At 44.0% G+C, this 576,716-nt stretch overlaps 5 protein-coding genes and 2 long non-coding RNA genes across 13 annotated transcripts in view; 3 read left to right on the top strand and 4 right to left on the bottom strand.

Moving 5' to 3' along the window:
* Positions 1–1,492: 1,492 nt before the first annotated feature.
* On the top strand, positions 1,493–4,622 carry RTN4RL1 (reticulon 4 receptor like 1). Its single transcript, XM_029613521.1, has one exon. It carries the CDS (start codon positions 1,493–1,495, stop codon positions 2,888–2,890), a length of 1,398 nt encoding a protein of 465 aa, XP_029469381.1. The 3' UTR covers positions 2,891–4,622.
* A 177,282-nt stretch (positions 4,623–181,904) lies between these two features.
* LOC115096560 lies at positions 181,905–182,496 on the bottom strand. The gene is made up of 3 exons (XR_003858100.1): positions 182,451–182,496; positions 182,232–182,295; positions 181,905–182,132 (listed from the first exon to the last, which is right to left on the bottom strand). It is a non-coding gene; the product is annotated as an uncharacterized LOC115096560 (long non-coding RNA).
* Positions 182,497–184,565: 2,069 nt separating this feature from the next.
* LOC115096592 lies at positions 184,566–185,160 on the top strand. Its single transcript, XR_003858110.1, has 3 exons — positions 184,566–184,611; positions 184,767–184,830; positions 184,930–185,160. It is a non-coding gene; the product is annotated as an uncharacterized LOC115096592 (long non-coding RNA).
* Positions 185,161–245,142: 59,982 nt separating this feature from the next.
* On the bottom strand, positions 245,143–469,867 carry RPA1 (replication protein A1). Of its 3 annotated transcripts, none has more exons than XM_029611180.1 (17): positions 469,699–469,867; positions 469,282–469,329; positions 457,371–457,449; positions 427,669–427,777; positions 404,911–404,999; positions 383,324–383,398; positions 380,418–380,550; positions 373,153–373,255; positions 331,037–331,105; positions 330,635–330,827; positions 317,437–317,576; positions 316,902–317,050; positions 283,915–284,047; positions 267,489–267,665; positions 260,735–260,842; positions 258,883–258,969; positions 245,143–246,232 (listed from the first exon to the last, which is right to left on the bottom strand). In XM_029611180.1, exons 1-17 carry the CDS (start codon positions 469,732–469,734, stop codon positions 246,122–246,124), a joined length of 1,839 nt encoding a protein of 612 aa, XP_029467040.1. In that variant the 5' UTR covers positions 469,735–469,867; the 3' UTR covers positions 245,143–246,121. The 3 variants fall into 3 exon arrangements, with proteins under 3 accessions (XP_029467040.1, XP_029467039.1, XP_029467041.1); XM_029611179.1 differs by having other exon boundaries at positions 245,144–246,232; positions 383,324–383,404; positions 469,699–469,865; XM_029611181.1 differs by lacking the exons at positions 427,669–427,777; positions 457,371–457,449; positions 469,282–469,329; positions 469,699–469,867 and adding an exon at positions 411,224–411,243 and having other exon boundaries at positions 245,144–246,232; positions 383,324–383,404.
* Positions 469,868–469,913: 46 nt separating this feature from the next.
* On the top strand, positions 469,914–510,152 carry SMYD4 (SET and MYND domain containing 4). 5 transcript variants are annotated; one of them, XM_029611176.1, is made up of 11 exons: positions 469,914–469,999; positions 470,816–470,959; positions 479,474–479,618; positions 482,319–482,408; positions 492,410–493,562; positions 500,632–500,814; positions 502,705–502,862; positions 503,065–503,197; positions 508,374–508,490; positions 509,544–509,667; positions 509,780–510,152. In XM_029611176.1, exons 2-11 carry the CDS (start codon positions 470,826–470,828, stop codon positions 509,928–509,930), a joined length of 2,388 nt encoding a protein of 795 aa, XP_029467036.1. In that variant the 5' UTR covers positions 469,914–469,999; positions 470,816–470,825; the 3' UTR covers positions 509,931–510,152. The 5 variants fall into 5 exon arrangements, with proteins under 5 accessions (XP_029467036.1, XP_029467037.1, XP_029467034.1 ...); XM_029611177.1 differs by having other exon boundaries at positions 503,038–503,197; positions 509,544–509,622; XM_029611174.1 differs by having other exon boundaries at positions 503,038–503,197.
* Positions 510,153–522,566: 12,414 nt separating this feature from the next.
* SERPINF1 (serpin family F member 1) lies at positions 522,567–543,916 on the bottom strand. Its single transcript, XM_029612421.1, has 8 exons — positions 543,789–543,916; positions 530,378–530,463; positions 528,609–528,786; positions 528,358–528,513; positions 526,891–527,094; positions 526,135–526,277; positions 523,544–523,754; positions 522,567–523,111 (listed from the first exon to the last, which is right to left on the bottom strand). The coding sequence occupies exons 1-8, from the start codon at positions 543,871–543,873 to the stop codon at positions 522,858–522,860; spliced, it is 1,317 nt and encodes a 438-aa protein (XP_029468281.1). The 5' UTR covers positions 543,874–543,916; the 3' UTR covers positions 522,567–522,857.
* Positions 543,917–563,427: 19,511 nt separating this feature from the next.
* Positions 563,428–576,716, bottom strand: part of SERPINF2 (serpin family F member 2) — a 31,174-nt gene continuing 17,885 nt past the window's right edge. Inside the window, exons 6-9 of the mRNA XM_029612403.1 lie at positions 575,196–575,399; positions 574,189–574,331; positions 569,560–569,764; positions 563,428–569,195 (exon numbers count right to left, since the gene is read on the bottom strand). Coding sequence (XP_029468263.1) covers positions 568,870–569,195; positions 569,560–569,764; positions 574,189–574,331; positions 575,196–575,399 — 878 coding nt within the window. The 3' untranslated portion in view covers positions 563,428–568,869. The remainder of the gene's footprint in view (positions 569,196–569,559; positions 569,765–574,188; positions 574,332–575,195; positions 575,400–576,716) is intronic.

Here is a 576,716-nt window from a genome sequence, read left to right as displayed (position 1 = left end):
GCTGCACCTTTTAGTATAATCCTCCTTTGGTTTTAACAGATCGAGAGCCAGATTTAAGTTTTGAACAAAATGCTAGGAAACGCCTGCCCTCAGCATGCCGGCCGTCAGTGGGCCCTCCCACTCAGTGGGAAAGAAAGGTGGCCACCGGCTGCATGTCTACACAGGATGGAAATTCGTGGCATCTTTTACCCAAGAATGTCATTTCCGGCAACTTCTGGAAGGGGAAAAAAAAAAATACACTGAAAAAAAAAAAACCTGGGCAAACAAATCTTCTGCAAAAAGTGCTGCAGGACTTTTCTCAATTCTTTAACTGATCAAATTTCAAGAAAAAGGCCCTCGGGTTGAGGGTTTCTGCTCAGCCTTTTCTGTGGGTGTTTTCCTTTGCTGAAAAGGTGCAGAAAGTTAAATTCCTTATGCTAAAAGGACCTGCCATTTCCAAGCTGGGCAAGAAAGCCGAATTGCAGGGATTCTGTATTCATCTTCCTTTTCTCCCCTCACATCCCGTCCCTGGGCCTCTTCAGAAGCACTCACTGGTCAGTAAGGGCCGCCATCTTCCCTCTCCACACCCATGCCCAGGCCCAACCCATGCCAATGGATGGGGGGGGCTGAATCCACAGGGCTCGCACCACGGGCTCTGCAGACTTTTGTAATATTTTGCCGTACTTTTGTCTGAAGGCTACATCTGGTTCTTAATGAGGGTCATTTTCAGGCAGCCTGCCTAGGCTAAAGGCTGCAATTACTTTTTACCCACAGACTTTATCCAGAATTTTCAACCAGATTTATGCACATAAATCAGCTTCGAAAATGTTGTGAGTATGCAGAATCAGTGCCAACATGCGCACAAAGTGACACCCGATCCTGAGCAGGCATGCATTCATACATTAAAAAATAAAAAGAGGGAGGTCGTTTTCAAAAAGTTTTACGTGCATAAATGGGCTTTTGAAAATTCACTCCTAAGCGTATAAATCATGACTCCACCCACCAGAACACCTCTTTGTAGAGTTCGTAAAAGTTTTTTAAATTGAGTTTGTGGTTATTATCTATAGATGTTTTTATTATTTTATGTTGTAATACTTATATTGAATTTAATGATGTTTTGTTTTTAATCATTTAACATTTTTAATTGATTTTATTTATATTTATGCTGTGAACCATTATGATTGTTATCAGAATATTGGTATACAAAATAAAATTAAATAAATAAATATACATGCCCAAAATCACTTTGCATACTTTTACATGCACAATGCCCCAGTTAATTATTAAAGGACCATTTACATGCATAATACCAGATTTTATGCAATAAATGTCTTGGGAAATTACCCCCAGTGTGTGCAGATTTGGGATATTGCAAGAACATTCACACTTCCTCCTATATTTGCACATATAGGCCTGACTTAGTGTCCTTTGTTATCACATAACTGAGAACACAACTTATGCATTTCCATTCTACAGTATTTGAAATATTATACAATAAGAAAATCTGACCTTAATGCTTCTCTCTTCTTTTATTCAAACAGGGGGCTATGTGAAGCTGTTCCTGGTGCTGCTTGGACTGGAGATTCATTTCGCAGCGTCTTGCCCTGTGAACTGCGTGTGCTACCCTTCCCCCATGACAGTCAGCTGCCAGGCTCATAACTTTGCTGCCATTCCTGAGGGCATCCCGGAGAACAGCGAGAGGATCTTTCTCCAGAACAACCAGATCACAATACTCCTTCGAGGTCACTTCACTCCCTCGCTGGTCACTTTATGGATTTACTCCAACAACATCACCTTTATAGACCCGGCCACCTTTGAGGGGTTTGAGCATCTAGAGGAGCTCGACTTGGGTGACAATCGCTACCTAAGAGCCTTGGCTGCGGAAAGTTTTCAAGGCTTGTCCAGACTCCATGCTTTGTATTTATATAAGTGCGGGCTCAGTTCCTTGCCCAGTGGAATATTTAATGGCCTTCATAACTTACAATATCTTTACCTGCAAGACAACCACATAGAGTTTCTCCAGGATGACATCTTTGTTGACTTGGTCAACCTTAGCCACCTATTCCTCCATGGGAATAAGCTATGGAGCCTGCATCAGAACACATTCAGGGGACTAATCAACCTGGACAGGTTACTGATCCACCAAAACCAGCTCCAGTGGGTTCACAGGCGGGCCTTCCATGATCTCAAAAGGCTGACTACCCTCTATCTTTTCAACAACAGTCTCTCTGAACTTCATGGCGAATGCCTGGCTCACCTTTCAGCACTGGGGTTTCTCAGGCTGAATGGGAACCCTTGGGATTGTGACTGCAAAGCCAGGTCACTCTGGGACTGGCTCCGCAGGTTTCGAGGCTCCAGCTCCAGCATAATCTGCGAGTCCCCCGATGGAATGCAGGGGAAGGACCTGAAGGCCCTCAAGGCAGAGGACTTCAGGGACTGCTCAGGATCCGAGTCCCTCCATCAGATTAAAACGCACACTTTCAGCACAGCGGACAGGATGGCCCACAAGGATCACCACTCCCACCACTCCTCTAAAGAGAAGGCAAAGGGGAAGGATTTGGAACACGACTTACCCAACATTGAGCCAGCCGCCCCCCCAGCCTCCCGCCCAGGCTATAGGAAGCCTGGGAAAAACTGCACAAGTCAGAAGAGCCGCAACCATATCTCCAAACCGGCATCCCTGGGGCCCAGGAAGGGCATGCATGACCTGCAGGATTATGTGCCAGATTATCAGCACAAATTCAGCTTTGACGTAATGCCCACAGCCACTCCAAAGCGGAAGGCCAAATGTACTCGCAGGACCCCCATGAAATCCCCCAGCGGGGTCCAGCAGGCAGCTGGCAATGGCAGCGCAAGTCTAAAGATGTCTTTGTTAGCCTTTCTCCTGGTATTAGCAGCCATCATACGCTGAGCCAGGCTAACCAGGGGGACAACTCTGCACTGCCATCACTATACAAAAAGGACCATTTCTGTTCTTCTTCTTTTGTTGTAAATGGAGAATTTGAGGTAGAATGAAAGAAAAGAAAGTGGTTATGGGCTTTCCATGGTCTCCATACAGATTGACGGATTATACATACCAACTATACAGAAAAGCAGATAGCAGGGGGGCATTAAAAAGCACCGGCACATGCTTTTTTAGCAGCTCTTACTAAGCATCTATAAGAGACAACTTTTTTTTACATTAAAAAGATAACAGTAACGTGATCGAATACTACACTATAAATCACTGGAAAAATGGGGACAATAACCGAGCTTTATGGGAAACCCTGTTCTGTGAATGATTTGAGAAACCCTGTGATTACTGAGGGGAGCACAGGTGTAAAAAAAAACAAACAAAAAAAACCATGATCACCAAATAAGCCTACATCTTTTATCTGAACTTGAACGAATATAAGTCAGAATGCAGATGGTTATCCCAGCTCTCCAGGCCAAAGTCGGTCACCAGACAATCGAAAATTCCTGAATAACTCAGGCCTATCTATATCTATAGATATAGATATGTACACAGCCACCAACCCCTAATATAGCAGGGCTTGACTGCAGGACTAGGAGTAGCCAGCCACCAAAGGAAAGGTCAATATTACATGGGTGGAAACTTTACAGAAGAAAGAAGATGCCTAAAGAGGGTGCATTGGTTTTGTAACTTGTATTCACTTCTATACGTTAACAATGGCACAAGGTTGCTCCACTGTACCACAGTTATCAAAGTGTATGTCTTAAAAATGTTTATAAATACAAAACTATATCTGCAGAAACAAAAGATTGTACTGTTGAATTTATAGAGAGGCGAATGCTATTTGTTTTTGTCTAGAAAACGGCAATGGTGACCACACAGCTTCCCGCAGCATAGGGCAGGACCAATGAGCGAGGCAGTACAAAGGACCAGTAACAAGGGTGACCCTCTGGCTGCATGGCCTCTAGGGACAGGCTGAGCACATTCAGGTTTTACTCTTTCGTTCGCAGAGATTTGTAGCTCCATTTTCTTAAGAAATCGGATTTACAAGTCCCTGCATGCCATGGGTAAAGCACCAGGACTGGATCAGCCTCTCTCTCTCCTCTAAGCCATCATAGAAAAGTAGAAGGTGGGAGACAAACTCATTAGAAACATCAGATCTACCAGGATTAATTTCAAAGCATACCTCTAAGTGTGCACAGCCTATGAGAAGAGAGAAGTCCCAGCAGACAAGAGACTCGGCATTCTTGTCTTATTGGCGTGCAAAATAGTGCGGCAACAACTCTCTAACTGGTCTAAGGTTCTGACTTTAGTGCAGTGGTCTGGGGTGGCCTATGGGCTTATTATCCACTAGACTTGTCCCTGACACCAGAAGCCTCAACTAGCAATTTTATGCTCACCTAGCTCGGCAGACACCAATGTGACAGAGCTTGGAGGCTGTAGAGACAGAATCCTCAGTGCTTACGATCAGGTAGAATAACTGTAGAGTGGCTAGAGGATTTATTTTCATAATTAGAAAGAATTTGGGAGGGTATCAAAGCAGGGGGCAAAACTGACTGAATACTTTGCTCAAACACAGGCAGTAAAAATGACTCAAGATTTTACAGATGGACTCCGAGTGTTATACAGACAGAAGGGAGATTCTTTTTTTGCACACACAATAAATGTTAATTTCCCTTCAGGGAAAAAATGTGAATGGATTAAAAAAACAGACAAATAAAACAATAAAAAGAATCTTGCATAAACAAAATCTGGTTGTTTTTTTTTTAATTCTCTGATAAAGGCTCTTTGGGATTTTCTGGGGGTTGGAAAGATCATGGGAGAGAAAATGCTAAAATACTGATGGGAGAATAACCCCAGTCTCCTACTAACCTTCAATAAACTCCATTTCACTTTGTTCTTGGGGGTCAATGTTACCTTATTTCTCCGTCTATGATGCTCAGCTTTGTTTTACCTCAAGGAGGAATATTTTCACTGCAGCTGAGTAGTGCAACATCAAAAGCAGAAAAGAGGTCTGAAGCCCATAGTCAGACACTGGGCTTTCCTTCACACCTGGACTAAGGGACTCGGGATTCTCACACCAAGGGCACAAGAGCAAAGGCATCTCAGGCCTCCCCTATACACCCCCCAACCTTTCTTCAATTACATGGCAGGGCAGGCAGGGGGATTTCCCCGGGTAAGCAGGAAGTCTTCTCGCCCTCAGCCTCCCAGTTTCACAAGGTGGGGGGGGGGGGGGGGGCGAGGGAGGGATGGGAAGGAAACAAAGGGATTCTGCCCACAGCTGACCTGCGGATCTTGACCTTGACCTTTGAGAATCGGCTTGCAGGTCCTTTCCCCTCCCCAAACTATTAGAAATGGCCCCTTTAATTTGTCCTTCTGAGGCCACCTGTTCCCAAGCCCCTACACTCGCCTTTCTTTGCCAGCAAGAGTGCTCCTGAAGGATTCACATCTCGCACCTCCTGATCCGTGCAAGGGTTAGCATTAGCAGTGGGACATCTTCAGTAGCGCTTAACACAATCATGGCAATTTTCTTTACCTACGTAGGGAGGGCTCAAGACTCGCCTGCATGCAGAAGGACCTGCAGGTTTTAGCCCAAATTTTCAAAGCGGATTTATGCACGTCAGTGTGCATGCACGTTTCCACCGTCCAAAATCAAACGTGTGCCCGTCCATGCCCTCGCTGTGCCAGCTCCTGCCTCTCGCCAGTGCAGACTGAGCTACTTCTGCACGCACAGCTCCCAGCCGTTTTTCTAAAAGCACACTTACGTGCAGTTTTATGCATGTGAACGCTTTGGAAGATCAGGCCCTTAATGCATAAGAGAAAATGAAAGAAGAGAGACATTTGGTAAAAGGTCATTAATATTTCCTGCTATTCCAAGGGTCTTGGGAAAGGCCGGTGTTATGGTATTAGGCACTCCTGGGAAACCCTTCAGCCTGGCACCTCCGCCCCATCAGAAAAAAATAACTTTCAGGCCCTTAGGCCCCCCTCCCTCCTGAGATTTTGATAATTAAACTGAATATCACCGCTCACGGGATAATTCTGAAAAACATTTAACTGGACATTGGACTTTTAAATATTAAACTTTGCTCTGGTGTGTGTGTGTGTGTGTGTGTGTACAGACTCGCACATGTCAGAAATCATGTCAGTATCTGATGAACATATCATCTGTGATGTTTGGGGGGTAGAATGCAAATAAAATCAAGATATATACATAGATGTATACATTAAAAGAAATCCATACACATTGGCTAAAGATAATCTCTGAAATGGCTGCCTGGGCTGAATTAGGATGCTTCCCCTTGCCATATTAAGAAAAAAGTCAAATTCTAATATCGCCTCCGTTGACAGACACTTCGTGAACCAACACAAAACACCGCAAAAAGACATTCAGCCCCTCTACCTCTATAGCAAGCTGACCATACACGACTGTTTTACTAGAACTGCATCCACTCTTTGGCACCCTTCCCCCACCACCAGAAGCTGCTTCGCCCTATACGACTGTCTGGTTTGTGTAATGGCTAAGCTGGCCCTGTTTGTGGGTTCCTAAAACGTGGTCCCCCCGCAGTACTGAGCGTGGTTCTGGAAAACGCAAACCTCTGCTGCAACACTGAATGGATTGTTGGCGGTGCCAGACAAATGTTAAGCCATCTCCAGCCCACAAGATGCAGACTTAGCACGCAAGAAAATCAGCTTCTCTGTTTTACTCTGAAACAAATTAACTTCCCATAAATTTATAGGGAAAAGAATGACCAGTGATTTTGATGGTCTCAAGCTGAACTACAAAGTAAGCTTTTATTTCAACCTGGCAGTTTCCTTGCAGGTCAATCAGAACCTGGCCTGGCGCCAGGATCCTGCACTCACATTATTTATATCTACCCCCCTCTCCCAAAATACTTAGTCTGCTCATTGCAGTGACGGTCCTCGGCTGGAGGCCATGGACCCTGAAGCTGGCTACTAAGGGGGGGGTCAATCTTTAGCAAAGTCAACAACTGCTCGCCTCCAGGGGCCGTGTGCGCTGCCTCTGCAGCACCCCCCAGTCCCAGCCCACTCAGAGCCTCAGGGATTAAACCGAGAGCCTTCCACGTGGTTCTGCACAGCAAGGACAGCCTCAGTGTATGGAAGAGTTTGTGCAAGCCTTGTAATAGTCAAAACGAAGGGTTAAAGCCACATTTTATAAATGATCGGCTTCTGCATTGCAAAGAGAGAATGTCTATTCTAGCAGGCAGAATGCCTGGCCTGATAAATTAGGGATGTACTTATATTTATCATCCTCTCTCTCAACAAGTAGTAGTCTGGTGCACACATCGCTTGTCAATCAGCAGCTCAGATCCTGACAGTAAAGCAGCTGCCATGGAGGTGATCTGCGTTCAACTCCAAAGCCCAAATTCTACTGCCAAAAGTTTACCAATTTCTTGCTTTCCTTACAGCAGGCACTCACCTCTCCCCCTCCACTCTTCTTCCAGCCCCCCCCCCCCCCCCACCACCTCCAGTCCCTGTCATCCACAGTGGGGGATACTGCTAGCAGAAAGCAATAGTAAAAGGCTCTGTGTTCAGCTGGTGCACAGAGAGGGTGGAAGTAGAGAAGAAAGGCAAGGAGAGTAAAAATAGACAAAACTAATCAAAAAAGTGAGCAAAAAAAGGAAAGGAAAAAAATGCTTTTCCTGGCTCCTGCAAAGTTTGGCTGGCACCAATGTTCTGAAACAAGCAAGCACCACACAGGAAAAGGGAAGCTGGAGCGGTGTTTCAAAGAGCACTGCACAGAAATCTCTCCACTGCGCTGCAAACGAGAACAGCTTTTTTGCTCACAGCCCACACAACTTCGGGGGAAAGCTGGTTGGAATTGTAGTTTTGTTACTATTATTTCACCTCCGCTCCTATACAACAGTCTCACCTTGCATGCAGTGCAGAAGACACCTTATGCCTAATGGTTCACGTTGTCCATGGACTGTCCATTGAAATCAGCCTTCTTCCGATGGCCTGTGGCAGCCTAAAAACCTGCTTACATCCCTGCATATTATAAGCTTCTGTCCATTCATATAGACCAGAACCTGTTAAATGGGTTTTAATGAGTTTCACCAAGAATGAAATATATTCCAGTCTTATCATGCTAGCAGGAGAGACTCCATCTTCATAAACTCTCTGGACAGCTACTCAAGGACAATAGAGTTTTTCTGCTTCACAGTTGATGACAATTAAGCCAGGAGAGTTTTCTGCCCTGCAGAGGAAGTTGAGAGTGTTTTTACCAAGTCATGGAATGCAAAACCATGGCATACCTGATGATTCCTGCTGCTCATGCTCATCTTTGTGGGCATTATAGCAGATAGGTTGGGAGGAAAAGTTTGACTTTTGTGCATGATGGTATGCCCGAGGAAGTAGACAGTATAGGAAGAAATCTAAAAAACGCTAAAGGCGTGATCAACTACTCAGCAGCTGAATTCCAATACTAAACAATAGGGATGTGAATCGTTTTTTGACAATTTAAAATATCGTCTGATATATTTTAAATTGTCAAAAATTGTTAGAGGCGCGATACAATAGGAATTCCCCCGATTTATCGTCAAAAATTGTAAATCGGGGGAGGGGGGAGGGGAAGGGGGAGGGCGGAAAAACCGGCACACTAAAACATCCCTAAAACCCACCCCGACCCTTTAAAATAAATCCCCCACCCTCCCAAACCCCCCCAAAATGTTTTAAATTACCTGGGGTCCAGTGGGGGGGTCCCGGTGTGATCTTCCACTCTCGGGCCACGGCTGCGTTAATAGAAATGGCGCCAGCGCCATTTTGGTTCCTGTCCCCCGACGTCACGAGTGCAGGAGATCGCTCCTGGACCCCCGCTGGACCCCCGGGGACTTTTGGCCAGCTTGGGGGGGCCTCCTGACCCAAGTCCAGCGGGGGTCCGGGAGCGACCTCATGCACTAGGGCCATATTGCAAAATGGCGCCGGCCGTATGGCCGTATTGCCGTATTGCAAAATGGCGCCGGCGTATGGCAGCCGTGGCCCGAGAGGGGAAGATCACACCTGGACCCCCACACTGGACCCCAGGTAATTTAAAACATTTTGGGGGGGTTCGGGAGGGTGGGGGATTTATTTTAAAGGGTCGGGTGGGTTTTAGGGTTGTTTTAGTGTGCCGGTTTTCCCGCCCTCCCCCGATTTACGATTTAAAACTATTTACAAAAAACAAAACTGCGACGATCAGATTCCCTCCCCCCCCCCAGCCAAAATCGATCGTTAAGACGATCGATCACACGATTCACATCTCTACTAAACAATGCAGTTACTCTTGGTTTTCTGAACAAAGGAATTTTCACAGTGCAGAGAAGATTTTGTTGCCAACAGGTCTCCCATGAATTTGCTAATGGTCACTGCCAATATATTGTCTACACTGAAAAGGGATAGTAACATACTAGCACAGTGAATGAAGGCAGATAAAGACCAAAATGGTCCGGACTACCCAGCAAATTTTTAAAAAAACATTTTTTTTAAGGGTAATAGTGTCGCTCCGTGCAGGCTACCCCCAAGCTTCTGTTAGGGGTAGCAGCAGATGCTACTCCATGCAGGTTACCCCCAAGCTTTCTGCTTAGTAAAGGCTGCCACTCTGTGAGGCCACCCCCAAGCCTTCTGTTTAGTAGCAACTGCAGCTCCATGCAGCCCACCCCCAAGCCTTCTGTTAAGGGAAGTAGCAGCTGCCGCTCCTTGCAGGCCACCCCAAGTTTTCTATAAAGGTAATAGCAGCTGCAGCGCCATGCAGTGCACCCCCAAGCCTTCTGTTAAGGGTAGTAGCAGCTGCCGCTCCTTGCAGGCCACCCCCACACTTTCTGTTAAGGGTAGTAGCAGCTGCCACTCCATGCAGGTCACCCCCACACCTTCTCTTAAGGGTAATAGCAGCTGCCACTCCATGCAGGTCACCCCCAAGCCTTCTGTTAAGGGTAATAGCAGCTGCCACTCCATGCAGGTCACCCCCACACCTTCTCTTAAGGGTAATAGCAGCTGCCACTCCATGCAGGTCACCCCCAAGCCTTCTGTTAAGAGTAGTAGCAGCTGCCGCGCCATACAGCCCACCCCCAAGCCTTCTGTTAAGGGAAGTAGCAACTGCTGCTCCATGTAGCCCACCTCCAAGCACTCTGTTAAGGGTAGTAGCAGCTGTCGCTCCATGCAGGCCACTCCTAAGCATTCTGTTAAGGGAAGTAGCAACTGCCGCTCCATGCAGTCTACCCCCAAGCTTTCTGTTAAGGGTAGTAGCAGCTGTCGCTCCATGCAGGCCACTCCTAAGCATTCTGTTAAGGGAAGTAGCAACTGCCGCTCCATGCAGTCTACCCCCAAGCTTTCTGTTAAGGGAAGAAGCAACTGCTGCTCCATGCAGTCCACCCCCAAGCTTTCTGTTAAGTAGCAACTGCCGCTCCATGCAGTCCACCCCCAAGCTTTCTGTTAAGTAGCAACTGCCGCTCCATGCAGCTCACCCCCAAGCTTTCTGTTAAGGGAAGTAGCAACTGCCACTCCATGCAGGCCACCCCCAAGCTTTCTGTTAAGGGAAGTAGCAACTGCCACTCCATGCAGGCCACCCCCAAGCTTTCTGTTAAGGGAAGAAGCAACTGCTGCTCCATGCAGTCCACCCCCAAGCTTTCTGTTAAGGGAAGTAGCATCGGCCGATTTTGCAAGCCACCTCCAAGCAGAAATGTAAACTTTAGGTGTAACAGTAAAGTTACCCCATTTGTTAATTTCCATTTTCTGGTCATTAGGTGTTTATCCCACACCTTCTGAATTACAGAGCCATTCTTGTCTTCATCACCTCTTCCACGATGGAATTCTATGCATCCAACACCTTTCTGTAAAGAAATATTTCCTAACATTGTTTTTTAGTCTTATCCCTTGGAGTGTCATATTATGACCTCTAGTTTTACAGCTTCCTTTCCATTGGAAAAGATTTGATGTTTGTGTATCATTAATTCCTTTCAGGTATTTGGAGGTCTGTATCATATTTCCCCTGTCTCTCCTCTCTTCCAGGATATACATATTCAGATCCTTCAGTCTCATCTTATAGAGCTTTCCATACAATCTCCACACCATTTTGGTTGCCGTTTTCTGGACCGCTTCTATTCTGCCCTTATCCTTTTTGAGATGAGATTTCCAGAATTGAATACTGTATTCCATGTGAGGCCTCACCAAACATCTGTACAGTAGCATTATCACCTCCTTTTTCCAGCTAGTTAATGCCTCTTTCAATGCAGCCCAGCGATCCTCTGGCCTTAGCCACCACCTTGTCACATAGTGATGGATGATCTGAAGGTGGTGAACCAGGAGACCAGGGTTCGAGTCCCGCTGTCACTCCTTGTGACCTTGGGCAAGTCACTTTACCCTCCATTGATTGTAAGCCCTTTGGGGATAGGGAAATATCTACAGTACCTGAATGTAAACCGATGTGATATCTCAGATCGAATGTCGGTATATAAAAATAATAAATAAGAAATAAATCACTCCGAGGTCTCTCTCCCAGTTCATGCACATAAGCCTTTCATCCCCAACACATACAACTACTTCGGATTGCCATATCCCAAATGCATGACCGCACTTCTTGGCACTGAATCCCAACTGCCAAATCTTTGACCACTTCTCCAGTTTTTCTAGATCACTTCTCACTTTTTCCATTCATTCTTTTTTTTTTTTAATAGAAAGTTTTGGCACTTTTATTATAGCTCCTTTTAATTTCACCCACTTTCGTTCCACTTCACCCATCTCTTCCCAGTTTTCCAGCTCTGCCTTGAGGTATGTTGCCATCTTACCGATGTCTGTGTTTTTGATATCCAGGACCTTGATCTTCATATGATTTCCAAAGATCAAGATCCTGGATTTCAAAAACACAGACTTCAGTAAAATGGCAAAGTACCTTGTGTTGGAGCTGGTTGGCTGGGAGATGAATGAAGTGGAACAGTGGGACAAATTATTATTTTCTTAAGGATACTTTATTAATACACTCTGTAAGTTCAATAGGTCAGCAAACAAAATATAACAATTCTATGTAAAAGGAAAAACACAATACACAAGAAAAAGGATGTATAGAACTGCTAAAATAGATTTATCATGGATTTTAAGGAGTTGAAACCTGGATTGAGTTAGGAATATTTCAGGTAAGTACTAATATATTTCAAGGCCCAAATAGACCATTCTCAACACACACACACACACACACACACACACACATTATATATATATATATATATATATATATATATATATATATATATATATATATATATATATATATATATATATAGAGTCCTTAGGCATTTTTAGACATTAACTCCACTCTTCAATATCAACCATCATTATCATTACGCATGAGAATAAATAATGAAGGCACTTTTGACCTAAAAGGTTCCCATTCTTTTGGAACAGCATAATAGAAATCCCTAACATAGAATGATATGATATCCATTGTAAGTACTCTCCATAACAAATGTAACCAGGAAGCCACTGAAGAAGCTGTAGATGCTCTCCATAATATATACTCCCCATAACAAAACCAACCAGGAAGCCATTGAGGGAGCTGTAGATGATCTCCATAGTATATCCTCCTCATAACAAATGGAACCAGAAAACCATTGAGGAAGCTGTAGATGATATCCATAGTATATACTCTCCATAACAAATGCAACCAGGAAGCCATTCAGGGTGCTGTACATGATCTCCATAGTATTACTCCCCATAACAAAACACAACCAGGGAGCTATTGAGGGAGATGTAGATGATCTCCAGTGGCAGGGTGTGTTACGCCTTGGAGCTACCGACATGGATGACTAGTTTAATCCTGCCTGTTGTCGTGGGTAATATTCCCTCAGATGGTAGGCCAAGAAGGATTACAGTAGGATCTAAAGGTAGCTAGATCCCAGAAATATGGTAGATGTAAGAGATAATTTCAGACAAGTATATCTGGATAACTGGGCATGTCCACTAAATGTGACAAAACGAACCCTTTTCTCCTCATTCCCATCAATGTTTTTCTGGAGGAACGCAACCCATTTTGGATAATCTATCAGGTGTGTAGTACCAGTGGTATAACAATGTGTAACCAGTTTCTTGGGTGGTTACACATAAGGAATTGCCCTTATTTATTCTCAGAAATATTTTAGACCAATCGTTAGGTACCTCATGGCCAATATCTTTTGCCCATAAACGCTTAATTCTCTTCAGAGGGTCCCCCAATCCTTCTATTAGCAATCAGAATATTGCCAGAAAAGGATTCTGCAGTCCGGCTTTCAAAGGCTGCTAAACTTCTTCTCCCCCAGATTCCTAAATGGGGCCTTCATAAAGAGCACTTTCAGTTGCATATAGTGAAATATGAGAGTATTTTCTGTTTTGCAAGTTATATTAAATCTCTAAGAGACAAACTTGCCCTTCTCAAATAATTGCTCCATAGCTCGAATTCCACGATCATTTAAAAAAAGAGAAGTAAGGCCTCGTAAAGTGTGCCAGTAAGTCAGGGTTACCCCACAAGGAGGACAGTGGGGAATGAATAGAGGAGAGAGACATGTAGGATTGAGCATATAAAGAGGTGTTCAGGGTTTTGGACAGTCTCTCTCAAGGAGATCCAGGGAGGTAACTGAAAACTATTGTTCCCAGTGCTTATCCAATGCTTATCCTCTGGTTTTTAAACCATGTCATAATACTCTTCAGGTGTATTGCCTTTTGATACTGCTGAAAATTGGGGCATCCCAAGCCCCCCATCGCTCTAGGATTGGTTAGTATCTGTTGTGCTATTCTTGGCCTTTTCCCTAGCCATATACATTTACGTAAAGCTTAATTTAGCACTGTAAAAACTGAATCTGGGACCCTGATTGGTAGCATGTGTAACAGAAAAAATACTCTAGGCAGGACATTCATTTTTAGCAGATATCCTACCAAGCCATGAAAGTGCATAGGGAGCTCAAACTGCTAGGCCCTGTTTTATAGCTTTCAAGAAGGGCTGGAAGTTAAGGGAGGAAAACCTGTCTACTGTGCTAGGGATCTGGACACCAAGGTATCTAATACAGCTGGGGGCCCATTTGACTGGGAATCTCTTCTTGAGTTCTTCTCTTGTTTGGGAGCCAAGTCTAATTTAAAATTTTGTTTTAGAAGTTTTAAAAGTATTAACCTTATATCCTGAGAATGCACTAAACTTTCTATTAACTTTACTATGGTCTGGAGAGAGATAAGTGGATCTCTCACAGACAGCAGAATGTCATCTGCAAAAAGAGTGAGTTTGTGTTCCAGTCCATCGCTGGTAGCAATCCCTTTAATATCCATTGACCCTCTAATCTTAGCTGCTAGTGGTTCTAAAGCTAGCGAGAAGAGCCCAGGAGACAAGGCACACCCCTGACTTGTACCCCTGCCCAGAGGAAAGTGCTCAGAGACCTCTCCGTTCCCTCTAACCTGAGCCCTGAGCTTTTTTGCTCAGTGTGACAACAATTACTATGCTGCCCTCCCTGCCCTCACATCATTCAATCTCTATGCCACGCCCATCAAAAAAAGCCCAGATCTATCCAGAAATCTATATTTTTTAAAAAATGACACCCCCCCCCCAAATGGAACCCATGGTCAAAGGAAGGGTATTAGGTACCCTAAGCAAACCTTACAGCCTTGCGCGCGCACACACACACACCCTTTACAGATGCACACACACAATTCAATTACGCATTTATAACAGGTTTTACATGAAAAAAGAACATTCAAAAGTACAGTCTTCTAAGGCAAAATATCACTTACAACATGCATATTATATTTACAGGCACTGCTGCGGTGCCGACCAGAAAATCCTGCAAAATAGACACTTGGAACTCCTAGTAACCCTCCCATATCAAAACAACCCTAACTGCCAGCACTCAAACAGTAACAACCTTATCTATGAAAAGGTAACACTGCATATATTACACCAGGTCCTAGAACACCAATACACTTCCTATTAGGAAAACAGAACAAATCAGACTGCTATAGATAAGTACAGATATATAAATAGTAGCAGCAAATCTCACCTCGGTCACACATGGAGAACACAGACACACCCTGACCAAATACAGAATAAAGAGACCAGAAAGTATACATAGAAACATGCTGAGAAGAACTGGACTGGAGCCCACAACAAGCCAGCCTCAAAAAGCAGAGCTGAGAAAATAAAGGCAAGATCAGCATTCAAAAAGTACAAAGGAACTCAAAAAGAAGCTCACAGAAATGAACATCTGGAGAAGCTGAGAGAGATGAGGAAAGAAATCAGAATGGAGAAAACTCAAATACAAGAAAGGATCACCAAAGCGGTGAAGGGAGGTGTGAAAATATTTTTCAGATATATCAGAGAAAGGAGGAAGACCAGAGAAGGCATTGTAAGATTGACAGGAGTCAAGGAGCAATGTGTGGAGACAGATGAAGAAATAGCAGAACACGCCAACTGCTTTCCTTTATCCTGTGCAGAGACCTTGTGGTGATAAGGTGCCATAGAGTAGGACTTACTTCCCCTCTTTATTGGACTCCTACCACCGAGCATGAGAGGACCCTGCTTTCTCAGTTTAGGCGAAGGCACCATGTCAATATTTGAAAGTTTCCTCTTGCTTCCTGAGGACAGTGCTTGAGGTGATTCTATGAAATCCTTCAGGGTGAGTGTGAGGCAGTGCCCCTAGTTTTCCCCTATAAACCTTTGCAGGACCAGGCTAGATGCCTGGTCCACCTTAAATCCCCAAAAGGGAGAGTGCTCTATGGGCAGGACCCTGCGGGGCAGGAGGAGCTCAGAGAGTGTGACCAGCCTCAGGGAAATAAGAGTGTAAGCCCAGCTGGAATAGAGAAGCTCCATCTCGAGAAGCAAGGAGCTCCTAACCCTATTTGAGAAGATGTATGAAGGTATGGAATGTACACTGCCTAAGCTAAGGCAGTCTGCTTTGATAGTGTTTGTTGTTATATTAATAAAAGTTTACCTTTGAGAAAAGGCTGGAATCAGAGTGTTTAACTGCTCCAGCCCAGAGGATATTGTTTGGCCAGTCCTTACATATGGTGGTCATGCATGGGATTTTTTTTTCTCTAGACCTGGTAAAGAGAAAAATCCAAATCCTCCAGAAGGAAGGAAGAAAATGTTTGTGTGTTCATAGCCTGCCAGAAGTTTGAAGGCAAGCACTGCTGTAGTGTGCACCAGAGCACAAAGAAGAGAAAAGTTTGTTTGCTGTGGTGCCTACCAGCAGCAGCTGAGGGCAAAAGGGTGTGGCTTGCAGAGCACACCGAAGCCAAGCAGCCTGCTAGGGCTGCAGAGCACAGAGAGAAGAGTGAAACTGTCTTTAAAAGAGAGAGTGGTCTTTGGGGCCTGTAAGGAAGCAGGGTGAGTTTTGGCAAAGGAATTAAGAGGCAGCTCTGACTGGAGTCTGAGCTGTGTTTCAAAGTGTAGTTAGAGCTGGTGAGGCAGCTGTTATTTTACTTTTGTTTTCCTACTGAGGGAAAGTCTAGCAGAGGAAAAAGGAAAAAACAAATGACCATGCACGGGGCTGGAGCAGGGCATGGCCCAGCAGAAACTAAAACTGCTAGAATGCAGTAGAGTCTGGAAGCAGGTCTGAAGAAAGTCTGTGAGCGTTAAGACTGGTCATTATAGATGGGCAGAGGCAGTGACTGGAAAGGCAAAGACAGGTTACAGAGAACCTCTGGCAGAGCCCATGCATTGGTTAGGAGAAAAAAAAAAGAACCTGGGAGTACACTGTGCTGCTTTAACACTATTTTAGTAGAAACTTCTGTTACCTCATGGCAGTGAGAAGCACTGGCAATCAAATTAATTAACTGCAGAACACCTGATGGGAGCCCAGCAACTGAGGGAGGTACTGACTGCAGCTCAACCCTTTAGTGGGACTCTGCTCCAGGGAGCCTTGGAAGCAACAAGCCAGTGAGTGCCAAAGCAGGCTACGAGGAGCAGGAACCCACACTGAGGAAGGCAAATGAGCAGGAGGAGTGCAAGGGGCTAGATCCTGCAAGAACTGTGTTAGAAGAAACAGAGAGCTCATGGTGGAGCTTCGTAGCTGTGCCAGGAAGCAGAAACCCAGAGTGCCCAGAAGGGGACGGCATAGAGTGGCCTGTGGGATGCAGCACCGATTGGCCTAGTGTGGACATGGCAGGGAAGCCAAATGGAGCCACTACTACCGAGACCCCGGAGGGAGGTACCGCTGTGACCCTAGAGGAAGGTGCAGCTTTACAGAGAACCCAGAGGAGAAGACCATGGAGAGCCCAGAGGGTGGCTCTGCAGTTACTACCCTTAACAGAAACATGGGGGTAATCTGCACAGAGTGGCAGTTGCTACCATAGGAAATTTGCTGGGCAGACCATTTGGTCTTTTTCTGCCGTCAATACTATAAAATTAGTTGTTTGCACAAGTGGATGAAAAACACAGAGGAGATTTTACCATTAAGATGATGTAAACCAACTTATGTGGCTAATTAATTCTGCTTGTCCATGGAGAAATATTGTTTGGCAAGGGTGGTGGGTGCACGGAATACTCTCCTGGAGGCTAACACAGTAAGCAACTTCACATAGGCATGGGATAAGCACAGAAATGAAGAGACAGCTGAAGTATAACCTAGCAGCATGCAGTGAAAGTGCCCTGCTAAAACAATTTTCAACAAGTATTAGGGCAGCCAGAATGAATGGCAATTTGGGTAATATAAAATGTTAGGAGTCCCTGCTGTTGGGTCTGTCTGGCCGGCTGCAGAAACACGTGCTCATATAGCCAGATGGGTCTGGCGGACTACACAAGCAACCAAAGAGGCCAGCTGCTCAGATGAAAGCCACAGTGCCCGTTGCATCAGGTACAAAATTAGATAGTAAGCCCTGAGGGGCTAGGGAAATACCTACAGTACCTTAATGTAATCCACTTTGATGTACATTTTGACGTGCCAAAAAGCAGAATATAAAAATATAAATAAATAAATAATACATCTTTTTTTTTTTATGTAACCCCCAGTTCCTCCATCTAGCAGGGCTTAAGAGCACAATTAAAAGTGCAGGAAACACGGTCTGACCCATACTCCCAGATTCTTCTCAGAGGGCTTCTGCGAACTGCAATAAAATAAATCAGATTTCACTAAACAATTGATTGCAGATGAAGATTCACAGAAGGTGCACTTTGATACAGATAATTGTTACTGATAAATCTGCATTCCCTTGTAATATACATCCCTGACAAGGGGACCCTCCCTGGGACCTCCCCAAAGGTAACTGCAAACTGAAAACTCCTCCGGATGCACTTAAACTCCTGGCTTGATTCTTTCCTTTTCTGTATGAACTCTCCCTACAAGGCTCTTCCCTCTGACACCTCACAAACAGGCCGATACAGTAAAACCCGCTGGAGAGCAGGCGCTCCGAGGCGAGCGCCCGCTCTCCTGATGCGCGCACAGGCCACTCTCCTGTGCGCGCAATTTAGTATGCAAATGAGGCCCCGCGGTAAAAAGGTGCTAGGGACACTAGCGCGTCCCTAGCGCCTCTTTTTTGACAGGAGCGGTGGCTGTCAGCGAGTTTGACAGCCGACGCTCAATTTTGCCGGTGTCGGTTCTCAAACCCGCTGACAGCCACGGGTTCGGAAAACGGACGCTGACATAATTGAGCATCTGTCTTCCGACCCGCGGGCCGATTTTAAATTTATTTTTTTTAATTTGTAATTTTTAAATTTTGGGGCCTCCGATTTAATATTGCTATGATATTAAGTCGGAGGGGTGTACAGAAAAGCATTTTTTTCTGCTTTTCTGTACACTTCCCAGGCGCCGGCAGAAATTAACACCAGCCTTTGGGCAGGCATTAATTTTTGAAAGTAAAATGTGCAGCTTCACTGCACATTTTGCTTTCTGGATCGCGTGGGAATAACTAATAGCATCCACAACATGCATTTGCATGTTGTGGACGCTATTAGTTTTGGGGGGGTATAAGGGGTAAAGCTAGCGCGTCGAAAACGTGCGACCAAACCCGGGCTAACAGTGCGCTCTGTATTGTATCGGCCCGAAAGAAAATCCACTTTCTCCAAAACACTGAAGAAATCAGTTTCAGACAAAGAGTGCAGGTCTTCCTTTTGATCTCTTTTCTGATTCTTCGGAATATCTCAGAAGTCCACACTTGGACCCCCACAAGAAATCACCCTGATTCCAATGGCCTGGGAACCCAAACCCTTTTGCTTACCAGCCACCCTCTCAGGACAGGAGACAGGAAGAAAGGAACTTGGGTTTTGTTAAAGCACTCAGTTCAGATAGACCCCCTCCCATAAGAAGTGTCAAACACACCACTACTCTCCTCTTCCCTGACCATATCACTACACTCCTCTTCCATGATGTGCACAGTGGCCACGTGGGGGTATATTTTATATTATATCATAGAACACTCTACACACAATCTGGTAAAGCAAAACTTAGTTTACTAAATGTTTTAAATATATGGATAATAAATCAGCAAAGTAATATCAACATTGAATACAGTATTATGTACAGAAAACTGTACATAAATCAATACAGATAAATAGGACACAGACAAATATAGAATAATAAAGAACAGAAGAACACCTCCCTTATACACCCTCCTCATATAAGCCAGTGTTCATAGGAAATCTGGAGGACTCAGACCCAGGGACTCTGAAGAACAACAACTTGCTCTGTGTTCCTCTCAGCTCATCCATCTAAAATAAGCAAATGCTATGCTTTATATATCCCTCTGCAAATGATGTTTCAAAGCATTTCAGTACCAGTCCTTTGATCTCCTATTTGGTAAAAGACATCAGTTGTTTAACTTATTATCAGCTCATTGGTATGGGTACTCGTCTTTAGCATTTGATCGTCCTAAGTGATAAGAAATACCAAATGTCTTAGTCTTTGATGTCCCCAGAGATACCAGATGTTCCTTGGGGCTATCCCAGCTCTTTATCAGCTCATTGTTGCCAGAATGTCTCAGGAATGCAGGAAACAAATGGTGATAGTGTCATGCCTTTATACAACCCCTGCACTCAAATCACATGCAATATATTGATCTATACTCATTAACCATTAGAGTCTGTTCTGATCCATAACTGTCTATTCACGGTACAAAGTCTTCTGGAGATCTAGCTAGCTACCTAAACATCTTTCCACACATGACCTCACCACTACACTCCTCCTCTCTGGTCTCACCTATCGGAGTCTGTGTAGATAGTGAAGACAATAGTAAGAGACAATTTGGTGACACCTTTACATTTAGATTGCTAAGTTTTGTGGTTAAACATGAGGAGGGAGGGGTGCTAGGGTTAACTAAATAAGGGATCTTGTATGATCATTCACCTAAGAGGGTGGAGAACAAAGGAGAAAGTCACTTTCTTACATTTTATGGCTAGCAGCCAGGGCCATCTTTAGGAGGTAGCAAGAGTGGCAATTGCCCTAGACCCCACACCGCCATGATAGACCCATCCCCAATATTATAATTTCAGTGTTTCATGGTCCTACTGCAGTTGATTCACCCTGAATCCCACACTCTCTCTTAAAGTCAGCCTCGTTGGCAGCTGAGATATATCCTTAGCAGTGTGGGCAGGAATAACTGGGCAGACTGGATGGGTTAATTGGTCTGTTCTGCTGTGATCTCCTATGTTAAAGCGCTATGGTTATCTTAGTTCACATATGTGTGCAGAAAAAGGTCAAAAAATAAAAAGTGGAGGAGTACTTTAGTGGTTAGAGCAGTGGGGCTGAGAACCAGGGAAGCCAGGGTTCAAATCCCACTACTGCTCCTTGTGACCTTGGGCAAGTCACTTAATCTCCTTTGCCTCAGGTACAAGCTTGGATCATGAGCCCTCTGGGGCTAGGGAAATACCTGCAATCCCGGAATGTAGTCTGCTTGGAAGCCTCTGAAAGGCAGAATATAAAACCAAAAATTATATAAGGTAATCCCTTTTTATTGGACTAAATACATTTCTTGACGAGCTTTCAACAGTTAATACCCTCATCCTGAGGTCAGGATAGACTGAGTAAAAAATGACATTACTTGGAAATGTATGTTTAATATATGTTTTAAATTTTATTTTGTGACACTTCAAAAGAGGATTACATTCAGGTGTTGTAAGTATTTCCCTTTCCCCAGAGGGTGTACAGAATTTTAGGGAGATTTATCAAGCCGGGACATTTTATCATGGGAGGAGCAAAATATCATGGGGGGTGGAGGTCTGAAGTGCCAATGTCCGGTCAGCGTCATTTTGGAAAATGGGGTTGACTGGGTCTGGAGCTAGGGGGTTTCCATTACCCAACCAACAATACTTGTTTGAGGTACAGGGGGGTTTGGGGGGGGGGGGGTCCAGATCCTTTTTTGATGTAATGTAATGGGGAGGGGGTCCATTGGGCACCAGGAATTGTGGCCTATTTTGGGAAGGTGGGGCTGGTGTGTATCAGCTGCTATGGGGAGGGATTTGGTTGGAAGGGGGATGTTGACTAAAGGAGAGGGGTTTGGACAGGGGGCGAGGCATTGCCACACCTTTTTTTTTAATGTTCTGACTCCGTGCCATCTCGATAGGCAGTGGGGGGGGGGGGGAATGGGCAGGGGTCTCAGGAGACCCCACCAGAGGTAAATTTTTAGCTTTGGAGGGTGTGTGGTTTCAGGTCTTGGGGCCCTTTAAATTTTATTGTGGGAGTATTGGGACGCATGCTAGTGGTAAAATAACTATATCTCCTTCATACATAGAAAAATTCAGCCCTTTAATTTTTTCAAGTCACCGTTTTATTTCATTAGCATAGAATTAGGTATGTATTAGCTACTTTGAATGAATTTGCAAAGCAGCTAATTGAAATAGGGATGTGTTTGGTCCCTAAATACCATGGACTATCATTGCGATAAGGATATATCACGTGATATCGTCATGATAAGGCTATACTGCATGATAAACAGCATTTATTGCATGATATAAGAGCATAAGAACATATGACTTGCCATACTGAGTCAGATCAAAGGTCCATCAAGCTCAGTATCCTGTTTACAACAGTGGCCATGCCAGGTCACAAGTACCTGGCAGGATCCCAAGCTGCTTATCCCAAGAATAAACAGTGGATTTCTGCAACTCCACAGATACAGAAACAAAGGTTAATAGACCTTTCCTCCAGGAACTTGTCCAAAACATTTTTTTTGTCAAAATAGTTTTAATTATTAGCAGCAAGAATATGCAGCCATACACCAAATATCATTATTATACAGCTAAAACCAACATGGCTTAATATGGCATCAACATTGTGTACACACAATACCAAAGATTGGTAAACATTTAACAAACGTATATATAGTGCAATTCTCGCTGCCCTTGTTTTCGTTTTTCACCCCTGTACCTCCCCTTCCTCACTCAAAAGCCTTCGCCACCTTCCCCCATCGCAAACACCCAACCTCACATTCATCCCATTCCCCCAAGCATACCTCCATCCAACCACCACATCAGCCTGCCCCCCCCCCTCCCAGACCGGAAGCTACACTAATAGCTTTCACCACATCCCCTGGCAATGAATTCCAGAGCTTAATTATGCATTAAGAAATCTGGATTTCTAGGACTCAAAAATCTAGATTTCTTATCACTGGCTCCCTATTACTGCACGTATTGTTTACAAATCAATGACCATAATCCACAAAATTCTGAACAATGATCATCAAGGTCTTAACACCCTAAACATAATCCCTCAAAATCCTCCAAGAAACCTATGCTCTAATAACTCAGGTTACCTAAACATTCCCCCTATCAAAGATGTGCATCTGGCAACCACAAGAGAAAGAGCCTTTTCAATTGCTTCACCTAAACTTTGGAACACCCTACCTAAATTCCTGACAAACCAACACGACCTAAAAATATTCAAAAAGGACCTATAAACACTAATGTTCCGCAAATTCTACACTGACCCTCAGACGTCTGATCATTCCAACTCTCAACTGAACTCTCAGTTATAAACCTCTTAATACATTCTCTTCACCCTGAACTGCATACCCTCCTCTTCCAACCTAATAATGCTCTCTGGACTTGATATGCTTATTTCTGATACTGTTCAAATTGTTTTTTATTGTTGCACAACTGCTAAGAAAATGTATAACGTTCACATTGTTTTTTCTGTTACACAACTGCTAAGAAAAATGTATATTTTAGTAAACCGTTGTGATGGCTCTACCGAATGACGGTATATAAAACTCAACAAATAAATAAATAAGCCAGCCATAAAAATGTATTGCCCATCACCTTCCAATCACCCAACCAAAGCCCCCTTCCCCTTTTATGATTCACACTTGCACGTTCTGGTAACGACTTCATTTCCTCATTCCATTCTGACCTGAGGGAGAGTGTGTCGGCTCTCGAAAGCTCATCAAGAAATGCTTTGTTAGTATAATAGAATGTTATCACCTGAGTTATTTCTAGTTTTAGTTAAGCTTTATTTCTGTATCTGCGAGACCCTAGACTAGACAAACCTTTAATTTTTCAAACTTGCAGGTTCTATTCATTGATCCGTTTTCACCAGTAAAAAGCAGAGAATATAAGCACATAAGAGCTGGGCAGTAAAGGCATTATGAATTATGACTGCCCTAGCCAACAGGCAGCGATCAAAGAATGTGTGGGAAAGAATCCAGGCTACTATTCTCTGCTTTAGAATTATTTTATAGATTGCACAACATAAAGGGAAGTATTGAAAAGCAATTTAAATTATTCTTTCATGTCACATGCCTTCACTCTAGAGATGTTTGGCACCTAAAAACATTAATGCAGTTAATTTAACAGTTGATCGGCTGAGAGCTGTACTTGTTGTTAGCTCGAGTTCTAGGTGGCTCAACAGGGGGATTGATTTCCCACAACACCTTCTGCAGCACATAACAAGGCTCCCTGCAGAATAACAATCTGCAGTTCACGTTAACAAGGCAGCATCTCACCTTTTATCTGGGTGCCTTCGTGTATTCCTGAATGTGCATCAGTATAAAGCAGCAGATGGAAACTCAGCAATGTTATTTCACGACATCAAAAACAAGCAAAAGCCTGGGCCTATATGTACTTGTTAAAGTGAAACCCATGCAAGGTACGAAGGAATTGTTGACCTATGGGATAATTTTCAAAAGGACTTCTGTGGGGGAAACAGTGTTTCATGCAAAGACATGGCCTTTTAACAAAACTGCCCACTCTATATGCAAATAAAATGTGTGTACGGCCAGTTTACATGTAAGCTTTTCAGACTGAGTGCAGGCATTCCTGGGGGCAGAGTTGGCCAGGGTAGGGTAGGAGTGGCAGCTTAATGGCTACAGCAGTGGCTGCAAATCAGGGAGGGAATCCAGGGTTTGAAACTCTGCTGCTGCTCTTTGTGTCCTTGGGCAAGTTACGGCCCCCTCTGTTGCCTCAGATACAAACTTACAAGTGAATTTTCAAAGTAGTTACAGACATAAATGTCAGGGGTGGTTCTATAATGAGGCAGGGTGAGGCGGCCGCTTCAGGTGGCAAAAACCGCCCCCCCCCCCCAACTCCTCTAGCGGCCGCCTCACCCTGCCGCCAAAACATCAAAGGACCCGTGGGCTGCCGGTGGAGCGCAATCAGCCTGGCAGCGAAGAAAAGAAGAGACTTGGTGGCCGCCGGCGGAACTCAACCTGCTGGCAGCCGAAGTGTAAGCAACGGTGCAGCAGGGCCATCGGCAGAGCCCAACCTGACTGGCGGCAAAGACAAGAAAAGACCCTCCGGCAGCCGAAGAACAAGCAAAGGCCTGGTGTGCTGCCAGCAGAGCCCAACCTGCCAGCGGCCGAAAAACAACAAACGACCCGCGGGCCTCCAGTGGAGCTTAACTAGCCAGTGGCAGAGAAACAATGAAGGACCCGCCCCAGCGGCGAAGTAGGAAAGGACCCGCCGGTAGCCAAAAAAAAAAGAAACTAGGCTTAGCAGCGGCAGAAGAAAATACGAGGCTACAGCTGACTGCTGAGCTCATCTGCCAACAGCCTGACGGCGTGTGCGTGAAAGGATTTGTGTGTGTGTGTGAGTGTGTGAGTGTGAGCGTGCGTAGAGAGTGAGAACCTGTGTTTGTGTGAGAGCATCTGTATACATGAGTGTGAGGGGAAAAAGTTCCCCCTTCCTGCCACCGCATACCCCTCTCTCCCACTAATCCACAGAAATCCCAGGATGACTGGAAATCAAAAGTTCCCAGGTATGGATTTTTATTTTATTCTTACTAGATTTAATTATTGGGTACTATTTCATGTGTCTGCTATTTGGAAATGTTATATTAATGTTTGGGAAAACTTTTATAATTTTTATATGAGATTTTAATTATTTGGTTGTTATGCTATTCATCAGCTGTTTTGAAATATTTATTCTTTTTATTAGTATGGTTTTACTATTATGATTGTTTCACAAACTGGCTGACGGATAGAAGACAACGTGTGATGGTAAATGGAGCCTTCTCTGAAGAGAGAACGGTGCTAAGCGGAGTGCCACAAGGATCGGTGTTGGGACTGGTTCTGTTCAATATCTTTGTGAATGACATTGCAGAAGGAACAGAAGGTAAAGTCTGTCTATTTGCGGATGATACTAAGATCTGCAACAGAGTGGACATGCAGGAAGGAGTAGAGAGAATGAGACATAATTTAAGGAAGTTTGAAGAGTGGTCGAAGACATGGCAACTGGGATTCAATGCCAAGAAGTGCAGAGTCATGCAGCTGGGGTGCGGTAATCCAAAAGAGCTGTATGCAATGGGGGGTGAAGGGCTGTTGTACACGGAGCAAGAGAGGGAGCTTGGGGTGATAGTGTCTAGCGCTCTGAAGATGGCGAAGCAATGTGCAAGGTGATAGCTAAAGCCAGAAGAATACTGGGCAGCATAGAGAGAGGAATAACCAGTGAGAAAAAGGAGATGATAATCTCCTGACCAAGGATACAGGTCTCCTGACCAAGGATACAGGTCCTTGGTCAGGCCTCACCTGGAGTACTGTGTTCAGTTCTGGAGACTGTATCTCAAAAGGGACAGAGTCAGGATGGAGGCGGGCCAGAGAAGGGCGACCAAAATGGTGGGAGGTCTCTATCCAATGACTTATGAGGAGAGGCTGAAGGACCTAAATATGTATCCACTGAAGGAGAGGAGGTGCAGGGGAGATATGATACAGACCTTCAGATACCTGAAAGGTTTCAATGATGCATAATTAATGACAAACCTTTTCCGCTGGAAAGAAATCAGTAGAACTAAGGGTCACGAAATGAAACTCCAGGGAAGACGACTCAGAATCAACGCCAGGAAATATTTCTTCATGGACAGAGTGGTGGATGCCTGGAGTGCCTTTCCGGAGGAGGTGGTGAAGACAAAAACAATGGAAGAATTTAAAGGGGCATGGGATAAACACTGTGGATCCCTTGAGGATAGAGGATGTGAATGAAGAAAATAGTGCATGGGGGTAACTTGCTGGTGAGGCGGTTACTACTCTTAACCAAGAAGACTTTATGCTGCTGATGCAACTCCAGCATTGCTCTCTGCTTCAATGGCAGGGGGAAAAGGGGAATTGGATTCAGACAGCAACCAACAAGGACACTGAATTTTACGATCTGGGAAAACAAACAAGCATAGGGTAACTTGCCGATGAGGCTCTTACTACCCTTAACCAAAAAGCCTGACACTTTTGATCCAGCTCCAACCTGGCTATCTGCTTCATCGGCAAGAGGTGACAGAGAATTGGACTCAAACTGCAACCAGCAAGGGCCCTGACTGTGATGTTCTGGGAATCTGATAAGTATGAGGGAGTCTTGTATGGCACAGCAGATGCTACCATAAGTTTGCTGGACAGACTGGATGGACCATTTGGCCCTTTTCTGCCGTCATTTCTATGTTTCTATGCTTGATTTTATTGTTTTGAGGAATGGCATTTCTGTTTTTCCATTGTTGCAGTGCATATAGTGAGGCTATAGGTGTATTGGTTTTTAGGACCTGATGTAATATCTGCAGTGTTGCCTTCTCATAGTTAAGGTTTTTACTGTTTCAGTGCTGGCGGTTAGTGCTCGTTCTTAGTATGGGAGGTGTACTACTGTAATTGTAATTCAGTTTACTTATGGCTTTCTGGAGGTAAAGCCCACACCCATCATACATTACCATAGGCCTAATACCATATGCATGCCAAGTGTTTGTTTTGCTTTTTTTGTAGCACTTTCTGGATGGCACCACAGTAGTGCATGTAAAAATAATATGCATGTGGTGATATTTTTATCTCAGAAAACTGTACTTTGAATGTATTTTCATGTAAAATTGATTATTATAAATGCAAACTTCTTTTGTTATTCCATGTGGTGAGGGCTGGGAAGGAGAAGGGGGCGCAAGGCTGGTAGAGAATTTGCCAGACACAGACCCCTATCATTCACCCATCCCCCTCTTCTCTGGGGCAAATGCTGGGGAAACACGGGAGACAGGTGGCAGGGTTCCTGGAAGTGTGGCAGGGTTGCCGGCTTCCTAGAAACACTGAATCATCACAGACACTCTGCTGCTCCTCTGGGAATCTGGCCCCTGCTTTCCTCCTTCCACAGCATTTCAAATCACCGCAAGGACCAGACCATACAGAGACCCTACCCCGCTTGCCCCTCGATGATTTAACCTGTACCGTGCTTTTGGGGTGAGGGGCGCCCTCTCATCCCTCGCCTCAGGCAGCAGATTCCCTTGAGCTGCCCCTGGTAAATGTAACATCACATCATATTGCAGCAATTTTTAAACTCCAACAAACAAATAGGAGAAAGAACTTGCACTCCAAAAAATCATCCACACAGCAAGGAGGAGATGCAAAATGAGAATACTGTCCAAAATTGAATTAATGTTAGTTCTCAAAATGTTTTTTAATTTTCAATATAAAGCGGCTGCTCCACAACTCAACATGGTGAAATTACAGTCGTCAACCAGGTCCCCCGACACGGACCCGGCGTGTTTCACTCAAAGCTGCGTCGGGAGGGACTAAACAGTATATTTCAAACACTGTGAATCAAAACAGACAATAAATACATGTCAATAATACTATGGACAGGGTGCTAAGGCAACCTTATAAGTGACGCTGAGACACACACACCTTAGTAGAAATTTCCTGTTGAATAAGTGTTCAAGTCAAGGAGAGCGGACAGTACTAACTACAGCGTCTATTTAAAGGACCAGGTTTAGGCGCGAAGCGCTACGCCAATCAGAAAGCACCACCACAGAACACCTAAACCAATAGAAAAGGACCAGGACTAAATGAAATGAAACCATTCTATCTCGTTATCGAGGCCTTTAGGAGACAGACAATCCATTTTAAAAATCCATTTTTGTTCCCTACATTATAAAATTTCTGAAAAGTTGCCCCCGTGCGCAGGGAGGGAAACAACATCGATAATCAAAAACTTAAGCTCCGCCTCTGCGTGTGAATGCTCAGACCAATGGGGGACCCAAGGGAGCTGTTTCACGGCCAGTCCGAGTATTGGACCGATGCTCAATGATCCTTGTACGAACCGGCCGAGTAGTTTTACCCACGTACAGCTTAGGGCAGGGGCAAACTATCACATAAATGACTCTTCATGAAGCACGAGTCGTAGAGAAATTGAGATTGTATGCATGATGGGAAACTGGATGTTCAAACGTAGTACTGTCCGCTCTCCCTGACTTGAACACTTATTCAACAGGAAATTTCTACTAAGGTGTGTGTGTCTCAGCGTCACTTATAAGGTTGCCTTAGCACCCTGTCCATAGTATTATTGACATGTATTTATTGTCTGTTTTGATTCACAGTGTTTGAAATATACTGTTTAGTCCCTCCCGAGGCAGCTTTGAGTGAAACACGGGTCCGTGTCGGGGGACCTGGTTGACGACTGTAATTTCACCATGTTGAGTTGTGGAGCAGCCGCTTTATATTGAAAATAAAAAACATTTTGAGAACTAACATTAATTCAATTTTGGACAGTATTCTCATTTTGCATCTCCTCCTTGCTGTGAGCAATTTTTAAAAGCCATTTATCCGTGTTAAGTGCACTTAATGTGGATAAAACCTATGGACAATTCAATGGTCAGATTATAGCAATTTTCAAAAGCCCACTTACACAGGTAAAGTGCATTTACACGTCTAAAACCTAGCTTTAAGTGTTTAAATGCTTTTGAAAATCTGGCCCTATGGGCCTCATTTACTAAGCATTTTTCCTATAGACACAGAATAGGAGAAAAGCCTTAGTAAATCAGGCCTTTGGATTGTAAGCCCTATGGGGCAGGGACCTGAATGCAACTCATCCTGCGCCAAAACAAAAACAAAAACGCACACGCATACGTTTGGTTTTGAAAAGTACCCAGGAACATTGGGTGTGGGCCTTTAGGCAGCTGGAACATCTGCAGGTAGATTGGGTAGGATAATTTTCAAATGGACTTACGCACTCCAGTCAGCTTTGAAAGTTGGTGTAACTTATACATATTGTTTAAAAACGTATGCCCATATTGTGGAATCCCTAGCTAAAGGTCATGAGCACTGAAAGAATAGATTTACTGACGTCTGTGATTTTAGAGCTACAGATGAAAGACATGTAATAAAATTCTCAGCCCCCAGTCCCCTGCCCTTTTTCTGCTAATGTCATTGGACCTGAGGAAGGAAGTGCTAGTCAAGAAATGTGTGAAGAGAGTTCATATACTGTATATTTGTTTTCCATGCATTACTGTGGACTAACCTGACAGCCGCACTACTTTAGACAGAAGTGATGTCAGAGTTATAATTGTATTGATTTGCTTTGATGGGAATTTTTTTGTATTGTTGGGAGAGAGTGTGATTTTAATTGTGATATGTTCTATAGTGATTTTTGATGGGGAAATTTTGTTTTATTTATTTAGACTTTATTTATTTTAGATTTATATTCTGCTTTTCAAGCACTTTCAAAGTGAATTACATACAGCTACTATAGTTATTTCCCTGTCCCTAGAGGGCTCACAATTTAAGTTTGTACCTGAGGCAATGATGGGTGAAGTGACTTGCTCAAGGTCACAAGGAGGGGCAGCAGGATTTGAACCCGGGCTTCCCAGGTTTGTAGCCCACTGCTCTTGGGAGGGGGGGGATGCTGTTTTTAATTATGTGAAATGCCCTATCGCCTCCCCCTAGTGAGAGCAGGGGCTGAGATGGGTCATTATTGTATTTATTTGTTTTTGATGTCCTGTATTGATGGATGATTTGAATTGCTTCGGGTCCCCTTTGAGGGGAAAAAGGCAGTAGAGAAACAGAAAAAAAATAAATGAGGACAGAATGGAGGAGGTCTAGTTGGAAGGAGACAAGACACGAATCAGGCTTACAAATACTCTTGCTTTTTTTGCCCAGCAGTTTACGCCATCTAATCTGAATTTCCTGGTGGGTTTTCTGCCCCTCTGGAGCCCGACTAACCTGAACCTTAGATCTGGACCTCAGCGCTTGCTGTCGAACGATGGTGAGGAGCACCCCAGAAATGCTCCTCAAATCCCTAAACCCCCAAGGGATGATATTATTAGCCCAAACGAACGATTCTTGCCTGGGGGCAGGGTCGTTTTGCTTGGGTTTTATCCAGTTATTTAGAATTTCCCACGAAGACGGAAGTAGCAGGTTTGAGCGCTGTCTCCTTGTATTTCCCAACCTCCTCACAAAGCACGCGGAGCCCTTTCCCATACAACCCCAGCTTCTGAAGCAGACCTGCGCCTTCCCATAGCTTCCTTCCTTCTTGCACTTATTTATTTGCTCCCTTTTTTTTTTATGCATTTCATATCATACAAATAAATTACTGTCATCACAACATTCATTCCGTGTCAGGGGTATAAATATCACTTCTTCAGGACAGAGTCTTTCCAGTTACATCATTTCACTTGCAAATTTAATACAAAGTGAAAAAGAGCCAGAGGCAGCAGAGGAACTGCATCTGCTGAGCAGGAGACCCTAAAATCATAGCCCCCTCCTCTCACCAAAAAAAAAAAAAAAGCAGCAGAGTTTTTTAATGTTTAAATTACATTTTCGTGTTGTTGAAATAGAGGAGACTCTCTGAGGGTTATCTTGCTAGTAAATGCCAGGCCATATATCGGGAACGGCTGCCTTTGTCATTGTAAGCCCAGGCCTGCTTTCTGCAGGTTTTCTTGTGCGAACCTCTCAGGTCATTGTCTCTCGCCATCACACAAGACACCAACACACTGCAGAAAATATCTTTTGAAGAATTTCTCCTGGAATTGGTTTGCTTAAGGGCTCCCTTTTCACAGCCTAGTGGTTTCAGTCTTCCCCAAGAGTACATTCAACTTCAGGGAGCAAGAAGACCTGGCATCTGATTACATACATAACTTTGAAACTGCCAAAAAAAACAAACAACCCAACAACAAAGGAAAATAATGAAATTGTTTAAAAAGCCTTAATAAAAAGAAGAGAGAACCCGCAGAGGAGGCTGGAAACTGTGTAATATACAGTGGTGCGCCTGCATCTCTCCAGCAGCTCGGAAAGGATATTAGTACGTCCTCTATCATGGACGTGAGTCCCTACTCCAGTCATAGGGGCATTTGTACATAAGTGAATACCTCCTCTCCGCTCAGCTGAATTGTGAGCTATAGATTTAGTCAGAGTATAAGTTGTACCCCAAGATTCATTCCATCAGAATGCAGTATAAACCAGCAAGTGGCAGTGCAGACCCAAATCCATAGCCAGCCAAGTCGCAGCACCCAGGGGCAGTTCTATAATGAGGCAGGGTGAGGCGGCCGCTTCAGGCGGCAAACTTTGGAAGGGACAAAAACTGTCGTCCCCCCCAACTCCTCTAGCATCCTCCTCACCCTGCCTCCAAAACAACAAAGGACCTGCGGGCCTCCGGTGGAGAGTCTTGGGGGAATTCTGCACTACTGCGAAGCGCAGAATTTGCACAGAATTCCCCCCCACTCCCCCCCCAGCGCAGCCGGGGTCTCCTCCATCTTTGCCATTTTCTGCGCAGAATCAATTCCCGCTCACGGTGAAGATGAAGGCCCCGGCAAGCTGCGAGTGGAGCTCGTCACATTCTCAGAAAAGATGAAGGCCCTGGTGAAAGTGAATAGTGTATAGAGGGGGGTGTGTTTTTGTGTTTGTCTATGAGATATTGCGAGCCTGAGGGGAATGAGAGAGCATGTATGTAGGGGGCATAAGGGGCACCATCTCATCCTTCACCTCAGGTAGTAGATTGCCTTGAGCCGCACCTGACAGCAACCCAACAGGCCCCAGAGACATAGCCAGCCAAGTCTCAGCACCCAACAGGCCCCAGACATAGCCTGTCAGTCACAGCACCCAACAGGCTTCAGAGATGCAACCAGCCAGTCACGGCAGTCAACAAAACTACAGAGATGCAACCTGCCAGTCACTGCAGTCAACAGGCTCCAGAGATGCAGCCTGCCAATCATGGCACCCAACAGGCCTCAGATGCACTCCTTTACATAGTAACAGAGCAAATGAAGGCAGAAAAAAGACCTAATTAGCCCATCTAGTCTGCCCTCTTGAGATGTTTCCACTTTGGATAATTGCCTATGCTTCAAAACTTGAAATCTTTTCTTGAGCCTGTTGATTTACAAACAGTATTTCAAGCTATGGTGCTGACCCCATTTGACTATTGAAATGTCTTATTATTAGGGTTAGCAAAGACAATATTAATGTCTTTGCAGCTAGTTCAGAATGCCTCAGCCCATCTGATTATGGAAATCTGAATTGGAAGTCATGTGTCACAAGGTCTGATGCATTTGCATTGGTTACCAATCCAGCTGTGAATTGAATTGACATTAATCTATAAGACACTGAATGGGCTGGTACCAATATGCTTTACAGTATTATTAGAGAGTTATTGGCAATCGAGGGTGTTGCGTTCTTTGCATAAAAAAATCTGTTAGCAGTGCCTTCTGCTAGGAAAGTATGTCTGGCATAATCCAGACAGGGTTGCTGGTCCTATATTGTGGAATGTGTTACTAAGAAACATTAAGAATGAGTTGGAACTGATGAGATTTCGAAAGCAGCTAAAAGCACATTTGTTTAGACAAGAGTATAAGTAATGTTCTGTTGGAATTTGCATTTACTATATAGAGGGATACTCTTCTGTGACGTTTTATCAAGAATAAAGGGGAGGGGATACTTTTGTTTGTTTTTAATTTTGAATATACTGTGATACTTTATATATGATCTTTGAATAGGAACATAAAATAGGCCATACTGGATCAGACCAACTAGAAACCACCAGCAGTATTAGATTGTGTGGGTGTGGCCCTTATTTTAGTTAGAGCAGTGTAGGTCAGTGACCATTCCTGTGCAGCCCCTCCCTTTCAGGATACTGGAATGGATTAATAAGCAGCTCTCTTCTGGGGGCTCTGGGAGCAGTGTAGTTGAGTTGTGAGGTTTGGAGGAAGTCTGGAGGGTTTTTTTCCCCCTTGTTTGGATTTTTTTGGCCGACCTGGGGGACGTGGGCCCCATCTTGCCTGTGGTCCTTAGGCCGAGTCGGGGACTCCACTCCTGTAACCCACTCCTTAGGTACAGGGTGGTTTGTCCTGGGATTTTTGGGGGGGATTTTTGCCCTGGTTGTAAGAGGACTGTGAGACCCCAGAGCGCTTGCCTGGGGAGAGGTCTTGGGGAAACTTTCTGGACCTTGCCCAGGATGCAGAGGATCGGGGGGGGTGACCCACTGCACCATCTACTACAGTTATTGAATCAGTTTGGGGCAAAGTACATTGGTGTTGAAAGATCGGGGAGGAAGGTTTTGGCTGCTCCTCTTCCTGCCCTACCAAGGAACAGCTGGAGCTGCTTGTTCCAGAGGGGATCCCTCCCACCAGGAATTTGACTGAGAGACAAGGGAACAAAGAAGAAATCACCTAATTGTGAGTAAGAAGCTTTTAAGATCATTGAGGACACCATCTGCAGTCTTCACCCTGGGGAGAGAGAGAGCGAGAGAGAGGATTGGGCTCTCTGTGCAGAGACTGTGAGTTGCCATTGTTACCAGTTCTTGGAAGAGGTTTTCCTGCCTACCTGGGAACTCCCTGGAGGGTGGAAGTTTCCTTTTGCCCTGGTAAGCAAGACCCATGAACAGATAAGACTGTAAACAAAGAGTATTTGTGAGGTGCTGAGGATTAATTTAACTTGTGCCAAATTTCATCTGAATATCCATCAATAAAGATTTAATTTGGGCACTAAAGATAAAGTCTCCAGTGTGCTTACTGGCATGCACTGCACACACAGAAAGATAATTACTCCTCTTCCCAGGGAAAAGGAAGATGTAAGATGTCACCCCTAGCACTCCAGACCCTGAAAGTACAATCTCCTCATCCCCGACCGACAAAGGATCCATCCCTGGGAAAAGACAAAATGTTAGAGCTAGCCAGGAGTGGCTCAGCCGCAAAGAGACATATTTAAATCTTTTACGGCCCCATCGGCATACAGTCAGTTCCCCGGGATGGGGTTACAAACAAACAAATAAGCATAGAGATTTCAGGAGGTCTGCTGAACGTGCTGCTCCATCAGGGCTGCTACTAGCATTACTGTGCTGCCTCCCTCATCGGCGGGGGTGGTTGGGTGGGGTGGTGGTTTTTTTTTCACAGAAATTTGTTTTTTTCCCAGTAACCAAAACAGTTAGTCTCACACTCTGTCGCAGGCCCCCTTCCTCACCAAAAAAAGCTGTGCCCCCTCCGGCAATCTAAACTTTAAAAACTGACACCCCCCCCCCCAAACCTCAATGCCAAAACTGGGCAGGAGTCAGCTACCAAGCAGTATGTAAAAATGCTGCCGGCTGGCCCTGTAGCTGGCACCATTTAGTTGTACACAAATGATGCAGTGCTATGATGCCACCTAGTAAAACCATATGGTATTAGGCTTAGTGTAACACGTGTTGGGTGTGGGATTGGCCCTCAAAGTCTTGAGTAAACTAAATGACAATGTTTATGTTTGTTAATACTTGATTAATTGCAGTTAATTATAAATGTAAAACAAAGCGATGTACAAATATAGTAAGCTTCCCATACTAAAACAGTACTAACTACCAGCACTCAAATAGGCACAACCCTATCTATGAAAAGTCATCACTATAAATATTATACCAGGCCTGAAAACACAAATGCATATGGGAAAAACAGAACAAACCAGCCTACTATAAATCCCTACATAGAAACTACAAGTTAAGAGAATACCCTTATTCAGTTACACATGAAGAACACATACTCACCCTCACCAAAACCAGAATAAAGAGACCTTAAAGTATAAACAGTAACATGTAGACTGAAACTGAACTGGAAACTGCAACAAGCCAGACTCTGTATGCAATGTAGCGACAGAGAAACAAACATCACCAGTCCTCATAAATCATTCATCAAGGAATATAAATCAAACACATAAGTAAAACCATATTAAGAAAACAAATATTTCTAAAGAGCTGATGGATAGAATAACATTAAGAGCTGATACAAAATTAAACAATTTTTCCAAACAGCAATAAAATATTTCAAAATGGCAGATACAGACACCCAATAATTAAAACTAATAAGGATGGAAAATTCATTACTCTCCATACCTGAAAACACTTCATTTCCAGTTACCCTGAGCATGCCGTGGAATAGTGGGGCAGCACCAATTTTATTTACAACCCCCCCAGGCAGGTTCACATTCACTCACACTCCCTAGACAGGTTCCCATTCACTCACACACACACACACCCCCAGGCAGACTCACATTCACAAACACACATCCCCAGGCAGGTTCCCATTCACATACACACATCCCAGACAGGATCCTATTCATACACACCTCCCCCCTAAATAGGTTCCCATTCACACACATCCATACACAAGGTAGGATCCCAATAACACACATATACACACACATCTTCATCAGGCTCCCATTCACACAAACCCCCACGTCAGGCTCCCATTCATTCATACACACTCATATACCATTGGGAGGAGATGGGAGAGACCATTGTGCTGTTCCTTCTTGTGTGCTGGTTCCTGCGTTAGACAAATCTTGCAGGGCTAGCACTTCCTCTATGCTAATCTCATGCAATGCAAGATCAGCATAGAGTATGTGCTAGCTGCACGTGTTTTGGATACTGCGTGCCAGCACAGAGAAGAAGCAGGAGAACGGATTCCCTATTAGTGGGTTCCTTTTCTTTCTTTGGCCACTGGTGGGATGCAAGCTGCCTCCTCTTCTTGGCGTCCAGTGGGATAGGGTCCATCGGTGGCCTCGTGGGCCTGCCGCCATTGCCTCCCCTTCCACTGAGTGTGCCACCCTGTGCAACTGCACAGTGTGCACCCAGTAGCACCGGGCCCGTGTTCAATAGATCCCTGGAAACAAGAGTGGTACCGCAAGATTGGAGAAGAGTGGTTGTGGTCCACCTTCACAAGAGTGGTAGCAGAGAAGAGGCTGGAAACTACAGGCCAGTTAGCCTCACCTCTGTGGTGGGAAAATTAATGGAGACGGTGCTAAAGGAAAGGATTGTGAATTATCTACAATGGTGGGTTGCAGGATATGAGGCAGCATGGTCAGAATGGCCCTGTCAGTCAAATCTGACTGATTTTTTATTTGGGTGAATACAGAATTGGATCACAGAGGAGCACTCAATGTGATTTACTTGGATTTCAGCAAAGCTTTTGATACAGTCCCGCACAGGAGGTTTCTGAATAAAATGAGAAGCTTGGGAGTAGGCACCGAGGTGGTGGCGTGGATTACAAACTGGTTGACTGAGAGTAGATAGCGTGTAAGGTAAATGGAACCTACCCTGAAGAAAGAACGGTGTTAAGTGAAGTGCAACAAGGATTGGTTTTGGGACCTGTTCTGTTCAGTATTGTCGTGAGCAGTAATGTGGAGGGGTTAGAAGAAAAATTAGTTTTTTGTGGATGATGCCAAGATCTGCAACAGAGAGGACATGCCTGAAGGAGTAGAAAGAATGAAAAGTGATTTAAGAAAGCTGAAAGAGTTGTCTTAAGATTTGGCAACTGGGATTCAATGCCAAGAAGTGCAGAGTCATGCATCTGGGATGGGGTAACCCAAAAGAGCTGTATGTGATGGGGGTGAAAGGCTGATGTGCACAGACCAAGAGAGAGACCTTGGGGTGATAGTGTCTGCTTCACCGCCTTCAGATTGTCAATGTGACAAGGTGATAGTTAAAGCCAGAAGAATGCTGGGCTGCATAGAGAGAGGAATAACCAGTAAGAAAAAGGAGGTGATAATCCTCTTGTACAGGGTCTTGGTGAGGCCTCACCCGGAGTATTGTGTTCAGTTCTAGAGACTGTATCTCAAAAAGGACAGAGATAGGATAGAGGCGGTCCAGAGGAAGGCAACCAAAATGGTGTGGAGTCAGTATTGGAAGACCTATGAGGAGAGGCTGAGAAATCTCCTGGAGGAGAGGAGGTGCAGAGGAGTTATGGGTCAGATCTTCAGAAACGTGAAAGGTATTAATGATACACAAACATTAAACTTTTTCCGTTGGAATGGAAACTGTACAACTAGGGGCACAATAAGAATCTCCAGAGGTGACAATCAAACCAACATCAGGAAATATTTCTTCATGGAGAGGGTGGTGGATGCCTGGAATGCCCTCCTGAAAGAGGTGGTAAGTAATAAGTATGAGAATAGTACATTAATTTAAGGGCATGGGATATACATAGCAGACCCCTAAAGGCTTGAGGTTTTTAATGAAGAAAAGGGGTAACCTATCTTAACTTTAGGTGTAACATTTCTGCAAGAGAGTAACCTGCATGGAGCGGCAATTACTACCCTTAACTGAAGGCAAGGGGTAACCTGCATGGCACGGCAGTTACTACCCTTAACAGAATGCACGGGAGTAACCTGCACAGTGTGGCAATTAATATTGAAATTGTCAGCCCAGTGTGCTGTGGCAGTCAAAAAAAAGCAAACAGAAGGTTAGGAATAATTAGGAAGGGAATTGCAAATAAAACAGCGGATGTCATAATGCCTCTAAATCGCTCCATGGTGAGACCACACCTTGAATACTGTGTGCAATTCTGGTTGCTGCATCTCAAAAAAAAGATATAGTTGCACTGGAGAAAGTACAGAGAAGAACAACCAAAATGATAAAGGGCAAGCAATTTTCCCATATGAGGAAAGGCTAAAGAGGTTAGGGCTGTTTAGCTTGGAACAGACTCAGCTAAGGGGGAATATGATAGAGGACTACAAAATCATGAAAGGACTTAAACAGGTAAATGTGAATTGGTTATTTACTCTTTCAGATAACAGAAAGATTAAGGGGCACTCCATGAAGTTAGCAAGTAGTACATTTAAAACAAATCGTAGAAAATTATTTTTTACTCAATGCACAATTAAGCTCTGGAAATCATTGGCAGAGGATGTGGTTAAGGTAGTTGGTGTAGCTGGGTTTAAAAATAGTTTGGATAAGTTCCTGGAGGAGAAGTCTATAAACTGCTATTAATTAATAAGGAATAGCCACTGCTTGCTACCAGCATTAGTACCTTGGATCTATTTAATGTTTGGGTACTTGCCAGCTACTGGTGACTTGGATTGGCCACTGTTGGAAACAGGATACTGGGCTTGATGGACCCTTGATCTGACCCAATATGGCATATCTTATGTTCTATCCTTAACAGAATGTATGGCAGTAACTTGAATGGTGCGGCAGTTACTAGTATGGCCCACTCGCTTGGTCTTTATCTGCAGTCACTGCTATGTTACTATGGAATACTCAACCCAACACCAGCTCCCTACACCTCATGTTGTTTTAACTGATCTTTAAATCATTTTCTTAGCACTTGCCCACTACATCAAGCCTAGCATGCCCAGAATCTGCCACACACTGGCCTTGTACGAGTTTACCTACAATTACAGATTATCTCACTTATTTAAATCAGACAGCAAGCATCTCAAGTTCATATAATGGAGCAGAATGTCTACACCCTTTAGAGGTATATAACATGAGTTTTCTTGTAGCAGCATAAAATATACAATGATTTTATATAAGGTTGACATTGTTTTAAGTTTCTGGTTTAACAGAGTATGTCACTCTTGTTACAAAGGTTATAAAAACCCCTGTGTCTAACTCAAAGTTAACGTGCACATTTCAAATGCATCGCCAATAAACTACCCAGCTTAAAATAGTAATTTAACCAGCTTCTTACACTGATCGGAAATGCAGAAAGATGTTGAGAGACAGTCTCAGGATCTCTCACCTATCCACTGCAGTTAGGTCATTCTTCTGGAGAATCAGAATCCTGTCTTAGCACAAAGGGCAGCCAACTGGACCTCTAGCAGGCAAACAACAGGTTAACACCACCATCTCAGTGTGGCAGACCTAGAGTGCCTACAGATGCCTTTGTAAGCTATGCAGGCAGGGGACAGGAGTGAAGATGGGCTTAAGCTGTAAAGGCTTAGGCAAGAATGAGATTGGCAAGTACTCCACAGTTAATGGAGCAGGGCTGAGATAAGCTGAGAGCCCAGTCTCGAAGCTTAGGCTTAAGTTTCATGAAAAGTCTTAGGTACAAAGTTCATGGGTGTGAAGTTTGCATGAATGACATTAAACAGTTGCAGTCACAAATCTGTAAGGCCAAAGCCTTTTCTTTCTTCAGGACTTCATACATATGTATAGGATCCAGAAGTTGATAATGATTCGATGTTACCACAATCCACCGGCATAGGATTGATGGGCTTATGATATGACTTCTTAGCTGGTACGTATATGCATATTCTCACAGAGACGATGGTGTGAGCTGGAATACATCTGGTGAACAATGCTGGGCTTCATAACTGGATACAAAGTTTGTCAAAGTGACAGACTCAGCAAGTTTGTGTCTGGAGCTACCAGCAAAATTGTAAGTGGAAGACCGATTGCTCGATATGAAGAACACTAGCAACTTCTTTTCCTCAGTGTAATTCTCACAGGCATTCACATTAAAACTGCAGGGACCATCATGTGACTTAACTTCCATCTTGTGTTGCTCATGACTACAAAGTTTGGTTCAGTTGCACACTCCTTTTAGGGAGTCTGGCTTATTCCTAAAGCCTTGACCAACTCCACTGGTAGGTTCATCATGCCTATCATCTTCCTCTATGAATTTTACAAGATTAACATTACATCCAATACCCAGATCGATCCCCTTTCATGTCTTATTACCAAGTTTTCTAATAATCCACAAAGTTACCAAAACTAGCAAAACTATTTTTTGAAAGCATCCCGCCTCCCTACGCTCAGTGAAGTTTAGATTTTAACCATGGTCCCTCTTTGCAAGTTACTCCAATGCCTTCTTGTAAGTCTGATACAGCCCATACCATTGCTGCTAGGCTCATAACTGCCACTCTGTACAGGTTGCCCCAATTACTTCTTTGAAACGTGATTCAGTCATATCACTGATATTAAGTGTAACCCCCACCTCCGGGAGCGAGCTACACTCCAGTGGGAGCCATAACAGAATTTGTTAGGCTTCGAGGCTGGAACCTCTGGCTAGTGATTTCCCCTAGGGCCTGGAACCTCTGGCTAGTGATTTCATGGTTATTTCCCCCCAGGGCCTGGATCCTTTTCCTATGGGGGAAAGAATTGCCTCTTCCAGGGCACTGAGGGCCAGGGGTGACTTGGATGCCCATTTATCTATACCCCTGGGGAGTGAGGTCCCTCTTGCTCAATGTGGGTGCAGTAATTAGCCCTCCCAAAAAAAAAAAAATGCTGGAGTTGCTGTGTTAGTGTCCAAATAAGTCTTTACTGATGGGCAAACTAATTTGTAGAATGGCAGCAACAGCGAAATCCTTTGCACCGCAAGGTCTCTTTTCTCTTTACAGTCTTTCCCCTCTATCTGTGCGAGAATCTCTGAGCAAGGGCCAGGGAAACATCCACCCTCCTGGGCTTGGATACGTGGAGCTCTCAGGTGGGCAGGGCTTCCTTTAGTTGGACGGAAAAAGCCCTTCCAGTTCTGGTAAAATGGGAAACACGGTCTTTTTTGCAATGAGTGCAAAATTCCTCCCTCTCTCCCCAGGAGGTGAAGACGCCAGATGGGTGTCCTCAGAGGCGTTCTAAGGGGGGGGGGGGGAGTGCGGTCCACCCCAGTTGACAGCCAGGAGGTCAGCAGCTGAGAGCAGAGCCCATCCTGCCCGCGATAGAAGAGGGAGGCCTCTGGGCCGCAAGCGGTGAGAGCACTGGGTGGTCACTTAGAGCGCCACAGGTCTGGAGCCGGCAGCTGCATAGCCTTTCCTTCTTCCCGCCCCCTGCGGCCCGAAAGAGGAAGTGGTGGGTCCGTGCGGGCGGGAAGAAGGAAAGGTCATGCAGTCGCAGCCCAAAGCAGGAGGAAGAGCAACGGTGCTGCCCCCTCCCCACCGCAGAGGCAGGAAGTAGAGCAACACCAGCCCCCGTGCTGCCTCAAGAAAAATGAAGAGACCCCCCCATCTGTTGCAGGGGCTGAAGGAGGAAGCTGCTGCTGTGCTTCTGATGGGGATTGGGGTAGGAAGTGAGAGAGAGAGAGAGTGTGTGTGTGTGTGTGTGTGTGTGTGTGTGGGAGTGAGGGTGCATGTTTGTGTGTGAGAGAGGGAGCTGTGTGAAGGGGAGTGTAAGTAATTATTTATTTATTTGTTTGTATGAGAGAGAGAAATGGAGAGAGCCTGAGTGCACAAGAGAGAGAGAGCGCGGGGAACCGGAGATCGGGGGGCACGGGGAGGAGGTTCGGAGAAGTGAATCTGAGGGGGGGGTGCCAAAGGATATCCACCCCTTGTGCCAAATACTTTAGGTAAGCCACTGGGTGTCCTCAGCGACCTTTAGTTTTCTCTTACTCACGGTTGGATGCTCTTCCATTTTCATAGGTTTCTCTCTCTTTTTTTCTTGGATCCCAGATGGGAGGGATCCCCTGGAAACAGGCAGCTCGCTCTACTCCAAGGCAGGAAGGAAGGGGCAGCAAAACATCTTCCTCCTGGATCTCAAACTCAAGTCCTTTTCCCTTTCAAAAAAGCTTAACACCGGCGTTCCTCCTTGCAGCAGATCACCACCTCCTTTGACCTCGCGGAGGGCATGGAAGGGAAGGTCTTCCTTCACCTGAACAGCCCCAGCCTCAGGGCTCCCTGTGCCCTGAGTCCAGGTGCTACACAGGGTCTCGCAATGCTCCTCCCATGAAAATTTGTGAAAACCTGAAAAACAGCCCAGAGAGAAATCCCAAGCAGCCAATGAGTGGACTGGAAGGAATATCCTCCTGATCCTGGTCAGACTCCTCAGGCAGGCTTTGCCCGACTCCTCTGGGCCCAAAAAAATGAAAGCGTCCAAGAGCTGCTTACTAGCTCCTAACTGCTAGCAAACCATAAGGGTCTGCCCACAGACTCGCTGGAGAGCGCTGCTTAAAAAACCTTTCCGGGGGGAGAGCCATTCCAGCACCCTCAAGGGGAGGGACTGCATTTGAATGGGAACCTTCTCATTAACTAACCTAACCTGCACTAGCTGACCAAGAATGCACCCAGGTTTTATTGGTAACAGAACCAGGAGTCTGTTGCATTAAAGTTATAAACTTGTTAGGTTCATAGCATGATTGTGCCAGTATTTGCACCCTACAGGCCACAAACATGCAGATTGCTAAAACACTGTGCCCAAAAGATAGATCTCCCATATATGCCTTACTAGTGTGACTGCATCATGCAAAGAGATCACAGTATGCAGCCTGCCAGTTAATGCGCCCGACAGATCCCAAATGCATATCCCACAAGTCAATGCACCCTGGAGGAGATTTCAGATATATTGTGCTGATCACTGCACTACACACTCTATAGACGGATCTGAAAGAAACACAAAAAATTAAGTATGTTCTCTCTCCATCTACAAGAGTAAGCATATATCCCCGATCCCCTGCATTCTGGCTGCAGTTAGTCCTTTTAAAGTTATGACTCAATAAATAAAGTCATGCAGCATATATAAAGAGATGTTTTCCTCTCCACTCATAGTGCACGATGGTATTAATCTTAAATTTCTTTTTAATCATAGCAGGAGTGCTAATTAGTGTGCTGGGTGATGGGAATTCCATGGTGCTAGTCAGCAGAAGAAATATATAGCAGCAGCCCAACACCAGACAAAAGGAAGGGGAAGAGGGGGGAGGAGAGAAAAGGGACAGGAGACCAGAGAGGGAGAAGAAATGGGGAAAGCAAAGGAGAGGAAGAAGGGAGGAAAGGTGTAGAAAATGAGAGAGAGAGAGGAGGAGGGCCGTGTAAAAGAGAACGAATAATGGAGATGAGGGAGAGAGGGCAGGTAACAAGAGGGTAAGTCACAGGCACTAGGGATAGTGCAATACAACCAGGACATTATGCCTTGGCAATATTTACCTTCGAATTTATGTCCAGCAGCAATGACAGGCATTAGAGAGCAAGGGAGGGCAGAAATAGAAAAGGGGAGAAGTGAAACACAGGAGAAGAAGAGGAGCACAGGGGAGAGTGGAAAATGGTGGGAAGAGAGCAAGCAAGACTGATGAGGAGGGCATCAGCTGGAGAAGCGAGGGGGAAAGGAAGCTGTTGTGTGTCTGTAGCCTGTGCGGGAGCCTCACACACCTGTCTGATGTACAGCAAAGCTGACTGCAGTGCTGCAAGAACTGGAGCCAATGACCTACTTTAGAAAAAAAAAACGTCTTTTTTTTTTTTTTTTTTTTGGGAGGGGGTGAAGAAGGGGGATTTGCTGGTATGAATGCAGAATCCAGCAGAGACAGTATATGTGCGTGTTGTTTTGCAGGTTAACTGCAATATTACTATATCCACCTCCCCATTAGTACAGCACAGCATCTGCAGCATAACCCCAAAGGTTTTAGTCAAAGTAAACACGTAGGGAGGCATTTGCGAAATCTTTTGGTTCTCATCAGGTTGTAAAGGTGTGTGCGTGTTAGGTAGCAGGAAGATCCTAAAGGCTTGACAGCTCATTAGTTTTCATGACCGCATGCTACAATACCATCCAGAAGCAAAACAGTGAGACGAATCCGAGCTCCCTGCAGTTACGGCATGGGCAGAACTTGCAGGGTGATTCTCTGGATGTTTTAGGCAGATTCTCTATAATTGCAGCTCACTCGTAAGGCAATTTGGCACAGGAAGCTGCAAGAAACAAACTGTGGTGTTATTTCGTGAGACAACTGAGCCAAAGAAGTCTCTGGTCCACTCCCCCCCCATCACCCCATCACGTTTTGCATGAGTTGCAGTCTGCAGAGAGAGAGGGGAGATAAGTAGCAGCATGCTGGGTCAGACCAAGGTCCACTGAGCCCAGCATCCTGTCTCCAATAGTGGCCAGTCTGGGTCACAGATACTCAGCAGGTCCCCAGTAGTTGATGTATTCCTTTTATCTCACTGCCAGGGATAAACGCTGGCTTTCCCAAGTCTGCCTGGCTAATAACGGGTTATGGACTTTTCCTTCAGGAACTTGTCCAATCCTCTTTTGAACCCTTCTGTGTCAGTGCCTTGACCTCGTCCTCTGGCAGCAGATTCCATACCTAGCTTGATTGTGTGCTGAGTGAAAAAATACTTCCTACGAATTGTTCTAAATCTGCCGGCTGCTCGTTTCATGACCTGTCCCCTAGTCCTAATGTTGTTTGAAAAGGTAAATAACCATTCCCTTTGTCTCCGTTCCACCTCACTCATGATTTTATAATGCTCAGTCCTATTCCCTCTCAATCATCTCTTCTCCAAGCTAAAGAGTCCTAATCTGTTTAGCCTTTCTGCATAAGGGAGCTTTTCCAGCCCCTTTATCATTTCTGTCACCTTTCTCTGTACCTTTTCTGTATCCGCTATGATCAGAGCTGCACACAATACTCAAGGTGTGGTCGCAGCTTGGATCTATACAAAGACATTATGATATTCTCAGTTTTGGTCTCTGTTCCTTTCCAAATAATTCCGGACATTCTTTTTGCCTTTTTGGCTGCTGCTGCACACTGAACCAAAGATTTCAAGGGATCCACAGGGACTCCTAGCACTGAACCCAGCATTGTGTATCTGTACTTGGGATTATTTTTCCCTCTGTGCATTACTTTGCACTTGTCCACATTAAATTTCATCTGCTATTCAGAAGCCCAGTCTCACAAGATCCTTCTGCAGTTCCTCATGCCCCCCTGCTGTTTTAACAACTCAAGTCATCATACCTTTCTCCAGAACATTTATGAATAGCACTGGTCCCAATACAGACTTGGGGTACTCCACTAACTACCTTTCTCCACTTGGAAAACTGACCATTTATTTCTACCCTTTGTTTCCTTTTATCCAGCTTCCAATCCACAATAAGACACTGCCTCTGATTCCAATTTCCTGAGGAGTCTGTCAAATGCTTTCTGAAAATCCAAATACAGTATTTATTTATTTGACAATTTTTCTATACCATCATTTGGGGTGCCATCACAGCGGTTCACAGTTCATATACATTAGAAAAAAAATACAATCTTATCAGTCAATTAATTATAAAATAATCAAATAAAATAATCAAATAAATAATATCCAACTAAAACAATCATATTAAAATAAATCATTAAAACACAAAAAGGAAATCCTAGTAAAATAACATTATAAACCTAAAATTATATAAAATGCCACTTGTTTGCTCGTTACTACTCTTACCATTTATTTAAAAGCCTGTGTATATAACCATGTTTTCAAATCCTTTTTGAATTGCTTATAATCCTGTTGCAGTCTTAAATTAGCTGGCATTGTATTCCATACTTTTGGTCCAGCTAGTGAAATGGCCCTTTCCCTGACCTGTGTAAGACGTGCTGTCTTTATTGATGGTATCGGCAGTAATCCTTTATTAGCCGATCTGAGTGCTCTCTGTGGTGTATGTAATCTTATAGTTGCATTGAGCCATGTTGTATGTTCATCATAAATCAATTTGTGTAAAATACTAAGGACTTTATACTGAATGCGGTATTCCACTATCAACTGGCTCACCTTTATCCGCATGTTTATTTACCCCCTCAAATAAATCTAGTACAGTGGGGTAAGGCAAGACTTCCCCTTTGCAAAAACCATGTTGACTCTCCCCCATTAAACCATGTCTATTTATGTGGTCAGTAATTTTAATTTTTAAAAATAGCTTTTACCATTTTGCCTGGCACAACATTAGGCTATAGTTTTCTGGATCAATCTGGAGCCTTTTTAAAAACTGATGCCACACTGGTCATGCTCCTGTCTTCTGGTACCGCGTCTGTTTTAAACGATAGTTTGTAAATCAACAGACACAAGCCGGCAATTTCATTTTTGAGTTCCTTTAGAATTCTGGGGTGAATACCATTTGATCCAGGTAATTTGTTATTCTTTAGTTGCTCAGAGTTATCACCATTAAAAAATGTTTCTGTTGAGTTACACTCCAACATCCTCCTCAATAGAAACAAAGAATTCGTTTATTTTTTTCTGTTATTTCCTTGTCCTCCCTGATGACCACTTTTACTCCTCGGTCATCCAGTGGCCTGACTCTCTCACAGGCTTTTTGCTTTGAATGCACTTGAAACAGATTTTTTACTACTTGTTTTTACCTCTATGGCAAGCTTCTTTTCACATTCTGTCTTAACTTGCTTAAATACTTTTTTACATCCAACTTGCCAATCCTTATGTTCTTCCCTACACTTTCCTCATTTGGGTCTGCTTTCTGTTTTTTGAATGATGCCCTTTTGGCTTTAATTGCCTCTTTCACCTCACTGTTAAACCACATCAGCAGTCGTTTGGTTTTCCTTTGATCTTTTTTAATGCATGGAATACATTTTGTCTGGGCCTCAAGGATGGTCATTTTAAAGTGTCCACGCCTCCTGAAAGGTTCTAACCTTGTGGATTGCTCCCTTCAGTTCATCTTCAGATGAACATCATAGCCTATGGTTCTGGAATCGCCTATTTTTCTTCAAGCCCTTGCTAAAGACAATGCTGATTTCTTCCTGGATACTGTCCTGAAATGCTATTCTGCCACTTCTGTAGGAGCTGTTTTCTTCTTTATGCAGGTTCCCAAGAGATTCCGTGTTCTTGGTTCCCAGGAAATTTACTAAACATGTACAGCTCTCTTCCCCTTTCTGGCTACTTAAATTTCTATTCCTCCTACCACGGTTCAACTATTCTAGCTTTTGCTCCCATGAACTCAGCAGCAGTCAAATGAGCTTCTCCAGAGTTCTGTCATCTTAGACACCACTCCACACTTACTGGCAGCTGATGATAAACCATTATCTTGCATGCTAAAATTCTGATATGAACCAATTGTTCTACACAAAATGGGTCACTCGGCAACAGATCCAGAATGAATTGTTCTGCATCCTTTACTGATGTTTGCCACAACCAGCATCAATGTGCTGGAACTTAGGTACTTGAGAGCAGGAAGAAATTAGTCTAATCTTACGGTTTAATTTCCTCCATGCTGGCTAATTTGTGCTCGCTGCCCGCACCCCAGGGCCCTATCCATGCATTGTTTCTCGCCCACATTCAATCAGATCCTATTGATAACACCATTTTACTTCCCTGCTTACATGCACAATCCTACCAAAAACCTAAGCCAATGAATTTCTAGTGTGCTGGTTCTGCAGAGATCTGCATTTGTATACTAATGAAGCTAGTGAGGGACACAAACTGGAAAGGCAAGTTTTGCACCTACTTTTCACATCAGGCTTTGCCGGAAAGTAAACCTCATAATTCCGTGAAAAATGCACATTGCCCCTCTTGACCCAAGTTTAAGTTTAATAAACATGCTGCCATTCACAGCAAATCAGTGGTTTACAATCTTAAAACAAATGATCTCAAAAACACTATATATATATATATATATATATATATATATATATATATATATATATATATATATATATAAAGTAAAACACACAAAACTGAATTAAAATATAAATAAGGAGAGCACGTGATGCAGTGAGCTGTGCAATCACGCTTTTGGACTGCTTCGGGTGCCACCCTTCATCTGCTTCCTTTTGGCTTGACTTAACTTTTTAATAAAGCCTAATATACAGCTCTGATCTGCCAATATCACGAGGGCACCAAAAAAAAAGAGAAAGGAAAGATAAAAATGAGCAGATCCTAAGATAACGGCTGAGGTAGTCTAGTAGGCTGGGTTTGAAATGGCAGAGATTATTAGAGAAGTTTCTGCTACAGTGACAGTAGCTTATGTACAAGCAGCTGAGGAAAAAAAAATCAATGCATCTGTAGCAGCGATGGATTCAAAATTCTCAGACTTTCCTCACCGATTCTCATAGATCGAGGCTTGCACTCATGAAATGGATGTTAAAATCCGGACACTGGAGCCACAAGTGGTGGGCCTGAAAAGAGCACAAGAGAAGTTAGATGACTTGGAGAATCGGAGCCACCATAACAACGTCAAGGTCCTGGAGCTGTTGAATACATGGCTCTTGAGAGAACTGCAGCTAGACTGGTCCCAGCACAAGATACTGTTTGGACGTACACATCGCATGGGGGCCAGAGGAGACATGCACAAGTGGCCAAGGCGCATAGTGGTGCGAATACTTGATTTTAACAATAAGTTAAACATTTCGAAAGTCTACAAAGCCCTCAGTGAGCTGAAATACCAAAGCGTGAAAGTGCTGATTTTTAATGATTATTCAGTGAGAGTCACAGCAAAATGGTGCAAAATGATGCCACTGTGCTCTTATTTGGCGAAAAAAAAAAAGGTAAAGTTTATGCTGGAATTCCCTGCCTCACCGAGACTAAGCTGAGATGGTCAACAGCACAAAAGCGAGTCAGCAGTTGCAGTGAAGGCTTTTCTGGATCCACGGGATGCATCCTGGAATGCAGTGTAATTGACCAGCATATCTCTGGCAAGCATTTTGGAGGTAAATAGTGATGGAGTTCAATGACTCACTATATGTTGTGACGCATTTAGTTTAAATTTAGCAGTTACAGCATCCATGGTTTACTATCTGTTTTGTGCAGCTGATGACATGCCAGTTTTAATTTTGCAGTTATCCAAAGATTAGCCTTTAGTTGCTCACCTCTGGAGGGAGATGCACTGCAGATGTTATCAATGTAGTGGAGTACGAAGCATGAAGTCTCTCATAACATGATGTCAATGGGCAAGAACAAGCACAGTGTTTAAACTAGAAGATAGGGGAAACCTGACAATCACTCAGAAGCTCATGGTTCAGATTGATGTATCTTTGAAGGATGCTAGGAGAACAGGGAAAATAGGGCATCCCAGCAGAGAGGCTGCAATAAATGCCAAAATGGACCGGGTGCCTTTAAGTACATTGCAGAAAGCTTCTAAATTACCCCTGTCAAAAGATGAGCAGGCTGCTAATACAATCAAGAAACATACTTTGAAGTGTCTGTATATAAATGCTAGAAGTCTAAAAAAATAAGATGGGAGACTTAGAGTGTACAGCACTGTTGCGGTCCCAGTCGCGGCAGCCACGACTAGGCCCTTACCTCTTTGGTCCTGGCCCGTCTCCGAGGGTCTACGCCCTGTTTCGCGGCATCCCCGTGGGGGGGGGGGGGACGGGACACTGCCGAGAAGCCCTGCCTGGATGCCTTCTCCCTAGGTGCGCGCAAGCCGCGCTTATGAAGGCCGTTTCCCACCACTGAAGGCTCCGCCCTATCCATGACGTTAGACACCGCGGCCTATGTAAGGCCGCCGCGGAGTCCAGGACTTTGCCTTGCAACGGGGTTCCTTGCGGTTCTCTGTTGCGCTGTGCCCCGGAGTGTGCTATTACGTTAGCAACTCCGTTCCTGCCTGAGACTTGTTTCACTCCGTGCCCAAGTCTTGCTTCTGTCTGGCTTGCTTGCAGTAACCTGTTCTGCTTCAGTTCCAGCTTGGTTCCAGTAGCCAGTCCTGCTTCAGCTCCTGTCTGGTTCCAGTAGTCAGTCCTGCTTCAGCTCCTGTCTGGTTCCAGTTGCCAGTCCTGCTTCAGCTCCTGTCTGGTTCTTGTGGCCAGTCCTGCTTCAGCTCCAGTCTGGTTCCAGTAGCCAGTCCTGCTTCAGCTCCTGTCTGGTTCCAGTAGCCAGTCCTGCTTCAGCTCCTGTCTGGTTCTTGTGGCCAGTCCTGCTTCAGCTCCTGTCTGGTTCCAGAAGCCAGTCCTGCTTCAGCTCCTGCCTGGTTCCAGTAGCCAGTCCTGCTTCAGCTCCTGCCTGGTTCCAGTAGCCAGTCCTGCTTCAGCTCCTGTCTGGTTCTAGTAGCCAGTCCTGCTTCAGCTCCTGTCTGGTTCCAGTAGCCAGTCCTGCTTCAGCTCCTGTCTGGTTCCAGTAGCCAGTCCTGCTTCAGCTCCTGTCTGGTTCTTGTGGCCAGTCCTGCTTCAGCTCCAGTCTGGTTCCAGTAGCCAGTCCTGCTTCAGCTCCTGTCTGGTTCCAGTAGCCAGTCCTGCTTCAGCTCCTGTCTGGTTCTTGTGGCCAGTCCTGCTTCAGCTCCTGTCTGGTTCCAGAAGCCAGTCCTGCTTCAGCTCCTGCCTGGCTCCAGTAGCCAGTCCTGCTTCAGCTCCTGCCTGGCTCCAGTAGCCAGTCCTGCTTCAGCTCCTGCCTGGTTCCAGTAGCCAGTCCTGCTTCAGCTCCTGCCTGGTTCCAGTAGCCAGTCCTGCTTCAGCTCCTGTCTGGTTCTAGTAGCCAGTCCTGCTTCAGCTCCTGTCTGGTTCCAGTAGTCAGTCCTGCTTCAGCTCCTGTCTGGTTCCAGTTGCCAGTCCTGCTTCAGCTCCTGTCTGGTTCTTGTGGCCAGTCCTGCTTCAGCTCCAGTCTGGTTCCAGTAGCCAGTCCTGCTTCAGCTCCTGTCTGGTTCCAGTAGCCAGTCCTGCTTCAGCTCCTGTCTGGTTCTTGTGGCCAGTCCTGCTTCAGCTCCTGTCTGGTTCCAGAAGCCAGTCCTGCTTCAGCTCCTGCCTGGCTCCAGTAGCCAGTCCTGCTTCAGCTCCTGCCTGGCTCCAGTAGCCAGTCCTGCTTCAGCTCCTGCCTGGTTCCAGTAGCCAGTCCTGCTTCAGCTCCTGCCTGGTTCCAGTAGCCAGTCCTGCTTCAGCTCCTGTCTGGTTCTAGTAGCCAGTCCTGCTTCAGCTCCTGTCTGGTTCCAGTAGCCAGTCCTGCTTCAGCTCCTGTCTGGTTCTAGTAGCCAGTCCTGCTTCAGCTCCTGTCTGGTTCTAGTAGCCAGTCCTGCTTCAGCTCCTGCCTGGCTCCAGTAGCCAGTCCTGCTTCAGCTCCTGTCTGGTTCCAGTAGCCAGTCCTGCTTCAGCTCCTGTCTGGTTCCAGTAGCCAGTCCTGCTTCAGCTCCTGTCTGGTTCCAGTAGCCAGTCCTGCTTCAGCTCCTGTCTGGTTCCAGTAGCCAGTCCTGCTTCAGCTCCTGTCTGGTTCTTGTGGCCAGTCCTGCTTCAGCTCCTGTCTGGCTCCAGTAGCCAGTTCTGCTTCAGCTCCTGCTTGCTTCGGTTCCAGCCTGCTTCGGTCCCTGCCTGTCCGCTCCAGTTCCAGCTGTCGTGACCTCCTAAGTCCCAGCGGCCGGGCTCCTATGGGCTCCTTCCGGGGGAGTACCGGCTTCCAGGGTGAATCACCTAAGTCCCAGCGACTGGACTCCTATGGGCTCCTCTCGGGGGAGTTCCGGCTTCCAGGGTGAAGCTCTCGTCCAGCTCCTGCCTGGTACCCGCCTCCCGACCTGTCACTCACTAGAGACTATAGTACACCTCTCCCCAGTCTCTCACAGGTCGGCCCAAGGGTCCAATAAACAGCTCACTCACAACACAGCACTGGATGAAGAGGTAGATATAACTGACATATTTGAGCCTTGGTGGAAGGAGGACAACCAATGTGACACTGCTATTAGGGTACAAATTATATCGAAATGATAGGATGGATCAAATTGGTGGAGGGATGTCACTATATGTTAAAGAGAGCACTGAGTGAAATAGGATAAAAGTTCTGCAGGAAACAAAATACGATGTTAAATCTTTATGGATAGAAATTCCAGGTGAAAAGGGGAATAAAATAGTATTGGGGGTGTATTATCATCCACCTCGCCAGAATGAACAAACAGACAATGAAATGCTAAAAGAAATTAGGAAAGCTAACAAAATCTGCAGCATAGTAACAATGGGTGATTTCAATTAGCCCAGTATTGACTGGGTGAATGTTCATCAGGACATGTGAGAGAGGTAAAGTTCCTAAATGAAATAAATGACTGCTTTATGGAGCAGCTGGTACAAGAACCAACAAGAGGGGAAACTATTTTAGACCAAGTCCTTGGTGGAACAGGATTTGGTGTGAGAGGTAACAGTGTTGGAGTCACTTGGCAATAGTGATCACAGCATTATCAAATTTGACTTAATAACTGCAGGGAGTGTAAAAAAGAAATCTACTATAACAGCATTTAACTTTCAAAAAGGTGACTATGATAAAATGAGGAAAATGGTTAGGAAAAAACTGAAAGGAGCAATGGCAAAGGTTAAGAGTTTAGCTCAGGCATGGATGATGTTTAAAAATACCATCCTGGAAGCCCAGACCAGATGTATTCCGCCCATAGAAAAGATGGAAAAAAGACTATGGTTGAAAGGTGAGGTGAGAGAGGCTATAATATCTAAAAGAACATGTTTCAAGAAATGGAGAAGGGATCTGAATGAAGAAAACAGGAAACAGCATAAGGACTGGCAAATCAGATACAAAGCATTGATAAGGAAGGCAAAGAGAGAATTTGAAAAGAAGCTTGCTGTGGAAGCAAAAACTCATAATAAAAATTTTTTTTCAAGTACATTCAAGGTAAAAAGCTTGCAAGGGAGTCAGTTAAACAATTAAATGATCAAGGGGTAAAATGAGCACTTAGGGATGACAAAGCTATAGCAGAGAGACTACATTAATTATTTGCTTCGGTACTCACAGATGTAACAGAAATACCCATGCCAGAAATGATATTCAAAGGTTATGATTCAGAGGAACTGAAACAAATCTCAGTGAACCTGGAAGATGTACTAGGGCAAATTGACAAACTAAAGAGTAGGAAATCACCTGGACCAGATGGTATACTTCCCAGAGTGCTGAAAAAAACTGAGACATGAAATTGCGGATCTGCTATTGGAAATTTGTAAACTATCAATATCATCATCTATGGTACCTGAAGACTGGAGGGTTGCTAATGTAATGCCAATTTTTAATAAGGGATCAAGGGCTGAGCCAAGAAATTACAGACCAGTGAGTCTGCTGTCTGTGCCCAGCAAAATGGTAGAAACTTCATAAAGAACAAAATTGCTGTGTTATGATTTAGTAGGAAATTGTGAACCCGGGCCGAGATGAGAGATATCTCCACCCACAGGGAGGAGCCCGGGAGCCTCACCATTGGTGGGCGTGGTCTCAGCAACTTAGGACAAAGCTAAGAGAGAGACTTTATTAGAGAGAAAAGATAAAGCATAACCCGAGAACCGGGGAATGCAATAAACAAAGTTCCTGAGCAATGAGATATACCCAGGGTGGTACTATAGAGAGAAGGTCCGGTAGTGGCCCGCAGCGCAGGGTATGCCAAGGCTGACTGTACTGTAGGTGACGAGGCAGATGAGTCTTGAGATACAGGAACCAAGCACTGAGCAGGGGATCTTGAGTAGCTGCAGCAATACCATGTAGTTCAGGATAGGTAGCAGCGATAAACCTGAAGAACGGTAGTGGCCCGAGGCACGGGGTACACCGTGGAGACTTCAGCAATGTTGGTATCATAGGAAACTGAAGAAGGTACTCACCCACAAGGAAGTTCCAGGAGAGAAACCCGAGGATCAGGTCAGGTGAAGTCCAAGGCAGGAAGGCCCTCCGAGGAGCGGATAGCCAAGATGTGGAAGGGTCCCCATGCAGCGGGTACCCAGAGTGTCCAAATGCCACGAGGAGATACTGGAACAGAAGATCCCAAAGTGGAGTGGATTTAACAACGAGAGAACTCCTTGCTAACTCATCTTAGCCATTGGCCGGTCAGCTTAAGTACACTAACGGGTTGACGTCATTGGGAGGGGACGCCCCTGAGGTTCCCGCCATGACGTATACAAAAGGAGGCCCTGTGAGTGCGTGCCTAGGTGATTCCGGAAGTAAGATGTGGTCGGCAGCGCCCATGCCATCTCGGGGACGCCGGGGAGGTCGGTGTTGATTGGCGGAGGCCACCATTCTTCCAATGATTGACAGTGCAGGGAAAAAAGAGGTGAGCATGAGAGGTCGCAGCCGTCTGCGACCGACAGGCGCAACATGCTGAACATTTAGATAAGCATAGTTTAGTGGGACAAAGTCAACATGGATTTAGCCAAGGGACGTCTTGCCTCACAAATTTGCTACATTTATTTGAGAGTGTAAATAAACATGTGGATAAAGGTGAGCCAATTGATATAGTGTATCTGGATTTCCAGAAAGCATTTGACAAAGTTCCTCATGAGAGACTTCTTAGGAAATTAAAAAGTCATGAGATAGGGGGCAGTGTCCTATTGTGGATTGCCGACTGGTTAAAAGATAGAAAACAGAGAGTAGGGCTGAATGGTAAATTTTCCCAATGGAAAAAGGTGAATAGTGGAGTGCCCCAGGGATCTGTTCTGGAACCATTGCTTTTTAATATATTTATAAACAAACTGGAAATGGGACCAAGTGAGGTGATCAAATTTGCAGATGATACTAAATTATTGAAAGTTGTTAAATCACAAGAGGATTGTGAAAAATTGCAAGAGGACATTGCAAAACTGGGAGACCGGGCATGCAAATGGTAAATTAAATTTAATGTGGACAAGTGCAAAGTGATGCACTTAGGGACGAGTAACCCAAATTATAGCTACACAATGCAAGGTTCCACATTAGAAGTCACCACTCAGGAAAAGGATCGAGGTGTCATTGAAATGGTCTGCTCAGTGTGCAGCATCAGCGAAGAAAGCAAATAGAATGCTAGGGATTATTAGGAAAGGAATGAAGAACAAAACAGAGAATATCAAAATGCCTCTGTTATCACTCCATGGTGAGACCTCAACCTGAGAATTGTGTGCAGCTCTGGTTACCACATCTCAAGAAAAATATAACAGAATAAGAAAAGGTACAGAGAAGTTGTCCAAGATGATAAAGAGTATAGAACAATTCCCCTATGAGGAAAGGCTAAAGAGGTAAGGACTCTTCAGCTTGGAGACGAGATGGTTGAGGGGAGTTATGATAGAGGTCTATAAAATAATGAGTGGAATGGAATGAGTAAACATCAATCAGTTGTTTACTCTTTCGAAAAGTACAAAGATGGGACACGCTATGAAGTTACAAGGTGATACATTTAAAATTAATAAGAGAAAATATTTTTTACTTAACGCATAATTAAGCTTTGGAATTTATTGCCAGAGGATGTGGTGTAAGCTATTAGTGTAGCTGCATTTAAAAAAGGTTTGGACAAGTTCCTGGAGTAAAAGTCCATTAACCATTTATTTATTTATTTATTTATTTATTTAATAGCATTTCTATACCGACTTTCACAGACAAGTCTGACCAAAACTGTTTACAACTTTCGATAAGGTGGAGTTGCAGAAATCCACTGTTTAGTCTTGGGATAAGCAACTTGGAATCTATCAACCCCTTGGGATCCTTCCAGGTACTTGTGACCTGGTTTGGCCACTGTTGGAAACAGGATATTGGGCTTGATGGACCTTTGGTCTGACCCAGTACGGCAAGTCTTATGTTCTTAATGGTTTCCTTACAGAGACATTATCGTCTCCTTTGTTTTTCATAGATGATTATTGCATCTTTCACTTCTCACTTTGGAAAGGTGTGTTTTTTTTATTTTTAGAAGACTCATGCTAAATATGCACCTCTCTTTCAGCTGGTTGAGAATGAAGAGTTTGCAGTTATTCTTCATATGGTTCTGTACTGGGAATATCTTAGTCTGGTTGCGGGTATGTATGACGAAAATGTGCTTATGGTGCGGTAGTTAAGTGATTAAGATGTAGTTGAGGTGTAAATTTGTCTAAAAAAAACTTCAAAGGATATTTTTGTAAGTGGGGAGTGGCACCTGAATGCATTTGAAGCCAAACATTCATGTGTGGGTGAGTAATGAATGTTTGTGGTGTCTGCAGGGTCCTAGCCCATGGAAAGGGCAATATAAATGTATGGGGAGGGGATGAGAGGTGTCTGGGGGTTAGGGAGGGGGATAGGCAGGAGAAGATTGAGTGTGTTTTTTTGTTTGGGGTTGTTTTTTCTGTTGGCACTGATGGGGTCTGGAAGGCTATGGAGGCTGGTACTTAAGTTGGGGAGCTACAGACCTCCTATTTCATCTTGGTTTTTATAAGTGCCACTGGTATGCCACTAATGGGTAGTAAAATAATTACCTGGAACATAGCTGGAATTGGGTTGCCAGTTCAACAGAAAAAAAATGTTAAGTGCTCCGCATAAACAGGGTGCAGTCATAGCCCTACTACAGGAGACCCATTTAGCAGAAGGTGAACATAACATTGACCATCCGTCACTTGCAAAAAACAATCCTTCTTAATTGCCAGACCAACTTTCTGGAGCTCCCTCCCATTTTCAGTGCTTCTGAGAAGAGTTTTTCCAGGGTGCAATCAGTGGAAATTGGGATATTGGCCGTATCTGACCATGCTCCAGTGGTATTAGAATATAGATTTAGGAGAAGATCTGGAACATATATATGGCATATGCCAGCCCATCTTTTAAAAGCTGAGTTCAAGCAGTTTCTGCATGGTAAGTGGCATGAGTTCGCTGAGCATAAGGAATAGCATGCAAGTACACCACAAATATACTGGGGAAACTGTGAAGGTGTTTTTGCGAGGGTAGATCATTTCCCATGTAATCAAAAAGAAAGCCCGAAATAGGGAACTTGTTAAATTAGAGCAACAGCTCAAAGGGGCGCAGAGGAAGCTGGCTAGGCACATGACCACAGCTAATAGGGAGATGCTTTCACATTACAGGCCCAAGTTAATACCCTATTACATCAAACTATGAAAACCTTACTTTATCAAAAAAGTTGTTTTTTTAATGTAACCCCTCCTTAAGGTGCAAGTCGAGTACAGAGGGGCACGTAAAGTTATTTATAAGTTCTTTGGGGCAGGCACCCTGGACAGCTTTTACTTCTCTTCCCATCCCAAAGCACAGCTAGACATCCCATCAGTCACAACAGCCAAACTCACTACCGTAAGAAACAGAGCCATATCAATAGCAGGACCTCGCCTCTGGAACTCCCCACCGGAACACCTAAGACTACAGAACAACACTAAAATATTTAGAAAACTGCTCAAAACCTGGCTCTTCAGACAAGCCTACAAAGAAGGAATTGGCTAATTGTTCACGCGGCAACAACAACCAAGAATCTCAACTCCCATTATGAACCTACTACTCAACCACACCATTCACCGCCCAGCTCTCATCCCTGCATCATACTCAGTTGGAGCCTCTAAGCCCAACTGATATCACACTATTGTAATTATAAAATCACGATATATCTCCACGCAGAGAAAACCGCTAACGCTAGATGACATAAACACCATGACAAAACCAGACTGCATTAACATACACAGCTTGTCGATTCATTTGTCTCTAGTTTTTTTTTTGCACCTCCCACAGTCGCTTTATATTCCCCATATCTACTCGTATAAACATATGTTCTCGGTAATGTTTTTTCTTTCGGAGGGAAAGACTACGTCACCTCCCACAGTTATGAACATAGTCGTTAATCTTTTTTGTAACTGATGTTATACCTGTTACGTCACACCTGTAAACTGTTATATAATCTGTTGTTATAACATTTTGTGTAACTGATGCGATACCTGTTGTGTGGCACCAGTAAACTGTTGTTATTCCTGTAAACAGGAGTGAAGGCCTTTCGCTAAACTTCGGTATATAAAAACTTACAAATAAATAAATAAATCCCAAAGTGCAGGTCCTTCGGACTAGGGGTGGAAAGGAGTCCTCTCCGGTCCCAGTACGGGGTGACTAGTGAGCTGTGATGGAGCCCCCTCATTCTGCTGTGAGCTGTGTGTCGGGTGCCAAACAGACCACACTCGGACCTCGTAAGCAGTGTCCAAAATAATGCTTTACCAATACAGTTTTGTTGAATGGCACAAAGAAATATGGTAAATCACACACCACAGTCTCTACAGTTTCTCTCAGAATTACAGATCTTTTTCCCTCTATCTGTGCATTAGTCTTTATTAGGCCAGGAATCTATCCACACTCCTGAATTAGATTGTGCAGTTGTCCCTCTGGGATAGGCCCCCTTGGATGGACAGGAATCCCTTCCTGATGGCACAAACATAAGAACATGCCATACTGGGTCAGACCAAGGGTCCATCAAGCCCAGCATCCTGTTTCCAACAGTGGCCAAGCCAGGCCATAAGAACCTGGCAAGTTCCCAAAAACTAAGTTTATTCCATGTTACCGTTGCTAGTAATAGCAGTGGCTATTTTCTAAGTCAACATAATTAATAGCAGGGAATGGACTTCTCCTCCAAGAACCTATCCAATCCTTTTTTAAACCCAGCTACACTAACTGCACTAACCACATCCTCTGGCAACAAATTCCAGAGTTTAATTGTGAATTGAGTGAAAAAGAATTTTCTCCGATTAGTTTTAAATGTGACACATGCTAACTTCATGGAGTGCCCCCTAGTCTTTCTACTATCCGAAAGAGTAAATAACCGATTCACATTTACTCGTTCTAGACCTCTCATAATTTTAAACACCTCTATCATATCCCCCCTCAGTCGTCTCTTCTCCAAGCTGAAAAGTCCTAACCTCTTTAGTCTTTCCTCAAAGGGGAGCTGTTCCATCCCCTTTATCATTTTGGTCGCCCTTCTCTGTAACTTCTCCATTGCAACTGTATCTTTTTTGAGATGCGGTGATCAGAATTGTACACAGTATTCAAGGTGCAGTCTCACTATGGAGCGATACAGAGGCATTATGACTGTTACGATTCTGCTTGCGGCTAGGCCTGCGAGCAGCCTCTCACCTTTCTGCTGCCAGTCTCCCGGCCCCATCTCGCGGCCTGAGACCGCTGCTTGCGCTCCGTGGTGGTCGGAGCCGCCACTGTATAGCCTTGCAGCCCAGAAGCCGCCCACGTCTTCCTCCTGCATGGTGGGCTGTGCCGCCGAGTTTCACGTGGCCTGGAGCTGCCGCCATTCCACCTCTGCGGCCAGGAGGCTGCTGTCGTTGTCCTGCCCTGCAGCCCGGAGGCCAACGCCAGTTTCCTTCGACACTGCATTGTGCCACCCCCAGCCTCCTTTCCGCAGCCATCAGCCACCATCAGCGCTGGGACCTGGCTTTGCAGCCTAGTGCTTCTGCTCCTCTTCGCGGCATTGATGCCACTGTCCTGCCTACTTCCTAGGTGCGCAGCCGTGCCTCTCCAGCTGATTTAAAGGGCCCGTGGTGGGAGTAGCCCCATGGCCTCTCCTGATGATGTCATCCAGGGTGTTCCTTTTCAGCCCTATAAAAAGGCTCTTTTGTCAGTTCTTTGATGCCTTTGCAAGGAGCCAGTCTGCTCCTGGACTTCTCATCATTTCAGCTTCTCCTAGGCTCTCCGTTCTTCATGAGAATTCCCTTGTCGATTTCTTCTTTGTTCCTGGTCTCTTGTTGGATCTTCAAGTGTCTTCAACTTGTTCCAGTACCATCGCCTGTCCTCAACCTCCTGTCCGTCCTGTCGCATCTGCCGTTCCAGACAGCAGGTCCAAAAGGGCTATCGAGTTGCCGAAGGGCTACCCCAGAGACCAGCATTGCATTTTTGGATCTCTCTCAATGTGCTCAGGTTTGGCAGAGGTCAGGGCTCTTGGTCTTCAGTCTGTTCGCCCGTGCCTGGACACACCTTTTTTGCTTCGGCACTTCATCGGAGCTCCGGGCTCCAAGGGCACACAACCTCCCCGGAAGTGGGACCGCTCCCTAGCGCTCCCCGTAACAATGACATTTTCAGTTTTATTCACCATTCCCTTTCTAATAATTCCCAACATTCTGTTTGCTTTTTTGACTGCCGCAGCACACTGCACCGACGATTTCAATGTGTTATCCACTATGACGCCTAGATCTCTTTCTTGGGTTGTAGCACCTAATATGGAACCCAACATTGTGTAATTATAGCATGGGTTATTTTTCCCTAATTGCATAACCTTGCACTTATCCACATTAAATTTCATCTGCCATTTGGATGCCCAATTTTCCAGTCTCACAAGGTCTTCCTGCAATTTATCACAATCTGCCTGTGATTTAACTATCTGGCACAGAGTTAATGTCTCTATCCCTCAGGGCTCTTTTGGTCGCCAGATGGGTGTCCCCCCTTGAATGTAGATCTTTTACTCACAGTTAGTAGATTAATCTTTTGGTGGGATCCCTGCTGATAGAATCCTTGTGGACTGCAGTTTTTGTCAATCCTCTTGATAGGCAGGAAGAGGGGCAGAAAACCACTTCCTCCCAGATGTTGGAAAACAAATCTTCTTCCCCAAATTAGATAACTGCAGGAATCCTCTGTGATGGGTCACCACCTTTGTTGGACAGATCTTCCCTAAACACTGGGCCTCTTCAGCCCAGGGTTCCCCAATCCCTGGGCTTCGGAAAGGCCCAGGTCTTCAGCAGGGCTCCTCTAAATAAAGGTTCAAAATCCCAAAAATCAGTCCCAGAGCAGCCACCCTGCACCTCGTGGGGAGAGTACAGCAGCAGAGCCCCTTTGGCTTATCCTGGAGGGGTCTCTGAGGGTTTTTGAGGCTCCAGGTAGGTCCAAAATCCACATAGGAATATACAACCTCTCTCTCTGACTTCCAAATACAGTAATACTGCCCCAGAGCCTATTGCAAAGCTCTGCTATAAAACCTCAAGACCAGAGGTAGCCATTACAGCTCTGCCAGTGAGAGGGCTGTCCATTATGGATACTCTCCCTTAATTATTTCCTTAACCGCACTAGACTGTGCAAGATCTATTAGTAACCCAAAAGGTGGTCTGGGTTACATTTAAATTTGGTAACAAGGTAGGTAAGAGTTTAGCCCAATTGGTTAAAGCTCATGGAGACCTAAAATTATATCGGTACTGCAAGATTACAAGAGGAAGAGAACAGCAATCTAACAAACAGATTAACCATATTCTGCAGTCATTTTACGCTAAGCTTTATTCTGGTGAAGCCCAAAATGCTATGGGTGAAGTTTTCTTTTTTCAGGATCTAAATTTACCTCAGGTGAGGAAAGAGCTTCTGGAGAGGCAAAATTGGCTTATAAGAAATGAGGAAATACTCTATGTTTTTAAGAATGTAACAAATCATAAGACCCCCGGACCTAATGGGATTGTGGCAGAGTTTTTCAAGTTTGTACAAGACCAGGTAGTGGTACCCTCAGGACTGGTATTTAATGATGTTGTGTGGGTGAAGGCATTACCTAGGTCGATGACAGGGCCCCTAATAACCGTTATCCCAAAGAAAGAAAAGTATTTAAAGTTGCTTGCCTCCTAGAGACCAATATCCCCAGTGAATGTAGATGTAAACATTTATGCTAAAGTTTTAGCTATTAGATTATGTTTGTGTTTTATGCTTTATTTATTTCTACACCGTCATTCTGTGGGACAGTCATGGCGGTTCATAAGCATTTACATTCATAAATAAAAATGTGGTACAAAATGTACACACAATCAATGAACATTAGTGGGATTGAAGCTTGATTTAGTATATGTACAACAGGTTGGCATTGTTTCTGGGCAACACTGCTATGGCTATCGAGTGAAGGATCTTGGTGGCATTTAGAATGTGGAATATAGAATAATCAGGATCCCCCACTTCTTGTTAGCTTTGATATTGAAAAAGCCTTTGTCCATCTGTCCTGGGAGTATTTATTTTCTCTTTTAGGTCAACTTATTTTTAGAGACCCTATTATTGATATGCTGAAGATGATCTGTGATTCTCCTATGGCGGCAGTTATTGGTAATGGCCTAGTTTCTGATTAGTTATGGCTTGAGTGAAGCATGAGACAGGGTTGCCCAGTGCCCATGTTCACCATTTTTATTTATCTTCAGCATGAAACCCTTAGTTAGGAAGTTAGTGAAGTATGATAGCATTGCTGGAACAAAATGTAGCGTTGTGGAAGTCAAGTTGTCATTATTTATGGACAATATTTTGGTTTGTTTATCCCATTCATTGAGTTCTTTGGATGGGCTATTGAAGATTTAGCAAGATTTTGCTGTTTTGTCTGGGCTTTGAATCAGTAAGGGGAAGTCTTTAGTGCTAGATGTGTCTGGACGCTTAAAGAGGGCTTGGACTGGCTCTTTTCCTTGAGTAGGGCAGGAGATATTATTGTTTATTGAGACTTGAAGATTCCCAGAGATTTATCCCACTTGTACTGATTAAATGTGGAGCCTTTGCAGGTAGCAACTGAAAGGCTTTTGTGTAGTTGGCAACACCGCCCTCTTTCATGGTTTGGAAAATTCAATTGATTAAGATGATTATTCTCCCTAAAAGATTATGCATGCTGCAAACTTTACCAATATAGTTAACAAAAGGAAATTTTGTTAAAAGGAATAGATTAATCTCTGATTTTATCTAGAGTGGAAAGAAACCATGTACGAGTCTCCCTCGGTTTCAGTTGCGAATTGGGGATGGGGATTGAAATTTCCCAAATCTTAGAGTTGGATTTTAAAAGTTGCTTGCGTAAAAAGGCCCTATACCCATTTTTTAAAAAACATGGCAAATTACGTACATATATGCGTGTGCACAAACAGAATGCACATACAAAAGGGACAGGTCAGGGTATTTTGGGGTGGAGCCAACCCAACGCACATAAATTCTGATTGTAAAACCAGCAAATACAGCAGTCCGAGGGCTGTTTCCTGCACATATTTACTTCTGCTCCTTATCAGGTGTAAATCAGAATAAAACTCGTTATAGCCAAAAACCCAACAGCAAGGATCTGGGTAAACTGAGAGGAGGCAGGCTGAGGGACCAGAGGGTCTGGATGACCTAGAGATAGACTGGGCAAACTGGTGGACTACTTGGTCAAACTGGTAATTTCCTTCTTTGTTGCATGTTTTAAAATGTGCTCACTTGTTTGTGTAAAAACAGACAAGTCCTAAGGAAACATACATGAATAACATTTCCTTGTGTAACTGCTTAAAATTAGGAGCACACATACACATGCCAGGTGTATTTTATATATGTGCACACTTGCGCAGACGATTTAAAATTACAGCACACGTGAGCTTATGCCCACATATACATGTATATAGGCATGTGCATGCTCGTTTTAAAGTTGCTGTCCTGAATGTATAATTAAATGTGGCATGTCTTCTATGAGTAGTTAGAGATTGGCTTAAGGGTGTTGGGTCAGGTACTGATGTTGTAATAGATGGGAGTTTGTTACGATCCATAACATTGAGATATTTTTTGCATGCTAAGTCATCGGAGGTATCTCCCGCTTATTAAAGACAGACAGTTGTATATCCCTATCGGTAAGGAGTGAAATAGGGTAAGGAGGAAATAAGGGTTGTCTCAGAGGTTGTCTATCTTTCTGCCTATTAGGAAGAGTAAATCTTTTCATCCAGGACTGAACAATATAATTTTTCGTATGTGGGAAGCTAAAGGCCTCACAGCAGTTGATCAAGTGCTGATAGATTCTAGACAATGTGTTCATATTGTCCAATTCTTGAAGGAGAAATATCTGCTAGATCAGAGGGACTTCATTGCATATTTGCAACTATGTCACTGTTTCGATTCCTTATTGCAACTGGGTAGAGAGATTTTTACAGCAGCAAATTTTAAGGGGAATGTTGTGAACTTTAACTCTAAAACTGGATTACTCTCTAAACTATATAAAATTTTGTTGAGTAAATGGAATACAGATCCTCTTTTTGCTGTGGCAAGGTGGAAGTCAGAGGATATAGGTAGTAAAACAATGCAGAGGATTTAAGAAATTCACTGGAGCACATGCGTGGGTTAGTAGAAAGTAATAATTTCCATGAGATGCAGTATAAATGTTTGCACAGATTGCATTTTTCCATATTTCATACTCAACAGGTTAAGATAATAGCTTTAGAAAACTGTCTGAAATGTTTTCTAGAAGGAACTCTTTCACTGTATTTGGACCTGCATGAGTATTAAACATTTTTGGTAAGAAATGCTTTTTACACATTTCTTGGTGGATGAGGCAATCTTTCCAGGATAAGCTGTGATCCCTTACTAGGCTTATGGCCATCTAAGCCCAAATTATTTGTTAGTTTTATTTGGGCTTGTCATTTGTTAGTTTTATTTGTGTTTCCTGTTTATTTTATTGTGTTTGTTTTGGTATAATCCACTGAGATTTGTGGATCAGTGGAATATACATTGTTGAAATAAATAAATAAATAACGTGAAAGTCATGAATAGCAAAATGAAAATCATGACAACAAAAACAGTGGTTTCTTTGTCGATGGTGCAACCTTTATTCCTTCTTCTTGTTTTAATGGAACCAGTATCCTCTTCTAAAATCCCTTCCGTCTGAAGGATAGGGTAGTTCTCTTCAATAACCAGCATCAAGCAAATGTAGAATGGAAACAAATATTTGTTCAAGAATAGATATCTGCAACCTGTTATTCAAGAAGTTCCTACCAAAAATCTGCAGTCTCACCCACTGTTCATTCACTGGTGGTGGGATAAAACAACAAACTTCCAATTACTATAGAAAGGTACATCTGGCCTTACTGCAAAACTGGTCTTAAAAATGTTCAGTTCACTATCTTTACTCTCAGAGTCTATGCCTTGTTGTTTACTGGGCACAGGCAAAACCCCAGATCACACTGAGTACTTCAAGAGAGGGGGTAACTAGCCGTCTTAGCAAAGCATTGGCAACAAATTCTCAAAATATCTTCAAAAACTCACACTTCTCAATCATCTCCACATCAGTCCACCAGGGAGCTAAAAGACTTCTTGATCAATCCTCTGAAGCAGAGAAAAGAAAGACACTCTGCACATGCTCAAGAGGCAATTTATACCCCTGAGATCCATCCCATAAAGGGGCAGCAAAAAGTAGTGGGAGCCTGGAGGCCCCGAAAAATGGAAAACCCCCAATAGCTGGAAACAGGGAATTTAATAGTAACAGAGACAAGACCAGACTACACAAATTATCTCCCTCACAAGTCTGCAAGTCTGTCATGTACATCTTCTCTTAGGCCTGAGGCCTTCAGCCAGGCTAGTATTCAGTCTACTATTGCTATGGCAGCAGATCTTGAAGCTGTGTCAAAAACGTAGTATGAAGATCTTACCAGGTGCTTTGCGCATCCTTCTGTTTCATTCCAGTGAGGCATAAACTGATCTTGCATGTCCGAAGGAAGCCGAGTTCAGTGTACAGATACTAAATCATTTCAAACTGATGTGCTAAGATCTTGCCTTGCAACATAGCTGCTTGGAATACTCACTTTCCTGTATTGCCAAGTAAATTGTAATCCAGAAGGAGTAATGGAATATGGTTTTGATCTTTTTGTCTTTTTTAAGGCAGATTCCACTTACAACATATTCAGGAGATGTACCTGTCTATGGCTGAACAAGGCTGAACTTTATATTTAAGGTCTAGTTTCCTAGCAACTAGAAGAATAGAAAGGGGAGTCTGCCACAGTTTAAACTGAAGGTGCTGAAGTGTTTTGTGGATTGGAATTGCAATAGCCTGTTTAGGAGCTTGAATATATTTTAGAATCTGCTGGAAATTATCTTTTGAGTTAATTCATACAATTTAAAAGGAATTGTATCCATCATTTTATGGAGGATGAGTAGGTATGTCATGACTTCTAGTAGAGTACTTCTTCTAGTTGGCTCTGATGAAAGATCGGAAGTTCATTCTCCTAGTTTTTCTATGGAATGAAGAGTCATAAATTGAATGATTATTTTCTTCAGAACGAAAAAGCAGAGATAAGGAGGAGCCTTATCTCTTGAGGAGATGGAGCTGAGAGATTTCTTATGATATTGTTGGTTGACCTTCTGGAAAGGAGAAATAGTAGACTGGGAGTCTAATTGCACAGACAGCATCTCCAAAATGGATTCCATTAGTGAAGGAGGTGAAGGAGTGGATGGAATACTGTTCATGTAGTTATAGACAAACTCCAACCAACGACGGTAACTTTTATGTTTAAATATCTTTATTTAAGGTAATGATATTACAAAATACCTGAATAAAGCAGAATAAAGACTGTATAAACAGTATGCAACAAAAAGAACAGTAAATCAAATATATCAAATACCGTTTTCAAACAATTAACTTTTCAGCAACAGGTAGTAATTTATAACAACTGACTCCTCTAGTTTTCAATAAGTGCTATCCCAGTTATATTGAACCCCTTAATTTCAAAATACCTAATCCTAGATGCCCTAGTCTAGATGTCTTTTTCTTGTCCATTCAGATGCTAGCAAAATACTGCAGCGTAAGAAGCCCCCTCCCTCCCACCCAAAACATAGAATCCACATGCAGTGTTCGAGGGCGCACTGCCATTCACTACCATGCTAGTGTGAACTTACAAATAAAACTATAGAGAATTCAAAATCAAACTCCTAGCTTTACCAGAAAGGCTCTAAATATATTTATCCCAGGTGTCCAAAAATCTTTTCTTATAAGTAAACTAGCGGTACCCGGCCACGCGTTGCAGTGGCAGAGTCAGGTTCTTTACCTTCCCTACCCCTTCCCCTTGCTCATTTACCTCAGTCACTCATCCTCCTCCCCCTTGGTCACTCACCCCCCTTCCCTCCCCTGTCCCCACTCCAACTCTCTCCCCTCACACTCACCTTTCCCCTCATTCTCCCTCCCCTGACACTCACCTCCCCCCTCATTCTCCCTCCCCTCACTGTCACCTCCCCCTGCCTACTGCCTACCCTTCAGATCAGAAAACCTTTGTCTTTCTATTTCTGTGGGAAACCCCCCCACCCCAACCCCCCCCCCATCCCAACCCTTTAAATCAAATAATAACCCCCCACCCTCCTGCCCCCTCCCAAGACCTGGGAAATTAAAATTGTTGGTGCTACATGTGGTCTGTCCCTGGGCATCTGTGCTCGTTATGTAGCCAAATAGGGGAGTGCCTAACCAAATTTGCACTTCCAAATTTGTTTTGTGGTCTGGGGAGGGCTATTATGGTGCGTTCCCGAGATCGTGCAAGTCTAGTGTATGTATTTGTGTGTGAACCTCTCCCTTCCCCCAAAAAACAACCCTATAAGAAAAGTTCTCTTAAACTAACCACCCCACACTCTCCTGCCCCCCCTCCCCCAGCCCCGCAAAAAACAGTAGCCCCCCCTGCCCCCCCCCCCAGAGTTGCTGAATGAATGAAACCTGCCCCCCCCCTCATGACCCCTCCCCAAGATGTTCGCAATAAATTCATTACCACCCCCCACCCTCCAGACGCCCCGAGACCTGATAAAAATGTCAGTCGGTGGAGCGGGCGTTCAGGAGCGGTCCGGGAGCGATGTATTGGCGTTGGTCCGTCGGCTGCGAGCACTGAAACGGGTTCCGATGGCCCTTTGCCCTTACTATGTCAGTGGGGTGGAGCAATGGCAGCGGAAGGTCCTCTGACATAGTAAGGGCAAAGGTCCGCTGGCTGCCAATCCTGAAAATGGCACCGAGGGGCCCTCGCCCTTACTATGTCACATGGACTACTGCCGCCATTGGTGTCCCCGAGTGGCATAGTAAGGGAAAGGCCGTCGGCACCATGTTGATTGCTGACAGCTGATGGCCGTAGTGCAGGAGATGTGTCCCGGACCGGTCCTGGCCCCCCGCTGGAGCCTTCTGGACTTCTGTCAGGTTTTGTGTGTGTTGTGAGGGCCTGGGACGTAAATAAATTTGGCATGTGTGTGGGGGGTATGAGGAGGGTGGTTTTGTGTGTGTTGGGAGGCTGTGGGAAGTAAATCAATTTGGCATGTGTGTGGGGGGTGTGAGGAGGGTGGTGGGTGTATTTTATCTGTAAAGGAAATAGTTATCTTCCGGCGAAAAAATTGCGCGAATATGTTAAAATGGAAGTGAAACGTGGACCTGGACTGGCGAAATGATTAGTGTAGCGTGTGTTAGTGTAAGGTGTAACAGATGGCGCTTACGTCCAGCAGATGTCGCTGTTTTCTGGAAAAAAAATTTAAACCTATTTTACCTGTCACAGGTGTGACATATCTGTAATGTAAGTATAGAAGAACCTTCCTGTATGCGAAATGAAGGTTGTGTCCAAATTTGAAAGCAATCAGTTCAGTGGTTGCTGAGATTAGCGATTTTGTTCAAACTATTTAACATTTTTATTTATATAGATGAAGTGTGGGCAGCCAATGATTCCATAAATATGTTATACAAAGTGTTCTGCCACTGCCAAAAAGACAGTGGACAAGCCTCTCGCCATACCAGCAAAATAGATCTCTTGCCTTGCACCAGTGCTTTCCCTACAAATAACCTATCCACTTCCTTCCCCTCATGTTTAGAGAGATCCACTCCAAATAACACCATTTCTGGACTAATGGGAAGAATATAGTCCAAAAAAGAAAAAAAAAACAACCCAACATAATCTAGGATCTCCATCCAAAATTTCTATATTACAGGGCATGTCCAGAATGCATGAGTAAATGAACCTTCTCTAATAATACTTGAAACAGTTCTCAAAGCGGGTAATATGTGCCTTAAAGGCCAAAGCTTGAGAAATACAGGCCCTAGGAAAAAATTTATATTACATTTCTAAGGTAAATGTTCAAGAATATTCTCAAGTTTTTAAAACTTAAGACACTGAGAAAACGTAAACCCATTCAATTTTCCATCTGCTCCAGAGAGTGCTCATCCAAGAATCTTGGCCTAGCTTAGCTTTTGTAATGCTTTGTGGATTCAAGAACGAGGAAGTTTTGTATGTTCTGTATGAAAGATATTGTCAAACTCTTCAACTTTATCTTGATCCAAGACAGCTGTTCGCAAAGAAAGCACATGACTATGCCGTTGTATATATGAAAAAAAAAAAATCAGAATCCCTCAAATTAAATAGGTACTTCAACATTTGGAAAGAGAGCTATGTACCTTTATCATCCAGAACAAACTAAGATATCTTCGTTCAACAAAATAAATACCATCAGTGTGGCCAGTCATAATAGACACTTCCAGCAATAAGTAAAAGCCTTTGTTTGCCTTATAATTAATCATCGGCCGGAGCTCATTTTTTATCTTTTTGTGGTTATGCAAAATAAAATACTTATCTCTGTAATTAAAATGTGAAGCAGAAAAACCCCGACACGAAGCCGTGTTTCAGAAACCTGCATCAGGGGGTAAAGTTTCCTTTGATAGCGTCACAGTACATCATTTACGTGAGGCAAATGTTAACGCAAAACGCCAAAGTTTGGCATGAAAGAATTAACCGGAAGTGAGCCAGTACATGCTGGATCTGAGAAAATACCCTGAACACTCAAAAAAAAAAAAAAAAAGGATACTCCTGGATTGGGACCCAGTTAAGAAATCTAAATGTCCCCTTAGTGGTAAGAATGGAAAATACATATTGTCCACTTTCATAAAAGCAGCAAGTTTCCTCCAAGTCCAATGTAATGATGCTATCAGTACATTACTGGCAAGGCCAGTCAAATACAACACAAATTGTAAATCCAGATTAGATGCTACAGCCCTCTCATGCTCAATATTTGTGTAAGTGGAATCATCATACAACCAGTCCTGTACCACCAGCTAGACGTACATTTCCACATCAGGAAGACTCAATCCACCTTGGGACCAATTCTTTTTCAACTTCCTCAATGCAATTCTTGGCTTCTTACCAGCCCACGCAAATTTTAGCTCCAACTTCTCTAAAGTTTTAACATCTTTCTGTTTAATACGAATTGGTAATGTTTGTAAATATATATAACCATTTAGAGGAAAAAGACCATTTTAAAAACGTTTACGCATCCCCCCAAAGATTTAGGCTAATGCTGCCAAACATTCCGTTTCTACTTGGTAATAGCCATTAAGGAAGGTACATTATATAAACATCTCAGATTCAAAGTTATTGTGACTCCCAGATAGGTAAATGACCCCATTTTAATGGAAAGTCCCCCAGCCAGTCAGTCTTGATATCTCTGGATATCCTAAGCTTCTGATTCTTCTCTCTATTAAGTTTAAAGCCTGAGAATTCCCCTAAAACCTCAATGTTCTTTAATAATGATAAAAACAAAGGAGCTGGGTTACACAGAAATACTAAGAGGTCATCAGCAAACGCAGCAAACTTGAAAACTGTTGAACCCAGAAAGATTCCACATATTTCAGGATCTCTTATTTCGACCTTAACAAGGCTCCAATGCTAACAAGAAAAGTAACGGATACAAGGGACATCCTTGCCTTGGTAACCCCTGTGAACAGCAAATACCGGGGAAATTTCTCCATTTGTCATACCTCTGTTGCTACTGGGTCGGTGTAAAAAGTTTAATCCCCTGCTTGAAAATCCATCCAACTTCATATGTTTCTAAAAAGTTCAGGGTCAAAACTAACTACCATGAAAGGGGTATTATTACTAATGCTCAGGGATATAGCAGCAAGCAATATACGCACATTCACTGGTGAATGTTCACCCCCTAACAAAGCCCACCTAGCTTGTCCCAATAAAATCCAGCAAGATCAGTGCCAGTCAGACCGCCATGATCTTAGCCAATAACCTTTGGTCAAAATTTAGACCCTGAAGTAGTTTTTATCAACTTCTCCAACAGCTTTACCCAGTTTATTACTATGCTGATACAGCTTGAATCTATATATAGTATACTCTTTTTTGATCTTTGGTGCAAGAGTGTGATCAATGCCACTTGCACAGAGAGATAGGTTTCTTTATTAGTTCCGGTATATGTAGCCTCTAGCCTATGTTTCAACTTACACACAGGCCGATTCAGTAAAAGTCGCGGGAGAGTGGGAGAGCGCCCGCAGGCCACTCTCCTGTGCGTGTGATTCAGTATTTAAATGAGGGCCCGCGGTTAAAAGAGGCGCTAGGGACACTAGCGCGTCCCTAGCACCTTTTTTTTGACAGGAGCAGTGGCTGTCAACGAGTTTGACAGCTGACGCTCAATTTTGACGGCGTCAGTTCTCAAACCTGCTGACAGCCACAGGTTCGGAAACCAGACGCCAGCAAAATTGAGCGTCCGGTTTTCAACCCGCGAGCCGCGGGATGATTAAAAAAATTTTTTTTAAAAAATTTTTTTTTACTTTGGGACTTCTGACTTAATATCGCCATGATATTAAGTCGGAGGGTGTACAGAAAAGCAGTTTTTACTGCTTTTCTGTACACTTTCCTGGTGTCAGCAGAAATTAATGCCTACCTTTCGGTAGGCGCTAATTTCTAAAAGTAAAATGTGTGGCTTGGTTTTTGATGCACTGTTACCCCTTACTGAATAAGGGGTAAAGCTAGCACGTCGAAAACGCGCGTCCAAACACGGGTTAACAGTGTGCTCCGCTGGAGTACACTGTACTGTATCGGCCTGATAGAGTAGATTCTAATGCTAGAATATCTTTATCCATATGTCTTTATCTCCGTATAAGAAAAGAAATAACTCCACTTAAAATGGCCTTGGCCATATAAGAAATTGCCATGCTGGGTCAGACCAAAGGTCCATCAAGCCCAGCATCCTGTTTCGAACAGAGGCCAAACCAGGCCACAAGAACCTGGCAATTACCTAAACACTAAGAAGATCCCATGTTACTGATGCAATTAATAGCAGTGGCTATTCCCTAAGTAAACTTGAATAATAACCGTTAATGGATTTCTCCTGCAAGAACTTATCCAAACCTCTTTTGAACCCAGCTACACTAACTGCACTAACCACATCCTCTGGCAACAAATTCCAGAACTTTATCGAGCGCTGAGTGAAAAAGAATTTTCTCCGATTAGTCTTAAATGTGCTACTTGCTAACTTCATGGAATGCCCCCTAGTCCTTCTATTATTCGAAAGTGTAAATAACCGAGTCACATCTACTCGTTCAAGACCTCTCATGATCTTAAAGACCTCTATCATATCCCCCCTCAGCCGTCTCTTCTCCAAGCTGAACAACCCTAACCTCTTCAGCCTTTCCTCATACCATGACAGAATCGTGTCATCCTCAAAATGTTCATCATTATTCACTAAATATTCTTTCCATTTCATTTGCAAATTATTCTTGAAAAAAATATCCTTAGAAAGTAGGGGAGTTTCTAATTTATTTTAGAGCATTGGTTCTCAGCAGATGTGTCAGGACACACTAGTGTGTTGTGAAATCCCAAGAGGTGTGTTGCAGAGCCAGCAGAATACTGATCTTTCCTCATCAGTCCAGGCAGGAGTTGGCCGACTTCTCCTTTATTGGGTATGACAGGAAGTTGTTCTTGCTTCCTTCTCCTCTTCCTGGCCCAGTGGGAGGTTGTTCCCTCCTTCTTCACCCAGATTAGAGTGTGATATCACCAACTCCTGTCCTTATGGGCCTGGCAGGACACCAACTTTTATCTTCCGCTGCCTGGCCTGGCAGTGAGGCTGCTGATGCTCTCTTCACCTCATGGGGCTGGATGTGAAAATAGAAGCATAAGGGAGAAAGGTGCATGCTCTGTAGATCCGCTGCTGCTGCCTCCTCATCTTTCTCTCCTCAATTCTTCTTGCCCTCATCTGCTGCTGATAAAAAGGGAGGGAGACTCTGGATTGGACTGAAGTCTTTTTTTGCTGGCTGGGAGCCAGGAGTAGGGGAAAATCTGCTGGGCAGGAAGATATGGGGAGATAGGGAGTCAGGAGTCTGCTGGATAGGAAGGGCTGGAGGAAAGGATGTTGGGGCTGCTGGTTAGGGAAGAGAAATGGAAGTGGAGAGAGAGATGGAGGTGTGGGGCTGCTGGGTTGGGGGAGAGGGGAGTGGAGGATGCGGAGCAGGAAGGGGTAGGAAAGTTGATCAGAAATATGCTGGGTAGGGAAGGGGAGAGGGAAGGGCAGAAAAGGAGCATGGGGAAGAGGATGTAGGGGTAGGGGGTGTCGGGAATGTTGGACAGGAATATGAGCATATGCAGAGATGATTGAGTAATTGGGAGATGTGAGGGGTAATGGAGGCATGGAGAGGAATGACTGGGTACAAGGGGCATACTATGTCAGTTTTGAGAATATGCATTTTTTCTCTCTTTGCTTAGTGTAGGAGGAAATATATGTTTATTTCTAGTCTCCAGTTTTGCACTGCATGCAGAAGGTGGTTTTGGAATTTCCATTCCCGATTTGTTTCCACATTTGTAATTTATGGTCTTTTATTCTATTTTCGGTGAAGGCAGGTCTATCTGTATTCTCTGTATATGTGATTGAGATGAGGTACTTTATTAGGGGTTTGTATCTGCCTTATTTGTTGTATTTTTCTCAATATTATATTGCACTAGTGGTGAACTGCTGCCTTTTCATGGGCAGGACTATTGCTGTTTCATTTCTTGGAGTTAGTGCTACTGAGGTATGAAAGGTTTGATCGACATGTACAGAATGGGCTTTGTTCATATTATTTTACAATGTACTTGGTAGTAGAGGGCGTTTGTGATGCTGTTAAGGTGACACCAGAATCAGAATATCTTTTTTGTATGGTGAGTTGTACAGGGAAATGTCTCAGTTCTGCTCTGCACCCATTCAGGCCGATATAGTACAGTGCGATATAGTACAGTGCGCGTCAAACGCGCGTTTGGACGTGCGTTTGACGCGCTAGCTTTACCCCTTATTCAGTAAGGGGTAATAGTGTGTCGAAAATGCGCGTCCAACCCCCCCCCCCGAAAACTAATAACGCCCGCAACATGCAAATGCATGTTGATGGCCCTATTAGTTATTCCCGCGCGATTCACTAAGTAAAATGTACAGCCAAGCCGCACATTTTACTTTCAGAACTTAGCGCCTACCCAAAGGTAGCTGTTAATTTTTGCCAGCACCGGGAAAGTGTACAGAAAAGCAGTAAAAACTGATTTCCTGTACACCCTCCGATTTAATATCATGGCGATATTAAGTCAGAGGTCCCAAAGTAAAAAATAATTAAAAAAAAAAAAAAATTTTAAATCATCCCGCAGCTCGCAGGTTGAAAACCGGGCGCTCTATTTTTCCGGCGTCCAGTTTCCGAATCGTGGCTGTCAGCAGGTTTGAGAACCGACTCCGGCAAAATTGATCATCGGCTGTCAAACTTGCTGACAACCACCGCTCCTGTCAAAAAAGAGGCGCTAGGGACGCGCTAGTGTCCCTAGCGCCTCTTTTTACCACGGGCCCTCATTTAAATACTGAATCACTTGCCCGCTTTCCCGTGACTTTTACTGAATCGGCCTGATTGTTAGGAAGCAGGGGACGCCTAGGGATGCAGAGCATATGCTTATATTTAGTCCCATGATGGTCATGTATTCAGTGTGTCATGCTTGTGAGCATCATCTCTCAGGTGTGTCCTGATAGAAAAAATGGTTGAGAACCACTGCTCTAGAGGTCTTCCCTCCCAAACTGCGCAATATAATCCAAATTGGGGCGTGATCAGAAACTTTAATTTCCCCAATTCCAGCCTCTACTATCTTAGAGAAATTATTTGTTGATGTTGAGAAATGATCTGGTCTTGAAAAAGTAGAATGTGCTCTAGAAAAATGTATATAATCTCTCTCCAACGGGTGAAGAGTCCGCCAAGAGTCTAATAATTGTAATTCCGAGTTCAGAAAGGATGTTCCCTTTTTGTCTCCCATTTTTTCTCCCTTTGTTGGTTGTGATTTATCCAAGTTTATCCAAGTTCAGGTCCACCGCAAAATTGACCACATCACCCCTATCCTCAAAATCTGCATTGGCTCCCCATCTACCACCGCATTACATACAAAACACTCACTATCATACATAAATCTCTTCACAACCAGAACATGCACTGGTTGAATGACTCGATTCATTTCCGCACCTCTAACAGACCTACCAGATCCTCATATAAGGCACCCTTAGCACTCCCTCTCCGAAACATTCCCACCTCAACTCCACTAAAGAGCAGGCCATTTCCATTGCAGGCCCACACGCCTGGAGTTCCATGCCACCTGAACTCAGATAAGAGCAATGCGCACAGAAATTTAAAAAAAAAACTTAAAACATGGCTATTTAAACAAGCCTACCCTTAACCTCTGCGTACCTTAGTCTTGCCAAGGCTAACACCCCACCCCCCGCCAATATAGTTGCCCCCCCTTTATTTTTCCCCCAGAGTCTGAATCCTTCTCCCCATAGATCTTGAAACTCCCCCCCTTAGATCCTGATTCCTCTCCCCCTAGACTTTGAAATGTTATAATCGTTTAATATTATAATGCTTTCGTTATTGTTTAATATTACACTGCTTTCGGGCTTATGTATTGTTATGCCAGTTTCCTTCTCATCTCCTCGTTTTGATCAAGCCCTTGTTTTGTGTAACTTTTGGTTTTCTGTTTTCCAGTTGTTACCCTGTTTCAGTGTAAACCGGCATGATGTCCCTACGAATGTCGGTAAAGAAAAAAAACCCTGAAATAAATAAATAAATAAATAAATAAATAAATAATATATTAAAATCTCCCCCCATAATTGCAAATAGGCCGATACAGTAAAGTCGCATGGAAAACGGGCACTCAGTGTTGAGCACCCACTTTCCTAACGCATGCTCAGCCACCTCTCCTGGGCATGCGATGCAATATTTAAATGGGGGGTCACGCTAAAAGGAGGCGCTAGGGACAACTGCGCTCCCTTAGCGCTTCCTTGGCAGTCCAGGAGAGGTGGCTGTCAGTGGGTTAGGAAAAGGGACACTCAATATTACAAGCCTCTGTTTTCCTATGCACAGCCACGGGTTAGGAAAATGGACGCTCATTAATTGAGCATCCCTTTTCCTAACCTGACCACTGGCACTTTTTTTGTTTTAACCTTTTTTTTGGTGTTTTTTTTTTAACCTTTTGGTTCCTCTGACTTAATATCGCCAGGATAGGATACTGCTTTTCTGAACACTTTTTTGGGTCGCTCAGAAATTAACGCCTGCTCTGGGCTGGTGTTAATTTCTGAGCATACAAATATGCGGCTCGGATGCACATTATTATTATTTTTTGTATTTAGGGCGAATAGCTAATAGCCTCATTAACATGCATTTGCATGTGATGAGTGGTAGTTTCGGGGGGGGGGGGGGTTGGTTGGACGCACGTTGAAAATGCGCGACCAACCCCATGTTAAACAGTGTGCTCAGCTGAGCGCGCTTTACCGTATCGGACTGAAAGTCGTGAATACTAGAAATCAAATGATGCACCAAATGTGAAAAAAAGGCATGATCATATCTGTTGGATGCATATACATTACAAAGGGCGACTTGTTTCCTATCTAATTCTGCCAGGACAATTACATAACGGTATTGAGGATCTCTGATTTCCTTCCCAATCTTCAGAGGAAAATTCTTCTGGACCAAGATCACCACCCAAGCAGATCTAGTGTTTGCCGAAGCATAACTGAATTCACCCACCCACTATCGCTTAAGTTTCTGTTGTTCTATATTATTTAAGGGAGGTCTCCTACAAGAAAACAATATCGGCAGACATCTTTTTCAAAGCTGTAAGGATTTTAGTTCTCTTGATGGGCGTATGAATACCACATACATTCCAAGATACTATCTTTAATGTTGCATTATTCATTAAAACCCAACCTAAATGCATGTAGCAGGCAAAAAAAACCCCACATTCTCAAAAAGTCAGTTGCCTCCCCAGCTAAGACCCCTGCCTGAACTTACATACTTCTTCCTCGATTTACAAACCTTTGCCTTTAACCTACCCATGACCCACACTAGCCCCCAAGCAATCAACACATTCATCCTCCTCCCCTTCCTCCTCCCCCTCCCTTAACTTTTTGCAAATGAAACCATGAGTAATGCCATCGACATACCTGGGAACTCTCCAGATTTGACCTGGAGTCTCAGGATTTAGAGACCCAACTCCGGGTCTCCAGGAGAGCACCCAGGATCTCTGAGCCCTAAACAACTTCCCAGTTCCATGTAGCTTTTTCTGTAGCACAGGGTAAAGAGATGGCAAGAACTAGGACGCAGGGGAGGTAGGCAGAAAGCAAGCAGGGAGAAGCCTCTCGGCCTGTAGCTACTTCCCCACCTCTCCCTTATGATTGGCTCTGGGTGGCACAAGGAGCCAATCAACAGTGAAAGAAGGGGAAACAAGAGCAGGGCTCAGGAAAGGCTTCAGTGCACTTGGCTTCCCTGGTGCTGCTTCTGTCCTCACAGTAACTAAGTTGGCCCAGTGGGTAAAGAAAAGAAAGTGACTGACTGGTCAAGGGCAGTGAGAGGAGAGAGCAAGAGAAGGAGGGGGCAAGAGTGTATGGATGTGAAATATGGGCAATGAAGAGTTGGGTGGGGGGCAAAGAGTAAGGATGAGAAGAGAGAGGTGTGATGAAAAGAAAGAAAAAAGGGAGAGAGATGAGGGGACGGGAGGGGAGAAGGACGGTAAAGGGGAAAAATAGAAACAAGAATGGCAGGAGAAGGACACTGGATTGGTTGGGGGGATCCAGGAAGATAATGGAGGAAAGGTAAGAGGAATGGAAGAGTGAGCATGGGAGAAAGAGGAGGTGAATCGGTGAAAGGAGAGAAGGAAGAATAAGAAGGGGAAAAACAGGAGGGGAGGCTAGAAAAAGGAAGAGAAAGTATTAAAATATCTGCAGCTGAATGAAAGAGAAAGAACTGAAAGAGAATAGAAAAGGAGCGAGGACACCAGAGAGAAAAGAAAACAAAAAAAAGAGAGACAGACAAGGGCAGAGAATGAGAAGAGGGAGTCTGAGCCAGAAACACCTAGATTGGAAAATATCTTATCACCTGCTAGAGAATATTATTTTAGTTTATTAATTTATTTGATTTATATTCTGCTTTTCAACCATTCAGAGCGGATTATATTCAAGAAAGGAGCTTCCAAGGGGGTGGGGTAAGAAACCATAAAGTCTTTAGTGCAAACACCATTCTTACACCCCCCTCCCCATGGCTAATCACAGGGTGAGCCTAACTCAAAGGTTCCCAGGCATGGTCATCAACCCCTCCCTCCACCATCCTCTACCCCCAAATGCACTCCAGTTAGAATTTTTAAATACTCAGCAATTTTAACCTACAATGAGAACATTAACTCAAAATTTCCCTATGTTATTTAAAAAATAAACATCCCACAACAAAATTGCCACAAATTGTACAACAGAGTTCCAAATCAGGAGTCGCAGAAATAACTGTGTTCCTAGTATGGAACATATTATAGTATTCCATACCAGGCATAATGTTTCAAACAAGAGAAGAATTAGCCAAACTAAAAAGAATCACAAATGGTCGCATCTGGAAATCTCAAGGCTCTCCTTGTGTTCCCAGGACAAAGGTTTCCTGAAGTCACTCAAAAGTTTAATATGCGCCTTCAGTTGTGCAAGTAGAATTCAGAGATGATAAATTAATCCGAAAATGTGACTCTGTGTTCCCGGATATCCTCCGCCGAAGGATTACATCAGCCAAGTGGCAAAATGGCTGCCTCCAATTTATCAGCCATTTTTTTGCCTTCTCTACAGATTGGCACCAACAAACCCCCTCAAGGTAGGTAAATCCTGAGTTTCGCTGGCTACATTAACGCAAATGGCAGACCCATCTTATGTAAGCGTGAACATACCGGCGCAAATTCTTTGCTTTGTGCGGAGAATTTCACCGAATAATCTTGAAATTATTGTGCTATCCATCAACTTTTTCCCAGCTGGCAAGGCCTGTAAAACCTCCACTTTATGTGCAAAATCTAAAATACTGGCGGTAACCAAATGCGGCCTCTCCAGCGTCTCCCACTGAACTCCCAATGTGAAATGGGCCACATGACTGTGTCAGGCAGAGTTCACTCATTAGCCAAGTTTCCAAAACGAAGCCAGATCTTTATCTTCCAAAGATTCAGGTAATCCGATGACCGGCTTGAGAGCGGCCTTACTCTCCAGCGATCACTCGCCTTCCTCGTTTAACCTTCTCTTGCCCTATATGGCCGCAAGGGACCGCTGCCGAAGCATCTTCACGGTCTGCCGACCAGACGTCACCAGTAAGCGACCACCTCCCTGCTTTAAAGCAGGCACAGACCTCAGGCGTCACTTAGTGTGCCCCTTTGTCCACCCCACATTCTCGCCATTGTCTCTAGCCTTAACTTTATACAGGCTGTCTCTAGCCTTAACATTGTCTCTAGCCTTAACTTTATAGAGGCTGTCACATGGCCCTTAACCCCAGCTGCTACACTTATCCGCCTACACCCCTTCCTCACTCTACCTTCACCACAACCTACCCCACTACACTCAAACAAAGATGCAACCCTTCACCATCCCCATCATCAAACATCACTACCGCAACTATACAAAACCCCTACCTCACCAACCAAGATCTTTTATACCCATCATGATCTCTCCCCTCACACAACCCCTTGGACTCACCCTCTTCACACTGACTCTCTTCAATGCTCAATCCCTCACAAAACCCCACCACATTCTCAAAAACTACCTATTAGACTCGAAGCCAGACATCTGTGCTATCACAGAAAGCTGGCTTAAACACACCAACATAGATTTGATCAACCAATTCTCACTACCCAGACACAAAAAAAGAGGCAGCGGCCTACTTTTAGCCGCCAAAAAAGAACTAAGATTAATCCCCCAGACTGTGAAAACTGCTTCTAAATTCAAAACCGGCCTCTTCAAATCTAACCAACTGCAAATATTTCTAGTCTACACCCCCACAGGGTTACTAGACTCCGATGCCTACCCCCTTGTAGAATTCATTGCCAAACACATTAACATTGACTCCCCAGCTATTATCATGGGGGATTTTAACCTCCATGTTGACGTGACTCCTCTATCCCCTAACTGTGAAGCCATTCTGGCTTCCTTCAAGGCCATGGGGTTTAAGCAAATCATCAACAGCCCTACCCACATAGCAGGCCACACCTTAGATCTCATATTCATAAATTCCTGCCTCACTCACACCTCTCCTCCCACCTGTACCCCAGTCCCTTAGTCAGACCCTTGGTCAGACCACTCGATGATCACCACCAAACTCACGGTAAAAGAAAAACTAATACTCCCCCACCCCAAAACCACCCTCCACTTTCGAAAACCCTGCTCCATGGATGACCTCAGTTCCCACCTCTCCAAAGAACTACCCAACCTAGATTATTCAAACGCAGACGCAGCCATCTCCTCCTGGTTCAACACCACGAACCTTGTAGCCAACAAAATTTGCCCCTTAACAGCTAAAGAAATTAATCCCACCCTCAAGAACAAAAAACCCTGGTTTTCTCCTGAACTAAAGAAATTAAAACAAGAACTAAGACATAAAGAACATAAGTGGCATAAAGACCCCTCCCCAAATTCGCTGACTGCCTACAAAACCTCCATGCAGAGCTACAGGACTACCATACTACATACAAAAAGAGACTTCCATGCCCGCAAAATACAAAACTTTCACTACGATGCGAAAGCCCTGTTCTCATATGTTTCAGAACTTACAAAATCCATCACCCCTTCCATCCCTGATAACCAAGCCCAAACTAAGTCCAACGAACTTGCAACCTTCTTCCAGAAAAAAATGTCCAATCTCTTACCCCTTCTCACTTCCACTAATACCTCCCCCATACCCCCTTACACCTCCAACCTTGACCAGAGAGCCAAGATTGATTCCTTCGAACTCACTTCATCCCTTGAAATCAAATCCATCCTCAAGAACATGAAACCCTCCTCCCTTCCCTCCAACCCCATCCTGACAAAATTACTGCTCACAATTCCAAACACCATTTCCAAACCCCTGGCCAAAATTATAAACTGCTCCCTGTCTCAAAGAATATTCCTGTTATGGGTCACGCTGCCAGGGAGGCGGAGTTAGCAATCTGTTAGTGATCACGCTGCCAGGGAGGCGGAGTTAGCAATCTGTTATTGATCACGCCGCCAGGGGGGCAGAGTTGGCAATCTGTTGTGAATCTGCTAAGGAGTTATCAATCTGTTGTGGATCACCTCCTCTAGAGAGGAGGAGTGAGTAATCTGATCAATGCTGCTCCCTCAAGGGGAAGAGCTAGAAATCTGTAATACTCCATAGGCGAGGTCAATGATCTGTTGTGGGTTGGCTCCCACAGTGTGGCAGTCTGTATGATACCACTCTAGTAGTGTAAGGAATAAACACTTAGTGGAAATTGGTGAATCCTTGAGCCGATGGCAGATGACAGTGCCCCCAGGAGGATATCCTGAGAGGGACCACCGGCTAGGCTGGAGTATGGAGACAAACACAGATAGTTCTTTATTAGACAGGAAGTAGAACCACCAGAGGAGGCAGTAGTAAGTTGATGTGCCCAGCCGGGCTTAAGTCCCTCAGATACTGGAACTGCGATCTCTGGGTTGCTGAGCTGTAGAGAGAGACTATAGGTAGTGAGTAGACAGGGTATGCTGGATACATAACCAATAGTAGATGATACACTCACAATTGTAGATATCTGTACATTACTATTATAGATTACAGATAGGAACCGGTACTCGCTCCAAGAGGGCCTATGTTCCTAAAACTCTCCAAAGACTTTCTTCTATTCCAGAAGCCATCTCATACACAGATATAGTGAGTTCTTATTCCAGACTGCATATGGGAACCAGTACTCGCCTACGGCTCCTGTTCCTGGATATACTGAAAACTCTCTGTTGCATAGAAGCCATTACAGATATCTACAATTGTGAATGTATCATCTACTACTGGTTATGTATCCAGCATACCCTGTCTACTCACTACCTATAGTCTCTCTCTACAGCTCAGCAACCCAGAGATTGCAGTTCCAGTATCTGAGGGACTTCAGCCCTGCCGGGCACATTAGCTCACTACTGCCACCACTGGTGGTTCTACTTCCTGTCTAATAAAGAACTATCTGTGTTTGTCTCCATACTCCAGCCTAGCTGGTGGTCCCTCTCGGGATGTCCTCCTGGGGGTACTGTCATCTGCCATCAGCTCAAGGATTCACCAATTTCCACTAAGTGTTTATTCCTTACACTACTAGAGCGGTATCATACAGACTGCCACACTGTGGAAGCCAACCCACAACAGATCATTGACCCAGCCTATGGAGTATTACAGATTGCTAGCTCCAAAGTTGGCGTATAATTTTAGTGATAAAATGGCTCAGCGGGGAAAAGGGTAAGATACTCACTATCCCTTCAGGCATTGCTGCAAGGGTCATTGTGTTTTACACATTGGAGGGGGAGTAATTTATGCGACCTGTTGACACAATCTGACTTTATTCCCACATGTTTGAATGACCATAGCATGGGCACACACCAACCATGTGGGAATTGCTCTGTATGTTCACACACAAGCACTATATCATATTTTGACAATCCTTTATCAGGCAAAAGATATGATTTAAGATCTTTCTCAGATTGTAACGTGAAAGGAGTAATCTACATCATTCAGTGCCCTTGCCAAAAAATATATGTTGGGAAGACGACCAGGAAGATTAGACTAGAATCGTGGAACATCACTCTAACATCAAACATACATGGGAAAACGCTCCTTTGGTTGAGCATTGGGTTCAGTGTTCTCACAATGTCTCTGATTTGCACTTTTTTGTCTTGGAAGTTGTCGTCCCCCCGAACCGAGGGGGAAACTTTTCTGAGTACCTGATCCATAAAGAACAACGCTGGATTTATTTACTCAATATTGTCTTGCCCCATGGACTCAATAAAGAACTGGAATGGACACATTTCACTTGATTTTTCTCTATGACATACTCTTTCATGATTGGTTGATTTCACTCGGCTCTGCTGATTGGTTCACATTTGTTTTGGCACCTTTTAGGTCTCTTTAAAAATACACTGTTTACAATAGTATACGCTCTCCCTGAAATATACTTTTGAGATTCATGACGGTATGTAAAACATTACTTATAAAATAGTGTCGGTTTGTCTAGCCTTTATCTGACATAGTCCTTTTATGTTTCTGTTTTAGATGTGTTAATTTAGGTCTGTCCCTCCCGACACAGCCCCGGCGAAACACGGGTCCGTGTTGGGGGACCCATTGTGTGAAATTGATGTATGATAAACAGTGGAGTTGCCATGTGTGAACAATAATAAATTTATCTATAAAATACTGGAAATTGGACTATGTGAATTCTCTGCACCTATCGTGTTGCAATATTGTCTTTGGGTGCAGTTCTTGCTCTTTGATTTGCAGGTGAAAGAAGAGACACGTGGCGCAAGCCAAGGTCAGGCATAGGCAATGAAGCTCGAGGTTGGGATCCAGGCAAGGGTCGTGGCAGACAGCGAAGCTTATGGTCAAATTCCAGACAAGGGTCATGGCAGGCGGCATAGCTCATGGTCAAGTTCTAGGCAAGGGTCGTGGCAGGCGGCATAGCTCATGGTCAAGTTCTAGGCAAGGGTTGTGGCAGGCGTTGTAGCTCGAGGGCAAGTTCTGGGCAAGGATCGTGGCAGGTGGCGTAGCTCGAGGTCAAGGAACAGTCCAAGTCAAAGCCAAGATCAGTCCGAGGAACGAAGGAAGAAGACAAGGAACACGGGAGGAAGGAACTCAGGAACATAGGAACTCAATCCACTTCTCAGGAGCAAGGAGACCTATTTGCCAAGGCACTGGTTGAAAGCAGGAATCAGCCTTATATAGTCCCGTAGGCAGTGATGTCATTGGGGAGGGCCACGGGCACATTCCCAATGCAGGCCATTTAAATAAAGAGAGGCGTGTGCGTGTGCCTAGGATGACACCGGGAGCAGGACAAGTCAGTGGCGTTCCAGCCGTGAAGCAGCAGGGGTTAGCGGCATTGGGCTGGCAGCTCAGGCCTGCGAGAAAGAGTGGTGGCGTCAGCGATGTTCCAGCCATGAAGGAGGAGGAGTCAGCGGTTCAGGGCTGGCGGTTCAGGGCTGCGAAGAAGAGCGGCGGCGGCAGCTCGCTGCCGCTATCAGGAAGCCTGGGGCTGGCCCGACTGCCATACAGGTCGATACTGTAAGACCGCGGGAGAGCGGACGAACGCCCGCTCTCCCGGCGCGCGCACCGGCCCCTCGCCGGTGCGGGCGATTCAGTATTTAAATGAGGTGACGCGGGAAAAACGGGGAAAAGGAGGCGCTAGGGACTCTAGCGCCTCCTTTTTGTCAGGAGCGATGGCTGTCAGCGGGTTTGACAACCGACGCTCAATTTTGCCGGCGTCGGTTCTCGAGCCCGCTGACAGCCATGGGCTCGGAAACCGGACGCCGGCAAAATTGAGCGTCCGGTTTTCGGCCCGACAGCCGCGGGCCGAATTCAAATTTTATTTTTTTTTTTTTTTACTTTTTTTTACTTTTGGGGACCTCCGACTTAATATCGCTATGATATTAAGTCGGAGGGTGCACATAAAAGCAGTTTTTACTGCTTTTCTGTGCACTTTCCTGGCGCCGGAAGAAATTAGCGCTGACCTTTGGGTCGGCGCTAATTTCTTAGAGTAAAATGTGCGGCTTGGCTGCACATTTTACTTACTGAATCGCGCGCGCATACCTAATAGGGCCATCAACATGCATTTGCATGTTGAGGGCGCTATTAGGTGCCGCGGGTGGGCCGCGTGTTTTCCTCCCCTTACTGAATAAGGGGTAAGGGAAAACACGCGTCCAGAGCAGGCTGACAGTGCGCTCCGACGGAGCACACTTTACTGGATCGACCTGATAGTGAGGTGTTGGGTGAGTGAGGCCAGTCGCAGCAAGTATAACACTTTCCTTGTATATCCAATGCTTACCTAATAAATCCAGTGCTTACATGGTATATATCCAGTGCTTACCTTGTATATTCAGTGCTTACATAGTATATATCCAGTGCTTACCTTTTACATCTAGTGCTTCAGATTTTTCAAGATTTAATTTAAAACCTGAATATCTACCATATGCAGGGAATACCTCTAATGCCCCAAGAAGATACTGACAGGCATTAGATAAAGGCATTAATATATCATCCTCAAATAAAAAGGTTTTCAAACTCTTATTCCCCACAGACATACTCGTAACTCCCCCATCCTCCTCCAATTTATGGCTCAACGGTTCCCAGGTCAAAATAAAAGAGGAGATATAAGGCCCCCGCCCCCCCAATCTTGTCCCCTTTGTAACTGAAAGGGCCCCGAGAGGCATCCATTGGCATAAATCTGCACAGCAGGACTGGAATATAACACATTTATAAAATCATAGCTTTTCCCTTGAAATCCATAACGAGGAATGATATTCTTTAGAAAGGACCACGATACCCTGTAAAATGCCTTTTTAGCATCAAAACCCAACACCATAGGTTCTTTAAACAAGCCCTGTGACATCTTTCCAGGACCTCTAATAGTTTATGAACATCCATGCTTGACCTCCTACCATAAACCCTGCCTGACCAGGAAGAACCAATTTGGTCAAAACATTTTAATCTATTTGCAACTATTTTAGCATAGATCTTTATAACTCAGTTTAGTAAGGAAATAGGTCTATATAATCCTGGATGCAAAGGAGCCCTTCCCAAATTGGGGATTACTATAAGAATGACATTTTTTTTAAAGTCTCTGGCATTTGCCGAGAATCAGAAAACTCCTCCTATAAATGCTTTAGGTCATCTACTATATATTCATTTAAGAAGTTTTAAAAACAGCTGTAACCCTGCCTCCGACTGGGTACATAAAATGATGGAATGGACTTCCCTGTTTTGCAGTGGTTGTCCCCTCCAAATTTATTTTTTTTGGGTTCTTGAGAATGGACGTGCAGATGTTGAAGGTGACAGCATGACAACACTATTTCACTTGCACTGTAAGGACAGGGAGGATACCCCCCCCCCCCCCCCCACTCCCTCCAGGCTGGCATAAAAAGGAGTCTGACACATTGTATCAAATTCCAAACACAACAGCTACTTCACTTTCTGGAATATCCAGCATGCCAAAACTATGTACATTACTCCTGGGGGAATTCTGCGCTACTGCGGAATGCAGAATTTGCGCAAAATTCCTCCTTCCCGCAGATTTCCTCCCTCGTCGCCCTTCCCGCAGATTTCCACTGTCGCCTTGCCGATTTCCTCCCTCGCCGGAAAACTATTCAAAACCGGAAGGACAGCGGCCATCGCGGGACAGGCAGAAAATAGCAGAGGAGACTTTGGCATGCCGCGAATGGAGCTCGTCCCGCGGCACACGCTCCATTCGCGGCAAAGATGAAGGCCCGGCACGCCGTTCGCGGTGAAAAGGGAAGGCCCCCCCTGTGCCGCGATCGGTGCGCCCGGGCCTTCATCTTCGCTGCTAACAGAGCGTGTGCCGCGGGACGAGCTCCATTCACAGCATGCCAAAGTCTCCTCTGCTATTTTCTGCTCAAGGCGAAAATGGAAGGCCCCCGTGTGCAGCGAAGAGCGCGCCGGGCCTTCATCTTTGCCGCAAATGGCACGGGTCCCGCAGCATGCCGGTGAGAGAGAATGTGTGTCGGGGAGGGGAGGGTGAGAGAGAGTAGGAGGGTGTGAGAGAGAGCATGGGGGGGGGGGGGATGCCAGTGAGAGAGAATGTGTGAGAGAGGGGGGCTGACAGAGAGCATGGTTGGTAAGAGGGGGGCGGGGAGGTGTGTGAGAGAGAGCATGGGAGGTAAGAGAGGGTGGGTGGGGGGATGCTTGAGTGTGGGTTTCAGAGAGAGGGAGCCTTTATGAGGGGAGAGGGATGCCGGTGAGAGAAAATGTGTGTGTGAGAGAGGAGATGGGGTGTGGGGGAGTGCGAGAGACAGCTTGGTTGGTAAGAGGGGGAGTGCGGGGGATGCTTGAGTGTGGGTTTCAGAGAGGGAGCCTATATGAGGGGATGTGTGTGTGCGCGAGAGAGTGAGGGAGCCTGTATGAGGGTGTGTGTATGTGGAAGGGACACTCTTACAGTGAATTTCTAGGGAAATTCTGCAACTTTAAGTAATAACTTTTTTCTTTAATAATTTAAAATGTAATTACTTAAAGACTGTCATGTAAATTGTATTATTTTGACCAATATAAAGTTTGCAGAATTTTGCAGAATTTTCAGTTTTTGTGTGCAGAATTTTAAAATTTTCCACAGAATTCCCCCAGGAGTAGAACATGGATAATTGTGCATTCCACTCAATGCACAACTAAGCTCTGGAATTCGTTGCCAGAGGATGTGGTTAAGGCAGTTGGCTTAGCTGGGTTTAAATAAAAGGTATGGACAAGTTCCTGGAGGAGAAGTCTATAAAGTACTATTAGTCAAGTTGACTTAGGGATTAGCCACCGCTATTACTGGCATTAGTACCATGGGATCTATTTAATGTTTGGGTACTTGCCAGGTACTTGTAACCTGGACTGGCCACTGTTGGAAACAGGATGCAGAGCTTGATGGACCCTCGGTCTGACCCAGTATGGCAACGTTTTATGCTCTTAAGAAGGTGTTACATCAACATAACTGACCAAGTCAGAAAATTATGGGCTTCCATAACAGTGAATATTACTACTGCTGACCAGACAGGTCAACCTTTCCACTGTCTTTTCTCTCTTTCAGTCCTAAGGGAGGGCTGGCTTACTCAAGCATACCCATATCAAAACTCTCATCCAATGGGCACCAAATACCTAATCACATTTCCCAAAGCATTATTCACTCTTCCTATGATCTTGGACCTTTTCACCACTCTCCACAGCAGCGCAGACGTCTCAGGACACTGCACTTAAAGGACATCTTGGGGCATACCTTCATATGAGCTCAACCACTAGTGCTTCTACTCTGCACCCCTCTTGGGTAGTTCCTCAGGAGGAGGAAAGCATTCCTCCACACTCATGCCTCTGTCCTCTCCATTTCACCACCTCCACTAAGCTCCTCAAAGAAAGGAGGAAACCGCTCCTCTCTCTTCTGGTTCCCTGGACCTCTGCACATCAAAGGACAACTTGGGGCATCGCTAATTTTGTGAATCCACCCCACTTCTGCACTTCTTGCTGCACGAATGCACGGTAGCTTCCTGGTCACTCCGCTGCAACCACCTCGAGCTTCTCTGTGTGAAAGCTGGCATGGGTGTGATCCCTTTGTGCTGCAACGTAGTTGATGCAGATTCCTAGGCGAACCTACGAGGCCTATGCCAGAAGCTGGCAAATGCGCCCTGTAGCTGGACAGCCTGGAGTTTCACCTATACCAGCTGTCTCCCCCCACAGGTTGAGCCTCCCCCAGCAGGTCATAGGCCAGTCCCTAGGGTGGTAGCTAGAGGGAGAGTTCAATGGTATGCTGGGGTCAGGGCAGGCAGCAGACTAACGGAGTCGGAGGCAGGTCAAGGTTGGGGCAGGCAGCAGACAAGGGTGGTCCAGGCAAGAGGACAGGTCCAGGTGGCAGGCAATCATGGTGTTTTCAGTATATGATATAGGTAGGTAGGCCAAGGGAGAATAAGGACATATGGAAGACATTGGACGAGATGGGCAATACAAGGCAAGACTGGACAAGGATGGTTGGACAAGGCTAAGGAGACAAGGATGGACAAAGAATCAGGAACACAGGAACCAGGAACTTAAAGGTAATACACACTGCTAAGGCAGAAGACCCACTGCTGAGGCAAGGTAGTACTGCAAGGCCCTTGCTTAAGTAGGCCGGTCAGCTTGATGTCATTGGAGGGCACTGCTCAGCATTTCCTGCCGAAGGCCTACATATTGTGCTAAGGGATGGGGGCACGAGCAGTGGCGTCTTGTCCGTGCTGGGTGGTGTTCAGAGCAGGAGGCTGCGTGTTGACCATGGGACACTTCCAGCCATGTCAGGGGTGAGTAAGATGGCTTGCAGGGCCCCTCCCCTGAGCCACCAAATGTACAACAGTGTTCCAGTCCAAACCCCATGAAGGAAGCAGACTCGTCTCCAATTCTTCTTGGCATGGACCTCCCAGCCTGCAGTACTCCAGACATCTGCATAGCTGGAGGTCCCTAATCTCCACCTATTGAGGCAAGGGAATAAAGGGCAAAACCCCACCAAAGATTTTGCCCTCTATATTGTCTGCCTCTCTTTCAGCAACCAAATCAGAAAAACCCAAACCTTTAAGGAAATACACATTTTCCCAAATCACATTATCAACTGTCGTAAAGGGCTCACACATCTGATTTCCAAGAATATGGAACGAACTCCCAGGTGAACTAAGGCTGGAATCTCATCCATATACATTAAAAAAAAAAAAAACCAACTTAAGACATGGCTTTTTGAACAGGCGTTTTTAAACTGAAATCACTCCCCGCCCCTTTCCTCCCGCTTCCCTCCTTTCCTCGTTTTAACTGTGAATGTCAATTTTAGTTACCTATTTAGAATTATGTTAAATTTTAACTGATTTGTATTTTTAAAATTTGATAATGTATTTTAGAAGTAGCTTTATTTTATACAATGTTTTATATTTTGGTTTGAATATTTTAATATGTAAACCGATATGAAGTTTTTTTATGAATACCGGTATAAAAAAAAGTGTATAAATAAATAAAATAAAATAAATGTGCCATTCTGTGGTATTGCAGCAAATGATACATTTAACATTTTTTACTAAGCTTGCCAACCTTGACAGTTTTCCAGGGTCTCACACATGCACGCCACAACAGTACAACAATAATACGGGGATCTTCCTGCAGAGACATGTAACCCATTTGGGCCTGGTGCCTTGAAGTTATGCAATGCCTTAAGTACCGACTGGAGCTCAAGGCTTGTAATGGGTGCATTCAACCCTTCAAGATCAACTTGTGATATCTTAGGGAGATGCACATCCTGCATAAATTGCTCTTCTGATTCAACCTTATATAATTCCTCAAAAAATTTCTGAAATATTGTGCAAATATCCAATGGTACATTTAGATGTTTCCCATATCCGTCTTTAATAGCAGAGCCAGATTGTGTCTTTACCAAATTAGCCAATGCCCTATTTGTTTCATTGCCATATAAATAAAATCTCTTTCAATGAATATAGCCATTGAGCCACGCTCTGATGTACTAAATCATCAAGCAACTGTTGTAACTGATGTATTAGTGTTTACCATTGAGGGGGGAGGGCACGGTGCTTTGAAGGATCTAAATATGAGGAGAGGTTGAAGATCCTAAATCTGTATACCCTGGGAGAGAGGAGATGCAGGGGAGACATTATACAGACCTTCAGATATTTGAAAGGTTTTAATGATGTACAAGCATCAAATGTTTTCTGTTGGAAAGAAATCAGTAGAATTAGGGGTCATGAAGTGAAACTCCAGGGAAGACAACTCAGAACCAATGTCATAAGAACATAAGAACATAAGAAAATGCCATACTGGGTCAGACCAAGGGTCCATCAAGCCCAGCATCCTGTTTCCAACAGTGGCCAATCCAGGCCATAAGAACCTGGCAAGTACCCAAAAACTAAGTCTATTCCATGTAACCATTGCTAATGGCAGTGGCTATTCTCTAAGTGAACTAATAGCAGGTAATGGACTTCTCCTCCAAGAACTTATCCAATCCTTTTTTAAACACAGCTATACTAACTGCACGAACCACATTCTCTGGCAACAAATTCCAGAGTTTAATTGTGCGTTGAGTAAAAAAGAACTTTCTCCGATTAGTTTTAAATGTGCTCCATGCTAACTTCATGGAGTGTCCCCTAGTCTTTCTACTATCCGAAAGAGTAAATAACCGATTCACATCTACCCGTTCTAGACCTCTCATGATTTTAAACACCTCTATCATATCCCCCCTCAGTCGTCTCTTCTCCAAGCTGTAAAGTCCTAACCTCTTTAGTCTTTCCTCATAGGGGAGTTGTTCCATTCCCCTTATCATTTTGGTAGCCCTTCTCTGTACCTTCTCCATTGCAATTATATCTTTTTTTGAGATGCGGCGACCAGAATTGTACACAGTATTCAAGGTGCGGTCTCACCATGGAGCGATACAGAGGCATTATGACATTTTCCGTTTTATTCATCATTCCTTTTCTAATAATTCCCAACATTCTGTTTGCTTTTTTGACTGCCGCAGCACACTGAACCGACGATTTCAATGTGTTATCCACTATGACACCTAGATCTCTTTCTTGGGTTGTAGCACCTAATATGGAACCCAACATCGTGTAATTATAGCATGGGTTATTTTTCCCTATATGCATCACCTTGCACTTATCCACATTAAATTTCATCTGCCATTTGGATGCCCAATTTTCCAGTCTCACAAGGTCTTCCTGCAATTTATCACAATCTGCTTGTGATTTAACTACTCTAAACAATTTTGTGTCATCTGCAAATTTGATTATCTCACTCGTCGTATTTCTTTCCAGATCATTTATAAATATATTGAACAGTAAGGGTCCCAATACAGATCCCTGAGGCACTCCACTGTCCACTCCCTTCCACTGAGAAAATTGCCCATTTAATCCTACTCTCTGTTTCCTGTCTTTTAGCCAGTTTGCAATCCACGAAAGGACATCGCCACCTATCCCATGACTTTTTACTTTTCCTAGAAGCCTCTCATGAGGAACTTTGTCAAACGCCTTCTGAAAATCCAAGTATACTATATCTACCGGTTCACCTTTATCCACATGTTTATTAACTCCTTCAAAAAAGTGAAGCAGATTTGTGAGGCAAGACTTGCCCTGGGTAAAGCCATGCTGACTTTGTTCCATTAAACCATGTCTTTCTATATGTTCTGTGATTTTGATGTTTAGAACACTTTCCACTATTTTTCCTGGCACTGAAGTCAGGCTAACCGGTCTGTAGTTTCCCGGATCGCCCCTGGAGCCCTTTTTAAATATTGGGGTTACATTTGCTATCCTCCAGTCTTCAGGTACAATGGATGATTTTAATGATAAGTTACAAATTTTTACTAATAGGTCTGAAATTTCATTTTTTAGTTCCTTCAGAACTCTGGGGTGTATACCATCCGGTCCAGGTGATTTACTACTCTTCAGTTTGTCAATCAGGCCTACCACATCTTCTAGGCTCACCGTGATTTGATTCAGTCCATCTGAATCATTACCCATGAAAACCTTCTCCATTACGGGTACCTCCCCAACATCCTCTTCAGTAAACACCGAAGCAAAGAAATCATTTAATCTTTCCGCGATGGCCTTATCTTCTCTAAGTGCCCCTTTAACAGGAAATATTTCTTCATGGAGAGGTGGTGGATGCCTGGAATGCCCTTCCAGAGGAGGTGGTGAAGACAAAAACAGTGAAAGATTTCAAAGGGGCATGGGATAAACACTGTGGATCCCTAAAAGTTAGAGGATGGAAATGAAGAAGAGAGTGCATGGGAGTAACTTGCTGATGCGGCGGTTACTATTCTTAACCAATAAGTCCTGATACCTTTGATGCAACTTCATCATTGCTCTCTGCTTCAACGGCAGTGGGGGAAAGGGGAATTGGATTCCAACAGCAACCAACGAGGGCCCCCACTTTTATGGTCTGGGGGAACTGTTGCGCAGACATAAGGGAAAAAATATATATAGGACTGCTTCTATGGCCAGGTCCGTAAGCACAGTACAGCAAGCAGCACTGTATGAATTTTCAAAAGGCTCATCACCCAGTAAAAATGTTGCTTGCAGTACATTTTAATGCATTATCATAAGACTTGGGGATAACTGCACGGAGCAGCAGTTGCTACCCTTAAGAGAAACACGGGAGTAACCTGCACAGCGGGGCAGATAATACAATAAGAAGCTTGCTGGGCAGACTGGATGGACCATTTTGGTTCTTTTCTGCCGTCATTTCTATGTTTCTATGTCTTTTATACTGTCTCATTTGTTTTCCCAATTTTAGAATAGCTGCATTTAGTTTTACCTTTCTGGCAAATCCATGTAACAGTTTTACCTCTCAGAACGGCTTTAGCTGCTTCCTAGTAAAGCACCTGGTTATCTTTGTGTTTACTATTCATAGCTTCATATTCCTTCCACTTATCAATAAATGCAGGAAAAGTTTCATACTGCACCAGTTCAGGCAACATGCTCCAGGTGGCCTGACATGAGACTGGATAATGGTCTGAAATCACAAGGGATTGAATATCTGTTTTGTTTTACCAAATAGCTGCTCAGAAAGCAGTATGTAATCAGTCTGCATCTGTGTATCATGAGCCCATGCTTGGTGAATATAAGCTCTTGACGTTGGATTCACAACTCTCCAGACATCCACCAGAGCCAGACTTCTGCACAAAAAGTTGATCCCCTTGTAATCATTCATAGCAGTTCCCTTACCCCTGGGATAGCTCTCTGGCTCAGGATCAGGAATGCAGTTTAGAACCCTTCCCAGCACAATATGAAAGTCCCCTAGAGGCAAAATCTGTGCCAAGTTTAGTAAAAAAAAAAATAATAATAATAATAATAAAATTTACATGGGCATATTGGTTGAGTGCAGACACAGATATTAATAAGGTATGTTAATCGAACAATTCACCCAATAAAATAATATATGTACCATCAATATCCAACATAGATTTTTCCAATTAAAGGACACAGACTTATTCATCATAAATGCAACCCCCGTAACTCTTAGTTGTACCAGGAGTACAGAATATTTGAGATACCCATTTCCACTTCAGTTTTATACACTCCTTTCTGGATAAATGGATTTCTTGCAGAAATGCAATGCTACATTTAGGTTTCGACAAAGGACTAAATTCTTTTTCCCTTTTAATAGGGGTGCCAAGTTCAGCAACATTGCAAGAAAGAAAGTTAAGTTCATTATATCATAATTCTCTGAAAAGCTTCGATTCCAAACACATCGTGAATAGCTGTAGGAAATTTGTCACGTCCCACACGGAGCCACAGATTTCTTGAGAGTCACTGTAATCTCTATTTGGAACAGTCTGTGGCTGTTGTCTTCTTCCCATTGTATCCCCAATCCTATCATAGAATAACCAATCTTACTAGCTATGACCCTCATTGTATGAAATGACTCTTTACTCTTCACTGCCAGCAACTCCATTCACCAGGAAGGCATCTTGCCACCTCAGTTACCGTATTCCCCCCATGGCAGCCTATTCCAGGTGGATGTAATATCAATTATGATTGGAAAATATATATAAAAGGCTTCAGAATTTAGATGTCTTCTCACTCCATCACAGTCACCATTTTCAGGCCATTATTTCTCAACCGCTTTAACTGTACTATGTGCATGTTCTGGTTCAAACTTGTTTTGGTTTAATAGTTCTGGAACAATGTTCGATGTCCAGTTTTTCTGTTTGTTGTACATCACTTTGAGAGATTTACCTAATCTGTAAGGCGATCAATAAGTGCTCCTATTTAAATCAATAAATCTGCCATATATCCCTCACATTCCCACTCCACCCTTAACCCTCCCACCCTAACCCCCACCAACTGCAAATAACTTTAAACTCGTGTAAAACACAGCTCTAAACATGAAGGGATCATTACTAATGGGTATGGGTGCTTCCCCAAACAATATCATATAAACTCAAGTACATTGTAAAGGCTAAGGCTGATGAGTGCAAATCCCCATTCTGAGACATGGCAGGAACGGCAGAAGGAGAGTCCCTCCAGCACTGAGTAGGTAAACCAGCTGTTCTTTAAAGTGAATGCCTGTACACTGCATCTTAGATTGCACTCAGCAGTTTAAGCAGTGTTGGGTTTTTTTTATATATTTATAAAGATGTGAAACAAAGAACAGTGCAAATCATATAAACTCAGGATACCAGCTGTACGCAATCAAAATATCATAAAAACAACAAAGGCAACCCTGCCATATGCCCCAGTGTTCCCCATCTAATTTTGAAAAGCATAACACAGAGAATAATGCTAAAGCATTACATAAACACACGATGCTCAGTCATCTACTCATATACACAGACGCGGCCTGGCGCCGCACCAAATCAAGTCCACTGAGTAGAAAATCCCAATGTCTTTAAGTGATCTTTAACTGAGAAGGGTAAAAATGAGTAGCAATGTACCAGGACATTCGTAATCTTTTGCCAAATCTATGTAAGAAGAGAAGATGCAATCTTTCTAAGTGCATGCAGTCTGTCATAAATTGAAACCATGTCTAAAATGACAAGAAGAGGGTAGCACCTTACAGACCAACCAATTTATTGAGGCATGAGCTTTCAACAGTACCCTGTTATAGAGTCCATCAAGCTAGGGCGAGAGAACATTGTAGAAATCTTATCTTTGAGAGACTTTCCTCACTCCAAATGACGTCAAATCTTCACCGAGGTGTACTGTGCTGTTCCTACGTCTCACTCTGCATGTCAGACTGGCCCCAAAACCCTAAACTACCAGTAAAACCTCACCTTGAGTAACTAGATTTTATTTTTTATTTTATTTAAAATCTTTTCTATGCCATCGCAACGGTTTACATGTAGGCACATAAATTAATGTAGGTGAGATGTGTACTATAGTACATTCTAACAGGTGCCACAAAAGGTTCAGTTACAATATATTATATAATACAATCGATTGTTCAGTGAAGTAGGTCATGACCAGGTGTACCTATAAGGTACTAATCACAGGCAAAATTCATATTCATTGTGTTTACAATTACATTTATTGTGATATAGAGTTCATAGACTATTCTAATGCACATTCTTAGAATAGTGCTGTGTGCTGGTGCTCTTCTGCCTATTCCTGTATATTTTCTATTCTCCAGTCTCTTTATAAAATGCTTGTTTAAAAAGCCATGTTTTTAAACTTTTCTTAAAAGTTTTGAGATCTTTGTAATGTGATCTCTAGGGGCATTGTGTTCCAAAGTGTGGGGCCTGCTAAAGATAAGGCCCTTTCTCTCACTTGGGTTAGTTTCACTGTCTGTACTGAAGGAATGGTTAAGAGTGCTTTATTTGCTGATCGAAGGTTTCTGTGTGGGACGTGTACTCGTAATGCTGTGTTTAGCCAGTCCGATTTTTCATCATGTATTAGTTTATGTATGGTACATAGGGCTTTGTATTTAATTCTGTGTTCAATAGATAGTCAATGTAATTCCGCCAGGGTTTCAGTTATATGGTCCCTCCTCCTTTTTCCGGTTAGTATTCTAGCTGCTGTGTTTTGAAGTATTTGAAGTGGCCTTAATGTTGTATTCGGGAGTCCTAGTAAAAGAGCATTACAGTAGTAAGTGCTGGAGAAAATTAGTGCCTGAAGTACTGTTCTGAAATCATCTAATGTTAGTAGTGGTTTTAGTTTTCTGAGGATCATGAGTTTTGCATAGCGTTCTTTTACTTTTAGCGATATATGCTGTTTTAGATTGATTTCTGGGTCCATTATTATTCCAAGGTTTCGTACTTTTTCAGCTAGTTCAATTTTCTGGTTCATGACCCTCCTTTAGTGATATAACTAGTTGAATACTGTGAAGGCCTCCCCAGAGGCTCTCTCTCTACTCTACTCTGCTCCACTCCCTCTCCCCAAGTCCAGAAATGGCCAAAATGAAATTTGCAATCTTTATCGCAAATCACGTTATGGCCGTTTCAGGCATATCACACAGCTTAATGTCAGGAAAAAAGGTGTAGTTATTTCCGGCATTAAAATCGTGCGATAGCATAATCTTGCTATTGCACTTTGTGATATTGCCCCTCGTTTTCATTAACCCCGCCCCCTACGAAAAATTTGCATTCGCGCAATGCGATACCATTAGTGTCGCATGCGTTATGCTGTTAACGCGTGTGTTATGGCATTATCATGGGCATTAAGGCCATAACGCACTTTGATAAATGACCCTGTAAGTTAGCTGGCTGACTTTGAATATCAGAGTTAGCCAGAAAACAGCTCCTCCCAGTTACACCCTGGAACGTTCAACCAACTTATTAACCGGCTAAAACATAACCAGCTAAGTGCCCAAATATTCATTTAGCCAGATAACTTCTGAGTCATGTCTCAATGCTTCTGACTATGGACCTCTTAATAATCAACAGCACTTCTTCCCCAAAAGAAAATAACTTACGACATAACAGGAATTTATAACCCAGCATATCTTTCTCTATCTGACATTGATTACACATATCAGACTAAGCAATAGCAAATTTACATGCTTTAACATTAGCAATACATGTATCTTAGCAATAAGATGTATCTTCTTTTACCTAGCGTGAGTTTTATAAACTCTGATGTATACCCTGAGTTTTTATGTTATATTATATAAACCGTTGTGATGTATTTTTGATCGACGGCATACAAAACTTTTTAAATAAATAAATAAATACATAAAATGATAAGATCTTAAAATACCTTTTTTGATATTTGGCATCACTGAAATTCTGGTACAGTGTAACGTCCATATTCAAGGAAGTTGACTAATATAATACTAAGTCCTGCAGCAAATCTGACTTTACTTGAATAAACGTAATTTATATCAACAAGAGAGTTTATTCACCTTTATTCCCAGCGAGAGAAGTTCCTCTAAAGGATCAGGATGAAATAGTTGCTTATAAGAGCATTGTAATTGCATTAGATAACATCTTGCTTGTAAATAAGCATAAAAATGTGGCAGATCATCTTGTTCCTGAAATTGTTCAAAGGAAAAGTTACATATAGCTATATATATCAGCAATCCTTTCTGGCTGCCATTCTTTAAAAATCCCACTCTGAAGACCTGGGCCAAAGCCAAATTCCCCACTAATGGAATATTGAGGGGGGCACCCCACCATTTTTGCACACAGGGTCCGATTTAATATGACCCACTCTGAAACTGGCGCTATTTTTTAGCGTGCGTGGAAAAAGCAGGTGCCTCCGCGGGATGTAATAAGGAGACGGCATGCAAATGAAATACATGCAAAAAACCCGCAGAATACCTTATACATGCGCCAACACCCGCATAAAAGCCCCGATGCAGAAAACCACAGGAAAAACAGGCTCTAAAACAGGAACCAATGGAAAAACGTTACAGGCTCATTTCTAACTTTCAAGTTGCCACCATTCGAAAATAAATTGTTTCAGCTTCTACTGCTTTGGCCCTTTTACTCCATTGCTGGCCTTAAGTGTGGTTGTATAGCCGTGCAGCCTTTTCCATGCCAGGCACTTAGTGCTGCTCGGCATGGATCAGCCCCGCTGGGAGAGAGCAGGAGCCGGGACAGATGGACCAGTGATCTCCAGGCACCCACAGACAAAGCACAGATACTGTCCAGAGCCACAGCATCGCTGGGACTGGGGCTGAAAGCTGCCAACATGATAGGAGTGATCACAATCAGCAAGCCCCGGGCACTTCCAAACAGGCGCGTTCACTTAATTCCTGCCCTGACCTAGGCGCTAAGAAACCCGTACTAACCGTTCTCCCTGCTAGTGCAAGCTCCTTGCATCGCCAGTGAATGGATAATTGCCTCCTTTTACATTCCATTTGCATGCACTCTTGCAAAACCTGCCATGGTTTTTTTTTTTTGCATGGGTTGGTGCGAATGTTTTCTGCGCTAAGCATGTTATTACATACATGCACAAGATCAGCGCGGGAAAACCTGCACAATTATGTACATAAAAACCTGTGGAAGGTTTACCGCAGCTTATTACCTTGGCCCCACAGTTGTCACGGATGTGAGCCCTTGGGTTGTGGCGTGGTTGATGCAGCCCAGCAGGTGGACTCCCTCTTACTAAGACTGGTTCTAGGGTTTCACCTATACCAGCCCCTATTCCCTATAGGTTAAGCCCTTGGGTTCCAGGGCCTGGCAGGACTTGGCAGGGCTTAGGCGACAGTCCTACATGGAGCAGTCAGCTGAAGTCGAGTAGCAGGCAGAGGTCAGGGCATAAGAACATAAGAAATTGCCATGCTGGGTCAGACCAAGGGTCCATCAAGCCCAGCATCCTGTTTCCAACAGAGGCCAAACCAGGCCACAAGAACCTGGCAATTACCCAAACACCTAGAAGATCCCATGCTACTGATGCAAATAATAGCAGTGACTATTCCCTAAGTAAACTTGATTAATAGCAGTTAATGGACTTCTCTTCCAAGAACTTATCCAAACCTTTTTTGAACCCAGCTACACTAACTGCACTAACCACATCCTCTGGCAACAAATTCCAGAGCTTTATTGTGTGTTGAGTGAAAAAGAATCTTCTCCGATTAGTCTTAAATGTGCTACTTGCTAACTTCATGGAATGCCCCCTAGTCCTTCTATTATTCGAAAGTGTAAATAACCGAGTCACATCTACTCGTTCAAGACCTCTCATGATCTTAAAGACTTCTATCATATCCCCCCTCAGCCGTCTCTTCTCCAAGCTGAACAGCCCTAACCTCTTCAGCCTTTCCTCATAGAGGAGCTGTTCCATCCCCTTTATCATTTTGGTTGCCCTTGTCTGTACCTTCTCCATTGCAACTATATCTTTTTTGAGATGCGGCGACCAGAATTGTACACAGTATTCAAGGTGTGGTCTCACCATGGAGTGATATAGAGGCATTATGACATTTTCCGTTTTATTAACCATTCCCTTCCTAATAATTCCTAACATTTTATTTGCTTTTTTGACTGCTGCAGCACGTAGCAGGTAGCGGGCAAGCGGTGTTGAGGTCCAGGCCAAGGTCAGGGCAGGCAGCGAGCAAGCGGTGTTGAGGTCCAAGCTGTGGGCAGGGGGCAGATCAGAAGAGTAGTCAATATTTGTAGCAGAGGTCAGAACCAGGAGTCAGGTAGAGACGGACAGCCAAGACAAGGCACTGGCAACACAGAAGCAAGACGGTGAGCACCACGCACTACAAAGCAGGAGAACCTGTTGCTGAGGTATCGAGGGAAGCGCGGCCAGGGTTCTAAAAACCCAGCTGTGTGATATCATCAGGAGGCGCTGCTGCAGGGCTTTCCCCACTGTGGGACCTTCATAAGCTGGTGCATGGCACACGCATCCGCCTAGGGGCAGCACCGGCGGACCGGCGGGAAGGAAGATAATGGCGGCATCCTTGCTGCGTCAGGAGTTAGCGGCGAGCTGGGTGAGTGTTGCTGGCTGCATGGCCATCCCACAGCCGGCCAAGCATTACAATAGTGTCAAGCCGCCATCACCGGTCTAAACATCATGGTTATAACTTGTCTGGGATCTCAGAATCAGTCACACGAACCATAGTAACAATAGAGACAGGAGTAGCTTTAGAAGCCACCAAATTAGGAGCACAGTAATTATAAATCTGTGCAATCTACTCCCTAAAGAAGCATAATTGGTAAACCTCAATGGAAAAACAAAAATCTGGTAAAAATTTAATCCTCCAAATATTTTGGCCTTACAATAAATTATCCTAACATCCCACTGTTTCCAAATAAACTGCATAACCATAGTTTTTAATCAAATATTATCATGGCATCTTTTGCACTCTACATAAAAGTTTAGGCATCAAAGTCATTTTAATTAATGCACCTATGCCTAAAATAGACAGAGGTAGCTCCGACCAAGCCAAAAGCTATTCATTAAACTCATCCAACAAAAAACTACTATGCACTCAAAGTTTTATCCTCGAGGTACCTGAATGCCCAAACACTTCAGCTGATTTGCCACTGAGTTCATGGAAACTCACCAGGCCATTTCACTCTAGCAGCACTACATAATGGCAAAACCTCAGATATGGTCGAATTAATCTCCAAGCCTGCAAAGTTTCCAAAAATAGAGAGCAAATACAATAAGAGAGACAAAAAGTCCTGTGAATTACCTAAAAAGAAAACCATATGATCGTCAAACATAACATAAAAGCAGACTGCCATGCTGGGTCAGACCAAAGGTCCATCAAGCCCAGGATCCGGTTTCCAACAGTGGCCAATTCAGGTCACAAGAACCTGGCAGGATCCCAAGGGGTAAAGAGATCCTATGCTGCTAATGCTCAGGGATAGGTAATGGCTTTTCCCAAGTCTATTTGCAAAATTGTTTTTAAATCAGAGAAGCCCAATTTAAGTCCTTCTATTCGAGCACACGCAGGGGGCAGATTCCGGGTAAAGATCGACCCGGGGATTTTCCGCCCGGGCCGGCCCAGGAGATACCCCGTGGTCTGCCGAGCGCGGCTCTGTCGCAGCCGCACTTGGCAGACCACGTGACCAGAGCGACCGGCCCACCGGGGGCATGCCCGATCCCCCGATAGGCCAATCTGCCCCCCTGAGCACAGGCTTTAATTTTAAAAGCCAAAGGTGGAACAGAGAGAGGATAACTTTCAAACAGTTGTGCACATCCCCATATGCATGGCAATATGGGCGTGCAAAAAATCTATCCTGGAGGAGAGGGGGTGCAGGGGAGATATGATGCAGACCGTCAGATACCTGAAAGGTTTCAATGACGCACGTTCCTCAAACCTTTCCCATTGAAAAGCAAACGGTAGAACTTAGGGGTCACAATATGAAACTACAGGGGCGACGACTCAGAACCAACATCCGGAAGAGGTGGTGAAGACTAAAACAGTAAATGAATTCAAAGGGGCCTGGGAGAAACACTCTGGATCCCCCCCTAAAGCCTGGAGGTGGAAACGAAGAAAAAGGGATACATGGGGTGGTTAACCTGCTCGGAGCGGCAGTTACTACCCCCAACAGGTAAGCGACTGGTTTATATATGGACACGGATTTTATTTTTCAGCTCCTTTATGTTTTCTTATGGACCAAAAAAAAGCTCTTTATGAACCCACGGGAAAAAGTGGTTCAACCAAATTCAAAGTTTTTTACTTGCACTTTAAAATCATAAAAAAAACATAAAAGTGGATCTCTCTTTACGCATTCCTTTCAGAGAGTACCTTTGGGTTGATTTGTGTTTTTCATGTCGTTCCATTTTGATATTTAGTTTTGACAGAGGTTGACGTCACTTGTCCTGACTTACTACTCTTCACCATTTAGCTTACATGATTTTGATGCAACTGCAACATTGCTCTTTGCTTCCACAGTTGGGGGAGAAAAAAGGGGACTGAGATTCAGATGACAGCCAGCACTGGCCCTGACTTTTATGGTCTGGGGTACTGATACGCAGACATTAGGGAGAAAGCACAGGACTGCTTCTACAGCCAAGTCCAAAAGCAATGCAGGTTCAAGCAGCATAGTCTGAATCATCAAGAAGGCTGCACACCCTGTAAAAATGATGCAAGCACTAATTTTGCATGGGTTTGACAGTCGCTTGGTTTTGATTGTTAATAATTCAACCGTTAACATAAGGCATGGAGGTAACCTGCACGGAGCAGCAGTTACAACCCTTAACAGAAACACGGGGCTAATCTACACAGAGCGGCAGTTACTACCCTTAACAGAAACATAGGGGAACTTGCACGGAGAGACAGTTACTACCCTTAACAGAAACATAGGGGTAACCTGCATGGAGAGGCAGTTACTACCCTTAACAGAAACATAGGGGAACTTGCACGGAGCGGCAGTTACTACCCTTAACAGAAACATGGGGCTAATCTGCACGGAGCGGCAGTTACTACCCTTAACAGAAAAATGGGGCTAATCTGCACAGAGCGGCAGTTACTACCCTTAACAGAAACATAGGGGAACTTGCACGGAGAAACAGTTACTACCCTTAACAGACACATAGGGGTAACCTGCATGGAGAGGCAGTTACTATCCTTAACAGAAACATGGGGGAACTTGCACGGAGAGGCAGTTACTACCCTTAACAGACACATAGGGGTAACCTGCATGGAGAGGCAGTTACTATCCTTAACAGAAACATAGGGGTAATCTGCACGGAGAGGCAGTTACTTCCCTTAACAGAAAAATAGGGGAACTTGCACGGAGAGGCAGTTACTTCCCTTAACAGAAAAATAGGGGAACTTGCATGGAGAGGCAGTTACTACCCTTAACAGAAACATAGGGGTAATCTGCACGGAGAGGCAGTTACTTCCCTTAACAGAAAAATAGGGGAACTTGCACGGAGAGGCAGTTACTACCTTTAACAGAAACATGGGGGTAACCTGCATGAAGTGACAGTTACTACCCTTAACAAAAACATAGGAGTAACCTGCACATAGAGGCAGTTACCACCCTTAACAGAAACATAGGGGTAACCTGCACAGAGCGGCAGTTACTACCCTTAACAGAAACATAGGGGTAATCTGCACAGAGCGGCAGTTACTACCCTTAATAGAAGGCATGAGGATAACCTGCACGGAGAGGCAGTTTCTACCCTTAACAGAAACATGGGGGTAACCTGCATGAAGTGACAGTTACTACCCTTAACAGAAACATAGGGGTAACCTGCACATAAAGGCAGTTACTACCCTTAACAGAAACATGGGGGAACTTGCACAGAGAGGCAGTTACTACCCTTAACAGAAACATGGGGGTAACCTGCATAGAGAAGCAATTACTACCCTTAACAGAAACATGGGGGTAACCTGCATAGTGAAGCAGTTACTACCCTTAATAGAAGGCATGGGGGTAACCTGCACGGAGAGGCAGTTACTACCCTTAATAGAAGGCATGGGGATAACCTGCATGGAGAGGCAGTTACTACCCTTAACAGAAACATGGGGGTAACCTGCATGAAGCGACAGTTACTACTAGGGATGTACAAAGCCCGAACCTTTTGGTTCAGGCTTCATTTTTGGCCCACCGCAGGAAATATCGTATTTCCCGCGGTTCTGGCCTTTGAAATTTGGGGGGGACCCGAATTTCGGGTTAGTGCAAGCTAACTCCACGTACTTCATCTCCTTACCGCTAATTCATCCCCTCTAAGTTACTTCTTTAATATGTTACCTCTCCAGTTCTCCTTTTCTGGCTCGCCTTTATAGCCTCCTCTAGTTGCTGCACCTCTGTTGCACTAGGTTGCTTTATGTTGTCCCCCCGCCCTGTTCATTGTACTTTCCATCTATTGTTCGATGTGAACCGAAACGATGTGCCTACTAATATTGGTATAGAAAAGCTGTTAAAGAAAATAAATAAAGAAAATGTTTACGATCACTTGCTCCAGACATAGAGCAGTGTAAATATATGCGAGCAAGCTGCCAGATGTACATGCATAAATTGCTTATAAAATAGCAACTTACATACGTAAATGTTGGTCTCGCCTGGGAACGCCCTTGGCCCGCCCCCCCCCCCCCCTCCCCTTTTTTTTTTTACACAAGTAAATTAACTCATGAACCCTTACTTGCAAGTCTAAATGACTACATAAGAAAAAGTTTCTCCTCCGTTCTGTTCAGTCTCCCCTTTGGATAAAAATATCCCATGAGCAAGAGATATTATATAGTAGCAAAGTGCCTAGGTCAACTGAGCCTGAACATAGCATAAAGAGAGAAAAGAAACTTGAAAAAAAATGTCATGGTCTTCAAGAGTGAAACTCTGAGAGAACTTGCACTGTGCCCATGACAATGAGGAATTATCTTGCCATTCAGATGGCCAAATCTCTTGTTTATTTGATTTATATTCCGCTTTGTGAGGCACTTTAAAGCGGATTACATTCAGGTACCAGAGGTCCTGCCCTTTCCCCTGAAGGCTCACAATCTAAGTTTGTACCTTACAAACTCTCACAGTTGCTGAAAATATGATTTAGCCTCTGATACTTATTCCAGCATGGCAGATTTTCAGCTTTGCAGGATATTACATGATGAATTTGACTCCCTGATTAATGAGATCAAAGCATACTGACACAAATTGTCTGTTTCCTACAGACATGGTTTGAAAACTCTTGGAAGATTAACATTTTTATTTCCTTTATAAGCAAGCTCTTTTTGCTGCTGAAATGCTTGCAGAATCATGATTTTGTGAGCACAGCTCGAGAACTTGGCGAGGAAAGGTGGCACATTCCACTGCCACCTTTCCTAGTAAGCCGGGCAAGTTTTACTTCCTGCAGCAGCCAGTTTTCTAGAAAAGGGGGCCAATCCATCATCTGTGATGCTTTCCAAAAAGGCCCACAAACTGTAAGTTGTTATGTCTAGAGTGATTCTGTTGTGGGCGTGGACTTTTGGATCAAGGTGGTGATGATGACACAACCCTGCAGGCCCCCACCGTCAGATGGCGGAGTCAGAGGAGGCACAGGCCCAAATGGAGCTTCATCTATACCAGCCCACATGCCCCTTAGGTTGAGCCCTCGGGTGCTGGGGCCGGCAGGCGGGGGGCCTCTGCTGGCGAACTGCAGATCCATGCAGAAGGTCGAGAAACAGGCAGTAGTCAGTGGCAGGCAGAGTTCAGGTGTAGTCGAGGAGCAAGCCAAAGTCAGAACCAGAGATGCATCCAAGGGAAGGCAGGATGGACAGGCAAGCAGGGAAGCAAGGAACAGCCAGGTGGGCAGAGAACACCGAATACCTGAAGACTGACCACACACCAGAAGACAAAGACCACTGCAACAGAAGACACAGGAGATCAGGAACTGAAGAAACGGAGAACAGGAACTGAAGATATGGAAATCAGGAACACAGGCAAGAACACTGAGCAAACTCTCTCTACAAGATGTAGTGGAACTGTTGCCAAGGCAAGGACTGCAGGATGAATGGGTATAAGTAGGCCAAAGCTCCTGACGTCATCCAGGGGCACTGCATGGGATTTCCCAAGGTGGACCCTTGAAATCGTGGCAGGACGGGCACATGAGCCCAGAGATGGCCATCTTGGAAGGTGTTGGTGTCTCATCCAACATTGCATCGGGGCCTAATTGAGTGCCCCAGTCCACTACACATCTACATGGGGGGCCTCCCCTGGCATTGGGAGTTGCTGGTCATGGCTCGAGGCTGGAGGTAAGCACAGCGATTCGCGAGGCAAACCTGCGAACTGCCAAATGCAACAGTTTCTCTAAATCATCTAGTTTAGCCTCTCCGCCTAGTGCCGTTTTCTCCAGTGCAATGATTTTTTTCTTTCAGGCCCTTGTTGCATTCTCTGCCCAGTTTCATTAACAGAGCTCTTAACTTCCTCAATATGTTTGACAAAGTCAAACTTACTTTCTAGCGCTGTTACAACCGCCTTCATTAAGCTGCCAATATGGCGTCATCCTTAGCCCAGGTAACTGTTTTCCCGCACGTCGGATATCTTTGATTCCATTGCCTTGGATTTCTCTCTATCTTTAAGTTTTAGTGGCCATTTCTTGATTGTTCTTAAACATAAACCTGTCTATGAACTACCAAAGTGTAAAATAATTGTCAGCAAGTCATAAATGAAAATTAGAGTCCAAAGCTGGAGATATTAGGGGGCAGCACCCCAAAGCTCCAAGCAAGCATGTTCTCCTCAGCTCATTGCATCACGTGTCACGTGATACCCCTACAGTAACACTTAAATACAAAATCAATTATGGTACAGTATAAATAAAAAATAAGGTAGCATTTCTCTGCTTTCGTATGAGCTTCAGCATGACTGTTTGAGAGCCTTCCAGACCACTCACAGAGGTGAAAGAATACTTCATCTATCACTGGGCTGGGCTAGGATTTGGTTATCTGTCAGCACTGGATCAAAGCTGTCCCTGTGGAATAAACTGGGACTTGGAAATGAAAGACTCTTAAGACACAAGGTCTGCCAGGATTTATAGAAAATAAAAAAGGTTACTACATTAATCCTCCTGGTGCTGGGATTTGTGAAAAGATGTTTATATGATATATGAACAATTTCTCCACTAGATGCATTTGCCCGTGCCCAGATTTCTGTTCTGCTTGATGCAATTCTTTTTTGATTACTATGACAGGCAACAAGAGAACAAAGAAATATCAACATCCATTGCAGGATTAAGGGCAGCACAATTGCAAAAGGATATGCACACATATAGGTGAATTTTCAAACGTTGTGGGCATAAAATAGCACAATCACGCATGCATACAAATCTCAAAACTGCAACTTACGCTCTTAAAGCGGGGTCTGTGAGTAACTTTGCATGTACAAGACAGGGGCCTTTCGGGACAGAGCCAACATTTTTACGAATACTTGCTATTTTAAAACCTGCCAAAGTATGTCTTTTACTTGTGTATATTTACATCTGCTCATCATCTGGTGTGAGTAATCAAACATCGGTAAAGTGAAAGAATGACAGGGACTAAGTGACATGGGGGGACCTCAGGCTGAAGAGCCAGGAGGGTCTTCATGAGCTGCAGAAGGACAGGGCGAACTGATAGACCAAATGGTAAAACTGGTTATTTCATTGCAGTGTACATGTTATAAAATCCCCTAACTTACGGGTTTAAAAGCCGAGTTGTGGGGATAAATGCATCTGAGTATCAGGGTAAAAATCTGTACACATTTCCTTGTAAAACTGGAAGCACAAATACGCAGATATATGAGTTAGGCACACTTATCTGGCTAATTTCCAACTTATTTGGCTAAGTAGCCCCTTTCCCGCTACTTAGATGGACAAATTTGAACTTATTCAGATAAGTGTCGGCACTTATCTGGCTATATTCCCATTTATCCGATAAGTAGCAACAGGCCTACGTAGCCGGATAAGTCTGAAAAGCATTACTTGGCTTATCTGGCTTTGTACCACTACTTAGCCAAATAAATCTGCATTTTTCCGGAGAAGTCCAAACTTGCGCGGCTCGTGGTTTTTTATATATGCGAGCATCCGTGCACACATATGTACTCGTATTTTATAACCTTTCCACGCTGGTTATAAAACACAGTAGCATCTTTGTGTGCGCCCACATAGCCATGTAAATGGGCACATGTGAGCAGGTTTGAAAGTTGAGTTCATGGGGAAGATAATTTTGAACAGCCCACATGGGGTTAAAGTCGTCAGGTAATTTTTTTTTTTTTTTATTTCACTCATGCACATAAATTCCTGGTTGTGCTGGTGCACATCCGGATACACAGAAAGGTTATGCGTGCTCCTGAGCAGTGTAACTTTCTGCATGTGCCTTTGTGCACCCACATTCAAATATCTAGAGTATGTACGTTAATTTAATTTATATTTAGCTCAGGCCTTTTCATTGGTAGCCCAAGACGAGTTACATTCAGGTTCTGGAGGTATTTCTCTGTTCCCAGAGCCTTATAAATCTGAGGGCCTCATAAAGGGGTCGATTTTAAAACTCGCACGCGCGCACATGGACGCGGCTATTTTACAATATGCGTGAGTCACCAAGCGCATGTTATAAAATACGATTCCCGCACGCACGATTTTAATATCAACGTGCGCACGTGCGGGTAGGTGACCAGTCATGTGCGTAGGGAGGGAATTTTTGAAAAATACGTGCGACGCGATCGGCCAGTTACCAGTTCCCTCCAATTAAGGAGCAGACTGGGAGGAAACTTTCTTATATCACTTCCAACTCTGCCTCCCTTTTCCCCTCTCCTCCCCGATCCCTAAAACCCTGTTCCCTATCTTTTTTTAAATTTCAGAACTTACTTCATCTGAATAGATAAAGTAAGTTCTGTGCGCCGGCCAACTGCCAGCGCGCACTCCCCAGAACAGCGTCTAATGGCGCTGTCCCAGCCGGCCCCTGCCCCCTTTTTATGGCCTGGCACTTCTGCACATATTATGGTGTGCCGGGCTTTTAAAATTCGGGCGTTAGTAAACATTTTTCCCATAGACACAGAATGAAATCGTCGGTTCAGTGTGCTGCGGCAGTCAAAAAAGCAAACAGAATGTTGGGAATTATTAGGAAGGGAATGGTGAATAAAACGGAAAATGTCATAATGCCTCTGTATCGCTCCATGGTGAGACCGCACCTTGAATACTGTGTACAATTCTGGTCGCTGCATTTCAAAAAAGATAATAGTTGCAACGGAGAAGGTACAGAAAAGGGCGACCAAAATGATAAAGGGGATGGAACAGCTTCCCTATGAGGAAAGGCTGAAGAGGTTAGGGCTGTTCAGCTTGGAGAAGAGACGACTGAGGGGGGATATGATAGAGGTCTTTAAGATCATGAGAGGTCTTGAACGGGTAGATGTGAATCGGTTATTTACTCTTTCGGATAGTAGAAAGACTAGGGGGAACTCCATGAAGTTAGCATGGGGCACATTTAAAACTAATCGGAGAAAGTTCTTTTTTACTCAACGCACAATTAAACTCTGGAATTTGTTGCCAGAGGATGTGGTTAGTGCAGTTAGTGTAGCTGTGTTTAAAAAAGGATTGGATAAGTTCTTGGAGGAGAAGTCCATTACCTGCTATTAAGTTCACTTAGGGGCGGATTTTAAAAGGCGCGCGAATAGCCTACTTTTGTTTGTGCTCCAGGCGCAAACAAAAGTACGCTGGATTTTAGTAGATACGCGCGGAGCCGCACGTATCTGCTAAAAACCTGGATCGGCGCGCGCAAGGCTATGGATTTTGTATAGTTCCCTCCGAGGCCGCTCCGAAATCGGAGCGGCCTCGGAGGGAACTTTCCTTTGCCCTCCCCTCACCTTCCCCTCCCTTCCCCTACCTAACCCACCCGCCCGGCCCTGTCTAAACCCCCCCCCTTACCTTTGTCGGGGGATTTACGCCTCCCGGAGGGAGGCGTAAATCCCCGCGCGCCAGCGGGCCTCCTGCGCGCCGGGCCGCGACCTGGGGGCGGGTACGGAGGGCGCGGCCACGCCCCCGGACCACCCCGGGCCGTAGCCACGCCCCTGTACCCACCTCCAAAACGCTGCCGACACGCCCCCGAAACGTCGCGACGACCGGGCCCGCCCCCGACACGCCCCCCTCGGAGAACCCCGGGACTTACGCGAGTCCCGGGGCTCTGCGCGCGCCGGGAGGCCTATGTAAAATAGGCTTCCCGGCGAGCAGGGCTCTGAAAATCCGCCCCTTAGAGAATAGCCACTGCCATTAGCAATGGTAACATAGAATAGTTTTTGGGAAATTGCCAGGTTCTTATGGCCTGGATTGGCCACTGCTGGAAACAGGATGCTGGGCTTGATGGACCCTTGGTCTGACCCAGTATGGCATTTTCTTATATTCTTAAAGAAAAGCCTTAGTAAATCAGGTCCTGAGGCAATAGAGGATGAAATGACATGCCCAAGGTCACAAGGGTTAACAACAGAATTTGACCCCTGGCACCCCTGGCTCTCAGTTCACTGCTCTAACCACTAGGCTATACATCCTCATCCTGCCCCAACTCTGCCCCCCCCCCAAGTGATATACTGTGAGTGTGGGGGAAAAATACATGCAAAATCAAGTTTTCCCTATACAACCCCCGTATGATTTTGAAAAAAACCAATTTAGGAGCATAACCAAAGGTTTATGTTTGAAAATCCTTTTGAAAATGACCTCCAAAGATGGCAATTTTCAAAACTATGCAGCTTGGTGCAACACGAGCGTGTACTTTTCCCTAAACTTTGTATCAGTTCTCAAAAGCAAAATATGTGCTAACTTTATTTATGAAAATGGCAGAAGGAAAAGGTTCTGCAGAGATTTGTACCTGCTTTAGATATGGATACTTTTTCCCTGGAAAAAAAAATTCAAAACTAAGCAGGATGTTGCTTCCCACGATTTAACCCTGCCTCTGAGTCCACAGTTAAAATTATGCAAGTTGTGGACCCTTGAGCATGCGTTTACCTGCACACAGTCTGGGCAATCTTCAGACAGACCCTTACCCAGGTAAATAGCTTTTGAAAATTGTCCTCATAGCAGACACAAAGGGAGAACAAACAAACCTTAGTAATAAACTGAGAAAAGTAAGACTAAAAGAAAACAGATTAAAACAGCTAGAATTAAATGCACTAAATTACTTGGGGCAATTTTTTAAAAATCAATTATTTCAAAGCGGTTTACTTGCAAATCAGGGAGGATAACTCAAATAACTACGTGTGAGTGCATATATGGCTGCTCGCAGGTCTACCTTAGTATTTTACATACTGCAATTATCATACATGCATAGGTTATAAATACAAATAAATCTACCTTGGAACATTCGACCCTATGTAAAATGTGCATGCATAAATAAGTTAGCCAGATAAGTATGAAATAGAGCTATTTCCCTGGCTAAGCTGTGCCGAATCGCTGCATGCATATATAATACAATAAATGTACATTTTTACTTTCTCTTTTAAAATTAAACGTGCGGAGATTTTACCTGTGAAATTTAAGTAGGCATTATCCACGTAAGTCCCTATTTATGCGTGTAAATCGGCAAATTTTCGAATGTGCGTATGAAGGAAACTAACCCGTTTTCTTATTCCTTCAGTTCGCACAGTCCATCTGCAGGTCATCCTGACCCTCCTGGTTCTTCAGCCTGAACTTCCCCCATTCACCCAGCCATCCCATACAGTCAATGCTGCACAATAAACGTGTTTAATATCACTTACGCCAGATAATGAGCAGGTATAAATATATGCGAGTCAGTTGCCAAATCTACACGGGCAACTCTTATAAAATAGCAACTTAACACGCATAAATGCTGATCCTGCCCGGGAATGCTCCTTTCTTACACACAAACCCTTATTTATGCATGTATGTGTGAGGTTTATAAAACAACATATACATAAGTGCATGTGATTTATACACTTATATTTAAACATTTTACATACTGTCGTTCCATGTATAGATCACAACGGTTTACAAAGACACATTCATTGTTATAACTCAACAAACAAACACTGATTGATTGAGGTTACATCAGTGGTATTCATAGACAGGCATTAATATTTGACAAGTTAACTTTTCTAGTAAATCTTCATAATTGATCTTGTATTTATGGCAAAGAGTATTGTGAATTAAAACAGGGTGATGGTTTTCAAGTCTTAGTGGGTTGTTTTGATATGCTTACATTCTCTCATTTGATTTATTCTTCATGATTTTCTTCATGATTTATTCTTCATGATTTTCCCTCCTAGGAAGCTTCTTCAACTTCCTCCTATCCTTCTTCCTAAACAACCACCCCTTGTGACATTACCCCTTACCCCATCCACCTAATTTCCATGCCACAGTGAGACCACGTCCGTCCTCATTATATACATCCTTCCTATTTGGTCTTGTCAAGCTCCTTTAGGCCTCTACTTCCTCACCCTCCCATCACCTCTCCACACTAAGCACTCCAACCCTGTTCCAGCACCCTGTTTGGTGCCCCCCACACTCTTTGCCTGCTAGAACTTCCCTGACGACCTCTTCCCCAACTCCCTAACATGATAACCTACCCCATTCCCACACTTAGCTACCGACCCCATCTTCGAAAACAATTCCCCCCCCCCACCTCCCTCCAACCTCAGATCCCTAGTACCAATCATGATCTCCCCACTATCTCAATTTCTCTGCCTAACTACACTATCACTCCTACTCTTCAATTCCCAGTCCCTAACTAAAAAAAAACCCCTATCCTGAATGACTTTCTACTAGACACGCAGCCAGACATCTGTGCTATAACAGAAACATGGCTCAAACAGACATAGTGCTACTGAATCAACTCCCCACCCACCTATATGATATCTTCTCCCTCCCCAGACACAAAAAAAGAGGGGGAGGTCTCCTACTGTCTGCCAAGAAAGAACTTAAACTTATCTCCCAAGTAGTTAACACTGCCCCCAATTTTGAAACTGTTTTTTTTTCAAATCCCCGCAAATACAAATCTGTCTAGTTTACAATCCCCTGGCCTCCTGAATCTCAATGCATCCCCTCTCATTGAATTCATAGCTGATAAGATAGACATGGACACTCCAGCCATCATCCTTGGGGACTTCAATTTACATGTTGATAGCATCCCATTACCCCCCTCCTGTGAAACCTTCTTATCTTCCATCTCAGCCATGGGTTTTAACCAAATTATATCCAGCCCCACCCACAAAGCTGGTCACACCCTAGATTTAATATTTACAAATTCCAACCTCTTTACTGCCGAAGCACCCACCTGCACCCCGGTCCCCTGGTCCGATCACTCGCTCATAAAAACAAAAGGTTATGAATCAGAAGGTGGACCCCTGTTCCGAGGTAGAGTCAGTGCTACCTAGAAGGGAAGCAATCCCTTTAGGTCTCTACCGTCGAAGGGCGAGGCCGCAGGCTGTAGTTGTTGCATGAAGACTTCGCCCTGGAAGCTCGAGATCCCCCCAGGAGAAGCTCGTAGGGATCCGGCCGCTGGGACTTTAGGAGACTCCCTTGAAGACTGAAGAAAGGTCTGGATGCAGGTGCCTCCTGCGGGTCATGGGTTCCAGACGGCTGGCACCTCCAGCAGGTCGTAGTAGTCTGAGGACGGAGTCACAGAGTAGTCCAAAGCTGGTCCGAGTGTTCGGTACACAAGAGGGGTCGAAGTCCAGTCCAAGATCAAAGCAGGAGAAGGGTCCGAAGCCAGTCCAGGAGAAATCAGGAGCCTGACCCAACCGAGGAACCAAGCAGCCGAGCTTGGCCGCAGAAGCCGCCATAAACACAACCAAGGGACTGCTTGCAGTCACAGAAGCCCCAAACAACACCCGGTGCATCGGGCGAGTTATTTGTGCCGCGACCGCTGACCTGACCCTGGTTTCGGCCCGCCGCGACCGGAAGCCATGACACCCGATCCCGGTCGTAGCGAGCCGCAACCGATGGCGCTCACACAAAATTAGCTATAAATAAAACATACTGCCCCAACAAAAAACAAAACAACACTATACAATATAGAAAATCTTGCTCCCAAGAAGATCTAACCATTTCCCTCACAAATGCACTTATCCTCACTTCCTCTTCCGGGAGGGCATTCTAAGTATCCACCACTCTAACAAAAAATACTTCCTCATATTGGTCCTGACACTACCTCTTTGGAGCTTCATATGATGACACTAGAACTTTCTTCTAGTTTTCTTTCCATTGAAAAAGGTTTGATTCCTGTACATTATTAATATCTTTCAGGTACTTAAAAATCTGAGTCACACCCCTCTGTCTCTCCTCTCCCCCAGGATATACATAATTAGGTCCTTCAGTCTCATCTAACTCTTTTGGTGCAAAACCAACAAAGCAATCAAATGTAAACCAATTCCATTTTATTTATGTAAAATACTTATAGGCTACATAATCAAGATCTAAGCAGTTTACAATAAAACAAGCACAAAAGACAGACCTGGCAGATCATTTATTTACTTTAATTATTTAAAGTTTTTCTAGACCGACATTCGTTGGGAACATCACATCGGTTTACAAGGAACACGAAATGCAGCGTATAGGCTTTACAAGGAAATGATTTCAAAGAAAACTCAACAATAACATAAGGCAGGTTGAATAAATAACAGGCATAGAACTATGGAAATAATACAAGTAATATAAGTTTAGATATAAAATGTAAAATATAATATAGAATAAGATATTTACAGGGCTCTGAGAAATAGAGGGGGATAAGAAGTAGAGGCGAGGTAGAAGTGTGGGGGTAGTATTGCTCAATTCACGATGTAGAATCATAGGGACCTTGTTAACTCATTAAGTTGTCAGTACGGATTGTGTAATATAATGAACCAGTTAAGTTGTAAAGGTTCCTTGACACTCTCCTTATCAGACTCTTCAAATCTTCCCCTTCACTTTTGCACTTTCACCTGTCACTAACATTTCGATGGAACCATGAGGAGAGTGAGAAATAAATATTTATTATTATTATTATTATTATTATTATTATTATTAATTCAAGAAACCATGGGTCAAGCACAGAGGATCTCCGAGGAGCAGGAAATGTGGAAAGGTCCATATGGTCTTTATCTGCCCTCTTGTTCTACACCATAAAAAAGGTCAGACCCCCCTGTTTTATCCTCTTTGCTAATTTTTTCTTCCATTTGCATAAGTGCTCTCCCTCCTACCTCCCCTGCTTCTCCTAGGTTTTCCCAGATACGGGTCGCCTGTCTTCCTCTTTCTGCAATCTCTTGTAGTTTATGAACGCTAACTTTTTCCCTTTACTTTGCAGCCACTTCCTTAAAAGAAAACTACAGTGGCCTCTTTAGCTTCTTCCTTTTGTTTACTTTCCTAACAAGGGTTCTTGCCCTTAGAATATCTTTCTTTAGTTATGTCTACAGCTCTTCTGCTTCTCCTAGCTTTCCCCACCCAGTGAATGACTCCTCCCGGTATTCTCCAGCGTATTTTCTTTGAGTGAATTCCCACTGCCAGTGCCCTCCATGCAGTGGATCCCAGCTGATGTCCTAATTCATGATATTATGTATTGCACTCTGATTGTAAGGATAACAGAAGAATTTCTACTATTGGTGCCAGTGCTGCACATTCGGGTAGAAGCATGGCCTCGTCAGGTTTTTGCATGCATTCTCTCTATTGAAGTTAGAATTCATGCTTAGATATATTTGTAGTAATATTAAATAAGGTCTACCCCTTTCTCTGAGTGGACTGTTCTTATTCTCACTTTTACTATCTTACTATTATTTATTTCTATTTGAGAACCACTGTTCCTTTTCAGTGGTTTGACTGTGGTTTCTTTGTCTCTTTTTCTGTTTGGTTTCCCTAGATGTGTCAGATACAGGGCCAGTAATATTTTCAGATTTCTCTGAAGATAGCAACCCTGCTCCCTGGCTTCCTCTTCCCTACCAGTGCATGTGCTACACCCCTTTCCCACCCCTCCTCTCCATCTCATTCACTCCTCCCGTTCCCCCTCACTTCTTTCCTTCATTCCCTTCCCCTCCCCTTCAGTTCACTCACGCCTTGCATTCATTTCTCCTTCCCCTCCCTTCTCACTCACTCCTGTCCCTCTTCACTCTCTTCTTTCAGCTCCCTCCACCCTCTATTCCCTCCCTCATGGTGTCCTTCAGTGGCACTGCCTGGCCACATCATCTGCCGCTGGTGGGGTCTGGTGCCCCCCCCCCCCCCCGGGGTCTGGGCTCCTTTTTCCCCACTGGCAGGTGCTGCCAGTGGGGAAAAAGTGCCAGCATCTTTCTTCAGCCTTTCTGCTGCCACTGCCATGCTTTAAAAAAAACAAACAAAAAAACTACTTCCTCCCTGTGCCAAGAAGAAGCCGGATGGGCTGTAGTTTGGGGCATCCCTGCTATAAATGATACATTTATAAAACATGAATAAAAGGCTGGAGGATTTTATTTAAAGTAATAAAATAACTTTGCTCTCAGGTAATGGTATTGCAAATTATTATATTCTTATGTTTAACTATGAAAATTGTTCAAAATCTTTAACTTGAAACAGAAGTACATTGGAGCATTTCACAGCTATAAGACAAAAATCTTGCCAGTCAGCATAACTCACAGAGCTTGCTAGTTAGTGTACCTTATAGAAAGCCTGCCAGTCAGTATACTTCACAGAGCAGAAAGCCTGCCAGTCAGCATACTTCACAGAGCAGAAACCCTGCCAGTCAGCATGTTTCACAGAGCAGAAAGCCTGCCAGTCAGTATACACAGAGCAGAAAGCCTGCCAGTCAGTATACTTCACAGGGCAGAAACCCTGCCAGTCTGCATTCTCAAAGTTTCAAAATAGTGTCTTTTTCATCCAGGGACTTAACTTCCTAAAGATGCTGGAAGGGAAAACATTCCTCCATTAAAAAAAAAACAAAAAAACATGCTAGCAAAAACTTGTGCAAAAAGCCTCATGGAACTGTTGCTTGTTTCTTAAATTTTGCAATTTCTGGCAAAAGTCCAAAAAGAATGTTTGCAGAAGATTTTGCTGATACAAATTTTTCTGTGGCTTTTTCTCTCCCTGAAGTTGCACTAGTTAAATCTTTAGGCAAAAGATGCCCCATTTCAAAAACTGACTAGCCGGTTTCTTCTACTTTATCTGCTCTACTTTTGCCTGAAACCTCAATCCAGCCCATAAATGATTAATTTAAGATTCAAATGGAAATGCTGCCTTCTGATTGGCTACTGTACTGAGCATTAACTAATAGGAAAAGTCTTATTGCAGCCCAACACAATGTCAAATATAACTTGTCCTTTTTGGCAACATTTCGAGTCCCAAAACATTAAAAGGTTTTTAATGGCTTTAAAGTTAAAAGATATCCATATTCTCGTTGTGCTCTACAATACTTCAAAATTACATTTGTTTGAGGGGCATGCAGGCATCCATCTGTCGACCAAACATGTCCCAGGAAGTGAGCTATCTGCTGGGTGCCAAAGTCCAAGACATTACTGAGAGATTGACAAAAATCCTCAAGCCTGACTACTATCCAATGCTGCTCATCCATGTGGACATTAATGATACTGCGAGGTACCACACAGATAGTATCAAAAGTGACTTCATGGTTCTGGGAGAGAGGGTAAAGCAGACAGGTGCACAGATGGTATTCTGCTCAATTCTCCCAGTCAAGGATAAAGGCCCAGGCAGGGAAGCTCGCATTCTGGAGATAAATGAATGGCTGGATAGATGGTATTGAGAGTGTTTTGGCTTCCTGACCATGGGATGATATTTCAAGAACTGCTGGATACAGATGGGGTCCACCTGTTTAAGAAAAGACGCGTCTTCCAACACAGACTGGCAAACCTACTGAGGAGGGTTTAAGCTAGAATCCTCAGGGATGGGTGAACAAAACCCTAAGTTAAGTAAAATATTAAATATTCATATAGAAATGGGAAAAAGGGACAATAGTTGGAAAGCTATGGTCACTCATGCTCATAGTTGGGGAAATAAAATTGCTGGGCTTATGAGGTAAGGAGAAGGCACTGGAAAGAGGGAATGGGACATCTATTTATATTGGTGAAATATACAGAGGAGATGGATAGAGATTTAAAGGAGGACGTTTACAGGATTGCTGTGAAAGGGGAGATGCTGCAGCTAGGGGATTTTAATCTTCCAGATGTTGATTGGGACATCCCAGCTGCAGCATCTTCTAGAAGCAGGGAGATCCTGGATTCTGTGCAAGGAGAACTGTTCTATCAACTGGTAATGGAACCCACAGGGGAGGGGGCAATATTGGACCTGGTGCTTTCCAATAGGGACAGTATCTCGGATGCTGTAGTGAATGATCAGCTGGGATCCAGAAAATCACTGGATGATTTTGTTCAGTATTTAAGCATAAGAGATGATGGTTCATTCAAAGACAAGGGTCCTAGACTTCAGGCAAACTATTTTGTTAAAATGGGGGAGTTCCTCAAGGAGTCATCAGCTGGGTGGGAAAATCTAGAGGAAGTAGAAGAACAGTGGGCAAAACAAAAAGGAGATATCTTAAGGGCAACTAAGCTTATGGTTAGGAAAGTAAATAAAGGTAAGAAGAAGGAGAGTAGTTGAAAAGATAAGGCAGAAAAGGTCAGTGTTCATAAACTACAAGAGATTGTAGAAAGAGGAAGACGGGAGACAATATCTGGAAAAGCTAAGAGAATCTGGGAAAGTAGTCAGGAATGCAAAAATTCAAATGGGAGAAAAAATAGCAAATATGGTACAATGGGGAGACTAGATTTTTTTTTTTTTTAGATATGTTAGTGATAGAAGAAAGTGCAAAAGTGGCAGTGTGAGACTCAGGGGTGAAGGGGAGGAATATGTAGAGGCTGATGAGGAAAACACAAAATTGCTTCATAAATATTTCTGTTTGGTGTTTATTTTAAAACATTTGTTACCCGCCCTTCAGGGCAGGGTACAATAAAACACACTTAGGGGCTGATGCAAAACAGTGCACTCAGCCAAGCACACTGTTTAACCCACAGTTGGATGCGCGTCCACAGCCCCTAATGCTATAAGGGAATTAGCATGTCCACAACGTGCTGTGAAACTAATTCCTCTCATCACATGCAAATGCATGTTGATGAGGCTGTTATTCACCCCATGCAAAAAAAAAAAAAAGTGTGCTGGATCCACCCATTTTTACGGTCAGAAATTAACGCCTGCCCAGAGCAGAAGGTTAATTTCCGAGTAGTCCAAAATGTTGTACAGAAAAAGCAGATAGTACTGCTTTTCTGTATATTCTCCGACTTAATATCGTGGCGATATTAAGTTGAAGGAACCAAAAGTTTAAAAAGTTTAAAAAAAAAAAGTGCTGGTGGTCAAGTTAGGGAAATGAACGCTCAGTTAACGAGCATCCATTTTCCTAACCCATGGCTGTGCATCGGTTAGGAAAATGGATGCTTGTAAAATTGAGTGTCTGCTTTCCTAACCCACGGACAAGCCAACCTCTCCTGGGTGCCCGCTACCAAGGATATGCTAGGGGTACGCAATCTATCCTAGCGCCTCCTTGGCAGCGTGACCCCTCATTTAAATATTGCATCGTGCATGCAAGAGAGTTGCCTGGGTGTGTGTTAGAAAAGCAGACGCTCAACACTGAGCACCTGCTTTCGACACACTTATTGCAGGTAACAAAGATTCACATCACAGTAGAGCTTAAAATTGAATTAAATACAATATAAATTAAATTACTTCACTGAATAAAGATTCAGGTGCCAGATGACACTGGGGGTATCGAAGCCAGGTGGACTACAGGTTGCTAGCCTGGTTTGGAAATGCTTTTTTGTAAAAATATGTTTTTAGTGCTTTTTTGAAGAAACTTCTTTCACGGAGGCCCCTCAGTGATGTTCACTGTGGAAGGGCCTGGAGCAGGACCACATAAAACAAACACAAATAAGATTGGAAGTGAGTTAACCTCAATAGATTTTCAGAACAGTGTATTTGGGAGGAGCTAACTAAACTTAAAGAAGATAAGGCGATTGGGGCCGGATGGGATACATCCAAAGGTATTGAGGGAACTTAGAGAAGTCCTGGAAGCTCCGCTGGTGTAAGAATAGTGGACCCTGGTGCTGTGGCATGGTTGACGCAGCCTAGTAGGCAAACCTACTAGGCCCACACTGGCAGCGGACAAACTGGACTGGGACTAGACTGGAGCTTCACCTATTCCAGCTCCATTCCCCACAGGTTGAGTCTTTGAGTTCCAGGGGCCGGCAGGACTCAGGTGAGGGTCCCACAGGGCATATAGATTGAGTGCCTGGGGCAAGACCAAGGTCTGGACAGGCTGCAGTGAGAATTACCAGGAGCTAGCTGGAGGTCGAGGCAGGCGGCACGCAGAGCATAGACAGTTCATAGATAAGGTTAGTGGCAGGCAGTAGGCAAGAGGGAAATCCGGGTCCAAGGCAGAGGTCAATATCGAATAGACTGGAGAAGGACCACTATGAATGGCAGGCATGGACAGAGCGGGCTAGGCAAGGCAGGGCAGGACAGGCTGAGCAAGACAGGCAGGAACTAAAGCAGGAACAGGAACCAAAGCAGGAGCAACACGCACTGCATCCCGGCAGGGAGACCTGTTGCTGAGGCAATCCTGTGGAGCGTGGTTGGGCCCTTTATACGCAGTCACATGACATCATAACTGTGTGCTGGCAGCCAGGTTTCCTGCTGCAGAATCTTGATAAGGCACTGTGCACATCTAGGGGAGCCCAGGTAGCAGCATTGCCAATGGCAGCATTTCTGCCTCTGTCGAGGTCCTGGGATGAGTGCTACTAGCTGACCTTTTCAATGTTTTTTTTTTTTTTAAAGAGTTGGGAGTAGTTCTAGAGGAGTGGAGAGGGGCAGATGTGGTTCCTTTCTTAAAAGTGGAAGTGAGGAGGAGGCTTGGAACTACAGACTGGTTAATCTGACCTCTGTAGTGAGCAAATTAATGGAATCGCTGTTAAAACAAGATAGTACCATTTCTAGAATTCTAATGGATTGCATGATCTGAGGCAGCATGGTTTTACTAGAAGTAAATCAAGTCAGACAAATCTGATCAATTTCTTTGATTAGGTGACCAGAGAGTTGGATCAAAGGAAAGTGTCAGATGTAGCGTACTTTGATGTCAGCAAGGCCTTTGACACGGTTCCGCACAGAAGATTTATAAATAAATTCAGCACCCTTAGTATGTAACCTAGAGTGACTGGGTTAGAAACTGGCTGAATGGGAGATGACAAAGAACAGTGGCAAATGGAGTTTAATGTGAGGAGGGGGGCATTACTAATGGTATACCTCAGGTATCCGTCCTGGGAACATTTCTTTTCAATATTTTCGTGAATGACATAGCAGAAGGATTGTCAGAAAAGGTTTGTCTTTTTGCCAATATCAAAATCTGCAACTGGAAGGAAGATGTGGAAGACATCAAGAGAGATCTAGCGAAGCTCGAGGAATGGTCTAGAGACTGGCAGCTAAGATTTAATGCTAAAAAAAGAAATGCAGAGTAATGCATTTAGGCTGCAAAAAACCAAGGGAGAGGTACAGTATTGCAAGGAGAATTCTTCGAAGCACAAATGAAGAGTGGGTTCCGGACTTCTAGGGGTGATTGTATCAGAAGATCATAAGGTGGCCAAACAGCTGGATAAAGCAACAGCAAAAGCCAGAAAGATGCATGGCTGCATAGGGAGAGGAATGATCAGCAGATAAAAAGGAGGCAATATTGCCTTGTATAGGTACCTGGTGAGACTTCACTTGGAATGCTACGTACAATTCTGGAGACCGCACCTTACAAAAGATATAAACAGAACGGTGGCTACTAAAATAATCAGTAATCTTCATTCTAAATATTGGCAAAGACTTTAAGATCTAAGCATGTACATCCTGGAGGAAAGGTGAGATAGGGAAGATAAGATAGAGATATTCAAATATCTCAAAGGTTTCCATGCACAGGAGGTGAGCCTGTTTCAACTGAAAGGAGGCTCTAGAATGGAGGGTCATGGGATGAGGATGAAAGGGGGTAGAATCAGGAATATTCTTAGGAAATATTTCTTTACAGAGGGTGGTGGATGCATGGAACAGCCTCCTAGTGGAGATGATGGAGGCAAAAATGGTATCTGAATTCAAGAAAGCATGGGATAAATACAGGGGGATTTCTGAGAGAGTGATGGAAATTGTAAGGGCTACATAAATTGGACAGATGGGCAGACTGGATGGGCCATATAATCGTTTTCTGCAGTCGTCATGTTTCTATGTTTAGAATAAACCAAACTAAAACATTTTCTGAGCATCACCTGGGACTTAAATATTCAGTCCTCAAGAAGAGCAAACCAAAGTAAGGATAACCTGCTAAATAATCTGTTGTAAACACATTTCATGAATATTCCTTGTCAATATTCTGAAAATCAGGCGGATGTGCAGCACCCTGTGGGCACAGGTATGAGCAGTATGAGAACTGTTGTTAGCACTGCTTACACTTGATAGAACTAAATACATAAAGTGATAGCAATGGTACATGATATGCAACTCTGGAGTTTGGGCTCCCTAAACCCCTGCTGAAGCTGGAAACATTCTCCCTCTATAGCTGGGTCTGCCCAGGAGCTCTGAGCCCGTTCTGTGCTGGTCTTCCTCCAGTCCAGAACACATGCTGAAGAATGCAGGAAATATTTTCTTTAGGATGTGTCTCAGAGCTTGCAGATTGTGAAGTTTTTGAGATTTTGGTAGAGGCTGTTGGAGTTATCTGTTTTTGGAAGATTTTTTTTTTTTAATAAGAGGATTATCTTTCTGACCCTTGTTTGATGCTAGAGCTTGAAAGAGATTATCCTACTCTCCAAGGGATTCTAGAGTTGGACACTGGTTCAGTTAGGAGAACTACAACTAGTGGATTTATCATGGACAGACTATTGCTTTTTTGATTATGAGTTAACGGATGCTATTTTTCACTTTTATACTGACCTGGAACTTAATTTTCAAACCTTCAGCAAATCTTTCTTTGAAAACCATTCTCAGCCTCCATGGATTTTTGCAACCTGAATCCCCAGGGACAAACCTCCCCATCTGAGAACAGCACTGATCAGTGGCCAGGAACAGGGGGGGGGTGGGGGGAGGGTGTGATTTTTATGACTGCATCCACGACTGCAGCAGGGGCCCAGGTGGTTAATCCTCTTCCCCACCGGATGATCTCCATTGGCTCTTGTGAAGCATGCGTGAGAAAAGGAGAGGTCCAGGACATAAAAAAAACTGCCTGCAGAACTTTGTGACCCCCCTCGGTTCGATGCACCTCACAAAGTCCTGGAAGACTCTAGAGCTGGCCATGCTGGTGGCAGCGCCTCCTTGAAAACAGTGGACTCCCCCAGGAGGATTGTTTTCCCCAAAGAATTCATAAATGTTGATGACTGTCAATGAGCAGCTTCTTGTCTTCCTGGGAGAATCTGATGTCCTGCATCCTTTGCCCTTGCACAGAGGGTCCAGGATGGACTAGCTTCAGCTTCATGAGGGTCCCCTCTCTGCCTGCCTTCTCGTGTCCATGTCCACATTCTGTTCTTACCAAAACCAAAACTTACGAGTAAGACAAAGAAAGAAAAAAAGGAAAGCAGAGCAGTCAGTCACTAACAAACGCCAAATCCTCCATCGCCTCCTATCAGCACTGACAAAGTCTGTCTTATGGGTTTCCAGGGAGTCTAGCTAATGGTGACATTTTTTGGACTGGCTGTGCTCAGAAGAGGAGGAGCTATTACTGCCCCTTAATAAATATTACACCTTACTTAGCCTTTCAAATGCATTCCCTGTTGTTGGACATCACAGTGCATGCTTCGATAACACAATCACTGTAGGGCATGACTAGGAAAGCAAATATTGCACCAATGAGCTTTTTCAGCTGAATAACATTTTACTTAAAGTTTGGGGTTTGTTTTTTTTTAATGAGAAATAAAATCTGTTTATGTGAAAGATTGGAAGCATTCCAACACTTCTGAAATACTCCACAGTAAACAGAATAGCAGCTTTTTTTTTTTTTAAGGTTTACAACAATATTACTAACCTGCAAGTACTGTCAAAGCTTTGCTGCAGACTCTGATATGCTACAGAGGCAAGAGTTGGCTGTGAACATGTTGGAGATTGAGAGTGTGCTAGTGGCAGAAATCCGTTATCCCTTTCTTTGAGAAAGTAACTGCCATGAAATGTCAGTCTTTGCTGCTTAAATAATTTGGTTGAAATGCTGTTATTTAAACAATACTCTGGTGTTTCCGTACAGGTAGAGATTGAAGAAAATGCAATGAAAGCCAGGTCACAGAAATCCAAGATCAGTACTTACATTTCATTTCTCCCTTATTACTTACTTTCTTTTCACTATAACCTGCATTCTGGTAGTATTCACTATTAATTTTCATGTGGAAAGATTCTGAGAAAATGTCTTTAGTTTTCTAGGTCCAGCATGTTTCTCCTCCTGCTTTAGACTTCAGCTATGGCGCTATGAATCTTCAATCCTCTAGTCCCCTCCCCTAAGAATCCCCAAACTACCTCCCAAGCCTTGATAGCTGGCAATGTTAACCCTAGTTCACCTGTTATCCTCCCTTTAGGGTACAGGCCCCAAACTCTGGGTCTTTTCAAAGTGTGGGAAGGTATCATGTATCTGGGCTGTCAATCTATATATTTCACGCAAATTTGCCAGATGAGATTGTACATTCTTTTTTCTGAGAGGTCTCAGGCTTATACCACCAAGCAGCCAATTCACACCTCGCTGCCACAATTTTGAGTTGAATCAGGTGGCAGAACCACTCATCGATGGTACACAGACTTATCAAAAGTAAAAACAGTCTGGGATTTCTAGCAATTGTGCATCCCATGATCTCAAAAATGAAATCCACAATCATATGAGCACATTCCCACCATATATGTTAGAAATGGCCTTTCGCCCCACACTGGCGCCAGCATCTGTCAGAGAGCCCCGGGAACATCTTTGACATACAAACTGGAGTAAGATACCAGTGGTAGAACAATATATAACCGTTCTCTACTACTTCTGAGGAAACCAGACTCTTTCCAGTCATTAGATAGCACAAGTCCCAGTCAGAAAGCTCAAGTTTTAAACGCATATCTTTTTTTCCCAGGCTAACACATGTTTCGGTTTCGTAGTCACTTCTCCCAACAGTGATGAATATATTTTAGAGACTACCTTCCCCACTCAGTCCTCTCTGGGGCAATAGCCTTCAAATAAGGATTTACTCCTTTGAAGTACTTATATTAGTCTCTGAGACTTAAAAGGATAACAACCAAAGATAAGCAAACCTGTCTGTCTCTGCTAGTGGATATATCTGGGAAAGCGCCTCAAACGAATACACCACCCTCCCATCCCACACCTGTTCCAGCCATCCAATCCCCACTCATCTCCAAAAGTCTATTGTAGACAGCTCCATCCCGGGGGGGAGGCTTTATTGAGTAAGAAGGATGAGGTAACCAAAATGTGTGCTGTCCCACCAACTGTTTTCTATATCTCACCCAAATTACAAGGGTGACCTGGGAAAACGGAGATGCATTTTCCAAGTTTCCACTAGTACTGTCAGTTGACCCACGAAATCCTGTTCCATCACACGCCATAGTTTTCAATTAGGCTTGCAATGCCAATCAAGTACTGCCCTTAACTCGGAAGCAGCATAATAAAGGGTAAGATTAGGAACTCCCAAGCCCCCCTAACACTTAGTATGATACAGGACTTTTCGCCACTCTTGGCAGTCTCTGCTTCCAAATAAATCTAAAAAGCTTTTACTGCCATTTTCATAGAAAGCCTATCGGTATAGATATCGAGGGGGTCTAAAAAAAAAATCAAATCTAGGCACTATATTCATCTTAACATGATGGATTCTACCCAGCCAGGACAGTTATAGCTTCTCCCACTTCTCCAGGTTGGTAAATATACCCTTCAACAGTGGGTCATAGTTACTATCAAACAATTTTCCTAAGTCCGCCACTATTTATTTATTTATTTGTTTGTTTAGTTTTATATACCGTCATTTGGTGCAGCCATCATAATAGTTTACAAAAATCAAACAGAGAATAAACAATTAAAAACATTGATGCATAAATTAATAGTGGGAAATAAGAAGGGATCAGGGAGAGGTTGGTGGAGAAAAAAGGAGCATAAGGAAAAGAAGGGAAAAGGATTATGGTAACAGTATTGGTATTTAAACATCTTCGGGATGGTCTTCTAGTGTTGTTAATTATAAGTTTATATTGCTAATATAATGGTCGTTGCCAGACGATATTTCATTATCTCTTTTGCATGAGTATGGGTGGTAGTCTTGGTTAAAATTAGATTGTTGAAATAAATAATCGTTAACATAGACTTTATGAAAAAGAAAAGTCTTTAGATCCTTCTTGAAAGTTTTGATATTAGTTTGAGTTCTTAAATAAGGTGGTAAGGAGTTCCATTTTTTAGGACAGGCAATGGAGAAAGCTCTATTTCTTGTTGTTGAAAGATGAGCAGCTTTGATGGGTGGAATAATTAGATGAGAAGTGTTATTTGATGGAAGATTCCTGTTGTTGTTCTGTAGTGTGATTTTTAAGCTTGTTTGTTTGTGGTGATCGGAATGAATTAATGTGTATAATTATTAAAATCTTATAATCAATTTGTGATTTAATAGGGAGCCAGTGTAGTGAAGATAATATAGGGGTAATGTGATCATTCTTTTTTTTTTCAGTTAAAATTCTTGCTGCAGAGTTTTGAAGAATCTGTAAAGGCTTGATGTTGATATATGGAAGGCCAATCATAAGGGAATTACAGTAGTCAATGGTTGACTAAACAAACCCTTAGGTATTTCACACTCTCTCTAGCCCATTTAAGGGGGAATCTTCCCTTCAGTTCAAGTACCACCTCTCTCCCTAGGGTCAAATTAAATATTTCCAATTTCTCTTCATTCACCTTAAATCCCAACACCTTCCCATATTCCCCCATTTCACCTAATAAAATAAGGAGGGACAGACCAGGATCTGTGATTGTAAACAATAAGTCGTATGTAAGCAAGGTCATCTTGTAGGAATTCTCCCCAATTTGAACCCCAGTAATCCCATCCTTAGCCCTAATCTGGGCAGCAAAGGGTTCCAGAGAAACTGCAAATAAGGGGAATAGCGGACACCAGTCTCTTGCCATGTTCCACCTCAAATAGGTCCGAGTACCCTCCATTAACCCGTATGTTTGCTTTCAGATGATGATGATATAAGGCTTTAACCCATGTGAGAAAACTAGACCCCAAACCCATCCAGTGGAGGACCTGAAACAAGTATGGCCAGTGTACCCTGTTAAACGCTTTCTCAGCATCTACTGCCAAAAGGACAGCAGAAGTGTTCCACTGCTGGGCCCACCAGATTATATTTAAAACCCTGTGTACATTGTCTGCACCTAATCTACCAGGAATGAAACCCAACTGATCCCCATGAATGAGTAAGGGAAGCACCAAGCCCAATCTCCAAGCTAATACCTTAGCAAGAATTTTTAGATCAATATTTATTAGGGAAATGGGCCTATACGACCCACATATTGTGGGGTCCTGACCTTCCTTGGCTAACAGTAATGCTGGCCATGTTGATCCCTGTGGTAAGTGGCCTCCTTATCTCAAGAAGTTGAACATCACCATGAGAGGTTTGACAACTACTTGCTTACAGGATTTATAAAATCTGGCCGTGTACCCATCTAGGCCCAGAGCTTTCCCCAATTTAAGTTCTGCCATCACTTCCAAGACTTCCTCTTCCTTAATCTTGGCATTCAAGTGATCCCTTGCCTCCTCAGGTAAACTGGGCAGCACCACGTCCTTAAGATAATTCTCTATATCCTCTTCAGTAATAGTAGAATCTGAGGTATAGAGCTCTGCATAAAATTGGGCAAATCTATTAGAAATTTGCATACTATCAAAGATAAAATTCCCCTGTCTATTTTTAATTTTGAGAATCTGGTTTTGTAAACATTGCTTCTTGAGGCACCTAGCTAACAGTCTACTGGCTTTATTACCAAATTCAAAAAATTTCTGTTTCATCAATTCTAAATTAACTGCTAATTCAGCAACATCCAGAGCCCTCAGCAACTGATGTACCACTTCACGAAGTGAGAAGGTGGTTCCATCATCACATCTCATATTTAATTTCCAATTTCCCAATCTGAAGCAATAACTGGACTCTGTTCCTTTCCTTCTCCTTTAAGTAGGAGGCCCTAGATATCAAGGTGCCTCTAAATTACCACTTTTAGCCCTTCCCAAACCATTGCGGAGCTCACATTCCCTGTCTCATTGAGAGTTAGATAATCCTCAATGCTTTTATAAGGCTAGCAATAAAGGACTTGTTTGAAACCAATTCCTCACTGAGCCTCCAAAAAGTCTGTTGCATTTTTCTCTGCCCACCCTCATATTTACCCACACTGGAGTGTGTTATGTTGCCAATGCCCGCTTCCACTACTTTTCACACTAAACCCTTATCTAATAGGAAATAATTGATTTTAGAATAGGACTGATGTGGCTTGGAGTAAAAGGTATAATCCCTTGCTGTGGAGTGCCTTAGGCACCATATATCAACCAATCCCCCAAGAATCTACCAACTCCTTTAACTTCCACCTCTGCGACTATAGAGCATATTGCCCTCCATCAGAATTGTCTAAATAGGGATAACACATCATATCAAAGTCACCACCCATTATAATGTGCCCTTCAGCCCAACCTGATAATGAGGAAGACAGTGAGTCCAAGTAAGTTCCCGGGCTGGTATTTGGGGCAAAGACATTAAACAACGTAAATAATTCCCCATGGATCAACACTTTCAGGATCAGAACCTACCCACCCGATCCATAATCACTGCTTTAACATCCACTAGTAGGTTATGTGCACACAGGAAACCCACTTCTAGAATGCAACAAATTACGTGTCGCGCCTTAAAATATAATTTTCTGTCAGGAAACCTATTTATTTTCATAACATCTGCCTCTTTAAATAATGAATTTCCTTTTCCTTGCCATGTTTACACCCTTCACATTCATTGACAATATGGTTATCACCCCCATCCTGTAAATGTGATATGGGGAATCCACCAGCTTATGGTCACACATACATATATACCTCTGACAATCAGCATCCAGAACTGCCCGTAAGCACCTATCCATCCCTCCCATACTCTAACAGGATCACACATCTCCTACTCACCACCCCAACCCTCCCACTCCTCCCCCCTCATCCCTTTCCCCCCCAATGATACTAGACCTCTACTCTGTAGACCTCTTTCCTTTGGAGGAATGACCCCATCCAGTCATGGAAACTATCATCCCTGCTCCTGCCCTATCTTAAACCTCTAAAGTATTACAGTGATGCGGATACCAACCCCACCACAACCATGAACTCAATAAGTCCCAATACTGTTAATGTTACAAAGGTCCAACAAGGTCCCACATTTATTTCCTCACACACTCGTCATTCCAGGTGACAAGGGACCACTTGAATGCCTCTGTAACCTCTGTCCCAAGTAGGTCTGATCCTCCTTCCATTTGGATAGAAAGTCGGGGCATGCAGACTGTGGCTCCTCCGGCACGGCAACACCCATCTCTCGCAGAAACCTCATTGCCACTGCCACAGTCTTAACCTTAGCAGATTTGCCCTGCATATCAAATTGTAATCCAATATTTAATTCCTACTTTCCACAGCGCTGCAAGACCACCACGGTATTCCCTTCGCTTCTTAATGATATTCGCAGGCAAGTCCTGAAAGACCTCAACTTTTTGGCCTTTCCACAAAAATATGTCCCACTTTTCTGGCGATCTGGCCTACTTTTTCCTTGATCACAAAATTATGGTAATATGCCACTATGTCCCTTGAAAGGTTGCCTCTTGGACCTCCCAGAGCTCTATGAGCTCTATCCAGTTTAATCTCAGGAGCAGCAACCTCTTCGGATGCCAATTTTGCACAGCATATGCTATAAACCATTTGGAAACAATCCGCAAACTCTGGAAGCTCCTGCACTCCCCTTAAATGCAGGTTGGCCCTGGGGGACCTGTTTTCAAGGTCCTCAAGTTTATCCTCCAAGTTGACTGAAGACTACAGAACAAGTCCATCTTTCTAGTAAGCAGCGAGATCCAATGCCTGCTCATCAAAACGTGATTCCAGCTCTTCCACACAGTGGCTGATGGCCACGAAATCTTTTCACCTCAGCTACCATCACTTTGAATTCGAAGCGAATCAGCACAATATCCTGCCACAGTTCAGCGAACCATCGCCAGAATTCAGCTTGGGTAGGCAGACCATCATTCTCGGGCTGCTCCTGCCACCATGCGCTTGGGCTCCTCCTTCTCCCCCTCAACGCCCATCACGCTGCGTACCTCTTTGCTGGCAAATGAGAAGTGCTTCAAATCGGGCTTTTTTTGTTCAGCACTATCCTGGGACCTTCTCCTGGCAGAAGCATGTTTGCAAGCAGACCTCGAAGGGCATTAACACTGCGATTGCAGCAGATAACAAGGGAGGAGTCCGGAGCCCCTGGATCAAGCGTCCATATTTAGAGGATGACATCACTTCCTCCCCAGAGTATCAGTAATTTATTCTGTACCCAAGGTATAGAAATTAATAGACTACCTATTAGACCAATATCTCTATTGGAACAGTTGGCAGTGTTTGTCGATTGTTTTCTAAAATCTTCAGTTTCCTTGGCATCTTCCTACATACAGAACATGTCTTATTTCGTAGCATAATCTACAAACCTTAGAAGAAGGGGTTAACCAGTGGTATCTTCTGGTCATTATGGACATCAGTTTGTTATGCACCAGCATGCCCCATGAGGACACCTTGGAGTTGACATTCATTACTGTATCAAGTAGACCATCTCCAAAAAGAATACCAGACATTTTCATTATTCAACTTGCTGAATGGGGTCTTCTGGAGCAACAATCATAATTAATCTTTATGTGGCACTCTTTGAGCAGAAGATTGCTTATTCTTCAGAGTGGTGGTCTAAGATCCTTAAATGGCATAGGTATATTCTCCAGTGTGGGACACAGTGGTATAATAGATATAATGATGACTTTTTATTGTGGCTTGGGACCAATATTGAATTGACTGAATTTCACACCAGGACCATCATTTACAATTTTTGTTATTAGGCCATCAAATCCATTATTTAGAAGTTTTAATTACATTTGAACATAGGGGAGTTCATGTTACAATATATAAGAAAGCTACAGACTAGAATAATTATTACAATTTGATAGCCATCATCCATGCCTCTAAGTGGGACAGTTCTTTCGGATACACAGAATTTGCTCTGACAGAGAGGAACTCAAAAGTCAATGACAGTTGTTGATGGCTCGTTTTTTTGGAAAGGGGCTATCTGATATCAGCTTTGAAGAAAACATAATATACTGTGTTATATTTTGCCCTGTTGGAATACAAATCCTAGCTTAACATCAGGGCCCTGTTTGCCTAGTCAGTATACTGAAGTATACAATGTCAGTAGCGACCTCCATTCGGCAACATGGGCATATGCTATTGTTACACTGGATTTTTCAGGAGAAACCCTTGATAGCATTTTCTAGATATAGAATAATATATACTTCCATGTCTTCAGCAATTCACATGCCAGAACAGAAGATACCTACACATAATCCCTATCTTAAATGGGAATTTTGTGATAGTACTATATCTGGACATATGTGGGTAGAGCCAGTTACACATTACAAAGTAGAGTGTAGAACATCTACAGATTGTATTTCAGACTATGTCACTTATACTATAATTTGCCCATATCCAATGGTATATATCGGTCACATGAAAGGAGTGATACGTAAAAGGCTCATTGAACATCACAACTGTCTACATACAGCAAAATGTAGTGCACCTATAGTGCAGCACTGCATAAACCATCTACATACGTTTGAACATCTCTAATGGACAATCTGTTATAAATCAGCGGCTCGGAGTTAACAATCTGTTATCAAGCTCCTCGTATAGAGGGAGGAGTTAGCAATCTGTTATGGATCTCCTCCTGGAGAGGGAGGAGTTTGCAATCTGTTATCAATCTCCTGCTGCTAGGAGTAGCAATCTGTAATAAGTCCGCCAGGGAGTTAGCAATCTGTTATGTATCACTTTGCCAAGGGGAAGAGCTAACAATTGTAATACTCCGTAGGCAGAGTTAATGATCGGTGGTGGGTTGGCTTCCCACAGAGTGGTAGTCTGTATAATACCGCTCTAGTAGGGTAAGGAATGAACACTTAAGGTATATTGGTGAATCCCTGGGCCAATGGCAGATGACAGCGCCCCCAGGAGGATATCCTGAGAGGGACCACTGGCTAGGCTGGAGTATGGAGACAAACACAGATAGTTCTTTATTAGACAGGAAGTAGAACCACCAGAGGTGGCAGTAGTGAGCTGATGTGCCCGGCAGGGCTGAAGTCCCTCAGATACTGGAATTGCAGTCACTGGGTTGCTGAGCTGTAGAGAGAGACTATAGGTAGTATGCTGGATACATAACCAGTAGTACATGATACACTCACAATTGTAGAGATCTGTAATGGCTTCTATGCACCTGAGAGACTTCAGTATATTCAGGAACAGGAGCCGTAGGCGAGTACTGGTTCCTATATGCAGTCTGGAATGAGAACTCACAATATCTGTGTATGAAGTGGCTTCTGAAATAGAAGAGAGTCTTTGGAGGGTTTTAGGAACATAGGAACCGGTACTCGCTCCACGAGGGCCTCATCTGCAATCTATAATAGTAATTCACAAGATATAGGTATATGATAGCTTCTGATATAGAAGAGAGTTGAGAAGGGATTTAGGAACATGGGCCCTCGTGGAGCAAGTACCGGTTCTGATCTGCAATCTACAATAATGATTCACGATCTCCGTACCTGCAATAACGTCTTAGACAGAAGGGTGTCTTTGGAGATTAGGAACATAGGCCCTCGTGGAACGAGAACAGATTCCTATGTTCCTAATCTCCAAAGACACCCTTCTGTCTAAGACGTTATCGCAGGTACGGAGATCGTGAATCATTATTGTAGATTGCAGATAGGCCCTCGTGGAGCGAGTACCGGTTCCTATCTATAATAGAACTCACAGTATTCACGTCTGCGATCGCTTCCAGGTAGTAAGGAGTCTTCTGAGCATTCAGGGACGTAGGCCCTTGAGAGCGAGTACCGTATCCCGTCTTAGCAATCTGAAATCAAGAAGAGAGAGCGGGTACCCCTAGGTAAGTTTGTGGAGGCAGAGCAGCGGAGAAAGAATTGCCCTTGCTAACTCGATTCGTAGTTGCAAGCAAAGACCTTTTAAGTTGGAAGCGGATGATGTCACTATGGGGGGACGCCCTCGAGGTTTGCTCCCTTGCCGGTACAAACTCTGGAGCGCGCTCGCATGCACCCTTACGTCATCAGGAACATGGCGGATCCGCAGTGTCAGGCCAGCCCGGGGATTCCAGGGAGAAGCGGTGAGAAGAAGCCGCGGCCTCACTAAGGTAGAGAGGGTGGAGCGAGGGCGAGAACAGGCACGAACACAACACAATCATAGAACACATAGGGAGTCTCGTCAATTATCATAAACAGCACTGGGACTGAACAAAGAATTAGACTGAAGAATTTACTATGGCATTTTGGATATTTTGTGTTTAAGTTTATTTTGTTTATATTGGTTCATATATGCATTCATGGAGCATTTGCATGTCTGAAAATAAATTTATGCTGGAGCATCCGAGGGGTTCATTTCAGTAATGATTCAGACTATTAATGTTTCAATTAAGTTTAATGTCAATATTTGTCAAGCATATTCATAACAGCTGGATTTTAATATACAAATAGAAAATTGTTAATAAGAACATATAATATCAGCCTATTTGCACTTTGATGATTTATTGGACCCACCCACCGCCTTTTATTCGTTATCTGATTTATATTCTGCCTTTCAGCCACTTCAAAGTAGATTACATTCAGCTTATTTCCCTGTCCCCAGAGGACTCATAATCTAAGGAGGTAATTTTAAAAAGTGTAAAGTGCACTTACACATGACTATCCTATGGCCAATTCAATGGCATATATTGTAGCATTTTTCAAAAGCTTATATATATATAGGTAAAGTGATGTACAAATGTAAAACCAAGTTTTATGCATGTAAATCCTTTTTTCAATGATTCCTAATGACGGTATCTTTCAAACAGGCACACATGTACATGTGCATCTGCGCATGCCCAGAGATGCAGCAATTTTATAATATATGCGCACATACACGGGTATGTTATAAAATAGCCTAAGCGTGCATATGTGTACGTCTAATTTTGCATGTGGATGTGCACAGCCACAAAGTCAGGTTTGAGCCCCACAAGGGGGGAAATTTTATAACTGGTGTGCATTCACGCCAAGACCGATTTCATCCACCTGTTCTTTAGCCTGCACTCCCCCATTACAACAGACCCCTTAAACTCCTCAGAGATGTCCTTTTTTTTTTTTTTTTTTTACTTACTTATACTTCCCTCCATAGCAAAAATAAACGTACACAGCACTGGTGCGTAACCAGGAGCATAGGTACTTCAGCATGCATCTCATACCCATGCCCTGGGATATGCACACCCCACCAAATCAAGCCCCTTTTTTCTCTAATGAGAATTGTGCACCCATCTCCCCAGACTATAAAATCTGGTGGACACGTGCTAGTGGTAGATGTGTGCCCATCTCACGATTTTGGCACATGCATTTCTTTGATAATTCAGCTTTAAGGTTGTTCTTGAGGCAACGGAGGGTAAAGTGACTTGTCCAAGGTCACAAGGAGTGGCAGTGGGATTTGAATGATGGCTTCCCTGGTTTCCAACCCACTGTTATAATGGAGGCGCAGCCTATTGGTTATTACTGATTATCTTGTAGGGGACATCACATATCAATACTGAACATTTCTGCATTGTGACGTGACTGATCATGAACAGCATTAGCGGAAAGGAAAAGAGAATCTAGAAGTTTACATACCCCTGAGGAACATCAGGCTCGAAATGCAGTCCAAGTCAGATGATGCAATGGACTGAGTTACATGCTGCAAGTTGTTATATATTTAATTGCAAAAAGAAAAACTTAAAAAATTGAGACTTTGCATTCATGTGGAGGGTCACGATGATGATTTGTGCACAATCAATAAAATTCAGTTGGTATTGGTGTCCATGTTTACGAGTAAGTACTCCACATGTATATACTTATTTATGAACTCAGCTACTCATCAGTTATGATTTGAGGGCTTTTTACAATATCTACTAGTTCACTCAATAAGGTGGTCTTTGGGTTATTAGAATTAACAATTAATAGTTAATGGACGTCACCTTCAAGAGGTAAAGGGGTAAGGAAAAAGAGGTGAGTCAGTGAGAGAGAAAGAGTGGGATGTAGAGAGGGAGCAAAAATACATGGAGGTGTGTGCATGGGAGAGTGCAGGGCCTAGAGCACCACAATACTGAGGGTGGCACAGAAGAGGCAGAACTATGACAATTGCAGCTTCTTGTTCTTCCTGTCCATGAGTCCAGTACAGGAATATGTGTTGCATGGGTCCATGCAGGTGAGAAGGAAGTGCAATCACTGTAGCCAGAAAAAGCAAGAGCAGCAGTAGTTCATGTGGCCAGAAGAAAGGAGCAAGAACATCTGCCAATGTCCCAAGAAGAAAGAGGAATCCTATCAGTTGTGTGGGCTGAAGGTGAAGACTGCCACAGCTTGTGCATTCCAGCAAGGGTGGGGGAGAAGAATGTGTGTGTGTATATGAAAGAGGACTGTAATATTTGCAGTGTCAAATTTCATGGGTAGAGTTGTTACTGTTTGAGTGCTGGCAGTTAGTACTGTTTTAGTATGGGAGGTTTACAATATTGTAATTTGTAATTCAGTTTACTCATCAGTTTCGGAGGATCAAGCTCATGCCCAACACACTTTACAATAGGCTTAATACCATATGAGTTCCATGTGGCTTGCTTTTTTACAGGTTTTCTGATTGGCATTACAATCTGCATATAAATATAATATTCCTGTTGTAAAATGATCTTTTATCTCAGAAGACTACCTTTTCATGTAAAATCTATTATAAATGCATACTTTTTTAATTGTGTATGAGGAGGGCCAGGAAGTTGCAAGGCTATAAGATTTGTTTAGGTGCTTAATCTCCTTCCACCGGTCCAGAGATTGCTTCACACACAGCCATAGATTAATCACCTATCGCCCATGTCCCCAGGGGGCAATTGTTGGGGAAGAGCAGGAGGCATGTGTTGCGACCATCGCTGCCCGACAGCTTCACTCTGCCTACCTTTCTTTTTCTGCGACTGCTCCTGCTCCCTGTGGACGTTTGGCTGCCATGGCGTCTGCCCGCTGTCCTCTCTGGCGTCCCCGCACTGGCTTGGGCGCTGCCTCCCGCCATGCTCCTCGGGTACCTTAGGGTGCGCGTGCGCCGCGCGGCCCTCATTCTTATTTCCTCTATGGCGCAAACCTCAGGGGCGTCCCCCTGTACTGATGTCACACTGCCCGGATATTTAAGCCTACTGTTGTTTGCTAGCCAATTCTACGGATGGGATTCGCTCTCTGTACCCAGCTACTCTGCCTCCAACTTCTATTGGACTCTTTTCTGCTAACAGGGTACCCGCTCCTCAGGGGCCTCTCTGCTTCTTTCAGGTCACTATCAGGAACCGATTCTCGCTCCTCGAGGGCCCATGTTCCCTGACTCACTGCCTGTGTCCATCTCCTCTTCTACTTGGAAGAATTCGCTACAGCCACCATCAGTGAGTACTACTACCATCTACTCCTCAGAGCTGTTTCCCTGGAACCAGGTACTCGCTCCTCGAGGGCCTGCCTCCGTTCCAGCGCCAGTGACATCTTCCATGGAGAACTGCTGCGTGAGTACTTGCCAACAAGTCTCTGCTCCCAGGGATCTGGTACTCTCTCCTCGAGGGCCAGCTCTCCCTATCTTGGGGCTTCTCCATACTGAGGACTCTGTGAATGTCTTATTGTACTCATTCTCTCAGTTCCTCTTCCTACAGCACTGTTACCGGAGGAGCCGCTGTTCCAGCGCCCTGAGGAATACTAGCCCAGCCAGGCTACATCTTCTACTCACTACCGCCACTTCTGGTGGCTTCACAAACTGTCTAAATAAAGATAAAATCTGTGTTTGTGTGTCCAGAGCTGAGCCTGACCTGTGGCCCCTCACGGGACATCCCCCGTGGACATGGTCAGCTGCCACAGTGTCCAAGGGTCCACCCAAACCTTACAAAACATAACAGTATGTAATAGAATTCCTGCGTGAGTGACAAGGTTACCAACGTCCTAGAAATAGCACTAGCTGTCTGTGTGCTGCTACTGTGGGAACCCTCACCCAGCATTTCAAATTGACAAAAGGGCTAGATTCCAAGAGACCCACCCCACCCTCTCACTGATTTGACCTGCATTGAGCCTTGGGGGGGGGGGGGGGGGGAGAAAGAGTGCCATCTCGTTTCTCCCCTTGGGCAGATTGCCTTGACCACCCCTGTATCTCACCCATCCTACGCCACCCCCCCGAGACCTTTGCTTCTTCCAACTGCCCTCCTTTTCTCTCCCCACTCCTCCCCCTCCAGCTTCTGCAAGACTGACTTGCACCAGAGATTCCATGTTTTTTGCTGCTTTGCCCCTAAACTTTGGAATAAGATGCCGTATCTTTACCTCTAGAGATGTTTTTTACCTTAACCTTCAGGAAAACGCTAAGACTTAGCTATAACCAAGCCTTCTCTTAACCTTCCAGAACCCACCTCAAAGATCATGAAATTGGCACCCAGACAGTAGCAAAGATTACGTTTTATCAACTGAATACTGAAACGTGTTCATCCAACAGTATGCTCTCTTCCCCCTGCCCCGCTGTCCCTTCTACATTCCCCTTTCCTGCACAAAGCGTGCCTTCCCAATAAACCCATCCTAGGGCATCTTCTATCCCCTTATGACCTAAGGAAGCTGGCAGTCGCTTCCCTAACACACCTTGTTACTCCTTTATTTAATCATGCTAACACCCCCTCTATATCCTCCCCCCCCCCTCACTATGCCCTCCTTGAAATTTCCCATCTGCTTACAATCTGGCAATGAAATATATATTTTTGTAATTATAAATTGATTGTAACCCACCCTGAGACCAGCCTTGTTTAGGCAGAATATTAAATGTTTATGAATAAATAATCATACCACTAGGAATACTCAGATTCAGCCAGAATCATAGGTTGGTGGTTTGTACAGGTTCAGTCTGAATTTGCATCTGACTAGATCACAAGGGTCAGTGTAATGAACTTCTGCCTGCTCAGGAAGCACTAGAAATTGAGGACCAGTGTTACAGCTCTGTGCTGATGCCACTCTAGGCCCAAGCAGCAGGACCCTTCCCATAGATGCTATGAGAGTCTCAAAACAGCAGCTGGTCCTGTTTGCAAGGCTCGCGCCGGTGTTGATGCACCACTATCCCGTTCTAGTGAAACAACAAATGTGTTTTGTCAATTGACATCAGTAAGATTAATTGAAGTTAATTACATGTCTGTCTCCTTCACGTACAGACTATAATTTAATTTTCAAACCTGACAAAGATTTGTTTTTCGTTTCTACTCTTTGTATGTGTCACATTCTCTGCATAAAAAAAAAAAAATCTTAAGTGAAATTCAAAGATACAAAATGTCTGGAGGTCAAGCCTTGTGGTTCAAGCCATAGTGCAAGAGGCGTAAATTCATGCCTCCTCTCCAAGGTTTGAGCACACGATGGCAGTGACCAGCTCAAGCCCAGGAAGAGAGCGAGGCGCCAAAGGGGTAACGCAAGGGCAATTCTCAGGCCTTCCCTCTGGCAAGAGAGTCCTTGCAGAGCTTCCATGCCCACTGTTCCTTCCCAAGGTGACCTTGACATCATTGCCATCACTTCCACAATTCAATAGGAGAGTTTAGAGAAGCAATTTCTTGCACTTCTGCTATACATTTGCAAAGTAAGCCAGCCAAAACTCCAGCGCACTCCCACACACCTCACTCGATTTCCGCAGCACTCTTTTCCTCCTTTTCGGCTGATAGGGGAGCATTTTCGCGTTTGCCTTCAGCTTCTGCCTCTGGAGCCTGCATCAGACTAGGAAATACGGTCAGGCTCCGGGTCTCGGCTACATCCCTCTTCCCTTTCCCTCCCTTGCAGTGCCACCTTACCCTCAGTCTAGGACGCCAATGCCCAGTGCCATCAGCTTCTTTAAGATGAGCTCCCCTCGTGGGCCTGTCACCCGTGGAAGATTTCCCTGTTGCATCCCCTTAAACTGTGCAGTGCAGACTCCCAGCACAGCAACGCTATCTGGGAGAAGTTGTACTAAAGAGGGATAAATGGAGGGTAATTTTAAAAATGACAGTGTTGTGCTGATTTTCATTGTAGAACATCTTCAAGATTTTCAGGATTCCACTTAAACAAATCTCCCTCTAACCATTTTTCTGTTTAACATTACGGTGCATCACAGATCAATATTTTTGTATCATGGGACATTCCCAAAGGCAGGAGAAAATACCACTTGTTTCACATTCTTTCCAGCGACGATTTCAAATAGCATCATTCATGCTATGATATTTTGAACAAGATGTTGCATAGAGTAGTTTGTATGGTAGATCTTTCATAGAGAAAATCTTTTTAACACAGCGTGATCATGCTGTGGAATACGCTTCTAGGGGAACGCATACCGACCATATCTACAAAAAATATTGAAATGCATGTTAGATGCATTCCAGAATTGGAAAACCTCACTGGCTAGAATAATGTGCTTAAACTTTAGCAGGTCAATAGTCAAAGCCAACTTTTGAAATGGCAACTTTTGAATATTCCCCTTACTTATCTGGGTAAAAATCAGCCAAACAAGTCATCATCCAGCTGAGACGTAACCAAATAAGAAACTGGATGCTGAGGGGGTTCTGAGGCAGGGCTGAGTTAGGCAAATAACGTATGCAGCTAACTACTCATGACATACCTGACAGCAGGACTAAAGTAAGTTATCTAGGAATGGGCTCCTGGATGAGTGGCTACATTGACAAGAACATAGCTAAGTGCCGAGCTACAGCGTTTAAAAAAAAAAAAAAAAAATAGATCATGGGCCTGCTGGCCTTCTCAAAGCCTCCTCCCGCCCTCCCACCTGAGCTCCAACTGCTTGGGCCTTGCAGGGCCAAGCCTGCAGCCTCCTCACCCCCCCCCCCCCCTCCAACCCCCTCCATCTCAACTATTAAAATAAAAGGTCAACCTCAGGCCCTGCCCCTCCCCATTCCCAGGTCCCAAATTTGTAGCAAACAATAGCTTCGAGTTCCCTTCTTCCTCTCCCCTCAAACCTAAACTTCCCCCTCTCCTGGTACTTTCAATATATTCTTCAGCCGGATCACGTTAGCAACCTAGCACAACCTGCACCCAGCACACCTGCTCTCACTAGGGAGCTATGCTGAAGCCTACGGACCCTTTTCTCCTGGCTCATAGAGCTTTTGCTCTCCTGCACATGCCTGTGAAGTCCTGCATAAGTGCTACCGTGTGAGCTCAGCTCTCCAGGGAGGGAGGTAGGTATTAAGAATAGCTAATTCATCCCTTCTATCTATGGAGAACCTCATTTACAGTAAGCAAACTTGCTTTCTCCATGGACACATAGGGCTGAATTAACTAGGACATGTGGGATTGCCAAGCTGAGGGTTGCAGTAGAGGCACTACTGAAAAGTGACCCATGACCCAGGGTTCCCCCCCCCCCCCCCCCCATGGAGAGTGGATTACTGGGTGAGGAGGCTGTACAAAACTGTTGGAATAAAGTTTCTGTCATTTCTTGAAAGACTGTCCAGACAGGAGTGGGACATGAAGGTATGAACTGATGACCAAGTTGCAGCTTTGCAAATGTCTTAAAAACATAAGAACATTACAAAGTTGCCTTACTGGGTCAGACCAAGGGACCATCAAGCCCAGCATCCTGTTCCCAACAGTGGCCAATCCAGGTTACAAGTTCTTTGCAAGTACCCAAACATTAAATAGATCCCATGCTACTAATGCCGGTAATAACATAAGAACCTAAGAAAATGCCATACTGGGTCAGACCAAGGGTCCATCAAGCCTAGCATCCTGTTTCCAACAGTGGCCAATCGAGACCATAAGAACCTGGCAAGTACCCTAAAACTAAGTCTATTCCATGTTACCATTGCTAATGGCAGTGGCTATTCTCTAAGTGAACTTAATAGCAGGCAATGGACTTCTCCAAGAACCCATCCAATCCCCTCCCAAACACAGCTACACCAACTGCACCAACCACATCCCCCGGCAACAAACTCCAGAGTTCAATTGCGAGTTGAGTAAAAAAGAACCCTCTCCGATTAGTTCCAAATGTGCCCCATGCCAACCTCATGGAGTGCCCCCCAGTCTCTCTACCATCCGAAAGAGCAAACAACCGACTCACATCTACCCGCTCTCGACCCCCCATGACTTCAAACATCTCCATCATATCCCCTCTCAGCCGTCTCCTCTCCAAGCCGAAAAGTCCCAACCTTCCCAGTCTTTCCCCATAGGGGAGCTGTTCATTCCCATCACTCCGGTAGCCCTTCTCTGTACCCTCTCCATCACAATTACATCTCCCTTGAGATGCGGCGACCAGAATTGTACACAGTATTCAAGGTGCGGTCTCACCATGGAACAATATAGAGGCATTATGACATTTTCCGTTTTATTCACCATTCCCTTTCTAATAATTCCCAACATTGTTTGCTTTTTTGACTGCTGCAGCACACTGAACCGACGATTTCAATGTGTTATCCACTATGACGCCTAGATCTCTTTCTTGGGTTGTAGCACCTAATATGGAACCCAACATTGTGTAATTATAGCATGGGTTATTTTTCCCTATATGCATCACCTTGCACTTATCAACATTAAATTTCATCTGCCATTTGGATGCCCAATTTTCCAGTCTCACAAGGTCTTCCTGCAATTTATCACAATCTGCTTGTGATTTAACTACTATGAACAATTTTGTGTCATCTGCAAATTTGATTATCTCACTCGTCGTATTTCTTTCCAGATCATTTATAAATATATTGAAAAGTAAGGGTCCCAATACAGATCCCTGAGGCACTCCACTATCCACTCCCTTCCAAGCAGTAGATATTCCCCGAAGTCAGGTTGATTAAAATCTGTTTATAGACTTCTCCCCCAGGAATGTATCCAAACCTTTGTTAAACCCATTTACACTAACTGCCCTAACCACATCCTCTGGCAACAAATTCCAGAGCTTAATTGTGCATTTAGTGAAACAATTTTCTCCAGTTTGTTTTAAATGTTCTACTTGCTAACTTCAAGGAGTGACTCCTAGTCCTTGTATTAGCCGAAAGAGTAAATAACTGTTTTACATTTACCAGTGCATGTCCTTTCATGATTTTATAGACATCTTTCATACGCCCCCTCAACAGTCTCTTCTCCAAGCTGAACAGCCCTAACCTCTTTAGCCTTTCTTCACAAGGAAGTCGTTCCATGCCCTTTTATCATTTTGGTCATCCTTCTCTATACTTTCTCCAGTACAACTATTTCTTTTTTTGAGATGCGGCAACCAGAATTGCACACAGTATTCAAGGTGCAGTCTCACCATGGCATGAGAGAGGCATTTTGATATTCTCCATTTTATTCACCATTCCCTTCCTAATAATTCCTAACATTGTTTGCTTTTTTGACCACCGCAGCACACTGAGCCGATGATTTCAATGTATTATTCTCCTTGGTGGTAACTCCTAATGTGAAACCTAAGATTGTGTAACTATAGCATGGGTTATTTTTCCCTATGTGCATCATCTTGCACTTGTCCACATTAAATTTCATCTGCCATTTGGATACCCCAATTTCCAGTCTCATAAGGTCCTACTGCAATTTCTCACTATCCACTTGTGATTTAACGAATCTGAATAATTATGTGTCATCTGAAAATTTGATCACCTCACTCATTGTGCCCCCTTTCCAGATCATATATAATTATTTTGGAAAGCACTGGTCCAAAGTACAGATCCCCCAGGCACTCCACTGTTTATCTTTCTCCAATGATTGCGCTACCATTTAGTCATGCACTTCTCAGTTACCGTGTGCAAAAAAAGAATGCAGAGTACAATTATAGGCATAAAAACAAATCATATTAGGATGTAACTTTGCTTCCTCTTCCACAACTCACTTAGTTCATGCACTTATAGCACCAATAATCTTATTTACTTAGATTTTGCTAACTTTAAACTGTTTTAGCCTCTTGGTTTGCTTGTAGCTAAAACTTAACATGCATACATGCATTCCTCTGAGGCAAAAGGCTAATGAATTAAGGTAACAGCTAAATCATGAAAGAAAGGGCACCAAGTTTTACTGCTTGCTTATTCTTCTAAGTTAATACTTCAGGGACTGGTGTACTCATTAGTTAAATACCAACACTGCTGCTGAAATAACAACTGGTTGAAGACTGGGCTCCCTGGGATGCATAAGTAGGTCTTATTCTGCTCCATAAAAGCAGACAACAGAAAAACCTGGCTCTGCTGTACATTTTACATTTCGGGCTGTTGCAGTCTCTGCCTCCCACCCTGCAAATACATACACAAATCAATGTCTGGTGCATTCCATCAGTGAAGTAGTATGGCTGGACCACAACCCGCAATTTTCCTAAATATTCAAGCACTGTTATCCTCCGGTCATTCTGCACTGACCAGATGAAGGGAACAGTCAAAAATGTATTACATCCAACAAAAAGATATCACCTGTAATGTTTGTTCACCATTATTGCTTTGATGAACCGGGCCAGATTTGCCTCTCAGACACCCCTAGGAGAAGCGGAATGGGGATGCACTCTGAAGATCTGCCACAGTGAAAAGGGCACCTGCTTCTCCATCCAGACTCAGCCTGAGTGCAACACCATAACAGACTGCCATCTTAAAGGTACAGGGGCAGCCTGGCACAGATCATATTTTACAGTGCTGTGAAAGCCCCATGCCTTTATGGGTCCAATGGGATACTGCTGCTCAGTATCCCTCCCACTGGGAGAGATGACCATCGGGACAAAAAGAGGTGAAGCTCCATGCACATAACTAATCTGTCTAATTAGAAATCTGGACCTGCATGTCAATGAAAATGAAAGCAAAGACAAGGCAATAACCAAGATGGAATGAGGCTATGTGGTATTCATCCCAGAATACCACCACTGTAAACTAGCACACAAAACATACTAAAATAGCATTTAATTCCAGCTCTTCATTATAAACGGAAAGCGTGAATAAACCAGATGCAACATTTAAGTACAGCAGCTGAATGCATAAAGTCATAAAGAGCATTTACAGGGCTCCCAATGAAAGCAAATATTAAGGATCCTTAATACAGTCTCAGTCATTCAGTCCCCCATCAATCAGCTGAAAAAATTTGAAAAAAAAATCAAATTTTTATTGATTCTTTGTTGTTTAATAAGTTTTGACTTGTATATTTGGGGTGGAAGGCATTTACCCAGCAGTTTCCTCATTATCGGGCCGATGCAGTAAAGTGCGCTCAGGCTGAGCGCACTGTTAGCCCCCGTTTGGCTGCGTGTTTGACATGCTATTTTTACCCCTTATACAGTAAGGGGTAATAGCAGGTGGAACACGCACGGCCAACCCCACCGAAACTAATAGCGCCCGCAACATGCAAATACATGTTGATGGGCCTATTAGTTATTCCCACGCCATACAGAAAGTAAAACGTGCTGCGAAGCTGCACATTTTAATTTCAGCCAGCACTGGGAAAATGTACAGAAAAGCAGAAAAAACTGCTTTTCTGTACACCCTCCGACTTAATATCATAGCAATATTAAGTCGGAGGCCACAAAAATAAAAATAAATAAATAAATTAAAAAAAAAAATGTAAAATCTGCCCGCAGCCCGCGGGTTGGAAGACGGACACTCTATTTTGCCGGCATCTGTTTTCTGAACCCGTGGCTGTCACAGTGGGTTCGAGAACCGATGCCGGTAAAATTGAGCGTCAGCTGTCAAACCCACTGACAGCCGCCGCTTCTGTCAAAAAGGAGGCGCATAGGACGCACCAGTGTCCCTAGCGCCTCCTTTTACCGCAGGCCCTCGTTTACATTTTTTTTTCCTGAATCGCGCACCCAGGTGAGTGGCCTGGGTGCTCACCGGCTCTCCCGCGGGTTTTTCTGTATCAGCTCGTATGCAAGGTTCCGCATTAGGAGTCACCACGCAGGAAATTGATCTAGGTATCATAGTTGATGATACATTATAAATCTTCTGCTCAGTGTGCTGCGCCAGTTGAGAAAGCTGTAAGGATAGTGGTCCCTTGAGCTGCGGCATGGCTGACGCAGTCTTGTAGGCGAACCTACTAAGTTCTAGTGATGTGAATCGTTTTTGAACGATTAAAATTATCGTCAGATAATTTTAAAATCGTCCAAAATCATTAGATACGCGATACAATACAAATGCCCCCGATTTATCGTCAGGGGCATTTGTATTGTATCGTTAAATAGGGCACGGGAAAACCGGCACACCAAAAAAACCCTAAAACCCACCTGAACCTTTAAAACAAATCCCCCCCCCTCCCGAATCCCCCCCAAAATGTTTTAAATTACTTGGGGTCCAGTGGGGGGGTCCTGACGCGATCTCCTCCCACTCTCTGGCCACCGCTGCGTTGAGAAATGGCGCCGGTGGCCCTTTGCCCTTATCATGTGACAGGGCAAAGGTAGCGCCGGCGCCATTTTGTTTCCTGGCTCCCGACGTCACGCGTGCGGGAGATCGCCCCCGGACCCCCGCTGGACCCCCAGGGACTTTTGGCCAGCTTGGGGGGGCCTCCTGACCCCCACAAGACTTGCCAAAAGTCCAGCGGGGGTCCGGGAGCGACCTCCTGCACGCGGGCCGTATTGCCAATCTTCAAAATGGCGCCGGCGCTGCCTTTGCCCTCACTATGTCATAAGAGCGACCCGTCGCCCGTATGTCGCCCTTATGATATAGTGAGGGCAAAGGCAGCGCCGGCGCCATTTTGAAGATTGGCAATACGGCCCGCGTGCAGGAGGTCGCTCCCGGACCCCCGCTGGACTTTTGGCAAGTCTTGTGGGGGTCAGGAGGCCCCCCCCAAGCTGGCCAAAAGTCCCTGGGGGTCCAGGGGCGATCTCCTGCACGCGTGACGTCGGGAGCCAGGAAACAAAATGGCGCCGGCGCTACCTTTGCCCTGTCACATGATAAGGGCAAAGGGCCACCGGCGCCATTTCTCAACACAGCGGTGGCCAGAGAGCGGGAGGAGATCGCATCGGGCCCCCCCCCCCCACTGGACCCCAGGTAATTTAAAACATTTGGGGGGGTTCAGGAGGGGGGGGGGGGATTTGTTTTAAAGGTTCGGGTGGGTTTTAGGGTTTTTTTGATGTGCCGGTTTTCCCGCCCTCCCCCGATTTACGATTAACGATTTTTAGAAAAAAAAAACTCGATCAGATTTCCCTCCCCCCCAGCCAAAATTGATCGTTAAGACTATCGATTACACGATTCACACCTCTACTAAGTTCATGCCGGCAGCTGGCAAACACACCCTGGATAGGGACTAGACAGGAGCTTCACCTACAGCAGTCCCCATTCCCTGTGGGTTGAGCCTTTGAGTTCCAGGGGCTGGCAGGACGTAGGTGAGGGACCCACAGCACGTATAGGGAGATAGCCTGGCCAGACCTTGGCTTTGCCTTGGACTGTGGTGAGATTGTTACCAGGAGCTAGCTGTAGTCAAGGCAAGTGGCCATTGGGGTGTAGACAGAGGTCATAGCTGAGATCAGAGGCAGGCTGCAGGTAAGAGGAAGATCCAGGTTCAAAATAGAAGTCAGTACTGAATAGACTGAAGGCTGGATTGAAGGGCAGGCTGCGCTGATCAGGACAGGCTGGGCAAGGCAGACAGGAACCAAAGCAGCATCAGGCACTAAAGTAGGAGCAACACGCACTGCATCCATGCAGGGAGACCTGCTGCTGAGGCAATCCTGTGGAGCCTGACTGGGCCTTTTATACCCAGCTGAATGTCATTGCTGAGCGCCAGTCATGTTTACCACTGTGGGGACTTCATAAGGCACCATGCCACGCACGCACCTAGGGAAGTCCAAGGAGCAGTGTTGCGGACAGTGTCATGGCCGCATTCTTGCCTCTTCAGAGGTATCCTGGGGTGAGTGCTACTGATTGCAGGATGACCCTGCAACTGGCAAACGTTACAAAAACAAATAGAATGCTAGGGATTATTAGTTAAGGAATGTAGAATAAAACAGAATATAATGCCACTGAATTGCTCCATGGTGCAAACTCATCTTGAGTAGGGTGAAGTTCTGGTCATCACATCTTTTAAAAAAATAAAAAAAAAAATGATATAGCAGAATTAGAAAAGGTACAGAGAAGGGTAACCCAAAATCCCATAATGTCTAAAACCAGATGTAGGAAAGCCCAATCTGTGCTGGATACCTTTAAAATTAAATTGCAGAACTTGGTGAATTTGCCCTTAAACATAGTTGGCCGAATAGCCATGATCAAGATGATATTGCTCCCGAAACTTTTGTATGTGTTACAAATGCTTCCCTTTACATTGAAAAAGCAAGACTTTCAAGCTTTACGTGTGTTCTGTTCGGCATTCATTTGGAAAGGGAAAAAGGCACATGTATCTTTTACAACCTTAGCAGAGAAGGGAAGTTGGGGTTTCCCAAATCTACAGTTTTATGGAATGGGATGTCTCTTGCAGGTATTAGGAGGCTGGTTATGCAATTCTAACAGTTATGCAGATACACATACGGAAAGCCTATTGGTAAAATTACTGGATTTGCATTTTGTGCTACATGTGCACACAGATCATTTAGCTTGGTCAATCTGAACAAATATATTGATATATATATGTGACAGTTCTGGAAATTTGTAAGACATTTGGGGTTGCCTTGGGAAACTTCCTTGTGGTTGCCTCTTGGTGGTAATCAAAATTTTCAACCAGGATCACAGACCCGCTGTTTCCATCAATTAAGGCTAAGGAAAATAGATACATTGAGTTTTGGGGTTTTTTGTTTGTTTGAGCACTGATAAAAAAAACAAAAACAAAACCCAAACAGGGGGTTGCAAAGTTTTGATAAATGTCAGGAATCATTTGAACTTCAGAAGTTGGAGTTTTAGTAATATCCATTTTAACAAGAAAATAATACAAACTACATGAATTTATAATTCTATATCTGTCATAATGATAAGTAATAGGGGAGTCCAATGTATATTGAGCAGTCAAAAGGAAATATATATTCTAAACCTTAATAACAGTGCCATATAGAGTGTGGTTCCTGAGTTATTTCTCAAAATACCGAAACCTGTGGTATATTTCAGAAATGTGAATCTAAGTATACACATAGTTGCATTGGGTCAAGAAAAATATATCTAGACTCTCGATATATTACAATGCATTTACACAGAAAATGCAATATAAATTTTGTACCCTGGTAATAACGTCAGGTCTCATTTGTTGGAATTTTTCTCTTTATCTTGAGTAACTTTGGTTATCTGTATTCTATGAACATTTTGTTCTGTAAAATCATGGTGAAATCTCAAAAATAAAATTAAAAAAAAAAAGAGAAGTTGAATTTTTTTTTTAGCTTATGTACAACTGCACAGTTATATAGCCTTAGTAACACCAGTTATGGCGATGGATTTTACCATCCAATATGTTTCAAAAATGACTATGTATATCAAAAGAAACAGTATAAATTATCCCATATATATATAAAAGTTTCTATTAATTTAGGAAAAACACATAATAATGACTGGTGTAATGGCAAAGTGGGAAACAGATATGGGAGTAACTCTAGATATAGTTGAAATAAGCAATTACTTTATGGAAGAGTATAAAGACATTATGTCGGCATCTCTGAGGGATCAGCATTTGAGATTGTTCTATAGAATGGTGGTGTCTCAGAGCTTACAGATTTTCCAAACTGCTTAAAATTTCCAAATTTGAACACTACATTTTATCATACTTTGTGGGGGTGCCCATTAGTTCATGAGTATTGGGGGGGAAAAAAAATGGCACAGCATATGTCGAGACTACTCCATATAACTCTCCCAGTGCGGGCTGATGTGTGTCTACTGGGAGTGGCTCTAACAGAGCAGTGTAGCAACCAAGGGCAAAGTATTTTTAAAATAAAAGTTTAGCTACAGCAAAGAAATCTATTTTGAAGAACTGATTTTCAAACCTAGCACCTACAGAAACACTATGGCACGTTGAGATGGTAGAGCTGGTAGACTTGCTCACTTTAGATTATAAATCCTGGCTGCTCAGACCTGTTACGAATCTGCCGCGGACCCCATCCCATGGACAGGTCCTCCACTTACCCCAGGCTGGCCCAACGCTGCCATGTCCTTTCCTGCGGGCTGGGCTGCTCCCAGACAGAGCTGCAGCCGTTTCTCATCTGCCTCGGCTTGGTGCCGCCACCGGGACTGTGCTTCCTTGCGGCCTGCAGGCCGTTGACATTCATTTTTGATGTGGCCCTGAAGCCGCCATTGCCGACTCTTCTCCGCGACAGGGAGGATGCCGCCGGGACTCCTTCAAGCGGCCAGAGGCCGCTGCTGCTGTTTCCATCTTCGCAGCCTGTACCACCATCGGGATGCCTCGCTCTGCTGCAGACGCCATCTTGTGGCCTGGAGGCCACTCCCAACACCTGCTTACTCCTTCCTTCCAGGCAGAGGCCACTGCTGTCCGTGGTCTTGCTCCATCTCCTGCTCTCAGGTCCTCTAGGCGCCGGCGCGCTCCTCTTCACTCTATTTAAAGGACCAGCAGCAGGAAAAGCCCACGGCCCCATCGGAAGTCCTCTTCACTCCATTTCCTGCTTCAGCCCTATTTAAGGGCTCACTTCCAGTTCCTCGAGGCCTTCGGATCAGACTTCATGGTTGTCCATGTTCTTCCTTGCCGGTCCAGGTCCTCCGTGGTCTTCATGTGTCAGAGATGGTTCTTTGTTCCATGTCTTCATGTTCCTGGGCTTGTTCCTTGTCGGAGCTCCTTCATTGCCTTGTCCTGATGTTCCAGATGTCCTAGTTTCAGATGTTCTGTCGTTCTGAAGTCTTGATGATCCTGTGTTCCAAGTGTTCCATGTTCTGAGTCTGCCAGCTCTTCGGGTCCTCCAGATGGCCACCCAGAGGGTAAATCCGTATAGATCCGGTTCCTGTTTCCGGTCATTGGAGCCTTGTTTGGTTGGATCCCCTTCTAGCACTTGTCTCATTCCCATGTGGTCCGTGACCAGCCTTCCTAGGTTGTGTAGGGCGCACAAGTGGACAGGGTGGTCCATGACCAGCCCATGTCTGGCTGTGTAGGGAGCCCTGAGGGACAGTGCCCACCTGCACCTTCCAAGTCCTCGTCTGAGTCCTTCCAAGTTCCAAGTCATTGTCTTGTTCCTGCCCTCAGCCTCTGTCTGGCCTCACACACTTGTCGTTCCCAAGCGGCGGGTCCGAAAGGGCTTTCGAGTGGCCGGAGGGCTACTCCTGAGACCAGCATTGCATTGCTGGGTCTCACTGGTGTGTGTAGGTCCAGCGGAGGGCTGATCCTACTTGGTTCCTGTACCAAGTTCCTTTTCTCAGTTTCAGTCTTGCTTGTTCCTGCTTGGCCTGTGCTTACATGCTCTCACCTCCCACGGTGTGCCTTGGGGCTCCTCTTTGAGTCGTGCCGTGGTGCAGGGGTTCATGCTTTCCCATGAGCTAGCGACCACGCCTCCGTGTCCTCTCCACCAGCCGTAGGCCGCGTCTGCATCAGGATCCAAAGCCCGTAGTTGCAACAAGTACAAGCAGAGTAGCAGCGTCTTTCCTAGATCTTTTCTTAAGAGTTTATCCAAAGATAGCCAGAGTACATAACTATCTACAGAAAAATAACTCTTATGTCTATGATTGGAAGTGGGAGATGATTTTTGTTGATACTTCTTTCATTATGGGCCGGATTTTAAAAGGGTTACGCGCATAAGGTATGCGTGCAACCCTTTTAAAAACGCCCCTGCGCATGCCGACCCAATTTTGCATAGGCGTCCGGCGCGCGCAAAGCCCCAGGACTTTCTGGGGGGCATGTCAGGGGGCTGGGGGCGTGACGCGGCCGGCGCGTCATCCAGGGGCGGCGCCTCGGGCGTGATTTCTGCCCGGGGGCATGGCCGCGTCCTCCGGACCAGCCCCTGGACCGGAACATGGCGCGCGGCAGCCGGCCTGGCATGTGCAAAGTTACGCCTGCCTCGAGCAGGCGTAACTTTCGCAACAGAGTTGGGGGGGGGGGGGGGGAGGCGGAAGGAAAGTTCCCTCCGCAGCCGCTCCGATTTCGGAGCAGCCTCAGAGGGAACGGGCAGCACGTGCAGGACTCTGCGCACGCAAGTTGCACAAATGTGCACCCCCTTGCGCGCGCCGACCCCGGATTTTATAACACATGCACATTTCTTATAAAATCCAGTGTACCTTTGTTTGCACCTGGTGCGTCAACAAAAGTATGTGCGCGCGTAGATTTATAAAATCTACCCCTATGTGATTAGTGGGAGGGGGTGGGAGTGAGAGAGATGGGGATTCCAATGGACTTTCTGGCTCGTGTCATGTTTTGTACTACAGCATGTGATTGTGATCCTGTTTGTTTTATTAAGGATGGCTTTTGCATATATGTGTTTCACTAAAAAGATGTATACAGAGAAGGGTGACCAAAATAAAGGGGGATGGAAAGATTCCCCTCTGAAGAAAGGCTGAGGTTAGAATTCTTCAGTCTGGAGAAGAGATGGCTGAGGGGGGGATATGAAAGAGGTCTATAAAATAACGAGTGAAGTGGAACGAGTAAACCTGAATCAGTTTACTCTTTCAGAGTACAAACACCAGGGGATACACAATGAAGTTACTAATATATTTTTACTCAATGCATAATTAAGCTCTGGAATTTTTGCAACAAGATGCGGTGAAAGCTATTAGTGTAGCTGCATTTAAAAAAGGTTTAGACAAGTACCTGGAGGAAAAATCCATTAACCATTATTAAGGTGGAGTTGCAGAAATCCACTGCTTATTCTTGGGATAAGCAGCATGGAATTTATCTACTATTTGGGATCCTGACAGGTACTTGTGACTGAGCTTGGCCACTGTTGGAAACAGGATACTGGGCTTGATGGACCTTTGGTCTGACCCAGTATGGCATGTTCTTATGTTATGTTCTTGTTTTAAGATCATGTAGTAACTTTCATCTTTGTATCCCTTCATCTAGAGATTACAGATGGATTTAGACTAGAACTACAGCTTTCATGTATGTGGTTCTTTTCTTTGGAATGCTCTCCCAAAAGAACCATGCTTAGAACAAGGATTTGAAGTTCAGAAAAGGTTTGACATCACATTTTTAAATTCCAGTTTTTCAGGGTCATACTTGAGTGGCCACTTTAGTGATTGAAACACAAAAATAAAGAACCATATAAGCCCACTGGACAATAAATACTAGCAAAAAAAAAAAAGTTATCAGACGGGCATATAATTAATCCATGGAAGACCCTCTATGAGACTTTTATAAAACAGAGTGAATCAGAACTGCTTATTCAGGTGGTACTCGTTAGGACCACCAAGGCATTTCAAATTTTCACTTATTTTTTAATCATTGGTCTCAATATCAGCTACAAAAAATGTTTAAGAACTTTTTTTTTTAATTTACAAATAAGATTGAAATAAAGCACAGGATTTAGCAAACAAGCTTTTATATTTTACTTATTTTAGTATTAAAAGAGTCCTCTCTTATGTGCAAGTGCCCTGCCCGACACACAGGCCGATACAGTACAGTGCGCTCCGGTGGAGCACACTGCTAACCCGCGTTTGGACGCGCATTTGACGCACTAGCTTTACCCCTTATTCAGTAAGGGGTAATAGCATGTCGAAAACGCGCGTCCAACCCCCCTGAAACTAATAGCGCCCGCAACATGCAAATGCATGTTGATAGCCCTATTAGTTATTCCTGCGTGATACAGAAAGTAAAATGTGCAGCCAAGCCGCACATTTTACTTTTAGAAAATAACGCCTGCCCAAAGGCTGGCGTTAATTTCTGCTGGCACCGGGGAAGTGCACAGAAAAGCAGTAAAAACTGCTTTTCTGTGCACCCTCCAACTTAATATCATGGCAATATTAAGTCGGAGGCCCCAAAAGTAAAAAAAAAAAGTAAAAATTAACAAAAATTTTTTTTTAAAAATCAGCCCGCGGGTCGGAAGACGGACGCTCAATTATGCCGGTGTCCGTTTTCTGAACCCGTGGCTGTCAGCGGCTTTGAGAACTGACGCCGGCAAAATTGAGAGTCGGCTGTCAAACATGCTGACGGCCGCCGCTCCTGTCAAAAAGGAGGCGCTAGGGACGCGCTAGTGTCCCTAGCGCCTCCTTTTACCGTGGGTCCTAATTTGCATAGGCCACCCTCCTGAATCGCGCGCCCAGGAGAGTGGCCTGTGCACGTGCTGGGAGAGCGGGCGCTTGCCCGCTCTCCCGCACATTTTTCTGAATCGGCCTGACAGTGTCATTTTCTTCTTCACAGGCAGTCTTAAATTCGCAACTCATGCTAAATACGATTTTTCCAGGACTCAGCACATAATATATCTGTGCTTACAAGCAAACAAAAACAAAAAGCTTGATTGAAATGAAGCACAGGATTTAGCTATTTTATTTGCAAATTTTTTTTTTAATTCTTTATTTCTCGTTTTCAATAATACAAACAAATCAAAAACATTTGCAGTAGAAATACATGAACAGAATATATATTTATAATACATCCAGAAATTCCTTATTTTCTTCAGATATCTGAAGTAAATGAAACAAACCATAAGAAAAAGAAATCATACTCCATTTCATTCAGCATTAATCATTATTAAGGGCATATGCTAGTAAAGAAAAACATGGGGAGTTTTTTATAACATAACATACCATATAATAAAACATCATATTGCTGCTATTTCCCTATTCTCCCCTAACTCGTAATTGGGGATGATGCCGGGATTTTTTTCTGTTGTAGAAATTCTTTAAGTTGTTCAGGTAGGAAAAAAATATATACATCGTTTTGTTTTCTTAGTACACATTTGCACGGAAACCTTAAAGTAAATGTGTAAGCCAAATCTATAGCCTCCTGGCGCAAGGCTAGGAAGGCTTTTCTCCTTATTTGTGTTGAGTATGCAAGATCGGGAAATATCTTGATTGGCTTTTCCATAAATTGGACAGGATACTTTTGGAAGTAATTCTTCATTATTTGGTTTATGTCATTTTGTGAAAGAAAATTAACCAAGAGAGTTCCCCAATCTATAATTTGAGCACTTGTCTCGAGAAAGTTTGTAAGGTCTCCCTGAAATGGTTGCTCTAATCTATCATTTTCATCACTCTTTTTAGGTATAAAATAGCAATTGACTATATTTATTTTGTCTCCGAGTTCAGTGCCAAGAATTTCTCTTAGGAAATTTTTTAAGGTGGTCAGGGATAATTCCCCAATCACCCTTGGAAAATTTAAAAATCTCAAATTATGTTTCTTGGCCTTGTTCTCTAAAGACTCTAATCTTTTTGAAATTACTTCTCTGTCTTTAGCAACTGCTGCATGAAACTCTAGATTTTTCTTTTGCTGTTTTTCTAAATCTTTAGTCCTGTCTGTTAAGTCTTTTATCTGTTTCTGTGTGTGTAATGTGTCTTGCTGGTAAACATTTATTAAGGTATCAACTTTCTTTTCCAACCCTTTTATATTTCCACACATACCCTCCATCATTCCCCAAAGTGCCTCGAGTGTTACCACTGCCGGACGGGTGGGTAAGCCAGGGCTACTAATCTGAGTTATAGATTCTTTATTCCCATTCAAGGGATTTGTTATTTCCAAAACCTCTCTCCTTACTCCACTTTTTGGAATAGCACCCAGAATATTAGAAGCACCTTCACTGATAGTCTCTGCTTCAGCTCCTTCAGAGCTTATTTCCACCGGTCTTTGTGCAGGAGGCCTATCGACATTGGGGCTTAAAGATGCCTCGTCTAGGAGCACACTCATCCCTCCCTGGATGGGTGGTTCATCAGAGTCTTTAGCTTTTCTTTCATTTGTAGCTGGAGAGAGTAAGAATCTGCTAATTTCTTGCTGGATTGGAGAAGGCAAGGGTAGTGTGGGAAACACCCGCACTTTACCCTTGCGCTTTGGAGGCATAATAAGTCAATTGGAAACAACAGCAGATTCCCTCTACGATATGATGGAAACAATTACTAGCAAGATGGTCAGCAGAGACTAGATTAAAGTTATAAGGAAAAACTATAACAGTACCTGGAAATCCACCATTCGATATTCCGGTCGACTCTCGACGATTCCGGGCGAAGCCGGGCAAAGCCGGTACTGCGCGCGCCCCTTGAGCGCGCGGGGCTTTAGCGGCGCGCCGCTAGGCGCCCCGTTTAAATGGGGCACTTCCGGGTTCCGCCCCTGGGACCGCCCCTCACGTCTCGGCGTCGGCAAGCACGGCTGGAGCACCTCCGCGGGTAGGCAGACTTCCACCCCGGTTCCTCCACAGCGGCAGGATGGTGGTTAGTGTCTCCTCTCTGCGCCCTCAGATTGCAGACTCGAGCGCCCCGGTTAAATGGGGCACTTCCGGGTTCCGCCCCTGGGACCCGCCCCTCACGTCTCGGCGTCGGCAAGCACGGCTGGAGCACCTCCGCGGGTAGGCAGACTTCCACCCCGGTTCCTCCACAGCGGCAGGATGGTGGTTAGTGTCCCCTCTCTGCGCCCTCAGATTGCAGACTCGAGCGCCCCGGTTAAATGGGGCACTTCCGGGTTCCGCCCCTGGGACCGCCCCTCATGTCTCGGCGTCGGCAAGCACGGCTGGAGCACCTCCGCGGGTAGGCAGACTTCCACCCCGGTTCCTCCACAGCGGCAGGATGGTGGTTAGTGTCTCCTCTCTGCGCCCTCAGATTGCAGACTCGAGCTCCCCGGTTAAATGGGGCACTTCCGGGTTCCGCCCCTGGGACCACCCCTCACGTCTCGGCGTCGGCAAGCACGGCTGGAGCACCTCCGCGGGTAGGCAGACTTCCACCCCGGTTCCTCCACAGCGGCAGGATGGTGGTTAGTGTCTCCTCTCTGCGCCCTCCTTTATTTGCAAATTTAAAAAAAAAGCTGCTTTAGCTGGTAATGAGATGAATAATTAAAAAAGTAAGAGTGAAAATTTTAAATGCCTTGGTGGTACTAACAAGTAGCACCTCAGTAAGCATTTCTGATTCACTCAGTTTTATGAAGGTTTCAAAGATAGTCTTCCTTGAATTAATTATATGCCCGCCTGGTAATTTTGTTTTGTGGTGCTTATTTTTGTATGTTTGACAAATTTAATGATTTTGTCATATTAGTTGATTTTATTTGCTCATTTTGTAGAATTTGATATAGTTTAAATTTACTTCAGATTATGCTACATATTTTACTTTGTATTGAACTATTTTTATTGTTTTATATTGATTTATGTAGTCAAGATGTTCTAGTAGCATTTAAATTAATCTGATTTTGTGTTTTAATGTGTACATCACACTGAGCTACAGGTAGGTGATTGAGTTTAACTAAATCCATAAATCAAGTCTAATAGGGTCAGTATTTTCAAAGAATGAACCCTCCCAAAAAGTCTCCATTGGGAAGCAGAGGCTGCAGAATGTTGGCATCTGCTCAACTCCCAAAGTCCCATCCCGCATGCCCCAGCAGATGATGGAGACAGACAGGGGGCACGAAATGAAGCCGCTGGAAAGGGATGGCACATGCTTCTTTCAACGCTCCCATACATCTGACATTTAGGACTACGTGGGGGTGTGGTTTTCCCCACTCTTCCTTGTTTGCTTTCTAAAATCTGAATTTACACTGGAATAACTGGGACACTGCTTCAGTTCTGCTCTGGACTGAACTGATGAGGAGGGAAGGCTTTTGGAATTGAGTGTTCGTTGGATTCTGTAGCAGCTTAGCTTTCCCATAAGCACCACAGGCCTACCTAAGGCCACACACACACACACAAATGCACTTTCCAAGCTGCTCTTACCCAGCCCTTTCCCTATCAGCTTGCAACAAACTGCACATAGAAATGAAACACAGAAACATAGAAATGTCAGCAGAAGAAGCCCAAACGGCCCATCCAGTCTGCCCAGCAAGCTTTCACACTTATTTGTTTCTCATACTTATCTGATACTCTTGGCCTTTATTAGTAACCTTATGGTTCTATTTAGCTTCCACCCCCAAGTGGAAAAAACATACTGAGGCACAGTATGAAGTAAAATAGAAACCCCATCACCCCCTTCTACACAAATCTATACTGGAAAGCATTTCTGAAGCCGTGCCACTGCATGCATATCCCACTTGTTTCTCTAGAGAAGATGTGTCAACTTTTATTTTGATGTGAAAAAGCAGTGTTAAAACAGACATATGTTATTACAGCAATTGAAGCACAGAAAACACAGAAAGAAATGTCTTTCTAAAGCAAAGAACAAGTGGTTATGACAATTACTGCTCTACAAATGATTTTAAAGTAAAAAATATAGCTATCACTTAAAGTTGTTATGGCAACTAGTATGTGGAAAGAATTGGCTTTGTCAACTTCTGATTTCTAAGCAAAATCTTAAATAACTTAATGCTGAATTTAGGCCCTGTTAATTTAAATTAGACAGGTTGTAAATATATATCTTGGCCTATAATCTGTCCAATCCAGTCATTTTCTCATTAGCAGACAAACTGCAAACAAACACTGCCTATCCATCTACTAAAATCTATTTACCATTACAAAACTCAATCCAAGATTTCTAACACAATTTATCAAGTGAAGCACAATGCATGGTGCAATATTCTGCAGGATTCTATTAAAACCATAAATACTGCTAGCTCTCAGACATACCAGGAGAGCAAAGATGCTGTATGGCAACATACCACAGCACTGCTTATGTTGAAGCAAATCTGAATATTTTGAGAAATAAAGACATGCTGTGGGATTTATACATTGACTACAAATTCCACACAGCATCTCAGAATCAGAGAAACACGGGGCACAGGAAATGACAGCCAACTTAAGAGGGAAGAATATTTCTATTAGGTTTTATTACAAGATTACATCAAAGCACTTAAAGTGTTTTAATCTGGGGAAAAAGAAAGCAGCTACTCTGGGTTCCTGCCTGAGGGCTGCCTCAGTGTACTGAAGCAGACACTTTGCATAATGAACAATTTTATTTATTTAATTTATTTAAAATTTTTATATACCGGCATTCATGTTGCAAACACATCATGCCGGTTTACATATAACAGGGGTGTACAGTAAACAATTCAATAACCTATTTGTGTAGAAGGAAGCAGTTACAAATAACAAGGTAATAGAACTGGGAGGAGAGAAGAAAAGAAAGAGAATAACATTAGGTATAGGTATTTACATTAGTAATAACATTTTTACATGTGGAAGTGGTAGAATCTGGCTGAATAGAATTAATCGGTGTCCGGGAAAGCTTTTTTAAACAGCCAGGTCTTAAGTCTCTTCCTGAAGGTTGGGAGGCTGGGCTCCTGTCTAAGGTCCGGTGGGATGGAGTTCCATAGAAGGGGGCCGGCTGTTGAAAAGGCCCGATCTCTCAAGGTAATGTGTTTGGTAGTTTTGGCTGGGGGCACTTGAAGAGATCCTCTAAGTGTGTCTCTTGTTGGTCTGGAGGAGTTATAAATTTGGAATGGGACTTGTAAGTCGAGTGGGGTGTGTTGATGGATGGTTTTGTATATTATGGAAAGAGATTTGTAGAGGATTCTAAAGTGAACAGGCAACCAGTGGAGATCTTTTAGGATTGGAGATATATGGTCCCTCCTCCTGGAGTTTGTCAGTAATCTTGCCGCAGCGTTTTGTAACATCTGGAGGGGTCTAGTATAGGAGGAAGGTAGGCCCAGAAGGATAGAGTTACACTTGACAGCATCTGCATGCCCTGACATTTTCATTCAATCGGCTCTCTCCCCACTCCATGCAGCCTGCAACAGACAGGACACCTTCTTCCTCACCATCCTGACAGTGCCCCTCGCTGGCTAAGAGCAGAAGCTCAGCCCCAAGAAACCCCTGAAGGGTGATGCTGCGCTCTGGTCTAAATATAACAGTGCTCTGCTAGCATTCCCAACTGCTTCACAGAAAGCAAAAGCAAGACAAGACATTATTTGCCAAACTGTTTAAAATACAATTGCACAGCACAGCACACTTGCTGAAGATTCCAGCGCTCCTCTCTCCATTTGCTCTATCTGGAGCACACTGAAGCCACGCTCTAACAATTGCTTCAGCAATTTTGAGCTCACTTTTTAAACTTGACAGCATCTGCATGCCCTGACATTTTAGAGCGCATGCCTCTGCAAGAACATCTTGGCAAAGATTTCTTGCCACAGACAGATTTGTCACAGCTTTGCAGGCTCTCTGGAGTTTTAGTAATCCGAATATTTAAGAAACTTGGGCCTACTCGGCTATTCTACTCATCTTATCTTGCCACTTGCTAAAGACTAGTGAAACTGGTCCATAAGTACCACTGGGCAAAGTGGGTCTTAGTTCTGAGAAATACATGTGTTGGTATGCTAAGGTGATAGAAGGCAAATATCATCCATTATTGGCCCAATAGATTTATTTAGATTTTAAATTCCGCTTTTTGCAGCACTAAAAAGTGGATTACATTCAGGTACTGTAGATATTTTCCTATTCCCAGAGGGCTTACAACATAATAGGGTCATTTATCAACTCACGTTATGGCATTTTCGCATGCGAAAAGCACCATAACGCATGATGCGATGCAAATTTTTTAAAGGGGAGGTATTGGGGTGGGAATTTTATGGAAGTGGGCTGGCATGATATCGCACAGTTTTAATGCCGAAACCTTTTCACAAATTTGGGGGGGGGGAGGGGGGGGTGGAAGAGAGAGAGAGAGAGACAGATTGACTATCTACAAGGCCCTTGTAGTAGTTAGCTATTTATGCTACTATAGGAGGCCCACCTAGTAACCCGAGATGAAGTTTAAGTAGTAGTGTAGGGATTAGGGGCCACTTTGACATGCAGAGTGAGATGTAAGAACAGAACAGTACACGCTTGTGAAGATTTGATGTCCGGAGTGAGGAAACTCACACAAAAATGATATTTGTACAATGTTCTCTCAATCTAGCTTGATCAAGCTAGATTGAGAGATGTGTGCTGTTCTGTTCTTACATCTCACTCTGCATGTCAAAGTGGCCCCTAATCCCTACACTACTCCTTAAACTTCACCTCGAGTTACTAAGTGGGCCTCCTATAGTAGCATAAATAGCCAGCTACTACAAGGGCCTTGTAGATAGTCTCAGTCTCTCTCTCTCCCCTCCCCCCCAGTGGTGAAATTAGCACTTTGCAGCATTATTGTGATATTACCAGCAAAGTGCGAAAAGTTAAGGTGAAGCACATTGCGATAAATAGGCTATTACCATAAAACACGCCCTTTTTTTAAAATCACATGAGATATTTACTGCTTTTTGATAAATCTAAGCCTAAGTTTGTACCTGCGTCAATGGAGGTTGATCCTGCAAGAAAGTCAGTGGGATGTACCAGTTTGTCATACATGACATAGGGCACAATATCCACCCTTCTGCCAGGTCAGTCATAATACAAAGCAGTCTATAGCAGGGATGGCAAACTGAATCAAATGCAATAGCCAGCTTTTGTTTTCAGGAATCAAAAATGAATATTTGCAAGATTTATTTATATAAAATGGCTCTAAAACCAGTAAATATATGTGTTATGTATGAGTGCGGGTATAATATGCCGATTATCCATTCAAAAAAAAAAACATGCTTGGTCCTGCAGGACTGGATTTTACCATCCCTGTTCTATAGAATTAAAATAAATCTTGCTCAAATTCTAAGTTTGTTTAGCAAGATGAAAGTGCCCTTTTAACTGGACTATTCATTTTAGAGCCAAGAAACTTACCTCAAAAGGCATTTTATGTTGTTGCTCCTACTGCCAGCATGTCTGCCCATTGTGGAGCAGACCCCACCAGCAGTACAATGTGGATATTCCCAGCACGTCTGCACACACCAGGGGCAGAGACCACTGCAGCACACTGCGGACACTCCCAGCAACACACTATGAACATTCCCAGCATGTCTGCACACACCATGGGGCAGAGCCCGCTGCTGCACACCATGAACACTTCCAGCAACATACTATGAACGTTCTCAGCACGTCTGCACACACCATGGGGCAGAGCCCGCGGCTGCACACCATGAACACTTCCAGCAACATACTATGAACGTTCTCAGCACGTCTGCACACACCATGGGGCAGAGCCCGCTGCTGCACACCATGAACACTTCCAGCAACATACTATGAACGTTCTCAGCACGTCTGCACACACCATGGGGCAGAGCCCGCTGCTGCACACCATGAACACTTCCAGCAACATACTATGAACATTCCCAGCATGTCTGCACACACCATGGGGCAGAGCCCGCGGCTGCACACCATGAACACTTCCAGCAACATACTATGAACGTTCCCAGCATGTCTGCACACACCATGGGGCAGAGCCCGCTGCTGCACACCATGAACACTTCCAGCAACATACTATGAACGTTCCCAGCATGTCTGCACACACCATGGGGCAGAGCCCGCGGCTGCACACCATGAACACTTCCAGCAACATACTATGAACGTTCTCAGCACGTCTGCACACACCATGGGGCAGAGCCCGCTGCTGCACACCATGAACACTTCCAGCAGTCATGAACACACTTTCATCCAATTGAGCAATTAAGAACATAAGATTGCCATACTGGGTCACACCAAAGGTCCATCAAGCCCAGCATCCTGTCTTACAGTGGCCAATCCAGGTCACAAGTATTGGGTAGGATCTGAAAGAATAAAGTCCAGTTCTACTTGCTCATAACCAAGGATAAGCAGTGGCTTCCCTAAGTCTACGTGGCTAATAGTGGTTTATTGACTTTTCCTCCAGGAAACTGTCCAAACCCTTTTCAAACCAAATTATGCTCCGACAACAAATTCCACAATTTAATTGTATGTCGCATGAAAGAAATACTGTTTTTTGTTTTTTTTTAAATTCTACCTACTAACTTCATGGAGTGTCCTAGTGGAAAGGGTAAAGCATTCTCTGTTTATCCATTCCACCCCACACATGATTTTATCGACTTCTCTCTCATAGTAACATAGTAATGATGGCAGATAAAGACCCTAATGGTCCTCCAGTCTGCCCAGCAAGTTGCTGCTCCACACCAGTTACCCTCCACTCTCCATACTTTCTGTTAAGGGTAGTAATTGCCGCTCCATGCAGCTTAACCCTGTTCAGAAATATATCTAAAAGTAGCAATAGGTTACCCCCCTTGTCTTAGTTTCCATCCTTTAGCCATTAGGGATGCTCTAATGGCATCTCCTCTCCAAGCTGAAGAGCCCTAACCTCTTTAGCCTTTCCTCATAGGGGAATTGTTCCATCCCCGTTATCATTTTGGTTGCCCTTCTCTGCACCTTTCCTAGTTCTACTATATCTTTTTTGAGATGTGGCGACCAGAACTGCACACAAAACCGTATTACCTGTCTTGAATATGCTCCCCCCCCATTAAAGAAATAAACTGCTTCTTTCTTATGTTAAACACAACAGATTTCAATTAACAGGATCATAAGCATTAGACATACCTAGGCAATGAGCTGTTTTAACCTTGAATCCAAAGGTAGCCTTCATTGACATGTTTTCTATAACCAATTTGCCTCAGACATCTACTAAGTGGTGGCCCTGATCTATAAGTCACACTCAAGGCTCATTGTACCAGATTTTTCAGATATTCACACATGAGAAAAACATAGCGGTCAAGTGGCTCAGTGGCAGTTTTGCCCCCATTTAGGGAATTATTCATTGAACAACATCAGGACATCTATTAACAGTAAATATATTGGAGAAGGAAGACAATTGTTTATTCCATCTTAATTGTAGAATCCATGTGGCTAATTTAAATAACAAACCATGGTTGTCACTATAAAATCAATACCAGGATTAGTATTATTCTAATTTAAACCAAACTTTATGCTACAAAATGTTAAATTTTTTCAATTGTGGCTTTTCCATACAGTCTAAATCCATAGCATAAGCACATTAATGCTTAATACGGTCATCCACCTCTTAGTTAAACAATAAAGTGTTAGCAAAGAGCAGGGAGCTCTGAGATTAGGGACAGATGTTTATCTGCCAAGCTGTTTTAATTTCTCATGGAATTTAGCTGCTTTTTTCAGTCCTTATTAGGTCTGTCTCTTTACGTCCAGTAAAGTGTAAATAAGGAACCTCCTTTCTCTCATAATAAAAATTACAGGAATCATTTGTGCACTTTCATGCAGAGCTGACAACGGAACCAAATGCATTGCCCACCTGTGTGACAGCTTCCTTATGAGGGGATGTGAGACAGTTTCAGTAATAACACTGGCATCAATTTCATAGATCTAACTTTGGGAGTTAGCTGGTAAAACCTGCTCAAGAACTTCCCCGTCTAATTTTGCCCACCTAAATTCACGAGTGTGACCAAATTTAGGCAGAGGAAAAAAAAAATATAATATAGGCAATGTGGGGGCATTTCTAGGGCAGACTGAAGACTTACAGGCTGATGCAGTGCGCTTGGCTGAGCGCACGACTTTACTGGTGCTTGGATGCGCATTTTGGACACGTGTCCAAAACCCCTCATGTAACAAGGGGATTAGCATGCCCAAAATGCGCCAAGCTAATAGCGCTCATCACATGTAAATTCATGTTGCTGAGGCTATTGGCTATTGCTCCCCAATGCAAAAATAATAAGTGTGCGCCCGATGTGCACATTTTTACTCTAAAATATTAATACATGCCCCGGAGCAGGAGTCAGCTCTTGAGGAGCCCCAAAGGTTTTCAGAAAAGCTGAAACTGCTGCTTTTCTGTAGTTCCTCCAACTTCATATTGTATCGAAATTAAGTTGGAGGAACCTACAAAAGGAGAACAGAAAAAAAAAATTTTTTTCAATTAAAAAAAAAAAAAAAGTGTCACCAGCGGGTCAGGTTACAAAAAAAGGACGCTCACTTAACGAGCATCCATTTCCCTAACCCGTGGCTGTGCACAGGTTAGGAAAACGGCCGCGCGTAATATTGAGCGTCCGTTTTGCTAACCCACTGACAGCCACTTCTCCCGGGCGCCCAATGCCGAGGAGGCGCCAGGGATGCAAATCTTTCCCTAGCACTTTCTTTCTACCATGGCGGCCCATTTAAATCGGATGCCCGGGAGAGTTGGATCGGCGCGCGGATGTGAGGCACCCATTTAAACACACCCCGATATTGCCAGGGCCTGAGAGTCAGATAATGATGTTGAGCGCTAATCAGATAATTTAGCCATGGAACCCCAGCTGCAAAAGTAACCCTAGACAAACAAATTTTGCTCGGCTATATTTAGGAGATTTGCAAAATCACAAAAGCTAGCTGGCTAGGTGGGGTTGAAGATTCAGATAAAAATAGCCAGGTAAAATTAGGCGATGATTTTTGCTGCTGCATGAGCCTGAAAATTGATCTGTCAGTCAATGAGCCTCCTCCGAACACTGGAAAGAGCAGGGAACAGAAACACTGGGGACAGCAGCACGCGCACACACACACACACACCCCCCCCCCCTTCTGCATGGGAAGAGCTCCTCAGAAAGGTCAGCCAGTTCCGTTCTATATTATATTAAAGCATTAACTCTCGCCAGAGCACAACATTTCAAATACCAGTGGCTCCCCATACTGGGAAAAAAAAAATTACTTTGCTTCATACATTATTTCGCCAGAATTTAAATTCTGCTTCTAGCTATAGCTAAAGGATTGACCTCACAGGAAAGATCAGGAGCTTGAATGCTTGTGATTCTAGAAATTCAAGTAGAGTGATTATGAAACAGAAGGATACATTAATATCAATCTTGCTCCATCTAGTCAAAGAAGCCGAGAAGGCTTTTTGCTTGTTCATTCTTTGAAAACAGCAACAAACAGTTAACACAAACCGAGCTCACATTTCACATTATAATTAATTTCATAAAAAGCTTAGTTATTTGGCCTAACTAAAATAAAGTCCGTTCAGGGCCCACGCAAGCTTTTTGACTGCCCTGTGCGAACAATTACTGTGCTCCCCCTCCCGCCGTTCATTCACTGTCCCAGGTCCATCAAAAAAAAAATCCCAATGCCCTTCAGCGATACAAACTTTGAAAACTAATACCATCTGCCCCCTGGATATTAAGTGCCCTAGGTGAACCTTATAGCCTTGCACATTGTCCCTTCCCCCGCCCCAACCTTACCTCTCAGCCCATTCCACACACACAGAGTTATGCATGTATAACAACATTTTACATGAAAATATCAAAGTACCATCTTCTGAGGTAAAAATATCACATTATATTTACATGCACTGCTGTGATGCTAACCAGAAATCCTGTAAAAACACACTTGGAACCCATATGGTATTAGGCCTATTGTAATGTCTATTATGTGTGAGCTTGACCCTCCAAAAGCTCTAACACACTAAGACACTTTCTATTAGTGGAATACCTCACCTCAGTCATACATGCAGAACAGACCCTCACCATAAAATAGAAATATAAATGTGACAAAACCTGAAGCCAGACCCTCTATGCAGTGGAGTGTAAGAACCAGAACCATCACCATTCTACAATCAAGCAATAAAATCAAGAAATAAAATACATAACCATAATAAAGACATGCTAACATTCCAAAAATAGATAAGTAAAAGATCAAATAATTAAACACTTATACAATTTTTTTTTAAATGCCCCAAACACCAATACAATATTTCAAGACTGCAGACATTAAATAACACCCGAATGTTGGGATCTCGACGTAGGTTGTGGCCTGAGTTGGAATTGACGCAGCCTGGGAGGATGACCTACCACAGGTTCACAACGTCAGGAGGTGATGCTGGTGGATGACAGGGGCTGGCTGGCTGGAGCTTCACCACTACCAACCCCGTTCCCCGCAGGTTGAGCTGTTGGGTGCCGGGGCTCCAACGAGTGTCGATCTGAAGTCTTGGGCAGGCGACAATTGAACAGCAAGAAGTCCGATCTGAAGTCCTGGGCAGGCAGCAAGCAATCAGCATGAGGTCCGGTCCGAAGTCTAAAGCCAGAGAGGTCTGTCCAAGGGAGAAGGAGCAGGAAGCTGGAACAGGACCGAAAGGCAGGAGCAGGCACTGGAAGGCAGGAACAGGTTTCGCAGGCAGAACCAAGCAGAATCTCAACAAGGAAACGCAGCACGAAGGGAACTTGTTGCCAAGTGGTGGAGGTGCTGTGAAACCAAGCCTAAATAGGCCAGGGCTGACGTCATCAGACAATGCCCACAGGAAATCATGCTGCTGGCCCTTTAAGATATGACCACAGTCGTGCACGTGCGCCTAGAAGAAGAGCCCGGCCGGCTGGTGGCGTCCTGTGTGCCAGGGGAGGCCCGGCGCTGGAGAGAGAGAGGGCAGAGAAGCTGTGACGCGTCGGGGAGGACCCGGGAGCCAGCCGGTGAGTGTAACACCAAAGGGGGAAGTTCTTGGAAGGGAGAGGAGTTGCTGGGCACTTCCCAACCTCCAGCTGGATCTTGGACATGTTCTCCACCTGTTCTGGGGAACTGTGTTGGGCGTAAGGGGCATGACTCCCGGCTCTTTAAATTTGCCGGCTTAGCAGCGCACCGCTGTCGCGTCTCCTAAGCTGCGCATGTCAAAGGGGTGCACGACTGTCTGGCTTCACCTGGATAATCTGCTTTATTGATCCGCCAACTCCAATTTGAAATGGGGAAGAAAAGGGAAGCTAAGATTGTTACTTCCTCACCCACCCCTCAACCTGTCCGTGGCCCTATGGACCTTCACCTGAATAGGGTGAACGAAATGCCAATTAGTGACTGCGTGGGATGTACTTCTAGTGCCTCCTTGAGTCCAGGCAACGGTCCTCCTCCTCCTCCACAACCATCTGGTAAAGTTTCATTGGCAAGAGAGCCTCTGACTCCGCATGGATGTGAATGTCAGTCTCCTTTTGGGTTTTCTCAGTCCGAGTCCAACCCAATTAATCAACATCTCAAAGTTAGTGATTGTATTTTGCCATCTGGTATTGGAAGGCCCCAACAAAATTTGAAGAACCTTCCAATGTAACATTTTCTGAATTGTGGAGGACGTTAGCTAAATTGGACTCTAATGTTTCTCAAGTTAATGCACATCTTTCTTCCTTAGTGAATGCTAATAGATCTTTTATTTAAGAGCAGAGTAAGAAAATTTCTAAGTTAGAAACATCTGTATGTATGTTGACACCTAAGGTTCAACTGTTATAGAATGCTGAAAATATGCATTATTAAAGATAGTTTGGCATTACATAGTGAATTCAAAAATATTGAAAATTTGATGAGATCAAAAAACTTACATTTGGCTAATTTCCCTTATGCATGTTTACTATCTGCTTATGAAATGTTTAAAACATTTCTTAAAGAAATACTAGCATATAATGATAATATTCCAGGTATTTCAAACTTTTTTATTTTTACAAACAGGTTAGTAATGTAGACAAGATTCAGAGAGAATATGAAAATGTAATATCTAGTCCAGGGATAATTTTTTTTTTTTTTGAGGAGTCTGTTGAGGTAATAAATGAGCTACACTTTTTGTATCTTTCTTTTTTTTTTTTTAATTTATTCTTTATTGAAATATAACATTTTAAAGAAATGATATAATCAGGAATTCCAAGGTAAACAATAATCTCTCGTTATTATCATAACTCATATTTAAGGATTTCTAGCCCACATCTAGGGGGAGTGAGAGGGCAGAACAGATATGCTGATACATTTCTAATTACAACCATTTCTTATACAGCCAACGTATTTACTGATGTCTTATCCCTTAGAAATCGCTCTAAATGCAATGGATCAGTAAACACAAACTTATTATTCTGTTACATTATCTGACACTTACAGGGGAATTTCAAATAAAACCTAGCCCCTTTCGTCGTGCTTGGGTAGCACGAGAAACATCAGGAAAGACCTGTATCTTCTGACCACAAAAATTCTGATCTTTATATTGAAAATATTTTGAGAATAGGTCTTTTTCTTGTCTCAAAGAAAAAGATATTAATAACATTGCTCTAGAAGATATATTATCCATGGAGTCCTCTAAAAAGGTAGAGACCCCTGGACTTTCCATAATATCAATTCCTCCTTCCTGTGTCAATAATGTTCTTCCTTTTAGAATATAGTACATCTTAGAAAGTATAGGAATCTACATAGAATCATAGGATAAAATCTCAACTACATATTTTTTATATAATTCAAAAGTGGAAATCAATCTAGACTTCGGAAAATTTAATAATCGAAGATTACATGATCGCAACTCATTTTCTAATAATTCGATTCTATTATGTAGTATGAGATTATCCTTAATGGATGATGCAGCTAAGGCTTGAAAATTACTAACAGCGTGGGGTTCAGATTTCCAATTATAGTTTCTATTTTATTAGTCCTATCTTCTAACTCCAAAAACTTTTCCCAGGTTTCCACAGAGAAAGTGTGGATCTTAGTAATAGAACTAGATAATTTCTTATCAATTTTAGTTGTCAACCTCCATAAATCCAACAACGACACATTTTCTGGTTCTACCTCATTATCTAATCCTTCATCACTTGGATTAACAATTATACCTGGACATTGAACTGTTGTGTTAACTACATCCTCCCCATGCATATTGGAACCATCAAATTGTATATTCCAACATGGTCTTGCCACCCCCTTTACTACAACAGGGGATACACTTCCCATGGGGTCAATACCTATATTAGCCTCAGGTGCACCTTCCCTTCTTGGCTGTATGGGCGGTTGTGAGGACCTAGGACTTAAGGATATCCCCAAATGGGAATTTCCTTCTAACACGTCCTCAACAATGGACTCACCCATACGAATTATGTTGGAGTCCATGGGCACTGATGATATTGGAGATGAGGTAAAATTCTTAGATTTCCATTTCCTACCCATTATTATGCCACAGAATACATTTTTTTACCAGGGGCGCGCGGCTTCGGCAGCATGCTGGCAGCTGCGCGCCGCATGGCCCAAGATCTTATAGTGTCCCGATGGCGCCCGTTGATGACGTCATGGCCCAGGTCCGCCCACTCAGTCTGGGTTCGCTCTCACCTCGTCACAGAGAAAGGATGGTAAGTCTCTTAGCTGCTCTCCAGCAGCTTAACGGGTGCCTCTCAGCTCTCTGGCCGCCTTCCTCCACACTCCCCCTATATCTTTCTTTATGGAACAGGATAAAGAAATAGTATTTGAAAACAGTTTTAGGAATAAAGATGTTTTATTTTGTGGTGAGAAATTTTTTTTTTAATTCCCTGATGTCTCCAGATTCACTCAGGCTCGTAGCAGGCATTTTCTATCCCTGAAAAGTAGAATTTTGGCTATTGGTGCCACTTTCTTTTAAAAATGTCCTTGCAAATGCTTTATTACTTTTCAGGCAGAGAAATTTATTTTTACTGACCCTTTGCATCTTGAGACATTTTTACCTGATAAGACTACTTCAAGTGAGAGCTCTCCTTGAGCTACATGAAGAAATGAGGATCTTTAGTTTAGATTCTGACTCCTCCCACTCCATAGATAATTTGTCTTTTTTTTTTTTTTTTAAGAAAACATTTTTTTCTTCTTCTTCTCCCCCAATATTATTGGGTCTAAGTTTGTAGTAAAGGTATGTTTGTTAATTTATTATTGATGTGGTTATTTACTTTTATACTGCATATTTGGTTATTTCTTTTTCTTTATGTAATTAATATAATTGAAAATTCAATAAAGAAAAAAAAATTAAACACCACCTGAAAAATAACACTAAAAAGGATTTTAAAAATTCATGCTCTTCATATTTGGGAACTTTTGATTTCCAGTCACCCTGAGATGTTGTGGATGAGTGGGGTGTGCAAACTTTCTCCTCTTTTATATTTACACACACAACACACACCTCCAGCTCTTCTTTGATTGGAATATGCTGACAGCCCAGGGCCCTCCTCTTCATTTCAGCTGCTGGCAGGTTGGTCTCCACCTGCAGCCCCATTCTTTCTCTGACACCCCCCCCCCCCCCCCCCAGGCAGCTCCCATTCTCTCTCACACACACACTACTGTTGCCTCTTTGCTACAGTCGCTGCCCCCTCAGGTGTGCTGCCCTGTGAAATTTCACTATTTACACACCTGGTTGCATCGGCCCCAGTCAGTTCTACACCCCAAAATTAGTAACAAAATTGGTGCTCAAATTTTAATAAGCAAACAGCAGGGTATTACCTGCCATTTTATATCCTGGTAGACAATGAGCGAGCTTGAAGTAAGATTGAGTTATGGATTATAAAGCACTTCTGTTAAAATAATAACTTTCTTTGTTTTCAGAATCTCCAAACAATTTGCGGTTACTTTATAACTTTATATCCATTGCTCAGAGCACCACCAACTGATTCCCAATGCAGCACTGCAAACTCCCTCTTTACAGTCAGTTAGAAAGTGCACATTGATAGAAAGTAACCTGCAAACTATGCTGGGCTTTCCAAGGGCAAGACAATTACATCTAATCACAAAACGTCTAACAGCTGTTCCAGCAGCAGCAGCAGCAAGCAGGCAGTGCGGCTGTCCAGAGTGAAGAGCAAGCATAGGAAAGGCAGGCACACTTCTGCCCCAGAGCAACCTGCTGGTCACAGGAAGGGCTCTCGGAAACAGAATATATTCCAAAGAGCCTCTTCCTTCAGTGCAGCCTTGATTGTTGCCAAAACAATACAAAATGCCTTTTAGTTATGGTTCCTCGGAGAAAATCAGGCTATTCTTTGTGCAAGATCTCTCCCTAAAGGCCACAACATTGTTATTAAAGGCAACAGTTTGCCATAAAAAGCAGGCAAGCCATTTTCTTAATCAGTAAGAGAAACACTAAGTTTTGATTAAAAATTGTAATATCTGAAGCAGTGGAATTCAATTTGTAAGGAAAAGTAGATTAAAGATAAGCAGAATTAAATATTTTATATAATTTGCATTTAAAAAGTTAGCACTATATTGAGATGTATTATCAGAAATATCACATGTAAGGCACTTAAAAGTAATTCTCCTGCTCTACTAGACACTGGGATGTCCTCAGTAGGGTATTGGTTCCAGTTCTGGACCTCATACTTCAAAGAGAAATGTGGAGATTTTAGAGAAAGCCCAGATAACAGTAAGTCTAGCAAGATGACCAATGAGGAAAGACTGGAGAAGGTGAGTTTATTTAGCACTCAGAAGACTGATCAAGGTTAATAGCATGGCTGGGTTTAAAAAACAAGTTTTTACAAGATTCTGGAAAATAGGTTCATTAGCATCTACAGCCAGGAAGACTGAGATCACCACTTCTGAGAATGAGCAACATGAAAATGAGAATCTCCCCGTTAGGATCTGCCAAGCACTTATAGGTGACCCAGATTGGTCATTCTTATGTAGAACTGACATGGTAGCAGTTTTCAAATACATTTAGTGGAAGGTGCTCAACTGTTCTTTATCTCTACTGGAAATAAGACAAAAAGTAAAGGCGAGTTGCTTACCTCTAACAAGTGTTCTCAGAGGACAGAAAGAAGTCAGTCCTCATAAGTAGGTAACATTTATTTAAAGATGTTTTTATACTGGTATTCGTCAAAACATCATATCGGTTTACATGTAACGAGTAACAGCAGGGAAATACATTAAACAGGGTGAAAGCTGAACTAGGCAGGGTATATAGATGAAAGTTAAACTTTGGGGTAGATCTTAAAAACATACACGCGCGAACAAACGTACACCGGATTTTATAAGATACGTGCGTAGCCATGCGTATCTTATAAAATCCGGGGTCGGCGTGCGCAAGACTGCGCAAAATCGGCAGCTTGCACGTGCCGAGCTGCGCAGCCTGCCTCCGTTCCCTCCGCGTCCCCCCACCTTCCCCTATCTACCACACCCCCCAGCCCTACCTAAATCCCCCCCCCCTACCTTTGTTGGGCAAGTTACGCCTGCTTCAAGCAGGCGTAACTTGCGCGCGCTGCCTCAGCATCCCCCGGCCCGCCCCTGAACCGTCGCCACGCCCCCAGACCTGCCCCCTCCCGCCCCCTTTTATGAAGCCCCGGGACTTGCACTCGCCGGCAGCCTATGCAAAATAGGCGCGCAGAGCTTTTAAAATCTAGCCCTTTGTTAGTGTTAAACCTTTAAAAAGGAGATAGAGCAGCTTTTAAACTAGAACAAAGGGGAAAGCCGACAGTCGCTCAGCAGCGCATGGTTCGGAGAGAGGTATCTTCAAAGGATACTAATGATGCATTAGAATTAGGGCATCCCGACAGTGAGGTTCCCATAATTAGAAAAATAGTCCAAGTGCCTGTAACTAAAAACTCACCTGAGCTAAAAAAATTCTAACTTATCCCTATCAATTAAAAAGCAGAATGAAAATACAAACAAAAAACAAACTTTGAAATGTTTGTATGCTAATGCCAGAAGTCTAAGAAGTAAGATGGGAGAATTAGAATGTATAGCAGTGAATGATGACATAGACTTAATTGGCATCTCAGAGACATGGTGGAAAGAGGATAACCAATGGGACAGTGCTATACCAGGGTACAAATTATATCGCAATGACAGAGAGGAGCACCCGGGAGGAGGTGTGGCGCTTTATGTCCGGGATGGCATAGAGTCCAACAGGATAAACATCCTGCATGAGACTAAATACAAAATTGAATCTTTATGGGTAGAAATCCCTTGTGTGTCGGGGAAGACTATAGTGATAGGGGTATACTACCGTCCACCTGGTCAAGATGGTGAGACGGACAGTGAAATGCTAAGAGAAATTATGGAAGCTAACCAAATAGGTAGTACGGTAATAATGAGAGACTTCAATTACGATAATCCACAGAAGCAAACCTTGCACATAAGCAAGTACTCAGGAACACTGGTGCAGGTAAAAGAGTTCAATTCCATTCAACAGATTAAAGTTATTTTATTGTTGAAAGTAACAACTTTTCAATACGGCGACTCCATTCATGGTGACAGTAAACAATTAAAAGTCCCCCGACACGGTCCCGTGTTTCGCGGTGGCTGCATCGGGAGGACCAGATCACATTTTAATCTGCAATATAACATCATATATCAGTAATGGAACCCAAAGGCTGCTGGACAAAATATAGAGTAACAATCACATACCTTTTAACATGACCTCAGGAGCGCAACCGCCCTCAAACTTTGACAGCCATTTAAAGAGCAAAAAGGCGCGAAAGAGAACTCTCGCGAGATGCTGTTAACAGGACAACACATGTGAAGAGAATGACATATTAACAATGCATTCAATAAAATAGATGCCATTCTATATCCTTATTGAGACCTTTCGGGGATACTGTATCAAGGGTAAAGATCCATCGTTGCTCCCTCCGACCAAGTATACCGGCGAAATCGCCACCCCGACTGGGGCATGAGACCACCTCTAACACTAGGAAGGAGAGAGCAGCGATGGAATGGCCGGCCTGGAGCCAATGAGTAACTAAAGGCTCATCCATTCTGGAGGACCTGATATTGGAGCAGTGTTCGATTATGCGTGTTTTAATCATGCGTGAGGTCTTGCCGATGTATAGCAGTGAGCAGGGACATTTAACAATGTAGATAACTCATCTGGTGGTGCAGTCTGACTGGGAGTATAATTTGAACACACGTCTCGTCCTTGGGTGTATAAATTCTGTCACTGGCTCCGTGTGACTACACATGGCGCAGTAACCACAGGGTTTATGCTGACCAGGCGAATGTGATTGATTGTGGGTGAGTGGCAGCGCTGCATGTACAAGCCGGTCCCGTAAATTAGTGCCTCTTCTAAAGGTAAAACGTAGGGGACCGTGGAACAGGTCTGTAAGGGATAAAGCGGACCAGTGCTGTTTAATCATATTAACTATGGTTCTCCCTACTATAGAGAAAGGGAGAATACAATTATGGGTAATGTCATTGGAGGCCGTAGGAGGTGTGAAAAGCCATTCCCGGTGTGAAAAGGCATTTGACAAAGTTTCTCATGAGAGGCTTCTAGGAAAAGTAAAAAGTCATGGGATAGGTGGCGATGTCCTTTTGTGGATTGCAAACTGGCTAAAAGACTTCAATTACCCCAGTATTGACTGGGTAAATGTATCATCGGGACATGCTAGAGAGATAACGTTCCTGGATGGAATAAATGATAGCTTTATGGAGCAATTGGTTCAGGAACCAACGAGAGAGAGAACAATTTTAGATCTAATTCTCAGTGGAGCACAGGACTTGGTGAGAGAAGTAACGGTGGTGGGGCCGCTTGGCAATAGTGATCATAATATGATCAAATTTGATTTAATGACTGGAAGAGGAACAGTGTGCAAATCCAAGGCTCTCGTGCTAAACATTCAAAAAGGAAACTTTGATAAAATGAGAAAAATTGTTTAAAAAAAAAAACTGAAAGGAGCAGCTACAAAAGTAAAAAATGTCCAAGAGGCATGGTCATTGTTAAAAAAAATACCATTCTAGAAGCACAGTCCAGATGTATTCCACACATTAAGAAAGGTGGAAAGGCGGCAAAACGATTACCGGCATGGTTAAAAGGGGAGGTGAAAGAAGCTATTTTAGCCAAAAAATCTTCATTCAAAAATTGGAAGAAGGATCCAACAGAAGAAAATAGGATAAAGCATAAACGTTGGCAAGTTAAATGTAAGACATTGATAAGACAGGATAAGAGAGAATTTGAAAATAAGTTGGCTGTAGAGGCAAAAACTCACAGTAAAAACATTTTAAATATATCCGAAGCAGAAAGCCTGTGAGGGAGTCAGTTGGCCCGTTAGATGATCGAGGGGTTAAAGGGGCACTTAGAGAAGATAAAGCCATCGGGGAAAGATTAAATGATTTCTTTACTTCGGTGTTTACTGAAGAGGATGTTGGGGAGGTACCCGTAATGGAGAAGTTTTTCATGGGTAATGATTCAGATGGACTGAATCAAATCACAGTGAACCTAGAAGATGTGGTAGGCCTGATTGACAAACTGAAGAGTAGTAAATCACCTAGACTGGATGGTATACACCCCAGAGTTCTGAAGGAACTAAAAAATGAAATTTCAGACCTATTAGTAAAAATTTGTAACCTATCATTAAAATCATCCATTGTACCTGAAGACTGGAAGATAACAAATGTAACCCCAATATTTAAAAAGGGCTCCAGGGGCGATCCGGGAAACTACAGACCGGTTAGCCTGACTTCAGTGCCAGGAAAAATAGTGGAAAGAGTTCTAAACATCAAAATCACAGAACATATAGAAAGACATGGTTTAATGGAACAAAGTCAGCATGGCTTTACCCAGGGCAAGTCTTGCCTCACAAATCTGCTTCACTTTTTTGAAGGAGTTAACAAACATGTGGATAAAGGTGAACCGGTAGATGTAGTATACTTGGATTTTCAGAAGGCATTTGACAAAGTTTCTCATGAGAGGCTTCTAGGAAAAGTAAAAAGTCATGGGATAGGTGGCGATGTCCTTTTGTGGATTGCAAACTGGCTAAAAGACAGGAAACAGAGTAGGATTAAACGGACAATTTTCTCAGTGGAAGGGAGTGGACAGTGGAGTGCCTCAGGGATCTGTATTGGGACCCTTACTTTTCAATATATTTATAAATGATCTGGAAAGAAATACGAGTGAGATAATCAAATTTGCAGATGACACAAAATTGTTCAGAGTAGTTAAATCACAAGCAGATTGTGATAAATTGCAGGAAGACCTTGTGAGACTGGAAAATTGGGCATCCAAATGGCAGATGAAATTTAATGTGGATAAGTGCAAGGTGATGCATATAGGGAAAAATAACCCATGCTATAATTACACAATGTTGGGTTCCATATTAGGTGCTACAACCCAAGAAAGAGATCTAGGTGCTCCCTGTACGTACCAGGATCAGTCCAGACTGCTGGGTTATGCCTCCCCTCCAGCAGATGGAGTCAGAGAGAAACTGAAAAGCACCCCCTAGATATACCGGTGTGCCATCTGCGATCCCTCAGTATAATCTTTTTATGACATCGCCATGCGGTCCTCCGGAAAAGCAGCTGGTTATTGCCCAAACCTTAGACCGGTTGCAGACACTGGGGGCGGTAATACCAGTTCTTCCGGCCGAACGCTGGACTGGCCGGTATTCCATATACTTCGTAGTTCCAAAGAAGAAAGGCACGTTCAGGCCGATATTGGATTTAAAGCGGGTAAACAAGGCTTTACGCGTTCCTTGTTTTCACATGGAGACACTGCGGTCAGTTATTGCGGCCATTCACAAGGGAGAATTTTTGGCTTCTTGGATCTAACCGAGGCATATCTCCACATTGGAATCTGGGGGCGTCATCAGAGATACCCGAGGCTCATGGTGTTAGGGAACCATTTCCAGTTTTGTGCCCTTCCGTTCGGGTTAGCGACTGCCCCAAGGGTGTTCACCAATGTTCTCCTGGTCGTTGCAGCCTTTCTACGCCGTCAAGAAATACTGGTACATCCCTATCTCGACGATTGGCTCATCCGGGCAAAGTCGGAAGCATTGTGCAAACGGGCGGTTCGGTTGGTGGTGGAGCAACTTCAGACGCTAGGTTGGGTAGTTCGTGAAGAGCCAGCTAACACCGACCCAAGAATTGGAGTTCTTGGGAGCCCGATTCGATACTTTGGTAGGCAAGGTGTTCCTGCCACATCAGCGAATGGTCAATCTGATGGCACAATTGCAGAACCTGATGGATTTCCCGTTACCTACGGCCTGGGATTATTTACAAGTCATTGGACATATGGCTTCTACTCTGGAGATGGTACCATGGGCCTTTGCACATATGCGGCCTTTACAAAGAGCGCTTCTTTCTCGTTGTGATCCCAGGTCCGAGGATTACGACATGTTACCATTGCTGGAACCGGCCCGGACCAGACTCGCTTGGTGGTTGACCCCGGACCATCTTCTGCAAGGGGTGGACCTAGAACCTCCACCTTGGATAGTCGTGATGACGGATGCCAGTCTATCCGGCTGGGGGGCTGTGTGTCAGTCCCGAGTGGTGCAGGGAACGTGGTCTCCTCGCCAGGCCACTTGGTCCATTGATCGTCGGGAGACCAGAGCGGTCCGTCTGGCCTTGCGTCCCCTCCTCCCGAGGGTACACGGTCGGGCGGTGCGAGTTCTATCGGACAACGCGACCACTGTGGCATATATATAAACCGGCAAGGGGGCACAAAAAGTCGTCCGGTGGCGGCCGAAGCGTCATTGTTGATGGCCTGGGCGGAACATCATTTATCCCATATCACGGCCACACATATTGCAGGAGTGGACAACGTTCAGGCGGATTATCTCAGTCGGCAACACCTATACCCGGGAGAGTGGGAGCTGTATCTCATAACTCAGCGTTGGGGGTTGACGCACCTGGACTTGATGTCGACTCGGCTAAATGCAAAGGCGGCGCGTGTTTCTTCAGCCGAAGGCGGGAACACGGATCGGAAGGGGTGGATGCGCTTGTGCTTCCGTGGCCTCTTCACGTCCTCCTCTATGTGTTTCCCCCGTGGCCCCTAGTGGGAAAGGTGTTAAGGCGTATAGAATCCCATCGGGGTCTGGTGATTCTCATGGCTCCGGAGTGGCCAAGGCGCCCGTGATTCGTGGATCTCGTCAATCTGGTGGTGGACGGGCCATTGCATCTAGGCCATCTTCAGAAACTCCTTCACCAGAGTCCGGTATTTTTCCAAATCTCCTTCGCCGGGGTCCGGTATTTTTCGATCTGGCGGATCGGCTTATGAGCGGAGACAGTTGAGGAAGAAAGGTTATCCAGAAGCAGTTATTTCTACCCTCCTTTGGGCGCGCAGATCCTAGACTACTCTTACTTATGCTATAGTATGGAAGGTCTTTGACTCTGGGTGCGGTGACTTAAAAATTTCACCACGACAGACTTCTGTAGGGCATATCCTTACGTTTTTGCAGGATGGTTTGAAGAAGGGGTTGGCCTACAGTTCTCTTAGGGTTCAGGTGGCGGCTCCTGGTTGCCTGAGGGGTACGGTTGAAGGTTCCTCTCTTGCGTGTCACCCAGATGTTGCTAGTTTCTTGTGTGGAGTTAGGAACTTGCGTCCTCCTGTGAGGGTTCCCTGTCCTTCCTGGAACTTGAACTTGGTGCTCCGGGGTCTATGCACGGCCCCTTTTGAGTCTATTAAGAGGACCTCGTTGAAGGATTTAACTCTCAAAACGGTATTCCTAGTGGCCATTTCGTCGGCGCGTCGTGTTTCGGAGCTGCAGGCTCTTTCATGTAGGGAACCGTTCTTGCATATGTCTGAGTCTGGAGTGTCTTTGTGCACATACCTTCCTTCTTGCCAAAGGTGGTATCGGCCTTTCATGTTAATCAGACGGTGGAATTGCCTTCCTTTTCGGAGGAGGAGCTCCAGTCTTCTCAAGGTCGGGACTTGAGGCGTTTGGATGTCCGTCGGGTACTCCTGCGGTATTTGGAGGTCACTAATGACTTTCGGAGGTCGGATCACCTGTTTGTGTTGTGGCATGGACCCAAGAAGGGTCTTCAGGCATCCAAGACAACTATCGCCCAATGGTTGAAGTGCGCAATCGTGTCCACATACATTGGTAGCAGTAAGTCTGTTCCTGATGGGCTTAAGGCTCACTCCCTGCGTTCTCAGGCGACTTTGTGGGCTGAAAGTCAGTTTGTCTCTTGCCAGGAGATTTGCAGGGCAGCCACTTGGAAATCTTTGCATACGTTTGCTAGGCATTATCGCTTAGATGTTTGTGGTCCGTCGAATGAGTCCTTTGGGAGCAGCGTGTTTTCAGCGGGACTCTCTTGGTCCCACCCCATTTAAGGCGGCTCGGGTACATCTCAGCAGTCTGGACTGATCCTGGTACGTACAGGGAAAGGAAAATTAGTTTCTTACCTGATAATTTTCGTTCCTGTAGTACCAAGGATCAGTCCAGACGCCCGCCCGAGTCGTTTTCCAGAGAGTCCGCTCGTATTTCTCTCTGTGTTGTTTGTTTCTTAACAATGCTCTACATCTGCTCTACATCGTATACGGTAAGTTGTTCTCAACTTCGTTTCTGTTTTATTACATAGGGAGACAGGTTTGTTTATATCCTTAGGGCAATGTTACTACTTGATCTGGTCAGTGGTTGAGTTAAATTGTTTGTTTATTCAGCGGAGGGTTTGGTTTCATTCCTTCTGCTTTGATATTGATTATACTGAGGGATCGCAGGTGGGTGCTTTTCAGTTTCTCTCTGACTCCATCTGCTGGAGGGGAGGCATAACCCAGCAGTCTGGACTGATCCTTGGTACTACAGGAACGAAAATTATCAGGTAAGAAACTAATTTTTCTTCATAGTGGATAACACATTGAAATTGTTGGTTCAGTGTGCTGCGGCAGTCAAAAAAGCAAACAATGTTGGGAATTATTAGAAAGGGAATGGTGAATAAAACGGAAAATGTCATAATGCCTCTGTATCGCTCCATGGTGAGACCGCACCTTGAATACTGTGTACAATTCTGGTCGCCGCATCTCAAAAAAGATATAATTGCGATGGAGAAGGTACAGAGAAGGGCTACCAAAATGATAAGGGGAATGGAACAGCTCCCCTATGATGAAAGACTAAAGAGGTTAGGACTTTTCAGCTTGGAGAAGAGACGACTGAGGGGGGATATGATAGAGATGTTTAAAATCATAAGAGGTCTAGAACAGGTAGATGTAAATCGGTTATTTACTCTTTTGGATAGTAGAAAGACTAGGGGGCACTCCATGAAGTTAGCATGGGGCACATTTAAAACTAATCTGAGAAAGTTCTTTTTTACTCAACGCACAATTAAACTCTGGAATTTGTTGCCAGAGGATGTGGTTAGTGCAGTTAGTATAGCTGTGTTTAAAAAAGGATTGGATGAGTTCTTGAAGAAGTCCATTACCTGCTATTAAGTTCACTTAGAGAACAGCCACTGCCATTAGCAAGGGTAACATGGAATAGATTTAGTTTTTGGGTACTTGCCAAGTTCTTATGGCCTGGATTGGCCACTGTTGGAAACAGGATGCTGGGCTTGATGGACCCTTGGTCTGACCCAGTATGGCATTTTCTTATGTTCTTAAATCAGAAAAAAACATAATATTGCAGTTGGTGGAGCCCAGCATGGTACTTTTAGGTCAAAGTTTCTAGAAATTTCACTGTGCCATTATCCCATGGGTCTGCGTGGAGGCCCCTTCATTCTGATTTCTTACTTTAAATAAGAAGTCAACTCCCAGCTGAGGTGAAGCAGGTGGGTTTCATGAGGCCTGCCATCTTGCTGTCTTTGGAGAATAATTACCTACTACAGATAAGCAGCTCCTTCTCAGAGGACAAACAGGATGGCAGGCCTCACATGTGGGGAATCCCTAGTTACAGACTGCCCTGAATGAAAAGAGGGGAAACAAAACAGTGTCAATGAGCACAAGAACAACTTTTGTTGGCAACAGGCCTTTTTATACTTTTCTTATAAAGAGCCAGTCTGGCACAGAAACAAGACCTAGGAGATTCTGCAGGACAAACTGGCCAAACCTACTATCACATCAGGAGTGTGATGTGAACGTGTGGAGAGAACTCCACATCACAGCTTTGCAGATCTCCTCCATGGAGGCCAATCTTAGGGGGGTCCAATGATGCTGCCATGACCTGACCCACAGCCTTGATATGATCCACTAGAGTCAGGCCCACTTGAGCATAACAAGAGATGCAATCTGTTAACCAATTGGATAAAGTCTATTTGGCCACAGCAATTCCAAGTTTCTTGGGGGTCAAAAGAAACAAAAAGCCAGGTGGACTTTCTATTGGCTTCAGTCTTCTCCAGGTGAAGACCAAGGCTCATTTGCAATCCAAAATGTGCAGTACTTATTCACTTTGCTGAATAAGTGACCTGGGAAAAATTGTTGGAAAGACAATTGACTGGTTAAATGGAATTCAGAGACCACCTTAGGCAAAAACTTAAGTTGGGTACACAGAAGCATCCTATCTCACTGACCCTACAAACCAAAGTCACCGCCACCAAAAATATGACCTTCCAGGTCAGATACTTCAGGTCACAGTAGCGCAAGGGAGCTTTCATCAGCTGGATCAGTACCACATTGAGGTCCCAAGACACAGCTGAAGGCCTGATGGGAGGCTTCAAATGAAGCAGGCCCTGCATGAATCAGACAACCAAAAGGTGTACAAAGATGGGTCTACCTTCTACATGCTAATGATGGGCACCAATTGTACTGAAGGCAGTCTTACCAAGTTGGTCTTGAGACTGAACTTGAATATATGTAGAAGATAATCAAGCAGTTATGTGGAGCAAGAGGAACGGTCTAAGGCCTTTTGCTCACACCACAAGACAAACCTCTACATTTTAAGTCCATAGGACTTCCTTGAAGCTAATAGAACAAGAGACATCCTCAGAGATCCAGGAATTGCAGTTGCATGGCACAACCATCTTCAATTCTGATGAGAGTTGGGGAAGATTCCAATCTGATCAAAACCCTGATGGACATCTTCCTCAAGAGTGGGAACCAAACCTTTTCAGCCAAAAGGGGTTATGAGAATCATGGTTCCCCTGTCTTCTTAGCGTCAAAAAATTATTCATGATTAGCAGAATCTGAGGATACGCATACAGCAGACCCTCACACTAATCGAGGGCAAAGGCATCTAAAGTTAATTTACTTTTCATACTTTTCCTGTAATAGAAGAGCAGGACCTTCCTGTTCTGGGGATACACAAACAGATCTACCATGGCTTTACCCACATGTAGAATTAACTGGTTTGTTACTCCTCTGTACAGGGACAATTTGTGAGGTTCTAGGACCCGCTCAGTCTGTCCACAAGGATAATCAGAGTGCACTGAACTGCCCTTAGCTCTAGGAAGTTTACATGGGCTCCCCATGCCACATTGGATGCATCCATGGTCAGGACAATTTGGACAGAAAGAATTTGAAAGGGTATGCCTCTGGTCAGAGTGGCATCGATCCACCATCAAGACAGGGAGTCCTTGAGTGGATGCCTGATGTGGATACTCTCCCAAAAATCCAGAGTAGCCCGAAGCTACTGTGTCATGAGGGTTCAAAGGACTTTATGTTGATGAGCACTGATGATGCCATGAGATCCAACAAACTCAACATGTCCAATGTTGAATCCTCTTCACTGCAGATATCAACATGATAGCCATCTGTTGTCAAGGAAGACCCTTGCCTAAGTCATGCCTAACACTCCAATAAACTCCAACTGAGACGACAGGCTCAAGTAGGCCTTGGAGTAGATGATGAACCCTAGTAATTCCAAGACCCAGCTAGTTCTGCACATTGATTCTGTGGCATCCACCTGATATGTATTGATTAGCTAATTGTCCAAGTAGGCTAACACGTGCACCCCTAGTATGCATGAATGCACCATTATGGTGAGACATTTTGTGAAGACATGTGGGGCTGACACTAGGCTGAAAGGCAGCATACTATAGTGGAGATGACGATACCCTACTACAGATAAGTTATTTTCTGTGACCTGGATATCTCTCATGTGAATGTAAGCATCTTTTAGATCGAGTGAGAATAACCAGTCCCCTTTTTGTAAAAAGGGGATTAATGTACCCAAGGAAATCATCTTGAACTTTTCCCTCTTCAGAAACGTTCAAGGCTGAATTAGAAGATTACTGGTCACTGTAGGCTTGGGTCTAAGAAGGGACAGAGTCCTCCTGCTTTCTTTCGAATCAAGAAGTAATTGGAGTAGAATCCTCTCCCCTCTTTCCCTTGGTGGAACAGGCTCTACCACATTGGTCTCTAAGAGGGAGGAGAGCACCTTCTGTAGCAATTCCTGATGCAGGGGACTTCCCCCAAGCAGAACCTGAAGGTCAGTTTAGAAGGATACCCAATAGATGTAATCTGTTCTCTTTCCTTATTATGCTGAGGACTCAAGTCTGAAGTTAAGGTGGCCCAATGGTTTATGTAAAACCTCAGCCTGCCCCAGACAGGGAGGTCCTTTGGCATGGGTGCCAAGATAACATACGAATTCCCATACTGGGTCAAACCAAGGGTCCATGAAACTCAGTATCCTGTTTCCAAAAGTGGTCAAGTCACAAGTCACAGATCCCATGCTGCTTAACACCCAGGGATAAGTTAATACACTGTTTAGCATAGTATATGCTATGGTAAGAAAATAATACCTGAAATTATTACCCAAACTTTTATAACATGATACTATATACAATACATGTAAGACCTGTTATATTTGGGATGTGGATTGAGTGTGCCTTCATACGATGCTAAACAGATGTTCAGCTATCGTGTCTGTCAGCCATGTTCGGGCTTCAAAATCATTAGGCACCTCAATGTAGTTTTAAATTGATGTTTGTGTCCACTGGTTTGCGTGCTCATCAAATTATTGACTTATATGCAAGCCACTGCTCAACTTATACTTGCGAGTGTGTAGTCGATCTTGTGCTGCCGACACCAAGGCGTTTCGGAGCGGTGCTCCTTCTTCACGGGCTGTGCTTTGGCAAGAAGGACTGCTCAAACACTGTGGCAACTATATAACATGAAAATAAACCATTACTCGACATCCTAAAACTAGTGACATTCTCTGTCACTTAGTAGGGTTGCTCTGATCTAAGTATCGGATACATACTTGTTACGGTGGCTGGACCAAGAACTGTGGACTCCGGCGCTGAGGATGCAGAGAGTATGCTCCGCTATAGGGTACAGAATGCTTTCTTGTTAGCCTCTCAAAAGTGAATAAACAAAGTCAGTCTGTTCAACCTGCCAGTTACTGATAAGTCAGTCTGTTCAATCTGCCAGTTGCTACAAATAAAGCCTGTGCTGCCTTTTAAGTTTGTTTGGTACTTACTTGTAAACTACGGCTGCCACGTCCTGCTCCGTTTTCTAGCGCGGGAGTGAGGCGGGAAAAAACGCCATTTTTAAAGGGACTTGCAGCTCAGTCTCATGACGTGTAGGGCGGGGATATTGACGTCACACAAATGATAGTGACGCGGTGATTGCTGGGTGAGTGCCAATCATGCTGTTTTGTCATTAGGATCATGGTATTTTGATTTAATAGTCTGATTCTCTTTTCTTCTTTAAATCATTACACGGGTTACATTTTGTCATGTTATGCTCACTGTCTTGGAGCTATTCCATTCACGAAAAACTGCGTGCTTGATAAGTGCTAAATGAGTGACATCCACTCAATTTTATCATTGAGTCCGATGGGTACCAATGCATTCAGGCGGTGAATCCACTGGTTTTCTTTCCTGTTGAGTACATTCTCACGATTGCCGCCTCGCCATGGTGTATTGACCTGTTCCAGCACTGCCCACTTAAAATCTCCAAAAGAGTGACCTACATCCACACAATGTTGTACCGTTGGTGCCTTTAAGTCTTTGTTGTTTATTCTGCACTTATGCTCTATAAGCCGAATCCGTATTTTCCTCTTAGTCCTGCCTACGTAGATCTTAGGACAGGGGCATTGTAAAACGTATATTACGTGGTCCGCGTTACAATCAACATCGTTATTTAATTTGACCACATAACCTGTGCTTGGATGGGTCCAGCTGTTGCCCTGATGGGCTTGTGCACAAAATATGCATTTTCCACAAATCGTTTGCCCAGTGGTGACAGGATTAATAAGTTCTGCGGTTGCTGCCCTGATAACATGTTTTATGTTGCGTCCTCTTGAGTATGCAAACATAGGTGCTTGAGTGAATATTGGATATGGGCTTAAGACGTGCCAATATTTCAAAAGGATATTTCTAATCTGTGTGGTGAGTTGGGTGTGTTGAAGTACACAAATTAATTGTGTGCTGCTTGGTTTATGCTTGTATTGCAGAAGGGATTCCCTATTGGAATATACTGCCCTTTTGTAAGCACGAGTAATGACTTGTCTGGGATAGCCTCTGACTGCAAAACGTGAAGATAATGTTTGCGCCTGTTTGTGGAATTCTGCTTCTTCTGAGCATAATCTGCGTATTCTAAAAAATTCTTCTGAGCATAATCTGCATATTCTAAAAAATTCCAATAGGGAATCCCTTCTGCAATACAAGCATAAACCAAGCAGCACACAATTAATTTGTGTACTTCAACACACCCAACTCACCACACAGATTAGAAATATCCTTTTGAAATATTGGCACGTCTTAAGCCCATATCCAATATTCACTCAAGCACCTATGTTTGCATACTCAAGAGGACGCAACATAAAACAACATGTTATCAGGGCAGCAACCGCAGAACTTATTAATCCTGTCACCACTGGGCAAACGATTTGTGGAAAATGCATATTTTGTGCACAAGCCCATCAGGGCAACAGCTGGACCCATCCAAGCACAGGTTATGTGGTCAAATTAAATAACGATGTTGATTGTAACGCGGACCACGTAATATACGTTTTACAATGCCCCTGTCCTAAGATCTACGTAGGCAGGACTAAGAGGAAAATACAGATTCGGCTTATAGAGCATAAGTGCAGAATAAACAACAAAGACTTAAAGGCACCAACGGTACAACATTGTGTGGATGTAGGTCACTCTTTTGGAGATTTTAAGTGGGCAGTGCTGGAACAGGTCAATACACCATGGCGAGGCGGCAATCGTGAGAATGTACTCAACAGGAAAGAAAACCAGTGGATTCACCGCCTGAATGCATTGGTACCCATCGGACTCAATGATAAAATTGAGTGGATGTCACTCATTTAGCACTTATCAAGCACGCAGTTTTTCGTGAATGGAATAGCTCCAAGACAGTGAGCATAACATGACAAAATGTAACCCGTGTAATGATTTAAAGAAGAAAAGAGAATCAGACTATTAAATCAAAATACCATGATCCTAATGACAAAACAGCATGATTGGCACTCACCCAGCAATCACCGCGTCACTATCATTTGTGTGACGTCAATATCCCCGCCCTACACGTCATGAGACTGAGCTGCAAGTCCCTTTAAAAATGGCGTTTTTTCCCGCCTCACTCCCGCGCTAGAAAACGGAGCAGGACGTGGCAGCCGTAGTTTACAAGTAAGTACCGAACAAACTTAAAAGGCAGCACAGGCTTTATTTGTAGCAACTGGCAGATTGAACAGACTGACTTATCAGTAACTGGCAGGTTGAACAGACTGACTTTGTTTATTCACTTTTGAGAGGCTAACAAGAAAGCATTCTGTACCCTATAGCGGAGCATACTCTCTGCATCCTCAGCGCCGGAGTCCACAGTTCTTGGTCCAGCCACCGTAACAAGTATGTATCCGATACTTAGATCAGAGCAATCCTACTAAGTGACAGAGAATGTCACTAGTTTTAGGATGTCGAGTAATGGTTTATTTTCATGTTATATAGTTGCCACAGTGTTTGAGCAGTCCTTCTTGCCAAAGCACAGCCCGTGAAGAAGGAGCACCGCTCCGAAACGCCTTGGTGTCGGCAGCACAAGATCGACTACACACTCGCAAGTATAAGTTGAGCAGTGGCTTGCATATAAGTCAATAATTTGATGAGCACGCAAACCAGTGGACACAAACATCAATTTAAAACTACATTGAGGTGCCTAATGATTTTGAAGCCCGAACATGGCTGACAGACACGATAGCTGAACATCTGTTTAGCATCGTATGAAGGCACACTCAATCCACATCCCAAATATAACAAGTCTTACATGTATGGTAAGAAAATAAAGCATAATGAGGGTGAAGTCTCAACCTCTGCACTTCTTACTTTGGAATTGTGTCTTTTTTTTTTAATCTTAGATGTGCTTTTTTTTTTATATCACTTAATTTTTTTTCTATTTCCTGTTCAAGATTTGCATCTGTTAATGATTACTCAAACTCAAATATGACATTTTGGATGTGAAATAAAAAAAGAAAAGACTGAATAAATACTGTAAATTATGTTTGTTTGCTAACTGAATGAATCTTGGTTTGGGCTGCATTTTTGTTTGTTTTATGAATGTTTTAATTGTAATTCACGTGGGACATATTTCTGAATGTGTGGAATACAAGATGTATTACATAAATAAGTAGTTGCTTTTTTAAAGTCAATTTGGTTAATAACAGTTTATGGATTTCTCCAAGACCTTGTCCACACCTTTTTAAACCCAGCTGTGCTAGTTGCCTTTGCCACATCCTCCGACAATGAATTCCAGACCTTAATTGTGCATTGAGTGAAAAAGCATTTTCTATGATTTGTTTTAAATGTGCTACTTACCAACTTCATGGTGAGTCTCCTAGTTTTTGTATTATTTGAAAGGGTAAATAACAGATTCATATTTACCCATTCTATTCCACTTATGATTTTATAGACCTCTATCATATACCCAACTCAGCCATCTCTTCTCCAAGCTGAACAGTCCTAACCTCTTTAGCCTCTTCTCATAGGGGAGCTGTTCTATTGCCTTTATTATTTTGGTCACCCTTCTCTGTACCCTTTCCAGTTCATCTATGTTTTTTTGAGGTGCAGCATCCAGAACTGCACACAATACTCCAGATGCAGTCTCATCATGGAGTGATTCAGTGGTATTATAACATTCTCCATTTTATTCTCCATTCATTTCCTAATAATTCCTAACATTGTTTGCTTTTTTTGACCATTAAAGAAAACTGAGCTGAGGATTTTAAAGTATTGCCACAATGACGCCAAGATTGTTTTCTTGGGTTGTAACCTAATATTATATAATTACAGTGTGGGCTACTTTTTCCTATGTGCATCACTTTGAACTTGTCTACATTAAATGTCATCTGCAATTTAGATGCCCAATCTCACAAGGTCTTCAATCAATTTCTCACAATCTAGATTATGTTCTCTGCAAGCCAGTCAAAACACCATCTCAGATTTTGGCTTGGGTGCTGGCTGTGGTTTCAGGAGACTGTGTTGCCTCAGATGGGTACATGGGGCCTGATGTGCACAAAACTGAGGGGAGTAGAGGATAACACCTATTTGGATAAAGTCATCCCAACTTGGATTGTTGGATGTTGTCATTAGAAACTGGCTCACCTGATGTGGGAGCACTCTTTCTGTTGTTGCTTTAGGAGTGTGGAACAAACTGCCTGACAGCTTGCGTTTTGACTGATTGCATGAAAATGTTCAGGGCAATGCTTAAGACTTACCTATTTAAGCAGGTTTTTAGTTCATAAGAAGTTTGACTGTTTTTAGACTTTAGTTGTCTTAGCTACAACATAGCTTAGTGTAACCTGTGTATATCAGTTTAGTTATATTTTATGTCATTGTTAAATTTTAGTCCATTTTATTATGGATTTATGGTACTTAGAGCTTAGGCAGTAAGAAAATTAATAAATGTAAGTAAATAAATACATAAGTGGTGTCTCCTCAGCCCCATACTGTGTACCTCCTGACACAGGAGAGGACAGGTCTAGAGTGGATGTGGAGAGCTACTGAAATGTTGCATAACATTCATGGATCTGTGCCACCACTTCCTTCACTGTCTCCAAAGAGATTCTTTCCAGTACATGGTCCATCAGAGAATATTTCCTGGACTTCAGATCAGAGGTCTGAGGCCTTCAGCTAGGCAAGTCTGCGGACACCAGGCCCCACAGAAGAGACTCTTGATGCAGTCTCAAAAACACTGAATATCAACCAAAGAACATGTTTTTCACACTCCATTCCCATATCCACCAATGGAAGTCATTGTGCTGCTTCCAAGGAAGCTGCTTGGCTACCTCCCATATCTGCTTCAGTAGGTCTGACATGCACCAGGCCATATGTGAGCATTGAACATAGCTCCCTGAAACACCTTTCTTGCAAGAGGATCCAGGGGTCTGGAATCCTTCCCCAGGAGCACAGAGGTACAGGTTCTAGTCCTTTTGGCTCTTTTAAAAGCAGTTAAGACCAGTGGTGGATTGCTGGAAAATATCAGCCCGGGGATTTTTTTCAAAACTGGCCCACAAGGTATGTGACTCCCTTGTGCATTTTCCCTGCAGCTTGTGTTTCAACAGTTTCCAAAAGCACACCAAACTGACTCTTCATAAGTATATCACATGACCTGGAGCCTGGCAGAACTGAGCCAAAAACTTCAACATAAATGTCACATTTTTCCTAACTATGATGTAGAATACACCTAGACCAGAGGTGAGCAAACAGAGCTACGTGCCCTCTTCCTTCCATGCAATTGGTTGCTCTCTGCTTGCAAGTCTGGTTACATCTCTCAATTATTTCTTGGATTCCTGGTCTGGTATTAGTCTCTTGCCAATCAATCAGCTCTTGAACCAGTTGCCAAGTAATGTGACAACCACACTGCCAGCCAGTGTCAGACACACACAGTCTCACAGACAAAAGCAAGCTTGCTTACCATAAACTGTGTTTTCCATAGATAGCAGGATGAATTAGTCATGCTTTCTGGGACTGCCCCCCTTACAGCCCGAGGCGGGAACTTCTTAAAATGTACAGAGCTTTGCTCCTGCACACCTGCATGGGGCCTTCCCATGTGATTGCCAGCGTTGCCTCAGTTGGTTAGAAAGCATAGAGAAGTGGTGTACTGCAAAATATTTTATTTATTTAAATTTTTTATATACCGACATTCCTGTAGAGATACAAATCATACCGGTTTACATTTAACTTCAATTTCGCCTTAAGGCGGTACAGATAACTACGTTAGAAAATCATAGAGTAAGATCAGGTAGAAGGAAGAAGATTGTCCAGCGAAGAGGGTGAGGACGCATGGCTAATTCATCCTATCTACAGAAAACACCGTTTATGTTAAGCAGACCCTGCCCCCCCCCCCCCCCCCCCCCACAGATAAGCAGGCTGAATTAGCCATGCTGTCCAGGAGTCCCCAAGCCAGGGAAACGAAGCACAGTTGTATATCCGGCCAGGAATGTTTTGTATGTCCAATTGCATGGATGGAAGAGGGCACATAGCTCTGTTTGCTCACCTCTGGTCTAGGGTGTATTCTTCCAAGATATGTGCAGGATCCTCTGTGCAGTGGATCCCTGTGAATGGTGGATAGACTTAAGAATTAGCAGCATGACGCAGTATCTCCTGCCCCATGGACGCATCTGAACTGGCATGTTGGAGGCTGTAATGAGATGTGAATGTATACAGCGATGACCACATAGCAGCTTTCAATAAGTCAAATTGGTACCTGCTGAATATGGGCAATTGAAGCAGCCATAGCTCTCAGGTGAAGTACCTTGACCTTTGATTCCAGAAGTGGATGCATTGAGTCAACCAGCTCGCTAATGTCAGTTTGGTTACTGGTAATCCTGAAGCATTCGGGTTGAAGGAGAGAAACAGCTGTGAATGCCTGTTTGGTGCTCTAATCCTTTGTTTATAGTAGGCTAACGCCCTTTTGCAATCAAACGGGTGTAGCAAAGCTTCTCGGCTGGATGCAGGTGGCTTAGGAAAAAGTCGGCAATGTTATGGTTTGATTCAGATGAAAAGCCGAGACTACCTTCGGAAGAAAGAATGGATGGGTCCACAAGGTAACCTGGTCACAGTAGAATTGCAGATAAGGTGCGTAGTGAACTAGCACTTGAAGTTCGCCTACTTGTCTTGACGAAGTTATTGCTACTAAAAATAATACCTTCCAAGTGAAAAACTTCAATGAAGATGTTTGCATTAGCTCAAATGGTGGAAGCATCAGAGTCTCCAGAACTACGTTCAAGTCCCTAGAGAGTAAAGCCTCAAGGCACCCTCATGAAGCAAGATATGAAGGGGGTGTGTGGATATGGAGGTTCCCTGAACGCTATGGCACTGAGGTGCACTCTGATGGACGAAACTGTCAACCCCAATATGTACAGTAAATGTAGGTATTTGAGTAACTGTTCTGGTGAGAATTGAAAGGGGTCTAGTGACATTAACATATACCAGTGACAGTATCTATGTCATTTAGCTGCATAATTCTCTCATAGTTGGTCTTCTTGCGGAAATAAGAATGTCCTGAATCTCTATTGGGATAGGAAGATGGCTCAGTACTTCCCTTTCCATCTCCAAGCTGTCACATGAAGGGAGTCTTGCATGGGATGAAACAGCCACCCCTCCTGTGGTAGGAGGTCCACCCTGCTTAAAAGAATGACTGGTTGTTGTATGGAGAGGTGCATGAAGTAGGCATACCATGGCTGCCTGGGCCACGCTGGCGCCATGAGGATGTGTTCAGACTCGTCCACGATGCACAGACCAGATGTATTCCATGCATTAAGGTAGAAGGAAGGGAAAACGATTACCGGCATAGTTAAAAGGTAAGGTAAGAGAGGCTATTTTAGCCAAAAGATCTTCATTCAAAAATTGGAAGAAGGATCCTTCAGAAGAAAATAGGATAAAGCATAAGCATTGGCAAGTTAAATGTAAGACATTGATAAGACAGACAGAGAAAGTTTGAGAAGTTGGCCATAGAGGCAAAAACTCACAATAAAAACGTTTGAATATATCTGAAGCAGAAAGCCTGCAAAGGAGTCTGTTGTACCATTGGACGATCAAGGGGTTAAAGGGGCACTTAGAGAGGATTAGGCCATCACGGAAAGATTAAACGATTTCTTTGCTTCAGTGTTTATTGAAGAGATACCCGTTCCAGGTTCACCATGATTTGGTTCAGTTCATCAGAATCATCACCCATGAAAATCTTCTCCGGAAGATGTGGTAGGCCTGATTGACAAACTGAAGAGTAGTAAAATTGCCTGGACCAAATGGTTTACACCAAGGGTTCTGAAAGAACTAAAAAATGAAATTTCAGAACTATTAGAAAAATTTGTAATCTATCATTAAAATCATCCAATGTACCTGAAGATTGGAAGGTGGCCAATGTAACCCAGATATTTAAAAAGGGATTCAGGGGTGATCCAGGAAACTATAGACCAGTGAGCCTGACTTCAGTGCTGGGAAAATAGTGGAAACTCTTATAAAGAATAAAATCACAAAACATTTAGATAGACATGGTTTGATGGTATACAGCCAACATGGAGTTACCCAAGGGAAGTCTTGCCTCACAAATCTCCTACATTTTTTTTTGGATGGGGTGAATAAACATGTGGACAGAGGTGAACCAGTAGGTGTGGTATAATTGGATTTCCAGAAGGCATTCGACAAAGTACCGCATGAGAGGCTTCTAAGAAAACTAAAAAGTCATGGAATAGGAGGTGATGTCCTTTTGTGGACTGCAAGTTGGTTAAAAGACAAGAAACAGAGAGTAGAAGTAAATGGTCAATTTTCACAGTGGAAAAAGGTAAACAGCCTCAGCGATCTGTACTTGGACCAGTGCTTTTTAATATATTTATAAATGATCTGGAAAGGAGTATGCAGAGTGAGGTGATCAAATTTGCAGACAACACAAAATTATGCAGAGTAGTTAAATCTCAAGTGGATTGTGATGAATTGCAGGAGGCCCTCGTAAGACTGGAAGATTGGGCTTCCAAATGGTAGATGAAGTTTAACGTGGACAAGTGCAATGTGATGCATATAGGGAAAAATAACCCTTGCTGTAGTTACACATTGTTAGGTTCTATCTTAGGCATTACCACCCAGGAAAGAGATCTAGGCCTCATAGTGGATAATACATTGATATCATTGGCCCAGTATGCTGTGGTGATCAAAAAAGCAAACAATGTTAGTTATTATTAGGAAGGGAATGGAAAATAAAACAGAGGATGTCATAATGCCTCTGTATCGCTCCATGGTGAGACCACACCTTGAATACTACTGTGTGCAATTCTGGTTACCACATCTCAAAAAGGATATAGCTGCACTGGAGAAAGTGCAGAGAAGGGTGACCAAAATGATATGGGGCATGGAACAGCTGCCTTATGAGGAAAGGCCAAATAAATTAGGGCTCTTCATTTTGGAGAAGAGACGACTGAGGGGGGATATGATAGAAGTCTACAAAATCATGAAAGGACTTGAACAAGTTAATATAAATCGGTTATTTACTCTCTCAGAAAATAGGACCACCAGGGGGCACTCCATGTAGTTAGCAAGTAGCTCATTTAAAACAAATCAAAGAAAATTCATTTTCACTCAGCACATAGTTAAACTCTGGAATTCATTGCCAGGGGATGTGGTTTCAGCAGTTAGTGTTACTGAGTTTAAAAAAAGGTTTGGATAAGTTCCTAGAGGTTAAATCCATAAACTGCTTTTACAGTAAATAATCAGCAATGGTAGCTTGTAATCTAATGTTTGAGTACTTGTCAGGTACATGTGACTTGGATTGGCCACTGTTGGAAACAGGATACTGGGCTTGATGGACCCTTGGTCTGACCCAGTACAGCATTTCTTATGTTCTTTTATTCATTTCTGGATCACCCGAGCAATTAGCGGGATTGAAAAGAATGCATATAACAGGCTCTCCGCCCATGTGAGCAGAAAGCGTCCTGAGCCACTCTTTGATCGCTTGGATTCAGAGAGCAACACTGGTAGCTTTGTGTTGCATTCAGTGGCAAAGAGATTTATAGGGGGCGTCCCATATTTCTGGAATTGGGAGGATGGAATGTCTCAATACTGTTCCCACTTGTAGGGATGAAAGATCCTGCTAAGCCGGTTCGCTTCTGTGTTTTTTTTATTCCTGGGAGGTAAGTGGCCTGCAGCCGTATCGAGTGAGCTAGTGCCCATTCCAATGTCAGTACCGTTTCTCTGCATAGTGTCTTGGAACCAGATCCGCCTTCCTTGTTTATGGAGAACATGGCCACTTGATTGTCTGTGGACACCATGACTGTTTAGTGTTGAAGGCGGTGCAGATGGCATATTTTATGGCTTGTAGTTCTAATAGGTTGATCTGAAGCATTTTCTCGCTGAGGGACTAAAGGCCTTGCGTTTTGAAATGTAGGACATGTACACCCCACCTCTTCGTGGAGGCATCCATAGTTAGTACCATCTGATTATCTGGGATCCAGAAAGGTGCATCCAATTGTAAAACGCTAGGCCTTAGCCACCAGTCCATGTTCAATATCTTTGCTCAAGTCAGGGTCACAGTTCTCGGCATGGGATGGAAGCAAAGAGACCACTGGGATTTCAGATTCCACTGCATATGGCGCATGTGAAAGCATATGTGAGGAATCATACATTGCTGCTACCATGGGTCCCAACATGGTGAGAATTTGACGAGCTGTGAGATGTGAAAGGTGCTTTAATGTTGAGGCTAGACTCTGAAAGAAACTAATCCTGTCCTCTGGAAGAAAGGCTTTGCAAAGGCACATTTATGATCATACCTATAAATTACAGGGTTTGAGAAAGGTTGAGATGAGACTTCTCAGTTTATGATGAAACCTAGATTTTCCAAACAGTTATAGTTCAAATTTGATGGGCGTGAATCAGCTTTGGATTTGGGGCTTCGAGCAGCCAATCGTCCAAGTAGAAAAAAAGCTTTTATTCCCTCTTTCCGAAGGTGGGCCACAGCTACTGCTAGACATTTTGTGAATACCCTGGGTCCTGAAGATAGGCCAAATGGTAGTACTTTGTTCTGGTAGTGTTGGGTGCTGACTGAAAACAAAGATAGCGCCAGGAAGAAGGGTGCATTTGTATGTGAGAAGTCATCTTGAACTTCTCCTGCAGAATGAAGTGATTGAGGCTTGGAGGTTCCAAACCGGCCACAATCCTCCCTTTTTCTTGGGAATGAGGAAGTACTGGGAATAAAACCCCTGAAGCTGCCGATGTCGAGGCACTGCTTGAATCGTCCACTGATGAAGCAACGATTGGACTCTGTAGGAGGGGGACATCTCCCGTCCCTCTTGAAGGTGGAGAGAAGTGTGGCAATGCGGGAACTGTCTGAAAATGTAGGCGGTAACCATTTTGGAAGATATTGAGAACCCAACGATCTGATGTGATTTGACCCCAAGCCTAAACAAAGGAAGCAAGGTGTCTACCCACTGCTCCATTTAGCTGTGGCCGGGGTAGCTTCAAAAATACTGTTGGGATTTTTGTCCAGTATTTTCTGCTGGTTTTTGTATTCGATGGGATAAGCTACAGCCTCAAGATTGGGCTTGTTGCAGCTGTGGCCTCTGTTGTTGGTATGGGGGAGGCCAGTATGATGAGAATGGCTTGTAGCAGCATTTCAGAAAGAAGGGTTTCCTATAGGTAGGGTAGTATCGCTTCACAGGTGTCTGTTCTGCTGGCGACGTGAGGGAGGACACAATGACACTCTGCTCCTTGAGCTGAGATACTATCTCATGGAGCTTGCCTCCGAACAAGCTGTCACCTTTGCATGGAAGGTCCCCAAGTTTTTCATGCTATATCCTCACGAATTGTGCTCGCCCTAAGCCAGGCTATCCGTCTGGCTGTGATGGCTGCCACCGAAGTATGTGCTGATTCTCAAAGCCCTCATAGATCATGTGAATTAGATGTCGCAAGCCTTCTTCCATGTCAGCTATACCCTGCTTTTGTGGCTTATCACCTGCTGCTTGATCTCCATTGGACTTCAGAGTTTGAAAGCATTCGTAGAGATATTGCGTTATATAGAATTGGTGTTATTGAATCTTCACATTCAGCACTGATCCTTGAAACACCTTCTTCACAAGGTCATCTAGATGTCGGCCATCCTTGCCTGGGGGGGGGGGGGGGCGGGGGGTGTTGGAATAGAGCCCGGTCTTTCTGGCTTGCTTCATTGTGGATTCCACCACCACAGATGCATGCGGCAACTGGACTGGACCATAATGGGTGGACTTCCTCATCCTGAACTTTAAGTCCGCTTTCCTGGAAGTGGCAGGTGCAGAGAATGGCGACTCCCACGCTTTATCCATAACCCCATCCAGGTCTGAGTATGAAGGCAGGGCTGTTGGCTCTTATGGGACATAAAAAAATCTTCATTAACCTGTGGACGTCGGCTCTAGGATCCGGTAGCTACTTGGTCTCCAGGCTCATGACAGCGCCTACCTTTTCTATGAATCTGGAGTAAGAGGGGATTCTCCGGAAGTGATGTTGGTTTGGGTGGATCTTCCGGGAAGGGGGGGGGGGGGGGGTCAGAGGGTATACCTGAAGATCACAGAAATGGTGGAGAATACATCAGTTCTCAGCTTGGTCTAGAGGCCAGCAGGCTGAACTCTATCACCAGCTCTTCATCCTTTGATGTTCCCTAGGGCAGGGAAGGAGAAGAGTGCTCTGAACCCACTGCTGACGGGCTAGAGGGGGACTGTGGGTGTTGAGTAAACATTGTGTCGAAGGTCTGAAGAATCCCAGTAGTCTGGGACATTGTTTGAGAGCCTGCACCCTGTAATTCCTGGGAGACTGATGAGGATGTTCTTCTCTTCTTGGCCAGCAGAGCGCCCTCCAGGCCTACTACCCTGGGAGAGTCAGATTTTCTAGTCCGTGGTTTGCAGATGAAATGGTCTAAGATGGCTCATGTCACGATAATGGGATCTATCCTTCTTCTGTTTTGGGACAGTTGAATGTTCCCTGTTTCTGTCCGAAGCTGAGGAAGAAGAGTGTCTGGAAATGCTTGGAGCATCTACATCAGAAGCACCTGAAACATCCAGATCAGAGAGAGTGAAGGCTATTGGCAGGTCCCTTGTATGGTAGGAACTTCCCTCGGTAGAGTCTTGCAACGTGTGATGCTTGTGTGTCAAATGCATCGATACCACATGGTGGTATTTGTTTTTAGCCTTCTCTTGTTTTGACACGTGTTTGCTGTGTCGTCTTCGAAGCCTGCCTCAGCGACAGTTGCACTGACGTGGTGGTCTTCTGCTTTGTACATGTTGGTCGACACTCTGTGTCAGGCAACTTGCGCCGGCCATCTCCATGCACCAGGTTAGACGCTTTGGCTCTGTGCTGGTCTTCCTTATTGAGCATCGCAGTCGACGCAGGGACACACTCTTTACCTCTGCGGGACTGTTGAGGTTTCCCACTCCTGGCCTTGCATCTAGACTCCTTTGGGGGTTTCAACCCTTGATACTTACTGGAAGACAGCTCCAGGAAGGACACCCACTTTTGTTCATCTGGCCTCCTGGACTCTTGGCCCGGGGAAGATTGTGTGGAGCACTGGGTAGGGGCATAAGAGCCCGATGGGATCTCTTCCGACTCCCAAAGCTTGGCGATCTCTGCAGCCTGGTGGCACTGGGCCCATGGAGACATCCTGCCACAATCCCAGTAGGATGTCTGGTCATGGTCCAGCCCCAGGCATAAGTAGCAATAATTTTATCCGTCTGTAACAGACAGAATTTTGCCATATTGGCAAAACAAAGCTTGGGGTCTTCGGGGCCATGGTAGCCCTGTAAAGTGCTGTTTGGGGTTCACAGAGGTGAAGATAAGGAGAAAGAGGAAAAACTAGAGAGGCAAGAGAGAACCTGCGTCCATTAGCTGCGCGGGAAAAGCAAAAACTGAGGCGATGTAGGCAGTTGCATGGGAAGGCACCAGGAGCAAAGCTCTGTATATTCTAAGAGAAGTTCCCACCTCAATCCGCCAGGGGGTGCTCCCAGACAGCATGGCTAATTCAGCCTGCTTATCTGTGGGAAAAAGACGCTCACACACACACTCTTGCTCACAGAGTATGTCAGAGAAAGTGTTTGTATGGGTGTCTTCCTATGTCAGGGAGAAAGACACACACACACACACACTCTGAAACACAGTTCTGTCATTGAGTTGCTGCTGCTCATATGCTCACAGTGAGCACCTCTGCTCCATTCTGCCACATGATTATTTATCTAAAATGTTTTTGCTTGCTGCCAACCCTTCCTTAGTCTGCAGGTGCACTCACCCTCACCCTTTCCCATTCTCTCTCCAGGAGACTCATTGTTTCCACAGCCAGTTGACCCTTTCAGGAGGAAAGCCCAGCCTACATAAGCCTCCCCAACACTGCATCGGTAGTTCCTCACCCCATCCCCTTTTTGTGACTGTAGCTTGCCTCCACTTCTCCATACCCTTCCCACCATTCCAGTGCATTCTCTTTGAGTGCTACAGAGTCTACTGCTTTTATAGTTCCCCAGGCCCTGCACTGCCTACCTACTCTGTTACAGGAGGCCCTAAAAACACCAATACACCTGATATTAGGATAACAGAACAAGCCAAGCTATTAAAGATCCCTACAAAAACAGTACACGCTAGCAGAATCCCTCATCTCAGTCACACCTGCAGAATGCACAGACACTCAAATACAGAATGAAGAAGCAATAAAGTTGAACTAGAAACAAGCAAACAAAAAACTGAATTGGAAACCATAACAAAACAGACTCTGTATGCAGTGGAATGATAGAAAAACAGAAACATCACCATTCCTTATTAAACAATAAAATCAAGATAATAGTAAAGCCATATTCATATTTTTAACCATTCAATGTTCTATTCATCAGCTGCTTTGAAATATTCTTATATCATTGGAAAATTAAAACAAACAAAAAAAAAAAAATCAGTAAAATATTTCAAACAGCAGATACATCAAATGACACCCAATAATTAAAACTAAGTCTAAAAAAATTCCTTGTTCTTCATACCTGGGAACTTTAATCCATGACAATCTGAGGGTGACTGGAATTTAGTCAGACTTAGGAGGTATGCACAACCTTTCTCCTCTTATATATACACACTTTCTAACATATATGCTCATTCTCAAACACATACTCACTGTTTTAAATAGTCCTTTTGCTCACACAAATGCTCATTGGCATGCTCGTTCTCTCTCACTCACGTACATGTTCACTGCTTACTCTCTTGCTCACACATGCTCTGGAAAACACAGTAAGCCTGACTATTATGCATTGCAACAATGGAAAAACAGAATCATTCCTCAAAACATTAAGCAATAAAAGTCAAGAGTTATAAATCATTCATAATATTAAAACCCTACTAAAAAGGTTAAATATGTCAAGCAGGCAACAGCCATTGAACATCCAGAAATTAACAAGTTTTTTTCTAATATTTCCCAAACATCAAATATTTCAAATAGCAGACACATAAAATAACACCCCAAAATTTAAAATAGGATTAAAAATTTCCAACTCTCCATACCTGGGATCTTTTGATTGCCAGTCACCCATAGATTGTTGTGGATTGGGGGAAGAGGGCCTGACAATCTTTACTTCTTTCCTCCTCCCCAACACACACACGTTGTCACACACAAGCTCTCTCTCTCTCTCGCATATATACTGTCACATACACAGGCTGTCACTCTTTCACACACACAAACACACAGTCTCAGGCTCTCACAAATACATACAGGCACTCTCACTCTGTCAATCATACCCAATCTCTCATACATACACAGGCTCTGACGCACTTTCATACACATGCAGGCTCTCTTTTACACACACACACATATGCAGTCTCTCTCTCATACACCCATATAGCTTTCAGGCCTCCCCCTGTCTTCTGGTCTTCCCTTTGTCCACTGTGGGATGGCAACGCTGCTCCTTAATGCTGGGAGGTGGAAGAAGGTCACTGCTACCCATGGCTCCTGAAGGGTGACCAACTTTTCCACAGACATGAACTGGACACTTGAGGGCTGGTGGGAGGGGTCAAGTGTCCTTCCCCTCCTTCTTATTTGCATATGTGCTCCCACTCCCCCTGAACCATACTGAGGGCCCTCCAGGTCCTGTTATTTATGCTTTCGCCCTCACAAATGTTCATGTTTTCTCTCACACACATATTCTCTCTCTCTCCTCACTTACACCCAAGTTCTCATAAGCCTTCTGTCACAAACACACTCTCTTACACAGATTTCTCTCCCACTCACATACATGCTCTCACTCACACACAAAACCCTCATTTTTTTCCTGACTGGGACACTGCCAATGTCCCAACAAACAGAAATAGGGAGAAAGGGGCAGGGGAAGCTGAAGAATAGAGAAATACTGCCCTGTTGCTGTGAGGGGTGGGGGGGGGGGGGGCAACTTTATCTGGAAGGAGGCTGGAGCTGGACTCCAGATAGGACAGCGGCACACAGGTCTAGTGCAGCATAGCAAGGCAGCGTGTGTACTAGCAGGCAATAGCACAGACAGCCACAGCTGCGGCACCAGCACGGATTCATATGGCCAGAGGGGACATCTCAGTCGCCTGCAAGGTGGGGAGGGGAGGGCCTCTCACTGAGCCATGGCAGGATGAGCTCGGCCATGCAAAGCCTCTCGCCGGGCAACAGCAGGATGGGCTCTGCCACGGTCGCCACAGTCCAGGACCTCTTTGCGGCAGGAAAATGAAAAAACACGTGATCAGAGCAACCGGCCCACCAAGAGATGCCAGATAGGCCAATCCACCTCTGGTTAACACCACCACAGATTGGTGTGGTAACTGCCTCTTTACATACCCAGGAGCCTTGTGGATGAGAAATCACATCTATCTTTGTAGGATCCAAAGCAAAGGAGTTTCTATCACATCCTCATCTACATCTCCTGAAGGAACTCATTTACTGGGATTGCCACAATTTTGTTAGGAGCCTCCACGAACTAAAGGATGTTCAGCATTTTGTTTCTGGATTCATCCTTCAGCTAAGGAAGTTAAATGGCCTCTGCCATTCTCTGCACAAATCTAGCAAAGGAGAGGTCCTTCAGCAGGCACTTCCTTCTCTCTGGTGGAGAAGAGCTATCGCAGGGAGGCCTGTCAATTCATCTTCTTTAGAGAGAATTTCAGATCTGTAACCGCACCCCCAGGAGTACTCAGTCAGAACCCAACTTATATGCATCACTTTGCCCAAGGCCTGCTAAATCTTTCAGTCCAGCTCCTCCTTGATCCTTACTATCTGCTGTATTGTTTAACGTATTTTTGCAACCTTTAGGGGCATTATTGCAAAGCAAAAAGTTTATTACATCTATGCAGATGTTCAATTTTATCTGCCTAGTGATATAATTGGTGAGATTCCAGTAGCTTCATTTACCCAATGTTTTGGGAAATTAAAGATTAGTTTGAGGAAAATGAATTGGTGCTCAGTTGTGAGGAAACCAAGATACTGTGGTTAGGATCAATGCAATTACCTTCTCTCTCTCATATATCAATATTAGGTAATGGGCAGGATTATATGGTGTCAGAAACACGTAATTTGGGATTTGTGTTAGATTCAAAGCTGCAAATGAACTATCAAATCAAAAAGGTTGCTAAAACTGCATTTTTTTAAACTTAGATTGTTATGGCCTTTGTGCTTTATATTATCACCTCTCGATCTGTACCTTGTAGTTTAAGCTCTGGTATTGTCACATATCTAACTATTGTAACACTCTATATGGCGGGTCACCTAAGTATTTGATACGGATGCTGCAATTAATTCAAAATGCAGCAGTTAGGACAACATTTGGTTTACAGGGAAATGTCAGTATCTCTTCTTATTTGAAGGATCTGCACTTGTTCTTGGTTGCACAAAGGATTAAGTTTAAGGTGTTGACACTAGTGCACAAAGCAATTTATGCAGATGCATTTTGTCTGAGAAATATGGTAATCTGCTTTGCACCAAATCATGCATTGCATTCTGCTTTGCAGTATTTATCTGTATCATCTGCTGCTAATTTGGCTATTACTAGATCTGTGTTTTTCTCCATTCTGGGCCTGGCGATTTGGAATCCTTTACTCTGTGAATTACATAGTGACAGTGATTCTGAATTTTAGAAAAAAGTGACAACTTTGTTTATGCAAGCTTTTAACTGATGTGTTTTATAGTGTATTTTAATATATTTGTAATTTTTGTAATCCGCATTGATAAAATGGAAATGCGGAATATAAATGAAATAAAAATAAAAAAAAATAATAAAACTAAATAAGTTGCCAAGGCTAGCTGGACTGGGAGGCAAGAGAGGTGGCCACATCTTCCTGGAAAGGCAGAAGTGTATCAATGGCAGACACAGGGGACGCCTGGAGGCTGCACAGTTCTCGGAACTGAGTAAAGAATGAGCACTCTTCTCCATGGAACTACTTGGGGGAATTGACAGCCACAGCCAGAATGACCCCGCTCCCAGAATCATGGATTGAAGACAATATTACACACACCCTCCTCTAAACCTACCCGCCTCACTGCCACTAAAGAAAGAGCCCTATCTATAGCAGGACCCGCCTGACCTGCGACTGGTGCTCTGCCCCCATAAATTAAAAAAAATCTTAACACATGGCCCTTCAAACAGGTCTTTGCATAAAATCACTAATCCCCTCTCCCTAGCACTCCCACCTCTCCCCGAGTACCAATTAGTTCTATCAATAAGAACACTCTATTACCCCCTTTTGTACTCCCCCCCCCCACCCCTGTTCCCATATAACCCTTACACGTCCCTCTCCCCTCTAGTCATTCTACCTCATGTGCCTCCAAGTTAGTTTGCCTCTTGTACGACCAAGTTATCTTACCCTTACTTTAGCCTCTTGCCCTTCCAAGTTAATTTGCCCTAACATTTCACACTTATGTTCATTATCTAGATTTTTTACAGTTATTCCATTTTTCATTTATTATTTTCTGTAGTTACTGAGTTCTTTGTAATGTTTCCCCAAATGTTATATGTAAACCAATGTGATGTCCTTCGAATGTCGGTATATAAAAAAAGCTTTAAATAAATAAACTTATGCTGATGCTTCTTCGATCAATGCTCTGCATCGGAACTCCTCAATGACAGAACTAAAGAGGTGGAACTCTTTGCCTTCTTCTGTTAGGCAGAGGCAGACAACAGCCTGTCTCCATGGTCTCTCTCAAAGCTCAATATTGAAGGGTTTTGATGCATCAACAACATCTGGTGCAGATCCTAGGTCCATCAATGTCAATGCCTCCAATGGAGACTCCAATGGGCTGGTCTTACAAATACCCAAAGTACTTTTCCATAAGCTCCAACTGGAACACGTCCCTTAAGTGTCACGTTTGCATAATGACTGACATTATGCAATCCCCCATCAGTTTATTTATCATGCTTTTCCACCATAAAAGTTAAAAGGGCGTTACAGGAAAATGTTAAGGATAGATATCAGTCTAAAACAATGAGTTACAGCATACAATGCAATAGCAGACATATGTAGGACACTTTAGCAGAATCAAAATTGAGGGAATAGGAGGCTATTACATGTACTAAGACACTCATAGCATAGGTAAGGCATGACAAAAAGTCACTTGTGAACTGGGGTGTATGTAAGCTCAGAGACGTAGAGATGGTCTGGCACCAATCAATGAGCGATTTGAGTGTTCCCTGTGGGCATGGGTAGAGCATAAGGTATTTATTTATTTATTTAAGAGCTTTTATATACCGATGTTCATGTACTGGTACATATCACGTCTGTTTACATAGAACCAAAGTTGGAAATTATATCGAACAAGAAAATTAAGAAACAAGAAATTACATTGAGTAAGAGGGTGCAAATAACAGGGCTAACTTCGTGAGAACTTATAGATAAAGCTGAGGAAGACTTAAAATTTAAAATATTACAAATAAAAATAACAGTCCACAAAATTTAAAATTATGAAATTATTATAAATAACAAATGGACAACAAACTCGGAGTTACGACAGACTTAATAAGCATGAGTGCAAATTAAAGTACAGCTAACAGGAAATTTATGTATACGGCATCAGACATCTGGTGTAATGGGGTAAGAAATGCGTGAATCAATCCCAAAGGGAGAGACCTTTAAGTGAAGGCTTTTGTAAAAAGCAAAGTTTTGAGCTTCTTTTTGAATGTTCAACTACAGGTTTCTAGACCAAGGTCCGTGGGGAGGGCATTCCAGACAGAGGGGCTGGCAGTCGAGAATGCTCATTTCTTTAGCAGTGACTTGGCTGGAGGTGCATATAAGGTACCTAAGTAGCTGGTTCTGATAGGTCTCAGTGATGCGTGGAGACGAAGTGGGTCGCTTAGATCTAGTGAAGTTTGGGAATGAATGGTCTTGTGGGTTATAGTTAGTACTTTGAAGATGATTCTAGATTTAATAGGGAGCCAGTGAAGGTTTTTTAGAATAGGTGTGATGTGTTCTCCTCTACTAGTTAGTTAGAATCCTGGCAGCCGAGTTTTGCAACATTTGTAGTGGTTTGGTTGTGATAGCTGGGAGGCCAATTAGCAGAGAATTGCAATAATCTATTTTTGAGAAAAGAATTGTTTGGAGGACTGTTCTAAAGTCCTGAAAATGGAGGAGAGGTTTCAGCTTTTTCAATATGTGAAGCTTGTGAAAGCATTCTTTCATTGTGTTTGACAAATTGTTTGAGATTCAGCCTATTGTCGATGGTGACGCCAAGGTCTCTAACGTGTGTGGGAAGGATCCTCAGCGGTGTGATTAGATTGTTGGCAGCCTGAAGGTTGTCATCCAAGTTTATCAGCATAAGTTCCGTTTTTGAAGTATTGAGAACTAAGTTGAGGCTAGTGAGGAGGGAGTTTATGGACTGTAGACAATTGTTCCAGAAGTTGATGGTGTTGGATAAAGATTCAGTAATTGGCAACAAGATCTGGACGTCATTGGCGTATATAAAGTGTGTGATCTTTAGACTTGAGAGCAGATGACATAGGGGGAGAAGGTAGATGTTAAACAGGGTTGGTGAGAGAGAGGATCCTTGAGGGACTCCGAGAGTGGACTTGACCGGGTGAGAATCCTTGTTGCTTATTCTAACCTTGTATGTCCTGTTGTTAAGGAATGATCTGAACCATTTGAGGGCTGATCCAGAAATGCCTATGTCAGAGCCGGGTGATGAGGATGGAGTGCTTTACGGTGTCAAATGCTGCAGATATATCGAGCAGTGCCAGGAGGTAGGGGGTCTTTCTCTCTAGTCCGGAGAGGACTGTCTGTCAATGAGATTAAGAGGGATTCTTTACTGAGGGATTTGCGGAATCCGAATTGGGCTGTTGTGAGAATCTTGTGGTCTTCTAGGAATTCTGATAGCTGTTTATTAACTATTCTCTCCATAATTTTGGCGACAAATGATAGATTGGCGATGGGGCGAAAATTGGTCGGGTCTGCTGGGTTCAGGTTGGGTTTCTTGAGGAGAGGTTTGAGGGTGGCTATTTTCAGCGTGTCTGGTACTACTCCTTGGGTTAACGAACTGTTGATGATCTCTGCTAAGGGCTTTGCAATGATGTTTGGGATAGTGAGTAGTAGTTTGGAAGGAATGGCTTCGATCGGATGATTGGATGGTTTCATCTTTTTGAGAATCAATTCAATTTCGAGTGTGAAAGTGGGTTCGAAGGATTCTAGGTTTGGTTTCTGGCTGAAGGGGGGAGAAAGGAGAGGAGGAGGTTCTATATTAAACGTAGCCAGAGGTGCTATTAGCTTAAGGATTTTGTTTTCGAAGAATTGTGCAAGTTCAGTGCATCTAGATTGAGCTTGATCGTCAGGGATAACTGGGGAGGTGGGTTTTGTGAGCTCTGAGACATATGAGAACAGTGCTTTGGCATTAAAGGAAAAATTGTGAATTTTGTGGGCATAGAAATCTCTCTTTGTGCGAAGGATGTTTCTGTAACTGTGCATGAGGGTTTTGAACTCATTTAGTGTAGCGTTAGATGGTCTTTTTCGCCATGCGTGTTCTTTTTCTCTCAGTTCTAGTTTGATGTTTTTTAGTTCTTGAGTGAACCATGGTTTTTTGTTTTTATGGGATGGGTCAAGCTCTTTAGTTTTTAAGGGGGCAAAGTTTTTCTGCCACCTTGTTAGTGATGCTATTCCATGTAGAGATGGCTGCTTCTGTGTCGGAAAAGTCAAGGTTAGAGAGTTCCGATGAAAGGTGGGAGGTAAGGTCTTCCAAGGAGCAAGAGTTCCTGTAGTGAATTGTGGTTTTGGTGATTGTTGACAAAGGGTTGTCCTTGATACAGAGATCTGTTGAGATCTGTTGGTATCTCTTCAGGAGTTTGGGGGGCTGGCTGTGAGCCATAAGCTGCTATGAAGTACCAGGTTTTTTGACTTTTCTTGAAAGTCTGAGCGTGTCTGATCTCAAGTGAAAGTGAGTTCCAGAGGGTAAGGACTGAGCAGTGAACGTTCTTTTTCTGGAGGTTGAGAGTCATTTCTCAAGGGGCTGGCGCTATTGGGCAAGCCTGAGGTAATGATCGCAGCAAGTGAGCCACAGCATATATGCTGAGTCAGTTGTTCAGACAGGTGCTAAACCTTTGAGGCCTTGAATGCCAGGACCAAGGTTTTGAATTTGGCCTGGTAGTGTAGTGGGAGTTAGTGTAGTGTTCTGAGAAGTGGGGTTATATGATCAAATTTTGTGGCTTTTAATATGGTTTGGGAGCTGCATTTTAAATGAGCTGTAGGAGGTGGTAGAGTTTTTTTTTGAGTAGTCCAATGTACAGAGTTGCAATAGTCCAGGCAGGAGATAACGCAGGCCTGGATCACTGTTGCAAAAGCTGGGCCATCAAAGGGGCAGAGGTGGTGCAGTTAGAAGGCAGCAGATTTCGTTTCAGAAAGAATTTGGCATCAGTGGCAAGTTTAGAATCCAGGGTAAAGCCCAGGTTTTGAACCTGGTAAGAGAAAGGGAGGGCTGTCCCTTCTAGGGTCATCCTTGAGTGTATGTGCTTTTCCCAATCCATAGGACCTCTGTTTTTGGGGGGATTTAGTTTGTTTGTTGTAGAGCAACCAGTTTAAGACATTATCCAGGCCAGCATTTTTAGTCTAGAGATTGGCTGGTCAAGGTTTGAGTCTAGGAAACATAGTGGTTGGATGTCATCTGCATGTGTAGAGAATATGGTAGAGAATATTGGAATCCTTGAGTACCTTACCTATCAGGGACCATATAGATGTTAAAGAGTTTAGAAGAGAGAATGGAATCCTGAAGGCCTCCACATAGGAGGGGATGGGGATGTGAGGATGCTTGAACAAGGGAAACAGTTTGGGTGCAATCTTGGAGAAAAGTTTAAAGCCATTTCAATCCCGGGCCCATGATGTCCAAGATTGTTAGACATGTTAGACAAGGATCGCGTGATCAATGGTGTCAAAATCTGCTGAGATCAAGTAGTACTAGAAGTACTACTTGATCTCAGCACAATCTAGGCAGAAATGAAGGTCATCAACCAGGCTCACCAACGCAATTTCAGTGCTCTGATGGGCTCTGACTACTGACTGGAAGGGGTCTAGGAGGTTGGCAATTTGTAGAAAGTTGAGTTTTAGCAGGACCATTTTTTTTTTAATGATCTTGCTGAGGAATGAGAGGTTGGATACTGTTTTGCAATTGCTCAGGTCATTTGTGTTAATGCCAGGTTTCTTTAATGGAGGCTTTACTGCTGCTTGTTTTAAGGACTCGGAGTTGTCCTTCAGAAAGTGAGGTGTTATTGATAGGCTGCAGATGGAGTACCCCAGCTTTGGATTGTTTGATAAGCCAGGGGTCTTCTGGACATTTGGGCTTGAGGCTGTCAAGGAGGCCATTTATTTCTTCCTCCAATAAGGAGTGGAATGCTGTGAGCAAATGGTGGGGTGAGGTATCCTTAGAAGATGGAACTGATAAAAGCTTCTTCTCCATGGAATGCAGCAAATGAGAAGAGCTATACGGCAAAAGGCCTTTTAAGTACTCAGACTAGTCAGCGCTTTATACTAGGCTGTTACCAATTAATATATGTACAAGTAAGAGAGAGTAACAGAAATGTCCAATTAGAGAAGATAACCAGACGACACAAGTTTGGGTATAAACATTAAAGACTATTCTTGTGCTTTCTCTTTGAAAAAGAAAAATCTTAAAACCCGACCTCCATGCAATTTTATGCATCTTATTAGCAACATCTATAAATTAAATTCATATGATGCATATTATCTTAACAGCTTATTTACATCTGGTCATATTCTTTTTCTATTTGGCTCAGCAAAATATCTGAGGGAGGGGGGAGAGGAGTTATTTGCTACCAAGGGATTTTTATATGAATATTGTGCTACTGAATGTAAGGGGTATTTCTTCAAGTTTATGAAGAGTTAAAGCTCAGACTGCACTCTTTCAGGACACACATCCTTCTCTAGTGAAACTAAAAAGATTGAGTAGGTCAAGTTTTCTCCTCATCTTTCAATTCTAAGAGTACCGGAATTTGTACACTAACTTTTCAATCACTAATGCTCACTGTCTCCAGGTCCAAGATTAATCTCAGGAGGTCGCATGTTATTTTAGTGCTCTCTTCATGCTTTTCAATTTTTGCTTGTTAATATGTACTATCCTAACTCTGGATATGAGGGTTTTTTGGGAACCTAACTAAAGTTCTCCATGATCTCAACATACCACTTATAAGAAGTGAAGATTGGAGCTTTTCTTTAAATACTTTGCTAAACAGATTCTCAGTCTCCCTACAAGTCTGAATACTATGACAAGAATCTATGCCCTTAACAATGTAGGGAGAACTATTAATCATAACGAAGCAGGCTATACCTTTTATTCAAGATTGTCTGGCTCTCAGTAGATTTTTTAATATGCTCCAGAATCTTGTTCAAGGGTTGACTCATACATTATCCTTTGTAGACTCAGACTATGTAACTTCTGTGTCTGTAAATTTTTAGTCTGTTTCTAAAGCTTGCAGTTGTTACTGGAGGACAAATACTTCACTCTTGGGCAATACCAAATTGGATAGAATTTTGAAAACTACTCAAATTATTTTTCTGTCACCCACCTGAGTAACATTCAACTATCAGAGGTTTTCAGGTCGATACTGGACAGTCACAAATGCATATTCTAGCTATCTACCTAGGTATAGAAAGCAGGTGATGGTGGAAACAAGATGGTGCCTGAAGGAAGTCACATTAAATGAGTTCTTGTACCTATTGCTGATTACCTGTTTCTTTCCTCACTTCATTGACTTGCCTTATATTTGATATCCTCTGTAGCTTCAACCACAGCAAGAGCCCAGATTCTTTCATGGAGCGTTCGAAGGAAGATCTTCATGGAGGATCGCTGGGAAGTGCAGAAGAGGGAAATTTCATCTTCCTTTTCCTGTGCTCAGTGTCTTCCCGAGTCCTGTATTGAGAGCTCTTCCAGCCATCAAGCTTTTAGCACAGCTTCTGGGCAGGCCATTGTGGGTGATGTCATCAGCCTGAGCTAGACAAGTGGGAGCAGCAGGAATGAAGCGGATGCATGTAAAAGATGGAGAGAGAATGACTACCACTGGAGAAATAAGGAATTTCCTGCAAGGATTTTCATTGGGCAGTGAAGGTGAAAGATAGATAGCAATGCCAGTGGTGTGCATTCAGGGCCTACAATGGATTCACAACCAGGACAACCCTCTCCCCTAAATGCATTAATTTTTGCAGCTTTTTCCTCCAGCAGGGGCCAATGGGGGAACAGCATGTCCCATGCCCAGTATCAACAGCAGCACAGCATAGAACAGAAGGAAGGACCTTGTGCTGCTGGCTGCGCTAGGCTAGGCAGCCCACATGGAACAAGAAGGCAGCCAAATGTGTGCTAGGGGAGAGGAGGCAGCACAGCAGCAGTGGGAGGAATCAGCACTGTATTCTGTTAAGAAGGATCAGTGGTGTGGCAATCTCAGAAGGATAAGCATCGGTCCTCCTAGGCCATTAGTTAGGATCGGCAGCATCTCATGAGATTTGATGAGTCAGGCAGAAGGTACTGCTGCTACTGGGGAAATGAAGCGGGGGGGGGGGGGGGGGGGACTCAGGAGAGAGAGGGAGGGGACTGAGTGCTCAACCTAGTATTTCCCCCACCCCAAGTCCCCAGCAGTCTCTCAACCTGAGACGCTGGGGAAAGGGTGGAAAGTTAGACTGCTGGGCCCTTGGGATCAGGGGTAAAGGGGGGGGAGGGGAAGAGGGGACTGAAAGATACTTTCATGGATACTAGAAATAAATTTCCACGTAGAGTATTTTTTTTTTTTTTTAATCAATTATTAGCTTTAATTGTTGAGCATTGTTTGATGGTGTCTGCTGATTTGAAATTTTTTTGATAAGTGTGTGTAATTATTGGATATTATGAAATTCTTTTGATAAGCATGCATTTACTAATATGGTTTATATTTCTTAGTTTTGTTTGAGGAATAATGATATTTCTGTTTTTCCACAGTTGCACTGCATAGTCTGGTTTGTTGTGGTTTCCAGTTCAGTTTTTGTCTGCCCCTTTCTAGTTATACTTTCTGGTCTCTTTATTATGTATTTCGTGATGGTCTGTGTGCTCTGCATTTGTGACCAAAGTGAGGTATTCGGCTAGCGTGTAGTTTCCATATAGGTATCTATGGCTTGTTTTGTTTTCCTAATAGGAGGTGCATTAGATGCATTGATGTTACAGCTTGATATATTTGCAATATTGCCCTTTTCAGAGGTAGTATTATTACTGTTTGAGTGGTGTCAGTGTTTTGGTATGGGATCTTTACTGTATTGAAATTGTAATTGATTTTACTCATGGATTTCTGAGAGCCAAGCCCATGCTCAACACTCATTACAATAGGCCTAATACCATATGGTTTCAAAGTGTCCTTTTTTGCAGGGTTTTCTGACTGGCACTCCAGCAATGCATGTAAATATAATATACATGTGATATTTTTACATGCAAATGCTGTCCTTTTCATGTAAAATTTATGAAAACAGACCTAGGATAGAGGTGAGGGGAGTGAGAAAAGGACCTAGGATGGAGCTGGGGGGAAAGAGGACCTAGGATGGTGTTGGGTGAGTAAAGGACCTGTGATTTTTCATGTGGGATTAAATAATTAAAAACAAGTATGAAACCAAGGAAAGCTATATATCATTTTGTGTTGCTCCTTTCAATTGCAAAATATTCAAATCTTTCCAAGTTTATACCACAGATACACCACCAGAAAATAATCACTACTTGGTCTTCAGTCACCCTCATTGGGATGGTAAATTTCACTCTTTGGGATGGGATGTGAGGGGAGGAAGACAGGGAAAGTGAAGCTGTGCATTTACCTAATCTCCTATTTTAAATGTTACTGCATGCCATAGACTACCGAAATACAAGATGAGATGGGAAGCTTTCATCTGGCTGAGCCAGAGGCATTCACCTTAAAGGAAATTTGGAAGGCTGTTGTGGATTTGGGCCAGGCTCTTACAACACAGATTTGCCCCCTTCTGCGTAAAGTAGAAACTTTGGAGACCATTGTGACTCAGCTTCACGATCATGTACATAAGGAAGACAGAAGATTGGACTGTGAAAATTGAGTTGGTTAGGTTGGAGGCAGTACAAGGAACTTTAATTAAAGATAATTCTCATTTGAATACGAAGGTGGAGGATCTGGAAAACAGGATTCAGAGATGTAACATGTTTTATTAAATACTCTTAAAATTCATCCGTATCACCCTTGGAAATGTTTAAAAGATATATGACAGATTTTGATAGTTCCTGTGAAATCTGTTCCACCTGTCATGTATTTATTACCTTTTACCATATAAGGAAAAGGAAATGGAACAACCTATAATTACATACCTAATGAGAATATAAATATGAATTTCTAGTGGCCTTAGATAAGCTTGTGGTGTTTGTAACAGTCTCTTTAGCTTTAGCTTCAGATAGGGATTGTTCTTAAGAATGTTCTTTAGAATTGTGAAGAATTCTTAAAGATGAAAGTTAGTGTTTCTGGAGGACTCCAAAATGACCCAAACAAAATGCGAACAACTTCTATGATTAAGGCAGAGGATTCTTCCATTGGGTGCTTCCTTTACCTTAAAAGTTTCTGTGTAAATGTTTACTTAATATCAGAATATTTCTTATATTTATTTGAGCCAAGTCAACCCACTCTCTTCCTGGGAGATAAGATTATGCAAGGTGGCCAGCCTAGCACCCTCTCACATCCAGGGCTTAATTTGTAGAAAAAAAGTGGAATTGTGGAAAGGGTGTTTGTATGAGATGGGCAGGGTCAGGCATGACCTATGCAAAGAGGTGAGCATGAACTCTCAGATAAATGCACAAACAGATCCTTCACATGCTTGATGAGCAGTGGTAGGTGAAAAGATGGCAAGGGGTTGGGAATGCAGAATCAAATACATAAGACAGAGTTGGATAATGGGGCTCTCTCTCTCTCTATATATAACCTCCCTCATCTTCTCTGCCCTGGTGACCCTGATCCTCCAGTCCCTTCCCCCAATAAACTCCTCAGTAGTCCTAAAGCCTCCTAAGTCAAACTCCCTATTACTTATGATCCTTGAGCCCTTTCTCTCCCTGGAAAATCAATGGTGAATAAAACAGGGATGTCATAATGCCTCTATATTGCTCCATAATTTATTTATTTATTTATTTTTAGATTTTTATATACCGGTGTTCCTATATGAAATAAACATCACATCGGTTTACATTGAAACAGAATAATGAGACCGCACCTTGAATACTGTGTACAATTCTGGTCATCGCATCTCAGGAAAGATATAGTTGTGATGGAGAAGGTACAGAGAAGGGCAACCAAAATGATAAAGGGGATGGAACTGTTCCCCCTATGAGGAAAGACTAAGGAGGTTAGAGCTGCTCAGCTTGGAGAAGAGACGGCTGAGGGGAGATATGATAGAGGTCTTTAAAATCATGAGAGGTTTAGAACGGGTAAATGTGAATTGGTTATTTACTCTTTCGGATAATAGCACTAGGGGGGCACTCCATGAAGTTAGTATGTAGCACATTTAAAACTAATCAGAGAAAATTCTTTTTCACTCAATACACAATTAAACTCTGGGATTTGTTGCCAGGGGATGTGGTTAGTGCAGTTAGTGTAGCTGGGTTTAAAAAATGTTTAGATAAGTTCTTGGAGGAGAAGTCCATTACCTGCTATTAATCAAGTTGACTTAGAAAATAGCCACTGCTATTACTGGCATCAGTAGCATGGGATCTACTTAGTTTTTGGGTACTTACCAGGTACTTGTAGCCTGGATTGGCCACTGTTGGAAACAGGATGCTGGGCTTGATGGAGCCTTGTCTGACTCAGTATGGCAATTTCTTGTGTTCCAACAACTCTCCTCCTCGATCAGTAAAGTACAGGCCACCTCTTCAAGTCAGAATCAGCTGGCTCATCTCTGCCTTGGGGTATGGGAGCAGGCTGGTGTGCATTGTCGACTGTCCTTTGATCCCATACCCCACAGACAGGGATATGGGGCCTGCTCTTTACCTTCTTGGGAATGGGAGCAATGCCACATGTTCTCCTCACTCACTCTCACCAAACCAATCCTATACCTCCTTTCTTCACACCTTTCGATTACTTTACTCACAAATTTCCCCCACTCTGCTCATCTCATCTCATAGTCCCTCCAATCCCCTCACTCACAGTCCACAAATACAATGATTACCTGACTCACTCTTCTCTGTACCAAGCAATCCACAGCCTCTCCAATCTCTTCAATTACTCTTTTACCCTCCCACATTCCATCACTAATGCTCCTTCCCCTCCCTCTGATCCCTTCACTCATTTGCCCCCCACATTCACTCTTTTGGCCCTTTCACTCTCACCACTGTAGTCACCAGGGCATGGGATGACTACATGAGCAGGACACAAACCCAGGCATGACAGAGGCAGTGGAACTAACTGGCATTCAGCCCATGTCTTTACCTTGGCCTACTAAATTGTGCTGGGAAATTGCACAAAATGAAAACCATATGGCTGTCGCTCTCAGGTTAAACATTCCAACACTCTGCTCTTCTCTGCTTCCTCTAAGGGATTGGGGGGAGGGGGGGGGTATAAGTGATTTGGTCTTTCCGTAGAGGAGTCAGAACTGATATACAGTCAGCTCTGTGGCAGAATACCCTTCTGGGTTGTTCTGCCAGAAATTAAACCCTGAGTAATGGACACAGAAAGGGATTGAATTAGCACAAGTTTGGCCTTGATGAAAGGAACTACTGCTCACAACTTTCAGAGTTGAAGCCATGACAAGTGGCACCTTCTGCTCACAAGTTTCAAGTTTAGTAGATCTGCCAGTTTGTCCTGTACTTCGGGTGTAGGTCTGAGGCCTTAGGCCAGGCCCAGCGTCTAGCACTGAAGCAGCTTTGACTTCTTGCTTGCCTGCTTCCATTCCTTTATGCAGGATGGAGGTCAAAGTTTCAAACTTGTGCTAATTCAACCCTTGTGTGTCTTATCTTTGCTCATGATGCCTGCTTTAGTATCACCCCCTTCCCCTTCTGTTCTCTGCAATACAGGAGGAAAATAAGAGGGGAGGGCTTGGATTAGGGAGCAGAGTAGATCTATTTTAGATCTAATTGTTAGTAGATGGCTTGGTGAGAGCTAATCATGGTGGGGTCCCTTGGCAATAGTGATCATAATGATCAAATTTGAATAAATGACTAGAAAGGGGGGGGGACTATAAGAATTCACGGCTCTAGCATTAAGCTTTCAAAAGGGAAAGTTTGATAACATGAGAAAAATAGTTAGAAAAAACTAAAAGGTGCAACTACAAAGTTTAAAAGTATATAAAAGGTGTGGACATTGTTAAAAAAAAAATTACCATCTTAGAAGCACAATTCAGATGTGTTCCATGCATTAAGAAAGGTGGAAAGAAGGCCAAAAAATTGCCAGTATGGTTAGAAGGTGAAGTGAAACAGGCTTATTTTAGTCAAAAGATCTTCCTTCAAGAATTGGAAGGATCCATCTGAAGAAAATGGGGAAAAGCAGAGTTGCTTACCTGTAACAGGTGTTCTCCCAGGACAGCAGGATGTTAGTCCTCACATATGGGTGACATCAGATTGAGCCCTGTCACGGAACACTTTTGTCAAAGTTTCTAGAACTTTGACTGGCACACTGAGCATATCCAGCATGCCACTAACCCTATAGCCATCAGGGGTCCCCCTTCAGTCTCGTTTGTAGCAAAAAGTACGAGCAAAAAATAAAATAAGAAAACTGTAACAAACCCAATTCCATGGGGTGGCGGGTGGGTTTCGTGAGGATTAACATCCTGCTGACCTGGGAGAACAACTGTTACAGGTAAGCAACTCTGCTTTCTCCTAGGACAAGCAGGATGGTAGTCCTCACATATGGGTGAATAGCAAGATACAGGCTGAGTCCTACGAATGAGGCCAAACAGCACACATGTGCAACAGGCACAACAACTGGGGTGCTGTTGGCAAGGGTGAGGCAGCCTGAAATTCACAGCAGGTCGAGGTAGGACGAGTTGGGTTCCTACACTGGGAATAAATTCCGTAAGCCAGACTGGCCAAAGACAGAATCCTCTCATCCAGCCTTGTCCAGGCAGTAGTGAGCTGCGAAGGTGTGGAGAGAGCGCCATGTTGCAGCCCTGCAGATGTTGGCAATCGGTACTGAACGATAGTGTGCTACTGACGTTGCCATTGCTCTGACGGAGTGTGCCTTCACTTGTCCCTGCAGTGGAAGGCCTGCTTGCTGGTAGCAGAATGCAATGCAGTCTGCTACCACATCGCCCGAAGCTCCAGAAAGTTGATTTGATGGGTCACTTCGGCTGCTGTCCAAGTTCCTTGAGTTTGAAGGCTTTGGACATGGGCTCCCCAAACTAAGTTGGAGGCGTCCATAGTTAAGGTCACCCGAGGAGCTGATTGCTGGAAAGGAAGACCCATTTGTAAGTTGGCTTTGTGTGTCCACCAGGCAAGGGATAGATGAAGCTGGCTGGTTATGTGTACCATGGATGACAGCTGTTGAGTAGCCTGCCGCCAATGAGATTTTAGAGTCCATTGGGTCACTCTCATGGCAAGGCATGCCATAGGGGTAACATGGACTGTTGACGCCATATGGCTGAGCAACTTGAGTAGTTGGCCAGCAGAGGCTCTTTTCCGATGGCGGATAAAGCTGGCAAGGTTGGACAGCATAATCGCAAAGTCGTTGGGTAAAAATGCTCTGGACAGTGTCATGTCTAGGTCTGCTCCTATAAAGGAGAGAAGATGAGATGGTGTCAACTGGGATTTGGAGTAATTGATTAGAAATCCCAATGAGTTCAGAAGCCTTATGGTTAGACAGAGAGTTGAGGGCTCTTTGGACTGGCTTTTTATGAACCAGTCGTCCAGGTATGGAAAAACGTATATGCCTCTGCTGTTTAACTGTGCAGCCACGATTGCCAGGCACTTTGTAAAGACTCGAGGTGCTGAGGCTAGGCCGAACGGCAGTACCTTGTATTGGTAATGTTTGTGACCCACCACAATTCGCAGATATTTGCGATGAGGAGGGAAGATCGCAATATGGACGTATGCGTCTTGAAGGTTCAGAGAGCAGAGCCAATCTCCTTGTTGAAGTAGAGGAAGTATGGTGCCCAGGGATACCATTCTGAACTGTTCCTTGCGAAGAAATGTGTTCAAGGCACGGAGATCCAGAATAGGCCAGAGGCCACCAGTCTTTTTGGAATTAGGAAATATCTGGAGTAGAACCCATTTCCTTGCTGATTCGGTGGAACCGGTTCTACAGCTCTGGCCGAAAGAAGGGTTGAAAGTTCTATCTTGAGTTTTCCTGTGTGGTCATCCCAGCTCCAGGATAGGTTGGGTGGGAAGTCCGGTAGTATCTTTCCAAAATTTAGATGGTAACCGTGGGTTACGATGGACATTACCCACTGGTCTGTGGTAATTGGATGCCAATTTCTTGCAAAGTGGCAAGGCGGCCCCCCCACTGGAATATGGCTGCTGCTCTCTGGAAAAGAGTCAAAATCCAGCCACAGGGCCAGCTTGTTGAGCTGGCTGTGGTCTAGATGTTCTCGACTGGCGCGCACGTCCCCTCTGAGGTGCCCGAGCCAGACATGCACAGGATGCAGGAGGGTAATATCTGTGCGGCTTGTAAAATTGTTTTCTGGGTTCCCTACGTGTGACCCTGCGGGTTACAGAGGGAACATCTGGGGAGAAAGTTGACAACTGGTGCAGGGTCTCATGATGGTCCTTTAATTGGGCCACTGCATACTGGATCTTATCCCTGAATAGGTTGTCTCCTGCACAGGGTAGATCTGCCAGTTTGTCCTGTACGTCCGGGTGTAGGTCTGAGGCCTTAAGCCAGGCCCAGGGTCTAGCACTGAAGCAGCTCTGACTTCATGCTTGCCTGCTTCCATTCCTTTCTGCAGGATGGAGGTCAAAGTCTCTTGTTGCTGAGACTATGTCTCCGCAAACTCTTGGACTTGTTTCCAGAGATTTCTGGTATATTGGGTCATGTATAATTGATATGCTGTGACTCGCGATATCAAAATGGAACCCTGGAAAACTTTGTCCCCATGCATCCAATGCTTTCTGTTCCTTACCAGGAGGAGCTGAGGTATGTGGACACGATCGTTTATCTTTTTTCTGAGCTGATTCCACAACTACCAAATGGTGGGGCAGCTGACTTTTTTGAAAACCCGGGGCTTGTTGTATCAGGTAGGTAGCAACTGTCTTTCTATTGACTGGAGGTACTGTACCTGAATGTTCCCACAGGCGGTGCATGATGTCTAAAAGAACTTCATGCAATGGTATTGCCATTATTTCTTTTGGAGCATCTACGAATTGTAAGATTTCCAACATCTTATGGCGAGCATCTTCCTCCATAACTAGTGGAAATGGTATAGTCTCAGACGTCTCTGACAAAACTGGCAAAGGAGAGGTGTTCCGGAGGAGATCTTCGCCTTTCTTCTGGTGGTGAAGGCTCTGAGAGTAAGTCCTCGGAAATTCATGAAGAATCATCTGAGGATGCATTGTCCCTTGGATTACAGGGACTTTCCCTTTCTCCCGGTGGAACTCCCGAAGGAGAAAGTATGCCAAAGCCGAAAGGGCGGGAAGGCAGCGATGGAATCTGTGCTAGCATTGAGGGCACTGGAGCAGATGATGTGCGTTTGGGTACCGGTAGCCTTGATGGCCCTGGCATGGGCTCTGGCATAGACTGTTTCCATGGAGGGATGTGGCCAGGAATCTATCCTTCCTCCTCCGAGGAACCCGGTATTGGAATTGGGACCTGCAGAGGCCTCAATGGACGACTCGATGCCAGCATGTCCGGTGGCAGAGGAGTCGGTAAGGCACCGATAAGCTTATCGAGGCAAACATCGAGGGAGCTGGTTCTGGGGCTGGTGCCAGCGGCGATATGAAGCCTCGTAAGGCTTTCAGCACTGCCTCTTGGACCATGCGATCCAATTCCTCCCGGGAAGCCAGCATGGGTGGCACAGTAATTGGGGCAGGCTAGGCGTAAACGGAGCTTCCACGGAGGCCCGTGGAGGCTCTGTACCCAGCATCGGTGGGGAACGCCTAGGGGTCCTGGGGTCAGAGGAGGATGGGGGCTCCTCTCCCTGGGCACTCTTCACAGGTGGCTGGATGGAAGTCTATGCCGCTGCGGTATTGGTGCCGGCACTGGTCGGGGACGCCGATGTTTCCCTTGGTGCTTGGTTCGGTCTTTCCCCGGCAGAGGACAATTATTTATTTATTTATTTGCGGGTTTTTTTTCTATACCGGCATTCGCGATGGGAATCGCATCATGCCGGTTTACAATTAACAAGGTCTGACAACAAGAAAATAATAATAATAAGAACATTAACAAGTGCTAAAAGAAAAAGAAAAAATTGCAGTTACAATAAAACAGGGACATAATACAACTTGGACCAGTGAAAAAGGCGATAGTAATTTAACATTGGAAAATAAATGAGTAAACCTGCCAATTTAAAAGAGTTTGTAAAATTAAGGAGTTGTCAAAATTGTAGATTATCCTGTTGGGTGGTCAGAGTTAATTAAGTTGAGTTTAGGTTCAATTGTTGTCTGGAAAGGCAACAATTGAACCTAAACTCAATGAGGCCGATGTTCTCAATGGAGTCTGTGACTGATAGTCACCCTGTCCACGATGCTCCTGGCGAATGAGGTCGATGGACCCTCCGCGGTCGGTGGCGCTTGAACTGGCGTTGATTGATCAGTGTGCTTTGAAGTGAACAACTGCTCCATTTTGTCCAGGCGAGCGTGACGGCCTTTGGGGTTCATTTGTGCCCAACTAGGGCATCGATGGACATCATGCGAGGGGCCTAAGTACAAAACGCAAACCATGTGGGTCCGTTATGGACATGGTCCTCTGACACCGAAGCGGCAAGCTGCCGGGAACAGACCGCAAGTTCGGGAAAACTCACTTACCGAGCGTTGGAGGGAACGGAGTGCAATGGGGGACCCCGGTGAGGAATTTTTTTAAGAAGATGGAACTTCAATTATTTCCATGAGAAAAGTTGTGAAAAAATTTCTCACACAGCTCCTAAACCACGAGGCAACTGCTGTGCTGAAAAAAAAAAAAAAAAGAGAGACTGAAGGGGGATCCCTGGTGGTTACAGTGTTAGTGGCATGCTGGGCATGCTCAGTGTGCCAATCAAAGTTCTAGAAGCTTTGACAAAAGTGTTCCGTGACAGGGCTCCATCTGATGTCACCCATATGTGAGGACTACCATCCTGCTTGTCCTGGGAGAAAAGAATAAGCATTGGGAAGCTAAATTTAAAACACTAAGACAGACTAAAAGAGAATTTGAAAAGAAGTTGGCCGTAGAGGCAAAAATGCATAAAAACGTTTTAAAAAATATATCCGATGCAGGATGCCTGTGAGGGAATCAGTTGGACATTAGGCATCAAGGAGTTAAAGGGGCACTTAGGGAAGATAAGACCATCGCGGAAAGACTAAATTAATTCCTTGCTTTGTTTACTGAGGAAGATGTTGGAGAGATACCCATTCCGGAGAGGGTTTTCAAGGGTGATGATTTGGATGATCTGACCCAAATCATGGTGAACTTGGAAGATGTAGGTCAGATTGACAAACTGAAGAGTAGCAAATCACCTGGACCGGATGGTATATATCTCAGGATTCTGAAAACTAAAAAATTAAGTTTCAGACTATTACAAGTAATTTGTAACCTATCATAATATCATCCATTGTAACTGAAGACTGGAAGGTGGCCAGTTTAACCCCAATATATAAAAAGGCCTCAAGAGGTGATCTGGGAAACTATAGACTGGGGGAGCCTGACTTCAGTGCCAGGAAAAATCATGAAAACTATTATAAATAATAAAATCACAGAATATATAGACAGACATGATCTAATGGGACACAGTCAGCATGGATTTATCAAAGGAAAGTCTTGCCTCACAAATCTGCTACATCTTTTTTTGAAGGGGTGAATAAGCATGTGGATGAAGGTGAACTGGAAGATATGCTGTATTTGGATTTTCAGAAGGCATTTGACAAAGTCCCTGATGAAAGGCTTCTAAGAAAACTAAAAAGTCATGGGATAGGAGATGTCGTCCTTTTCTGGATTGCAAATTAGTTAAAAGACAGGGAACAGAGTAGAATTAAATTGTCTTTTTTCACAGTGGAAAAATGTAATCAGTGGAATTCCTCAGGGATCTGTACTTGGATCGGTGCTTTATGATATATTTATAAATGATCTGGAAAAAGGCACAAGTGAGGTGATCAAATTTGCAGATGACAAAATTATTCAGAGTAGTTTATTCACAAATGGATTGTGATAAATTGCAGGACGACCTTGCGAGACTGGAAGATTGAGTGTCCATATGGCAGCTGAAATATAATGTGGACAAGTGCAAGATGATACATATAGAGAAAAATAACCCATGCTGCAGTAACACAACGTTGGGTTCCATTTTAGGAGTTACCACCCAGGAAAAAGATCTAGGCATCATAGGTGATATTACATTGAAATCATTGCCTCAATGTACTGTGGCAGTCAAAAAAGCAAACAATGTGAGGAATTATTAGGAAGACAATGGAGAAATTACTTACCTGATAATTTTGTTGTCCTTAGTGTAGACAGATGGACTCTGGACCAGTGGGTTATGCTACTCTGCCAGCAGATGGAGACAGAGTAAGCTGACGTCACAGTATATATAACTCCTGCAGTGACCCCAGCCTGCCAGTATTCTCTTCAAAAGCAAATGAACAGACTAGCAAAAAACTTGATTAAAAACAGTCAACCATAACTGAACTCAAACACTGAACTCTAGTAAGAACATAGGTACCTCATTCTAGGGACTGAATGAACACTTACCAGTAATCTTTTGGGATCCCTATCCCCACAGGAGGAACATGAACACAAACAGTTGGCAGCAGAGGGCGGGAAACTGAGTCCATCTGTCTATACTAAGGAAAACAAATTATCAGGTAAGTAATTTCTCCACTTCCTAGCAGGTAGACAGATGGAATCAGGACCAGTGGGATGTACCAAAGCTACTCCCAAACACGGTGGGAGGCTGCTCGCAGTCCAGTCAACACAGCACATATGCAAAGGCTGTCCCCTCCTGGGCCAGCACCATCCAGATGATAAAACCTGAAAAAAGTTTGCAAGGAAGACCACGTTGCAGCTTGGCAGCTATCAATGGGAGATAGACTAACCTCCGCCCATGACACTGCCTGAGCCCTAGTGGAATGAGCCCTAACTTGAGTAGGCAATGGTTTCTCAGCATCCACATACGCGGCTGAGATCACCTCCTTAATCCAAAGAGCTATCATAGCCTGCGAAGCTGGTTCGCCCTGTTTGTACTTCATGGTGGAAAGAAACAGACGCTCAGTCCTCCAAAAAGGCTCAGAAACCTCCGGGTAGCACACAACAAGCATCTTAAAATCCAAGGAACACAGAAGGTGATACTCCTCTGCATCCCTGACCTTATCCAGATTCGGCAAGGAAATGTACAGATTTAGATGAAATTCTGGAACCACCTTAGGCAAGACGGATGGAACAGTATGCAGCTGAAACGTCCCTGGAGTCACCTGAAAGAACGGCTCCCGGCAAGACAACGCCTGCAACTCAAACATGATACGCAGAACATATAGCCAAGAGGAACATTGTCTTCAGAGTCAATAACCGCAAGGAAAGATCATGTAGTGGTCGAAACACAGGGCCTGCTAAAAATCCAACACCAGGTTAATCCAACACCAGGTTAAGACTCCACAACGGAACTGGCAACTGCAATGGAAGCCAAAGGTGCTTTACCTCTTTAAAGAAATGGGCCACATCTTGATGGGATGACAAGGAGATATAATTCACCGCTTCTCTGAAACATAAGAGCCACAACTTGAACCTTAAAGGATTGGCCCTTAATTCCTTGAATCAACCCATCCTGCAAAAATTTCCAACATAAGTGGGATCTTAACTGACCAAGGAAGAACACCATGCTCCTCGCACCAGACCTCAAACACTCTTCAGAGCTGCATATATGCTAGAGAAGTGGAGAACTTCCCAACGAGAAGCAAGGTAGCAATTGCTGCAGAAGTATATTCACGCTTCAACAGGCAAGCTCTCTCAAGGGCCAAACCGTAAGACAAAACAGAGCCGGATCTGGGTGAATAACTGGTCCCTGCTGCAACAGATCCATGTGCGGCAGAAGATGAAGAGGATCCTCCACCAGGATTTTACACAAGTCTGCATAACATGGACACCTGGGCCAATCCTGAGCCACCTGGAGTACTAGCCTCCTGTGGACCTCGATTCTGCAAATGACCCGGACCAGCAAGGGCCACAGAGGAAAGGCATGAAGCAACTCATCTACTGGCCAAACCTGTATGAAAGCATTGATGCCCAAGGTCCACGGATCTCTCCTGCCACTGAAGAAGCGAGGAACCTTCGCATTGTGAGAAATTGCTAGCAGGTCTAGGGATGGAAGACGCCAGCGATCCACTATCAGCTGACATGCCTCTGCGGTCAACATCCATTCTTTGGGGTCCAGACTCTCTCTACTGAGAAAGTCTGCTCTTACGTTGTCTTTTCCTGTAACGTGGGAGGCTGAGATCATCTGCAACACTTGCTAGCTTTTGGCTCCTCCCTGACGATTGATGTAGGCCACAGTTGTGGCATTGTCAGACATCACACAAACCGCCTGACCCAGAAGTCTGTAGCTGAACTGCAGGCACGCCAACCCAACTGCCCAGGCTTCCAGGCGATTGATGTTCCAGAAAGCCTCTTCGACCGACCAATGCCCCTGGGCTGTTAGTTCCCGACAGTAAGCTCCCCAAGCTTGGAGACTCGCATGTGTCGTGAGAACCAACTAGTGTGGGGAGGACAAGAACATAAGAACATAAGAAATTGCCATGCTGGGCCAGATCAAGGATCCATCAAGCCCAGCATCCTGTTTCCAACAGAGGCCAAACCAGGCCACAAGAACCTGGCAATTACCCAAACACTAAGAAGATCCCGTGCTACTGATGCAATTAATAGCAGTGGCTATTCCCTAAGGAAACTTGATTAATAGCCGTTAATGGACTTCTCCTCCAAGAACTTATCCAAACCTTTTTTGAACCCAGCTACACTAACTGTACTAACCACATCCTCTGGCAACAAATTCCAGAGCTTATTTGTGTGTTGAGTGAAAAAGAATTTTCTCCAATTAGACTTAAATGTGCTTCTTGCTAACTTCATGGAATGCCTCCTAGTCCTTCTATTATTTGAAAGTGTAAATAACCAATTCACATCTACTGGTTCAAGACCTCTCATGGATCTTAAAGACCTCTATCATATCCCTCCTCAGCCATCTCTTCTCCAAGCTGAACAGCCCTAACCTCTTCAGCCTTTCCTCATAGGGGAGCTCTTCCATCCTCTCTATAATTTTGGTTGCTCTTCTCTGTACCTTCTCCATCACAACTATATCTTTTTTGAGATGCGGCGACCAGAATTGTATACAGAATTCAAGGCGCGGCCTCACCATGGAGGGATACAGAGGCATTATGACATTTTATGTTTTATTAACCATTCCCTTCCTAATAATTCCTAAAATTGTTTGCTTTTTTTTACTGCTATAGCACACTGAGCCGATGATTTTAAAGTATTATCCACTATGATGCCTAGATCTTTTTCCTGGGTAGTAGCTCCTAATATGGAACCTAACATTGTGTAACTACAGCAAGGGTTATTTTTCCCAATATGCAACACCTTGCACTTGTCCACATTAAATTTCATCTGCTATTTGGATGCCCACTCTTCCAGTCTTGCAAGGTCCTCCTGTAATGTATCACAATCTGCTTGTGATACATTACAGGAAGACCTTGCAAGACTGTAATGTATCACAATCTGCTTGTGATACATTACAGGAGGACCTTGCAAGACTGGAAGATTGGGCATCCAAATATATATATATATATATATATATATATATATATATATATATATATATATATATATATATATATATATAAGCACAGGTCCAAGTACAGATCCCTGAGGCACTCCACTGTTTACCCTTTTCCAATGAGAAAATTGACCATTTAATCCTACTCTTTGTTTCCTGTCTTTTAACCAGTTTGCAATAGACGAAAGGATATCGCCTCTGATCCCTTGACATTTTAGTTTTCTTAGAAGCCACTTATGAGGGACTTTGTCAAATGCCTTCTGAAAATCCAAATACTACCGGTTCACCTTTATCCACATGTTTATTAACCCCCTTCAAAAAAATAAAGATTTGTTAGGCAAGACTTCCCTTGGGTAAATCCATGTTGACTGTGTTCCATTAAACCATGTCTTTCTATATGCTCTACAATTTTGATCTTGAGAATAGTTTCCACTATTTTTCCCGGCACTGAAGTCGGGCTCACTGGTCTATAGTTACCTGGGATCACCCCTGGAGTCCTTTTTAAATAATGGGGTTACATTGGCCACCCTCCAGTCTTCAGGTACAATGGATAACTAATGATAGGTTACAAATTTTAACTAATAGATCAGAAATTTCATTTTTGAGTTCCTTCAGTACCCTAGGATGCATACCATCCGGTCCATGTGATTTGCTACTCTTTAGTTTGTCGATCTGGCCTACTACATCTTCCAGGTTCACAGTGATTTCGTTCAGTTTGTCTGACTCATCACCCCTGAAAATCATCTCCGGAACTGGTATCTCCCCAACATCCTCATTAGTAAAACACGGAAGCAAAGAATTCATTTAGTCTTTCTGCAATGGCCTTATCCTTCCCTAAGAGCCCCTTTAACCCCTCTGTCATCTAATGGTCCAACCGACACCCTCACAGGTTTCTTGTTTCGGATATATTTTTAAAAGTTTTTATTATGAGTTTTTGCCTCTATGGCTAACTTAATTTCAATTTCTCTCTTCATCTGTCTTATCAATGTTTTACACTTAACTTGACAATTTTATCCTATTTTCTTCCGATGGATCCTTCCAATTTTTGAAGGATTTTTTTTGGCTAAAATAGCCTTTTACCTCACCTTTTAACCATGATGGTAATCGTTTTGCCTTCCTTCCACCATATGTATTCCACCTTTAATGCGTGGAATACATATGGACTGCATCTCTAGGATTGTATTTTTAAACCATGTCCATGCCTGTTGAACACTTAACCTTTGCAGCTGCACCTTTCAGCTTTTTTCTATTTTCCTCATTTTATCAAAGTTTCCCTTTTGAAAGTTTAGTGTTAGAACTGTAGATTTACTTATTGTCCCCCTTCCAGTTATTAGTTTAAATTTGATCATGTTATGATCACTGTTGCCAAGTGGCCCCATCACTTACCTCTCTCACCAAATCCTGCGTTCCACTAAGAATTAAATCTAAAATAGCTCCCTCTCTTGTTGGTTCCTGAACCAATTGCTCCATGAAGCAGTCTATTACATCCAGGAACTTTATGTCTCTAATTGAAATCTCCCATTATTACTGCACTGCCAAATTGGTTAGCTTCCCTGATTTCTCTTAGCATTTCATCATCTGTCTGACCATTTTGTCTAGGTGGTCGGTAGTATACTCCTATCACCTATACTCTTACCCAACACATGTGGGATTTCTACCCATATAGATTCTAAGCAGCATTTAGTCTCTTGTATGATCTTTATCCTGTTGGACTCTATACCCTCCCGGACAAAGTGCCACACCCCCACCAACTTGATCCTCCCTATCATTGCAATATAATTTGTACCCTGATTTAGCACTGTCCCATTGGTTATCCTCCTTCCACCAAGTCTCTGTGATGCCAATTATATCAATCGCATCATTTGCTGCTATACAACTCTCCCATCTTACTTCTTAGACTTCTGGCATTGGCATACAGACATTTCAAAGTGAGTTTTTTGTTTGTATTAACAACCTGCTTTTCAGTTGTTAGGGATAATTTGGAAATCAGTAGCTTTGGTGATTTTTTACATATAGGCACATGGACTACGTTTGCTTTTATTGGAACCTCTCTGTTGGGATGCCTAACTCTCCTGTTTCATTAATATCCTTCAAGGATACATTTCTCCGAACCATGCACTGCTGAGTGACTGTTGGCTTTCCCCCTTGTTCTAGTTTAAAAGCTGCTCTATTTCCTTTTTGAAAGTTAGTGCTAGCAGCTTGGTTCCACTCTCGTTAAGGTGGAGCCCATCCTTTCAGAGAAGTCTCCCCTTCCCAAAACATTTCCCCAGTTCCTTACAAAACTGAATCCCTCTTCCCTGCACCATTGTCTCATCCACGCATTGAAACTCTGGAGCTCTGCCTACCTCTGGGGGCCTGCACGTGGAACAGGAAGCATTTCAGAGAATGCCACCCTGGAGATTCTGGATTTCAGCTTCCTACCTAAAATCCTAAATTTGGCTTCCAGAACCTCTCCCCCACATTTTCCTATGTCATTGGTGCCCACATGTACGACAGCCAGCTCCTCCCTAGCACTGTCTATAATGCTATCTAGGTGATGTGTGAGGACATTCCCTGCCTCAGATGAATCTCCTGCATCCACCATTAGAGGTGTCAACAGATCTCCATAGGCAAGTGGAGGTGAACTGAATAGTCCTGAGATTGCGGGTTCCAATGAGACAGCAGTGAGTGCTGAAGAGGACGCATAAGCACTCTCCCCATGGCACCACTTCCAGGGTTGTCGCCATCAAATCAAGCATCTGTAGATAGCTCCACACTATCTGACAGATAGTTTTCACCAGTTGACGCATCTGTGAGAACTTTTGGATCCATGCATCCGGCAGAAAGACCTTGCCCAGCCTTGTATCAAATCAAACGCCCAGATACTTTTCTCAATGCTGCCGCAATGACTACCATGACCTTGGAAAATGTTCTTGCAGCGGTGGCCAGACCAAAGGGTAGTGTCCGAAACTGATAATGTCAATCCAGCATGCAAAGCGCAGAAAACTGTGTTCCAAACAGATGGGAATATGAAGGTAAGCCCCGGACAGCTCCAGGGAAATTCTCCCAACTGCACGGCCACTCTCACAGAGCGCAAGGTTTCCACGCAAAAATGAGTCACCCACAGATGACTGTTGACACTCGAGGTCCCGGATGGGACGAAAGGAACCTTCCCTTCTTGGGCACAACAAAATAAATGGAATAGTGCCCCATATTTTCTTGAAACGCAGGCACAAGAACCACAGCGCACAGCTGCAGGAGCCTCAGAAGTGTAGACTGCACCGCCTGCTTCTTCTGCAGGGAGTGACAAAGACATCATGAACAGGTCCCAAGGAATGCTGTGAAATTCCAGCGCATAGCCTTCCCGTATTACTTCCAGGACCCATTGATCCGACACGATCTCAACCCACCTCCGATAAGAGATAGGCGTCCCTCTATCTCCTCCTCCCAAAGGAGGATCGGCAAACCTTCATTGGGAAGCTCTGGATTGGCCGCTGCCAGAGCCCAGTCCTCACTTGGACTAATAGGGATGAAAAGAGAGACCTACCGAAAGGCAGAGTCCTCTGAAAAGCCAGATTCCTGTAGAGACAAACGCTTCGAGCCTTTGAGATGACCCCTCACAGAAAAGGGGCACTGGAATTGCTAGATATCCTCCAGTAACCGGGCAACTGGAGATTCACCCCTTACTGGCCAGCTTTTCCAACTTGCTCCCAAAACAAGAGCAAGCCTTTAAAGGGCATTTTAGTACGATTAGCTTTGGAGGCTGTCTCAGCTGACCAATTCTGCAACCATAGCTGATGTCTGGCCACTATCACTGAAGCCACTCCTCTGGCCGAGGTACGGACCAAATCACAGCCAGCATCTGCCAAAAAGGTGGCCATGGGCTCCATAACTGCCCTGGAATGCAGCCCCAAATCATCCAACTCCTGAGAGAGAAGAAAGCAAGAACGTGCCACAAGAACACAACATGAAGCAATCTGCAAGGTCATAGCCACTGTAAATGCCTACTTAAGGATAGACTCAATCTGCCTAATATGCACAACCTTCAAAGCCGCTCCTCCCTCCACAGGAATAGTCCATCTAGAGACGGTGTAGTCAAGGGCATCCACTTTGGGAAAACGCAAATGTTCCTTTCACAGCAGGATCCAGAGGGTATAGGCCTTCCAATGCCTGACCCCCTTTGAAACTTGCCTCCGGGATGTCCCATTCAAGATCAATCAATTCTTGAATGGCCTCCATAACAGGAAAAAAGCAAGAGGCTTTATATAAGGAAACCAAAATGGGATTCTTCCTCAGCTCTGACAGACTCTGCCCAGGTACTCCCAGTATTTTCAAGGTCTGGGAAATCAGGGCCGGTAGTTCATCTTTATGAAAGAACCGCAATATGGTTCAATACAGCTGCAAACCAGGAGGAATTTCCCCATCTTCCAAAGAATCAGGATCTGCCTCATCCATGCAATACGGGTCCCCACTTGGAATATCCATGGTGAACAGAGGATGTCACAGCGCTTAACCGTAGGACTGGAAGAGGGAGGGGCCACTGGCTGAGGGTCCGACCTGACAGAAGTGGAGGACTGCACCTGTACAAAGGCTTGCAAATCCTGAAAAAACTCCACACATGAAAAAGCAGCCGGATCCAGAACAAACCCAGAAGATACTGGAGCAGGCCCAACTGAACTGCCATCTCCTGCGGAAAAGCCAGACGAGGGAGTACCAGGATCTGATGCACTGCCACAGCCAGCGCTGGAACCAGGCCATCATTAGAGTGGAAAGATCCAAGCTTAGCAAAATCCAAGGAAGACCACTCTCCCTGCGCAACTGAACAGCGCTGACATGTTGTAAGACAGGTCAGGCTGAGAAACCCTAATACGAGAGGCAACACACAGAGTAAGGTGCTTAGGCTTATTTACTAGTCCCATGAGCGGCAGTAACTGTGCGTTTTAAACTGCTCGCATTTGAAAAATTGCACGCACAAATTTCTGACGACCCTGAAACACAAAGCATACAGCAACTAGTGTGCCTAGCTAGAGTGGATTACCACGTTCAAAAGAGTTGTGCGCACAAAAGTTGCACCTAACGCGGCATGCACAATGCGTGTGCAGAGTAGACGTACTGCACACACTGACGTCCTTGTAGACGGCAGTAAGTATGCACAGGTGTGTGCAAAAATGCCGCCATGGCCTACCAAGCGGTGTGCAGAGAAAAGCCTGAATGTGGGGCCTAGTCCATCAGGACCGCTTAACCCTTCAGGCTGGCCAGATCCCTTAATCCCAGACCTGGGAACAATGTCTGTATAGCGCACCGAGCATGGAGACCAAAGAAAGGCATAAAACCCCGACTGTCCCTGAGTAAAAACTTCCTTTTTTTTTCCAGTTAGGGGGGGAGGGGGCAATTGTTACCACCACTCTGCCTCCTGCACCCTTTCAGCCACACAAGCAGTTAAATCCAAGCTGGGAACCGGCTACCGGACTAAGGCACACCTCTGAAGGACCACGGAAATCACTTCAGGAATTTCTTAACTGGAGGAGGGACCTTTAAGAATTACCGCAGGAGAGCAGGGCTTGTGTTTCTCAATTTAAAATTCTCCTTCCAAAAGCCATAACAACCCCCATACGGAGATGCACGTCCACCACCTGCTGGAGACAAGAATACTGGCAGGCTAGGGTCATACACTGATGTGAGCATGCTCAGTCTCCATCTGCTGGTAGAGGAGCATAACCCACTGGGCTTGAAACTGTCTACATGCTTGGAAATGGTAAATAAAAATGAAGGATGTCATAATACCTCTGTATTACTCAATGTTATACTGGAGCTTGAATACTGTGTGCAATTCTGGTTGCTGCATCTCAAAAAAAAAAAAAAGAAAGATATTGTTCCATTGGGGAAAATACAGAGAAGGGCAACCAAAATGCTAAGGGTATAGAATGGCTCCCCTATGAGGAAAGGCTAAAGAGGTTAGGGCTGTTCAGCTTTGAGAAGAGACCGCCAAGGGGGGGAAATGAAAGGTCTACAAAATCTTGAAATGATTTGAATGGGTAAATGTGAAATAGTTATTTACTCTCTTGAATAATACAAGGACTAGGGGCACCCTATGAAGTTAGCAAATAGCACATTTAAAACAAATTGGAGAAACTTCTTTCACTCAATGCACAATTAAGCTCTAGAATTCATTGCCAGAGGATGTAGTTAAAGCAGCTAGTGTAGGTAGGTTTAAAAAAGGTTTGGATAAGCTCCTGGAAAAGTCCGTAAACTGCTATTAATAAATAGGAAATAGCCACTGCTTGTTGCCAGCATTGGTAGCATGGGATCAATTTATGTTTGAGTACTTGCCAAGTACTTGTGACTTGGACTGGCCAGTGTTGGAGAAAAGGATACTGGGCTTGATAGACCCTTGGTCTAACCCAGTATGGTATATCTTAATTTCTTATGTTCATGCAAGTCTCCATCCCCATTAAGAATTCTTTTCACACTATTATTGAATTTCTGAAAATTTGGGCACTATTGAAAAATGTATGTTGCACAATCGTCTGGCTTTAAATTTGAAGAAATCTGAAATCATCAGGCTATCTTGGACAAATGACCTAATAGGAAATCCTAAAGCTTTAATATCTCATCTACAGTCCACAATTTGGGAGCATTGTTGGACTCACGTTGAAATATGAGTACACACATTAACCTGATTCGGGTTGGTCATTTTAAGCTTCGCATGCTTAAACATTTGAAACCCTTATTAGAACCAGATTTCAGGTCTGTTCTGCAATTTATTTATTTTTTGTTTTGATTACTGTAATTCTCTTCTGGGTTTACCAAATACGGCACTTCAAACACTATAGCTGTTACAGAATTCAGCCGCTCACCTATTAACAGGATGTAAAAAAATAAATTATATATATATATATAATCACATCATTCCCATGTTAGCTAATCTTCACTGGCTCCCTAGCCATGCCAGAATTGACTAATTTATACTAATAAGCTCATTAGTAATGTTAAAGCCCCCTGGATGGATTCAGAGTTACAAATATACACATTACCCAGCTCCTTGAGTTCACAAAACAAAAGGTCTGTTGGAAATTCCATCTGTCCGACAGGCTCATTTGTGAGAGATCAGAGACCGAATTTTTTCAGTAACAGGCCCAATCCTGTGGAACAGCATGCCCGAACAGTTGAGAACCCTGACAGACACCATCACTTTCAAGAAAGCCTCGAAAACATGGGTGTTTCAATATGAATTTGTGAGCTGATTTAAAGATGTGAACAGGTGAGTGGCTTGGTTGCTGCCAGAATACTACCAGACTAGCTTCTAGCTCTAAATATTATGTATGTAATATATGGTTGAGAAAGCACCAGTTTTTAAATTTGATGAGCTTTTATTTTTTCTAATTGTCTTGTGTATTTGTGCGATATGTTCAATTATGTATGTGAGCCTCTCTTAATGACTGTAAACCACTGTGACCTTTGCGAGCATACAGTATAAAAATTATTTTAGATAAATGAATGTGCTCCAGGCTCACCTCTTTCCCCTGCAGACTTCCTGGAAAGGAGGAGCTGAAGAACAACACTCCTGCTGTGCTGCCTCTTAAGCCTGAAAAGACCTGAATCCCTCTCAAATTAAGCCTGGCCCTCCTCAGGCTGTTTGTATTTAGGCTCTCAACTTTAAATGTTACAAAGAAATCTGCAACCTGTAGAAAGTATGTAGGGTTCCAACAGTTTTTTTTTTTTTTTTTACTTGAGTTGTGAATTGTTTCCTAGACTTTGAGGTCTGCTCATCTTAAAGGTACAGGAAAGGATATTTCATTTTTCCATTCTTACTTGGTGCACATTGTTAATACTAGTACCTGTGCCCATGTACTAGATGTTTGCCTCTCAAGATGATTTAGAAGTTTCATTTGAAAATTAATAAAATGAAAAGCAAGCAGAGAGGCTGATCTGATGGTGACTATTCATAGAGGAACGTCACAAAGACTTTTCTCTTACGATCTTAGGAGGTTTATTAACTTAAGGACATTAAAACATAATTTAATGAATAGTTTTAATGCACTTTAATTACCTCAATATTCACTAAACTGTGGTAATTGTGATTAATGGTTAAAGGGGCCTGAATCCCCAAATTAGAGCCCCCTCTACCCCTGGCTCCAAAATACCAATTCCCACACCAAATCCTCTCTCACCTCACCATTTAACCATGCTGGCAATAGTTCTGTTTTATAACTTTTTAACGCATGGCATACATTTAGTCTGGGCTTTCAAGATGGTGTTTTTAAACAGCATCCATGTTGCATGCAAACTTTTAAACTTTGCAATCACTTCTTTTAATTTTGTTTCTAAGTCCCTCATTTTATCATAACCTGTTTTTAAAAGTTAAATACTACTGCAACAGTTTTTATTAATGTCCCCCTTTCAGTGATTATGTTCAATTTGATTATACCACTAGGGTCAAACATCCCCTACCAGTTACCTCTCATACCAGATCTTGTATCGCAGTGAGGATTAGATCTACAGCAGTCCCCACTTTTCATTTGCTCCAGGACTAACTGCTCCCTATGAAGTAGTCATTTATGGCATCTAGAAACTTTACCTCCCTAACATGTCCTGATGAATCACTGCATTAAATGACCTTATGTAAGAGAACATTTATAACAATCCAGGATCTCAAGACTTTTGAAGTCAAAATGATAAGACACTCTGGAACTGACAAAAAAAAAAAAGGACTAAGATATAGGTTTCCTATCACATTATGAACCATAAGGTTATACTGCTTGTCACCTTCTGATCCTCCATCAAACCTCCCTCCCCCTCCACTTTCCCCTTCACGTTATCATTGGAATGCCTTTTATGATTCACTTATTGCAACCACACTACTTTATATTTCCTGGTAATATCTTTTGCTCATATGAATTCTGACCCAAAGAAGGGAGTATTAGCTCTCAAAAGCTGGACAAGAAATGCATTAAATTTGCCCAATAAAACAGTATCACCTTTTATACATTTGTTTTTTTATTAATTGATCTTTATTTCTATACAATCAAGTAGATGAACATGGCAGTCAAAATCCCTATGTCCCGATGAGACATTCACTCAGTAAATATTGAGGTAACAAATCTACCCATTACTGTATTGCCACATGTTAGGGAAATGCTAACAAACTAGAAAAGCTGTCTTCATCCTGACCAGGATATTAGTATGCCCCACTGCTATACCTCTTCCCCATCACACACACAAACATTTTATCCATGGAGGCTCCACAGTGCATTCTGTTATCTGCAGGACTTTTATCCTGTAAAACACCACTCCTCCTCTTTGACCTGGTTCATCATTTTTACATACCAGATTCTCTAACCCTCTCTTGTCAGTTCCGTTACCAGTATTTCTAGATGGGATGCTCCCAGCGATATCTTCCACCAGCAGCACTTCCCCCTTCATTGTAATCTGATCTATGTCAAACTAAATATCTATTCAATATGTCTGAGCTGAAAGACTGTAAATCACACCAGAACAAACAGAAGCTAGCCCACTGTGCCACGTCACTTCCACACAGCCCCCTGCATTTTAGTTGCTTAATGGTATGTTTTTGCATGGAAAGCAATTCCTCTCCCTTTTCTGCCTGCCTAGTTTTTCCTGAATATATTATAGCTTGATTGGGTTATAGGCCTATCATGGGACTCATTACATCTCCATGACAGCAACACTATCCAAACTAGTCTGCTATAAGAACTCTAAGTCAAGGATTTTATTACACAGACTATGCTTTCAGATAATGCTTCTTCTCATCTTCTCTGTATATCCTCATCCCTACCCTTCTTAAGAAAGGAATAAGAAGGAGACTACACTTAAGAATGCTTCTAGGCTTTCTCAGTTATAATAAAAGCTATTGTACAGTTGAGTATTCTAAGGCAAATGGCATGTTATGAAATAACTAAGATGGAGCATCCCAGGGAGTAGCCGTTAAAATCATAAGAATCTTTCAACTACATCCATTTTTCTTATCGCAGACAGACTACAAATAAATTGCACTAGCTGACATCCACAGAACATTTGCAGAGCAACAACTCCCCCTTCCCTCCTCCAAATACCTGCTCAACACCAGCACTCATTCTTATTTCCATTTGTTCTACCTACCCATTAATGTCCAGGAGTTTGTGTGCTTTGCTCCAGTCCCACAGCCTAAGGAGTCACTGTACCTTTTGCTTTTCTTACTCTGGCCCTATGGGCCCCCGGCATCCCTCTCCCAGCCTTGAATCCTACATTGCCATGGCTTTGAAAAGAGCACATACTCAAGAGTGTGCACACCCAGGTTCACTGCTATGCATGTAGCTCAGTGGCAGACAGGGTACACAGAGTTCAGTCTATGTGCACATTCAGTGTGGGGAGCACATGTGCATGCATGCATACCCTGCCAGTTGCTGAGCTACACATGTAAGTTCCAATGTCTGCTACACATGTTCCTTAGACTACACACCTATGATCAGAAGATGGAGGCGTGTGGCATACACAAGCTACCAATTGCCAACAGACAGCACCTGGAAGGCTAAGTATTATATATTTAGATTTCTGTGTTCTTCCACAAACTATAGCAAAGGTCACCAGACAAATCCAAGGGACCAATCCTGGGCTTGATTGTGGCAGCAACATACATGTGCAGAAACTGAACCAGTGCACACTTCAAGGCCTCATCTCCCACAGAGAAACAGGAAGAATCGGGGCCTGAGGTTGTCAGTGGTTTAGATTTCAGGCTTACTAACAAATCCTGCTTTGGATAGTCCAATACAGTACCCAGACTATCTGGGGAACCACAAACATAAGTTTTAGGAAGCAGGATGCCTAACATGATTAAGGGATAATATAAAAAAAGAATATACCCAATCATGTCAAGGGATCCAAGGAACTGCTTCTTTGCAATATGTTTTGATAATTAGGGGCATTCTCACCAAAAAGTGCCATGCTCCCTGCATGCCAACATAGGCTCCATCTGTTTTTTTGATACAGAGCTGTGTCAGGTACCAGTGATAACATTCTTGCATTCTGGTATGTATGGAACTTTCCTTACAAACCACTCCCCACATATCCAATAGGAATTATTCTCCTACCACATTTACCCTATGACTGAGGATAGAAACCATTGCAGCAAATATTGTACCATTTCCATTTAGTGAGGGAAGGAGTACCAGCTCTCATGTGTAAAATGTGTTCTTTTAACAGCAGCACAAGCAGCAATAACCAGACAGCTGATCTATTAGGGAACTGGCATATTACAAGAAAGTGGACAGGAAAATTTGTTCTTAGCTGTTAATTTTCATTCCTGTATTACCACAGATCAGTTCAGACTCCTGGGTTTGGCCTCCCTGCAGCAGATGGAGACAAAGTTTCACTGGCACTGTACATAACCCAGTGTGCCACCTGCTATCCCTCAGTATTAACCTGTACCCAAGCCAAGATGACAGAAACCACTATAAATTTCTAAGCAAATTTGCTCCACTCCAACGAGCTGGAAGAAAGTAAACTTGCACAAAAAGACAATTGAAAACTCGCTTCCCCAAATTTAATATAAGCGATCAGCATTGAAAAACCTCCAACAACTCGCACTATATGCAAAGCAACAGTACAAGCGGCAGACTTTCTCCCCCAGTAAATGGGTGGGTCTCTGGACTGATCTGTGGTACTAAATGAATGAAAATTAGCAGGTAAGAACCAAATTTTCCTTTCCCTGTACATACCAGATCAGTCCAGACTCCTGGGATGTACTAAGCTCCCCTTAACTTGGGTGGGATGTGGAGAGTTCCGCTAGTAGAACACTCAGCACAGTACATGAAAAGCCGGATCCCCCACATTCAAGTGATAATGCCTAGCAAAGGATGTAATGACTTCCCAGTCTGAGAAAATTTCATGCACAGACATCTGTTGTGACTCAGCCCAGGAAGTCACCTAAGAATGCATCAAGTATGCCCTAAACCCCTGGCAAAGGGCGCCTTTTAGAAATGAAAGGAGACTCGATCGCTTCCTTCAACCACCACACAACTGTAGACTTCGACGACTTATTTCCCTTCTTTGGGCCACTCCACAGTACAAAGAGGCGCTACGATCTACAGAAATCATAAGTGACCTTTAAATATTTCAGTAATGCAGGCCTCTAATCTAAGAGCCTAAACTCTCTCTCGTGATGTGTAGAGGAATCCAAATCCATAAGAGATGGAAGCTCAACTGTGTAACTAAGATTTAACACCAAGCCTACCTCAGGCAGAAAAGAAGGCACCATGCATCAAGAAACCCCCCGAATTGGACATCTGTAGAAAGGAATCTCAACACGACAGCACCTGGAGCTCTGAAATTCTCCTGGCTGAACAAATAGCTACCAAGAAAATCACTTAAAGAGTTAAGTCCTTAACCATAGCTCTTTAGTGGTTCAAACCGAGCCTCACACAACTCTCTAAGGACTAGATTCAGATTCCAAGATGGACAAACGCTCTGTACATGAGGACGCAAGTTCTTAGCTCACCTTACCCCGGATACAATCCAATGTTGCTACCTGGACTTAGAGGCCAGTCCCTTGACCAGAACCTTTCTGTAGAAAAGCCAAAATATGCAATGCTATAGACTGAACAGACTGAGGCTGTAATCCGTCAACAGCAGACCAGGATGCGAAGATCCTCCAAATTCGCATATAGGTCGCCAAGGCTGCAATAACTTGGAAATAACTCCTTTGGAATATCCCCTCCATTTCAGTCTCCTCTCAGAAGTGAACCCACGAGACAGAAGTGAGCCGCCTGACCCAAACATATTGGGCCCTGATGGAAAATAGTCAACCGATGTCCGAATCTCAGGGCCATGTTGACCAGATCTGGGAAGCATGGTCAATGTGGCCACTCTGGAGCTACCAGGGTCATGTTGCCCAGATGTTTCTCTAACCACCATAATCCCTTGACTACTAGAGGCAACGGAAGGGAAGACAAAGAAGAATCCCTCAAGTCCACGGCAGCACCAGAGCTCCGATTCCTTTGTACCGTGCTCTGTTCAGTGGCTGTAACACAGTGATGCCTTGATGTTCTTTAGTTGGGATACTCCCATCTTCCGTGAATGAGAATCATCGCTGCCTCTAACAGCTCCCATTCCCTGGGGTCTAACTTTCTCCAGCTCATAAAATCTGCCTAAATGTTATTCACTCCAATATTGTGAGATACTGCCAGCTGCTCCAAGTGCTGCTCTGCCAAGAGAATCAATTCCTAGGCCTCTCGAGCCACTGCCTGATTCTTGGTTTCACCTTGATGGATGATGTAGTCCACAGTCGTCGCATTGTCTGATAAGATGGCAGACAGGCAAGCAATGCGAAATGCATCGCTCTAGTCTCTGACTGATAGGTCATGAGGCCTCCTGTTTTGACAACGGTCCTTGCGCCAAATGATCTCTGGAGAGGCTTGCATCAGTGGTGACACCATGCTAGAGATTGGTGCAAGTAAGCCACCTTGGAAGACTTTCCCTGGCTTCCCCCTCTAATGGAAGAGGAAGATATAACTCTTCCAATAATGGATTTCAGTGGGAGAAGAGCCCCCTGCAGAGGTTGCATATGTGTAAACACCCAATGCATTAATTCCAACCTTGATGCCATAGAACCCAGACCCTGGGCACCGAAAGCTCTAGCAGGAGCCTAATCTGACTCTGCAATTTCAGCCATCTCTCTCCGTGAGAAACTCTCTCCACCAGCGTGTCGAACTGAGCTCTCAGATATACCAGAGTTCGAAAGAAGACTAAATGGCTCATTGCTAGGTTCACCACTCCTGCTCGCGGTCCCAGCTACAAGCAGGCACTTACCTCCGTGGCACGGAGGCCACCGACCCAATCCTTATGCGGCTGGAGCCGCTGCCGCCGCCCTCTCCATCTTCGCAGCCTGGAGGCCGCAGTCCCCGGTCTTGCCTGGCGGCTGGAGTCGCCCTTGGTGCCTCTTCAGCAGCAGGATGCCACCATCTTCATCGGGGCCTGCTCCTCAGCCCAGCTCCTGCTCTCCAGTGATGCAGCAGCAGCATGGCCACTTCCCCTAAAGGGCAGGGCCATGTCTTTCTTGAAGATTTAAAGGGCCAGTACTTCTGGCCCCACCTGGAGTCCTCCCTGGGCGTCTTCCTTCTTCAGCCCTATAAAAGGGCTTTGCAGTCAGTCTGTCCTTGCCTTTGCAAGGAGTTAGTCCTCCTTAGAACTTCTCATTTTCACTCCTGCTGGCATTCCTTGTTCTTCGTGGGATCCCTCACTGTTTCGTTCCTGGTTTCTGCTGATGTTTTGATGTTTTGTGTTCCGTGATCCAGTCCTGATGTTCCGGATTTTTAGTCATCCAGCTCTGATGATCTGAACCCCTGGTTCCTCGTCCACCTTTCTTGGAGTGCCACAGTCGTGCTCAGTCACCGTGTGGCACAGGCCTGCCTCCTCGTCCGCAGCACAAGCCTCCAGAGGGTCATCCTTCCCTGTAGCCAAGTCTCATCTTGGTCCTGTTCCCTGATGCTCGTTCCGGCCCTTGATTCCCTTGTGGCTGCTCCATCCATGACCAAGACTCTGCCAGAACCTGCTCCGCTCCAGCATGGTCCATGACCAGCCATAGGCGGCTGTGTAGGGTCGCAACGGCGCAGGCCTCTACTGAATCTTCCACATGTTCCTGTTTCAACGTCCATGTTTACTCCTGGAGTCTGCTTCAAGTTCAAGCGTGGTTCGTGACCAGTCCTGTGGGTCCGCCCTGAGGTGGGCTGTGTAGGGCGCGCTGCGTTGTAGCCTCAGCCTAGTACTTCATCCTGAATCCTTGTCTAGTCTTCCTAGCACTCAGAGTCCTTCCAAGTTCCTCGTTTGAGCCTCCATGTTCCAGAGTCTTTGTCCGCCCTTGACTCCTGTCCGGCCTGCCGCCTTTGCCGTTCCCAGCGGCAGGTCCGAAAGGGCTTGGAGTAGTGGGAGGACCACTCAGAAACCAACCTTGCGTGGTTGGCCTCACTGAGGCTGTGCAGGTTGGCAAGGGCTTGGCTTCCTGGTCTTAGCCCAGGCTCGGACATGTCTCGCCTGCCTCTGTACCGCCTTTGAGTTCTCTGGGGTCATGCCGTGGCCCAAGGGCACACAATCCCCTTGGAAACAGGACCACTCTCCTAGTGCTCTCTAACACTAGAGACTTCAAGTGATTCGGTACCTTTTGAGCTGATTGTCAACAGAGGTCATCTGATTTTGTATGAATGAGCTAGTCATCCAGATATGAATGTTCTAACACACCCTTCTTTTGCAATGCGGCTGAACCCACCACCATCACCTTGGTGAAAGTTCATGGAGCCATTGCCAGCCGAAGGCAAGAGCTCAAAACTAAATATGTTCCCTTAAGTGCATGAACCTCAGGAATTTCTGGTGTTCAGGCCTGATGGCTATGGGCAGATATGCCTCTATCAAGGAAAGAGATGCCAAGAAGTCTCCCTTGCATATCGCTGTTATGTCGGACCTCAGAGTTGGACCGCAGAGCTTCAAAGCAGAAACAGGAAACCTTGAGAGACGCATTTATCTTTAAATCCAATATCTCTTGAATTGGATACAAGGGGGAAAGAAACAGGACGCTTAACTTAAAATTGACCTTCAGCCACACTAAGCATGTTCAGGGTCTGAGCTAACAAACTCAGCAAGACATCTCTGTGAAAAAAGAAAAAAATCTGAGCAGAGGCCAAAGCAACTCTCAATCACATGTAATTTGTTTCCTCTTCTAGAGTGAGAAAGCCAATTCCCCATTGGTATCCTCTGATATCTCATGATCCACACCCCCTTGAACATTACCAGGGACAGCCCCCCTGTGGCATTTGCCCACTGTGACTAACAAATGGGAGGCCCAAGCATGCAATCCCTACATAGTAGGTTGCTTCACCTTCACTGGGCGCCCTGCAAAAAGGACTGCTGGCCCTGGAAACATTCCATCCACTGGCTATATCTATCTCCTTTTGCCAAACTTTAGCAACCTAGCCCAGGACAAATTGTATAAAAGGGATACTTTCTCTGCTCCACTGGGCTTGCAGTGCAGAACTGCCAGGAGATTCCACCATTGTCTCATGGGGGATGAGGGATATGGACTACCAGCTGTCCACCCCACAGGCCTCCAGACCAAGCTATCAGAAGGGTCACTAACTCCCTGCCTGTCCGCCTCAAGCCAGGGGGATGGCCCCACTAGGACCTCACAACCCACTGAGAGGATCCAGAAATTCTCATCTTAATTTTTTTTAATCGTTCTCCAAACTGCAGGTTTTACACCATCTACTGGAGACCGAGAAATACTGAGGGACTGCAGGTGGCACACTGGGTTATGTACAGTACCCAGTTAAACTTTCTCTGTCTCCATCTGCTGGCAGAGAGGCAAAACCCAGGAGTCTGGACTGATCTGGGTATGAACAGAGAACAAAGCTTACAAACCCCACCAAAGCTAGTACTCACTACAGAACATGTGCTGTAAAGAGCATAAACTGTTTCACACCGAGCTCTGGTAAAGAGAATTTGCTACGTTTCTGAACATAATCTGATTTAAAGGGTACTTTAGAGAAATATAGTGCTTTTAAACCTAAGGTGAAGGAAGCAAAACTATTCATTTCCCATTTAAAAGGATGTCATCTGTCACCAATAAATCTAACTGCAATCATTTGGCTTAAAAAATGTATATGTAAATACCAAACACTCATTTGGGCACTAAACTTTAAATACTGGGGAAAAGCAAAAGATATGCAGATATGGTTTGTTTTGGAAAAAGAAGCTTATTAAGCCAATACACAACAATTTTAAAAGTCGGACAATTTTCTGCTGTTAGATCTTGGACTGCATGTGGAAAGACTAACTTTAAATTTAAAACCAATGTTTTAACTTTCCTTCTAGAAAGAAAAGATCATACTTGCTGAGAACTAGAATTAGCCACTTAAGATTAGAACAGCCAATGAAAACCTGAAACACACTACATTGGAAAACACAAGGCCATATTATTTTTCTTATAAATATGCAATATGAGGTAGGTCTTCAAAACAAAGCATGTAGGCAAGTTAGCTGAATAAACGTATCCGGCTAACCTCCCTTGGATATTCAGCAGCCTGGTTATCCCATAAAAAAGCGCTATTTGGCCACATAAGTTATATCCGGCTAAGTTAGACCAGCTCTATGAAAGGTCTAACTTATCCGATTGACTGAACTGGATAAGTACAAAAATCACTACTTATCTAAGTTAACTGGATAAACAGCATTGCCCTGATCCACCCACCGCCCGCTGGATATCCGGCTAACTACTAAGCCGGATATGTGGCATTAGATTTTTTTGTAGAATTGGATCAAGACCTGTGTTATACAGAAATGCAAAGCACAGTTGCTTACCTGTAACAGGTGTTCTCATAGGACAGCAGGATGTTAGTCCAATATGAGTGACATCATCAGGATGGAGCCCAATCACGAAACACTTTTGTCAAAGTTTCTAGAACTTTGACTGGCACCTACTGGGCATGACCAGCAATGCACTGACCCTGCATCCAGCAGGGGTCCCCCCTTCAGTCTCGTATTACAGTAAAAGTATGTGCGAAAAATAAAATAAGAAAACGTAAATGAACCCAACTCCGCGGGGTGGCGGGTGGGTTTCGTGAGGACTAACATCCTGCTGTCCTGTGAACACCCGTTACAGGTAAGCAACTCTGCTTTCTCACAGGACAAGCAGGATGGTAGTCCTCACATATGGGTGAGTACCGAGCTGAGGATGCCTGAGCAAAGCACCAAATGCACCCAAAGACATGCAACAGGCACAACAACAGGGGTGAAAGTTTGGTTAGGAGGGCATCCTGAACGGGTTGGTGGAAGGATGTTGGGAAGTTAAACTGAAAACAAGTTGCGTAGAATGAACTGGCCAAATATGGAATCCTGTGTGCCAGCCTTATCTAAGCAATAATGGGCTGCGAAAGTATGGATAGAACTCCAGGGTAGCAGCCTTACAAATATCAGTAAGCAGTATCGAACGGAGGTGCGCTACTGATGTCGCCATGGCCCTGACCGAGTGTGCTTTTACACAGTCTTGTAGCGGTATGCCTGCTTGCTGGTAGCAAAAAGAAATGCATTCCGCCAACCAGGAGGAGAGGGTCTGCTTTCCCACAGGATTTCCCAATTTGATGGTATCAAAAGAAAAACAATTGAGTGGATTTCCTGTGGGCCGACGTGCGCTCCAGATAGAAAGCTAGAGCACGTTTGCAGTCCAAGGAACGCAGAGCCTGTTCTCCTGGGAATGGGGCCTGGGAAAAAAAGGTAGATATGATAATAGATTGGTTTATATGAAATTCCGACACTACCTTTGGCAAAAATTTAGGGTGAGTGCGGAGCACCATCTGTCATGCAGAATTTCAGTGTAAGGCGGGTAGGTAACTAAAGCCTGCAATTCACTAATTCTGGGAGCGGACGTGATCGCAAGAAGAAAAGCTATCTTCCAGGTGAGATAGCGGAGATCACAGGAGTGGAGAGGCTCAAATGGAGGTTTCATGAGCCGTCCCAAAATCACATTAAGGTCCCAAGCAGGGGTAGGAGGGCGCAGTGGAGGTTTTAAATGGAGCAAGCTTCTCATGAAATGTGATACTAAGGGTTGTGTTGAAATGGAGACATCTCCTATACCTTTATGGTACACAGACACTGCACTAACATGCACTCTGATAGAGGAAGTTTTTAGGCCTAACTCGGACAGGTGCCAGAGATAGTCCAGGAACTTCGCAGTAGAAAACGTGAAGGGGTCTATGGACATGAAAGTACATCAGACCGTAAATCTCTTCCACTTAGAGTGATAAGACCTTCTCGTTGAAGGCTTTCGTGAAGTCACCAGGACTCAGAATACAGACTCTGAAAGGTTAAGAACCTGGAGTATTAAACTTTCAACATCCAGGCCGTCCGAGATAGAGCCTGGAGGTTGGGATGACGCAGGTACCCTTCGTTCTGAGTTATTAGAAGGGGATCCTTCCCCAGAGGAATGTGCCGGCATATTGATAGGTCATGGAGGATTGGAAACCACACCTGGCGTGGCCAGTGGGGAGCTAACAGGATCATTAATCCCTTGTCCTGTTGAAGCTCCACGAGAATCTTTGAAATGAGAGGAAGTGGAGGGTACGCATAAAGGAGACCGTTGGCCCAGGAGAGGGCGAAGGCATCTCTTGGTTGCGAGTGGTGACTGCGAATGAGAGAGCAGAAGTTGTCTACTTTTTGGTTGTGGACAGACGCAAAGAGGTCTATGCGAGGGTAACCACAGCATTGAATATCATGTCTGCTATTGTGGGGTTGAGAGACCACTTGTGTGGATGGAAAGTTCGACTCAGCCTGTCCGCGAAAAGATTGTCCACTCCCGGCAAGTAGGTTGCATTGAGGTACATCAAGCGGGAAAGGGCCCATGCCCATATCTGAACAGCTTCCTGACACAGGAAGTAGGAGCCCGTTCCCCCTTGTCTGTTGATGTACTACATCGCAACCTGATTGTCTGTTTGAATCAGGATGGCTTTGTTTGATAGGCAATCCTGAAAGGCCTTGAGGGCATATCTGATCGGCCGCAGCTCCAGGAAATTTATTTGGTGTTTGGTTTCCTCTGGAGACCAGGTTCCCAGAGTCTGCAGGTCGCCTACATGTGCACCCCACCAGAGGCTGGATGCGTCTGTTAAGGTAATTTGAGGTTCTGGAGCCTGAATTGGAAGGCCTTGAATGAGATTGGAGTGGTATATCCACCAGGCTAGTGACAGACGGAGCTGTTTGGTAACCTGGATAATGCTGGACATTGGCTGACAAGCTTGAATCCATTGGTATTTTAAGGTCCACTGCATCACTCTCATGGCTAGGCGAGCCATCGGAGTGACATGCACAGAGGATGCCATATGATCCAGCAGTATGAGGAAGTGACAAGCAGTTGAAGATACTCGCGTCTGTAGATGATGCGCCAGGGATGCTATGGTGAAAGCGCGATCCTGGGGGAGGAAGGCTTTCACCTGTATAGTGTTTAGGTCGGCCCCTATAAAGGATAAGGTTTGGGATGGAACTATCTTGGATTTGGGATAGTTGATTAGAAACCCTAAGGAGATCAGGGTGTGGATAGTGATATGTAGGGAGGCTAGTGCGCCCTGCTGAGTCAAAGCCCTTATCAATCGTCGCGATAAGGGTAGACATGCACACCCTGATTCCTGAGGAAGGCTGCGACCACCACCAGGTACTTGGTGAATACTCGTGGAGCGTATGCTAGGCCGAATGGTAGTACACAGTACTGGAAGTGTCGAGGGCCAACCAGGAATTGCAGGTACTTGCGATGAGATGGAGTAATTGAGATGTGTGTGAAAGCATCTTGGAGATCTAGAGAGCATAGCCAATCTCTTCTTTGTAGAAGAGGAAGTAGAGAGCCCAAGGTTACCATTTTGAATTTTTCTCACTGTAAAAATTTGTTTAGGGCGCGGAGGTCCAGTATCTGGCGTATGCCACTTGACTTTTTTGGTATTAGAAAATACCGGGAATAAAACCCTTGCCCCTGCTGGGAGAGGGGCACTGGTACTATTGCTTGGGATTTGAGGAGGGATGAGACCTCCAGTTCGAGCATGGGAGAGTGGTTGGATGTCCCCTCATCAGCCGAGGTGGAAAGTCCGCTGGAACATTCAGGAAATTTAGGTGGTAACCGTGACTACTGCACGTACCCAGTGGTCTGTGGTGACTATGTCAAATGCTGTTGAAGTGGCAGAGCTGACCATCGACTGGTAGGGATGGAAGAGGAGGTTGGCTTACACTCTCTAGGAAGGAGTCAAAACCCTGACGCTGGTCCAGGCTGAGAAGCTGGCTGAGATTTTTGAGGCCTAGTCTGCCTGGATTGACCTTTTTGGTAAGGTCTGGAAGGGCGTCCTCTAGAAGCCGGAGGATAAAATTTCCTTGGCTTGTAGGCCAGCCACTTAGAGTCCCATCTGAAAGTTCTCTTAGGGGCAGAAGGAAACTCAGACGGCACAGACTTTTTTTAATGTATTTTATGTTATTTCTAATTTTAAAAACTTTGTTAACCGGTGTGAAAGTATGTACCAACACCGGTATAGAAAAACTAACTAACTAAATAAATATCAGAAGAAAGCTGGCGCGGCGTTTTATGGTGGTCCTTCAACTGCGCCACAGTCTCTCGGATCTTTTTACCGAAGAGATTATCACCCACACAGGGTAGATCTGCTAACCTGTCTTGGACTTCTGGTCTTAAGTCCGAGGATTTAAGCCAGGCCAATCTTCGTGCACTAATCCCCCACTGCAGACACTCTAGAGGCAGTGTCAAAGATATCATATGCAGCGCAGACCTGGTGCTTTCCGGTATCCAGACCCTTTTGAGCCAGAGTATGAAGTTGAGCCTGGAGTTGCTTTGGTAAAGAATCAGAGAAATCCTGGATCCTCTTAAAAAGGTCTCTGTTATACTGGGTCATGTATAACTGGTAAGAGGCAATGCGAGATATGAGCATTGAGCCATGGAAGACATGCCTGCCAAAAGCATCCAGGGATTTCTGTTCCTTTCCTGGAGGTATGGAGTAATGAGGCTTTGAACGTCGTGACTTCTTCTGGGCTGATACAACAACGAGTGAAGGGGGAACCCCTGCTGGATGCAGGGTCAGTGCATTGCTGGGCATGCCCAGTAGGTCCAGTCAAAGTTCTAGAAACTTTGACAAAAAAGTGTTCCGTGATTGGGCTCCATCCTGATGATGTCACCCATATGCGAGGACTACCATCCTGCTTGTCCTGTGAGAAACACACAATCCTTTTCCACAGGATTTTCGATGGAACTGCAATAAGAGTAACACCACACCCTTGTGCTTCAAGGTCTGAAAATTAAGCAGAGCTCCAAAATTCAGTAGCAACAGTTCCCCAGGGACAGCAAACAGCTGGAGGAAAATGCACCCCTAGGGTGATACGATGAACAAGTAAATGAACTTCAGTGGTCTCTTCTGAGAGTCCTGCTCTGATGTGGGAATGATTGGAAGTATATGTGAAGAAGAGGGTATTTGTGTCTGTGCACATGAGGGAAAACAGTTAGTTATGCTGTATAATGCAGTTTGTCTCATTTTCTCCATATACATGGATATTTCCTACCCACAACTTGTTTTCAGTACTCAAACTGAAGGTGGGCAGGTTACTAGAATAGACAGACTGCTTATCACCTCTCCCTCTTTGCATAAAGTATCAAAGAAATTAAAGCATTAGCAAGAAAGACACAAGTGAGTCAGTCTCACTGTAATTTAGCCTCTACGTTACAGGCCAAAAGGAGACTTCAGACTAGACTATTTTAAAGCTGCATGCTAGCAGAAATGGAATTCACTTTCTTTTTAAACACACACTGGAAAGACTCCAAGGTGGAATCAGTGAGTATAGAGACTAGGGGTTTCCACAGCACTCCTAAACCTATAAAGAAAGCCTCATCCAGCATGACATTCCCAAACTGCTGGTCTGCACTCCTGTTTTAAAGGAGAAGAGGAAGCTGTGCAAGAAGATCCCAAGCTGTGAGCTGCAGCCGGCAGACCTAGAATTAATGTGATTAGGAACACACAGAGCTCCTTTGCACTCCTGGCTGAAAGCCCAATAGAATAATTACTGCTTTCTGTGCTACCTTACTGTCTGCTCACATTCTAGAGCTGTGTAAACGTCAATAAAAATCCTAAAAGTGCTGATCAGCAGCATTTTCAAGAAGTGGAAGCAAAGAATCCTTCCAGACTGCAAATGATGTGAACAAGTGTCTCCTTCCAGACATTAATAAAGGAACTCTCCCTCCCCATTCCTCCCCCCCAGTGATCACTTATCATCAAACCAAATTAATTGCTCTCCTCTAAATGGAAAGATTTCATGTTCACAAATATATACAGGCAACATAAAACATTATTTATTCAAACAAAACCAAGAGACAAAAAAAGTATCATTCCTCCCACAGCCCCCCCCCCCCCCCCAAACAGGAGTAATCCATCATAGATTGATTTTGCACAAGGAAAGTTGAAGATACAAAACATTGAAATGTAAAAGCAAACTTCTGCAATTACCCATCATCCAAAAGCAACACAATATTAATTCAAATGAAAAATAAATCAAGGCTTTGTAGTTGGCGAGATTTCCCTAAGGGAAAGAAAGACAATGCTTATCAGCATGCCTCAGAAGAGACAATTTTGATTAATATCAGAACCATCTGACTCAGTCTATTAAACCTTGAAGGAAGGATAGTCTTCAGATATGAAAGATAAGGCTTTGATTAATAATTCTGCCACGCAGCCATGCCAAGCATTAAAACTGAGCAGAACCTCTAGAAAGAAGAATGTACAAATTCCAGGAGAGGTGAGGTGCTAAGTTTGAAATCAGGAAGTGAATGTTACAGAACTCTGCGAGGAAACCTCGCCCATTACACGGCAGCAATAAGCAGAGCAATGTAACTCCTCAGGAAGTGGGCATGTAGGTACAATATGAATGATCAGGCTTGGAACAAAGACGACTGCAGCACACTCTTCCCTACCAACAGCCCTAGCAAAGCAGTCACTTACCAAACCATACAGGGGGGAGATGCTGCAGTGCTTTCAATGAAGCGGCTCAGCACTCATCACAAACCCAGGTGAACATGTGAGAAGCATGCTGGTCCAAGGCATGCAAGGAGATGGCTGAGCTAAAAAAAGGGTTCCTGGTGGGTGGTGAAATAAGAAAAGAAGCCCATTCTATACATGGGAAATTATATTGCTAAAATTTGGAATGATGAGCAACGTAATTTGGAAAATCTGCATGTTTTACCCACGCTAACCAAATCTTGTGTCCAGTATTACCGATGTGCAACTGATCTAGCAAGTGGGAGAGTCACATCTTTTCATGAAACCTTCAGAGTAGATAAACACTCGGCAGCTTAATTCCATCTTCCTCGTGCTCAGGCTATATTTGCCGCCATCTTCCGAATGTTCATGATCAGCCTCTGTGCATATTCCTTATGATCCACAGGCTTCGCTTCCATTACTGTGGCCTTGATACGAGACTCATCCTTTTGAAAAGAAAGACAAATAGTCTTAGTCTGACTATTCACCATGCTAAGTGATTTCTATTTCATAACACAGCATCAGGGCCCCACAGCCAGGACACTCAGGTGCTAAACATTATACAGAGCACAAGAGACTTCCAGATTTCCTGAGACAGAAGGGAAAGAGCCATAAATGACAGCCAGTCTCTCTCATGCAGGACCCTTTCATCATGGAACTCACTGCAATTCATTTTGGGGTGGATTTTCAAAGGGTTACGCGTGTAACCCTCAAAAACCTAGGCTCGGCGGCGCGCACAAGTCCCGGGACGCGCGTATGTCCCAGGGCTTTCAAAAATGGGCGGTCCGAGTCCTCCGGTACCGGCAGCCGGCCGGCGTGCGCAAGTTACGCCTGCCTTGGGCAGGCATAACTGACAACAAAAGGGGGGGGGGGGGATTTAGGTAGGGCTGGGGGGAGGGTTAGATAGGGGAAGGAAGGGAAAGGTGGGGGGAGCTAAAAAAAGGTTCCCTCCAAGGCCGCTCCGAGGACGCGATTTCGGAGAGGCCTTGGAGGGAACGGGAAAAGCCATGCGCGCGCCAACGCTGGATTTTATAACTTGCGCGTGGTAGTGCGCGCATGTTATAAAAGCGGGTGTACATTTGTGCGCGCCGGGTAGCGCACAAAAATGTGCCCCACGCCTGCTCCTTTAAAAATCTGGCCCTTGTTGTTTTTCAGACAGCTTCTTAACATACAATTTTTCAGGCTTTGATTTTATGGGAGTAATTTTCAAAGGGACGGCATTCCTTGGGGTGGAGCTGGGAGGGATTTGCATTTACAGACACTCACACACACTTTATAAGATTCAGCCATATGCACATACATTTTCAGAAAACATTTGCACACACCAAAAACCAAATGTAACTGCATGGTACATTTGGTGAGAATTTTCAAAGCAAACTTCCTGTGTATGTTTGTTTTGAAAATTGGTGTAGTTTACACAGCTGAATTGAAAAACTCCAAGCTGAAGAGACAGAGGGTGAGCAATTGGCTGAAAATAAGAGGCTTCTAACAGTGCTCAATAGTCTGACTGAAAGGCATCTGAACTGTGGGGGTGCAGTTGTGTAGGTTGCCTTTTCTATCCTTTAACAGGAGTGAGCCAAGGAAAGGAAGATGTCCAGCCCTTGTTTTCTCCGTCTCTTACCCATCCTGTAAGACGCACTAAACCCCAGCCTTGGCTCACCCCTAGAACCAAACCATACACTTTCTCCACCCAGCAGTGCTTTCAATAAAGCATCTCTCAGCCCTCATCAGAAAAACTGGTGCACATGTAAAGACAAGCAGGTCCCTACACATGGGAAGGCATAGAAGGAGATGGTTGAGCTATGTTTCTGCACCCTCACTACAGGACATCTCTGGATAAAATCCCATGCAGACTTCATACATTTCAAATTCATATTGATCTTCCAAGTCTGCTATTGCACTTGTCAAACAAGACTACTATATCCATCTGAAACTCTTAGATGGTGAGGGTTGGACGTCTTTGCCATTCAATTCCCTCCTCAAAGTTCCCTCATCACCCTCCCCCTCCCTTTCACTCTCTCCCAGACTATGGCTGACTATTTCCATGACAAGATTCACAAATTAGTCTTGAGTTCTCAATCAGGTCACCTTCACCTGCCTCTCCCCCACTTCTTTCCTCTAGCCTCCGCCACTCTTTCCCCCTTTTCTGAAGTCACAGTGGAGGAAACTGCTGGTCTTCTCTCTTCCTCCAAACTCACTATTTGTTCCTCAGAGCTGAGGAATCAGGTGGGGACAGAGTCAATCTCCTTTGCAGTCCTCCCTTCCATCTGTCACCTCCTCAACCTATCACTCTCCACTACTACTGTTCCTGCTGCCTTCAAACCTGCCATAATCATACCATTCCTTAAGAAATAATTTGGGGACACTCTGGAGCAGGCAGGAGGCATTTCTGGGTGGACCAGAGTTAGCTGCATAAGTTATGTGGTTAACTCTTGTCGTGCTGTAGGTCTGTCCTAAAGTTGGCGGATATACTTATCTGATTAATTTTAAGAGAACCGGTAATATTCAGTGGCATGGCTATGCAGTTTACAATGCTGTGGTGGCTGAAGGAATGCTGGATCAGCTTGAATCCTGGTGCTTCGACTGCATCTTTGGGCAGCATTTCTCTCATAAATGCCACAAGTCAAATGCAGTTTGGCAGCGTTTCACTTCACCAAATTCTCCAGGATAGAGATGGTGTTCCTGCAATAGGCTTGGTTAAGTCTTTGGCATCTCTGGGTTTAGACAACGCAACTTCCTGTTCTCATGAGGTACGGGATACTACCCAGGGTCTTAATGTCAGACCAGATTTGACTAAATGTACTTTGGTTTCATTAGATAATTTGTGGTCAGCACATGCCACGATTAAGAAGTCAGTCTATTTTCTTGCAATTCTGACTATAGACCACTTATCCATTTGAAAGTACTGTATCAAAAAACAATGGGGCACACAAATGTATGCCTGATTTCATAACATGCGCGCGCATCCGCGCATGTTATAAAATCAGGGTTGGTGCACGCAAGGGGGTGCACACTAGTGCACGCCAAGCCCTCGGGGAGACCAGCTGGCTTTCCCGTTCCCTCCGAGGCCGCTCTGAATCGGAGCGGCCTCGGAGGGAACTTTCCTTTCCCCCCTACCTTCCCCCCCCTTCCTCTACCTGTCCCGCCCGCAGCCCAACCCCCCCCCCCCCCCCCCCCCCCGGTACCTTTGTTGTGGAAGTTATGCCTGCCGGCCAAGTGCCAGCAGGCAATCCTCCGCCACAGCGGATTCAATTTCAGTCATCTGCCTATTTCTTAAAGATGACTTTATATGGGAGAGGCAATGTATTAGTCTGGATGTTTACTTATCTTTTTCTTTTATGTTTAGCATAATTATATATATTAGGCTTAGAGCCCCTGGGCCTTTCTCTTTCTCCCCAATATTATATAATGGAATAATATAGGTTAACATGTCAATTTTCTTTCTTTGTAATAGTAATGATAATATTTCTCTACTTGTGTTATCTTTATTTTATTTCAAATATGTTTTATATTTGATATGTATATTATAATTATTAAAAAAAAAGTAAAAAAGAAATGCAGAGTATCTCTGGATAATTTATATGTTAATCCCCTTACAAATCTTTACTCCCCACCGTTCCTCTTTTTTCTCTCTCCCAGTTATCTTACCCCTGTTTTTTGTAACTGCTTCCCCTTACACCAGTTTAGTTCTACTGTTCTATGCACCCCTTGTTTCTATGTAAACCAGCATGATGTGACTTGTTCATGAATGCCGGTATATAAAAAACCTAAATAAAAAATAAACAAACCCTCACTGGATCCTACCTGTCCTGCCAACTACTGTTCCTTCTCCTGTCTGCCTCCAAACTACTTGAATGTGCTGTTCAGCACTGCGGTCTTGATTTTCTTACATCTCAAGCCATTCTGGATCCACTCCAGTCTGGTTTTCACCCTCTACATTGAACAAACAACCCTTGTCAAAAGTTTCCAATGACCTGTTTATGGCTAAAGCCAAAGGTCTTACTCTGTCCTTATCCTCCTTGATCTGTTTGCTGCTTTTGATACCATTGATCACCACCTGTTCCTTGATACTCTGCCCTCACTCAGACAGGGCAGAGTCCTGAAATCCGAGTTCTCTTATCTTTCCCATCGCATTTTTAGCATTTCCTCTGGTGGTTCCTCCTCTACTGCTATTCCACTAACAATTGGTGATCCTCAGGTTCTGTTCTGGGCCCTCTTCTCTTCTCCATATATATTAACTTCCTTGATATTCTGATTTCCTCTCATGGCTTTCAATACCATTTTTATCTCAGCTCAGACTGTAGGATTTTGTACCCTCTCCACCTGCTAGGAGACAGAAGACTGCCAGACTGTAGGTGGCACCAGCCTAGATAAGGCGGAGTTTAGTTTGTAAACTTCTGTCTCCATCTGCTAGAGGGGGGGCAAAACCCAGGAGTCTGGACTGATCCGGGTACATACAGGGAATACCATTTTTATGCAGACTCCCCCCAGATTTACCTTTCACTCCAGAAATTTCGCCAAATCTCCAGACCCGGACCTTGGCCTGCTTGTCCGAGATTGCTGCCTGGATGTCCCACTGCCACTTAAACTCAACATAGCCTAGACAAAGCTGTTCTCCCCTCTTCCTCCTTTCTCAGTTTCTGTGGATAACACGGTCATCCTCCCGGTCCCCTCTATCGTAACTGCGTGACTTCTTTCACCAAAGTCTCTACACCCATATAACCCCTCTTCTGAACTCACTGCATTGGCTCCCTATCCATTCCCACATACAGTTCAAGCTCCTCTTACTCACCTACAAGAGCCTTCACTCTAACTCCTCATTAACCTTCTCTCTCTCTCTCTCTTCTTACAGCCCTCTACCCATTAGGTAAGTCACTCCTATCTATGCCTCTTCCTCTACCGCCAACTCTCGACTCCATGCTGTCCACCTGGATGCACTGTGTGCTTGGAATAATGCTCCTGAACTGCTGAGATATGCTCCTTCTTTTGCCGTGTTTATATCCCATCTAAAGACCCACCTTTCTGAAGCTGCTTTTAAATCTTAGGCCTGATTGCTTTTAGCTTCATTAACTAGCTTTCTTTTTCACCATTATCTTACTTTATGAAATGCCCCAAGTCTCTTGTCCTGTATGTCTTATTAGATTGTAAGCTCTATTGAGTAGGGGCTGCCTTTTTTGTGTGTTTGTACAGCACCTTGTATGTTGTGTAGTGCCTCAGAAATATTAAGTAGTGGTAGTAGTAATAGTAAAAGATAGCAGAGATCATCCAAAAGGTCCAGCAAGTCTGCTCAGCACGATGTTTAGGGCTGTAACCTGCAAGAAGCACTGTCCACCATACTTACTGCAATAGCCGTACATTATATTATTGTTCCTTGCTTGGGCGGTTTGTACCTGGAAAGGTGGGTTATGAGTAACAAGTGCTGTATACATTGACTGAACTGCAGGGCTTGTAAATTGAATGGTCTGCAGGACTTGTAAACAGCAATCTGAGGGCAATAATTATCTCAACTGCTACTACATAAGGATAAGAGTAGGAAATCAGATTATGTAGCAGCTGTTGAAATCTGATAGTTGAGTGGTAGGTTTACAATTTATTAGATGCTGTGCATACAGCTGAAACCTATACATGTATGACAGAAGCAGCTTTGGGAGGTGATGAAAACAGGAAAGCTTTAAACAGATAGAAAAGCACAAATCACTTGCTTTGGCCCAGCAGTTTCTTCCTATTCTTTCAGGCTTCCAACTTTATTGGAACCTACAGCACCATGAGCCTTCCTGTGCACTGAAATGTATTTTATTAATCTCTGCTGGCCCAGCCATTGAAGTGAGTGCCCTTAGCCAGGGGCCACAAACTGCACCTCCCTCCAGATCCTAACTAATGGACCCCAAGTCTACCTTTCTCTCCAGGGGTAAGTCTTAAACTACTCTTGCTTATTCATACTTTTCAAACAGAGATATGCCACTATTAGAGATTTCTGATCAAAGGTCTTAACACTGGCAAAGCAGGAGAGCTTTCAAAAATATTTCCCTTTGGAATTTCACATCAGAAACAATATCACATCTGAAACAAAGATACACTGATGTGTCTACTCATTGGACATTGAATTGTTCAACAAAAAGATTATAGTCTTAAAGCAGAGTGCAAATACATAGTGCCCTAATAAAAATAATTTTCTTAGTGTCCAGATTAATCCAGAACAAATGGGTTATGCACTCCTACCAGCAGATGGAGGAAGAGCAAGCTGCAGTGACCTCAACCCACCAGTATTCTCCGTCTCCAGCAGATGTGGACGTGCATTTCCCCACTGGGGATTGCTTCAATTTTAAGGAGAATTAAGGAAGAAAATTACCTCCCCGCTTTCCTGCGGTGATACCAAATGGTCCCTCCCCCAGTTGATATTTCCTGAGGTGATTTCAGTGGTCCCTCAGATGAGTGCCTTGGCCCAGTAGCTGGTTTTCAGACATGGGTGTAGCTGAAAGGCAGTGGGTGCTAGAAGCCGAGCGCAGCAGTGATGGCAAATGCCCTCTCCTCCCGCAGCCAGAGACCGTCTCTGCTCAGCCAGTATCGGTTCGGCATGTGCATCTCACTGTGTGTGTCTCGCTGTGCATCCAGTTTGTGTGCCCAGTTATCAGGCACACAGTAAAGCCTTATCCTTTGAGCACCCACGTTAAGCGCTGCCTAGTTGCCATGCACATCTAGAACTGTGCGCTTTTCTGTTGGCCGCCTGGGTGAGCGCCTAGATGAGAATGCTAATCTTTAAGTGCCTATATAGAAAAAAAAATCAACTAGACGTACGCCTCTGGCTACCACTCAGCACCTTGTTGGCCATTATGGCACCTGAGACTAAGAAGCCTAAGCGCCTCTGTCATATTCAGGCATCTAAGCCAGGAGTGCCTGCTGAATTGTGCCAGTGCCGTTTGGAGGCTCAGGGTGATTTGTCTTCCTCTGATTTTGCTAAGCCTGGTTCTTCCCAGCCAGAGGTGGGTCTGGATAAAGATGTCTCAGGCGAAAAGCTTCTCTTTTTTTCCCTGTTATGGAAGGCATTCAAGAATTGATCAATCTTGAGTGTGGTGCCCCAGAGGCTAATTTCAAAAGGGGTCGGATTTTGGAAGGCCTATACCCTCTGGACCTGGTGATGAGAGCTTACGTTTTCCCGAAGGTAAATGCCCTGGTGTGTGCAGTCTCCAAGCAGATCACTATTCCCGTGGAAAGAGGAGCGGCCTTGAAGGATACTTATGATAGAACGACAGACAATCCTTAAGCAGGCATTTGAAGCTGTGGCAATGTCCTTATAGATCGCTTCTTGTTGTTTCTTGGTGGCTCGCTCTTGTTTGCTTCTCTCCCAGGAGGTTGATGACTCTGAAGATTATTCCAGGTCAATTTTGCAACCAGCTGCTGCCTTTTTGGCTGATGTGGGTTGTGATTTGGTCCGCACTTCGGCCAGAGGGGTGGCTTCGATTGTAGCAGCCAGGCACCAGTTATGGTTGAGGAACCAGTCAGCCGATGCAACCTCAAGGCTAATCTCACCAAATTGCTTTTCATGGCTCGCTCTTGTTTGGCAATGAGTTAGAGAAACTGGCCAGTAAGTGCGGCAAATCTCCGGTTCCTTGTTTGCTGGAAGATAAGAGACAGGTGCAGCACTCCCTTATGAGAGGTCACGCTAGAGGATCCAGGTGTTTTCAGCCCTATAGAGGAGTGACTTTTCAGAGGACTCAGCCCTTCAAGTAGGTCTCAGTCCTTTCATCCCCGACAGCCCAGATGAGCTGCAGGCTTGGGCAGCGGACCCTCCCAACAAAGGTTTTCCGACCCACCCCTGAGAACAAGAGATAGGGGTCTTCTCTTTTATCAGAGATGGGTCGAGATCAATGGATCCTGAAGGTAATACAACACAGACATCTGATGGAGTTTCACAGTATTCCTCAGAACGAGTTCGTAGCTTCTCCCTGCCACTCTCCGCAGAAGAAGCAGATGGTGGTGGATACATTGACAAGGCTCCTAGTCTGAGGGCTGTGGTCCCAGTGCCCACATCTCAAAAAAAAAAAAAAAAAAAAGATACGGGGCGATATTCCATTTATTTTGTTGTGCCAAAGGAGGAGGGCTCCTTTCATCCCATCCTGGACCTCAAAAGGCATCAACCATCATCTGGAAACTTTGCACTCTGTACTAATGGCTGTGCAGGCGAGGGAACTCCTGAACTCTTTGGATCTGTTCGAGGCATATCTTCACATTCCCAGACTAGAGCAATGGTTCTCAACCTTTTTTCTGTCGGGACACACCTGTCAGATGGTTCTCACATGCATGACACACTGACCCATGATCATCATGGGGCTAGATGTAAAAGTACAGTTTGCATCCACGGGAACCCCCCTGACCCACAATAATTGATGTAAAAGCAGAATTATGACATTCCCCATACAACTCACCCTACAAAAAAGATATTCTGGGGTCATCTCAGTAACAGCAACTCAAACTCCTACTTCCAGGCTCAATAGCCCTACTTATGAAAAGACAGCAGTTTACCACCAATGCATGTCCTCTTGAGAAAACACAACAAATAAGACTGATACAAATGCTTACATGCTAGTAAAATATCTCATCTCGGTAACAGACACAGAACCGACCTAACATACTCCCAGGATCTGTAGTAATGCACAAACTAATCTGCACACAGTTACACCTGTATTATGGAATACACTCAAACAGGTGCAACCCTATCTATGAAAAGGCAACACTACAAATATTAAATCAGGCCCTAAAAACCAATACACCTCTTATTAGGAAAACAGAACTAGCAAGCAGCTATAGATCCCCACACAGAAATAATTGTAAAACTATACTAATAAGCAGAATAAAGGTTTCAAAACAGCTATGAACAGAATAACATCCTACAATTAAAAACTCAAAAACTATTAAACATTCTCCAAAAACCAATAAAATATTTCAAAAAAGCAGACATCACATAATATTAAATAATTAAAATGGCAGTCAATCAAGAAAAATAAACTTAAAAAGCCACCTTTTCTTACCCCCTCCAGCAGCACTCCTACTCCCCTTCCATGCAGGCCGTGGCACACACCAGAAGCAGCAGTAGAATCTAAGTTCTATACTCATGGTCCTCTTCCTTAGTGCCCATGTCTCTCACACACACACACACACACACCATACCAGTCATGCCCCCATGACCAGTTTCTGTCTCTCACACACCAATCATCTCCCAAACAGTCTTTGACACACACACACCAGTCACCTTCCTGAACAGTTTCTCTCATGCCATACATACACACAGGCTTCCCACTCCTGTGTTCTACTTTCATATATGGGCTTCTCACTCTCAAAATCACTTTCTCTGTCTCACACACACACACTCACCAGGTCTCTCACTCCCATGCTTGTTCTCTCCACATGCACAGGGCTTCTCATTCCCATAATCACTTTCTCTCACACACACCGTCACCTTACCAACCAGTCTCTCTCTCTCATGCATGCACACACACAGGCTTCCCACTCCCATGCTCTCTCTCACATAATCGGGCTTCTCACTCCCATGCTGTCTGTCACATACAAACCCCCCCCCCTCCCACACACACACACACATCACACCAGGCTTCTTACGCCCATGCTTTCTCACATACCCAGATTTCTCCCTTCCATGCTTTTTCTCTCTCTCACACACACACACACACACACCAGTCACCTCCCTGAGCAGTCACTTTCATTGTCTCTCACATATACACAAACAAACATCAGCTCTCTGACCAATTTCTCTCATTCACACACATGCTCTCAATCACACACTGGCTGGCAGGCTGCTTCTCTCTCTTTCTCTCACTCACTTCCTCTCCCTCCCCCCCCCCCCCCCGAGCACAAATGGTAGCTGTTCCGGGTCACGGGGGGGGGGGGGGGGGCGGGAAGAAGAAAAGGCCAGCCGCAAATGCCACTGCTTCTTCTACCACTGCTGCTGTTCCCACTGGGCTTGAACGTACTGATAGCCCGGTGGCAACGGCAGCAGGGAAGGAAGAGCAGCGGGAGAGACCGGGAGCACGCGACACACCTGCCGGTGCTTGGCGACACACCAGTTGAGAAGCACTGGACTAGAGCATCAGAGATTCCTGTGGTTCAAGTTTCAGACACTGCCCTTTGGTCTGGCTACCGCTCCCAGGACCTTTTCCAAGGTAATGGTGGTAGTTTCAGCAGGGATGAAAAAGGATGAAATCCTGGTGCACCCATATTTGTTCTCGCTGATTCATGCCAACTTGCTGGATGAGAGCCGCTTGGTAACTTGCAAGGTGATTTCCCTGTGGCAGGTGCTCGGCTGGATGGTGAACCTAGCCAAGAGCAGCTGTCAACCTACTCAGACACAAATATCTGGGGGTTTGGTTCATCACGCAGCAGGGCAAGGTGTTCCTACTGGAAGCTCGAATTTGGAAGTTGCTAGCTCAAGTCCATCTGTTGTTGAACACTCTGCGCCCAACTGTATGTTCTTACTTGCAGGTTCTTGGCTTAATGGCAGCGACTCTGAAAGTGGTGCCATGGGCGAGAAAGCATATGCATCCTCTTCAGTGCTCCCTGCTGTCTCAGGACTATTCAATTCGGCTCCATATGCCAATGGAAGTATCTTCCCAACTGCAGTGGTGGCTGCAGGCGGATCATCTACGGAAGGGAGTCTCCCTGTCCCCACCGGACTGGCTAGTGCTGACAACGGTTGAGAGTCTGAGGTTGGGGAGTTCATTGGCAAGAGCTGACTGTGCAAAGGTGATGGAGTGCAGAAGAGTCTCTATGGAACATCAATTCGCTGGAAGCCAGGGCCTTCTGGCTGGCATGTTTGCAGTTCAGCGACAGACTGCAAGGTTGGTCAGTTTGAATAATGTCAGACAATGCAACGACTGTAGCTTACATCAATCGGTAGGGAGGTAACACGAGCAAGCAGGTGTCACTGGAAATAGATCAACTTATGGAATAGGCAGAGGTGCATCTCCAGATGATCTCAGCCTCGCACATTGCAGGCAAAGACAACATTAGAGCAGATTATCTCAGCAAAGACTGGACCCAGGAGAGTGAGTATTGTCAGACGAGGCATTTCAGCTGATTCGGGATCACCGGGGTCTCCTGTTCCTGGAGACAATTCTGCACAATGCGAAGGTTCCGCAATTCTTCAGCCGCAGAAGGGATCCAAAGTCATCGGGGATCAACATCCTAGTGCAGGAATGGCTGGAAGACAAGTTGCTGTATACTTTTCCTCCATGGCCCATATTGGGCAGATTGATTTGCAGGATAGAATGCCACAGGGAGATTGTGCTCTTGGTTGCTCCAGATTGGCCCAGGATACAGTGATATGCAGATCTGCGGAGGCTCCTGGTGGATTTGCCTCTTCGATTTCCAGAGCACAGGAACCTGTTGCAGCAGGGACCTGTTCCTCACAAAGATCCAATTCAATTTTGTCTTATAGTATGGCCCTTGAAAGCCTTCGCTTGCTGAAATGTGGATACTCTGGCACAGTGATTTCCAACTTGCTAAGAGCTAGAAAGTTCTCCACTTCCTTGGCATATGTGCTAGTTTGGAGGGTGTTTGAGGCCTGGCATGAGGATAGAGGTTCTCTTCCTTCCTTGGTCAAGATTCCACTTATTTTGGAATTTTTACAGGATGGCTTGAATAAAGGATTGGCTCTTAATTCCTTAAAGGTACAAGTAGCAGCTTTCACCTGTTTTAGGGGTCAGGTAAATTATGGATCCTTGTCAGCTCATCCTGATGTAACCCGTTTTCTGAAAGGAGTGAAACATCTTCGTCCTTCTTTGCAGTTTCCAGTGCCCCTAGGAAGTCTTAATTTGGTCTTGGATTTTTTGGCAGGCCTTATGTTTAGACTACTATGTACTTTGTCCTTGCAGTTGTTGACTTTGAAAACTGTGTTCCTTGTGGTAATTTGTTCGGTGTGTAGGGTTTCCGAATTGCAGACCTTGTCTTGCCAGGAGCTATTTCTCCAGGTGACTCCAGGGGCGATACAGCTGCGTACTATTCCTTTCTTTTTACTGAAGGTAGTCCCTGGGTTTCACTTGAATCAAACCATCTCCCTGCGGTCTCTGGATAAAGAAAGATGCAGAGGAGTATAGTTTGTTGCAACCCTTGGATGTCAGACATATCGTCAAGTATCTGGAGGTTAGGAAGTCAGAACGCCCGTTTGTCCTTCATGGCGGTACTAGACAGGGAGAGCCAGCCTCATAGGCTACTTTAGCTCGCTGGATTAAGGAGGTAGTCATGGCTGCATACATGGATGCTGGGAAGATGGTGCCTGGTCAGGTTCGGGCTCATTCCACTTGGCTCAGGCAGTGTCATGGGCAGAAGTTAGATTGTCTCCCGTCAACGTTTGCCAAGCTGCGACGTGGTCCTCCTTACAAACCTTTTCCAGGTATTATCATCTGGATGTTCAGGCCCAGGAGGATACAGCCTTTGCATGTGCGGTTTTGTCTAGACAGCGGGCAGCCTCCCACCCTATTCAGTAGCAGCTAAGTTACATCCCACTTGTTCTGCATTCATCTGAAAGGATGCTAAGAAATAAGAAATTACTATTTACCTAATAATTTCCTTTTCTTTAGGACAGTCAGATGAATACAGCTTCCCTCTCTTGGTTGCCGTGTGGTTACATATTGTTCCTCCTATGTGCCTACATGTTACTGGGATTACTGGTGTTATCCAGTCCCTACACCAATGCTTTGCTCTTATATGTTCTTATGTTGACTGCTGGCTGAGTATGGACATAGTTCGTTGTTTTTAATCGAGATTTTTGACTAGTTTGTCCACAATTGCTTTTGAAGAGAATACTGGCAGGCTAAGGTCACTGCAGGGGTATATATACTTTGATGTCAGCTTGCTCCATCTCCATCTGCTGGTAGGAGTGCATAACCCACTTGTTCTGCTTTCACCTGACTGTCCTAAAGAAAAGGAAATTATCAGGTGAGTAGTAATTTCTTATTCAAAGCACATGATGACATGGCAGGAAACAATTCCCCCGATCCCTCCTCCTTTAAACAGAAAGCAATGCAATTCAAGGAAAAAATATTCCAGCTGAGCCAAATCTTGCAACTTCCTAAGCCCATAAACTCACATTGTAGGTCTCCAGCTTGACACGGATTCGGAAGGTATAGGTGCAGAAGTTAGCATTGTGGAAGACTTCCTCGAAAGCCTGTTCGTTCTGTAAAGACAACAAAGAATGAACAAGATCATGAATTCTACTTTCAAAACATGTCTCCATTCAATTCAAAATCTATCTGTACCTTTAAACTTATCAGCACTCAAAGTGTTCACCACTCAGAGGTAATTTATAAAAAGAATCAGCTAGCTGCTAGTGTCTGAACTCCTATAACATTTTGCACTGGGCTACTACGGGTCATGCCTCCTCCCCATTGATATCATCCAAGGGAGTATTTTAGGTGATCCCTACTGTGATGGTGTCACCCCCATGCAGATCAGTCCCAAAGGGTGACAAGGGAAGGGGGGAGATATTTACAGCTGTTATAGTTATGTGGGTTGTTGGGGTTTTACATTTTATGAATGTGTTATAGGGTGTTAAGTACATTAGTTATGTGAAGACAGGAGTGGTACACAAAAAGATAAGAAGATAATATTATGTGAAAAATGCATGTGCATATATTGGACACACAGTAAGAGAAATGAGAAATTAGCACAAGTTAGAAATCTGTGAGCAGAAGCACCAGCTATGAGAAAAGGTTTACGTGAACTATTGCACACTACATTGAGAACGGGGTGGATTGAGCCACGGTACCAGATTATCGTATTTTCTTGATTTTAGGGTTGAATTGGGTACTGTGCTTCAATGATGTACTATGATGTATTTGATTATTGTATTTAACTATTTGATGTAAATTACTTTGATTCAAACTTGTTTTGGGAAGGGCAGTATGAAAGTATAACATCTACAGACTATCCTACCTAATAAACGAAGGATGACTGACGTGTCGCAAATGCGCAGTAGAGACCAGCTCTACAGCGCATGTGCGGGCGAGCACGTCGGTCTGAGCCGAAAAAAAATGGCGGCGTTGAGTGGCAGCGGCGTCCAGTGGCAGCGGCAGAGTTGAGTGGCAGCAGCGGCGGCGGCGTCCGGTGGTAGCGGCGGCGGCGGGTGGCAGCGGCGGCAGCGAGGGAGGAGAGAGAGAGGGAGGGACTGACAGAGAGAGGGAGGGACTGAGTGAGAGGGGAGGAGAGAGAGGGAGTGGGACTGAGTGAGGGGGGGGGACTGAGTGAGGGGGGAGAGAGAGGGAGGGAGTGGGACAGAGAGAGAGGGAGTGGGACTGAGGGAGAGAGAGGGGGGAGGGAGTGAGTGAGAGGAGAGGGAGGAGTGGGTGAGAGGGAGGGAGGTAGGGGGTGGTGAGAGACAGAGGGATGTAGCCCGTTTTAACGGGCTTAACGGCTTGTTTCTAAATAAAAGCCAGTGTGGAAAGGGAGTAAGAAAGTAGCTAAAAAAGCAAATCTAAGATTAGGTTGCGACTCAAGGCACCAAATCCAGAGGCTTCCATCTTGTTCTGTACACCTGCTGCTCTGCTTCTTGCACACTTGCTGTCATGTTACTTCCTAGTGCTCTGCCAGATTTCACAATTATTTAAAATACGGTTTCCACCAATAAGGTTATCCAGCCACTTATGATAGTTCAGCCAGGTGCAGAAGTTTTGTAGCATTAGAAAGGTCAGCAGGGATTTAACTCTTTCCTTTTAATTTTTAAGATAAACTTACATTAAATATCCAACGGATTGTTGGAACAGTTCAATTAATAAAAACAAATCTTGATGGCTGCTGAGAATTAAAAATAATGTTTTTCTAGAACCATCTTTGAGTCCAACAGAATATCAATTCTCAGGGTTCAGTAGGATCACCATGTGTATATTTAATTTAATTTATCTCATTATTCCATCACTTATATGCACACTAAAGAAGGTTGTTACCTTTTCTTTCAGCTCTCCAAGATAATTAGCATTTTGCCCCAGGATGTTTTCTGCTACCTCTTGGAAACAGGTTACCCACTGATTTGTTCCAAAATCTGCGATATTTGCCTGAAATTGTAAAGGTAGCAAAGGATTTAATCATGATGTGCAGAGGACTGCCTTTATAAGTCCTATGAGACTAGGCATGCTCCAAAGGGGGGCAGTAAGCTAGATATCACTGACGGATGAATACATAAGAAGTTCTAGAACAAGGGGACATGAGGAGAGTAGAATCAGGAGTAACATTAAGAAATATTTATTCACAGCAATGCTGGTAGATGCAAGGAATAAGCCTTAGTAGAAGCAAAAGCAGTTTTTATTGTACTACTGTACATTGTTTTGCATGGTCCTTCCAGAAAGACAAGTTGAAATTACTATTAACTAATATTTTCCTTTCCTCTAGAACAGTTAGGCCAGTCCATTACCATCTGGTTATGCGCCCAATCCGCACATTTGTATGCTCAGAAATTAATGCCAGCACAGAGCTGACGTTAATTTCTGAGCAGCCAAAAAAAAGTGTATATTGCTTTTCTGTACTTCCAGAGCTGTTTCCAATTGGTCCTTTCCACTGATATTTGCCAGACTCTTTAATATTGTTTTATTCACTCCTTCACTTATTGCCGATTGGTTCCTTCAATGGTCCTTTCACTGACATGTGACAATCACCTTTCAGAAGGTTGTCCTGAAAGGGGATTGGTCCTTTTACTGATAAATGTTAGTGAAAAGGACCAATCAGAGGCCAGACCTGGGAGGGGGGCGAGGGAGCTTAGGCCATGTCTCCTAGGCACCCGAGGTGCTAGGAACGTGCATTTTCCCCTAGCACATCCTTTTTAGTGCGGCAGGTCATTTGAATATAACATAGGGTCCCCAGGAGAGGTGGTTGGGTGGGCTTTCTACACGCTGATTCTGCATCAGCCTGTTAGATCCCAAAGGGGAATTGGAATCCAAACCAGTGGCAGAATGTACTTTACCCCCTTGGGAGAGGTAGGGGGAATTGCCTACATCCGGATGGGAAGAATCCAGTTCCTAAAACAAGAGAGATCTGCCACCTGCACCTTTAAGGACCAACACTTTGGAGAGGCACTCCTATAGAAAACCCTAAATTACTGGTACACAGGTGCATCCCGGTACACTGCTGCTCAAAGAACCAACTTTTGAAAATTCTCCACACATGCCATGTAAGCCAGACAAGTTGAAAACTTCCTTGCCCTAAATTGTGTCACTATCACTGCTTGCCAATACCTTTTCTTCACCAAATATGCCCTTTCAAGGGCCAGACCATAAGAGAACTGATCCAGATCCTAGTAAACCACCAGGAACCTAACAAAGTACATTCCTGAGAGAAGGGAACCGAAATGTATACTGTCCAGTTTCCTAATGATTCCACTTTGAACGGAATTCTTTGCCAGGAGTCCAATGGACTCCATCAGCAGGGCTGACCAGAGGAACCAACAGCACAGATCCGGATACTTACCTTTGTTTTAAAGCCAGGCACTGTCAGATCCCAGACTTGCAACCCTAGCTAAGGAATCAAGATACCGACAAGGCTCCAAAGCCATATCTGCCCAATGAAGAAACTGGTCTATCCCCAACAAGACCCAAGGACCATGAAAGAAATGGAGTAGGGGCTTTCCTACTCCCTCCATACTGGAAGCACTGCTCTTCAGCAGAGAAGGCTCTAAAGTAGACCTAACCACTTCTCATTTGTCCTGAATAGCAAAGGGAAATCCATAAAGGCATATTCCAGAGTGCATCCATATGGCTCAATTTCTAGGACCTGTTGGATGTCTTGAATAGGGGCCCCTTCTGAGCAACTGAGATAAACAGCCACCTTTCTTGCCGCTATATCCCTCGTAAACTTAACCAAGGCCTCCCAACCAGTAAGCCACCTTTCCTAGACATGCTGTGCTATGAGAAATCATCCAGCTGCAGACCATCACTGTAGCTCCTTACTCCCCCTCCTGAGAAATTCTGGGAACAGCATGGCCATCTATTACTTTCAGAACCCTGCATGAAAGAAGAATTTGGCAGACCCTGCAGCACCGATCACAACAGGGCCTCCTGCTGTGTAGAAAGGAGCCCCCCTTTCATACATATAAAGACAGAGAATGAAGAGAAATTGACAATTCTAAAGAGGTTTAGTCTAGTAGAAAGAAATACAAACTTGGAAGTAGAGGAACTCTTCAGCCTCTAGTCTGCTGCTGTCCAGGGGATGACACCTAATTTTCTGGGCCTGCATGCCCTTGAGAAACCAAAAAGCAATTTGCCAGAAAGAAATCTGGTCCCTGTGGCCAATGCCCCTTTTAGCGAGACCACTGGTGCTATAGCGCAGGGAAAAAATTAACACCTTGCAAGCAGTTCTATTTTTTCTTTTAACTCCAGAGCCAGTGAACTGGGGGGTAAGGATGTCTACTACCCAAAACAGGGACAGCCCACTAGTGAAACTTAATGCCCAGAGTAACAGCCGCTCTCTCGCAATAAGCCTGACCAAGGGAGGCCGCTCGCCTTTCACTCACCTTTTAACCCAAAACATGGCTGCAGTTCCTGCCTACAAAATAGCAGGCTACACTGTTTTTTAAAAACAGTGTAGCACGCATCCTTGGCAAATGACTGCTCGGGTGTTCCAGCCAAAAATGGGAAGCTCTCCCTTCTGAGTCATAACACTGCCCTGCCGCTGCCTTTACCTCATGCAGCAAACAATATGGAAGCACTGTGTTGCTGAGGGGGAGGTGATGAGGAGGTGAGGATTGCAGAGCGAGGCCAAGTGTTCCAGCACAGCCCTGCAGTTGTAACACTGCTGCAGGAGTCCCAGGACAAACCAGAGGCTTGGCGGGGAAAAAAGTTGCACAGGAATTCCAGCCACAGATCCACCCATGGCCCCAGCAACTCTAAGACAGCTTTGACTTGCACCCGCTGAAACCCAAAGAGAGAGAGTGTGGGCCCCTTCCAACATGCTGAGACAACATTCATTGCTGCGCCGCAGTCTTCTCATGGTCCCAAAAACAAACAGTCTCCCTGCCGACCCAACCCTTCACCAGCAGGGCTCCATGGAGCATCCCACAGAGCCCCTCAGGTCCTGGCGCCTGCAACTGAGGGGGGGGTGGGGAGGGGAGCAAAGGCTGTCCCCCTCAATAGCAGCAATATTCTAAATATGGCCAAGGACACTGTTCAGAGGGAAGAAGAATAACTGTCATCCGAAGACTTCCTCCAATCCATTCCATTTTGAGCCTACCAGACCATAGCCTACAACATGGGATCTATGTCCACAATCTGCTGGAGATAGAGAGATTACTGGCAGGCTGATATAAAGATTTTGATCTGTCGCCATCTGCTGGTTAGCATGCATAACCTGTTGGTAATGGACAGGTCTGACTGGATGAAAAGGAATTAATTAATAGACTTCAAGCAGATAAGAACAAATGCCATGTTGGTTCAGACCAAAGGTCCATCAAACCCAGCATCCTGTCTCAGGCAGCATTCAGTCCAGGTCATTCGGAAGAACCCAGCAAATCTTAATGGGAAGATCCATTTCCCATTGCTCCTTCCCAGAATGAAGAGGTGGTGATTCCCATGTCTCCTTGGTTGATAAATTAATCCTCCAGAAAACTTGTCCAAACCTTTTTTTAAAACCAGCTATGCTATTTGCCTTAACCACATCCTCTGGCCACAAATCTTGCTAAAGTGTTTGCTAGCCTTCATACTATTTGAAAGAGTAAATTACTTTTCCTTATTTACCTGTTCTATTCCCCACTCATGATTTGATATAAACCTGTGTGTTATCCCCTCTAATTAATCTCTTTTCCAAGTTGGAATAATCTCTCATCACAGGGGAGACATTCCACCCGTTTATCATTTTTGTTGCCCTTCTCTATCTCTTTTTTGATATGGGTGCCCAGAACTGCATACAGTGTTAAAGATACAGTTGCACCATAGATCTAATCAGAGATCCTCAACTGTAGAGAAGTGATAGTAATGTTGGAGATGAAGTGGGTTCTGTGCTATGAAAACAGGAAAGACAATTGGGCAAAGCAGATGGGGCCGAGTCTGAGAACTAGATAACATTTACAGGCAATTCCTAGAACAATTGTGCCTCCTATGGCAACAATACAGCTCTGAACAATAACAGATTTCCAGCACTGCCCTATGGATAGGAGCTGAATGCACATAGTGCACCTGAGCAGCACTTACACCAGAGACTAGAATTTGAGCTGCATTTTCAGAATGTATTGCAATTTATTTTTTTTTTTCAATTTAAAGTTTATTAATTTTCTGTTCACAACAAATGGTATTAACAGAACAATGCAAACAACAAGTCAATGCAAACAATGTTACTCAACCCTTAGGCATAGAGATCAGGAAAACATTCCATATCCTGCTAGCACACATTAAACATACCCATGTTCATATAGATCTCAATGCTTATCCCTGGTACAGTCCCCCCCCCCCCCCCTTCCCCTGCAGACAGCACAGAGTTTGCGTGAAGTCGGTAATAGTTCCGGTGTTACTAATTGCCAGCCAGCATTCCCCAGGGTTTGTGACCAAGCAATATGTCCAACATCTCGCTCAATTAGGTAACCACAATGTCACTCAAGGCCGCGTATAAGAGGGAACACAACAGATATAACCCCTCGTAGCAATCATTTCTAGCAGATAATGTCCTATAGATCAGCTATACACTTTTGCCTGAAATGGAGTGCCTCCCATCCCCTTCGAGGTGTCCCCCCGAAAAGGTGAGAAATCAAAACCGGGATATGGGCAGCTTCCCCGCACTAAACAGGCGCGGGTGGTTGGAGGGACTTCCAGACCTTGAAGTGCAGAGCTATCCGATCAGATTGTATGGCAGTTAAATAATCCAACCTTTTGTGCTTTTGTAATTTCGCATGGATCTCAGCAACTGTAGGTACCCTACTTGATTTCCAATATTGTGCAATAGTGATACGGGTGGCGGTCAGCACATGTACACTCAGCTTTTGTTGTGCTACAGTTAGAGAATCAATGGGTGCGTTTAATAGAGCGATCAGAGGCGTTAGAGTGACTGATTTATCGAACAGTTGGGACAGCCACTTGCTCACACCCTGCCAGAGAGAGGTGATCGTCCTGCACTCCCACCAAATATGGAGGTAAGAAACCTCCGCCCCACACTGTCTCCAGCATGTGGGTGGCACAGAAGGGTATATAGTAAGAAGCTTTACTGGATCTAGGTGCCAACGATACAGCATCTTATAGCTATGTTCTTGAAGGCGTGCAGACATAGAGCATTTACTCGCTACCTGGAATAACTGGTTTCGTAACCGGGTGGACATGGTTATACCCAAATCTGTTTCCCACCTGAGCAGATGAGGTGGTAGGGGACCCTCTTCAGACATGAGTAGCGAGTATAATTTAGAAACCACTTTGGGCATCTTATCAGCATTAAGACACATATTCTCAAACAATGACCTTGTAGGCCTCATATGTTGTTTAAGTCGTAGACCTACAAGAAAGTGTCTAATTTGAGCATAGGACAAAAAACTATCAGCCTGTAGACGATAAGTGTCCATGAATTGGACCAAGGTCATAATTTCCCCTCCATGCAACAAATGGCCCAAAGTGGAAATACCGTTCCGGTGCCAAACCTGAAAGATTCGGGATTGGTGTCCCACCTCGAAGTGTTTATTATGAGCTATATGCGATTGATAGTAATAAGGGTAGGTCCCCACTACCTTCCCTCTATATCTGTCCCATACTTCTAATGTATTTTCTAGAGACCATGGTATACAAGAGACTGGAGTCCAGGTGTGTCTGGGTTGCCAGGGCAAAGCCGCCAGGGGTATGGCACCTATCATTGCTTGTCCGGCCTAAACCCATTGTTTGGGGTGAACAATTTTATGTATATCAAGTACCGCTTTCAGATGGGCGGCCACGTAATAAGCTTGTAAGTCTGGGACTCCCAGCCCTCCCTGAGTCCTATGCTGAGATAAGGTCCGTCGGGCCACTCTGTATTGCGATTTTTAAATAGCCTGTTGCAGTATGAATACATTTCACCAGAAATGAATGTTTTCTATTTTATTTGGACTTTCATCCCATCTTATTGAACCCAAAGGGAACACTCAAAGCAACTTAGATTAATAAAATACAAGATCATAACATTAAATAAGCAAATGCATTCAAAATATTAAATATAGCTCATAAAAATACTGTACATCAACTAATTCCTACTCCCTGTTCTCACAAGGGCATGGATTCAGCTATGGTACAATATACTAATACAATTAGTAATTAAACCACCCACCATTTGCCTCTTTGCTGCATAACAGCAATAAATACCTCAAAAATCTATACAATGTTCGCCAAAAGGCTGAGAAGCGATAATTCCACATGCACCTAAAATATCTTTCGTGCTGCTCCAGCCAACAATGTCATTCAAAAAGAAGTGCACTTAGTTTGGGTGCTGGATCAGAAATGCAGGCACAATGGTATTCCCCTTAAATATGCAGAAACAAGACAGATGTGATACATTTGCATCAAATTAAGCTAAGGCTTTCCCCTCTATTCTGCTTGTTGATCTTCACTTCTGGGCTTTTGGATTTGCCCCTTTCACTACTGCCAGTTGCTCAGTTTTACTTTGTGGTGCTTGCATTTTTTGCAGACTAATACCATTGCAGGTGCTATTTCATCCGTTTGAATGTGAAGTGCAGAATGTTCCACAGTATTTGATGATAGTCTGGGTACTCACCGACAAGATCAGACGATATTTGAAGTTTGGGAACTCGCTGTTGCACTTCTCACAGCGGTACAGCCCATTTTGCTGGTCAATGACTTTCTTGTTGCAATCCTGAGAGGGACAAGCTTGGTACAAGCAGTTTTCTTTACGAAAATACACAATCGTAGCCACACTGGTAAAATAATCAGCCTGAGAGAAATATTAGACATATAAAACTATAGTTATTACTTTATAGCTTCAAACTCTAAACTGCCTTCGAAGAGAAAGCTTAGAGAGAAACCCACAAAGACAGAGCCACATGTCTGGCAACACTAATAGTTATGGGTCACTTGGAACTTGCAACTCATAAAATTGTTTATTTCCAAGGACCTCGCTTCTACAAGCTGACACTGCTCCTGGGCTCCATCAACTTAAATGAAGCACCTAAGCCAGCAGTTTCTCAGAAACTAATTGCGCAGCTTTGTGAGCGCAAGCACTGCCTGCACAGACTGCTGAAGCAGATTCAATTCTCAGTAACTCCCAGAAGAGGACAAGAGATTTCATGCTTCACTGACCCCCCTAGCTTCCTGAGATGTAGACAGAAACCTGGGTCCTTCATTTCTTTCAGAAACCACTGAAAAGCTTGAGCAGTCCTTAAAGAAACGCATCACATATTACACCATACAGACTCTATAAGCAACAGCTAGAGATTTCTGTGAGAGAGGATGCCACGTAACGCTCCAGTTTAACTTAGCCCTCGTTAAGGTTGTGGAAATTCAGATTAAGATGTGAAGAGAATCCTTTAATATCCACTAAATGAAATCATGTAACACACAACCCACAACACTCTGGAAACAATTTCATGCATACAGTAACATAGTTAATGGCAGATAAAGATCAAATGGTCCATCCAGTCTGCCCAGCAAGGTTGTTTAGGGTTGTAACTGCCACTCCATGCAGGTTACCCATATTCATTCCGCTAGTTTCAAGGCGGCTCACAGAAACAATTAAAATACATAGAAACACACTACAAACAAAAAAACAGCAAAGTTACTACATGTTAGCCCAGGGCTTCATTTTGATCTTCTTGCCACTAGGGATCCTCCATTTATCCCATGCCCTCTTGAATTCAGTCACTTTTTTTTTTTGTCTTCATCTCCTGCGCATTCCAGGCATCCACCACCACCCTGTCTTGAGAAAAAAATATTTCCCCGATGCTGTTCGAGTTTCATGTCAAGACCCAGTTCTACAGTTTCCTTTCCACTGGAAAAGGTTTGACTCTGTTGCCTTTATTACTTTTCAGACATTTAAAAGTTTACCATAAATTGGCTCGCCTGCAAGAAACATGTAGTCGTGTTCTTTCAATTATTTGACCAATTATGAAGCGCTTTATTAAATTAATTACAATCTTTACAATATATACAAATGTTTAGGAAACAGCTCAAGACATTCCTTTTGCAGGAAGCTTTTCCACATAACCTTACATAAGATAATTTTCTTTTTGTATAACCTATAGTTTAACAGTATTTAATTTTGTAGCTTACTACTGTATTTTGTGTTTTATTGTAATCCACCTAGCATGACTGTCACTATAAGTAGAATATGAAAACATTTTAAATAAAAATTACCTCCATGTTTTACATATTTAGTTCAAGTCTCCACTTAAGTCTTCTGGTGTAGATCCTGCACCATTTTGGTTGCCTCTGGATAGCAGAGTTGCTTACCTATAACAGGTGTTCTCTGTGGAGAACAGAACAGCCAGCCACACAAAATGGGTGATGCTCTCTGAGGAGGGAGGGATTGTGTGGCCATTTGTTCTAATGTCCACGGAGAATAAGCAACTCCATTTTCTACGTGGCAAGCATAACAGACACACAAGATGGGATTCACCAGCTGAGGGTTGCATATAGGTTTGTGGTGGGTTTTTCCCCCATTCTTATTCTGCAGGAAGTTAGGTATTTACTTAAAAATGCTTCTGCGTACTGACTGGTCAAATGTACCATCCATTCATTGGACTCCTGTTCTAAAAGATAGTACTGAGTGAAAGTGTGGATCATTAACCATGTCACTGCTCTGTAGATATCTTATTTAATACAAATTTATAAGCACTCTCACTGGTTTAGATAAATCATCTAACAATAAAATAAAACCAATCTCTTCAACACACATACATTTAATAAAATGTGGCTCAAAAACCCTATTACAGAGACTCTCAATTCCCATCATTAAGCACAAGCCAGGTCTTGAATTTCTAAATTTCAATGAATTGTTTTCCTCCCTGATCACCAGGGGTAACTTATTCCACATCTTGGGGATTACCATAGAGAAGGCCCTTTTCTAAAGCCTAACATGATGAAAAGCCTTAACTGATAGGAGCTAACATTGACATTGTTGTTGAGATCTCTGTAGCCTACTTAAGGTTTTCCATCTTAAACATGGTGGACCCTTCCCCTTCAGTATTTTAAAGGCTAAAACTAGCACCTTAACTTATACTGAGATCTTATGAGGAGCCAACATAATTACTGCTCTCAATTGATGGGCCTTTAGCAACTGTAGGATTTCACAATTCAATTCTGTATAACAATGGAATATACATAGAGTTAGCCATCTTATTCCTGGGGGAATTCTCTGCTACTGCGGAGCACAGAATTTATATTTTCTGTGCAGAATTTGTAGAAAGGCCTGTGAGATGCAAACGGAGCCCAATCCGCTTGCATTAGAACAGGAAGGCTGCAGAGCTGTGAGCGGATCCCATCTCGCTCGCGGCAGAAGAAAAGCGAGACCACCAGGCCACAAGCGGAGCCCATCCCGCTCACGGCCAAAGACGACAGGAGAAGCAAGAAAGGCAAAACCACCGTGTGAGAGAGAAATGTGGTACTGTGCGCTGAAGGAGAGTGTGTGCGCCAGAGAGAGGGGGAGCCTACGTGAGGGATTGGGCGGGCGTGCGTGAGGGACAGAGGGGGAGTGTATGTGCAAAAGAGAGAGAGGGAGCCTATGTAGGGGCTGTATGAGAGATAGATTCTCTACCCCCCCAGCTCTCTTCTTAGAGTTTAGAGTGGAAGGGGTTGATTGTAGAGGGGAACGGGAGAGCAAAGGAGTTGGAGCCTGTAAGGGCAGAATGAAAGAGGTCTGGCCAGAGGAGGAAGGTCACTCAGTATACTTTTAGGGAATTCTGCTCAAAATATTTAAAAAACTCTGCATCTTTGAGTAATAACTTTTTTGCATTACATTTTACATTATTTTGACCAATATACAATATGAAGAATTTAAAATTTTTGTGCGCAGAATTCTCCCAGGAGTACCGTCTAGACAAGGTTTGCATTTTAACAATGTTCTTTTCTATAACAGTATGAGAGATAGTTCTGTTATTATTCAATATGGTTTAATTATTCCGAGGTAGAATAATAGTGCTTTACATGCAAAGCTTGCTCTGCTGGCGTCAGATGTGGCTTTGGAAACAATGTAGGCAACATTATGGTTTGGTTTAGATGGAATTTTTGGTAGAAAAGTTTGGAGGAATTCTGAGCACTACTTTAATTTAAATATCTGTGTGTATGGAGAATATGTAATTGGAGCCTGCAGCTCAGTTCTCTTCGTGCTGAAGTTGTAGCTATCAGGAAGTCTTCTGTGTGACAAATTTCAACTCTGCTGTTACCATAGGTTCATATGGCTCTTTCATTAAATTGATGAAGCACTATTTAGTTCCCATTGTGGTGGAAGTATTTTTCTAGGAGGAGGTTTTACATTATAAAGACCTTTACCAAACCTGCATATTACTGGTGGGTGAGAAACTGGTAAGACTCTTGCATGGCGATTATGCGCTCTAATAGCTCTTACTAAGTTTGACTTTAAGCCAGAGTTTAGTAGGTGCATTAGATAAAGCTGGGATAGAGCAGGTGAAGGCGTTTGTCTTTCGCCTATGACATTATACTTGCATAATTTTCTAGTAGTTTGTTTCCCTGCTGCCAGCAGTATTTCCTTCACATCTTAGGGTAGGTGAAGTGCTTCATTTAGTTCATTTTCAACATCCAGGCTCTCAATGCTAGCGATCAGAGACTGGGATGTAGGACTAATCCAAACTGGGTCAGGAGACTTGGTATTCAGTAATCTGACTGGTTTATGTAGCCAGAGCTACTAGAATCACTGTACCCCTTTCCTGTCTCAATTTTAGAATGGTCTTTGCTGTTAATGGAATTGGTAGGAAAGCCCCATGGAATGAAGAATACATTCTTAGTTTGTCTCTGGGATCAATAATATAGTAGTTTGTGACTGAATGGCAAGGAAACAAGGTCCACAATCTGTGCTCTCCGAAGTTTGCATTGCTGTCAGTTAACCACTCGTGCAGCTGAAGCATCAAGACTGTTGGTTAGGGTATTGCCCTTTCCCAAGAGATAGAAATATGAATTTTCCTTTTGGTTGCCAATTTCCATGTGTCTAGGGCTTCTTTGCAAAACAGGAAGGATCCTGTTCCTTGTTTGTTTATACAGAACATAGCTAGTTGAAAGGGTATTGCCCTTTCCCAAGAGATAGAAATATGAATCTTCCTTTTGATTGCCAATTTCCATATGTCTAGGGCTTCTTTGCAAAACAGGAAGGATCCTGGCCCTCATTTGTTGATATAGAACATAGCTAGTTGATTGTTCATTCAAATCCAAAAAGTTTTGTCCTTTAGCTAAGGATCAAATACTCTTAGACTACTGTGGATAATCCTCAATTTTAAGACGTTGTGTGAAATCTATTCTTACTATATCCAAAGTGCTTGGGTATAGATTGAGTTGACACAAGCTCCCATCCCTGGTAGGACACATCCGTTGTTAATGTTTTCTGTATGTCTAAGGTATGTATGTTGGGGTTTTTTTTAAACTATTTATGTACATTTTTTCAACATGCAAAGTAACAAAACTGTATATATAGAGAACAGCAAAACAAAGTAACAAGATTAAAACAGTAAAGGAGCTAAATACATCAAACATACATCTGGTGTAAACAGGCAGAATTCAGGCAGACCCAAAAAATGTATGATAAAGCACCCACACCTGATCGTATTTGAAGCATTCTCCCTTCAAAGGATAATTTCTCAATATCCGCTATGTTGCGTACTTGGGCATGCCAATAATTTATGCCAGGATTAATTTCCAAAAAAGAGAAACTGGATTCACTGTCTGAGCTTTAGGAAATTAATGAGCCCTCCCATTTTGTTTACCGAAAATTTCTAACCCGCACTCAGAAGTTAGAGGTGAGATACAAAACAAAAACATGAACATAAAAACAAACAAAATAGATAAAAAGAAAACCAACATTACTTACATTCAGACAGTTCCTAATTAAACCTTGTTTTTTGCATTGCAGGGCTAACTGGCCCTGCTGAAACATACCTATTATGCCTAAAGAATACATGTAAATGACTGCCTCACGCTAATAAGGCAAGAAAATTGGTATTAATCTACCCAAAAGTCCTAAAAGTGGCATAACATGTATAGAAAGATTTTGCATGTCTGCAATCCCCTGTGTTACCTGAGTCCAGAACTCCCGAGCACTTTGACAGTACCCCCACATGTGCATGTAGGTGTCAACTTTACCCGCAGATTACTTAACTCAGGAGAGATTTTCAAATAAAAAGTAGATGTGAGATATGTCCTCTGCAGCAATCTATTAACTCAACCCATCTGGTACATACAGAAATGGGATGTACAGCATTTCAAATACTTTTAAACCTTTACGTCAAGAGGATCCCAAATCATGCCAAACATGTTTCAAACTCTGTGATGTTCTCTACCATATTTATTGTTAAAGCATACCCCAGGATAAAGCTGCAATACCTTCCATACCGGACAGAGGACGCAGCAGTCTATGCCCGACGCAACTGTAAGTAGTTCATGTGGGCGCTATTATCTAAGTCTCGAGGAAGCACTGAGAGAAGGATTGGCTGGAGGCTTGGTAAGTATTGCTTGCTGGGTAATACTGGGACTTGAGTTTAGGAAGAGGTGAAATTATGGGGTAAATTAACTTCTAGTGTGTGTGCCTTGATTGAAAGGTAGGAAAGGTAAGTCATTTCAATAGTATATTCGTGTGCCTGATTTAAAAAAAAAAAAAAAAAAAAGACTAGGGAGGTAGGTAATTTCTTGTTTGCTTTTACTTTCCCACCCTCTCATCCCTAAGCTCATTCTTTGATTTATAAACTCTTATCCTATAAGACAGTGGTTCTCAACCGGTGTGTCACGACACACCAGTGTGTCGCCAAGAACACGCAGGTGTGTCGCCACACTTCCCGGTCCCCCGCTGCTCCCCGGGCGGAATGCGACAGAACAGCTGGAGTCAGTGGCACCAGCGTGGTCTCTTCACCTCCCCCCCCCCCCAGCGGCCCAGAAGCGGAAGTGATGAGCAGCGGGTGCGTGCACGGGAAGAAGAGGCCTTGATAGTGTGCTCAGCGTCGGCCTGAAGAATAGAAGAGAGACGCGGCCGGAGGAATGAGCAGCATGGCTCGGAGGAAAATGAAGAAGAGCGTCAACCCCCGATGGGTCTCCTCCTCCGCGAGGGCTGAAAGAGAAGGCGATTAGGGTTGGGAAGAGGCTGCTGCTGCTAGTTCCGGGGAGGGGGAGAGGGAGAGAGAGTGAATGAGCAAGCAAGCATGTGTGTTTGGGATCCTGTGTGTTTGTGTGTGCGAGTGACAGCCTGTATATGTGAAAGAGAGTATATGTCTGTGATTGAGAGCCTGCCTGTGAGAGAGAGAGAGAGCATGAATGTAAGTTTACCATTGGGAACCTGTATGTGTAAGTTTGTGATTGAAAACCTGTTTGTGTGAAAGAGTATTGTGTGTATGATTGAGATCCTATGTGTGTGAGAGATCATGTGTATGTATGATTAAGAGCCTGTGTGTATAAGTAAGAGAGAGAGCATGTGTGTCTGTGTGTGATTGAGAGCTGGTTTAGGTGAGGGAGCATGTGAGTATGTGATTGAGAGCCTGTGTGTAAAAGAGAAAGAGCATGTTTGTAAGCATGTGAATGAGAGTGTGTGTGAGAGAAAAAGACAGCATATATGTGTGTGATTGAAAGACTGTGTGTAAGCGTGAAAAGAAAGACAGCATGTGTGTAAATGTGTAATTAACAGCCTATACAAGTGAGAGAAAAAGCATGTGCATATGTGAGTGACTGAGAGCATGTGTGTATAGGTGTGTCATTGAGAGCCAGTGTGAGAGAGAGCGCTGGTATGTGACAGAGAGGAGAAAGTTCCAAGCAAACCACCCCTCCTCCTGCTAATTCAAAACAATCTCAGGACACCTGGATATCAAACATTTCCAGGTATGCAGAGCAAAAACATTTTGTATTCTTATTTTTCATTACTGGGTCTTTGTGTCTGCTATTTTGAAATATTTTATTGGTATCTAGAAATTTTTTATATGCGTTTTTAATTATTGGATATTCCACTCATCAGCTGTTTTGAAATAATCTGTTCTTTTTGTTAGTACAGTTTTACTGCTACTGATTTTATATTTCTTGATTTGTTTTATAAGGATGGGTGATGTTTCTTTTTTCCTTTATTACACTGCACACAGAGACTCTGGCTTGTTGTAGTTTCCAATTCAGTTTTTTCTGCATGCATGCTAGTTATGTGTTTTCTGCATGCATGCTAGTTATGTGTTTTGGTCTCTTTATTCCTTGTTAGGTGAGGGTCGCACATGTGATTTAGGTGAGGTTTTCTGCTGGCGTGTAGTTTCTGTGTAGGGCTCTATAGCAGCCTGTCTTGGTCCGTTTTCCTAATAGGAGGAGTATTGGTGTCTTAAGGCCTGGTGTAATATTTTCAGTGTTGCCTTTTCTTAGGTAAGGTGGATACTGTTTAAGTGCTGGAAATTGGTGCTGTTTTGGTGTGGGATGTTTACTATTTATGCAATTTCTGTTCAGACAGAATAAGTATCTTTTCCTTGTGCCATTTTAAACATAAAAATAATTACCGGACCTTTACTTTTTATTTCCGCCGTGAATTGTAATAAGCAGTGTGTCACACATGCGATCATGGCCTGTCAGGTGTGTCACGATGGGAAAAAGGTTGAGAACCACTGCTATAAGAGGAGAAGAGTCCTCTCCACATCAAAAATCAAGCAGTTTATCTAGAACAAGGGTCCTAGCCCTTATCAGTTTGATTGAGTTATATTCTGCTTTGAAATGCTTGAAAAGTGGATTACAAGCAGGTACTGCGAGTATTTCCCTCTCCCCAAAGGGCTCACAATCTAAGATTAAATTGTTCCCCTGCAGGTCATTGCCAAATTAACATTAAATACCTCACAAATTTAAAGGACTCTGATTTACACATCCTCTCTCATAGCAACCTAAATTAACTAGGAATTCAACAAATATGAAGATGCAGGTAGCAGTCCAGCAGCAAGATGGGGGCCTTCCAGTCTTTTGCACTGTGTCACATGCACGATTATCTACCAGTTGGTCGTAATACAAATACCTTCGAGACCTAGGTGCTAGGGTTCTATTCACAGATGGATCAGAGAACACAGACCAGTTACCCCCACTGCACAGACATTCAAAACCAAAGAGAGCTAGTTTGTCTATAAAGACCTTATAAAAGGCCAGTTGCTCTGAGTTTAGACCATAGATGTTTGCCAGTGTGAAATGGACTGAAAAAACCCAATCAAGTATAACATACTGCCCAGCAGGATCAGTCAAATAATGATGAACGATAAGATACAAGTTTTTATCAATAAGGATACAGACCCCTCTACTAGAAGTATAGGAGCAGAAGACCTGCCCAACACATCTACACTGTAGGATTTTATGCTCCTGGCTGGTAAGATGCATCTCTTAACATCAAAATGTGTACTTTAAGTCTACGAGCAAACTGAAGAATTCGCCTTTTAATGGGGGCAAAATCCCTCTAACATTTTAAGAGACACACCTAACCTCCAGGGTCCTCTGTTTAGTACATGATACAATAGTCAAGCAGTACAAAAAGAATACCATTCAAATACTAGAAATAGGGTTTTGCCAAAAATTTGGACAATCTCCCCAAGAATGATGAAAAGATACCTTATACATAAATATAACAGTGAGTAGCCTAACCCCCAACCTTAACACCCACAACTTCCCAATGCCACTAACAATATTTCTGTCCCATCTAAATCTGAGTTCCTCCAAGCATTCCCAGTTAACACTCCAAACCATATTCAGCAACTCAAAACCCCTCAGATGGGACAGCGGTTGATACCTGAGGGTCAAGTTGAGTTCTACTGATCATTTCCCATCCCAACCCAACTCCTAGTCCCTCTCCCCACATTTACACCAAAACCTAAACCCCAAAAATCTGAAAACATGTATCAAGTGCCAGCTACCATAAGGATAAAACAAAAAGTTAAAATAAAAATGAAAAGAACCGGTGTGCATGGAAAGGCGCAAAGTGTGGTAATGGAATCACCAATTAGTCCAGAATAACCAGTAAAGTCCACACCGTGGAAATTAACGGATCTCAGATTCCACTCAGGACACATACATGTTGAAACCACAGGACACGGGTATAAGGGATGATAATTCTATGATAAACGTCGAGATGGCCACAATTGAGTCCAGTGGGGGCTGAACATTTCCATGCAAGACTCACAAAAACAAAGTGGATAAACTATAGTGAAAAATCTAAGAGGAGAGAATTCTTGGGGTAAATTGCAGGTCAGATTATGAGAATTAGTATCTAAAAGTGTCAGCCAATCAAACCTGAATCAGAGACTGTTCAGAGAAATTGCAGAAGACAAACTGAAAAAACAAGAAGCAAAAGTATTGCCAGGCAGCACACATCATATGCTGGATGACGACAAAAAAAAAAAAACAAACCCCAAAAAACACACACCACCAAAATGGAAAAGCAAAGTACCTCACTTCCTAGGGACTGGCAGTAGTTCTCAGACTCCTGAAGTATAAAAACCAACAAATAATCTGAAGTCATTGTAAGCCACTCGATCAAGCTTCTCATTGAGGAAGATGATCAAGGCACACCTTTTCCAGCTGGCTTTTAACTTCTGATTCTACTAGCCGTTAAGCCCGTAACAATGGGCTACATTTAAAAAAAATTCAGTCCATTTCCTCCCCCCTCATTCTCCCCTCTCCCCCCCCTATTCTCCCTCTCACCTTCCCCCCTCACCTCACTCTCCTCCTCTCTCAACCCCCTCCCCCTCCCCTCTCAGCTCATTCACAACCCCTTCTGATGGCGCAGACGGAAGATCTCCGGGGGAGGTCCCTCCCTTCCTCGCGCCGCCGCTACTGCTCCTCCCAGCACCATTTTTGTTACAGGCAAGTTCTGACCGACGTGCTCGCCCCGCGCATGAGCGGTAGAGCTGCTCTCTACTGCGCATTTGCGGCACATGGGTCAAGCTTTATTTATCCAATAGATTTACTCAGGGATTGCTTGCTGCTTATTACTGCCTAGAAGCATGAGAATCAAAGTGACTTTTTATTGTACTATTTTAATTAGTAAGGTGCGTTTATTTTGTTTTATGTTTTTTTTCTCTTGCTGTTTGTTATGATTTACATTTTTATTTTTTTTTTAATTTTAAATGAATATTTTACTGTAAATTGCTTAATGTTGATAAGCAGTCTAGAAATTTTCTGAAAACAGAAGCACCCTCACTGCCATTTAGGCTGCGTGCTAGGTCTCAGCCCCTCTATCATGACACAAAGTGGTTAGAAACTTTTCCACCACCTGTACCCGTATCAAAGATCTTCGCTTTTCTGTTGACAAAGAGGCGCAGTCCAGCTGGATAAAGCATTACATACCTGATATTGAAGCTTTGGAACTCTTTTTTCATCCAGGAATGCTTCTGCTGCCTCTTTTGCAACCTGGCAGAAAAGCCTGAGAAAATCATCAACCTCATGAGCAGCATTTAGAATCTTCATTTTTTTCATTGGAATTATGTAATTTAATGATGACTGCTCTGGAGTGATTATCCTTGCTAGGGACCGGTGTTAAAGCCCTATGGACTGTCAATTTTGATCACTTCTTTAGGGCAGTTTAAGACCAGCAGGGTAGACAGCCATGTCGAGAAGAATTCAACTGTGTCAGATCCTTCAGCTTTCTCAGGGATCTTGATCACCCTTGCTTTACATATTCTGGATCGGTTTTTCAAATCATTGACTTTGTTGAAGATCAGACTATAGTTCCAATCCAGTTTATCCACTCTGACAGACCATCGAGGTGAATATTTCCACATCGGTGATTCTCCCCACAGCCCCTTCTAGACCAAATATGTTAAGCGATTAATACATTTTAATAAAATGAAAATTGAGTCATATTGTCCTGAACTGATTCTACAATCTGGGCGCTTTCTCCATTATAATCTTGAGCCAGGAATCCAACTTTGCAAAAATCTTATCTGCAAAATGCTCCATGAGGCTCTGAAGATATTGTTCACACCCACCCAGATTGGGATGAACAAGCTCTATATCTTCAGAGGCTGATTCCACCATTTGAGTGGGCCTGTTGCTGTTTTTATTTATTTATTTTAAAGAATTTGATTGCCCACTTTAAATCAGCCCACAATGAGGGGATTGATTTATTGCTGCACTCCCTGGCTGCAGACATATTAGTGCTTTAGAAAATAGCAAGACAAAAAAAAATTCAAGAAGGAATTAAAGACCTGGCATTTTAGGGATGCTTTCAAGGGGCAGTATGATGGTGCTTAAGACAATTATGAAAACCTGCGATAGAGATGAGCAAATATTTGCGATTATAATGTCAACCTGTTTATTTTTACTGTGTATTTTTATATTGTGATTTTAATCATGTTTTATTTCTTGTATTGTTTTATGCGTAAAGCATTTATGTGCATGAGAAATCTAAACAGTTTAAATTTTTTAATAAATGGTGTAGAAATTAGATTAAATAACCAAATAAACAGGAACTCTACCAAATAGTTGCCTTCCTGCTCACAGCATAACAAGAAGTCCCCAGAGCTGTATGTTTTGACCGAAAAGAAAATTCTTTTGGTCCACCGGTTTAGGGAGTTCAGCACATTTTCAGGTACTGGGATCTTGTGATTGAGAGGTTGACTGATATTTCCAGCTATTCTTTAGATATCATTATGCAAGTCTCATGTTAATTCTTGCTAGGGGTACGACATGTACCGTTAATGCTATGTCCCAAGAATCGCATATACTGGCATGCTGTTAATTGTCTTCTTGAACAGAGACTGCAACATTTCCTTTATTTTACTTGCTCTATAATGGAAGGCATGCTTTTCCTTTGATCATATCTAAGTGAGATCTTATGAATTCTAGCTCGTTTTTGGGGGACATACTGGATTTCTTGAAATGTATTAATGCCAGATCTTGCATTGTTTTCACAACCTTGTTTACATCTTTTATAGATTTTTTGTAGGATGTGCTCAATACTAGCCAGTCTATGTAGGGAAACATTAGTAAAGTTTGTTTCCTTAAGTAAGCAGCTACCATTGTTAGATCCTTGGTGAAGACTTTTGGAGCTGCCGCTAGGCCAAAAGGTAGTACCTTGTACTGATTATGATCTTCCAGGGTGAACCTTAAGTATCTGCTGTGCTTTCTGCTCATCTGAATATGAGCATATGTATCCTTGACATCCAAGGAGGTCAACTAGTCTCTGCTCTGAAGGCTTAGGAGGATTATAACTATTGAGTTATCTTGAAATTTGTTTCTTCCCAGAAAAGTATTCACATTTCCAAGACCTAATAACAGTCGAAGATCCCCTGTTTTATTTTTTCAGGATCATAAAATACCTTGAGTAGGATCCCTTTCTCTGTTAATTTTGAGGAACAAGTTCAACTGCTTTTGATTGTAGAAGGTACTGCAGCTCTCGACAGAGCTCTTTCTAGTTGTTGGTTTGAATGATGTGGATAACAAGAAAGCTTTTGAGGTAGTAAAGCCTCAAATTATATAAAAAATCTTGGTGAATGATTTTCACAACCCATTTTTTGTAAGGATAACCAACTGAAAAAATGCAGTCTGCCTCCCACCTCTAAATTTGGAAGTGGGTTTTGTTTGAAGCCTCTTTGTGGATCACAAACCAGATGTTAGCTTTTGTAACGGCTGCTGGGTCTGCCTTTGCTATTGCCCAACAACCTCTTGGTCTGGATTGTCACTGCTGTAATTGCTATTGTGGTTGGTGAAGATGTAATATTGGATGCTGTTTGTAATAGGGAAAGGGGTTGTATCTCCTTTTTTGTGAATAGTATGTTTTTCTTGTATGCATTGTGGCTGCATCTTTGAAAGGACGTATCGCTTTGCAACACTGAAAGGGATGGAGAGTGGTGCTTTGGCTCTTATATGGCTTTTATAGTATCCTTAATTCTCTTTCCAAATAAATTATCTGCCCACAGAATATCAGTTTTTCATGGGCATCCTCTCTGAGCCCAGAGGCACGCAGCCATGCTAATCTCCTTGCCGCTATGATTGATGCTGATATTCTAGAGGCCATATCAAATAAGTCATAAGTAGATCGTATCATATTTTTCATTGTCTTCTGTATCTGTCATGACTTCATTGAACTGCCTCAATTCATCCTCTGGTAAGTTCCTGGAGTGTTCTTTGAGACTTGTGGATCATCTAATTGGTGAGCCACAATTCTTGACTGCAATGTGGCTCCTTGGAATACCCTTTTCCCTACTGTATCCAGTATTCTAGGATCCTTTCCTGGAGGGTTGTTTGAATCAGTTTTGATTCTTTTGGCTTTTTTTTCAATCACTGACTCAACAGTTAATCATGTGGTAGTGGGCCTGGTCATTTATGTATCCTATATTTGATGTCTGTTTTTCACTACAGAAGGCACAGAAAAAGGTGTTTCCTTATTTTGCTTTGTGCCTAATGCATAGGTACTGCTTTGAATTGTTTTGATGGTTTTACAAAAATTGTAAAACTCCTTGGAGCTCAGCTGTCTTTTCTTCATCTTCTTCCAGACCGAAAGGTATTGCTTCTGACTTTTTGAAGAAATGTTGGGTAGGTGGTATCTTCTGGTTGTGTTCAGGCTCTGCTCTACTCTACTCCAGGGATGGGTTAGGTGGATCGGGGGATTGGACTTTGATGAATCATAGGAATTTTGTGACTGATACTGTGTCCATCTATGAAGCACACTAATTTAGCATCTTTCTTCAATAGTTTTTGCCTTGTTTTAATGGTTCATCATTATCTTTGACAAAGTAGGATGCAAGTTTAGATTTTAATTCTTCTTGTAACCTCTCCAGAATAGGTCTGATGGCTCTTTGCTAGGAGCTTCTGTAATGCATGTTTTCACAAAATCTGAACAGATTTTTAAGACAAGCGAGTGACAATCTGGTAGTGCTGGAAAAGGCAAAGCTGGTTCTCTGTCACAGATGGAAGCCCATCTGGTTGCAATATTGGTGAGATGAAAGACTGCTTTTTGAAGAAGTTGTCAGATTGTTGTTGCTATTCTTACGCTGAAGTTGTTCTGTACCACTGTTTTGTGCTAGTGAGGAGTCTGCATCAAAGCAATTTGGCACAGCCATCTCTGCACCATGGTTTCTGGCACCAATATACTTGCATCATGGCTTTTTTGACAATGTGTACGCCACGCTTGTGCTCAGATTAGTCTGAGCCATGGTCTCTCAGAGCTGAAGGGAGTTTTTTGAGACACCTTGGTGGCGGGAAGACAGATCCATGATTTTTCTGCTCCTCAGATATTTTTCTTAGATTTTTTTTTTAGTTTATGCCTCTACCATTTGAAGGGGGGGGGATCACCTCCTCATCTTATGGCAATGTTTTGATCTTCCTCGCTCTGATGAGCTTATAAGTTGGTATTTGAGTCTGAAGTCCTGGAATGCTAATGTCCACGGAAACATTCTGCCACAGGAGCCACAAGCAGAACCTCCATGATCTAATCCTAAGCAAAGCAAAACAAGCACAGGCTATGAAGGTCTGCTACAACCAATTTGTACTGGCACATTTCACAGGATTTGAAAGGGCCTTTACATTCCTTGTTGGAAGATTTTAATGAAGACTTTTTAAAATTGCTTTTCAGTCTTCACTGATTTTCACTTTTTTTTTCACACTAAATATATGGTGATGAGAGAGGAGTTTGAATGTTTGCAAAGCAGGTGATAAACAGAGAAAGGGAGAGAGGATGATAGTGTGGGAACTCCCATGCATGCTCAGAAGATGCAATTAAAAGCTTCTGAGCTAGAACAGAAAGCATGGGGGTAACTTGCATGGAGCGGCAGTTACTATCCTTAAAAAAACAAAACAAAAAACAAACAAACAAAAAAACCAACTGCTTGCTGGACACATTAGATGAACCATTAGGCCTTTTTCTGCAGTCAGATTCGGCACCATTGGATGATGTCACTCATCTTGTTTGGCTGTGTTTGTGATGTTTGTCCAGAGAACACTTTTGCTCTCTCTCTGTCCTTTTTGAGATACGGCCCCCAGGTGAGGTCTCACCAGTAACATGTACAGAGGCATTATCACCCCTATTTCCTGCCAGTTATGTCTCTGTATAATCACAAAATGAAGATCTCACTTAGTCCAGATGTGTGAACAAAGTGGCAAAGAAATAAATTTAATCAATTTTTAAAATTTTTGTAAAAAGAACGAGGTTCACTTAAGCAGAGGTGAAGAAAAAGGTGAAGAAAAAGGTGAACTCAAGCTTATAAGCAAATTCACTTGGATATTTTTTTGATAGTTTCAGCGTTAGTTACTCGATGTTTTCAGAGTGAAGTGCTTTTTGTTTCATAGATTTTTACAAAAATATTAAACATTGATTACATTTGTTTCTTCGTCACTGTTCACACATCTGGACTAAAAAGTGAGATCTTCATTTTTTGATGCAGATAATATTCTTTCACTTCTGGGTTTTTTTATTATTCTTCTCTGTGTATCACAGCATCTCTCTGACCCTAGTCACTGCCTTGTCACACTGTTTTACTGCCTTCAGATCATATGCCATGGTCTCTCTTCCAGTCTACGCTCAGTCATTCACCCTCAGCGCTTAGAACATCTTTGGATTTCTGCACCCAAAATCCTTCACTGTACTTTTTGGCACCAAACCCTTGACCATTCTTCAAGCTTCCTTAGATCAGTTCTCCTTCAAGGAGATTCACTCTGTTACAGATCTTAGTGTCATCCAGAGGCGGAGAAACTGAGGCAAAAAAAGATAAGCACAGAGGATCCTCAGGCTTTATCCTCAGGGGATAAAGCCTGAGATAAGTACAGAGGATCTTTAGCTGTGGGGGAGTGAGGGTAAAGCCTGGGATAAGAACAGAGAACTACTGGTTACAGAGAAGTGAGGAGAGGACAGATGAACTGGGATTTACAGCACTGCACCAGGAAATAGCATTAGTCTAGCCGGCCCAATTTAACCCCAAAGTTTCATGTTAAATCAACAAGAATTCAGGAGATGACTTGTGGGGCCCACACATTAACCAAGAAAAGATACATTTGATATTCCTACAGGATTAAGTATAGACATGAATTAACTGGTATCTTACCTTATCTCCATGGCCTAAACTCTCTGATTTGACCTCTCTCAAAGTCTTCCAGTTAGTATTTCCACCACTTCCTCCACCTCCCCTGGTTTCAGAGATTGAGGAGGCCTCCAACACTTGCCCCTCCGAGTCAAACCTTAAAAACAAAGACTATGATGAGAAACGAACATCCTGTCAAATAAATCATTAGCCAGCAAGGCGAAGGGGAGCAAGGGACAATATCCCAAAAGTCAAAGTGAAGTAAAGGAGGTGTAACAAAAACACTTTCAAGTCCACCAGTATATCATTCAAATTTAAAGTATTTATTCCAAGACTGACGGCGTCTATATAGTTGAAAGGAATATCTGATGCAGAGTAGTTGCTTGTTCGTATAAATGGGGTAAGACCCTGTTACGGATTCAGACCGTGCACACTGGTATCCTGCCCAGGGGCTCTGACTTGGGGGAGCTAATCTCATATAAATACACAATTACTGGGATAAAACCTGGGAGCTCGAACCTAGGGGCTTTTCCCCTACACAGAGAGCCACACACAAACTTGGGTTCAGTACGTCACAGTTCCAGGTAAGGAAGTAAGTTCATTTGAGCAATAGGAGGATAGAACAAATAAAATCAGATCGTATAGAAAAAGTAATGGTAGATAATTGCTACATAGATCTAAAAAGCTTACATTTCCAAAGGATCAGTTGTACCATCACGTTCAAGGCTCTCTCTCTCCCTTCTTTCTTACTGTTTCCCCTTATACACTACAAACGTTCCCTCCCACTGAGTTATCAGTTTTCAGAAACAGCTGTGCGGCCTTCAAACTAGTTTGTGTCTGGGTGAAACTCTGAATCCATATGGCCTATCCTCTATATACATCCTCAGCAAAAGCAACAAAAAATGACTCCAGACCCCAACACGAGTGGTGTTTCGCAGCAAATGCTGTTTCAAAGGGGGGCAACTATCTAGCAAATAAACAAAAATAAATAAAATTAAGATACAAAAAGGTAGAGTTGTGGACAAAAGGAGGCAATAAAGCATAGAACTGCTATTATGTCTTCACTCACTGTAAAAGGTGACATCAATAAGGGATGCATCAGACAAACCAACTTCTAAAGGTAGTTTTAATATGATGAACACGGCAGAATAGAGAGAATATAAAAGGAAAAAGGTGCAAAAAATAAAAAATAAAAATCACATAATGGAAAATAACCAATCACAGGGAAATGAGAGGAACCAATCAGAGAGGCACCACTAAAACTGCTTCAACAATTAAATGCAGGTTATCCACTCATCTCCGAATTGAGGCCAGAAGGCTGTACATTAAGCAGCAAGAAGATCCAGCGCTGTTCTTGCCACAAAATCTGTAAAGCAAAAATTACCTTCCTGGGAATGGGGAATACAGATCAAGAAAAAAAAAAAAAAGTGTAAACCTGTTATAGAACAGATCTGAGCCAGAAGGAAACCAAGGGGGCAGTAGTATGGGAGTTCTTGACGAGGCAGAAAAAGAAGGTTGCAATTATTGAACAGTGCATGTTTAAAAGCTTTTTCACTATGCGAGCCGGGTAGCGGTGTGAAAGAAATCTCCAACTGAATGAGTGGGCCAGAAAATCTTCACATGTGGAACAAACAGCAAAGGTGGAAAAGCTGCCCTGTAGGGATGTTCTCTTTAAGCGAACGAATGAAGCTATTATGAGGGAGGGTACTGTCTGTCAGTTTCCTAAAAATGAAATTGATTAAACAGTTGTCACTTATGGAAATAATAGTGTCAAGGAACAAAAAGAGGAGAGGAGCGATACTGAAAAGAACAGAGCTGAAAAGAACTTTTAAAAATACATTGTTCATTATTCATGGCCTCCTTTTTCTTCCTCGTCTAGACTCAGATATTGACAGATTTACATGTGTCTTTCCTTTCTCCAACCGGGAAGTCTGCGATATTATCTGCTGGCATTAGTGCACACAGTCCCCCTTATTGACCTTTCAAACTCTGCCCTGCTTTGCTTTCAAACACAGACACAACCTTCATGATGTTCTAATATCATCTGATTATCTCCCCCCTCCGCAGACACCTCAACTGCATTTGATTACTGAGCACAAACCATGCGGCTCCTATCAAACCTTCATGTTGTCCCCTTCTATTTCAACTTTCATCTACCCATCTACTGGACACCATTATCCATTAAGACGTAACCTGGACTGTAATTCGCCCAGAGTAATATTCTTCTTTTGCCCTTGCCAATTACTATGTATTTGGATGACCTTACGAAAGAATAAAACTCTCGTTTCCCTGTGATTGGTTGTTTTCCATGTGATTTTTTTGGTGCCTTTTTCCTTTTATATTCTGTCTACTCTGCCCAGTTCCATCATATCAAAAACTACCTTTAGAAGTTGGTTTTTCTGATACAATCCTTATTGCTGTCACCTTTAGGAATAAGTCAAGACATAATTGCATTTCTATGCTTTAATGTCTCTTTTTGTCCACTACTCTACCTTTTTGTATCTTAATTTTATTTATTTTTGTTTCCTAGATAGATACTCCCCTTGAAACAGCATTTGCTAAGAAACACCGCTCAGGGTCTTACCCCATTTCTATGAACAGGCAACTACTCTGTAACAGATATTCCTTTCAACCATATAGATACTGTCAGTCTTGAAATCAGACCATTGCAAGGCTTGCATCCAGAGACTTTGTGAGAGTTTTTTGCAAGACGTTTAGTCCTCTGGCTATGGATGTTATATTATGTCTCCAATGGGCTCAAATTGGCAGGGGCAGGTTCTCAGTCTTAGCCGAAAGATTCAGACCCTGTGCTTGGATCACAGCCAAACTGAGGCAGATATTGATATTCTGGTTTGTACAATCTGAAGAAAAAAAACAAAGCCTACAGCTTTTCTACCTGTGCTAAAGGGTCTGCAGAAAACTCAGCTCTACTCCTGCTCCTTCTTACAGGGTTTAGCAACAGGAGACTTCCAAGTGCATGAGGATTCAAAATTCACCAGCAATCCTCAATACGGAAATAATTACCCCACAAACCACTCAATTCTCCTGCTTTCCTGTGGCAGTTCAGAGGTAAATTCTGTGGCAAGGGAAACCAATTTCTGCAGCAATATGGTAGCACATTTGAATAAATCTGCATACAGCATATTAAAGTCAGAAGCTACATTTATGGAAATCTTTCAAGCTTTAAACTCTCCCCTAATAAAACACTCATTTTTATATGGATTTTTTTTGATTCAGCAGTTTCTTCCTGCTCCTTTGGGCCTCCAGCTCAGTCTAACATAATAATTTATTATTTTATTGTCTTGTTTGTTTTAATGCACAAATGCCTTAGGTGCACAGCAAGAAGATGCATAAAAATTTGTTAAATAAAATAAATATCCTGTTTCTAGTCCTATAGGACCACCCTACAGTGGCTTACAACAAATGGAAATATATTTTGTAGTCTGTGTTTATGAAATTGTAACATTAAAAATGCAATTCATAAATGCATATACAATTAAAAATAGTTCAAACCCAATAATGTAGATGACCAATCCTAACACACTAGGGGAAGGATTAATCAAGGCAAAGTGTTACCTATTAATTTCTTTTCCTTGAATCTTGCATTTCTATGCTTTAATGTCTCTTTTTGTCCACTACTCTACCTTTTTGTATCTTAATTTTATTTATTTTTGTTTCCTAGATAGATACTCCCCTTGAAACAGCATTTGCTAAGAAACATGTGTTTATACCACCCTGCCAGCAGATGGTGACAGAACCACAAATCTTTCAGTGACATACTGCCTAGGATACGTGGTACAGATTGGGTTTTTGCCAGAATCCTTATAATCAAAGTAGTGGAGAAAGAAACCCGAGACACAACTATACTGTAATTTTTTTTTTTTTAATCAAACATAAGGAAACCTAATAATTCCTCTCTCATATTTACATCAGAAAGAAGGGAGAAATAAGATGGTAACACAGATAGACAAACAGCGCTTATGATTCTTCCATAAGATCTGAAGGTCTTCCATCCACAGACAACTGAATGCAGCAGATAACTTCCCAGGAGCATACTGAACTGGTCTAGCAGGATTAAAGGAAAGGAAATTAAGTAAGATGTCTTCCTTATCATCCTGCTAGACCAGTCCAGACGTGTGGGAAGTACCCAAGCAACATCTATCACCAGCAGCACTGTAGACAGCAGCCCACTAATAAAATCACCACAGAGCAAACCCGCTGACTGAAAGGCCGAATGGACTCTACATTGTCCTACCTAGGCCTTCTAGCTCTATGAACAGTCAGATTTCTTCCTTGAATATTGCTGCTCCAGGCAGTGAGACAAATACCATCCTCTGGAATGTTGTGGGCTTAAACCATTTCAGGTCTTTCCCCAGCAACCAGACTGAGGGAAGCCTGCTGGGACGGATCTTAGATGTTGAATCTGACACCCAGATACAGAGCCAGAAGATAGACTTCCAATCTAAAGGAACTCCTAACTGGGTCTCCCCCAAAAAGGATACAGCTCAAATTACATAACCTCCAGAATTAGAAGATCAAATGGTGAAACTACAGGTAAAGTGGTCTGCTTAATGAGACACCACTTTCCCTAGGATAATTGCCCCATGATACCAGGCAAACCCCAGGCAGCCACTCTATGGGATTGCCTTGCTCTCTTACAGTGAGGAATACAGTGCACTCACAACCTAAGTGGTGGGGAAGTCCAGGATGTACTACCAACCCTTTCATGGATGGGGTCTTTTCCAGGAGTTTCTTCAAATTATGGATCCACACATTGGAACAACAACCCACCTGAAAAACAGCAAAGTGAACCCTCTTTTAGACTCAAACTGATAACTAAGGAGAATCCCCCTTAAAAAATAACTCTCTCCTATCCAGGCATTCCTGAGAAACTACCCACCTCATGATTTCATTCTCAAAGAATCAGGAAAAACAGCTTTCCTAGAGGACCTAAGCCTTTCTAGCCAACCTAGCATGCCTGGATACTGAGCTCTCTCATGGAAAGGCTGGAAAAGGAATACAGATCAAGGAGCTCGTGCAACCTTCTTGTACTAGGCAAGAAACAGACCTTCATTCTCAGATGTCCACTATGAGCGTGTGAAGCCTTGACTGCACACACCAGAATCAGGCCATGAAGAATTTTAAGATGGTAGCTGGAATGCCACAAACAGACTGCGGCAGGAGGACAGATTTCTTTCTGTACACTTTTTATAGAATTGGCATCCTAAAAAAGCACTGTCTCCTTATCCCAATGTTAGTAATCCTGCCAAAATCTTTCCCATTTAGTAAATATAGGTGGCATCAGGTAACCAAAAAGCCAATCGAAATCCTGCAAGGCAGTGGCTATCACAAAAATTCATCCCCATGGTGGTAAATGCAGGTAGGGATAGGTCTGCCTAAGGCCAGCTGATATTATGCAAGGCAGAGGGTCCTATCAAAATAATTCATCACAGGGTAACGCATGAGTGGCATCAGGCTTTCCTTAAGCTGGCTGAGATTTGACTGGCTGCCAAAACATTTCATTTCCAAGGAGATAATACTGGACAGTGACAGGCTTATCCAAGGTCAGCCCCTGCAAAATTGCTGATCCCACTAAAGAAATTCATGCCTGGGTGGTAAAACAGGCAAGGCCAGGCCTCAAAGACCTGATGACCCTCTGCAAAAAAGTACCTCTGTGGCAGGAAAATCAGGCCACTAAGCCCAGTGGCAACAAACCTGCCAAAACTCATCCCTCCAAGCCAGCATACCTCAACAGCACTAGCTCCATGCAAGATTCCTCAGAGATTCCCCCACCAAATGATACTGGAGGCCACCTAACAGTCATCTCCTACAACGGGTGCCTAGCCAAAACTGAGGCAACCATCTCTCTAGCTGATAATAAGATTGTAAAGGTCATCTAGTACAATAGCAAAACCAGCTTCCAGTTTCTCTGCTTCCCTTTCTGTGAGACTATCCTCAAAAATGCCTACTGGTTTGTTCTGTGCTCAGTACAAACACACCTGTGCCACATAGTTGCCCCAAACTGCAGCCTGGTGAGCCAAAGCGGACACCTCAAAATCTTGCTTAAGACTGAAGTCTACCTACCTAGCCTGGCCATCCTTTAATATTGCACATCCTTCAACAGGAATCAAGTCTTTTTAGTGACTACTGAAACCAGAGCATCTACTTTCAGAAACTTCAGAAGCTCTAGGTCCTCATTCAGAAGATAAATCAGACATGGCACTTCCCACTTTGAAACCAGCCTCCAGAGTATCCCACTTCACTGAACCTAAAGCCCTCAGCACTATGAAAGGGAAAGGTCTTCACTGCGCTTCATACCCTCCAAAATAGGATCTTCCTCCTACACCAGTTCTATCCACTGTTCTTTAATACCTACTTCCAGAGCCGAGTAATAATAGGTTCCGCTCTTCTACAAGCTCGAAAGCCTTCCAAACCCGGACATAGGTGAGAGAAGCAGAAGTCTTGCGAGCATGCAGGATAGTGGAGATGACGTCTTCCCTATATCCCTTCTTCCTCAGTCTCCGTCGTTCAAAAGCCAGGCCGCTATCAGAAGCATTCCGCCTGGTCGAAAAATATGGGGCACTGCCGGAGCAGGTACCGAAGATGACCAAGACGAAGAGGGCCATCCCTCGACAGGTTTACGAGATCCGTGAACCACGGTCTGCGGGGCCACTCGGGAGCTAAGAAAATGACCGGACCCCTGTGGAGCTCTATCCTTCTGAGCAACTTGCCCACCAGCGCCCACGGAGGAAACATGTAGGTCTCATGTCAGGGAAGGACTAGCGTACCTACCCCTTCCAAACAATGCTCCCTCTAGCGGCTGAAGAACCTGGGAGCTTTGGCGTTGTCCAAGGTTGCCATCAGGTCCAGGTGAGGAGGACCCCACCGATTGATAATCAGCTCCATTGCATCGGACAATTCCCACTCGCCGGGGTCAAGCCACTGGAGACTCAAAAAATCTGCTTGAACATTCTCCTTGCCCACAATGTGAGACGCTGCTAAGCACTGCAAATGGCGCTCCGCCCAAGCGAAGAGCTGGCTGGCCTCGAGGGCCACTAGGCAACTCCTGGTGCCCCCCTGGTGATTGATCTACGCCACCGTGGTAGAGTTGTCTGAGAGTACCCGAACTGCTCTTCGGCAAAGCAGGGGGAGAAAAGCTTCAAGAGCCAAATGGACCGCCCGAGCCTCCAGGCGATTGATGTGCCAGCGGCATCGTCGGCTCAGTGTGCTCAGCAGTCAAAAAAGCAAACAATGTAGAGATTACTTACCTGATAATCTCGTTTTCCTTAGTGTATGCAGATGGACTCAAAACAAGTGGGTATAGTGTGCTCGTGCTAGCAGTTGGAGACGGATCTGACGTCAGCACAGGTACATATACCCCCGCAGGAAGTGCAGAAATTCAGTAATCTTCCTTGTAAAAGCTGTATGGATATATGTGTAGCTGACCGATCGATTAAATGAACAGGATTACCCTTATTTATTTTATTTATTTAGTGATTTTTATATACCGCGGCACGTAAAGATATACATCACCTCGGTTTACAGTAAACAATAAATTAGCAACAGGCTTTACATACAACAGTCTTTACAGGAAGTAAACAAATGACAGCAACAGGCTTTACATAAATAACGGAATTCAGGAGTGCCTAATAAAACTACTTTAACTATTAAGAAAAATGCATATTCTAATTCAATGACGATGCAGGGGAGCAATATATGCAATTAACCTGCTACAGGCCTGACCGATTGATAGTAGCTGGAGACCACCAGTGTCCTCAACCGGAAGGCGTCGACACCCGGCAGGGTGGATGGCCTATTATAAGAAACATGGCTTACCGTGAGTCGGTGAATCCCCATGTATGCCGGCAGCCGGGCGGGATGCTGAGTCCATCTGCATACACTAAGGAAAATGAGATTATCAGGTAAGTAATCTCTACATTTCCTAGCGGTAGCAGATGGACTCAAAACAAGTGGGATGTACAAAAGCAACTCCCGGACTGGGCGGGAGGCTGCCCGAGGTCCGTTCAGGATTGCCCTCGCAAATGCTGTGTCCTCCCTGGCCTGGACGTCCAGACGGTAGAACCTGGAGAAGGTATGGAGGGAGGACCACGTTGCCGCTTTACATATCGCTGCAGGCGATAGCATCCCAGTTTCTGCCCAAGAGGCCGCTTGCGCTCTGGTAGAGTGAGCCTTGACCCGTAGAGGTGGTGGTTTTCCTGCCTCTACATAGGCTGCGCCTTGATAACTTCTTTGATCCAGTGGGCGATGGTTGCCCGTGAGGCCGCTTCCCCTTGCTTCTTCCCGCTGTGAAGGTCGAACAGGTGGTCCGTCTTTCGTACTGCTTCTGACATTTCCAGGTATCTGGACAGTAGCCTGCCGATGTCGAGAAGGCGCAGTATTCGACCTTCTTCCAACTTCTTCAAACCTTCCGTGATGGGCAAGGATATGGTTTGGTTGAGATGGATGTGAAACTACTTTGGGTAAGAAGGAAGGAACCGTGTGAAGATGGATAGCCTCTGGAGTGATTCGGAGAAACGGATCATGGCAGGACAACGCCTGTAGCTCTGAGATGCGGCGTGCTGATCATACGGCCAGCAGGAACACCATCTTCAAGGTCAACAAACGGAGGGACAGGCCTCGAAGGGGTCTGAAGGCAGGTCCCGCTAGGAATTCCAAAACTAGGTTGAGGTTCCACAAGGGCACTGGCCACTTCAGTGGCAGGCGAATGTGTTTGACTCCTTTCAGGAAACGTGAAACGTCTGGGTGTGTGGCAATACTGTTGCCGTCACTCCGGGGACCGTAGCAGGATAGCGCTGCCACCTGAACCTTGATGGAATTGACGGACAGACCCTTCTGAAGTCCATCTTGCAGGAAATCCAAAATGATAGGGAGTTTAGCAGCATGTGGATTGGTGCCGTGAGATTCGCACCAGGCTTCAAATACTCTCCAGATCCGTATATATGTTAGTGATGTGGAGAACTTGCGTGCTCGGAGGAGTGTATCTATTACCGGCCCCGAGTATCCTCTCTTCTTCAGTCTAGCCCTCTCAATAGCCAGACCGCAAGAGAGAATTGAGCTGGATCCTCGTGGAGGATGGGTCCTTGCCGCAGCATGTCCCTGTGTGGAGGCAGTGGCAGTGGATTCCCTGCCAGTAGTCTTCTCATGTCTGCGTACCAGGGTCTTCTTGGCCAGTCCGGGGCCACTAGAAGAACTAGTCCTCTGTGCCGCTGAATCTTGTGTATAATGGCGCCCAGCAGGGGCCATGAAGGAAAAGCATATAGCAGGAACCCCTGAGGCCATGGCTGTACCAGGGCATCGATCCCCTGGGATAGAGGATCCCGCCTGCGGCTGAAATACCTGGGTACTTGAGCGTTGGACCTGTCCGCTAGTAGGTCCATGCCCGGCGTCCCCCACTGATCCACAATCATCTGGAAAGCTGTGGGCGACAGCTGCCATTCCCCTGGGTTTAGGCTCTCTCTGCTGAGGAAGTCTGCCGTGGTGTTGTTCTTCCCGGCGATGTGGACGGCGGAGATGTCCTGGAGATTTGCTTCCGCTCAAGTCATCAGGTGGGCTATTTCTAGGGATACCTGTCGGCTTCTGGTTCCGCCCTGTCGGTTGATGTATGCCACCGTGGTGGCGTTGTCCGACATCACTCTGACCGCTCTGTTTCGAAGTCTGTGGGCAAATCGCAGGCATGCTAGCCTGACTGCCCGTGCCTCTAGTCGGTTTATGTTCCACCGCCCTTGGGCGGTGAGTTCTTCGCAGTGTACTCCCCATCCGTTCAGGCTGGCATCTGTCGTGAGCAGGGTCCAGGTTGGGGAGGTCATTCTTGACCCCCGGCTCATGTGGCCGGGCTGCAACCACCACCGTAGCTGATTCTGCACTCTGGCTGGTAGAGGTAGGTGTTCGGTGTAGTTCTGTGATCGTGGGCTCCACCGAGATAGGAGGGCGCGTTGTAATGGTCTCATATGAGCCCGCGCCCGTGGTATCACCTCCAGAGTGGATGCCATAAGGCCGAGGACCTGTAGGTAATCCCAAGCTGTGGGCCGAGTGGCACTCAGCAGGGCCAGCAGACGATTCCGGAGCTTTGATCTCCTCTTGGAGGTCAGACTGACCTTGTCTTCCTGGGTGTCGAATTGGACTCCTAGGTATTCCAGCGACTGAGAAGGCTGTAGGGAACTCTTGTTCAAGTTTACTACCCATCCTAGGCTTTCCAGAAGAGCTATAACTCTGTTGGTTGCCTGGTGGCTCTCCTCTGGTGACTTTGCCCTGATCAGCCAATCGTCCAGGTAGGGATGAACGAGGATTCCTTCCTTCCTGACGCCGCCACTACTACTATGATCTTGGTAAAGGTCCTCGGCGCGGTGGCTAACCCGAAGGGTAAAGCTCGGAACTAGAAGTGTTGGTTCAGGACTTTGAAGCGTAGATAGCGCTGGTGATCCCGATGGATTGGGATATGCAAGTAGGCTTCCAACAGATCTAGGGATGTGAGAAACTCCCCTGGCTGTACTGAATTTTTGACAGACTGCAGAGTTTCCATGCGAAAGCTGGGGACCTGTAGGTGCCGGTTGACTGACGATGTCCAGGACGGGCCTGAAAGTGCCCTCCTTCTTGGGCACTATGAAATAAATGGAATAATGCCCAGAATTTATCTCCCCTGCACACACTGGGATTATGGCTTTTAAGGACAGGAGCCTCCGCAAGGTAACTCCCAGTGCCGTCCTCTTGAGGGGTGAACAAGGAGATTCCACAAACTTGTCCAGCGGGAACTGAAGAAAGTCCAGGTAATACCCTTCTCGGATGATGGCGAGGACCCACTGGTCCGAGGTAATCTCGACCCACCTGCGCTAGAAGAGGGTTAGCCTGCCCCCTATGGCTGCTACCCTCAGATGGGTCGGCTGATTGTCATTGTGGGGTACGGCCAGGACCTGAACCTGAGCCGGTTGCCCTCTTGTTGCGCTTAGTCCGAAAGGACTGGTTCCTGGCCTGCGAACGAGGTGCTTGGTAGCGAGTCCTGTAAGGGTTGAAGTGCTGAGAGTTTCTACCTCTGGATGGTCTAGGAAAAGGGCGCTGGCTCCTCCTTTACCAGGGTAATGGAGAGGCGCCCCATTTATTGGCCAGTTTCTCGAGGTCGCTGCCGAACAGGAGGGATCCCTTAAAGGGCAATCTCGTGAGACGTGTCTTGGAGGAGGAGTCGGCCGACCAATTACGTAGCCAGAGCTGTCTCCTGGCTGCCACTGAGGATGACACTCCCTTGGCTGCCGTACGGACTAGGTCGGAGGCTGCGTCAGTGAGTAACGAGAGAGCTGATTCCATCTCTTCTCCCGGGGTGTTGTTCTTAGCCTGTGATAAACAGGAACGCGTCACTACGGTGCAGCAGGTCGCAATTCGTAGGGACATGGCTGCCACCTCAAAGGCGTGTTTCAGAATGGCGTCCATGCGCCGGTCATGTGTATCCTTGAGGGCCGTCCCCCTTCCACCAGAATGGTGGTGCGCTTCACAATTGCGCTAACTATGGCGTCTACCTGGGGGCACGCCAGCATCTCCTTGGTTGCCGGGTCTAAGGGGTACATGCCAGCCAAGGCCCGACCCCCTTTGAATGAGGCCTCCGGCGCATTCCATTCCAGATCGATGAGCTGTTGTGCTGCTCCTAGGAGGGGAAAATGGTGAGTCGTTTGGCGCAGGCCCTCTAACAGGGGGTTCATTCTAGGTTCCCCTGGGGTGTCATGGCCCGGGAGAGCCAGTTCCGACAGGCATTGTGAGATCAGGCCTGAGAGATCCTCTTTCAGAAAGAAACGCCTCATGGTCCGATATGGTTCAATCCCAGAGGGAAGTTCTCCCTCCTCGGGGGGCTTGTCATCTTCCTCAGAGCAATCTGAATCCCCATAAGTGGGGCTTCCGGGTGGCGAGTAGCCATGCCTAGGCCTTGAGGGTCCAGGGGCCGGGTCATTCGGTACGTATGGACCCGTTCGGGGAGCCGACTGCATTGTGACAAAGGCATGAATCCCCTTGAATAATTCCACCCAGGAGAGCGAAGCCGGATCTGACCTTAGGGGCACCAGGTCTCTCTGGTTCCCTGGCAGCTCACCGCTGCCTGCTAGGTCCGGGGTGTTCCCTGAGGAACTGGGAAGTATGCTGGGCTGCGACCGGTCCTGGCATGGAACTCCCAGAGCCTCTTCACATTGGGCACATAGGAAGTCTGCTTCCTCGCTCTGAGTGGCTCTGAGGTTGCATGCAGAGCAGAGGCTTATGCCTGATTCTGGAGGTGCCGGCTCTGCTGACGCATGGGTTCTCTTACGCTCCATCTCGCGTCTGTGAACCCAGCTGGAGTCTGCGCTTTGTAATATGCGCGAAAGATGTGCGCCTACCAATCTGCGCTTATCCACGTGCGCCGGTCCACGGGCACCTAGCAACGTGCGCTTAGCAACGGAGCATCATGCGCCTATTGCACGGCTGACGAACCAGGGCAGAAGGCGAGCAGGCAGGCAAAATGGCAACCCCCTTGGCGGGTTGCCACGTAGGCAGACTCTGCTAATCCTCGCTTCCTCGGATACCAACAAGTAAAGATGTACGCCTTACCTTGTCTTCGGTGCTTCCCGGCTGCGACCCGGGCGGTCTCCGGCTGCGGGGGGAGAGGGTAAGTACCGTCACAGCCACGCTCGAGGAAGTGCACCCGCTGCCTCTAGGCTGCGCCCTAACTCGTCTTGCTCAGGGGCCAAGTCCACGCCGGGACCGAAGCTGCCTCTACGCCACGCCCGAGCCCTTCTCACTCGGGGGCTAGGTCCCTGCCGCGAATCGGCCACCGGACCAAGGCTCTTACCTCCGAGGGGACCACGGAAATCGCCTCTGGAATCTCAATTGGGGGAGGGACCGAATGGTATCACCGCAGGAGTGCGGGGCTCGTCTTCAAGTAGGTTTCTTTTATGAATTTAGTTATTAGAATTTGGAAAAAACACACTCAGCGAGCGTGAGGTAGCTCCAAACTGCTTTGGAGACTGAAATTACTGAATTGCTGCACTTCCTGCGGGAGTATATGTACCCGTGCTGACGTCAGATCCGTCTCCAACTGCTAGCACGAGCACACTATACCCACTTGTTTTGAGTCCATCTGCTACACGCTAGGAAAACAATGTTAGGAATTATTAGGAAGGGAATGGTTAAAAAAACGGAAAATGTCAGAATGCCTCTGTATCCCTCCCTGGTGAGACTGCACCTTGAATACTGTGTATAATTCTGGTCGCTGCATCTCAAAAAAGATAGTTGCGATGGAGAAGGTACAGAGAAGGGCAACCAAAATGATAAAGGGGATGGAACAGCTCCCCTAGAGGAAAGGCTGAAGAAGTTAGGGCTGTTCAACATGGAGAAGAGACGGCAGAGGGGGATATGATAGAGGTCTTTAAGATCACGAGAGGTCTTGAACGAGTTGATGTGAATCGGTTATTTACACTTTCGGGTAATAGAAGGAATAGGGGGCATTCCATGAAGTTAACAAGTAGCACATTGAAGACTAATCAGAAAAAGTTCTTTTTCACTCAACGTATAATTAAGCTCTGGAATTTGTTGCCAGAGGATGTGGTTAGTGCAGTTACTGTAGCTGAGTTCAAAAAAGGTTTGGATAAGTTCTTGGAAGAGAAGTCCATTAACTGCTATTAATCAAATTTACTTAGGGAATAGCCACTGCTATTGATTGCATCAGTAGCGTGGGATCTTCTTGGTGTTTGGGTAATTGCCAGGTTCTTGTGGCCTGGTTTGGCCTCTGTTGGAAACAAGATGCTGGGCTTGATGGACCCTTGGTCTGACCCAGCATGGCAATTTCTTATGTTCTTATGTGTGGCCCGTGTCTGGCAGACTGCTCCTCAACTGCAGAGGCTGGCGTCCATCGTGACTACAATCCATGGCGGAGTCTGAAGGGATATTCCTTTCATAAGGTGCTTGAGCGATAGCCACCAATGTATGTCTCTGATGTTAGAGACGGAGAGAGGAAGCTGCGCTTGAAACAGTTCCGACACCAGTTTCCAGCGGGAGAGCAAAGCTTTTTGTAAAGGCAAACGTGCAAAAGCCCAAGGGACCAAGTCAATCATAGAAGGCATGGTCCCCAGAACCTGTAGGTAGTCCCACGCTGTGGGAAGAGGCATAGAAAGGAAATTTCAGACTTGATCCATCAGCTTGAACGCTCGAGAGTCCGGCAGGAATACCTTGCCGACCCGAGTATCGAACCAAGCCCTAGCAATTCCAGGACCTGGGAAGGTCTGAGATTGTTCTTGGAAAAATTGACTATCCACCCCAGGGACGAGAGGAGAGCAAGGACGCGGTCCACTGCCTGCTTGGATAAGGTCTCTGACTTGGCTCGCACTAGCCAATCGTCTAGATAAGGGTGGACTAGGACTCCACCACCACCACTTTGGTAAACGTGCGTGGTGCCGTGGCCAGACTGAAGGGGAGAGCCCGGAACTGGAAATGTTGTCCCAAGATGTGGAACTGAAGATACCTCTGATGTTTGGCATGGATCGGAATGTGCAGGTAGGCCTCCGTCAAGTCGAGAGAGGCCAGAAATTCTCTGGGATGAACAGCCGCTATAACTGCCATCAGGGTTTCCATCCGAAAATGGGGCACTTTGAGGGCTCTGTTGACCCTCTTGAGGTCTAAGATGGGGCGGAAGGAGTCGTCCTTTTTGGGAACAACGAACTAAATAGAATACTGACCGGCGCCCTGTTAAGAACATAAGAACATGAGAAAATGCCATACTAGGTCAGACCAAGGGTCCATCAAGCCCAGCATCCTGTTTCCAACAGTGGCCAATCCAGGCCAAAAGAACCTGGCAAGTACCCAAAAACTAAGTCTATTCCATGTTACCATTGCTAACGGCAGTGGCTATTCTCTAAGTGAACTTAATAGCAGGTAATGGACTTCTCCTCCAAGAACTTATCCAATCCTTTTTTAAACACAGCTATACTAACTGCACTAACCACATCCTCTGGCAACAAATTCCAGAGTTTAATTGTGCGTTGAGTAAAAAAGAACTTTCTCTGATTAGTTTTAAATGTGCCCCATGCTACCTTCATGGAGTGCCCACTAGTCTATTATCTGAAAGAGTAAATAACTGATTCACATCTACCCATTCTAGACCTCTCATGATTTTAAACACCTCTATCATATCCCCCCTCAGTCGTCTCTTCTCCAAGCTGAAAAGTCCAAACCTCTTTAGTCTTTCCTCGTAGGGAAGTTGTTCCATTCCCCTTATTTTGGTAGCCCTTCTCTGTACCTTCTCCATTGCAATTATATCTTTTTTGAGATGCGGCGACCAGAATTGTACACAGTATTCAAGGTACGGTCTCACCATGGAGCGATACAGAGGCATTATGACATTTTCCATTTTATTCACCATTCCCTTTCTAATAATTCCCAACATTCTGTTTGCTTTTTTGACTGCCGCAGCACAGTGTACCAACAATTTCAATGTGTTATCCACTATGACACCTAGATCTCTTTCTTGGGTTGTAGCACCTAATTTGTAACCCAACATTGTGTAATTATAGCATGGGTTATTTTTCCCTATATGCATCACCTTGCACTTATCCACATTAAATTTCATCTGCCATTTGGATGCCCAATTTTCCAGTCTCACAAGGTCTTCCTGCAATTTATCACAATCTGCTTGTGATTTAACTACTCTGAACAATTTGGTGTCATCTGCAAATTTGATTATCTCACTCGTCGTATTTCTTTCCAGATAATTTATAAATATATTGAAAAGTAAGGGTCCCTGAGGCACTCCACTGTCCACTCCCTTCCACTCAGAAAATTGCCCATTTACTCCTACTCTCTGTTTCCTGTCTTTTAGCCAGTTTGCAATCCACGAAAGGACATAGCCACCTATCCCATGACTTTTTACTTTTCCTAGAAGCCTCTCATGAGGAAATTTGTCAAATGCCTTCTGAAAATCCAAGTATACTACATCTACCGGTTCACCTTTATCCACATGTTTATTAACTCCTTCAAAAAAGTGAAGCAGATTTGTGAGGCAAGACTTGCCCTGGGTAAAGCCATGCTGACTTTGTTCCATTAAACCATGTCTTTCTATATGTTCTGTGATTTTGATGTTTAGAACACTTTCCACTATTTTTCCTGGCACTGAAGTCAGGCTAACCGGTCTGTAGTTTCCCGGATCGCCCCTGGAGCCCTTTTAAATATTGGGGTTACATTTGCTATCCTCCGGTCTTCAGGTACAATGGATGATTTTAATGATAAGTTACAAATTTTTACTAATAGGTCTGAAATTTCATTTTTTAGTTCCTTCAGAACTCTGGGGTGTATACCATCCGGTCCAGGTGATTTACTACTCTTCAGTTTGTCAATCAGGCCTACCACATCTTCTAGGTTCACCGTGATTTGATTCAGTCCATCTGAATCATTACCCATGAAAACCTTCTCCATTACAGGTACCTCCCCAACATCCTCTTCAGTAAACACTGAAGCAAAGAAATCATTTAATCTTTCCGCGATGGCCTTATCTTCTCTAAGTGCCCCTTTAACCCCTCGATCATCTAACGGTCCAACTGACTCCCTCACAGGCTTTCTGCTTCGGATATATTTTAAAAAGTTTTTACTGTGAGTTTTTGCCTCTACGGCCAACTTCTTTTCAAATTCTCTCTTAGCCTGTCTTATCAATGTCTTACATTTAACTTGCCAATGTTTATGCTTTATCCTATTTTCTTCTGTTGGATCCTTCTTCCAATTTTTGAATGAAGATCTTTTGGCTAAAATAGCTTCTTTCACCTCCCCTTTTAACCATGCCGGTAATCGTTTTGCCTTCTTTCGACCTTTCTTAATGTGTGGAATACATCTGGACTGTGCTTCTAGAATGGTATTTAACAATGACCATGCCTCTTGGACATTTTTTACTTTTGTAGCTGCTCCTTTCAGTTTTTTTCTAACAATTTTTCTCATTTTATCCCCCACAGGAACAGGGACTATAGCCCCCAGCCTCTGGAGTCTGGCGAGAGTCTGACATTCAGAAGTCCGCTTCTGATGGCCGCACGGGGAGACCATGTACAGATCCGGTAGGTCCCAAACAAATTCTAAAGCGTAGCCTCTCTCGATTATCTCGAGGACCCACTGGTCCGACGTGATTTTGACCCATTCTTCCAAGAACAGGGACAGCCGACCACCCAAGTTTGGAACGGAGGAATGGGCCAGCTGAATCTCATTGAGAGGCGGGCTTGGACGCCGGGCGCTGTGGATTACCATCACAGAAGGCATGGCACCCTCGAAAGTATTGAGCCCAGGACTGAGACTTGGAGGAATTTCCTCTAGAGAAGGTACCCCGCGCCCTGGGATTATATCTCCGCTGACCCCTGAATCAGGTGCGAGTAGGGAAGAAGGTTCTCGCTTGTTTCGGGCGATCCTCAGGTAGTGTGTGTACCTTGTTCTCACTCAAGGATTTAATAAGCTGTTCCAGGTCCTTGCCAAACAGCAACTTACCTTTGAAGGGGAACGTGCCCAGCTGCGCCTTGGAAGATGAGTCGGCCGCCCAATTACGGAGCCAGAGGAGCCGTCTGGCCGAGACCGCAGAAGCCATCGCTTTTGCCTGGACCCGGAACATGTCGTAAAGGGCATCCGCCCCATACGCTTTAGCGCCTTCCAATCTTTCAGCTGCTCTGCCTCGCCAGATGGGAGGTCCTGGGTGCTGAGCAACTGTTGAACCCAAAAAACGCCACCTCCGTGGCTTACAAAACTGCCGCCATCGGGTGAATCAACTGCCGCCATCGGGTGAATCAACGGAAGTTGATTCACCCGATGGCGGCGGTTTTGTAAGCCACGGAGGTGGCGTTTTTTGCGGAAAAGTAAAAAGGTAAATGCATAAAATGTAGAAGAGGAGGCGTTCTATGAAATTTTGTTTGAAAGACGCCGCAAAGTAAGAGTCGGGAATATACCCGGTTGCACGTCCGAAAAAAATCTTTGGGACGTTCAGATGAAACCCGTCGGAAATGTGTTGATGATGCATGAGCAGTAGGAGATTCCATAGAAGTTCTCCTGAAGAAGCCTGTGGGAAGGTGAAACATGTTGAGAAGATGAAGGATTGAAGGATTTTCGTTCTTTGAGCGAAGAAAAATTTGTGCAATAGAATTTTCTCTGCTTATAAACAAATTGTATTTAAAAGATTTACATTGTAGTGTGAAAAGGTTTACATTTGTGTATAATTTGAAATCATGAAAGTATTTTAATGGTGGGGGATATGAAGAATGTGTGTGGTGTGAATGGGTATGATTAATGTGTGAGATAAAGTGGGCATTTTTAAATGACTATTCCTTGGGGTGATGTGGTAAGGTTTTTGAGTACTGTTTTGTCAAGTTTTCATTTAATAAAGATTGAGACAATATATATGTCACTATATGTTATTTGGCCCTGAAAAAGCAGCATACGAAAAACCCAAAATGGCCGCCGATCCCACGGTTTGTCGGCCCGGGAACGGAGCGACCATGCGCTTGTGCGGCCTTGCTCGGGCTCCGGAGGAGATCGCAGGCACGGAGGAACCCTCTCCCCCTGGCAAACATTTAGAGCAGAGCCCTTCTCTAGAGAGACAGAGTGAAGAATCCCCGCAAACAAGGCAGAGAACGCGGCATGACCCCGGATGCAGAGGAGGAGCAGTAATTAAAATCAGCTGTGCTGCCGGGGCTGAGGGAGCGGAGGCTGAACTCTGCACGCTCCCAACTGTCACAAAAGGCTGCCAAGGGTTTAGTTTCACTTTGATTCTTAGTCATTTTTTGTTTTTTTCACATTAGACAGTGCAGAGGAAAACATGTCCCTGCAGGCAGCTCCGGGGGATAAGCGTCCCGAGAGAGAGCAAGAGTACAGGGGGAATGACTGGCACCACCAATTTCACCCCACAGCCGAGGAACACCGGGGATAGGGAGCCTAGGCTATATTACACAAGGGCAAAGCCCCCCCCCCCCCCCCCAAGAGAGAGGAGACAAACTATCTTCTGTATGGAAATCAACAGAGTCCAAAAACTTTTTTTTTGCTTTTTTAAATGATAGACAAATACTTGCTTGATCCAATAAGTTTAGAGAAGAAAGCAAGCCCCAAAACAGGGGCTAAGCAAAAAACAGGAAACCGCAGGGTGAGCTGTCGCATCTGCTGGAGACAGACAAATACTGAAGGGCTGCAGGGTAGGCTCTGTCCTGATATAGGATACCCTTTCAGTTTTGGTCTGTCTCCATCTGCTGAACAGGAGGCTCAACCCATAGTCTGGACTGATCCGGGTATGTACAGGGAATACCTACTTCCATCAGAGCCAGAGTAATAATAGGTTCCACTCTTTTAAATAGGTGCACCACCTGGCGATCATCTCCCTCTGCCACAAGAATCTCGCCCTCTTCAAGATAGTTTTCGACCTCCTCCCCAGCCATGAAATCCCTTCAAGGAGCCATTTGCCAAACCTAGCAACTTAGCATCCCAGACCACATACAGTTCTCTGGCTCTCTTGGCCCATGAAGTAACAGCTGGAGAAGTGATAGAGGAACCCCCTAAGGAAACTGGCTTTTTTTGTCCCAGTGCTCAGCTTAAATAAGCTTGATGCATTAATAGCACAAATTTTGGACAAAAGGGCTCCACCTGAGAAGCATCATCCTCTTCTTGTGCCCCAAACCTCCCTCAAATTCCTTGTGCACAGACAAGGCCTACCTCACAGGGGATAACACCAGAGACTCCCTATAGGCCTCCTGTCTTCCACAATACTTCCCAGAATCTTTTCTAAAATGGCTACCTCTGATGCTTTTATCATTCCCTCTCCCTCCCAGAGGAACAGTTATCAGACTTTGAAATCCTTTTTCCACCGGCTAGGGGCTCTCCAAAATTGCCCTGGCCCCCACCCCCTATACAAGACAAAGCCCTGATTGCAAAACACTGAAGCGATGGCCCCCACAAAAAATACTTTTTTTCCTGCATTTTGCGGCAGTGGCCATGTTGCCTTTGCCAGGTGGCTCTCAAAAGAGGCCTTCGCCACATTCTATTTGTAGCCCTACGGTCCTTCCAAACCCCAAATGTGTTCCTCTGCACCAAGGGATCCTAATTGAGAAGACTTTTTGGAAAATAAAGTGTGTGGTAGATTTAGAATGATGGATGATTATTCAGAAGGAACATGATTTTTTTATTGGCAGATCATCCCATTACACCTGTGATTTATATACTTCCCAAAATTCACAAATGTTTGGATAAGCCTCCTGCTCAGCTTATAATTTCCCCTTTGAGGGAGTGATGGGAATTGTAAGGGCTAGATAAATTAGACAGATGGACAGACTAGATGGGCCATATAGTCCTTTTTTGCCATGTTTCTATGTTTCTAAACTCCACCAAAAATTCCTTTTTGGAACCTCTCAATTCTCACTGGTAAGTTTTAGAAACCTTTTGTCCCATTAGCCAATTCGTACCTATGCGATGCTGCCCATACAGGGCTGGTGCAAGGGGATTAGGTGCCCTACCCCCCCCCCACCCAGGTTGTGCTGACACCCCCCATCCCCCGATCATGGCCATGACTCCTTCCAACAGGGTTTTTGGCCTGTGAGCAGCTGTGGCTCCACATGGCTCATGCCCCCTAGGCTCAGGCCTAGTTTGCTTAGTGCTTCCACCAGCCCTGTGCCCATATCATGCAAGATTTACAACTTTTGCATAATTTACCCTCTGGATTGATTTTGACAACAGCTGATAACATTCCTCAACTGGCAGCTATTGAAATTATACAACAAACTCTTGAGGTCTGTTCAGTGGCTCTTTGTGACCTAGCAAGTCTGGCATGGACAAAAGACTTTGTTCCAATATCGTTATTTTCTTCAAATAAAAGGGGACGACTATAGGAGCCTTTATAGCTCTGATATAGCCAATTTATACATTGCTACTTTTGAACTGAAGATTTTGACACTGTGCCATTAATTCTAACATTCTTTTATGGCACAGATACATAAAAAATGTCCTCTTGCCATGGACTGGAAATGTGAAATATTTGAAAAACATTTTCATTTGGCTTAACCAGCATGATCTGATTCTTCAGTTTACTTATTTTCAAGATTTTGACTATTCCATTTTTGTACATCATGATCTGCAATTTCAGAGATCATTTTGAATTTACAATTTTCAGGAAATCAACTGATCTAATACATTGCTGCACTTTACTAGCAGTCATACCAACCAAATAAAGAAGAATTTACCAGTGGGTCTATTTTTCCACCTGCAATGATTATGTTCCACAATTGCATAATTTAAACAAGCTGCTATTATGGCATGATGATTCTCTGACTGGGGTTATTCTGTACAACAGAATATTCTGTTATTCTGCAATAAAACAGAGCCTTATTGCAGCCATTACATCAAAATGTGGTTGACCCTCCGACTTGCAAGATTCCTTTCTTGACCCAGTCACATCAAATTTGACACTTCATTCTCCAGTGCTGGCCTGTGTTAAAGTACATCATGTCTTTCAATATGTGCCAAGGTTTTCTTTTACACGTGGCAGAAATCTATGGGATATTTTATTTATTTATTTATTTATTTAAAATTTTTATATACCGGCATTCATGTTGCAAACACATCATGCCGGTTTACATATAACAGGGGTGTACAGTAAACAATTCAATAACCTATTTGTGTAGAAGGAAGCAGTTACAAATAACAAGGTAATAGAACTGGGAGGAGAGAAGAAAAGAAAGAGAATAACATTAGTTGGCTCATTCATATTTTCCACCTGTTTTGTCATCAGCATCTGTTTCCACATTTGAGAAAAGGTTTATTGGCATGTAATCTGTGCACAGACAATGGAAGGACCAGTGGTGTCACTGCAGAATTGTGATCTAATAGAAATTAAGATATTGGGGATTTAAACTAGCACTCATGTAGTGATATGCCTTGTGATGTTATTTACATAGGTAAAACCGTGCTCAATTTTGTTGAGAAGCATCATACTAATACTTATATATGATAAAATGGACTATCCTGGACAGCATGGACAATATCTAAGAGGTGAGTATTTAGATCATAAATAAACTAGAACAGCGATGGATCTTTAAGTTAAATTCTTTGAGCTCTTTTGCTTAACCTCAGATAGATTGGTCTATATTTTAAAATATGTACATGTTAAAGAACCTTTATTAATGAAAATTTTAAATCTAGCAGGTTTTGATCATGTGATTATGCTGGAGTATTATTGGTTAAAGCCTCTTGGCATTTTTGGTATATACATTGTTTATTTTGTTTTCCCACCCATAATTCAGTAGGACCCCGATGTTGGGACATTTTTTGTTAAAGCAGTTTATATGAGAGTATATTTTTGGTCAAGCAGCTGACAGACTGGAATGTTTTTAGCAAAATAGCCAAAGGATTTATTTACAAATATTTATATACCATCCTTCCAAATTTTTGATCAGGACGGTTTACAGGATAAGAGATCTGTGTTGAAGAATTAGTGATGAGATGCTGCAAGAACATTCTCAAGTTAAGTATTTTTCTGTCTCATTATTAAGATGATTTATGGCTGAAGTATTTGTTCTGATTCAATGCTTCACCTGATTCAATTCTGCCTTACCTCTGGTGATGATATATGATTGAAGCAGCTTTGGCAACATTAAATTTGCATGTGGCATATAATGACTGAGGGTGAACATCAGATCAGACGTATATACCTTAGTCACTCATTTATTGCCACTTCAAACTATTTATAAAAAATTGTTTATTAATTTAAAATACATTTTTCACATAGTGGTTTAAAAATAGTAAAAATTATTTTGTAACATTCAAAATCTGGGAGAACTGTTTGTGATGTTTATAAAGTTGCGTATTAAATACGTTTTAGCTCATTTTATAAATTTGATGCCTAATAGAACAGCATCGTGTACAAGTAGCTGGGGTTGTTTTTCAGTGTATTCCATTTTTATACATCATGATTTGCAATTTCATTACTTTACGCTTGTCCATATTAAATTGCATCTGCCATTTAGATGCCCATCTCCTAATCTCTTCTGCAGTTCTCAAACTACTGCTGTTTTAACAACTCTAAACATTTTTGTGTCCTTTGTAAATCAGTCACCTCACGTGTCATTCTTTTCTCCAGATCACTTATGAATATGCTAAATGGCACAGGTTCCAGTACAGATTCCTAGGCACACCTTCCTCCATTTGGAAAAATGGCTATTTAGTCCTACCTTCTGTTGATTAAAAAAATTAATTTCTAAATCACAATTCCTTTCAATTTCCTGATTAGTCTCTCACAAGGGACTTTGTCAAATACCTTCAGAAATTTCAAACACACTATCAACCAGCTCACCTTTATTTGCATGTTTATTTACACCTTCAAAAAAAAAAGTCTAGTAAATTGATAAGGCAAGACGTCTCTTTGCAAAAAACTATATTGACTCTCCTGCATTAAAACTATGTCTATGTGGTCAGTAATTTTGTTTAAGAATAAGCATCTATTTTGTCTGGCACCAATGTCAGGCTCACCCCTTTTTAAAAATTGGCATCACACTGGCCACCCTCTAGTCTTTTGGTACAGTGTTTGGTTTAAATGATAGGTTATAAGCCACCAGAAATAAATCTGCAATTTCATATTTGAGTTCCTTCAAAATTCTGAGGTGAATACCAATTGATCCCAGTGATTTGTTATTCTTTAGGCTGTCAATCTGATTTATAACATCCTACAGTTTCAGTGATTTAGTTTAGTTGGTCAGAATCATCACTGTTAAAAAAAAAAAAGTTTCTGGTGTAGGTATGCCCTCGACCCCTCTTCATTAAAGACAAAGGCAAAGCAGCCATATGGTTTTTCTGCTATTTCCTTGTCCTCCATTACCACTTCCTTTTACTCTTGTCATCTGGTGGCTTTGCTTCTCTTACTTTAAGAACATAAGAAAATGCCATACTGGGTCAGACCAAGGGTCCATCAAGCCCAGCATCCTGTTTCCAACAGTGACCAATCCTGGCCATAAGAACCTGGCAAATACCCAAAAACGAAGTCTATTCCATGTAACCAATGCTAATGGCAGTGGCTATTCTCTAAGTGAACTTAATAGCCCCATGCTAACTTCATGGAGTGTCCCCTAGTCTTTCTACTATCCGAAAGAGTAAATAACCGATTCACATCTACCCGTTCTAGACCTCTCATGATTTTAAACACCTCTATCATATCCCCCCTCAGTCGTCTCTTCTCCAAGCTAAAAAGTCCTAACCTCTTTAGTCTTTCCTCATAGGGGAGTTGTTCCATTCCCCTTATTTTGGTAGCCCTTCTCTGTACCTTCTCCATCGCAATTATATCTTTTTTGAGATGCGGCGACCAGAATTGTACACAGTATTCAAGGTGCGGTCTCACCATGGAGCGATACAGAGGCATTATGACATTTTCCGTTTTATTCATCATTCCTTTTCTAATAATTCCCAACATTCTGTTTGCTTTTTTGACTGCCGCAGCACACTGAACTGACGATTTCAATGTGTTATCCACTATGACACCTAGATCTCTTTCTTGGGTTGTAGCACCTAATATGGAACCCAACATCGTGTAATTATAGCATGGGTTATTTTTCCCTATATGCATCACCTTGCACTTATCCACATTAAATTTCATCTGCCATTTGGATGCCCAATTTTCCAGTCTCACAAGGTCTTCCTGCAATTTATCACAATCTGCTTGTGATTTAACTACTCTGAACAATTTTGTGTCATCTGCAAATTTGATTATCTCACTCGTCGTATTTCTTTCCAGATCATTTATAAATATATTGAACAGTAAGGGTCCCAATACAGATCCCTGGGGCACTCCACTGTCCAGTCCCTTCCACTGAGAAAATTGCCCATTTAATCCTACTCTGTTTCCTGTCTTTTAGCCAGTTTGCAATCCACGAAAGGACATCGCCACCTATCCCATGACTTTTTACTTTTCCTAGAAGCCTCTCATGAGGAACTTTGTCAGACGCCTTCTGAAAATCCAAGTATACTATATCTACCGGTTCACCTTTATCCACATGTTTATTAACTCCTTCAAAAAAGTGAAGCAGATTTGTGAGGCAGGACTTGCCCTGGGTAAAGCCATGCTGACTTTGTTCCATTAAACCATGTCTTTCTATATGTTCTGTGATTTTGATGTTTAGAACACTTTCCACTATTTTTCCTGGCACTGAAGTCAGGCTAACCGGTCTGTAGTTTCCCGGATCGCCCCTGGAGCCCTTTTTAAATATTGGGGTTACATTTGCTATCCTCCAGTCTTCAGGTACAATGGATGATTTTAATGATAAGTTACAAATTTTTACTAATAGGTCTGAAATTTCATTTTTTAGTTCCTTCAGAACTCTGGGGTGTATACCATCCGGTCCAGGTGATTTACTACTCTTCAGTTTGTCAATCAGGCCTACCACATCTTCTAGGTTCACCGTGATTTGATTCAGTCCATCTGAATCATTACCCATGAAAACCTTCTCCATTACGGGTACCTCCCCAACATCCTCTTCAGTAAACACTGAAGCAAAGAAATCATTTAATCTTTCCGCGATGGCCTTATCTTCTCTAAGTGCCCCTTTAACCCCTCGATCATCTAACGGTCCAACTGACTCCCTCACAGGCTTTCTGCTTCGGATATATTTTAAAAAGTTTTTACTGTGAGTTTTTGCCTCTACGGCCAACTTCTTTTCAAATTCTCTCTTAGCCTGTCTTATCAATGTCTTACATTTAACTTGCCAATGTTTATGCTTTATCCTATTTTCTTCTGTTGGATCCTTCTTCCAATTTTTGAATGAAGATTTTTTGGCTAAAATAGCTTCTTTCACCTCCCCTTTTAACCATGCCGGTAATCGTTTTGCCTTCTTTCCACCTTTCTTAATGTGTGGAATACATCTGGACTGTGCTTCTAGAATGGTATTTTTTTAACAATGACCACGCCTCTTGGACATTTTTTACTTTTGTAGCTGCTCCTTTCAGTTTTTTTCTAACAATTTTTCTCATTTTATCAAAGTTTCCCTTTTGAAAGTTTAGCACGAGAGCCTTGGATTTGCACACTGTTCCTTTTCCAGTCATTAAATCAAATTTGATCATATTATGATCACTATTGCCAAGCGGCCCCACCACCGTTACCTCTCTCACCAAGTCCTGTGCTCCACTGAGAATTAGATCTAAAATTGCTCCCTCTCTCGTCGGTTCCTGAACCAATTGCTCCATAAAGCTATCATTTATTCCATCCAGGAACGTTATCTCTCTAGCGTGACCCGATGATACATTTACCCAGTCTATATTGGGGTAATTGAAGTCTCCCATTATTACTGCACTACCAATTTGGTCAGCTTCCCTAATTTCTCTTAGCATTTCACTGTCCATCTCACCATCTTGACCAGGTGGACGGTAGTATACCCTATCACTGTAGTCTTCCCTGATACACAAGGGATTTCTACCCATAAAGATTCAATTTTGTATTTAGACTCATGCAGGATGTTTATCCTGTTGGACTCTATGCCATCCCGGACATAAAGCGCCACACCTCCTCCCGACTGCTCCTCTCTGTCATTGCGATATAATTTGTACCCCGGTATAGCACTGTCCCATTGGTTATCCTCTTTCCACCATGTCTCTGAGATGCCAATTAAGTCTATGTCATCATTTACTGCTATACATTCTAATTCTCCAATCTTACTTCTTAGACTTCTGGCATTAGCATACAAACATTTCAAAGTTTGTTTTTTGTTTGTATTTTTATTCTGCTTTTTAATTGATAGGGATAAGTTAGAATTTTTTAGCTCAGGTGAGTTTTTAGTTACAGGCACTTGGACTACTTTTCTAATTATTGGAACCTCACTGTCGGGATGCCCTAATTCTAATGCATCATTAGTATCCTTTAAAGATACATCTCTCCGAACCATGCGCTGCTGAGCGACTGTCGGTTTTCCCCTTAGAGCAGCTTTTAAACTAGAACAATCTCCTTTTTAAAGGTTAGCGCCAGCAGTCTGGTTCCACCCTGGTTAAGGTGGAGCCCATCCCTTCGGAAGAGACTCCCCCTTCCCCAAAAGGTTCCCCAGTTCCTAACAAAACTGAATCCCTCTTCCTTGCACCATCGTCTCATCCACGCATTGAGACTCCGGAGCTCTGCCTGCCTCTGGTGACCTGCGCGTGGAACAGGGAGCATTTCAGAGAATGCTACCCTGGAGGTTCTGGATTTAATCTTTCTACCTAAGAGCCTAAATTTGGCTTCCAGAACCTCCCTCCCACATTTTCCTATGTCGTTGGTGCCCACGTGTACCACGACAGCCGGCTCCTCCCCAGCACTGTCTAAAATCCTATCTAGGTGACGCGTGAGGTCCGCCACCTTCGCACCAGGTAGGCATGTTACCAGGCGATCCTCACGCCCACCCGCCACCCAGCTATCTACATTCCTAATAATCGAATCACCAACTATGACGGCCGACCTAACCCTTCCCTCCTGGGCAGTAGGCCTTAGGGAGATATCCTCAGTGCGAAAGGACAATGCATCACCTAGAGAGCAGGTCCTTGCTACAGGATCCTTTCCTGCCTCACCTGGTTGGTGCTCTCCCATTATGAGACCTTCTTCCTCCAAGGCAGCACCAGGGCTGCCAGTCTGAAGTTGGGACTGGACTACTATGTCCCTGAAGGTCTCATCTATATACCTCTCTGTCTCCCTCAGCTCCTCCAGGTCTGCCACTCTAGCCTCCAGAGATCGGACTCGTTCTCTGAGAGCCAGGAGCTCTTTGCATCACATGCACATGTACAACTTCTCACTGGTGGGTAAAAAATCATACATGTGACACTCGATGCAAAAGACTGGGAAGCCCCCCTCTTGCTGCTGGACTGCTGCCTTCATCTCAATTTTGATCAGTTCCTAGTTAAGTTTTAGGTTGCTATGGGAGTAGGAATGTGTCTAAGTTCCTTTAAATGTATTAGTGAATTCACTATATGTCTGGTAGTGGCCTACTGGGGTCTGCTCGAATTCTCAATAAAGTTTTTGTTGGGGTTTTTTTGTTTTTTTTTCTGCAAGTGGCACCTGCCTATAAATTAAGGGATGGGCGAGGGGTGGGTGGGTTGGGAATTACTCACAGCTCCCTTGATTAACAAATGTTGTTCCCTATTCAAACCTAATCACACTACCTCAACACCTTTCCAAGGTGAGTAACTGAGCTGAACTATTCAACTTTTTTACTTTGGTATATACTGCTCCTAGCTTATTTCTAGCTTCTGGCTACTTTTTTGTGGGGGGGGGGGGGGGGTTTGTGGTTTGTTTTTTTTTGTTTTTCAATACAATGCACTCAGTTATTATTAAATAAAACACTTAGCTCTTTAAAAGTCTGGAGGACACTTTAATAGTCAAGCAGACTTTTAAAAAATAAACACACTACCTACTGCTACCTTATTGACTGACTAAAAATACAAACAGTCTAACTTGTTTATTCACTGCCTGACTATTAAAGGCACAAACACACAAACACACTAAATAATATTCCCAAATATTTAACTTTGCCCCAATACTTTTAAAAAAGTCAATGTCAATGTCCCAAGCAAAAACTTACTGATTCCTTTCAGCCACCAGCAAGGTGATCCTCTCCTCTCAGTGTTTACTATTAAAACACGCTGGCAGTCATTTGGTTTTCCTTTGACCTTTTTTAATGCATGGAATACATTTTGTATAGGCCTCAAAGATGGTAATTTTAAGCCATGTCCATGCTTCCTGCAAGATTTAAACCTTGTGAAATGCTTCTTAAGTTTTTGTTCTAACATTTACTCATTTTATCATTTCTCCCTTTTTATAATTAAATACTATAGTAGTTTTTATTCATCCTTCAGTGATTATGTCAAATTGTATTACATTATGACAGTTGCCAACCAGATCCACCACCTTTCTCTCTTACACCAGGTCCTGCATTTCACTGGGAACTAAATCTAATATAGTTCCTCCTCTTGTTGGTTTCATGACAGTTGCTACATGAAGTAGTCACTGATAGCACCTAGGAACTCTTACCTCCCTTGTATGCCCTGATGTGACATTTACCCAGTCAATACTTGGATAATTGAAATCTCCCATTTTTATTGTTGCCCATGTTACTAGCCAGTCTAATCTCTGTTAGCATTTTACAGTCTGTTTCCTCACCTTGGCCAGTAATATATCCCCACTACTATACTCTTCCCTTTTAGCCCTGGAATTTCTATCCATAAGGATTCCAGAGTATAGTTTGTTTCCTGCACAATTTTAGTCTGCTTGACTCTATGCCATCTTTAATATATAGTACCACCCCCTCCACCAATTGTATCTGTCATGTAGATATAATTTGTACCCTGGTATCAGTATCCCATTGGTAATCCTCCTTTCAACAGGTCTCTGAGATACCTATTATGTCTATATCTTCCTTTAGTGCTCTGGTGAAAAGGAACATTGGTTCTTAGCTGCTAATTTCTGTTCCTATAGTACCAAGGATCAGTCCAGACTCCTGTCTGTGCCAGCAGATGGAGACACAAAGTAAAACTGACACTGCTTCAAATACCCTGGTGCCACCTGCAGTTCCTCAGTATTGACCTGTACCCAAGCTAAGTGCCATACCAAAACAGGCATTCAAAACCTTGTACAACAAAACTTGTATAAAACTAATATAAAAAAAAACTTTGTAAATAACTTCTGCTATGTCAAAAATAAAACAGCTGAGCGAACGACTCTCCACCACAATAATTCGGGCAGGCTCTGGACTGATCTGTGGTAATACAGGAACGGAAATTAGCAGGTAGGAATCAATTTTCGTTTCCCTATATGTACCTGGATCAGTCCAGACTCCTGGGATGTACCAAAGCTCCCTAACTAGGGTGGGACCTGAGAGTCCCACTTGCAAGACACTCACCAAAAGAACGAGTCTCTGGATCCCCCACATCTAGCTGATAGTGTCTCACAAAAGTATGCAGCGAATTCCAAGTTGCCGCTCCACAAATTTCCTGTGGAAAAACCAATGGAGTTTCCGCCCAAGAGGTTGCCTGAGATAGAGTGGCGTGGGATCTCAAACCTTCCGGCACTTGTCGACCCTTGAGAATGTATGCTGAGCCAATGGCTTCCTTAAGTCACCTCGTAATGGAAGTCTTGGAAGCCTGGGTACCCTTCTTCGGACCACTCCACAAAATAAGAAGGTGATCAGACATGTTAAAATCATTCGTGACCTTGAGATATTGCAACAAAGCTCTATGGACGTCCAACGTCTGAAGTTCCCGTGCATTAGGCTCAGAAAGACTCAAGTCCGGAAAACACTTTCGGAAGAAAAAAAGACAGCACTATCCGCAACGAAACACCTGCTTCCGAAATCTGAAGAAATGGATCGTGATACGACAAAGCTTGCAACTCAAATTCTCTTCGCAGAGCAGATAGCTACCAGGAAAACTACCTTCAAAGTCAAATCCTTGAAGGTTGCTCTGCGAATAGATTTGAAAGGAGCCTCACACAAAGTCCTGAGAATGAGATTAAGATTTCAAGGAGGATAAATCTTCCACATAGGATGATGCAAATGTTTGACTCCTTGAATAAACCTGACCAGATCAAGGTGAGAAGACAGCCATTACCCATCACGTTCCCTCATAAGGAAGCCAAGGCCGCCACTTGAACTCTTAGTGAGTTGAAAGCAAGGCCCTGGAGGAACGACAAGATGTGAGACAGCAAAGAACACAAAGCTTAAACTCCCTTAGACACACACCAGGACTCAAAAATCTTCCAGACTCGCACATAGGATAAGGAGGTGGACTTCCATCTTGCTTGGAGAAGAATAGTAATCACCGCTACCGGATACCGCATCCAGGAATTGGAGTAACTCCATCATCTGGTGCCTATCGTCCTGTTCAGTCTGTAGTTGAAAGGGAACCAACTCAGACATTTCTTTCACAAAGTTTATGAATGAGAGGTCCTCTGGAGGAGAATGCTTTCTACTCTCAGTGGGAGAAGGTGGGGAAGATAAGTCATCAGTGTATGTTGAAGTATCATCACCCCAAGTGTCATAAGGATCAGCAGACTGTCCTTTAGGAAGTGAAGGGGGTTGGATACCTGAGGTTCCTGGTCTAGGCTCTGAAAAAAAAAAAATCGGAGGAATCACCAGAGGCACCGATGATGGCATTGAAGGCACCGGTGCAGGCATCGAGGGCATCGATGGATGACTCTGTGGCACCGAACATATCGGCATCGATGGATGAATAGACGGCGAGGGACGCATCGGCATCGATGACTGAAGCAACACACCCAATGGAGGGATGCGGAACGGTGTTTCTCCTCCTGATGAAGCAGTCATCGGGGAGGGTAACAGAGGCATTGGAGACCTGGGATCCAGAGGAAGGGCGGTCATCAGCACTTCCATTCTGGACAGCAGCGGTGCCAGCGCTACTGAAATCGGGTCGATGACAGGTTCCACAATCTGTGCCGGAGGGACCTGGAGTCATTGCATTGCCTTGTCGACGGCCTCCTGAATCATCCGGTCCAGTTCTTTTCAGAGACCTGGAGCTAGGAGCCCCGGTTCCGGAACAGAAGAGGGAGGCAGAGGCATAGCCGGAGGGACCACCTTTACAGGCGGAATCGCGGCTCCCAAACCCCGTTCGGGTGAGGGTTGCCTCGGTGACACAGTCGCAGGAATGGTCGGTGCCTTTCCTGGACGGGGGTTCTTCGACGGCGGCTCGGACGGTGGTGAGGTTGATGATTTCGCTCCCTCGATGGTCCGAGTCTTACGATGTCAATGGCAATGTTTTTCGCTGCGATCCCCTCGATCCTGAGGGGGAGTAGGGGGGGGGGGGGCGATAGCCATGAAGACGTCGATGGCGGTCGGTCACCGGTCGATGCTGGCTCGAAGTCGATGGTGCTGGTTCAGACGACATCCATGCAATGGACGGAGTCTGGATTTGAGCACGGAAGAGGAGTTCCATCTTTTCCATTCTGGCTTTGCGACCTTTTGATGTCATGAGGGCACATTTGGTGCAAGTCAGGACATCATGCTCATGGCCTAAACACATTACACAGACTCCATGGGGGTGTGCTAGACATAGTGCGAGTACAGTCCGGGCACCAACGGAACCCCGTCATGGCCATAGAAAAAAATCGAGCTGCTGTACGGTCGACGGCCGGTAGGCCGCAAGGGCCAAACTCGACGGTAATAGACGGAAAAAGGGTAAAAACTTACCAGAGTACCGCGGTCAGAGAAATGTTAGAGGAGGGACCTCTGTGGGGCAATTTAACTTTAAATAATTCCGTGAGGAAAATTCCTGTCAGGAATCTCTTCAGAGCTCCTTTACTGCGAGGCTACTGCTGCGTGGAAAAAAAGAAGACTGAAGGGGGACCCCTGCTGGCTGCAGGGTTGGTGCCATGCTGGGCATGCCCAGTAGGGTCCAGTCAAAGTTCTGGAAACTTTGACAGAAGTTTTCCGTGATGATGTCACCCATATGTGAGGACTACCATCCTGCTTGTCTTGTGAGAAAAAGCCTTTGTTAAAAAAAAAATCTGTTTTATAAGAAATGTGTTGCTACCAACCATGAAAACTAATTTAAGAAAATTTAGCACACCAAGCCAGTTACTATATCCGTAATGAAGTAATCGGGGTAGCTAATAGGAACCTTTTATATGGGGAACTTAGGGTCTCTAAAAACAATGGAGAGAGAAGATCTTTCTTGAAATGAGGCAAATGCGTTGCCAGACAATAGGTGAAGGGGGGGTCTCATGTTATAGTACTTGTTTGGATATTATATGGAGAGTATATTTTTGAGAGAGGGAAATTCTGTACTCCTTAAGATATTTGCTTCTATAATGTATGCAATATGTCAGCAGGTGTTAAATGTGTGGCCTAATGGTCAAACTGGTGATGTGTATGCTGTGTCCCAGATTTATGATGTGCTATGAATGCCCCAAGTGCAAAAACTTTTAAACACTTTAATCCAAACAATTAATCTCACTGAGGAAGAAAGAAACTGCCTTCACTATGTGGAAACACCCTCTCAATCCTAAAATGTGAAGTCAGCAGTGCACATGCGCATCTTACCATGCTCTGAGCTGGAAAGACTGTGAAATATCTGGATTTAACATGACTGTAGAAGAGGACAGCACAGAGAGAGAACGCCCACCAAAATCTGAGAGTCTGGCACCTTTGATAGCTACCACTGGCTGCCTGGAACCATCAAATTTATCAGCCTGTGAAAAAGAAACAAAGCACAGTTGTACTGTTATGGTTATATGGGATAACACTAAATACTTCTAAAATTGCAATTAGCAGCTCCTTTGTTACAATATGTAACCTTCCTCAGAAACACTGTGCAGCTATCCAGTCCTGACTGAAAGAAGGATGTCTCAAATAGCAACAAAAAAAAAAAAAAAATCTCCCCCCATCAATACACATCCTCCTGCTCCTCCCCTCCCCCACCTCATTGGGTTATGGCTTCCGTACATCTCTCTTCCTTGCACTGGAGCATGGTTCCACACCACATTCCTGTGGCGCATGTCTCCATTAGTTCTCCGCCACTTCCCCTGGGTTACATTTGTGTGCGTACATTTTTCCAGAAATTACAGGCAACACTTACATCTTCACCCCAGAGGGTTGCTGTAACCATTTTCCCAGATGTATCCATCAGATATATATTTCTCTTTGATACTTCCCTATTGCTTGATTTCACGATGATCTTTGAGACATCTTCATAGCTCTTACAGACCCCAATGATATCTGCAATGCATTCATGAAATACATTAGACCTGTATAAAAGCAGCTCTTATTCCAAAGAGTTACAAAACAGCAGTCAGTTTCAGAAACCTCAGAATGTAATCAACATTTAGACAGCACTGTACATTAAAATTATGATCTCCCTGTGTGCTTCACGATAGTTCAGCAGCACATACAACCATTTCCAAGGTGGGCACTTGTATTTTTCCAGCATTTACATAATCTCTCTGGAAAGGCTTGCAAAATATTAATAGGACTTTGAAAACCAAACAAGACGCAATATCTCATTGGAAAGCAGAGGGATGGGGATGGGACCTTAAAAATGACATTCTAAACTGAAAGACAAAAGGCCTCATTACCAATGTCTGACACTCGGGCCGATACAGTAAAATGCGCAGGAGAGCCGGCGCTCTGAGGCGAGCGCCCAGGTCACTCTCCTGGGCAGGCGATTCTCTATGCTAATGAGAGTCTGCGGTAATAAGGAGGCGCTAGGGACACTAGCGCGTCCCTAGCGCCTCCTTATTTGCAGAAGTGACGGCTGTCAGCGAGTTTGACAGCGGACGCTTAATTTTACCAGCATTGGTTGTCGAACCCGCTGACAGCCATGGGTTCGGAAAACAGACGCCAGCAAAATTGAGCATCCGTCTTTCAACCCGTTAGCTGATTTTTTTTTTTTTTTTTTTTTTACACACGATTTTTAATTTATTTTGGGGGGGCCTCCGACTTAATATCGCTAAGATATTAAGTCAGAGGGTGTACAGAAAAGCAGTTTTTGCGCGCTATTATTTTTTGGGGGGTAAGGGGTAATAATAGCCCATCGAAAACACGCATCCAGACGGGGGCTAACTGTGCGCTCGGCTGAGCGCACTGTTCTGTATTGGCCTGAATGTGAGGTCCTGATTCGAGCCTCATGCTCTACACAATGGATCTAAAAAGGGCTCTAGGGGCAATTCGGGAAACTATAGACCAGTGAGCCTGATTTCAGTGCTGGGACAAATAGTAGAAACTATTCTAAAGATCAAAATCACAAAGCATATAGAAAGGCATGGTTTAATGGAACAGTCAGCATGGATTTACCCAAGGAAAATCTACTTTGTTTTTTTGAAGGGGGTTAACAAACATGTGGATAAAGGTGAACCGGTAGATGTAATGTATTTGGATTTTCAGAAGGCGTTTGACAAAGTCCCTCATGAGAGGCTTCTAAGAAATCTAAAAAGCCATTGGGTAGGAGGAGATGTCCTTTCGTGGATTACAAACTGGTTAAGAGACAGGAAACAGAGTAGGATTAAATAGTCAATTTTCTCAGTGGAAAAGGTTAAACAGTGGAGTGCCTCAGGGATCTGCATTTGGACCGGTGCTTTTCAATATATTTATAAATTATATGGAAAGGAATGCGACAAGTGAGATAAAGCAAAATTAGTTCTTACCTGTTAATTTTCGTTCCTGTAGTACCAAGGATCAGTCCAGACTGCTGGGTTATGCCTCCCTTCCAGCAGATTGAGTCAGAGAAAAGCTGAAAAGCACCCCCCATATAACCTGGTGCACCACCTGCGATCCCTCAGTATAATCAATATCAAAGCAGAATGAATGGCTGTTATTATTTTATTTTTTTTTACCAACCAATGACTAGATCAAGTCAAACATTAACCTCTTGAAAAACTATAACGTGTGACAAAAGGAACTATGTCGCGGAGATGGTATAGTCTTCGAAAAATCTGCCAAGAGAAATACAAGTAGCTGAGCGGACTTTCCTGTCTATAGGTGGGCATCTGGACTGATCCTTGGTACTACAGGAACGAAAATTAACAGGTAAGAACTAATTTTCCTCTCCCTGTATGTACCAGGATCAGTCCAGACTGCTGGGATGTACCCAAGCTGCCCTAAAAAGGGGTGGGACCTGGAGAGTCCCACGCGAAGCACACTGCTGCCAAAAGAATCCACCTTCGGATCCCTCACATCCAACCAGTAATGTTTAGCAAACGTGTGCAAGGATTTCCAAGTGGCCGCCCGACAAATCTCTTGGGGTAAGACACATTGGCTTTCTGCTGCTTGTGACCGAAGAGAATGTGCCTTAAGACCATCCGGTACTGGGCACCCGTGACGTATGTAAGCTGAAGCAATAGCGTTTTTCAACCAACAGGCAATAGTAGCTTTAGAAGCCTTAGTCCCTTTCTTAGGACCGCTCCACAAAACAAAAAGATTATCAGACAATCGAAACGGATTAGTTATCTCCAAGTACCACAAGAGAACTCTACGGACATCCAACCTCCTCAAATCCTTATCCTCAGAGAACGCCGGCAACTCGACTGACTGGTTGGCATGAAATGCAGAGACTACCTTTGGGAGGAAGGAGGGCACTGTCCGAAGAGAAATCCCAGAATCAGAGATATGCAGAAAAGGCTCTCGACATGACAAGGCTTGAAGCTCCGAAACCCGTCTAGCCGAATAGATAGCCACGAGAAACACCGTTTTAAGCGTTAAATCCTTCAATGTAGCCCACTTCAAAGGTTCAAAGGGGGACCCGCAAAGGCTACGGAGAACCAAATTTAAACTCCAGGACGGACAGATCGCGCGCACTGGCGGCTTCAAGTGCTTGGCACCCTTCAAGAATCGTGCCACATCCGGGTGAGCAGCAATGGAAGCACCATCAACCTTACCTCGAAAACAGCCCAAGGCCGCTACCTGCACCCGGAGCGAACTGTACACCAAGCCCTTCCGTAAGCTGTCCTGCAAGAAGGCAAGAATGTGAATAGTGGCCTGACGCGGGGACAAACTCAACCCACGGCACCAAGAATCAAACACCTTCCATACCCGAATGTAGGTAATAGATGTAGAAGTTTTTCAAGTACGGAGAAGAGAGTGGTAATCACTGCTTCCGAGTAACCCTTCCTTCTTAATTGCCTCCTCTCATAAGCCAAGCCACATAAGCCGATCAGGCTGACGGAAGCGGTCAGCCTGATCGAAAAATACTGGACCCTGCCGAAGGAGGTTCGGCAGATGACCAAGGCGCAAGGGACCGTCCACCGCTAGGTTGATCAGATCGGCGAACCACAGTCTTCGTAGTCACCAGAATTACCAGCCCCTGGTGAGATTCTATGCGTTGTAACACCTTTCCCACCAACGGCCAAGGAGGACACACAAAGTAGAATGTGTGGAGGCCATGGAAGAACCAGGGCATCCACCCCTTCCGATCCGTGATCCCTTCTGCGACTGAAGAAACGAGATGCTTTCGCGTTCAGACGAGTCGCCATTAAGTCTAGGTGGGGGGTCCCCCACAGTCTCGATAGCAGCCGCATTGCCTCCCCGGCCAGCTCCCATTCTCCGGGATCTAGCTGCTGGAGACTGAGGCAGTCCGCCTGAACGTTGTCGACCCCGGCTATATGTGAGATGCAGCTATGCGGGTCAGATTGCATTCTGCCCAGGTCATTAACATGTCTGCTTCGGCGGCCACAGGGCGACTTCTCGTACCCCCTTGACGGTTTATGTACGCCACAGTGGTCGCTTTGTCTGAGAGAATCTGTACTGCCTGGTGGTGGACAAGGGGAAGAAATTGGTGCAGTGCTAGACGAACTGCCCTGGTCCCTAAGCGATTGATGGACCACTTGGTCTGCGATGGTGTCCAAAGGCCCTGCGCTGACCTTGATTGACAGACCGCCCCCCAACCGGTCAGGCTGGCATCTGTCATCACAATTATCCATTGAGGATTCTCCAGGTCCACCCCTTGAAATAAGTGATCCGGGGTCAGCCACCAATCCAGACTGGATCTGGCCGGTTCTAGTAGTGATAATGGCAGGTGAAACTCTTCCAACTTGGGATCCCAACGAGAAAGCAATGCCCTCTGCAAAGGTCTCATATGCGCAAAAGCCCAAGGAACCAATTCCAGGGTAGATGCCATAAAACCAAGAACCTGCAAATAGTCCCACACCACGGGTGAGGGAAGAGACAACAGGCGCCATACCCAAGACATTAACCGCTCCATCCTCACCAGAGGCAGTGAAACCTTGCCCACGGCGGTGTTGAATTGGGCTCCTAGAAATTCCAACACCTGGGGTGGAACCAGCGGGCTCTTTGCATGATTGACGACCCATCCTAGGGATCATAGGCAATGCAAAACTGAGTGAACTGCTTCTGCGGAAATGGCCTCCAACTTTGCTCTTATGAGCCAGTCATCCAGGTAGGGATGTACCAAGATCCCCTCCCGCCGAAGGCTCGTTGCCAGTACCACATCACCTTGGTGAACAGGCAGGGAGCTGTTGCCAGCCCAAAGGGTAGGGCGCGAAACTGGTAATGCTGTCCCATGATCATGAACCGCAGGAACCTCTGATGGTGTTCTTGGATCCCTATGTGGAGTTAAGCTTCCGTCAGATCCAAAGAAGCCAAAAATTCACCTTTGTGGACTGCCGCAATGACAGACCTCAACGTCTCCATGCGAAACAGAGGAACACGCAACACCCTGTTGACCTGTTTGAGGTCCAAGATCGGCCAGAAAAAGCTCTCCTTCTTGGGAACCACGAAATAAATGGAGTAGCGACCGGTCTGGCGTTCGGTCACAGGAACCGAAACAATGGCTCCTAGAGCCTTCAACCGGGACAATGTTTGAAGAACCACTTGTTGCTTTAGCTGAGGCCCGCAGGGAGATTCTAGGAAGAGATCCCGAAGGGGGTCGATCAAAATCCAAACCGTAACCACAATTTATAATATCTAGAATCCACTGGTCTGAGGTAATCTTGACCCATTCCTCACGAAACCGGGAGAGTCTGCCCCCGATCTTCGGGACTGAGGAATGGGCCGGCGCCCCTTCATTGGGGAGCTTTGTTGTGGGCGAAGGTATGGGAAGCTCCAGTGCACTGAGGCCGCCTGCCACGAAAGGAATGCGCCCACGATTGCGCCCTTGTAGACTATTGCCTAGGGGCATACAAAGAAGAACCCCTACCAGACCGGAAACTGCGTTGTCCTCGAAAAAGGCCCCTTTAGGCGCCGGGCAAGTGGGCCAATCTGGGTTTGTCTTCCGGGAGCTTGTAAACCTTGTTGTCCCCCACGGCTCTTATGAGCTGTTCGAGCTCGTCCCCAAATAAAAGTTTGCCCCGGAAAGAAAAGGAAACCCAGCTGAGACTTAGAAGAGGCATCCGCTGGAGGAGCAGGAGGAGGTGAATTTAATTGTATTGCCTGACTTGCTGGAAAGTGAACTTTTTTTTTTTTTTTTTTGCCTACCTTGCTGAGGTCTGTGATTGCTGGAGGGAAAAGTTGCTGTGTGAGGGGCTCACCAACCTGACTGATTAACAGCTGTTTCCACGTTCAGCGTGAGAAGACGGACCTGGACTCAAGCCCAATAAGAACTGGCTTAACTGCAGCGCGCAGCCAACGCTGGCGCAACACCAAAGCCGCGTGCGCCTAAGGGGCGCACGGATGAGCAGCTTAGCCCAGCTTTGCCCGGACTTTTCAGCTGTTTCCGCTACTCCTCATTACTCCACAGGTAGGATATTAATTGTGTTTCTTGCACCTACCTGCTCTCCTCTATAAGGATATCTCTCTGAATGTTTGAATTGTTATGGTCCATTTTGAGAAACTAAGAAGCCCGGAGAAATTGCTCTTCAAATATGCCTCACACTAAAAGAAGGCCAAATTAAGGCTTTCCTCAAAATTTACCAAATGTTGATTCTGGGCAACGAAGTGTATCAGAATGGCTAGAATCTCCAATTGTAAACCCCGATGGACTGACCGCGTTGGAGGAGGGATTAGAGCGAATCCCTACATCCATGGTCTTAAACATCATTGAGTCTGGGGGCACCGGAGACACCGCCCCCACCCGGTAGCGAAGGGAGGTCCCCTCCGGTTGTACTGGGAGGAAATGAGGAATTGAAAGATGTAAAATCCCTAGAGACTGAAGTACAAATGGCACCAGCCCTAGCCGAATCATTGGAAGAATCCGATATTGATATCTCTTTATCATCTCCAAAAAATGAAAGTACTCCTATTGGGAAATTAATTGGAACTAGGGAATGGGACACTGTTAGATCAGTGATTTTAAAGCCTCCTACCATTACTTTAGAAAATCTATGGAATTTTATAGCAAAGTTAGATGGTTCAATAGGAAAAATTATGGAAGAAGTTAAGGAAATGAATTCCCTAAAGATCAATTTGGAGAAAGTAGAGGAACAACAAAAAGAAATTAAAGATTTAGATAAGAGATGTGTGCAGATAGAGAAAATTCAACATCAAATTAAAATGGAAGAAGAATTCCAAAGGAAATTTGAGTTTTTGAAGAATAATATAAGGGCCTTAAATCTAAGGGTAATAAATGTTCCCATCATAGATCAATTGGGACAAAGGGAACTGTTTAAAGAATACATTACGCAAATTCTAAATATTCCAGAGGTTAACTATCCAGTTATAGTAAGGGCTTTTTATATAGGCATAAGGAAAAAAGTTCCAACAAAATTAGATCAAATACAAAATTCTCAAGAACATCAGGAATCCATAAATATTTCTGATGTGTTGCAAACATCGCAAGGAAAGACAGAAATAAAAAAATAGAGGCACATTGTTGTTACAGTTTGCCTTTATTACTGATAAGGATGTTATACTTAAATCTTTTTTTTTTTTGCAATAGATCAAAAAATATGGATCTTTCAGGATTTGGTAAGGGCTACTCAGCTCCATAGAAAGAGTTTTCTACTACTTAGTGGATAAAGGAGGATTCTTTTTATTAAAATACCCCTGTAGATGTATCATCAAGAGCGAGGGGAAAAATTACTCATTTCTAGAACAAGAACAACTTAGAAATTTTCTAGGGGGGAAAACAGCTGGTTAATATAGATTGATGGAAACCCCATAACATTTTCTGGTTAGGTTAAGATTTCAATTAGATTTTCGCTCATAAAAGTTTCACAGTATATCCTTAATTTTTCCTGTAGTTAGGAGGAACAAGAATTATTTTTATTGTATTTCAAAACAATATTCTGTATATTTCTTATTCAAATGTTTCTCTCTTGTTCTGCTATTACTGTCTTGGTAATTATGACTGTATAAATTGAAAATTAATAAATAAAAAATTGAAAAAAAAGAAGAAGAGGCATCCGACCAGTTACGGAGCCATAGCAGTCGCCTTGCGGAAACCGCCAAAGACAGTGCGGGCAGAAGTACAAAGGCGATCATACCAGGCATCTGCAGTATAGGCTACCGCTGATTCCATGTGGTTCACCTGCTCGGCCTCTCCCGGGGGAAGGTCCTGGGTCGTGAGCATCTGTTGAACCCAACGGATAGTAGCCCTCTGCATGAAGCTGCTACATTCTGCGGCCCGCACACCCAAGGTGGACATTTAAAAAATCCGCTTAAGTAAAACTTCCAGCTTCCTATCCCGGAGGTCCTTGAGCGCTGTGCCGCCCGTCACAGGGATAGTTGTATGCTTGGCTATGGCCGCGATCACCGAGCCTACCTTAGGAATCTTAAGCAGGTCGAGAGATTAATTAGGGAGTGGATAAAGTTTTTCCATAGCCCTGCTAACCCTCAAGGAGGCCTCAGGTGTATCCCATTCTCGGGTCACAAGCTGGAAAAGCTTCAGATGGAAAGGAAAAGTTTGAGGTGGGGCCCGAAGTCCCGACAAAACCGAATCTCCTGGAGAAGAATCCGGCACAGCTTGCAGGACTGGAATCTCCAGTTCCTGAAGCACATGGGAAATCGAGGGATCCAGTTCCTCCCTATGGAACAAACGGAGCAACCGTGGATCATCCCCTCCACCGGAGCGGTACTGTTTACTTCAATAGCTCACATCCTGGGTGGAGAGGTCCTGAGTCACCGAATCCGCAGGTGGAAGAGGGCCAGGGAGCCCATCCCCCGGGGCAGAGCGTGAAGTCCGAGGTTCAGACCTCCCCTGGTCTGGCGAATCCCTAAAACGTTTAGCCTGGCTAGGAGACTGGGATTCCCAGTCTGCTTCTATATAAGCTTTATGCAAAAGTAACACAAATTGTGAGGAAAAGGGGTATTGTCTCTTTAAGGGCCCCCCCCGGGGGTAAGGTTGGAGGAGAAGCCGAGTCCGATGGAGGCAAGATGGCCGCCACTCCTGCGCCAATCGGGAGCGGGCCAGGCCTCTGCCTCCCAGCTGACTGTTCGCCGCGCGATCCGCGGACGCTGCCCCCCCGGGCCGAAATCGATCGCCGCGAAGGCCCCTCACCCCTGGGAATACACCGGGAACAGAGGCCTTCGTGGGAGAGCTGGGTCCCTGGCTCCCCACAAGCTGTACACACTGTCCCACGCAGCATAGGTAAAACGTGCGAAGCAGCTGGGTGAACACTCCACCCCCTCCGCAGGCTCTGGAGAACGTGGCAGGCTAGGGCTGAGGAAGGAAACAGGCACGTTTAAAATAAACTCTTTCGTTTATTTTTTGTTTTTTTTTACACTCAGCCCTCACTGAATAGCCAGGCTAAAGAATCAGAGGAATTTTGCGTCTCTGAGCTGTCAAAGGAGGGGGGGAGAGTGACCGGCTCACCGGTAAGTTTTCCCCCTCAGCTCACCGGGTTAGTGTACCACTCTCCGGGTAAACAGCTGTAGGGCAATGCCCTACCTTGCCTGCCTGCATCTAGCTGCTTCTTTCACACACTCAAAAGCTTTGCAGAGATCAAAAATCAAATCAACACTTCAGTATGTACTTTTTTTTTTTTTTATATATATATATATATATATATATATATATAAAGTTGATCTAGTCAAAGGCTTTCCTCAGAAATCAAACCTGTCAGGAGAAAGATCCCAGGAAATTTAGATAAAGTCAGGACCGCAGGTTATGCTCTCTCAATCTGCTGGAGTCAGAGAAATACTGAGGGATCGCAGGTTATATGGGGGGTGCTTTTCAGCTTTTCTCTGACTCCATCTGCTGGAAGGGAGGCATAACCCAGCAGTCTGGACTGATCCTGGTACGTACAGGGAATCAAATTTGCAGATGATACAAAATTATTCAGAGTAGTTAAATCTCAAGCATATTGTGATAAATTGCAGGAGGACCTCGTGAGACTGGAAGATTAGGTGTCCAAATGGAAGATGAAATTTAATGTGGAGAAGTGCAAGGTGATACATATAGGGAAAAATAATCCTTGCTGTAGTTACATGATGTTAGGTTCCATATTAGGAGCTTCCGCCCAGGAAAGAGATCTAGGGGTCATAGTGGATATTACATTGAAATAGTCATCTCAGTGTGCTGTGGCAATCAAAAAAGCAAACAATGTGGGGAATTATTAGGAAGGAAATGATGAAATAAACGGAAAATGTCATAAAGCCTCTGAATTGCTCCAAGGTGAGACCGCACCTTGAGTACTGTGTGCAATTCTGGTTGCCGATCTCAAAAAACGATATAGTTGTAGTGGAGAAGGTACAGAGAAGGGTGACCAGAATGATAAAGGGGATGGAACAGCTCCCCTATGAGGAAAGGCCAAACATCTCACTCAATGCACAATTAAGCTCTGGAATTTGTTGCCAGAGGATGTGGTTAGTGCAGTTAGTGTAGCTGGGTTTAAAAAAGGTTTGGAGAAGTTCATTAACTGCTGTTAATAAAGTTGAGTTAGGGATTAGCCACTGCTATTACTGGCATCAATAACATGGGATCTACTTGGTGTTTGGGTACTTGCAAGTTGGATTGGCCACTGCTGGAAAACAGGATGCAGCGCTGCCCCAGTATGGCAATTTGTTATGTTCTTATATAGTACTAAGAACCTAGGTATCACACATTAGTATACTCTAAAAATATCATTTAACAGAAAATGGTATCAGATTTAAGTGTGCTTAACATTAATTTTAATTGATACTGGTACTGTTTCAGCATCAATAGATGCCTTCATCAGGGAGTTCACACAATGTCTACAAGAAAGCACACCACACACAATGTTAGCTACTAGTTTAAGAACAGTTTAAACATTTATTCTAATGTGACTGCTCAAAAGAAATCATACCCTCAAAACAGCCTCACTAGACTCTGCTTAACTTTTCAAAACATGACAGTTTACTCAACCACCGCCAAACTCGAAAATGTAAAGGGCATGTGGGAGCACAAGCTTAATCTATTAGAACAAGTTTTATGTCATCACGCAACTTATTGAAGCACCAACCAGTCAGCTTCCTTGTTCAAACACAAAGGATGGACCTTGTGAGGGGAAAAATCCACTTCTGCTTGTGCTGCAAAAGAGGATAAAATCACCTTCTCACTCATCCATCCTCAATTCCTCCAAACGCATATCCATACTCCCAACAGTGATCTACCAGAAGGGCCTAGAACCTCTGACACTCTCGCACTGAGGCGTTCTCTCAGTTGTGTCCTTACTAGGTGTATAGGTTACCCCAAATTGGACACCATATTACATATGCTTACTTACTAGCAGCACATGTAGTCCTTGCTCTGGGTCTGAACATTTTTAAATGGTAAACTTGCATCAGTATGCACTTGAGCATTGAAGGAACAGCTCCCGCAAGCGAAATGACCCCTCTCTATCAGTTCATCACTTTCAGTTTTGGAAGAACCAAGGAGGCAAATTTTAATCTCAGTTTGTTGCCACATGGACAGAAGTGGATTTTTACACTGCACAAGGTCCATCCTTCGGATCTGAACAAGGAAGTTGACTGGTTGATGCTTCAATAAGTTGGTGATGACGTAAACTATTCTAATTATTTAAGATTGTGCTCCCGCTTGTCCTTTAAATTTTGTTTTATTTAAAAGTTTTTTTATATAATCGCAAAATAGTCAGGGGATGACAGTCTAAGCGGTTTACAATAGTAAAAACATACATAATTTAAAAACAATACTAGTCATTCATTCTTATTTGTACGGCAAAAGTAAACTGTGAGATAAACATAGGATGAAGATTTTAAAAAATTTTATGATAATCAGTTAACTGATATAAGCTTCAGTAAACATATGTTTTCAATTGTTTTTTAAACTCTTTTATATTTTGAATTAATCTAATTTCTTCCAGAATAGAGTTCCAAAGTCGGGGACCTGCAACTGAAAACACTCGTTCACGTGTCATATCAAGTCTTGCCAACTTTACTGTTGGAACCTCAAGAATACATTTATCCATTGATCTTAGTTGTCTAGTTGGTTTATAAATCCTGAGAAGAGAGCAGAGCCATTCAGGGTTGTGATTGTATAGAAGATTGTGTATTATTAAGATTTTATAGGATATTAGATAATGGATAGGAAGCCAATGAAGTTGTTGTGTTGGAGTTATATGGTCTTTGCGTGAAATTATATAGAGTACATGCTGCAGAATTTTGAATACGTTGTAGCGGACGTATTGTCATATTGGGAAGACCTAAATATAATGCATTACAGTAGTCTAAGCTAGTCAGGATTAGTGCCTGAACTACTGATCGAAAATCAGTTGGAAAAAGTAGTGGTTTTAATTTTTTCAGCATATGGAGTTTGAAAAATGGCAGTCAGATAGTTTGGAGTCTATGATAACACCTACATTTTTTGCATGGGCTTTTATTTCGAATGTGTGATCATCAAATATGAAATTTTTCGGAGGTTGAAAAATTGAATCTGGAACCGAAGATAGAAAGATTAGTTCTATTTTTGATGTATTGAGTTTTAATCTGTTATGTGGCATCCAGATTTTTATTGATGTTAAGTAAAGATGCAATAACGAGAAAAGTTTGCTTCCAAGAATCAGTATATGGAACTAAGAATTGGATATAGTCTGCATATATTTTGAAAGAGAGATTTAAGCCAGTTAGAAGATGGCATAACGGAAGTAAATAAATGTTAAATAGAAGAGCTGAGAGCACTGATCCTTGTGGCACACCCGATTTTGTTGTGTACCAATCAGATTTGAAGTTTCCCATTGTGATTCTTTGGGGTCATTCAGATATAAATGATTTGATCCATTTTAAAGCAGTGCCTGTTATACCTATTTGTTTAAGGTTTGGCAGCGGATGAGTAAATTGACTGCCAATTTTCAAAAAGCTAAGCAGAGTGAGGCCGTTTTGAGGGTATGAGACAACATTTATACTACTAATATGGTAAACTGTTTTTAAAACTAGTAGCTAACATTCAGGCAGATGCAATAAGACACACGTAAACATGCGTCCAAACTTGGCACCTGTTTTTTGTTTTGTTTTTTTTAAAGCAGCCAGCCACATCATCTGGGCACCCGATGCAATATTTAAAACGAGCTGCTGTGTTAAAAAGGACACGCTAGGGAAGATTTGTGCGTCCCTAGCGCTGAAATGCATCGGGCACCCAGGAGACGTAGTCGTGTGCCCACAATTGCAACAGGCGCTCAATAAGTATCCATTTTATCTCTCACCTCAGTTGATTATGCCAAATATATTTGCACAATTTACACACCTGTATAGTGCGTCCAGAATTTTTTTTTTTTAGATCACATTATTCCTTTAATCTTGAACACCGCTACAATACTTAAAAGGTGGAAACATACAGAAAGGTATTTTTGCATGTCTCAGGAGCCCTTGACTGGCAGAAGGATAACGCCACCTGTGCTGAAAAGTGTGCGTCTGGTGCCCAACAATTTTCTGCATCCGTGATAATAGCTAATAGCCTCATCTACATGGAATTTACATGTGATGGGAGCTATCTGCTATGCACTAAAATCCTTATTGCATCGGGTGCTAATCTAGCACGTGAAATGCGCATCCAACCACTCGTTAACCTGTGCGCTAGACTAGGTGCACTTTATTGCATCAGCCCCATTTTGTGTGGTGTGCTTTCTTGTAGAGATTGCACGTGAATCCTCCTGATGAAGGCATCTGTTGATGCCGAAACATTGCCAAAGTCGATTAAAATTAATGTCAAGCACATTTAAATCTGATACCATTTCCTGTTAAATTATATTTTAGAGTTAAGATTCACCTCGAAATTTTTTTATTTTTTTTTTAGTATTGTTTGAGATACAATGCTCAGTATCAGTGCAGAATTAACACAAGTATACAGAATATTTCTCTAACAAAGCCCACACTATTTATCATAACTTACAATAAGGTAAAAGGTGGTAATCAGGTGCAGAGATGCTGTGAATTCTGCCATATATCACCAAACTTAAGCCTTGCTACAAACTTACCAACTAAAGTATCTTTATCCTTCTTCTCTAGATCACCAATGGGAATAAAGTCAAACTGCACCGTGGGAACATCAGCAGAGTCCTCGCAGGGGATGACTGAGGTCTCATTTGTGAATGTCATCTCATAGTCATTCTTTACAGCTGTGTACTGCTTATTTGCTATCTTCAGAGTGCCTTTGGAGAAGTAATATACCTACAGCCAAGACAAGACAAAAGATTACAAGCACATACTGAAAGCCCTGAGCACTGAACATTATGGTGCTGATGGCAACAGAAATCCCTCTTAAGTTCAGTGGTTGGATTAGTTTTTAAGGTTACAGTGGATTTTTGATTAGCTGCTCCATTTTGCATTTTTGAACTATGAAAACCTGGATGTAGGGATAGCGCTGAAATGTGTTTTACCTTGTTAACTTCAATAAGAGAGAAGAACTTGTCCACTTGTTCATTGAAGCCAGTAGCCCTGATTTCACCCTGAAGGAAAATAGGAGCTGATTAGCAGATTAATGCACAGTATATGAAGTCTGTACACAGTAAAGCTGGCATCCATAGCAAGTCCCTCCAAACAAGGTAGACATCCAGACCTAGCTCATAAGAATTTAAGACTTGCCATACCGGATCAGACCAAGGGTCCATCAAGCCCAGTATCCTGTTTCCAACAGTGGTCACAAATACCTAGCAAGATCATAAATAGATCCCATGCTGCTATAACGAAGTGATAAGTAATGGTTATTCCCTAAGTCTATTTGGTTAACAGTTTATGAACTTCTCCTCCAGGAACTTGTTCAAACTTTTTTTTAAAGCCAGCTACGCTAACTGCTGTAAACATCTTCCAGCAATGAATTCCAGAGCTTAATTACATGTTGAGTGAAAAACAATTTCCTCCTTTTTGTTTTGGATGTGCTACTTACTAAACTTCATGGGGTATCCCCTGGTCTTCGTATTTTTTGAAAGAGTAAATGATTTACATTTAACCTTTCAATTCCACTCAATTTTATAGACCTCTATCATATACTTCCCAAGCCATCTTTTCTCCAACCTAAAAGCCCTAACCTCTTTATCCTTTCCTTATAAGGGTGGGTCATTTTGATCACCCTTCTCTGTACTTTTTCCAATGCAACTTTATTTTTTGAGATGCAGTGTCCAGAATTGCATAATATTCCAGGTAGAGCCTCACCATGGAGCGATACAGAAGCATTATAACATTCGCCTTTTATTCTCCATTCCTTTCCTAATAATTCCTATCAGTTTGTTTTTGAATGCCGCTGCCACACAATGAGCCAAGGATTTCAAAGTATTATCCACTATGACGCCCAGATCAAATATATCTCATGCATATTCATTTTGTATATCCTGAAAGTCTGGCCTGAATGAGACTCTCTAGGACCAGAGTTGGCTAACCCCGGTTTAGTCCTGTTTCCTATTTTTTAATCAGTTCGCAATCCACAATTGGACATTACCACTTATTCCGTGACCTTTTTTAATTTTCTTAAGAGCCTCTCAAGGGGCATTTTCTCAAACACCTTCTGAAAATCCAAATACACTACATTCACTGGCCACATATTTATAAACCCAATCAAAAAAAATGTAGCAGATTGGTGAGGCAAGATTTCCCTTGTGTAAATCCACCTGGCTGAGTCCCATTATGCTATCTCTATATGCAATGTGCTTTTGGTCTTTAGAATAGTTTCCATGATTTTTCCTGGCACCGAAGTCACTCACCAGTAATTTCCTGATCACCCCTGGCACCCTTTTGAAAGATCAGGGTCACATTGGCAACCCTGCAATTTTCAGCTACAATAGAAAATTTTAATGAGAAGTTACAAATTACTAGTAATAGATCTCAAATTTTATTTCTCAGTTCTTTCAGAACTCTGGGGTGTATACCATCTGGTCCAGGCAATCTGCTACTCTTCAGTTTCTTAGTCTGCCTTATTACATCTTCCAGCTTCATTGTGATTTGTTTCAGGTCTTCTGAATCTTTATCACTGAATACAGTTTCCAACATAGGTTATCTCCCCAACATCATCTTCACCAAACAGCAAAGCAAAGAATTCATTTAGTCTTTCCGCAATGGCCTTATCTTCCCTAAGTGTCCCTTTATCCCCTCGATCATCTAATTTTCCAACTCCATCATAAGCTGCTTTCTTCAGATATATTTAAGAGTTTTATCATTAGTTTTTGCCTCTACAGCCATCTTTTCAAATTCTCTTTAGCCCGGCTTACATCTAACTTAAAAATGCTTATGCTTTTTCCTATTTTCTTCAGGTGGATCGTTTTTCCAATTTTAGAAAAATTCTTTTGGCTACAATAAAGCTCTTTCAACTCAGCTAACCATGCCTGCAGTCACTGGGCCTTTCCTTGAACTTTTCTTTTTAATGCATGGAATACATCTAGACTGGGCTTTCAAGGTTGTATTTTAAACAATATCCATTGCCTGATGTAAACACTTAATCTTGTAGCTTATAGATTGTTTCTATTTTCCTCATTTTATTAGTCTCCCTTTTGAAAGTTTAAAGCTAAAGCTGTAGATTTACTTAATGTCAGCCCTCTAATCATTAAGTCAAATTTTATTGCGCTATGAATTCACAGTTGCCGATTGGCCCCACTACTATTACTTCTCACACCAAATCCGGCATTCCATTAAAAATTAGGTCTAAAATGGCTTTCCTCTTGTCAGTTCCTGGATCAAATGCTCCATGAAGCAGTCATTTAATTCATCTAGAAACTTTACCTTTCTAGCATATCAATATTGGGGAAATTGAAATCTCCCATTACTATGCTGCCAAATTTGTTAGGTTCCCTAATCTGTCAGCCTTTCATTGTCAGTCTATTCAGTTTGGAAATGGGGACGGTAGTATACCCTCACCACTATGCTCTTCCCCGATACACATGGGATTTCCACCCATAAAGATTCTGCAGGATTTTTATCCTGTTGGACTCTTTACCGTCCCTATGAAAGTGTCACTCCCCACCAAGCTGATACACCCTATCATTTGGTTATTATTTTTAGCCTGGTATAGTAGTGTCACATTGGTTACCCTCCCTTCCACCAGGGCTCTGAGATGCCAATTATATCATAAGAACATAAGAAATTGCCATGCTGGGTCAGACCAAGGGTCCATCAAGCCCAGCATCCTGTTTCCAACAGAGGCCAAAACCAGGCCACAAGAACCTGGCAATTACCCAAACACTAAGAAGATCCCATGCTACTGATGCAATTAATAGCAGTGGCTATTCCCTAACTAAAATTGATTAATAGCCATTAATGGACTTCTCCTCCAAGAACTTATCCAAACCTTTTTTGACCCCAGCTACACTAACTGCACTAACCACATCCTCTGGCAACAAATTCCAGAGCTTTATTGTGCGTTGAGTGAAAAAGAATTTTCTCCAATTAGTCTTAAATGTGCTACTTGCTAACTTCATGGAATGCCCCCTAGTCCTTCTATTATTCGAAAGTGAAAATAACCGAGTCACATCTACTCGTTCAAGACCTCTCATGATCTTAAAGACCTCTATCATATCCCCCCTCAGCCGTCTCTTCTCCAAGCTGTACAGCCCTAATCTCTTCAGCCTTTCCTCATAGGGAAGCTGTTCCATCCCCTTTATCATTTTGGTTGCCCTTCTCTGTACCTTCTCCATCGCAACTATATCTTTTTTGAGATGCGGTGACCAGAATTGTACACAGTATTCAAGGTGTGGTCTCACCATGGAGCGAATAAGAGGCATTATGACATTTTCCGTTCTATTAACCATTCCCTTCCTAATAATTCCTAACATTCTATTTGCTTTTTTGACTGCTGCAGCACACTGAGCTGATGATTTTAAAGCATTATCCACTATGATGCCTAGATCTTTTTCCTGGGTGGTAGCTCCTAATATGGAACCTAACATCGTGTAACTACAGCAACGGTTATTTTTCCCTATATGCAACACCTTGCACTTGTCCACATTAAATTTCGTCTGCCATTTGGATGCCCAATCTTAAAGTCTTGCAAGGTCCTCCTGCAATGTATCACAGTCTGCTTGTGATTTAACTACTCTGAATAATTTTGTATCTGCAAATTTGATAACCTCACTCCTCGTATTCCTTTCCAAATCATTTATATATATATTGAAAAGCACCAGTCCAAGTACAGATCCCTGAGGCACTCCACTGTTTACCCTTTTCCACTGAGAAAATTGACCATTTAATCCTACTCTCTGTTTCCTGTCTTTTAACCAGCTTGTAATCCACGAAAGGACATCGCCTCCTATCCCATGACTTTTTAGTTTACGTAGAAGCCTCTCATGAGGGACTTTGTCAAACGCCTTCTGAAAATCCAAATACACTACATCTACCGGTTCACCTTTATCCACATGTTTATTAACCCCTTCAAAAAAATGAAGCAGATTTGTTAGGCAACACTTCCCTTGGGTAAATCCATGTTGACTATGTTCCATTAAATCATGTCTTTCTATATGCTTTACAATTTTGTTCTTGAGAATAGTTTCCACTATTTTTCCCAGCACTGAAGTCAGGCTCACTGGTCTATAGTTACCTGGATCACCCCTGGAGCCTTTTTTAAATATTGGGGTTACATTGGCCACCCTCCAGTCTTCAGGTACAGTGGATGATTTTAATGATAGGTTACAAATTTTAACTAATAGAGCAGAAATTTCATTTTTGAGTTCCTTCAGGACCCTAGGATGCATACCATCCGGTCCAGGTGATTTGCTACTCTTTAGTTTGTCAATCTGGCCTACCACATCTTCCAGGTTCACAGTGATTTCGTTCAGTTCTTCTGACTCATCACCCCTGAAAACCATCTCCGGAACTGGTATCTCCCCAACATCCTCATTAGTAAACACGGAGGCAAAGAATTCATTTAGTCTTTCTGCAATGGCCTTATCTTCCCTAAGAGCCCCTTTAACCCCTCTGTCATCTAATGGTCTAACCGACTCCCTCACAGGTTTCTTGCTTTGGATATATTTTAAAAAGTTTTTATTATGAGTTTTTGCCTCTATGGCCAATTTCATTTCAAATTCTCTCTTCGCCTGTCTTATCAATGTTTTACACTTAGCTTGAATACAAATACAACCATATACCTGTGTATATTTCAATACCAATTTTTATTTACCATTTAATTCTCCATTTATAATTTAATACCATAAACATTTAAAATTAAACACTCACTCACACCACATTCATCCACAAGTTATAATATTGCACCTGTCACTAATACAACATTATACCTATTACTAACACATTAAAATACATACATATATGGCACATATAATTTATTATACAATAATTGTAAACATGACTCTTTATTCCTATCCTGTTGCATCTATTATTCAAATTTCATTTATAACAGACAAAAAACACCAGCACTATACTTTTTACTTCATTTCCTTCCCAATTAATTTCATGAAACTCCCTTGTTCCGTTCCTTTTTCAATTGATCTGTTTGAAACTCCCACCATTTAATTCTCCATTTAATTTAATACCAGCCTTGCGAGAAGAAGGAATCCTGGTGCACCTGTATTTGGACAATTGGCTGATTCAAGCCAAGTTTCAGGAAGAGAGCCAAGTCTCAGAAAGGTGATCTCCTTATTTCAGGAGCTCAGTTGGGTGGTGAACCTGACCAAGAGCAATCTTCAACCATCCCAGTTGTTGGAGTATCTGGGGGTCCTTTTCTACATGGGACAGGACACAGTTCTCCTACCGGAAGTTTGGATCCAGAGATTGATGTCTCAAGTATGTCAGTTGATGAACACCATACACTTGACAGTATGATCCTACCTACAGGTACTCTGCCTGATGGCCACTACCCTAGAAGTGGTACCATGGGCAAGAGCACATATGAGTCCTCTTCAGCGTTCTCTACCTTGTTGGAACTTGCAGTTTCAGGATTATGTGGTTCGGCTCTACTTGTCGATGGAAATCTGCTCCTGCGCCTCCAGTGGTGGCTGCAGGAGAATCATCTGAGAAAGGAAGTTCCCTTGTCCTCTCCAGCCTGGTTGGTACTCACGACAGATGCTTTGCTTACAGTTCAACCACAGGCTACGGAATCAAGCAGTTCACGTGATGTTAGACAACGCCATGACGGTAGCCTATAATCAATCGCCAGGAAGGAACCAAAATCAGCAAGTGCCGCAGGAAATAGACCAGCTGATGGAATGGGCGGAAGGTCATTTGCAGATGATCTCGGTCTCTCACATTGCAGGAAAAGACAACCTAAGAGTGGACTCTCAGCAGGGATAGTCTGGAACCAGGAGAGTGGCTGTTGTCAGCCAAAGCATTTCAGATGATTGTGGATCACTGGGACCTTCCGTTCCTAGACCTGCTGACAACTTCTCAAAACATGAAGGTTCCTTGTTTCTACAGTCACAGAAGAGATCAGAGGCCCCTGGGAATAGATGCTTTATGCCTTTCCTCCATGGCCCTTGCTGGTCAGGATAATTCACAAGCTCAAAGACCTTAGGGGGCTAGTACTCCTGGTTGAGCCAGACTGGCCCAGGCATCCATATGATGTGGATTTGTGATGACTCTTGGGTGGAGGCCCTCCATCTTCTGCCACACATGGATCTGCTTCAGCAGGGACTGGTTCTTCATGAGGATCCGTCTTGAGAGGGCTTGCCTGTTAAAGCGTAGTTATTGCTCTGCGGCAATTGACACTTTACTCTGCGCTCGCAAGTTCTCCACTTCCTTGGCTTATATGCAAGTTTGGAGAGTTTGAGGCCTGGTGTAAGGAGCCTGGTGTTCAGTTAAGATCTCTCTCATTCTGGATTTTTTTTTGCAGGATGGATTGAATAAAGGCTTGGCCTTTAATTGCTTGAAGGTGCAGGTTGCAGTGAATGGTGTTTCCTTGTTGTCTCATTCTGATGTGGCCTGGGTGTTTTTGAAGAGAGTGAAGCACCTCTGACCTCCCTTGAGGTTACAGATTCCATTGTGGAGTTTTATTTGGTGCGGGAATTTTTAGCAGGCCCTATGTTCCAACCAGTGCGTAGTCTTTCCTTACGGTTGTTGACTTTGAAGACTCTGTTCCTGGTGGCTATGTAGTCTGCGCCTCGGATTTCTGAGCTGCAGACATGGTCTTGCCAGGAGGCATTCCTTCAGGTGACTCTGGGGGAGTTACAGCAGCGTAATATTCCATCCTTCTTGCCCAAGGTAGTCTCAGACTTTCATTTGAATCAGTCCATCTCCTTGCCATCCCTGGATAAAGCCAGGGACATGGAAGAGTTTCATCTTTTGTGCTCCTTGGATGTTAAGCATCTTGTCGTGCAGTATCTGGATGTCTCAGACTTTTCAAAAGACAGATCACCTGTTTGTTCTCTATGGTGGGAGTAAGCAGGGCACTAAAGCTTCTCGGGCTACCATAGCTCATTGGATTAAGGAGGCAGTCACAGCCGCATATATGGATGCTGGAAAGCCATTGCTCATTCCACTAGGGCTCAGGCAGTGTCATGGGCAGAGGTTAGTCTGTCTCCCATCGATATCTGCTGAGCTGCGACATGGTCCTCCTTACACACTTTTTCCAAAGTTTTATTGTCTGGATATGCAGGCCCAGGAGGATGCAGCCTTTGCACGTGCAGTGTTGACTAGACCTTGGGCAGCTTCCCACCCTGCTGGGGAGTCGCTTTGGTACATCCCACTCGTCCTGAGTCCATCTGTCTACACACTAGGAAATGGAGAAATTACTTATCTGACAATTTTGTTTTCCTTACTGTAGGCAGATGGACTCAGCTTTCTTCCCTCGGCTACTGCATGAATATGGCAATAGTCCTCCTGTGGGGCTCTGGATCCCAAGGGATTACTGGTAAGTGTTCATCCAGTCTCTAGCTTGGGGTACCTAGAATCTTATGTAAGTTCAGTGTTTATGGTTAAGTACAGTTCTGGTTATTTGTTTTTAATCATGTTTTTTAATCAACTTTTTTGCTAGTCTGTCCACAGTTGCTTTTGAAGAGAATACTGGCAGGCTGGGGGTCACTGCAGAGTTATATATACTGTGATGTCAGCTTGCTCTGTCTCCATCTGCTGGCAGGGGAGTATAAACCCCACTGGTCCCAAGTCCATCTGTCTACACTAAGGAAAACAAAATTATCAGGTAAGTAATTTTTCCATTTTAATATTCTTTGAAGATATCTTCCTCCAAACCATGCGCTGCTGAGCAAATGTCAGCTTTCCTCTATGATCTAGTTTAAAAGCTGCTCTATCTCCTTTTTGAAGGTTACTGCCAGCAGCCCGGTTCCACCCCGGTTAAGGTACAGCCCATTCTTTCATACACTGCTCCCCCTTCTCTAAAATGTTGCCCATTTCCTAACAAAACGAAAGCCCTCTTCCCTGCACCATTGTAGAACTCTGCCTGCCTCTGGGTCCTGCGCATGGAACATTTCAGAGAATGTTACCCTGGAGATTCTGGAATTCAACTTTCTATCCAAGACTGTAAATTGGTTTTCAAAACTTCTCCCACATCTTCCTATGTCATTGGTACTCACATGTACCAAGACAGCCAGCTCCTCCCCAGCACTATCTAAAATCCTACCTAGATGATGCATGAGGTCCACCACTTTTGCATCAAGCAGGCAAGTTACCAAGCGAACCTCACATCCAATCACCCAGCCATCTACACTCATAATAATCAAATCAACTATTACAGTTGACTTAATCCTTCTCTCCTAGGCACCAGCCCTTTGAGACACATCCTCTGTGCAAGAAGATAATGAATCAATTGGAGAGCATGTCCTTGCTACAGGATCACTTCCCACTACACTAGGGTGATACTCTCCAATCAGATGACCTTGCTTCTCTAAAGCTGCACAGGGGCCTCCAGTCTGGAGTTAGAACTTGGCTACTATGTCCCTGAAGGTCTCTGCTGTATTTGCCTCAACTCCACCAGATCTGCTACTCTAGCTTCCAGAAAATCGGACTCATTCTCAGAGCCAGGAGCTCTTTGCACGGGCACACACATACATACATGCTAATAATCATTCATGGAGCAATCTGTGCAAAAGACAATCTTGCTGCTGGACTGCTGTCTGCATATTATACAAAAATTTGCCATACAGGGTCAGACTGAGGTTCCATCAAGCCCAGTATCCTGTTTCAATAGTGGCCAATCCAGGTCACAAATACCTGGCAAGATCCCAAATAGTAAAACAGATTCCATGCGGTTATCATGCAGTTTTAAAGTAATGGCTATTCCTTAAAACTATTTGGTTAACTGTTTGAATTCTCCTCCAAGAACTTGTCCAAACTTTTTAAAACCCAGCTATGCTAACTGCCTTAACCACATCCTCTGGCAATGAAATCCAAAGCTTAACTGTGCATTGAGTGAAAAAGAAATGTTCTCCAATTTGTTTTAAATGTGCTATTTGTCAACTTCATGGAGTGCTCCCTAGTCCTTGTATTATCCAAAGAGTAAATAACCATTTCACATTTACCTGTTCAAAGTCCTTTCATGATTTTGTAGACCTCTATCATATCCCCCTCAGCAGTCTTTTCTCTAGGCTGAAGAGTCGTCTCCTCCTTAGCCTTTCCTCATAGGAGAGCCATTCCATCCCCTTTATCATTTTGGTGACCCCTCTCTGTACCTTTTCCAATCCAAATATATCTTTTTTGTTGAGTTCTTAGTTAATTTAGGTTGCTATGGAACAGGGATGTGTAAATCAGAGTCATTTAAATTTAGGTGGTATATTTAATGATTAATTGTCCCCATGCAAGTCATTGCCAAGTTATCTAATTGATACGGGTTAGATCACTCCCTTGTTTTAGGTAAATCACATGTATGATTTTTTACCCAATGATGAGAAGTTGTACATGTGCTTCCAATGGAAAGAGCTCCCGTCTCTCAGATAACTAATGCAATCTCTGGAGGCTAGAGTGGCAGACTTGGAGAAGCTGAGGCAGATAGAGGTATATAGATGAGACCTTCAGGGACATAATAGCCAAGACCCAACTTCAGAGTGGCAGCCCTGGTGCTGCCTTGGAGGAAGAAAGTCTCATGATAGAGAGCATCAACCTGGTGCAGCAGGAAAAGATCCTGTAGCAAGGACCTGCTCTCCAGGTGGTGGACTGTCCTCTCCACAGAGGATGTCTCTTCCAGGGCTACTGCCCAGGAGGGAAGGGTTAGGTTGTTTGATGATTCAATTATCAGGAATGTAGACATCTGGGTGGCTGGTGGGTGTGAGGATCGCCTGGTAACATGCCTACCTGGTGCAAAGGTGGCAGACCTCATGCATCACCTAGATAGGATTTTAGACAGTGCTGGGGAGGAGTCGGCTGTTGTGGTACATGTGGGCACCAACATAGGAAGATGTGGGAGGGAGGTTCTGGAAGCCAAAGTTAGCTCTTAGGTAAAAAGCTGAAATCCAGAACCTCCAGGGTAGAATTCTCTGAAATGCTCCCTGTTCCACGCGCAGGTCCCCAGAGGCAAGCAGAGCTCCGGAATCTCAATGCATGTATGAGATGATGGTGCAAGGAAGAGGGATTTAGTTTTGTAAGGCTCTAGGGAACTTTTTGGGGAAGGGGGAAGTCTTTGCCGAAGGGTTGGGCTCACCTTTAACTAGGGTGGAACCAGACTGCTGGTGCTAACCTTTAAAAGGAGATAGAGCAGCTTTTAAAACTAGAACAAAGGGGAAAGCAGACAGTTGCTCAGCAGCACATGGTTCAGAGGGAGGTATCTTCAAAGGATACTAATGATGCATTAGAATTAGGGCATCCCAACAGTGAGGTTCCAATAATAAGAAAAGTAGTCCAAGTGCCTGTAATTGAAAACTCACCTGAGCTAAGATTCCAATTTATCTCTATCAATTAAAAAGCAGAATGAAAATAGAAACACACACACTTTGAAATGTTTGTTTGCTTTTTTGACTGCTGCATACAATGTTAGGAATTATTAGGAAGGGAATGGTGAATATAAACAGAAAATGTCATAATGCCTCTGTATTGCTCCGTGGTGACACCGTACCTTGAATACTGTGTACAATTCTGGTTGCTGCATCTCAAAAAACATATCGTTGCGATGGAGAAGATACAGAGAAGAGCAACAAAAATGATAAAGGAGATGGAACAGCTCCCCTATGAGGAAAGACTAAAGAGGTTAGGGCTGTTCAGCTTGGAGAAGAGACGGCTGAGGGGGGATATGATAGAGGTGTTTAAAATCATGAGAGGTCTAGAATGGGTAAATGTGAATCCGTTATTTCCTCTTTCAGATAATAGAAGGACTGGGGGTACCTCCAAGAAGTTAGCATGTAGCACATTTAAAACTAATCGGAGAATATTCTTTTTCACTCAACACAAACTCTGGAATTTGTTACCAGGGGATGTGGTTAGTGCAGTTAGTGTAGCTGGGTTTGGATAAGTTCTTGGAGGAGATGTCCATTACCTGCTAATAATCAAGTTGACCTAGAAAATAGCCACTGCTACTACTGGCATTAGTAGCATGGGATACACTTAGTTTTTGGGTACTTGCCAGGTACTTGTAGCCTGGATTGGCCACTGTTGGAAACAGGATGCTGGGCTTGATGGACCAGTCTGTCTTGGTCTGATCCAGTATGGCAATTTCTTATGTTCTAAGTGATTTTTGAGGTGAAATATTTGTCCTCATATTGAGGATAAGTGTTTATAAATTAAAGAATAAGCATAGGAGTTGGTGAGAGCATAGGAGTAGCTTTCCTAGTTTGTTTTTTTTTGTTTTTTTTAAATAAAGGCACATACAAACTAAAAAAATTACCTCTCTTAGCTTTTAATCAAGGTAAATTAATTTACTCCACAATTTCACCTTTCCCCAAAATTTTAAGCCCCAGTATTATCCAGCAAGCAATACTTACCGATCCTCTTCAACCAGCAGAAATTCTTCTTCGCCTCTCAAAACTCCCTCAGGATTGATACCCTATCCCATTCCCCTCCGGGCTTCTGCACATAACTCACTGGTTACTCAAGCTTCCATTAGAAGAACACCAAATAAAATCCTCTGAGCACCCAAGGTTAAACAAGTCTCATGAACCCTCCAAAAAGCATCTCTAGCCACAAGATACAAGGTTAGTTTAGCTTAGTTGGCCTTCTCCCAGGCAGAAATATTTAGGTTAGTTTATTTGAACTTAAGGCCCCTTAAAAGTATATCAGATTCGAAGCACCTGAAAATGGAGACTGAAGGGGGGGGGGGGGGAACCTCCTCCCTTTGTTCAGAATGTTACACTCACCGCCCGTGGCCACCCCGTGGTGTGGCCCTCGTACCTTGCTGCGCAGCCCGCAGCACCCAGTTCTTCCATGGCAGTGGTAGGCCGCTAGCTCCGACCGGGGACCTCCGGCAATGCCTCCGACTCTGCACCTTGTCCCGGTCCCTCCAGCCAGGAAGCCCTCGCCAGCACCTCGGGCCTCGCATCGCGTTCCAGGCCCTCCAGCTGGGACGCCTCAGTCAGCCGAGCCAGCAGTGCAGCGCCTCCCTCTAGGCACGAGTGCACGCCATGTTGAGACCTTTAAAGGGCCCGCAGCGGGAACCAGGCTGCAGACCCCGGATGTTGAAGTCACATCCTGCTCAGAATTGGTTTTCTCTGAAGACTTTGCCTTTGCAACAGGTCTCCTTGGTTTACCTGTCCTTGGTTCCAAGTGCTCGTTGCCTCATCATGTCTTCGTTCCTGTGTTCGTGTGTCTCCTCGTATTGACTGACTTCTGGCGCAGACTTCTGCTTCACTTGTCTACGCTGCTTTCTCCAAGCCTGACCTGTGCCTGCCTGACCTTCGCCTGACTACGCTTGCCCTCTCCGTGCCTGGACCATTTCTACCCCTGACCACGCCTGCCTTCTCCGCGCCCAGAACAATGCTCGTACAACCTTGCTATAGACTCCAATACGTTCCGAGATCCACGCTGCCTGCTACAGTTTCTTTTGATTGCCAGCCTCAGCTCAAGTTCTTCAGTGACCCTTTGAACTCTATCCTTGGGATGTGGACTCCTAGGGCTTTGGCCCCTCTGTGCTCAAGCACCCACAGTCTGTTCCAGTTCCTTGGTGCCTGGGTTTCCATTCCGCAACCCGCCCTGGATAGAGCTACGCCATCTGCTGGCTGCTGTCTCTGTGCTAAACTACCTCCTAGCATTGTTCTCTCTCAAGGCCCGCCTAAGTCCTGCTGGCCCCAGCACCCAAAGGCTCAACCCGAGGGGAACGTGGGCTGGCATAGGTGAAGCTCCAGTGGCCTCTAGCTTCAGCCCACTCCACCTGCTGACCGTGGGGACCCGTGGGCCCTCGCCACGGGTTGCACCAACTCCGCCTCAGCCCAAGAATCCACCTCCAACGCAACACAGAACAGTACTGCTGGCCTTCCTCATGCAGGAATGAGAAGAAGGATTTACTCTCCTTTCCCCCCAGGTCCCTATGACAGCATCTCCTCTATCGCCAGATGCAATCCCAAGCACAGAAGCACCCATAGCCTCTCAAGGTCAGTGCTCCTCCATCCTAACAGAGGAGAATGCCACCATAACCAGCCAGTCCCCCACACTCACAGATCCCAATCACCAGCGATCATTGCCATAAAAACAAAAAAACACAAGCCCCTGATCTATATTGAGAAACTAATATAAATATTAAAAAGTCACTGGAGAGGACATGTGCTGTGTGGGGTTTGGTTTTTTGCCATCTTGTTCTCCTAATTGACGACAGAAAAAGTCACAATTTGTCATTCTTTAGCAGCTAAGAAGTGAGTCATCCTCCTCCTCTGACTGACCCAGGGGCACAGATGTAACAAATTACTTGATAACAGATTTTATTGCATATGCACAGCATATGATAACATTTTACTCATTAAAACAGAAATGTAAAAGTGACCAAGAATAGACCTTATGGCTTAGTGACTGAATTTTAAAAGATTCCTATGATTAAGAAGCAAAAGCGCAAATAATTTGCATCTATAATATAAGCAACTTTTTAACCAAGAGGAGAGGCAAGCGAGCCCAGGCATTTTAGTTATTGCTCAAATGTTTCCACATGTTCCTATCAGCTACCATGCGACACAGCCGTGCTGACAGGTCTTACCACTCAGAATAAGTTCCTTATTTCATGCCTTTTCATTGTGGGTAAAGAAATGCACACAGCTGGTTGATTCTTTGCATAACCTGCAGGCAGGTAAGGAGACGGCAATCTAAATACATTCTTGTATTGTGAATCAAATTAAAACATTTTAAAAATTTTTCTATAATAGTTTTCATATAATTTTGATGATCAGAGAACACTGCAATGGCTTGAACTAGATCCCAGCTCTGACCTAGCAGAACTGTGGCTGCTTCTCTCCTCTTTCTTGTTTAATAAAAAAAAAAAAAAAAAAGTCAAGTTAAACAGCTTTAGGGAATAAAAAGGTCACTGCAGGTATCTCCTGTAATACTGGAAGATACAGTAACTAAAGCAGATACTGCACAAGCAAAGGGGATTATTGCCTAGGTCAGGGGTAAAAGGTGGCGTTTTCACGCCAGCCTGTGGTGGCAACAATAAATATGTGGACAGAAGTAATTACAGCACTACGCTAGTGGCAGTCAAGGCTCCTCAGACCCCCCAGCTCCTCCAGGGAAAGCAGTAGATCAAGTCTCATTCTTGGACATCACAATAGGTGAAGGTAATATTAATGAGAACAGAAGACAACTTATTAAAAATGTACCCCTTTTCATAAAAAACAAGAAATCTCTTCAGTGTCAGGACTTAGGGACTTACGCAGGAAATTCATGTGTAATTACTTAGGATTTCTACACCACTGCGTGCCACTCAAAGAACAAAAATGTCAATGAGAACAGCACAGACTGAAGTAAGCAGTCTAATCCAAGGTCAGAGCTCTCTTCCAACAGTATCATTCTGATTCACAGTATTTCAGATCCAGTCAATAGTGCAGCTAGTGTCAAAGTCACAATAATGCACTGAGGCAACAGCCACAACATGTGCCACTCTTAATGTCGCCAGAAACTGAAATTAGGACTTTGTGAAGTGTCCAGGTTTTTCACGCTGCAGTTCGGACAATGACATGTCACCACTTTGAACCACCATACACCAAATGATGGCTTTTTTTTTTTTTTTTTTAATTAAAAAGGAAAATACTGTCAGTTATAACATTTGAAATGCAAGGATCCTGTACAAGAGGCTTATGTTTTAAGTTTTTTTTGAATAATAAAAGAATCCTAAGGCATGGGAAAGTGACAATATGCCATATGATCATCGCCTTACTGCCATTAACCAAATTGCAAAACTTTCAAAGAAAAATATATAGATCAGATGCAAAATACTGCGGTATATAGATGGCTCTTGTCACTGGGATGAAAAATAGTTTTGGCAGTTGTAGCATTAACAGGAGGAAGTGTTACTAAAACACTAGAGTAACATTGGGCACAACACTGGGGGAAAAGCTGTACTTTAGTGCTTAATAACTGTGCAGAAGCTATAAATAAGGCAAAAATTCTAGGTTATATTGTTATAGGATGTTACTGCTCTGGTTGTGGATAGATCTCATTTAAGGCCAAATGATTTACCTATAAAATAGAAGATGTAGAACTGATGAAAGTCCCATCACTTTGAGAACATTTTTCTGCTAAAGGTGAGACACAGGATACAAAGTCCATTAGCATGTAAAAACTGGTTAACAAATTAAGCCATCTTATCGGGAAGACAAAATGCACCATCATGGCAAGAGTCTATAGATACAGTATATTTTCCTGTAGATAACATCTAAAACAGAGTTAAAAAAATAAACCGTGTAACCTCTAAAAACAATAAATTATTATGCAAAGTACAAGCAGAGATGAAGGAAGTGCTGTTATAAAACTGCATGGCCCAGACCTCCAATCCCTTTCCTATCTGAAGTCAGGGTTGCTGATAAACTGGTGTATTTTGTACCACCTACTATTCAAAAGGATAGCTTTATTGGGATTAAGGCTCAGGAATTATAGGACATCCATACAAGTATGATGCACTTATTGAAATTAAGATTCTCACTTGGATTCTTGATGTCAGTGCCATCATCAAAAGAAGTCAAAAGAACAGACACCTGCATTATGATTAGGGCAAGCAGACCAGAAGACATCAGATGTATGTGTAAGGACAGAATAGTCCCCACCAAAAAGTAAAACAGTCAGAGCAAGTAATAACATTTATAGCTCAGCACGGTTTGAGACAAAGAAGTCTGAGCTGCACGTGTCTATGTACCATACAGGATAAATCCTCCCCTCCCAGCCCCAATTACCAGAGAAGATGGAAGACTGCTAAAAAGCAAGATCTGTTCTCCTGTGCAGTTTCGTCCTCACACCTTGGGGGAGAACTCCTTGAACCTTACACCAACTCCATACGGAGACAAACACCAGAGTTGTACTACTAATTTTTTGGAGACAGAAATGAGGGAGGTAAACCTATGATTTACTGTGTTATATTAACTTCTCTCTCCTTTTTCCTGTTCTTTACATAAGTGTGTTGCTAGCAATAGTTTTATTTTTACTCTATTTTCTTTCTTGCACATAGGCTATAGCCTCTGACGTATTGCCTATGTCACATATTTTTGCAAGCACACACCTTTATATTACAACCCTGTTTTATAAAGTTACTTTTCTACTGATCTCGTGTGACCATGTGTCCTTCCCCACATGATTTAGTGTCATTACAACACCTACAATAGATCCTTTTTTGGAGCTGCACCTGCTCTGCAAATCCCTCCCAGAAGTACTCCATGACTACTTCCATTTCAAGAAGCACAAACTTGGCTCTTCTCTCGGGCTTTTGACATAAAACTCAAAATGCAAAGATGCAAAGTGACTACACATCCTGCCTGGCATAATCTAGAATGCCTAAATACACTGCTAGAAACACTCTGCTGCAATAATATTTATCATCTGAGTAAATCACTATTTCTACTGTCTTTGTATATCTGAGTCACTTACCTACTAATCTAAAGTTTAATCCTAAAGAGCACCTTTTTATTGCCAAGTTGAATTGTTTTTGCTGCTTGATACACACTTTCTATTTGTAAAATTGTAAATGACATTTGTTCATATGTTGCTATTTCTAATGTACTATAAACTGCTTTGGGTAAATTTCATATTCAAAAAAAGGAGGTGATAAAGCCAAATAAAGTGTTACACAGATTGTCCTTTCATATGTAATGATAAATAGGTCCAACTATGCCCTTCTTTCCCCAATGCTCTCTGACTCTCCTGCTTGGACTGTGGGGGTCTCAATATCCTGCTGAAGGTTAGTGGCCCACATTTTTCAATCTTCCTCTGGACCTTTTCCCTCTCTCTGCATTTACAATACTTTCTTTACAACATAAGGAGAAATTTAATCTCACATTTCCTTTCTTTGAATCCTGCTAGACCAGCTCAGACACATGGGTTTATACCACCCTGCCAACAGATGGAGACAGAACCACAAATGTTCTATTGACATCACAGCCTATAAAGAAGTGGTGCAAACTGGTCATTTGCCAGTACCCTTATGTCAAATGCTTGGAGTGACAACCCCTATTAACAAAAAAACAGAAACAGGAGGGAACCTTCAGCAATTCTTCTCGAAACTAACAGGGAACAGAGGAAACATAAGAATATAAAAGGTACCAAGCTGGATCAGACCAAGATCCATCGAGCCTAGCATTCTGTCTAACAGCAGCCAGTCGGTCACAAGTACCCAGCAGATCCCCAATAGCTGATCTATTTCTTGCATCATATTCCCACGAATAAGCACCAGCTTTCCCAAGTCTACCTGGCTAATAAGTCTTTATGGAGTTTTCCTGCAGTCCAATCATCATTTGAACTGTATGTTAATCGCCTTGACTACGTCTTCCAGCAACAGATTCCATAACTTAATTGTATGCCAAGTGAAAAATTCCTATAATTTGTTTTAAATCTGCTGATTGGAGAGGTCACGTGATGATAAACATCTTCACGCTCTCGTCACATCTGCTCTAGGATCCCACGCCCTGAATTGTGTGTCCAATATTTTAAAGCATGAATTTCTACCCAACTCATGTCTATTCTGAAGGCACAGTGGCGAGTGCTCTTTTATACCAGATTAGGGATAGTTCAAGTCACAGATGGCAACAAAATCAATGTGTAAGGACAAATGCAGGCTGGCAGGGAGCAAAATTGCAGACAGCCCTAGTAAACGCAAATAAATAAAATAATCCTCCGTTGCCGAGCACTGGAACTGGAGAAAACAGACGATGTGCTACACAATTATAGCTGCTGCGATGGTTGGTAAGCTGTAAAAAAAAAAAAAAGAAAAAAAAAAAGAAAGAAAAACCATTTAAGATTCGATGAGTTGCAGTCCTTGACTGATAATACTAAGTATCGTAGAAGTTGAGATGCATCACACGGGAGTGGATGAGCGAGTGCAGGCATTACACTGTGAAATGGTGGAGATAAAATCATCAGCAGCAAAACAAAAGTTGAAGCTTGAAGACCTAGAGAATTGCTTGAGGTTGATTGGATTTCTAGAAAGTATAACAAAGTGAGACCTGTGAGTGACTTTAGAATCCTGGCTGCCAAAACCTTTAGGCCTTACCGATGTACGTGGAGTGCCCCAGATCGAACTAGAACATCGGTTAGGGATGCAGCGCACTTGTCAAGGGAAAACCAGGCTGGTTATTGCTAAATTGTTTCTTTCTTGTGGTGAAAGTTTAACAATGTGGCAATACCAACTAATCCGGCACCTGGAATTTGAAGGGCATGCCATACTTGAATACTCAGCAGTAGTATCTGCCCAATGGAAAGTTTTTGCCCCAATATGTTCCAAGTTTGTGGTGCATCAAATCTGCTTTACTCTTCAATTTTCTGCCAAGTTGAAAGCGATTTATCAGAACGCCACTCACTTTTTTGAATCAGCTACTGAGGTGTAAATGTTTTTCAACACTAGGATGGAATCAGTGGAGAGAGTTTCAGTTTACGTTTTTCTTTCATACCTAGGGGAGGATTGGCCATCCCCCGCTAGGCTGGTCGCACTGGTCACATGGTTATCTCAGCTCCTGCTGAGGGATATCTCAGCGGTGCCACAACTGAGCCTAACCTGACATGGCCCAAAGGAAGGACTACAGGCTCAGCAACTGGATGCATCTGGCAGTTGCAGGGCTGCTTCCTGCCACTTCCCCCTCCGGCAATAAACGAGCAGCACGGGCTCAGTCAAGGCCCAGGAAAGAAAGAAAGAGAGAGAGAGAGAGAATCAAAGAGCACCTGAAAATCTGCGTTAGAATGAGCCTGCATGTGTCTATGAAAGACAGCCTGAATATGTGCATGAGTGTCAGCACCTGCATGTGTATGACAGCGCGCCTAACATGACTGTATGAGAGTACTTGCATGTGTGCAAGAGAGAGAGTGAGAGCCGGCATGTGCCAATGAGAGAGTCCCAGAAAACATGGAAGCCAATCCAACGTAGCAGTAATGCAACCAGAACAAAATTAGATCGGTGTCAGAAAATACTTTAATTAAAAGGTAAAAACCGATGCCTGACTCGGGACGAGTTTCACCCACACAACGTGGGCTGCTTCAGGGGTGTGTATTATATTTTCACGTTGTTCTTATATATATAGCCCCTGAAGCAGCCCACATTGTATAGGCGAAACTCAACCATGAGAGAGTGAAAGCCTGAATGTGTATGAGAAAGAGTGCCTATGTGCGAGAAGGAGAGGATAAAGACTGGGTAGCCTTTTTCACCCAAATCCACAACAATCTCTGGGAAATCCAAAGATGCCAGGATTTAACGGTATGGACCGCTGGAGATTTTTAATTTTAAATTTTGGGGTGTTATTTCATGTGTCTGCTGTTTTGAAATATTTCATTGTTAGTTGGGAAATATTTGAACAAATTTATGTGACTATTTAAATCATTAGGTGCCCAATATTGAAAAATGGCCATTTAAGTAGCTTGGCTGGTTCCTTGTACGTACCCAGATCAGTCCAGACCATGGGTTATTATCCCCATTCCAGCAGATGGAGACAGAAGCAAAACTTGTGAGGTGCTCAGAATTACCCATGAGCACCCTCTGCATCCCATCAGTATTCTTCTGTCTCCAGCAGATGAAGGCTGTTTGAACCTGCGGTTCCCACTTAAATTTTCAAATCTTTAAGGAAAGTTTGTTGAATAATTTTTATTTCTTCCCTTTCCTCTCAGTGTTTTTCTTTGAATAGATCAAGTTTAAAAAAAAAAAGTTTAAGTTTTTTAGTCTGTCAGGAGGCTCTTAAGCTTGCCTGCCTTACAACTTGCGCCTTGAAAATAACCTTGTATTATTTCTAAGGTAGGTTTTGTTTTCTTTTAAGTTTTTTCCTTCGTTCCTGGCCCTAGGGGTGTAAGCTGGTGGTCAAGCTGCTCCCCCTACCCTAAGGCTGACTGACCTGAGGCGCGCCATTCCTCCGAGTTCTGGGAGCTGAGAGGCGCCATTCCTCAGCCCTATTTAAAATAAATAAATAAATAAAAGAGCGAGCCAGGCCATTGCGGTCGTCCACAGAGAAGTTTTTGGCTCCGTTTCATTTGGCGGCTGCCAGGAGCGCTTTCGGGGGCAGTGCCTCAGCTATTTCCCTTCCCCCATGCCACGAGGGACGCGATGTGCCACTTGCGGGGAGCCTGGGACTCTGCTCTCCCATGAGAGGATTTGCACCAAATGCCTCCCTGGCGAGGAGGGCTCTTCGAGGGCAGACAGCAGACCAAGCAGTCATTTTTCAGCCCGTCTTCCTCTTGGGGGGGGGTTTGGTCCCATTCCCGTCGAGCGCGGGAACGGCAGCCATTTTGAATGCAAATGCGTCTTTGTCAGCGCATCCACAGGGCAGCCCTGATGCCTATTTTGCTCGGCCTCCGCCCATTTTGACTCCGGTGGACCCCCCCCTGGGGGACCCCTCAACTTCGGGGACAACTCCAGGGCTTAAGCTCTTTTGCTCCCCTGGATGGGGCCCATCCCCCACCAGCTTTTTCGACTGATTTTATTTTATTAATGCATAACGCTTACCTGGCCCACATGTTTCAACAGGACAGCGTTCCTACTGGGCCCTCCCCCCCCTAAGGTAACCAGACTGGAGGGTGCCTGGGATGTTTCGGGGATTTCCTCAGGTTCTACTCTGGCTCGAGTAGTTCTCATTCCCAACTTACCACACCCAGCTCCGGTCGACCTGGATCCGGACCAGGATGGTGCTGCGGACCCAGATGGCGTTTTCTCCAGCATGCACATGAAGGGGGCTGATCCCAGTGTCTTGTGGCTCTTTAAAAGGGATGAGCTTGAACCGCTTATTTCCCATGTACTTGCTGAGTTAGATATAGATGCGCCTCAGGACCCCTCGGGCTCGAATATGGGGGCGTCAAAAGGTGATCCTGTTTTAGCGGGACTGCGTCCTCCTGCAAAAAAACTTTTCCTTTTCATCCCATGCTGCTGCAGCTGCTCTCCATAAGAACATGCCATACTGGGTCAGATCAAGGGTCCACCAAGCCCAGCATCCTGTTTCCAAAAGTGGCCAATCCAGGCCATAAGAACCTGACAAGTACCCAAAAACTAAGTCTATTCCATGTTACTGTTGCTAGCAATAGCAGTGGCTATTCTCTAAGTGAACTTAACAACAGGTAATGGACTTCTCCTCCAAGAACGTATCCAATCCTTTTTTAAACACAACTATACTAACTGCACTAACCACATCCTCTGGCAACAAATTCCAGAGTTTAATTGTGCACTGAGTAAAAAAGAACTTTCTCCGATTAGTTTTAAATGTGCCACACACTAACTTCATGGAGTGCCCCCTAGTCTATTATCTGAAAGAGTAAATAACCGATTCACATCTACCCGTTCTAGACCTCTCATGATTTTAAACACCTCTATCATATCCCCCCTCAGACGTCTCTTCTCCAAGCTGAAAAGTCCTAACCTCTTTAGTCTTTCCTCATAGGGGAGCTGTTCCATTCCCTTTATCATTTTGGTAGCCCTTCTCCATCGCAATTATATCTTTTTTGAGATGCGGCGACCAGAATTGTACACAGTATTCAAGGTGCGGTCTCACCATGGAGCGATAGAGAGGCATGATGACATTTTCCGTTTTATTCACCATTCCCTTTCTAATTCCCAACATTCTGTTTGCTTTTTTGACTGCCGCAGCACACTGAACAGACGATTTCAATGTGTTATCCGCTATGACGCCTAGATCTCTTTCTTGGGTTGGAGCACCTAATATGGAACCTAACATTGTCTAACTATAGCATGGGTTATTTTTCCCTATATGCATCACCTTGCACTTATCCACATTAAATTTCATCTGCCATTTTGATGCCCAACTTTCCAGTCTTACAAGGTCTTCCTGCAATTTATCACAATCTGCTTGTGATTTAACTACTCTGAACAATTTTGTATCATTTGCAAATTTGATTATCTCACTCGTCATATTTCTTTCCAGATCATTTATAAATATATTGAAAAGTAAGGGTCCCAATACAGATCCCTGTGGCACTCCACTGCTCACTCCCTTCCACTGAGAAAATTGTCCATTTAATCCTACTCTGTTTCCTGTGTTTTAGCCAGTTTGCAATCCACGAAAGGACATCGCCACCTATCCCATGACTTTTTACTTTTCCTAGAAGCCTCTCATGAGGAACTTTGCCAAACGCCTTCTCAAATTCCAAGTATACTACATCTACTGGTTCACCTTTATCCACATGTTTATTAACTCCTTCAAAAAAGTGAAGCAGATTTGTGAGGCAAGACTTGCCTTGGGTATGTACTGTGATTTTACTGTTTAGAACACATTCCACTATTTTTCCTGGCACTGAAGTCAGGCTAACCGGTCTGTAGTTTCCCGGATCACCCCTGGAGCCCTTTTTAAATATTGGGGTTACATTATTGAGTAGCAGTGGCTACTCAAAAATTGGTCTTCTTCTGCTGTCATTTCTATGTTTCTATTAGCTATCCTCCAGTCTTCAGGTACAATGGATGATTTTAATGATAGGTTACAAATTTTTACTAATAGGTCTGAAAATTCATTTTTTAGTTCCTTCAGAACTCTGGGGTGTATACCATCCGGTCCAGGTGATTTACTATTCTTCAGTTTGTCCAGGGAATGGGATCTCCTGACTCGAGCCTCCAAGTAGGCTGAGCTATGGGTAAGCTATATCCTCTCCCGGAGGAATTCTTAGAACTTCTTAAAATCCCAAAAGTAGACGCTTCGGTGTCTGCGGTCACTAAGAGGATCACCATCCCAGTGACAGGGGGGACAGCTTTGCATGACCTGCAGGATTGAAAACTGGAAGTATAACTAAAGAGGATCTTTGAGGTGTCAGCATTGGGTGTCAGAGCAGTGGTCTACAGCTCTCTAATGCAAAGAGAAGGTCTGAGATGGGTACAGCAGTTGCTCAGTACCCAGGAGTTGCCGCCTGGAGAAGCACAGCAAGCAGAACGCCTGGAGGCGGTGATTGCTTATTCGGCAGATGCGCTTTATGATCTCGAGGGTCCTGGCCAGGTCGATTGTGTCAGCAATCTCGGCTAGACATCTCCTTTGGCTCCGCAACTGGTCAGCAGACTTCTTCCTAGGTGCAGCTGGGCTCTCTCCCATTTAAGGGTAAGTTGTTTGGAGAATATTTGGAGCAGATTATCAAATCTCTTGGGGAGAATAAAGTACACAAGTTCCAGAAGACCGTCCGAGGAATTTTCGGACATTCAATTCCTCTAGGGCCCGTTTCAGAGGACAACTGTGTTTTTTGCAGTCAAGACCTGTTTCTCAACGTCCTCCCTCTACCAGGTCTCAATCTTGGTCTCATTCCTTTCATGGCCGCAGATTCCCTCAAGGGGGCTTGCCACAAGGATCCGCTTCCAAGTCAACCCAATGAAGGGTCGCCAGCCCACTCCTTGCCACCCACAGTTGGGAGGACGACTCTCCCTGTTTTACGAGAAGTCAAAATCACGTCGGATCAGTGGGTCAAAATCACGTCGGATCAGTGGGTCCTGGATATTCTAAAGCACGGTTACGTTTTAGAGTTTGCTCGACCCTTAAGGGACAGGTTCCTGTTCTCCCCCTGCGGACCATTGCGGAAAAAGCTAATAGTGCGTCAGATGCTCAACAGGCTACTCGACCTTGGAGCCATTCTCCCAGTGCTGCCGAAGGAGCAAGGCGAAGGCCACTATTCCATCTACTTCGTGGTTCCCAAAAAGGACAATGCCTTCAGATCCATATTGGATCTTAAGACAGTAAATCGGGCTCTAAAGATTCCGCATTTTCGGATGGAAACTCTACATTCAGTGATAGCGGCAGTCCGCAGCGGAAAATTCCTGGCGTCCTTAGACCTCACGGAGGCTTATCTCCATATTCCCATCCACAAGGCTCATCAGAGGTTTCTCCGGTTCAAGATTCTGGGTCAGCATTACCAGTTTCAGGCCCTGCCCTTCGGTCTGGCAATCACTCCCCGCACCTTCACTACGGTACTGGTAGTGGTGGCAGCAGCTCTATGGAAGGAGGGTGTTCTAGTTCATCCCTACTTGGACGACTGGTTCATTCGGGCGAAGTCCCAGGATCTTTGGAAGCAGTCTGTCAACAAGGTGTTACATCTCCTGAACTCTCTCTGATGGGTGGTCAATTTTGCCAAGAGCAGTCTTACGCCATCGCAAACACTGAATTTCTTGGGAGCTCTTTTCAACACCAGTGTGGGCAAGGTTTTCTTGTATCAAGACGGGGCGTTCAATCTCATTTCACAGATTCAACATTTCCAGAGAGTCTGACACTTCCCACAGCGTGGGATTATCTTCAAGTACTGGGCTCCATGGCCTCCACCATAGATTTGGTACCCTGGGCTTTTGCGCACATGCGACCTTTGATGAGGAGCTGGAAGCTGGAAGCTGGTGTCCCAGAAGTTCCAAGCTCCCTTACCACTTCCAGATCCGGTCAAGAACAGCCTGGGCTGGTAGCTCAGTCTGGATCATTTGCTCAGCGGTGTAGACTTGGAAGTCCCCCAGTGGGTGCCAGTCTCTCCGGCTGAGGGGCGGTGTCAAACTCAGGCGGCACAGGGCCACTGGTCATCGGTGCAGGCGAAATGGCCAATCGCCTAGAGACCCGAGCATTCTGTCTCACCCTGAAATGATTTCTCCCTTTGGTGCGCGGCATTGTCTGTGCAGATCCTCAGATAATGCTACCACGGTGGCATACATGAATTGGCAAGGGGGAATGAAGAGTCACCATGTCTCTCAGGAGACAGACAAGCTCATGATATGGGCGGAGCGTCACCTCATGCATCTGGCGGCTTCTCACATAGCAGGAGTAGACAATGTTCAAGCGGATTTCTTAAGCCTGCAAATGTTGGATCCTGGAGAGTGGGAGCTATCTGAAGAAGCAATGTCACTTCTGGTCAGGAGGTGGGGGTCCCCCCACCTCGACTTGATGGCCACTCTAAGGAATGTGAAGGCGCTCCGCTTTTTCAGTCGCAGACGGGAACACGGGGCGGAAGGGGTAGATGCTCTGGTACTGCCCTGGCCTCATGATGTTCTGCTTTATGTGTGTTTCCCCCATGGCCTCTGGTGGGGAAGGTTCTATGGAGAATAAAATTTCACCGTGGAGCAGTGATTCTGGTGGCGCCAGAGTGGCCAAGAAGGCCGTGATTTGCAGATCTGGTGAATCTAGCGGTGGACGGTCCAATTTGTCTGGGACATCTTCCTCGACTCCTTCGCCAGGGTCCGTATTTTTCTACCAGGCAGATCACTTCTGTCTTGCTGCCTGGCTTTTGAGAGGAGCAGGCTGAGAAAAAAAAAAAAAAAAAAAAGAGGCTATCCAGAGGAAGTCATTTCCACGCTTTTGCAGGCCAGGAAGACTTCCACCTCCATTTCTTATGTACGAATATGGAAGGTTTTTGATTCCTGGTGTATCTCCGGGGGAATTGCTCCTCGTCGTGCATCTGTGGCTCAGATTCTCTCTTTCCTGCAGAGCGGGCTCGGCAAGGGTTTGGCCTACAATTCTCTTCAGGTTCAGGTAGTGGCCCTTGGATGGAACACCTCTAGCATCACATCCTGACATTGTCCGCTTTTTGAAAGATGTCAAACACCTTAGACCTCCAGTCCGTGCCCTGTGTCCTTCGTGGAATTTGAAATTGGTACTACAGGCTTTGGGTGGTCCACCTTTTGAGCCGCTGAAGCAATCTACGCTCAAGGATTTAACTCTGAAGACTGTTTCTCGTGTCCATTTCTTAAGCTTGCAGAATATCGGAACTGCAAGCTTTGTCTTGTAGGGAACCTTATCTGCGCTTCACAGATTCGGGTGTCACCCTGACCACAGTGCCATCTTTCCTCCCGAAGGTGGTATCCTAGTTTCACCTCAGTCAATGGAGCTTCCAGCCTTCAAAGAGGAGGACTCCAGGGAGCTGTGGTGGCTCGATGTTAAGCAAGCACTCCTTCATTACCTGGAGGTCACTAACGATTTCCGTCTTTCAGACCATCTGTTTGTTCTCTGGAGTGGCCCCAAGAAAGGTCAACAGGCCTCTAAGACTACTATTGCTCGCTGGTTGAAGGAAGCCATTGTTGCCTCGCATATTGGATCAGGTAAGCCCCATCCGGATGGTATTAAAGTGCATTCTCTCCGTTCTCAGGAGATTTCTTGGGCGGAAAGTCAGTCGGCATCTTCTCAAGAAATTTGCAGAGCGGCTACATGGAAGACACTACATACTTTTGCGCGTCATCATCCTCTTAATCTAAGACCTCCGGGGTTGGGTTCGTTTGGCGACCAGGTCATTCAAGCAGGGCTATCGAGGGCCCACCCTATGTAGGGAAGTTTTGGTACATCCCATGGTCTGGACTGAACCGGGTACATACAGGAAAAAGAAAATTATTCCTTACCTGCTAATTTTCGTTCCTGTAGTACCACGGATCAGTCCAGATGCCTACCCACACTTTGATAGCACATTTTACGTCCAATATCTTGCTTTTCCTCAGCACAGTTAGCCTGTTATTTGGCAGTATATTGAGGCTGCAAGATTTTTCTCGAAGGCTTCGAGATTTGCATTTGCAAATTTTTGGGCTACAGACACTATATGCCTTAACGACAACTTGTATATAATTCCCTATTTGGTTGGGAGTTTTTTGCTTGATCCATTCAGTTAGTTCCAAGTTTTTTGTTCTGCTTTGATATTCTTAATACTGATGGGACGCAGAGGGTGATCATGGGTAATTCCAAACGCCTCACAAGTTTTTCTTGTGTCTCCATCTGCTGGAATGGGGATATAACCCAGGTCTGGACTGATCAGTGGTACTACAGGAACAAAAGTTAGCAGGTAAGGAATAATTTTCTTATATAACTTATCTGGCTAAACTACATGGTATATTCAGTAGCATGGCTATGTCACTGGATATACGCATATATTTGTGTACTTAGCCATATCAGTTATAACCATCTAGCATAGCTGGTAAACTTATGCAGCCAAGACAAAATATTGCTGCTTAGTTGCATAAGTTATGCGGCTAAGTCACTACACCCACTGCTTGCCCACAACTTATGCAGCTAACCTTTTAGCCATATAATGGACTTACCTGGCTAAGCAGCAGCCACTAAATGTAAGCACATATTCAGTGGCTACTACTTAACCACATAAGTCCTACTTATCCAGCTAAGTAGTGCTGAATGAATATTGGCCCCCTTGTGCTTGTCAGTTTTGATATATTCATTCTTTCATGGTTTTAATATTTCAAATGATATCTTATCTCTTGATTATATTGCTTGATGTTTTGTGAGGAGTGATTATGTTTCTTTTTTCCAGTGTTGCACTGCATAATACAGTCAAGGCTTGTTGTGGTTACCAGAATATGTTTGTGAACAAGAGAACAAACGAGTCAATGAGCAGATGTTTGAGCAAGAGGACTATTTAAGCCAGTGGGCCTGTAAGTATAAGAGTGATTGAGCCAGTGAGCAAGAACTATTCATTGAACATGTACGTGAGCATGTATATGAGAGTGCAATTGAGCCAGTGTGCATGTCTGTGAGAGAACATGTGAGCCAGAGAGCATGTACGAGACAGCATGTGATCTAGTGATCATGTGTGTGAATATAAGTTTGAGAGAGAATGAACATGTGTGTTAGAAAGAGAAGAAAGTTGTGCACATCTCCCACTCCTTACTAATCCATGACAATCTCAGGGTGACTGGAATCTAAAGTTTCCAGATACGGAGAGCAGAGGATTTATTTTAGTTTTAATTTTAATTAATTATTGGGTGTTTGCTGTGTCTGCTATTTTGAAATTCATTATCAATGTTTGGGAAATTTAAAAAACAAATGTTATATGTTTATAATCATTTGATGTTCTTTTCAACAGCTGTTTTGAAATATTTATTCTTTTTATGAGTTTGATTTTATTATTGCGATAGATGCTTTATATTTCTTGAATTTATTGTTTGATGTTTAGTGAGGAATGATATTTGATTTCCATTCCATACAGATTCTGGCTTGTTGCAGTTTCAAGTTCAGTTTTTGTCTCCATGTTTCTATTTACACTTTATTATCTCTTAATTTTTTTTATTTAGTGAGGGTCTGTGTTCTACATGTATGACTAAGGTGAGGTATTCTGCTAAGCAGACGTGGGATGGCCCCAACAGATTTGCATGGATGGAGTGGGTGCCTATAGCTTTGTTTACTCCCTGCTGGTCTAGAGTATGCTCTATTTCTTAGTTATTTAGGGAAAATGTGAAATTTATTTTGGAGATATTTGGGCTTAATTCTGCTGGATTTCAGAGTCAATTTGGTGTGTTTTTGCATGTGCTGCAGAAAAAGTGCACAAGGGAGTAAGATACCCCGTGGGCTGGTTTTGAAAAAATCCCTGGGACTGATTTTCCAGCAGTCCGCCCCTGTTCATGCCTTCGATTATAATATACCAGCATCTCTTTGCAACCATTTGCCATAAAGTGAACGGAGGACTGGCATTCGTTTTGATGCAACGGGAGATTTTTTTTCCCCCTTTCCAGTATGTATTCAGGTATTTATGGAGTGGGGCCAGAGCACAAAAGTGCAAGTTTCCTAAGGCTCATGTTTGAGTGAGCTCAATCTAATGGTTGTTGTGGTTGGATGGGTAGGGACTGGGAGAAGAGTGAGGTAAGGGATAGGAGGTAGCAGGTTCTATTGAGAGAAGCCACATTGCAACAAAGTTCTGGGATAGGCAAATCACATCTAGACATAATGGTTTTTACATATTGAGCAGTTGGGGCCTAGGTCGCGAGGCCTTGACTGGTCAAATGAGAGGAATGTATTGATAGGTTTCCCTCTTTTGTCAGGTAATTGAATGACATGCGTGACATGGAAGGTGGACAGACTTGGGTTAGTCACCAAACTGTATAGTCTTGCAGGCCTTACAAAGGTGAGGAACACATATTGCTATGATCCAAGAGACATGCTTGGATGAAGCTGAGCATTGAAAGTTACAAAGGCAGTGGGTGGGCAAGGTTTATTTCTTACAATCTGACTCACAGAAAGAAGGGGTAAATTCCTTATCAGGAACACTGTACCATTTCAATATGCTAAAGTAAATATAGACAGCAAGGGGAGATATTTGGTGGTTTAGTGTACCTTGTTTGGGAAAACTATAGCATTCTGCAATGTATATGCTCCAAACAACTAGGAGCATACTTTGTGAGTCTTGCTAGGTTACTGCTATATTATGCTAACATTAGGATAATGATGGGAGGGGACTTTATGTTTACAGTAGTCAATTGGACGATTCCTCTGCCAGCTCGGGTCCCACGTTGTCACCAGGGAAAGGCATAGAGCACTTGTCCCGTAATCTAAATCTTGATGCATGGAGGGCTCTTCATCCTTTGGAAAGAAAATTCACTCACTTGCCTCTGGCACAATTCATTCTCATAGATTTTATCTTTATATTCCGTGACAATTTCCATGGATTTTGGAATCAAAAATAGGCCCCCTTATTTCAGATCATGCACCTGTACAGACCAACGTGGAAGGGTTTTGTCCAACAGATACTAGGAAGCTCCAAAACACCTATATAAAAGATATGGTATTTCAAGAATACTTAGTGAAGCAATGGGATATTTTTTGTTTCAGAATGCTGGTCATTAGGATTCACCAATACTGTTCTGGGAGACTGCCAAGGGGGTACTGAGGGAGGACATTATCTCCTATAATGTGGCTGCTAAGGAAAAGGCAGTTGCATATGTTATATTGGCTCTGGAGAAAAGTTATGCTCTGATAAATGAAGATATGAACAAAACCCCTGCAGAGAACAAAGCTAGCTTTATTGCCCTGAACACGCTACTTCACCAAAAGGCAAAAAAGGGAATAATATATTACAGATGTAAGTTATCAGTTTAGCAACATAATTTGGTAGGTCCCTGGCTAATCTGTCTAAAAACTAGGCAGGAGCAAAGTTTCTAACAGCAGTACAAGACAGCTCAGAGAAATTAATGTCTTTCCTAGAGTTTACTTGAGTGTTTAGAGATCAGACCCTGTATACAGCCACCCCTGGAATTCCACTTTGATATCAACAATTTACTTTGTTCACGTTCTTTGGGTAACTGAGGAACAATTGGTGAAATCAGATAAACCTTTGCAGTTGCAAGAGATCCTACAAGGAATCATAAAAGCTGAATTGCTAAATGCCCCAGGTCCCAATGGCTTTTCTGCTGAATTCTATAAATTATTACTGACCCAAAAACTGACTCCCATTGGGAAAAATGTTTGAACAATTAACTGATTTGGGACATTTTCTACTGGCTTCTAATAGGACAATCATTTCTGTACTATCAAAAGTGGGCGCTTGATCTGTATTAAATTTTGACACCAAGTTGCTAGCAAAGATTATGGTGAACTGTTTAGCACAAATTCTGCCCACAATAATTGATAAGGACCAAATGGGGTTTGCTCAGGGACGACAATCTATAATGGATCATAGCTTCCCTGAAGAGCAGTAAATGGGAGATAGGTGCTGTTCTCATGCCCTCTGCTGGCAGGAGGACATCCTGCAGGCTAGGAAGGGAGAAAAACAGAAGACTGCTGGTGCTTCCTCTATTGTTCAATGCTTCCTGTAATCTGAACTTTGTAAACCATTATGATGGCTTTACCGAATGACGGTATATAAAACTCAGCAAATAAATACGCGGCACAACTGCAGGTCACGTGATACTCAGCTACAGGCTTGACATGTTGAGGGGTAGCTCCTCCAGCCTGTGCCATTTTTCATCTTTTTCATTTCTTTTTTCACGCTGCAACTCAAAAAGACTACCAGGAGAGATGTCTAAAAAATCCATACTAGCGATGTGGGCTGAAAAAACAAACAAACAAAAAAACCCAAAAAACAGACAGAGCCAGAAGATCACACAAAACATTGCAATCTAACAAAGAGCCCTGGGGAAGATTCAGGAACCAAGGAGAACTGGCCAACCCTTCCCACCTCGCTTTAGCAAACAAAATCTTCTGCAATAAGTTCTTGCAGAAGTTGACTGACATTACTTCCAAACTAGCAGTGGTCGTGGAAAAAGTGGCTATGCTAATCTATGTGCGGGACAATGCCACACGGATCAGAGAGACTGAGATCAGTGTAGAGGAAGTAGAGATGTCTGACACATGCCCAGTTTAAAGTTAGTTGTCCTGGAGAAAAAATATGTGGCACTGTCTGAGAAGGTGGATGATATGGGAAACAGGGATTGAAGAAAAAATATTCAGATACTCGTCCTGTCCGTGAACACACAGTGGGCAAGGATCCAATGTCCTTCTCAAAATGGCTGCCAGATATCTTGGGCCTAGAGACTCAGAAAGGCCGAATGGAGGTAGGGCGAGCACACCACGCATTAGTTCCCCCCCTCCTGCCCGTGGTAATAGACCATGAGCGGTGATTCTTCAAATGCATGGCTATGCAGACAAAGCTCGAATAATGGCTAAAGCACGATACCAACCCTCTATCACACATGACTTGCACAGGATTATGTTTTTCTAGGACTTTTCACAAAGCATTTAAAAAAGGCACGCGAGTTATCAGGAGGTGAAATGTGATCTGTGAGCAAAAGAATATCAGAATGCTTTGCTAGTTCCTGCACGACTGAAAGTGATGCCCGAGGGTATGCCTCCTTTATATTGATACATAAAAACATAGAAACGACAGCAGAAAAAGACCAAATGGTCCATCCAGTCTAATTCATAATCTTCTTTTGCAGATACATAGATCATGCTGTGATCCAGAGGGTCACTGTGATTTTGGAGGGGAGTTTATATGAGCAACTGATTATACACATAAATGTCTATGGTCCAAACGTAGGACAATCAGAATTCTATATAAGAGGGAAGGGGGTTACACAGGGGGATAAATGGAAAATCGTGGTGCTTATATGATTGGAATTGCAGATTGTTTGATGTATGTGAGAATAATTTGCACCAATAAAATTGTTTACAAAAAAAAAAAATGCAAGGGATTTTTGGGGATTCGATACAACTAAGGTTTGCATGGGAGGAGACTGGAATGTGTGTTTACAATCTACTTTGGATAGATCCAGTGTGTGGAATGTGCAGACAGACACTGGGCGGGGGATCTTAGATTTAATGCAAACATTTGATTCAGTGGATATGGCAGGGGAGGAATCCTACTGGCAGAAATTACACATACTTCTCACTGAGATAACAGACAGTCTGATAGAATATTTTCTTTGCAGTAATGGGCTGGTTAATTCTGGCCTCCAGTCTGATATTCTGGTATGTACTATATCTGATCATTATCCTGTTTCCCTTTCACTACAAAAAAAATTAATACCAACCATACCCTCTTTTTCAATAAACAATCCAAGGCGCATATCACTTTGAGGAAGTTTAAATGACCATCATACTAGGCTCCATCGTTAGCATAAATTTTTGTCCATATTTTTTGTAAAACGTTACAGTGAATAACCACACGTGAACCAAAACTTATCTGAAAATTGTGCTGCACGTTGCACTAATTTCAATAAAGAAGCCACCATGGACAAAGATTAAGGACAATTTCTTTGTTTCAAAAAAGCTAAACACAAGGGAATTCATGGAGATTGATCGCACCTTATAATGACCGATGATTATAAAGAAGGCTGTGTTATGCTAATGATGAAGCCTAATATGATAGTCATTTAAACTTTCTCAAAGTGATATGCGTCTTGGATTGTTTATTGAAAAAGAGGATATGGCTGGTAATATTGAATTTTTTAGTGATTATTTACCACCATTTCCAGCCCTGAAACGGGGTGGCAAACACAGAGTTATTGATCCCTTTCACTTCAGCCATATGTGGCAGAGAGCTGCTGGCCGTGGAGGCTTAATACGTCTCTGCTGAGTAAAACTTTTAGGGATAAAATGGAAAGTATCATGGGAGACTATGCCTTATACAAACCTTTCCCCCCCCCCCCCCCCCCCCCCCCAAAATTTTAATCCGACTCTTAAGTGGGAATCCTTAAAGGCTGTGCTTCATGGGGATATGATTTCTTATGCCAGTTACCAGCTTAGATAGCGGATACTGGAACAGGAAGAGCTAGAACGGTAAATTCATTTACTGGAACAAAAGCATAAGGAAAACTGTTCCCCCAAGACCTATAAAAAGCTATATGCGGTGCAGGACAAACTAAAAGTACTGCAAGTGGATGCTACTACAAAATCCATGCAGGTTTCTAAACAAATGGAAATGCTGCTAAAACAGAGGGTATGTGGATTACAAGATCCAGGCAGCATAATTTTATCAGAGGTAGGTCTTAGACCAATCTCATCCTTTTCTTTGACTGAGTGACTAGAGTTAATCAGGGGGAGAACATTAGATGCAGTGCACTTGGACAGTTCCATGTAGGTGACCTAAAGTGACTGATCGGGTTATAACAAAGGGTAGTAAGTAAATGGAGTTCACTACTAGGAAAGTAAACAATTTTTTTTACCTGTTAATTTTCGTTCCCATAGTCTCACAGATCAGTTCAGATGCATGGGTTTTTCTCCCCTACCAGAAGATGGAGACAATGCCACCTGCAGACCCTCAGTATTTCACTGTACCCAAACCGAGATACAACTGAACCATAAACATCCCCACTAACAAAACGAGCAGGGTCCCAAAAGGTGAACCTTTTGGTCTAAAGACTGAAAACCGTTCAACTCAACCAATTTTTCTTACTATATACAAAACAGATTAAAACCATCTTTTTCAGAGGGGGTGGTGCTCTGGACTAATCTGTGGGACTACAGGAACGAAAGTTAGTGGGAAAGAATCAATTTTCCTTTCCTGAGCGTCTCTCAGATCAGTCCAGACACATGGATGTACCCAAAACCCCCTAAACTAGGTGGGAATCTAAAAGACCCATGCACAGCACACTCTCTCCAACGCTCGCTGCTTCCGGACATCTGGCCAGTAGTGCCTCGTAAAAGTGTCACAAAAAGACCAGGTTGCCATTCAACAGATCTCCTGTGGAGAGGTACTGCACAGACTTGAGTAACAGTACTGGCAAAGCTTTTCTTCCCTGTCTCTATCTGCTGGTAGGGGAGAAAAACCCATATGTTTGGACAAATCTTGGGGATGCTCTGGAAAGGGATGCTACTAGTGAGTGCCACAGGGATCAATCCTTGGACTAGTTCTTTGCAATGTTTTTGTAAGTGATACTGCAGAAGGACTATCAGGAAAGGTTGCCTTTTTGCAGAAGATACCAAAATCTGCAACAGGGTACACAGCTAGGAAGGTGTAGAAAATATGAGGAGAAAGAGTGAAACTTGAGGAATGGTCTAGAGGTCTGTTAGTGAAGATTTATTGCTAAAAAAAACAAAACAAAACAAAAAAAAACACCAAGCATGCATTTAGTGGGAAAAGGAATTCTTCTATGCATAAGACAAAAGCAGATTCTTGGGAGCAATTACAGCTGATGATCTCAAGGTGGCCAAACAGGTGGATAAGGAGCTAGAAAAAAACAAAATATGATTGCATGCATAAAGAGGAACGGTCAGCAGAAAAAAAAAAAAAAAAGGAGGCGATACTGCCCCTATATAAGCACCTGGTGAGATCTCATTTGTAATATTGTGTACTTTTCTGGAAACTGCAACTAAGTGAATACAAACTGAACGGAGTTGGTCCAGAGGGCATCTACTAAAATGATCAGTGATCTTTATTGTAAAACATAAGAGGATAGACTTAAAAATCTAATCCTGAATAACTCAGAGGAAAAGTGAGGGAGGAGATATGATTGATACCTTGGCGGTATTAAAATATTTCTATGCAAAGAAAGTGGGTATCTTTCAAAGGAAAAGAACTTGAACAAGGGGAAAAAAAATAAGGGTGAAAGGGGGTAGACTCAAAAGTAATCTAAGAAAATATTTCTTTACAGAGAGCAGTGGATGCATGGAATGGCCTCCCAGTGGAGGAAGTGGAGACATGGACAATATCTGAATTCAAGAAAGTATGGGACACGCACAAGGGATCTCCGAGGGAGTGGTAGGGATTGTAGAGATCAGTTATGTAGATGGGTAGACTTGACTGAAACGATGGCAAAGACCACATCAAAAACAAGTAGTGAAGGAAAGAAAAACTGCAAAGCAAAAACTCTTCAGCAGGATTCTATTCAATCAATGCTTGTGAGCATCACAAACATCAGCATTTATTATAATTTTCTCATCATTGCATTAATACTTCAAGAGGAAGAGACCTCAGAAAGCATTGGTACTCTCAAGGTATTGATTAATACTGCAGGGCACATGCAGACTCACATAACTCAAAACTTGCATCTAACTACATTTTATTCTGAAATCAGGGTTTTTTGTTTTAATAAAAATTGGACTTGGCTTGTAACAATAGGTCCTTTCTTATTGTTTGCTTCACAGAGAACACTCAGGCAGAACAGACTATGACCAGCATTTTGCAAAAGCTGCTTCAGGGTACAACTAGCACTGAAAAGTACTCACACAATATCACTCTCCCCTTCTCTGCACTGCCTTTATAATACTTCTGATGAGAAAGGTGGAGAAGAGTGATATCGTGAGATGGTATTTTTCAGTGTTAGTTTTCCCTGAACTGTTTTTGATAAACACAGTCATTGTCTGTTCTAGCTGGGTGTCTTCTGTGAACCAAGCAGTAAGAAGAAAGGACCTCTTGTTGCATGTTAAGTCCAATTTTTATTAAAACAAAAACAAACAAAAAACTCGACCATACAGCCTTTGTTTCTATGAAGCTCTGTTCAGATCTAGACAACACTATCAAACACTCAAAAATCTCAGCAGGAGCCTGTCTACACCTCCCTCTCTCCCACTGTCAAGCCATCTCTGGGGACCAGCCTGCATGCACGCATTTTCAAGACGTCTCCAGAGACCAAATCAAAGACCCTCTCAGACCTAAACCCATCATCCAGCTCGCTCAATCCTTACCCTGCTAAACTGTCAAAGCTACTGAACTCAGCCTCTCCAGCTGGATCACCCAACTAGTAAACTTTGTTAAACAGATGGTATCATGCCAGCCTTCATAAAGAGAGCCACTGTTCACCCTCTCCTCAAGATACTGTCTCGACCCCAAAATTCTTGACAACTATAAGCTCATTTCAAACACTCCACTACTAGCCAAGGTCATGAAAAAGGCAGTCTATCAACTCCATGGTGTGACCTCATCTTGAGTATTGTATAAAGTTCTGGTCACCACATCTTAAAAATGGTACAGCAGAATAAGAAAAGGTAGAGAAGGGTGACCAATATGATAAAAGGGATGGAACGATTCCCTGATGAGGAAAGGCTAAAGAGTTTAGGACTCTTCAGCTTGGAGAAGAGACTGCTGAGGTGAGGTATGATAGGAGGTCAATAACAAGTAGCGTGGAATGAGTAAACGTGAATCTGTTTATTCTTTCAAAAGAGTAGAAATACTAGGGGACACAATGAAGTTACTAAGTTGACATTTAAAACAGAAAATATTTTTTTTACCCAATGCATAAACAAACGAATTTGTTTCCAGAGGACGTGGTAAAAGCTGTTAGTATAGATGCGTTTAAAAAAAGGTTTGGGCAAGTTCTTAGAAGAAAAGTCCATAACCATAAAGGTGGACTTGGGGAAATCCACTGCTTATCCCTGGGTTAAGCAGCATGAAATCTACCCATTGGGATCCTGCCAGATACTTGTGCCCTGGATTGGCTACTGCTGGAAACAGGTTACTAGGTTTTGATGGACCTTTGGTTTGACTCAGTCTGGCAAGTCTTAAGTTTTATTCCAGACCTACTGAAAGAACAGTGTTCTCTACACAGCTTCCAATCAGGCTTCATGAATGGATACAGCACAGACGACAGTACTCCTGGCACTAGTCCGGTCCTACCTCAGAGCCCGTAATACAAAAAAATGCCCTCTATCCCAATCTTACTTGATTTCTCAACCACTTTTGACACCGTTGATTATAACATTGTGATGAATAGACTATTCAACATTGGCATGAGGGACAAGTCTCTAAATTGGCTCTGATCCTAACAGGACAGATGTTCATGTGGCATCCTACCAAGATCCACCCTCTCCTCATCTCTTTTCAACTACCCTAGAACCGTAATCGAGGAAAGACAGTCCAAACGTCAATACTTTGTCTATGCATATGACATCCAGGACTTCCTATCTCTGGACCCTCATAAGGACACTGCTATACAAGTGAGCCACAGACTTAAAACAGGTCCCCTGTCAGAAGACCCCAAGAACTACAAGTCTCCAGCAAGCCTCTGAATAGCACAAAAGGCCTAATGAGGAAATCTAAAAACTCCAAGGGAGTATTGCCTGAAGAAAAAAGGAGCTTCAGAGATCTCAACCCCAATTGGGGATAAACACAGGGCTCAAAAAAAAAAAAAAAAAAAAAAAAAAAAGGGCTGGGGAACTCCATGGTGGCCACATATTCTGAGGAAATTGGAGCTAAAATGGCAGCCATTCTCGTTGAAAACACCAGCTCCAAAGAGCCCAGCGCCCTGCTCCCTGAGCAAGAAGATGACAATTTCTGTGGTGGCCAATCCTGCTGATATAGAAGCAGAAGCCTTAGAATTTTCTCTAGGCACTCCTTCAGATTTGAGGCAAGTTCCACATAAAACCCCCAAAGTGTACATCACTGTGAGCGATTTTAATTGGGAAGAACAATTCAGAAATGTTTTTAAATAAAAGTGGAACTAGTACGCTTGTAGCTGCAAGCCAAGTACCAGTGGCCTTTCTCCATCAGGACATGACCGGTCAAATTAGAATAGTGCTGAAGGAGCTCACCCCCAAAACAGAGGAACCTACTCCCAAATACTGGCAACACTGCTCACACAAACTATTCTGGAATTGCTCTCCTATACTTTTTTTAAATGAATCTTTCAAAAGCTGAGAAGCCAAAAGGAGGAGAGAAGAGGAGGTGGAGGGAAGGCAGACAGAGGATCCTCTTAACCTTTTTGTATCTGTAAACTCAAACCCCTCAGGCTCAACCAAACCCGCTCTGGGGTTGGGAACCATCTGACCGGGCATGCTACCTTGGTTTTAGAAAATGAGGCGCCCACCCTAGGACATCAAAGAATACCCTGCCTTACTCTTAACCTCAAGGGCTAGACATACCTAGACAGAAAACATCCTGCTGCACCACTGGTACATCCCACCATTTGCTGGAGGTACGGAATACTAGGGAATCTTAGGGATTGCACTACCTTAGTTGTGATGTCACAGAGAAAGCTGTGCTCTCTACCTCTATCTGCTGGTAAAGAGGAACAATGCACTAGTCTGGACTAGCAGGAGGAATACAGACTTGAGCTTCTGCCAACAAATTTAAACCCCAGCAACACAGAGGTACTAACCCTTTGGACACCTCCTCTGCCCCACTTGGTAACTAAAATTATTGCTTAATAACACCTCTTTTTGCAATAAAATCTAAACAGACTGGGCAACCTCCAGGACTCACATCTACACCTAGAATCACAAGTTTCCAGTCTCCAAGAACATCTTCTACCATGTCCAAATGAAAGAAATAAAACCATATTTGGAGAAAGACAACCTATCCAAGCTGGACTACTGTAATGTCCTGTTTGTGGGTCTCCCACACAAGTTCCTATAATGCCTATAGCTAGTTGAGAATGCTGCTGTTTGGCTGCAGCTATAGAAACTACATCACCCCAGTTCTCAGGGACATACTGGCTTCCAAACCTTATCAGGCTCAGTTCAAAGGCCTCTACACAGCCTTCAGATCTCTGAAAGAATAAAGGCCCATTTATCTGAGAAACTGCTTATATCCCTACGGTCTTGTTTGATATGTACTCCACTGTATGATATGCACATTATCTCTTCATGGGATATGCACTCTATTGTACGTTATATACTGCATTGTCTCTATAATTTTAACTCGAGCCTCCCTACTTCTTTCGTTACCCTATAGTGCAGCGCTTCTCAACCGGTGTGTCGCGACTCCTGGTGTCCCACAGCCCCAGTTATATTTCCCTTTACCTTTTTCCTGCCCCCACGGGCCAATGGGAAACCTCCTCCCTTTTTCCTGCCCCCCCGCAGGCCAACTGGAAGCCTCCTCCCTTCTTCCTGCCCCCACGGGCCAATCAGAAGCCTCCTCCCTTCTTCCTGCCAGTGGGACGAGGAAGCCTCTGATTGGCCGGTGGGGCTGGGAGGAGTGACAGTGTCCAGGCCTGTGGCGGCGAAGAAGCCCGGACCCTGTGGCTGCCATGGGCTGGAAGTGCTAAAATTAAACGCTGCAGCAAGCCAGAAAGAAAAAAGGCCAGCCGCGCCAGGAACCGCGATAGAGTAGGGATTCCCCAAAGCAACAGTGAGTCGCAAGCATGAAGAGGCCGGTTGCTCCGGGGATTCTCCCCCCGATGCAACAGTGAGCGCGGCAGAACAGAGTTCTGCCGCGCTCACTGTTGCATCGGGGGGAGAATTGCCTCCAATTGCCCCATCTGTAATCAGCCATGCTGATTACAGATGGGGCAATTGGAGCTCCCAGCGGCCGAAAAGCAGGCAGATGGGGAGCTGCGGGAGCCTATGGATATCCCGACAGCCAAAAGAAAGGCTTGAGTGCTGTGGCATATTTTTTATAAATAAATGTTTGCTGCTTCAGTGCGGCTGAGAAGGCAGCGGAAGCACTGGGAAATCTGCCACTGCAAAATTAAAGGAGAACACAGCATTGGGGCTCTAAGCAAAGGGCTAGATTTTAAAAGCCCTGCGCGCGTAAATCCGGGAGGATTTACGCGCACAGGGCACTCGCGCGCCGGTGGGCCTATTTTGCATAGGCCGCCGGCGCGCGCAAAGCCCCGGGACGCGCATAAGTCCGGGGGCTTCATAAAAGGGGCAGGAGAGGGCATGTCCAGGGGCGTGGTGACTGTTCAGGGGCGGGCCGGGAGGGCGGTTCCAAGTCCCCCGGCACTGCGAGGCGGCGCACGCAAGTTACGCCTGCTTGAAGCAGGCGTAACTTGCCCAAAGGTAGGGGGGGGATTTAGGTAGGGCCAGGAGGTGAGGGGACGCGGAAGGAAAGTTCCCTCCGAGGCCGCTCCGATTTCGGAGCGGCCTCAGAGGGAACGGAGGCAGCCTGTGCGCGGCTCGGCGGGCACAGGCTGCCGATTTTGCAGAGCCTTGCGCGTGCCGACCCCGGATTTTATAAGACTCTCAGGATCAGCAGACAGACATCGCATAATACCCAATAATTAAAATGGCAGACAATCAAGAAAAATAAACTTTAAAAGCCACCTTTACTTACCCTCTCCAGCAACTCTCCTACTTCTTTCCCTTCCAGGCCAATAGCACTCACCAGAAGCAGCAGTGGCTGATGAAGCTCTGTCCTCACGGTCCTCTTCTTTAGGGCCCAGAAGTTAAACCCCCCCCCCCCACACACACCCAATTAAACCCTACGACCAGTCTCTCTCTCTCTCACACACACACCCCCAGTCACCTCCCTGCCCAGTCTCTGTCTCTCACACACACACTTTCAGGTAGATCTTTAAAAGGTACACACGGCTACAAAACAGCTGAACAGAACAATATCCAATTAAACAATTTTAAAGATCTACCTGAAAGTGTGTGTGAGACACAGAGACTGGGCAGGGAGGTGGTCTGGGTTATGTATGAGAGACAGAGACTGGGCAGGGAGGTAGTCTGGGTTATGTATGAGAGAGACTGGGCGGGGAGGTGACTGGGGTGTGTGTGTGTGTGTGAGAGAGAGAGACTGGTCGTAGGGTTTAATTGGGGGTGTGTGGGGGGGGGGGGTTGACTTCTGGGCCCTAAAGAAGAGGACCGTGAGGACAGAGCTTCATCAGCCACTGCTGCTTCTGGTGAGTGCTATTGGCCTGGAAGGGAAAGAAGTAGGAGAGTTGCTGGAGAGGGTAAGTAAAGGTGGCTTTTAAAGTTTATTTTTCTTGATTGTCTGCCATTTTAATTATTGGGTATTATGCGATGTCTGCTGTTTTGAAATATTTTGTATTTGGACATGTTTTTAATAATTTTTTATGAGTTTTTAATTGTTGGATATTGTTCTGTTCAGCAGCTGTTTTGTAACATTTTTAGTATAGCTTTACAATTATTTCTGTGTGGGGCTCTATAGCAGCTTGGCTTATTCTGTTTTCCCAATAGGAAATGTTAGTGTTAGGTATTTCTTAGATAGCGTTGTTACTGTTTGAGTTTGTTCCATAATACAGGTGTAACTCTGTGCAGGTTAGTTTGTGTGCATTATTGCAAATCCTGAGAGTCTGTTAGGCGCTATATTTCTCTTTCCATTTCTCCAGGTTTGCACTACATACAGCGTGGCTTTTTTTTGTTTTCCTTTCCAGTCTGTCTCCATATTTATAATTTGTGGTCTTTCTGTACTTGGTGAAGGTAGGTTCTGTGTGTGTGACCGAGATGAGGTATTTTACTAGCATGTAGGCATTTGTATCAATCTTATTTGTTGTGTTTTCTCAATAGGATATGCATTACTGGTAAATTATTGCCTTTTCATAAGGAGGGCTATTGTGCCTGGTAGTAAAGGGAGTTTGTTTTGCTTTTACTGAGATGTCATCAGAACCAGAATATCTTTTTTTTTTGCATGGTGAGTTCTATGGGTAATGCTCTAGTTCTGCTCTGCATCCATTTTTAGGGGTCAAGGGGGTTCCCGTGGATGCAGATTGTATGTTTACATATAGCCCTGTGACGGTCATATGTTCAGTGTGTCACACATGTGAGAACCATCTGTCAGGTCTGTCCCGGCCGAAAAAAGGTTGAGAACCACTGCTCTAGTGAAAGGAGGAGAGGGGCTTGAGTTATAAAATTTTGGAGACAATACAGTATATAACATACGATATTCTATGCTAAATATTCTATAACCTTAGGTTCTACTTGGATCTAATCAACTTTGTAATCATGGACTTCACTCCGAATATTCCAAGTAGGGGAGCAAGTAATCAATTATAAATAAATCAATCATTCATAAATTTAAAAAAAACAAAAAACCAACCACCAGACACAGTGCAATGACTGGGATGCCTAGTCCAGGGACTGTGAATGCTACCTGCGCAGCAAACCAGGCCCTGGCTGGCTGACCCAGGAATCAAACTTAAGTGCTCCACATGACAATGCACAGCACTGAGGTACCAGGCTAGCACTGTTTTCCATAAATTTATCTAACCATGACAAAGCTGTGAGCAGGAAAAAAAAGCCACCAAACTTACACTCTCATCCACCAATTCAATGGAAAAAAGCTTCCCTTCTCCTCTTGAGTTGCTCCAGGTTCGAATCTGACTTTTATTGGTAACACGAGCTCGGATGGTCCATCTGCAATGAAAGCAATTGAAAAAACTGTTTGGGCAGGCTTTGGACTCCCTATGCACAAACGTCTTAAAAATAAACCAAGTGAGACTGCTTAGCACTCCACGGACTTATTAATGATACTAACCAAGAGACAGAGGGGAAAGTGTGCTTTTTCTGCTGAAGACACATCTGCTGACAATTCCATTCATATATTATAGCTGGACAGGGATATATATATTTTGGTTCCATGCATATGTTTGGACATGGACATGTGCGGGTCCCAGAAAATATGATTTATTTATTTTAGCTCTGAAGTGAGAAATCAAAATGAGATCATCTACGGGAGGTTCCAAAAATGCATCTAAAAGTGATCTACTTGTTTATATATAGGACCAGGACAAGGGGACACTCCATGAAACTAGCAACCAGCAGATTTAAAAGAAATTGTAGGAAGTAGTTTTTCCACTTTGTGTACAATCAAGCTATGGAACCTGTTGCTGTAAGACATGGAGAAGACAACTAACAGTGGGGAGTCAAGAGGACTGGAGAATTTCCTGAAGGAAAAGTCCTTAACCAGTTATTATTCAGGCAGGCTTGGGAAAGCCAGCGCTTAACCCTGGGGGAGAGATAAATAGATCAATTATTGGGGATCCAATGGGTACTTGTGACCCAGACTGGCCACTGTCAGACAGGATGCTGGGCTTGACTGTTCTTGGTCTGATCTAGCAGAGCAGATCTTATATTCTAAGGACAGTGACAGGACTAATAATTTTATTCTTAGCAGTGTGGAATAAGGGATGTTACTTGGACCAGCCAACATGGCCTAATTGCAGTACTAACGAGGCATGCTTAGAATGCATGGTCTGAATTAGACCACTTCCTGCTTCAGTTTTGAAATGTCCCTTCTATACAGAAAGACAAATTAAAAGGCAAAGAGTCAAAGGAATTTCATAATATAAACACAAGTATCACGCCTATGTTTTTTCTTAAGCTACTCAATAGCAGGATGGAACATAAGTGTGATACTGGGTCAGAATAAACATCCACTGAGCCCAGCATCCTGTCACACAGTGGCCAATCCAGGTCACAAGTACCTGCATACCAAAGAGCAGATCCATTTCTTGTTACTCATTCCCAGGAATAAGCAGTAGCTTTCCGCAAGGCCACTTGTTTCTGGACTTTTCCTCCAGGAACTTGTCTGAATCCCTTTTATAATCAGCTATGCTACAGGTCACGTGATGCAGTGAGCTGCAATAGTCACATGGCTTCACAGCTCCAGGTGCCACCCCTTGTATTTTTATGACTTTTAGCTCTTATATAGTCACCTAAATTCCCCGAAACATCCTTACGTTTTCCAGAGTACAGTGTGCCTTTTGCAAAATTGAAATGCTGCGGTGATGTCTACAAAATCACTGACACTCAGACAAGCAGCAGCCCTGACTCCCAGAAAACAAAATGGCAGACGGGAAGTCTGAGGAGTTACCAACCAGCAGCAGATGAGATTCTAATCCAAAAGGTAACTGCCTCAGTAGGTTTGGCCCTCAAAACTGACCTTGATTGGAGAAGATTTTAACTGTGTTGTGGATCTGAGTCTATATAAAGCTCCCAATTCAATTCAAAGACCTATGGGGATGGATAAGGGCATGCCTTGGCTTATGGAATTACTGGATATTTGAAGACTTAAATCCTACCGATAGATGTTATAACCACCTCTCCAGAGACCATGGAACACAGTCTCGAACAGATTTCATTTTAGTATCTGGTTTATTTTCCAAGGTATGCCAAGCAAAAATTGAAGCCTTAGTTCTTTCAGACTGTGCTCTAGTTAAGTGTGTTCTGGAAACAGACCTTCTTACAAATGAAGATACTTTCTGGAGGATGCCTTTATGGTTAAATAATCAACAGGAATTTAAAGAATAAATTCCACTTCCATGTAAAGTACATTGAACATAATTCCATCATTCTGATGAGCCAATTCTTTACTGGAAAACATCCAAAGCTGTTCTCAGAAGAGAAATTTTTAGTTTTATTACAAAAAACGAAATTAACTAAAGATATTATAGACTCAGAGGCTAAACTAAACATGAAGGCAGATGTTTCCAAGAACTATTCAGACAACTAAAAAAATCCTTTATTGAAATTCAGCATTTATTAAATAATTTGTTACAGCAAAGGGCAGTCTTCTTTGCAAACCTTAAAACAGATTCTTTATGCATGGAAACAAGCCTGGGAAGCTACTGGAACAATTAGTTAAATCTCAAGCTGGCTCTAAATTCATCCCAGTTATTAAAGATGCCCAAGGCAATTCAGTTTTCTCTCCTAATTTTCAAAGATTTTACAGTTTTGTATTTTGGGCCAAGAAGATGCAGAAGTAAGAGACCGACGGAAAAGTTAAATTTATCACAACTCTCCCTCTCTCATTTACAAAGATTAAATGCACCTATTACAAAACAAGAAGTTCTCCAGGTTATTGGATAACTCCCCTATGTTAAAGTCTCCTAGACCAGATGAACTGAATTCTGATTCTCTTTGCAACTGCTGATTCTGTGGGGTCTTTATATGACAACTCAACAATTGTTCCCCATTTTGCAAGAAGCTATAAATTATTATTATACCAGGGTAGGATATGCCTGATCTGACCTCTTATCAATTTATTTCCCTTATCAATTTATTTCCAATTTATTTTTGCAAATATTAAAATATTTGCAAAAATTTCAGCAAGTAGATTAATATCTATCCTGCCATTTCTCATTTAAAAATCTCAAGTAGGATTTGTGTGGGGCAGACATTCGAGCGTTAATGTTGAGAACCTGGTAACAGCTTTGATCATACATGACAGAGGTGTTTAAAATCATGAGAGGACTAGAACAGGTAGATGTGAATCGGTTATTTACTCTTTCAGATAATAGAAAGACTAGGGGGCACTCCATGAAGTTAGCATGTGGCACATTTAAAACTAAATCGGATAAAATTCTTTTTTACTCAACGCACAATTAAACTCTGGAATTTGTTGCCAGAGGAGGTGGTTAGTGCAGTTAGTATAGCTGTGTTTAAAAAAGGATTGGATACGTTCTTTGAGGAGAAGTCCATTACCTGCTATTAATTAAGCTGACTTAGAAAATAGCCACTGCTATTACTAGCAACGGTAACATGGAATAGATTTAGTTTTTGGGTTCTTGCCAGGTATTTTGTAGCTTGGATTGGCCACTGTTGGAAACAGGATGCTGGGCTTGATGGACCCTTGTTCTGACCCAGTATGGCATGTTCTTATACATTGGTACTGGATCCCCTTCTTGTTAGTCTTAATGCCGACAAGGCCTTTGACAATCTCTTGGACATTTTTATTTATATTCCAGTCCCGTGGCTAGGATCTGTCAGTGGATACTTAGTTACTTTTCCTTTACAAAGAGGTACTAGGCAAAGTTGTCCCTTATTCTCCCTTTTATTTTATTTATTTATTTATTCAACTTTATATACCGACTTTCAAATTAATATCAAGGCGGTTTAATTTAGCCCTACAACATCTGGTGCTTAAAGACTGAGCAATGAATACAAACAAAGAAATTTTAAACTCTTATTGTTAGTTGTTATTTTATTATTAGCTGAAGCTAAACAATCCCTTATGATGGTGTTGGAACTATTTTTAGACTTTCAGTTTATATTCCCATGAATATGTATCCAAGTTATCCTTACATTGGGCAAAGTTTCCACTAAAATGGGCAGAAAACCAGATTAAATACCTAGGTGTTTGGATTCCGAAATTTCCCCAGAGATTATATAACGTTAATGTGTCTTCTGTGATATATTTCATTTCACACAAGCTGGAGAGCTGGTTGCTATCTCCTTTATTCTTGTCTCAAAGAATTGCTCTAGTGAAGACTATTTCCTAAATTCTTAATGCCAAGGATATTAAAATCAATCAAATGCAAAGTTTCTTTTGGATATTTAAAAAAAGCCTAGTGTGAATACTCATAGATTGTTACCTATTAAAGCAGGGGGTTTAAATTTCTCAATTTTAAACCTTACAATATGGTTTCTTTGATGTGCTCTTTGGAAGACTGGGTAGTCAATCAATGAAAATATTCAGACCTGAAATAGAGAAGCATGTTGTTTCTCCTCTTAGCTTGAAATTTATTTTATATGCCCCTCATACTAGACTTGGTACTGATGCCTCTTTCCATTTATTAGTTGTGTCTGCTAGGAAAGTTTGGAAATTTGCTCATTACATAGTGTCTCCTTTGCTTCCACCTAAACAACTATCTTGTTTATAAAAAATTGGCAGATAAAGAATAAAGACAATTTGTGACGATTATTTCAGGTACATCAATTCTGAAGTTTTGAGATGCGTCTAGCAGAAAATAAAAGTTTGAAAATAATATTTTCATTTACAAAATTTGTCATATTACTTCATTGCTTTCTGTGTGTCCTTCAGCATGCAACTCTTTCCAGTTCGAGTCTTTTATCTTTCTTTGAATAGGAGATCACTTCAATATCTAGTATGTATAAACATCTTAATATGATATTCCATACTCATAACAATTAACAGATATTTGGAAAAGATTGTACTTCGCAACTATTACTGAAATGAGCATTTACATTAAGATATTTAACAATGTCGATTTTTATCAATTACAATTTTGCATTCTGCAAATGGGCTTGGATTCTCAGAATTGTCCAAAATATATAGGTAAAGTTACCCCAATTCATTGTTTATGAGATTGTCCCAAAATTACTGTTATACATAAGATGGAAGCGGTAACAAAAAACAAATGACAGCAGCAAGCTTCCCATGGTAGTATCTGACGTGCAGATTAACCTCATGTTTCAGTCCATTTTGCTCGACATGCTTTGCTTCTGAACTTGGCTATAGAAGTAGTACTGTGTTTATCTTAATGTTTGAGCATCAGTACCTCAGACTGTAAAAAAGTCATAGCTCATGCTGGTTGTCCCTAAATCCAAATTTCTCTTTCCTTTCAGCCCCACCCACCTCCTTCAAAGCAGAGAGCAATGTTGCAGTTGCATCAAAAGCATTAAGGTTTATTGGTTAAGGGTAGTAATCCCATGCTTCTATAAAGGGAAATAACTGCTGCGCTGGTTACCCCCATGCTCATCAGTTCCGCAGATCTTAAATGTCGGGGCCCTCGATGGTTGCTGTCTAAATCCAATTCCCCTGGCTCCCCTGCCATTGAAGCAGAGAGCAATGCTGGAATTGCATCAAAAGTATCAAGGTTTATTTGGTTAAGGGCAGTAACAGCCGCACCAGCAAGTTACCCCCTTGCACACTTTTAGATTCTTTTAGGACTGCGCCATAGAAGCTTTTTCCCTCATGTCCACATAACGGCAACCCAGACCATGGAAGTCTGAGCCCTCTGTTTTTATCTGTTCCCCGCTTAAACGGCAGGGAGATATGAGGAATTTTATTCAATATTGCAGTTGCATTAAGAGCATTAAAGCATATTGGTTAAGGGTAGTAATCTCTATGCCTTCTCTAAGGGTAGTAACAGCCGTACCAGCAAGTTACCCCCCTGCACGCTTATCTCATTTCTGTCTTCCAGCCTTTAGAGATCCACAGTGTTTATCCCATGCCCTTTGAATTCTTTGACTTTTTTTCACCACCTCCGGAAGGGCATTCCAGGCCTCCACCACCCTCTCCGTGAAGAAATATTTCCTGACACTGGTTCTGAGTCGTCCACCTTGGAGTTTCATTTTGTGACCCACAGTTCTATTGTTTTGTTTCCAACAGAAAAGGTTTGAAATCCATACATCATTGAAACCTTTTAGGTATCTGAAGGTCTGCATCATATCTCCCCTGTATCTCTTCTGTTTCAGGGTACACACATTCAGATTCTTCAGCCTCTCTTCATAGGTCTTCTGATACAGATCCCACACCATTTTCGTCACCCTTCTCTGGACCACCTCCATCCTTTTTGAGATACAGGCTCCAGAACCGAACACAATACTCCAGGGGAGGCCTCACCACCTCCTTTTTCTTACTGATCATTCCTCTCTATGCAGCCCAGCATTCTTCTGGCTTTAGCTATCACCTTGTCAGATTGCTTCGCCATCTTCAGATTCCCAGATACTATCAACCCAAGATCCCTTTCTTGATTCGAGCACAATCAGTCTTTCACCCCCATCACATACAGCTCTTTTGGATTACCACATCCCAGATACATGACTGCACTTCTTGGCATTGAATCCCAGCTGCCAAATCTTCAACCATTCTTAAAGCTCTTCATTCTCTACTCCTTCAGGCGTGTCCACTCTGTTGCAGATCTTAGAATCATCCACAAATAGACATACTTTACCTTCTACCCTTTTCTGCAAGGTCTCTCAAAGATATTGAATAGAACCGGTCCCAACACCAATCTCTGTGGCATTCCCCTTAACACAGCTCTCTTTTCAGAGTAGGTTCTGTTTACCATTACACACTGTCTATCAGTCCATGCTCCACTGCGACCCTGCTGGTCTTACTGCACAGGGAAAGAAAAGTTGTGCGCAGCCTCCAGAAGTTTTGGTGGCCGCGCACGTGCGCAGCTTAGAGGGAACATTGCCGACAGCCCACAGGTCCCTTGTTTTGGTGGCAGAGTGAGGCAGCCACTAGAGGAGCTGGGGGGGGCGGGCAGTTTTTGCCCCTTCCAAATTTTGCCGCCTGAAGCAGCTGCCTCACCCTGCCCCATTATAAGACTGCCCCTGATTAGGCCCATCCAATCTGCCAATTTACTTCCTGGTTCAATGCCACTGACGACACAATCTCCAATGTCCCCTTTACTTCCATATGAGTATGCTCTGCACTTATTACAGTCTCTTGCATTCAGTATTGCCTCCACCCCTTACCTGGGGAGGCTGTTCAATAGATTTGACGTTGATATGCTGCAATTTCTTTGAAGTTAGTTTTAGTTATCACAAATTCACAATACCCATAGTTTTCTTTTTATGAACGAATGCTCTGGAATTCTCCCAACAAGCAAATAAATGAAACATTTGAGTGCTTAATACTATAGAGCAGCTCATCTATACTGCATTCATTAACTCCTGACTCAAGGTGGTGGGAGAGAAAAGAAAAACTGCCAACAGAGACGGATGTTAAGACAAGGTGATTCAGTGGGTGGGGGGAAAAGAAATACATAGCACACAAGTTCCTTTTGCAAACTGCTTTAGACTTCTGTTTGCACTGTTTACTTACTTGGACTGGTATGGGTTAAGACCAGCAATTGGTACTACCCTAGAAGATCCTCCAGGAGTGCTCAGGAAATTCTCACTACCACCTGCCTTGCCAAATAACTTTGAAGGAGCACGAGCCACAGGGGTAGCAGCAACTAAAAGAAAAAAAAAAAAGTCTTAAAACATACAAGTTATGGGGCCCTGGATTGTTTGCCTCTCCCAAGCACTGCCTTGTACCAGTTTCCTGCCACTTCAGACCTTACTGTTCAAGTTAATACTTAAAATACCTTTGGGTATGGTATTTACTGGCAGCTTAAACCGTTGTCTGGTGAAGCTGGAAGCCCAAAGGGAAGTCAAAGGAACCCAGAGGACATTAAAATTTATTTACAGTAGTTTGTCTACCAACTTACCAGGACAACTGCTCTGAGCAGATCACAAAATAAAACATTAAAAGATATATACAAGACCCACAAATATGAAATCTGGTAACATCTTAAACAAACCTAATTTGCTATTAACTAATCCCCAATAGCCTTCCAGAATAAATGAGCCTTAACCTGTTTCCAAAAAGATTTATAATCTCATATCTGATTAATCCCGGCCGAGAGACTGTTCCACAGAACCGGCCCGGCCCACCAGAAGGCCCGATTTTTCATAACCTGTAACCAGGTAGTTTTAGATACTACAACAGTCAACAAAAAAAAAAAAGAGCCTCTGCTGAACGCAAAGAAGGGGTTGGACAGTACCACAATACACAAACCTTCAAATACATTGGCCATCACCATGTATCACCCAAAATACCTATTTTAAAATCTTAAATTTTATCCTTTGTAAAATAGGAGGCCAAGGTAGGGGAAATATGGTCCCACAATGGACACACAGTTAGCAATCTGTATCACCCAGAGATAACACCCAAGCAAATCTATAAAGTGTTACAGTAATTCAACATAGTAAACCCTAATGCTTGCATAGTAATCCTAAAATCCCCTTCATCTAAAATAAACCTGAGAATGCAACTTTTCAAAGTCTAAAAAAGCCAGCCTTTACTACTCCTCACAACTGAGTTTGAAACAAGAACAAAGAATCCATCCATATCCCCAGATTCTTTAAAAAAAAAAAAAAAAAGCACTTATAGGGAGGTCCAAGTCCTCCAATCTCAACTGGGAAAGGAAGTGTACAACACTCCCACGAGAGATCCAAAGAATCTTTGTCTTAGAGACACTCCGCTAAGACCATTCCTGTTCAGCCACATTCTGAGTTTCCCCAAAAACTTCATTAATATACACAAAGGTATCTAACTACCGACCCCTTTAACATGAACACCAGCTGGATGTTGTCAGTGTAGGCCTTAAAAATAACACATCCAACTCCTGTATCATATCACAGAAAAGGCTGCAAGTACAAACTAAACAGTACTAGCAACAAAGATGATTCCTGAGGGACACCAAAAACCACAGGCTCCCATCCAGACCTACATTGGCCCACATGGACCTGCTGCATTTGCCCACTTAAAAATGACTCAAACCAATGAGCCACCAACACCCCCAAGCCCAACCTCCCACAGTCTCTCCAGCAATATAGAATGGGAGATGGAATCAAAGGTTGAGAACATGTCCAGAAAAACCATCAGATTCACCCAACTTTGATCCAACTCCCTCAAAATATGGTTCGACGTGGCCATTAAGAGGGTTTTCATACTCTGACCACTGCGAAAACTACACAGATTTTATGGAAGAGAAGTTTTAAAAACACAAACAACTGCGTCAAAACATCTTTCTCCAAAACCTTCCCCAAAAAGGGGAGAACAGAGATGGGCCGGTAAGTTAGATGGCTCTTTCCTAGGCAGGTGGGCCTTTAAAATAGGGCTTGCTGATATAATAATTTTCTATTGGAAGTATATGTTAAGTGTTAAATTTAAAGACAGACTCCCTGGTAAACAAACAATTTTTTAGACATTTGCTTACAGTAGGTTTTTTGGGGGATGCAGACATTTTGGCTATTTGATCTGGACAGCTTGATATTGAGTGAACATGACATTAAGCTACATAATGTTTACTTTTTGGGGGATTTAATTTTTTTTTTTTTTAACTGTATCATAAATCCCTTTGAGGCACACAAAACATCAGGTAGTCATCAATAAGAGAAATACAGAAAAGGCATCTGATCAAAAGTGGAGAGAATTTCTCTTGATGACTGGGTGTATCACTCCCCATGATGGCTGAATTTGGGTGAACGTGAGATCTGTCCTAAATAATGTTCAACATGTTGATATTTTTCCCAAGTTAGTGATGTTTCCAAACTGCTTCTGGCTGCCAATTTATGTCAGCAAATACTCAAAAAGCAGCCATCAGATGGTACTGTACCCAAGGCTGGTACAAGGGTATTACCTGTCCTAGACGAGCTTTCAGTCTTTCACACCCTTCTTCCCCAATTAACTTTCAGGTCCATAGACAAAAATCTCATTCCCCACCCTGCAAAAAACTGAATTAAACCTAATCAATGATGGTACCCCCACCACCTTCCCTCCAGGAACAATCCTGCTGCTGGTCTCTGCTACTCTCCTCATCAATTCCTTAGTCTGCTCTTATGGTTAAGCCACTATCAACTTGGCTTAGATCAGAATCAGTTACACAAATCTGAAATATACATGCTTTTTTCAAAACAAAAAAAAGTTTTATACAATTTTTGGAGGGGATGAAGAGTAAAGTACACGTTTTACTTTTTTTTTTATTGAAAATGTTTTCTTCAATCTTTTCAAAAGCAAAGTTTGGTCATCTTACGTGTATCAGGGCAATCATATGGAGCTGGCTATAACTGCTTAAACAAACAAAAAAAAAATAAATCCAAAAACAGCACTTGTGAAGATCAGAGTCCTAAACTGCAGTATGATAAAGCAGACTAGGCCAAGCTGAAGCATTAGCACCTTACCATTTGATGACCCACTCTGCGGTGGAGGTCTGCTCACTGGGGTGCTGCTTGCTGGAGCCACAGATTGCTGCTGCCCTTGCCCTTGAACAGTTTAGCAAAGGAGGAAAAGCGTTAGTCTGAAGATAAGGTAGAAAGAGGGATAAAGGGGCAGACAAACTCATATGTACTGTCAGATGCAAACGTGAAATCTACCCAATGCAAAGACAAGAACATCACTTTCAATTACAACGGTCCATCTTACTAAAAAAGACACACTTTGAGAAAATCTTTCAAAGTTACCAGCTGTTCTGAGCAACAGCAGCATAATGTGCAGATGAGTAATTCTCACAAGCGATATGTTCTCCACTGGATTGCCAAGCACACAGGAAGTCAGTCAGACCTACAAAACCCTGTTTAGAGATACCTAGACATACAGACACCATGCAATGGGCTGCTGAAATCTCAAAGGTCCTGGGACTTTCACGGTTAATACCAAACAGAGCCCAAAGGTATAACATATACAACCATTTAATTAAGTTTTCCCTTCACTGGTAAACAAGCAACAATAGTGTAGGAGCAGAGTCCTATGCTCACATTGAGAGACTAATTTACGGAGTTTTCATGCTCTGCTTCAGACTATGTCTTTGATGTTCAGAGCTCTCCCCCATGCCAATCATACCAGGTGCCACCTGATTTTCAGGGAGTCCCACTGAGCAGAAACTCTTGCTCAGCTTTTCTCAATGGGACTGGGTGCAGGCACTGGCCATGTATTCTCTTCTACAGTACTGCTGAGAAAGACTTTGCATTACCATTTTATGGCCCAGATAGGAAATTAGAGACCTGCAGGTAGGAAACCATCCTAATAGTTTAAAACTTGATTAAAAGTACAAAAAAATTCACAAAACGAAAACTTCAAATTCACCAGATAGATTCTCTATTCCAGAACAGGAATATTGTAGGTATTTTCCTTTTGCTTTTGAGTAACAGAAAAAGGTCAGGATTTCAGGGGATAATTTGGCAGCATGGAAGAGAATCCTGACTCATTGTCTCCATTCCTTATCTACCAGATCAATCCAGACAGTTGGGTTTTTCACCCTCCTACCAGCAGATGGAGACAGTACAAAATCTTTATTACACTTTTGGTACTTAAAGTTACTGTGCCAATTCTCAGTATGCTAGGTCTCCAGCAGATGGTAGGAGTATTCATCCTGCAGTCATACATTTTGGTGAAGAAATTACTCTCAGGTAAGTTAGGTCCTTATGGTCCCCCTGGGTGAGGTTTGGCACCCTTGGTTAGTTTGTACCCATGCACAGAGTAGTGTCTGACAGCCAGCAGAACTGGCTCCCTCATTCCCTAGCCTCTTCTCCCTCTCTGCAAAAGATCCCTTCCTGATCTCCTGAAGATCTCCAGATCAGCAGGCTAAAGTCTTTCCCCTCAGATTTGTGCACTGCTTGTCTGAGTGGAAGGAAGGACTTCTCCACACACCCTTTCCCTGCCAGGGAAGGAGAAAAAAAGCTGATGGGCTCTGAATAAGGCTGTCAGGGATGCAGGCAGAATGGGCATGACTGCCATTTTTCCTTCTTTCCCTGTGATTCAGAAATCTTCAGGTGCAGCCTGCGCAGATCCACCAATCCTGACCCCCTGTGGTGGGAATAGCATGCAAGCACTAAGCATGCACATGCAGAGGAAGCCATTGCCATTCAATCATACACACCCACACAGTCATACATAACAGCTTGCTAAATCCACACATATATGGCTCCTCCTACCCTCCCAGTTGCCCCATGCCAACACTAGAACAGTCCCAAAAATCCAAGGGTGAACAGAATAGTCAGTTACTTCGGCTCCAAGGTGCTTCTTTCCCTTTACACAATCCGCTCACAACCTAGCATCTCAGAGTCAGCAGTGAACTTACAAACACACCAAGTCTCCATCCAAAGTAGAAATATAGGATAGCTGAATTAAGAACATATAGTAACCAACACAGTACAAGACAGAAGTCACCTTGCACTTTACAAAAAACACACTATTTATCCTATTATTTGGCATGTTAATAAGAACCGCTACAGTAATTACTTTTGACACTTCCAATACAAGGAAACCTCCACACATTGTATGCCAGCTCTTCAAATAGAATTGAAAAAAAAATGCAACAAGAAAACCCTCTAGCTTAGCAAATATACAAATCTTAAGAGATAGTTCACCATAAAATTAGCAGCCACTCAGTTAAAAAAAAAAAAAAAAACCCCCACAAAAAACAAACCCACAAATTAGTTTTAGTGCAACTTGACCACACAGCATTAAGTTTCCTGTGTCTGTTTTTTTGTTTTTGGTTTTTTTTTTTAACATATGACCCTTCGTCCATACATCTCAGTCTACAGAGGCTGCATCTTCACTTATCCAGTAGACAGAGCCGGAAAAAAAACTCAGCATGAAGTTACCTCCCCACTGAGATGCAATCATGAGCAGTTGAACCCTGTCCACCATTTTTTTTCAATCAACTTAAGATGCTTGTCTATATGCAGGCACTTTACTCATGCAATTATCACATTTAACACAATGCAATTCGATATAAAGATCTGATCGTTGAAGACTATAGAGCTTTTAAGGCAGCAATTCCACAAAAGCTTTTGCTTCCAAGCCCATAGTAAAGACTAGTTTCCTCAATGTAAAAAATCTTCAGCTAGCAGGAAACTGCAATGCAAACTTTACCCCCTATGGAAGAGTTGTGTGCAGTATGGGGTAAATTCTTTGAGATGCAAGAACCCTAGTGGAGAAGTCTGAAAAGATGAGTAGTTTAATTTCAGCTCCTTCATTTTCCAGCAGGCAGTTAATATTTTTAATTTATCAGAGATGTTTAATAAGTCATTAAGCACTGGCGTTTTGCCAGAAGCCTGGAAACAGACCACAGTTAGGCCCATAAAGAACGACGCTAACTTGCCTTCCAGTGACTTAAGTACTGTCCCATTTCAAATTTACCAACTACTGTGAAAATATTGGAAAAAATTATGTTAGAACAGTTAGAAGACTTTATGTCCAATAGGCAGTTGTTAGACGCAAATCAGTTTGGTTTCCATAGGAATCATGCCACAAGTATCTTATTAAATGTTATGGATACTCTACTTGACTGCTTAGACCAAGAATCTTCTGGAATTTTGATCCAGTTGGATCTTTCTGCAGCCTTCAACTCCTTACACCATGACATCCTTTTAAGGACTTTGTCCTTCAACTCCCTGCTTTTAAGGACTACCTCAATCTACAATTCGACCTCTGCAAATATTGCAAAATTCCACTGCCAGAGTTTTGACAGGCAAAAAAAAAGAGTGACCATATTACAGGAACACTTGCTGAACTCCACTGGCTTCCAATTGAACAAAGAATACAATATAAAGCACTTTGTATAATCCATAAACTAATTCACGATGATAAAGCAGACTGGCTTAACACGGCACTGCGCGTGCCACAAAGAAACCTGAGATCTGCAAATAAAGCTCTACTAACTGTCCCCTCTGTCAAATCAGCACATCTCACGCAAGTAAGGGAAAGAGCACTGTCACTGGCTGGTCCTGTACTCTGGAATACCATGCCACTTGAAATAAGACTACAGACAAATCTGAAATTATTCAAAACTAATCTGAAAACCTGGCTTTTTAAACAAGCATTTTATAAAGATAAAGAAAAGGAGAAAAATAGTTGAGCGATAAGGATGCACCAAGCTAGAAGTTTTTAGTAACCTACATAAGCACATTAATGTTAAAATCAAACTGCCTAATTTGTTCCTAACAATCAGGTTTAATTTACACACCTAGTTTATTATTTTAAATTGTTACCGTACTATGATGGCACAAGTAATTTGTAATCTATACCACCCATATTTCTCTTTATCGTGCCCTTCTGTAAACTGTTGTGATGGTATTTAACTTGACGGTATAGAAAAATTTTTAAATAAATAAATAAATACTGTATTAGATTGTTGTTCAAGTATGAGCGAAACCAGAGTACAAAGGGTCCAGAATGAATCTAAGTACTCTTCATGGCGGAAAATAATGTGGGTCATCCCTCGGGGCTCGGCCCTGTCTTCAGCATTGTTTAATATCTATTTGGCCCCCACTGAAGTATTTCTCAGTCATTTAACATTAGATATTTTATATATGCAGTATGACATTCAGTTTTTCTTGCCATGCAGTCCCAATGGCAATTTACCCAAAGCCAGATTACAATAAGTTATTAGTTAACTACAGAAATGGTTAATCGATCATCTTCTATTTCTTAAAGACAGATTTTTGGGGTAGGAAAGGGGCCTAACTTTATGAAGTTGAAGAAGTTTGCTTATCCAAAACTTTATCGATGCCAATACAGAGATTAAGAGTTTAAGAGTCTAAAAAAACTCCCAATTATCCATGAAACAAAAATCTGCCATATTACTAATACTGCTTTTTATAAGCTTAAATTAGTCAACCATTAAAAATGCTGTTACCTCCAATGTACTCCCGGGATGATTGTTCAGAGCCTAGTCCTTAGCCACCTAGATTGTTCTTCTTTATATATTGGTCATCCTCATAGGCTGATGCATGCCTTACAGTTAGTGCAGAATGCTTCTGCTAGAGTTATTTCTGGGATGTCGAAAACCACCCCTTTCTTGAAAGATTTATACTGGCTCCCTGTTAAATGGAGGCGTAAGTTTAAGTTGATCACCATAACTTTTAAACTTTTGAGAATACCACCTCCATGTGTATTGAGAAACCATCTTGAGTGGTATATTCCCAATCATGCCTTGAGGTCACAGGATACTCAGATCTTAGCTGTCCATCCAGTCAAAAAATTTAGTTAGCCCGCCCTCTGGTATGGACCCTTCTCCTTAGACAGCAACAGGATTTCAAAATGTTCAGGAAAGTTTTAAAGGCAGAGTTTTAACGAAGCATTTGGATGAGCTGGTGATTTAAGTCCTAATGTATTTATATGCCTGTAAGGGGTTCAACTGTTAACTTTTGTATTTTATAATATCGTTTTAATATTTTATGGCTGTTTTGTTGTAATCCACACTGAACTGTTGTCTGGAGATTGTGGAACATAAGATTCTATATAAATAAAATACTTAAGATAATTAGCTTACCTGCCTAGGTTATGCTTGGTCTTGTCCATTTACTCCCAAGCCAATGGGCCCATTCAGCCAAGATCAGAGCTTCCAGGACCCACAATTCACAAAACTTTAGCAATGTGTCGCCATGTAATTTCAGGGACGCCACCAATACGTAAATTGTTGCGACTGCTCCTATTTTCTAGCTCTTTGAATTTTTCTTCTTTCAGTGCTACCACCAGTCAATCGAATCCAATGGATCATAGTGGACTGTTAACTTGTTAATTCCAGTTAGCAGATTATTATATGCTTCCACCTGGTCATGAAGATCAATGGAGGACTGAATTTTATGACCAGGGGCAGAAACCGCTCTTGTGAGCTCTCAAAACAGTTTCAGACAGGCCCTCAACTGAGCCAGATTCCTGCACATTATCTTCCACGCTGTTAGACGTATCCGTCCCCAATCATTTTGATCTGCCAGCCATCTCATCTGTTTTTTTTAAATTACAAAATTGTCCATTAAAGCCCACATATAGACCTTTGTTTATTTTTTGGTAAATTCCACGATTAATGTAAAATGTTTGCAAAATATGGCTGACTCTTAAGGAGCAGGGCCTTGGAGCATCTGCTAAGGATGACTTCATCATCATGCCCACATATTTTATCTTTTACGTATGTTTTTATGTACCCTGCCCCAGACTTTTGGAGAGATGGACAATTATTACTAAATTTGTGCAAAGTCGAAGGAAGATTGTCATTGCTCTGTTTGACAAGTGGTTTTCCTGTTGCAGTCTAGGCTGGGTGGTCAATTTTGCCAAGAGCAAGCTGGATCCATCATAGAACCTGGAAAACCTAGGTTCTCATTTTGAGACAAGAATAGGAAAAAAGTGTTTTACAACAGAAAGAATATTAAAGACATCAGGGTTAGGTTTGTCAATTGCTACTAATGCAGATTCCCAGGACCTAGGATTACCTTCAAGTGCTAGGATCACTAGACCTGGTTCCTTGGGCAGCTGCTCATATGAGACAGTTGCAGAAGGCTCTTCTTTCATGATTGAATTTTCACTCACAGGTCAGGTTGCCTCTTCAGAGTAAAGCCAGTTGGAAACTGAGGTTATAGTGGCTCAGTAAGTTAGATCCTTCTTTGAAAAAAAAGGATCACAGCAGGCGGTATGGAGGAATAGAAATTCAAAATCACAGTTTGTCTTCAATGGGGTAGTTTTGTGCATATCAACTGCCCAGCTATTAACAGTGCCATCTTTTAAAAAGCTTCATCTAGCTGAAACCAGATGAAAGGCATTTTCTGTAATAGCTCCATTGACCTGGAATCTCTACACAGGACCTGTGAAAGCAAGGTAGTTAAGCTTACTTTCTGCAAGAAACTAAACTGTACTTTTTAATTCTACATTGATACTATAATTTTGCTTGCTGATTTTGTGTAAATGTTTTTAGTTCACATTTTTAAACTGCTGTATTGTTTTACTATGCTTTGCTCTGCTGAGATCTTATTTGGATTGGTCAAATATAAGTTCGAAATTAGTCTTTCCTAGTGGCTTTCAAAGGACAATTTATCCAAAAGAGGAGTTAAGAGATTTAGGATTACATAATGCGGCTGGGGGGCCATCTGCCAAGGACAGACAGCACAAGATCTGTGGACGCTATAAGAAGTTTTCTAGTCCATATTTTGTTTAAAGACCAGGGCAACCAAGAGAGCCTGGCTGTCCTTTCTGCCTCTAGTCAGAGGGGAAGTGGTTAGAGTGCCAGACAATGTTGGATTTGATGGCAACATGGCTGAATGCCAAGGCACTGAGGTTCTTAAATCAAATCCAAGAACCAGGGCAGGAAGGCCTGGATGCTCCGTCTCAACCATGGCATCAAGAGGTCCTTCTGTGTGCATTTTCCCTTGGCCTCTGATAGGAAGGGTTGTAAGGTGAATATCTGATGTTTAGAGTCCTTTTTTCAGTTTAAACCAATTTTTGCCCAAAGGCGATAGTTGGTGTAAACTGCTATTCACCCTAATTTTAGGATGATTAAAAAGCTGCTCCAGAGCTAGAGCTGCATTTTAAGGACTCCAGAAAGTGCATGTTGTGTTTCAGGTCCTCCCCCTCCCCCCCAGTGTGCTGCCCACACTATGTTTAAAATCCCACCTCCTCATCCCCTAAGCAGCTAAAGTGCTGCATTTCCCAACAGGCTCCCTGGCCCTGCACAAAAGCAGAAGTGCAGTGCTGCAGCATGTGCGAGCCTCAAGCATAACCTCCGAAGGAAAGAGGAGAAGCCTGGAGCCACTACTGGTAAGGATGAATGCTGCTGCAATCGGGGGGGGGAGAAGAGGGATATGCTGCTAGTTAGATGGGTGGGTTAAATCTGCTTAATATTTTATCCTGGCTTCTATCCACCAAAATAAACTGATATTTACCTGGAAAAATGAGTCATTTTTCTCCAACTGATTTTCTTTTGTTCTAGTCATAATAAACCCTGATAAAGAATAATATAAACCAAAAATGAAGGTCCCTACTGATGTTGTATCTGAAGATCTTAAGGTAGCCAAACAGTTGGCTAAAGCGATGGTAAAAGCCAGAAAGATGCTTGGCTGCATAGGGAGAGGAATGGTCAGCAGAAAAAGGGAGGTGATATTGCCCCTGTGTAGGTCCCTGGTGAGACCTCACTGGGAATACTGTGTACAATTCTGGAGACCGCACCTTCAAAAGGAGATAAACAGGATGGAGTCAGTCCAGAGGGTGGCAACTAAAATGGTCAGTAGTTTTCATTCTAGAGCATATAGGGATAGACTTAAAAACCTAAACGTGACACCTATCTCTCCTCTAAATGCTAGAGATGTTCAAATACCTCAAAAGTTTCCATGTACAAGATGTGAGCCTTTTTCAATGGAAAGGAGGCTCTAGAACAAGGGGTCATGAGTTGAGGTTGAAAAGGGATAGACTCAGGAGTAATCTTAGGAAATATTTCTTTATAGGTAGGGTGGTGGTGGATGTGTGAAACAGCCTCCCAGTGAAAGCAGTGGAGACAAAAACAGTATCTGAATTAAAAAAAAAAGCATAGGATAAATATAGCAGATCTCTAAGGAAGTGATGAGAATTATAATGCTAAATTAATTGGATGGATGGCCAGACTGCATGAGCCATATGGTCTTTTTCAGTCATGTTTCTATGAATAGAAAAGCATCAAGGTCTAGTGATTCTAGTGGCCCCAACAATTGTGGTTTGCAGTTTTGATAAGTCAAGGTAGAGGGGCTCTCGCAGCTTAGTCATGTTCCAAATCTTCTGGATCAGGGCCAGATTTGCTTGGAACAGGTGGCTTACTTGTGCATTACTGTTTGGCTCTTGAGATGAGACTGTTGCAAGTTAAAAACTCTTTTCAGAGGAAGTGATTTTAATTTGTTTCAGGCCATGAAGACTGACATCCTTGGCATATGTTTGCATCTGGAAAGTATTTGAGGCCTTGTATCGGAGTCATCTCTGCTTCAAGTTTTGGTGCCTGTGATCCTCTCTTTCTTGCAGAAGATTTAGCCTTGAATTATCTTAAAAGGTGCAAGTGGCTGCATTGTGCTTTTCAGAAGGAAAGTGCAGAAATCTTTAGCTTCGTATCAGGATGTGGTGAGGTTCTTAAAAGGGCTGAAGCATTTATATCCTCCAATTAGAAGTTTGGTCTGGCCGTGAAATAATTTAAATCTTAAACGCTTCGTATAAGCCTAAGGAGAAAACCTTTGAAGGATCTTACTCCGAAAGTGGCATTTTTGGTGGCTCTGTTCAGCCAGGCATATTTTCGAGTTGCAGGTGTTGTCATGTAGAACTCCTTTAATTTTCAGAGGATGGGATGCCTATTCATATACCTCCATCTTTTTTTTTCTACCTAAGGTGGCTTCTGCCTTTCATCTATCTTAAATTAATAGAGTCATCCACATTCAGGAGATCAGATTCTGGTTCTGCCAAGTAGACAGAGGAACTTAATGTTCATAGAATACTCCTGAAATATCTGAAGGTCATGAATGAATTTCAGAGATCAGACCATCTTTTTGTTCTATTTAGTGGTTGCAACAAAGGGGGGGGGGGGGGGGAGTATATTGCTAGATGGATTAAGGAGATGATTGTGTCAACATACATTTGTAGGGTGGGGGGAGGGGGGGGGGGGTCGGGAAGCTCCTATAGGACTCCAAGCTCATTCTATTAGGACTCAAGCGACTTCATGCGGTGAGTGTCAATTTGTGTCACCACAAGCTACTTGTAGAGTGGCAACTTGGTCTTTGCACTCATTCGCTAAGCACTGTAGATTGGATATCTGAACTTCAGACACCTCTGGATTTGGGGCGAGTGTTTTGTGAGGTCTTTCATGTTCCTACTTGTGTAGGGTGGTTTAGATAAATCCCATCCACCTGGACTGATCTGGTAAACACCAAGGAAGGAAAATTGGTTCTTACCTGCTAATTCTTTCCTTAAGTCCCACTCTTCTGTGTGTATATATGTATTCAGTGCTTGTGTTGCTTTTTTGGCATTTTCATTTGCTCAGTGGAGGGGTGGCAAGCCTAGATTTGGGGTCACCAATGGTTATAAACTGGGGGGGGAAAAAAAAAAAAAAAAGGTTCCTCTGCTGGAAAGGAAGGTTGGTTTAGCTTTAGGACAGATTTACTGAGAGACTGCAGATGGCACTGTAACAAGTACCAGAAGTACAGTAAAGCTTTTGCTCTGTCTCCATTTGCTGGGGGGGGGGGGGGCGGGGGATAAAACTAGGCTAGTCTGGTAGGACTCAAGGAAAGAAAACTAGCAGGTAAGAACCAATTTTTCCTTATCAAACCAAACAATTATTGATACATGCAATAAAGCTCAGAATCAGGAAATAAAATAAGAAATCTCACATTTCTACATATCTGCCCATAAATGATAAAGGGCAATGGATAAAGTAGGACAAACATAGGTGCAAAGTATTAGAAAACCTAAGACATCAGGCAAATTTTAAATGCCAGAGAAAATTTTTTTTTTTTTTTTTTTAATTTTGGTTATTTATTTTTTTTGTTTGTTCTCCTTCAGTCACTCTCCCTTTCTCATTACTTCCCTCCCAGCTTCTTCCTCTGCTTCCAGGCACTAGGCTTGATTTCCCTCTGTCCAGGTTGCTGCTCTCTCTTTCTGCCAATGGCATTTTTAGTTGGGCACTCTATACTCAATTTTAGATGCACAGGACTTTTCCAGCCCTGATAAGCAACATTTTTAAATTGCCACTCTATTCTTTTTACAGCAAACCATTTTCTTGAACCTTAAATCTTTTCAAAGTTTTATTATCCAGAACTGGATTCATATCCTCCGTTTTCTGCTCCAAAGTTGCATTTTCTACAATTGTGCATTACTTTCCAGCAATCCAGAAACAGATATCACCAACTGCTAAGAACACCTAGAACATCCAGTCTGTCCATTTTCACCTGCTGTTGCCCAGGTCTTAAGTTGTATCTTCTCCCTCCTCCCACTAGTGTTACCTAGTTACAATGAAAAGGAGGTTCTTGGGACGAGGAGAACGGGGTAGCCTGAAATTGCCATACTGGGTCAGACCAAGGGTCTATTAAGCCCAGGATCCTGTTTCCAGCAGTGGCCAATCCAGGTTACAAATACCTGGCAAGTAACCAAACACTAAGCAGATCCCAGGAAATATTTCTTTACATAAAGTTTGGATGGAACAACATCCCTGTAAAGATAGTGGAGACAAGGACAGTATCAGAATTCAAGAGAGCAGGGGAACAAGCACAGGGAGATCGCTAAAGGTCAAGAAGGGACTATAAAAGCGGAGAAAGATGTGACTGGCCAGACTGGGTAAGCCATATGATCTTTAACTGCCATGTTCCATCTTTGTGTTCATGTGAATGTGCTCACTAACTTGGTGATGAAGTGTTTTAATCAAATTATCACAGAAGTTCAATATTACATTAAGATGCACTTATTTCTCCTACATGAAGGATTACTTTTTAAACACACCAACCACCGGGCCAATATAGAGAATTTGTTTCCTTGCATTTGTGCTTTTGTCTCACTCAATCTTTCCAGAAAGCTTTAGAAATATTAAACCAGCAACCAGAGTCCAGTATTATACTAATAGTCAGGAAGGACTTTCATATTTTTTTTTTTAATTATATATTCAGCTCTTTCCACAATTCAAGGCAGATTACAAGGAAACAAACAAGCCATAAAACAAAAAGCTGAACACATACTTAAAACAATACTAACAAACGGGCCAATCCTGTATCGTGCGGTAGGAAGAGCTGCGTTAGTGCCTACGGCACCCGCGGTTACCGCCCGCACAGAGCAGCTCACCTACCGCGCGATCCTGAAGCCTAATTATATGTAAATGTAAGCCGCGTCCGAAAAGCCTTAGTCCCGCGCAACCCAGGATACTGGATAGAGCGCCTATACAGGATCCTGGGTGCGCGGGCCTAAGGCTTCACGCCACGCTGGTATCTGTCATTTCAAATGTCATTTGAAATGACAGATACCAGGAAGCAACGGCGGCGACAGCGCAGAAGCAACGGCGAAAGGACTTTTCAGTGTCCCCCCTCCTCTCGGAGCAGGGCGCGAAAAGCTGCCTTGCTCCGGGAGGAAGGGGGACACTGACAGCGACGAAGCTTTCCCCCAGCCCGGACACCGGCGAAGCCAGAAGACAGCGGCGGAGAAACGGCGAAACGACTGTCAATGTCCCCCCTCCTCTCGGAGCAGGGCGGAAAAGCCGCCTTGCTCCGGGAGGAGGGGGGACACTGACAGCGGCAAAACTTTCCCCCAGCCCGGACACCGGCAAAACTTACAATTTTGCAGCCATGAGCCACGAGCAGGAACGCGAAGATCTGGCTCCGATAGCTCCTCCCGACAAGATGGCCGCCTGCACGGGGAAAGAGTACAATTGGCCGCTCAAGACGTGATGTCGTGACGTCACGTCTTCAGCGGCCAATTGCACGCTTTCCCCGTGCAGGCGGCCATCTTGTCGGGAGGAGCTAAGGCAGGCCAGATCGTGTTCGTGCTCGTGGCTGCAAAAAAGTAAGTTTTTTGCCGGTGTCCGGGCTGGGGGAAAGTTTTGCCGCTGTCAGTGTCCCCCCTCCTCCCGGAGCAAGGCGGCTTTTCCGCCCTGCTCCGAGAGGAGGGGGGACATTGACAGTCGTTTCGCCGTTTCTCCATCGCTGCTTGTGCGCTGTCAGTGTCCCCCCTCCTCCCGGAGCAAGGTGGCTTTTCGCGCCCTGCTCCGAGAGGAGGGGGGACACTGACAGTCGTTTCGCCGTTTTTCTTCTCCGCCGCTATCTTCTGGCTTCGCCGGTGTCCGGGCTGGGGGAAAGCTTCGCCGCTGTCAGTGTCCCCCCTCCTCCCGGAGCAAGGCGGCTTTTCGCGCCCTGCTCCGGGAGGGGGGAGAAGAGACAAGCGGCGAAACAACTTACTTGCACGGGGGAAAGCGGTCTCCGTGGCAGCCCCAGTCCTCTCCCCTCCTCCCGAAGCCAAAAAAAAAAAAAAAGCTTTTTTTTTTGGCTTCGGGAGCAGGGGAGAGGACTGGGGCTGCCACGGAGACCGGCACCCATGATCGCGGCCGGGGCAGGTGAGCGGGGGCTGGGGGAAAGCTTGCCACCTACCCTGACCCCTGCCTCTACCGCCTGGGTCAGGGTAGGCGGTAAGTTTGCAGGTTAAACGCGCGACAAAGCGGCAGGGAAAGGTAGCGTTAGTCGGGGCGCGGGTTACGGGATGCTAGGGGAATAGCTAATTCGCTCGTTTGCATGCAATATCGCGCTAATTCGCTCGTTTGCATGCAATATACATGCCGCGGGCGGAAGGGGTTACCCGGGGAATTTAGGACGCGGTAGGAGTAGGTTAAAGGGGATTCGGGATCGCAGGAAGGGCTAACGCGGCCGGAACGTGAGTTAAAAGCGGCTTAGGAGCAGGGTAAATGCAGCCGCACTTTACAGGATTGGCCCGAAAGTAAACAAAATAGAGTAATAAAACCATGTTATAACAAACTCAGAAAATCCAGGATCCCTGCATAAGAATTAGTTTCTCGCAGAGCTACCATTATATATATTATCTTCCTCAAACGCTTTTCTTTTACACTGGACCCCTTCATGGATCTCAAATGAACAGGGAGGGTATTCCAGAAAGCGGGATTCTGCAACTGAGAACACAGTCTTGAGTTTCTGTGAGATGGTCAGTCTGGAAGGAACTTCAAGCAGTCCAGTACTTGCCGAATGCAGGGTATGCAGTGGGACATATGACAGAGTAGCACTGATCCAAGGGGCTATTTATTTATTTATTTTGGAACTTTTAATATACCGACATTCATAGGACATATCACGCCGGTTTACAAAAAACTGAAGCAGGCAGAAAATACAAAAAACAGGGAGGGGACAGGGGGAGCAGGTGAGAAAGGGAGAGGGAGGGGCAGGGCAAGAACAGCGAGAAAGGATAGGGCAGGTAGAGAGAGAGTAGCAAAACAATACTTTAGTAATATAAGAAGAAACATAACTAACTGGGTTCTAAACTATAAATTTGGGTTATAACTTTAGCAAGGCTGTAATTTATTTATTTTTTTTTTTTGGGAAGGCGGACAGGGGAGCAGGGGGGAGAGGAAGAAGGGAGAGGGTGAGTGGGAGGGAAAGGTGGCGGGAAAGTAGGGAGTGGGCTAAGTATGGTTGGTATCAGTGTAGGCTTGCCTGAACAGCCAAGTCTTGATGCCTTTTTTGAAAGTATGTAGGGAGGGCTCCAGTCGTAGGTGATAGGGAAGTGAATTCCAGAGGGTGGGGCCGGCTATGGTAAATGCTCTTTCTCTGGTATTGGAGAGGTGTGCAATTTTGAGGGGTGGGTGGCTATACTGTTATTAATGAGCAGCTTATGAATTTATCATGGCTACTTTGTTTTGTGTGTGTCATTCAAATGGCAGCCAATGTAGAGCCCAAGTACAGGTGTTATATGGTAGCGTAACTTACACTTAACATTTGAGGGCAAGGTTTCCAAAATCCCGCCTCCAGGGCTGCAACCCAATTCAGTTTTCAGGACAAATACATGAGATCTATTTACAATGGAGGCAGTGTGCGCAAATAGATCTCAGGCATATTCACTATGGAAATCCTGATAACCAGATCTGTTTGCAGTCCTTGAGGACCACCATTGGGGGACCTGTTATAGGGATAACCCTTGAAGGTATATAGGAAAATTGGTTCTTACCTGCTAATTTTCATTCCTAGAATACCGCAGATCAGTCCAGAAGCCTGGGTTTTGCCTCCCTACCAGCAGATGGAGACAGAAGACAAACTTTACTGATACTCAACCTAGTGTGCCACACCTGCAGTCCCTCAGTATAACCTGTACCCAAGCCAAGATGAGATTAAACATAGCCAGAACAAACTTGAAACTAAAATTTGGAACCTTCACCCCCCCCCCCCCCCTTAGACCAAGTAGCAGGGAGCTGAAGCCCTTTACCTAGGAGCTCTGTTCTGATCAAAATAGAAATTTGAGAATTGAAAATAGAACTTTCTGACCAGCAATCCACTGCACACAATATACATACAGAAAACAAGAGCGGGCTTTGGAAAACAGGTGGATCTCTGGACTGATCTGTGGTATTCCACAAACAAAAATTAGCAGGTAAGAACCAATTTTCTTTTTTCCTGTTCATTCCCCAGATCAGCCAAGATGCCTAGGATGTCCTCAAGCTCCCTTAAAATGGGCGGTAACATAACCCACCTGCAGTACTCTCACACCAACTCCACGGAATCGTGAGCCCAGACATCCAGCCAATAGTGTCCAGCAAAAGTGTGCAGTGACTTCCACATGGCCGCCCCACATATCTCTGCTGGAGAAACAAGCTGACATTCAGCCCAGGAGCATGCCCGGGCCCAAGTAGAATGGAGTCCACAGACGGTGCTGGTCTACTCTTACAAGTGTACACCAAATGGATCGCTTCTTTAAGCCACTGCGCAACAGTAGTCTTAGAAGCCTTACTCCTTTTTCGATCCACTTCACAGAACAAAAAAAAAAAAAAGACCCAACCTACGAAAACTGGTCACCTCCAAAAAGCTCAGAAAGGCTCAATGCACATCCGACAAATGAAGCTCTTTCACATGAGATGTAGATTCATCTAAGTTTGGAAATGCGGGTAGTTCCAATGGCTGACAGATGAAACATACACCAGCTTCAGCAAAAAAAGAAGAAACTGTACACAATGTTACACCCTCTTCCAAAATCTCTAGAAAGGGGTCCCTGCACGATAATGCCTGAACTTCTGAAATCTTTTTGGCAGAGCAAATAGCCACCAAAAAGACCACCTTCAGAATAAGATCCTTTAGGGATGCCCTCTTCAAGAGTTCAAAACGTACCCACAGAACCAGATTAAGGTTCCAGGAGGGACACAGTTTTTTCACTGGAGGTCATAAATGCTTTGCCCTCTCGAAGAAAATAAACCTCATCCAAATGTGACACCAGTAAAATTCCTTGCACCTTCCCTTGGAAACATACAAAGGCTGCCAACTACACCCGAAGGGAATTAAAGGCCAAACCTTTCACCAGGTCTTCCTGCAAGAAAGTCCTAATAATCAGGACAGATGCCTGGGTGGGCTGTACACCCTACTGCAAACAAACACTCTCCACACTAACAAAAGCCAAGGATGTAGATGGACATCTGGCTTGCAGCAAAGTTGCAATAACATCCTCAGAATAACATTTCCGCATCAAACGCTTCCTCTAAAAAGCCAGGCCGCAAGACAAAAGCAATCTGCCTGCTCCAAAAAGGTTGGACTGACTCAGCACTTTCTGTAGATGTCCAAATCCATCCACTGCCAGGTTTAGTAGATCTGTAAACCATGGATGTCATGGCCACTCCAGAGCTATGAGAATCACGTTTCCCTGGTGCCTCTATATTTGCCTCAACATTCTACCGACCAAGGATCATGGAGGAAACATACAGAAGAATCCCCCGCAGCCAAGGCATGACCAGAGCTTCTAAGTCCTTCTGCCCTGAATTCCCACCTGCAGCTTAAAAATCTGGATGCTTTGTTGTTCTCTATGCCATCAAATCCATGTGGGGTATCCTCCATCTGGCCCAAATGAGGATCATAGCTTCTTCTGCCAGTTCCCATTCTCCAGGATCCAGTCTCTGCTGACTGAGAAAGTCCACCCTGGCAATGTGAGACACAGACAACTGTCATGTGGAGCTCCGCCCAGTGAAACTCCTAAGTCTCTTGCGAGACCATTCAACTCTTCGTTCCCCCCCCCCCCCCCCCATGGTTGATTGACAATCACACCACTTGTCCCTGCAATAGTAGCTGAAATTAAAGTAATGCAAACTGAACTGCCCTCGTCTCCAACTGACTGGCAGACCAGGCGGTTTCCTTTGCTGACCATTGGCCTTGAGCCGTTTGGCCTCAACACACTGCTCCCCAATTCAGAAGGCTGCATCAGTGGTTACCATTATCTATTTCGGGGATTTCCAATTCCACTTCTCACTCCAGATGGACCTGAGAAAGCCACCATGATAGACTGGATCTCTATTCCTCCCACGAGTGGTAAGGAAATCAAACTCCTCAGACAATGGGTTCCAGCACAGGATAGAAGAGACCTCTGTAGTAGATGTATACACGAGCGTACACCTAGAGAACCAGATCTAGCGCAGATACCATAGACCCCAGGACTTGTAAATAATACCAAACACTGGGCACAGAGAGCAACAACAAGCAGTGAACCTGACTCTGCGCTTCAATACCTAGACTACCACTAGAAACACCCTGCTAAGCTTGGTGTCGAAACACCCCCCAGATAATCCAAAGATTGGAATGGAACTAGGTTGTTCTTTGCCAGGTTCACCACCCAGCCCAGAGATCGCAACCTCTCCATGAACCTCTGCACTGACTGCCAACACAAAACTTCTGACTTTGCCCGAACAAGCCAGTTGCCTAGATATGGGATGTACCAGGATGCCTTCCTTCTGCAGCACTGCAGCCACCACTACCATCACTTTTGTGAAAGTTTGCAGCGCCGTCGCTAAGCCAAAGGGAAGGGCGTGAAACTGAAAATGCTCTCCCAGCACTGAAAACCTCAGGAACATCTGGTGCTCCAGCCAAATTGGTATGGGCAGATATGCCTCTGTCAAATCCAAGGATGCTATGAACTCTCCCTTGCGTACCACCATCACAGATTGTAGAGCTTCCATTCAGAAACGAGACATCCTGAAGGCCACATTCCCCTTTTTTTTTGGAGCCGAAAAAGGCCAACTGCCCTCTAACCACCATCAGAGACAAGTGGGCCAGCCTTGCTTCTTTGTGAGGTCTTAGGACCAGACTCCCTGCCCGGAGCTTTCTTGAGCTGTCTTCCACCTGCTTTGAAAGGACTGCACCCTACTTGCACTCTGTTGGCACAGAGTAGAGAAAGGTTTGATTCCCTTAAGCTTATCCTCAGGCAACTCATTCCCTTTGGACTCTCCCAGGTGCTTTACCAACTATTCAAGATCCTCTCTGAACAGAAGCTTGCCCTTTAAGGCAAAGCACCCAGCTGAGACATCCACCGCCCAATTCCTAAACCATAAGAGTCTTCTAGCAGAAACAGCAGACATCATAATCCTAGAGGCAACCTAAGCAAATCATATAGCATGCCCACCACACAGATCACTGCAGCTTCCAACTGCTCAGCCTGCTTAGTTGCATCTGGGGAGGAAACCTCTCTTATCTGCAATTGCTGAACCCAGCACAAACATGTTCTTTGCATGAAGCTGCTGCACACCTCAACCCTAATGACGTGCTGAAACCTCAGAATTCCTTTTGAACTGAATCTTTCAGTCCTGTGCATCCTTCAATGCGGCTGCCCCTCCTACCAGAATGGTCTTCTTGGTCCACCTTTGGTAACATCAGAAGGTTGAAATCCCTTTGGCAAGGGATACAACTTTGCCATTGCTCTCCCCACCTTTAGACCAGTCTCTGGAGTATCCCACTCCCTGACCACCACAGACTTATGGAAAGGGAAGGCCTTCACTGGACCCCACAATCCACCCATGACCAGATCCATTCTTTCAAAGTCAGACTCATCCTCTGGAATTTTAAAGCTCAGTTCCTTATTTATTGCAATCATTTATATTCCGCTGATCCACCATTCTCAGCAGATTACAAAACACGTTTCACTGACAACATAAAGCTACTTGCTTACTTACACTCTAAATACATCCTGCATTATGCAGATAAGGAACCCAGATAATAAAGATAAAAGTCCATAAACTAGAATGAAGCTTTAGGGAAGGCCAAAGTAAAAGAAAAAAGAAGAATTTTAAGACCCTTCCTGAAGCAGAGCACAGCACTCTCGGTTCTCAGCTCCTCAGGGAGCATGTTCCATAAACTAGGGGCTGCTGTGTTGAAGAAACAATTCCTGGACTCAGTCAATTGAACCTCCCACAGAGGTAGAATCGCCAGTAAATGTTAGGTGGATCAGAGGCAACAGGTTAGTTGGTACTTCCAAAATGCTGCAGCCAAGCATGGAGGGGGCACACCATGCAAGGCCTTAAAAGCCCACAGCAGCATTTTAATCTTTACCTGCCAACTGATGAGAAGCCAGTGCAGGGTAGCCAATACTGGAAAAATATGGTCTCACTTTGAAGTTCCAGTAATTAGGTGAACTGCGAGGTCTGTATGAGCTGAAGAACCAGTAGTTGAGAGCTGGGGAAGCCTAAGAACAAGATATTGCAATAGTCCAATGATGAAAAGAAAGGATTGTACAATAGTACAAAAGTCATCAGGACTAAGAAGAGGCATTAAAGGGCGCAGCAGCTGAGGTTTATAGTAAGATGACTGTTCAATCCTGTCAATATGAGACTGTATAGACAGGAACGAGTTCATCATAAACTCCCAAATTGCATGCTCTTAGTTGGACTGGTATAATGTTTCCTTCAAAAGAAATGGGAAAGGAACTCCTCCGGTGGCTTCCGCACCAGAAGCACAATTTGTTTTAACGTTGAGGGCTAACCTGTTATTCTGCAACCACTCAATCTTTGTCAGACATACACACAATTTCTCCAAAGCCTCAGAGAAGAAAGGGGGGGGAAAAACAAAACAAACTATATATCATCCACATATAACGTGAACGATAAACTGACCACACACCGGGGAGAAAGATAGATATTAAAAAGAGTAGGGGAAAGGGAAGACCCCTGGGGGACACCTGAAGCCAGCAGGTATAAGGCAGATATTGATTCTCCAACTAACTTTGTATTGGTGATGAGAAGAATGAAGCAAACCAAGAGAGGACTATAGACAAAATTCCCAGTGCCTCCAACTGGTTAAGCAGCAGCTCATGGTTGAGGGTGACCACGGCTGCTGAGATATCCAGCAAGATAAAGAATTTCTCTTATCACTAGCAGACCCCAGAAGAATCACAAAGCTGGAGAACAATAGTGACTCAGTACTATGAAAATGGCAGAACCCAAATTGGAATCAAGACGACTTATCCAGATATTCCATGGGCTGAGTATGAACCACCTTCTCAATTACATTTGAGAGAAGAAGCAGAGAGGAAATCTGATGATAATTCAAGGGATCTGACATATCTAGATTTGCCATCTTCAATAGTGGACGGACAACCGCCACCTTAAGTGCAGAGGGCAGAATATCCTCATCTAGGAATTGCATTAATCTTAGTAAGAAGTGGACCTACTTCTGTATGCAACCATTTAATTCAGGCTGCAGAACATGAATTAAACGAACAAAAATTGTTTTTCATGTGCTGCAAGATTGCCGTGGACTCCACACATGAAGCAGGGGAAACAAAATTCCATAAGGCCTCAATAGAAGAGACTTGGTACTAAAAGTGTCACAGAATTAGAAAATGAGCTATCTGGGCAATCTTCCTGGAGAAAAATAGGGCAAAACTATCACATAAAAGACAGTGGAGGCACCGAAGATTTGTGAGATGACAGAGTGACCAAAGAGTGAGCTAATTTGAATAGTTCGGGAGGCTGTGAAGCCGCAGCAGCTATCCAGGAAGATAACCAAGAGCATTTAGCAAGATCCATGCCCTCCTTATAAAAGCTTTAAGTTTGGACTAGTAAAGAGCAAGATGTGCCTCAGTCTTATTCTTCCTCCAGCAACATGCAGCGGTATGAAGTTAATGTTTCAGATTTTTAAGGATAAGTGAATAATCAAGGGACCGGTTTCCATCTTTGGGTTAGAACCACTTTCCTTGAGCACCTGCCGAATTAGTGGCCATAATTCCTCCTTCCTGAATAATCTGACCACCTTAGGGTCATCACCCTCGGCTACCGGCATTTCCTCCTGATCCACAAGATCAGGAGGCAAGCCACCATCCAAAGTCCCTTCTGACAGACAGTCTACTCCTTTCGAGCCCTCAGAGTCATCCCCAGACTTGCACTAGTGGGTCCAGCAACCTCGGGATACTCAACCTCACTTGTCCACTCTGACTTTTAGCCGGCCATGGACTTCTGATGTTTGAGAGCGTTTCCCTGCTGCCACCATCCTGGCAAGAAAAGCCTCCTAAAGAAGCAACACGAACTCAGATGAAAAGGCTCACGGTTCCTCTGAATCATCTTTCAGTACCCTCCCAATCCCCCCCTGGTGCTTCTGCACAGCCAGGGAGAGAGTGGGAGGAACATCCCTATCCTTTCCTGAGGCTGCCCATTGAGACAACCCAGAAACCAAGATGGCCACCTTTCCTGCATGGCAGCAGTGGTTTCCGCCCCCCCCCCCCCCCCCCCCCCCCGAAAAGCACATCTGTCTTCTTCCCCCCCACCGAGGACACTGACACAGACCTGCTGGAGTTGTCTTCTCCCCCAGACACGCAGCAAACACAAAGTCGCGTGGAAGTCAGCTGTGCCTCTCTGCCTGAGCAGCAGCACTTCAAACTCTTAGCCGGCACCATGTTGTCTCTGCCGCACATGCTGCCTGCCTATGCTGAGCGTTGCTCACATTACACTCTCACCCATGGGATCAGCCAACGGTACAACCTCTGCCTTAGCAGTGATCACCTATCATTGGCAGAGAACGGTGCGGTACCTCACTAAAGCCCCCAACGCCAGTGCTGACTTTTTTTTTTTTTTACTTTATAAGAACAGATATATACTTTCCTGATGCTGCAGACTGCTGGAAAGGAAGGGTCGTCTGGGGCACTGTAGGAACTGGACTACCAGTTTTCTAAGCCCTTTCACAAGCTTCAGAAAAGGGTCACAGACTCATTTGCCTCTACTGGGAAGGGTGATCCTGCCAGGCACCTAACAATCCCCCAGGAGGTCTGCTCCTAACACTTTTGGGGTGTTTTGGTTTTTTTTTTTTAAAACTCCAGACTACAGGTTTTACACCTCTACCATCTTCTGGAGACAGATAAATACGGGGGGGGGGGGGGGGGGGGCTGCAGGTAGCACAGTAGGTTAAGTAACAATGCCAGTAAAGCTTTACTTTTGTCTCCATCTGCTTGAGGGGAGACAAAATATCTGAACAGGAAATTCAAATTATCATACCTTGATCAGAGAACTTTAGTACTAGTACATGGTGCAACTACCCTTCAATAGGAAGTTCCTTACCTTCATTGAATGGAACAGGATTACCAATCTTCCCTCCAATCATATCAGCAGACTTCAGGACATCTAGTTCCATCACTATAATCACCCGTCTAGAAACAGAGACATGCAGCAATTTCAATCCAGGAGGACAACCTTCCTTAAGACCTAGGATCTTCCATTCTTGGAAAAGCTGAACTACAAAACAGGACATTTTTCTGGCTTGAATTCAACTGCTGAGACCTTATTTTGAAAGGGAATTTATTTTTTGGGCATTTTTTCTACTTAGGCTTAGAAAGAAATTAGTTGTGAAGGTGCTGTCTTACTCTAGGTTTTTTCTTCTACCTTTCATAAGCAACACAGCAGAAGGATTGTCAGGAAAGATTTGATTTTTCGCCAATGATACCAAAATCTGCAACAGGGTAGAAAGCCAGAACATGTGGGAAACATGAGGAGAGGAGAGATTTAACGAAGCTAGAGGTGTTGTCTAGAGCAGTGGTTCTCAACCAGTGTGTGGCCAAGCACCACACTCCTGGTCCTCCGCCCAGGCTTAAAATGCTGATAGCCCAGGCAAAACGCGGCAGGACAGCTGGAGCCAGCAGCACCGGCCTGCTCTCTTCTTCCTGCCCCTCCCCCACGGCCCGAAAGAGGAAGTGGTGAACAGCGGATGCACGCGCGGGAAGATGAGAGCATGCTAGTGCAGACAGCAATGGCCCGAAAAAGAGAAGCGCGACCTGAAGCATGAGCAGCGCGGTTAGGAGTAAAACGAGGATCATCATCAACCCCCGCGGCCGATGGGACTCCTTTCTCCACGAGGGCTGAAAGTGAAGGCGGTTGCTGCTGCCTTTAGGGTTGGAAGTGGAGGAGGCTGCTGCTAGTTGGGGGGGGGGGGGGGGGGAGTGAGTGAATGGAGCAAGCATATGTGTGACAGCATGTATGTGAATGATTGAGAACCTGTTTGTGTGAAAGTATGTGTGTGATTGATCATGTGTATGTATGATGAAGAGCCTGTGTGTATAAGTAAGAGAGACCATGTGTGTCTGTGTGTGATTGCGAGCTGGTTTAGGTGAGGGAGCATGCGAGTATGTGATTGAAAGCCTGTGGAGGGTAAGCGTGAAAAGACAGACAGCATGTGTGTAAATGTGTAATTAAGAGCCTATATAAGTAAGAGAGAAAAAGCATGTGTATATGTGAGCGACTGAGAGCAGAAAGTTGCAAGCAAACCATCCCTCCCCTCCTGGTAATTCAAAACAATCTCAGGGCAACTGGATATCAAATGTTCCCAGGTATGCAGAGCAAAACATTTTTTATATTCTTATTTTTCATTATTGGGCCTTTGTGTCTATTTTGAAATATTATATTGGTATCTAGAAATTTTTATGAGTTTTTAATTATTAGATGTTCCATTTATCAGTTGTTTTGAAATCTTTTTTTGTTAGTATGGTTTTGCGTTTCTTGATTTGTTTTGAGGACTGGTGATGTTTCTCTTTTTCCTTTGTTACACTACATACAGTCTCTCTGGCTTGTTGCAGTTTCCAGTTCAGTTTTTTTCTGCATGTTTCTACTTATGCTTTATGGTCTCTTTAGTCTTTGTTAGGTGAGGGTCTGCACATGTGACTGAGGTGAGGTTTTCTGCTGGCGTGTAGTTTCCGTGTAGGGTTCTATAGCAGCCTGGCTTGGTTCATTTTCCTAATAGGAGGTGTATTGGTATCTTAAGGCCTGGTGTAATATTTTCAGTGTTGCTTTTTCTTAGGTAAGGTGGTTATTGTTTGAGTACTGGAAATTGGTGCTGTTTTGATGTGGGATGTTTACTATTTATGCAATTTCTGTTCAGACAGAGCGCTTGTCTTTCCCTTGTGTCATTCTTAAAAATAATACTGGGCCTTTATTTTTTTTTTAATTTTCTCCATGAATTGTAATGAGCAGTGTGTCACACATGTCAGCGTGGTCCGTCAGGTGTGTCACGATGGGAAAAAGGTTGAGAACCACTGGTCTAGAGTCTAGCAGCTAAGATTTAATGCTGAAGAATGCAGAGTAATGCATTTAGGCTGCATAAACCCGAGAGAGAAATATTGGAGGTGAAATTCTTCTAAATACAAAAGAAAAAGCAGGATCTGAGGTAATTGTATCTGATGATTTTAAGGTGGATAAACAGGTGGATAAAGCAACAGCAAAACCCAGAAAGATGCTTGGCTGCACAGGGAGAGGAATGGTCAGCAGAAAAAGGGAGGCAATATGTATTTTATCCTGTACTGTGCACTTTACCAAAATGTGACCCTCTTACTCTGCTCTCTGGTGCTTTGCCATTATTTTCCTATTTCCTAATCTTCCGCTGCCTCTACGATAGTCCTGCGATGAGCGGGTGATCTCATCATTTGCCATCACACAGTGTAAAAAGGAGAGGCCCACAGGCAGATCATCGCCAAAGGGCCTGTCCCTTAGTGGAACTATGAGAGGGTTAGTAGCCTTGCATGTATTTTTTTTTTTGTTATATGGTAACTTTTGTAGATTTGATTCTAACAAGTTTGGTATAGTTAAGGAAACCAAGTATAATAATGGTATCCATTACTACTGGACAGGGGTTATGGCTCAAATGGCAACAATGCCTGATTTATCTGGTTGTTCCAAATTATAGTATACCTCCCTTAAAATCTGACACACAAAGTTGCATATATTAATTCCCGTTCTGCTCGTAAAAAAAGATGTGGAAATTTATAATCTATTTTGGCAATTTAAGATTGATATATTGTTTATTTAACAATCATATGAAGGTATTTCTACAGAAGGCAGGCAAGGTAGGGAATTTTTGGTTATATGCAGGTTATTAAATTGGCATTGGATAATATCACTTGTTTGAAAGTATTGCTTCTTCAAGTACAGCCTTGGGATATGTATCCCCTGGATTATCTGTGGTACATATAACTGCTGTTTTTTCAATGTTACAAATTCCTTATAAAAACCTTGATTTGTTAGGTGATTTGAACATCGCAACATGCAATGTTCTAAAAGACGCAGTTTCTCTGCTGCCATAGAAGCTTTAGGATTTTATCAGCTGGTTAAAAGTCCACCACATTGTTTAGGTCATATTTTAGCCGACAGGTCTACCAAAGATAAAGTTATAATTTCTGATATTCAAAATATTTTTATGCCATGGTCTGATCATTGTCTTGTTATTTGAACTATATGGTCAGAAGTATAGTAATTTTGATAATGTATGCTATAAACAAGTTAGGAAAGGGTGCTCTTGGAGAACAGACAGCAGACAGGGTATATGATAAAGGTCTACAAAATCATGAAAGGACTTGAATGAGTAAATGTGAAACAGTTAGTTACTCTCGGATAATACAAGTACTAGGGGGAACGCCATGAAGTTAGCAAGTAGCACATTTAAAACAAAAATCAGAGAAAATTCTCACTCACATAAATTAAGCTCTGGAATTAGTTGCCAGAGGATGTGGTTAAGACAGTCAGTGTTACTGGGTTTAAAAAAGGTTTGGAGAAGAAGTCCATAAACTGCTATTGATCAATAGGGAACAGCCACTGCTTATTGCCAGCATTAGTTGCATGGGACCTATTTAATGTCTGGGTATTTGCCAGGTACTTGCAACTTGGACTGGCCACTGTTGGGAGAAAGGAGACTGGACTTTATGAACCCTTGGTCTGACTTAGTATGGCATACCTTATGTTCTAATGAAGAGGTGTTTAATCTGGCCTGGGTTGATTTTGAAAAACCTAGCAGCTTTGAATTACTCAAGGAGGCAGTTGATTGGTGGAGTTTATGGCTCAGTTGATCCTATTAAGGTAAAAAGAATGGGATGTGTTCATCCTGCACCATGGTACAATCAAGATTTAGAATAATGAGAAGAAACTTAAGGAAAATGAATGGGAAAGGCATAGAAGCCGCTAAGATGCACATAAAGCAGTGTATGATGATACTTTAAGTTCTTATAAATCTTTGTTAGAAAAAGGAAACTGGATTATGTATCTTTGATTAACAATTCTGTTAATAAACCTCTGGGATTGTTAAGTGTGGTAAAAAGAAAAAACTCATTCAGCAACCAAGCAGTGAGAGAGAGAGTCTTGCAAAACGTTTTAGTGACAAAGTTGATTCAATTTAAAAAAAAACCAAAAAAAAAAACACAACTAAATTTAAGGGCTAATACTGACTGATTTCGTAGATGAGAAAGGTTTTGAAGTGAGCATTTTGTGTGACAGGAAGGGGCTTGATTTGCTTTCATGCTGTTATTCGTCCAATATTAAAGAGTTCAGCAAAAGCCACCATGCACCTGACCAATTATCATCCTATTTCTAATTTATTTATTTAAAAATGTTTATATACCGCTTTTACAATTCAAAAGAATTAATCAAAACGGTTTACAACCAAGCATACATAATGAATAAATTTAAAAATAAGACAAATTAAAACATTTAAAATAATAGCACAATATACAATCATGTCCAACGACTTTTAAACAAAAAAAAATAAAATTGGGTTGAGTGGATGAAAATTATTTCTTATGGGTATTGTATGTTTGAATTTGTGCACTTTAGCCAAATTGTTAGAAAAATGGGTCTTAAAATCCTCCAAAATTCTTCCAATTGTAATATTTTAGATAAGGAACAGTTTGGATTTAAAAGAAGCAGAGGCACAGAGACTTTGCTGGTTTTATTGCTAGATGAGATTTATTGTAATTTAGAATCAAATTAAAAAAAAAAAAAATCAGGAGTTTTGATCCAATTGGATATTACCTCAGCCTTTGAATCAGTAAATCATGATTTTTTTTTTTGGTACAGGTGGAAAGGAATTGCAATGGTTCATTTCTTACTTACAGAATTGAAAATGACATTCGCTTACAGGACGATTCTTCATCACGGTTTACTGTATCTTGTGGTGTTCTATAAGGCTCGGCACTATCCACATTTTTAAAAAATATATTTTTATGGCACCATTAGGGATGTTAAGATCATTGGGTTTCATATAATTTATATGTGAATGACATTCAATTTTATATTCAAAGTGTAACTGAAGGATTCTTTCCAATGGTTTATTTTCACAATTATTTTGAGACTGTTAAGTGGTTCAATAAACGTTAACACAGCATTTACTTTGATTTTTAACATGATTCACATTCTCAAAATATATGTTTTCAGACAATGACACTAAATGTTCAGATACAATAAACACTTGAATTAAGCAAGGTGTAAAAGAACATTCTTAGCACCCTTATGTGCAACAAAAGCATTTGAGCACAAAATGCCTGGGTCATTTAATCATAGGTCCATTGCTATCATGCAGATTAGCGTTTATGCTTCAATTTTTATTTTTTTTTTTAGATATTTATTTAAAATCTTTTCTATACCGTCGTTAAGTGGGTGCCATCACAACGGTTCACAATAAGGCACAAAAACTATGTTGCATAAAGTGTCTGGAATTCTAACTCTTAAACAGGTGCCATCAAAAATACTGTAACATTATATCATAATAAGTACTATTTGGTGAGTGTTATAAGTTATGTCTCGTTTTTCTAACTCTGCTAAAAGTTTGGTGTTACTTAACTTAAGTTCTTTGAAGTTTAAGATAAAGGTGGAGATTAGAATATAGGAGAGAAGACACACTAAAAAGAAAGGAGTGTGTTTGTGTGGGCGTTTGCTTGACCGCAACTAACAGTTCCCTGGGTTCTACTCTTGATTCTCTTTGTGATATGCTTGCTTATATAGCCATGTTTTTAAATTTTTTCTGAATGTTTTGATGTCTTTCCAATCTGATTTCTACCGGCATGGTGTTCCATATTATCGGTCCTGCTAGGGATAGGGCCCTGTCCCTTACTTGTGTTAATCTGGCTGTTTTGACTGACGGTATAGTTAGCAGTGCTTTGTTTGCTGACCTTAGGTTTCTGTGTGGGGTATGTAAGCGGAGGGCTGTGTTCAGCCACTCTGCTTTTTCGTCGTGTATTAGTTTATGAATGGTGCATAAAGTTTTGTATTGTATTCTTTGTTCAATGGGTAACCAGTGTAATTCTATTAAGGTTTCAGTTATATGTTCTCTTTTACTTTTCCCAGTTAGAATTCTAGCCGCTGAGTTTTGTAAAATCTGTAATGGTCTTATTGTGGTATATGGCAGTCCCAGTAGGAGCCAAGATGTCAAATTTTAATCCTTTATTGGAGACTTGAAATCTTAAAAACGCCCGACTCAGGCCGAGTTTCGCCCTCTGTCAAGGGGCTGCATCAGGGGCTATGACACATAAAAACACATACAAAATAATAAATAAAAAACACATGACTTATGACATAAAATGGTAACATGAAAAGTGGAAACATGAAATATACAAAAACATACCTCTTTTATATCAGATAGCATTCATGTAAGAGCAGATGGAGTGTAAAGAATGCATCAATGGTCTGGAAGATGTAAAAAAAAAATTTTTTTGCAATGAATAAAATAAAAGACAGGTCTAAGTAAAAAAATATATTCAAAGCATTGATTCATAAAAAGCAAGATCTTAATGCATTTACCTCCTTTTAGATATTGCTTAAAGCATGTACCCATTAGGATGTATTCATCATTTTCACTAGATTTCACACGGGCTGCTATTCAAACATGTTAAAAAAATGTGTTAGAAAGAAATCTTTAATTAAAACAAGTATAACCAAAGATTATCTATGACAAACTAAACTAAGTAAAATGAAGTATAAGAATTGAAATAAAAATAAAATATGAAAAAAGTAATGGGGCTAAATGTTTTGATAACAAAAAAGGCTTAAATATGGAATCTACTCAAAAGTGTATGCAGTGGTCGGAAGAAGCGCACTGCTAGAATAGACGCAACAAAGTCATTAATGAAAACAGTGAACACACTAGCACAGCTAGACCTATATGACAAAACTGAACTATTTGAACAAAATTCGCTCAATTAAATTGATCTTTTGAAACACTGTCACCTCTCTTAGACAATAACTTTTGAAAGACGTATGAAAAACTTACTCATAAATTACTTCTCATTCAGTCGCGTATCTTCACGGGTATTAACAGAATGATTCAAAAGAAAAGACCTGAGTGAATGCAGGACTTTAAACGCTCAAAAACCGCGCGAAAAAGTATGCCAATCAAAACAAAAGGGGCGTGTCATAGTATACCCCATATGTATAAATACTCAAGGAGCGCATCAATAAGATAAAAGAGGCATAAATCTAAATATAAAAATAAATATAACTACCAATTCGATGTGATTTTATAAAGAAACAAAATGGACTCAGTGAAGGTGTTAAAAAATTGGATTGTGCGTGCGAATATGTGTAAAACTTAATAAAAGCGGTGTGCATGCAAAAAATGGAAAAGACACCTAAAGAAAATGAATGTATGTGTTTTAAGTGTGTGGAATTAGATACAAACGGATTTGAAAAGCGCAACTGAACTAAAAACGGACTAAATAAATAAATTTGAAGACACAAAAAGTTACGTCAATCAAAGGCACGTCAATCAAATAGAGAAGGTGTGGCTTAAAAGAACCTGAATGTAGGAATATTAATAACGAAGTATGTGCTTGAAAAGAAACCTCTGTAATTAATTTAAGATTGTGTGCAAATTAGAACCATATACCTTAAACTAAAATTATAACTTTAAGCCTATAATGATAACATCTATACTGTGGTACAGAACCTGAAAAACTTATAACAAAGGTGGAGTAAAGTGAAATCAAATATTGATGAAGTGTGAACTAAAATCATGATGCCAATAGAACTACAAAAGTGGGGGACAATTAGAAATACGAAATAAAAAGATATATTATATAAAAAATCTGTTAAGTGTGGAACCCATAGCTAGCTGTTGAACTGTGAAAAATAATAAATATTCAAACAAGAATAATGCAGCCTTAAAAAAAAAGTAAAGGATGAATAGATACTGATGCTTATATAAAAAATAGCAATAAAATGAATCAATACAATAAAAGCTGATGTACATAGATGAATTACATAATAAACAATACCTAAAAAATGAAATGTGATAAAATGACCTGTAAAAAAATAATGCTAAAAAAGAATCAAAATAGAATGAAAAAATATAAACAATATAAGTTACAAATAAACTTCCAGACCAAAAAAATGCATCTTTATAAAAACACTGAATAGTCAACTTCGAGATTTAAACCATTCGGTTCTACAGTGTTGAATTCAAAAATATATTTCTGTGCTAATTGTAAAAGCAAACTATCTAAATCTCCACCTCGCCAATTGAGAGTAGGTTGTTGTAAAACACAGAATTTATATTCTTCGAATTTATGATTATGCTTTAAAGAATGTGATACTAAAGGCTTTGTTACTATTTTTCTATTAATACTGCTTTTATGTTCTATTATTCTTTTATTAAATTGTCTAATAGTTTTACCAATATACATCTTTCCACATGGACAGATTACTATATAAATCACACCTTTGCTTTTACAATTAGTAAAACTATTGAGTTTAAACACTTTGCTTCTACCTGGAATATTCAGAATGGTTGTTTTCATATTGACATTGCAAACAGAGCAACGACCACATGGCCGATGACATGCTGGTCTTATATCCTGCAACCTTTTCTCTAGTAAAGCTGATGGTGAAATATATTCTTTGATATTTTTTTCTCTTTTGTTTGCTATCATCAAATTTTTATCCTTAAAGTGCGGTAAGATTTGTAAAATTGACCAATACTTTTTTAAAATTTTAGTAATTTGAAACGACATATGTGTAAAAGTGATAGGGCAGACAATACGATCGTTACTTTTTTTAACTTTAGGTTGCAATAAATCCTTTCTATCCTGTTTGGCAGCTTTGTTGAAACCTTCCAAAATATACTTCTTTGGATAAGATTTATTCAGAAATCTGACATCTCTATTGATCTTTCATGGAAGGTTTTCTCATTGCCGCACAGGCGCTTCAATCTTAGAAATTGGGAATAAGGCAAATTGCGTTTTAATGATTTATTATGACAACTTTCATAATGTAGTAATTTATTAGTGTCTGTCGGTTTCCTAAAAATGTCTGTAAAAAATAAACCATCCCTAAAATTCACTAACACATCTAAAAACGAAATGCATCTGGAATTAAAAACTAAAGTGAATTTCAAATTAAGATCTCGAGTATTCAACCATGAATGAAAACCATGTAAAAGCTCACTGCTGCCCTTCCAAATTAAAAAAATGTCGTCAATGTAGCGTTTCCAAAAAAGTATATTATCTTTAAAATCATGATCAGTCAAAAAGATTCTTCAAATTTTGCTACATATAAATTAGCTATAGAGGGAGCCATGGGAGAACCCATGGCTACACCTTTCAATTGTTGGTAAAAAATTTTTATTAAAAGCAAAAAAATTAGACTTTAAAGGGAACTCTGCCAATTCCATCAAAAAATGATTGGGTATCCTTTTGTGTTGATTATGCAGTAAAGGTTGCTGTAAAATAACATCCAGAGCAGCGTCTTGAGGAATGTTGGTGTACAACGATTCAATGTCCATAGTTACCATTAAAATGTCATCATTAAAATTGTTAAAATCATTAAAAAAAATTAATAAAATGTGTGGAATCTCTTAAAAATGACGGAATCTTCTCTACTTGTGGTTTTAAAAAGGTATCTAAAAAAATGGCTAGAGGTTCAAGGAGAGATCCATTTGCTGAAATTTGCACACAATCTTAAATTAATTACAGAGGTTTCTTTTCAAGCACATACTTCGTTATTAATATTCCTACATTCGGGTTCTTTTAAGCCACACCTTCTCTATTTGATTGACGTGCCTTTGATTGACGTAACTTTTTGTCTTCAAATTTATTTATTTAGTCCGTTTTTAGTTCAGTTGCGCTTTTCAAATCCGTTTGTATCTAATTCCACACACTTAAAACACATACATTCATTTTCTTTAGGTGTCTTTTCCATTTTTTCCATGCACACCGCTTTTATTAAGTTTTACACATATTCGCACGCACAATCCAATTTTTTAACACCTTCACTGAGTCCATTTTGTTTCTTTATAAAATCACATCGAATTGGTAGTTATATTTATTTTTATATTTAGATTTATGCCTCTTTTATCTTATTGATGCGCTCCTTGAGTATTTATACATATGGGGTATACTATGACACGCCCCTTTTGTTTTGATTGGCATACTTTTTCGCGCGGTTTTTGAGCGTTTAAAGTCCTGCATTCACTCGGGTCTTTTCTTTTGAATCATTCTGTTAATACCCGTGAAGATACGTGACTGAATGAGAAGCAATTCATGAGTAAATTTTTTATATGTCTTTCAGAAGTTATTGTTCAAGAGAGGCGACAGCGTTTTAAAAGATCAATTTAATTAAGCGAATTTTGTTTAATAGGTCAGTTTTGACATATAGTTTGAAGGTTTAAGGCATATGGTTCGAACTTGTACATAATCTTAAATCAAGTACAGAGGTTTCTTCTCAAGCACACACTTTGTTGTTAATATTCTAACAATCGGTTTCTGTTAAGCCACATCTTCTCTATCTGATTAATGTGCCTTTGATTGACGTAACTTTTTGCGCGTCTTTGTGTCTTTAAAATTATTTATTCAGTCCGTTTTTAGTTCGGTTGTTTTTTTTTTTTTTTTTTTTAAATCATTTGTATCTAATTCTTCACATTTTGCACTCTACACCTATACATTTATTTTCTTTAAGTGTCTTTTCCATTTTTTTGAATGTACACCGCTTTTATTAAGTTTCTCACAAACTCGTACTTACGATTCAACCTTTCAAACACCTATATTGAGTCTTTATAAAATCGCATCGAATTGTTAGTTTTTTTTAATCTATTTTTATATTGAGTTTTATGCCCCTTTAATCTTATTGATGCGCTCCTTAAGAATCCTTCACATACGGGGTATACTATGACACGCCCCTTTTATTTTGATTGGCATATTTGTTCGCGCGTTTTTTAAGCGTTTAAAGTCCTGCATTCACTCGGGTCTTTTCTTTTGAATCATTCTGTTAATACCCGTGAAGATACGCGACTGAATGAGAAGTAATTTATGAGTAAGTTTTTCATATGTCTTTCAAAAGTTATTGTCTAAGAGAGGTGACAGTGTTTCAAAAGATCAATTTAATTGAGCGAATTTTGTTCAAATAGTTCAGTTTTGTCATATAGGTCTAGCTGTGCTAGTGTGTTCACTGTTTTCATTAATGACTTTGTTGCGTCTATTCTAGCAGTGCGCTTCTTCCGACCACTGCATACACTTTTGAGTAGATTCCATATTTAAGCCTTTTTTGTTATCAAAACATTTAGCCCCATTACTTTTTTCATATTTTATTTTTATTTCAATTCTTATACTTCATTTTACTTAGTTTAGTTTGTCATAGATAATCTTTGGTTATACTTGTTTTAAAGATTTCTTTCTAACACATTTTTTTTAACATGTTTGAATAGCAGCCCGTGTGAAATCTAGTGAAAATGATGAATACATCCTAATGGGTACATGCTTTAAGCAATATCTAAAAGGAGGTAAATGCATTAAGATCTTGCTTTTTATGAATCAATGCTTTGAATATATTTTTTTACTTAGACCTGTCTTTTATTTTATTCATTGCAAAAAAAATTTTTTTTACATCTTCCAGACCTTTGATGCATTCTTTACACTCCATCTGCTCTTACATGAATGCTATCTGATATAAAAGAGGTATGTTTTTGTATATTTCATGTTTCCACTTTTCATGTTACCATTTTATATGTCATAAGTCATGTGTTTTTTATTATTTATTTTATTTATTATTTTGTATGTGTTTTTATGTGTCATAGCCCCTGATGCAGCCCCTTGACAGAGGGCGAAACTCGGCCTGAGTCGGGCGTTTTTAAGATTCCAAGTCTCCAATAAAGGATTAAAATTTGACATCTTGGCTTCTAATCCTCATTCTGTTGCCTCCACGGCTTTTTTAGATAGCCTTCCTTGTTGCTTTCTCAGTCCCAGTAGGAGGGCATTGCAATAGTCGGTACTGGAAAAGATTAAGATATGTAAATAAATATAAAGGGGAGTTACCATTTTATCGGAAGCGAAGCAACAGCATGGCGCCCGACAACCTTATGTTTCGTGGGGTGGCTTCATTAGAGGCGCACATAGAAATAGTGTTCTTGTCTTTCTTAAATTAAGAAATTAGAAAATTAAAAGAAGGCACACTTACAGTACTTCAAAATAAGCTTTCACGAACAGGCTGTTTACTTGAGTCTCGCCGTATTTTAGGAATTCAAAATGATCATGCTCAGTGGCTCAATGCAAAGTTCCTTTTAAACCGATCATGTTGACGTCAGGATCAACATAAATCAAAAATGACAGCTATCAAATAGCTGTCAAGAAACAGAGAAGTGTCAAACAAGGGTTGCCAACATTAGAAAAAGTAAAACCACTCAATTTCCAAATTCATCTCTGCAGGATGTACTGACTGCATGCAAAAAAATCCACTGTTTGCAGTAAAATTCTATCTCGATTCTCTTCCCTCCAATTGTCTTTGATATGACCTAAAAAGACCATTTTATATCAGAGAGAATGTCCAGCAGTTGAAAAATGAGCGACTACAGGTGCCTGTAATTTGTTGGTTTTAAGACAACTCTTATGTTCCGAAAGGCGGATCCTGAATGTCCTACTGTTTTTTCCTACATAGTGCAAACCATATGGGCATTGATGCAAGCATACTACAAATTTTACATTACATGTAAGAACCAATTTAGTCTTTAAGATTTTCCCAGAGGGAGTTACGATTACATCAGTGATTTGCAGTACATTCTCTGTCAAATGCAATGTCAGTGCACTATTTCAGGTGGAGAAGTGGACCGGACTACCCAGTCTTTAATGTTGCGTGCTCTTGAAAATGCGAAGAGGCTGGGCAACTGTACAGTCAAACTGGTCCACAAGATTCTAATGTTGACATATAATCTTACAAATGTGAGGGGACAAGGGTGAATGTCTCAACACACATGTAATTCTATCAGCAACATCTAGTTGTGACTTAGAGTTAAAAGTACTTCTCGATGTTTAAACAAGGCCCTTAGATTGATCGCTTGATGATGTAATAGGGATAACCCTTTATCGAGGAACCTTGCGGCCAAGGCCTGTGCCTGCTTTTTATACTCCTGAGTATCAGAGTATATCCGTCATACCCTTAAAAATTGTCTTAACGGGTAAATTTTGTTTTAGGGCCCTAGGATGACAGCTTTCATAGAAGGACAAATTGTTTCTCTCATGCTTTGTTTTTTGGATACTATACACATTGAGGAAGATTTTTTACCCATCACCTTTGATATTGAATCACTATATACCTTGATTCCTTAAGATGAAGCATTGACTGAGATCAGACGTGTTCTATCACGCTGCTCTCTACTGCAATGTATCCCTACAAAGTTCATCATGGAGCTGGCACACATTGCACTTACTAAGAACATTTTTGCATTTAATAGGTCATTTTTTCCTACAAATCCAGGGAACAGCAATGGGTGTTGCAATGGCTCTAGACATTGCAAATATATTTGTATCTGCATTTGAAGCATGATATATGATATATATCTGATTGCGAACAGAATGTTTCCAACAAATGAGATGTTAATTATCTGTCAAATACATATCACTGATGAAATAATCGTAATGCCCTTTGGGAAAATCTTTAAGACTAAATTGGTTCCTACATGTAATGTAAAATATGTAGTATACTTGCTTCAATGCCCATATGGTTTGCACTATGTAGGAAACAGTAGGACATTCAGGATCCTCCTTTTGGAACATAAGAGTTGTCTAAAAACCAACAAGTTACAGGCACTTATAGTTGCTCATTTTTCAACTGCTGGACATTCTCTCTGATATGACCTAAACAGAAAATTTTATATCAAAGACAATTGGAGGGAAGGGAATCGGGATAAAGTTTTACTGTAACAAGAACAGTGGATTTTTTGCATGCAGTCAGTACATCCTGCAGGGATGAATTTGGAAATTGAGTGGTTTTATTTTCTAATGTTGGCATCCCTTGTTTGACACTTCTGTTTCTTGACAGCTATTTGATAGCTGTCATTTTTGATTTATGTTGATCCTGACGTCATCATGATCGATTTAAAAAGGAACTTTGCATTGAGCCACTGAGCATGATCATTTTGAACTCCTGAAATACGGCGACTCAAGTAAACAGCCTGTTCGTGAAAGCTTACTTTGAAGTGTGCCTTCTTTTAATTTTCTAATTTCTTAATTTAAGAAAGACAAGAACACGGTTTCTATGTGCGCCCCTGATGAAGCCACCCCACGAAACTTAAGGTTGTCGGGTGCCATGTGAATGTTAGAAGCAACAGCAGCAACGCTTCTGATAAATATAAAAGGGGAGCTACCATTTTATTTACATATCTTAAAAAATAAAAATAAAAACAAATAAAAAATTGAAGCATAAATGCTAGTCTGCATGATAGCAATGGACCTATGATTAAATGACCCAGGCATTTTGTGCTCAAATGCTTGTTGCACGTAAGGGTGTTAAGCAAGGTGTAAAAAGACCTTCATGATTCAAGTGTTTAATGTATAGGAAAATTGGTTATCTGCTAATTTTCGTTCTTGTAGTACCACAGATCAGTCCAGACTCCTGGGTTTATTCATCCGTGCCAGCAGATGGAGACAGAGAAAAGCCTCGCTGACACTGCTTGACAAGCCCTGGTGCCACCTGCAGAAGCTCAGTATTGATCTGTACCCAAACCAAACACACTGTGCAAAAAACGTGATAACTTGATAAAAAAAAAAAAAAAAAACCACAGTAAAACATTTGAACAAACAAAGAAAAGAAGTATGCTAAAAGGTTTATAGCTGAGCGGAAGACTCTCCCCAACCCAGGTGGGTTCTGGACTGATCCGTGGTACTACAGGAACGAAAATTAGCAGGTAAGAACCAAATTTTCCTTTCCCTGTACATACCCGGATCAGTCCAGACTCCTGGGATGTACAAAAGCTTCCTAGAGAGGGTGGGACCTGGAGAGTCCTGCTCGCAAGGCACTTTCAAAGGAGTGGGAGCTAGCCTGAACCCCCAGATCCAAGCGGTAATGCCTTGCGAATGTATGCAGAGACTTTCAAGTCGCCGCTCTGCAAATTTTCTGCAGAGACACCAGCTAAGCCTCTGCCCAAGAAGCCACATGAGCTCGAATCAAGTGGGCCCTTAATATATGCTGAACCAATAGCCTCCTTAAGCCACTTTGCAATGGTTGCTTTGGAAGCATGGGTAGCTTTCTTTGGCCTGCTCCATAAACAAAAAGATGATCGACCTTTGGAAATCATTAGTAACCTTGCGATACTGAAGCAAAGCCCTGCGGACATCTAATAAACCTAAGCTCCCGAGCATTCGGCATAGACGTATCCAATTCTGGGAAAGCGGGAAGCTCGACCACCTGATTCACATAAAAATCAGAGACTACCTTTGGAACAAAAGAAGGAACCGTATGCAACGAGACTCCTGACTGATATTTGAAGGAAAGAAACCCTGCACTACAACACCTATAACTCCGATATCCTCCTGGCAGAACAGATGGCCACTAAGAAAACAACCTTGAGAGTTAAGTCTAAGTGTTGCTCTCCGAATTGGCTCAAATGGAGCGTCACACAAAACTCGCAGAGATTAAGGTTCCAAGGGGGACAGACCTTCCGTACCAGAGGACACAATTTCTTAACTCCCCGAAGGAACCTCTGCACATCAGGATGGTAAGATAAGGTGTAACCCTCAACCTTCCCTTGCAAGCAGGCTAGAGCCGCTACCTATACCTTAAGAGAATTAAGAGCAAGGCCTTTAGCTAAGCCCTTTTGTAGGAACGACAAAACATGGGATACTGAGGTCCGAACTGCTCGTGTCCCCTTTGGCTCTACACCAAGCTTCAAAACCCTTCCAAACCCGAACATACGAGAGGGAAGTAGATTTCCGCCTAGCCTGCAAGAGCGTGGAGATTACCAGCTCCGGATATCCTCTCTGCCTCAAATGCCGCCTCTCGACAAAAGCGATCTGCCTGGTCGAAAATATGGGTCTCTGACGGAGAAGACCCGAAAGATGACTGAAGCATATCAGACCATCCACCGCTAGATTGATTAGAACCGTGAACCACTGTCGACGCAGCCATTCTGGAGCTATTACCACACTCCCGGGATGCTTCTCTATGCGATTCAAATCCTTGCCCACTAGAGGCCTCTGAGGGAAGACGTAGAGCAGGATCTCACGAGGCCAGGGTACCACTAGAGCATCTACCCCCCCCTCGTCCCATACTTCCTTCTGCGACTGATGAACAGAGACGCCTTCGCATTGAGCAGAGTCGACATCAGATAGAGGTGAGGACAACCCCACCGCTTTCGGATGAGCTGCATTGCCGAATCCGCCAGTTCCCACTCGCCTGGATCTAAGCTCTTGCAACTGAGAAAATTGGCCTGAACGTTGTCGACGCCCGCGATATGAGATGTGGCTAACTGCAGCAAGTGCTGTTCCGCCCAGAGAAACAGTTCTTGAGCTTCTAGAGCTACCCCTTGACTCTTGGTGCCACCCTGACGATTGATGTAAGCTATAGTCGTCGCATTGTCTGACAGAACCCTGACTGAGTGACCCTGAATGAGAGGAAGGAAAGAGCCAGCCGAACTGCCCTGGTCTCCAACTGATTGATAGGCCAATAGGCTTCTTCTGAAGACCAAGTGCCCTGGGTTGACTGCCGCTCGCAGACTGCCTCCCAACCAGAGAGACTGGCATCGGTAGTAAGAACCACCCAATCCGGAACTTCGAGATTGACACCACGCTGCAGATTGGAGGACTGTAGCCACCACTGCTCCTTGCCGACGCATCCAGCAAGACCGGTTGATGAAAGGCCTGCGACAGAGGATTGCACCTCTCCAACAGCACCCTATGAAGTGGGCGCATATGGGCTATGGCCTACGGCACCAATTCCAGCATAGAGGCCATCGACCCCAGAACCTGTAGAAAGTCCCAGGCTCAGGGCACCTATGCCAACAAGCAGCAAACCTGAGACTGTAACTTGTCCATCCTCTCCTCCGTGAGGAACACCTTGCCTTGTGTCGAACTGAGCCCCGAGGTAGTCGAGAATCTGAGATGGCTCCAAATGACTTCTCCCGATTGACCACCCAGCCGAGAGACTCTAGCAGACAAATCACCTTTCACACCAATAATAGACACCCATCTAACAGTTTCTCCCGAATCAGCCAATCATCGCGATAAGGGTGTACCAGTACTCCATGTCGAAGAGCTGCCGTCACACCACCATAATCTTGGTGAATGTGTGAGGAGCCGTGGCCAGTCCAAACAGGAGAGCCTGAAACTGGAAATGTTGACCCAGCACTGCAAACCTCAGAAAACGCTAGTGATCCTGACGAATGGGGCCATGAAGATACGCCTCCGTCAGATCCAGGGAAACCAGGAACTCCCGAGAGTGCACCACCACAGTGACTGAACGCAAGGTCTCCATGCGAAACCGCAGGATCTTCAACATCGCATTTACTCGTTTAATATCCAGAATGGGACGAAAGGTACCCTCCTTCTTTGGTACCACAAAGTAGATGGAGTACCGACCCTTGCCTCGTTCGTGAGGAGAGACTGGGATTACAGCTCCCAAGTTGCTCAACCTGCGCAAAGTGTCCAGAACTGTGCGATGCTTCCTTGAAAACCCGCAGGGGGACACTAAAAACAGGTCTGGAACGGGAGAACAAACTAACGCGCAACTTTCCCTTAACATGAGGCCCCACTGATCCTGCGTAACCTTGGTCCACTCCCCGTAAAAACGTGCCAGACAGCCCCCTATATAGGGAACGGTGGAGCGGACCAGCCTCGCTTCATTGGGCGGCCTTGACCCTGTAGCTCCCTCACCAGCGGGAGCCCTAAAAGGCCTACATCTGCCCCGAAAGGCCTGACCCCAAGCCAAGGCTCTAGCTTGAAAAGGTTTCTGCAAGACCGCCGGGCCTCTGGAAAGACAAAATCTTCTATCCCGAAAACACATACGGGACTGAAAGGCCTGCTGATTTCGAGGCTTATCCTCCGGCAACTTATGCACCTTCGTCTCACTCTATTGCTTTATCAGCTGCTGCTCCAACTCCTCCCCAAACAAGAAGCGACCTTTGAAGGGTAAGGAACCCAGCTTGGCCTTAGAAGACACATCCGTGGAGCAATGAGTAAGCCAAAGCAAGCGCCTAGCCGCCATCCCGGAACACATAATCCAAGATAACGACCGCACCAAGTCATAAAGGGCATAGGCTACATATGCCTCCACTCGATCCTGGTTCAGTCTGTCCGTCCTGAAAAACGCTGAACTCAGCGGAGACAAGCCCTTTGCATAAAGCTGGAGCAAATGGCAGCCCGCAGCCCCAAGGCCGCTCCCTCAAAAATCCGTTTAAGATGAAGCTGCAACTTTCTATCCTGAACATCTTTAAGGGCCATGGCACCCGCCACCGGGATAGTGGTCTTTTTTGTGACCGCGGAGACTGCCGCGTCCACCTGCGGAAGAGCAAACAGCTCCAAAATGTTTGCTCCAGTAAGGGATAGAGTTTGGACATTGCTCTGCCAACCCATAACCTGGAGTGCGGGGAATTCCACTCACGCTCCACCAACTGCCGGACCAACCTACAATAAGGAAACGTGGACAGAGGAGCTCTAAGACTATCGAGGACAGGATCCGCCCCATCCATCTCTGGAACCTCCTGAGGAGCTTTCAGCCCCAACTCCGAGAACCTGAGGGAACAGGGGCTCCAACTCCTTCCTCTGAAGCAAGCAGAGGATCTTGGGGGTCATCCCCCTCTGGAACTGAAGGAGCCCCTGTGCAATCTCAGAGATAAAGTCCGGTGACCCCGGATCCTCGACTAGCGCTGCCGCCGCCGAACCTCCTGGAGAGTCTGACCTCCCTAACTCTTCCTCTAGTACTCCCAGACGGGAGTAACGTGGACCCCCAAGGATCTGTATTCTTCCAACCGATTGGGCCCCGCTCCTGTCCCTGACAACGGAAGGCCTGGACCCCGAGCTGTCAGAGTGCATTGAGGGACCCCCATACCCCCAAGCTGACCAAGGCCGAGACCTGAGCTGCCTAAGGGAACTGAGGGGCACCCATACCCTCCTGCTGAGTCAGGTAAACCTGGTGAAGCAGGAGGATAAAATCCAGTGAAAAAGCCCTTGCAGACGCAGGCAAGGGAGGGACCTGGTCCTCTCCAAGCCCCAGTGGCAAATTCTCTTGCCTATCTGCCCCCACTGAACCCCCCCCTGCCCTGGTAAGGGACTTGGGTGGATCGGGGATAGCTGCAGAGGGAGATCACCCTCCCCCTCCAAAAATGGCAGCGCACGCGAGTCCGATGACAAAATGGCTGCCGCTCCTGCCATGCAGGAGCTGGCAGGCCCAGCACCATCGGCAACATCCAAATCGGGCCCGACCGCAGCCGCCGCGCGCCTCTGCCTCCTCCTCAGTCTCAGAGGCACTGGAAGAAAGGAGGGCCCTTCCCCTCCCAAAATGCATGCGGAACAGAGGCCTGCCCTTCCAAGACGCACCAGGACTGCACAGCACGCGCAACAAGCTGAGCCACGAACCATTCTCCCCCGGCCAAGAAAAAAGTAAAAATAGCAAAAAGAAAAAAAAAGGGGGGGGGCTGCTCCAAAGCCTTACCACTCAGCTGCTCCTAGCTTCTTTTTTTCCCCTCACTTTTTTAACAAAGCTAACTAACAAAAATTAACAGGGGAATCCCTCTCCTAAGGCTGAAGGGAGCTGTCCAGCTCAGATCAGCTACAAGCAAGCAAGAAGGAAAAGAAATTTTAAAAACCCTGAAGAAAAGAAAAAAAGGAGTGTAAAGCCGGCAGAACGGCCTCGTGAGGAGAGGGATCTGGACCACCAGATTTATACCCCACAGATCAGCTTGGAGCAAGCACTGACCAGTAGCTCATCCACCTCAACTGAGCAGGGAAAGGTTCCTCACAGGAACCAATTCCCTGGGAGGAAGGCTCAGTTAAAAATGAAAAAAAAGTAAAAAAAAAAGACTGCAAGTTTATGCACCAGTCACCATCTGCTGGAGACAGAGAAATACTGAGCTTCTGCAGGTGGCACCAGGACTTATCAAGCAGTGTCAGCGAGGCTTTTCTCTGTCTCCATCTGCTGGCATGGATGAATAAACCCAGAATTCTGAACTGATCTGGGTACGTTCAGGGAACTGAACATTTAGTGTCATTGTCTGAAAGCAAATTTTTTAAGGATGTGAATCATGTTAAAAATCGAAGTGAATGCTGTGTTAACTTTTTATAACTTCATAATTGCATTTTTATTGGACACTATTTTTGATTTTAAAAAGTGGTTCAGTACCAATGTGTTGGTTTTAAATAGTGAAAAGGCTAATATTTTATGGGTAGGAAGGAAAATCTGTGTAGATTTTATTTTACAGATTAAAACTTGCACATTTAAATTTATCAGGACTAGATGAGACTCGTAATTTGGGTGTAACCCTTGATTCTAAGCCAGCTTTGGAAGCTCATTAAAGTAGCAGCCCAGATTGCTCTCTTTAAACTTCGGTGCATAAGGCCACTGAGATGTATCTTAGCCTGCACTACCTTTTAGAGTTGCTGCACAATCTTTGGTTTTGACACACCTGGATTATTGCAGTGCACTTTATGTAGGGCTGCTTCAGTTAGTGCAGAATGTTGCTGTTAGATTAGTGTAGGGACTGAAATGATCTGAAGTGTTCAAGTGCATAAACAGCAGCTTCACTGGTAGACTATTAAGAGGGCAATCTTTAAATGGTTGATAACTGATTTTTAAAGCTATCCATGATGACAATCATTGTTTAGCTGTCAAAAAATCAATTGGCACACTCCAGTTCGGACTTTGCGTTCAACTCAGATGTTACTTGAAGTACCAGCTAGCAGTGTGTGCTGGTCTAGTAAGAGCAGAGCAAAGTGCTTTACTATGCAGAGTCCTATATTATGGAATATTCTTCCTTTAGATATCTGGATGGAACAGGAATATTTAAGCTTTCGTAAGGTGGTGAAAGCTTTTATATTTGCATGGCCTTTTGCAGAATGATAAAAGATGAAATTCAAACAGTTTTAATTATTTTTATTTTGCACTACTACATGCTGTATGTTTGATTTTATTATGTATACGTGTTTGTATGAATTTTGTAAGAATTGCAGAATATAAAATACATAAATATCACTCCAAGATCCCTGGTGAGACCTCACTTGGAATACGGTGTATAATTCTGGAGACCGTTCAAGCTAGTCAATGGACTTTGTTCTAAAGCATATGGGGACAAAAAGATCAAGGCTCTGCGTTGTTCCTATACAGCAATTATCAAAGAATAGAAACCATTAATGAGACTATGAGAAAGGAGAGACAGGAGAAATGACAGACATTTAAGTTTATGTATATTTGATTTAGATTCTGTTTTTCAGACTTCCTGAACGTAGTCTGCTTTGAACTGTATGTATTTCTCTAATCCCAATGGAGGACTCAAATCATACGGTCTCATTTTAGAAAGTATTTACACACCTACAACTTGGTTTTACTCAAATAAGTGGACTTTTGAAGATTGCTACATTATATGCAATTGAATTGTCCTTAGGATGTTCATGTGTAAATGCACTTTACATGGATAAATGGTTTTTAAAAATATCTATATTATGTTTCATTTATGCATGCAACACCTTTGAAAATTACCTCCTAAATTTGTACCTAAAGCAATGGAGGGGGAAGTGACTTGCTCAAGGTGACACGGAGCAGCAGTGGGATTTGACCCCTGGTTTCCCTGCTCCAGCAACAAAACTATTCCTCTAATCCATATCTCGAAGATTTCTATTCACAGGAGGTGAGCCACTTTCAATGGAAAGAAGGTTCTAAAATGAGGGATGTTGGGATGAGGGTAAAAAGGGGTAGACTCAGGAGTAATCTTAGAAATATTTCTTAACAGAGGATGGTGGATGCATGGAACAGCCTCCCAATGGAGGTGGTAGAGAGAATTCAAGAAAGCATGGGATAAATACAGGGGGATATCCAAGGAATTAATTTAAAAACTTTTCTATACCGTTATTAAGTTAGGTACCATCATAACGGTTTACAATAAGGCACAAATAATAATATTGGAAAACATAACAAAACCTATCATTAAACAGGTGCCAAGAATTTACGGTAACATAGCTTGTTTATAATTACTCATAATTGGAAGTGTTGTATCATGTCCATTCTTTATTTTAACAGATTTTAAAATTCTAAAATCAAGAGCAAACATTTAAAATAAAAATTGATTATATACCCGTGTAGATTGGGGTAGGGTGCTTGAGTGTTCTGCAGATCGCTTTTCTTATTCCCTATGTTCTACTCTCCTTTCTCTATGTTGTACTCCTGTTTAAATAACCATGTTTTTAAATGTTTTCTGAAGGTTTTGATGTCTGTAAGCGGATCTCGATAGGCATGGAGTTCCATAACATAGGACCAGCTAAGGAGAGCGCTCTTTCCCTTACTTGGGTTAGTTTAGCTGTTTTAATTGAGGGGATGGTTAGTAATGCTTTATTTGCTGATCTCAGATTTCTGTTAGGGACGCTTACGCGGAGGGCTGTAGTCAGCCATTCAGCTTTTTCATTATGTATTAATTTATGTATGGGTAAGGCTAGATAAACTGAACAGATGGGTAGACTAGATGGGCCATGTTTCTAAACCTTCAAGGCTTCAAGACACAAAGGGTCAGGTTTCATGCACATAGGTAAGCCTCTCAGCTTCTTAAATCCCCTGCTCTAGAAAACCTTTTCATCCTACCCCTTAAACATATACAAGCATGAGCACAAATACCTTCCATCCTTCAGCGTGTTCACAATTGACCGATTCAGCTGACAGATGCAGTTGGTCTTCAAGCGTTCATTTTCGACTAGAGAGTTCAGCTGTGTAGCCAACATGAAAGCTGTAAAACAAGCAGTGCACATTATCGACTGATTTATCCCTTTTAATCCGAGGTGATGCGCTTACTGAAACATGTGATAATCACATTCAAAAAACTGAATTGTAAAGGAAGCTAATTGACTAATGAATAGAAATTAAAAAAAAAAAAAAAAAAAAAACTTGACAACTACATTTTATTTCCCTGCAGAATACTAAGATTCTCTTTGTTTTGTTCTCTCAATATCTACCACTTCGTATTCTTCCTCTTCCCACCCCTTCCACTCAAGTGATATTTATATATGGCCTTACAATCAAAAGGACAAATGCACACTAAATATCACTAATAGCTTTTGTTCCATGTCCAGATGTTTTAAAGCTGTTAATTTGGAACTATGTTAACCCAAGCAACAAAATATAAAATCTAGAAGTCAAGATTTGAAGAAACCTCAAGAAGTCAGAGTGTCATTTGCTTTACCTCCATTTAGGAGACACCATATCCAAAATTTTGGATTACTTCTAGCAATTCCTATTGTTAGCTCAATGCACCAAACTAAACAGAGGTGGAGACCTTCAGCAAGAACAACAATCTTGTGAGACTTTACATTCCTTCTAACCTCATGGCCTTTTAAGTCCCTTCACTCCCCAAAGGAGCAATTTCAAAAGTTGAACAATGTAAGATGAATGTGTCACACAACCATATTAACTTTTCAAACATCTGACCAGGGCAAAGATGGGTTTGTCCGCATCAATGTGATAAACTAACAGAACAGGAAACAACTAAAATACGCCAAACTTCCTACTGTGTGCTAATTGATTACACTAGTCTGGACAAGAGGAACATACCAAAGATGCACCTTCATGGAAAAGCATAGATCTAACGGGTAAACTGGGAACCAGGAAAGATTAAAACTCTGTGCCTGGCACTAACATTGCTGTGACCTTGGATAAGTCATTTAATATCCTACTCCTAGGCCATCCATTAAATGGTTAGCTCTCTGGCAGAGAGGACTCATTTTATCTGTATGTAATTTGGGGTAAAGCACCCTGGTCTAAGGCACTATATAAATGCCAAAATAGAAGATGGATACTACCTTTTATCAGATAAGCCTTGCAATACGCTTTGTAAAGAACTCCTTTCTAGACTGCTCCTGCAAAGCTTCCTTGTGAAGCCACAGAGCTTGGGAAAGCCATTCGTGGAAGGTTACACCCCAATCAGAGCCCCTCATATCTATGGCTACATGCACAAACTGTACCAACCCTAAAGGGGCTTGCTTCCCTTTGGGCAGCCTGCCTGAATCCACCAACTCTAGTTTCAGATCTCACAGTCATTACCCCACATGCAGCTTGGCCCATGGCACCAGTTCTACCACTATCTTCAGAACATTTTCAATCCCTGGCCCATGACCATTGCCAGGAACTGTAGCAGCCTCATTTTTGTTAGAACCTTCTCCTGAAGCCAACATGAGCCCTTGACTGGTAAGAAGTTGTCTTTACAGATAAACACAATCTTCAGTAGCTACAACTGTGGAATTGCAGAAGTCACTACTTATTTAGACATTTTATATACTGTTCCATGTCAAGATCACAATGGTTTACAAAAGTAATGCTCATAACTATCAAACAAATACCGACTACCTTTATCCCTTTCTTACAACGTAATTACTTGCCTGAGCAAGGTAGAATTACAAATTTTTTTTTTTTTTTTTTTTTTTAGAAAAGGAACAGAAGTTACACATGGTCCAATAATAGACAGCAGAATGACAAACCAGCTTTACAACAATAAACTGCAAAGAACTACATAAAATGTTTACAGAGTAGCTGCCCTCCCTCATACAAGTAACCCAACCAGAAACTAAAGCTAAGGGAACATACAGAGAAACTGACTGAGTTTTATGCTTTTTAGCCTCTTTCCCTTATGCCAGCAACCAATGCATTTTCTCAAGTAAATAGTAAACAAGACAACTGGGGATCCTAGCCCTAGTCATTCAGGAATAGTGTAGAGTGTGGCCATGAATTTGGTTAAAAAGCAAAAAAGCGCAGTAGCTCTAAAGTCTGAACTCTTTCAGAAGACTACTCAAAAGGGTGGAAGCTCTACTGCAGGCCAATGCAAATATCATTTATCATACACTCATTTATCTATCAACACTCATTTATCAACACTCATTTATCTACAGAAAAGTATGCTCATCTGACGAACTCAGCAATCATCTAATCACGGATCTCCTACGCATAGACTACACGACACCCAATTCAGCGATAAATTCCTGGTCAACCATAACGGAAACAGTGGCAAACAAACTATGTCCTCTGATAACAAAAAAAGTCAAACAAGGTGCGACCAAAAGACAGCCTTGGTTTACAAACGAACTTAAAACCCTTAAACTTAATTTACGTCAGAAAGAAAGTAAATGGCGTAAAGCCCCTTCTGCCGCTACACTCTCTATCTACAAACTCGCCCTCCACTCATACAAGAGTTCCACCTTAAAAACAAAAAGAGACTATTACGCACACAAGATTCATGACATCATCTACGACTCCAAAGCGCTTTTCACTCTCGTCTCCAATTTAACTCAGGCAAATCCACCGGACATACCATCTAACCTAGCTCAATCAAGAGCGGATGAGCTAGCAATCTTTTTTAGTAATAAAATCACGAAACTTCTAACACAACTTAAGCCCAGTACAAGCACAACAGCCAGCACATACGTACTCCACAACAAGGAAATAACCCTCCAATCTTTTGAACTCACCACTTCCGCAGAGATCCAAACACTTCTGAAGAAAATGAAACCCTCTTCCCATCCCTTCGACCAAATCCCATCTAAACTACTACTTCTAATCCCGGACACCATAAACAAAACTCTAGCGGGCATCATACATTGCTCATTCTCCCAGGGTTACTACCCTGATGACCTTAAACTAGCATCCAAACCACTTCTCAAGAAACCAAACTTGGACCCCAAAGATCCTAACAGTTACCGTCCAATTTCCAATCTTCCTTTCATTGCCAAGGTGATGGAGAAACTAGCAAACACGCAACTATCGGATTACATAGAAGAACACAAAATTCTATTCCCTACTCAATTCGGTTTCAGAAAAGCCTCAAATACCGAATCACTACTCATCTCACTGACGGACTACCTGACTTTGGGCCTTGACAAAGGACAGGCCTTCCTATTGATTTTATTAGATCTATCAGCAGCTTTCGACACTGTAAACCATGCCATATTATTAAAACCAGCTGGCGAACATCGGTATTGCAGGATCAGCGCTGACATGGTTTAAGACTTTAGAGAACAGAGGTTTCAAAGTCAAAATCCTTAACAAAGAATCCCATAGATACCCATCCTCACAAGGAGTTCCTCAGGGTTCCTCTCTCTCACCTACACTCTTCAATCTATACCTTCTCCCACTTTGCCAACTTCTAAACAAATTGAACCTAAAACACTTTATTTATGCCGACGATGTCCAGATTGTGATCCCCCTCCAAGAATCCATCAATAAAACTCTAAAACTGTGGGAAAACTGTTTCAAAGAAATTAATGACCTCCTATCCAGCTTAAACCTAATTCTAAACCAATCAAAAAGTGAATTCCTGCTAATCTCACCGGATAACTGCAAAATCACTACGAACCCGCCAGCCAACTTACAAATCTCAAAAGTAAGAGATCTAGGAGTTTCCATAGACAACAGACTAAACCTAAAAGCATTTATTAATCAAACAACTAAAGACTGTTTCCACAAACTACACAGATTAAAAAGAATAAAACCCCTATTTAATTTCCATGATTATAGAACAGTGCTCCAAGCAATCATCTTTGTGAAAATAGATTATTGCAAAGCTATACTACTAGGCCTCCCATCATCCCATACCAAACCTCTCCAAATGATTCAAAACACGGCAGCAAGAATCCTAACTAACAAGAAAAGAAGAGATCACATCACGCCAGTCCTTAAAGACTTTCACTGGCTGCCAATCCACTACAGGATAATCCATAAATCCCTAACCACAATCTTCAAAAATATCCATGGACTAGCTCCACTCCATCTACAAATAGCACTCAAAAAATACTCCTCCAACAGACCCACTAGAGAAGTGTACAGAGAACTTCTACAGGTACCACACGCCAATGCCACCCAACATATAACCCTGAGAGACAGGGCCTTCTCTACAGCAGGCCCCCCACTATGGAACTCAATCCCCTTAGAATTAAGACAGGAACCATGTCTTCCAACCTTCAGAAAGAGACTTAAGACATGGCTGTTCAAGAAAGCCTTTCCGGACTCTGACTGATGCTCTTCCACCAAATACAGAATGACGGACTATCTCCCACTAAACTGATACTGACATACCAAACACTGCACATTCTTATTCTTGTTAAATTTCTATCATCTTCTTCTCCCAGTTAGAACCATCCTTGTTTTATTGTAACTGATTTTTCTGCGCACTTTTATAACTTGTTATAATTTGTAAATGTATAAAATGTATACTCATGTTATATTTAAGCACGTTTATAATGTATTGATCACCCCTGTTTTATGTAAACCGACATGATACGAATCTCCGTGAATGCCGGTATAGAAAAACTCAAATAAATAAAAAAATATATATATATCCCCGACTTCCACTGCTTCCAGAAAAGCAGTTCCCATAGCAAGTCATTCAGATAAGAAAAAGGAGACATGGTGAGCAGAGCTGAGGCGAGGCCATACAGCAAGCTTCTACACAGATAATGGCTGTATGGGAGCCATTAATGAGACAATGGGAACACTCATTAGCATCTTGCAAGTATAAAGGAAATCTCCATCTGACCTCTTAAGATGGTCTGCAGCAACTCCATCCTGAAATTCTATCACAAATGTGTTCAGCTTTTTGAGATCCAGGATCCAACAGAACTGGCAGGATCTCTTTGGTACCATGAAATAGATCATATTATCCTTGAATCTCTCTTAAGCAGAACCAGATACATACCAGATGACAGACTCTGGAAAAGGGCAGTAGGTTTCAGTGGATCACTGTGCTCTCTGAAGAATGAAAAGTTTTGGGGGTTTTTTGTTTTTTTTAATTTAAAAATGTTATTGGCCTAAACCATGCAATACCATGAACAGTATTGCTCCTGTTTTTACACAGCCACAGAAACTCAAAACTAACTTGTAACATCCTTCCCCGTACCCAACCACAGTCTGACTCCCACCCCAATCCTATCTTCCACTTTTCAAATGGGTTCCAGATCCATTCCAATACAGAAAGTCTCTCCTCATTGCATATCATATGGGAGAACTTGTGGCAAAGTCATTTATGAAAAGATAGTAAACCTAGGGAAAACAGTTTCAACCAATGAGCTGCAATCGCGCATCTGGCAGCTATAAAAACTTGGATAATTAGTTAATTTCCCTGGTGCCACTTCTGAGCAGAAAACATTTTTGATCCTAACCCATTGTAATATTGACCATTTCTTCTACAATATTTGAAAGGTCTCCCAAAAAAATAGCAACAGCAGCACCATCCCATTATATATGACCCATGGCACCCTCCTCATCACAACTGCTCCAGCATATGACAAATGTATTTTATTCAAATGAGGACTGAGCTACTATTTCCTTTAGTACACTTTATATGCATTTTCTGGCCAAACTTGCCAAGACAGAGGTTCTTGCCACATTGACCCAAATATCCTCCTCTTCTAAACTGCAGTTAACGTCACTTTCCCAAGCCAGTTCATGATCACACTTCCCAAGTGGTTGAAAAGCAAGGCTTCTATAAATCTTTAAACAAAGAAGGCTTGATGCATATATTTTCAGCACATATTTCCCTATAATATGCTCAAACGCCTAATTAAGACAAAAAAGGCAAAGAAATCTGTATTTGATAAGCACTCTTCTTCCCATGCACCGACTGAATTAGCTATTTACATTCTTACTATAAAACAATGGATAGCAAACAGATTAATGCTTAACAGAGAAGACTGAACTGATCAATTTAACCAGATCAGCTAGAGATATTCCTCCATCACTGCAAACAGGTGATTGGAATAGACCAATCTCCAAACAGGTTTGCAATTTAGGTATTGTGCTTTGACATCACTCACTTTTTAACCACACAAAAGTTGTGGTCAAAGAATTCTTTTTAGAAATTACACTTACATTGATTAAAACATTTTCTAGACTATGAAGACTTTTTTCTGTTCTGCAGGCACCGATCCTTACAAGCTTAGACTATTGCAATGATATTCATATTAGAGTGTCAGCTTTCACCTTGGCAGTACTGCAGATTGTGCAAAATGGTGTAGTGAGGGTACTCTGACACGTGGCATAATGATCACATATCTGTTCTCTCTTCATTACATCAGCTTCCCGTACCTTGGCACATTAGATTCCAAATCTTGACCATAGTTTGTTTTTTTTTCTTTAAGTTTATTTATATTCCACTACCATAGTGCACAAAACTTCTATACTCCATCTCAAACACAGGTCTGCTGGGCAGACTGTTAGCTCCAGCTTGGTTATTGCACCTTTCTGACACATAGGAAAGCAGGCCCAACCTTATGGAATGATTATCAAACTTAAGAGCTGAGCTAGATCTTAAAGCTCCTTTTTTTACTCAAGGTTTTGGGAATCTAGCAGCATTATTTACTCTGATTTTTGCCTGCTCTGGTTAAGTCAGGTTTAAACGTTCCATTAATCTGAGTTTGTTATTGTGAATTAATGTTGTACTGAGTTTCTGGATTTTTAAAAGTTATCAGTCTGTATTTGAAAATCATTTAAATGCTGGTGGCTAGGTTATTAGTTTTATATTTTTAATAATTATGAATGTAGTTTGTAACTTGCCCAGAATGGTAGATGGACAAGAAGTATTTTTAAATAAAATGTTTGTCTCTCAGGGCTGCAAGACATTACCCACTTTTATCACAAAGTTGGCCTGAACTATATATAATCCCTGGTCTTAGCACCTTTTAAATAAATCCAGCGTAAACCCTCCATTATATCTAATGGGTATCACGGGAATAATTTCCCAAAGAGAATGAGACTTTAGTTTAAATCCCAAAATGTTTAAAGGTCTTGAGAGGGTCATTTTAAAACTGTGCAGGTTGAGATAAATTTAAAATGCATGCAGACTATTTAGAAATTTGTATTCCACTATATCTATAGCTCTATATGGGGAAATTTAAAACATTCATAACACATTGACAACAGCAAAAGTAAACATAAGGCTCAAAACCCCTAAGGCCTCACTGTACACCTGACAACCACTGTAAAGCAGGCAATGAAATTCAGTTCATCTTTTGCCATCACAAGTCAAGTAAACCGCAAATTTGCCTCCGCTCTTAAGATGTGTTAAGAGTTTCCTGTTGTCTACAGTCAGTCAATCAAGGATTGACAGTACTCAGAAAACTTGTAAACATATCCTCAAAGGTCGCACAAAAAGCTGGATATCATCTGCATAAAGACAATACCCAACAACTGGCAGAGATGAAAGGTAAATATTAAATAGCACAGCAGGATGTAGCCGGTGTGCCCCAGGGCTCTGCACCGAAGCGCTCACTGCCATACATAATATACGATCCAAACCATTGCTAAATGTCCCAGAAAGCCCACAACTGTTTAGTTGGAATATGACCTAAAGTATCAAAAGCTTTTATGCACAGACTTGGCCCTGAATTTTTAGAACAAAAATATGCACACAAGGATACTCTGAAGCTTCCTGCATAAGCGGGCTTGTATGCAGAAAAACTTGCCCATTCAAGATTCTGCCTCCTCTATCAAGGGAACAACCTGTGTGGTGAACTTACATGCATCCTTTTTAAAACACAAGACTCAGGGTCAGGAGAATGTCACTAAAAACAAAGATGTCTGGTATTTACTGCATTTGATTTCAACGGCATCGCTAGTAAGTGGACATTATTTTACTTTTTTTTATGCACAGCCATTTTGGAATTCTTTATTTTTAATACGGGCAGAGTCACCTTCTTGATAGTCTCTTTCTCCTGATGAAGCCACTATCGAGGGAAACAGGGGCCTTTATCGAGGAATGAATGGGATCTCAGTGAAATTCTCCTAACCCCAATTTTGAGACGCTACCACGGATAATGAAAGGGACAGATTGCTCTCCAGCATTGAATTCCATTAGCATTGCAGGCCATCGATGTTGGAAACCAATCCTAAAAAAACAAAAAACTGGTAGAATTGACAACTGGGACAACTATCGCCCTATATGCAATGTCTTTTCTCTCAAAAGTTCTAGAAAAAGCAGTGCGCTCTCAACTTTAAAACCACTTAGAAGACCATGATATTCTATACCCAAACCAGTTTGGATTTAGGAAAAGTCACTCAACTGAGATTTTACTCATGTCATTAATGGACACCGTCCTATGTGGGTTTGATGACTAATCCTATTTCCTGGTGCTAATTGATTTAACAGCCGCCTTAGACACCGTGGACCATAACCTGTTATGCCATCAGCTGAGAAAAATTGGAATGGACGGTAATGTTCTCAATTTGTTCTCATCCTAAAAGGCCATTCCAAGTCAAACTGGGAAACCACATATCTGATACCTTCCATACTGATACAGGTGTCTCTCAAGGTTCAGCACTCTCAGCAACACTATTCAATATTTATATGTTCCCTCTATGTAAAATTATTGGCAGATTTAGGAATTACCTTCTTATATGCCGACATACAGTTCTACATCCCATTCGCAAAACCATTTGAAAATACTGCATAGACTTTCAACATATATGAAAGCATTACAACAAGAACTCTCTCAACTAAAACAGCAAACACTAAAAAACAAAAAGCTGAAATCATTTGGTTAAAGAGAAATTCTGCTATAGTTAAATACCCAGGTCTAGAGGCAGGGGTTTTTCACATCACTCCCTCGGATCAAGTACAGGACTTAAGTTTCCAGATAGATGAAAACCTTACAATGAAAGCACAAAATTAATTAAAAACAGGTTACGCCAAACTGTGCATATTACATCAGTTGAAACAGTTACTATCTTTTGAAGACTTCCATACTGTTTTACAGACTCTAAATTCTCAGAGTACTGTAACTCATTACTCTGCCTTCCTATAAGTCAATTAAAACCATTTCAGTTATTACAAAATGCCTCAGCAAGACTTTTATTAGGAACAAGGAAATTTGATCACATTACACCCTCGCTGATATCACTGCATTGGCTGCCAGTACAATCCTGAATCTATTATAAAGTATTAAACATTAATATTTAATATTTGCCACACTAATAACCCTGGTCTGATAGGAGTAACATTAGAACCTTACACACTACAACGAACACTAAGATCTCAAAACAAAGGACTATTGACTGCGCCTACAATACGGAGTACACATCGGACGCAAATATGAGATCGTGTGTTTTCCATAGCGGACCCAAAACCGTGGAATTCTCTACCTGAGATGCTACAATTGATACCAAAATGAAACTTGGCTATTCAAAAATGCATAACACCTTAAAAAAAAAAATCAGAAAGCAGAGACTACAACAAGGACAAAGATAAAAGTAACAAAAAATTATAAGTATCTTAAGACAACTTACTGATGATTGTTGAAATAGAATGTCCTAGACTTTTAGTTAATTTGTATCAGAACAGTAGATTTACATAAATCCCTATTGTGTTGATCTATAATATGAATGTTACTTTTGTAAACTGTTGTGATCTGCATTTGGAATGACTGTATATAAAGTGTCTAAATATAGGCTAAAAACTGTTTTGAATACATTTCCTGAATTTAGTTGATTTTTTCAGGTGGATCGGATGTGTAAATTTTAATAGTTCACCAGTTTGTTATGCAGAGATTTTATTGTTTTTTATGATTTTCTATAAAAATTTGATTAAATGCTTATTAAAATTTGTTAAAAATAATTACAGTCTTATATCACACTTGTATTGTTCCTCACATTAGTGTTCACTTTGAGTTGTGTCGATGCAGAACACAAACTTTATATCTGCCTTAGGTTATATATAGCACAAAATAATCTAAAGCAGATACAAAAAGTTTGTTTTCATGCATCAACACACAACAAAACCATATAGAAAAGGAACCCATTAGTGGTTATATTTTAATTTCTTACAAAAGCCAGTTCATAAACCCTTTAGACACTCCATCTAATGCAGCTGTGTTATCCAGGATGATTTCTTTCAATCACTGGCAAAGGCATTCATATTAGATAATTTTCTATAGTGCAAAGCCTTCTCTGCTCTTCCATGAATATTTCATAACAAAAATGTATTTTAAAACCTTCTTGATTTGAAGCCTTCACATGTATCAATCGCATCATAACGTTTCAGTTCATTTCAAAAATGTGCAGGCTCAGATTTGCAGTCATGCTCTGACGTGATTAGATGTGTTCTGTCGAGTTCCCGCACAGCCTACTTGCTATTTTTTTTTTTTTTAATCCTGAATTAGTGCTTTGTGCGAGCAATTATGGCACTCTCCAAAGATGCGAACCAGAGCTCATTAACAGACTTATGGTCCGAGGGGCGACCTAAGCAGAGAAGAGTGATGTGAGAAAAATCGCCAGAGCGCAAACCAGTAACGGCGTCTCCGCCTCCTACAGAGGACTCAGATGAGGACCTCAACGCTGTTGGTGGCCCAGATCATGTGGCAGACCTCCTGGAAACCTTTATGACAAAGATAACTAAGCTTCTAGATATGTGCCTTGGTACTGCCATAGCCAAAGTCACACACCTAGTAGAGTTGGACTGGGAGCACATGGGCTGGCTGGACAACAGGGAGACGCAGATTTCTGATCTAGAGGATTCGCTAACCTCTGTCTGAGCTAAAATGGACAAACTGGAGAGTCAGCACACTGCAGTTGCCAGTAAGCTGGATGACTTAGAAAACAAGTCCCAGCGAAATATTCGGATCCTGGGTCTTCTGGAGAAGACAGAGGGCAAATATGCAGCCCATTCTGTAGTGCATGGGCTCCCTCAGCTCCTGGGCCTGGACTATAAAATGGCACCCATAAAATAGATCACGCGTATTGTATAGCCGCACCGCAATCAACCCGCGGACGTTTTCCACAAGTCATGATAGCCCGCCTTCATAACTTTACAGATAAGCAGCAGGTTTTGCGCTCAGCAAGAGGGGGCAGGTGCAATTACACACTGGTGCGAAAAGTATTATCTTCACAGACTTCTCCCCAGAACTGCAAAAACAGAGGCAACTATTCAATCCTATCAAGTGTGACCTGAGCCACTTAGGCCTCTCATATGCCATGTTGTACTCCGCCAAACTTAAAGTAACAGTGGACAATAAAGTGGAGATTTGTTCCACTCCTCGAAGTGGAGAAATTTATAAAACAAAAAAGTTTAAACGGAGAGCTGGACTTTCTGATGTGCCCATCAGCAATTCTTCTATACATTCCTTCCTTTACAATTACAGTATGAACAGTATTTTCTGCCATAACTTGGTCCCTGCGTATTTTACATTCGTTGGAAGTTCCTTGCCTCTCAGTCTCCCTGTCACATGTCCTCCTCCTATAGACGTTTGACGATGGACTGTGACAATTTTTGCAGACTTGATTTGACCCCTTCTCTTTGTCCTGTAACTTTACTTCATTGGGCGTGGTGCATCAATCTAGCTGGGGACATCTGGAGAGCTGTTCCCATCTGGTGACGTCGTGAAGTTTGGCCTGCACAAGGACTCTCCTTTTTCATCTACGATTCTTTTTTGGACCTTATTTGTCTGGATGTTATTTTCTCTCTCTCAGAGCTGATTATTATCACAGCAGTTTATTTTAATATTTCTGTGCAACAGGGTGGCTTTATACATCATTTCTGTGTGTTGATCAGGGAAGACTTGCTGTGAAATAATGGGGAGGGTGGGTTGTTCATGCCAAGATTGGTCCCCCGGTCCTGATTAATTTCCCACCGAGATGGGTTCCAGTCGGCTGGTGATGGGGAGGTTTGGGTTTACCTGGGAAACTGGGTATGGGTTGGTTGGCTTTTTATTGGGCTTAAGGTTGTTTTGGTTTGATTTCTATGTTGTGAGCTGGGGGGGGGGGGGGGGCTTTTCTATTTTGGCTATCTTGAGGCCTTTGCTAGAAGGTTTGGGTATAGCTGGCACACAAGTCCCATCCTAAGCTCTTGGAGAAGTCCATTACCTGCTATTAAGTTGACTTAGAAAGTAGCCACTCCTATTACTAGCATCAGTAGCAAGGGATAGCTTTAGTTTTTGGAAACTTGCCAGGTTCTTTTGGCCTGGATTGACCACTGTTGGAAACAGTATGCTGGGCTTGATGGACCCTTGGTTTGACCCAGTATGGCAGGGGTCGGGAACCCATGGCTCGCGAGCCAGATATGGCTCTTTTGAGGGCAGCATCTGGCTTGCAGACAAGTGTAGCCACACTTTCCAGTCCCCCCCGCTGACCCAGCTGCTCCCCGGTCCTCCTCCGCCCGGGCTTAAAATGCTGTCAGCCCGGGCGGAACGCGGCAGAATAGCTGGAGTCGGCGGCACCGGCGTGCTCTCTTCTTCCCGCAGCCCGGAAGAGGAAGTGTTGCGCATCGGGTGCGTGCGCGGGAAGAAGAGACCACGCCAGTGTGGTCAGCGTCGGTCCGACGAAAAGAAGACTGCAGCGCGGCTCGGAGGAAAAAGAAGAGCTTCAACCGCGGCCGATGGGACTCCTCCTCCGCGAGGGCTGAAAATGAAAGAGGTTAGCGTTGGGAGGAGGCTGCTGCTGCCGCGAGTTCCCGGGGTGGGGGAGAGAGAGTGAATGAGCGAGCAAACATGTGTGTTTGAGATCCTGTGTGTGTGAGTGAGAGATTGCATGTATGTGAATGATTGAGAGCCTGTATATGTGAAAGAGTATGTCTGTGATTGAGAGCCTGCCTGTGAGAGAGCATGAATGTAAGTTTACGATTGGGAACCTGTATGTGTAAGTTTGTGATTGAAAACCTGTTTGTGTGAAAGAGTGTGTGTGTATGATTGAGATCCTTTGTATGTATGATTAAGAGCCTGTGTGTATAAGTAAGAGAGAGATCATGTGTGTCTGTGTGTGATTGAGAGCTGGTTTAGGTGATGGAGCATGTGAGTATGTGATTGAGAGCCTGTGTATAAATGAGAGGGAGAGAGAGAGGACATGTTTGTAAGCATGTGAATGAGAGTCTGTGTGTGAGAGAAAGAGACAGCATGTATTTATGTGATTGAAAGCCTGTGTGTAAGCATGAAAAGATAGACAGCATGTGTGTAAATGTGTAATTAAGAGCCTAAATAAGTGAGAGAGAAAAAACGTGTATATGTGAGTGACTGAGAGCATGTGTGTATAGGTGTGTCATTGAGAGCCAGTGCGAGAGAGAGAGGAGAAAGTTCCAAGCAAACCACCCCTCCTCCTGCTAATTCAGAACAATCTCAGGACACCTGGATATCAAATGTTCCCAGGTATGCAGAGCAAAAAATTTTTTGTATCCTTATTTTTCATTACTGGGTCTTTGTGTCTGCTATTTTGAAATATTTTGTTGGTATCTAGAAATGTTTTATATGAGTTTTTAATTATTGGATATTCCACTCATCAGCTGTTTCGAAATATGTTATTTTTGTTAGTACAGTTTTACTGCTGATGATTTTATATTTCTTGATTTGTTTTATAAGGATGGGTGATGTTTCTTTTTTCCTTTGTTACACTGCATACAGAGACTCTGGCTTGTTGCAGTTTCCAATTCAGTTTTTTCTGCATGCTTCTAGTTATGCGTTTTGGTCTCTTTATTCTATGTTAGGTGAGGGACAGCACGTGATTCAGGTGAGGTTTTCTGCTGGCGTGTAGTTTCTGTGTAGGACTCTATAGCAGCCTGACTTGGTCCGTTTTCCTAATAGGAGATGTACTGGTGTCTTAAGGCCTGGTGTAATATTTTCAGAGACTTATTGTACTTTAAAAGTGTGATCTTACATAAAATGCACACATTTACTTGTATTCAGTTTTAAACATATTGTATGGCTCTCATGGAATTACATTTTAAAATATGTGGCGTTCATGGCTCTTTCAGCCAAAAAGGTTCCTGACCCCTGCAGTATGGCATGTTCTTATGGGGGCCATTTGCTTTTGCTATACAGGTATGGCAATGCATCTCTTATTTGGGCACAGCTGAGTATGCTATTTCAAAGGTGGCCCTGTTTCCTTGAAAGGGACTATTGGGGGGGGGGGGGGGGGGTTCTCCTCATCAGGGTTTTCTCTTTTTTCCTATATGATACTCAGAACACTCCACGACTTGTGCGCTTAAATGCCTGTCCTTAAACGTCAAGGCATCTCCATGCCCATTAAGCGAAAGCATATTCTATAATGGGCCAGAAACTGTGCACAAACTTAATTTTTACAGGAAACCCATCTTACTAATGCTGAGCATGAAAAGCTAAACAGTTTAAGAGGAGTGAAACTTCACCAACCCACCCAATTCTAAGAGTCGCGGCATTTGTACCTTGCTTGCCAAAGCGCTTCCCCTGCTAGTCTGAAGAAGTATTTGCGATCCAAAGGGGCGTTGTGTTATTTTGGAATGTTCTCTTTACATTAATGTATATGGCCCTAATCACAAACAGGAAGTGTTTTATAAAACATTCTTGGATACTATTGTATCTTTCAGTTTTGAGAAGTTATGCCTGGGGGGGGGACGGGGGACTGGAACTTTTGTAGGGACCCTGCTATGGATAGATCCAACACCTCTCCTCACCTTGCTAATCCTGGGTTTATACAGGGAGGTACAGTTATTACTATGCACCTACTTGACATCTGGAGACTTTACCATATGGGTGAATGGGATTATACCTACTACTCTCCCCGGCATAAGTCCTATAGTCACCTTGACTACTTTCTATGCATGCCAAACTTTCTTGCTAATACAACAAATTGCGCCATTCTCCCTTGTACTATTTTAGACCATAACTCGGTAGAACTGGTCTTAAGTCCTGGAGATACACGTCCTCGTACATCTGTGTGGCAATTAAACACATCTCTACTTGGGAAGTTAGAATTTTTAGACCTGTAAAAACTGCAGTTCAGGACTTTAATGAGCACAACCCTGAAACTGACTTCTCACCGATTCTTCAGTGGGAGACTTTAAAAAAAATAAAGGCACATAGAGCAAAACAGGCCAATTACATATCGATAAAACACAATCCAACTTAGCAAAAAGTAAGATCATGGCACACAGTCATGACAAAATATTATCAGCGTATTAGAGTCAGAAGCATTATGCAAGGAAAGATATCTATCAACAGGTTTAAACAGAGGCTACAGTATCTGCAATATGTTTATGGTAGGACCCCAAATCGTTTTGCATACATGCAGACTCTACAGCCTCCTGACAAAGGCCTCTATTTTACCCTGAATCTGCTTCTTCAGAGGAAATTTAACAGATGGGAATCGGGTCAACAAGGTGCACAGAGTGTGGTGGGGTTCAACTGGGGAAGGAGGTTGAAGTGAGATGGGGTCAGGCTGAGGAGGGGTAATTAGTGTGCTGGGGTCAAGAGTGCTTGAGCCGAGCTGGAGGGTGGAGCCGACTGTGCTGGGAACAAGCAGGAGGAGGTTTGGGCTCAGTGTATCGAGGTCAAGCTTAGGGGGGGGGGGGCCACAGTGTGCTGCTATCAAGCTGTGAAGGGGGGCACACAGATTGGCAGGAGTGGACTGTGGAATGGCTAGTGTGCTGGCCCCAGGCTGGTGAAGAGGGGGAAAGTTATGTAGGGGTTGGGCCAGTGAAGGAGAAAGGAGTACTGAGAACAGGCTGAGGAGAATGGAAGGACGGGGTACAGGTGAGGAGCATGGAAGAGAATGTTGGGTTCAAACTGGGGAGGGGATACAGTGACAAGGGACCTCCAGAATTAAGAGGCATAACTGGAGAGGTGGGCCAGCATGCCGACAATGCTGAGGGGGGGGGGGGGGGAGGAGGCTAGGGCACTGGAGTTCAGAACTCTTCTTCATCTGAGCACCTCTATTTGGACATGCCCTCTGTTGAATTTTCAACTAATATTGTTCTGCTTATAAAAATGGAACAAACAAAAGAAGAAATTAATCAAATGTCTCATTTCCATACTCTTGCATGGGTCCAATTTCTTGTTCCAAAAAACAATTTTCTATAGATTAGAAGTTTATGGATGATCATTTAATTACTAATAAAGTTCTAAATTTTAAAAATCCCTTCAATTAATGGCTAATAAATGAATACGACAGAGCCTAGTTTAGCACTAGATCTTCTACATTCTTCTGATGCTAAAATATGCATGAAGCTGCAGTGCTAGTCTATTCTTGCCTGCTCGTAATATATCGGACCCAAAGTAACTCGTTTAGAGGAGGAAAAAAAAAGTCAGCAGAAAAAACACCCCTGCTGTTTGTAACTTCTACCACCATATGGAGCAGTAAAATCTCTGCAGATGATTATTTCTCTTTTAAAGGGCTCTGACGAAACAGGAGACAAGAAAAAAAAAAAAAAAATGGATGGAACCCAGGCCAGGCCCCAGCCTGCAAATCCTACAGATTGCAGTAGGATCAAAAACAAAAAAAGTGTGATTCTCATTGCCAAATGAAGACGAAAGGTGAAGAATAAAAGTGAAGATAAACCGCAAGCTGTTGAGGGCAGAGGGTGCTGGTGCACTTCAAACACATGTGAGTCACTGGATGCAGACTTTCCCTTCCCTGTGAGCAGTCGCTTTTTCAGAGGGGGGACTTCCTTTCTTGGCCAGTCATATCATGGGACGAGGCACCCCCCCCCCTCACCCATGACGCTGGAGACTTTCCTTTCCCCCCACCTCTGAGGGCCATTTGGGCCAGTGCACCAAGCGGAAGAGAGGAGCAAACAGATAAGATGTTAATGGATATTGGACCAAAAGAGTAACTTAACTTCTCTGCAAGTTGGTAAGGGAATTTTTCTACAACTTGAGAAAGGTATAAAAGCAGGTATGATGTTGGATTATTGGCAACCAGAAAGGGGAGGTCAATGGAGGCCTGTTTTTATAGAACTTAGTTAAATGTGGATAGAAAGGTACTAGCAAGCAATAAGAGACAACACAGCAGTAAAAGCACCAGGTGAAATTTAAAAAAAAAAAAACAAAAAAAAACTTACTTGTTGTCTGCGAATGGTAGCTATTTTGCAGGTCTGCCCGCTCTCCCTGATGTTTTAACCTGCCCTGGTCGGCTCTGTAGTGGGTGCTTTCGTCCCTGATCAGGTCTCCCTCTGTCACACAGGCCTGAAGTTCCAGGGGTGGTTTGGGTTCGGGGAGCTGTGCAACAGTGGTGTCCAAAGTTGTAATCTGCGCAAGGGTGGCAGAGACTCTGCACGCGAGCCGCTCTGATCCCCTGCAGGCTTGTGCAACTGCCCTTGAAAAAACATTGCCTGCTGGAGGGAGTGGACTTTGAGAGGTCATAATAGCAGGTCTTATGGACTATTGTGCAAATGAGCACAGCCATCGTTCTCCTTGTTCTCTGGGGAGTGCATTGTGGGGCTGAAAACTAAATAGCCCTTTATGCTTCTCTGTGACTCTGCCCTATTACAGTCCATAGGATTTGATATAAATGGGGAAAAAATAAAAAATATTTTTGTTTTTTCTATCTGTGATTAGATGTGCTCTCATATAGTTCCCCATTTTTGGAAAGCTTCTTTATGCATTTTTTTTAACTCATTACTCAAGAGCAAATAGTCTGCAGGTGTCTTGTCTGGGGGCCTCCATGTGGTATTTTGATCATTTGTCTTTACTGGGACACAGTCCTCTTCATTTCCCACTACATACATGTAACATTCTCTTTTATTTATTAAAAAATATTTGTATACTGCCTTTACAATTCAAAAGAATTAATCAAAACGGTTCACAAACATACATAAATCAAATAAAAAAATAAAATCATAAAAATACAAAACTAAAAAAAAAAAGACAGTCATGCCCTGCAAAATTAAGCAAAAGCTAAATTAAATCTGTATTATAGCTCAAAGAAAAAGATGTATCTGGGTGAAAAAAAAAAAAAATAGTAGAGCGCAAAGATGATGGAGCCCAAGGCTATGTATGCTGTCATTAAAAGAACAGTGAAAGGATCTCCTGAGTTGAAGGAAGGACCTGTGGATGGGCCATGTGCCTTAACTGCAATGTCTCCAAAACAGAGTTTAGATGTTGTCATGGCAGAATCTATCATCTCTGAACTGGTTAGAGAGATTAAGTTGCTGAGATCTGATGTTAGCAGGGCAAATATTGACCTTAAAGAGAGAAGAAGATCAAGGGCCAGAAAGTCTCTTTGAAAGAAATACATTTTGGTGAGCAGATAGAAATCTGCAGTTGAGTATACAGAACAAAGAGCATTGAGAAAATAAGCAAGCAGCTTGAAGAGCATTTGGAGAATTGTCAGAGAAGGATCATCATAAGGGTCACGGAGGTCCCAGAAAGTGATAAGACTGAAGGTACAGCTAAATTGCTTAATAACATAATATCTTGTGTCCCTGACTGAGGGCAGATCTGTAAGATATTGCACAGCACATAGAATTGGAAGGCCACTGGCAGAAGGCCGAAGATATCCAAGAACCACTGAAGCTTGCCTATACTATTTTGAGGACAAGCAAGCATTTCTTAGGTACAGGTATGGCTACAGGAGAAAAGCAGATATAGGGCTTTCCTTCTGACCTACAAGTCCCCAATGAAGGGAAGGAAATGCCACACTGCTGATTTGGAAGAATGTAGAAGAGTAGCTGACCATATTGGTGGAAGAGTTAAAAATCACTAGATATCCTTATCAACTTCTTCCCTTGAAGTACCTATGGAGACGGGGGGAGGGGGGGGGGATTAGGGAAGGAAAATACAGTGGGACTTGTATAGTACATATAAGCTCAATTATGACACTAATTTTACAGGTGCATTCCGATATCTTTTGTTCTCCTTTGCCTTATGATAATGTTCTGGACTGTATCCTTAATATTCTGTTTTTGGTTTGTATACTTGCCACTGTTAATAAATCTTTAAATTACAAAAAAAAAAAAAATCACTAGATATCCTTCATTGCCAATAACAGAGTGGTTGACTGCTTCTCCTAGAACATGGTGTCGACAGTTTCAGTTTTTCTATAATTATCTTCTCTAACCAATCAGATGGAGCAATGGAGCAGTCTGCGCCTGACTGACTCGGCCTCTGGGGTTTGTTTTATGTCTGTTTCCCTTTAGCAGGTCACACCTTTTGATCTCCCTGGTTAATAGTTTATGGACTTCTTCTCCAAGAACCTATCGCAGTATAGTCTTATTCTGGGGTTTGGCCTGTCTTAATTTGTTTATACCTACTCATCTGGAGGAGGAGGGAGGCTGTAATTTCTGCATGATGCTTGGGTAAATCTGGAGATTGTTGGGTGAGCTTAGATATTCTTATACACATATAGGGTAATTATTAAAGATATACAGGTGGATATATAGTGTATAGACAGTTTATTTTTTCTATGAATCTTTAGGACTAGATGGGCTGAATTTCTAATTTAAGGGTTTTCTTTTATTTGTAGTCTGTACTTCTTTTTATTGATTTAAAGAGATTGGGTATAGGAGGCAGGCGATTCAGGTGGCATTTTTACTATCTTGTTTTTTTCCTCTATTCTCAGCTGGTATTTGCCTGTCTCCTTTTGCATGCTCACCCTTGCTGAAAGTTGTGTGTTCTTTTGTCACCAAGTGGGGGGTAAGCTGGGAGGGAGGACTATATCCTTTTCCCAACTTTCAGTTCTACAAAATCTAAGAACTTGTCATAGTGGGTCAGACCAAGGGTCCATCAAGCCCAGTATTCTAATTCCAACAGCAGCCAATCCACTCCTACAAACTCCCAGAGATAAGTAGTGGTTGTCCCCCAAGTATACCTAGTTTATGGACTTCTCCAAGAACCTGCAAAATGTAAATAATCTGCCTCTGTAAAGTTTATATTTATTCCTTTCTATTCTTGTCTCCTTCATCTCCCAGTTTCAATGACCTTGTTATATTGTAACTTTTTGCCTCTTCTGCACTGGTTAAAAGAACAAAGTTATTACACACCCCTGTTATTTGTAAACCGGCATGATATGATTGTATCATGAATGCCGGTATAGAAAAGCCTTAAATAAAATAATAAATAAATAAACCTGTCAAAAACTTTTTTTTTTTTTTTTTTTTTAAACACAGCTACACTGATTACCTTAACCACATCCTCCAGTAATAAATTCCAGAGCTTAATTGTGCATTATATGAAAAAGAAATTTCTCTGTTTTACATATGCCATTTTCTAACTTCAACAAGTGTCCCTTAGTCTTTATATTCTTTGAAAGAGTCAATAACTGGATTCACATTTACCAGTTCTATTCCACTCATGATTTCATAGATTAATATGTACTTCCTCAGTTCAACAATATCTTTTTTGAGATGCAGCAACCAGAATTGCACACACTATGCCAGTTGCAAGCCTCACCATGGAGTAATTCAGAGGCATTATGACATTTTCCATTCCTTTCCTAATAATTCCTAACACTGTCTGCTTTTTGACCACCACTGCACACTGAGCAGAAGATTTCAAAGTATTGTCCATGATAAAGCCCAGATCTATTGTGTAACTAGAGTGGGTTAGTTTCCCCTTTGTGCATCACTATGCACTTGTCCACATTAAATTCATCTGCTATTTGGATACCCAGTCTCTCAAGGGTTTCCTGCATTTTTTCACAATCAGCTTGTAATTTAATAACTGAATAATTTGTGTTGTCTGCAAATTTGATCATCTCACTCCCAGTGCTAGTAAAAGATCTGACACTCTAGTTTACCTTTCTCCACTGAGAAAATTGACCTTTTATTCCTAGTCTGTTTCCTTATCTTTTAACCAGTTTGTAATCTACAATAGGACATTGCCTATCTCATAACTTGTTTATTTTTCTCAGGAGCATCTCATGGAGAACTTTGTTAAAACGCCTCCCGAAAATCCAAATGCACAATATCTACTGGATCACCATTATCCACATAGTTATTATCCCCTTCAAAAGCAAGTAGCAGATTAGTGAGGCAAGACTTCCCTCATGTAATTCTATGCTTGTTGAGTCCCATTAAAGCATACCTATGTTCTGTGATTTTATTCTTTAAAATAATTTAATCGCTTTAGATTCCCCGGGTGGGTTCTGGACTGGTCTGGGGGGGGGGGGGGGGGGGACTAAAGGAAAGGAAATTAACAGGTAAGGTGAAATTACTTCTCACCTGATAATTTCCTTTCCTTGAACACAGTCAGATCAATGGGTTATGCAGACAGATGGAGACAGATTAATAAACTTGCTGATGTCACTCTTAAATGCATCTATACTGACACCAGCCTGGCAGTATTTCTGTAGCAAGCAACTGTGGACAACTTTAACCCATCATGTCCCAAATTATTTAAACAACTTTCCTCTAAATATGACACTAGGATACAATGGGTTAAACACAATCAACAACTTACAAATAAAATCTTGCAATATGGTTGTTTTTTTTTTTTTTTTTTTTTTTTTAATCAGTGAACTTCCAGAAGGAATAGGAAGCAAAAAAAAGGTTTCTGAACAGTAGAATATCTATCTACTCAGCTACATAGATTTACTATGCTTAACTCTGCTCACTTGCCTGTTAAAAAAAAAAAAAAAAAAAACGAAAGACGCCACACACACATCCTTGGGTTTTGCAAAGAACAAATAATTACACTAAAGATCCAGCAGCCTAGGGAGGGTCCTGGATTAGTCTGACTGTATCTGAGGAAAGGAAATGATCAGGTAAGAAACAAATTTCATCTTCCTCTTCAGACCAATGGAATGTACCCGAGCTACTCTGTTAGGGCAGGATGCTGCCCAGGCCCCTTGCAAAACAGCTGTGGCAAAGGAGGCCACCCTCAGACTGCCTTATTTAAAATTCTCCTCTTTTTTTTTTTTTTTTTTTTTTTAACATAAAAAGGAAATCTATGAGAAAAAAAAAGGGCACTTCCCTCAAAAGACTGGCAGCAGGCTCTGATCCTCCTTCAGGGTGTGGAGCCTGGAACCTCCAGCCATCTACCCTGACCGGTGCCAAGGTACCGAGCAATACCAACCCCCTGCTCACCCACCTTACAAACAGGGGGAGGGGGTGGGGTAGCCCCAGCAGGACCTAACAACCCCCTGGGAGACACCCTTGACCACTTTCTTCTTTTTTTAAGTCATCAAACTGCAGACCGCAGGTTTTGCACCTCCACCATCTGCTGGAGACAGAAATACTGAGGGACTGCAGGTGGAAGTAAAACTGTCTCCATCTACTGAAGGGGAGGAAAAACCCAGGAGTCTGGACTGATCTGGGTACATATAGGGAAACTAAAAAAGTTTCCTAGCTTTCAAGAGCAGGACCGCACAGCCTGAGAATAACCTTTCACCACTAATCAGACCCTCTCAAGAGCCAAACTGCAAGACACGATCGATCTTCGTGAAACATTGGACCCTTGGACAGTAGTTCCTCGTGGGATAGAAGCTTTAGAGGGTTGCTGCAAAGCAGATGCTTAAGGTTTGCATGTCACAGTCGATGTGGCCAATCTAGAGCAACCAGCACCACTAGTCCCTGATGACAAGCGACCCTCTGAAGTAACCTGCCTATCATGGGCCAACACATACAGAAGAGTCTCCATGGACCAGACCTGCAGCAAAGCATCAAGGCCAGATGAAAGAGTCCCTCTTGATGGAAAAATGTGCATGCATTTGCATTCTTGCTGGTTACCATCAGATCCAGCTGCAAAAGACCCCCATCTAGCCTCAATGAGATCCATTCCCCCAGATGCACCACATGGCAACTGAGGAAGTCTGCCTGCACATTGTAGACATCTGCTATACGAGGCCTCCAAATTCATTTCTGTCCTCCTTGACAATTTATGTATGCCACTGTTGTGGCATTGGCAATTAGCTTAACCACCTGCCCTACTATCTGAGCCATAAATTCCAGGATAATCAACCAAATTGCCCTGGTCTCTAACTGGCTGATGGACCAGCTCACTTCCACTGTCCCTGACCAAACAGTTGACAATGCACTCCCCAGCCTGGGGACACCAAGTCTGCAAGCCTAATCTCACCGACTCTGGTAGGTTCAACTTCTGGAATAGTCTTGAGACTGGAGATTCCATCTGGACAGCGCGGCCCTTTAAAAAAGATATATGTGTGCCCTTGCCCACAGCACTAGGTCCAATGCTGCCGCCACAGATTAAAGCATTTGCATGTAGGACCACACTAGATTTCTAGCGGAACCGCATATGCCTAGATCTGACTAGACAATTTCTGATTTGTTTGGTCTTTGATCTGAAACAGCTGCAGATGACTCTTGGGGAAATTGGCAATCCATCCAAACTCTTGAAACAATAGCATCACCTGTATGGCTGATATAGTTTCTCAACACGACTATATTCTTAATAAACCTGTTGTCCAGATAAGAGTGAACCAAAATAATCTCCTTGCTCACAGCTGCCGCTATGACCACCATCACATTCAAAAAGTTTTAGGGCAGTTGCTAACCTGAAAAGCAGCACCTGAAACTGACTCAGCACTGCAAAGCTAAGGAAGTGCTGAGCCTTCAGATTGGAATGTGAAGCCTTCATCAAGTCCAAACAGGGCAGAAATTCTCCTTTCCGCACCACCATAGATCACTGATCATAAAGCTTCCGTCCACCTTCAGGATCTAGAATAGGACAAAAGGACCCCCCTTTTCTTTTTTTTTTTTTTTGGGGGGGGGGGGGGGGGGGGGGGGGAGGAACCACAAGGCAAATGAAGTGGCCTAATCCTTTCTGGTCCTTTTTACTGAGACTACTGCTTTCAAGTCCAGTAGAGTAGACTTCATAGTCACTCTCTTCCAGACCAAGCAACAAGGGGAAACCAAAGAAATAGCGGAAACGGAACAGGTGAATTCCACAGCGCAACCATTTTTTTTTTTTAACTCAGTTTCTAGGACCCAGTAGTCCGATATATTTTAAGCCCATCTCCATCTCCAGTAAAACCAGACAGATGGCTGCCTATCCCTGGCACTGGAGATAAAGCCCCACAAGCGGATCCTGACCCAAAGGATGACTCCTTACCACCTCTTAGCAGGCCCTTGACCTCTGAGCATTCAAGGGCCTTCCCATATACTGCCTTGAATCCCAAAATCTACCTCAGGAGAGGAAACTACAGGAAAAAGCTATTGCAGTATCCTCTGGAAGCCTCAGTACTTTAGGGTCCCCTCAAGCCATCACCATCTTTTCCAGATCTTCTCCTTTAAAGGAAACTTTGCCAAGTTATTCTTAGCCCTAGAAGCCACTCCCTGAGTAGTTAAAAGGTACCAAATCAAAGCATGGAACCTAGAATGACTGACTGGGATGAGTGGGATGCGACAAAGGGTAGTGGTAAATGGAGTTTACGCTGAGGAAGGGGGCATTACTAGTGGTCTGCCTCAGGAATCCGTGCTGGGACCAGTTCTTTTCAATATTTTCGTGAGCAATATAGCAGAAGGATTGTCTGGAAAAGTTTATCTTTTTGCTGATATCAAAATCTGAAACCGGGTAGACAGCCAGGAAAACCATGAAGGAGCTAGGGAAGCTCGAGGAATGGTCTAGAGACTGATAGCTAAGACTTAATGCTAAAAAAATGTAGAGTAATACATTTAGGGTGCAAAAACCCAGGGAGAGGTATAGTATTGGAAGTGAAATTCTTTTAAGCACAAAACAGCAGGATCTGGGGGCGATTATATGTGATTTAAAGGTAGCCATACAGATGGCTAAAGCAACAGCAAAAGTCAGAAAGATGCTTGGCTGCATAGGGAGAGGAATGGTCAGCAGAAAAAGGGAGGTGATATTGCCCCTGTATAGGTCCCCCTGGTGAGACCTCACTTGGAATACTGTGTACAATTCTGGAGACCGCACCTTCAAAAGGAGTCTGTCCAGAGGGTGGCTATTAAAATGATCAGTGGACTTTTTTCCTAAAGCATACGGGGACAGACAAAGATCTAAAACGTATACCCTAGAGGAAAGGCAAGACAGATATTTAACTCTCTCAATCTCCCCTAAGTTTTCCATGCACAGAAGGTGAGCCTCTCAATAGAAAGGGGGCTGTAAAACAAGGGGGTCATGGGATGAAGGTGAAAGGGAGTAGACTCAGAGTAATCTTAAGATTTTTAAACAGAGTGGATGCATGGAACGGTCTCCTAGTGGAAGTGGTGGCCAAAAATGGTATCTAAATTCAAGAATGTATGGTATAAATACAGGGGATCTCTGAGGGAGTGATGGGAATTGTGAAGGGTACATGGACTGATAGGCATACTACATGGGCAATATGGTCTTTTTCTGCTGACATGTTTATTTTTCAATGTCTGCCAAAGAAAAAATTGCACTGGACTCCAGAAGTAGAAGAATCTTCCAAGGAATCCTCCTGTGCCCACTATGCCAAGCACAAGCCAGACCTTGCAACAATACAACTGCAAGTTAAAGTCTGAAACACCATATTGGCCGATAAAAGGCCAGCTTAAGGAGAGGTGTTCCTGTCCTGAGAATCCTGTAGGGCAGCATCACCTTCTACTAGAAACATGGCCCTCTTGATCACTGATCAGACCAAGGATTCACACTGGGGAAGCAGAACCTCCTCCTGTGCTGAGGGTCCAATGTATACCAACTGGTTGGAGATAGACCTCCCTTAAAATTAGCTTCAAAGAGTTCTAACACATCCAGTATCACCTTGTGGAAAGGATACAAACCTAGGTTTTTCAACACGGACAAGAAGTTGGTCCTCCAAAGAGCTAGATGGCTCGTCCTTGTCCTCCCCAGTTTCCAATGTACCCAAGAACTGAGAACCTAGATGCCAATTCCTCCTTATAGGAAGGCTAACAGAGGCTGCATCCTCAGGTTCAGGAGGACATCTCTCTTCCAACTTCTCTTCACTGCTTCCCTGGGGCAATCTCAAAACTCTCAAGGGAATTAACAGAAGCCAACAAAATGTCATCTGACCTCCACTCCTCTGCTGTCCTGGACCTCCTTTTACCTTTGGGCAAACCCTCCCCAGGACCCTAAGGTAAAAGTGAAATCGGGAGCAGCAGAATTTTTTCCCTACTCCTCATAAAAGGCTTGCAGCCCTGTGGCAATTTCTTTAGAAATAGCCCAGGGTTTGAAAAAGACGGCCGTCGCTGAGGGGCCTGCTCTGCCACTGCAGTTTGTCCATTAGAGCCCCCAGCCCCAGCAGTAGCCAAACTAATGTCTTTAGCACCAAGAGGCAGGGGACCATCTCCTTCACTGTTCAACAGCAAGAAAATAGCTGCTGGAGTATCCTCTGGAACCTGCGCTCCTCAGCCCAGGCACTTCCCCTTCCCCCATGGTGCTCACCGTGAGCCTTAGTACACTCAGGAAAAATATATACAGCCTTCCCTTGCCTGAACCTTTCATAGGGATCAGGCTGTGCATGGCACCTTCCCCTTCCCACCATAGCATGTGTGCCGCATGGCACAGCTAACCGATCCCCCGGCCTCTTCCCTGAATTGGCCAGCTCTCCCTACCCCGGTCTACTGCCATGTGCATGCACTTTCCTACAGCAGATCTCTATCGGACTTTTTTTTAATTATTATTTTACTGCCTTGAAACAAATAGCCCAAATTAAAGGCGAAGTATCTCCAAGGAAAATACAGAGCAAAGCCCCAAAGTCAGCAATGGTAGGGGAAAGGAGGTAATTGGGTAAAAAAGGAGAAGAAAACAAGGAGGGGAGGGAAGAGTAAACTAAAAACAGTCCCCCTGGAAGTCCCTGAGGGGAGAGAACTCAAGGCTACTGCCCAAATGTAATAACTCAGAACCCTGCTCATCTGAGGTACTGATTTCAAATCTTTCACCTCAGGAGCTTCCTCTAGTATTCCTTTTCTGCCTACCAGGCCGCACGCCACAGGACAGGAAAAATGCCTACCATCTGCTGGAGACAGAATATTGGCAGGCTGGTGTCAGCATGGATGCATATAAGGAGTGATATCAGCAAGTCTATTGATCTCTTGTCTCCATCTGCTGGTTAGCATACAAAACCCCATTGATCTAAACTGGTCTGACTGGATGAAAAGGAATTTTAAAATTCACAGTCCTTATTCATACCAAACCAATCCAGACAAGTGGGACATAGCCAAGTCCCACCTAGTCCGGGTGGGAAGAAGCCCCAATAGTTCTCAGAACGCCTACTTCCAAAGCGCAGCAGGGATAATGGCGATAAGGGCACTGCCCTGCCATTATCTTCTGGAAGGACAGGTTATGGATTCTGCCTTTGAGGAGTCCTGCACCCTTACTGAGTGGGCTTGACCGCCCTCTGGGACCTGTAAACTCTTGCTAGAGCAGGCCAAGGTGCTCATCTGATTCCTCCTGAAAATTAATGCCTCTGGGAAGCTTCATTTTTGTAGAAGGGAAGAGATCCATTTCTACAGGCTGACTCCTCCATTGCTCAGCTATCAGAGAGAGGAGCTCCAGCATGTCCGAGGTCACCTGCTGAAATAACATGGCAAACTGAAGCTCTGCATGCTCTGCTGTGCCCGAGAGAAAATAGAACTTCCCTATTGGAGCTACATATCACCTATCGAAGGAAATGGGGATGTAAAGAGCCTGGCATGTTTAATTTATATTTGGCATGAAGCAACAATAAAATGTTTGCTAATCTCACCAATACAGTTCCATGTGCATTACAGTGCTTCCACCATAGGGGCCCATGCCTCAATCTGGGGAACCCAGCCAGTTTCTCTCTTGGCAATGTGCTGACACTCCCTGGATTGCACCCACCTGCCTGGTACCTGCCTACTCACAAACCAGGCAAAATTCGCTGGCTAACATGCTAAGCCACCGTGACTTATCTGTGATGCTGTGCCTCCCTCTTTACAGCCTTAACAGGAGGGAGAGGGGAGTCCAAATCCTGTACAGTGCCTTAGGAGATTGGGAGGCAGTCTAGGAAAAACAGCTGTGCCTCACTTTTTATTGCCTTCCTGTTCTCCCAGAATGGAAGAAGAGTGTGCCTTCAGTAACTCCTGCTGCCAGACCCACCAAGGGAACAAAGTCATCCGGGACCACTCAATGCTTGACCCATCAGTGTATGAACTCAGACCAAATGAGTCTGTACCCAAGTGGGAAGGGAGACTCCGTGCCACCAGGACTATCACCCAAAAGACTTGGACTATGGTTTGCTGGGAACCTGTGCCTAAAGCCTTATTGGCAGCAGCCTACACGTAGCTGCAACATATGCTAGAGACAGAAAAATACTGAAGAGCTAAAAGTAGCACCAGACTCCTATAGGCGGAGTGAAGTCAGCTTTGAGCTGTTTTGTTCAGTCTCCATCTGCTGGCAAGGGGAACATAACCCACTTGTCTAGACTGGTCTGGCATGGATAAGGAAAGGATGGGTTGTAGTAACATCCTCTCTAAGATGCACAAATGCACGGCCATACAGCATTCCTCCAGTGACTATCCTTGCTGCAAACTTGGGTGCCCAACACAGACTGTTGCACCAATAGGAGCAACTGCAAGAACACATCCCACTGCTGTGTCTGTGCCAGCACTGCTAAAGATCATGCTCAAAACTTATAGGCTGATACTTCCTGACTGCCGATCCACAAGTTAAGTTGACTGAGATGGGGAGAGGAAGAGAAGATGAAGCTAGGGAAAGGGGAGGTAAGAAAGAACAGATGACAGAGGGTATAATAGAGGTTTATGAGTGCTGTGAGGTAATAAGGCAACAGTTATTTACCTTTTCAAATACTACTAGAGCTAGGGATACTTAATGAAACTAACCAGTACCAGAGAGAAAACTTTTAAAGTATGTTTTTAGTCAACATATAAGCTGTGGAATTTGTAATCAGAGGATGTGGTAAAAGTAACAGAATAGTTAGGTTTGACAAGTGTTAATGGAACTGGCTTCCAGGAACTTGTTTAACAGCTACTAGCCAAGTAGATTTAGATATCTACTTTTACTTCTAGGAGTGAGCAACAGGGAAAGGATCTCCCCATTAGGATCTGCTGGGTACTTGCAAGTAATCTGGGCTGGCCACTGGCTGAGACAGGATGGTGGACCATTCAAACCCAGCATGGCATTTATGTTCTTGTGTGGAGAAGGTAGAGAAAAAAAAGTAGTGGGTAAATGGGAAACAGGGAGAGAGAAATAGAGCATAGGTAGAGGCAAGGAGGTAAGAAGTGAGAATGGCAGCATTGCAAAGATGATATGGAGATGGAATAGGAAGGGATGCGAGAAAAAAAATGAAATGGAGTGGAGGGGGTAGGTGAGAACTGAAAGATGTAAGAAAAGCCACAGCGGAGTAATAAGAGAAGAGAGGGAAAGGAGAAAGGAGAAAGATATGGCTTGGGACCCAGGAGACAGCTATAGGTGGCAGTGCTATGGTAGAAATAGCACATGAGGATAACAACTTTGCAAATGTGGGGAACACGTATGTGCACAGCCATACCTCCATCCCAGAAATGCATTAGAGGGAACACTGGGCTGGAGTCCAGGTCCAATGTGATGGTGAGTGAACGAGAAGCTAAATGAGGAAGAACTGACTTGATAATTTCACAAAAGCAGAAAATGCTAAAAAAAAACAAACCACAAAAACCAAAAACCATACCAGACAATCTAATCTATCTTCCAAAAAATCGATAATCATACTCCACAGTAATATACACATGTAAAGCCTTCCCCCTCTGTACTTACAGGACAGCGTGTTCACTCCATCACTCATCAACAGGCGGTAACGTGGGGGGCCACTAGCTGTAGAAATGGCACGGATATTCTAGGAAAAAGAAAAGTTACTGTTAAGGTTTATCAAATATACTGGTGCTTCTCAGAATATATTAGAGGATGACAATATAAACCAAACACTACTTTCAAAATCTATCAAATCATAGAACTATCATTCAATCCTTAATAATCACAAAACATTTCTAGTATAAGACCAAGTTAACAATTAATCAATTTACTAACCTGCCACCATAAAAAAAATCAAGTAAATGAGGGACGCATTCCATTTTTGCTAGATAGCGTGCTCTAAAATACTGAAATTATCTTGCATAAGTAAAAGGCTGGTCTACTTAATCTGTTTTATTGTATGTCACCTTAATCATTCAGCTTTTTGAACAGCAGGTTGAGTCAAATGTTAGTTAGAAAAATCTCTGTTTTAAGGCTATCATCAGTTTAGGAATTGCCATTTTTGTATCTGAATGTGGTGTCATTAGGTTTTGCTTCCTTTATCTGTTCCTTGTGTCTTCCTGGCCACCAACCTGCCAGTATTGACCTGCATGGTTTCTCAGGAGTTGCAGCCTGCAGTTCCAACCTGGCTCTCTCTTGGCCTGCATTGTTGCTGAGTTGCATTTCCTTTATCTGGCCCTTTTTACCCATCACTTTTCCCCTATGCCTCTGCCTGATGAAATAAAGGGTGGGTTGTTTACAATACTAATTTCCTAACCATGTTCCAACACTGTCCTCCACCAGGCACAACTCAAATTATCTCCTTTTAGGAGGCTTCTTCTCACCTTTTCCAAACAAATAGAGCCAGCCCTAGCTCACGCCTCCCAATCAAACTTCTGAAATTCTCCCCAGAAGAAAATCGGCTACTATTAAAACCCTGATTCTGCTCTATGCCTTTTTTTTTTCCCCTTCTGTATTTTGTGGCATAGTTTCTTGCATCAGAGGAGAAATCAAAAGCACCAGTTCAGACAGGCAAACTAAAGCGCAGCTGCGGTCCACTGATCTGTTGTAATCTGGACCCATATCTGGAGAAATTCCAATAACTGGCCACTTATCCTTTGCTCGAGAGATTGGACCACTATACCTTCATTGGGAGCTTTGGGAAGTCCTCTAGATCCCAAACTCTCCTATTTCCCTCACTTGAAGCTTTGAAAGGTCTGAAATCTACATGACGACTCAGACCTTTGACAAGCTGAAGACTTCTAGAAGAGAAGTGACTAGATGATCCTTGCTGTTCATCCTCTGAGCACCTGGGAGCTTTAGACTCCCCACAGTTTGTGACCTTAAGGTCCTCAAACAGAATCCTGCCCTTGACCGGAAGCTTGGTTGGCTGACCAAGTTGAATCCATAGACCAACCCCACAGCCACACAAGTGTCCTAAGGAGGTTTTCCCCACCAACTCCTTGTAGTTATCTGCCTTGTCGCAGAGAAAATTTACCACCACTAACTAGAAGGATTTCTATGTTGTCTTTTCCTTGCCACACAATGCACGGTTAAATGCATCATCTCGAAAAAGTTCACAAATCTGAGGGCCAACAAAGATAAAGCCAGTTATCTTAGCTTCACTTAACCTTGAAAATTTGCTACTGAAGGCTGCCTTAGTTTTGTCCATGGCTTTGCCATTCATTACTGTGCCCAAAAAGCAAGTACTGTCCAAGCCCAGTTATAGGTTTATTCATAGATTCCATCTAAGATGTATATTAATCATTTCTGGTATAATTTGCGATCCTCTCTCTTAACTCACTTGTTATCCACAATTGCCAAGACAAAGGTCAAATGTATTGACCGAAAAGGGACAGAATAGAGTGGCACCTTATAGCCTAATTTACCAAAGCATGAGCATTCAAGGACAGAATATACTTCGTCAGATGCATGAAGTGATGAACAAGAGATGGGTAAAATATATACAGAACAGAGGGAAGGCATTGGATTAGGCAAGACATGGTGTGGAAAGAGTGCATACTGACTCAGTAGCATATCTATAATCTCAAAAAAGATATAGCAGACTTAGAAAAGCCACAGAGAAAGGGTAATCAAAATTATAAAGGAAATTGAACAATTCCCCTATGAGGAAAGGCTAAAGAGGTTAGGACTCTTCAGCCTAGGGAAGAGATAGCTGAGGGGAGATATGATAGAAGTCTATAAAATGATGGAATGAGTAAACAGTTGCTTACTCTTTCAAAGAGTACAAAGACCAGGGGGACACAAAGTTACTAGGTGATACATTTAAAACTAACAAGAGATGAGACGCCCACAAGATGGCTGCCTGAGACATCGCACCTGTAAGAAGCTCCCGAATTTTGCCACTGAAATTCTATTGCTGAGGAAGAATCAAGCCTCACACTAAAAGGAAGGCGAGGGTACGGGGCTTAGAGATGACATCTACCCAGTTAGAGTCAAGTCAACCCCGCATTGGGAGTTTTTTCGTGGCGGCACACAGAGAGCAGATATGGAGCGTGATCTGCTTTCTCTGAGATCTGAAACATCTCTCAGCCCCGGGTCTCCGCGCAGAACGGCACCACCAGGACTCGAAGAAAGAGGACGTTTGGAGGCTGCAGTCCCCCTTGAGAGGGAAGTAGCGGCCAGACAAGGAATACCAACTGAAGGAATCGCCAGCTCAGAGCAAACGGCAAAGGTACAGCCCCAGAGGGGTAATGGCGACCTGGGACTGGATAATGCCGTCAGGCTGGGTAGTTCGAGCCTGGATAATGGTGCCGGGGATATAGTGGGAGGAGGCGGCGAGAGAAGAGAGATATCTAGGACAGAGTTATAATACCATCTACAGAAATTTCGTTAACAATGATTTGTAATGTGTTACAAGCACTGGAAAAGGTAGTTGTGGGTCTCAAAGAAATTCGGGAAGTTAAAGACCAAGTAAAAGAATGCAATTGAATTAATGCAGCAAGAAGTAAGAGTGCAAACGATGGAAGGCCGTTTCAAAGAAGTGAAGAAAATTCAAACAAATTTAATTCAAGGTGAATCTGTAGTCAATAAGAGACTGGAGAATATTGAAAACTCTTTGAGATCTCATAATCTAAGATTCTTAAAATTTCCCAGTTTTGAGAAATATTACACCACTCGAGTTATTCAGATATATATATATATATATATATATATACACATATACTCTCGCAGATTCTGAAGATTCCAGAAGAAGTGAAACCAGTTGTGACCAAAGCTTGCTATCTACCAAGTGCAGAGATTAACCGTGGAAATATACAAGAACAGACATTACCTGATGTTACTACACTACTTTAATCCTCACAAGAAATGATAGTCACCCAGAGGAGAACTTTGCTGATTTCTTTTGTGTTTCTCATGAATGAAAATAATGTGTTTAAGTATTTCTTTAGAAATAGTCAAGAAAAAATGTTTGGTCACAAGCTATGGCGTTACCCTGACTTAGTTAAATCAACCCAAATGAGACGTAAATCTTTTCTCAATATGAGAGCTGAAGTGGTTTAAAAAGGGGTTCAATTTAAACTGCATTTCCCATGCAAATGTTATATTACCTATCAGGAACAAAATATATTTTCTTAGAACCCTCTCAACTTAGGGACTTCTTGGCCTCTTGCTCCTAGATTGTCTCACTATAAGCAGATAAAAAAAAAAAAAAAAATTTAACAGGCGAAGTGTCTTCTCAGGTTTCTTTTTCTTTAATATAGTACATTGGTATTGTTTCGCTCCATTTTCATGGGCTCTCCCGTATTTCCTTTATTGTTAAAAATACAAAATTAATAATTGTTATTGTCATTATTATGACTTATTTCTTTTTTGTATTTTATGATTTCTAAACAAGTTCTACTTGTATGTATATTTAAAAATTTGAGAAATAATGAAAAACTAACAAGGGAAAAAAATTGTTGCAATATAATTAAGCTCTGGAATTCATTGCTAGAGGATTTGGAGAAAGCTATTAGTGTAACTGCATTTAAAAATAAAAAAAAAAAAAGTTGACTAGTTCCTGGAGGAAATGTCCATAAACCATTGAGGTGGAGATGCAGAAATCCACTTCTTATCCCTGAGATAAGCAGCTTGGAATCTATCTACCCTTGGGATCCTGCCAGGTACTTGCGACCTGGACTGGCCACTATTGGAAACAAGATACAGGGCTTGATGGACCTTTGGTCTGACCTAGTATGGAAAATACTATGTACTTTTCTTGAAAACTAAAGCCAATCAACAATGTCAGCATTTTTCTTGTCAGTGACCCAGATTTAGTAAAGTTTGACTACATTCATTTCAGAAACATTTTGACTATAAACCAGTATAATAAGAAACACAATCTTTGCACCCATCTGGGGTGCACTGGTTGGCAATTCTTTTGCCTTAAGATTATAGACTGCAAGTAACAAAAGAGTGAGGGCTTTTTCATGTTCAAGGCTAACTTTGTGGAATGCCCTGCAAGGGGAATAAGACCTAAAGATTTTTAGAAAGAAGATTAAGGCACTATATTATGTTGAATCTTTTATGTGATTCATTGTTGGAATGTTTAGTTTTTATTGTCTTTGTTGGTTTTATGTCTATTTAGTGTTTTTATATTTGATGTTCTATAGGAAAATTTGTTTCTTACCTGAATTTTTGTTCTTGCAGTACCACGGATCATTCCAGACTCCTGGGATATACCAGAGTTTTCTTACCTGGGATAGGATCTGGAGAGGCCCGTTCTAAGCACTGCTTCTCCAAAGCCTCCTTCACCCGGTGCCTGGACATCCAGTCTGTAGTGCCTGGCAAAGAACTGCAAAGACTTCCAAGTCGCCGCCCTGTAGATCTCCTGCGGTGAGACCATTTGACAGTCCGCCCAAGAAGCTGCCTGCGAACGGGTAGAATGAGCCAGAAGACCAAACGGTACAGGCTTACCACGCAGCAAATATGCTGAGCTTATAGCCTCTTTCAACCAGCGAGAAATCGTAGCTTTAGATGCCATATTTCCTTGTTTCGGACCAGCCCACAGCACAAAAAGATGGCCCGTCACACGAAACTCATTACTAACTTCCAGATAACGCAACAATGCCCGAACATCCAGCTTCCGTAAGTCTTTAGACATAGGGTCTGACAGGTCCAAAACGGGAAACGATGTAAGCGCCACTGACTGATTCACGTGAAAAGCAGACACCACCTTCGGAAGAAAGGAAGGAACTGGCCGCAAGGACACACCAGCATCCGAAATTCTCATAAACGGCTCCCTACAGGACAGAGCCTGGAGCTCCAATACCCTGCGAGCAGATGTGATAGCGATAAGGAAAGTCACCTTTAACATGAGATCCTTTATTGTAGCAGTTTTCAGAGGCTCAAAGGGTGCCGCGCCGTACACAGAGCTGAGAGAACCAAGTTCGGATTCCAAGAAGGCCAAGGGTGCCTGATCGGGGGATGTAAATGCTTTGCCCCCTTTAGGAAACGAGCCACATCGGGGTGAGCAGCCAATGCCACGCCTTGAATGGAACTGCTCAAACAATCAAGAGCTGCCACCTGAACCCTCAGGGAACTATACGATAAGCCCTTGGCGAGTCCAGATTGTAAGAAACCTAAAATATCTGACACCGAAGACAGAATGGAACCCTTGCCCGGTCCACGCACCAAGATTCAAAGATTCTCCACACGCGCACATACACGAGGTTGATGGATGTCTTGCATGACCGGAGAAGTGTTGTCACTACAGCGTTCGAATACCCTTTGCTCCTGAGGTGGTGCCTCTCAAAAGCCATGCCGCTAGACAAAAGCGATAGACCTCTTCCAAACACATGGGCCCTTTATGGAGAAGGTCAGGGAGTAGTGGCAACCGCAAGGGACCCGCCACTGCCAGATTGACCAGGTCCGTCTCGGCCACTCTGGAGCTACGAGGATGACTTCTGCTGGGTGTATCTCCACTCTCCATAGCACTTTGCCCATCAGCAGGCAAGGAGGGAAGAAGTACAGCAGCACGTCGGTTGGCCAGGGCATCTACCCCTTCTGCTCCTGTTTCACTGCGGCGACCGAAGCAGCGCAGAGCCATAGCGTTCTGAAACGATTCCATGAGATCCATGCGGGGTACGCTCCACGTGTCGCATATGAGCTGGAAAGCTTCATCTGCGAGCTCCCATTCCCCAGGATCGAGGTGGTGCAGACTGAGAAAGTCCGCCTGAACATTGTCAACTCCTGCTATGCGAGACGCTACAATACTTACTAAATGCTTCTCCGCCCAGCTGATCAGCTGCCGGACTTCCGTGGCCACTGGCTGGCTCTTGGTTCCCCCTTGGCGATTGATATAAGCCACCGTGGTCGCATTGTCTGAAAGAATTCAGACTTCCCCTAGAGGAGCGGGCAGAATGCTTGCAACGCTAACCACACTGCCCTGGTTTCCAGACGATTGATCGACCACTGAGATTCTTCCTGGGACCATTGTCCCTGCACAGATTTCCTCAGGCAAACTGCTCCCCGACCAGAGAGGTTGGCATCAGTGATCACCACTGTCCATTCGGGCACCTCCAGGGGAACTCCTCGGGATACGTTATCCGAGATAAGCCACCAATCGAGACTGGAGCGCACATTATCCATAAGAGGGAGAGGTAAATGAAACCGTTCGGAGACTGGATTCCAACGCGAAAGCAACGCTGACTGTAAAGGACGCATATGAGCAAAGGCCCAGGGCACCAGCTCCAGGGTGGAAGTCATGGAGCAGAGAATCCGCAAATAATCCCGCACTCTGGGGAGACAGTTGGCCAATAAGTCCCGCACGTCCTTGTAGCTTGACAATTCGGTCCGAGGTAAGGAACATTTTCCCCTGTTGAGTGTCGAATAAAGCTCCCAAAAACTCCAAAGACTGGGTGGGCACCAGTCGGCTCTTGGCTAAGTTGATCACCCAACCCAGTGATCGCAGGAGTTTAAACACTTTGCGAATTGCTAACTGGCCGAGAGACTCAGACTTTGCTCGAATTAGCCAGTATTCCAGGTATGGATGCACCAGGAAGCCCTCTCTGTGCAAATGAGCCACCACCACAACCATTACCTTGGTAAATGTTCTGGGCGTGATGGCAAGACCGAAGGGCAAAGCTTGAAATTGAAAATGGCGACCCATCACTGAGAACCTCAGAAACTTCTGGTGGTCGGCCCGAATGCCTATGTGAAGATACGCTTCCGTTAGGTCCAGTAACACCAGAAACTCTCCTTTTCTTACAGAGGCAATGACTGACCATAACGTCTCCATGCAAAAACGTGGCACCCTGAGGCAGCGGTTTATGCGCTTCAAATCCAGAATGGGTCGGAAGTACCCCTCTTTTTTGGGGACTACAAAGTAAATGAAATAACGCCCTTTTCGTTGCTCTGCTGAGGAACCAGGGTGATGGCGCCGAGTTGCAGAAGGCGTTGCAAGGTATCTTGTACTGCCTGTTTCTCTTCATAACCGCATGGGGAGACCAAACACCGCTCCGGAAGGTGGTGTGCAAAATCTAAAGCGAAGCCTTGATTTCTCACAGTAAGGATCCACTGATCAGACGTCACCTTGACCCATTCCTCATAAAGCAGGAACAATCTGCCCCCGATAGCTGGAACAGAGGAAAGGGTCAGCGTCCCTTCATTGGGAAGACTTAGCCCCAGATGCAGACTGGGTAGCCCCAGTTCTGCCAAAGCGCCTGCCACGAAAGGACTGAGACCAGGACTGTTGGCGACCAGACGTTTGCTGAAAGGAAGAAGTGGAGCTCTGGATGGATGAAATCTCCGATTCCCTCTGAATTGAAACCAGGAAGAAAAGGAGCCCCTCGACTTGGGCCTATCCTCAGGCGGTCTGTGAACCTTGTTCTCCCCCAGGGATTGAATCATATCCTCAAGGTCCTTGCCAAAAAGCAATTTACCCTTGAAAGGCAACGACCCCAGCTGAGCCTTGGAGGAAATATCTGCTGACCAGTTTCTTAACCACAGGAGCCAACAAGCAGAGACTGCCGACACCATGGATCTGGCCAAAGTCCGCAACAGATCATAAAGTGCATCCGCACTATAAGCGATTGACTCTTCCAGACGCCCTGCTTGCTGTGCTTCTGCATCGGAAAGACCAGCATTAGCCTGTAACTGCTGAACCCAGCGAAGCCCCGCTCGCAAGACAAAATTGCTGCACATAGCTGCCTGCACTCCCAGTGCCGAGATTTTAAAGCTTTTCTTGAGCTGCAGCTCCAACTTTCTATCCTGCAGGTCCTTCAGGGCTGTAGCACCCGTAACCGGGATTGTGGTCTTTTTTGGTGACTGCGAACACCGCCGCATCCACCTTGGGCACCCGCAGTATGTCAATTGCTTCCTCCGGAAGAGGATATAGCTTATCCATAGCCTTGCTAACTTTCAATCCCAGATCCGAGGTATCCCATTCTCTAAATAGCAAGTCCGTGGCAGAAAAACAAAAAAAGGAAAGAAAGCAGCCGGGCCCCTCAGACCCAACAACACTGGGTCCATGGCCCCTAGCCTAGACTCCTCTGGCGGCCCATCTATGCCTAGCTCTCAGAGTACGGCAGGGATAAGCGGAGCCAACTCCTCCCTCCTATACAGACTGACCACCTTAAGGTCATCTCCTTCCACAATGTGAGAGCCTCGTGCTGGATCCTGTGGATGTTGATCAGGGTCTGTATCCACCCCCATCGGAGGCTTGCCCTGTGGGTCCTGGTCCCCTGGGTCTGTATCCTGACCCATGGAATCAGTATCGGTCTGATGAGCCCCTGTACGCAAAGGGCGCTTAGCTTTGGAGAACCCAGAGACTCCCTTAGACTTAGACTGCTTTTGAGAAAGAGACTTAAGACCACTAGAGGAAGTTTTACCCCCAGACTGCAGCTTCCCTTCCCTCCTGGCTTTAAAAGCCTTATGGAGAAATAAAATAAACTCTGAGGAGAAAGAGGAGGAGGAGGAGTCAGAAGCCCCCCTCGGGGCTATCCGCCGTTGCAGGTGAGAGAGGCTGTAAAGGTTCGCTCCCTCCAGGAAACCCTGGCTGAGGAGAAAGAGGAGGCGGAAGAATCCCCTCTCCCATAGCTGCACGAGACACTGATCTAAAAGACTCCAAAATGGCCTCTGTTCCCGCGCTCAGCGGGAACGGATCTGCCTCAGCTGATCTCGGTGCAGCCTTGCCTTTAACCATTTTCGCGGCCCCAGAGGATCCCTCCCCCCGGGAAGACATGCCGAGCACAGTCCCTCCCGAGAAAGATGTACGCTGGCCGAGCCACATGCACAGCACGCAGACCAGCGCGTCCACGGTCCTAATCCAGCGGGGTGGTGCGAACCGGGCTCCCGGGTGTCACACCCAGAGCTGCTAGCTTGGAACCAGAGGGCTCTCGACCCTGTATTGCAGCTCCCTCAACAAGCAGCAGGGGATGGTCCCCTCAGGACCTTACAAACCCCCTGGGACGCTCAGGACAGAAACTGTTTTGGTTTTTTGTTTTTTTTTAAATCAAAGTAAAAAAGTTTTACAGACTGAACTCTCTAAAAAAAAAACCAAAAAAAAAAAACACACACACCTCACAGAACTCACTACTCTAACTCCAATGAGCAATCAGCACAGACTGTAGGCCTTGCACCTCCACCATCTGCTGGAGACAGAGAAATACTGCCGGACTGTAGGTGGCACCATCCTATATAAGGTGGAGTTTTGTTTTGAAAACTTCTATCTCCATCTGCTGGGGGGGGGCAAAACCAGGAGTCTGGACTGATCCAGGTACGTACAGGGAATTTGTATTATTTATGTTTTTAAACATTTTTATATAATTTAATGTAATCTGCCCTGAACCACATTTTAGAAGAGGCAGCATATAAGACTGAACAACAGATATGGAGGTAGAACATGCACCAGAATATAAAACAATGAACGAAAGGAAGGTAAAAGCTGGAGAAAGAGCAGGTCTGTGTGAATGCCGCTTTTAAATCTCATACCAGGGTAAGAATGTCTCCCAGGAATATCAGGCAAGTTTAGGAAAGATCAAAAAGCAGAAGACTGAGGATACATCACAAGACAACATGAGTTACCTGCTCTAGCCACTAAGAGTAGCCTAGTGGATAGAGCAGTCAGCTAAGAACCAAGGAAGCCAGAATTCAAATCTTGCTGACACTCCTTGTGACTTGGGCAAGTCACTTCACTTGTTACCTCAGGTACAAACTTAGTGTCTTATTAAGCATTTTCCCCACAGATACAAGGTGGGAGATAGCCTTTAATAACTAGGCCCCTTAGACTCCAACCCTCTAGGGACAGGAAAATATCTACAGCATCTAAACATAATGTCCTTTGGGTTACCAGTGATGTGCAAATATGTGCAAGATATAAATAAATTTATATCTTGCACGTATTTACTAAATAAGTAAATATGTGCAAGATATAAAATTTTGCCTTTGCAAATAGAATTTTAAACTATTGAAAGTTCACCAATAAGAAACTGTTCACTATAGGAGCAATATAATAAGACCCATGCTAAAACTAGAATAAGATTCTATCACAGATTTTATTTAACGCACACGTTAAATAAGGTCCCTGTGAGATGCTAGAAACTAATGACATGCAAATAAATTAGAAGTCCATAAAGCACACTAAATTGGGGGGGGGGGGGGCAAGGAAGCTTTGACTCAAGGTCCATTTGCATGCCAATCCACAAAAAAAAAAACCACCTTCTGAAAGGGGATTGGTCCTCTCACTGACATATGATAGTGGAGGGACCACTCTGCTGCCAGAGGCGCAACGGCCCTCCAGAGAAGGTAAGGTAGTCTCCAGCAGGGGGATTTTGAAGGACTTCATGATTTTCCCCAGCATCAACATCGGGTTCAATCTAGTTTCCTGGATCACCCCTGGAACTCAAACTGGCATTAAGTTGGTCAGCCCCCAAACTTAAAGTACTGTAGCTGGTTTTAATAACAATTTTCAGGTTACTAACAGTAGGCCTGCAGTTTCATTTTGCAGTTTTCAGCACTCTGGGATGTATATCTGGTCCAGTTGATTTTCCCCATTACATCTTCCAGGTTCAATGAGATTTATTTCAGTTCCTCTGAATCATCACCTTTAAACATCACTTCTAGCATGGGTATCTGCCTTACAGCTTCCTCAGTCAAGACAGAAGCAAAGAAGCCATTTCATTTCTGTATGTCCTTGTTCTCCCTCAGAGCCCCTGTCTCATCTAATGGTCCAACTGACTTTCTCACATGCTTTTTACTATGAGTTTTTGCTTCCATAGCAAGATTCTTTCCACATTTTGTTTTTGCCTTCTTTAATCAATACTTTTCATCTAACTTGCCAGTGCTTATGTTGTTTCTTGTTTTCTTCATTCAGATCCCTTTTTCATTTTTTTGAAAGTTGTTTAGACTAGAATAACTTCTCTCACCTCACCTTTTAATCATGATAGCAAATGTTCATCCTTCCTTCCACCCTTTTTAATGTATGGAATACAGCTGGTCTGGGCTTCTAAAAGGGTATTTTTAAACAAAGCTTATGCATGATGTAAACTCTGTGTTTGTAGCTGCTCCTTTCAGTTTTTTCTTAAGTATTTGCCTCATTTTACCATAAGCTCCTTTTTGAAAGTTAAAATGATATTGCAATAAATTTCCTTAGTGTGTTCCCTCTAGTTAGCAAGTCAAACCAAACTGGGTCATGTTACAGTCACTATTTCCAAGTGGCCCCAACACAGTTATCTGTCACACTAAATATCTTGCATTATATTAAGGATTAGATCTAAATGACTCCTTCCTCCTTATTGCTTCTTGAACCAGTTGCTCTGTAAAGTGGTCATTTATTTAAGTAGAAACTTTACCTCCTTAGCATGACGTGCTGGGGCATTTACCCAGTCAATAGTCTTCACTGTTGTTGATGACCTTGAATTCTTTATTAATACACAACAAAAAGTATTTCAGGCCCACTACTTCACTAACGCATGGTAAAACAATAAGTACTTACAACAACTTGAAAGACGGGTTTTGAAACAGTTTCTCCCAACATCATGGCCTGTAAAGAAGAGGGTTTCATTTAATGATACTTAGAAGGGAAGACAGAGTAAGTAGAAACTCACAACTCTCAATACAGAGAACGTACGTACTGATTATATATACACTGTATTTTATTGTTGTAAACCGCCTTAGTGAGCTCACTGTATGTGCGGTATAGAAGATTGAGAAATAAATTTAAATCTTTGCTTTATCCGTCCCTTTCTGCCGAAGCCTAAAGTCCCAAACTAACCAGTGACTGCTCCGTGCCACAAAGAAACTGTCCCCGCACCTGCCAACCCCGGGGCCGCGTCAGGCCGAGGCACCAAAACTGTGACACTGCTCATGTACCCCTCGGGGTACCTGGAAACCAAGGCAGCTTCGCACTCACCGCGATAGCGCCTTCTGACAACCGCGCCACCGCCATCCTGAAGGCACGAGAAGAGAGAGCCGCCTCTTACAGCTGCAAGGAGCGGTAACAGCAGCCTCAGAAGAACTAGCGCCAAAAACTACTCTTAACTCCCGCCGCAAGGCTGTCTGTCGTCACCGCGTACTCGGCGCCTTTTCCTAGAGCGTGCGTACGCTAGAATGTAAGCGTGACGTGCGCAGAAGCTGGCGTTGCGTGTAGCGCTCTCTGCCTTTCAGTTTGTTGTACGGCGGAAGTGCTTAATACGCAAGCGCTGCTGGCTGTGGTAATTCTCTTTTAGTTTATCTTATTCATCCTTTGTGTGCCTTCTCGGTACAAAAGGACGAATGGTCGCGGATAGCGTAGACACGATGTAGGGTAGACGGAGGGTGAATGGACTCTCTCAGATTAATGCAGACAGACATGGAGGTAGAGGGGGTGCCGTCAGCTCAGTTAGTGGAGAAAGCTGCAGGATGTGATCTATTTTATTTATTGGAATTAAAGTCCGCCTTTTGACACTTTTGCTTAGGAACATAAAATAACTTGCAGATTGTATTTTTAATTTCTGCATTTTCCGTAGAAATGTTTCCTGAAGTGGAAGAGTCCTCAGGATAATGCACGCTTTCCCTTTGAGAATGAGGTAGAAGGTCCGGGGGTGGGTACAAAGTACCTGTAGGCTTTGCACGTGGGTGAGCAGTTTGACAGCTATCCCCAAATGCCGAAGTAACATATATTACACATCCGGAGCATGTTCAAAAAGTACAGGGTTAAATCAGGATACTTGTGACCAATAGCACCGATTGACAAGACTTCCTTCTGATACTTACATTTTCTAGTCCAGTGCTTAAAATCCCAGGGCTAGCATTCCCCAAGCAACAAGGTAATGAAAGATTTATTTTATTTGTTTGAAAAATCAATAGATGGATAGTGGGCGGCGTACAAGCTTGATGACTGGAGTCACTACTCATACTTATGTTAATTCAACCTTGCCATTAATGTGTGTACCATATTGTGCATATATTTTTCAAGATATTCACAGGAAGGGTGGTGGATTTCCGTTTTACTGGCCTTTGCATCTGTTGTAACCCCTTTTTCTCTACAGTGTCCCGTGCATGGAGCTCCCTGTGCAGGAGTGGAGGGCACATGTCCATGAGAAATGGAGGTCGCTTACCCCAGCCTTCAGAGAGACATTTTCTGCTTCCACAGATCTGAGCCAGAGCTTCCAGGCTTGCTATGGGCAGCTTCAGTAAGTGACAGACCTCTCCCTGCTCACTGGCCTTGATGTGGTTAACAGGTGTCTGAAGTGATTACTGTGATTCCTTGATACAGAAGTTCTTTCTAAAGTGCTCAGCGAGCAGACTTTTGGCCTGATTTTCAAAAGCATTTACACACTTAAAGCTGGGTTTTACATGTGTAAATGCACTTTACCCATGGGCTTTTAAAAATTGCTGCTATCTATGCCATTGAGTTGTCAATAAGTTTTACCCATGTTAAGTGCACTTACTGCAGGTAAACAGCTTTTGAAAATTGCTACAATAGTATGTTAAATTTACACGCATAACTCTTTTGAAAATTCACCTGTTTGCTTTACCATTTTGCTTTTTGGTGGATATCATTAACATCCAGTTGTGAATAATGATTCTAGCATTCCAAAAACACCTACAACACCTTTCTCTAAGTTATTTTTATTATCCAAAACTCATGGTAGTTAGCAAGGCCATGAAAGCCCCTACCTGCAAAATGATCTGACACTGATGCAGTCTCTCTGCAGTGTGTCATGTGGCACTAGCTGCACTAGAACAAGGACATGTGGACTGTCCATTTAGAACTTGCCATGGGTAACAAGTCTGCACAGTCACTTGCACCTGCTTTACCTGTGGCCAGGTTTTTGCTGGAAAAGTACATGGAAAGATTTGAAAATGCTGTCTAGATGTAGCATGTGTCTCTTGCAAGTTGAGCACTCCACTGAAAATGAAGGATGGTTTTCAGACACTCATTTATTTATTTATTTAAACTCTTTTCTATACCATCGCAACGGTTTACATGTAGGCACATATTTAATGTAGGTAAAAGTCCACTATACTACATTCTAATCAGGTGGATAAAACACTTTTTCTTCATATATATTGCTCTGAAAATTGTCCTCTGTCCTTTCTCTATGTCAGTTAGATTCAGAGAAACTTTAGTGGCATGATGGTTTGTTATTGTGATTCACGGTGAAGACCATTTTCAAAACCATTTCTCCAGATAAATTTGCTTTTCTGAACATTGCCTCACTTAATCTGGCTAACAGCGCATGCATTTCTGACTGGATTGAGGGCTCACATTTAGGGTATGATTGGAAAACAGGTGTAAATTAGATTTTCCTATCATGTAGCTAGATGGACTCAGGACTAATGGGTTATGCTCCCCTGCCAGCAGATGCAGACGGAGTCAGATTTCAAAGCTGACGTCACCCTAGATACACCCGTGCAGTAACCTCAGCCCTTCAGTATTTCTCTGTCTTCAGCAGATGGTGGACATACCTCTCCCTATGGGGATTGCTGTACTTCTTGGAAGGAGAAATTCTGCATTTAAACTGGAGAAAAATATTGAGCCCCACTCCCCTGCGGTGATAGCTAAAGGTCCCTCCCTCAGTTGAGAATTCCTGAGGTGATTCCCGAGATCCCTCAGAGGTGTGACTTGGTCCAGTAGCTGGTTCCCAGCGTGGACTTTGCTGCTTAAGCAGCAGGTGCAGGAAGCCGAGCGCAGCAGGGTCGGCCAAAGCCCTCTCCCCCTGCAGCTGGAGACCATCTCTGTACTCAGCCGGTAAGCGCTGAGCCCAGGTAAGTTTAAAAAAAAAAAAAAAAAAAAGAGAGAGAGACTTCGTCCAGTCTTCTTGCTCATCGTGCCATACCAACGTCATTCACAATTCTGTTGGGGTAAGGGAAACTGGGCTTCTGAGCGGGTTGTGTGCCCCCTACCCCCCGGTGGGCTAGGCCCTGCTTTAAGCTTGGTCAGCATACCAAGTGGTTGGCCACGGCGATGCCATCTTGCGTGTATCTTTGTACATTCCGTATTGCCCTCCATAGAACATCAGTACGCGCAGTGTGTCGGCTCTGCACACGTTAGCACATAACGTCACTCGCATACATACACACACAACCTACTAAGCTCAGAATACAGGTAAAGCTGGGTGTACGGGCTGTGCGTGCGCCTCGTCGCGTCCCACCTAGGTGCCTGAAATCTGTGCGCATAACATTTTAAGCATGAGCCAACAGAACACACATTTACTGCCACCAATGGCTCCGACAGCCAAAAAACATAAGTGCCTTTCTCACCGCGCTGCTTGTCATATTAGGGCTTCACAGTCTGACCTGGATTCCAGCTTATGTAAGCACTGTGAGGAAGCCCAGGGAGAGTTAGCTTCCCCGAACTTAGCTAAGCCTGGATCCTCCCATTCAGAGGATGGGTTAGCCACAGCCTTAACTGGAAGTACCCCGGATTTGAGTATCCCTGGGACTGGGTCATCCATGGGAGAGGGAAATTCAGCGGCACCTACCCCAGTACCTCCTGGGCCAGGCATGGACCTGGCTGCCTTCTCTTGGGTGGAATTTTTCCAGGGCCTTCAAGCCTTCGTACAGGTACAGTCTGCTACGTTACTTGCCCCTGTCCGGACGGAACCTCAGCTGATAAGCCCTCCCTCTCCCAGTTCTATCGGCAGACCTCGAGGCATGCCTTGCCTCACCAAGGGTATCCCTGGCAGGGACCTAGATGGCACGGACGAAGAGGAGGATATAGATTCCTTGGAAGATGGGGAAATTCCTCCTGGTTTAGAACCGTATCGAACCATGTTATGGTTTTTCCATAGAGATGAATTGCCGGCCCTGGTTTCCCAGACCCTGAAGATGCTGGGAGTTACTGGGGCGGACTCTATGATGGAACCAAAGAAGAATCCCATTCTTATTTCCCTATGGAAAGCCTCTTGATGTAGCTACTTTCTAATACTAGAAGCTGTCCAGGAGTTGATTGACCTGGAATGGGATGCCCAGAAGCAAGTTTTAAAGGGAGATGAGCATTAGAAGCTCTATACCCAATGGATCCGGCAGTGAGAGAGCGTTTGCATTTCACTAAAATGGATACGCTGGTCTGTGCCGTCTCTAAGCGAACAACTATCCAAGTAGAGGGAGGAGTGGCCTTAAAGGATGCACACAATGGAGTCCATCCTTAAACAAGCCTTTGATGCAGTAGCATTGACCTTACAGATTGCTGCTTGTTGTGCCCCAGTAGCTTGTTTGTGCCAATTCCTCTCAGGAGGTGAATGTCTCGGAGGTGAATTCCAGAGCGGTTATGGAACCCGCTGCCAACTTTTTAACTGACGCGGGCTTGGATCTAGTCCATACTTCGGCCATAGGAGTGTCCTCAGTGGTGGCAGCCAGACGACAGCTATGGCTGCGGAATTGATCAGCTGATGCAACCTCCAAAGCTAATCTTACAAAGATGCCCTTTTAAAGGATCACTCCTTTTCGGAAGTAAATTGGAAAAGCTGGCCAGTAAATAGGGCGAATCTCCAGAAGATAAGAGAAAGCAGTTACAGCGCCCCTCGCTCATGAGGGGTCAATCCAGGGGCTCCCAACACTTTCACCCCTACAGCAACTCAACATTTCAGAGGTCTCAGTCCTTTCGTAGTCGACAGCCCAAGATAGGGGCAGGTGTGGGTTGAGGTTCGTCCCGAACCTCCCAATGAAATTTTGCCAACCCACCCTTGGAACGAGGAGATAGGGGATTGACTGTCCCTCTTCTACCAGAGGTGGGTTGAGATCACTTTGGACAAATGGGTACTGGAGGTCAAAGGAGAAGGACATGTGCTGGAATTTCACAGCACTCCTCGGGACATATTCATGATGTCTCCTTGCCACTCCCAGCACAAGAAACAGGCAGTGGAGACTACTCTTTTAAGGCTCTTCAGGATGAGGTCTATAATCCCATTACCTGTGCTCCAGGAAAATACGGGGCATTATTCCATCTATTTCATTGTACCCAAGAAGGAAGATTCCTTTTGCCCTATCTTGGATTTCAAGAGCGTAAACCGACATCTACAAGTGAATCATTTCCGCATGGAAACCCTACACTCCGTGATAATGGCCATACAATCAGGAGAGTTCTTAACCTCCCTGGACCTATCCGAGGCCTACGTACATATTCCAATCCATCAAATGCATCAACGTTTCCTACACTTTGCGGTACTGGGTCGCCATTATCAGTTCTGGGCACTGCCCTTTGTCCTAGCCACCGCCCCAAGAACATTTTCCAAGATTATGGTGGTCGTAGCGGCAGCATTGAGAAAAGAGGGACTCCTGGTGCACCCATACTTGGATGACTAGTTAATCCAGGCCAAATCTGTGGAAGAGAGTCCTTGAGTGACCAACAGGCTGACCTCCTTGCTTCAGGAACTCTGTTGGATCATAAACCTGGACAAAAGCAGTCTCAAGCCCTCCAGTCTTTGGAATATTTGGGAGTACGATTTGACACCAAGCAGGGCAAGATCTTCCTTCAGACCACGCGGATAAGAAAGTTGTCCCAAGTACGTCAGTTGATAAGCACGATACACCTGATGGTGTGGAGCTGTCTCAAAGTTCTTGGTTTGATGGCAGCAACCCTGGAGGTAGTGCCATGTACAAGGGCACACATGCGATCACTTCAACGCTCACTACTGCCACATTGGAACCCGCAGTCTCAAGACTATTTGATTCGCCTCTACTTACCGATGGGCGTATGCTCTCAGCTGCGGCTGCAGGAAGCTCATCTGGGCAGGAATGTACCCCTGTCCTTTGCAAACTGGCTGGTCCTCACAACATATGTGAGCCTCCGGGGCTGGGGAGCTCACTATCAGGAACTGACGACCCAGGGATGTTGGACTGAGGAAGAGATCCTCTGGAATATCAACCGCCTGGAAACCCGGGCAGTCAGATTGGTGTGTCTACAATTCAGCCACAGACTGCAGGGTCAAGCAGTCCATTTAATGTCTGACAATGCAACAATGGTAGCCTACATCAACCGCCAGGGTGGAACCAAGAGCCAGCAAGTGTCACAGGAGATAGATCTCCTTATGGAATTGGCGGAAATACATCTACAGATGATCTCAGACTTCCACATCACACGAAAAAACAACATCGGAGCAGATTTTCTAAGCAGGGTGAGTCTGGATCCAGGAGAGTGGGCGCTATTGGCCAAAGCCTTTCAGATGATAGTAGATTGCTGGGGCCTCCCGTCCATCGACCTGCTGGCCGCATCTCACAATGCAAAGGCTCCCCGATTCTTCAGTTGCAAAAGAGATCAGTGGTCCCTGGGGAACAATGATCTTGTTCAGACCTAGCCGGAAGAAGAGTTGCTATACACCTTCCTTCCGTGGCCCCTGCAGGGCAGAGTCATTCACAGAATCAAGCACCACAAGGGATTAGTCCTATTAGTAGCTCCAGATTGGCCCAGGTGTTCATGATATGCGGACTTGCGGAGACTCCTGGTGGAGACCTCCCCTGTGCTTCCCACCACACAGGGACCTGCTACAGCAGGGACCAGTCCTTCACGAGGATCTGACTAGATTCTGTCTTACGGTCTGGCCCTTGAGAGGGCTCACCTGATGAAGTGAGAACATTCTGTGGCAGGATTTGCCACCTTATTCCACGCGTGGAAATTCTCTATGTCCCAAGCATATGTGCAGGTCTAGAGAGTATTTGAGGCCTGGTGCAAGGAACGTGGCCCCCCCCCCCCCCCTCAGGTGGTCAAAATTCCACTAATTCTGGAATTTTTGCAGGACAGCTTAATTTGCATCCGCTTCTGGAGAATTGTCAAGGTAACGGCTCTCTCCTGTTTCAGGGGCAAGCTGAACGGAACCCACCTGCCGGCTCATCCGGACATGGCCTTTTCTGAAAGGTTTGAAGCACTTCCAGCCACCCCTACGGTGGCCGGTTCCCTTGTGGAATCTTAATCTAGTATTAGAATTTTTGGCAGGGTCCTCCTTTCGGCTGCTGCGCAGTCTTTCCTTAACCTTAAAAACAGTGTTCCTGGTGGCTGTATGCTCTGCACATCGCACCTTTGAACTACAGGCATTGTCGTGTCGAGATTTGTTGTTCTAGTGACTCCAGAGGCGTTACAGCTTCATACTGTTCTGTCCTTCTTGCCCAAGGTAGTCTCGGAGTTTCATTTGAATCAGTCCATTTCATTGCCTTCCCTAGATAAGCACAAGGACGCGGAAGAATACCGCCTCCTCCATCATTTGAATGTCAGTAGACTTTTGATACAGATTCTGGAAGTTTCAGAACCAGTCCGAAAGACGGACTGCCTGTTTGTCCTTGTGGAAGGAAGCAGGGCGGACCAGCTAAGCAGGCTACCATAGCTCGCTGGATTAAGGAGGTGGTCATGGGAGCCTATGTGGAGGCAGGAAAGCCAATACCTTCTCAGGTTAAAGCTCATTTCACTAGGGCTCAGGCAGTCTCATGGGCAGAAGCTAGACTGCTGTCTCTTGTCAACATCTGCCGAGCGGTGATGTGGTCTTCCTTGCATGCCTTCTCCAAGTTCTACGCCTGGATGTACAGGCCCGAGAGGATTCAGCTTTTGCAAGGGCTGTGTTAACTGGACCGCAGACAGCCTCCCGCCCCGATCAGGAGTAACTTTTGTACCTCCCATTGGTCCTGAGTCCATCTGGCTCCAGCTAAGAAATGGAGAAATTACTTACCTGATAATTTTATTTTCCTTAGTGTAGACAGATGGACTCAGCATCCTGCCCACGGTTGCCCAAGAATGGTGCCAAGGATTCGCCCATGGAGCGAATATTGATTCCAAGAGATTACGGGTAAGTCATCCAGTCCCTAAATCAGGGCATTTGTGTTCTTACTGGGGTTCAGGGGGTATGATTGGTTGAGTATAGTTACAGTTAACTGTTGTTAATCATTTTAAATCATGTTTTTTCAATAGTATGTCCAATGTGGCTTTTGAAGAAAATACTGAAGGACTGAGGTCACTGCAGGGGTGTATCTAGGGTGATGTCAGCTTTGAAATCTGACTCAGTCTCCATCTGCTGGCAGGGGAGCATAAACCCATTGGTCCTGAGTCCATCTGTCTACACTAAGGAAAATGAAATTATCAGGTAAGTAATTTCTCCATTTCAAATCTGTGCACATTTTGCAGGAAATATCTGCGCACTGAAAAAGCAGTTGCAAAGTCCGCAGGTCGTTTGTAATCCTGGGCAGTTCACAAAGGATTCCCTGTGGGTAGGATAGACTTGCAGGCTTTGCAGCTAGGTGGGCAGTTTTTCTCGTCCTAACTCCCTGAGACTGACTATTGCCTCCTTTCAGCGGCTAAGACTGCTGGTTTATCTGTGGGGGGGAAAGGGCCAGGGCCGGGGCAGATTGGATAAGAAAGTACATGCAGGTGAGACAGGTACAAAGTTTGCAGGTACTTTTATACTTTGGACCTTGCAGATGTACATTTTCAAAAGGAAACTACTTCCGGATCTTCAAATCAAACACACTGCTGAAAATTGTGCCCTTAATTACACAAGAGAGAATTACAAAACACAGATCAAAAGTAAAAACATTTCCCTCGTTCTGGTGCGGGTCTGTATTGTTCCCGGTCAGCTTACTTTTCTGGCCTGGTAGCAGGATACAACATATTTTGCTGCTTTAGCTGCTGTTTCTCCTCTTTCCCCTAGGATTATACTGAGTTTTTCCTGCTCATTCTTCTCTGGGAGGTCTTTGAAGTTCCCAGTCAGCTTTGGGAAATGTGCATCTCTGATCTCTTTGTGACTTGCACAGTCCTAGAAGAAATGTATTTCTCTTTCTATTTCTCTGGTGTTGCACTGCATCCAGAGTCCGGCTTCTTGGTATTTTCAGTCAGATTTTGTCTGACTATTTCTATTTCTAAATTATGGGCCCTCATTCTGTACTTAGTGAGGCTTTGTCTGTTGTGTGTATGTGACTGAGATGAGATGTTCTAGCTTGCTGTTTTGTTAAGAAGCAGTCACTGGTCTTGTTAGACTGTTCCTCTGCCTCCCTCAAGGGAATCCAGCTCATAGTAAGAATTTGGGAGGGAACACAGCTGTACTCCCTGATCTCATATAGTCGGATACACTGAGGAGAATATAGAGAAATGCAATGAGCGTAAAAGATGGAGTTGAGATAAGTTTAGATGCCTCCCAAATTACCTGCTTTTATCTAGGGGGACGATGAGCATGGAAAGCAGACACAGGCTTCGATTTATAGAATTAAACTAGTAGCTGTGTCTATCTGGCAGGCTGCAAGTACAATAATGGCTAGCAGGGCTAGAGGGGATGCAGGCACTAGGTCTGTCTGGCAGGCAATGCAGAGACTCTAGGAGGCTGGATTTTCAGGCAGCAGCTTTGTAGTTAAACACATTGGGTGAAGTGGAATATAAGAATGATTACGTAAAACAAAAATTGAATGTAAACTTAATAGGGGGTCTTGTATGCTCATTGACACAATATAATAATGACAAAAAGTGTCCTGGATATTGAGTGGTCTCCTGCAGTGTGGACAGAAATAAGTGGACAGCCTGGGTGGGCCAATTAGACATTTTCTATCATCATCTACTCCGTTTCCATATCACACACCAAGAGGAAATCTTCCCACAGTGGCGGAGGGAGTCTCTTATCAGGATGGAGAAATCGGTGGAGGATGCAGGGAGGGAGGACGGCATGGAGGGGAGAGCTGCATAAAGCTCCTGACTCACCCCAGCTTTGCTGTGTTTTTTTTTTTTCTTGTAGACCTGAGGATGAGAAGATTCTCCAGAAGCTGACGCAAATTAACTCAGTGAGAAAAGATCCAGAGGCTGCTGCATTCTACAGGCAGGAAGGGAACAGGAGGTTTCATGGAAAGGAATATACGCATGCAGCTGTACTTTATTCCAAGGTAAACATCCGACTTCAACCAACATAGAAACCTGTAGACCAGAGCTTTCCAAACTGTGTGTCGGGACACGTTAGTGTGTCGCCTGCAGTGTGCAGGTGTGTCGCGCAAGCCAGGTCAACTCTGATGCGAGTTTGGGCTTTTTTTTTCCTAGAGATTCACTTTTTTTTTTCAGTTTATGGGTTGCTTATTATTGGGTGATTTTTGCTGTCAATCGCGTTTTTTTGGGGGGCTTGGTGGGTGGAACGAGCCCAGCCATCCTTGCATTGGCTGCTGCTGCCGATGAGGCCTGGCCATGAGGAGTACTGACTGCAAGCAGCAGTGTCTGGTGATCATGGAAGGGAGTGAAGCACTTAACTGGCAACAATCAAAAAGACGAGGTACATGAGTGTGGGGGCCAGACATGTGCTGGGGGGAGAGAGATGAGTGAGTGGGGGGCAAACATGCTGGGGGGACAGACATGTGCTTGAGGGGGAGAGATATGAGTGTGTGGGGGACAGACAATTTGTTTTATTATTGTTTCTCATAAATTATAACAATAACATGAATTTTGGAATATATATTTTTAATATAAATTTAAGGTTTTCATGAGATAGGTTGTGTCGTGAAACATTTTATTTATGTATATATTTAAGGAAACATACATAAATTGTCGAAATATGTTTCGTTCGTTTAACCTTTAACCTCTGGTTTACTAGTAGACTGAATTACCGTGTCGTGAAATTATGTTTGTCTAAAAAGTGTGTCACCAACATGAAAAGTTTGGAAAGCTCTGCTGTAGACAATACAGGACAGGTTTGGGAGCCAAAAGTGGCTCCCAAACCTGTCCTGGAGGCCCCCCCCCCCCCCCCCCCCCCAGCTAGTCAGATTTTCTGGATATCCACAGTGTTTATGCATGCGTTATTTGCACGCACTGCCTCCATTGACAATCTGACTGGCTGAGGGTCCCTCAAGACAAATTTGGGAGCCACTCCCCTTCAGTCCTGGCTGTGGAATACACTGTAGGGAATGGTGGAGGGGGTGCCTTCTGTGTTCAGAGCTGTGGGAATGATGGTAGAGCACTGCCTGGGCGGGGGATCCTGTAGGGATGAAAGGTGGCAGAGCGTTTGATGTGGGCGGTGCCATTTGAAATAACGGAGGAAGAGCTGTAGAGTAGATGGGATAGATCTAGATTTAGGTATCTGTTTATTTACTGCATAAAGTCTCCCCCCTCCCCCTTTCCCGTGCCTTTTGATTGAGAATTTGGGGGTCTAGGTTTGTCTTATGCAGATGACATCCAGTTATTTTTCCCTGTAAATGCTCAACTAGCTGCTGTGCTGAATCACATTTCAGCTTGCCTTCCTATTATTAATTCTTGGATGACTGCTAAGTTGTTCCTGTATGTAATGAAAATAGTGACTTTGTGTTTCCAGCATTGTTCCTCCGGCTTTGAGTAAATTCTCACGGGTAGTAAATGGAACCACAATTCAGTTTGAGGGAGTCATGCGAAACCTTGCCTGCCTCTTTGATGTGCAGATTAAAGCTGTTTTAAAATCGGATTATTTTAAAGTATGAAAGTTGTATCATTTTTGCTGTATATTGCAATGCAGTGATTTCAGGACAGTAGTTCAGTCTCTTGTTTTGTCCACTTTAGACTTTTGCAATGTGTTGCACATGGGCCTTCCAGAATCTCACGTCCGCACAGTCCAAATTTTACAAAATGCTGCTGCACGGTTAGTTATGAGGGCTGCTCTGTGGGAGCATGTTCCTTCCTTTTTACAGCAATTACATTGGGTCCCATTGAAACAACAAGTCAATTGCAAGATTCTCTCCCTAGTTTATAAACCATGAAAATGGACAGCCAATTTAATGAGCTTACATGCTCCACCCAGGCCACTTCAGTCTCTGGGAAAGGCCTGTTATCCATTCCACCCACTAATTCTGGCCATTTATATTCTACTAGGTCACAGGCATTCTCTGTAATTCTGTGAAACCAACTGTCTGAATCTTTGCCTGCCTCAGAGGACTATTTATTTCAAAAACACCTGAAAACTCTTCTTCTTCAAGAAGCATTTGGTTCATATTCTATTTAAACTTTGTCTAATGTTTTTAAATTCTTAATGTATGATAATGTTTTAGCCTGTATTTTATTGTTGTATTCCACTTAGCACAGTGGTTCTGTTATAAGCAGATAAATGTTTTTAAAATTAAGTGTTTACAAGATCAACATACATAATTATTTAGAATATATATATATATCACTTATCTAACTTCTAAGTAGTTTACAAGAAAACAATTATAATAAAAATACATCATTAAAACAGAAAATAATACAAAGCACATGGGTCAGTAACACAAAAAACAAAACAAAATATATATATTAGCTGCTTCTATGCCTAATATATTCATTTCCTCACATCCTAAAACATCTTCTGCACAAAAGTAATCATTTTGTAAATATCATACAGGGCTTGTATACATACATCAATAACTGCCACTCTCCCCATATTTCCTCATCCTGCCACTACGCTGCATAATATTGACACCTGAAGGCATCCCTCAACACTACTCCCTAAAAGGAAAGCAATTTACCTTAACCAATTTCCTGATTGCAAGTCTTAAACTAGATGAGCAAGAGTGATGAACGCTTGAGACGCTAGCAGGTTAGATGCTGGGAGGAGATGGATATTGGACTTTTAGAAATTCAGCTGTGGATTTTTGCAGGCACTTTCACATGCCACTTCTGGCAGCGAGGAGGTCGCCGTGTGCCTTGCCAATCGCTCGGCTGCACTCTTTCACCTTGGCCAGTTTCAGGTAAGTCTACAATCCCCATATCTCCTACCTCTCAGCATGCGAATGATAAATATGCTGTAATGCTCCGCCAACACTAGAGAGAGAGAAAGAGAGGAAGGGGCGATAGCTGTGAATGATGCTGTCTGAGCTCTGAAGCGGCAGTGTAGCTGTGACAGATGCCGGGCAAGTTACAGAGGGGCAGCAAGGTATAACTGAAGCCACCTGAACCCCATGGCTGTGACCGATACTATCTGAGTCCCCTGGCACCAGCCCAGTCCACAGGTTAAGATCCTATCTCCGCAGGCAGAGACAGAAAAATGAAACTCTCGGAGGAACTCATGATCTGACCTGACTGACCCCAGCTCCAGAGCCGGTAAAAATGTAGTGTACTATTCTTCTCTGCCACTGACATTTTGCCACCACCGCTTTGGAATCCAACTTCATGTAACAGATTCTTTTTGATTAACTGGCTAAGGAAAAGATAAGGTCCAATTCTGATAACATTTCTTGCTTGGGTTCTGCCAGTCTGTGTAAATCTTCTTTCACTGCCAAATGAATGGGAGCCATATGCAAGTTTTGGTAGAGTTTGAGAATACTGAGATTGCTGATCTAGAGAGAAATTGACTCTTAACCAAAAAATCCATTTCTTCTGGATGGAAGAACTTTTATGTTTTTAAGAATGAGCATTGTGGCATTCCTTCAGAATCTGAGACAGAATCTTCTATAAGATATGCCATATTGGGTCAGACCAAGGGTCCATCAAGCCCAGTATCCTGTGTCCAACAGTGGCCAATCCAAGTCGCAAGTACCTGGTAAGTACCCAAACATTAAATAGATCCCAAGCTACTATTCCTTATTGATTAATATCAGTTTATGAACTTCTACTCTAGAAACTTATCCAAACCATTTTGAAACCCTGTTATACTAACTGCTGTAACCACATCATCTGGCAATGAATTCCAGAGCTTAACTATGCACCGAGTGAAAAATAATTTTCTTCGATTTGTTTTAAATGAGCTACTTGCTAACTTCATGGAGTGCCCTCTAGTCCTTCTATTATCAGAAAGAGTAAATAACTGATTTTACATTAACTTGTTCAAGTCCTTTCATGATTTTGTGGTCCTCTATCATATCCCTCCTCAGTCATCTTTTCTCTTAAACTGAACAGCCCTAACTTCCTTAGCCTTTACTCATAGGGGAGCTGTTCCATGCCCCTTAGCATTTTGGTTGCCTTCTCTGCACATTCTCCAGTGCAACTGTATCTTTTTTGAGATGCAGTGACCAGAATTGCACACAGTATTCAAGATGCGGTCTCACCATGGAGCGATACAGAGGGATTATGACATCCACCGTTTTGCCATTTACTTCCTAATAATTCCTAACATTTTGTTTGCTTTTTTGATCGCCTCAGCACACTGAGCATACTTTTTCAATGTATTATCTACCTCTGTGTAACTACAGCAAGGGTTATTTTTCCCTATATGCATCACTTTGCACTTGTCCATGTTAAATTTCATCTGCCATTTGGAAGCCCATTCTTCCAGTCTCACAAGGTCCTTGTGCAATTTATCACAGTCCACTTGAGTTTTAATTACTCTGCATAGTTTTGTGTCATCTGCAAATTTGATCACCTCACTCGTCCTATCCCTTTCCAGATCATTTATAAATATATTAAAAAGGACAGGTACTAATACAGATCCCTGAGGCACTCCACTGTTTACCTTTTTCCACTGTGAAAACTGACCATTTAATCCCATTGTCTGTTTTCTGTCTTTTAACCATCTTACAATCCACAAAAGGACGTCACCTCCTATCCCATGACTTTTTTTAGTTTTCTTAGCAGCCTCTCATGTGGGACTTTGTCGAATGCCTTCTGAAAATTCAAATATACCACATCTACCAGTTTACCTTTGTCCATGGTGTGAAGGTAAATACCAACATCGGTATAGAAAATTAAGTAAATAAATAAATGTTTATTCACCCCTTTAAAAAAAATGTAGGAGATTTGTGAGGCAAGACTTCCCTTGGGTAAATCCATGCTGGCTGTGTCCCATTAAACCATGTCTATCTAAATGTTTTGTGATTTCATTCTTTATAACAGTTTCCACGATTTTTCACAACACTGAAGACAGGCTCACCGGTCTATAGTTTCCCGGATCACCCTGGAGCTCTTTTTAAATATCGGGGTTACATTGGCCATCTTCAGGTGCAATGGATGATTTTAATGATAAGTTACAAATTAATTGAAATAGGTCTGAATTTTCATTTTGAGTTCTTTTAGAAACCTGGGATGTAAACCATCTGGTCCAGGTGATTTACTACTCTTCAGTTTGTCAATCTGGCCTACCACATCTTCCGGATTCACTGTGATTTGGGTCAGTTCATCTGAAACATTACCCTTGAAAACCGTCTCCAGAACGGGTATTCCCCGTTTTGGTGTTTTCTATAATCTAAAAGTATCATAGGATCCTGGACATCTGCACACAATAAGTGGAGATGTTATACTCCAGAGTGCCAGCCAAGGGGTACTGTTAACCACTCCCTCTTTCAAAGAAATGAGACAGATTCGGTTACAGGGTAGTGCATTTTCAATTATAGCGCTAGCTTTATGGAATTTGCTGCCCATAGATATTAAGTCAGCAAAAAATTCTTACCTTTTGAAAGAAAAAGGATAAGATCCGGCTTTTCTCGAGTCTTTTGAAATGTATTTTTTATTTATAGTCAGGATGGTTGCTGGTATGGTGGATTTTTAGTTAATTTAAGCTGATTTTTGTTGGATGGCTTTTTTATTATTTCCCTTGCAATGTGTAATTATCAGCATTTGCATTATGATTGTCATGTTTTTCATTAATTATAATTTTGTGTTATGTTAATTATGCATGATTCTTTTACTGTCTACTGCTTCGAACAAGTCTGAATTGGGATAGCAATTAATAAGAAATTAAATAAATAAGATGACTTTGAAAACTATGCAGGAGAGAAGTAAAGCACTCACAATAAGTATTCTGGGGGGGGCAGAGTTGGGGCAAGGAAAGCATGGGCATGCAGAAAGTTACACCTGCTCCTTCCTACACATGTGTCTGTGTATTAAGGACGCCTGCACATTTTGAAACTCCACAGCCTGCCTGAAAATTACCCTCTGTGTACAAAGTGAACCCCCGCCTGAAAACGTGGCAGAGAGAGACAGAAATATGGTCCCAGTGTCTGATGAGAGAGAGCTCCCAAGCACACGTGGCTATTTTGCCTGAACATAGGAAGCTCTTGGACACGGAGCGGTATTAAGCTGAGCGCCAGCAGTAAATCTGAGAGACTGAGATTACATCCAGCACACCTTGGCTAATGAGTGCAGATCACTTCTGTCACGCTGTGTGCACTGCCCCCTCTGTATTTTGTTGCGTGCTAGCAGAATCTTTTGGCTTCCTTTTTATCCTTTTCAGAATCTCCTCCGGGGCTATCTGACAGGAATAAAAGTAAGAGGCATTAATCCGTCAGAGAGAGTTTTAAATTAAGGAGCAAACCCACTTACTATAATCTGCCCAGAGAGAACTCCTTCACCTTCATCAATGAGAAAAAAATGAATCTTTATATCAAACCTGAAATCTGAAGCAGCTGTGGGAAAGTGGAGCAGAGGCGCAGGCCACAAAAGCAGCTTCTCCTTGGTAACTCTAGACTCATCGCTCTTGGACAGACTGACTTCCGGGAGGCACTGGCAACAAGCATTTCCCCCCTTTCTCTCAGTGAATTTTATGTTCCCAGTTGCTCTCCAGGATAGGCTGTTAGAAACGAGCTTTTGTAATGAGATAAGAGAAATGTACTGTAAGTATTTATCGCTGGGATAAGCAGCTTGGAACCCGCAGGTACTTGTGACTTGGATTGGACACTGTGGGAAACAGGATGCTGGGCCTGATGGATTTTTGGTCTGACCCAATAACAAGTCTTATGTTCATATGTTCTTATTTTTATGTGCTTTCCTAAAACAAACTCAGAGGAGCTTACAACATCGCAATAAAAACTAAAATGGGATTGCACCCAGAAAAGTATAGTCCAGACCTGAGGAAGGGCTTAACCTGCTGGAGCCAGAGCCAGAACAGCCAGACTGCTGAGAGGGAATTTGAACCCAAGGTCTGGGACACCAGTGAGATGCACTGCTTTCTTTTCTTTTTTAAATTGTATTTTTGGCCCAACAATTTTCCCATTGCCACTTTGGGTTTCCTTTACTGGACTATAGTGCTACGAGCCTTCCTTCACAGCTATCCAAGGTTTTTCCCCTGTTTTTATAATCTTATCCCCACTGAGCCCATGCTTTGTAGTGAACGTCCTTGGCCAGAGGGCCACATGGCTTCTTCTGGAACCTGGGACTTCTGAACCCTAGTTCTAGCCAGTAGGTGTCACCATTGATCAATTTCTGGGATTCCCCCCTCCCAGCATCTGCAACGCTCACCGGACCTCTCCCCACCCCCCACAAAGGGAGCAAAAGGCAGGCCCAAGAATTGAACCTACGCTGCTGATGAGCAATTCATCTGGCCCAAAGAGCATTGAATTTCCACAAGCCGTGGCAGCATTTTAATGCTTTATATAGAGAGCTATTTCCACATGTAAATCGGTCATCTGTCCATTACCCTTCCTCGATGCAGCATTCCAAAACTCGAGGAAAGTAACATGCATTGATTGGATTCTCACATCTACCTGGGCTATTTTCCATGATTTAAAGTGTCTGCACGAGATGTAAATGCAAATGTCAGCAGGCGGTTTGTAACCTTTTTGCTTTCAAAATTACACCCAGCCTATCTCCCAGTGTGGTCATTGTGAAAATTAGCCCCATAAGATACAAAAAGTATGTGCTTATACATGTGACACATGATTACATGTCCATTCATGTATTTACGTGTCACTGATTGCATGTCCATATGTTTATACATGTGACATGTGATTGCATGTCCACACGTTTATACATTCCCCATGTCATTCATGTTTGTACATGTGACGCGTTTACATGTTTATACATGCATCATGTGATTACATGCTGTTCATGTATTTGTACATGTGACACATGATTCCTGTTCATATCCCAGATCAGGCCAGACTCCTGGATTTTGCTTGTCTGCCAGCAGATGGAGCCAAAGTTTTACTCACACTGGACATAGCCTCGTATGCCACCTGCAGTCCCTCAGTATTTCTCTGTCTCTTGCAGATGGTAGATGGTGTAAAACCTGCAATCTGGAGTATATTTAAAAAAAAAAAAAAAAAAAAAGGGAGGATCCAAGATGGCGAACCTGGCTGGATGCGCTTGAGGCCGCTCTCATCTGGACCTTTGAATTTCTTTTGGAAACGCCTCATTCCACTAGGAAGTGGCAGGCCAGAAAACGAGAAGTTTTGTCCGCTTCCTCGGCGACTCAAGTTCTGGGCCCAATGGGCGCCCCTGTGCCCATACTCCAGGAGCCAGCTTGAAACAACTCTGTCCCCAGAAGAACGGACGGCTCCAGCTAACCTTGCTGGGGCAAGATCTTCAGACCAGCCCCACGGAATAGCGCTGCCTGAAGATGGGGAAGGCGCCAGCCCACAGTTTGAGGATGGGAGCTCATTGGGGAACGCTCTGGAGTTCCCTGTAACCTCTGATGAAGCCGGGGACTTTGCTGGAAACACTGCTTTTCGGTGAATGGTAAGAGAAGTCTTTTTGATTTACCATCTGTTCAGAAGACTGTGCTGGTAAGACCTGCTTTAATTACCTTAGACGCTATCTGGGATGCGATACAGACTTTAAACTATAATATATTTAACCAAATGAGCCCGGAAGTTAGTGCTCTCGATATTTTGGATAATCGCTTACATCTGTTGAAAAGGGCATTAATATGAATAAGAATTCCTGTGAGACTCTGAAAAGGATATTGGCAACAAAACAGATATTCAACCAAATATGATTAAGGAAAATCAGTTTTATTTCCAATAGACTGGAATGCCTTGGATGCAAGTTTTAAAAAGAGGGACACGCTTTGGTGAGTTTGTACCCCTTGGATCCAAAGGCAGGGGGAGCAGTTGAAGGAAGTTGAGTTGGTATGTGCTGTTTATAAAGCCAAACACTGCCCCAGTGGGGTAGGAGTGGCAGCAGTAAAAGGTGATCAGAATAGGAGGATTGAGGCTATCCTTCATTGGGCCTTTGAGGCCATGGCAGTGAATTTGCAAATTGCTTCTTGCTGCTGTCTGGTGGCTTGGGCTGGTTTGCGTCTCTCTCAGGAGAGAGTTCTGATGGCGGATCAGTGATGGAACCAGGGGCCACAACTGAGAGCTGCATTATTACCCGATGCGGCTGTAACTAGGTGCGGATGGCTGCCAGAGCTTTGGCTTCCGTGATGGTGACTAGGCTCCAATTATGGCTGTGAAGGCACTATTTCCAAGTCCAATTTCCTATGGTTGCCCTTTAGGAGTGAGTTTGAGAACTTGGCGAATAGCTGGGGCGAATCCAAGGTTCCTTGATTGCTGTAGGACAGGAAGGCGGTGGCATGTCCTTATGGTGTGAAGGACCCTCCAGGGATTCCCATCTGTTTCATCCTCTGAGGAGCAACTTCTCAAAAGTCTCATTCCTTCAGATCTCAGTCTTTTTGGCCTACGATGCCTCCTAAGGATGAGGGCTCCAAAGCCAGAGCATCTCTATCTTTGCAATAAAGGGCTATCTCGCTTTTATCAAAGGTGGGACTAGATTACGAAGGCCATTGAGTTCTGGAGGTGGTAAGAGATGGCCTGGCTCTCGATTTTCTCTGAATTCCTTTGAATTCATTTATGGTTTCTCCATGCAACTCTCTACAGAAGAGAATGATATTGGAGACCACATTTAGGAGGCCTTTGGATTTGAAGGCTGTAATTCCTGTTCCCAGATCCCAAGAAGATATGGCGCTATTCCATTTAATTGGTCATTCCCAAGAAGGAAGGAAGAGGGATTCTTTCAGCCCATCTGGGATATGAAGTGAGTCGCTCAACTTTTTTGTGTGACTCATTTCAGAATGGAAACCCTTTGTTCTGCAATGGTGATAGAGAAATTCCCCTATTTGTACTATTTGCTTGTGTCTTGGCTTGGTCACTGTTGGAAACAGGATACTGGGCTTGCTGGACTTTTGGTCTGACCCATAATGGCAAGTCTTATGTACATATTCTTATTTGCCAGGAGCATCAACTTTTCCTACTATTCGCCATTCTGGGACATCGTCATCAATATCAGGTCCTGCCCTTCGGGCTGACTACTGCACCCAAGACTTTGTTCAAGGTCATGTAGCATCGCCTCTGTGCAAGGCAGGTATTCTGGTCCATCTGTATCTGGGCAACTGGTTAATTCAGGTCAAAAGTACAGAAGAGAGTCTCTGAGTGCCTCATAAGAGTGGTTTACAGCCTTCTCAATCTCTAGAGTTTTCTCGGCGTGCATTTTTTGATAGGGAGCAGGCAAGGTGTTTTCACTTTCTCCACCAGTTCTCAGGCCAGCATGGTCTCGGGATGGCGTGTGCCCAAATGGGCTATCCCCAGGATTGCACTCTGCCCGGACCTTGGCTCTGAGATCCCGACTAGCCTTTATTCTGGTGAGACCTCTTAATGTCTCAAAAGTGAGCATGAGCGGGAAAAGATCTTCCATCTTTCTGATTTGTTTTTCGGTAATTTATATATGGATGACTCCTCCCAAGGGTGAAGCTTCCTTCTGGTCTCCCGGCACCTTCCGCCTCCCGGCCACTACATCCTCTATGGAGATTTTCTTTCTATCCATCATCATCTGCTGGCTGGCCCAAGGGTCCACAACTCCTAACAAATACTGTGTACAATTCTGGTTGCCGCATCTCAAAAAAAGATATGGTTGCGATGGAGATGCTACAGAGAAGGGTGACCAAAATGATAAAGCGGATAGAACAGCTCCCCTATGAGGAAAGGCTAAAGAGGTTAGGGCTGTTCAGCTTGGAGAAGAGACAGCTGAGAGGGGATGTGATAGAGGTCTTTAAAATCATGAGAGGTCTAGAACGGATAAATGTGAATCGGTTATTTACTCTTTCAGATAATAGAAGGACTAGGGGACACTCCATGAAGTTAGCATGTAGCACATTTAAAACTAATTTGCACAATTAAACTCTGGAATTTGTGGCCAGGGGATGTGGTTAGTGCAGTTAGTGTAGCTGGGTTTAAAAAAGGTTTGAATAAGTTCTTGGAGGAGAAGTCCATTACCTGCTATTATTCAAGTTGACTTAGAAAATAGCCACTGCTATTACTAGCATCAGTAGCATGGGATCTACTTAGTTTTTTGGGTACTTGCAGGTACTTGTAGCCTGGATTGGCCACTGTTGGAAACAGGATGCTGGGCTTGATGGACCCTTGATCTGACCCAGCATGGCAATTTCTTATGAACAAATGTGGGCGGAGCACCCTAAGGTGCATTTCAAATAAATAAAGCCAAATAAACCTTATTGCAGGCCAGGTTACCTTCCACATCTTTAGCATATGTGAGGAGATGAAGGGTCTTCCAGTCCTGTTGTACTGTTCTCAGCAGGCAGCCTACTCAGGCTACAGTGTCACTTAGAGGGTTTGGTCAAGGGTCTGGCCTTTAACTCTCTGAGAGTGTAAGTACCAGCCTTGGGTTGTCCTCATGGAACAATGCAGTGATATATACTTTGTGTCTTCGCTTTCGGCTTCTTGTTTTGGTTTTTTTTTTCTTCGGGGTGTGTAGATTTTGCATCCTTCCTCTTGGAACCTTAATTTGGTGCTTAGAGGACTGTGTGAGGCTCTGTTTGAGCTACTGAAGAGGTTAACCATAGCAGACATAACTCTGGATGTGTTTTTTCTGGTGGCTATCTGTTCAGCCAGGAGAATCTCAGAGCTTCAAGCTTTGATGGTAGATATCTTTTTCGGCAGATTTCTCGGGTATCAATGCCCTGGTTCTTTTCTTTTTGCCAAATATTGTATCAGCATTCCATTGTAGTCAAACTGTGGAACTTTCGGCTTTTCTGAATATTCGACTTTTCCACGTTTCACACAAAAGGACTTTGAATCCTGGTGGTTAGGCGGATATTATTAATGTATTTGCAAGTTACTAATCATTTCAGGAAGGCAGATCACCTTTTTGTGCTGTGGAGTGGTTCAAAGGGTGTAAGGCATCATAATCTACTATTGTGCCTTGGCTGAAGGAGGCAGTTGGCACCCGATTGGCTCGGTCCATATTTGTAAGGGCCAATCTGTGCCTCAAGGGTTGAGGGCTCACACAACTCGTTCTTAGGCGGCCTCTTGGGCCGAGATGCAGCATGTGTTCCTGCAGGAGATTTGCAGGGCGGCTGCTTGGAAATAATTACATACGTTTGCCAGACACTTTTGGTTGGACTTCTGGGCTCCGGGTTTCATGTGTTTTGGTGAGAGCGTTTTACGAGCAGGATTCTCAGGGTTCCACCCGGTTTGAGGGAGCTTAGAAACATCTCAGGAATCTGGACTGATCTGGAGTATGAGCAGGAAAGGAAAATTGGTTCTTACCTGCTAATCTTTGTTCCTGGAATACCACGGATCAGTCCAGAGTCCCACCCATTAGCAGGAGAGTCTGCTCGTCCTGATGATGAGTTGTATATAATGCAGTGAGGGGGATACAAACCTATTTCCCTTTGGTTTCTTAGAATGAATTTCAATATTGTGATGAATTCCCCTTCCTCCTGCTTGTTGTGGGAGTTTGGATTCAAGATTTTTAGTGTTGGCTTGAGAGTTCTCATCTTGGCTTGGGTACAGGTCAATATTGAGGGACTACAGGTGGCGCATTCGGTTATATGGCAGTGTCAATAAATTTTTCTCTGCTCCATCTGCTGGCAGGGAAGCAAAACCCAGTAGTCTGGATTGATCTGTGGTATTCCAGGAGTGAAAATTAGCAGGTAAGAACCAATTTTCCTTTGCATGTCATATATACGCCATGTGATTACATGTCCATTCATATGTTTATATATGACACGTGATTACATGTGTATGTATTGGGTTTATAGCCCCCTAGTATCGCTCCGATCATTTCTCTTCTTGCTTTGTAGATGTGTCTGGAGGACATTGGAAGAGCTCAGGAAAGTGGCTACCCCGAGCGGCTGGTGCACAAAGTCCTGCTGCGGAAGGCAGAATGTCTCTTGCAGCTCCAGAGACCTCAGGAGGCAGCCCAGCTACTCGGGGAATTGGAAGAGAAACTAACCAGTCAGGACATCCTTCCCACTAACAGATGTCAGTCTGTGCTCACACAGATCAGGGATGTGAAAGCCCGTGTGCCAGAACACTGGAGAAGTACAGTGACTAGCAGTGACCCGAGTGACCCGCTCCAGGACCTGGGGCTCTGCAACCAGAACCGCAGGATTTCTAGTGCTTCCTCTGCTGTCAGCTTGCGTCTCACCAGCACTAAGGGGCGCCATCTAGTAGCTGTGGAGGACATCAATCCAGGCCAAACCCTGGTGAAAGAGGAAGCCTTTGTGAGCATTCTTATTCCAGGAGAAAGATTACTTCCAACATACAGTGTAGAAAGAGGCTGGAGCACAGAGCTGGGAAATGCTCAGCAGCATTGTCACCTCTGTCTGGTACAGGTCTTTGCCCCCATTCCTTGCCAGCGCTGCAGCTATGCCATCTATTGTAGCTACAGTTGCAGAGACCAGGCCTGGCGGGACTATCATGGGGCAGAGTGTATGCTGGGAAGTGTCCTCCTCACATTGGGTGTCTTTGCCAACCTGGCTCTGCGTACAGCCTTGGTGGCTGGATTTGCACAGGTCAGCAGGCTTGTACAGGAGCATCATGGACATCTTAAGAAGACTACGAGGAAGAATCTCTTTCATACAGGAGAAACTCTGCATTCCAGTGCAGAGCATACGGAGGAAATAGAAGGCCACATCCCAGGCTGTGATGCTGATGGAATTTACCGCAGCTCTTACCAAGCTATCTTCAACCTTCAGCCACACTCTGAGCACCATATCCCGGAGCATCGCTTTCTCTGTGGATTCAGTGCAGCTGCCATCTGCAGAAAGCTGCAAGAAGCAGGTCTGGAGGCAACCGTGCTGGAACAGAAAGCTCCTGCTGAGCAGTGCAAAGTAGAAACAGGCATGACAGATGAGTGGTCTCCGGAGCTGAGAATTCTTGGAGTTGCAATGCTACGACACATGTTGCAGCTGCAATGTAATGCCCAAGGAATCTCCATAATGCGGGCAGCAGGTATATGTCACTTCCTCGTCACCCAACCAAACCATTTCAGACGTACGGGTTATGCACCCCAGCCAGCAGATGGAGACAGAGACTTACAGCTTCGCTGATGTCACCCCTTCCTGTGCTGACCCCAGCCTGCCAGTATTCTGTGTCTCCCGTGCTCTGTGCTGAAGCCGGGTTAGGCTGGGTTCCAGAAGGCGGAAATTGTACTGTAGGTTCTGTTGGACAGCTCCTGAAGTGAAAGTTTTCATTCCCTTCCTTGAGTGAATAGACCCTGGCTCGGGGGGAGGGGTTCACAGTTGAATCTGTCTCTAACCACTTCCTCCTCACTCCCCCCACGACTTCTTTAGTCTTTCTCCTCCTTGCTTCCACCCCCTATCCTGGCTCTGGCTGATTTTTGAAGAAAGAAATAAAGCTTAGATGAATGCTGTAAATATAAAAAGAGAAAAGAGCTGGAGGGAGTCTTGGAGAGCAGTGCTGAGATGGAAGCTGTTTCTCCAGCCCAGCTTCTAAGCAGGTGAGTGTTGGGTGAAGAATTCGTACCACGGGGGCTGCTCTTTGCTTCTGAGGGTGGGGGGAACAGTTTTCCCTCGTGGCTTCTTCAGAGTGTGGGATGAAGCCCTCATTATGCACGCTCGGCTGTACTCGCTGGAAAGAAGTGGGGCGGGAAAGCCTTTGCTGTTCATGCAGAGAGGAGAGAGATTCAGAGCAGCTCATGCACGGTGCTCTGTCAGAGGGTCCTGCCGGTTCCCGCCGTTGTGCTCGCTCCTGCGGCGTGGCCTGTCGAAGGAGATCGCAGCCTGCCTTTCTTAATCCCTGCGGCACAGAAGGTGGTTGGATATTTCGGGACTTGGCCAGTATCTTTGTTCCCTGCCATGAATTCTTCCTCTTCCTGGGCCCTTTTGTCGGCAGTTTTTAAAATGCCTCCATATTGTTTGGGACAAGGATTAGCCTCAGGACCCTCAGTGTTGCCACCTTCCCCTCAAGGACCTGGGGGATGACAAAGGAGTGGACGACAAGCCCTCCAGATCGAATTCTTCTTTTTGGGACCTTTGGCATCTGAGGCCATGTGATGGCGAGGCTGGCTTAGAGGCGGGGAGGATGCTCTCAGGAGGAGTCGGATGGCACCTCCTCCATGGTCAGGCTTTGTCATGAAGATGAGCTTGTGGGTCTGGTATCTCAGTCCTTACAAGTGCTGAATATTGCAGAGGATAAGTAAGAGGCAGGAAGCTCCGGAGTCCTCTGAGGATCCTATCGTGATGAGGAGCAGGAAGCCTGTCAAGTCCTTCCCCTTGCAGAAGCCTGTAAAAGATCAGATAGATAGTTTAAGGACGGTCAGTCTCTAGCAAAGGTCCAGACACAAGCGAGGTTCACTGGTTTCTGGTTCACTGGTTCACTGGTTTCTGGTCACTGCCGGAGCCAGATGCTCTGGCTCCGGCAGTGACCAGAAAGACTAGTATTTCAGTAGAGGGAGGAGTCCTTCACAGATGCTCAGGACAGAAAGAGCGAGTCTGTGTTGCTGCAGGCCTTTGAAGCTGCCAGCATGGCATTGCAGGTGGCAAGGGCCAGGTTGCGTTTGACACAGTGCCTTCAGAAACATCTCTGGAAACTGGGGGCTTGGTCCCTGATCCAGGGGCAGCTGTATGGCGGATATCTTTTCTGACTCTGTCAGCATTACAGCACGAAGTATGACATCTGTCAGCGGATTCCATTTCAGAGACTATAACTCGACTAAGTTGCTTTTTAAGGGCAACCTTTTATTTGGAAAGGATCTGCTGGTAAAGCCTGGGCTGACTCAAAGATGCCCACAAGCCGAAAGGGCTCCGAATCGCTTTCGAGACTCCAGCAAGGGCAAGCAGATCATTACTCCGGCAGCCAGAAGAGGAAGCCATGTGGTAGGTTCCTGTCCTCCGGGGCGGGGGGGGGGAGAGAGGTAAACGATGGAGGTTCAGGGGCTCTCAATGAGAGTTTCGTGACCCAGACTTGATTATCAGCCTTTTACTGGCGATGGCTCCAGATAACGACAAATCGGTGGTTTCTTTCTTCCAGCCTGTGCACAGCATACTTAATCCTTGACTGCCATATAAACCAGTCTTTGTTTTCCAAGATTTCCCCCATGAATGTACGTGAGGCATATTTCCAGAGAGTGGAAGCAGTGCATGCTAATAGACCTTATGCCTATTCCTTGTGGAAATCCTGAACACCAGACTGTTTTGGGACCTTTGAGGAACCAGATTGTTTGTTTATTTATTTATTTGGCACTTTTATATACCGATATTCATGTAACAAGTTACAAATCACCTCGGTTTACATTCTAACAATAACCATTGCAAAAGGATGCATTACATTGAATAGGGAGAGCAAAACTAGGAGTAGGATGAAGGCTAATAGCACTGCTTTATTGTTTGGATTCTTTGTGCCTTCATCTGTTTTATCGGTGTGGAAAATAAGATGTAACCAGTGGGCAAATATTCCCATGCAGCTCAGGGAGATTTAAAAAGCGAATAACTGCAAACTACCCCTTAGGCTGGGGCAGGCCTTCCCAAACCTGCCCTCGGGATCCACAGGGTGGATTGGTTTTTGAATGCTGCCTGGGGAGGTTGGACCTCTGCTTGCACTTCATTCATGGTCTGTGCACCCATGCAGGATAATTCAGGTCGAGTACTGGACTGCAGTAAAGAAGCCCCCCCATTAAAGCTGAAAATGAGCTTCCAGCCTTGTCTGTAATTTGAGACACGTTGCTCACTGTCTTCCCATGTTACTTTTGTAACACGAGTTTTATAAAAAATAATAATAATAAAGTAAGTAAAAACTTCTGCTAAACTAGGATTTTTGGAATTTGTTCTCAAACCCTGAGAGGACTTCCCTCTACCCAACCCCTGCTCATCAAACTCTGAGGGGGGGCCGCCCTCCATCCCCGCTGGCCCTTTTGGAGATAGTAAATGTGCTATGTGGCCATTCCCTTGAAAGGTTTGGGGACCCCTGCTCTAGTGGAACCCTTCATGGTTTCGCCTTGTCTCTGTCTCTCAGAAAAAGCGAGGCGCTTCGGGGAAAACCTTGGATTGGTTCCAGTTTCTCAGGCTCGGTGGGGTCTCGGACGGTATTCAGTTTACTTTGTACTGCCAAAGAAAGAGGGGTCCTTCTGCCCTACTCTGCATCTGAAAGGGGCCAACAGATCTGTGGTCGCCAATTCTGGTAATGAGAAAAGGAGAATTCCTGATGAATTTGGATCTAACTTGTAAGGCAGGAGCCTCAGTAACGTCTTTATTTTGCAGCGTTAGGTGAACATTTTCAATTCAAAGACCTACCTTTCGGATTGGCTACGGCCCTGCAAACCTTTTCAAAGGCGATGGTTGTGGTGGCTGCTTTCTTGTGTCGGAAAGGGATCCTAGTTCATCCTTATTTGGATGGCTGGTTGATTCGTGCAAAGTCATTTCAAGAAAGTATTTCTGCCATGGGAAGAGTGATGCAGTTGCTAAAAGATATAGGATGGGTGGACAACCTGTCAGAGAGCAGGTTACAGTCATCTCGGATGTTGGACTATTTAGGAGGGTTGTTAGATACAAAGAAAGGTCAGGATTGTCTCACAGAGCAATGCATGTGGAAGCTATCAAGAGCAAGTTTATAATTTGACGAGAGCAGGGAGGCAGTCGTGAAGTTACTTGCAGCTAATGATCCATGGTGGCTGCATTGGATTTGGTCCTTTTGGGTGAGGGCTAATATGAGACCTTTACAGGGGGCTCTCTTGTCCCAGTGAGATCCTCAGTCTCAAAACTACCAGCTGAGGCTTTCAGTTTCAAGAGAGGCACAGATCAGCCTGAGTTGGTGGCAACATCTTGAGATTCGGACAGGGGAGTGAATCTTGAGCCTCCTCCATAGATGATACTGATGACCAATGCCAGCCTATCAGGCTGGGGTGTGTACTGAGTGTCTGATTTGCGAGGGAACTTGATCGTTGGAGCAGTCGAGATGGTCCATAAATCGGTTAGAGACCAGGGCAATATATTTAGCTTTTTACTTTTCTCCTCTCATGCAGAATCAGGTGGTGAGATTCTTCTCAGACAATGTGACAGCAGTGGTATATGTGAACTGGCAAGGAGGAGCCAAGAATCCTCAGGTTTCAGCCGAGGCAGGTCCCCTACTGGAATAGGCAGGGAAGAATGTGAACGTTCTCTTGGCTCGTCACATAATAGGAATAGGGAATATTCACACAAACTTCCTCAGTCAGAACTTCTTGCACTCTGAAGAATGGACGCTGTCAGCAGAGGCCTTTGTAACGAGCTCAGACCATGCACGCTGGTATCCTGCCCAGGGGCTCTGACCTGGGGGGTCTAATCTCATTATAAACACACACAATTACTAGGATTATACCTGGGGGCTTGAACCCAGGAGCTAATTCCCAACACAGAGAGCCACCGCAAACTTTGATTCAGTACATTACGGTTCCAGGTATTTAGGCAGTAAGTTTATTTGAGTAATAGGAGGATAGAACAAATAAGATCAGATCGTACAGAAAAATTAATGGTAGATAATAACAGTTGTTACATATAGAAAGCTTACATGTTTCCGAAGGATCAGCCTGTGCTCTCATGTCCAGCTCTCTCCCCCCTCTCTCTCTCTGTCTCTCCTTATGCACTACAAATGCTTGTGGAAAATGTGGCATTCCCTCCCTCTGAGTTCTTATCAAATTTCAGGCACAGCTGTATGGCCTTCGCTTTCTCTCTCAGGCTTTAATATAAATTAATTGATAGCTTTCTCATCATAAACTTAATGGAATAAGTAAATAAACAGACTCTCACCTGTTTGTAATCATTTCACATGCGAGCAGTAAATAGGAGTTGACTAAGAGGGTTGGCCTGTGGCCCTCAAACCAGTCTGTGTCTGTGTGAAAACTCTGAATCCATACGGCCTATCCTCTATATACATCCTCAGCAAAAGCAACAAAAATGACTTCAACAGCCTTCTCTCAAATAGTGACTTGGTGGGGACATCCAGTGATTGAGCTGATGACTTCCAGCAGGAATGCCAAGGTGAGCAGGTTTTACAGCAGCAGAAAAGAAATAGCATCATCCGGTCTTGATGCTTTGGTTCAGACTTGGCCACAGGACGGCCTTATTGATGCATTTCCTGGCCACTGATAAGCAGAGTGATTTAGAGGATACCCATACATCATGGCCTGGTAAACCTAGAAGTGCCCAACTGACAGAGATGTCCATGTTATGCAGATCTAGTCAAGCTGCTAGATGGGGTACCACTGTGGTTCCCACAGAACACGGAGTTATTGTCCAAAATGTCAGTAGATCACGAAAATCTGACTGAACTTTTGATTTATAGCTTGACCTTTGAGAAGACATATGTTATGAAGAAGGGCTGCTCCCAGGCTGAGGTCAGCACAGGATCCTATAAGGGGTGACGTTAGCAAAGCTGTAAGTCTGTCTCCATCTGCTGGTTGGGGTACATAATCCATATGTCTGGACTGGTCTGGCTGAACTCAAGGAAAGTAAATTATTAGGTAAGTGTAAATTTCACCATTGTAGCTATGAGATAATCACCCTACCCTGCACTTGTGTATGCGCTAGTATAGCTGTTGGGTACAGATAGAAGTATGTCCAGTTATGACACACTGTCCAGATGTATATGTTAAAGATCGCACACTGCGCACACTGTGCTGAATCCTTACATGTGGTATTTAGGGATTGGGCACCGTGCCAGAAATCCTGACACATGATTTTTAGGGATCGGGCACTGGGTGTTGAATCCTGGCACATGGATTTTAGGGTTCGGGCTTCTGGTTCTGAATCCTGGCACGTGGTTTTTAGGGCTCGAGCACCGTGTTCTGAATCCTGGCACGTGGTTTTTACGGAGCGGGCACCGTGTTCTGAATCCTGGCACGTGGTTTTTACGGAGCGGGCACAGTGTTCTGAATCCTGGCACGTGGTTTTTACGGAGCGGGCACCGTGTTCTGAATCCTGGCACGTGGTTTTTAGGGAGCGGGTACCGTGTTCTGAATCCTGGCACGGGGGTTTTAGGGCTCGAGTACCGTGTTCTGAATCCTGGCACGTGGTTTTTACGGAGCGGGCACCGTGTTCTGAATCCTGGCACGGGGGTTTTAGGGCTCGGGCACCGTGTTCTGAATCCTGGCACGTGGTTTTTAGGGAGCGGGCACCGTGTTCTGAATCCTGGCACGTGGTTTTTAGGGCTCGGGCACCGTGTTCTGAATCCTGGCACGTGGTTTTTAGGGCTCGGGCACCGTGTTCTGAATCCTGGCACGTGGTTTTTAGGGCTCGGGCACCGTGTTCTGAATCCTGGCACGTGGTTTTTAGGGCTCGGGCACCGTGTTCTGAATCCTGGCACGTGGTTTTTAGGGATCGGGCACCGTGTTCTGAATCCTGGCACGTGGTTTTTAGGGATCGGGCACCGTGTTCTGAATCCTGGCACGTGGTTTTTAGGGCTCGGGCACCGTGTTCTGAATCCTGGCACGTGGTTTTTAGGGAGCGGGCACCGTGTTCTGAATCCTGGCACGTGGTTTTTAGGGTTCGGACTTCTGGTTCTGAATCCTGGCAAATGGTTTTTAGGGATTAGGCACTATGCACTGAATCTTGTTGTAGGTTTCATTTATTTCCATTTGATTTTCTGCCTTTTACTATAAAAGCACAAGGTAGATTGCAAAGAAAGGAGTGAATGGCAGTACATGTGTCAGGGATTGAGGGTAGGGGGACATAGCATAAAACTGGGAATTGAACAATGCAAAACTGTATAGGTAGCAATACATGCTGTACATTGATTTCATAGAATAGGGAGGATACCTAGCAGTAAAATGGATGGCAGTGGAGAGTTTGGAGAAGGTTTGGCTGAATCTTTTTTGAAAAGAAGAGTAACAGGTTTCCATGTGTAAGTCCTGTGGGATATTGTTCCATTAAGTAAAAGTAAGCAAAGCCTCGTGCAGGCTACCCTGCTGTTACTACTTAAGGAGTGGATAAAAGGGCCTATTCCCTCGGGATCTGGCACTGGGCCCTGTATGCCGATCTGTGGTTTTAGGGATCGAGTGCTATGCACTGAATCCTGGTTTGTGTTTTAGGGATTGGCTGTGGTGCTGTGGAAAACAAAGAGCAGGTACGGGTGGCTTCTGCACTGTTCCCTGTCCTCAGTTTAATGAACCATTCCTGTGACCCCAACACCAGCGTCTCCTTCCGAGGACGGACAGCTGTGGTCCGAGCCGTGAGGCAGATCAGAGAAGCTCAGGAGGTGACACACTGCTACGGTATGTTACACAGAGAAACCCATTTCCCTATGAGCCTTTCACAGACAATATACTCTCTAATCGGGGATCTACATAGTGTTCCAGATGCGGACTAGTGACATAGCAGTGTTTAGTTATTGGGTAGCATTGTCTGTGTAAGTACAGTGTTTAGTTATTGGGTAGCATTGTCTGTGTAAGGACTGCTTGCCTTGAAGGTCCCGCTTACTTACAGAGTTGAAGCACAGAGAGGTTGGATTGCAGGGCACGTTCTGAGGTTTGACAGCTCCGCATTACACTGCAGTCGCAGCCCCTCCTGCAAGCCCTTCCACTTTGAAGGGTCAAGATGGGCACTTTTTGGAAGGTAAAACAGGGGTCAGTTGTACAGTATCGGGTGCAAGAAGTCAGAGGTTCACCAGAGAATTTCTCTCTTAAGGACCAATTTCTCCAATAGAGTGGAGGGAATCTGTACAGACTCCGGATTAGCAGGGAGCCTTCCTTGTAACCTAGTAGTTGTCAGCAGATCAGGACCATTCGGCCCAGCCAGTCTGCATGGTTGCCCCTGCTGTCAGGATGAAAGAAAAGAAATAGATGCCTGTAGTCTTAAAACAATCCTTTATTGCAGTGGAGACACAAGGGTAGCCCGACTCTGGCCGAGTTTCGCCGTTTCAAAACGGCTGCCTCAGGGGCTTACAATAATCTTCTTGAATTCATTAGTTATATATGGACTAAGAATATAATGTGATCATATAAAGAGCTGTATGATCTCTTATGTTGCGTCTTGAAGCATTCGCGATAGCAGAACTCCACTAGCAAAGGCAAACATGGTTGCCCCTGCTTACACTGCTTTTGTTAAGGATATGGAACAACTGTCGTCAGTAAAACAGGAACACAAAATCAGTTTCCTGAAAGTCAATAATGAAAGTAAAGTGAAGGTCTTCTGCTCTATAAGCAGAGCATCTGCCACAGGCCAGGATCTCTCGAGATTGCCAGTCTCATCTTGCAGCTTGAGCAGAACCTCTGGCCTGGATATTGTCATGAGGAGGTAGACTGGCCTGGTTAAAAATAGCCTCCCAGTGTCTTGTCTGGGCACCCTGGTAGTAGGCCCTCTCCGTGTCCTTCCTGCTGGTGATACTTCCCTAACCAGCCAAGCATAACATTGGCTTGTCCGATTTGCTTGTACACTGGACTGAAGATGATTTCTCCCTGGATCCTTGGCTGTTTGGTAGCTGCCTGTTCGTGTCCTCTTAACTGATAAGTGGCTCGTGGATTTTGGGGCCCCAGATACTTGATTTTAGTTTAGCTTATTTCATTGTATGTACTGCTAAATAACTAAAAAAAAAAAAGAAAGAAAGTGCTTGAAGTGGTTTATAAGAAAATAATGTACATAATTTGGCCTTGACCCACAGCTTTCAAATCCTTTTCTGTTTTTCAGCTGAATCAAGTTCTTTTTCATTTTTTCTATCACAACCAATGTGTGTTGCTTGTTGCATAATTTAGTATTCAGGTTTGGAGGGGATCTTCATACTTAGTTAGGGGAGTCTACAGACGTAGCAAAGATCCTTCAGAGTCAGAGGGATCCCCCATGCTCATGGGGGGAGTTCCTTGTGTCTGAGGAGTAACCGAGATCCATCAGGTTTGGAGGGGTCCCTTAAGGCTCTGGGTTGGGGAAATCCCTTTGGGCTGTGGGTATCAGGGAGGGCCCTAATGCAAAGGGTTGAGGGATTCCCTTAAGGCTCAGGCTTGGGACCATGATGGTTAAGAACACTCTCAGATCATTTTTTTCCCTCTGCACACTTGTTCACTACGTGGGCTGACTTGTTTAGCACATTCTTGCTGTGCCTCTGCTGCAGGAGGAGATAGGGGGTGCAGGGACCCATTTTGTATATGTTTTGTTTCAACATTTCCCTGAAGGTCCGCACTACTCAAGGATAAGGGTTGACGAGAGAATTCACCTGCTCAGCTCTCAGTATTTCTTTGATTGTCAGTGCCCTGCTTGTCTTCAGGAGCAGAGATCAGAGGTCAGATCCTCTCTACCTTTCTGCTGTATTCACTGCAAAGCTCCATTGCAGGTAAGTGAGTGTGTGTGTGTGTGTAACATGGTACCTGGTGGCAGCTAAAGCCTGTGTGGAAATACATTCACACTCTGAAATGAACTCTGAGTGCACCTGGTCATGTGCAGTGTCCATGCATGTATACTCTGTGTGCAAGTTCTGCTTAGTCTGCATGTATATTAATGTGCAACAGATGCTGAAGGGAGGCTGCATTTCACAGGGCGGGGACATGCTGTACTGTCCCACTGCAGCCTGCGCATTCACCGCTGACAGAGGTCACCTGACTTTCCGACTACGGGACATTCAGCAGCGTGTGAGCAGAGCACAGGAGCTGCTGGCTGCCAGCAACACAGGTAAGAAGGTCTTAAGATCCAGGACAGCACAGCACAGTATCCTGCAGTTACCACTAGATGGCAGTGTACCACAGGGGTCCAGCAGATCTCTGAGCAAAGCACTCATGGAGGCCGAACATGAACAGCAGAGATGAGAAACACTATTTCCAAGTAAAGGGTTCTCAGCTCAGTCCAGATATCACACCTAGGCAGTCAGATTTTCAGGATATTCACAAAGAATATGCATGAGAGAGATGTGCATGCATTGTCTTCTTTGTATGCAGATTTATCTGATTCATATTCTTTGAGGATATCCTGAAACCCTGATTGGCTCGGTGTGTCCTAAGAAATGGATTGAGACAGTCCTTACATTATATGGCTACTTAACTGTGATTTGTAGAGACAAGATGCAACACCATTTAAGCATCTGGGAACCTTATCTGAGATGGTAGAGTCAACAAAAATGAACAAAATTAAGCTTAACTTATTTGTTCACGATATCTCCTAATAAAGCAATAGAAGCTCGAGGGTCATGGTCTGGGGAGGGTGGGGAGGAGTTGAATGAAAAAATGCCCATGGTCGTTAAAATATATGGTTTATGTTTCAGTTCTGTATATTTGTGTTGTATCACGGTTATGATTAATAAACACTTATTTACAAAAATAAAAAAAAAAAACTGCGTTGAGAACCACATTCAGTCAGCAGTTAAAACAAACAAAATCATGCCCACCTCCCATTTTATTCTTTCTTCTGAGGAAGTTTTTGAAAACGCCATCCATTATTGTAAATCTAATAGGACACTGCTGTCCTGGTGATCCACAGAGCAGATCTTTATCAAAGCCCCATGCAAGCATCCTATTGCACATAAAGCAGGAAGATAGCATGGAGAGGATCCTCATGTACTGACACATGTAAAACACGAGTACAGCACAGAGACGTAAAGAGCGAACCCTCGCAAGGTTTTAAGAACAAAGGGTATGGCCATGATAAAACAGACGAATCTTTGTTCAAATTAAAAATGGTCAAAGCATATGAAAATGTATTAGAAGAAAGAGGAACTGGGCCAGGACAAACGTTGTGATCTATGCAGGTGCCTCCGTTGGAGCTCTCGTTTTTCAGGGAGGTGTAAAAGCCAGAGCATGTTTTGTAATTGCACCTATTTCATGGACTTCCCTCCTCATACATCTGAGATCAGAGTTGATCGTGGATGCCTGCCTCTGGAATAGACTTAGTTTTTGGGTACTTGCCAGGTTCTTATGGCCTGGATTGGCCACTGTTGGAAACAGGATGCTGAGCTTGATGGACCCTTGGTCTGACCCAGTATGGCAACTTCTTATGTTCTTAACTCCCAAAGGAATTTAAAACTTGGATATTTTTCCTGTTTAGATTAGAGCTTTTGGGGGGGCCAGGGACTGCATGCTTGATTGCTGTTCTGAGGGTTGCGTAAGGGGGTGTTAATTTGGGGTTTGATAAGAGGTGGGGATTGCAGCTGAGAGGTGAGGAGGGTGGTAGAGGGTTTCTTGAGGGGGTGTTTATGGCCCTCCAACTCGAGATGTCTGTTTTCGTATTTCTTTTATGGATTGTAATTGATGTCGACTTGTACACCACTTTGGGTGACCACGGTGTGATCAGGGAAGCAGTCAGTAAAATTGATAAATAAAACAGCACTAAGGATATAGGAAGCCACAGAGCCAAGTCCTGGCACAGTGAGGTGACCTGCATGGAAAACGCAGGGGTCTATGCACATCTCTCCAAAGTGGACAATTTGCTTCTGGGCAGACTGGGTGGGCCAGTTTGGTTTCTTTCTGTTATCTGGCAAAATGTGCTGCTTTACAGTTCTCTTACTGACTTAGTTTGGCGGACAGAAGGCTGCTTGGCAGATTTTTAAGTATTCCGTATGAAGGCTGCACGTAAACCAAGGTGTGAGACATTCGGGAATTCTTTCCACGCCACCCCACCCAGAGATAAAACCTGCTAGTTCTTTACCTCCATATTTCTGAAAACTAAGGGGTAGATTTTATAAATCTACACGTGCGCGTACTTTTGTTCGCGCACCAGGCGTGAACAAAAGTACGCCGGATTTTATAAGATACGCGCGTATCTTATAAAATCCAGGGTCGGCGCACGCAAGGGGGTGCACATTTGTGCACCTTGCGCGCACCAAGCCCTGCTCGTGCTGCCCGTTCCCTCCGAGGCCGCTCCGAAATCAGAGCGGCCTCAGAGGGAACTTTTTCTTTCCACCCACCCCCCCGGCCCTATCTAAACCTTCCCCCTACCTTTGTTTGGTAAAGTTACGCCTCCAGATGGGCACTACAAAAGTGCAGAAATGTATTTATCATAAGAACATAAGAAATTGCATGGCAATTTCTTATGTTCTTATGTAACTTCATCTCCAATCTATATCATAAAAATATCATCAATGTATCTCTTTTAAAAATGCAAGACAAGAAAGGTGATTTCTAAATACACTGTTCTTCAAAAATCATCATGATCTAATTCGTTATGATGGGGCCATTGTGGCACTCATCGCTGTTCCTGACGTTTGTAGGGAAAAAAGCTCCTTGAAACCTGGAATAGTTTTTCTTTAATGCTACATCAGCCAACTGTACTATAAATTCCGTAGGGACCTGATGTGGGTGAATCCTGTTTAATATCAATGAGAGTACTTCTAGAGCTGCATCTTGGGGTATTGAAGTGTACAAGGATTGAATGTCCTGCGTGACTAAATGATAATTACGTATTTCATCAACAATTGGTTCCAGCATATTTATTTATTTATGACTTTTCTATACCGACTTTCTTGAAACAAATCAAATCAACTCGGTTTACAGAGAACAAAGATCTTAACAGTAACGGTAACAATTAACAAGAGGTAATAAATAGAGGAAGAGAGGAAAGTTACAATAAAACAAGGGAGTACAACTGGGAGTTGGAAAAGAAAGTGGGGTATAAAACAGTAGGTACTAATACGTAAATACCTAAATACTTGTGGGGATGCTTGTATAGTCTATCATAAGAACATAAGAAAATGCCATACTGGGTCAGACCAAGGGTCCATCAAGCCCAGCATCCTGTTTCCAACAGTGGCCAATCCAGGCCATAAGAACCTGGCAAGTACCCAAAAACTAAGTCTATTCCATGTAACCATTGCTAATGGCAGTGGCTATTCTCTAAGTGAACTTAATAGCAGGTAATGGACTTCTCCTCCAGGAACTTATCCAATCCTTTTTTAAACACAGCTATACTAACTGCACGAACCACATTCTCTGGCAACAAATTCCAGAGTTTAATTGTGCGTTGAGTAAAAAAGAACTTTCTCCGATTAGTTTTAAATGTGCCCCATGCTAACTTCATGGAGTGCCCCCTAGTCTTTCTACTATCTGAAAGTACTATCTCTATACTATGGCATATTATGAGAAATTAAGTGCTGGTTTAGGGGTTGAAGATGAAGTGTTGGATTAGATTCTGGGTGGTAAAACTGAAGCTGAATTTAAGCACAGGAAAAGACTTGACTGAACAGCCATGTCTTGAGTTTCTTTTTGAAAGTTAGGAGACAGGTTTCCAGCCGAAGGTCTGGAGGAATGGCGTTCCAGATGGAGGGGGCTGCCGTTGAGAATGCCTGATTTCTGATGGTAGATCGGCACACTGTTTTGGTTGGGAAGGCATGTAGGGATCCCTTGTAAGCTTCCCTTGTTGGCCTAGCCGAATGGTGTAGTTTTAGCGGGTGGAGAAGGTCGAGGGGGATCTGATGGTGGATGCTTTTGTGAATGATCGTAAGTGATTTGTGAAGTATTCTAAAATTAACTGGGGGCCAATGAAGATCCTTTAGTATGGGTGTAATGTGTTCTCTCTGATTAGTATTTGTTAGGATTCTTGCCGCCGCATTTTGAAGCATCTGGAGGGGTTTTGTCGTAGATGTTGGGAGACCTTGTAGGATGGAATTACAGTAGTCAACCTCGGAGAACAGGATAGCTTGGAGAACCGATCTGAAATCGTGGTGGAATAGTAAAGGCTTGAGTTTTTTGAGCACCTGTAATTTGTAGAAGCACTCCTTGGTCGTGTTGTTTATAAACTTCTTTAAGTTCAGGTTACTATCAATTATGACTCCAAGGTCTCTGGCTTGAGAAATTTGGATGAAGTTGGATGTTCATATTGATAAGAACATAAGAACATGCCATACTGGGTCAGACCAAGGGTCCATCAAGCCCAGCATCCTGTTTCCAACAGTGGCCAATCCAGGCCATAAGAACCTGGCAAGTTCCCCAAAACTGTCTGTCCCATGTTACTGTTGCTAGTAATAGCAGTGGCTATTTTCTAAGTCAACTTAATTATTAGCAGGTAATGGACTTCTCCTCCAAGAACTTATCCACTCCTTTTTTTTAAACCAGCTACACTAACTGCACTAACCACTTCCCCTGACAACAAATTCCAGAGCTTAATTGCGCATTGAGTGAAAAAGAACTTTCTCCGATTAGTTTTAAATGTGCCATGTGCTAACTTCATGGAGTGCCCCCACTTGTTAACATATTCTCTCAGAAAACAGCCTACATATTGTGACCATGGTTCTAAAATCAAATCATTAGAGGAAATAATTGGTCTACCCTGTAGATTGAGTTTTTTGAACTTTCAGCAGTACATTTATGGTCGGTATGCAGGGACATTTCGGATTCAAATATTGAAATTCCAACCATTGTAATGTCTCTTACAAGAATTTTCAACTTCAATGTAGGATCTCCTGGTAATAACTTATAACTTTGCCAATCCCTCAATTCCCGCGGAACTTCTTGAATATAATCCTCTCTATTCATAATTACTATAGATCCTCCCTTATCTGCTGGCTTTATTACGTTCTTGTCTTCTGCTAATGAAAAAATAATGTTCCAATCCTCCCTATTCATGTATTACGAAATTACTCATTTCACTGTTTCTTCAGTACCTAAGAATAGCTGGATGTGATGGACTCTGAGGAATCCAAGAGATTTATTTTAAATCAGAGCTTTCTTATGGTCCCCTATTGAGTTATTCTTGAAAATAAACCTTTCTTATGTTCATTTAATAAGTCGAGATATAAAGCTGTTTGAACAGTATAGGTGATTAAGATGTTTTAATAAAGATAAAAGATAGACATGGTAAGAACTTTTCTGTTTCTAGGAATTCCGCTACCATACGAGACCCTTTCTCTGTCCTTGTTTTGCAGATCAAGCCTTACTACTGCTGGAGGAGTGTCAGCAGGATGGAGGGAGCTTCCTGTCTCCAGAGCACACTGCCCTTGCACAGATTGAGGACTGCCTGGCACAGGCACATGCTGCATGTGGTAGGGGATCTTAGCCCATGAAGAGGGGTCTCCCAGAACCAGAAGGGGAGGTTCATAGCACATAGGGCATGGGTCTATGCCCATGGGCGAGTTTCCAAGCAGCAGAGGGAGAGGGATCTTAGTCTATGGAGGAGTCTCTCAGTAGGGGAAGAGGGGACATCTTAGGTCCCTAAGCATCAGAAGGGGAGAGTTCTTAGTCCCTAGAGGAGTGCCCCAGCGGAGAGAGATATCTTAGTCTATGAGGGAGCCTTCCTACACCAGAGGGGGAGGGGTCTATGGCAATACTCATTTTCTAACTAAACGTTAGGGGGTCCAGCTGCAGTGGAGAGGGGGAGGGGAAGGAAGCAAGTTAAAAAAAGCATTCCATGTCAGTGACCTGACCGACTGTCAGTACTAATCTCAACACAGGGGTTATTTATTCTTCTAGTACCAGAGAAGGAACGGGAGCTTTAGTCCATGGGAGAGTCTTCCAGTGCAATAGAAGGAGATAGGTGGAGGGACATGTCTGAGGCAATCTCAGCACTGTGGAGAGAGAGGAGGAGGGGTGTGGCTGGAGCACTCTCAGCACTGGAGAGAGAGGAGAAGGGGTGTGGCTGGAGCAGCCTCAGAACCCGAGGAGCGAGAGGAGGAGGGGCATGTCAGGAGCTGTCTTACCACCTGAGGACAGAGAAGAGGAGGGGTGTGTCGGGAGCAGTCTCAGCACTGAGGAGAGAGAGGAGGAGGGGTGTGTCGGGAGCAGACTCAGCAGAGAGGAGGAGAGGTGTGTCGGGAGCAGCCTCAGCACTGAGGAGAGAGAGGAGGAGGGGTGTGTCGGGAGCAGCCTCAGCACTGAGGAGAGAGATGAGGAGGGGTGTGTCGGGAGCAGACTCAGCACTGAGGAGGGAGAGGAGGAGGGGCGTGTCGGGAGCAGACTCAGCACTGAGGAGGGAGAGGAGGAGGGGTGTGTCTTTAGCAGTCTCACTGCAATGGGAGAGAATGAGATAAAGAGGGTATTGCCCATTTGCTGTATTGATCACAGTCCAGGAAAGCCTGTATATTTTTTCTTGGTTCCAGCTAACTGGTCGGCTGCAGCGAAGCACCTACAGCGAAGTATCCAGAGTGTGGAGGCGCGATACGGCTCATCCAGTGTGGAGTTAGGTCATGAGCTCTTTAAGCTGGCCCAGGTCTTCTTTAACGGGCAAGAACCCTTCCTTTTTCCTGTCTCACCTAAGGTGAGAGAGAGAGTGCTTGACTCTGCTGTCCTCTCAGGGAGTCCTTGTGAACTCCTTTTTCTCTGTCCCTTTCCTCAGGTGCTTTTTGGCTGATGCTGGCAGGACGATACTGAGAGCGGAGCACATCTTAGCACTTCACTATGGCCCCCAGCATGAGATGGTGCAGGAATTGCAGGAAATGAAGACGTGCCTGGCGGGACTGACTCCAGGATTTGGATCCCTGCCATGAGCGAGCACATCTTCCACACTCCACCTCCAGAAGAGCAGGCTGTGATGATGGCAGGGAGGGGGGTTCACACTGAGGTGAAGCAGAAGCCACCTTTCCTGCGGAAGCTCCTTCATCTTCCCAACTCCCAGAAGAATGGATGAGCTATTACAGAGGGGATAGGATCATGTGACGCGTCTTTTCTGAAGCCGTATTAAAACAGGGAGCAGGCAGTTTTCAATGTCATTTACCTGTGTAACTGGGGCTTCCTGAAAAAGCGCTCCCCCCACCCCGCCATGACAAAAGCGCCAACATCACGGTTATAAATAAAGTTAGGCCAGAGGAGGGACTTTCATTTTGAAAGCCCTGTACATCCTTTCTGTGTAGATACTTGCTCCTGGTTCTGAGCGGGCATACATGTACATGGGTCCCACCTGCTGTGCACTGGCAGCCCCCAGGGGCAGATTCCTTTGAAAGTTTTACTGGGGCCTGCAGCCCCCACAGCTATTCTAAAAATTGCTTGCTTATAATTAAGCTGCCGAAATAGTAAGAACGTAAGATGTGCCATGCTGGGTCAGAGCAGGGGGCCATCGAGCCCAGCGTTGTCTGACAGTGGCCAGTCTGGGTCTCCAGGAAGTACCTGGCAGATCCCAAAGAGTAGATTCGGTGCTCGTGCCCACTCCCAGGAATAAGTGCTGGCTTTCCCAAATCTGTCTGGCTAATAATTGTTTATGAACCTTTCTTCCAGGAACTTGTCAAAACTCCTTTTAAAGTTAGTTACGCTGAATGCCTTGATCACATCCTCTGGCAACAAATTCCAAACCTTATATATGCATTGAATGAATGATGAAGTTACTTGTTACCTGATAATTTCCTTTCCTTGAATCCAGTCCAGACCAGTGGGTTTTGCACCCCATCCAGCAAATGAACACAGAGATCAATAAATTAACTAATGTCTTTCCTTATATGCATCCATGCCAACAGCAGCCTGCCAGTATTTCTGTAACAAGCCAGCTGTGGACAGCTTCAGTTCCTGCCAACATTGGTACAACTGAACCAAAAGCCAGAATTTCTGTCATCTTTGTTCTTTTCTTTTTCTTGTGCTTTGGTTTTTTTTAACTAGAATTTCCAGAGGAACCAGTAAGAATATAAGTAGACACACAACATACAGAAGGAATCACTCACCTGCAGAGCAACACAAACTGCCAGGATATGAATCCCATCCTTCTTCCCATTATTTACAATTTCTTTACAAATCTTCAGAAAGGAAGAAAAGTTTGGCAGTATAGAGAGGGACCTGGACTCTGCTTCTTATCTGATAATTTTCTTTCTTTAATTTCATCTTCCTCTTCATCCAGTACAGTTCACTGCAGACCCAGGCTGCTCCCTAATAGGGTGGAACACTGCCCTAGCCCCTTGCAAAATTATCAAGACAAAGGAGGCCTCTTCCCTGACTCTAACATCCAAGTGATAATGCTTAGCAAAGGTATACATGGAGAACCAAGCGGCCACTTACAAATCTCCAAGGGAGATCATCTCAGCTCAGCCTAGGAAGTATCCTGAGCCCTTGTAGAATGAGCCCTTATCTGCTTAGGTAAATGAGTTCCAGGATCCACATAAGCTTCCATGATTACTTCCTTAATCCAAAGCGCTCCTATAGCTCTAGTGGCCGCTTTACCTTTCCACACTCCCTAATACAGAACAAAAGGACCATCTTCCTGAACACATTGCTAACCTTGAGATACCTTAAGAGCGCGCTTCTAATATCCAAGGCACAAAGAAATCTATACTGCTCTGACTCTGCCTCCTTGCTAAACAAAGACAAGGAAACAGACTGATTCAAATGAAAATAAGAGACCACCTTCAGCAGAAAGGAAGGCACTGTACAAATCCAGACCACATCCTTAGTGATCTACAAGAAAGGGCCTGCAGTTCCAAGACTCCCCTGACTGAACAAATCGCCACCAAAAACACTGTCTTCAAGGTAAGAAATACCTTTGAGAAGCTCCAAAACGAAGTCCAGACAAGGACAAAACCAGATCCCAAGATGGAACTGGAATCCACAATAGAGGTCTGATATGATTTACACATTTCAAGAAACGAGAAACATCTTGATATGAAGACAATGGTATTCTCTGAATACACCCCCCTGAATCAAATGAGAGCTGCCGACTGTACCTTCAAGGTATTAAGAGCCAAATCCTTGGATAGGCCTTCCTGCAAGAAATCCAGAATCATCAGAACTGAAGCTTAATCAGGAATACAGAGATGTTCTGAGCACCAATCCTCAAAACACCCTCCATACTTGCACATACGCAGAGAAGTGGAAAACTTTCTAGCCTTCAAGAGAATAGTCACCACAACTGGAGATTATCCTTTCTTAACTAATCATGCCCTCTCAAAAGCCAAGCCATAAGACAAAAAACCAATCCAGATCTTCGTGGAGAACAGGTTCATGTGATAGCAACTCCCTGTGGGATGGGAGTATGAGGGAATTCTCCTGCCACGGATGCATGAGATCTGCATGCCAAGGACAATGTGGCCAATTGGAAGCTACCAGAATCACAAGGCACGGATGCCCTGTAATCCTTTGAAGCACTCTTCCCATCATAGTCCACAGAGGAAACATACAGAATCCCTTCTGTGGGCCAAACCAGCACCAAGGTGTTGATTCCTGAGGATCAAGGGTCCATCTTCCTGCTGAAAAATCAGTGAATTTTGGTATTCTTGCTGATTGCCATAAGATCTAACACCAAAAATCCCCATCTGGCAACAGTCCGATTGAAGACCATCAGAGACAGACCATTCTCCTGGAGTAATCACATTGTGATGAGTAACCCGCTTAAATATTGTCCACCCCTTCTATGTGAGATGCTGACAAGACCTTCAGATTCTCTTCCACTCAATTGAGGAGTAAGTCTATTTCCAATGAAATCTAAGGACTTCTGGTACCCCCCCCCCCCCCCCGATGGTTTATGTGAGCTACAGCTGTGGTGGTGTCAGATATTACCCTAACTGCCTGACTGCATATCAGAGCAGCAAACTCCAGGAAAGCCAGACCAATTGCTCTGGCCTCCATATGGTTGATTGACCAACTTGCTTCTTGTGGAGTCCAGTGTCCTTAAACAAACAATTCCTGACAGTGTGCCCCCCAACCGATGAGGCATATGATGTCAGTGCCACCCAGACCAGAACCTCCAGATCCTCTCCTCATGTCAAGTGACTGATCTCTAACCACCAAAGCAAACTGTTTGACCAACTCCAGCACTGGGAGACAAATGTTTTGGGACTGAGGATTCCATCTGGATAGTAAGGCTGTCTGAAGAAGATATATGTCAGTCTTCGCCTATGGCACAAGATCCATGCCACCACCATCAAACCAAGACGCTGAAGATAGGACCACACTGTCAGACTTCTGGCCAATTGAAACTCCTGGACCTGATGACACAACTTCTGGATCCTTTGCTCCATCAGTCAAACATGTATCAAACACTCCCAGATATGCCAGTTTTGGGGAAACTGATTACTCACCCCAAATCCTGCAACAAATGAATCACCTGCATGGCTGATAATACTCTCTCTCAGTGACTTTGACCTTATCAACCAATTGTTGAGATAAGGATGGACCAGTACCTCTTCCTTGCACAGCACCGCTGCCATGACCAATATCACCTTTAAGAAGGACCGTGGGGCTGTTGCTGATCCAAAGGGCAGGGCCTGAAATTGAAAATGCCAATCCAGCATAATGAAATGGAGGAAATGCTGATGATCCTGCTTTATTGGAATGTGCAGATAAGCCTCCTTCAGATCTAAGGAGGTCAAGAACTCTGCCTTCTGCACCAACATAATTACCAACCTTAAGGTCTCTAGTCTGAAGTGAGACACCATCAAAAACTGGTTGACATTTTCAGATCTAGAATGGAAGAGAAGGATTCCTCCTTAACCACAAAATAGATAGAATAGCGGCCTAAGCCTTCCAGACATCTTGGGATCAGAATTATCGCCTTTGTCGAGGAGTCTTTCCAAAGTTGATATTTCAGCTTCCCTCCTGTCTGATCGACAGGAGCCAACTCCTAAAAGCATTGGAAATGGGACAAGAGAATTCAAAGTTGTAATTATGTCTAGTGATGTCTAGGACCCACTGCTCTGAAGTAATTTGGGCCTATCTCTGGTAAAAACAGAAAAATATCCACCTAAATCTGGAACTAGAGATAAGGCCCCCAACTCCTCACTGTATGTTTCAAGAGGAGTCAGATCCTAAGGACCCCTTCTTTCTTAGAATGAAAGGACTGCTTTATAGAAAAAGACCAAGATCTTTGACTAGATGAATTCTGTCCCTGTCTAAATCTTCTGGAATCCTGGTACCTTCTACAGGATGAAAAACTTTGAGACAGACGTTTGGCCTTGTCCTTAGGCCCTTTGGCGTCTCCCCAGGCCTTCGCCATCTTCTCCATTCTTCTCCAAACAAAAGTCTCCCCTTAAAGGGTAGCTTCATCAAAGTAGACTGATTAGTTGCACCTCCAGAGCAGTCTTTTGGATGCTACTCCTCTGACAGAGTGCATCTGCCAAACATGCTACTCCTGGCTTCAGATGAGCAGAATACTTTCCCAAATCTTCCTGTTCTGCACAAGATGCAATCCAAATCTTGCAACAATGCAACAGCAGGCAGAAATTGCTTAGCACCCCAAAGGCCTGTTTAAACACAAATTCTATTTTCCTGTCTTGAGAGGCTTTAAGAGCATCACCACTCTCAACCGAAAGAGAGATTCTCTTAGTCACTGAGCAGACTAAGATGTGAGGACTACATCCTGCTGTCCTGGGATAACACCTATTACAAGGTAAGCAATTTTGCTTTCTCTGGAGTCTTAGATCGAGTGGCATAGTGTTCCATAATATGGGACCAGTCAGTGATAATGCACGTTCCCTGACCTGAGTAAGTCTTGCTGTTTTTACTGATGGAATGGTTAAGAGAGCTTTGTTTGCTGATCTTAAATTTCTGTGAGGTACGTGTACTCAAAGTGCTGTGTTCAGCCATTCATCTTTTTCGTCATGGATCAATTTGTGTATTGAGCAAAGTACTTTGAATTGAACTCTTTGTTCGATGGGTAGCCAGTGTAGCTCAGTGAGAATTCGAGCTGCGGAGTGTTGTAATATTTGCAGTGGTCTTATTGTCGTGTAAGGTACACCAAGCAACAGAGCGTTGCAGTAGTCAGTGCTAACAAATATTAGTGAGGTGAGATTAAGTAAGGTTAAGTTCATGGGGGAGAAGAGAGAGGGGGAGTCTACAAGAAAGAGGAAGTGATCCAGTTCGTGCCACGCTCGGTCCGAGACGAGCTCCTCATCCACCTCCAGTGAGTCTGTATTAGTTGGGCAGACTGGGGGGGGGGGGGGGGGGGGGGGGCCGCGGCAAGATATGAGGCACCCCGCATTGGTGTCTCTTACGGAGTTATGGGAAGAGGTTCCGAACAGGGTAAGGAGGAGGATTCGCCAATGCAAGTATGTCAATATTTTCAGGTTACTAGAGGGTAGACAGGGGCGGGGGCGCAGAAAGGAGAAGAGGAAGAATATTTGCCAGGTTCTTATGGCCTGGATTGGCCACTGTTGGAAACAGGATGCTGGGCTTGATGGACCCTTGGTCTGACCCAGTATGGCATGTTCTTATGTTCTTACTCTAGGAAACCTTGACCTCTCCTTGATGGGAGGATCCAAAAGGTACAACTTGGCCAGTATGAAGCCACCCTTAAAACTGTCCACTGGAGCCATTCACTCTAAATCAATTAAATACTGCACTGCATGGTGAAAAGGAAAGAACTTGGAAGACTTCATTATGCTGATTATAATAGGGTCATCTTTAGAAGAGGGGGTCTCTGCTGCCTTATCCTCTGTCAGGTGCAAGGTGCTCAGATATTGTGAAATCAAAGCTGACAACTTTTCCGTATGAAAGGGATGCAACATGGAGGTACCATCCACACTTTCAGAAAGAACCTCACTCTCTTCAAGATCCATCTCCTTATTTGCCTGGGGTAACCTGTAAATGCCTTCAAGGCAGTCTCCTGATGCCAACAAATCCTCCTGATCTCCTTTGCTCACCGTCTCTGGACCTCTTCCTGTTCCCCCACCCTCCCCCCAAGCCAGAAGAGCCCAAGGGCAAAGAAAAAATGGGGGCTGGCCCAGGAATAGGATCCTGCCCCAACCAAAACCCCTCCAAGCCCTTAAAAGAAATTCCTGAGACCTAAGGGCTCAGGGCAAGTTAGACAGCTGTACTGCTGGAGATGCAGGAACAATTGCACCCGAACCTGCTACTCTATTTCCAGCCTGTTCAGGGCGAAGGGAAGGAGGGGTGCAAAAGTTTGCACTGTTGTGCAAAGCAGGCACCACGGCCTCTATTGAAACCAAGGATCCCCTGGCAGATTCGTGCTCCACTGTGGTTTTACCTCCAGACCTCCTGCTGGTACAAACTGCCTTCAAAGCTTGGATGTGCTTCCCGCTGGTATCCTATAGAGCATATAAGCTCAGCTGCCGCCACCATTTTCTTTCCTCACACACAGTCCCTGGAGGTAAGAATTCCCAGAACCAGCAACTCGCCCCCAATACAGCGTTCATCAGCTCCCTGGGCTCCAAAATGCTGCTAGCCTACTGCCGTGGCCACGGCCACTGAAACAGCAAGGGCCAATCTTCTCTTTCATCAGAGGTGTACCTAAAATATTTGGCACCTGGGGTGGATACTTCTTTTGGCACACCCCCCCCCCCCCCCCGAATATATATTTTGAAAATTTCCTTGATAATAAAATATTTCAAAATAGCAGGCACATAAAATAACACCCAGTAATAAAAAAGATTTAAAAAATCTCTTGCTCTCCATATCTGTTATCCTAAGATTGTCGTAGACTGGGGACACGCATGAACACACATAATATGCGCCCTCTCTCTCTCTCATACACACATGGAGGGAGTATGTGTGTGTGAGAAAAAGAGATGAAGTGTGTATGTGTGAGACACCCACTTCCTCTGTGTCTCTCACAAACACAAACATGCTTCCTCTCTCTTTCTCTCACACATTAACACACACACACATGCAGACAAAAACTGAACTGGAAACCACAACAAGCCAGATTCTGTATGCAGTGCAATAATGGAAAAGCAGAACATCACTATTCCTCAAAACAATGCAATCAAGAAATATAAATCAATCAAAATAGTAAAACCCTATTGAAAAATTATACATATCAAAACAGATGATGAATAGAATTACCAACCCTAATAAAATATTCCAAAATAACAGACACATCACATCTAATAATTTAACAAGGATGAAAAAAAATCTTTCACTCTGCATACCTGGGAACGTTAGATTTCTAGTCATCCTAAGCCTGTTGTGTATTGGAGGAGAGCGCAAAAACTTTAACCCCTCTCACACACATAAATACAGGCATGATCTCTCACAGAAACCTTCACAGATACACACACACAGGCACCCTCTCATACATATATATACACACACACAGGCACCCTCTCATACATATATATACACACACAGGCACCGTCTCATACATATATATATATACACACACACACAGGCACCGTCTCATACATATATATATATACACACACACACAGGCACCCTCTCATACATATATATACACACACACAGGCACCCTCTCATACATATATATACACACACACAGGCACCCTCTCATACATACATATACACACACACAGGCACCCTCTCATACATATAGATATACACACACACAGGCACCCTCTCATACATATAGATACACACACACAGGCACCCTCTCATACATATATATACACACACACACAGGCACCCTCTCATACATACATATACACACACACAGGCACCCTCTCATACATATATATACACACACACAGGCACCCTCTCATACATACATATACACACACACACAGGCACCCTCTCATACATATATATACACACACACAGGCACCCTCTCATACATATAGATACACACACACAGGCACCCTCTCATACATATATATACACACACACAGGCACCCTCTCATACATACATATACACACACACACACACTTTCTCATACACAGTCACTCTCACAGGGCCAATCTCTTGCTCTCTCACAGACATTTTAGACCTCTTCTGCGGTGGCTGGCTGCAGAGCAGGGCCTTTTCATCTGCCACCAACTCCGGGAAAGGCGGGCGGCACGGCAGGGTTTCTTCGTCTGCCGCTGGCTTGGAGGAAACACCAGTGGTTCTGCAGGGCCTCTTCTACCGCTGGCTCAGGGGAAAGGCCAGTGGCACGGCAGGGCTTCTTTATGTGCCGGCGGCTCGGAGGAAATGCCAGTGGCATGGTAGGGCCTCTTCTGCCGGCTGTGGAGCAAGGGCCATGGCACCGCAGGGCCTTGCTTTTGCTGGCAGGGAGTAGGAACCCTGCCACCATGTTACTTTTGTGCATCTGAGTGAGACCGCAGCAATGGTACCCCTCCCCCTGTTAGTACCCAGAGTGGACACCCCCCCCCCCCCCCCTTAGTATGTCTTTTTTTTTTTTACTTTATGGCTGAGTGACCTGGCCAGCACAAAGAATTAAAGGAGCACTGCACCTGTAAAAGATCCAGAAGGGGGAATAAGGCGAAAGAGGGAGGGGAGAAGGAAAAAGGAGGCAGAAGACAGCTGCCCTGGACACTTCCTGCACTGCCCAGAAGGAGGAAGCGCTAGGCATTCCCTCTGGAGCCACTGAATTCTCAAATTCCTGAGTCTAAATCTAGGATCCCATTCAACTGAGCGAATGAGAACAAGACTTTCACCTCAAGATTCTCTTCCAAATTTTAAATTTGGATTCCTTTTTAGCCTCACAGGCCACAGCACAGGACATTTGCCTACCATCTGCCAGAGCCAGAGAATACTGGCAGGCTGAGGTCAGCACAGATGCATATAAGAAGTGAGAGCAGTGAGCTTGTTCATCTCTGTCTCCATCTCCTGGTGTCAGTGAGCATAACCCTCTGGGTGGATGAAGAGGAAAAATACTTTCTCCATTTTGCTTTAAATTTGCAGTTTGTTAGTACAAGAACTAGGGACCACTCCATGAAACTATATGAAAGAGTAAATAAACTTCTCTCATATCTCCTTTGTTGTCTTTTGTTCTAAGCTGACGAGCTCTGTTTAGCCTTTCCTCACAGGGGAGCTGTACCGTCAATATTCAAAGCCATTTAGATGGATAACTCACACCTTATCCAAGTTATCCAGCTCACTCCAGGTTAGCCATTTAAATGTTTAGTTTGAATATTATTTTCTAGTTCAAGTGCTTGTGGACGATAAGTGGAAATCCTTAGCTCGGTGTGCTGCAATACTTAAAACAGCAAATCGAATGCTATGATCTTCTCCATTCCTTTCTGAATAATTCATATCTGTTTTGTGCTTATATGCAGCAGCAATGTAAAGTAGCGCACAAGCCAGGTAGATGGTGGAGTTGGTGTAAGATAAGAGTGCAGCTTGGGCATGGCCCGAGGGCTGTAGGTCGCATCTATCATGGAGGGGAAGGGAGTAAAACTTGGACACAGCAAAGGGTCAGTACAAAACTAAGTGTAAGTCAAGTGCAGATGGGGTGGTGGGGTGCAGTACAGAACTGAGTATAGAACAAGATAACCATGACAGAGGAGCAGCTTGGGCATGCATTCAGGGTGTGAGATGGATTTGGTACAGCAGGGGCATTGATCAGACCCAAAATAAAACAATGCCCGCCCAGGGTTCCATGTAAAGCAGTGTCAGCCTCCTTTTAACCACCATCAATCTGCCCCAATCCCACTGAAGCCAAAGATCACCACACAAGAAATAGAGACCTGCCTCAGCCGGGGATGTGCAGCAAAATAAACCCCGACTGCACTTAGGAGTATGCAGAGCCATAGCCAAGCCAGGGAAGAAAGTTTTCATGGTGAGAGGAGGGGGCTGGGCAGGAAAGAAAGGGAGGCCATTACTAGGCAAAACATTTGTAATTACAGTAATTGGTTCTTAATGAAGATTATTGTTTAAGGCCCTTTTTCATTTCTGGTGTTTATTCAATTTAAGAGGGTTTTATGCTGGCTTGGTCACTGACTCAAAAACGCAAAGCTAGAGGCTATACATAAGCATTGCAAATGTACATGTAAAGCAGGAGTAATTACAGAGCAGATTAGCATCAGTGCTCCATGCAGGTGTAAAGCATGAACAGCCCCATGCAGTCACACTGATCCAGGGAAAGCATAAACATCCCCGTGCAGCCAGTCACACTGATACAGGGAAAGCAAGAACATCCCCGTGCAGCCAGTCACACTGATACAGGGAAAGCATGAACATCCCCGTGCAGCCAGTCACACTGATACAGGGAAAGCATGAACATCCCCGTGCAGCCAGTCACACTGATACAGGGAAAGCAAGAACATCCCCGTGCAGCCAGTCACACTGATCCAGGGAAAGCATGAACATCCCCGTGCAGACAGTCACACTAATACAGGGAAAGCATGAACATCCCCATGCAGCCAGTCACACTGATCCAGGGAAAGCAAGAACATCCCCATGCAGTCACACTGATCCAGGGAAAGCATGAACATCCCCGTGCAGACAGTCACACTGATACAGGGAAAGCAAGAACATCCCCGTGCAGCCAGTCACACTGATACAGGGAAAGCAAGAACATCCCCGTGCAGCCAGTCACACTGATACAGGGAAAGCATGAACAGCCCCATGCAGTCACACTGATCCAGGGAAAGCATGAACATCCCCGTGCAGACAGTCACACTGATCCAGGGAAAGCATGAACATCCCCATGCAGACAGTCACACTGATACAGGGAAAGCATGAACATCCCCATGCAGTCACACTGATCCAGGGAAAGCATGAACATCCCCGTGCAGACAGTCACACTGATCCAGGGAAAGCATGAACATCCCCATGCAGTCACACTGATCCAGGGAAAGCATGAACATCCCCGTGCAGACAGTCACACTGATCCAGGGAAAGCATGAACATCCCCATGCAGACAGTCACACTGATACAGGGAAAGCATGAACATCCCCATGCAGTCACACTGATCCAGGGAAAGCATGAACATCCCCGTGCAGACAGTCACACTGATCCAGGGAAAGCATGAACATCCCCGTGCAGACAGTTACACTGATCCAGGGAAAGCATGAACATCCCCATGCAGTCACACTGATCCAGGGAAAGCATGAACATCCCCATGCAGACAGTCACACTGATCCAGGGAAAGCATGAACATCCCCGTGCAGACAGTCACACTAATACAGGGAAAGCATGAACATCCCCGTGCAGACAGTCACACTGATCCAGGGAAAGCATGAACATCCCCGTGCAGTCACACTGATACAGGGAAAGCATGAACATCCCCATGCAGTCACACTGATACAGGGAAAGCATGAACATCCCCGTGCAGATAGTCACACTGATGCGGGGAAAGCATGAACATCCCCGTGCAGACAGTCACACTGATACAGGGAAAGCATGAACATCCCCGTGCAGACAGTCACAGTGATCCAGGGAAAGAATGAACATCTCCATGCAGTCACACTGAACCAGGAAAAGCAAGAACATCCCCGTGCAGACAGTCACACTGATACAGGGAAAGCATGAACATCCCCGTGCAGTCACACTGATACAGGGAAAGCATGAACATCTCCATGCAGTCACAGTGATACAGGGAAACCATGAACATCCCTGTGCAGACAGTGACACTGATACAGGGAAAGCATGAACATCCCCGTGCAGTCACAGTGATACAGGGAAAGCATGAACAGCCCCATGCAGACAGTCACACTGATACAGGGAAAGCATGAACAGCCCCGTGCAGACAGTCACACTGATACAGGGAAAGCATGAACATCCCCGTGCAGATACTCACACTGATACAGGGAAAGCATGAACATCCCCGTGCAGATACTCACACTGATACAGAGAAAGCATGAACATCTCCGTGCAGTCACCCTGAACCAGGAAAAGCAAGAACATCCCCGTGCAGACAGTCACACTGATACAGGGAAAGCATGAACATCCCCATGCAGACAGTCACACTGATACAGGGAAAGCATGAACATCCCCGTGCAGACAGTTACACTGATCCAGGGAAAGCATGAACATCCCCATGCAGTCACAGTGATACAGGGAAACCGTGAACATCCCTGTGAAGACAGTCACACTGATACAGGCAAAGTGTGAACAGCCCCATGCAGTCACAGTGATACAGGGAAAGCATGAACATCCCCATGCAGACAGTCACACTGATAAAAAGCATGAACATCCCCGTGCAGACAGTCACACTGATCCAGGGAAAGAATGAACATCTCCATGCAGTCACCCTGAACCAGGAAAAGCAAGAACATCCCCGTGCAGACAGTCACACTGATACAGGGAAAGCATGAACATCCCCATGCAGACAGTCACACTGATAAAAAGCATGAACATCCCCGTGCAGACAGTCACATTGATACAGGGAAAGCATGAACATCCCCGTGCAGACAGTCACAGTGATACAGGGAAAGCATGAACATCCCCATGCAGTCACAGTGATACAGGGAAACCGTGAACATCCCTGTGAAGACAGTCACACTGATACAGGCAAAGTGTGAACAGCCCCATGCAGTCAGTCACACTGATAAAAAAGCATGAACACAGCGCAGATGACTAGAGGGCAGACTCCAAGAAGGTTTTATAAACTGAGCTGTAGCTACAATAAGACTTGCCCTGCTTTATTAGAAGAAACTATTGAAATACAAAACATATAATACATTAGGCTAGCAATGATGCCAAGCTAGGAATAAGACCAGAAGAGATAGGCTTGATGGTATTTTGAAGAATCCATCTAGGATTATAGCTTTAATTCTAATGTTCAGCAGATGATTTTTCAGGACATCCCAAAAGTAAAATGTTGAAGCTATATCACTTGTTGACGGTGACGGTCATTAGCGTGCTAGCCCCTAGGGTCCATCACTTTGCCAATGAAAAGGAGGGCCCCCGTTTCGTCGTGGGTCGTAACAAAGAGGAATGGCCTGCTCATGTGGTAGTCCAAGGAGAAGGTGAGGTGGCTGGAGACCCCAGGTGAGGTGACATCTCCTGCACCCTCTTCGCTGAGCTCCAGCATTGCTTTGTGCTTCACCTGTGACAGCTTTGAGGGCCTGGCAGAGAGGCTGGTAAAGGTGGGTGAGGAGAAGAGAGACCGAAGCCCTGAGGGTGGAAGAGAAGAGGAAACACACAAAAAAAGAGGTTATTTTTAATGACAGATGATAATGGCAGGGTCCTTTCCTGTCTCCCCACCCCATCTTTTCCTCTCTCCTACCTAACATTTGGCTTTCTTGCACTGCTTTTGCTAATCACTAGGTCATCCTGGTCCCTAACTCAAATATCTATCTACTCTTCTCTGTTTCTGATTCTGTTCATCCATTATCTCACCGGATTCAGTCCGTTTTCCATGGCTAGTGCTCCCTTCCATCTGGTGCCTTTGTTATGGAATCAGCCTCAGGCTGCAGCTGTCTGCCCTCTGAGAGACACCCCAGTCTCAGCATCTTAAAGTCCTCCAGCTGTGAAACTTCCAGTTCTGTAGTGACCCTCATCTAAAGGGAAAGCACTCGTGTTGACAGTGCAGTCTTAAGCACATACTCATCTCCTGCAGCGTGCTGCCCAGGTCGGCCTCGTAGCTCAGCTTCAGTTTCGGCATGCTGAAGACCAGACTGACAGGATGTAGTGCTTTAGCTATGTCATGCACAAATTCTGAGGTCAAACCCTCTTCAATCAGTGTCAGATTCTGGGTGACTTCATTGGGTAAAAAGAACATGATGCTGATCCCCCCAGTCAGAGGGAGCTGAACGATCTGCAAAGAGAGAGACATTCACTGAGCCAGGTTCTATTCCTCTCCCAGGGCACTAACTGGAAACACATTCTAATCCTAGCCCATCCAAAATATTCCCAGCACCCACCTTCTAATCCTCCCCAAGGACACTCACTAGACCCACATTCTAATTCCAGTCCTACAAAGAATACTCATAACACACACCTTCTAATCCTGTCCCAAGAAATACAGAGAACATCTGTTCTAATCCCAGCCCAGAATACTCACAGCAAAGACCTTCTATTCCTATCCCAAGAAATATAGTGAACATCTGTGCTAATCGCAGCCCAACCAGAATACTCAACAGCACACACCTTCTAATCCTGTCCCAGAAAATACAATGAACATCTAATCCTGTCCCAGAAAATACAGTGAACATCTGTTCTCATCCAAGCCCAACCCAGAATATTCACAGCACACACCTTCTAATCCTGTCCCAAGAAATACAGTGAACATCCATTCTAATCCCAGCCCAACCCAGAATACTCACAGCCCAGGCCTTCTATTTCTGTCCCAAGAAATACAGTGAACATCCGTTCTAATCCCAGCCCACCCCAGAATACTCACAGCCCAGGCCTTCTATTTCTGTCCCAAGAAATACAGTGAACATCCGTTCTAATCCCAGCCCAACCCAGAATACTCACAGCCCAGGCCTTCTATTTCTGTCCCAAGAAATACAGTGAACATCCGTTCTAATCCCAGCCCAACCCAGAATACTCACAGCCCAGGCCTTCTATTTCTGTCCCAAATTTTCAAATTAATTAATGTCAGTCTGTGAATTAGAATATATGCACGATTAAATCTGAAGCGGTTTTCAGCGTCGGGACATTAATGGAATACATCGAAGTCAATGTCCCATAGGTCTCCCACTGTTATCAAACACAAATGCTCTGTGCTGTTTTTTTGAGCCAGTCCGAATGACAGAAATTGAAGTGTGTACATTGTTACAAGTTCAAGAGTGTCGTTACGGAAAACCTTGAAAGAGCGCACCAATAAAATACGTACTGACCAGCCAGCATTGTTTTATTATCAATTGAATGAGGCATGAGAGTACTAAAAGTGCATCTTGTGTATTGATATAATCTGCTTTTAACAGCCCCTGAAGCAGCCCCCCACTGGGCGAAACTCAGGCCTAGAGTTGGGCAATTACGGAATATTGTTTTATTAATAAATCTTTTGAGGACACTTGGCATCTCTCTTTTTTTTGCATCCCCCAAAAAATACAGAGAACATCTGTTCTAATCCCAGACTAACTCATAATACACACCTAACCCTACCCCAGGGCACACATTGGACCCAATTTAATTCTTCCCTGAAGTTGCACTTTCTATTGAAGGGCCTAGGACAGAGAGTCTGTGGAGCAGCAGGCTGCAAACCCGGAAAGTCAGACTTTTTTTCTCACATTCAGTCTTTGTGACTTTAGCCAAGTCACTTCATCTTCCATTGCCTCAGGGGAAAATTTAGAACCGGATTTCCTAAGCTGTTTCCCAAACATGCAAAATGGGAGAAAAGCCTTAGTAAATCAGGCCCTTAGATTATAAACCCAGAGAGGAGAGGGAAATACCTGAATGAAATCTACTTTGAAGTGGCTGAGCAATCTCAAAAAGGAAAAATATTAAGGGGCCAATGCAATTTCGGGATCCGCGCATTCAAAATGCACGTCGAAGCCAGTACCTAGCTAATAGCGCTCATCACATGCAAATGCCAGGTTGATGGAGGCTATTAGCTAGTACCTCCATTGGCACCCGCCACGCACATTTTAACCCTCAACAATTAGCGCCAACCCAGAGCTGGTGTTTTGAGGCACCGCAAGCCATGCTCAGAAAAGCAAAAAAAATCCAGCTTTTCTGTGGTTCCTCCTACTTAATACTGTTGCAGTGCTAGGCAAAAAGAGCCACAGAAAGCTGCAATATGAAAAAAAATAATAATTCTTGACAGCGGTCAAGTTAGGAAAAGCGAAGATCAATTAACAAGCGTCCATTTCCCTATGCACGGGTTAGGAAAACAGATGCTCAGAAAACTGAGTGTCAGTTTTCCTCACCTGCTGACAGCCACTTCTCCTGAGCGCTCGATGCCATGGACGCACCAGGGATGCGCAATTTATCCACTGCGCGTCCCTTTTGGCGCACCAGCTCATTTGAGTATTACATCAAGCACCCAAGAGAAGGGATGTGCATGCATTCAAAAAACCATGCGTCCAGGTTGGATGCCCGTTTTCTGGGCGCGTGATATTGCATTCACCCCCACGGGTAGAGTTGCCCATTGCCAAAAACTGGGGGCTTGTAAGGAGAGGCTGGGGGCAGCACCAGTGATGTCCGTGCCCTGGAGATCCTGTGACGACCTCCAGCCTCCTGCCGCTCACCTTGCAGTCGAAATCAGAGTCCAGCCCGTACTTAATGACGGTGTTCACGGCTGACATCATCGGGACCCTGATAGACCTCTGCTCATCCAACTGAAACGTGCGCAGGGTTGTCAGCTTCTGATCAAACTTGGACGCCCAGTGACCTTTAATGAGTAAAAGAAAAGTAGAGGAGGCAAGAAGTAGACAGTGACTGCATCTCTGATTAGTGGCACCCCCTCCTGTGACTTACATTGCCTACTGAGGTCAGGTTGGAGACAAACTATTTGGCCATCCCTAAGAAGCTCAAGACTCGGTTCTTCCCATGACGTCTTATTTATTTATTTATTTATTTTTTTATCCCACTTTCAAAGCAGATTACATTCAGGTACTGCAGGTATCTTCCTGTTCGCAGAGGGCTCACAACCTACAGTCATGCACCCCAGTAGACATACAGGCAATGTTGGTTTTACATTTTCACCCTTACATCCATTACAACAGGAATAAACAGGGTATTGAAGCCTGAGCTTGCAAGGAGCATCCACTTCGTCAGATGCATCCAATGGCTCAATCTCTCGATGAACTGGGTAATCTATCAGGCATCACCTGCCACGGTCATTTTTGGATTGTTAAGCAGTTCTTTATTTTCAATGTGTTTCGTTTTGAATAGAATAGCCTTTCCCTGTCTTGGTAAGTGGTTTTATAATGTCTGCGGTGGTACGCCACTTTGGACAGTCCTTTTTGGGGGGTTGAAGGTGAGCAGGCCCGCCCCTCTCTTACCTCGGAAGGCTGCAGCGCTGAGGAGAAGAATGTTCACCTGGCTTGGGATTTCTTTCAGAAACTTGAGGATTTTTCCCCCCGTCTGCTGCTGCACCCAGCTGTTCACGTCCTGAAGGTCCAGCCGAGGGTTCCCACTCAGAACCTTGGGCCGGGCACCATAGAATTTTTCCACCAGATTCAAAAAATCCAATTTTGGACGCAGTTCTGAGGGCAGAGAAAATGCATAAAACAGACCAAATCTCATCTGCCTCAAATTGCTAAAGCCAAGACATGTGACCTGTCCCCCACCAGCACCCCAAAGCACCATGTGATCTCCTCCCTCACAAGCACCCCAAAGCACTATGTGATCCCCTCCAGCACACGCCAAAGCAACATTAGAACCCCCTCCCCCGTCAGCACCCCAAAACAGTATATGACCCCTCCCTCACCAACACCCCCAAAGCAGCATGTGATCCCCCTCCTCCACCAGCACCCCCAAAGCAATGTAACCCCTCCCTCACCAGTACCCCCAAAGCAGTATGTGACCCCCCTCCAGCACCCTCCAAAGCAGCATGTGATCCCCCTCCTCCACCAGCACCCCAAAGTAATATGTGACCCCTCCCTCACCAGTACCCCCAAAGCAGTATGTGATCCCCTCCAGCACCCTTCAAAGCAGCATATGACCCTCCCTCACCAGCACCCCTAAGCAGTACTGATCCACTCCCTCACCAGCACCCCTAAACAGTATTTGGTCCCTCTTACCCATCAGCACCCTAAAGCTGCATGTGACCCCTCCCTCACAAGCACCCCCAAAGCAGCATGTGACCCCTCCCTCAGCACCCCAAAGCAGTATGTGACCCCTCACTCACCAGCACCGCTAAGCAGCATGTGACCCCCTCCAGAATCCTCTAAATCAGCTTGTAACTCCATCACCAGCACCCCAAAGCAGCTTGTAACCCCTTCCCTCTCCAGCACCCCCCAAAGCACTATGTGGCCTTTCCCTCATCACTATCCACCAAAAGCATGTGACCTCTTCTGCACCAGCACCCCCCAAAACAACAAATTACCCCTCCATCACCAGTACCCACAAAGCAATATGTGAGCCTTCCAGCCCCTCGAACACACCATGTGGCCCTCTTCCCTCATCACCACCTACCCAAAGCAGCATGCAACGCCTCCTTGACCAACATTCCTCAAAACAGCATGTGACCCCTCCCTGCCAAGACGATAGACTTAAATGCTTTCTTCATGTCAACCAATGAGCCAGCTAATCTCATGCACCTATGACCAAAAAGGTGAATGTAGTGCAATTCACTTTCATCCCTTGCTTTGGGGTCACTGCCTAACCTCATATGGTGATCCCCCTTCCCACTGCACAGGTGCTCAGTGTCCTCTCTTTCTTGCATGCTCCATCCTCCTCTCTTCCCCCTCTATGAAACTTCATGATTTCCTCTAACGGAGGATGCATGAAGTCGCTTTGCAATTTACTTCTTTCCAAGAGGATGCGAGATGCTGTTTTCAGGTTCATTTCTGGGGACTGCAGGGCGGCAATGAGCTCCTTGTAGGTAGCATGAACCTCTGAGTTATTGAGAAGGTCATAGAAGAGAGCTCGATGAATTAGAGACTCTGTCCGCTGTTCAGCCCCTGTAAAACATGCCAAGAAGAGAATAATGAACATCCTTCCAAAGGCTGGAGTCTCACAGACACCTCCAGGAGAAGGAAGTCTGGGGTGAATTTACCTAGGGACAGGCTGGACAGAACAGTGGCCACACTCAAGGGTGACATCAAGATGCTGGCAGTGGGATTCTTGCTGGCCTGCTGGCGATAAAGGTCGTATCCAAAGTTGGATGCCGCAGCCGCCAGCTTATTCACTGGACTCTTGTAGAAAGGATCCTCCTCATCTGCTGGTCCAGACTCCTGGATAGTGAAAGAGACAGAGGGAGACCATCACCTGCAGCCTGTCATTTTCTGTACACTTTCTTCCTGGGTTTGCTCTAGGAAATAGTTTAGTGAGAATACAGAGAGAGCATGTTACTCCTTATCTGAAAGGACTTCACCGGCTCCCCAACTCACATCTGGAGTCCAGTTTAACTTGTTAGCGCTGCTCTTTAAATCACTACAAGAAGGCTGGCCCTAGGGGCTGCCAACCTATCCATGGAGCAGGACCATACACTTGGGGAGGGGGGGGGAGGGCGGCCACAGCCGAACCTCTCCCTCCCCTCTTTTTCCCTTTCAAATCGAGAGTAGATTTTGCCTTTGAGACTCGGTTCGACTCTCCTCGTCCTCTGCGACTCCCAGGAGGACGGCGCGAAGCAGGAACGAGTGCGGCACAGCTGTGGGAGAGGCAGAGGAGAGAGGGGGGAAGAGTCAAACCGACACTGTACAGCAAGCTGCAAAACCGGGCTGCCCGGTGGAAAACCAGGCAGCTGGGACACCCTAGCTGGCCCTTACACCTAAAAGAATTGCTTACTTGTATATCCCGGGGTGTGCTCTGCGCACAGCAAATAAGCAATTGCTTTTCTGCCCCTTCATTTAAAGGGAGCTGGTTGCAGAGGCCTTGGAAGCGAGTTCTCGCTCAGAAAAAAATTGTCCCCACTTCCATTAGAGCTTCGAGAAGAAGGGAAAACTGAAGACCCATCCATTTACACAGACCTTCCCCTAATTCCCTTTCTAGTTTTAGTGATAAAGCTGTCATTTATTAATCGTTTTATGACTCTGCAAAAGACGATGTAATGACTCTAAAATTCTTCTTTAAGCTGTTGTCGGTATATGCTGTGCAGTTTTCATTTTTCCTGCAAATATTTATGCTTTTACTGTAATCCACCAATCTGTGATTGAGGGAGGTGGACTATAAATGTTTTAAATGAATATTTACTTATCAATTTTATTCGCCCATAAGCCAAGAAAGCCCTCTGTGTGAGGAACAGATTTACTGTATTATAGATTAAAAACAACGCATACAAGCGAACAAGTCTGTGAGGTTTAGCTATAATATCCCTGTTCTCTCATCTCATTTATCTGTGTCCACATCCACTCTAGAAATGGCTGTCATTTTAAAGTGCATTGGGATCTGGTATGAACGATGGAGATGTTGTCTCTCAGCGCACAATCAAGCTTTGGAATCTGATGCCAGAGGACGAGGTGAAAGCAACCAACACAGTGGGGTTCAAAAGAGGCCTGGAGGAGTTCCTGAAGGAAAAGTCCACAACCAGTTATTAGCCAGGCAGACTTGGGAAAGCCAACGCTTAACCCTGGGGGTGGGATCAAAAGAATAAATCAACAACTGAGAATCTGCTGGGTACTTGTGACCTGCACTGGTCACTGTTGGAGACAGGATGCTGGGCTCGATGGACCTTGGTCTGACCCAGCCTGGCCCTTCTTATGTATCTCATACGGAGAACTAGTCTTTCATCTTCTTGAGTCCCCTTGAAACATCCTCTCTCGCTGCCCCTCCTGCTATCCCACCCCATGCGCCCTGGCTTTTCTGCAAAGGGGTGGGGCAGCTCACCTCCTGTCTTTCGGCATCTTGGGTGCTGCTGGGGCAAAGCAAGGATCCAATGCACAGAAAAAACAGGAAGGACTTCATGGTGAGACCTGAAGTAAGGACAGAAATAGATTTCAGAGATACAGACACAAAACATAAACACATATAAATAGGTTATGTATTTATTTTAAAACTTTTCTATGCCGTCGCTAAGTTAAATACCATCGCAACGGTTTACATGTAGGCACATAAATTAAGGTTGGTGAATGGTCTTATCGTACATTCTAACATATTATAAAACCAAATTTAAAACCTTCGTCACATTTCTGCCACTTGCATGCTGGCTGGCTATTGCTAATAACGCAGTTATTATACGTCTGTTGGGCAGAGAGGTGTGGAGCAGGCCTAGGTGAGTTATGCTAATACCTCATCCCTCAACCCCCTTTACTTAGGACAGAAATATTCTCCCATCTATCATCAGACAGAAAGACGGCCTGAGGTTTATCAAGTCAGTGTCATCACTGAGGGATAACTGGGACTCATTCCACCCTAAAGAGCTGATGTAAGACAATTTGTGCTAAAATCAGAGGATAATTTTTGCACGGGTTTTATTTTACTCTCACAGTACAAAACCATGGCATGCAAATGCCCCGAGAGGATAAAAAATATGAAATGTGAAAAGCATGCTTTCTTTTTACTCAGGAACCATTTTCATGCCATCGAATTGCAAATCTGTGCCAAAAAGATACGTCCAACGTAGGACTAGACCAGTACAGAATGGTGCAATCTTTCAGCACAGTACTGGCCAAAATGTTTTGACAAAAAGTTAACAGGGATTCTTCTGAGTGTCTTAAACATTTCAGAGCAGTGTTTCTCATGCCCTCTCTGCTTGCTTAATGGTTCTTGAATCCAAAGGCATTTTTAGTTAAAACACTGGGACTGATTTCCCAGGATAGACTAAGGGGTAGATCTTAAAAACATACGCGAGCGCATACTTTTGTTCGCACACCAGGCGCGAACAAAAGTACGCTGGATTTTATAAGATATGCACGTAGCCGCGTGTATCTTATAAAATCCGGGGTCGGTGCGCGCAAGGGGGTGCACATTTGTGCAACCTGCTTGCACCGAGCCCAACGCGCGCTGCCTGTTCCCTCCACCCCCCCGCACCTTCCCTTCACTTTCCCTACCTAACCCATCCCCCCGGTCCTATCTAAACCCCCCCCTACCTTTGTCGGCAAAGTTACGCGCGCCGGCCGGCAGCCCTGCTCCGTGTTCTGGTCCTGGGGGCTGGTCCAGAGGCCGCGGCCACGCCCCTGGAACACCCCCGGGCCGAAACCACGCCCGCGTCGAAACCATGCCGCGTCACGCGCAACACGCCCCCAAAACGCCACGTCACTCCGGGCACGCCCCTGACACGCCCCTTTTACAAAGCCCCAGGACTTACGCGCGTCCCGGGGCTCTGCACGTGCCGGTGGCCTATGCAAAATAGGCGCACCGGCGCGCGAGGGCCCTGCGCGCGTAAATCCGGCCGGGTTTACACGCGCAGGGCATTTAAAATCCGCCCCTAAGTGGGGATGGTATGCAGGTGCAGCACAGGAATTTTGTCAGCATTTTCTGCAGTAACTCCCAATGACCAAATGTAGGTTACTGGAAAACATGCCAGCAGCACTATGCAAAGCTTCACATCACATTCTGCTGGCAAATTTTACATCTTTATTTATTCATTAAAATGCACTAAATATCGCATGTGATAGGAAAAGCGGTGTGTTTTATGGTAATAGGCAGTTTATCACAAAGTGTGCTGTCTTAGCACTTTGCATAGGTATTAGTGCAAACTGCAATAACCTTTGGCCCTACAACCATGGGGGATTGGGGGGGGGGGGGGGGGAGGGAAGGAGAGAGAGTGAGCAAGCGAGCACCTCCCTACTAGGTAGGTATTTATATCTCTATATGAGGCCCACCCAGTCACTCGAGGTGAGGTTTAGGTATTAATGCAGGGGTTAGGGGCCACTTTGACATTCAAAGTAAGATACACGAACAGAACAGTGCTCTCTTGTGAAGATTTGATGACCTTCGGAGTGAGGAAACTCACACAAAGATGAGGTTTGTGCAATGTTCTCTCAACCTAGCTTGGGAGGGAACGGAGGAAGGCAGCGCGGCTCAGCACACACAAGGTGCACAATTGTGCACCCCCTTGCATGCGCCGACCTCAGATTTTATAACATGCGCGCGCACTTCTTTTAAAATCTACCCCATAATGAATTAAAATAATCTAAAGAAGTGATGGCTAAAGCTTGGAAATCTTGCTCAAAAAAGCACATATTTTAAGCACCTTACCAACTGAAATTTGTAAAAAGCAGGATTTAAGACTGTGATGTTAGAGAAAGGCGGAGATGGAGTAAAACCCTTAAATCAAGAACCCAAGACAAAATCTTAATAGGTGCCCCAGCAATAGGCAGGGCAGGCAGAAGAATTTCTGATGTAGGATGGCAACCAATAAAGCCTCTGACTTACTATACTGAGAGAGAAACAATTCTTCCTGACGCCGCAGAGAGCTCGACAGTCTAACAAAATTTCATCATGTTTACCAAACGGTCTGTATGTTGTCACGTAGATCTTAAATCCAGTGTCTCATTTTGATATGGTATTACGCAAAGGCAGCATATAAATATTAAAAAGTATAGAGGAGATGGCAGAGCCTTGTGGAGCTCCAGCTTATACTGAACGCCAGGTCAAGGAGCAGCCACTGATAATGATTAGATAAGAACCCACAGAACCATTCCAGCACCAACCCACCGATCCCTATGGAAGAAAGTCTGTGTAACCATATCAAAAGCTGTGAAGAGGTCTAAGAAAAGCATAATGCATGAAGGCCCCTGGTCAGTATGATGTAAAAGGGAGTCATAAAGTGAACTAAAGAGGTTTCACTACTATGGTTCTTATGAAAACCCACCTTATGTACATTTAAGATCTTATTTTCATCTAAGAAATCAGCAAGATGTACTAGGACAGCTTTCTCGTTCAAGCTGCTCAAGACAGGCAAGTTAGAAACTGGCCAATAAAAATCGGGATTACTAGCATCAGATTTTCCTTTCATTGGTAGGGGATGAACCGCAGCACATTTCCACTGCTCAGGGACTTTACCTTCACTAAGCAACATGTTTACTAAGAATGTTAAAATTTCCAGAAAATCTGATTTTAGCTGACAAAGTACCCAAGCTGAACAAGAGTCATGGGAGCAATGGGAATATTTTAGACAGGACAAGATACACTTGGCTTCAGTAGAAGCCACATAGGCAGACTTGTCCCACAAAACTCTTCGCGCCACATGATCAACTGCTAAAGTATTTATTTATTTATTTAACGTTTCTTTTATACCGATGACCGTTCGCACATCGCATCGGTTTACAGTGAACAAAAAACCATTGGGCGGAGCCCTTACAAATAACAGATAACATAGTAAACTAGGCAACATATAAATAATATTTGGGAGGAGCCCTTACAAGAAATACAAACATCAATGAGTAAATGCTATGGGGATATGCTATGGGGTTGAACTATAACAGAAACTATATACAAGTTAGTGCACAGTACCAGATCAGCAGGCAAGAAGGCGTTCATACCAGGATATCATACCAGGATATCATACCAGGATATCATACCAGGATATCATACCAGGATATCAGAAAAAACATCATTACTGAACAAGTAGACTTGTTCAGTAAAATTGGCCCTAAAACAACCTGCTAATCTTTTAACTTCTTTTTTCATAGTAACCAGCAAACTTAAACATAAGAACATAAGATATGCCATACTGGGTCAGACCAAAGGTCCATCAAGCCCAGTATCCTGTTTCCAACAGTGGCCAATCCAGGCCATAAGAACCTGGCAAGTACCCAAACAATAAATAGATCCCACGCTACTATTCCTTATTGATTAATAGCAATTTTTGGACTTCTAGGAACTTATCCAAACCTTTTTTAAACCCAGTTACAATAACTACCTTAATCACATCCTCTTGCAATGAATTACAGGGCTCAACTATATGTTGAGTGAAAAAGAATTGTCTCTGATCTGTTTTAAATGAGCTACTTTCTAACTTCATAAAGTACCCTCTAGTCCTTCTACTATCTGAAAGAGTAAATAATTGATTTACATTAACCTGTTCAAGTCCTTTAGTGATTTTGGAGACCTCTATCATATCCCCCCAGATGTCTCTTCTCCAAACTGAACAGCCCTAACTTCTTTAGCCTTTCCTCATAGGGAAGCTGTTCCATGACCTTTATCATTTTTGTCCCCCTTTTCTGCACTTTCTCTAGTGCAACTATCTCTTTTTTGAGATGCAGCAACCAGAATTGCACACAGTATTCAAGGTGCGGTCTCACCATGGAGGCACAAAGGCATTATGACATCCACCATTTTATTTGCCATTTCCTTCCTAATAATTCCTTTTTTGACCACCACAGCACACTGAGCCGACAATTTCAATGTATTATCCATTATGATGCCTAGATTTCTTTCATGGGTGGTAAGTCCTAAGATAGAACCTAATGTTGTGTGAATACAGCAAGGGTTATTTTTCCCTATATGCATCACCTTGCACTTGTCCATGTTAAATTTCATCTGCCATTTGGATGCCCAATCTTCCAGTCTCACAAGGTCATCCTACAATTTATCACAATCCACTTGAGATTTAACTACTCTGCATAATTTTGTGTCATCAGCAAATTTGATCACCTCATTCATTGTATCCCTTTCCAGATCATTTATAAATATATTAAAAAGCACATATCCAAGTACAGATCCCTGAGGCACTCCACTGTTTGCATTTTTCCATTGTGAAAACAGATAATTTAATCCTACTTTCTTTCCCCTGTCTTTTAACTAATTTGAAATCAACAACAGGACATCGCCTCCTATCCCTTGACTTTTTAGTTTTCTTAGAAGCCTCTCATGAGGGACTCTGTCAAATGCCTTCTGAAAATCCAAATACACCACATCTACCAGTTCAACTTTGTCCGCATGTTTATTCACCCCTTCAAAAAAATGTAGGAGATTTATAAAGCAAGACTTCCCTTGGGTAATCCCATGCTGGTGTCCCATTAAACCATGTCTATCTAAATGTTTTGTGATTTTATTATTTATAACAGTTTCTACAACTTTTCCCAGTTCTGAAGTCACCGGTTTAAATATCGAGGTTACATTGGCAACCTTCCAGTCTTTAGGTACAATGGATGATTTTAATAAGTTACAAATTAATTGTAATAGGTCTGAAATTTCATTTTTTAGTTCTTTCAGAAACCTGGGGTGAATACCATCTAGTCCATGTGATTTACTACTCTTCAGTTTGTCAATCTGGCTCAGGATCTTAATTTTTGTATCTGTTTACATCAATTTTATATGGTATGTTCTTTATTTTTTTAGCCTTGTAGTAAGTTTTTAGTCTCATAATTTTTAGTTATGCTCTTTTATAGTTTTAAATTTATTGTTATATTTATAATTATAAGAATTTGTATTTCTGTTTTCTGTTTTAACATTGAAACTGTGAACCGTAGAGATGGACTTTGTCTATACAACGGTATAGAAAACTGTCTAAATAAATAAATAAAATACATCTTCCATGTTCACCACGGTTTAGTTCAATTCATCTGAATCAACATCCTTGGAAACCATCTCCGGAATGATTATCTCCCAACATCCTCTTCAATAAACACCGAAGCAAAGAATTTGCTTAGTCTTTCTGCAATGGCCTTATCTTCTCTAAGTGCCCCTTTAACCCCTCAATCATCTAATCAGCTGACTTTCTCACAGGCTTTTTGCTTCAGATATATTTAAAAAAGGTTTTAATATGAGTTTTTGCCTCTGTGCCAACTTCTTTCCAAATTCTCAATTTGCCTGTCTTACCAATGTCTTACATTTAACTTGCCAGTACTTATGTTTTTCCCTATTTTCTCCTATAGATCCTTCTTATAATTTTTGAATGACGATCTGTTGGCTAAAATAGCCTCTTTCATCTTATTTTTTAACCATGTCGGCAGTTGTTTGGACTTCCTTCCACCTTTCTTAATGTGTGGAATACATCTGAACTGTGCTTCTAGGATGGTATTTTTAAACAATGTTCATGCCTGTTACATACTCTTAACCTTTGTAGCTGCACCTGTTGCCTACCTTCTGATCTGCTGTTAAATACAAACACACAAACTCCTGGTTTTTTGCCTGACTTCTGACTAGCTACTTAATACAGCATACAAACACACAAAAGAATATACCCCAATAGTTTACTTCTCCCCAAAACTTTTAAGTTCTAAAATGTCCCCAAGCAGTACTTATTGTTTCTCTTCAGCCACCAGCAAGGTGATCCTCTCCTCTCAATGCTCCCACTCACAATCTATGGCTGCCAATTTGATCAGGGCCAGTTTGCTTGGATATAATGGCAAGTAATTTGAATGTGTGATTTACAGACCCCTATAGCGGACCTCACACATTACCTAGATAAGAATTTAGAGAGTGCTAGGCAGGAGCCAACTGTCATGGTACATGTGGGTACCAACGACATAGGAAAGTGTAGGAGGGAGATCTTTAGGATAAATTTGGGATCTTAGGCTGCATTCTCAGAAATGTTCCCCATTCCATGTGCAGGACCCCACAGGCAGGCTGAACTCCAGAGTCTCAATGTATGGATGAGATGTCGGTGTAGGGAAAAGGGTTTTAAATTTGTTAGGAACTGGGGAACATTCTAAGGAAGGCGGTGCCTATTCTGACAGGATGGGCTCCACCTTAACCAGAGTAGAACTAGGCTTCTAGCACTAACCTTTTAAAAGGATATAGCGCAGCTTTTAAACAAGTTGATGGGGAAAAGCCGACAGTCATTTCAGAGCACATGTTTCAGAATGATGCATCTTTGAAGGATACTAAGAAAACAGGGATGTTAGAGCATCCTGATAGAGAGGTTGCAATAAATGATATAGTAGCCCAGGGGCCTTTAACTATTAAGAGCAGGCAGAGCAGAAAGATTCCAAATTACCCCTGTCCTCATAAGCAAGTTGTTAGAACAAACACACACTTTTAAATATCTGTATACAAATGCTAGAAGTCTAAATCACACATTCAAATTACTTGCCGATCCAGAGAAGGGCGACCAAAATGGTGGGTGGTCTCCATCGAATGCCTTATGAGGCGAGGTTGAAGAACCTGAATATGTATACCCTGGAGGAGAGGAGGAGCAGGGGTGATGATACAGACTTCAGATACTTGAAAGGTTTTAATGATCCATGGTCAACAACAGACCTTTTCCATAGGAAACAATTTAGTAGAATTAGGGGTCACGATTTGAAACTCCAGGGAGGAAGACTTAGAACCAATGTCAGAAAATATTTATTCATGGAGAGGGTGGTGGATGCCTGGAATGACCTTCCGGAGGAAGTGATGAACACTAAAACCATGAAGGATTTCAAAAGGGCGTGGGATAAACACTGTGGATCACTAAAGGCTAGAGGATTTCAAAGGGCACGGGATAAACACTGTGGATCACTAAAGGCTAGAGGATTTCAAAGGGCGTGGGATAAACACTGTGGATCACTAAAGGCTAGAGGATTTCAAAGGGCGTGGGATAAACACTGTGGATCACTAAAGGCTAGAGGATTTCAAAGGGCACGGGATAAACACTGTGGATCACTAAAGGCTAGAGGATTTCAAAGGGCGTTGGATAAACACTGTGGATCACTAAAGGCTAGATGATTTGAAAGAATGAAAAATAGCATGGGGGTAGTGGACCTGGGGGTAACTTGCATGAAGCGGCAGTTACTGCCCTTAAACATAAACATGGAGTAACCTGCACGGAGCGGCATTTACTGCCATGGGAAGCTTGCTGGGCAGACTGGATGGACCATTTGGTCTTTTTCTGCCATTGTTACTATGTTAAGATGGGAGAGCTAGAATGCATTGCACTGAATGAAGAGTTAGATATAACTGGCATCTGGTGGAAGGCATATAACCAATGGAACACTGTAATACCAGGATACAAATTATATCACAATAATAATAAGATGGGTGGAGGGGTGGCGCTATATGGTAAAGAGAGCATTGAGTCAAGCAGGATAAAAGTTCTGGAGGAAATAAAATGCAATGTTGAATATTTATGGATAGAAATTCCAGGTGAAAAGGGGAATAAAATAGTAGTGGGGGTGTATTACTATTCACCTGGCCAGAATGAACAGACAGATAATGAAATGCTAACAGAAATTAGGGAAGCTAGCAAAATTAGCAAAATTACCATATGGGTGATTTCAATTACCCCAGTACTAACCAGGTGAATGTCACATCAGGACTTGCTAGAGAGGTAAAGTTCCTAGATGAAATAAATGACTGCTTCATGGAGCAGCTGGTACAAGAACCAACAATGTGGTAGCTATTTTAGCCCTAATTCTTAGTGGAACACATGATTTGGTATGCGAGGAAACATTATGTGGGGGCCACTTGACAATAGTGATCATAAAATGATCAAATTTGACTTGATAACTGAAGGGAAAACACATAGGAAATCTACGGTGATTGCATTTAACATTCCAAAGACAGTCTATGAAAAAATGTGAAAAATGGTTAGAAAAAAACTGAAAGAAGCAGCTGCAAAGGTCAAGAGTTTACATCAGGCATGGATGTTGTTTAAAAATACCATCTTGGAAGCCCAGACCAGAAGTATTCCACACATTAAAAAAATTGGAAGGAAGGCCATATGACTGGTAGTATGGTTAAAAAGTGAGCTGAAAGTGGCTGTTCTAACTTGGTCCTTTAAGGTGTTCTGAGGGAGTTCCTTACATGCTTCCTCACAAAGGCAAAAACAGAATTTGAAATAAAGCTTGCTATGGAAGCAAATTTCCTAATACAAACTTTTTCAGGTACATTCAAAGTAAAAAGCCTACTAGGGGGTCAGTTGGACCATTAGATGATCAAGGAGTAAAAGGGGCACTAAGGGAAGACATGGTCATAGTGGAGAGATTAAATAAATTCTTTGCTTCGATCTTTACTAAAGAAGATATAAAGCATATACCCATGCCAGAAGTGATATTTAAAGGTGATGATTCAGAGGAACCGAAACAAATCTCAGGGAACCTGGAAGATAAAATAGGACAAATCATCTGGACCAGATGGTATACATCCCAGAGAGCTGAAGGAACAGAAAAATAAAATTACAGACCTATTGTTAGTAATTTGAAAACTATCATTACAATCAGCTACAGTACCTGAAGATTGGAGGGTGGTCAATGTAAGACCTGTTTTTAAAAAGGGTTCCAGGGTGATCTGGGAAACAACAAAGAGATGAGCCTGACTTCAGTGCCAGGAAAATGTGAAACTATTCTAAAGAACAAAATTACTGAACATATGTTATGGTCGTGGACCCATGGGCCGGCTGAGACAGCAGATGTTACACTGTGGGGGCCACAGTGAGTGTCACAGCCAGGAGGCGGCGCTGAAGAGACTCCAGAGAAGACTTCACCACTGGAAGTCCGAGGTCCCCCCAGGAGGAACCCATAGAAACCCGGACCTCCTGGACTTAGGTGGGACCCTATGCGACTAAGGATCCAGGCAGCGGCCAAAGAGATGGTCGATGAGGACAGCAGGGCCCAGGGGGCTGGAAGAGTCTTCACATCGGAAGCCCGCAGCTCCCCCAGGAGGAGCCCGTGAGAGCCCGAGCCGCTGGGACATAGGAGAATCCCCTGGGCCAGCAACAAACAGATACCTGCGAAGATGGAAGAAGCAGAAGTCGGAGTCCAGGAATGAAGTCGGGTCAGAAGCCAGAAGTCCAAATTCAAAGCCAGGGGCGGAAGCGAAGACGAAGTCAATGGACGAAGCCAAGTCGGAAGCCAGAAGTCAGAAGTCAAAACCAAAACCAGGGGCGGAAGCGAAGACGAAGTCAATGGACAAAGCCGAGTCGGAAGCCAGAAGTAGATGAGAAGATCCATGATCCAAAGCGCAACTAGTAACTCAGGGGACTGAGTGAACCTCATTGCAAGACACTGAAGATGTCCAGAAGCAGGGTTTAAATACCCTGATAGCATCTGACGTCATCCGAGGCAGAGCTTGAGTTTTCCCGCGCTGGCCCCTTTAAGATGGACTCCTCCCTGCGTGAGCGCTTCTAGGGGTCGGGGCCAGCCATGGCGGATCGTCAGCATCTCTTCCGAGGAGGGAGAGACACGCTGGAGGAAGTGCAGGCCCGAGGAGGCCTCGAAACGGCCCGGGCCGTCCCTGAGGTAGGTGGAGGGACCGGGGCACAGCCCGGGACCGTAACAACATATACATATACAGACATAGTTTAATGGGACAACATCAACATGGATTTAGCCAAGAGAAATCTGGCCTCACCAATCTGCTACATTTTTTTGAAGGCATAAATAAACATGTGGATAAAGGTGAGTCAGTTGATGTAGTGTATCTGGATTTTCAGAAAGTGTTTAACAGTACCTCATGAGAGACTCTTGAGGAAATGAAAAAGACATGGCATAGGAGGCAATGTTCTATTGTGGATTGAGAACTGGTTAAAAGAAAACAGAAAGTAGGGCTAATTGGCCAATTTTCTCCATGGAGAAAAGTGAGTGCCCTGGGGATCTGTACTAGGATTGCTGCTTTTTAACATATTGATAAATGACCTAGAGATGGGAACAACAAGTAAGATATTCAAATTTGCTGATAATTCACAATTTTATAATGTTGTTAAATCACAAGAGGTTTGTGAGAAATTACAAGAGGACTTTGCAAGACTGGGAGACTGGGCATGGAAATGGCAAATGACATTTAATGTGGACAAGTGCAAGATGATGCACTTGGGGAAGAACAACCCAAATTATAGCTAAACAATGCAAGGTTCCACATTGGGAGTATGCTAAATCTTCTGCTCAGTGTGCAGCAGCAGCAGCCAAGAAAGCAAATAGAATACTGGGGATTATTAGGAAAGGAATGGAGAATAAAACAGAGAATATCATATAATGCCTCTGTATCGCTCCATGGTGCGACCTCATCTTGAGTACTGTGTGCAGTTCTGGTCACCACATCCCAAAAAAAAAATTAGAAAAAGTACAGAGAAGGGCGACCAAAATGATAAAGGGGATGGAAAGATTTCCCTATGAGGAAAGGCTAAAGAGGTTAGGACTCTTCAGCTTGGAGAAAAGACGGCTAAGAAGATATATGATAGAGGTCTATAAAATAATGGGTGGAGTGGAACAAGTAAATGTTAATTGGTTGTTTATGCTTTTGAAAAGTATAAAGACCAGGGGACACACAATGAAGTTCCTAGGTAATACATTTAAGACAAATAGGAGAAAATATTTTTTTACTCAACACTTAATTAAGCTCTGGAATTCATTGCCAGAGGACATGGTGAAAGCTGTTGGTATAGCTGCATTTAAAAAAAAAGGTTTGGACAAGTTCCTGGAGGAAAAGTCAATTAACCATTATTAAAGTGGAATTGTAGAAATTCAATGCCTATTCTTGGGATAAGCAGCTTGGAATCTATCTACCTCTTGGGATCCTGCCAGGTACTTGTGACCTGGATTGACCACTGTTGGAAACAGGATACTTGGCTTAATGAATCTTTGGTCTGACCCAGTATGGCAAACCTTATGTTCTTATGTTCTATAATTGCAGTAGAAGAACTGCAGATGGGTAATCTCAAACTCACTGGCTATAGGCTGATCCAATTGCAAATTTACTGTTCTCCTCTGGCTCCAAAAGAAGCACTTTCACAATTCTTGGGCCAGCAAATTTTGAAACTATTTTCTTGATGTGCAGAGTTGCTGCCAGTTCATTTCCTTTCATTTCGTCAGTGTGGAAAGTTTAACTCCTGCTCTGATTTAAATTTCCTACAGTAAAAAAAAAAAAAAAAGCACACACAGCAGTCCCACCTCTGGTGCACCTTCCCTGCATTACAGGGCCATAGCTAAGTTCATTACCCTGCGACATGCATTTACTCACGCTAGTCTTAGCACCGGAAAGCATGGGTAAAAGCCATGTAAGGTCAGCGTGGTTTCTTACACTGGCCCCTAGGGGCTGTGAACGGTGCCTCCACAGCCATTCCCAGCCCAAACCTGAGCCAGAAATCAAGCAGAGCGTGTAGAACCTGGCAGCAGACTAGCCCACTCCAAAATATTTCCTGCATCTCAACTTCAACCACAATTTCTGAACAGACCGACAGCTTCCTATCATGCAATATCAGGTTTACACCATGGACACCTTCCCTTTCCTCGGGGCCCAACATTTATTGGGTCTATAGCGCATATTTATAATAAGAGACTGTTCCTCCTCTCCTCCAGTATCTCTATGCACCAGAAATGGACACCGACGATGCCAGCAGAGCAGGACACTGCCCACTGTAACAGGCTGGAGGATTATCAAGGACATCTTCCCGTGAACGGAAATGCCAGGGCAGAGGGCTGCATGGCTAGGACTCCAGGGCACATCCACCAGTGTTAAGAAGAAAAGCAAGGTTCATCGACAGGCGCAGACTGAAAGAGCAATGAACTATTGCTTAGCATAAAAAAGCAAGCTTATAGGGTGGAAATTCAGCAGGATAATATCGTTCCCCATCCTAAACTGCAAACAATGGAGATTAAATAGGAAGCCGAGGAATCTCCACCTAAAGTCGTTGATAGGCTGCCTCGGAGCTTTTCGGTTATTTTGCATCGGCTGCTCCCAAGGTACATTATCTGCCTCCGCCTGGGGCAAAAAGAGCAGACTTCAGCCAGGCCGAGGGGCTCCCTCGGGACAGGAGCCCACGACCTCCCGGCGCTGCCACGTTGTTCGCAGCCTTCCGTCCGGCTGAGGCCGATTCTAAAGCTGGGGCTCTGGGTTATTCCTTCCCTGACAGAGCGCAAGCTTCTCGCGTGAAATGGAAGCGTTTGCAGCTCCTCGTGACCTTGGCCAAGCCACTTCACCCTCTCGCGCCTCGGGGCCAAACTTGAATCGAGAGCCTGAGTGGGACGGACCAGCCGGAAAAGGTGGAATAAATATATAGAGATGCATTTAAAATAATCAGCGGGGCTGGCAAACCCGCAGGGATTACGATGACCGGGGAGACGTTTTCTGCTTTTGTTGCAACTCGTTCCGAATATTTCCGGGAGCTGCATGAGTGGCCCCCGTCTCTGGTCCTCTTCTTCTCCCGTTATCACATTCCGAGGTTGTTTTGGAAAGATTTGGGACTTTTTTTTTCCCCCCTTTCATTGGCTCTTGCGCTTACATTATGCACTCCCAGGCCGTCTTTTAACGGTTTCTGCACTGCTGCCGGCCGATAGGTTCTTACGCTTGTGGATAATCATTTGCAAAATGTAGAAAACTACAGAGAAACACGGACTTAGAAGTGGGAGAATGAGAGGAAAGGGAATCAAAGCTCCTTTGGAGGGGAAGGAGAGAGAAAAGCGACGAGGCCCGCCCGCAGCCCGTCTCCTACCTCTGCGCTGGCTCCCCCGGAGTCTGGGCTGCGAGCGGAGCTCCCACCTTTTATCCGCGCCGGCAGCGGGAGGGGGGCTCCACATTCCCGCAGGAAACAGGAAATCGCTTCCAGGCCGAGGGCTGAGCTTTCCAAAGCTTCATCGGGAACCGAACTTCGTCAGACGTCTAACTTTAAGCGCCCGGTTAGATGTCAGGGGTGTCCACTCATTTTGGCTGCCTCCGTTCACTTTGCACAATGTTAAACATTTCACTGAATTGTCATTTATGCATCGAATTCTGTCTCATGTTTTCAAGCATGTAAGTATGAATGTGTTTGCCTGGGGAAATAGTATTATTTTTCATCAGTTTTTACCATCAATTTCCACTCACTGTTCACACAAAATATCTGTCTTTGGGGGTTGTGAGATGTCTTTTGAATACTGTCCCAGCCTCTGCTTTGCATTCTGTACATGGTTTGCAGTCTCCTTTTTTAATCATATCGCTTGATGTAGGTGATTTGATTTCTCTTTGCCATGGATACATGATTAATATAAAATAAGCCAAGTTATATTACATAAACATGAAAAAGAACTTCAGATATCAATTTCTCAATTACAAAAGGGGCGTGGGATAAACACTGTGGATCCATAAAGTCAAGAGGCCGCCAATGAAGAGTGGGTGACTCACCAGAATGATGGCTACTGCCTGGAGACAATACCCTTATTCAATAAACGTACACATGCTTACTGTGACTCCAACATCGTTCTAGCTTCAACAGCAAGAGGAAATGTGGAATAAAGGATCTGCACTCACAAAGGGGGGAGTAGCTGGCTTGTTATGGCGGTTACTACCCCAAACCAAATAAGCCTGTTACTTCTATTTCTATGCATATACAGCATAGTTCTCTGCTTCAACGGCAGGGGAGAAGAAAAAACTGATACTTCACACATATCCAGCATAGCTCCCTGCTTCAACGGCAGGGGAGAAGAAAAAAGGGTTCACACTCACAAAGCGGGGAGTAGCTGGCTTGTTACGGCGGTTACTACCCCAAACCAAATGTGCCTGATACTTCACTTTCGATGCATATCCAGCATGGCTCTCTGCTTCAACAGCACGGGAGAAGAATAAACTGATACCTCAAGCATATCCAGCATAGCTCCCTGCTTCAACGGCAGGGGAGAAGATAAACAACCAATAAGGGCTGTATAACATAGTCTGAGTAAAACAAATAAGCATGGGTGTAGCTTGCTTATTGCGGCGGTTACTACCCCTACTACCCCTAACTTATCAGCTAGATATTCACTTGGATGCAGCTCCATCACTGCTTTCTACATTAATGGTGGGGGTGGAAAGGAAATAGAACCAAGAGCTAAGAGAAACAGATAAGTATGAGAGAAAAAAGTGTGTGAAGCTTGCTGGGCAGACTGGATGGGCCATTTGGTCTTCTTCTGCCGTCATTTCTATGTTTCTATGTTTCTATGTAAGAATTATATTCTCAAAATATCTTAAAAGAATACAACGAGAACGGAGTTGGATAGAAAACAGCTTTTTTAAACCAAGATTTAATTGATAACTATGTTTTCGCATTTTAATTAGCTTGGTTATGACATTACTTTTAATTAGGACAATCACATCACAGATAAATGATTTAATTTCCAATCTGCAGAACCACAGACGATTAAAGAGAAAACAAGAAGAGAAGGATAACTTAGGAGTTATAAAGGGAGGGTGCAGAAGCATCTGAAACATAATAAAGATAATGATAGCAGAACTCAGGCAGCAGTTACATACTTGATGTGTTTGAAAAATTGATTTCTGATATTCTTTTTCAGTTTTATATATCTTGGTTAATTCTGAGACCTGCCAGACTGGGAATTAATCAAGCTCCTAGAAATCCAGGCAACAGAAAAGAGCTACCTCCTCCAACCATATAATTTAAGAAGACTGCATCCCCTCATTGAGAAGAGGAGACTAATCACAATAGTCCATGCCACCATAACCACATGGCTGGATTGCTGTAACCCACTGTACCAGAATCTAAGTGCAGCTAATACAAAAGTCAGCTGCACGGTGGATAGAATGCATGAGGCAGGTCCTACACAAACCAAGTTCAAAACCCTGACTGTGATTGTCAAGGCCCTAAGAGGAGATGGACCTATTTACCTGAGAGAAAGAATATCCTTATACACATCCTGCAGGGCACTGGGGCCTCAATAACAGCTCCGGCAACAAAATAAATAAAAAGAAGAGATACCCTGCGAGGATCCTTCTGGGAAACAGCAGCTTCCCTATGGAAACTCTCTCCCCGAAGAGCTCTGCCAAATGCAGGACTACCCCCACTTCAGGAAGCAGGTAAAAAGCCTGGCTCTTCGGACAATACTAAGCCCCTAACTTCCTAAACTCTAGAAAGCATCCATTACACTAAATTTATTTTATAAGGCACAAAATAATAGGGATGTGCATTTGTTTTCAATGAAATGGACAATGGCAATGACATTGTCTATTTCGTCTTGTTTTAGGAACGCCACAAAACAAAAACAATGACGAAATTTCAAAAAACGTAGTATTTCATGTTACTATAAACTAACGGGACTTAGTGCACACTAACGTAGTTTGTGTGCACTAAGTCCTGTTAGGGCGCACTAACTATAGTTTTCCTATTTACAGACTTACAGGCCAATTTAAAAGGCCTGCACGTGTAAAAATTGGGGGTTATGCGCGTGGCCGGGCCCTGCGCATGCCACGTGCATTTTACAAAGGGTCCAGCCACACGTGTAACCCCAAATATGCGCTGAAGTGCTGGACCAGAAGAAAGGGGTGGGTTTAGGGGGCATGGTCTGGGCAGGGAGGGGCGGGGCAGGACAGCGCCATTAGATGCTGACCTGGGGAAATGACTTGGGTGAATGTACAGGGTGACAGGTGGGAGAGAGACCGGTTGGGGTAATGACTGGTGAGAGAAAGGTATCCTGGTGTGTGTGTGGGTGACTGTGAGGGGGGAGTGACTGAGGTGACTGTATGGGATGATGGGGAAGAGAGACTGCTTGGGGTGGTGACTGGTGAGAGAGAGGCAGCCTGTTGTGTGTGGGGTAGGACTAGTGAGAGGGGAAGTGACTGGGGTGACATGTGGGAGAGAGAGGCAGCTTGGTGTGTGTGTCACCCCACACACACACCAGATTGAATCTCTCTCTCTAGTCACCACCCCAACTAGTCATTCTCCCACCTGTCACTCCGTACATTCACCCAAGTCACTTCACCTCTCACCAGTCACCCCCTCCCCCACCCAAACACACAGACTCACACCAGGTGAATTCAAAGTATGCATATCCCAAAATGCCATATCCCCTTTCCTAAAATACAAAGGAATTGGCAAATTGTAAATATGCATTTGCATTACATGCTTTTGCTGACTAGAACTTGATGCTATATTATTACATCACTTATTGTTTACACTTGTTACCAGGCACTGGCCATCCCCCCACAAACACCACCTTGCAACCTTGGCAACACAAACAAGTAACTAAGGAGATAGCTAATGGGAATGCTAACCATACCTCTAGCTACAAACTGCTCCCCAATTGACACTTTTTAACTTATTGGTAACATTTTTAGTTAGTGCTAACTACATGTTAGTGTGCACTAAGTCCTGTTAGTGAGCATTAACTCAGAAATTAGGGAAACCTGGAAAAAACACCTCCTGAACCATTTTAAAAATGAAATCAAACAGATAATGACCCAAAACAAAAATGACACACAAAAAAATATCAGTGCACATCCCTACAAAATAATACAACAGAATTAGCACAGTGCACAAGCAAAAGAAAACTTAAATCCAAGGACAAGGTATTTCAAAATATGGAGTGAAGTCATAAAAGGTACAACAGAGATATCCCCTCCCTAGGTAGACAAAAAAGAAGACACTATGATATGCTATTCAAATGATGCCAAGTCTAATAACATCCCCAAATCTATTCGTGTCCCTCAGTGTCCACCATGCAAATATGCAACTGATGCTATTGAAGCAATTTTAGCCACAGTAGATTTCCAGTGATCCAAATGAAGTATTGCTTCCAGAACTATGCAATCATCAGCCATGCAGCACACAGAAGATGGGACTTAGAGGACATGAAAATTGGCTCTCATCTTCCCAGCATACATAACTAAGGATTAATATAAAAAGTAACAGCAATAATCAGCTGCATTGTTCCATGTATATTGTTCCAAAACCTAGACACTATTTCACAGTCCCTCCACATGTGGAGGTATGATGCAACCCTCCCAGCACCTCGCCAGCACAGTGGGCTAGCTTAACTAAATCTAGCAAAATATAATGGAAATCTGTAGGTGCAGTACCAGTTTATAGAGTCATTCTCTTCTTTTATTACAGAGCGGCAGAGACTCTAAACGGCATGCCAATCTCCCACTCCTAAATCAGCATTAAACTAAACTGACTGGGATAAACTGCCTGGCACCAATTTCTGAGTACTTCGAACACGCTGCTGCAATGTATTTGTTTTGTAGAGATGTTTTATGTGAAGTCTATGCATTATTGTTAACTTTAAGTTGCTTGGTTCATTTCTAGTTCGATTTCCTTACATTTTACTGCTGACGTATACTAGTTCAGTCCTTAATGTGCATCTTGTTTATTATAAAATGTTGCACTCCAAATGCAAATAATAAAAAAAAAATAACACATGTGCACAAATGAAAGACATTATAAAAAGTGGACAAGGTAATAGCTTTTTATTGTACTAAAGATGCATTTCTTGACAAGCTTTCAATAGTTACACTCCCTTCCTGTCAATATAAAATGAGCAAGACAGAGCAATGGATGAGATTTAATTGAGATTCATTTAATTTTAGAATCCTATTCCGCCTTTCATGGCCAGACAGTCACTTCAAAGCAGATCACAATAATATGGCAGGGTTGCCATATGAGTCAATAAAACACAAGTAGATCAGAAATATATTAGCAAACTGCTTTGCTAATGAGTGGCTCAGTATCAGGAGTGTGCAGGGCCTGCATTGACTGGAATGAGTCAGCCTGCAGTCTGATGTGAGCCATAAGAGGCTGAGAAGTTTATTCTGGGCTTCCGCTGGTTTTCACTTGGCAACGGAAAAGCAAGTTTGCTTACCGTAAACAGTGTTTCCGTAGATAGCAGGATGAATTAGCCATGCTGTCATGGGATCTGTCAATCAGGTCCGGGAGGCGGAGCTTGTCAAAGCAGAGATTAGAGTTTTTGCTCTCTGCGGCTGCTTGTGTGTTCCCGCGCAGGAAAGTAACGGAATCTCCTCAGTCTGTGATTAAGCTGAAGTGTAGTCGAAGACTAGGTGACTGCCAGGGAGAAGGGTGGGTCAGCATGGCTAATTCATCCTGCTATCTACGGAAACACCGTTTACGATAAGCAAACTTGCTTTTTCCCATCGATAGCAGGGCTGAATTAGCCATGCTGTCATGGGAGTCCCAAGCTCCTGATCACGTTGTTTATGATATATATATTTGTTCGTGATCTTTGACAATGTGGCGGTCACCTTGGATAGGATGATAGAGATTGTAGGATTGCTTGCCCTATCTTCGCATCAGTGGCTGCCTGTTGATCAAGGCAGTAGTGAGATGTAAAGATATGAAGCAATGACCATGTAGCTGCCTTGCAAATGTCTATGGATTGCACATTCTTTAGGTGTGCCAATGATGCTGCTACTGCTCTGACTTGGTGAGCTTTAGGCTTTGAATGTAGTTGTAGTTTCTGTTTGTCGTAACAGAATTTGATGCACTGCGCTATCCAGCTGGAGATGGTGCATTTAGCCACTGGTAATCCAGGTGCCTTTGGGTCAAAGGAGACAAAGAGTTGAGAAACACGGGAGTCCGAGTTTGTCTTTTCTTTATAGTATGCTAATGCTCTTTTGCAATCTAGTGTGGGCAGTAGTTTTTCCCTATCATTTGCATGAGGTTTAGGAAAAAAGGTGGGTAATTCCATGGTCTGATTGAGATGGAATTGAGAAACCACCTTTGGTAGGAAGGATGGGTGAGTTCGGGGAGCCACCTTTTGGTGATGAAACTGTAAATATGGAGAATAATGGACCAAGGCCTGTAATTCACTAACTCTTCGTGCCGATGTTACTGCGACCAGGAATACAACTTTTCATGTGAGGTATTTAATATGTGCCGAGTCCATGGGTTCAAACGGGAAAAGCATGAGCTGTTCCAGAACTATGTTGAGGTTCTATGAAACTGGATGTTTGGAGATCGGAGGACGAAGGTGAGTTAACCCCTTGATGAAACGAGAAAGTAAGGGGTGATTGGATATAGGCATATTGTTAACTGGTCTATGATATGCCCCGATGACGCTGAGATGAACTCTGATGGATGAGGTTGCAAGACCAGCTGTGTACAGTGTATGTAGATAATCAATGAGTGACTCGGATGAACAGTCTAATGGTGGTACCCCGTTAGAAGTGCACCAGGTCGAGTATCATTTCCATTTATATCTATAGTTTTTCCTTGTTGAGAGTTTCCTGGATTCTAGCAAAATAAATTGTGCCGAAGTGGAAACTCCCTGTTCTTTTAAGAGGAGCCTCTCAATCTCCATGCTGTCAAATGGAGAGATGAGTGCAGCGGGTGTAGAAGCGTCCCTTGATCTTGGCAGAGAAGATCTTGTCGATTCGGTAACCGAATTGGATCCATGATGGATAGTCGGAGAAGGAAACTGTACCATAGTTGCCTCGGCCAGGGCGGGGCGATGAGTATCAGTTGAGCTTTGTCTGCTATGCACTTTTGAATTGTCCTTGTTATGAGTGGTATGGGAGGAAAGGTGTATAGGAGGCCTGTCGTCCACGGAATGAGAAAGGCATCTTGCACGATCCTGAATTGACTTGGTCTTATCAAACAGAATTTGGGAACTCGAGCATTGAGTTGCAAAGAGATCTATCGAAGGTGTCCCCCACTGCATGAATATGTCTTGGGCTATTTCTGTATTGAGTGCCCATTCGTGAGGATGAAAGATGCGGCTTAGCCTGTCTGCTCTTGTATTTGCCATGCCTGGTAGGTAAGTTGCTTGCAGATGTATGCAATTTCTGTGAGCGTGTTCGAAGATTGTCAGGGTCTCCTTGCAGAGGGACCATGAACCGGACCCTCCTTGTTTGTTGATGTAAAACATTGCCACTTGATTGTCCATGTAGATCATGACCCTGCGGCCCTTCAGGTGGTCTTGGAACACATGTAATGCATTTCGAATTGCTCTGAGTTCCAATAAATTTATTTGCAGGTTCTGATCCGAGATTGTCCATAACCCTTGTGTTTCGTAAATCTCGAGGTGTGCACCCCAGCCCTTGCGAGACGCATCTGTGGTTAAGACTGCATTGTGAGGAGGGGAACTGAACAATGCTCCCTTGGACAGGGTGGAGTCCAGGAGCCACCATGTTATGTCCTTTCTCATCTCGGAGGTCAACGATACCTTCTGTGTCAATGGTTGCGAGTGTTGTTTCCATTGACGTTTCAAGCCCCATTGCAGGCATCTCATGTGTTGTCTGGTGTTGGGAACCGTGAAAATAGCTGCCACCATATGGCCTAGAACTACTAAAACTTGTCTCGCCGATGGTCTCTGAGTATGGTTCAATCCATGTAGAAGGTGACGGAAGTTTGATATTCTGGTGTTTGGTAGGTATGCCCGGTTGCAAGTGATGTCCAGGCATGCTCCTATGAATTGTAACTGTTGTGTCGGTTGTAGGTGTGATTTTTGAAAATTGATCACCAATCCTAATTCCTGCAAGCATTGTATCACCCGATGGAGGTGATCGAGTAAGATGTTTGGAGCTGGGGCGATTATGAGCCAATCGTCCAGATATGGAAAGATGGTTATACCTTGTTGTCTGAGATGAGCCACCACCACAACCATGCATTTGGTGAAAACCCTGGGTGCAGCCGATAGTCCAAAGGGGAGAACTTTGTACTGGTAGTGTTGATTCTTGTAGCGGAAGCATAGGTAACGCCACAAGGATGGGTGGGTTGGAATGTGTGTGTAAGCATCCTTCAGATCGATGGAACACATCCAATCGTTGGTTTGAATCAGAGGAAGGATTGATTTCAATGATACCATTTTGAATTTCTCTTTGGTGAGAAATTTGTTTAATTCCCTTAGGTCTAGTATGGGACGAAGGCCACCCGAAGTCTTGGGTATGAGGAAGTATGGGGAATAAAATCCTACTGATTGGCTCCCCAGGGAAATTTGTGGAATTGCTTGTTGTTTGCGAAGCAAAGCAATTTCCTCCCCCAGCTGTGGTTGGAAGTTGTGAATCTTGAGAGTGGAAAGATGAGGTAGTATGGGTTTTGTGACAAACTGGAGTTGGTAACCGTGCTGTACTAACTCTAAAACCCATTGATCAGATGTTATCCTCTCCCAGGCTGCTAGGCAAGAATGAATCCTGCCGGGTGGTGCTTGATGCTGTGATGGTGGCTGGGTAACTAAAAAGATGGAGTTGATTTTACTGTAGTAGCCGGCTGTTGTGCCTGCTGTCTCTGGTTACGTGCTTTACCTCTACGATGGTTGGAGGTATTCTGTTGTGGAGCTGGACGCTGGTAAGAAGGGTATGTTTGTGTATGAAAGGACTGGTAAGACCTGTAAGGTCTCCTGGCATATGATTGTCAACGAGTAGATCCCATATAACGACGCGTGGTTGAATAGTGGGGTTGTGATGTTAATGATTGCACTGCTAGAGCTTCCTCCTTCAGTTTACTTACTGTGTCCTGGAATCGTTCTCCGAACAGGTTATCTCCTGTACATGGGAGGTTTGTTAGTTTCTCGTGTAAATCTTCACGTATCGAACTTGAGCGTAACCATGCTAGTCTTCGGGCTGCAATGGCTGTTGCAGATTCCCTGGAAGATGTTTCATATGCTTCATAGATCGACCTCAAAAGGTGTCGAGAACACTCTTCCATGTCATGAAGAGGCAGAGATATTTGATCCGTAGTTGAAGACAACATACCTTTTATAGCTTGTATGCACTTATATAGGTATTGTATCATGTAGAATTGATGGTGCATAATTCGGGCATTCAACATTGAGTTATGGTATATTTTTCTTCCAAACTCATCCAAATATTTGTTGTCTTTGCCTGGTGGGTATGAGGAATGCGATTTCGTTTTCTTAAATTTTTGCATCGCCGACTCTACTACAATTGAAGCATGAGGTAATTGTGGTATAGAGTATGGTGATGTTTTCCTCATATGGAATTTTATATCCGTCTTCCTGGAAACCGCTGAGATTGCGTAAGGTGTTTCCCAGGTTTTCTGTAAGATGGAATGCAGAAGTTCTTGTGGTGGAAGAGATGTTGGTTCTCCTGGAGTATCGAAAATCTTTAGGAGACCCAGGGTTTCTGATCTAGGGTCTGTCTCTTTTTGGACCTCTAGATGCAGTATTATACCCAATTTTTCCAAAAGTTTTGGGTATGTAAGGTCTTCCGGAGGGGAATATGGCTCCTGAGGTTGTTCCTGTGGATCCGATGGGAATCCCGTAGAGGATGATGAGGATGTTTCGGTGAAGGAGAATCAAAAGATGTATCCTGTTTATAATTCGGTGAAGCTGGTCGGTTCACTATGGGAGATGTTGTAGGCTCCACCGACGGTTCTCTATCAGTCTGTGTCTTATGTTCCGGAGAACTGACAGAGGCAAGATTAGACATTTTGAATGATGACTGAAGTGTTTCATAAAATCCTGCTAAGGATTGAGACAATTGATAAAATGCCTCTTTTGTATGAGGGGGCATTATTGTACGATTATCTGGATCTTGTGACTCACATGCTTTAGGTTGCATTGGAGTGGTTTGAGGTAACATACTAGATACTCTATGATCTTTCTGTTTCTTTTCATATTCTATGTCCATCGAATCCTCTGAAGCTGTAGAAACGTTAGAGGAAACAACTTGTATTATCTCTCTGTGGGAGAAGGTATTTGCAGTTGGTATATGAGATGATTTAGAAGTCGAAGGACTTACTTCCCATTTTGCACTCCTCTTTGCCGACTTTCCGTTGTGGGAGTGCCAAGAGTGCTTATGATAATAATGTGACGACGAGTCTGTATGACTTATGTGAAGACGGTGATCGCTTTCTACGTTTTATTGTAAACTCTGTCGAAGTAGCTCTCGAAGAGAGGGAAGTACCCGAATGAGGTGGGGTTATCGATGGAGAGGTGGAGTAAAACCTCTGTGAGCGTTCACGTCGTCTCTTTAACCCATGAGATGGGTGTTCAAATGTTTTGTGCGCTGATTGGAATGTGTGCGCAGATGTAGACTTGTGAGCATATCTTTTTGGTTCCATGCGCACAAGAGTTATCGGCGCCGATGCCAGTGCCGGGTGTGTAGAAGTCTTCGGCGCTGTGCGCTGGCTTTGCGCACAGATGTTTTCGGCGCCCTGCGCACAGATGTCTTCAGCGCCTTGCCCGCCGAAGTTTTGTGCGCCGTGCATGCAGGGTCCTTCGGCGCCATGTGCACAAGTGACTTTGGCGCCATGTGCGCAGTCTTGTGCGCCGATCCTTCTTCAGGCGCGAATGTGTTATACGCCGTTGTTGTTTTATGCGCATAAGGCATCTTGGTCGGCATTGTCTCCTGCGCCAGCGATACTGGCTCTATGGATTGTTTAAAATCTGATGGCCTTTGCTGGTCCGCCAAGTCCTTACCTCCAAGATTGGAGGACTGAGGATCCCATGATGATGCCCTCTTTTTTGAGGGAGCCGGTAAGATAGCTGGGCCTGGTGACGAATGAGCCTCCGATGGATCCGGGGAAGCAAAGAGTTCCTGAAGCCTGTAGGCCCATTGTTTCAGGGCTCTCGGAGACATCCTTGAACAACATTCACAATCCTCACGATTGTGATCTGGCCCCAGGCATCGGTAACATCGGTCATGGCCATCCGTGACCGACATTACCTTGCCGCAATTACAGGGTTTAAACCCCGATTTTTACATGTTTAAAGATTAACGCTGAGGAGAAGAACAGCTCCACGTGCGATCCCATGCGCAGAAAGAACAGACTGAGAAGATTCCGTTACTTTCCTGTGCGGGAACACACGCACAGCCGCAGAGAGCAAAAACTCTAATCTCTGCTTTGACAAGCTCCGCCTCCTGGACCTGATTGACAGATCCCATGACAGCATGGCTAATTCAGCCCTGCTATCGACGGGAAACGCCAAGTACGTTGCCTTGCAAAAGTCTTCACACCTTTGTACATTTTTCACGTCTGCTGACTAAAAAATACAAATCAAAATGCATTAAAGTAGGAGTTTGTCTCACTGATCTATATAATATACTCTACCTGAAAGAACAAATATAGAAATATTCCCACAGTAATTAAGAATAAAAATATCAAAATGTCCTCCCTCCCCTTCATTATTTAGCTGTAGTAGTGCAGTCTGTGATAATTTTGATACTGGACCACTATATTGGGACTTTCTTTGTTGCAGATACTTCAGAAATTATTCATGTATCTCACGCTAGTTCAAAATACAAGAGCCAAGCAGAGATAAAAGTTGTCATCAGCTGCTCCTAAGCACCATCAATGCAAAAGTGGTGCCAGCCCCAGCTGCCCCTGCAGGACTTGTGATTTCAACACTCCTGCTTCTCCCCCAACTGATTCAGTTCCCACTCTTCTTTCTCTCCCACTGTCCCGGCACAACCGCAGCTCCAGTACCGTTGCAGCTCTTCTGACAAGCGAGGGTGCACTCTGTGTGGGGACTAAGTGAGCCTGTGCTCCAGTGCTCACAGGAATTGCAGTATTCTCACCCTTCCAGGCTTCCATAGGGGAGGTGGAGCCTGTGAGTGCCAGACTATGGGCTCACTCAGTCCCGCACACAGTGCATGCTGCCTTGCAGTACCAGAACCGCAGCTATCAAGTCAACGGGGGCAGAAAAGAACTGGAAGTCTGGATAGAGGGAAGGGGTGGGATTTCAATCAGATTGTAGGCAGATGAGGGAGAAAAAGTGGAAGATTATTACATAGAAACATAGAAAAGACGGCAGAAGAAGACCAAACGGCCCATCCAGTCTGCCCAGCAAGCTTCGCACTTTTTTTTTTTTCTCATACTTATCTGTTACTCTTGGTTCTTAGTAACCCTTTGGTTCTATTTCCCTTCCACCCCCACCATTAATACAAAGAGCAGTGTTGGAGCTGCATCTAAGTGAAATATCTAGCTTAATTAGTTAGGGGTAGTAACCGCCGCAATAAGCAATCTACACCCATGCTTATTTGTTTACCCAGACTATGTGATTCAGTCCTTGATGGTTGTTGTCTGTATATGGATCCACTTTTCTTCATTCCCCCTGCCGTTGAAGCAGAGAGCTATGTGAGTTAAGAGGATCAAGAAACAGTTTGAAGATGGAGAGGAAAAGTTGAGTTTTATTGTTTGAGTTTAAATGGATTTTACTTCTGTTATAGACTTCTTTGGATGATTTCATTTACATTAGGAAGGCGGTTTATACATTTTATTAAATAAAGAAAAAAAGAAAGAAAGAAAGAAAGATGGGACTGGAGGGGGGGGGGGGGCGAGGGTAGGAACTTTGCTGGCCCCAGAACTTTGCCACCTTGGACACAGGCCTAGTGTGCCTATGAGTAAATTCAGACTTGCAGCCAAGAAAGTGGGAGATTTACATTTTGTGGACCAAGTCGTCCCATTGCTGGAGAAATTGCATTGGCTCCCAGTAGAGTCTTGCATTCAGTTCAAAATCCTTATCTTAGTTTTCAAATCATTACAGTGCCTAGGTCCTTCTTATCTTGAAGTTAGATTGTTTGTTTGTATACGGGGCTGCTCTCTGAGACCTTTTCAGAAAGAACTACTTTGTATTGCAGGAAAAAGAGATGCTCCTTTTGAATTAACAAGGAAGAGATCTTTATCTATGGTTGCACCATGATCAGATTACATTCTCCACTTACAAGATTACTGTCAGTGTCGAAGAATGCTTGTTCTGTGATGCTTTTCCAAGCTGTAGTAGTTAAGCTGGATATTTTAGGCTGATATGAAAGACCCTGTGGTCTGCTTGATTCCAGTTCAGGTTTGTTTGTTTGTTTATTTATTTATTAGCTTTTATATGGGGATGATGGAACTGTGGAAATGTTTACTTGGAGGGAATGGCTTCACAGTATAAACTATGAAGATCATCTAGAGCTCCCTCAATGGCACCCTGGTTGCATCCCTTATGGAGAGTGCATACAATTGATATCATATCATTTTATGTCAGGGATTTCTATTATGCTGTTCCAAAAAATGGGAATCTTTTAGGTTGAAAGTGGCTTCATTATATACTCTCATGCGTGATGGTGATGGTAGTTGATATTGTAGAGTAGCTCCCTCAATGGCTTCCTGGTTGTGTCTGTTATGGGGAGTATATGCTATGGAGATCATCTACAACTCTCTCAGTGGCTTCCTGGTTGTGTCTGTTATGGGGAGTATATGCTACGGAGATCATCTACAGCTCTCTCAGTGGCTTCCTGGTTGTGTCTGTTATGGGGAGTATATGCTACGGAGATCATCTACAGCTTTCTCAGTGGCTTTCTGGTTGGGTTTGTTATGGAGAGTATATGCTATGGAGATCATCTACAGCTCTCTCGATGGCTTCCTGGTTGTGTCTGTTATGGAGAGTGGAGAGTACATACAATGGATTTCTATTAAGATGTTCCAAAACAATGGGAACCTTTTAACTCAAAAGTGGCTTCATTATTCACTCACATGCATAATGGTGATGCTGGTTGATATTGAAGAGTGGAGTTAATGTCTAAAAATGCCTAAGGACTATGTTTATATATATATATATATATATATATATATATATGTTGAGACATGGCCAATTTGGGCCTTGAAATCCAGGTTATGTCTCCTTAAGCTCCATGATAGGTCTGTTTTACCAGCTTCAATATCTTTTACCAGTCTAATTATTGTGGGGTTTTTTCCTTTTACATAGAATTGTTCTATTTATGTTTGTTCACTTATTGTACTTACGTTATGCACCAATAAAGTATTCTTAAATTTAAAAAAGAAAAGATCAGGGTGTTCCACACTGCTTTTCTAAACTGTATTAGTTAAACTGTATATTTTAGGTTGACTTAAAAAGACCATGTGTCCTGACTAGTGCAACATACTGGTGGCTCCCTTTTAACACACGCCAATAATGCATTGGCCTGTTAGGTAGGAAAGTAAATAAAGGGACGAGAAAAAAGAGACTGTTATAGTTTTCTAAAGAAGTAGGTGAAAAGGTAAGGGAAAAAAGGTTAGCGTTCATAAACTACAAGACATCGCACAAAGAGGAAGACAGGCAACAGATCTGGAAAAGTTAAGAGAAGCTAAGAAAGTAGTCAGGAATGTGAAAATTCTAATAGAAATAAAAATAGCAAATGCCCTAAAATGGGGGGACAAGACTTTTTTTTTAGATATGTTAATGGTTGAAGGAAGCGCAAAAAGGTGCTGTGAGACTCAGGTGAAGGGGAGGAATATGTGGAGGCTGATGAGGAAAAAGCAAAATTGCTTAACAAATGTTTCTGTTTGGTCCCAGGAGCAGAACAACAGAAAATGGACACAAATATAATTGGAAGTAAGGGAAACCTCAAACTGTTGCCGAAGTGGGACCCTTGGGCCAAGGGGAGTTGGCACAACTTGCAGGGAGGAGCCCTGCAGGTCCCCACCGTCGGCAGGTGGAGTTGGTTGAAGCAGAGGCCTAACTGGAGCTTCACCAATACCAGCCCTTGTTCCCCTTAGGTTGAGCCCTTAGGTGCCGGGGTCTGCTGGACTTAGGTGCGGGCCTCTGTGGAGGTGAAGATCCATCACGTGGAAAAAATTGCAGGCCAGCACAGAAAGGGAAAGCAGAGTCAGGTCAAGCAGCGGTCAGGGCAGGCGGCAGGCAATCAGAGTTAGGTTCAGGCTGTGGTCAAGGCAGGCAGAGTTCTCTCAGAGTCAAGGTTCAGGCAGCATTCGGGCCAGGCGGAGTTCAGTCAATAACAGTAAACAGGCAGTGGACAGTGGCAGGCGGAGGTCAAGCAGCATCAAGGTCCAATCCAAGGTCAAGCCAGAAGTCCTATCCAAAGTCGAAGCTGAAAGACTAATTCGAGGCCAAAACCAGAAGTCCAATCCAAAGAGGCAAGGAACGAAGAGGACAAGGAACTGCAGGAGCAGGAAGGGACATTGAAGACAGATAAGGAAGACTGACCAGGAAGACAAGAACTGAAACGAACCAGCCAGCCAGTGGAACCGGCAACAAGACACAGGAACTCCGGAACATAGCAGGAATCAAGAACCAGGAACAGAAGTCAGGACATGAAGGGGCAATCACTCATGCTGCTGCGCAGCCTGCTGCTGTGTCAAAGGGGAGGTCTGAGTCGGGGTGCCCCCGGGGGAGCCCTATGAAGGAGGTAAGAGCAGCGGGGGAGGGGCCACAAACGCTGAATGCAACACAAATTAGGAACCCCCCTTACATAGAAGGCCTGAAGGAAGAGATGAGGTTAGCAGTCTCCTGAAAGGGAATCCAACAGAGAGTACAGGAGAAAATGAAATAGTGGAGTGAGGACTGTGGAGGAAGAATGAGAGGACAGGGAAGCCGTAGGGCACAGAATAATGTTGAAAATGGAGAAGACTCATCAAGGTTGATTAGTCGAGAAAACAGTCAAGAGCAAGAACCAGAGCAGAGGGGACAGACAGAGAGAGGGTGTCACATTCCTCATTCTCTTCCAGATTTGCTCTGTTGGGGTTCAGATTGAAACTGTGCAGAACTTGGTGGGTTGATTTTCACTGGATAAGCATCAATGAAAGGGATTTGGCAACTCAAGAATTTTACAGCACTTTGCAAATTTAATTTCCTGAAGTGTTGGAGGCATATCTGAGCTCCCCACACCTCCTCTCTGTTCCTCCTCCTCAAAGGATCAGATCCTGCTGCACTCAGCTCCTTTCTTCTGTTTACATTATAAGGAGGGAGGGAAGAAGCCTCTGCCTAAACATAGATCCGGGAAGCATTATGTCTGCGCAGTGTGTGGGACCACTAGGTTCTTCTCCAGGTACACCAAGCCTTTCTTAGTTTGTAATCTTGGAAAGAGTTCGTGGAAAAAAAATCACATGACAGGGGACCCTGCCTCTCACAAGAGTAGTCACGGCCTTACAGTATAAAGCGTAGCAGTGCAAAGCCAGGACATAGCAGTCACAATACCCCACGGCAGGGGTTAGTAGACCATTCCCCACCATGAGCATCCCGCAGGCAGCACAGAGGCTGGGAGAGGAGTAAAAATACTGCAGGTTTGCAGTCTGGAGCCAGGTTAAGGACTGCCCCTGATGAAATGTAAAAGGCATGGAGTTTAGAACAATTAATTCAGACTCTGAATAGAATAAAGAAGATCCAGTGCCATAAATGCCCCAAAATAATGAAAAAAAAAAAAATTAGGTAAGGGGAGACCTTTTTATGCAATTAATCCAGCTTTGGATTGTTAACAATCCCTTCCTCAGGTTCAAACAGAATTACTGTGAGGTGCCTGTTTGGATGTGGTGTTGTTTCTGCTTTTCTTTGTGTGTATCTGATTGCTCCTATCAGCAACCTGAAGAGAATCAACTGGAATTTTGGCCTTCTGGCTGGTAGTGTGATTGTCTGCTATTTGGCAAACAGTTCAACAGCCGATTGGTTGGTGAGAGACTTTGACACACACACACACAAATATATATTATATACACAGTATAACCTAACTTTGATGGGTGGAGGGCCCAACAAATTGTATGGATGGAAGGGGGTGCTGTGGCTCAAAATGTTTGCTCACCCCTGACCTAGGGGCGGTGACAGTATGGTCTCTCCTTCCCACCCACGCAGCCCAGAAAAGGAAGTGGTGGGTCTATGCAGGCAGGAAAAAGGAGAGGCCATGCAGTCATGGCTAGAGGAAAGAACAGCATGTCCTCCACACTGTGGCAGGAAGAGGAAGCAACGGCCCTGGACCTGCCTGGTGTTGGAGAACAGGAGGACCAACAGCATACTGTCCCTCCCCCCACCGCAGACACAGGAAACAGTGCTGCATCAGCCCCCACAGCCTCAAAAAGAAGAGGCTGCCTGCTGAACCTCTGCTTCTGATGGAAGTGAATGGGTCTGATAGGGAGGGGGAGGAACTTAGCATGTCTGTGTGTGAATGTGAGCATATCTGTCTGTGTGTGTGTGTGAGAGAGCATTCTGTGTATGTATATGTGTGAGAGCATGGCTGTGTGTGTATGTGAACATATCTGTCTCTGTGTGTATGAGAGAGCATTCTGTGTGTGTGTGTGAGAGCATGTCTACGTGTGAGAGTATATCTGTGTGAGAGAGAGCATGTCTGTCTTTGTGTATGTCTATGTGTGTGAGAGCATGTCTGTATGTGTGAGAGAGAGAGAGCATGTTCTGTGATTCAGCATGTGTGTATATATGAGAAAAGATGAGAAGACTGTGAGCAATAATTCCTCTCCTCTCCCCTGCTAATCCACAACAATCTCAGGGCATCTGGAAATCAAAAGAACCCAGGTATGGTGATAAGGTGGCAAAGTTATATCTGGCCGTGATTTAAAAAACAAACAAGTTTCTACTAATTTCTTTGAATAGGCTTCTCTCACCTCCTTTCACCTGCAACCCAAAATTCCGAGTTCTTTCTGGAGCAGCTCAGAGCTCCTGCAGTCCCAGTTTTCCCAGCACGAGGTGCTGTAGGGAATGGTGCAGGAGTCCTGGATATGGAGGGAGTCCACAGCTTCTGCACTCCCAGCCTCTCCCAGCAGGAGGTGCTGCAGGAAATGGTGCAGGAGCATCTCCAGAAGTTATTATATTTTCAGTTGAGGTTTATCCTAAATTCTTAATAATTTAACCCTATCTGTGCATTAAGTCAATTGCTATTCTGGAGTTTTCTGCAGCCTTTATTTATATGATACTAATATGTATATGCCATCAATATGGCAGTTTTTAAACCAGTAACTTTCTAAACCTTCTTTAATATTCATCAGCTGTGTTAATTAACCTGATTTTGTATTAATTTAGTTTTCCTATACTTGGTTATTCCTATACTTGGTTATTCCTATACTTGGTTATTCAAGCAAGCTTTCCCAGACACAATCTAATGACACAATCCAAGGACTCAATCCAAGGACTCCCCAAAACATTCAACCATTAACAATACCATTTGTACATAGTATTTAATTAATTTAATTTGTATTTTGTCTAACCAGTTATTCTTTCCTATCTCTTCCTTCTTCTCCAAGTTCTGTGACCCTTGTTAATTGTAACTGTTTCCTTCGATCACCACAGTTTTAGTTTGATGTATTTAATGCACCCCGTTTCATGTAAACCAGCAAGATATGTCCTCATGATTGCCGGTATATAAAAACCTTAAATAAATAAATAAATAAATAAAATATACTGTTAATCAATGTTCCTAGATTTTGTGAAGATCCTATTTTGTTTATATCTTTATATAATCTTCATTTTTAAGTAATATGGCTTTTCTAGTAAGTAATACATTATTTAGTCCTGTTAACATATAGTATTCTTTTGGTTAATTTCTGTACCGTCCTCCAGCCATACAACGTGTGTTCCTATTCATTGCCTAATTATTTACATTTTGTTTCCAGAAACTGTTGTGGGTCCCTCCCTCAGCGAAACACGGCCGTGTCGGGGCCTGAATTGAATTGAATCTCCACTGTGATACATTTACTCAGCTTGGACTTTGAAGGCTGAAACTCTCTTTATTGAGCATTTGAGGACTGAACAGGATTTACCTTATTTCCTATATCCACTCCTTGTCCTGCCACCCCGACAGGTCCTATATTCTTGTTTTGTCTGTGAGACATACTCCTCCTTGCGTGTGATGGTCACACGCAAGAATCACCCTTTGAAATATGAAAAAGTCACCCCCATAACTACTTCAAGTCATGCGCTTAGGTTGAGTGCTGTAGCAATGGTACAAACTGGAGCAGCGAGTCCTGAGACTGGAAACAAACTTAAATGTATCTTTAGAGATTCTCCAGCTGGGACAGGAAAAGGAGAAGCTTAGCTATCCCCCAACCAGAGGATTTAAACCCACCAAAAGCTGTAATTTGCAAAGAACAGGGAGATTAAATATCATCATTTTCCTTTCTGGAGCTCTTTAATTAAGCGTTAATGACAAGCTGCGGCAGTGCTGGGGGCTGGAGGCCTTTCTTCTGCCTATGATTAGGAAGGAAGGAATAAGCTGCTGGTATAAACTGCTTCACCTCTTGTCATCTGACACTAACAATCACAAACTGAAAAGAGACAGCCTGGTCCCACTGCTTATTTACATCCCACCCTATAGATACACAGAAGAGACAGTGCCTGCTCCCTGGAGCTTACAGTCTAGTCACAACACACAGACAAATGCTGCAGAGGTGGCGTTCACATCCCCCAGGGGGAGAGAGAGAGAGAGGCGAGGGATAAGAAGCCATCCTCATCGCTCGGCATGATTCAGGGCCCAAGACTCGGGGATCCAGGAAGAGTCCTGGTGCATGGTCCCCAGCCGAAGGACGGTCATTGCCATGACCAGATGAGGTTTGGAGAAGGGGTTAAAACAAGGGAAACTGCCCCAGGGACTTGTGAGTGTCTGCTCATACTGCCAGGGATCCCAAACCTTGGCTCACAGCAAAATGGAGGAAAGTAGTTAAAAAAATAAGATGCAGGCAGGACAAATCAGAGGTTTCAGAAAGTCATTTATTATAGAAAATGGGGTGAAATCAAGAAGGGCGTGAGCAGGGTGAGCCAGGGTAAACATTTAAAAACAGCCTCAGCAAGAGGTGGGGTTTGAACATAACCAGAGCCCCCTCAGCAAAGGCTTTCAGCTCACTCCAGGGCCCCATTGCATGTGGGGAGAATCAGAATTACAGCTGCATGCAAGCAACAAGGCAGAACAGCAGGACTGGATCCGCCCACCTCAGGATGGTGCAGCTCGGTGGAAAGGATGAAAACTGTGAATTGGCAATGAAGAAGTTCCCTGCTGAACAGACAGACCGATGCAATATCAGGTGCGAAAAAATGTGCATGCAAACTGGGCGCACGTTTCTCCAACGCATGCACGTCCCCCTCTCCTGGGCGCCCAATGCGATAGGCAAATGAGCTGCCAGGTTAAAAAAGGCCGCGCTAGGAATAAATTGTGCGTCCTTAGCGCGTCCGTCTCATCAGGTGCCCAGGAGATGTGGCTGTGTGCAGGTTAAGAAAACAGATGCTCAATTAACAAGCGTCCATTTTCCTAACCCGCGCACACTACGGCCACTCATAAACCAAGCATCCGTTTTCCTAACCTGACCGTCAAGATTTATTTTTTTCCATGCTGCTTCCTGTGGGATGATACTAAGCAGGGGGAACCACAGAAAAGCAGTAAGTTCTTCCTTTGTTCTGAGCCCTTGATGCGGGTCACAACTCAACACCAGCGCACGGTGATCTTTTGCATCAGGAGTAATAGCTAATAGCCTCATCTACATGGCATCTACGTGTGACGAGCGCTATTAGCTATGTGCATGTTTGGACGTGTGTTTTGATTGCACTAATCCCCTTTTGGCATCGGGTGTTAGCTTAGCGTGTCCAAAACGCACGTCCAATCACGGGCTAACCTGTGCGCCAGCTGAGCGCACGATATTGCATCGGCCCCAAAGATTGCAAAGAGCTACAGCAGAGGCGGACAAACTATGGCCCAAGGCTGTGGCAGCCAAGATATCTGTGGGCCGGACCTGTCGCTCAGTTAAGTCTTCCCCTGCTTCACTGCTTAATGCTCCACCTGAGCTGAGCCCCTGCTATAGACCTAGAGAGAATGTGCCTAGGGTTGAGTAAGGGGAGCTTGAGCTGGAGGCAGCCGGGGAGAAGAGAGGTTACGTGCTCATACCCTGGAGGAAGAGAAGTCGCACAGCTGCATTGAGGAGAGTTTGCAGAGGAGAGCGATGGCTCGCCGGGAGACTTGTGCGGAGCAGGTTGCAGTTATCTAAGCAGAAGGAGATGAAAGAGTGGACCAGGGCTCTGGTAGGGTGCTCTGAAAGAAAGGGACTGATTTTGGCAATGTTCAAGAGAAAGAAAAAGCATTTGCAGCGTCTTGGATGTGTGCAGAGAAGGAGAGAGAAGACGTGAAGACAGCTGCAAGGCTGCAGGCAGCAGGAGAATGGCTTGTGCTGTCCACAGAGACAGAAATATGGAAATGTGGTGAAGAAAACCATGGAACCTATTCAGCTCTACTGTTTTATTCAGCAACTGTGAAATTACTGAAAAAGTTGTAATAATACAGATATCAAGCAAACATCAAAGCTACAACAGTCATTTTGTATTAAAGCAGAGGGCAGCAGGACAGAACATAAGGGGGATGAGAGCAGAGCAGAGAGAGGACCCAGAGAAGGGAGGCAAAACGGGGGAAAGACAGCAGGTGTGCAAGGAGCCAATGGGAGAACTCAGCTGATCTGAACCTACAGAGAGCAGGGACTCGGTCCTGGGCTGCCACATCTCTTTGGGCTCCATCAACCTTGACTTTCATTTGGGGGGGCTAAGATGGCAAGGACGTGAGCTTTCTGTGGGATGTTTAGGCACGGCTGTCTTTCCTCTAAATTGTCTGCTTAGTGTAGAATGAACACTCGTCTAGCGCACGGCTTCTGCAAGTAACTGCTTTCTGCCATTATCCAGGAAATAAAACACATCAAAGTAGATTTGTAGGTTAAAGAATAAAATAAACCGTTCTCTAGACAATAAAAATACACAGGCAAAGGGTCAGTTTCTACTGAGTGGTGTAACATACACGGAGAGCTTCTCTGTATAAATATCTCGAGTACCCATCAATGCTTCAATATGAAGGGCGGTCTCTATTGTGAGAAGAGAGCACAGGGCACTCTGCTGAGAGGGGAAAGTACAGAGAGGAGAATCAAAAGAAAGATGGGATGGTAGAGTGGTCTTTGAGGAGAGTTGAGACTCAGGATGTTATCTGCAGAGAGCTGGGACAATAGCAAGATCTCTATAGAGAGTAGGAAGCTCTTTTTGGCACATTGCAAGTATTGAGAAAGCACTAGCAGTAAATTTGAGATTGTACCCTGCCTACAAGTGAGGTTCATTCTTCTCATGGTGTGCACAAAATAAATCCATTTGGAGACACTACACCAAGAGGTAAGACCCAGTGTGGTGATCTCTGTATAGAACTGGGACACTAGGGAGCTCTCAGCAGAGAGCTGGGACTCAGGGTGGTCTCTGCAGAGAGCTGGGACTTAGGGAGGTGGTACCTGCAGAGAGCTGAGACACTAAGGTGATCTCTGCAGAGAGCTGTGGCTGCAGAGGGCTGGGACTCGGGGTGGTGGTCGCTGCAGAGAGCTGGGACTCGGGGTGGTGGTCGCTGCAGAGAGTTGGGACGCGGGGGTGGTGGGCGCTGCAGAGAGCTGGGATGCGGGGGTGGTGGGCGCTGCAGAGAGCTGGGACTCGGGGTGGTGGGCGCTGCAGAGAGCTGGGACGCGGGGGTGGTGGGCGCTGCAGAGAGCTGGGACTCAGGGTGGTGGGCGCTGCAGAGAGCTGGGACTTAGGGAGGTGGTCGCTGCAGAGAGCTGAGACACTAAGGTGATCGCTGCAGAGAGCTGGGACTCGGGGTGGTGGTCTCTGCAGAGAGCTGGGACTCAGGGTGGTGGTCTCTGCAGAGAGCTGGGACTCAGGGAGGTGGTCGCTGCAGAGAGCTGGGACTCAGGGTGGTGGGCGCTGCAGAGAGCTGGGACTCAGGGAGGTGGTCGCTGCAGAGAGCTGAGACACTAAGGTGATCGCTGCAGAGAGCTGGGACTCGGGGTGGTGGTCACTGCAGAGAGCTGAGACTCGGGGTGGTGGTCTCTGCAGAGAGCTGGGACTCAGGGTGGTGGTCGCTGCAGAGAGCTGGGACTCGGGGTGGTGGGCGCTGCAGAGAGCTGGGACTCAGGGTGGTGGGCGCTGCAGAGAGCTGGGACTCGGGGAGGTGGGCGCTGCAGAGAGCTGGGACTCAGGGAGGTGGTCGCTGCAGAGGGCTGGGACTCGGGGTGGTGGGCGCTGCAGAGAGCTGGGACTCGGGGTGGTGGTCTCTGCAGAGAGCTGGGACTCAGGGTGGTGGTCGCTGCAGAGAGCTGGGACTCAGGGTGGTGGGCGCTGCAGAGAGCTGGGACTCGGGGTGGTGGTCTCTGCAGAGAGCTGGGACTCAGGGAGGTGGGCGCTGCAGAGAGCTGGGACTCGGGGTGGTGGGCGCTGCAGAGAGTTGGGACTCAGGGTGGTGGTCGCTGAAGAGAGCTGGGACTCGGGGTGGTGGGCGCTGCAGAGAGCTGGGACTCAGGGAGGTGGGCGCTGCAGAGAGCTGGGACTCAGGGAGGTGGTCGCTGCAGAGAGCTGAGACACTAAGGTGATCGCTGCAGAGAGCTGGGACTCGGGGTGGTGGGCGCTGCAGAGAGCTGGGACTCAGGGTGGTGGGTGCTGCAGAGAGCTGGGACTCGGGGTGGTGGGCGCTGCAGAGAGCTGGGTCTCGGGGTGGTGGTCTCTGCAGAGAGCTGGGACTCGGGGAGGTGGGCGCTGCAGAGAGCTGGGACTCGGGGAGGTGGTCGCTGCAGAGGGCTGGGACTCGGGGTGGTGGGCGCTGCAGAGAGCTGGGACTCGGGGTGGTGGTCTCTGCAGAGAGCTGGGACTCAGGGTGGTGGGCGCTGCAGAGAGCTGGGACTCAGGGAGGTGGGCGCTGCAGAGAGCTGGGACTCGGGGTGGTGGGCGCTGCAGAGAGCTGGGACTTGGGGTGGTGGGCGCTGCAGAGAGCTGGGACTCAGGGAGGTGGTCGCTGCAGAGGGCTGGGACTCGGGGTGGTGGGCGCTGCAGAGAGCTGGGACTCGGGGTGGTGGTCTCTGCAGAGAGCTGGGACTCAGGGTGGTGGTCTCTGCAGAGAGCTGGGACTCAGGGAGGTGGGCGCTGCAGAGAGCTGGGACTCGGGGTGGTGGGCGCTGCAGAGAGCTGGGACTCAGGGTGGTGGTCGCTGCAGAGAGCTGGGACTCGGGGTGGTGGGCGCTGCAGAGAGCTGGGACTCAGGGAGGTGGGCGCTGCAGAGAGCTGGGACTCAGGGTGGTGGGCGCTGCAGAGAGCTGGGACTCAGGGAGGTGGGCGCTGCAGAGAGCTGGGACTCGGGGTGGTGGGCGCTGCAGAGAGCTGGGACTTAGGGAGGTGGTCGCTGCAGAGAGCTGAGACACTAAGGTGATCGCTGCAGAGAGCTGGGACTCGGGGTGGTGGGCGCTGCAGAGAGCTGGGGCTCGGGGAGGTGGGCGCTGCAGAGAGCTGGGGCTCGGGGAGGTGGGCGCTGCAGAGAGCTGGGACTCAGGGAGGTGGGCGCTGCAGAGAGCTGGGACTCGGGGTGGTGGGCGCTGCAGAGAGCTGGGACTCGGGGTGGTGGGCGCTGCAGAGAGCTGAGACTCAGGGTGGTGGTCGCTGCAGAGAGCTGGGACTCGGGGTGGTGGGCGCTGCAGAGAGCTGGGACTCGGGGTGGTGGTCTCTGCAGAGAGCTGGGACTCAGGGTGGTGGTCTCTGCAGAGAGCTGGGACTCAGGGAGGTGGGCGCTGCAGAGAGCTGGGACTCGGGGTGGTGGGCGCTGCAGAGAGCTGGGACTCAGGGTGGTGGTCGCTGCAGAGAGCTGGGACTCGGGGTGGTGGGCGCTGCAGAGAGCTGGGACTCAGGGAGGTGGGCGCTGCAGAGAGCTGGGACTCAGGGTGGTGGGCGCTGCAGAGAGCTGGGACTCAGGGTGGTGGGCGCTGCAGAGAGCTGGGACTCGGGGTGGTGGGCGCTGCAGAGAGCTGGGACTTAGGGAGGTGGTCGCTGCAGAGAGCTGAGACACTAAGGTGATCGCTGCAGAGAGCTGGGACTCGGGGTGGTGGGCGCTGCAGAGAGCTGGGGCTCGGGGAGGTGGGCGCTGCAGAGAGCTGGGGCTCGGGGAGGTGGGCGCTGCAGAGAGCTGGGACTCGGGGTGGTGGGCGCTGCAGAGAGCTGGGACTCGGGGTGGTGGTCGCTGCAGAGAGCTGAGACTCAGGGTGGTGGTCGCTGCAGAGAGCTGGGACTCGGGGTGGTGGTCGCTGCAGAGAGCTGGGACTCGGGGTGGTGGTCGCTGCAGAGAGCTGGGACACTAGGGACACATTCTGGTTATTTTGGGTCCAAACTTTTCATGAAGTGGTTTAGATGTGGGGAGTCCTTCTGCTCGTTCCTTTTTGTAGAAGAACTGGGGTTTGGGTTTCGGACTTTGCCTAGGTACAGTGGGAGACGTGTCGTGTCATCGAGGAGGAAGAAGATGAAAGGCTGGTTGAGGCTGAAGGTGGACACTGAGCGGTACATGACCACTCCCGTGACAGCTGAGGCCTCCACCCCATCTTCGTTCAGTTCTAATGTGGTCTGATGCTGGATGCTGGACACAAGCAACGACTCATTGGAGATCCTGCTGAGGTCCGGGTGGGTAAACAGCTCTCCCAGGCCTGAAACAGGAGCACAGGATCAGTATTGCTTTGGCTACCGCCCTAAAATTATCATGCCAGTGCTATTATGTGACTGGGAGAGCAGAATGAGGCGTAGCTGTGCCGGTAGCAGATGTGTTTAAGCCACTGCACGAGGACTTGCAGAAGAGTGGGGTGGAGGCAAAGGAAGGGGGATCTCTGGGTAGCTAGATGTGTATGTGAGTAAATCTGGATAATTTGCTGGCCTAATAACAGAAGCAGTGGCTGGACACTCATGCAAAGAACTGCGGCCCGTGCTCTTCAGCCTGGCTGGCACCCCTGCCACAAACACTGGGATACACAGTGCTGGCCCTAGCGCAGGCCCCTGCAGCACTCCTGTGCTTACCCATCCTGGTGAGCACAGCGTTGAGCTCCAGCTGATAATCCAGCACTAACTTGGGCACTTTCACCAGGGTGGATGACGCTTTGGGAAAGCGGAAGAAGAGATCTGTCTGGTTGAGGCTTTGGAGCACACTGAAGAAATCCCACTCAAATTTGTTGGGCACGACGACGACAAAACTGAGGTTTCCTTTGAAGGGGAATCTGGCAACCTGGAAACAAAGCAATAAGGACAAAGGCTGGAGCAGAGCACAGGAGGACAGGGCAGACAGCAAGCATGCCAAATTCAAGCCTTACCACCAGCAGCGCGCTGTTCACGTTGGTATAAAAAGGCAGCGGTGGCTGATATCAGACACTAAGTATACATGCGATCACTCACAGGGAGCATAGAAGCCCCTATAATCAGTGCCCAAAAACCACCACTTCCTAATTATCTATTTATTGAAAAATCAGATTTTAATAAAACAATTTTTAATGTAAACATGTCATATCTTTAATTTTTTTTTTTTTTAATATTTTATGTGAATTTTTCTCTGAATTTAAAACCAATATCTACTCAAAATGTCTATTCAGTCTGCTCAGACCAGAACCAAACCACTGAAGTAAGATTTCCGAGTCCCTGGAGATAAGCGAAAGTGCAGTTCTTATGCACAAATCCTGAGCGCCAGTCATTCCCAAAGCGCTAATGAACTGGGCTCAGAAACTGAGCATTGGCTTAACTCAAAAGTCTTCCTGCCAAAACACAACAGTGTTTGTACATGATTTCAGTGCATTCCAGCAGAGCACAAAGCTTAAATGTAAACTGAATCCTCTCAGAATCCAATTACAAAAAATTGCTCTTATAGAAACACCAAGGAAAAGCGCTGAAAAAATAAGTCCATATAATTTCAAAGCGTGCACCACTGTGACTGATCCCACAGAGAGAAGCTCAGACACCCCCAATGTGTGTCCCAGTGACTGACCCCAGGGAGACATCCAGTGCATGTGCACGACTGTGACTGACACCACAGAGCGATGCCATGTGTGTGTCTCTGTCTCTGTGACTGATCCCACAGAGAGATGCTCTGTCACCATTGCTTATGTCCCAGTGACAGACCCCAGGGAGACATCCAGTGCATGTGCACAACTGTAACTGACCCCACAGAGAGATGCCATGTGTGTGTCTGTCTCTGTGACTGTCCCCGCTGTGTGTCCCAGTGACAGAACCCAGAAAGACATCCAGTGTATATCCACCACTGTAACTGACAGCATAGAGAGATGCCATGTGTGTGTCTCTCTGTCTCTGTGACTGACACCACAGAGAGATACCTTGTGTGTCTCTCTGTCTCTGTGACTGACACCATAGAGAGATGCCTTGTGTGTTTCTCTGCCTCTGTGATTGACAATACAGAGAGATGCCTTGTGTGTCTCTCTGTCTCTGTGACTGACCCCACAGAGAGATGCCGTGTGTTTGTCTCTACCATTTTGACTGACCCCACAGAGAGATGCCGTGTGTTTGTCTGTGCCACTGTGACTGACCCCACAGAGAGATGCCTTGTGTTTGTCTCTGCCACTGTGACTGACCCCACAGAGAGATGCTGTGTGTTTGTCTCTGCCACTGTGACTGACCCCACAGGGAGATGCACTGTGTTTGTCTCTGCCACTGTGACTGACCTCACAGAGAGATGCCGTGTGTTTGTCTCTTCCACTGTGACTGACCCTACAGAGAGATGCCGTGTGTTTGTCTCTTCCACTGTGACTGACCCCACAGAGAGATGCCGTGTGTTTGTCTCTGTCACTGTGACTGACCCCACAAAGAGATGCCGTGTGTTTGTCTCTGCCAGAGTGACTGACCCCACAGAGAGATGCACTGTGTTTGTCTCTGCCACTGTGACTGACCTCACAGAGAGATGCCGTGTGTTTGTCTCTTCCACTGTGACTGACCTCACAGAGAGATGCCATGTGTTTGTCTCTGCCACTGTGACTGACCTCAGAGAGATGCCGTGTGTTTGTCTCTTCCACTGTGACTGACCACACAGAGAGATGTCGTGTGTTTGTCTCTGTAACTGTGACTGACCTCACAGAGAGATGCCGTGTGTTTCTCTCTGTAACTGTGACCGACCCCACAGAGAGATGCCGTGTGTTTGTCTCTGTCACTGTGACCGACCCCACAGAGAGATGCCGTGTGTTTGTCTCTGTCACTGTGACCGACCCCACAGAGAGATGCCGTGTGTTTGTCTCTGTCACTGTGACCGACCCCACAGAGAGATGCCGTGTGTTTGTCTCTTCCACTGTGACTGACCACACAGAGAGATGCCGTGTGTTTGTCTCTTCCACTGTGACTGACCCCACAGAGAGATGCCGTGTGTTTCTCTCTTCCACTGTGACTGACCCCACAGAGAGATGCCGTGTGTTTGTCTCTACCACTTTGACTGACCCCACAGAGACATGCCGTGTGTTTGTCTCTGCCACTGTGACTGACCTCACAGAGAGATGCCGTGTGTTTGTCTCTGCCACTGTGACTGACCCCACATAGAGATGCCGTGTGTTTCTCTCTGTAACTGTGACTGACCCCACAGAGAGATGCCGTGTGTTTGTCTCTTCTACTGTGACTGACCCCACAGAGAGATGCCATGTGTTTGTCTCTGCCACTGTGACTGACCTCACAGAGAGATGCCATGTGTTTGTCTCTGCCACTGTGACTGACCCCACAGAGAGATGCCGTGTGTTTGTCTCTTCCACTGTGACTGACCCCACAGAGAGATGCCGTGTGTTTGTCTCTTCCACTGTGACTGACCCTACAGAGAGATGCCGTGTGTTTGTCTCTTCCACTGTGACTGACCCCACAGAGAGATGCCGTGTGTTTGTCTCTGCCACTGTGACTGACCTCACAGAGAGATGCCGTGTGTTTGTCTCTGCCACTGTGACTGACCCCACAGAGAGATGCCGTGTGTTTGTCTCTGCCACTGTGACTGACCTCACAGAGAGATGCCTCTTGTTTGTCACTGTCACTGTGACTGCCCCCACAGAGAGATGCCTTGTGTTTGTCTCTTCCACAATGACTGACCCCACAGAGAGATGCTGTTTCTTTGTCTCTGCCACTGTGACTAACCCCACAAAGAGATGCTGTGTGTTTGTCTCTTTCACTGTGACTGACCTCACAGAGAGATGTCGTGTGTTTGTCTCTGTAACTGTGATTGACCTCACAGAGAGATGCTGTGTGTTTCTCTCTGTAACTATGACTGACCCCACAGAGAGATGCCGTGTGTTTGTCTCTGTCACTGTGACTGACCCCACAGAGAGATGCCGTGTGCTTGTCTCTGTCACTGTGACCGACCCCACAGAGAGATGCTGTGTGTTTGTCTCTTCCACTGTGACTGACCACACAGAGAGATGCCGTGTGTTTGTCTCTTCCACTGTGACTGACCCCACAGAGAGATGCCGTGTGTTTGTCTCTGCCACTGTGACTGACCCCACAGAGACATGCCGTGTGTTTGTTTCTTCCACTGTGACTGACCTCACAGAGAGATGCCGTGTGTTTGTCTCTGCCACTGTGACTGACCCCACAGAGAGATGCCGTGTGTTTGTCTCTGCCACTGTGACTGACCCCACAGAGAGATGCCGTGTGTTTGTCTCTTCCACTGTGACTGACCCCACAGAGAGATGCCATGTGTTTGTCTCTGCCACTGTGACTGACCCCACAGAGAGATGCTGTGTGTTTGTCTCTGCCACTGTGACTGACCTCACAGAGAGATGCCTCTTGTTTGTCACTGTCACTGTGACTGCCCCCACAGAGAGATGCCTTGTGTTTGTCTCTTCTACAATGACTGACCCCACAGAGAGATGCCGTTTCTTTGTCTCTGCCACTGTGACTAACCCCACAAAGAGATGCTGTGTGTTTGTCTCTTTCACTGTGACTGACCTCACAGAGAGATGTCGTGTGTTTGTCTCTGTAACTATGACTGACCCCACAGAGAGATGCCGTGTGTTTGTCTCTGCCACTGTGATTGACCTCACAGAGAGATGCTGTGTGTTTCTCTCTGTAACTATGACTGACCCCACAGAGAGATGCCGTGTGTTTGTCTCTGCCACTGTGACTGACCTCACAGAGAGATGCCTTGTGTTTGTCTCTTTCACTGTGACTGACCTCACAGAGAGATGTCGTGTGTTTGTCTCTGTAACTGTGATTGACCCCACAGAGATAGATGCTCTGTGTGCAATCTCTCCTGGTCTTGTATGATTCACAGTTAGAAGGGCAGGATAGTTTTTCTTGCTTTACACAAGTATTCACTAATTGGACAGTGACACACTTCCCAAACAAAAAGAAATCTCCTGACTGTTCTAGCCTTCCAGATAAGGAGAGTTATAGAAATAGTGGCTGAACAGCCCCATATCCTAAGTAAAAAAAAAGACAGAATCAGGATAGGACCATCAGGTTTGCATCATCATCGGGGCCCTGACCAATGCAACCCAGGTGGGCTCTGGCCTTCACCCCTGGCAGTATGGAGAAGAGCGCAGGTCCTCACTAATTCTGACGCAGGGGAAAGAGGTCAGAGAGAGCCCAACCGGATGGAAGCCAACCTGCCCTAAGCTGGGGATGTTAAATGTTGAACTGTAAGGCTGGAGCTGGGCAGAGGAACGCTTGCCCTTCCCTTACCTGAGCTTCCAGATTAGGCAGGGTGAACCAGCTGAGGGGGTACTTAGGAGCTTTCATCATCTCTACTGTAACCACCTCCTGCTCACTCACGTGGAACTTGTCCTGTGTGGTGAAACTGGGATCAAACTTATTCCTCCAAAGTCCTTTCCATGTTAAAAAAAAAAAAGAAAAAAGTCCATGGTTCAGAGAGACAGTGCAGCAATAACACTCAGCTCTTATCTTACCCCCTCCCCCTCCACATCCTACCTCCCCACACCATTCCCTCCTGGCAGTCAATCCATATCCCCCCTCCCCCCATCACTCCATATCCTGCCTCTCCATATCCTTCCCTTCAGAGCTGTAAATCTGCTTCCCACTCTCCCCCATTACTGCACCTCCTCCCTCCCCCCCCGCCCTCCCCAGGGCTGCAAATCTGCTTCCCACTCTCCCCTATTACTGCACCTCCTCCCTTCCTAAACCCTTCCCTCCAGGGCTGTAAATCTGCTTCCCACTCTCCCCTATTACTGCACATCCTCCCTTCCTAAACCCTTCCCTCCAGGGCTGTAAATCTGCTTCCCACTCTCCCCTATTACTGCACCTCCTCCCTTCCTAAACCCTTCCCTCCAGGGCTGTAAATCTACATTCCCCCCCCCCCCCCCTTCATTGCCCCACATTCTCCCTTCCCCATCTCTTCCCCTCCAAGGATGTCAATCCGCATTCCCCCCACCATCACTCCTTATCCTTCCTTTCCTTACCCTTCCCCCCTCAGGGCTGTCAATCTGCATTCCCCCTCCCCCAGGCCATCACTCCCCATCCTTCCACCTTCAGGGCTATCAATTTTCATCTTACCCCCCTCCCCCCCCCCCCCCCCAAGGCTGTCGATCCACATCCTCTCTCTCCCCCAGGGTAGTCACTGTGCCCAGGCACAAGCCCTTCCCCTGCACTCACCTACAGGAGGTCACTGGTTACCTGCAGCTTTCATGCACAGCGCTGCAAGGCAGAAAGTGAGACGTCCAGAGGCCACGTACCTTTAAAGTGCACAGCGGTGAGCAGCAGCAGCACTAGGTCCTCTGGAAGATGTGAGAGGAATTTGGGAATTTTGCCGCCTGTCACCTCCTTGACCCACTTATTTATGGCGATAAGGTCCTCCTCGCCCTTCCCCGCCAGGTTCACAGGTTTGGCTCCATAAAAACTCTCCAAGCTCTTCAGGAAGCTTTCCTTCACCTGGAATCCTGCAGATGAGAACCGCCGGATTAGCCCCCTGGCTCCTTACCTTACCAAGCCCCCCTTCTCAGACATTTCCTGCGCTATTGGGCACCTCGGCACTGAGCTTTCCCCAGCCTCTAGTCTGCACTTCACTATCCCTTTTCCTCCTTTTTCTGGTATTTAACTGATTTTGAGTGAGAAAAAGCAGGCACTGAAGTGCAGGATAAATCTGGCACTGGAATTAATGCATGTAAATGCAAATTATAGGGTAACGAGCTTATTAGCTATTACCCTGCAAGGCAGAGAAGTGCCCTAAAAGAGAGGTTGCTTTGTCAGCACATCTGAACCATAGGAAATGTAACTCCCGGGTTACTGTGCCACCTGCATTTGCCTCTGACAAGAACATAAGAACATAAGAAAATGCCATACTGGGTCAGACCAAGGGTCCATCAAGCCCAGCATCCTGTTTCCAACAGTGGCCAATCCAGGCCATAAGAACCTGGCAAGTACCCAAAAACTAAGCCTATTCCATGTTACCATTGCTAATGGCAGTGGCTATTCTCTAAGTGAACTTAATAGCAGGTAATGGACTTCTCCTCCAAGAACTTATCCAATCCTTTTTTAAACACAGCTATACTAACTGCACGAACCACATTCTCTGGCAACAAATTCCAGAGTTTAATTGTGCGTTGAGTAAAAAAGAACTTTCTCCGATTAGTTTTAAATGTGCCCCATGCTAACTTCATGGAGTGCCCCCTAGTCTTTCTACTATCCGAAAGAGTAAATAACCGATTCACATCTACCCGTTCTAGACCTCTCATGATTTTAAACACCTCTATCATATCCCCCCTCAGTCGTCTCTTCTCCAAGCTGAAAAGTCCTAACCTCTTTAGTCTTTCCTCATAGGGGAGTTGTTCCATTCCCCTTATCATTTTGGTAGCCCTTCTCTGTACCTTCTCCATCGCAATTATATCTTTTTTGAGATGCGGCGACCAGAATTGTACACAGTATTCAAGGTGCGGTCTCACCATGGAGCGATACAGAGGCATTATGACATTTTCCGTTTTATTCATCATTCCTTTTCTAATAATTCCCAACATTCTGTTTGCTTTTTTGACTGCCGCAGCACACTGAACCGACGATTTCAATGTGTTATCCACTATGACACCTAGATCTCTTTCTTGGGTTATAGCACCTAATATGGAACCCAACATCGTGTAATTATAGCATGGGTTATTTTTCCCTATATGCATCACCTTGCACTGGTCCCGTCCAGTAAAAAACACTACTGACAAACTAAGGAGGACATTTTCCACTAAACTAACTCTGTATACCGATTCGTG

The sequence above is a fragment of the Rhinatrema bivittatum genome, chromosome 8 (genome assembly GCF_901001135.1).
Source record: "Rhinatrema bivittatum chromosome 8, aRhiBiv1.1, whole genome shotgun sequence".
NCBI classification, from domain to species: Eukaryota; Metazoa; Chordata; class Amphibia; order Gymnophiona; family Rhinatrematidae; genus Rhinatrema; species Rhinatrema bivittatum.
Note: the sequence above shows the minus strand (reverse complement) of the source record. Positions and strands in the feature narration are given on the sequence as shown.

Bases quoted from the DNA above. Each gene is read 5' to 3' on its own strand.
- RTN4RL1 (XM_029613521.1), top strand. From the start codon at position 1,493: ATGCTTCTCTCTTCTTTTATTCAAACAGGGGGCTATGTGAAGCTGTTC.
- RPA1 (XM_029611179.1), bottom strand. From the start codon at position 469,734: ATGGCGGTGGCGCGGTTGTCAGAAGGCGCTATCGCG. The intron at 317,051-317,436 runs GTAAGTGTTGCC...TCTTTTTCACAG, and splicing joins CAACCCTCTGGGGTGAAGAT to GCTGATAAATTTGATGGTTC. The intron at 267,666-283,914 runs GTAAGATACCAG...TATTTCTCTCAG, and splicing joins GTTTAGGCCATGGAGATAAG to GCTGATTATTTTACCAGTGT.
- SERPINF1 (XM_029612421.1), bottom strand. From the start codon at position 543,873: ATGTGGAGCCCCCCTCCCGCTGCCGGCGCGGATAAAAGGTGGGAGCTC. The intron at 528,787-530,377 runs GTGAGCTGCCCC...TTCACTATCCAG, and splicing joins AAGATGCCGAAAGACAGGAG to GAGTCTGGACCAGCAGATGA. The intron at 523,112-523,543 runs GTATGTGCTTAA...TTCCACCCTCAG, and splicing joins CAGCACGCTGCAGGAGATGA to GGCTTCGGTCTCTCTTCTCC.
- SMYD4 (XM_029611174.1), top strand. From the start codon at position 470,826: ATGGAGCTCCCTGTGCAGGAGTGGAGGGCACATGTCCATGAGAAATGG. The intron at 482,409-492,409 runs GTAAGTCTACAA...CTTGCTTTGTAG, and splicing joins TTCACCTTGGCCAGTTTCAG to ATGTGTCTGGAGGACATTGG. The intron at 508,491-509,543 runs GTAGGGGATCTT...TCTTGGTTCCAG, and splicing joins ACAGGCACATGCTGCATGTG to CTAACTGGTCGGCTGCAGCG.